The sequence below is a fragment of the Doryrhamphus excisus genome, chromosome 5, assembly GCF_030265055.1.
Source record: "Doryrhamphus excisus isolate RoL2022-K1 chromosome 5, RoL_Dexc_1.0, whole genome shotgun sequence".
NCBI lineage: Eukaryota > Metazoa > Chordata > Actinopteri > Syngnathiformes > Syngnathidae > Doryrhamphus > Doryrhamphus excisus.
Window position 1 is genome coordinate 2,400,591 of NC_080470.1, and position 576,716 is coordinate 2,977,306.

Below are 576,716 nucleotides of genomic sequence, written 5' to 3' on the forward strand. Positions count from 1 at the left end.
ACGCATGCACACTTGGTCTGCCAGAAAATAAGAAAATGTAGCAGGAGGGATTAGGGATCAGTGTTGCCGACTTAGCGTCTTTCATTCCAGATACTTCAAGTGACAACGTGTGGAGCTGCTCTATAGGATTCCACAACTCAATAGCATAGTAGGTCCCCTTTAAGACAACGCATGCACACTTGGTCTGCCAGAAAATAAGAAAATGTAGCAGGAGGGATTAGGGATCAGTGTTGCCGACTTAGCGTCTTTCATTCCAGATACTTCAAGTGACAACGTGTGGAGCTGCTCTATAGGATTCCACAACTCAATAGCATAGTAGGTCCCCTTTAAGACAACGCATGCACACATGATTTTCCAGAAAATAAGAAAATGTAGCACAAGGGATGAGGGATCAGTGTTGCCTACTTAGTGTCTTTCATTCTAGATACTTCAAGTGACAATGTCATGTATGTGCCAGAAAATAAGAAAATGTAGCACGAGGGGTTAGGGATCAGTGTTGCCGACTTTGCGTCTTTCATTCTAGATACTTCAAGTGACAACGTCATGTGCGTGTGGAGCTGCTCTATAGGATTCCACAACTCAATAGCATAGTTGGTCCACTTTAAGACAATGCATGCACACTTGGCCTGCCAGAAAATACGAAAATGTAGCAGGAGGGATTAGGGACTTAGCGTCTTTCATACTAGATACTTCAAGTGACAACGTCATGTGCGTGTGGAGCTGCTCTATAGGATTCCACAACTCAATAGCATAGTTGGTCCACTTTAAGACAATGCATGCACACTTGGCCTGCCAGAAAATAAGAAAATGTAGCACGAGGGATTAGGGATCAGTGTTGCCTACTTAGCGTCTTTCATTCTAGATACTTCAAGTGACAATGTCATGTGCGTGCCAGAAAATAAGAAAATGTAGCAGGAGGGATTAGGGATCAGCGTTGCCGACGTAGCGTCTTTCATTCTAGATACTTCAAGTGACAACATCATGTGCGTGTGGAGCTGCTCTATAGGATTCCACAACTCAATAGCATAGTAGGTGTCCTTTAAGACAACGCATGCACACTTGGCCTGCCAGAAAATAAGAAAATGTAGCAGGAGGGATTAGGGATCAGTGTTGCCGACTTAGCGTCTTTCATTCTAGATACTTCAAGTGACAACGTGTGGAGCTGCTCTATAGGATTCCACAACTCAATAGCATAGTAGGTCCCCTTTAAGACAACGCATGCACACATGATTTTCCAGAAAATAAGAAAATGTAGCACGAGGGATGAGGGATCAGTGTTGCCTACTTAGTGTCTTTCATTCTAGATACTTCAAGTGACAATGTCATGTGCGTGCCAGAAAATAAGAAAATGTAGCACGAGGGATTAGGGATCAGTGTTGCCGACTTAGCAGCTTTCATTCTAGATACTTCAAGATACTTCAGGACTTCTAGATACTTCAAGTGACAACGTCATGTGCGTGTGGAGCTGCCCTATAGGATTTCACAACTCAATAGGTCCCCTTTAAGACAACGTATGCACACTTGGTTTGCCAGAAAATAAGAAAATGTAGCACGAGGGATTAGGGATCAGTGTTGCCTACTTAGCGTCTTTCATTCTAGATACTTCAAGTGACAACATCATGTGCGTGTGGAGCTGCTCTATAGGATTCCACAACTCAATAACATAGTAGGTCCCCTTTAAGACAATGCATGCACACCTGGTCTGCCAGAAAATAAGAAAATGTAGCAGGAGGGATTAGGGACCTAGCGTCTTTCATTCTAGATACTTCAAGTGACAACATCATGTGCGTGTGGAGCTGCTCTATAGGATTCCACAACTCAACAGCATAGTAGGTCCCCTTTAAGACAACACATACACACCTGGTCTGCAAGAAAATAAGAAAATGTAGCACGAGGGATTAGGGATCAGTGTTGCCTAATTAGCGTCTTTCATTCTAGATACTTCAAGTGACAACGTGTGGAGCTGCTCTATAGGATTCCACAACTCAATAGCATAGTAGGTCCCCTTTAAGACAACACATTCACACCTGGTCTGCCAGAAAATAAGAAAATGTAGCAGGAGGGATTAGGAATCGGTGTTGCCTACTTAGCGTTTTTCATTCTAGATACTTCAAATGACAACGTCATGTGCGTGTGGAGCTGCTCTATAGGATTCCACAACTCAATAGCATAGTAGGTCCCCTTTAAGACAACGCATGCACATCTGAAAAATAAGAAAATGTAGCAGGAGGGATTAGGAATCAGTGTTGCCTAATTAGCGTCTTTCATTCTAGATACTTCAAGCGACAATGTCATGTGCGTCACGGCCAGTATAATCAAACACACACCACCACAAATAGATTGCAGTCCTGTGAAGAAACACTGAACACTTGAGTATTATACACTGCAGTTTACAGTACTACAAACTATCATATATTCTCATAGACCTCATTTGATTGTGCAGGTGTGAATCCTTTGCATATATGACCGTAGAGATGAAATAATATTTAACCTAGAATTCTGATCCCGATTAAAATTAAACCACTAACATAACAAACCACAATAAATACATAACCTATACATACATATTTTCTTAGATAACCATAAGGCACAGCCTACATAGTGAAACAGCAGCGGGAAGAAAAACAAGTTTAAGGCAAGTCAATAATGCAACAATGGTGTTTTTTTTTTACTGTTTTTTAACTTTCTCATGCATTTTCCAAGACACAGAACATGAAAAATTACATATATTATACATTTATTTAAATCAATACAATAAAGTTATGACCTATTTACATTTCATTGTGTGCATTTCCTGTTTGACTGTCGCTTTACAAAATCAACCCGGTGTTCGGTTTGCAAGTCAAACCACAAAAATTTGTGAGTTTAATAACAATTGGGAAATTAAATAGTTTACATCAGGGGTGGGCAAACTACGGCCCGGGGGCCACATCCGGCCCGCCAAGTGTTTGAATACGGCCCGCCCAATCTTTCCAAAGTATTTCATTTAAACTCAACATACAACCTGGCATCATGGCCTGAGCCAACCTTTTGATGGTTGTATCAATTTCGTTGTTTGACATGGTCTGTTGTTTACAAAGTGCTCCTGAAAAAAGAGGCACAAGCACATAATAATAATAAAAATTAAAATAATAATTATTATATTATTATTATAACTATTATGATTATTATATTTATTATATTAATGCTAATTATTATATTAATTATATATAATAATATTGTTATATTTGCGTATTTTACACAATAATATAATAATTATTATTTTAATTTTATTTTAATTATTATAATATTTTATTATTTTTTAAATATTTAAATATAAATATAAAATAATAAATAATAATAGCAGATTGCATGACAATTTTACAGATACAATAATACCAGGTGGACTGTTACGTGTAAAATATATAGTCTGCCCCCCCCCCCCCCCCCCCCCCCCCGGAAATTTCGTTATATCAATGCGGCCCGCGAGTCAAAAAGTTTGCCCACCCCTGGTTTACATGCTGCAAAAATAGCATGCTCGGTACATTATAAGAAGGCATGCCCCGTGTAGTTGAGGGTTTGGCGATTTGCTCAAGGGCAGCTTAACAGTTCTGCGGAAGCTAGCTGGCACCGCACCACAGCAAATCCAAATTGTCGAACTATATTCCGTAACTAGACTCAAAGTGGCCTGAGACACACACACACACACACACACAGACGCACACACACACACACCGAAACCCTCACTATGAGTCAAGAAAGTCATATTTGCATGTCGTCAGTTACAAACACACCTCCAAGCGGCGAGCCCCGCTTCCATGAAACGTAAAGCCCCTGCAGCGCCGACTCGATGTCGCACCGCGGCGTAGGAAATGTGATGCAAGGAAATAAGAGCCGCGTGTCTTCCGACGCTGAGGGTGAAGTGACAACTGACGGAGCAGATGCAGCCGGGCGGCCTATAGATATTCAATATTGATTCAGCGCATTATTCCATCTTGACAGAAGATCCGCTGAATGTTCAATGCCTACAGTTGTCAGAGGGCCAGCTGCACCAGATGACTATACTTGGAGATAGAAACTTTAGAAGCTGGAAACCCAACGTCTGAGACACATTAGAAAATATACTATATGTTAACACGTGGATGTATACAGTTCTGAATGGTGCCCCAACATTGCAAGTAATGGTAATGGTTTTATTTCATTTGAACATGCATCAGATTACAATTGAATGCATCCCATAATCAGTTCACAGTTCCACATGTCCAAAAGGAGTAGGAAGAAGCAAAGCTTATTAAATCCTACCCCTCCATCTGGTACTTTTACAATCAGTAACTGTTACATTTGTTCACTTCCTGCTTTCCTAATATAGTTTAAGTTTGTTTTTTTAATAGATTTTTATAATTTTAATTTAATTAATTTTAATCTAATGTAATTTAATTTAATTAATTTTAATCTAATGTAATGTAATGTAATTTATTTTAATGTAATTCATTTTAATGTAATTCATTTTATTTTATTTTAATGTAATTCATTTTATTTTATTTTAATTCATTTTAATTTAATTCATTTCATTTTATTTTATTTTATTTTAATTCATTTTATTTTATTTTAATTAATTTTAATTAATTTTAATTAATTTTAATTAATTTAATTTAATTTAATTTAATTTAATTTAATTTAATTTAATTTAATTTAATTTAATTTAATTTAATTTAATTTAATTTAATTTAATTCATTTTATTTTATTTTATTTTAATTCAATTTATTTTATTTTATTTTATTTTATTTTATTTTATTTTATTTTATTTTATTTTATTTTATTTTATTTTATTTTATTTTATTTTATTTTAATTTAATTTATTTTAGTTTATTTTAGTTTATGTTGTTTACGTTTACTAATGTTTAATTTACTAATTTTATTAATATTAATATTATTTCTTCTTTAATATTTCACAAAAAGTGACTTTTCCTCATAATATTACAACTTTTTTTTGCTATAAATTGTTTTTTTTTTTCCTCTGCCAAATTTTCCAAAAATTACAACTTTATTTGTTGTTGGTTACATTAGTTGCTTTTTTTTTTTAGGCGGGGGCCTCAAACTAGTGTCCTGCAGGCCACATTTGGCCCACGGACCGCGTGTTTGAGACCCCTGTTGTATGCAGTTTGTTGTCATTTTTTTGAGTGCATCAAAACAAGAGCGATACATCTCTCCAAGTAAGGTCCATCAAGTATGGACACCCGCCCCACCACCACCACCACCAATCGGCTAACACCTTAATTGGCTTTAAGTGGCGTAAGCTAACAGGAGGTAGCTGGAATGTTCCATACATGGGGGGGGGGGGGGGGGGGGGGACGAGTAATCAGGATAAAGATGTAGAAAAGATGACAGTTAATGGGTTAATCTTCTTCTCTCTGTTATTTTTTTTTAACCCCCCCCCCACATCGGAGTGGTGGAAGATTACAAGGTCTAAGTAAACAGAAAAAAGGGTGATAAGGAGTTGGGCTAAGGGTCTAACTCCAAGCAGATAAAGAGACCGGGACCTGCACAGCCTCACATGCATGCACATACTGGGGCATATGTTCACATGTAATATCTAATACTACTTGCTGGCACCTGGTACTCTCTCATAATACCTCAGAATGATAGTTTTCCGAATGAAGAGAAGCTAGTTGTGAGGTAGCCTGTTGACCGCTACGCGTATCAACGACATTACGTGCACTCAAAAAAAATTTCCAATATGAATTCAATGCAAAATCACAAGCAATGCAGATTTAAAAATATAGTAAAAATTGTCCCAATTTCTGGTGCATTTCTGGCAATTTCAAGAATTTCTTGATTAAATTATTTCTCTTTGAAGATTTTTTTTATTGTTAAGGATGGCGGAGATAGGAGTGGTAGCACCATGTTTTTGTTTTTTTTTTTTAAAATAATTTTCAATGACGCACAGTGGACAAGTGGTTAGCAGGCAGGGCTCACAGCTAGGAGACCCGAGTTCAATTCCACCCTCGACTATGTCTGTAGGTTTTCTCCGGGTACTCCGGTTTCCTCCCACATTCCAAAAACATGCTAGGTTAATTAGCGACTCCAAATTGTCCATAGGTATGAATGTGAGTGTGAATGGTTGTTTGTCTATATGTGCCCTGTGATTGGCTGGCCACCAGTCCACAGTTTTAAAAAAACATGGTAGCACCATGTTTTAAAAAAAATAATAAATTTCAATGACGTACAGTGGAGAAGTGGTTAGCATGCCGGCCTCACAGCTAGGAGACCCGAGTTCAATTCCACCCTCGGCTATTTCTGTGGGTTTTCGCCGGGTACTCCGCTTTCCTCCCACATTCCAAAAACATGCTAGGTTAATTAGCGACTCCAAATTGTCCATAGGTATGAATGTGAGTGTGAATGGTTGTTTGTCTATATGTGCCCTGTGATTGGCTGGCCACCAGTCCAGGGTGTACCCCGCCTCTCTCGCCTGAAGTCAGCTAGGATAGGCTCCAGCACCCCCGCGACCCTTGTGAGGAAAAAGCAGTCGAAAAATGAATGAATGAATTTTCGATGACGCACAGTGGACGAGTGGTTAGCACACAGGCCTCACAGCTAGAAGACCCAAGATCAATTCCACCCTCAGCTATCTTTGCATGGGAGTTTGCATGTTCTCCCCGTGCATGCGTGGGTTTTCTCCGGGTACTCCGGTTTCCTCCCACATTCCAAAAACATGCTAGGCTAATTAGCGACTCCAAATTGTCCATAGGTATGAATGTGAGTGTGAATGGTTGTTTGTCTATATGTGCCTTGTGATTGGCTGGCCACCAGTCCAGGCTGTACCCCGCCTCTCTCGCCTGAAGACAGCTGGGATAGGCTCCAGCACCCCCACGACAGTATCACTCGGATACTGTGAACATCCAGCAGCAACACAACATTTTGGCATGACTACTATTTTGATGAAAAATATACTGAACCAGGGGCTGCACAAATGTAACAGTTACTGATTGTAAAAGTACCAGATGGAGGGGTAGGATTTAATAAGCTTTGCTTCTTCCTACTCCTTTTTGGACATGTGGAACTGTGAACTGATTATGTGATGCGTTCAATTGTAATCGGATGCATGTTGAAATGAAATTAAACCATTACCATTACCAAGAAAAGACACCAACTTAACCAAGCAACCTAAATCTTGTGAACAATATTAAATATGGCCGCTTTAAACACGTTTATACACATATTGATGTCCCCAGGTAATCAAAAAGCACATATTAGTATTAGGGGAAGTCGGGGGGGGGGGGGGGATACCTTCAAAGCTAATAAACCAGAATGTAAATAACTGCCAGGTTGTGCACACAAAAGGCCTATTTAATTTATTTCCAGCAACAGGTTTGAACTGTTGCCTTTGGCTAAAGTCAAGAAACTGAAGAGGTATGCTTGTTCTCTTTTTACCCCCCCTTTAAAAAAAAAAAAAAAAAAAAAAAAAAAAAGGGTTGGGCCGACTGCACATTCGCACGGGTGTACAGAAGGGTCGAGTTCATATTTTCACGGGGTGGTTAAATGCATTGAATTGCATGTCGACATGTTTTACAGTTAGCTGAATTTAGCCGAGTAAATAGAATAAATTATGATCCTCTTTTAAAAAAAAAAAAAAAACACGGGGACAAGAAGTCGGTCAGCGGTGCTGGTCTTGATTATGCATCGCTCGCTCGCATTCCTCGCAGCATTACCTCGCATGGCAATAACACAGGCTCCATTGAGCTCGACTGCACCAACAACAAGATCATTGAGGAAGTGTCGCACAGGCTGGTCACGCACTTTCCACTGACCTCTTCCACAGAGCCACAGTATAGCACAGCACAGCACAGCAAGGCTAATGTGATTAGCCTCAGCTATTCTAGAAATTAAGTGGGCATACAGTAAATATAATGCTGTGATCCACTTCAGGGTAATTAAATCACACCGGATTTTTGCTGTATTGATCAAATGAATAATATGTGGTTCGCTCGCTTTTTTTCCACTGAGGGACGCGTACTGAAAAATGGAAGGTTGAGGAAGCCACTTTTAAAAAATTTTAACCAAGCTTCTTTTAGTACATTTTTCCTTTTAATAATTTATTTGTATACACACAATATTTAATATAATAAATATAATAAAATATAATAAAATAAAATACAATAAAATACTATAAAATACAATAAAATATAATAAAATATAATAAAATAAAATACAATAAAATACTATAAAATACAATAAAATACAATATAGCAACTCTTTGTTTTGTTTCTCATATAAATGACTTTTCTCCTTTTAATTTTTTCTTCTCAATATTATGACTTAATTCTCCTAATATTTCGGCCTTATTCTTGCTAAATTACTACTCTTTTTTTCCTTTTTTTAATTAAAAAAAAAAAATTTTACATCCGCGAACCATAAATGACCCCTGGGCCACACTTTGGTCATCCCTGATTTACCATAAATAAGTCAAGGAAGAGTATTAAATATCTGGAGATTTACTGAAGCACTTTTCATGATTATCTGACTTAAACCAGGTCTCTAAAATGAATGAATGCATTACTGCATGGGTCTCAAACATGCGGCCCGAGCGCCAAATGTGGCCCTATGGTACATGATACCATGTATGGTATCATGTACCCAGAAAAAATTATTACGTTTGATTCATGTTCATGTTAAAGGTTAAATAACTGTTAATAGTTATCCTCCCTATCCGTGTGGAAGTGGTAAGTTTTTTTTTTTCGCTATTTAAGTTGAAAGGAAATAACTTGGAGGCTACCGTTTAGGTCGCTAGCTCTCTAGTTTGCGAGTTAGCATGTGTCTCAAGACCCTGCAGTTGCGCAATATGTTGTAAATAAGAAGAGTATAAATGTGACTATAGTCGTGTTTTGTCATGTCTATAAAAAAAAGATAAAGAATTATCTCTCGGAAAATACTTAGCAAAATATGTATAAATGATAGGTCTCAAACATGCGGCCCAAGGGCCAAATGTGGCCCGCAGGACACTAGTTTGAGGCCCCCCGCCTTGATATGAAAGTTTAATGTTAGTGCGGCCCGCGCAAGTTTGATATGGATGCTGTATGGTATCATGTACCCAGAAAAAATTATTACGTTTGATTCATGTTCATGTTAAAGGTTAAATAACTGTTATCCTCCCTATGCGTGTGGAAGTGGTAAGTTTTTTTTCGCTATTTAAGTTGAAAGGATATGAAAGTTTAATGTTTAGTGCGGGGAAAACCTGATGCGGCCCAGTCTCGCCCAGACTCTAGCTCCAGTGGCCCCCCCAAGTAAATTGAGTTTGAGACCCCTGCATTACTGTCTTCCTTCCTTCCCCTGTTTAACTTTGAATATAACCACATTGTAACATGTGCCATTCTTATACAATGTTCGCCGCATGCTAAATGCGAGAGGCATTCAAATTCCCGGCCTTCCAAGTGTTGTTGTCATTAAGAGATTGAGGACGCAGCCTGCATGTTGCAGCTCGCATTCGACACACTGCTGGTAACTCTAGACGCCACGATGACAGTACAGCTAGGGGGGGTTTGGGAGGGTGGGGGGGGGGGGGGGGGGGGCGTTGAACTACATTTGAAAAGGCATAAACATCCCAAACTGGATGAACTTGTTAGGTTTACATGGCGACTGTTAGCATTTTGTGTGCACAAAGCCAGATTTATGTTGTCAACATGGAAACATCCAGAACAAAAGCGCTCACTGATGATGCGTCACGCTGCAGTGAGACGAAGAAAGTGTAAGAATGTAATTTCTGCAATTAGATATAGAGAGAATTAGACGATAGGGATGCAATTCATGTTTTTTTTCTCAGTCGATTAATGTGACGTTTGTTGTTTTGTTTAATGGAGGAATCCATTAGGGCCCAGATCAGGGGTTTCAAATGGTCTCAGCCTCTAATGTATGTTTTTCCAATGGTCAGTTGCGACCCATTTAAGGCATTTGGGGAAAAAAAACAAAAAACATTTTAACACTTATTTGTTTTTTTGTTTTTTTTTTTAAATATTTTTTTCACATTTTAAAAAATGTTTTGTATTTATTTTGTTTTTGTTAGTATGTTATTTATTTGTTTTTACACGCAAGTCATTTTATCTTTTTATTTTTTTAAGGTAATTTTTAATACCTATAATTGCATTTTATTTATTTGTATTTTTTGCACTTATAGTCTTTTTATGTTATTTATTTTTAGTATTTTTACACTTTTAGATTATTTTACATTTAGATTTTTATTATTTGTTATACTTATCTGGTATTTTTATATTTATATTTTTTATGTATATTTTTTTACACCAAGTCATTTAATTTTATTTAAGTTATGTTATGTATTTATATATTTTTTACACTATTTGTATTTTCACACTTTAATAATTTTTAATTTTTTATAAAAAAATATTTTATTTATTTATTGATATTTTATTGTTTATTTCTTTATTTATTTCTTTAGTTATTCTTTCTATTCTATTCTATCTAGATTATTTATTTATTATTATATTATATATTTGGGTTTTTTTTTACCCTATTTGTATTTTCACACTTTTAAGTAATTTTTAATGTTTTATAAAAATATTTTATTTATTTATTGATTATTGTTTTTTTCTTTATTTATTCTTTCTATTTATTTCTATTCTATTCTATCTAGATTATTTATTTATTATTTTTTTTCATTCCTTTATATTTTTTTATACTTTCATTGAAGTCAAACCAAGCATGTTATTCATTTGTTTTTTGTTTTTACACACAAGTCATTTTATCTTTTATTTAGGTAATTTTTATTTTGTTATTTTTCATACCTATAATTGTATTTTATTTGTTTGTATTTTTGACACTTATACTCCTTTTATGTTATTTATTTTTAGTATTTTTTACACTTTTATATCATTTTACATTGAGATTTTTATTATTTGTTATACTTATCTGGTATTTTTTATATTTAATGTATTTTTTTTTACACCAAGTCATTTAATTTTATTTAAGTCATGTTATACATATTTGTATTTTCACACTTTTAAGTCATTTTTAATTTTGTATACAAATTTATTTTATTTATTTATTGATTATTTATTTATTTATTCTTTCTATTTATTTATTTCTATTCTATTCTATCTAGATTATTTATTTATTATTATTTTAATTCCTTTGTATTTATATATATATATATATATATATATTATTATACATATTATACATATATATTTTATACTTTCATGGAAGTCAAACTAAGCCAAAAAAGACCATGAAATGAGAAATAAGTCAGAATGGATCCTCGCCCACTTTTTGGGTCCTGACCCACCAGTTGAGAACCCCTGTTTGAAGCATGTTGCAGCTGTGTGCCGGTCTCCGGGCAGACAAGTACCACTATAGAACATTCCGACCCGCTACACATCCCGGTGTCAAACACGGACTGAAAACAAGACCTCCAACTGTTCCCGAGCAGCTGGCTCGCAGAACTGCGGGGGCATCCCAGAACTGCAGGGCCCTTCCTTTGACTGCTTGCGTCACCCGCCAGGGATTCCCCCCGTGGCTCCGGCCCAAGCGGTGAAGTAACTCACGCTTTTTGGCAGGATAACCCAGTTAGAACGCCACGTGCTAAACAAGCCCTTCGGAAAAGAAGCTTTTGGCACACGGACAGCTGAAAGCCTGCCAAGCCGCACCGCTTCCGACTTCTTGAGGGCAGAAAGAAAACTTTGTGTACGCAGCCAAGTCGCGTTTAGTGAAATACAATCCAGTGTGACACACAGAAGCAGACTTACTGGAACAATAAAGTCAAATTTTGTCCCAAATAAAGCTTGGAGCAGGGGTCTCAAACTCAATTTACCAGGGGGGCCACTGGAGCTAGGGTCTGGGCAAGGCTGGGCCGCATCAGGTTTTCAAAAAAAACACAAAAAAAACGCATTTATTAAAAACAGAAAAATATACAAATTTTTTCAGTGCTTTGGTTCCGATTTTCTACAATAAAAACTCTGAAAACACAACTATAGTCACATTTATACATTAAACTTTCATATAAAAGGCGGGGGCCTCAAAATAGTGTCCTGCGGACCACATTTGGCCCGCGGGCCGCATGTTTGAGACCAATGATTTATACATATTTTGCTAAGTATTTTCTGAGAGATAATTTTTATCTTTTTTTATAGACATGACAAAACACGACTATAGTCACATTTATACTGTTTTTTTATTTACAACATATTGCGCAACTGCAGGGTCTTGAGACACATGCTAACTCGCAAAGTAGAGAGCTAGCCACCTAAACGGTAGCCTTCAAGTTATTTCCTTTAAACTTAAATAGCAAAAAAAAAAAAACTTACCACTTCCACACGGATAGGGAGGATAACTATTAACAGTTATTTAACCTTTAACATGAACATGAATCAAACGTAATAATTTTTTCTGGGTACATGATACCATACAGCATCCATATCAAACTTGCGTGGGCCGCACTAACATTAAACTTTCATATCAAGGCGGGGGCCTCAAACTAGTGTCCTGTGGGCCACATTTGGCCCGCGGGCCGCATGTTTGAGATTCCTGATTTATTTTTATCTTTTTTTTATAGACTTGACAAAACACGACTATAGTCACATTTATACTTTTTTTTATTTACAACATATTGCGCAACTGCAGGGTCTTGAGACACATGCTAACTCACAAACTAGAGAGCTAGCGACCTAAACGGTAGCCTTCAAGTTATTTCCTTTCAACTGAAATAGCAAAAAACTTACCACTTCCACACGGATAGGGAGGATAACTATTAACAGTTATTTAACCTTTAACATGAACATTAATCAAACGTAATAATTTTTTCTGGGTACATGATACCATACAGCATCCATATCAAACTTGCGCGGGCCGCCACAGTTGGCCCGCGGGCCGCGTGTTTGAGACCCCCTGGCTTGGAGTGATATTTCAACATGGTGACAACATAACAAGGAGAAGAGCTGACGGCGTCAGACCAGTCGGTCGAGTCTGCACATGTTTGGGATGTCATTTATTCCCAGACGCTAACCAGTTTGGAGGCCAAAAAGCGCGTACCCAACTCCCATCGCATGTTTGCATATTACACCCGCTGCTTTGTCAAATACCCCGCAGATGAGATCAGAAATCTGTCACACGGCCCGACGGCTGTTTGACTGAAAACCAGCCGCATGGAGTCTTCAAATAGACATTGAACTAATTCAAGTCAGCAAACATCAATGAACCGACGGAATCACGTGACCGGCGGCGCATCGCTGACTTTTTTTTTTTCGATTCAGCGCAGACCAATCCAAACACACACAGAGAGAGACCAAAGGGAGTTGTTTACATGTCGAAAAGGAGGAAGGAAACGTAAATACACTCCTGGGAAATAAGCGACTAAATAGCGATAGCTACACCAGCAGGAACGCTTCAAAGTAACGATAAACATAATTCAGTTCTTGACGTACAGTAGCGGCTTTTGTCTCATGAGTGGTTAGCGCGCAGACCTCACAGCTAGAAGACAAGTGTTCAATTCCACCCTCGGCCATCTCTGTGTGGAGTCTCCCCGTGCATGCGTGGGTTTACTCCGGTTTCCACCCACATTCCAAAAAAAACATGCTAGGTTAATTAGCGACTCCAAATTGTCCATAGGTATGAATGTGAGTGTGAATGGTTGTTTGTCTATATGTGCCCTGTGATTGGCTGGCCACCAGTCCAGGGTGTACCCCGCTTCTCGCCTGAAAACAGTATCGCTCAGATAATGTGAACATCCAGCAGCAACACAACATTTTGGCATGACTACTATTTTGATGAAAAATATACTGAACCAGGGCTGCACAGAGCCCTGTGTGGTTAGCACACAGGCTTCGCAGCTAGGAGACCCGAGTTCAATTCCATCAACGGCCATCTCTGTGTGGAGTTTGCATGTTCTCCCCGTGCATGCGTGGGTTTTTTCCGGGTACTCCGGTTTCCTTCCACATTCCAAAAACATGCTAGGTTAATTAGCGACTCCGAATTGTCCATAGGTATGAATGTGAGTGTGAATGGTTGTTTGTCTATATGTGCCCTGTGATTGGCTGGCCACCAGTCCAGGGTGTACCCCGCCTCTCTCGCCTGAAGACAGTAGGGATAGGCTCCAGCACCCCCCGCGACCCTCATGAGGATAAGCGGTAGTAAATTAATGAATTAATGAATGAATGAGTTCTCCTATTTTGTGTGGAAGTGGTCACTTTTTGGCTTCTTATTTTATCTTTCCCCACCCTCGGCCATCTCTGTGTGGAGTTTGCATGTTCTCCCCGTGCATGCGTGGGTTTTTTCCGGGTACTCCGGTTTCCTCCCACATTCCAAAAACATGCTAGGTTAATTAGCGACTCCGAATTGTCCATAGGTATGAATGTGAGTGTGAATGGTTGTTTGTCTATATGTGCCCTGTGATTGGCTGGCCACCAGTCCAGGGTGTACCCCGCCTCTCTCGCCTGAAGACAGCTGGGATAGGCTCCAGCATGAATTTTTTCATTGATTATTGAACTCGGGTCTCCTAGCTGTGAAGCCTGTGTGCTAACCACCCGGCCTCTGTGCAGCCCTGGTTCAGTATATTTTTCATCAAAATAGTAGTCATGCCAAAATGTTGTGTTGCTGCTGGATGTTCACAGTATCCGAGTGATACCGTCGTGGGGGTGATAAGCCTAACCCTAAGCTAACACAAGAGGAAGTTTAAACATGATTACTGTCGATGTGAAAATTCCCACAAATGGCGAGAATTTGTTCAAATTAGCAAAAAAAAAAAATGGAATTCACACCAACCCTTCAAGCAAATCACCACAACATTCCGTCACACCTTTCGGTCCTTTTTGCCATTTAAGCAGCAACAGCTGAAAATATGCTGCAATTCCCATTTTCTCACATTCTATCATTCGCGTGTCTTGTTCTCGTGTCAAAATATCCTTTCCGTGACATTACACATATGTTAAAATGACCTTTCAACATGCCTGGGATGTTTCACAACCGTGTTCCCATCGAATGAAATACACGGTACAATGAAAGTCAGTTGTTGCCCAATTGTTACACAATAAAATGCGTCGGTTTACAATGTATTGTATTACGTTTCGTGCTTAAGCAGGGCGCTACATTAAAAACAAAAAAATGACTTGCTCATGGGGGAATCCTTAAGGTGAGAACTACTTGCCTGAACTTGCACCATGTTAAATGAAAAGACCGCCATAATGATATCAATCTTCATTTTTGTGGCATCACATGAGAATCTCAAATAAAGATGAAATGATTAAATCATTTCTTGTGGTTGTTTTCCTACATAGATCATGACCAGGGGTCTCAAACACGCGGCCAAATGTGGCCCGCAGGACACCAGTTTGAGGCCCCCGCCTTGATATGAAAATTTAATGTTAGTCTCATGTACCCAGAAAAAATTATTACGTTTGATTCATGTTCATGTTAAAGGTTAAATAACTGTTAATAGCTATCCTCCCTATCTGTGTGGAAGTGGTAAATTTTTGTTTTTTTTAAGTTTAAAGGAAATAACATGAAGGCTACCGTTTAGGTCGCTAGCTCTCTAGTTTGCGAGTTAGCATGTGTCTCAAGACCCTGCAGTTGCGCAATATGTTGTAAATAAAAAAAAGTATAAATGTGACTATAGTCGTGTTTTGTCATGTCTATAAAAAAAAGATAAAAATTATCTCTCAGAAAATACTTAGCAAAATATGTATAAATCAGGGGTCTCAAACATGCGGCCCGCGGACCAAATGTGGCCCGCAGGACACTCGTTTGAGGCCCCCGCCTTGATATGAAAGTTTAATGTTAGTGCGGCCCGCGCAAGTTTGATATGGATGCTGTATGGTATCATGTACCCAGAAAAAATTATTACGTTTGATTCATGTTCATGTTAAAGGTTAAATAACTGTTAATAGTTATCCTCCCTATCTGTGTGGAAGTGGTAAGTTTTTGGCTATTTAAGTTGAAAGGAAATAACTTGAAGGCTACCGTTTTCGGTCGCTAGCTCTCTAGTTTGCGAGTTAGCATGTGTCTCAAGACCCTGCAGTTGCGCAATATGTTGTAAATAAAAAAAAAGTATAACTGAAAAAAATTGTATATTTTTCTGTTTTTAATAAATGCGTTTTTTGGTTGTTTTTTTTTTTTTTGGAAAACCTGATGCGGCCCCAGCCTTGCCCAGACCCTAGCTCCAGTGGCCCCCCCAGGTAAATTGAGTTTGAGACCCCTGATCTATGGTATATAAACTATTTGTAGGACGCCTGCTGGGATACATTGCGGTTGTGTGACATTTTTCTAATAATTCACAAAAGGTGTCTGCTTACAAACGTAGGAATTTACCCCCCCCCCCCACCCCCCCACCCCCATTGAAGGCGTAGAGGCATCCCCACCTCTCTCTCTCCTAACATGTGCATAACTGACTTTTTACCCACTCCCACTTTGCTTCAAACTTCACCCGCCTTCAACAGTTCTGGGTGGCGGGGGGTGTGGGTGCAAAATGACACTAGTTGGAAAGCGTCTTACCGAATCTAGATCATATGAGTCATTACTGTTACACACATGACATTTGCATAAATATATATATATATTTAGGTTGTAATATTTGGGAATAACACCAGGAAAAGCATTCATTACTGTTAGATTAGTCAAATATCTGCCAGGGAATACCAATTTCACACCTCTGTAGGGTGTCGTGTTTAATTACGTGCAGTGTAAAAACTGTGCAGTGTGTGTAAACCGCGTCTGCTCCTTCTGCGCCGCGTCGACACAAAAGGCGCCACACATTTTTAACCAATCGTGTGCGGCTTTAACAGAAAAACTAAAAAAACAAAACAAAAAAAAACCGCTTATTCATTTCAAAAGAGCCGGTTCTTGTTGTTCAAAGAGCGGAGTATAAGAGCCGGATCGTTCCCGAACAACCCATTTACCAATGACAAGGCATTGTAGCCCTAACGAAAGATAGTTTGTTGTTGTTTTTTTTTTTTTTTTTTAAAGATTAGCTTTTAGTTAGACCTTTGTACTTTATTTTAATCTACCACAACATGAAGTACATTTGATATCAGGCAGTGGATGACACCGAGGTTACACAATCTTATAAACTCATGACGTTTGGGAAAAGTCAGCAACTTTGAATCGGTGCCTTTGAATCGGAGCCAGCAGCTGCCATGACAAATCACGTTAATTAGCACTTTTACTCCACAATCCCATACAAGCAAACACATGAGCGCTTTTATTAGAATTTTTCTCGCCTCTAGCTCACCGGATAAGACTGTTAATCATAATAATAATCATAATAATAATCATAATAATAAGCCTGGAGCCAAGCTGTGTTTGGACACCATGTTGGCGTCAAGTGAAATGTTAGCTTGTTTAAATGCTTGTACTCGTATATTTTACAGGGCGTTAACATTATGACACGGTTTAATCAATTTAACTGCTGTGTTCTTTGAGAATTCTAACACGTTTAAATAATGTTTAGATGTTTAAAACGCCGTGTTGTGAGGTTAAATAGTGCGACGGTATTATAGTGCGTAGGTGTAAATTGTGTACGCGGGGGTGACATATGGCAATGGCTACATCCGCGATAAGGCTATATCGATCTCCATCAGGCTGTTTGATGACGTATCGATGGAAAATGCGTTAAAAAACGGAAAACGGCAACATATCAATACATGTAACAGTGTTATATAAACACCACAATGCATTAAAAGGTGAATTTTATAAAAAAAATTAACTCACCGTATTGACTTCCGCTGGGTTTTCACACGCTTTGAGACCGGAAGAAGCATTCCTGATTTCCCTGACTGTGACCCCCCCCCTTCCTAAATGACACACAGCGGGTAGAAAAAGCTCCACAAGCAGGAAAAAAAGAGGTGGCGCTTGTGTTTATCTGCTACAAGTAAACTCGTTGCATGTGACTGCATGATATCTGCTCCCGGCCTCCGGCTTTTTGGTGTGTAATTGTGTTTTCAGAGGTTGGCTGTCGATGTGAGCGCCCACGGAGGCGTGGGGTGGGGGGGGGAATAGTCGCCTCGCCGACACACACACACACGGTGCCGCCATTGGTTGACAAACAGCAATCAAATGCAAATTCCTAACCTCTGAATCAGCAGGGGCCACCCTCTCCGCCGTCACCCCCCCCCCAACCCCCAGAGCAGGGGTGGAGAAGCGGAGGATCGATCCAAATATCGATATTATCTATACCGGATTTGTATCGGTATTGTGTCGTTGCAAGTCTTTTCTGTGCTATTCAGTATTATTAATTTTACTTCCTTATTTCTAAAATGACAAATACTTCAATTTGCTGATATAGTTCATAGTTCATTCAAACAGCTAAAATACTACATAAGGCTAAAAAAAATAACCATAACAATATCTTACTTATTGTGTGGAAATATGGGCTAATAACTATAAAAGCAATCTTCACTCGCTTAAATGTACTGCAAAAAAAAGGCCAGTAAGGATAATTCATAATGCCCATTATGGCATTGGATGCTCATATCACCTCCTACTTCGGTACGTGACAAAAATAAAATAAAAAATAAAAACAAAAAAAATGAAAAATTTTACTTCGGTACATGAAAAAAGAAAAAAAAATACTTAATAGTCTAAAAAAAGAAAACTTAAATATGAGTCTAAAAAATAATAAAAATACTGAAAAGTTAAAATGACAAAAGTCTAAAAAAAGATACAAAGAATTTAAAAAAATTAAAAATTTAGAAATAATTCAAAAATTAAAATGACTTAAAAGTCTTATAAATCATAAAAAAATATTGAAAAATAAAATGAATGAAATAAAAGTCTACAACAATTATATCAATAATTCAAAAATAATTCAAAAACAAAAATCACTTAAATAAATGGAAAAAAATACAAATAATTCAAAAGCAAAAATGACTTATATAAAAGTCTAAAAAAAACAATACAAATAATTCCAAAAATAAGAAAGACTTAAATAAAAGTCGAAAATAAAATAATACAAATAATTGTAAAATTAATTAAATACATAAATTAAATTCTACCAAAAAAAAAACAAACTAGGATGACTGAAATAAAAATAATAACTATTGGAAAATTTCCATCCTATAGTTTGAGACCATTTGTCAATTTGGTTTGGCTTCAATAAAAACAGAAAAAAATAAAAATGAAGGAATAAATACATACATTAAATAAAAGTCTACAACAAAAAAAATACTTAATAAGTCTAAAAAAGAAAACTTAAATATGAGTCTAAAAAATAATAAAAATACTGAAAAGTTAAAATGACAAAAGTCTAAAAAAAAGATACAAAGAATTAAAAAATCTATAAAAATTTAGAAATAATTCAAAAATTAAAATGACTTAAAAGTCTTATAAATCATTAAAAAAATCCAAAATAAAAATGAATGAAATAAAAGTCTACAACAATTATATCAATAATTAAAAAAATAATTCAAAAACAAATTCACTTAAATAATGGCAAAAAAATACAAATAATTCAAAAGCAAAAATGACTTAAATAAAAGTTAAAAAAAATAATACAAATAATTCCAAAATAAGAAAGACTTAAATAAACGTCTTAAATAAAATAATACAAATAATTGTAAAATACAATTCTACAAAAAAAACTAGGATGACTTAAATAAAAATAGTAACGATTGGAAAATTTCTATCCTATAGTTTGAGACCATTTATCAATTTGGTTTGACTTCATTAAAAACAGAAAAAATAAAAATGAAGGAATAAATACATACATAGATAAAATATTACTTTTAAAAAAAAGCAGTTGATGTTTGCTAAATACAAGGATGAAGAGTCTTGAACCAGTCATGATGTGCTATATATATCACTATATTGACACTTACTATGGTACCCATTATGGCATTGGATGCTCATATCACAGAGTACTTCGGAACATGACAAAAAATTAAAAAAAAAATTATGAAAGCAGGAAGTGAACAAATGTAACAGTTACTGATTGTAAAAAGTACCAAATGGAGGGGTAAGATTTAATAAGCTTTGCTTCTTCCTACTCCTTTTGGACATGTGGAACTGTGAACTGATTATGTGATGCATTCAATTGTAATCTGATGCATGTTCAAATGAAATAAAACCATTACCAAAAAAAAAAAACATTGAAGCTGTACTACATGTACATGTACTACATCACATGTTCACAAATATCTGAGTCTTGTTGAATCCAATCGAAACGAGTATACATCTATTTACATTCAGGCATTATGTAAGGTCCTTTTCCCGGGTTATAAAAAGGAAATGAGCTATCAATAGGAGTATTATTTCATTACAAAGGATGAGAAATCTCAAACCCAATTTCTGGACATTCAGAGGCTCTCTCTAACTCAATTATGTCATTTCAATTAAAAATGACGAAGAGCGAAGCTAATTGAATACAAAAAAAAATGGACTTACATATGGACACTGAACCATTCTGTTTCAGTTGCTAAGTGTCATTATTTTTATTTTATTTGCCATGCAGCTGTTCAAATAAATCAATAAAAGAAAGAGATAGTAAGACAATCAATATTTAATTAAAACCGTGCCTCACTTAAAAAAAAAAAAAAAAACAGCAAAAGACTACAATGGTGTGAGAGAGTTAGCCTCCCCCTTTCCTGATTTATTTTTTGTCATTTTAGCCACTTTCAGATCATCACAAAAAATCAAATATTAGTCACTGACAACATAACTGAACACAAAATGCATTTTTTTTAAATTAAACTTTATCATTAATGGACAAAAAAAAATCATTTGGGACTCCAGCAAACCACAGTGAGAGCCATTATCCACAAATGGAACAACAGAGAGCTAGCGACCTAAACGGTAGCCTTTCAAGTTATTTTCTTTCAACTTAAATAGCCAAAAAATTACCACTTCCACACGGATAGGGAGGATAACTATTAACAGTTATTTAACCTTTAACATGAACATTAATCAAACGTAATATTTTTTTCTGGGTACATGATACCATACAGCATCCATATCAAACTTGCGCGGGCCGCACTAACATTAAACTTTCATATCAAGGCGGGGGCCTCAAACTAGTGTCCTGATTTGGCCCGCGGGCCGCGTGTTTGAGACCCCTGATTTACAACATATTGCGCAACTGCAGGGTCTTGAGACACATGCTAACTCGCAAACTAGAGAGCTAGCGACCTAAACGGTAGCCTTCCAAGTTATTTCCTTTCAACTTAAATAGCCAAAAACTTACCACTTCCACACGGATAGGGAGGATAACTATTAACAGTTATTTAACCTTTAACATGAACATTAATCAAACGTAATAATTTTTTCTGGGTACATGATACCATACAGCATCCATATCAAACTTGCGCGGGCCGCAATAACATTAAGGCGGGGGCCTCAAAGTAGTGTCCTGCCGGCCACATCTGGCCCGCGGGCCGCGTGTTTGAGACCGCTGCCCTAGAAGCATAAAAATAACACCACTTTTCAGGAAAAGACAGTAAATATGATGGTGTTTGTAGATATAACATCACATGGAAAAAACAAAAAAAAAAGAGAAAAAATTAAGTAAAAACGTCCAGTGTAATTAGAAAAGGTTGGGGTGTTAATATTAATCAATAACAATAACACAAAGCTTTTTCTTTAAATATGTATATCCATATTGTTTAGGTTACGTTCAAACTGACCTGCAAATGACACTGCTGTATTCTTGCACAATAGCACCACTACGTGGTGAAACTCGGCATTGCAGCTCTCTCATCCATTTTATACGTTTGATTCAATTATGACGGCAAAAATGAGCGCTTAGTTGAAGTCATGTTTATTAAATTTATTCAGACATGGCTTTAAGCATTCTCATGCACATAATCAAAACAAAAAAAAAAGATAAAAATATATTGTTGCAATGACAGTTATAAATAAGCACCATAACACACACATACACACCATTATGTACACAATCTTGTGTGTAAAGCTATCAGACTTAAAGGCTTTTCTAGTGTGTAAATTAGTATTTACAGTAGAAGTTTTTGAATATGTTGGCAAGTGGGGGGGGGGGTACATTATTATATACATATTCAACCGTCCACAAAAAAAAACATGACATTCAGAGTGACAAAATGAAACAAAGCCTGAGAAACTTGATTTCCGCACAAACTTTGGTTGTCAAGTTTAGTTCTGCTGCCAAAGACGATATAAAAGAACCGAGGCTTTTATTTTGTTAAAACAAAAAAATATGTGCTTTTTAGAGTAAAGTACAAATGTAGAAATATATATATGTACAGAAAAAAAACAAGTTGTTTTTCCCTAAGGCAGAAGTGCTTTATCGTGAGTAAACGCTAAGCAGGTTATGGCATCGCACGTAAGCAACGTGACAGATTGCGTTACAAAAACCTTAACTTCCTGTATGTATGTGTCAAGAAGGGGCCTTTAGAATTGAACGGTAAATGACAGTGATACTGTGTTCCAAAATCGCACACTTAGCTTAGCATTTTGAGTGTATTTTGAGTTTGCAATTAAAAAGAACAGAAGAAGAAGAAGCGTTAAATGAGCAATAACAATAATATATTTACGATAGTTAGCATCGCAATTTCAAAAATGTGCACCCTCGGGAGTCGAGTACACTGTGCACTTTAATTAAAGTGTGTGCAGAAGTGCGCAAATTGGAACGCAGCCCGTTTCTGTGACTAAATATTCACAAGTAGCACCTTAAATTAAATCATTCTGAAGTCTGCGAGATGTAAGTGTATTCCAAATAAATACATTTAAAAATTGTAAAAAAAAAAATGCTCGTGCTAAACATATTTACCCCAGGTATCAAACCGTATTGTTGCACATTATTATTATTATTTTTTTTTTTTGCCGATTCCCAACTATCATGCATCAGAACAGGCTTGTAGTGAAGCGGTTTCTCTGTTTTCGACCCTCCCGTGTACTCGATACTAAACATTTTAACATACTGTGTTATGAGAATTATGTAACATCAGTTTAGATTAGAAAAAAACCCTAAAATGCAGATTTTTGATAAGCTAAAACCTACAAAATGTGTCAGAATTATTAAGCATGTTTACAAATCCAATCCAATAAACAGCAGGGGTGTCCAGCCTTTTTCCAACCGGGGCCACTTTCATACTTTGAAAAAATTTGGGCAAAGAACTTCTCTTTGGGAGTGACCGGGATGGATAGGATCAGGAAGGAGTACATCAGAGGGACATTAAATGTTGGAGGCCTTGAAGATAAAGTGAGGGGAAGTAAAGTAAAGGGGAAAAAATTGAGAAGATTAAGGGAATAAAAAAATATTAATGGAATAAAGTCATTTCCTCACGAGGGTCGCAGGGGTGCTGGAGCCTATCCCAGCTGTCTTCGGGCGAGAGGCGGGGTACACCTTGGACTGGTGGCCAGCCAATCACAGGGCACATATAGACAAACAACCATTCACACTCACATTCATACCTATGGACAATTTGGAGTTGCTAATTAACCTAGCATGTTTTTGGAATGTGGGAGGAAACCGGAGTACCCGGAAAAAACCCACGCATGCACGGGCAGAACATATAAACTCCACACAGAGATGCCCGAGGGTGGAATCGAACTTGGGCCTCCTAGCTGTGAAGCCTGTGTGCTAATCACCCGTCCACTTTGCAGCCCTGGTTCAGTATATTTTTCATCAAAATAGTAGTCATGCCAAAATGTTGTGTTGCTGCTGGATGTTCATAGTGTCCCAGTGATACTGTCGTGGGGGTGCTGGAGCCTATCCCAGCTGTCTTCGGGCGAGAGGCGGGGTACACCCTGGACTGGTGGCCAGCCAATCACAGGGCACATATAGACAAACAACCATTCACACTCACATTCATACCTATGGACAATTTGGAGTCGCTAATTAACCTAGCATGTTTTTGGAATGTGGGAGGAAACCGGAGTACCCGGAAAAAACCCACGCATGCACGGGGGAGAACATGCAAACTCCACACAGAGATGGCCGAGGGTGGGGAAAGATAAAATAAGAAGCCAAAAGGTTACCACTTCCACACAAAATAGGAGGAGAACTGGCCGAGGATGGAATTGAACTCGGGTCTCCTAGCTGTGAAGCCTGTGTGCTAACCACCCATCCACTGTGCAGCCCTGGTTCAGTATATTTTTCATCAAAATAGTAGTCATGCCAAAATGTTGTGTTGCTGCTGGATGTTCACTTTATCCGAGTGATACTGCTGTGGTTGTGCTGGAGCTTAAATTTAAATTATTATTTATTATATAATAATTGCTTTTTAAATGATGTGGCTTTTTGCATTCTTTCATTTTTCTTTATGTATCCCTCGGTGGAAAAAGTTTGGACACCCCTGGTATGGTAAATAAGAAGTCGGGAGCTCATTGGGTGTTCAGTAATTCAAAATACACGGTTGACTATACACAATATATTCTAATGGATATCCTCTCCATTTTCCCACGTGTTCAATTCCCAAAGTGGGGTAACGTATTACATCACAAATAACTTAATAATAGTCACACAGTGTACTCACATTGAGTGAGTAGACATGATAATGTGACATGTGACAGTGTTGAGTGTACTGTGGGATATTCAATATTTTTAATATTTAAAAATATAATAATAATAATAATATTAATTAATAATATTAATATTAATAATAATATTTAATTAAATTTTTTAGTTTTTCAATGTTGTGTGACTCATTTAGTTTATGGATTTATTCATAATTGAAAGCGGCTAACAGGTCCGACAGGTCAAAAAGAGTAGTTTTCTAACCTGGGTCTAAGCCTTGCAGACGTACATGTCGTAGGATGCGGTGTACTTTAAGGCCAGCAAGTGGGCGTGGCCCCGGTCTCAGCACCTTTGGTCCAAGTAGGCCGACAGCAGCGGTGTTGGAGGCAGGAAGTCTTCTTGTTTGTTCACCACTTCAGTTTGACGTAAACCGTTCAAGTCTTTGCCTGAGGGTAAAAAATAAAAATTAAAAAAAAAAAAAGTGACAGTTTCTATTTTTTTTATACAACTTTGATTACGACGATTATGAGAATTGATGACGACGTCTGAAGACTCGCTACCTCGCTGTACCACATGACGGATTCCGGTAAAGTTGGAATAAGTAATAAGTAAGCCAAATCCAACACTATTAAGAGATGGTATGTTTGCATTTCGGCTGCACGGTGGTTGAGTGGTTAGCGTGTAGACCTCACAGCTAGGAGACCCGAGTTCAATTCCATTCTCAGCCATCTCTGTGTGGAGTTTGCACGTATTCTGAAATAGATTTGTAATTTTTTGAAAATTAGGTTGGGGAAAAAAGTTCTAATATTATGTGAATAAAATCATAATATTACTAAAAGAAAATTTTGAAGAAAGTTGAAATATTTGGAAAATTAAAAATGTGGGGTTTTCTCCGGGTACTCCGGTTTCCTCCCACATTCCAAAAACATGCTAGGTTAATTAGCGACTCCAAATTGTCCATAGGTATGAATGTGAGTGTGAATGGTTGTTTGTCTATATGTGCCCTGTGATTGGCTGGCCACCAGTCCAGGGTGTACCCCGCCTCTCTCGCCTGAAGTCAGCTGGGATAGGCTCCAGCATACCCCCACAATCCTAGTGAGGATAAGCGGCATAGAAACTTACAAGAAGAAAGTTGAAATAGTTAACAGAACTGGAAAATCAGCTGTAATTTTGCAAGAATAAAGTCAAAATATTGAGAAAAAAAATTGGCAATTTGACGAGAATAAACTTGTAATATTATGAAAAAAATTGTGTAATTTTAGAAGCAATGACTGGAAATATTAAAGAATATTCTTCAAAGTTGAAAAAGTTGTAAAATTATGAAATAGATTTGTAATTTTTTGAAAATTAGGTTGGGGAAAAAGTTCTAATATTATGTGAATAAAATCATAATATTACTAAAAGAAAATTTTGAAGAAAGTTGAAATATTTGGAAAATTAAAAATGTGGGGTTTTCTCCGGGTACTCCGGTTTCCTCCCACATTCCAAAAACATGCTAGGTTAATTAGCGACTCCAAATTGTCCATAGGTATGAATGTGAGTGTGAATGGTTGTTTGTCTATATGTGCCCTGTGATTGGCTGGACACCAGTCCAGGGTGTACCCCGCCTCTCTCTCGCCCGAAGACAGCTGGGATACACACATCATCCTTCCTCCGTGTTGTGACACATTTGGAAATAAGAAAATATGAAAATACGATACACTCACTTGAAGAGACAAGGTCCATATACTGGCAGACGGCATGGAGCAGCAGCCTTTCAAAGCTGAAAAACAACATAATGAATCACTTATACAAGCCAATAGCAGCCATTCAACATACTGTTGTACATGTCCAACTAATGTTGTTGTTGTGGTAGTAATCAAATATTATTAATATTTGTCATTTGTCAATATTCATTCATTCATTTATTTTCTACAGCGGGGGTGCTGGAGCCTATCCCAGCTGTCTTCAGGCAAGAGAGGCGGGGTACACCCTGGACTGGTGGCCAGCCAATCACAGGGCACATATAGACAAACAACCATTCACACTCACATTCATACCTATGGACAATTTGGAGTCGCTAATTAACCTAGCATGTTTTTTTTGGAATGTGGGAGGAAACCGGAGTACCCGGAGAAAACCCACGCATGCACGGGGAGAACATGCAAACTCCACACAGAGATGGCCGAGGGTGGGGAAAGACAAAATAAGAAGCCAAAAAGTTACCACTTCCACACAAAATAGGAGGAGAACTCATTCATTCATTCATCCATTTTCTACCGCTTATCCTCACGAGGGTCGCGGGGGTGCTGGAGCCTATCCCAGCTGTCTCCAGGCAAGAAAGGCGGGGTACACCCTGGACTGGTGGCCAGCCAATCACAGGGCACATATAGACAAACAACCATTCACACTCACATTCATACCTATGGACAATTTGGAGTCGCTAATAAACCTAGCATGTTTTTTTTTGGAATGTGGGAGGAAACCGGAGTACCCGGAGAAAACTCAAGCATGCACGGGAAGAACATGCAAACTCCACACACAGAGATGGCCGAGGGTGGGGAAAGACAAAATAAGAAGCCAAAAAGTTACCACTTCCACACAAAATAGGAGGGGAACTCATTCATTCATTCATCCATTTTCTACCGCTTTTCCTCACAAGGGTCGCGGGGGTTGCTGGAGTCTATCCCAGCTGCCTTCAGGTGAGAAAGGCAGGGTACACCCTAGACTGGTGGCCAGCTAATCCCAGGACACATATAGACAAACAACCATTCACACTCACATTCATACCTATGGACAATTTGGAGTCGCTAATTAACCTAGCATGTTTTTGGAATGTGGGAGGAAACCGGAGTACCCGGAGAAAACCCACGCATGCACGGGGAGAACATGCAAACTCCACACAGAGATGGCCGAGGGTGGGGAAAAAGAAAATAAGAAGCCAAAAAGTTACCACTTCCACACAAAATAGGAGGAGAACTCATAGCAAGCAAAGCCGCTGGTATCTGAAGGGTTAAATACCAAAACCTTCAATAACGAGTGCACACCTGCTGGAGAGGTTGGTTGTGTAAACTGAGTGAGGCTGAGCGATGAAGAAGCTCAGAAGGTTTTCTTCCAGCACTGCCAGAGTTCCCTGGAAGGAGAATCATAAAGCAGCTACGTGAGACAGGCGATGGTTTTCAGGTTCACAAATCCACATTGGTCACCACCTTATCCTGCAGTGTTAACATGGCCTTAGAGGGTTTAGGGCCGAACTTTGGTAATGGTAATGGTTTTATTTCATTTGAACATGCATCAGATTACAATTGAATGCATCCCATAATCAGTTCCCAGTTCCACATGTCCAAAAGGAGTAGGAAGAAGCAAAGCTTATTAAATCCTACCCCTCCATCTGGTACTTTTACCATCAGTAACTGTTACATTTGTTCACTTCCTGCTTTCCTAATCTAGTTTAAGTTTTTTATTTTTTTATTTTATTTTTTAATTTGTTAATTGTAAAAAAAAATAAATTTTAAAAATTTAAAATTATATTAAATAAAAATAAATATTTTTTTAATTTTGACAATTGACAATTTTTACAATGTTATAATTTTACAATTTTAATTTTTTAAAATTTGAGTACTTTTACAATCAGTAACTGTTACATTTGTTCTCTTCCTGCTTTCCTAATCTAGTTTAAGTTTTTTTTTTTTTTTTTAATTTTTTAATTGTAAAAATTAAAAAAATTAAAAAATTAAAAATTAAAAAAATAAAAAAAACTTAAACATTTAATTTAAAAATATTTATTTTTTATTTAATTTAATTTAAAAATTAAAAAAATTACAATTAAAAAATAAAAAATAAAAATAAAAAAACAAACTGGATTAGGAAAGCAGGAAGTGAACAAATGTAACGGTTACTGATTGTAAAAGTACCAGATGGAGGGGTAGGATTTAATAAGCTTTGCTTCTTCCTACTCCTTTTGGACATGTGGAACTGGGAACTGATTATGTGATGCATTCAGTTGTAATCTGATTTGTTTCTTGAATTGGCTCATCATTTATCATATTTCTCCTCTCTTGTAGAGAAGTATTAGATGACATTTTAGCTAATTGCTTATTTTTAGCCTTATGCATTATTTTAGCTGTTTGAAGATGAGCTATATCAGCATGATGAAGTATTTGTCATTTTAGAAATAAGGAGTTAGTATGTTCTCTGTAGGCGGCATTATGAATTATCCTTACTGGCCTTTTTTTGTAGTACATTTAAGCGAGTGAAGATTGCTTTTATAGTTATTAGCCCATATTTCCACACAATAAGTAAGATATGGTAGAACCAGAGAGCAATAAAGAGTGTGGAGTGATGTCTGATTGAGAACTAATTTTTGCTTTGTTCAATATTGAAATATTTCTGGCCACCTTATGTTGTATATTTGTAATATGAGGTTTCCAGCTCATATTTTCATCTATTGTGATCCCCAGAAATTTATTTTCGTTCACCCTTTCAATGTCTACACCGTCTATTTGTATTTGCTGGTGCGTGTCCTTTCTGCTGTTAGCAAACAGCATGATTTTAGTTTTATTTAAGTTCAAGGACAATCTATTATTATCAAATATGTTTTTAGTGTGACCATAACTTTGAGTATGAAGTTTTTCCAAAGAGTACGAGGAGATGCTCACCACTGGGATTTGTTTTCGTCTCAGTGTTGTCCGCAGTCTCCGGTCGATCCTCTGGAAACATTCCTGAGCGGTAAAGGCAGGATTTACTGTGGAAAGACAATCAAATGATTTAACATCCGTTGAAGTCATCAGCACAAACCACAATCTTTGCTATTCAGTCATTTATCCTGCCACAAATACATTTGGACCGCCACAGAATGGAGTTGGTGCCACCTGTTTTTCCTTGCTCGTGTTAAGAAACTATTAAGTGATGGTATGTTTGTATTTCGGCTGCACGGTGGTCAAGTGGTTAGCGCGTAGACCTCACAGCTAGGAGACCCGTGTTCAATTCCATGGAGTTTGTGGAGTTTGCATGTTCTCCCCGTGCATGCGTGGGTTTTCGCCGGGTACTCCGGTGTCCTCCCACATTCCAAAAACATGCTAGGTTAATTAGCGACTCCAAATTGTCCATAGGTATGAATGTGAGTGTGAATGGTTGTTTGTCTATATGTGCCCTGTGATTGGCTGGCCACCAGTCCAGGGTGTACATCGCCTCTCTCCCGAAGACAGCTGGGATAGGCTCCAGCACCCCCACGACAGTATCATTGGGATACTGTGAACATCCAGCAGCAACACAACATTTTGGCATGACTACTATTTTGATGAAAAATATACTGAACCAGGGCTGCACAGTGGCCGGGTGGTTAGCACACAGGCTTCACAGCTAGGAGACCTGAGTTCAATTCCATCAACAGCCATCTCTGTGTGGAGTTTGCATGTTCTCCCCGTGCATGCGTGGGTTTTCTCCGGGTACTCCGGTTTCCTCCCACATTCCAAAAACATGCTAGGTTAATTAGCGACTCCAAATTGTCCATAGGTATGAATGTGAGTGTGAATGGTTGTTTGTCTATATGTGCCGTGTGATTGGCTAGCCACCAGTCCAGGGTGTACCCCGCCTCTCACTCGAAGACAGCTGGGATAGGCTCCAGCACTCCCGCAACCCTCGTGAGGAAAAGCAGTAGAAAATGAATGAATGAATAACTAACAAGAAAATATTATGAAGACATTACCATTCCTCTGGTCTTTAAGGAGATGACTAGCGTGTTTCTTTCTGGCCACTTCCCTCTCGAGCAGAGACAAAAGCCTCTCCTGCTCTTCTCCGGAGTAATTCATGAAGTCGCTCCATGGCTGAACAGGAAGAGGAATACCAGTGGGTTTAAACAGCATTACATAATTTTATAGTGAAATAGTCTGCAGTAATATTAACCTTCCTCTTGTGTTAGCTTTCTGGTAGCATCTCTTATGTTTTGACCCATGTATTAAATTAGCTATAAAGTACACTAAAAACAATAACCATCAAATTAGCTTCTCATGTCTTGGTTACCTTCTTAGGCTTCCTCATCCATGAAAATGTTGCTTTTAATACTTTTGGCCTTTTTTTGTCACTATACCCCTCCATTTTAATTTACAAAAATGGTCAAATGAACCTCAAAAGAATATTATGAAATTAATAAATTGAAGGTTCTTTTGTTACCTGGCTATTACTGAGGGATATAGAACATATCTCTTAAATCAATGAGTTAGATTTATGTTCTCATTTTAGTATGAATCACTAAAGAAACATCTATGGTGTTGGGGTCAATTTTGACCCATATATATTCATGTCAAGAAAAGGTAGAAAAACTTATTGTTTTCACCAACACAACTTTAGTATAAAGTGGAATCAAAAAGCAGAACAGGTCCACATCTTGGTTCACTCTACTTCTTGACATTCTTTACATGATCCAAATTGTTCTCTACGTGATCCAAATTGTTCTCTACGCGATCCAAATGGTTCTCTACGTGATCCAAATGGTTCTTTACGTGATCCAAATGGTTCTTTACGTGATCCAAATGGTTCTTTACGTGATCCAGATTGTTCTTTACGTGATCCAGATTGTTTTTTACATGATCCAAATTGTTCTCTACGTGATCCAAATTGTTCTCTACGCGATCCAAATGGTTCTCTACGCGATCCAAATGGTTCTTTACGTGATCCAAATGGTTCTTTACGTGATCCAGATTGTTCTTTACGTGATCCAGATCGTTCTTTACGTGATCCAGATCGTTCTTTACGTGATCCAGATCGTTCTTTACGTGATCCAGATCGTTCTTTACGTGATCCAGATCGTTCTTTACGTGATCCGAATCGTTCTTTACGTGAACCGAATCGTTCTTTACGTGAACCGAATCGTTCTCTACGTGAACCGAATCGTTCTCTACGTGAACCGAATCGTTCTTTACGTGAACCGAATCGTTCTTTACGTGAACCGAATCGTTCTTTACGTGAACCGAATCGTTCTTTACGTGAACTGAATCGTTCTTTACGTGAACGAATCGTTCTTTACATGAACGAATCGTTCTTTACATGAACCGAATCGTTCTTTACGTGAACCGAATCGTTCTTTACGTGAACCGAATCGTTCTTTACGTGATCCGAATCGTTCTTTACGTGATCCGAATCGTTCTTTACATGAACCGAATCGTTCTTTACATGAACCGAATCGTTCTTTACGTGATCAGAATCGTTCTTTACGTGAACCGAATCGTTCTTTACGTGAACCGAATCGTTCTCTACGTGAACCGAATCGTTCTCTACGTGAACCGAATCGTTCTTTACGTGAACCGAATCGTTCTTTACGTGAACCGAATCGTTCTTTACGTGAACCGAATCGTTCTTTACGTGAACCGAATCGTTCTTTACGTGATCCGAATCGTTCTTTACGTGATCCGAATCGTTCTTTACGTGATCCGAATCGTTCTTTACATGAACCGAATCGTTCTTTACATGAACGAATCGTTCTTTACGTGAACGAATCGTTCTTTACGTGAACCGAATCGTTCTTTACGTGAACCGAATCGTTCTTTACGTGAACCGAATCGTTCTTTACGTGAACCGAATCGTTCTTTACGTGAACCGAATCGTTCTTTACGTGAACCGAATCGTTCTTTACGTGAACCGAATCGTTCTTTACGTGAACGAATCGTTCTTTACATGAACGAATCGTTCTTTACATGAACCGAATCGTTCTTTACGTGAACCGAATCGTTCTTTACGTGAACCGAATCGTTCTTTACGTGATCCGAATCGTTCTTTACGTGATCCGAATCGTTCTTTACATGAACCGAATCGTTCTTTACATGAACCGAATCGTTCTTTACGTGATCAGAATCGTTCTTTACGTGAACCGAATCGTTCTTTACGTGAACCGAATCGTTCTCTACGTGAACCGAATCGTTCTCTACGTGAACCGAATCGTTCTTTACGTGAACCGAATCGTTCTTTACGTGAACCGAATCGTTCTTTACGTGAACCGAATCGTTCTTTACGTGATCCGAATCGTTCTTTACGTGATCCGAATCGTTCTTTACGTGATCCGAATCGTTCTTTACATGAACCGAATCGTTCTTTACATGAACGAATCGTTCTTTACATGAACGAATCGTTCTTTACGTGAACCGAATCGTTCTTTACGTGAACCGAATCGTTCTTTACGTGAACCGAATCGTTCTTTACGTGAACCGAATCGTTCTTTACGTGAACCGAATCGTTCTTTACGTGAACCGAATCGTTCTTTACGTGAACCGAATCGTTCTTTACGTGATCCGAATCGTTCTTTACGTGATCCGAATCGTTCTTTACGTGATCCGAATCGTTCTTTACGTGAACCGAATCGTTCTTTACGTGAACCGAATCGTTCTTTACGTGAACCGAATCGTTCTTTACGTGAACCGAATCGTTCTTTACGTGAACCGATTCGTTCTTTACGTGAACCGATTCGTTCTTTACGTGAACCGAATCGTTCTTTACGTGAACCGAATCGTTCTTTACGTGAACCGAATCGTTCTTTACGTGAACGAATCGTTCTTTACGTGAACGAATCGTTCTTTACATGAACGAATCGTTCTTTACATGAACGAATCGTTCTTTACGTGAACCGAATCGTTCTTTACGTGAACCGAATCGTTCTTTACGTGAACCGAATCGTTCTTTACGTGAACCGAATCGTTCTCTACGTGAACCGAATCGTTCTCTACGTGAACCGAATCATTCTTTACGTGAACCGAATCATTCTTTACGTGAACCGAATCGTTCTTTACGTGAACCGAATCGTTCTTTACGTGAACCGAATCGTTCTTTACGTGATCCGAATCGTTCTTTACGTGATCCGAATCGTTCTTTACGTGATCCGAATCGTTCTTTACATGAACCGAATCGTTCTTTACATGAACCGAATCGTTCTTTACATGAACGAATCGTTCTTTACATGAACGAATCGTTCTTTACGTGAACCGAATCGTTCTTTACGTGAACCGAATCGTTCTTTACGTGAACCGAATCGTTCTTTACGTGATCCGAATCGTTCTTTACGTGATCCGAATCGTTCTTTACGTGAACCGAATCGTTCTTTACGTGAACCGAATCGTTCTTTACGTGAACCGAATCGTTCTTTACGTGAACCGAATCGTTCTTTACGTGAACCGATTCGTTCTTTACGTGAACCGAATCGTTCTTTATGTGAACCGAATCGTTCTTTACGTGAACCGAATCGTTCTTTACGTGAACGAATCGTTCTTTACATGAACGAATCGTTCTTTACATGAACGAATCGTTCTTTACATGAACGAATCGTTCTTTACGTGAACCGAATCGTTCTTTACGTGAACCGAATCGTTCTTTACGTGAACCGAATCGTTCTTTACGTGAACCGAATCGTTCTTTACATGATCCGAATCGTTCTTTACATGAACCGAATCGTTCTTTACATGAACCGAATCGTTCTTTACGTGAACCGAATCGTTCTTTACGTGAACCGATTCGTTCTTTACGTGAACCGAATCGTTCTTTACGTGAACTGAATCGTTCTTTACGTGATCCGAATCGTTCTTTACGTGATCCGAATCGTTCTTTACGTGATCCGAATCGTTCTTTACATGATCCAAATTGTTCTCTACGTGATCCAAATTGTTCTTTACATGATCCAAAACTCAAGGTAAATTGAGTTTGAGACCCCTGCATTAAAATGTAAAACGGGTCGGTGCAGACCCTAACACAAGAGGAGAGTTAAGCCATCCAACAAAATTCAACTAAATTATTCCTGCAGTGAAAAGACGCACCTCGATGTAGTTGTCATTGGTCCAGGCTTGGGTGAAGATGGATGGGATCGCTGGGCTACTGCAAACCTCCAGATCATCTTTGGAGCACTCGTCGTCCCTCTCAAGAAGATTAGCAAGATATCGTGCTGGTTTTGGTCATGTCATTCACAGAGAACAAGATGTTAGCGTTGCAGGTCATTGTTTCCAAACAGCATACCATGAATGACTTTCATTGGAATTGAATCATAACAACGGTGGAAGATCTTACTGTTCTCCTGTCGGCGCAGGCTCTTCTTGCCTTTGGCTCGAGGAGTGAGGTCAGAGTTGCGGATGGCTTGGTTGATGTAGAACTGCTTCTTCTTGGTGGGACACACTCGCTTGGCCGGAGAGTTGGGCAGGGAGGCGCATTTACGCTCCTCAATCAGGCTGCCGAGCACAATAAAAATAAAAGCACCTTGAATATATCGCGATACTTCGTTCCATGATACTGTATCCATATTAAAAAGTATGATATGGATATTTTTATGCATTTATCATAGACTGTATATGGTATTTATTCAAGTGAAGACACGGCAAAGGTTGATTTCTGATTTGAAACCTTCAATGGTTAGGTGGCAGCACTTTGTAATGGTAATGGTTTTATTTCATTTGAACATGCATCAGATTACAATTGAACGCATCACATAATCAGTTCCCAGTTCCACATGTCCAAAAGGAGTAGGAAGAAGCAAAGCTTATTAAATCCTACCCCTCCATCTGGTACTTTTACAATCAGTAACTGTTACATTTGTTCACTTCCTGCTTTCCTAATATAGTTTAGGTTTTTTTTTTTTTTTTAATTTGTTAATTGTAAAAAAAAAAAAAAATTTAAATTAAATTAAATAAAAAGAAATATTTTTTAATTTTGACCATTTTGACAATTGACAATTTTTACAATGTTATAATTTTACAATTTTTTATTTTTTTAATTTTTTAAAAGTACTTTTACAATCAGTAACTGTTACATTTGTTCACTTCCTGATTTCCTAATCTAGTTTAAGTTTTTTATTTTTATTAATTTATTTTATTATTTTTTATTTTTGTTTCATTTATTTTTATTATTTTTTGTCACGTACAGAAGTACATATTGATATTTATAGATTAAATATTTGTTAAACATTTGTTCACTTCCTGCCTTCCTAATATATTTTAAGTTTTTTTAAATTAATTTCTTTTATTATTATTTTATTTGTTTAATTTATTTTTATTATTTTTTAGTCACGTACAGAAGTACATGGTGATATTTATAGATTAAATATTTGTTAAACATTTGCTCACTTCCTCCCTTCCTAATATAATTTAAGTTTTTTTTAAATTAATTTTTTTTAATTATTTTTTATTCATTTTTTTAATCAATTTTTATTTTTTTATTATTTGTTGTCATGTACCTAAGCACAAAGTGATATATATATATATTTTTTTATTATTTTTTGTCATTGACTGAAGTACAAGGTGATATTTATAGATTAAATATTTGTTAAACATTTGTTAACTTCCTGCCTTCCTAATATAATTTAAGTTTTTTTAATTAATTTTTTTTAATTATTTTTATTCATTTTTTAAATCTATTTTTATTTTTTTTATCATTTGTTGTCACATACCAAAGTACAAGGTGATATTTATAGATTAAAAATTTCATAGATTTGATCATTATTCAAATCTTCAACAATTTTGTGGAAATTGTGGCAATTATAACAATTGCCAGGTAATAATAATAATAATAATAATAACAAATAATAAATTTAAGGTAAATTTTAAGTTTGTATATTGGAGTATGTCTTAGCGCACCTTGAAGAAAGCTTATTAAATCCTACCCCTGCGGGCTCTAATAATGCTTTTAATCTGAAAAAATAATTTGTCTACCCACCAACTATATGTGGTTTCTTATTTTTAATTATTTGCTGTTTTATTATTATTATTATATTTATTTATTACTGATTGATTTTTTTTCTTTCTTATTTTGTGTCGAATAAAAAGTAAGATATTTGAGAACAGTGGAATGTTTTATCAGAGCTTTTATTGTAGAAAATCGGAACCAAAGCAAAGTTTATTCATTTTTCTGTTTTTAATAAATGGTTTTTTTTTTTTTTTTGGAAAACCTGATGCGGCCCAGCCTCGCCCAGACCCTAGCTCCAGTGGCCCCCCAAGTAAATTGAGTTTGAGACCCCTGAACTAGAGCCTTTACATTAATGCTAATGCTCAGTTGTTTATTTATGTTGTAGTTTTCAATAATGCAGCACTGCACTGTACACTTGACAGCTGTTTCTAATTTCGGTGACTTTGTTTGCAAACATGGGAGTTTATTCAAATGAAAAAGACTAAATAACTAGGAAAAACTGAGAGACTGTCGACAAAGTTAATCTATAACTGTTGTATTGGATTTTTTTCCGATTGTGCGGGTGTACCTAATGTAGTGTCCAGTGAGAGTAGGTCACGTACTGTAGTGTTGAGCTGATGCAATGTTAACCTTTTGGCCTACATTTGACGGCTGAGAAATTATTAAATCAGGTTGTAAAAAAATAAATTAAGTTACAGTACAAAATAAACCATAATAATTGTGTGTTGTGTGTCACGCATAAACACGACAATCACAATGTTTTTTCCACCCACCCCCAAACAAAACCATGCAAGTGTACGGCAGTAAATATTACAAGGGCAAGTCAAGCGTTAAAGAAATGTGTCATTAAATGTCATTAAATGTAAAACGAGAGAAAATCTTGTCCCATTTAAATGGCACTGTACATTAGCAGCTAATAATAGCTAATAACACTTGTCATTTTCACTCACATATAATCCTGCTCTTCATTGTCTGTTGTCAAAACGACCATCTTATTGAGAAGGATCTTAGTCGTGGAGCGGAGGTTAGTAGAAACCTAAATAATTAAATATAACCGTACTTTGTGGTCAAAAAAAGGGTTTTATGTAATGTAACAGACGATTAGCTATAGCTAACCACTGCTTTCTGCTAGCTAGCTAGCTCGGACGGAAGCCAGACATCCAAAAATAAGATACTATGTCCCGCCCATGGCCACGCCCCCTCTTCAGAGATTTAAAGAAGGAAAGAGCTCTCACTCTGCCACCAAGACGGCAACCATGACAGCCCGCGATAGCAATCAAAACTTTATCGATGCACATTCCAAGTCAGGAAAGAATTAGTCAACACTTGAAGTCTGAGTTTAATAAGAATTTTTTTATTAAATACATTATGAAATTTGATTGACTGCAACGGTTTCAAATGAAAAAAAAAAACCCTTGAAGTTTGATGCAGTGAAGTTTTCAAGCTTCAAGAAATAGATATGTTCAGTTATCAATTTGTCCTTATTATTACCTTATTCTCATAAAATTACAACTTGTTTTTTCTTAAATTGTTTAACTTTTTTTATTACTATTATGAATTTATTATGGTAATTTTTTTTCAATTTTTCTTGTTAAATGATATTTTTAAAAATATAGGCTTAAGAAGGAAAGAGCTCTCACTCTGCCACCAAGACGGCAACCAATGACAGCCCGTGATAGCAATCAAAACGTTTTCGATGCATTCATGCCATTCAACCAAGCACAAGTATGATATTCAATATTTCCCATTCCCAGTCAGGAAAGAATTAGTCAACACTTGAAGTCTGAATTTTTTTTTTATTAAATACATTATGAAATTTGATTGACGGCAACGGTTCAAATGAAAAAAAAAAAACCCTTGAAGTTTAATGCAGTGAAGTTTTTATGTAACTTTAAAAACAAAAACCCTGAACCACAGTAAATGAGGAATAATACAATAAATTCAAGTAAAAGCACCAACATCAATAAAGGCATTCATATAAGGTAGAGGTGTCCTAACTTTTTCCCCTAAGGACCACATATCGAAAAATGAAATAAATATTTATTATTATTACCTTATTCTCATAAAATTACAACTTGTTTTTTTTCTAAAATTGCAACTTTTTTGTGACTATTTTGAATTTATTATGGTAAAAAAAAATGTCAATTTTTCTTGTTAAATGATATTTTAAAAATATAGGCTTAAGAAGGAAAGAGCTCTCATTCTGCCACCAAGACGGCAACCATGACAGCCCCAGAAAGAAATAGATATGTTCAGTTATCAATTTGTCTTTATTATTACCTTATTCTCATAAAATTACAACTTGTTTTTTCTTAAATTGCATTTTTTTTTACTATTTTGAATTTATTATGGTAAATTTTTTTTGTTAAATAATATTTTAAAAATATAGGCGTCACTTTGGACACCCGTGATATAGGACATATACAATACAAGCGACCAGCTAACTGACGACATGTGTACGAGTCAAACAATCATGCTTCAAGTGCAATTATGTAACAGCTTAAAGATAAAAACATTCAGTAGTCAATGTTTTTTTTTTTTTTCATTTCGCAAAACACATGTTTAACAAGTTTTTCATATATTAATATATATATTTTTTCCCTCCCCTCCAGCATGACATCACAGTGTATTCACCGAGTGATTTGGACAGTCAAGTCAACAAGAACGAATTTTTGGTTGGTAAACAATAGTTATACACACATTTTTAAAATACGTATGATAATAAATACAATAAATATGTAACAGTATACTGTTTTTGGAGCACACGTGTGCTGGAAGAGACAGCCATCTCAAGGAGAGCGGGCAACATAAGTGTTGTCGCCGCTGTTTTTAGAGGGATTCATAGTCAAAATAGGTGTATCCCAAATGATAGCATTGTACGGTAGCTGAAATTAACTTGTTTTCTTGTGTTATAAAGCACAGACAATGGAAAAAAATATGTTCATTCATTCATTCATTTTCTACCGCTTTTCCTCACGGGGGTCGCGGGGGGGTGTTGGAGCCTATCCCAGCTGTCTTCGGGTGAGAGAGGTGGAGTACACCCTGGACTGGTGGCCAGCCAATCACAGGGCACATATAGACAAACAACCATTCACACTCACATTCATACCTATGGACAATTTGGAGTCGCTAATTAACCTAGCATGTTTTTGGAATGTGGGAGGAAACCGGAGTACCCGGAGAAAACCCACGCATGCACGGGGAGAACATGCAAACTCCACACAGAGATGGCCGAGGGTGGGGAAAGACAAAATAAGAAGCCAAAAAGTTACCACTTCCACACAAAATAGGAGGAGAACTCATTCATTCATTCATCCATTTTCTACCGCTTATCCTCACAAGGGTCGCAGGGGGTGCTGGAGCCTATCCCAGCCGTCCTTTGTACAGCCCTGGTTCAGTATATTTTTCATCAAAATAGTAGTCATGCCAAAATGTTGTGTTGCTGCTGGATGTTCACAGTATCCGAGTGATACTGTCGTGGGGGTGCTGGAGCCTATCCCAGCTGTCTTCGAGCGAGAGGCGGGGTACACTCTGGACTGGTGGCCAGCCAATCACAGGGCACATATAGACAAACGACCATTCACACTCACATTCATACCTATGGACAATTTGGAGTTGACAATTAACCTAGCATGTTTTTGGAATGTGGGAGGAAACCGGGGAGAACATGCAAACTCCACACAGAGATAGCCGAGGGTGGAATTGAACCTTTGTCTCCTAGCTGTAAGGTCTGTGCGCTAACCACTCGACCACCGTGCCGCCACAATCACAATATCATAAGTATAAATTCAGTGTTTACGGCATTTTTCCTTTTTAAAGTGCAAAAAAATAGGTTGACATTGTAAGAGGTCTGACAACCAGGCCCTGAGGAATGCCGAACACGGTTGTATTTTAACTCTAAATAATAGTAGGAAGCCTGAAATCTTTCTATGCCGTGAAAAGAGAGGAAGACAGAGAAGCTGTAAAAAGGTTTGAAAAGGCACTGAAGTAAAATACTGGAAGCACCGAGTTTCAGTACTACAGAGGATGATATACTACTTAAAGTATACTACTTTAAAGTTTTGAGAATAACACAAATATTAATTTTCATAAGGTCTGCTGCTTCAGTTTTCAGAATGGCAATTTTTTTTCATGGCGCAGCTCACACAGTGGTAATTTGGTCCGGCGCACCACTGGTGCGCAGCCAATTTGGTAGACTGGACTGCGCTGAGATGGGCGTGGCGGCGCACCATGTGAGGTGTGCACATTTTCAATTTGGCGCAGTGATAATTTGGCAATTTTTTTTCATGGCGCAGCTCACACAGTGGTAATTTGGTCCAGCGCACCACTGGTGCGCAACCAATTTGGTAATTTGGTAGACTGGACTGTGCCGTTATGGGCGTGATGGCGCACCATGGGAGGTGTGCACATTTTCAATTTGGTGCAGTGATAATTTGGCAATTTTTTTTCATGGCGCAGCTCACACAGTGGTAATTTGGTCCGGCGCACCACTGATGCGCAACCAATTTGGTAATTTGGTAGACTGGACTGTGCCGTTATGGGCGTGATGGCGCACCATGGGAGGTGTGCACATTTTCAATTTGGCGCAGTGATAATTTGGCAATTTTTTTTCATGGCGCAGCTCACACAGTGGTAATTTGGTCTGGCGCACCACTGGTGCGCAACCAATTTGGTAATTTGGTAGACTGGACTGTGCCGTTATGGGCGTGATGGCGCACCATGGGAGGTGTGCACATTTTCAATTTGGCGCAGTGATAATTTGGCAATTTTTTTTCATGGCGCAGCTCACACAGTGGTAATTTGGTCCGGCGCACCACTGGTGCGCAGCCAATTTGTTAATTTGGTAGACTGGACTGCGCCGTTATGGGCGTGGAGGCGCACCAGAGGAGGTGTGCACATTTTCAGTTTGGTGCGCAACCAATTTAGTAATTTGGTAGACTGGACTGCGCCGAGATGGGCGTGGCGGCGCACCATGGGAGGTGTGCACATTTTCAGTTTGGCGTAGTGATAATTTGGCAATATTTTTTCGTGGCGCAGCTCACACAGTGGTAATTTGGTCCGGCGCACCACTGGTGCGCAACTAATTTGGTAGATTGGACTGTGCCGAGATGGGCGCGGTGGCGCACCATGGGAGGTGTGCACATTTTCAATTTGGCGCAGTGATAATTTCGTGACAAGACAGCGCACTAAATAAAGTTGGCCTGAAAGATCGCCAGCTCCAATGTGGTCTATTTTTGGCGCAGGCGAAGCGCAGCCTGCACCTGCACACACACGTCACCGAAAGGTTACACGCTGCTCACCCCAGTAAACCAACACTGTTATTCTCAAAACTGTGCTGTAACGTTGATTTATGCTCATAAGTGCTTCAGGAGCTTTCTGGGTTCTAAACCGCTTCAGTTCCAGATTGACTCCAGATTCCAACTGAACTGAAACCCAAACAGAACTCGTAAGCTGAATGCTGACTTTGTCACAGCGCTGTGTCCTCTGTGCTCGGGCCAACTATAAAAAGAGCAGAAGGATCTTTACGGCGAGGATTTGACACACTCACCGCTCCCTGAGTGCCGCCGTTCTCATCGTTACGACCGCTCGAGCGTCGACGGCGTTTACCTGTTTTTCTACCTTTCTTTTCTGCCTGAACTTTGAACTGCCTTTGCTGCAGGGGGATTAATGGCGAGGAATGGGTGCTTGGAGGGTTGATCTGAGTGTGCGGGGAGGCCAGGTTGGTTTCTACTTCCTCATCACTGATGATCCCGTCCATGAGCTGGTAGTCGTCAGTCTGCTCTTTTGCAAAGTTGACAAAGACCTAAACAATGGATAATAGGATTGGAATTAACATTTCAAGAATGAACATATTGCTGTCAACATTCATTCATTTTCTACCGCTTTTCCTCACAAGGGTCGTGGGCGTGCTGGAGCCTATCCCAGCTGACTTCAGGCGAGAGGCGCGGTACACCCTGGACTGGTGGCCAGCCAATCACAGGGCACATATAGACAAACAACCATTCACACTCACATTCATACCTATGGACAATTTGGAGTCGCTAATTAACCTAGCATGTTTTTGGAATGTGGGAGGAAACCGGAGTACCCGGAGAAAACCCACGCATGCACGGGGAGAACATGCAAACTCCACACAGAGATGGCCGAGGGTGGGGAAAGACAAAATAAGAAGCCAAAAAGTTACCACTTCCACACAAAATAGGAGGAGAACTCATTCATTCATTCATTCATCCATTTTCTACCGCTTATCCTCACAAGGGTCGCAGGGGTGCTGGAGCCTATCCCAGCTGTCTTCAGGCGAGAGGCGGGGTACACCCTGGACTGGTGGCCAGCCAATCACAGGGCACATATAGACAAACAACCATTCACACTCACATTCATACCTATGGACAATTTGGAGTCGCTAATTAACCTAGCATGTTTTTGGAATGTGGGAGGAAACCGGAGTACCCGGAGAAAACCCACGCATGCACGGGGAGAACATGCAAACTCCACACAGAGATGGCCGAGGGTGGAATCGAACCCTGGTCTCCTAACTGTGAGGTCTGCGCGCTAACCACCCGGCCTCTGTGCAGCCCTGGTTCAGTATATTTTTCATCAAAATAGTAGTCATGCCAAAATGTTGTGTTGCTGCTGGATGTTCACAGTATCCGAGTGATACTGTCGTAGGGGTGCTGGAGCCTATCCCAGCTGTCTTCGGGCGAGAGGCGGGGTACACCCTGGAGTGGTCGCAAGCCAGCCAATCACAGGGCACATATAGACAAACAACCATTCACACTCACATTCATACCTATGGACAATTTGGAGTCGCTAATTAACCTAGCATGTTTTTGGAATGTGGGAGGAAACCTTGCAATGCACGGGGAGAACATGCAAACTCCACACAGAGATGGCCGAGGGTGAAATTGAACCCTGGTCTCCTAGCTGTGAGGTCTGCGCGCTAACCACTAGACCGCCGTGCCGCCGCATTTGAGAAACAAACAATGATTAATCAATTATCCATTCAATAATTGTTTTTTTAATTTGAAAATGAAATGATTTTAAATTCAGCCTCTCAAATGACTTCAATGGGAACTAATGGGAACTACTGTAAGTTCCCCGTCACAGATCTCATTGGTGTTTATATCATGTCCTCACCTGGTCCAGGGTGGTTTGTGAAACAGAGAAGTCACTAATTCCCAGCTCCTTGTAGCGGTTGGCCAGCCCGTCAAACAGTCGAGCAAGGCAGCAGGCGTGCGATGGCAGTTGGTACTGCAGCACGTTGTGGTGCTGCTCCTTCAGCTCAACGGCGGGAAAGGTGCGAGTGATGTAATCGTGGATGTGGCTGGAGTCCGGGTTTGATGTCCTGTCCGTCAGATGGAGGATGATGGTGTAGCCGTCGCCAAATCTGTTTTGTGGGATTGAATGTGAGGTTAGTTGTTGGCTCTTCTTCTGGGTTCGATTCCACCCTCGGCCATCTCTGTGTGGAGTTTGCATGTAGTCTCCGGGGACAAAAACATGCTAGGTTAATTAGCGACTCCAAATTGTCCATAGGTATGAATGTGAGTGTGAATGGTTGTTTGTCTATATGTGCCCTGTGATTGGCTGGCCACCAGTCCAGGGTGTACCCCGCCTCTCTTGCCTGAAGACAGCTGGGATAGGCTCCAGCACCCCCACGACAGTATCACTCGGATACTGTGAACATCCAGCAGCAACACAACATTTTGGCATGACTACTATTTTGATGAAAAATATACTGAACCAGGGCTGCACAGTGCCCGGGTGGTTAGCACACAGGCTTCACAGCTAGGAGACCCGAGTTCAATTCCATCCTCGGCCATCTCTGTGTGGAGTTTGCATGTTCTCCCCGTGCATGCGTGGGTTTTCTCCGGGTACTCCGGTTTCCTCCCACATTCCAAAAACATGCTAGGTTAATTAGCGACTCCAAATTGTCCATAGGTATGAATGTGAGTGTGAATGGTTGTTTGTCTATATGTGCCCTGTGATTGGCTGGCGACCATTCCAGGGTCCGAAGACTGCTGGGATAGGCTCCAGCACCCCCGCGACCCTCGTGAGGAAAAAGCAGTTAAAAATGAATGAATTAATGATGTCTTTTGTTATGCTAATTTGGAGCGGCCAGATAATTTGGAGCAGGAGGGGATAGAAAAGAAAACTGTACATGTATATTTGCATAAATGTGCGCATATGTGTGAATGTGGGCGGCACGGCGGTCGAGTGTTTAGCGCGCAGACCTCACAGCTAGGAGACCAGGGTTCGATTCCACCCTCGGCCATCTCTGTGTGGAGTTTGCATGTTCTCCCCGTGCATGCGTGGGTTTTCTCCGGGTACTCCGGTTTCCTCCCACATTCCAAAAACATGCTAGGTTAATTAGCGACTCCAAATTGTCCATAGGTATGAATGTGAGTGTGAATGGTTGTTTGTCTATATGTGCCCTGTGATTGGCTGGCCACCAGTCCAGGGTGTACCGCGCCTCTCGCCTGAAGTCAGCTGGGATAGGCTCCAGCACCCCCGTGACCCTCGTGAGGATAAGCGATAGAAAATGAGGTCACGCCTTACCTGTTCTTCAAGTGCTGCACTGAGCCGAGACACCGGAAGCTGCCGTTGACCATGATGGCCATTCTGGTGCAGAGAGCCTCACACTCCTCCATACTGACCATACAAGTGCAATATAAACACAATTACATATCTAATTAGACTTTGACATTATTATGTGGTGTTGTGATGTATTTGTCGGGTATGCAACAGCACCCTCTACCTGTGAGAGGTCAAAACTACAGCCCTTCCCTCTTTGGTGACGCTGAGGACGCAGTTCCACAGGAACCTTTTAGCTTTTGGGTCCATGCCAGTGGTGGGCTCATCCTGACAAGAATGACACAAATATCATCTTTTGAGAATGTAAGGGGAGACGATACTGGCAATTTTACTTTTGATTTCTTTAAGGTGCGCTAAGACATACTCCAATATACAAACTTAAAAAAAAAAAAAAAAATAATAATAATAATAATAATAATAATTAATTAATTTTAATTTTTATCTATTTTTTTGTCACGTACCGAAGTACAAGGTGATATTTATAGATTAAATATTAAATATTTAATAGATTTGATCATTATTCAAATCTTCAACAATTTTGTGGAAATTGTGGCAATTATCAAAATTGCTAGGTAATAATAATAATAATAATAATAATTATTATTATTATAATAATATAATAATAATAATAATAATAATAATTATTATTATTATTATTATTATTATTATTAAAATATAATAATAATATAATAATAATAATAATGATAATAATAATAATAATAATAATAATAATAATAATAATAATTATTATTATTATTATTATTATTATTATTATTATTATTATTATTATTATTATTATTATTACCTAGCAATTTTGATAATTGCCACAATTTCCACAAAATTGTTGAAGATTTGAATAATGATCAAATCTATTAAATATTTAATATTTAATCTATAAATATCACCTTTTATTTCGGTACGTGACAAAAAAATAGATAAAATTTAAAAATCAAATTAAAAATAATTTTAAAAATTAACTAATAAAATTATATTAGGAAGGCAGGAAGTGAACAAATGTTTAACAAATATTTAATCTATAAATATCACCTTGTGCTTCTGTACGTGACAAAAAATAATAAAAATAAATTAAACAAAAAAATAAAAATCACTTTGTACTTCGGTACGTGACAACAAATAATTACAAAAATAAAAATAGATTTTAAAAATTAATAAAAAATAATTTTAAAAATGTATTTAAAAAAAAACTAATTATATTAGGAAGGCAGGAAGTGAACAAATGTTTGACAAATATTTAATCTATAAATATCACTATGTACTTCAGTTAGTGCCAAAAAATAATAAAAATAAATTAAACAAAAAAATAAAAATCAATTTGTACTTCGGTACGTGACAACAAATAATTAAAAAAATAAAAATAGATTAAACAAATTAATAAAAAATAATTTTAAAAAAACTTAAATTATATTATGAAAGCAGGAAGTGAACAAATGTAACAGTTACTGATTGTAAAAGTACCAGATGGAGGGGTAGGATTTAATAAGCTTTGCTTCTTCCTACTCCTTTTGGACATGTGGAACTGTGAACTGATTATGTGATGCATTCAATTGTAATCTGATGCATGTTCAAATGAAATAAAACCATTACCACATTTGTTTAAATCAGTGTTATTCACAATTCAATCCCTACCAGAAATATGACGGGTGGAGCTCCAATCAAGGAGATGGCAGTGGAAAGCTTTCTCTTGTTGCCTCCACTGTAACGCCAAGCCTCTTGTTCGGCATACTCGCTCAGTCCCAGCGTCTTCACACCCCACCCGGCCACCTGAAGCACAACAAACAATGTCCAATGCTGCTGAGTGACAATCCCTGATTGGCCAGCCAATCACAGGGCACATATAGACAAACAACCATTCACACTCACATTCATACCTATGGACAATTTGGAGTCGCTAATTAACCTAGCATGTTTTTTTTTGGAATGTGGGAGGAAACCGGAGTACTCGGAGAAAATCCACGTATGCACGGGGAGAACATGCAAACTCCACACAGAGATGGCCGAAGGTGGGGAAAGACAAAATAAGAAGCCAAAAAGTTACCACTTCCACACAAAATAGGAGGAGAACTCATTCATTCATTTTCTACCGCTTATCCTCACGAGGGTCGCTGGGTTGCTGGAGCCTATCCCAGCTGTCTTCGGGCAAGAGAGGCGGGGTACACCCTGGACTGGTGGCCAGCCAATCACAGGGCACATATAGACAAACAACCATTCACACTCACATTCATACCTATGGACAATTTGGAGTCGCTAATTAACCTAGCATGTTTTTTTTTGGAATGTGGGAGGAAACCGGAGTACCCGGAGAAAACCCACGCATGCACGAGAAGAACATGCAAACTCCACACAGAGATGGCTGAGGGTGGAATTGAACCCTGGTCTCCAAGCTGTGAGCCCTGCGCGCTAACCACTCGACCGCCGTGCAGCCTCTTTGAAAACATTGAATTGATAAATAAGCAAACCTATTTAGCGGAATTTCATATTCAAACCAATTAACGCGGGATTTCTTCATACTGTTTTTTTAAACTGAGACCTGCGTTGATGCTACCTTGGTGACAGACTCCTCAGGAACCCCCCGCAGACGCGCGTACAGCTCCAAATGCTCCATGCCAGTCAGAAGGTCACAAATAGCGTCAAACTGCGGGCAGTAGCCCATCATCTGGTGAACCTTCTCCATCTCAGTCAGGACACTAAAAAAAAAAAAACATAAGAATCTCGTATATGTTGATGGGTTTGATGATGATGATGATGATGATGATGATGATGATGATGATGATGGCTTCCAGAAGAAAAGGACAAAATGAGCACCTGTGGTGGTTGAGGAAAGCCTCTCCAGAAGTGATGGGTGTGTCTCCTGTTAGCATGCTAAACGTTGATGTCTTTCCTGCTCCATTGACACCAAGCAGGCCAAAACACTGCAGGAGAAACAAATAAGATTGATAATAATAATAATCTAGGGTGGCACGGCGATCAAGTGGTTAGCACGCAGACCTCACAGCTAGGAGACCAGGGTTCAATTCCACCCTCGGCCATCTCTGTGTGGAGTTTGCATGTTCTCCCCGTGCATGCGTGGGTTTTCTCCGGGTACTCCGGTTTCCTCCCACATTCCAAAAACATGCTAGGTTAATTAGCGACTCCAAATTGTCCATAGGTATGAATGTGAGTGTGAATGGTTGTTTGTCTATATGTGCCCTGTGATTGGCTGGCCACCAGTCCAGGGTGTATCCCGCCTCTCTCGCCCGAAGACAGCTGGGATAGGCTCCAGCACCCCCGCGACCCTCGTGAGGAAAAGCAGTAGAAAATTAATGAACGAATGAATGAGTTCTCCTCCTATTTTGTGTGGAAGTGGTAACTTTTTGGCTTCTTATTTTGTCTTTCCCCAACCTCGGCCATCTCTGTGTGGAGTTTGCATGTTCTCCCCGTGCATGCGTGGGTTTTTTCCGGGTACTCCGGTTTCCTCCCACATTCCAAAAACATGCTAGGTTAATTAGCCACTCCAAATTGTCCATAGGTATGAATGTGAGTGTGAATGGTTGTTTGTCTATATGTGCCCTGTAATTGGCTGGCCACCAGTCCACGACAGTATCACTCGGATACTGTGAACATCCAGCAGCAACACAACATTTTGGCATGACTACTATTTTGATGAAAAATATACTGAACCAGGGCTGCACAGAGGCCGGGTGGTTAGCACACAGGCTTCACAGGTAGGAGACCCAAGTTCAATTCCACCTTCGGCCATCTCTGTGTGGAGTTTGCATGTCCGGTTTCCTCCCACATTCCAAAAACATGCTAGGTTAATTAGCCACTCCAAATTGTCCATAGGTATGAATGTGAGTGTGAATGGTTGTTTGTCTATATGTCCAGTGTGTACCCCGCCTCTCGCCCAAAGACAGCTGGGATAGGCTCCAGCATCCTCCAGTGAGGTTAAGTGGTAGAAAATGAATGAATGAAAGTGGTCATAATGTTATGGTTGGTTGCTTTGGATCAGTCGGTAGAATATTCCTCACCTCGCCACGAGGAATTCCCAGACAGAGACGATTCACTGCCGGCTTCCTGCCAGCTTTATACACCTAAAAGAAGAATCAGTGTCAGCGTAATTTCCTGCAGTTATGAATGTCTCTCCACAAAATGTCCACAATATGTAACTTCAACACGGACAACTGTATACATGTTAAATTTGTACATGAGTATTTGCTGTAACACGGTCATTTATGTACTTTGCTGAGGTCCATGATGGTCAGGATGTCCGTATCCGCTTTCCCGCTTTTGACCCTCTGTCTCTCCTTGGCTACGTCTTCATCTTCTGGGCCGAGAGGAGGAACCTCAGAGACAAGCCACCATGGTCTAGACACATAAAAGACACACCAGAACTCTTCTGATGGGATTCTTACAATTAAAGGAAATAAACAAATGTGTTTACGCATGTACCTGCAGCACATGAAGAACTTGTATTGTAGCAGTACGGTGAAAATAAAGAAGAAAAGACCGTCTGCTGCCATAGCGAAGAGGTTCTTCCCGACAATGTCCCACTGTAACGGGTCAGGGGTATGCATGGTGCCTGAAGGAATGATAGCCACACAATAATATTCAAAAAACATATCACAACAGTATCACTCGGATACTGTGAACATCCAGCAGCAACACGACATTTTGGCATGACTACTATTTTGATGAAAAATATACTGAACCAGGGCTGCACAGCGGACGGGTGGTTAGCACACAGGCTTCACAGCTAGGAGACCCGAGTTCAATTCCATCCTCGGCCATCTCTGTGTGGAGTTTGCATGTTCTCCCCGTGTATGTGTGGTTTTCTCCGGGTACTCCGGTTTCCTCCCACATTCCAAAAACATGCTAGGTTAATTAGCGACTCCAAATTGTCCATAGGTATGAATGTGAGTGTGAATGGTTGTTTGTCTATATGTGCCCTGTGATTGGCTGGCCACCAGTCCGGGATGTACCCCGCCTCTCTCGCCTGAAGGCAGCTAGGATAGGCTCCAGCACGCCCACGACCCTTGTGAGGATAAGTGGGAGAAAATGGATGAATGAATGAATGAGTTCTCCTCCTATTTTGTGTGGAAGTGGTACCTTTTTGGCTTCTTATTTTGTCTTTCCCCACCCTCGGCCATCTCTGTGTGGAGTTTGCATGTTCTCCCCGTGCATGCGTGGGTTTTCTCCGGGTACTCCGGTTTCCTCCCACATTCCAAAAAAAACATGCTAGGTTAATTAGCGACTCCAAATTGTCCATAGGTATGAATGTGAGTGTGAATGGTTGTTTGTCTATATGTGCCCTGTGATTGGCTGGCCACCAGTCCAGGATGTACCAAGCCTCTCTCACCCGAAGACAGCTGGGATAGGCTCCAGCACCCCCGTGACCCCAGTGAGGAAAAGCGGTAGAAAATGAATTAATGAATGTACCCAGTCTCTGAAGGGCGTCAGCTATGGCTTGGCTCTTCGCCATGTCGATGAGTCCTCGTCCCAAGCAGAAATGCGGGAAGATGAGGAACATCTTCTTCAGGACTTTGTTCACCTCCCTCAAATACTGTTGAAAGGCACAATCACACAGAAATCCAATCAAATCAAGACAATATTTAAAACATGGACGTCACCAGGTCTCTTATTACGGTGGTTTGACCCCCTCTCTCCTCTCTAAAAAGCTCCACTGTCGTTGGTCACACTCTAGAGCAGTGGTCTCAAACATGCGGCCCGCGGGCCAAATGTGGTCCGCAGGACACTAGTTTGAGGCCCCCGCCTTGATATGAAAGTTTAATGTTAGTGCGGCCCCGCGCAAGTTTGATATGGATGCTGTATGGTATCATGTACCCAGAAAAAATTATTACGTTTGATTCATGTTCATGTTAAAGGTTAAATAACTGTTAATAGTTATCCTCCCTATCCGTGTGGAAGTGGTAAGTTTTTGGTGATTTAAGTTGAAAGGAAATAACTTGAAGGCTACCGTTTAGGTCGCTAGCTCTGTTGTTCGCGAGTTAGCATGTGTCTCAAGACCCTGCAGTTGCGCAATATGTTGTAAATAAAAAGAGTATAAATGTGACTATAGTCGTGTTTTGTCATGTCTACAGGGCTCTAATAATGCTTTGGTAATTTTAATCTGAAAAAAATAATTTGTCTACCCACCAACTATATGTGGTTTCTTAAGTTTTTATTATTTGGTGTTTTATTATTATTATTATATTTATTTATTACTGATTGATTGATTTTCTTTATTCTTGATTTATTTATTTTTCATCTTATTTTGTGTAGAAAAATAAAAATTAAGATATTTGAGAACAGTGGAATGTTTTATCAGAGCTTTTATTGTAGAAAATCGGAACAAAAGCAAATTTATTAATTTTTCTGTTTTTAATAAATGCCTTTTTTGTATTTTTTTTCGGAAAACCTGATGCGGCCCAGCCTCGCCCAGACCCTAGCTCCAGTGGCCCCCAAGTAAATTGAGTTTGAGACCCCTGCTCTCACCTTAGCATTTCAGCATTACTACAACATTAGTAACATCTATTATTTTTTACGGGATGAACAATGTTTAATTGTGTTATGAAAAAGTTAATTTTACCTCATCTTCAAACAATTCCAGGACAAATGTTGCAATGCTGCCATTGATTCCGATGAAGAGGTTGATGCACGTCAAAAAAACATAAGCCGTGCTGGGGATGCTAAATATAAAGGATGCTGGGTACATCAGAGGAGTGATGGACCACCTGAGTGATGAGATTAGCAAAAACATAAATAAACATTGATAGCATAGAGAGAGAAGTATCATAACAATGGTTGCCCCAAATATATAGTAATAATGTTTGCATTTCTAATGATGGGAAATCGATCAGTGGGGACTAAGGACTCAGGACGCACCCATAGAAGAGGAGAAGCAAGATGAGAGCTGGCAGGTTGTTATTGGAGACGTAAGCCTGCTGCTGGAAACAGAGGAAGATGAGCACCACCATGACAGCCGGGACCGTGTAGTTCAGCTGAAACCAGAATAAAATACCAAAAACTTTCATGTGGGATGCTGATTGCTGTGAGGATCTTAAAAGATTGGCGTAAAACAGGGTAATACAAATTAGAATGTACGTATATACAGTTATATACTATAAGTCACAGGTTTCTTGCAGTTTATTGCATGGTTATTGCACAGTTATTGGAGTGAATTTTTGGAGCAGTTTTTTATGATAGACTATGCCAGATGCAGGACGGGGAGACCTGCAGAACCAAGACTTCTTATAATTCCAATACTTCCAATTCCCAGGGCAAAATCCATCAATCAGGAAAATCATGGAGTGTAATCAACAATTTGTGCTTTATTATAATATAATATAATATAATATAATATAATATAATATAATATAATATAATATAATATAATATAATATAATATAATATAATATAATTTAATATAATATAATATAATATAATATAATATAATATAATATAATATAATATAATATAATATAATATTTTATTATATTTAATATTATTAATATTATATTATATATTAATAACTATTATATTAATCATATAATATAATATTACATTAAATATAATGTAACATAACGTTGTTATATTATATTATGTTATATTATATGTAATATAATATTATATTATTATTATTATATTATTATATAATATAATATTAATATAATGCAATATAATATAATTCAGACCTATGGACAATTACATATATTGTATGTTGATATAATATAATATTGCATTATATTATATTATAATTATTATATTATTTAATTATTAATTAATATTAATTATTATATTATATACTATATACTACACTATTATATACTATATTATTAATATGTTATAAAATATAATTATGAAATAATATTATATTATATATATTATTATAATATTAATATATTAATGTTATGCTATGCTATGCTACGCTATGGTATATTAAATTATATTAAATTATATTAAATTATATTAAATTATATTAAATTATATTATATTATTATTTTTTGTAAAAATGCTGTAAAACATCACACACAGTTACCATTTCTTACTACGGAAAATTTGTCCCCGGGATGCCATGTGTGGCTTCAGGCTATCATTATTTTTTTTATTAATTATTGTATTAATTATTTATTAATTATTTTTATTTTTAATCATTTTTTTATTGATTAATTACTTTCTTTTATGTTATTATAAAAAAACAGTACTAGTAAAAAAAACACATGTTTAAGCAAATTGGACATATTCTTAGCCTTAATTAAGCATTTTCAAGCCTAAAAATGGCTAAATAAAACATGTAGTATCCTACACTGTTCACTAGGTGTCAGTAATGTTACATTCATGAGCCAATGGCCACGCAGGAAGTATTAATTATATGGACAAAAAAAGTATTTGCTGTGTTTACTGACCATGTCCCAGGAGAAGTTGGTCACCCAGTAGAGAATCGGTTTGACACCACTGACAAACTGGAGGTGTTTGGCTTTACGGGCTCGCTCCTCAATCAGGAAAAGGATAAAGCTGGCCGGCACCAAGGACATTGCAAATATCACACAGATGGAAATAACGAGGTCCACCGCTGTTGTCTTCCTGATGAAAGGAAAGACAATAATAACAAATGAGATACATTATACTATATTATATATATTATATTGTTTGTCTATATGTGCCCTGTGATTGGCTGGCCACCAGTCCAAGGTGTACCCCGCCTCTCGTCCGAAGACAGCTGGGATAGGTTCCAGCACCCCATAACAGTATCACTCGGATACTGTGAACATCCAGCAGCAACACAACATTTTGGCATGACTACTATTTTGATGAAAAATATACTGAACCAGGGCTGCACAGAGGCCGGGTGGTTAGCACACAGGTTTCACAGCTAGGAGACCCGAGTTCAATTCCACCCTCAGCCATCTCTGTGTGGAGTTTGCATGTTCTCCCCGTGCATGCGTGGGTTTTCTCCGGGTACTCCGGTTTCCTCCCACATTCCAAAAACATGCTAGGTTAATTAGCGACTCCAAATTGTCCATAGGTATGAATGTGAGTGTGAATTGTTGTTTGTCTATATGTGCCCTGTGATTGGCTGGCCACCAGTCCAACGTGTACCCCGCCTCTCTTTCCCGAAGACAGCTGGGATAGGCTCCAGCAGCCCCACAACAGTATCACTTGGATACTGTGAACATCCAGCAGCAACACAACATTTTGGCATGACTATTTTGATACTAAAATATGAAATATACTGAACCAGGGCTGCACAGAGGCCGGGTGGTTAGCACACAGACCTCACAGCTAGGAGACCCGAGTTCAATTCCACCCTCGGCCATGCTAGGTTAATTAGCGACTCCAAAATGTCCATAGGTATGAATGTGAGTGTGAATGGTTGTTTGTCTATATGTGCCCTGTGATTGGCTGGCCACCAGTCCAGGGTGTACCCCGCCTCTCGCCCCAAGACAGCTGGGATAGGCTCCAGCACCCCCCGCGACCCTCGTGAGGAAAAAGCGGTAGAAAATGAATGAATGAATTGTCTCTATTTATTCCTGCCAATCAAATGGGAATAAATAAGTTGTAGAGTACTCACATGGCTACTTGGCTAAGCTGCTCCTTGGTGAGATTCAAAGGGTGATTATAGACGGTGATACCATGTCTTTGTCTCTGCGGACCGCGAGGTAAGCCGGCTCTGAGAAGGCCGTTGCTCATCACATTAACGAATGACACCATAACATGCCAGCCTTTGTTATTGAACCAAACCTGCAGGCAGCAGAAGAACAAAAAACACATCAAATAAAATCAGTCACATTAAAGGTTTATTGCAAGTTTGCACGTCTGTGTCGTTGACTTGTTTTGTGGTGTGGGTCGTTTTTGAATGACAGCAATCAGACAGGAAATGAAGTTACCTTGACGTTGTTTTCAGTGTTAAGTCGTTCCATAACACCAGGTAGCTTGTTTAGGAATTGGTCCAACGCACTATCCTGGAAAGAACAACAAAATATAGTCTTACTTGATTTACAGTGGGACCTGCTTATTTCCACTCCCTCGCTCCCTCGCTCACTCCCTCGCTCCCTCCCTCCCTCCCTCCCTCGCTCACTCCCTCGCTCCCTCCCTCCCTCCCTCCCTCCCTCCCTCGCTCACTCCCTCGCTCCCTCCCTGCCTCGCTCACTCCCTCGCTCCCTCCCTGCCTCGCTCACTCCCTCGCTCCCTCCCTCGCCCGCTCCCTCGCCCCCTCCCTCGCCCGCTCCCTCCCTCGCCCGCTCCCTCCATCGCCCGCTCGCTCCCTCACCCGCTCCCTCGCCCGCTCCCTCGCTCCCTCCCTCGCCCGCTCCCTCGCTCACTCCCTCGCTCACTCCCTCCCTCGCTCACCCGCTCGCTCACTCCCTCCCTCACTCGCCCGCTCCCTCCCTCGCTCGCCCCGCTCGCTCCCTCCCTCGCCCGCTCCCTCCCTCCCTCGCTCCCTCGCCCGCTCCCTCCCTCCCTCGCTCCCTCACCCGCTCCCTCGCCCGCTCCCTCGCTCACTCCCTCGCCCCCTCCCTCGCCCGCTCCCTCCCTCGCCCGCTCCCTCCATCGCCCGCTCGCTCCCTCGCCCGCTCCCTCGCCCGCTCCCTCCCTCGCTCGCCCGCTCCCTCCCTCGCTCGCCCGCTCCCTCCCTCGCTCGCCCGCTCGCTCGCTCCCTCGCCCGCTCGCTCCCTCCCTCGCCCGCTCCCTCGCCCGCTCCCTCCCTTGCCCACTGGCCCCCTCCCTCGCTTGCCCACTCGCCCCCTCCCTCCCTCCCTCCCACCCACTCACCCACTCCCTCCCTCACCTCCTCACCCACTCACTCACTCACTCCCTCACTCACCCCCCCACCCACTCCCCCCCTCACCCACACACTCACTCACTCACTCCAACAAAATAAAGTTGTCATTTTTGAAAATTGGGGTGTAGAAAAGTTGTTGCGGGAATAAAGTTAAAACATTATATTAAATAAAGTAATAATTATGAGAAGATAATTTACATGAATAAAGCTGAAGTAGTTATTATATACATATATAATATGAGGAAAAAGCCGGTGTGGGTAAGTGGTTAGCATGTTGGCCACAGATCTGGGTTCGATTCTCTGCTCGGCCATCTCTGTGTGGAGTTTGTATGTTCTCCCCGTGCATGCGTGGGTTTTCTCCGGGTACTCCGGTTTCCTCCCACATTCCAAAAACATGCTAGGTTAATTAGCGACTCCAAATTGTCCATAGGTATGAATGTGAGTGTGAATGGTTGTTTGTCTATATGTGCCCTGTGATTGGCTGGCCACCAGTCCAGGGTGTACCCCGCCTCTCTCGCCTGAAGACAGCAGGGATAGGCTCCAGCACCCCCCGCGACCCTTGTGAGGAAAAGTGGTAGAAAATGAATGAATGAATGAATGAGTTCTCCTCCTATTTTGTGTGGAAGTGGTAACTTTTTGGCTTCGTATTTTGTTTTTCCCCACCCTTGGCCATCTCTGTGTGGAGTTTGCATGTTCTCCCCGTGCATGTGTGGATTTTCTCCGAGTACTCCGGTTTCCTCCCACATTCCCAAAACATGCTAGTATCACTCTGATACTGTGAACATCCAGGAGCAACACAACATTTTGGCATGACTACTATTTTGATGAAAAATATACTGAACCAGGGCTGCACAGAGGCCGGGTGGTTAGCACACAGGCTTTCCTCTCACATTCCAAAAACATGCTAGGTTAATTAGCGACTCCAAATTAATGAGATGATAATGAGAAAAAGAATGTCTGTTATGAGAAACAAAACAAAATAATGTAATTTGGGGGAAAATTAGCGTGGGGAAAAAAGTTATAATACACAAATTAGGAATAAAGTCAAAATATAACTAAAGAATATTTCCAAAGATTGTTTGAGAATGTTGATATATTTGAAAAAATCGGCGAAAAAAACACACAACAACAGTAGTTTTGTTTTTACAGGTCATCCTTTCACTATGTGGCCCTTGGTGGAAAAATTTGGACAAATCTGCTGGAAGGTACCCAGTGCTATTTATAGACGCCAATAAAAGGCTAATTGTGCAGAGTCATAAGTGGGTCCTACTGTACAAAACACAACAAATAAAAAAGACATCTGGGCTGAAAACAGTACCTGTGGAACAGAGTAGCGGGTTTTGAGTGCCTGAATGGAATTTTGGACGGACGATTCAGATGAAGACTGGATCGTATTTCCTCCCAGGGAGAAACCGCCAAACCTGGAACAAAGTGATTTCCATCATTTCCAAACATGAATAGAATATGAATAGAATATGATTGGTATTGAGATAAGAGTTTTCATTCTGGCAAGTTACCTATATTCATTCACCGACTTCTTGGACTCAATTCTGTGGGGAACACAAACAGAGAAAATGTTTGTGTCACATGATTTTGTTAAAAAAAAAAAAAACACAAAAAAATCAAGCCCTAAAGAAGCAAAATACACGATTATAATTGGTTGTCACTGATTGAAGATGAAAGCATTTTAGCAGCTTACATTTCACAAGTTAAGAAAATAGAGTGTAAGCTTGGTTAGCGTACATCCCCAGTTAGCGTGTTTTTCGGTTACCGTCAAAAAATTTAAGCCAAAATTTTGCCTCTGTTTGTGCATATTTTGCAATTAGCGTTCAATATGGCGCACCTTTTGTTGTGTTAATAACTCATTCAATTATGGAACATCACAACATCAGAAAAAACTATTTTCTGTTCTTTAGCAATCAGCAGTAGAACATGAGCAAGTTTCAGGAAAATATCAGTTGCCAACTAAAAATAGGAGAAATGTTGAGTGTAAGCTTGGTTAGTGTACATCCCAGTTAGCGTGTTTTTCGGTTACCGTCAAAAAATTAAAGCCAAAATTTAGCCTATGTTTGTGCATATTTTGCAATTAGCGTCCAATATGGCACGCCTTTTGTTGTGTTAATAACTCATTCAATTATGGAACATCACAACATCACGTACAAATTTTGATAGCACACAGAATATTGTGTGCTAAAACTATATAAACATCCCATCTTTCATTAGAAAATTACTCTTTTCTGTTCTTTCTGAGAATGAATGAGAGAATGAAAGAGAGAGAGAGAGAAAGAGAAATAGAGAGAGAAAGAGCGAGAGAGAGAGAACGAGAGATAGAGAGAGAAAGAGAGAAAAAGAGAGAGAGCGAAAGAGAGAGAGAGAAAGAGAGAGAGAGAAAGAGAGAGAGAAAGAGATAGAGAGAAGAAGAGAGAGAGAAAGAGAGAAAGAGAGAAAGAGAGAAAGAGAGAGAGAAAGAGAGAGAAAGAAGGAGAGAGAGAGAAAGGGAGAGAGAAAGAGAGAGAGTGAGACAGAGAGAGAAAGAGAGAAAGAGAGAGAGAGAAAGAGATAGAGAGAAGAAGAGAGAGAGAAAGAGAGAAAGAGAGAAAGAGAGAAAGAGAGAGAGAAAGAGAGAGAAAGAAGGAGAGAGAGAAAGGGAGAGAGAAAGAGAGAGAGTGAGACAGAGAGAGAAAGAGAGAAAGAGAAAGAGAGAAAAAGAGAGAGAGAAAGAGTGAGAGAAAGAGAGAGAGAAAGAGAGAAACAAGGAGAGAGAGAGAGAGAGAGAAAGAGAAAGAAAGAGAGAGAGAAAGATATAGAGAGAGAGCAAGAAAGAGAGAGAGAGAAAGAGAAAGAGAGAAAGAAAGAGAGAAAGAGAGAGAGAAAAAGAAAAAAGAGAGAAAGAGAGAGAGAAAGAAGGAGAGAGAGAGAAAGAGAGAGAGAGAAAGAGAGAAAGAGAGAGAGAAAAAGAGAGAGAAAGAAGGAGAGAGAAAGAGAGAGAGAGAAAGAGCGAGTGAGACAGAGAGAGAAAGAGAGAAAGAGAAAGAGAGAGAGAGAAAAAGAGAGTGAAAGAGAGAGAGAGAAAGAGAGAAAGAAAGAAAGAGAGAAACAAGGAGAGAGAGAAAGAGAGAGAGAAAAAAGAGAGAGAGAAAGATATAGAGAGAAAGAGAGAAACAAGGAGAGAGAGAGAAAGAGAGAAAGAAAGAGAGAGAGAAAGAGAGAAAGAGAGAGAAAGAGAGAGAAAGAGAGAGAGATAGAGAGAGATAGAGAGAGAAAGAGAGAGAGAGAAAGAAAGAAAGAAATAAAGAAAGAAAGAAAGAAAGAAAGAAAGAAAGAAAGAAAGAAAGAAAGAAAGAAAGAAAGAAAGAAAGAAAGAAAGAAAGAAAGAAAGAAAGAAAGAAAGAAAGAAAGAAGGGGAGAGAGAAAGAGAGAAAGAAAGAAATAAAGAGAGAAAGACAGACAGACAGTCAGAAAGACAAAAAGAAAGAAAGAAAGAAAGAAAGAAAGAAAGAAGGGGAGAGAGAAAGAGAGAAAGAAAGAAATAAAGAGAGAAAGACAGACAGACAGTCAGAAAGACAAAAAGAAAGAAAGAAAGAAAGAAAGAAAGAAAGAAAGAAAGAAAGAAAGAAAGAAAGAAAGAAAGAAAGAAAGAAAGAAAGAAAGAAAGAAAGAAAGAAAGAAAGAAAGAAAGAAAGAAAGAAAGAAAGAAAGAAAGAAAGAAAGAAAGAAAGAAAGAAAGAAAGAAAGAAAGAATGAATAAATGAATGAATGGACTTTTTCAGTACGTTTCAGTTAGAGGCGGACGGCTTCACGTTGCTAACCAAGGTTCCATTCAAATGTATTGTGCCAAGTGAAATGTGGTGAAAGAGCCAACAACAGCAAACAGTGAAATACCTCATATGAAGAATTTGTGGGTATGCCTTCAGCAGGTAATCTGTGATGTTATAACTGGTCAGGTTTTGGAGAATGTCACCAGTCTGCCTCTTGATCTGAAATTCCATATGAATATCCATACTAAGTTTTAGAACCTGGTACTGTGGAAGTATCAAAGTCAATTGTTGAATGTACGGAAACAAGTAAGGATGTGACATCATGCTTGCCTGCGGGGGCGGAAGTCCGCCTGCCCCGTCCGGGCAATCAGGGAGCATCCGTCTTTGACTCTGTGTGCTGCATTGACAATCTGGAGAAGGTCTCTCTTTGGTCCAGTTGCCTTTATTGAACATTTCCAAGGTGGAGTAGGAGACCTGAGGTCTCATGAACATACGCCCCGGCTGGATGTCACATTGAGGGCTCCTGGTGGGACATTGTGGGGACAATTTGAAACTTATACAAGTTATACTGACCTATTCTGATTTAGTTTAAGGCAGGGGTCTCAAACTCAATTTACTTGGGGGGCCACTGGAGCTCGGGTCTGGGTGGGACTGGGCCGCATCAGGTTTTCCCCCCCAAAGAAAATGCTAACTCGCAAACGAGAGAGCTAGCGACCTAAACAGTAGCCTTAAAGTTATTTCCTTTCAACTTAAATAGCCAAAAACTTACCACTTCCACACGGATAGGGAGGATAACTATTAACAGTTATTTAACCTTTAACATGAACATTAATCAAACGTAATAATTTTTTCTGGGTACATGATACCATACAGCATCCATATCAAACTTGCGCGGGCCGCACTAACATTAAACTTTCATATCAAGGCGGGGGCCTCAAACTAGTGTCCTGCGGGCCACATTTGGCCCGCGGGTCGCATGTTTGAGACCCCTGATTTATACATATTTTGCTAAGTATTTTCTGAGAGATAATTCTTTATCTTTTTTTATAGACATGACAAAACACGACTATAGTCACATTTATACTGTTTTTATTTACAACATATTGCGCAACTGCAGGGTCTCGAAACACATGCTAACTCGCAAACTAGAGAGCTAGCGACCTAAATGGTAGCCTTCAAGTTATTTCCTTTCAACTTAAATAGCCAAAAACTTACCACTTCCACACGGATAGGGAGGATAACTATTAACAGTTATTTAACCTTTAACATGAACATGAATCAAACGTAATAATTTTTTCTGGGTACATGATACCATACAGCATCCATATCAAACTTGCGCGTTAAACTTTCATATCAAGGCGGGGGCCTCAAACTAGTGTCCTGCGGACCACGTTTGGCCCGCGGGCCGCGTGTTTGAGACCCCTGGTTTAAGGTGTAAATGCTTTAACTGTTGTCTTACACGCTGTTGTTTTCCATCTTCATACACTTGGTTCCAAAACCTGGCTCGTCCAGCAGAGCATCCAGTAGGTTGTTCATGGTTTGATTTCCAGGAGCGTCATTGCTTTAAATATGTGAGCAGAGGACAGAATAACAATAAACGGTAAGACATAACATACCATCCGACACCAGGTCGTTTTCAGCATGTCACAGAAAAAGAGCGCTTGAATTGCTCACGCTAACCCGCCTACAACACGATACGGGTGATCTCAAACAATGCACAACGATGAGCCAATTCAAGAAACAATACAAGCAGTTGATGTTTGCTAAATACAAGGATGAAGAGTCTTGAACCAGTCATGATGTGCTATATATATCACTATATTGACACTTACTATGGTACCCATTATGGCATTGGATGCTCATATCACCTCCTACTTCGGTACGTGACTAAAAATTTAAAAATAAATAAAATAAAAGTAAAATAAATAATTATATAAAATAATAATTATATATATATATATATATATATATATATATATATAGAATTATTATAAAAAAAACTAAAATAAACAATTAAATAAAATAATACTTATATATATATATAATTATATATAATAATTATTATTAAAAATAAAATAAATAATAAAAATAATAATAATTAAATAAAATAATAATTCTATATATATAGAATTATTATTTTAAAAAAATAATAATTAGACAAAAATAATACTTATATTTATATATAATTATTATTATAAAAAATAAAATAATTAAATAAAATAATAATTTTAAATATATATATATAATTGTTATTTTATTTAATTATTTATTTTTGTTTTATTTGTTATTATTATATAGATAAAAAATAAAAATTATATATATACTATATCTTAATATTTTTTTATTTATAAATAATTCAATAAAATAATAATATATATATGTATATATATATGTATACAATTATTATTTTTATAATAATAACAAATAAAACAAAAATAAATAAAATAATAAGAAATAATAATATTATATATATGTATAAAATAATAATTATATATTATATATATATATATATATATATATATATATATATATATATATATATATATATATATATATAATTATTTTATTTAATTATTATTATTTTTATTTATATAATAATTAAATAAATAATTGAATAAAATAAATCATTTAAATTATATTAGGAAAAACAGGAAGTGAACAAATGTAACAGTTACTGATTGTAAAAGTACCAGATGGAGGGGTGGGTTTTAATAAGCTTTGCTTCTTCCTACTCCTTTTGGACATGTGGAACTGTGAACTGATTATGGGATGCATTCAATTGTAATCTGATGCATGTTCAAATGAAATAAAACCATTACCATTACCATAATCTCGCTTCATGACATTTTAATATCATTGAATTTATATGTTCTGTATATGCTGGTTCCGGTCAACCAATCATAAGACTGTGCTGATGTTGTTAACTAGTACATAGCACCAATAAAGAACTAAGAAGAGCTGCTGGTACAACAGTTGAAAGTGAGTATTTGATATCTACCTAAAGAAAGTGTACTGTTCTCCATACATCCAGGGCTGGAGCTTCAGGGCGACGTACTCCCCTTGTAGTGGAATAAGGACACTGGCTGTCAGAGCGGCCAGCACAAACACAGCAGGTAGGACAATCTGAAGCACAGACATACTCAGCATGTGAGCGACTCGGATCAGATGAATAAGAGAAGAAGAGAATGCCTCATCATCCTCACCTGAGCAAAGAGTCCCCGACGACTCCTGCGAGCATACAAGCATCGTTTGATGAAGAGAGCTCTCAGCTGCTGCCAGGTCAGTCGCCATCCAGTCAACGGTAACCTCCCTCGACCATCTCCACTCAGCATGTCCATCTCCAGAGGTTCTGTGATAACACAATAACACAACAGTGCTACACCCTGGACTGGTGGCCAGCCAATCACAGGGCACATATAGACAAACAACCATTCATACTCACATTCATACCTATGGACAATTTGGAGTCGCTAATTAACCTAGCATGTTTTTGGAATGTGGGAGGAAACCGCAGTACCCGGAGAAAACCCACGCATGCACGGGGAGAACATGCAAACTCCACACAGAGATGGGCTACGGGGGAATCAAACCCTGGTCTCCTAGCTGTGAGGTCTGCGCGCTAACCACTCAATCGCCGTGCCGCCCATATTCACACATATGCGCACATTTATGCAAAATATACATGTACAGTTTTCTTTTCTATCCCCTCCTGCTCCAAATTATCCATCCGCTCCAAATTAGCATAACAAAAGACATCATTCATTCATTCATTTTCTACCGCTTTTTTATCACGTGGGGCGCGGGGGTGCTGGAGCCTATCCCAGCCGTCTTCGGGCGAGAGGCGGGGTACACCCTGGACTGGTTGCCAGCCAATCACAGGGCACATATAGACAAACAACCATTCACACTCACATTCATACCTATGGACAATTTGGAGTCGCTAATTAACCTAGCATGTTTTTGGAATGTGGGAGGAAACCGGAGTACCCGGAGAAAACCCACGCATGCACGGGGAGAACATGCAAACTCCACACAGAGATGGGCTAGGGGGGAATCGAACCCTGGTCTCCTAGCTGTGAGGTCTGCGCGCTAACCACTCAATCGCCGTGCCGCCCATATTCACACATATGCACACATTTATGCAAAATATACATGTACAGTTTTCTTTTCTATCCCCTCCTGCTCCAAATTATCCATCCGCTCCAAATTAGCATAACAAAAGACATCATTCATTCATTCATTTTCTACCGCTTTTTTATCACGTGGGGCGCGGGGGTGCTGGAGCCTATCCCAGCCGTCTTCGGGCGAGAGGCGGGGTACACCCTGGACTGGTGGCCAGCCAATCACAGGGCACATATAGACAAACAACCATTCACACTCACATTCATACCTATGGACAATTTGGAGTCGCTAATTAACCTAGCATGTTTTTGGAATGTGGGAGGAAACCGGAGTACCCGGAGAAAACCCACGCATGCACGGGGGGAACATGCAAACTCCACACAGAGATGGCCGAGAGGGGAATCGAACCCTGGTCTCCTAGCTGTGAGGTCTGCGCGCTAACCACTCGACCGCCCACATTCCCACATATGCGCACATTTATGCAAACATACATGTACAGTTTTCTTTTCTATCCCCTCCTGCTCCAAATTATCCGGGCGCAACAAATTAGCATAACAAAAGACAATCATTCATTCATTCATCCTGAATTCATTTCTATCTTTTTGTGCAATGATATTTTGTTTTCTTGACTAGAATTTGTTAAGTACTTTGATTACTAAGCCACTTCCTTCCTGGCGGCAGTTGTGAAAATGAAGAGTCAGCGAGACAGACTCAAACATAACACCCTGTACACACACAAACACACCTGACTGTTGCCTCTGCTTTGATGGGTGAAGCAGCTGAGAAGGATTGACGTCCATCTCTGGTTCGGCATCAACATCAGTTTCCGCTGCCACTCGAAGAAAGATCTAGGACAGTAATTAATTAATTAATAATTAGTTTCCTAATTCTGGAGGTTACAGCTTCAACCTTTTGTATAAGACTAGGAATGGTCTGCGCGATGGACGACGGTGGAATTGAACCCTAGTCTCCTAGCTGTGAGGTCTGCGTGATGGCCGAGGGTGGAATTGAACCCTGGTCTCCTAGCTGTGAGGTCTGCGCGATGGACGAAGGTGGAATTGAACCCTGGTCTCCTAGCTGTGAGGTCTGCGCGATGGGGAAGGTGGAATTGAACCTTGGTCTCCTAGCTGTGAGGTCTGCGCGATGGCCGAGGGTGGAATTAAACCTTGGTCTCCTAGCTGTGAGGTCTGCGCGATGGCCGAGGATGGAATTGAACCCTGGTCTCCTAGCTGCGAGGTCTGCACGATGGATGAGGGTGGAATCGAACCCTGGTCTCCTAGCTGTGAGGTCTGCGCGATGGACGAAGGTGGAATTGAACCCTGGTCTCCTAGCTGTGAGGTCTGCGCGATGGGGAAGGTGGAATTGAACCTTGGTCTCCTAGCTGTGAGGTCTGCGCGATGGCCGAGGGTGGAATTGAACCTTGGTCTCCTAGCTGTGAGGTCTGCGCGATGGCCGAGGATGGAATTGAACCCTGGTCTCCTAGCTGTGAGGTCTGCGTGATGAACGAGGGTGGAATCGAACCCTGGTCTCCTAGCTGTGAGGTCTGCGCGATGGACGAGGGTGGAATCGAACCCTGGTCTCCTAGCTGTGAGGTCTGCGCGATGGACGAGGGTGGAATCGAACCCTGGTCTCCTAGCTGTGAGGTCTGCGCGATGGGCGAGGGTGGAATCGAACCCTGGTCTCCTAGCTGTGAGGTCTGCACGATGGACGAGGGTGGAATTGAACCCTGGTCTCCTAGCTGTGAGGTCTGCGCGATGGACGAGGGTGGAATTGAACTCTGGTTCACTAGCTGTGAGGACTGCGCGACAGACGAGGATGGAATCGAACCCTAGTCTCCTAGCTGTGAGGTCTGCGCGATGGCCGAGGGTGGAATCAAACCCTGGTCTCCTAGCTGTGAGGTCTGCGCGATAGACGAGGGTGGAATTGAACCCTGGTCTCCTAGCTGTGAGGTCTGCGCGATGGATGAGGGTGGAATCGATGGACGAGAGTGGAATCGAACCCTGGTCTCCTAGCTGTGAGGTCTGCGCGATGGACAAGGGTGGAATTGAACCCTGGTCTCCTAGCTCTGAGGTCTGCGCGATGGACAAGGGTGGAATTGAACTCTGGTCTCCACGACGGACGAGGGTGGAATTGAACCCTGGTCTCCTGTGAGGTCTGCGCGATGGACGAGGGTGAAATCGAACCCTGGTCTCCTAGCTGTGAGGTCTGCGTGATGGCTGAGGGTGGAATCGAACCCTGGTCTCCTAGCTGTGAGGTCTGCGCGATGGGCAAGGGTGGAATTGAACCCTGGTCTCCTAGCTGTGAGGTCTGCGCGATGGGCAAGGGTGGAATTGAACCCTGGTCTCCTAGCTGTGATGTCTGCGCGATGGACGAGGGTGGAATTGAACCCTGGTCTCATAGCTGTGAGGTCTGCGCGATGGACGAGGGTGGAATCGAACCCTGGTCTCCTAGCTGTGAGGTCTGCGCGATGGACAAGGGTGGAATTGAACTCTGGTCTCCACGACGGACGAGGGTGGAATCGAACCCTGGTCTCCTAGCTGTGAGGTCTGCGCGATGGATGAGGGTGGAGTCGATGGACGAGGGTGGAATCGAACCCTGGTCTCCTAGCTGTGAGGTCTGCACGATGGACGAGGGTGGAATTGAGCCCTCGTCTCCTAGCTGTGAGGTCTGCGGGATGGACGAGGGTGGAATCGAACCCTGGTCTCCTAGCTGTGAGGTCTGCGGGATGGACGAGGGTGGAATCGAACCCTGGTCTCCTAGCTGTGAGGTCTGCGCGATGCACGAGGGTGCAATCGAACCCTGGTCTCCTAGCTGTGAGGTCTGCGCGACGGACGAGGGTGGAATTGAACCCTAGTCTCCTAGCTGTGAGGTCTGCGTGATGGCCGAGGGTGGAATTGAACCCTGGTCTCCTAGCTGTGAGGTCTGCGCGATGGACGAAGGTGGAATTGAACCCTGGTCTCCTAGCTGTGAGGTCTGCGCGATGGGGAAGGTGGAATTGAACCTTGGTCTCCTAGCTGTGAGGTCTGCGCGATGGCCGAGGGTGGAATTAAACCTTGGTCTCCTAGCTGTGAGGTCTGCGCGATGGCCGAGGATGGAATTGAACCCTGGTCTCCTAGCTGTGAGGTCTGCGTGATGAACGAGGGTGGAATCGAACCCTGGTCTCCTAGCTGTGAGGTCTGCGCGATGGACGAGGGGTGGAATTGAACCCTGGTCTCCTAGCTGTGAGGTCTGCGCGATGGACGAGGGGTGGAATTGAACCCTGATCTCCTAGCTGTGAGGTCTGCGCGATGGACGAGGGTGGAATTGAACCCTGGTCTCCTAGCTGTGAGGTCTGCGCGATGGGCGAGGGTGGAATCGAACCCTGGTCTCCTAGCTGTGAGGTCTGCGCGATGGACAAGGGTGGAATTGAACTCTGGTCTCCACGACGGACGAGGGTGGAATCGAACCCTGGTCTCCTAGCTGTGAGGTCTGCACGATGGACGAGGGTGGAATTGAACCCTCGTCTCCGAGCTGTGAGGTCTGCGCGATGAACGAGGGGTGGAATCGAACCCTGGTCTTCTAGCTGTGAGGTCTCCACGACGGACGAGGGTGGAATCGAAACCTGGTCTCCTAGCTGTGAGGTCTGCGCGATGGACGAGGGTGGAATTGAACTCTGGTCTCCACGACGGACGAGGGTGGAATCGAACCCTGGTCTCCTAGCTGTGAGGTCTGCGCGATGGACGAGGGTGGAGTCGATGGACGAGGGTGGAATCGAACCCTGATCTCCTAGCTGTGAGGTCTGCGCGATGGACGAGGGTGGAATTGAACCCTGGTCTCCTAGCTGTGAGGTCTGCGCGATGGACGAGGGTGGAATCGAACCCTGGTCTCCTAGCTGTGAGGTCTGCGCGATGGCCAAGGGTGGAATTGAACCCTGGTCTCCTAGCTCTGAGGTCTGCGCGATGGACGAGGGTGGAATTGAACCCTGGTCTCCTAGCTGTGAGGTCTGTGCGATGGCCGAGGGTGGAATCGAACCCTGGTCTCCTAGCTGTGAGGTCTGCGCGATAGACAAGGGTGGAATTGAACTCTGGTCTCCACGACGGACGAGGGTGGAATCGAACCCTGGTCTCCTAGCTGTGAGGTCTGCGCGATGGACGAGGGTGGAGTCGATGGACGAGGGTGGAATCGAACCCTGGTCTCCTAGCTGTGAGGTCTGCACGATGGACGAGGGTGGAATTGAGCCCTCGTCTCCGAGCTGTGAGGTCTGCGCGATGGACGAGGGGTGGAATCGAACCCTGGTCTTCTAGCTGTGAGGTCTGTGCGATGGACGAGGGTGGAATCGAACCCTGGTCTCCTAGCTGTGAGGTCTGCGCGATGGACGAGGGTGGAATCAAACCCTGGTCTCCTAGCTGTGAGGTCTGCGCGATGGACGAGGGTGGAATTGAACCCTGGTCTCCTAGCTGTGAGGTCTGCGCGATGGATGAGGGTGGAATCGATGGACGAGGGTGGAATCGAACCCTGGTCTCCTAGCTGTGAGGTCTGCGCGATGGACGAGGGTGGAATTGAACCCTGGTCTCCTAGCTGTGAGGTCTGCGCGATGGACGAGGGTGGAGTTGAACCCTGGTCTCCTAGCTGTGAGGTCTGCGCGATGGATGAGGGTGGAATCGATGGACGAGGGTGGAATCGAACCCTGGTCTCCTAGCTGTGAGGTCTGCGCGATGGACGAGGGTGGAATCGAACCCTGGTCTCCTAGCTGTGAGGTCTGCGCGATGGACAAGGGTGGAATTAAACTCTGGTCTCCACGACGGAGGAGGGTGGAATCAAACCCTGGTCTCCTAGCTGTGAGGTCTGCGCGATAGGTGAGGGTGGAATCGATGGACGAGGGTGGAATCGAACCCTGGTCTCCTAGCTGTGAGGTCTGCGCACTAACCACTCATCCACCGTGCCTCCATTTGTGTACTTACTTCTTCCAATGTGCTGTCAGACAAGCCGTAGCTGCTGATTCCAAGCTCAGCTAGCTTCCCATCCAGTTCAGACAGGAAGACGGCCATGCTGCTGTTCTTTGCCGCCTCCCTGGGTAGATTTATCACCGCCTCACGACCTGACTCTTCTACCAGCTTTGCACCAGGAATGTGGTGTTGTGCCATGGAGAGCAGTGCAGCCACATCTACATCAAGTTAATCATACTTTATTCAGAATATGTTTCCACGTTCAATCAGATTGACAAAAAAACAAAAAAAACACTCACATGATGTTTTATCGTCACTCGCCAGCCTGATGTCTCCACAAACCAACAACCCACAATCCTGAAACACAATGAGATTCCAATGCAAGACTTAAATAGAAATACATTTTTCACACATACATGTGTGGAGCACTGAATCAAAATACAGGGTGACCCCCCCAAAAAAACGGGCCTGTGTACACTTTATGTCAGGGGTCTCAAACACGCGGCCCGTGGGCCAAATGTGGCCCGCAGGACACTAGTTTGAGGCCCCCGCCTTGATATGAAAGTTTAATGTTAGTGCAGCCCCGCGCAAGTTTGATATGGATGCTGTATGGTATCATGTACCCAGAAAAAATTATTACATTTGATTCATGTTCATGTTAAAGGTTAAATAACTGTTAATAGTTATCCTCCCTATCCGTGTGGAAGTGGTAAGTTTTTGGCTATTTAAGTTGAAAGGAAATAACTTGAAGGCTACCGTTTAGGTCGCTAGCTCTCTTGTTTGCGAGTTAGCATGTGTCTCAAGACCTTGCAGTTGCGCAATATGTTGTAAATAAAAAGAGTATAAATGTGACTATAGTCGTGTTTTGTCATGTCTACAGGGCTCTAATAATGCTTTGTTCATTTTAATCTGAAAAAAAATAATTTGTCTACCCAGCAACTATATGTGGTTTCCTAAGTTTTTATTATTTGCCGTTTTATTATTATTATTATATTAATAAATATAATAATAAATCGGCAAATTTATACTTTTTTACATATTGCGCAACTGCAGGGTCTCGAGACACATGCTAACTCGCAAACTAGAGAGTTAGCGACCTAAACGGTAGCCTTCAAGTTATTTCCTTTCAACTTAAATAGCCAAAAACTTACCACTTCCACACGGATAGGGAGGATAACTATTAACAGTTATTTAACCTTTAACATGAACATTAATCAAACGTAATAATTTTTTCTGGGTACATGATACCATACAGCATCCATATCAAACTTGCGCGGGCCGCACTAACATTAAACTCATATCAAGGTGGGGGGCCTCAAACTAGTGTCCTGCGGGCCACATTTGGCCCGCGGGCCGCATGTTTGAGACCCCTGCTGTATGGTATCATGTACTGAGAAAAAATTATTACGTTTGATTAATGTTCATGTTAAAGGTTAAATAACTGTTAATAGTTATCCTCCCTATCCGTGTGGAAGTGGTAAGTTTTAGGGTCACCCTATATATCTCCGCTTGACAGAACATATTACACACATCAAACCTTGGCAGGAGCAGGCTTGTCAGCGTCGATGCTGGTAGTGGTGGGTGTGCTGGGGTTCAACGGGTCCTTCTTGACCACAGTCAGATAGTAGCCAGATCCCAGTTTGGATTTAAGAAAGAGCGGAGAGCCGCAGCAGCATAGCTTCCCGTTGGAGATGATGGCGATGCGATCACCAAGCAGCTCCGCCTCGTCCATGTAGTGAGTGGACAGGATGATGGTTCGGTCTGATGGAAGGTGGCACATTGTTGTGGTTGTTAGATATGAAGATTGACTAAACACTGTTTGCAACACTGCGGTTTACCTTTGCGGTACTTGAGCAGCAGGTCCCAAATCCCCCTGCGGGCGTACGGGTCAACCCCTGCAGTAGGTTCATCCAAAACAACCACCTTGGAGCCGCCAATGAATGCAATTGCCACAGACAGCTTCCGCTTCATTCCACCTGGTAGTGAGAAGGCAATGCTTCACTTTGGAACAGGAAGTATTTTTTTCTTAACCATGCATCCATCCATGTTCCTCCCTCGCAGGGGGCGGCAGTCTCAGTAGGGAAGCCCATACTTCCCGGTCCCCGGCCACTTCCTCCAGCTCCACATCCGGAGGACACCAAAACTGCCCCTTTGTGATGTCACACAGGGGCGGAATTCCTTATATCAGGGGTCTCAAACACTTGGCCCGCGGGCCAAATGTGGCCCGCAGGACACCAGTTTGAGGCCCCTGCCTTGATATGAAATTTTAATGTTAGTGCGGCCCGCGCAAGTTCGATATGGATGCTGTATGGTATCATGTACCCAGAAAAAATTATTACGTTTGATTAATGTTCATGTTAAAGGTTAAATAACTGTTAATAGTTATCCTCCCTATCCGTGTGGAAGTGGTAAGTTTTTGGGTATTTAAGTTGAAAGGAAATAACTTGGAGGCTACCGTTTAGGTCGCTAGCTCTCTAGTTTGCGAGTTAGCATGTGTCTCAAGACCCTGCAGTTGCGCAATATGTTGTAAATAAAAAGAGTATAAATGTGACTATAGTCGTGTTTTGTCATGTCTACAGGGCTCTAATAATGCTTTGATCATTTTAATCTGAAAAAAATAATTTGTCTACCCACCAACTATATGTGGTTTCTTAAGTTTTTATTATTTGCCGTTTTATTATTATTATTATTATTATATTAAATTATTACTGATTAATTGATTTTCTTTATTCTTGATTTGTTTATTTATTTTAAATAAATGCGGTTTTCTTTTTTTTGGAAAACCTGATGCGGCCCAGTCTCACCGAGACCCTAGCTCCAGTGGCCCCCAAGTAAATTGAGTTTAAGACCCGTGCCTTATATGGTTCTTAATTTGGCCGTGTGACCACTCACAGCCGAGTGGGCATGCCCAGAAGCAGGGCGTGGTTGGAATAAATTAAAACAGACCGTTTCGGCGGGAAGCACAAATCAAAGGAAATACAGCTGGAATAGGTGCATATTCTGAAAAATCTAAAAAGTTTTTCTGTGCGGGTTATTGTGTGTAGCTGCTCTATAGGACACCAAAGGGTTGAAAAATGAACATAATAAGTCCCATTTAAGAATATCATCCTGCATGTCTAGATCGTGGACTCACCAGAGAGAGTTTTGGTCTGTTCGTGTCGCTTGTGAAGCAGACCAACATCATCGAGAAGAGAGTCCACTTCTGCCTTGACCTGGTCTTCAGTCAAACCCTTTAGACATCCATAAAACCACATGTGCTCATCCACTGTCAGACTGTAAAGAAAGAAAACACACAGACAATCAAAATGTATGAACTATTTAAGTAGTACATTCAACTACTAAGGAGATACATTAACATTACTTCATCAGAATTTGCATGTGTACCTAATATGGTAATGGTAATGGTAATGGTTTTATTTCATTTGAACATGCATCAGATTACAATTGAATGCATCACATAATCAGTTCCCAGTTCCACATGTCCAAAAGGAGTAGGAAGAAGCAAAGCTTATTAAATCCTACCCCTCCATCTGGTAATTTTACAATCAGTAACTGTTCCATTTGTTCACTTCCTGCTTTCATAACAAAATTAAAATTAAAATTAAAATTAAAATTAAAATTAAAATTAAAATTAAAATTAAAATTAAAATTAAAATTAAAATTAAAATTAAAATTAAAATTAAAATTAAAAAAATATAAAAATAAAATATAAAAATAAAATATAAAAATAAAATATAAAAATAAAAATAAAATTACAATTAAAATTAATTAAAATTTAATTAAAATTAATATTTAAATTAAAATTTAATTAAAATTAATTAACCATGATTAATTTAATTTAATTTAATTAGGAAAGCAGGAAGTGAACAAATGCAATAGTTACTGATTGTAAAAGTACCAGATGGAGGGGTAGGATTTAATAAGCTTTGCTTCTTCCTACTCCATGTTTAATTTAATTTAATTTAATTTAATTTAATTTAATTTAATTTAATTTAATTTAATTTAATTTAATTTAATTTAATTTAATTTAATTTAATTTAATTTAATTTAATTTAATTTAATTTAATTTAATTTAATTTAATTTAATTTAATTTAATTTAATTTAATTTAATTTAATTTAATTTAATTTAATTTAATTTAATTTAATTTATACTAGGTATCAGAACAACAACAGTTGAGATTAGGGATCGACTGATATGGGTTTTTTTGGGGCCGATGCCGATTTTTTTCCATCTCAGCTGATAGCCGATTTTGCTTGGGCCGATTAGATTACATTAGATTAGATTAGATTAGATTAGATTAGATTAAATTAAATTTTTGTCACGTACCAAAGTACTCGGTGATATGAGCATCCAATGCCATAATGGGTACCATAGTAAGTGTCAATATAGTGATATATATAGCACATCATGACTGGTTCAAGACTCTTCATCCTTGTATTTAGCAAACATCAACTGCTTGTATTGTTTCTTGAATTGGCTCATCGTTGTGCATTGTTTGACTTCCTTATTCAATCCATTCCATAGTTTGATTCCACATACTGAAATATATAATTGGTTGAGTGTAGGAGAAGTAAAACAGTGCTTACGTGTCAAAGAGGACATTGTGCTGTGGACATACTCCCAAGGTTCTTCGAATGACATCCATATCGTAGCGGATATCCTTCCCATTGATGAATACTGTCCCCGAGGTAGGTGGGAACAAACCAGTCAGGACAGATCTGAAACATAACCCCCCCCCCATATATGCTACTAAGAATAAGAACAACCTGAACATGATGGGATTTCAGTATCATTTTAGCATAGTTCCTTTATAAAAACAATACATTCATGATTCATTTCATTGTATTATTTGAAGTATGTAACACGTAGTATAAAATATATAAAGTATCAGAGATAACTAAGTCAATGCGCCCTTACATGGTAGTAGTTTTGCCTGCTCCGTTGTGACCCAGAAAGGACGTGATCTGCCCCTCGTAGAACTTCAGGTTGAGGTGATTGACAGCCAACTTGGCTCCCTTCTTGTAGAGTTTCACCAAGTTTGATATGTTGACACCAAGGACCAGGTTACTCGGTTCTGGTTCTATGTGATCTACAAACACAAAATGATCCGTTTGACCAAAAAGTCAAATTTGACAAGCATCTCACAGTGAGTAAGCAATGCGCCCGTGGGCCGCATGTTTGAGACCCATGATTTATACATATTTTGCTAAGTATTTTCTGAGAGATAAATCTTTATCTTTTTTTTATAGACATGACAAAACACGACTATCGTCACATTTATACTTTTTTTATTTACAAAATATTGCGCAACTGCAGGGTCTTGAGACACATGCTAACTCGCAAACTAGAGAGCTAGCGACCTAAACGGTAGCCTTCAAGTTATTTCCTTTCAACTTAAATAGCCAAAAACTTACCACTTCCACACGGATAGGGAGGATAACTATTAACAGTTATTTAACCTTTAACATGAACATGAATCAAACGTAATAATTTTTTCTGGGTACATGATACCATACAGCATCCATATCAAACTTGCGCGGGCCGCACTGACATTAAACTTTCATATCAAGGCGGGGGCCTCAAACTAGTGTCCTGCGGGCCACATTTGGCCCGCGGGCCGCGTGTTTGAGACCCCTGCTGTAAATGATGAGGAGACCCTTAATGACAAAACACGACTACAGTCACATTTATACTTATTTTATTTACAACATATTGCGCAACTGCAGGGTCTTGAGACACATGCTAACTCGCAAACTAGAGAGCTAGCGACCTAAACGGTAGCCTTCAAGTTATTTCCTTTCAACTTAAATAGCCAAAAACTTACCACTTCCACACGGATAGGGAGGATAACTATTAACAGTTATTTAACCTTTAACATGAACATGAATCAAACGTAATAATTTTTTCTGGGTACATGATACCATACAGCATCCATATCAAACTTGCGCGGGCCGCACTAACATTAAACTTTCATATCAAGGCGGGGGCCTCAAACTAGTGTCCTGCGGACCACATTTGGCCCACGGGCCGCATGTTTGAGACCCATGATTTATACATATTTTGCTAAGTATTTTCTGAGAGATAAATCTTTATCTTTTTTTTATAGACATGACAAAACACGACTATAGTCACATTTATACTCTTTTTATTTACAACATATTGCGCAACTGCAGGGTCTTGAGACACATGCTAACTCGCAAACTAGAGAGCTAGCGACCTAAACGGTAGCCTTCAAGTTATTTCCTTTCAACTTAAATCGCCAAAAACTTACCACTTCCACACGGATAGGGAGGATAACTATTAACAGTTATTTAACCTTTAACATGAACATGAATCAAACGTAATAATTTTTTCTGGGTACATGATACCATACAGCATCCATATCAAACTTGCGCGGGCCGCGCTGACGTTAAACTTTCATATCAAGGCGGGGGGCCTCAAACTAGTGTCCTGCGGACCACATTTGGCCCGCGGGCCGCATGTTTGAGACCCCATGACTTAAAACTGTTTTGCCTAGCGATCACCCAGTGAAATGTGATGGGGCTTAGTAAAAAGTGTTAAAAGCAAGCTAACTCTTATTACTTGTGAAAACGCGCTCTTGATGTGATGTACCGCGAATACGTGTGTTGCCGGGGGTCCTCTGCCGCCGGGGGCAACACAAAGATGCCTGACTGTAAATCATGCGGTGGAAAAATACATCGGCGAATCAGCCGATACAAGGAAAAAAACGCAAATATCGGTGGATCCTTAGTCGAGAAGCACCTTACCGTACCTGTGTACATTCACGTGGCGACTCGAGAAAGCAGTATAATGCGTCGCAACTTGAAACCTCACCTTCATCCTGCTCAGGAGGGGCACACGGAATGGGCATGCCGGCTTCCAGAGGTATTCCAATCCAGTAGTTGATATGAAAGGCGAAGTGCCACGGTTGGGGGATGCCATAGTCACCTTAAGTACACACAAGTTATGTATATCATCATAATACCGATACAAATACACACAGATACTGTATAATTGTAGTGCAACCATACCGGGGAACACGGCTTCGATGTACAAGGCTGCAACGGCGTAGATGAAGGCATCCACCCAAAGCATAACTATAACCGTACTCAGGTTGTAGGATTCTCCCTGAACAGGACTGGACTGCAAGTTGTGCCATTGGATTCCGATGCCTTGCTCCTCATACTGTGAAAAATACCCGCACCCTAATCCAAATGCCACAGGAGACAGAAAACTCTAAAAAAAAGCAAGAATAAATGACTTAAGTGGTTAGTAATAAAAACTGAGAACTTTATATTATTTATGATTTTACTTACGGCAAATATTTTATGATATGTGTTGAGCTGGTCTTGCCAGGCTACACATAGTATGTATGGAAGGTAGAGGCTGAAGTAAATAAGCCCTCCACATGCAGCGGCCATGTTGGCCTTGGAGAAGAAAGTCGAGATGAGGAAACACTGCATGATAGTGGCGGTGGCAAACGCCGACAGGAAAAAAAACACGACAATCGGGTTGCTGTACGGAAGGATGTCGCCCAACTAGAAAAAAACAAAGGGGAAGGAAATGTTAAGATTCAGGTTTAAATATGAGTGTTTTTATGCAACTGTTATGGCTTCTACTTGAGACCGGTAGTATTGTAAGAGTGGAGGATGCTGGAGTCTATCCAAGCCGTCTTCGGCGAGAGGCGGCGACCGGTCGCCAGCCAATCACAGGGCACATATAGACAAACAACCATTCACACTCACACTCCGAGCTGTGAAGCCTGTGTGCTAACCACCCGGCCGCTGTGCAGCCCTGGTTCAGTATATTTTTCATCAAAATAGTAGTCATGCCAAAATGTTGTGTTGCTGCTGGATGTTCACAGTATCCGAGTGATACTGTCGTGGGGGTGCTGGAGCCTATCCCAGCTGTCTTCAGACGAGAGAGGCGGTGTACACCCTGGACTGGTGGCCAGCCAATCACAGGGCACATATAGACAAACAACCATTCACACTCACATTCATACCTATGGACAATTTGGAGTCGCTAATTAACCTAGCATGTTTTTGGAATGTGGGAGGAAACCGGAGTACCCGGAGAAAACCCACGCATGCACGGGGAGAACATGCAAACTCCACACGGAGATGGCCGAGGGTGGAATTGAACTCGGGTCTCCTAGCTGTGAGGCCTGTGTGCTAACCACTCGGTCTCACTGTATTACATAGTGCACGGCGGACAAGTGGTTAGCGCGAAGACCTCACAGCTACGAGACCAGGGTTCAATTCCACCCTCGTCCATCGCGCAGACCTCACAGCTAGGAGACCAGGGTTCAATTCCACCCTCGGGCATCCATCGCGCAGACCTCACAGCTAGGAGACCAGGGTTCAATTCCACCCTCGAGCATCCATCGCGCAGAACTCACAGCTAGGAGACCAGGGTTCAATTCCACCCTCGTCCATCGCACAGACCTCACAGCTAGGAGACCAGGGTTCAATTCCACCCTCGGGCATCTCTGTGTGGAGTTTGCATGTTCTCCCCGTGCATGCGTGGGTTTTCTCCGGGTACTCCGGTTTCCTCCCACATTCCAAAAACATGCTAGGTTAATTAGCGACTCCAAATTGTCCATAGGTATGAATGTGAGTGTGAATGGTTGTTTGTCTATATGTGCCCTGTGATTGGCTGGCCACCAGTCCAGGGTGTACCCCGCCTCACGCCCGAAGACAGCTGGGATAGGCTCCAGCGACCCTCGTGAGGAAAAGCGGTAGAAAATGAATGAATGTATTACAGTGTGCATATTTTGTTAGTACTTTTCATACAGAGTGAGACTTCTTACCTTCACCACAGCAATAAGGAGTGCAGCCGACAGCAGGAACGGTACGAGGCTGCTGATGAACCAGCTGAGCCACAGGGTCCCTGAATTCACCCCCATGATTTTCATGGTTTCCTTCAGCCTGGCTTCCTTCTCGTACACCACACCCTTGATGATCATCGCCACTGAATAGATCCACGCCAGCGTCATGAAGAGGGGCAGGGAGCGGTTCAGCACTCGGAGGAAACTGTGAGACGGATCAACGGGATATCGTTTTAGTTTGTGAAAATGTTTTTGAAATAATTTACAAAAAGAATTAAATAAATAATCCTCAAAAAATACATTGAATAAATTGAATTAACTGAGCAAGGTTGCGATACAGCAACATAAAGACTACAACACACTATAATATTCAAACTACTATAATACTATATAAAATACTACAGTACTGTATTTCCTTATTACAGTCAATTGGTTCTTGATCCAATATGAAAATTGAATATTTACATAGTTTTCATATTTTAATTCAAGTTTAAACAATAGTTTTAAAGATTAGAGACCTCTAGACATGAAATAACACCCCTATAGTCACATTTGCACTTGTATTAACCAATAAAGTAGACATAACATGGTTAAATAAGTGCTCTCTCGATTAGGGGAGTCCGTAGGGACATCGTTTAAAATTGATTATTGCAGAATATACAAATGATTTCAATATATTGAAATATATTAAATCCAAATATATAATATATGAGTTTATATATCCCAAATTATATGCAATTTTATATATGTAAAAATATAGTCCTTTTTTTGGTCTTGATCGCAAGATATTTTTTATATGTATCAATATATACACATATATGATCTATGCATATATTGCAATATATTGGAAAATATAAACATAAGATCCCATATATGGAAATATATTTCCTAATACATTGCATTATATTTGACAATATACTGCAATATATATTTTTTTCCATAATACGAAAAGAAAATATATTTATCAATATATTACTTTAAATATATTGTATGATATTATAATATATTATTTTTCCATTATATTTTCCAATACATTATATATTATAAATACATGGAATAATATATTTTTGTACATATATTATACAATATATTCATGTAATATATGGCAATATATTGCAGAATATACAAATGATTGCCGCTTTCAATATATTGAAATATATTAAATCCAAATTTAATTAAATTTAATAAAAAAATTTAAACAGAACGACCTATATATTAATATTTTTTGGGGAAAAAATGTGATCATGTGACTGTATATGACCCACCCATCATCCACATGGCATGGATACGGCATCTGCTGAACGTAGATGCCGGTCTTTTGTGGCGCTCCGGTCAAGATGCGAGTCAAAGCTCTGTCTACCAAGTCCTGAACATACACAAATCCACTCACAACGTAGCGCATGTATTTAAAGGGGTCAGCTGCCGCGGTGGGATGCCAAAACCTGCATCGAAAAAAAAAAATCCACAAGCAATCAAAACATCAAACTTTGATAAATATATATATATATAAGACATTTACAGGGGACCTATTATGCTCATTTATCGACCCTTTGTATTGAGTTGGGGACTCCTATAGAGCAGCAACACACAATAACCTGCACAGAAAATGTTCTGGATCTTCCAGAATCTGCACCTATTCCAGGTCTATTTCCGGCACGGCGGTGTAGTGGTTAGCGCGCAGACCTCACAGCTAGGAGACCAGGGTTCAATTCCACCCTCGGCCATCTCTGTGTGGAGTTTGCATGTTCTCCCCGTGCATGCGTGGGTTTTTGTCCGGGTACTCCGGCTTCCTCCCACATTCCAAAAACATGCTAGGTTAATTAGCGACTCCAAATTGTCCATAGGTATGAATGTGAGTGTGAATGGTTGTTTGTCTACATGTGCCCTGTGATTGGCTGGCTGGCGACCAGTCCAGGGTGTACCCCGCCTCTCGGCCGAAGACAGCTGGGATAGGCTCTAGCACCCCCGCGACCCTTGTGAGGATAAGCGGTAGAAAATGAATGAATGAATGAATGAGTTCTCCTCCTATTTTGTGTGGAAGTGGTAACTTTTTGGCTTCTTATTTTGTCTTTCCCCACCCCCGGGCATCTCTGTGTTGAGTTTGCATGTTCTCCCCGTGCATGCGTGGGTTTTCTCCGGGTACTCCGGTTTCCTCCCACATTCCAAAAACATGCTAGGTTAATTAGCGACTCCAAATTGTCCATAGGTAAGAATGTGAGTGTGAATGGTTGTTTGTCTATATGTGCCCTGTGATTGACTGGCGACCAGTCCAGGGTGTACCCCGCCTCTCGCTCGAAGACAGCTGGGATAGGCTCCAGCACCCCCGCGACCCTCATGAGGATAAGCGGTAGAAAATGGATGAATGAATGAGTTCTCCTCCTATTTTGTGTGGAAGTGGTAACTTTTTGGCTTCTTATTTTGTCTTTCCTCACCCTCGGGCATCTCTGTGTTGAGTTTGCATGTTCTCCCCGTGCATGCGTGGGTTTTCTCCGGGTACTCCGGTTTTCCTCCCACATTCCAAAAACATGCTAGGTTAATTAGCGACTCCAAATTGTCCATAGGTATGAATGTGAGTGTGAATGGTTGTTTGTGTATATGTGCCCTGTGATTGGCTGGCTGGCAACCAGTCCAGGGTGTACCCCGCCTCTCGCTCGAAGACAGCTGGGATAGGCTCCAGCACCCCCGCGACCCTCATGAGGATAAGCGGTAGAAAATGAATGAACGAATGAGTTCTCCTCCTATTTTGTGTGGAAGTGGTAACTTTTTGGCTTCTTATTTTGTCTTTCCTCACCCTCGGCCATCTCTGTGTTGAGTTTGCATGTTCTCCCCGTGCATGCGTGGGTTTTCTCCGGGTACTCCGGTTTTCCTCCCACATTCCAAAAACATGCTAGGTTAATTAGCGACTCCAAATTGTCCATAGGTATGAATGTGAGTGTGAATGGTTGTTTGTGTATATGTGCCCTGTGATTGGCTGGCCACCAGTCCAGGGTGTACAAAAATACAACATTCTAACTACATTTATGGGTCAGAAAAGTACAAAAAGCATAATAGATGCCCTTCAACTATACAAACATGGCGGTCAGTGAAAAACGGGATACTGCGTCAATAAGCATCAGCCTACCTGTCCCTGATCTTATGAGTACGGGTAACATCCTCGCTATCCATTCGAATCTTGTACGTGACATGCGGCGGCAGCTCAGGAGAAGAAGAGTCAGGAAGCAGGAACACCACCCCTGCCCAAAACTGTCTGTTCTCCACCAGCTCCAAAGCCCTGCTGATCAGCTGGTCTTCACTACTCAACCCCTCCATCTTGTTGGTGGAGAAACACTGTTGGGGAGATATAAGCGCAAAAACACTGATGATGAGAAGCAGACTTCAAATCAAATCAACTTTATTTGTATAGCACTTTTCCTGACTCCGACACATGGGCGGACCCCCACATTAAAGGGAGGAACCCCCAGCCGGCCGGGTCGAAGGGACCCAACCCTTATGGAAAAAAAATATATTGCAGTATATTGTCAAATATAATGCAATGTATTAGGAAATATATTTCCATATATGGGATCTTATGTTTATATTTTCCAATATATTGCAATATATGCATAGATTATATATGTGTATATATTGATACATATAAAAAATATCTTCCAAAAAAGGACTATATTTTTACATATATAAAATTGCATATAATTTGGGATATATAAACTCATATATTATATATTTGGATTTAATATATTTCAATATATTGAAAGCGGCAATCATTTGTATATTCTGCAATATATTGCCATATATTACATGAATATATTGTATAATATATTTACAAAAATATATTATTCCATGTATTTATAATATATAATGTATTGGAAAATATAATGGAAAAATAATATATTGTAATATAATACAATATATTTAAAGTAATATATTGATAAATATATTTTCTTTTCGTAAGGGCCTTATGGGAAAAAAATATATTGCAGTATATTGGCAAATATAATGCAATGTATTAGGAAATATATTTCCATATATATATAAAAGGACTATATTTTTACATATATAAAATTACATATAATTTGGGATATATAAACTCATATATTATATATTTGGATTTAATATATTTCAATATATTTAAAGTGGCAATCATTTGTATATTCTGCATTATATTGCCATATATTACATGAATATATTGTATAATATATGTACAAAAATATATTATTACATGTATTTATAATATATAATGTATTGGAAAATATAATGGAAAAATAATATATTATAATACAATACAATATATTTAAAGTAATATATTGTATAATATAATATATTATATATATATATATTATGGAGGAAGAAAGTGCCACTACTAAACCTGAGAGACTTGTGCAAGAGATGTGATGGTGAGGTTGAGGTCATTGTAGGTATCCAACCAGGTTGAAGGTTCTCCAGGCTTCGGTGGTGGTGCATGCGGCGAGGGACTGGATAGGAAATATCCAATCTGCGAGGCTGTCCAGGATGAGTTCTGCAGTTGCAGGTCGACCAGCTCAGCAACATCTGGATTCTTAAGCAAACGCTGGCCCCCCACCACACACGGCACACATAAGGTACATTAAAATTAATAATACACCATTAGCGATTATATAGGAACAGATGAGGGAGTCTAACCTTCAGTTGCGCAACTTCCTTACGAGTCATCATAAAATTCTTGATTTTGGGCCCAAGCTCCGACCAAGCCTTGGCTAGATCCTGGAAGATCTCCAGGTCTTGAAAAGTCTGGTTCACCTTCAATTGATATAAATAATATAAAAATTGTTTTGAATGTAAATATTTATATTCTTCTGTTGCTTTACAGCAGTGCTACTCAAATAGAGGATGCTAGGTTAATTAGCGACTCCAAATTGTCCATAGGTATGAATGTGAGTGTGAATGGTTGTTTGTCTATATGTGCCCTGTGATTGGCTGGCTGGCGACCAGTCCAGGGTGTACCCCGCCTCTCGCCCCAAGAAAGCTGGGATAGGCTCCAGCACCCCCACAACAGTATCACTCTGATACTGTGAACATCCAGCAGCAACACAACATTTTGGCATGACTACTATTTTGATGAAAAATATACTGAACCAGGGCTGCACAGAGGACGAGTGGTTAGCACACAGGCTTCACAGCTAGGAGACCCAAGTTCAATTCCACACTCGGCCATCTCTGTGTGGAGTTTGCATGTTCTCCCCGTGCATGCGGGGGTTTTTTCTGGGTACTCCGGTTTCCTCCCACATTCCAAAAACATGCTAGGTTAATTAGCAACTCCAAATTGTCCATAGGTATGAATGTGAGTGTGAATGGTTGTTTGTCTATATGTGCCCTCTGATTGGCTGGCGACCAGTCCAGGGTGTACCCCGCCTCACTGCTTTACAGGGAGAACAGAATGCACTAAAAAAAAAAAAGTTTACCTCTTTCATAACTTGTTCAACTGCAGGCGTGTTGGGTGCGTACAGGAGTTTTCCAGCCAAAAGCGGTTTCATTGCTCGCCATGCAATGCGAGTCAGAGGACTGGATTCAAGCTCTCTAATAAACTTCTGACAAAATGGAGCTTTTGGGCGAAGAAAAGAGGACAAAATTATTGATGATTCAAATATAAAATACAAATTTGACAGGTTTAGAATGAAAGGATTGGACGTGAAATGAAGATATCCATTTCTGTCAAGATCCTTGAGTTAGCCGGTGTGACGGTTTAGATCAGGGGTCTCAAACTCGCGGCCCACGGGCCGCATTTGGCGCAAATTTGATATGGATGCTGTACGGTATCATGTACCCAGAAAAAATTATTACATTTGATTAATGTACATGTTAAAGGTTAAATAACTTAATAGTTATCCTCCCTATCCGTGTGGAAGTGGTAAGTCCGCATTTGGCGCAAGTTTGATATGGATGCTGTATGGTGTCATGTACCCACAAAAAATTATTACGTTTGATTCATGTTAAAGGTTAAATAACTTGATAGTTATCCTCCCTATCCGTGTGGAAGTGGTAAGTCCGCATATGGCGCAAGTTTGATATGGATGCTGTATGGTATCATGTACCCAGAAAAAATTATTACGTTTGATTAATGTTCATGTTAAAGGTGAAATAACTTAATAGTTATCCTCCCTATCCGTGTGGAAGTGGTAAGTCCGCATTTGGCGCAAGTTTGATATGGATGCTGTATGGTATCATGTACCCTGAAAAAATTATTACGTTTGATTATAAATAACTGTTGATACTGTACATTTGAATCTGAAAAAAATAATTTCTCTACCAACTGTATGTGGTTTCTTACGTTTTTCTTATTTGCTGTTTTATTATTATTTTACTTATTTATTACTGATTGATTGATTTATTGTCTTGAGTCTTAATTTGTTTTTTTTTATCTTATTTTGTGTATAGAAAAATAAAAATTAAGATATTTGAGAACAGTGGAATGTTTTATCAGATATTTTGGTGTGGAAAAGCGGAACCAAAGTACTGAAAAAGTGTAGGGTATAGCAAAAGCAAAAGCATTGAAGATAGTTTTTTTTATTGATTTTTCTTCCAGTTTTTAATAAATGTGTTTTGTTTTTGTTTTTTTTGAAAACCTGATGCGAACCGGCTTCACCCAGAACCTAGCTCCAGGTGGCCCCCAGGTAAATTGAGTTTGAGGCACCTGGTTTAGTTTGTTTCCAGTTTTATACTAGTTCCTGTTTTATGCTTTTATTTTGGTAACGCTTCCTGTTTGCCCGGGGTTGTCTGCGCTTGCGTCGCTTTTTCCGTTTTTTTCACTCGGACCTATTGCTATTTGTGTTTTTTTTTTTTTTTTTTTTTGAAAACCTGATGCGGCCCGGCTTCACCCAGAACCTAGCTCCAGGTGGCCCCCAGGTAAATTGAGTTTGAGACCCCTGGTTTAGATCGTTTCCAGTTTTATGCTAGTTCCTGTTTTATGCTTTTATTTTGGTAGTGCTTCCGGTTTACCCGGGTTTGTCGGCGCTTGCCTCGCTTTTTCCGTTTTTTTCACTCGTACCTGTTGCTATTTGTGTTCTCTTTTTGTTATTTTTTTTGTCTTTTTGCTATTTGTGTGCTCAGGTGCGTGCATCCTAGTTTGTCGTTGCATTCTGTTACGTGTTGGCTTCGACATTGTGGCGCGAAACTAGCATGAATAGAACGGAAGACGCAATGCTGGTAAAAAGTTTCCTTTATAATAATTATGACTGATATGCGGCGGCAGGACACCAGCGAAGACGGTTCTAGTAGCGTGGCAAGCGACAACAAACAATGTAACGTACAAACTAAAACGTACCTGAACTAAATCGAAGGAGAACACAAATAGCAACAAGTGCGAGTGAAAACGGAACAAAGCACACGGACACAGAGCCCAGGACAAACAGGAAACACTACCAAAATAAGAGCATTAAACAGGAACTAAGGCATAAAAGCGGAAACAAACATTTCAATTGTCATGCACAGTAAACCGTCGTCTATTGCAGTTAATCTTAAATTAATTTTCACAAAGTAGGATTCCTCATTCATAAACTGAATATTTTCATAATTAGAGCATAGAAAATCTGTTTACTACCTTCTGAATATGTTTATTAGGAGCCCTCTAGGTATGATAAAATACACTTATGACATAAATTGGCAGTGGGGGGTGGTCAGGAAGTGATGACGGGAGTTGAGATTGAGCTCGGCGTGGGGTTACGGCCCCTGCCTGTTAAGGCCCCCGCCATTCAAACCTTTAAGAAAAGCCTGTTATGGAAATCAAGTCTGATTGTGTGTTTCACAGCGTCTTCTGAATGCCTTGTATTTTTATTTTATGCTTAAAAATGTCAAATTCAGGCAAAAAGTATGTGACATTTACTCTTATATGCATTTGTTTAAACTAAGAATAAGCTGTATTGAACCAAGAAACATGATTTATTTACTATTTAAAAACAGCTACTTTATTTTTAATGAAGGTATGAAAATTTTTACTGACTGTTGTTGTGATGGCCACGATGAAGGTTCTTGTCTTCAGTGCTGGTTTTCTCCAAGATGGCCTTGCCGCCCAGGTCTTCATACCAATTGATTGAAGGGATGGGTTCACCGTTATCACTGCGACGACACATGATGTTTGAGAAAGCCTGAAAACGTTGCTGGTGTAGAACGGTGCGATCCTTTGAAAACACGAGGCGGAATTCCTTGCTCATGTCCATGAAACTGGAAAGTGACGGGAACTGATGGAAGGCAATAGATATGAGAGAATGATGATTATTTATTATAATATTTCCCACAGCGAGTGTGAGTTCTTACACTCGCCATGATGACATTCAGCTGCTGGGAAACAGACTTGACGCTTTGCATGATTTCCAACCGGTCGGTCACATTGGCCGGAATGACCTTGTCCATCTGATGAAGGGTTGAATGGAAAACAGTAAACACATTTAATCCGGTCTTTTTATTTTGGGAAATACTGATTTTTTTTTTCCTACCGTGAACAACGGTCTTGCGTCCACCTGAGACAGAAAGAGGCGCTGTGCATCGTTCAGGATGTCAGCGGGCAGGTTACACAGCTGAGATTGCAGATCGACCAGAGCGGTTTCCCCTTCGTCCACAGTCAGTAGCTCTCTTAACGAATTTAGATTGCACGCCAAGTCCTTGAACTGCACTTGAGGTCTTGCTAGAAAATACTGGAATGAAAAAGAACAAATAAAATGTACAGGCATGGGATCTTATGTCAAATAACAGCATAATCATTCATTCATTCATTCATTCATTTTGCCGGGGGTGCTGGAGCCTATCCCAGCTCTATTCTATGAGTCAGAAAAAAAAATGAAGGACAATAAATAAGATATTGTTCAAACAATGCAACTAAATAGTACTGAATCTGATCGGTAACAAAGGTACTACAGCAAGAATGAGCCGTGTCTTTAGTTTTTTTAATATGATTAGAGCCATCGAGACATGAAATAACACCCCTATAGTCGTCTTATTATCATTCATTCATTCATTTTATACCGCTTATCCTCACAAGGGTCACTCACAGGGGGTGCTGGAGCCTATCACAGTTGTCTTCGGAGCGAGAGGCAGGGGTACACCCCGGACTGGTGGCCAGCCAATCACAGGGTACATATAGACAAACAACCATTCACACTCACATTCATACCTATGGACAATTTGGAGTCGCTAATTAACCTAGCATGTTTTTGGAATGTGGGAGGAAACCGGAGTACCCGGAGAAAACCCACGCATGCACGGGGAGAACATGCAAACTCCACACAGAAATGGCCGAGGGTGGAATTGAACCCTGGTCTCCTAGCTGTGCAGCCCTGGTTCAGTATATTTTTCATCAAAATAGTAGTCATGCCAAAATGTTGTGTTGCTGCTGGATGTTCACAGTATCCGAGTGATACTGTCGTGGGGGTGCTGGAGCCTATCCCAGCTGTCTTCGGGCGAGAGAGGCGGGGTACACCCTGGACTGGTGGCCAGCCAATCACAGGGCACATATAGACAAACAACCATTCACACTCACATTCATACCTATGGACAATTTGGAGTCGCTAATTAACCTAGCATGTTTTTTTGGAATGTGGGAGGAAACACGGGGAGAACATGCAAACTCCACACAGAGGGTGGAATTGAACCCTGGTCTCCTAGCTGTGAGGTCTGCACGCTAACCACTCGACCACCGTGCCGCCAAAATATATTCACAAAGCAAATTTCTCCTCGAAATTTTTTTTATCAATTTCTCTTTGACGCATTACGTACATTACAAACTTTCTAAATTATAATTTCTATAATCTCTTTCAAGTCCCATGATCAAATGCATCATAATGGATGATAAAAATACGTCACCTGAAAATTGATGCGGGCCTTGAGCAGCTGATCAACAGTCTCAGGTGACATCTTGGCAGTGTCTCGCAAATAGGCGGAAAATGTCTCATTGGCTTTCAGGTAGTCTGCTATTCTGCGATCTTCTATGGGTCAGAAAGAAAAAAATATGAAGGACAATAAATAAAATATATTGTTCAAACAATGCAACTTACAAAACAGGTAAAATCATTTGAGGCATAGTACTGAATGTGATCGGTAACAAAGGTACTACAGCACGAATGAGCCGCGTAATATACGTTTTTAATATGATTTAATATGATTAATGCAGTTATAAAATCCTGTTTTTTTTAATCATATTTGGCTTTTATCTAAAATGTAATCTTTTTTATCATCTCGGACCTCATTCAAATTTACTCTCCAGCGTGGTCACTGAGGTCCGAGGGCCAGCTCCAACTTGTGGTGCCCAAGACGAGGGGAGAGCGAGTCATTTCTGTGGTTGGCCCCAAGCTATGGAAAAAAGGCCCCCCAACATCGAAAGCTTTAAGTCTCGTCTTAGGTTTTTAACTCGGAGTGAGTCGTATGGTCCTGTGTCTTTTAGTTCTTTTTATTTTTTTTATACTTTTATTGCTTTGCTTCTTGTTTTTAATATTTTAATTTCTATTTTACTATTTTATTTCTTAAATGATCTTTTAGTTTTGGATTATTACTTTTTTATTTTACTAGTCTGTGCAGCACTTTGGAAACTCTTGTTTATAAAATGTGCTATATAAATAAAGTGGATTGGATTGGATTAGAGCCCTCAAGACATGAAATAACACCCCTATAGTCGTCTTATTATCATTCATTCATTCATTTTCACGGGTCACGCGGGGGTGCTGGAGCCTATCCCAGCTGTCTTCGGGCGAGAGGCGGGGTACACCCTGGACTGGTGGCCAGCCAATCACAGGGCACATATAGACAAACAACCATTCACACTCACATTCATACCTATGGACAATTTGGAGTCGCTAATTAACCTAGCATGTTTTTGGAATGTGGGAGGAAACCGGAGTACCCGGAGAAAACCCACGCATGCACGGGGAGAACATGCAAACTCCACACAGAGTTGGCCGAGGGTGGAATTGAACCCTGGTCTCCTAGCTGTGAAGTCTGCGCGCTAACCACTGGACCACCGTGCCGCCCTATATTATTATTTATTATTATTTTTTTTTATTTTACAACCATTCACACTCACATGTCTTTATACATTATCATGTTTATTATTACTATTATCATGCATATTGTGGGAAAACTCAAAGCTGCAATAAAATCCTGTTGTTCCGGCTATCAAGTATGGTGATTGTGTGTCTCACCGAACATTACTGTTCATTCATTCATTCATTTTCTACCGCTGGGGAGAACATGTAAACTCCACATAGAGATGGCCGAGGGTGGGAATTGAACCCTGGTCTCCTAGCTGTGAGGTCTGTGCACTGGGCCGCCGTGCCGCCCTTATTACTCAATATACTTTTGAAAATTCATGGTAGTAGCCCGGTGGTGGATAATCTTTAGCTTCAAAAGACACATTTGGGTCCGTTTCCACCAAATGAAAACCCACTAAACTTATTTGACGACTAAAGTGAAAGTAACGCGTTGATGCATGTCATTACTTCCTGTTCCTCCTGTTACTCCAGAGTGACGAGACACGGCAGTTGCCAAATGGCAAATAGCCATGCTTCTTAAGATAGCACTTAGGACCAGTTTGGTGTAATCTTGGTGTAATTGTATTAACATCCTGAGCCATTGTTTTCTTTCTCAGCTGGGATAGGCTCCAGCACCCCCACACTCGGATACTGTGAACATCCAGCAGCAACACAACATTTTGGCATGACTACTATTTTGATGAAAAATATACTGAACCAGGGCTGCACAGAGGCCGGGTGGTTAGCACACAGGCTTCACAGCTAGGAAACCCGAGTTCAATTCCACCATCGGCCATCTCTGTGTGGAGTTTGCATGTTCTCCCCGTGCATGCGTGGGTTTTCTCCGGGTACTCCGGTTTCCTCCCACATTCCAAAAACATGCTAGGTTAATTAGCGACTCCAAATTGTCCATAGGTATGAATGTGAGTGTGAATGGTTGTTTGTCTATATGTGCCCTGTGATTGGTTGGCCACCAGTCCAGGGTGTACCCCGCCTCTCAATTACTGGGATAGGCTCCAGCACCCCCACAACTGTATCACTCGGATACTGTGAACATCCAGCAGCAACACAACATTTTGGCATGACTACTATTTTGATGAAAAATATACTGAACCAGGGCTGCACAGAGGCCGGGTGGTTAGCACACAGGCTTCACAGCTAGGAGACCCGAGTTCAATTACACCCTCGGGCATCTCTGTGTGGAGTTTGCATGTTCTCCCCGTGCATGCGTGGGTTTTCTCCGGGTACTCCGGTTTCCTCCCACATTCCAAAGACATGCTAGGTTAATTGGCGACTCCAAATTGTCCATAGGTATGAATGTGAGTGTGAATGGTTGTTTGTCTATATGTGCCCTGTGATTGGCTGGGGACCAGTCTAGGGTGTACCCCGCCTCTCAACTACTGGGATAGGCTCCAGCACCCTCACAACAGTATCACTCGGATACTGTGAACATCCAGCAGCAACACAACATTTTGGCATGACTACTATTTTGATGAAAAATATACTGAACCAGGGCTGCACAGAGGCCGGGTGGTTAGCACACAGGCTTCACAGCTAGGAGACCCAAGTTCAATTCCACCCTCGGCCATCTCTGTGTGGAGTTTGCATGTTCTCCCCGTGCATGCGTGGGTTTTCTCCGGGTACAAAACATGCTAGGTTAATTAGCGACTCCAAATTGTCCATAGGTATGAATGTGAGTGTGAATGGTTGTTTGTCTATATGTGCCCTGTGATTGGCTGGCCACCAGTCCAGGGTGTACCCCGCCTCTTGCCCGAAGACAGCTGGGATAGGCTCCAGCAACCCCTGCGACCCTTGTGAGGATAAGCGGTAGAAAATTAATGAATGAGTTGAAATATTAACAATTACATATTAAAGTTGGAATCTTATGAGAAATAAAAACAAATAAAAGGTGTCATTTTTAGAAAATTAGGTTGTAGAAAAAGTTATATTATGACAATATAGTCACAATATTATGAGAATAGAGGCATAATATTTGATGATTTAGAGGAAAGTTAACTATTTTTTGAACAAAAACAATATCAAATACCTGCTTTCACAGTACAATCACTTTTGTACCGTACTTTTCAAAAGGCAGTTTGTTTACATTTGGAGGATTCAAACAAAGAAGTAGTACTTGGTAAGATTCCAGGCATGCCTGCCAGCCTCTCGATGCTGTCCATCAGCTGCTGCAGGTCTGGGAGATCCTGGTTTGCAGTCCGGGACAAAAGCGTCTGTGCGTCCACAAAGGCGCGAGAAATTCTGTAAGGGGACAATAAAAAAAGACAGCGAGAATTAACTTGATTCCATATTGTGAAAATCATACTAACATTAGATAACGCAGCTAAATTTGAGGACGGATATTCATTAGCATATGCATTTCTTATGAGTTAACGACGCGTCCACGTTTGGATCTCAGGTAAACCTACATGGAGTTGTCATGGTTGCCAACGTGGCCCGGAGTCTCCCCTGGAGTCGGGCTGCTGTAGCAGGGATTGTTGATGTTGCAGATTATACCTTGCATCCAAGGCAAGGTGCCTGCTGACGGCAAAGCTTTGTTAAGAAAGTGACCTGCAAATAAAAAATATAAAAATAAAAATCATCAGACCACGTCCAGAATTTTTTTTTCTACACCACTCTAGAAAAAATTGCTAGATTTGCCGCTAGTTGGTTTAAAAAAAAAAACAAAACTTGAATCTAAAGGGCTCTGAACACTCGCAAAATAGTCAGGAACACTGATCCCTCATGCAGCGTCTTCTTATTCTGTGAGTATAATGTCGATTAAGCAGCAGACTCGTGATGCCGTCTATGTAATTTGGAATAACAAGCTACATTCACGGTCCCATTATAATGTGTTCTGAGGGCAAACGGGTAAGGAAAAACATGCACGACAGCAAGGAGACCCAAGTTCAATTCCACCCTCGGCCATCTCTGTGTGGAGTTTGCATGTTCTCCCCCGTGCATGCGTGGGTTTTCTCCGGGTACTCCGGTTTCCTCCCACATTCCAAAAAAAAACATGCTAGGTTAATTAGCGACTCCAAATTGTCCATAGGTATGAATGTGAGTGTGAATGGTTGTTTGTCTATATGTGCCCTGTGATTGGCTGGCTGGTCACCAGTCCAGGGTGTACCCCGCCTCTCGCCCCAAGACAGCTGGGATAGGCTCCAGCACCCTCCGCGACCCTCGTGAGGCTAAGCGGTAGAAAATGAATGAATGAATGAGTTCTCCTCCTATTTTGTGTGGAAGTGGTAACTTTTTGGCTTCTTATTTTGTCTTTCCCCACCCTGAACCGAGTTCAATTCCATCCTCGGCCATCTCTGTGTGGAGTTTGCATGTTCTCCCCGTGCATGTGTGGGTTTTCTCCGGGTACTCCGGTTTCCTCCCACATTCCAAAAACATGCTAGGTTAATTAGCGACTCCAAATTGTCCATAGGTGTTTTGGTCAAGTAGTTTGTAAAATAAATTACTTGCAAAAAATGCGACTTATACTCCAGTGCGACTTATGTATGTTTTTTTTTATACATAAATATGCATTTTTGGCCTTGTGCGACTTATACTCCGGAGCAACTTATAGTCCAGAAAATACAGTAAATGCGTGTGAAAAATGGTCCCTTGAGCCAAACTTTGGACACGCCTGGGTGATTGCTTTAAGGCAGGGGTCGGGAACCTTTTTGGCTAAGAGAGCCATGAAGACCAGATATTTTAAAATGTGTATCTGTGAGAGCCATATACATTTTTTTAAACATTGAATGCAATAAAATGTGTGCATTTTTATGTAAGACCAACAGTTTTAGATATAATGGGCTCTAATTACGTAGACCAGGCACACTACCCCACGCCAAGGGGGTGTGGCCAGCACACTTTCGTGAGCAGCGCAGTGTCCAATAATAAATCAAATACTTGCTGCCATTAATGCAACTTCTGCTGCTGCATGGTTTTGCACCATACTCCGTACACATATTTCATTCTTTTGGCCATCTTCGTCAGAAGGCTTGGTTCTGCAGCTTTAGCTAGGTGACTATTTGACTAAAGGAGGAAAGTTTACATTTACATCTCAATGACCGAGGTAGACTACCGCATTACCCAGTAATAATCGAGTTTTGGTGTTTGACCTGGAAAATATCATCAGGAAAGATAGATATGGTCGGCCGTATTACAGTAGAAAATAGATGGACGGATTAAAATGCATAAGAAAGTTGTTGATTATTTTTAACAGTCATTTCTGTGATGTTTACTTTAAAATGTTAGCAAAAATACATTTTTATTGTGGTAAGAAACGCTTGAGAGCCAGATACAGTCATCAAAAGAGCCCTACCTGGCTCCCGAGCCATAGGTTCCCTACCTCTGCTTTAAGGTTATGACATTCATAAAAAGAGATAGTAACATATTACTCACATTGGCCTTGTTCGAAAGGAAGATTTGATCTGCGAACAGCAACGAGGATGAGAAAGAGCAAGAGCGGCCAGATGATTTCGATGATCAGTTGAATCTGCATGAAGGTGAATGACGCATCATGAACATCACGCACAAACTGTTTATTTGCAGCAAATTTCAAACAATTATGTTTCTGGAGTTATTTTGTAGAGGTGAACGGACCGCAGGTTCAAACTCAGAAATGATCCAAAACCAAAATAAACCAACTCTTTTTTTTTGGTTTTGGCTGATTTCCGTGATTGTGGAAAAATGACAGCACCTTGTTTCTCCTTCGGAAGGTGACGTTCTTCCACAGCAACAGGATAAGCTGGCGGAAAAAAGCCATCGCTCTCAACCGCTACTTGACCATGGAAGCCTACAGCTAAAAACACAACACATGGTGAGAAAAGTCCATCATATATCCATGGAATTTTCATTCAAATTCAGTGCAGGCCAATACTACTACTACTACTACTACTACTACTACTACTACTACTACTACTACATATGATTGCTGTAAGAAGAAAATAAATAAAGAACTTTAAGAGAAGGCTGACAACAGCAAGTCACTATTAAAAACATATTACTCACATTGATTAGCTTAGTTTTACATTAAATACATTTCAATACCTCAATTCTGCGTTGTAAGCAAAAAGAAAACATGTTTTTGTACATTCTAACGCCGTAAAGGTAACATTAAATGGCAAATCCTCAGTTCATCCTGAATTTACTCCTCCTGATCCCATAAGACTTAATCACTTTTACTGGGAATGTCTTCAACGTGAATCTATACTATATTGAGCTCTGATCGCGCAACATGTTGACAATCGCTTTAGTACGAAAACAAACGACGTAGTGACGTCATTTTGTCCTTTTTTTTAACATGACCACAAATGACATAACAGTGATCAGATATTGCATTATGCTAAACATATGCTATACGATATAAACTATTCCTATAATGTTACATCGTATACATACAACAACATTGTTGACCAGAAAGTCCTAAAAATGTTATTTACCTTTGCGGATTACAGAGGAGAGTCATTCCGGGCATATAAAGCTCAATTGTCCGGAAGCTTCGCTCTATTTCCTTACTACTAATAGCTCCAAGTCCAAAGCTTGAAAGTCCCGCCCCTATATGACGCTGATTGGTCAATGCATGTGCATAACTGAATTTCAAGAAGCCGGTAAGGAATGTAATTGGTCAACTGCCAATGTTTTGGAAAGTTCCGGAAGCAGACGAGCAAAGTGACAAAACAAAGGAGCACAGGAGGCGCTAGTGACAAAAAACTATTAAGTACACTCGCACAATAAAAAATACAATTGGTCAACTCCCAATGTTTTGGAAAGTTCCGGAAGCAGACGAGCCAAGTGGCAAAACAAGGGCGCAAAGGGGGCGGTAGTGACAAACCCCTAAACGTAAAAGTCCCGCCCCTATATGACGCTGATTGGTCTTTGCATGTGCATAACTGAATTTCAAGAAGCCGGTAAGGAATGTAATTGGTCAACTCCCAATGTTTTGGAAAGTTCCGGAAGCAGATGAGCCAAGTGGCAAAACAAAGGCGCAAAGGGTATAAGTTGCAGGAACAGCCAACCTATGAAAAAAAAAAATGCAACTTATAGTCCGGAAAATACGGAATACAGAAGACAATTGTATATGTTCTTAGCCTCAATTAAGCATTTTCACGTATAAAAATGGCAAAATGAACAAAAATACAAATATAAGACATTTAGAAAACGTAATATGTAGTATTTTACACTGATCACTAGATGTCAGTAATGTTACATTTGTTGGGATACTGATACCGGGCCAACTAAAAGTAACAAAATTAATCAGAATCACTTACTGAAAAAAACAAAAAGAATCACTTACTGTAAACATAATTTGCTTTGTTATTTTTGTTTTAAATAAACTACAACAACAAATGTACAAAAAGAGACAGTATTAAATAAAATTAATTTAAAAAAATCAAACTAATACCTAAATAATGATGTAAATGTACAGAGGAGCACAGAGTGAGCCTATCCCAGCTGACATTCATCCCTATGGACATTTTTGGAATGTGGGAGGAAACCGGAGTAATAATAATAATGGTAAAGTAATGGTAGCATCACAACCTGACAGTATTAAATTAAACTAAAAAACAAAATTGTCATTACATTTTTCCCTTTTGATGATGAAACAGGATAAAAACAGACAGTTCTGATGCTGGGACGGAAAGTTCAAGCACCCAAAGAATGATCCTGATATGCTCAAGAGCCCAAAAGAAGGTGAACAGAAAAATACAATATATTAATATTTAGTATACAATGTTGCTCTGTGCCGGTAGAAGGACAAATTAAGCTATCAAATTCCGTAAGACACTATATAATCTAGTCGAAATGTTCCTATAATAGTGGAAGCCAGTAGAAAGTACAAATACTCCTTTTTACTTCCTGTACATCAAGGGTGTCCAAACCTTTTTGTGTGGGGACACTTTGAAACATTTGTACATTCAAGATGCTAAACACAGTCTGATGTAAGGCAATGTATGCTACGCTATCGAAATAAAACATCTTCATCTTCAGCTCTACTCCATTTCCAGTCAGTATATTTGTACATACCATTCAAATAAAAGTACTACAGCTGTGACCATCAGTTTGTTTCTCTTTTTTTTCTAATTCTATTCCAGCATCCTGATGATCTTGTAGGAAATTCCTAAAAAGGAAAGATAATAAGTTGTTTAAAGGATTATTCACATTATGTACTTTTAATTTAGAGTGTACAAATCCTCCCCCTGAGGACTCTTGAAAGAACCAAATCATAAAAATGATGAAACAATGAATGAAACAATACCTAATACAGACGTACAGGCTTATCTGCAGTCCCTGTATACCTACAAGTAAGCAGGTTTTATTACAGTGCAGCTACAAAAAAAGCACCCTTCCTTTCCCTGAAATAACACTTTTGCAGATATATGTGTGTCGATTTGCTTTGCACATAAAAAGCAAAAATAAATGTCAGTGTTAAAATTGACAAAAGTGCCAGACTAGCTAGGAGTCCTGTGGACACGCTGACGGTGGCTAGCAGTCGCGCTCGCCACTGTAGAAATCCTCCCACTGAGGTTTTGAATAGAAGATAAGGGAATCTTAAAGAACCAAATCATAAAAATGAGAACAAGATTGTTTATTCCTGACAACAATACCTAATACAGACATCCGGGCTTATCTGCAGTCCCTGTATACCTACAAGTAAGCGGTTCTTATTACAGCGCAGCTGCAAAAAAGCACCCTTCCTTTCCCTGAAATAACACTTTTGCAGATATATGTGTGTGGATTTGCTTTGCACATAAAAAGCAAAAACAAATCGCAGTGTTCGTTCCACAGTGCCAGACTAGCTAGGAGTCCTGTGGACACGCCGACGTTGGCTAGCAGTCGCGCTCGCCACTGTAGAAATCCTCCCCCTGAGGACTCTAAGTGGGTTTCGAATAGAGGATAAGGGAATCTTAAAAGAACCAAATCATAAAAATGAGAACCAGATTGTTTATTCCTTATCAGCAGTCCCTGTATACCTACAAGTAAGCGGGTCTTATTACAGCGCAGCTGCAAAAAAGCACCCTTCCTTTCCCTGTCCGGTCTTTTAATACACTCAAGATTGTGTAAGAGGCTGGAGTCGTGGACCAATCAGCTTTCAGGAGATGACATGTGACGATGATGTCACTCCAGACGGATTATAAAAGGGAGGCCGTCAGCGAGCACAAATCATCAAAAGACAAGATCATAGCGAGCGTTATATCAACTAGCTACTCCAGTAAGTATATTAACATGTGCTTGACTTTAATTAAATTGCTGATTAATTTAATTGCTGTTGCTGTTTCAGGTCAGTTTTGCCGTAACAGTGTGGGATCGTTTATTGGCGTCGAGACATGAAATTACTACTGCTTTATTCTCTGCTACGCTATTTGCGTGAGTTTGGGCGCCGTTACATGATGTTAGCATGTTAAAGTTTTTGACTGCTGTGAACTTTGACCCTGGACAACACGGTCATTGCAGTAACATGCTAACACCAAGTTATGTGACATGTGCTCAGTTGCCTTTGCAAGCGGCGTCGGAAGTGGCATCGGACTTTGGTCATGGCTGCGTCCAAAGACATGCCCAAATTCAAAACCAGTCCCGGTCCCGGTGACGGATGTCGGTAACTTTGTCGTGTCAGACGGCTCTAACTACCACTTCCTCAATGACATGTTGGAGAAGGTCACGCCCTCCGTCGTTCACATCAAACTCTACCACAAGTATGATTTCTTAGCAACACAACAACAATACTGTGTAAGAAAGTAGCCATCTTGACTCAGATGACCTCCTCCTCCCATGCAGCTCAACTCGCCCCGGACACAACGTTACCATGACAACCCTGTCTGGCTTCATCGTGTCAGAGGATGGATTCATCGTCACTGAGGCCCACACGGTGGTCAATGCGGATCAAATCAAGGTAATCAATGGGAAGAGTGTAAAGCAGGGGTCTCAAACACGCGGCCCGCGGGCCGATTTGTCAATTTTTACAGGGTGACCCAAAAAAAAAAAAACGGGCCCCAACTCTAATTAAGCCCCGTTTCTTAGTGTTTTGTTTGAATGAAATGAAACTTTGGTCATAACTAGTTTATTATATTCAAAACATCACATCAAAACACTAGGGCAGTGGTCTCAAACACGCGGCCCGCGGGCCGAATGTGGCGCGCAGGACACTAGTTTGAGGCCCCCGCCTTGTACCCAGAAAAAAATTATTACGTTTGATTCATGTTCATGTTAAAGGTTAAATAACTGTTAATAGTTATCCTCCCTATCCGTGTGGAAGTGGTAAGTTTTTGGCTATTTAAGTTGAAAGGAAATAACTTGAAGGCTACCATTTAGGTCAGGGGTCTCAAACACGCGGCCCGCGGGCCAAATGTGACCCGCAGGACACTAGTTTGAGGCCCGCGCAAGTTTGATATGGATGCTGTATGGTATCATGTACCCAGAAAAAAATTATTACGTTTGATTAATGTTCATGTTAAAGGTTAAATAACTGTTAATAGTTATCCTCCCTATCCGTGTGGAAGTGGTAAGTTTTTGGCTATTTAAGTTGAAAGGAAATAACTTGAAGGCTACCGTTTAGGTCGCTAGCTCTCTAGTTTGCGAGTTAGCATGTGTCTCAAGACCCTGCAGTTGCGCAATATGTTGTAAATAAAAAGAGTATAAATGTGACTATAGTCGTGTTTTGTCATGTCTACAGGGCTCTAATAATGCTTTGTTCATTTTAAATCTGAAAAAAATAATTTGTCTACCCACCAACTATATGTGGTTTCTTAAGTTTTTATTATTTGCCGTTTTATTATTATTATTATTATTATTATTATATTTATTTATTACTGATTGATTGATTTTCTTTATTCTTGATTTGTTTATTTATTTTTCATCTTTTTTTGGAAAACCTGATGCGGCCCAGTCTCACCCAGACTCTAGCTCCAGTGGCCCCCCAAGTAAATTGAGTTTGAGACCCCTGGTGTAAAGGTAGCTGGTACCTGATCATGTGACAGGAAGTGCTTTATCTGCAGGTGGAGCTGAAGAGCGGTGCTCTGTTTGACGCCAACGTCAAATTCGTGGACGAGGCTAGCGACATCTCGCTGATCAAGATGGACGCAGCCGTGAGTGATTTAGTCGATGTTGACATTTGATGACATATATAAACATCCAGGTTGTACATCTGCCACTACTGTTTATCGACATAGCTTACGTGCTAGCTCCGTGCTAACAGTCCAATTCCATGCTAAATATGACATCTTCTCGTCATCACAGACAAAGCTGCCGTTTCTTCTCCTTGACCACTTGACGGACCTTCGGGTCGGCGAGTTTGTGGTGGCCATTGGTAGAAAGCTCCCGCACCAGCTTGATGTCATCTCCGGACTTGTGAAAGGAGGGGCGCGGGAGATGGACCTCGAGAACTCTGACATGTTCTACATCAAAACGGGCATCGTTATGGACGTGAGTCACGTGATGACTGTGTTTGGTGTTTCTCAGGTTCTGATGTTCTGCTGGTCCCGAAGATGAATTGGAATTTAGTCAAAGTTTGAAGTCTTGACGTTGTTTGCCATTTGTTGTTAGCCACCGTCAAGCGTGTCCACAGGACTCCTAGCTAGTCTGGCTCTCAGGAATAAACAATCTTGTTCTCATTTTTATGATTGGTCCAGGACTCAAGCCTCTTACACAATCTTGAGTGTATAATAAAAGGCCGGACATGGAAAGGAAGGGTGCTTTTTTTGCACCTGTGCTGTAATAAGACCTGCTTACTTGTAGGAATACAGGCACTAGGTATTGTTGTCAGGAATAAAACAATCTTGTTCTCATTTTTATGATTTGGTTCTTTAAGATCCCCCTTTCCTCTATTTGAAACCCACTTAGAGTCCTCAGGGGGAGGATTTCTACAGTGGCGAGCGCGACTGCTAGCCAACCGTCGGCGTGTCCACAGGACTCCTAGCTAGTCTGGCTGTCGGGAATAAACAATCTTGTTCTCGTTTTTATGATTTGGTTCTTTAAGATTCCCTTATCCTCTATTTCAGGGAAAAGGAAGGGTGCCTTTTTGCAGCTGTGCTGTAATAAGACCTGCTTACTTGTAGGAATACAGGCACTAGATATTGTTGTCAGGAATAAACCATCTTGTTCTCATTTTTATGATTTGGTTCTTTAAGATTCCCTTATCCTCTATTCGAAACCCACTTAGAGTCCTCGGGGGGAGGATTTCTACAGTGGCGAGCGCGACTGCTAGCCACCGTCGGCGTGTCCACAGGACTCCTAGCTAGTCTGGCTGTCAGGAATAAACAATCTTGTTCTCGTTTTTATGATTTGGTTCTTTAAGATTCCCTTATCCTCTATTTCAGGGAAAAGGAAGGGTGCTTTTTTGCAGCTGTGCTGTAATAAGACCTGCTTACTTGTAGGCATACAGGGACTGCAGATAAGCCCGGATGTCTGCATTAGGTATTGTTGTCAGGAATAAACAATCTTGTTCTCGTTTTTATGATTTGGTTCTTTAAGATTCCCTTATCCTCGATTTGAAACCCACTTAGAGTCCTCAGGGGGAGGATTTCTAAAGTGGCTAGCGCGACTGCTAGCTACTGTCAACGTGTCCTTTTGTTAATTTTAACACTGACCGTTGTTTTTGCTTTTTATGTGCAAAGCAAATCCACACATATATATCTGCAAAAGTGTTATTTCAGGGAAAAGATTGTGCTTTTTTGCAGCTGTGCTGTAATAAGACCTGCTTACTTGTAGGCATACAGGGACTGCAGATAAGCCTGGATGTCTGCATTAGGTATTGTTGTCAGGAATAAACAATCTTGTTCGTTGTTTGTTTGTTTGTTGAAGTCTTGACGTTGTTTGCCATTTGTTGTTTTCTGACAGTCTGCCAACTTCGGAGGTCCTCTCGTGAACATGGTGAGGGATATCTTCTGTCTTTTCCAAACTCATCCTTCAATTTAATCCATGAGTTTTTCCGGTTTTTTTTTTCTGCAGGAGGGAAAAGTCGTCGGCATGAACGCCGGTCGGATGGTGTCTTCTTTGGACGGTGCCATCCCTTCGTTCAAGATCAGTGAACTCCTAACTAAGTCCAAAGGTCCGTGTTACCTTCAAGGTAAACCTTAAGGTCAAGATGAGGATGAACGTTTTTGTTGTTTTTTGAGCAGAAGGAAAAGGAAACAGGAAGTACATTGGCGCGAAGATGATGAGCATCACACCGGCGTGAGTGTGATGCCGACCTTGAAGAGGAATATTGGTCGTGTTGATTGTGAGTTGATGATGATGACGATGTTTGTAGGTTGGCTGTGGAGCTGAAGGACAGAGTGGACGACTTCCCAGACGTGACGTCTGGCGTTTACATCATCAGCGTTTTGGGGACTCCCGCCGAGGTGTAAGTACTTCCAAAACCGAACAGCAAAATGGACGTTTGGTGTGTTTGTATTTGTGTTACCTTTTTGTATCACAGCGCCGGCCTGCAGCGCCAGGATGTCATTGTCGCCGTCGACGGCGAGCCTGTGATGTCCACCGGCGATCTCGACGCCGCCATGAAGCGAGACGACACACTTCATGTGGTTGTGAAGCGGGGGAAAGAAGACGTCAATATCTCCATCGTGCCCAAGGAGTTTGACCCTTGAACCCTGCAAGTCAAGTGAAGGTATTTGCTCAATTTTGCTAGCTAAAAGCAAAATTTTAGCTAGCAAACATATAGTCTCACAAACACAGACAAAAGATATTTATACACGCACCCACAAAAAACATGGAGTACGCATGCAACAAAGGAAAAGCAGAATGTTCCAGACGCCTTGATGCCCCTGCGAACAAAGGAAAAAGATGCCTTGATGCCCCGGCAAACAAACGAAAGCAGAAAAACACCATGAAAGCGGTTCAAGTAAGGGCAGTAGCGAAAGCTGATTGGTCCAGGACTCCAGCCTCTTACACAATCTTGAGTGTATAATAAAAGGCCGGGCAGGGAAAAAAAAGGTGCTTTTTTTGCACCTGTGCTGTAATAAGACCTGCTTACTTGTAGGAATACAGGCACTAGATATTGTTGTCAGGAATAAACCATCTTGTTCTCATTTTTATGATTTGGTTCTTTAAGATTCCCTTATCCTCTATTTGAAACCCACTTAAGAGTCCTCAGGGGGAGGATTTCTACAGTGGCGAGCGCGACTGCTAGCCACCGTCAAGCGTGTCCACAGGACTCCTAGCTAGTCTGGTTGTCAGGAATAAACAATCTTGCTTTTTATGTGCAACGCAAATCCACACACATCTGCAAAAGTGTTATTTCAGAGAAAGGAAGCGTGCTTTTTTTGTGCCTGTGCTGTAATAAGACCTGCTTACTTGTAGGCATACAGGCACTGCAGATAAGCCCGGATGTCTGCATTAGGTATTGTTGTCAGGAATTAACAATCTGGTTCTTATTCTATAATTTGGTTCTTAAAGATTCTCTTATCCTCTATTTGAAACCCACTTAGAGTCCTCAGGTGGCGAGCGCGACTGCTAGCCACCGTCGGCGTGTCCACAGGACTCCTAGCTAGTCTGGCTGTCAGGAATAAACAATCTTGTTCTCATTTTTATGATTTGGTTCTTTAAGATTCCCTTATCCTCTATTCGAAACCCACTTAAGAGTCCTCAGGGGGAGGATTTCTACAGTGGCGAGCACGACTGCTAGCCACCGTCAGCGTGTCCGCAGGACTCCTAGCTAGCTAACTTTCTTCCTTTTGTCAATTTTAACACTGACATTTGTTTTTGCTTTTTATGTGCAAAGCAAATCCACACACATATATCTGCAAAAGTGTTATTTCAGGGAAAGGAAGGGTGCTTTTATGCGCCTGTGCTGTAATAAGACCTGCTTACTTGTAGGAATACAGGCACTGCAGATAAGCCCGGACGTCTGCATTAGGTATTGTTGTCAGGAATAAACAATCTTGTTCTCATTTTTATGATTTGGTTCTTTAAGATTCCCTTATCCTCTATTTGAAACCCACTTAGAGTCCTCAGGTGGCGAGCGCGACTGCTAGCCACCGTCGGCGTGTCCACAGGACTCCTAGCTAGTCTGACTAGTCAGGAATAAACAATCTTGTTCTCGTTTTTATGATTTGGTTCTTTAAGATTCCCTTATCCTCTATTTCAGGGAAAAGGAAGGGTGCCTTTTTGCAGCTGTGCTGTAATAAGAGCTGCTTACTTGTAGGAATACAGGCACTGCAGATAAGCCCGAATGTCTGCATTAGGTATTGTCAGGAATAAACAATCTTGTTCTCATTTTTATGATTTGGTTCTTTAAGATTCCCTTATCCTCTATTCGAAACCCACTTAGAGTCCTCAGGGGGAGGATTTCTACAGTGGCGAGCGCGACTGCTAGCCACCGTCAAGCGTGTCCACAGGACTCCTAGCTAGTCTGGTTGTCAGGAATAAACAATCTTGTTCTCATCTTTATGATTTGGTTCTTTAAGATTCCCTTATCCTCTATTTGAAACCCACTTAGAGTCCTCAGGTGGCGAGTGCAACTGCTAGCCACCGTCGGCGTGTCCACAGGACTCCTAGCTAGTCTGGCACTGTGGAATGCTGCTGAGTTGACTAACTTTCTTCCTTTTGTCAATTTTAACACTGAGATTTGTTTTTGCTTTTTATGTGCAAAGCAAATCCACACACATATATCTGCAAAAGTGCGCCTGTGCTGTAATAAGACCTGCTTACTTGTAGGCATACAGGGACTGCAGATAAGCCCGGATGTCTGCATTAGGTATTGTTGTCCGGAATAAACAATCTTGTTCTCATTTTATGATTTGGTTCTTTAAGATTCCCTTATCCTCTATTTGAAACCCACTTACAGTCCTCAGGGAGAGGATTTCTACAGTGGCGAGCGCGACTGCTAGCCACCGTCAGCGTGTCCTTTTGTCAATTTTAACACTGACCGTTGTTTTTGCTTTTTATGTGCAAAGCAAATCCACACATATATATCAGAAAAAGTGTTATTTCAGGGAAAAGATAGGGTGCTTTTTTGCAGCTGTGCTGTAATAAAACCTGCTTACTTGTAGGCATACAGGCACTGCAGATAAGCCTGCGAAAGTGTTATTTCATTGATATTAGCTGAATGTATGATTGTATGGTTTTGATTAGTTGGTGTGAGACAGACGGAAGACAGAAGACAGGGTTGGATGGAAGCGATTGATTTGCTGTGACGACCCCGAAAAGCCGAAAGAGGAAGAAGAATTAGCTGATTAGCTGGATGTATGAATGAGCGCCAGCTCCAACTTCTGGTGCCGAAGACGAGACTTAGGACCAGAGGAGACCGCGTCTTGGCCCCAAGCTGTGGAACTCTCTCTCCCCCTCCCAAGTAAAAAAGGCCCCCCCGACATCGAAAGCTTTAAGTCTCGTCTTAGGCTTTTAACTCGGAGTGAGTCGTATGGTCCTGTGTCTTTTAGTTCTTTCTCTTTATTTTAATTGTTTTTATTTTTTTATACTTTAATTGCTTTGCTTCTTGTTTTAAATATTGTAATATCTATTTTACTATTTTATTTTATTATTTGATCTTTTAGTTTTGGATTAAATTCAATTTGTACCTTTATTTATTGTATTTTATTTTTACTTTTTATTTTACTAGTCTGTGCAGCACTGTGTAAACTTTGTTTATAAAATGTGCTATTTTATTTATATTTATATTTATATTTACAACTGCTTTGTGTGGTTTTGTATTTGTATCCTGCCCTTGCTGAATTCTGCAATAAACTTATTTCCTGAGTATTCCAAATTACTGTATTGGACATTCACACATTTTTGACAAGATACTGACAAATAAAAAGTTGATATTTTTATTGGGTCTTCGGACCCATCACCTTTTTATTATTAATTTTTTTATTAATTAATTATTTTATAAATAATTTTTATTATTTGGTTATATTGTATTTGTCCAATGAACATGAATGAAAATCTGAATTCTTGGTAATTGATCGTCTATTTAAATTAAAATCAAAGCCATTTTACCTGGCAGCATGAGTAAAATTAAAAGTTCATTCCATTCACTGTGCAATACTGGATTAAATATGGATATCAGTTACTGGCAATGAAATGAACACGTAAACAGCTCATTCTAATAAAATAAGTGATTCTTTTATTTAATAAAAATTATTGTATTTAATAAAATAATCGCTTTAATTTAATAAAATTATTTTATTTAATCAAATAATCGCTTTAATTTAATAAATTTATTTTATTTAATCAAATAATCGCTTTAATTTAATAAAATTATTTTATTTTATTAAAATAATCGCTTATTTTATTAGAATGAGCTGTTTACAGACTGTAAATATATCGATGTGTTCCTGCTCGACTGAGCTGGGCTGGTCCTCGCTAGTGACGTTAGCTATTCCGAGGACTGTTGCGTTCAATGAATCTCGAATTGATCAACTTTACGAGTAACCAAACTCGCAAAAAATGAGCATAAAAATTATATGACCCACAGCTACTGGTACAGACAAGGTAAACTAAGACATAGTAGTCAATTTAATTGTATTAACAAGCTGCCATTTTGTTTACGAAGCCTTCTCGTGTGTGAGTTATTAGGAAACCTACAACACCTGAATGCAACTATTTTTTTTCTTCTTTATGCCACAGCCAACAAATAATACGACTATTCTGTTAAGGAGAGAATCACCATGAAAAGATTTGCGACTGTACATTAGCGGTCGATTATAGATTGACGTGAAACTAACATATTTCATGGCAAGTCAGTTGTTAGTATGACGAATAGAAGTACTTTTAGGATAAGACCTCGGCGGACATCAAGTTATATGTCGTGGCACCCCAAGGGACATCCGTGTGGGCACAAAGAAAGTCCGACTGGTTCGAAATATCAGGTCAGAACTTGTCTAAATGTTTACTGTGGTTTATGTTATGCTGTTAAAAATAGATGTTTTCAACGACTTTGTGCGTAGTTGCCATTTAAAGTCTCCTCAAAACTAAATGCTAACCATGTAGCAAGGCTGTGTTTATTAGTTCCAAGTTCTCCCTGTCATTAGCGTCAGTCGTGGATATACATTGTATTTCCACTTACTGATATAATTTACAGCGACTACTGTATATTTTCCTCTATAACATTGACATCTAGAATCAAATCGCTAAATTGAGGTGTTTTAATTCGTTTTTTTTTTACTTGAATTGACACGATAGAACGCATTTCAATGCTAAATTCGGATACATGTAACGGAAACCCTGTTTGTTCATGCAGTACTTTGGTATATGGTTGTCAGTGTACTTTGTTCCTGCTTATCGTGATGGGCATGGGTCAAGTTTTACTAAAAGCTATGCAGGTATTTAAAAAAAAAAAAAAAAGCAAAATCAGTGGTCTCAAACACGCGGCCCGCGGGCCAAATGTGGCCCGCAGGACACTAGTTTGAGGCCCCCCGCATTGATATGAAAGTTTAATGTTAGTGCGGCCCGCGCAAGTTTGATATGGATGCTGTATGGTATCATGTACCCAGAAAAAATTATTACGTTTGATTAATGTTCATGTTAAAGGTTAAATAACTGTTAATAGTTATCCTCCCTATCCGTGTGGAAGTGGTAAGTTTTTGGGCTACATAAGTTTAAAGGAAATAACTTGAAGGCTACCGTTTAGGTCGCTAGCTCTCTAGTTTGCGAGTTAGCATGTGTCTTGAGACCCCGCAGTTGCGCAATATGTTGTAAATTTAAAAAAAGTATAAATGTGACTGTAGTCGTGGTTTGTCATTAAGGGTCTCCTCATCATTTACAGCAGGGGTCTCAAACACGCGGCCCGCGGGCCAAATGTGGCCCGCAGGACACTAGTTTGAGGCCCCCCGCATTGATATGAAAGTTTAATGTTAGTGCGGCCCGCGCAAGTTTGATATGGATGCTGTATGGTATCATGTACCCAGAAAAAATTATTACGTTTGATTAATGTTCATGTTAAAGGTTAAATAACTGTTAATAGTTATCCTCCCTATCCGTGTGGAAGTGGTAAGTTTTTGGGCTACATAAGTTTAAAGGAAATAACTTGAAGGCTACCGTTTAGGTCGCTAGCTCTCTAGTTTGCGAGTTAGCATGTGTCTTGAGACCCCGCAGTTGCGCAATATGTTGTAAATTTAAAAAAAGTATAAATGTGACTGTAGTCGTGGTTTGTCATTAAGGGTCTCCTCATCATTTACAGCAGGGGTCTCAAACACGCGGCCTGCGGGCCAACTCTGGCCCGCAGGACACTAGTTTGAGGCCCCCCGCATTGATATGAAAGTTTAATGTTAGTGCGGCCCACGCAAGTTTGATATGGATGCTGTATGGTATCATGTACCCAGAAAAAATTATTACGTTTGATTAATGTTCATGTTAAAGGTTAAATAACTGTTAATAGTTATCCTCCCTATCCGTGTGGAAGTGGTAAGTTTTTGGGCTATTTAAGTTTAAAGGAAATAACTTGAAGGCTACCGTTTAGGTCGCTAGCTCTCTAGTTTGCGAGTTAGCATGTGTCTCAAGACCCTGCAGTTGCGCAATATGTTGTAAATAAAAAGAGTATAAATGTGACTATAGTCGTGTTTTGTCATGTCTACAGGGCTCTAATAATGCTTTGTTCATTTTAATCTGAAAAAAAATAATTTGTCTACCCACCAACTATATGTGGTTTCTTAAGTTTTTATTATTTGCCCTTTTATTATTATTATTATATTTGTTTATTACTGTGATTGATTTTCTTTATTCTTGATTTATTTATTTATTTTTTATTTTGTTTAAATTTTTTTATTTTTTTAATTTTGTGCAGAAAAAAAAAATAAGATATTTGATAGTAACAGAGCTTTTATTGTAGAAAAAAAGCACTGAAAAAGTTATAAGTTATATTCAAAGTATATTTTTCTGTTTTTAATAAATGCGTTTTTGGTTTTTTTTTGTAAAACCTGATGCGGCCCAGCCTTGCCCAGACCCTAGCTCCAGTGGCCTCCAGGTAAATTGAGTTTGAGACCCCTGGTCTAAATGTAACAGTGCTCCTTTTTTTTTTTTTTTTTAACTTCGACAGACGCTGTCAAAAAATGGATATCGGTCCCAGCTCTGCAATATCCAACATGGCCTCCATTGATGGAGAGCCCGGGGATGCGGAGCTCAAATGCGAGGTGTCTGCGGATTCCCAGTTGGAGGGTTTGGATGTCTACAACCCGATAGAGCCTCCTCCTTTAGACTGGAGGTCGGACTCTTCCACTGAGGCGGGCTCAACAGAAGAACCGGAGGACCCCAGCTTCTTCGATACGCGCGCCGATGTCGAAGAGGTGAGCTCGGGTGGCGTGCGTGCGAATTGCGCTGTGGTCTCACCTGACGATAACGAGCGGGAGCTTGATGCAGCTTCAAACCAGGTGCATGAGCCGGAAGCGGGTGACGTTGAAGAAGATGGAGATACCCGCCAGGAGACGACGACATGTCCGGATGTTGAGGATGACCCTATAAACCGAATACAAGGTGATGATGAAGACCACACTCGTATCCAAGATCTGCTCGGCCAACTTCAGCTCATCGGAGAAGAGCATCAACTTCGTCTCAGAACATCACCTTGCTTTGATCAGCAGCAGGACTCTGGTCTCTCCGATCTTGAGACACGTTCTTCTCTTTCGCCCTTAAGAGATGATAGCACCGAAACCACGGGGTTATTGTTTTCCGAAAGCCACCAGCGAGACGTGCTGGGACTGCTGCAGGGCACTGCCATCGCCGCTTCACCCCATCCCGGCTACGTCCCCCACACCGGGGAAGTGGACGCTGTTGTTTCTGTATCCTACAACCAGGAGGACGTCCAGAGGTTCTGGGGACATTATGGGAATGGTCAACAGCAGCGGCACAGGGACGAGTCTGTCAGCTCACTGCCTGATGAAGACTCTCCTGAGCCGGTGTGGCTGAAACAGGGGGAAGAGGCTCCAGGGGAGGAGGCTACTGCAGCAGAAAGTGCGGAGGTTGGTATACTTGGTTGGGATGATGATTTAAAAAACAAACAAACATATAAATAAAATAATTAAATTAAATTTTAAAGTAAATTTAATTTTAAATTTAATTTTAAAGTAAATTTAATTTTAAATTTAATTTAATTTAAAATTAAATTACATTTTAAATTTAATTTCGTATTAAATTAAATTTAATATTAAATTAAATTACATGTAATTTAATATTAAATTACATTTAAAATGTAAATTTAATTGTAAATTAAATGTAATTTAATTTAAAATTAAATTTAATTTGAAATAATTTGTAATTATTAATTAATAATTAAATTTTAAATTAAATTTAATTTTAAATTGAATGTAATTTAATTTAATATTAAATTTAATTAATTTAAAATTAAATTTAATTTAAAATTAAATTTAATTTAAAATTTAATTTAATTTAAAATTTATTTTAAATTTATTTTAAATTTTAAATTTATTTACTTTAATTTAAAATTAAAATTTAATTTAAAATTAAAATTTTAATTTAATTTAAAATTTAATTTTAATTAAAAATAAAAAAAATAAAATGAAATGAAATTAAGAAAGCAGGAAGTGAAATGTAACATTTACTGATTGTAAAAGTACCAGATAGAGGGGTAGGATTTAATAAGCTTTGCTTCTTCCTACTCCTTTTGGACATGTGGAACTGGGAACTGATTATGTGATGCATTCAATTGTAATCTGATGCATGTTCAAATGAAATTCAACCATTACCATACTGCTGAAAGTAATGTTCCATTAATATTGGTAAGTCTAATGAGTGTCTGAGCTAGGGTGGCGAACAGAATGGCCTTTTCACTTCATTTTATGTGACACAAGATCATAAATGTCAGAATCGGCTGTGACTAAAGCACAACATTAACGAAACCTAATCATAAACGTGACTGATATCTAATTTTGTGTTCATACAGAATGCTGATGAGCATCCTTCATATAAAGACGGTAAGTCTTGTTTTATTTTTTTTTGATTGAGAGACAGAAGATCAGATATGATACATGTTTTATCTTCCAGTTCCTGGTCCTTGTGACCCTGAAGATCTCTTAGATGGAGTCATATTTGGTGCCAAGTACATGGGTTCCACCCAGATCAAATCAGAGAGGAACCCATCTACTAACGCCCGCATGACCCAGGCTCAGGAGGCGGTGGATCGCATTAAGGTAAAGTCAGTCAACAACGCTTATTGTTGATGCTGGGAACAGTTACGATAATTTGAACTAGGAGGCTATCCACACGGAAATGTAAAAGTATTTTATTTCCACAAATTATTTTCGATCTGCAAAAACAATAAATCCGATGTGAACAGGGCCTTTTTTCATTTTGGATTCTGGGTCGTTTCAGGCTCCAGAAGGGGAATCCCAACCAATGACAGAAGTGGATCTCTTCATCTCCACTCAGAGGATTAAAGTTCTTTCTGCTGATACTCAGGTAGGGGGAAGCGGGGGGTGGTGCTGGGCACATATAGACAAACAACCATTCACACTCACATTCATACCTATGGACAATTTGGAGTCGCTAATTAACCTAGCATGTTTTTGGAATGTGGGAGGAAAACCCACGCATGCACGGGGAGAACATGCAAACTCCACACAGAGATGGCCGATGATGGAATTGAACTCGGGTTTCCTAGCTGTGAAGCCTGTGTGCTAACCACCCGGCCTCTGTGCAGCCCTGGTTCAGTATATTTTTCATCAAAATAGTAGTCATGCCAAAATGTTGTGTTGCTGCTGGATGTTCACAGTATCCGAGTGATACTGTCGTGGGGGTGCTGGAGCCTATCCCAGCTGTCTTTTGGGCGAGAGGCGGGGTACACCCTGGACTGGTGGCCAGCCAATCACAGGGCACATATAGACAAACAACCATTCACACTCACATTCATACCTATGGACAATTTGGAGTGGCTAATTAACCTAGCATGTTTTTGGGAATGTGGGAGGAAACCGGAGTGCAAACTCCACACAGAGATGGCCGAGGGTGGAATTGAAGTCGGGTCTCCTAGCTGTGAGGTCTGCGCGCTAACCACTCGACCGCCGTGCCGCCTATCACAGAAATTAATCTCAACCAATTAACCTAATTAATCTTCTATAAATGTTGTAGTGCCTTAGGGTGTTTGAAGAGCTAACCAGACATCCCGATTTTAAACATAGTTAACGTGTTGTCACGTGTCATGTGACCACCCAGGAGGCCATGATGGATCACGCTTTGCAGATGATCTCTTACATCGCCGACATCGGCGACATCGTTGTCCTGATGGCACGTCGGAAGCGTAAAGAGCAAGAAAGCGCCGCCTCCGCCAAGCCTCAGAAGTGCTTGATGGTCTGCCACGTCTTTTCTTCCGAGGATGTGAGTTCGGGTGGACACCAATTTCGTGCTGCATTCAAACGTACGTGTTTGGTCACCCCGTTTCAATATGCGTCCACGCAGGCGCAGACCATCGCTCAGGCTATCGGCCAAGCATTCGGTGTGGCCTACCAACAGTTCCTTCAGGTCAACGGTATCAAGGCCAGTGATCTACGCCCTGGCGAGTACAGCGACTACCTGGAAAGCCAGGAGCTCTACAATGGAGATCTGGCCCACTTCTCTGACTCCCAGAACATCAGAGATGTAAGTCGAGTAATTCATGGATTTAAACTGGTCTTTTCCCATTTTCCCGTTAATATGAAGACACGAAAGTAATGGCGTTCTGTTTATCAGGTTGCTATCACCAAGGCTCCAGGAGAAATTCTGGGGTTAGCAGTGGTGGAGTCAGGCTGGGGCTCCATCCTGCCCACAGTGATGGTGGCCAACCTCCTTCACGGAGGACCCGCCGAGCGCTGCGGGGAGCTCAGCATTGGCGATCGCATCATGTCCGTCAACAGCACCAGTATGGTGGGTTTACCCATCACCACCTGCCAGAACATCATCCGGGTAAGCGAGGATGTGGTCCACGTTGGAATCATGACCTGATTTTTGAATCTAGTTTCTGTGCAGTGTGAAGATATATTTGTATTGATTAGGTGGACTTTTAGTTCTGTTTCCCATATTAATAATTAATAACACCCCTTGTTAAGATGTGTTCTTCAGCTTCTAATAAGTTATTGTTTTTCTAAAAAAAATATATCACCAAATGGAAAAAAAAGAGGAAAATCCAATCTTTAATTCAAGCGTATTTTAAGAAAATTTAAAAAATCTAACATTAAGAAATAATTCTTACATCAAATTATTATTATTGTGAGGCCTGCGCGCTATCCCAGCTGTCTTCGGCCGAGACTGGTGGCCAGCCAATCACAGGGCACATATAGACAAACAACCATTCACACTCACATTCATACCTATGGACAATTTGGAGTCGCTAATTAACCTAGCATGATATTATTACAAATTTATTCTCGTCAAATTGCCAATTTTTTTTCTCAATATTTTGACTTTATTCTTGCAAAATTACAGCTGATTTTCCAGTTCTGTTAACTATTTCAACTTTCTTCTTGTAAGTTTCTATGCCGCTTATCCTCACTAGGATTAGGGGGGTATGCTGGAGCCTATCCCAGCTGACTTCAGGCGAAAGGCGGGGTACACCCTGGACTGGTGGCCGGCCAATCACAGGGCACATATAGACAAACAACCATTCACACTCACATTCATACCTATGGACAATTTGGAGTCGCTAATTAACCTAGCATGTTTTTGGAAGTTTTGGGAGGAAACCGGAGTACCCGGAGAAAACCCACGCATGCACGGGGAGAACATGCAAACTCCACACAGAGACGGCTGAGGATGGAATTGAACTCGGGTCTCCTAGCTGTGAAGCCTGTGTGCTAACCACCCGGCCTCTGTGCAGCCCTGGTTCAGTATATTTTTCATCAAAATAGTAGTCATGCCAAAATGTTGTGTTGCTGCTGGATGTTCACAGTATCCGAGTGATACTGTCGTGGCGGTGCTGGAGCCTATCCCAGCTGTCTTCAGGCGAGAGAGGCGGGGTACACCCTGGACTGGTGGCCAGCCAATCACAGGGCACATATAGACAAACAACCATTCACACTCACATTTATACATACGGACAATTTGGAGTCGCTAATTAACCTAGCATGTTTTTGGAATGTGGGAGGAAACCGGAGTACTCGGAGAAAACCCACGCATGAGACTCCACGAGGGTGGAATTGAACCCTGGTTTCCTAGCTGTGAGGTCTGCGCGCTAACCACTCAACCACCGTGCTGCCCACAATTCATACATAAGGATGATTTTCTTTCACTGTCAATATCAACCGCCTACATTTTGTGTTTGTCTCAGGACTTGAAAAGCCAGAAGTATGTTAAGCTCAGCATCGTCCACTGTCCTCCCGTCACCATGGCGATTATCAGAAGACCAGATCCTAAATTCCAACTGGGTTTCAGCGTGGAAGACGGCATTGTAAGTCAACTTTGTGCTTTTATTTGCATCTTTTTTTTTTTTTTTTAATGAAAAGCATCCTTTTCTTTCTCAGATCTGCAGTCTAATGCGAGGCGGTATTGCCGAAAGAGGAGGCATCCGAGTCGGACATCGCATCATTGAAATTAACGGGCAGAGCGTCGTCGCCACGCCGCACGACAAGATCATTCACATCCTGACAAATGCAGTCGGAGAGGTGAGGGAAAATCTACTACAGTAAACCTCGGATATATCGGATTCAATTGTTCCCACTGGTTTTGTCCGATATAAGCGAAATCCGTTATATGCGTATACCGGAAAATGTCCGTTATACGCATATATCGGATTTATATCCGGTATGTGCGTAAATCGGATTTTATCCGTTATAAAAAGGCACTTCCTTGACTATGTTTCCAATGTACCTGGACGCGCAGGCAACGCTGCAAACGACGTCGTATAGCGGCCTGTCACGATTCGGCGAATCGGAGCGCCACGATGCGGCCATCCGATATATGCGAGGGAAATTTCATGGAAATGCATTGGAACGGGACTGGAGATTTTGTCCGAAATAGGCGAAATCCGTTATAAAAAATCTGATATATGCATTGAATTTTTATTGGAAATGCATTACAGAAAAATCGGTTCTTTTTTATCTGTCCGTTGTGAGCGAATTTCTGATATATCCGAGGTTTAATCCGAGGTTTACTGTATTATAATTCCGAGAATTACATTCTTGGGATTATGGAGATAAGTTAATTTTGTATTCTTCTCACAGATTCACTTGAAGACCATGCCGGCCTCCACCTACAGGCTCCTAACGGGACAAGAGCAACCAGTATTTCTTTGACTTGCCAAGCATAGCTATTATGCAACTGAACAGTATCACAATCTAGTATAAAGTATTTTAGGTAGCGCATTTTAAAGTAAAATGGATGTACATTGCTCACTTTGTAACAATTATGATAATTATGATAAACATTGAGGTGCGTTTCATAGGGTTTTTGGTCTTCCGGTTTTGTGTGCCTGACCTGAAAGTGCTCACAGAAGAGACGTAAAAGTACTCAATGTACTCATAGTCCCTTGCTTTTATATTGACTCTCACTTGAAAAACACTGGTTTATATATCATGCAATACATGGAATAAATATGCACATTTCAAAACAATTATATCTTCCTTAGTCAAAACGTTTTATTACAGACAAAACTTTGCATTGTGGTGTGTCTGTGTCTCTTAGTGGGGACTCCATAGCATGCTAATGATTTACATTACAATAGAAAGGACACGTCATTGGTGCCATCTACAGGGTAGGGGGGAAAGGAACTTACATCAAAGGGAGAAATTTGTCAATTTTTACAGGGTGACCCAAAAAAAACGGGCCCCGACTCTAATTAGGCCCCGTTTCTTAGTGTTTTGTCTGAATGAAATGAAACTTTGGTCATAACTAGTTTATTATTATATTCAAAACATCACATCAAAACACTATGGCAGGGGTCTCAATGTGTGCCAAATGTGGCCCGCAGGACACTAGTTTGAGGCCCCCGCCTTGATATGAAAGTTTAATGTTAGTGTCGCCCCGCGCAAGTTTGATATGGATGCTGTATGGTATCATGTACCCAGAAAAAATTATTACGTTTGATTAATGTTCATGTTAAAGGTTAAATAACTGTTAATAGTTATCCTCCCTATCCGTGTGGAAGTGGTAAGTTTTTGGGCTATTTAAGTTTAACGGAAATAACTTGAAGGCTACCGTTTAGGTCGCTAGCTCTCTAGTTTGCGAGTTAGCATGTGTCTCAAGACCCTGCAGTTGCGCAATATGTTGTAAATAAAAAGAGTATAAATGTGACTATAGTCGTGTTTTGTCATGTCTACAGGGCTCTAATAATGCTTTGTTCATTTTAATCAGAAAAAAAATAATTTGTCTACCCACCAACTATATGTGGTTTCTTAAGTTTTTATTATTTGCCGTTATATTTATTTATTACTGATTGATTGATTTTCTTTATTCTTGATTTGTTTATTTTTCATCTTATTTGTGCAGAAAAATAAAAATTAAGATATTTGAGAACAGTGGAATGTTTTATCAGAGCTTTTATTGTAGAAAATCGGAACCAAGATGAGTCTCGTAGGAGTGTGAGATTTACGACGCGCTGTAAGATATACTGTGGGGACATATGTTTTTTTTGTTTTAAAAACAGCGGTTAATGACCCTGATGATTAATGACCCTGATGATTAATGACCCTGATTGATGACCTGTCATGACGTCATCACCATGTGCCGGAAGTGGCGTCATCACCATGTGCCGGAAGTGGCGTCATCACCGTGTGCCGGATGTGACGTCATCCCCGCGCTCCGGATGTGACGTCATCATCGTGCGCCAAAGTGCCGGACATGGCGCCATAGCCACGTGGCGGCCGTGACGACGTCGCCACGTGCCGAACATGGCGCCATAACAAAATAACCGAGATCGATTTATCGACTAATTTGGATTAAATATTGGTGTAATTAATACAATAACATATATTATTTATAATTAATTGTAAACCACCCCCTACCCCTCCCGTCAGTCCTCACACAGCCCTTCTTTGTCGATCCATCGGGCCGGTTTTCTCTTATGTGTTTTCTGTATGTGAATCAATTTTAAAAAACATGTGAACGAATTAAATAATGAACGCCTTACCTCGTAGATCCACCGGCATTTCCGTCCGTCCGTCAGGCGTGTGGGTATAAACTCTGATAGAACCGCTTTTGGAGATCCTCAGAGTCTAACCTCAGATTTTAACAAAGTATTTTAACAAAGGGCCGACTGCAGCTTCAGGCGTGAGCGCCTTAACAAATGGCCGTCCGCTTCTTCAGGGATGTGTGTGCGTGTGTGCGGCCTAAGGCGACCCGTGAATGTGCGACCGTGGGGGTTTAATTTGTTAAAAAACATAGACGTTTGACCCCCCTCGTACTTTATCAAACGATCGACAGCATCTCCGGATGTGTGTGAGTGTGCGGCCTAAGGCATCCCGTGACCGCGCGACCGGGGGGTTTAATTTGTTAAAAAACATACATTGTTAAAAAATGGAAGTAATTATCCAATTACTCCATATTACAGTCTGACCTATGGTGGCAGTGCGAGGGGCCGACTTAGACATGTACGGGCATGTCCGGATTTTAAAAAACTACCGCCGCCTCATCATGGCGTATCGGGGGGATGTGGGGGCGCGGAGTACAATAAGCCACAAAACTTAGCTCCAGATGAGACGGCCTCATTGTACTCAAAACTCGTCCATCTTCATCAGGGGTGGGCAAAGTACGGCCCGGGGGCCACATCCGGCCCGCCAAGTGTTTGAATACGGCCCGCCCAATCTTTCCAAAGTATTTCGTTTAAACTCAACATACAACCTGGCATCATGGCTTGAGCCAACCTTTTGATGGTTGTATCAATTTCGTTGTTTGACATGGTCTGTTGTTTACAAAGTGCTCCTGAAAAAAGAGACACAAGCACATAATAATAATAATAAAAATTAAAATAATAATTATTATAACTATTATGATTATTATATTTATTATATTATTGCTAATTATTATATTAATTATATATAATAATATTGTTATATTTGCATATTTTACATAATAATAATATAATAATTATTATTTTAATTTTATTTTAATTATTATAATATTTTATTATTTTTAAAATATTTAAATATAAATATAAAATAATAAATAATAATAGCAGATTGCATGAAAATTTTACAGATACAATAATACCAGGTGGACTGTTACGTGTAAAATATATAGTATATAAAATAAATATATATAAAATATATATATATATAGGAAATTTTGTTATATCAATGCGGCCCGCGAGTCAAAAAGTTTGCCCACCCCTGATCTTCATGAAAGCATTCTACCCCCCGACAGTATTCCACGGGTATAAAACAAGATCAACAGTCAACCAAAAGTCATTACCTACATACACTTCTGCAGAGAGCTCAACACATTTGTGATGAAACCTGGTGACTATGCGTCGTTTTGTTTTATAACTTAAAACCAAACCTTTAACTTCAAGAATCCAATCAATGACTGGCGTTATATTTTTGTAGATATTGTAAAAGCAGGAGTTCATCCACAACGGGGAAATCACACTCGTGAGTACTTATGACAAAATTTAAGTCGGCGATATTCACATTGTTTTAATTGACGGCGTTATGACTTGTAGTGGACTTTGATGAGGAGTTGCCACAGGTGGAAGTTGGTAAGTACTGATTTGCATGAAGTTTGGATCATAAGCCTAGTAAAGCTTATTTTAAAACATCAGCTACAGAGCTATGTGTTACAAGATGTATGACTTTAAAAACATCAATTACAGCGCTACACAAAGTTGCGGAAGGGCGATTTTGCGGAACGTTCAAAGACCGGAGAGAAGGTGATCATACAAAGGAGAATGATTTTGAACCTCATGTTCACCGAATGAGTGTTGAAGCGCATCGACAGGACTTGGGTATGTATCGATCTACATCAAGTTAACAACGAGGCTCGTGATGACGTTTAAACATGAATTACAGGGTTAAGCAACATCGCAAAGGAGTGTGTAGAAGCGGATGGAGGTCGTGAGAAAGATCTGGCTTCTGTGGTGACAGAGTCTGCGGTGACAGAGTTAGAGGGGTGTGACCAAGACTCTGATGATAAACCAGGTAATGTGTGTACTTGATGATGCAATACAATATCCGATCATTATAATATGGTGATACCCTATCATTATAATAACGACGGTGATATTATTCCTTCGCAGAAAGAAGCAGAGGTCGGGGTAAACGACAAAGCAGAGGAGTGACAGATCTTTCTCACGACCTCCATCCGCTTCTACACACTCCTTTGCGATGTTGCTTAACCCTGTAATTCATGTTTAAACGTCATCACGAGCCTCGTTGTTAACTTGATGTAGATCGATACATACCCAAGTCCTGTCGATGCGCTTCAACACTCATTCGGTGAACATGAGGTTCAAAATCATTCTCCTTTGTATGATCACCTTCTCTCCGGTCTTTGAACGTTCCGCAAAATCGCCCTTCCGCAACTTTGTGTAGCGCTGTAATTGATGTTTTTAAAGTCATACATCTTGTAACACATAGCTCTGTAGCTGATGTTTTAAAATAAGCTTTACTAGGCTTATGATCCAAACTTAATGCAAATCAGTACTTACCAACTTCCACCTGTGGCAACTCCTCATCAAAAGTCCGCTACAAGTCATAACGCCGTCAATTAAAACAATGTGAATATCGCCGACTTAAATTTTGTCATAAGTACTCACGAGTGTGATTTCCCCGTTGTGGATGAACTCCTGCTTTTACAATATCTACAAAAATATAACGCCAGTAATTGATTGGATTCTTGAAGTTAAAGGTTTGGTTTTAAGTTATAAAACAAAACGACGCATAGTCACCAGGTTTCATCACAAATGTGTTGAGCTCTCTGCAGAAGTGTATGTAGGTAATGACTTTTGGTTGACTGTTGATCTTGTTTTATACCCGTGGAATACTGTCGGGGGGTAGAATGCTTTCATGAAGATCAGGGGTGGGCAAACTTTTTGACTCGCGGGCCGCATTGATATAACAAAATTTCCTATATATATATATTTTATTTTATATACTATATATTTTACACGTAACAGTCCACCTGGTATTATTGTATCTGTAAAATTTTCATGCAATCTGCTATTATTATTTATTATTTTATATTTATATTTAAATATTTTAAAAATAATAAAATATTATAATAATTAAAATAATAATTATTATATTATTATTATGTAAAATATGCAAATATAACAATATTATTATATATAATTAATATAATAATTAGCAATAATATAATAAATATAATAATCATAATAGTTATAATAATAATATAATAATTATTATTTTAATTTTTATTATTATTATTATGTGCTTGTGTCTCTTTTTTCAGGAGCACTTTGTAAACAACAGACCATGTCAAACAACGAAATTGATCCAACCATCAAAAGGTTGGCTCAGGCCATGATGCCAGGTTGTATGTTGAGTTTAAATGAAATACTTTGGAAAGATTGGGCGGGCCGTATTCAAACACTTGGCGGGCCGGATGTGGCCCCCGGGCCGTACTTTGCCCACCCCTGATGAAGATGGACGAGTTTTGAGTACAATGAGGCCGTCTCATTGAGCTAAGTTTTGTGGCTTATTGTACTCCGCGCCCCCACATCCCCCCGATACGCCATGATGAGGCGGCGGTAGTTTTTTTAAAATCCGGACATGCCCGTACATGTCTAAGTCGGCCCCTCGCACTGCCACCATAGGTCAGACTGTAATATGGAGTAATTGGATAATTACTTCCATTTTTTAACAATGTATGTTTTTTAACAAATTAAACCCCCCGGTCACGGGATGCCTTAGGCCGCACACTCACACACATCCGGAGATGCTGTCGACCGTTTGATAAAGTACGAGGGGGGTCAAACGTCTATGTTTTTTAACAAATTAAACCCCCACGGTCGCACATTCACGGGTCGCCTTAGGCCGCACACACGCACACACATCCCTGAAGAAGCGGACGGCCATTTGTTAAGAAATACATAAACAAATCAATAATAAAGAAAATCAATCAGTAATAAATAAATATAATAATAATAATAAAACGGCAAATAATAAAAACGTAAGAAACCACATATAGTTGGTGGGTAGACAAATTATTTTTTTAATTAAAATTAACAAAGCATTATTAGAGCCCTGTAGACATGACAAAACACGATTATAGTCACATTTATACTCTTTTTATGTACAACATATTGCGCAACTGCAGGGTCTTGAGACACATGCTAACTCGCAAACTAGAGCGCTAGCGACCCTAAACTGTAGCCTTCAAGTTATTTCCTTTCAACTTAAATAGCCAAAAACTTACCACTTCCACACGGATAGGGAGGATAACTATTAACAGTTATTTAACCTTTAACATGAACATTAATCAAACGTAATAATTTTTTCTGGGTACATGATACCATACAGCATCCATATCAAACTTGCGCGGGGCCGCACTAACATTAAACTTTCATATCAAGGCGGGGGCCTCAAACTGGTGTCCTGCGGGCCACATTTGGCCCGCGGGCCGCGTGTTTGAGACCCCTGATCTACAAGGTAAGGCGCATATTATTTAATTCATTAATGTGTTTTTTAATTTTAAATTGATTCACATACAGAAAACACACAGAGAAAACAAACCCGATGGGTCGCAAACACGTGCATGCGCACACACATTAAATAATATATGTTATTGTTGTAATTACTCTGATATTTAATCCAAAATAGTCGATAAATTAATCTCAGGTTTTTTGTAGGCCGTTGCGTGGTGATGGTGTCATATCGGGCGCATGATGATGCCATCATAACCGGTGCATGATGAAATCATGTCACATGGGGGTCATAAATCACTATTTTGACTAGAATTATTATGTTATGTTATTAATGATAACATTAATGTTATGTTATTATATTATGCACATACATGCAGACCCCAAATTAATTAATTAAAAATTAAAAAAATTAATAAATACATAAATAAATAGAATAAAGTGTAAAAGAATATAAGATAAAATATAAATGGTATTATTATAATCGCTGTCTGTTCTGTTTGATATGTTAATTAGTCTCAGTCATGGGCGGCTTCCACCGTGAATACTAATGATAGAAAACTTGCTTTCTTTTACTGACTCGAATTCTTAAGAGCCACTCACTGAAGAGAATCCAATACTCGAGTCACGCGACCCACTCGTCACAAGGCGCATGCGCAGAACTAAATATAAAGAGCCAAAAACGCAGCCTCAGAGAGACGAGCAGCGATTTTTCAGTCATCTTGCTGTTACTATAGGCTGTACATTCATTGATAGCTAATGCTAGTGGCTAATGCTAGTGGTTATTCGTAGATCACAATAAATTGACGGTGCGGAACTACTTTTGGACGACCCGTTCATGACTTGCACATCTTAAAGTGACCAAGCAAGCGGCGGGACTTCAGTGGAAGCAGCACGAGCGGTTCGCTTATCTGGTATGTGGCAATTTTTTTTGCTAACTATCGTGGTAAGGATGGTATTATTATTGTATTATTGATTGTACATTATAAATATTTATATATATTTCTCTAAACTCAAGAGTCGGTCCTCAAATTCCATTCAAAACAACCTTCGTGGACCATCATATCCCAACATTCTTTGCGCGTTTCCGTTCAGCCCTTTAAAAAAAGTCAACATTACGGTGCAAAGCTTAAGAGAATCAAGCATATGTATTGATTAAGTATTCATTTGTAAATTGTAAATATTTATTTAACTATGTAAATGAGAGTTTGATGTTCGCGGCATTTGAATGCAATGTCATTATTCAGTTTCTACAACGTGGAGATATTTGACTTTTGATATTACTACCATTATGTAAATACCTATCACTTCATGTTATGAACATAAATGGAACAATATAGTTGTTAGTAGCCAAAAAGTGATAACTTATAAGTGATAAGTTATGAATAATACTGCTGTTTAATATATCAGGTTTAGGTTGGAGCACAAGTTACGTGGTGCGGTTTGGATGAATTACGGTGTTAATTATTACAAACAAGGAAAGAAAAGAAGTTTAAAACGTACCTTGTCTTCTCCGTAGTGCTCCATTTTGTACAGGTCACAGACCACCGAATCGTTACCTTTTTAGGTGTAAAAGAACATACTTTTGACATGCTATTGCTAAGTTTTTCTACCCCGTTACTTGATACCGCTACGGCCGCCGCCATTTTTTAAATTCCCCGCCCTAATTGGTAATATAGCGTCGCAGGGAACACTTCCTGGTTCCCAGCGTGCTTTGCGGCAAAGTCGATGAAAATAGGTCTTTGTTTGTAGTTTCGCATTCATTCACGTTCATTGTTGTTGTTTTTATTTGTCTGTTGCGTTGTTGTGTGATGTTTTTTGCGGTTTTCTTGTCACACAATAATTGTGTGTCGTGTTTAAAGCCAGCCTTCTTCTTCTGCTCTTAAATTAACAGCCTTTCCCTCCAAAAATTGAGATATATCAGCCATTATGATGCATAATGCACGTGAATTGTTTATTAATTGTGCATGATTTGTTTTTGTGTTTTTATTAAGGAAGAACAAGAAGGGTCCAATCTGTAAGGAGATCACTTTTTCAAAGAATGGAGAAGGCTGCCATCACCACCTTGTCATCCATGCATGTGAACAATGTTAAAGGTGAAGTTTGGTATTCACATTTTCATCACAGTCGGAGTGTCAATCATCAATCAATCAACTTTATTTGCCAATCACAAACAACCATTCACACTCACATTCATACCTATCGACCATTTGGAGTCGCTAATTAACCTAGCAGGTTTTTGGAATGTGGGAGGAAACCGGAGTACCCGGGGAAAAAAAAACCCACGCATGCACGGGGAGAACATGCAAACACCACACAGAGATGGCAGAGGTTGAAATTGAACTCGTGTCTCCTAGCTGTGAGCCCTGCGTGCTAACCACTTGACACCGTGCAGGCCAAAGTAAAATTCAATATCAATAAATTTAATGTTTTCATAATTACCTGTTTTCGATCTTCTAAATTTGTAAACATTAGAGCCCTCTAGACATGAAATAACACCCCTATAGTCATGAGCAGCGAGACCAGTGACCAATGTGGTTTAGTTCATTTAGTTGATTCATTGTCATGCTTTAAATGCTCACATTATCGACCAATAGTAAGTACAATTTGCTTAAATATGCATTATTTATTCATTGTGATTAAGTGTGACAAAAATACCTTTTGGACAATTTGGAGTCGCCAATTAACCTAGCATGTTTTTGGAATGTAATGGTAATGGTTTAATTTCATTTGAACATGCATCAGATTACAATTGAATGCATCACATAATCAGTTCCAGTTCCACATGTCCAAAAGGAGTAGGAAGAAGCAAAGCTTATTAAATCCTACCCCTCCATCTGGTACTTTTACAATCAGTAACTGGTACATTTGTTCACTTCCTGCTTTCCTAATATAGTTCAAGGTTTTTTTTTTTTATTATTATTTTTTTTTTGTCAAATCAGTTCCCAGTTCCACATGTCCAAAAGGAGTAGGAAGAAGCAAAGCTTATTAAATCCTACCCCTCCATCTGGTACTTTTACAATCAGTAACTGTTACATTTGTTCACTTCCTGCTTTCCTAATATAGTTCAAGGTTTTTTTTTATTATTATTTATTTTTTTTTTTGGTCAAATCAGTTCCCAGTTCCACATGTCCAAAAGGAGTAGGAAGAAGCAAAGCTTATTAAATCCTACCCCTCCATCTGGTACTTTTACAATCAGTAACTGGTACATTTGTTCACTTCCTGCTTTCCTAATATAGTTTAAGGGTTTTTTTTTGGTTTTTCTGTTAAAAAAATTGTATTTTTGTCAAATCAGTTCCAGTTCCACATGTCCAAAAGGAGTAGGAAGAAGCAAAGCTTATTAAATCCTACCCCTCCATCTGGTACTTTTACAATCAGTAACTGTTACATTTGTTCACTTCCTGCTTTCATAATATAATTTAATTTTTTTTTATGTGGAATGTGGGAGGAAACCGGAGTACCCGAAAAAAAAACATATGAAAAAAAAACATGCAAACTCCACACAGAGATGGCAGAGGGTGGAATTGAACCTGGGTCTCCTAGCTGTGAGGCCTGTGTGCTAACCACTCGTCCACTGTGCAAGCCTGGCCCGACTTTATAATTATAAATTAATTTTTTAAACCTTTAGCATCAAAGCTGTATCTGTATGTATGTGATTCTCGTTAAAGACCACATACATGGACGACATCACGGCCCGCGAATCAAAAAGTTTGTCCACTCCTGTGCTTATGGGAACGATCTAATAAATGTTTTGTGTCTTGTAGATGTCCACCAGCAGCTGCGGGCCCTTGCCGAGCAGAGGGATCCAAAGCCCCCCCACATTAACAAAAAAGAGGACAATCAAGCTAAAGGACAATACGTGACGAAGGCTTTGCAACATCAATTAAAAGGTCAGGTCGAGGCGCCAGCTAACTGCTCAACAACACAAGCTCATAAAGACCAGTTGTGGGGATCGGAGCCAAAAGGCCCCACGAGTCCACATTCCCAAGCTGATCCCGACACGGGGTCGGACTCTTCCGAGAGTGACGACACCGACGGAGGAGAAGAACCCTCCGAGAGTAAAAGCGCCTCTGGAGGTGTCAATAACAATTTTAAAATTATCTGCGTCGTTTGTTGTGAACGATTCCAACTCATGGGACACTTGCGGCAACACTTGGAGACACACATGACAATACACACAACAGCCAGTGGAGAAAAAACATTTGAGTGTGTATTTTGTGGGAAAACATTCCCAAATAAGAGGAAAATTACCTCACATTTTAGAGTACACGCTATGGGAAAACCATATTCGTGCTCAGTTTGTGGCAACGCATTCATTAAAAGTAATCTTCTGAAAAAACACATGAGAATACATTTAGACGACGCGCCTTTTATCTGCTCAATTTGTGGCAAAGGATTAAAAAGTAAGTACAGTTTGGACGGCCACATGAGGACACACACCGGAGAAAAACCATACGAGTGTCCGGTGTGTAATAAGCGCTACCATACGCCGATAGCTTTATTTAATCACAAGAATAAGCACAGTAAAGACAAACACTTTACTTGCTCAGTTTGCGCTCGCAGTTTCTCTCAAAAGAGCAATTTGATGAAACACATGATGTTGCACACTGGAGAAAAACCTTTTTCTTGCTCGGCTTGCGGTGCACGTTTTACTCAAAAGGGACATTTAATGGCACACTTGAAAATACACGAAAGTATGAAACCGTACACGTGCGGCGTGTGCGACAAAACGTTCTCACGTTTACAGCAAGCTGAAAAACACACATGTACCGGCGGGAACGGCGGCGGTAAATGAGGGGCTTGAGTTTATAATAGTCCGGGATGGGAACCGACGACGACAAGCATTTGTGGTGTGGCATGTTAGCATGGACACGGTCACATTGTGACATCAGAGGACATTTTTTTCTTTGTATATTTTTTTTCTACTGTTGCTTTTGTATTGTAATTTGTTGAAGTGAGACGTTAAACGTGTCCATGTTGTCATATCTTGCAGGTTATGTAATGTGTCTCTAATTTCTTTTTTTTTACTTTTAATAGAGCACATTTTGCTCTGAAGCCTAATTAAAATTGTGACCTTCACCCGCCCAGAGCCGGACGTGTACCTAATGTGGTTTTACACTTCTGTCACTTCCTGTCCACACGTCTGATCCCCCCCGTTTTTCCTGTGCTAAACTCAAAGATCTATATAACGTTTTCTGTGTACAGTAATCCCTCATTTATGGTAATGGTTTTATTTCATTTGAACATGCATCAGATTACAATTGAATGCATCACATAATCAGTTCACAGTTCCACATGTCCAAAAGGAGTAGGAAGAAGCAAAGCTTATTAAATCCTACCCCTCCATCTGGTACTTTTACAATCAGTAACTGTTACATTTGTTCACTTCCTGCTTTCCATAATACAGTTTAGGGTTGTTTTGTTTTTGTTTTTTGTTTTAAATAATGCATTGTCGTCTTTTATCGCAATTATTTGGTTGGACCGGTCCCAAAAAAAATAAAATAAATTTTTTTAATTTTCTAAAAATTTTTTTTTTACCATTATTAGAACCATCCACATATGAACTAATACAGTTATAGCCACCTTTACACTCATATTACCCAATATGGTGGATGTAATCAGGGAAATATGTTTCAATAAATGTCAGGATGTGTAGACAGGAAGTGACATTGGGCGTTAAGTATGTAATTATGATCATAATGACTGTTTTTGATTTTTTATTTTATTTACTATTATGGTATTGTCTGTTGTGAAATAAATCTAGAATAATTAAAAGTCTGATTGCTGATGAAGTCTACCTCGTATTACTATAGTGACACCAAGCGGCCAGTGTAGTGTAGTTCAGCCACGTCTTGTATTGCCTTAGAACTGGATTTGTATTTTAGAGCCACACATTTTTGAACCTTTTTGACGTCGAGGCCCCGATTTTTTTCAGTACGGAGAGGGTCGTCTATTAAATATTAACACTGTATAGATTTAATCGAGCCAATTAATTTTTAATAATAAATCAAATCCACTCACAAGCTAACTAGCTAAAACCTGAATAAAGTTGAATGAATAATAACATGACATGATAAAATGTGATCATCAAAAAAATTAACTTTTGCTAATAATTAATTGAGTAAGAAAAAATGTGAAGACTTAAGTCAGGCTTATTAATAAAAAGACCAATATTTACATTTTACTATTAAAGCCTTCGATAGCAACAGACACACACTTCCGCTTCCGACATTTACAAAGCCGTACTTGAAGAAGTCATAATTGTACTTACATTTAACTTAAATTGTACTTAAATTTAGTCTTTTGAGGAGGACTTGCACCACTTTTGTCTTCATTTTTTCCCGTTTTTAAAACTTCGCCATCGCTAGTTGTAGTTGAAAGTCTTTTTCTGGTCGTCTGTGAGCTTGTTAAACAACTAACTGACTCATTACCGCCATCATGTGGTCGGAAGCTGCACTGCAACTGAGTGACTCATGGATAACATACAGTAGCATAGCGACACCTTCATTCTGTTACAGTTTGCTTCGATTAAAAATAACTACACTATTAAATTGGTAAGATTAATGACATTTATAAATAATTATATACTAATTAAGCTCCATTAAGGTTAGAAATGTTCATTGTTTTATTTACATTTATCTTGAAATGGAATGAATACCCATAAAAGAGTGATGGACACACTCTCGGGACGACTAAGCATCACATGACAGCCTGATCAAACCAATCAGAGAAGAGATGGTACCCATCAGCCCCACCATCCAGGTGGGGAATCGACCTGCCCACAGGAAGCCATGCGGCATCCAGTGGATGGCGTTACTCAGGTCCGCCACGGAGCCCACGACAGACAGCAGTTCTCGCTGCATCTGTTTGCGGAGCTGACGGTCGCTGCTGCGGAAGAAGGAAACGGTTCAAACATGCTGACCTTTGTTACTCCGACCGGTTGAGCTGTCGATAAAAACACCTGCTTCCATCTTGCTCGCATCTCCTCCTCTGTCTCTTGAGGAGCAGCAGGACTCGGAGTGACCTGAAGAACACAAGTATACACAGTATATTTTTCATCAAAATAGTAGTCATGCCAAAATGTTGTGTTGCTGCTGGATGTTCACAGTATCCGAGTGATACTGTCGTGGGGGGTGCTGGAGCCTATCCCAGCTGTCTTCAGGCGAGAGAGGCGGGGAACACCCTGGACTGGTGGCCAGCCAATCACAGGGCACATATAGACAAACAACCATTCACACTCACATTCATACCTATGGACAATTTGGAGTCGCTAATTAACCTAGCATGTTTTGAGATGGCAGAAGTTGGAATTGAACTCGTGTCTCCAAGCTGTGAGGCCTGCACGCTAACCACTCGTCTGCCATGCAGGCCAAAGTAGGATTCATTCATTCATTCATTTTCTATGAAACATTTGGCCTGCGGGCCATGTGTTTGAGACCCCTGATTTATACATATTTTGCTAAGTATTATCTGAGAGATAATTCTTTATATTTTTTTTATAGACATGACAAAACACGACTATAGTCACATTTATACTCTTTTTATTTACAACATATTGCGCAACTGCAGGGTCTCGAGACACATGCTAACTCGCAAACTAGAGAGCTAGCGACCTAAACGGTAGCCTTCAAGTTATTTCCTTTAAACTTAAATAGCCAAAAACTTACCACTTCCACACGGATAGGGAGGATAACTATTAACAGTTATTTAACCTTTAACATGAACATGAATCAAACGTAATAATTTTTTCTGGGTACATGATACCATACAGCATCCATATCAAACTTGCGCGGGCCGCACTGACATTAAACTTTCATATCAAGGCAGGGGCCTCAAACTAGCGTCATGCGGGCCACATTTGGCCCGCGGGCCGTGTGTTTGAGACCCCTGATTTATACATATTTTGCTAAGTATTTTCTGAGAGATAATTCTTTATCTTTTTTTTATAGACATGACAAAACACGACTATAGTCACATTTATACTCTTTTTATTTACAACATATTGCGCAACTGCAGGGTCTCGAGACACATGCTAACTCGCAAACTAGAGAGCTAGCGACCTAAACGGTAGCCTTCAAGTTATTTCCTTTCAACTTAAATAGCCCAAAACGTACCACTTCCACACGGATAGGGAGGATAACTATTAACAGTTATTTAACCTTTAACATGAACATGAATCAAACGTAATAATTTTTTCTGGGTACATGATACCATACAGCATCCATATCAAACTTGCGCGGGCCGCACTGACATTGAACTTTCATATCAAGGCGGGGGCCTCAAACTAGTGTCCTGCGGGCCACATTTGGCCCGCGGGCCGTGTGTTTGGGACCCCTGATTTATACATATTTTGCTAAGTATTTTCTGAGAGATAATTCTTTATCTTTTTTTTTAGACATGACAAAACACGACTATAGTCACATTTATACTTATTTATTTACAACATATTGCGCAACTGCAGGGTCTCGAGACACATGCTAACTCGCAAACTAGAGAGCTAGCGACCTAAACGGTAGCCTTCAAGTTATTTCCTTTCAACTTCAATAGCCAAAAAACTTACCACTTCCACACGGATAGGGAGGATAACTATTAACAGTTATTTAACCTTTAACATGAACATGAATCAAACGTAATAATTTTTTCTGGGTACATGATACCATACAGCATCCATATCAAACTTGCGCGGGCCGTACTAACATTAAACTTTCATATCAAGGCGGGGGCCTCAAACTAGCGTCATGCGGGCCACATTTGGCCCGCGGGCCGTGTGTTTGAGACCCCTGATTTATACATATTTTGCTAAGTATATTCTGAGAGATAATTCTTTATCTTTTTTTATAGACATGACAAAACACGACTATAGTCACATTTATACTCTTTTTATTTACAACATATTGCGCAACTGCAGGGTCTTGAGACACATGCTAACTCGCAAACTAGAGAGCTAGCGACCTAAACGGTAGCCTTCAAGTTATTTCCTTTAAACTTAAATAGCCCAAAAACTTACCACTTCCACACGGATAGGGAGGATAACTATTAACAGTTATTTAACCTTTAACATGAACATTAATCAAACGTAATAATTTTTTCTGGGTACATGATACCATACAGCATCCATATCAAAACTTGCGCGGGCCGCACTAACATTAAACTTTCATATCAAGGCGGGGGCCTCAAACTAGTGTCCTGCGGGCCACATTTGGCCCGCGGGCCACGTGTTTGAGACCCCTGCTGTAAATGATATATTTTGCCATAACAAGACGAGACGTTATTTATGAATGGGAAAGCATTCCACATCACCTGAGTATCCCCAGCAGCAGCGAGGTTCCCCACAGCACCGTACTCAGCAGCCACCATCGATCAGACTTGGCTTGAACGAGGTGGGCATCAGCTGCCCAGGCCACGTGCTCACACGGGTAGTAGAGCTGGTCGGCCACATTCGCGAGCACCGATATCCAGCGCACGACTCCATCTTCCTCCTTGAGACGACATAGAGTACACACTTTCATTAAAACACCGTGACACAGGAGCAAAGAAAAATCGGAGAAGAGAGTCAGAACCTCGGTTCCAAATCCATAACTGTGGGAATAAGCCAGCATGGAGATATCATCAAAGAGCCTAAGTACTGTCCTGCAGTGGCTGAGCTGGGCAGAAAACAGCAGTAGACTTTCCCCGAGGTTGTGAGACGACGAATCCGCCTTACGTGAAAGAACGCCTCCGACCAGCTGGGAGCCATAGCAAAGCGTCCTGATCTGCAAGCACAGGGAAGATGGAGAAAGACGAGGCGTTTGTGTGGTGCTCGGATTTTTTACATTCTTCACACTATGTACCCATTGTACAGAATCCATAAACACATCACTTCAAAGTAACTTTTAATAAATATTAAAGTGGTTAAGCGCGCAGACCTCACAGCTAGAAGACCAGGGTTCAATTCCACCCTCTCTGTGTGGAGTTTGCATGTTCTCCCCGTGCATGCGTGGGTTTTCTCCGGGTACTCCGGTTTCCTCCCACATTCCAAAAACATGCTAGGTTAATTAGCGACTCCAAATTGTCCATAGGTATGAATGTGAGTGTGAATGGTTGTTTGTCTATATGTGCCCTGTGATTGGCTGGCGACCAGTCCAGGGTGTACCCCACCTCTCTTGCCCGAAGACAGCTGGGATAGGCTCCAGCACCCTAGCGACCCTTGTGAGGATAAGCGGTAGAAAATGAATGAATGAATGAGTTCTCCTCCTATTTTGTGTGGAAGTGGTAACTTTTTGGCTTCTTATTTTGTCTTTCCCCACCCTCGGCCATCTCTGTGTGGAGTTTGCATGTTCTCCCCCGTGCATGTGTGGGTTTTCTCCGGGTACTCCGGTTTCCTCCCACATTCCAAAAACATGCTAGGTTAATTAGCGACTCCAAATTGTCCATAGGTATGAATGTGAGTGTGAATGGTTGTTTGTCTATATGTGCCCTGTGATTGGCTGGCCACCAGTCCAGGGTGTACCCCGCCTCTCTTGCCCGAAGACAGCTGGGATAGGCTCCAGCATCCCTACGACAGTATCACTGAGATATTGTGAACATCCAGCAGCAACACAACATTTTGGCATGACTACTATTTTGATGAAAAAAATACTGAACCAGGGCTGCACAGAGGCCGGGTGGTTAGCACACAGGCTTCACAGCTAGGAGACCCAGGTTCAATTCCATCAACGGCCATCTCTGTGTGGAGTTTGCATGTTCTCCCTGTGCATGCGTGGGTTTTCTCCGGGTACTCCGGTTTCCTCCCACATTCCAAAAACATGCTAGGTTAATTAGCGACTCCAAATTGTCCATAGGTATGAATGTGAGTGTGAATGGTTGTTTGTCTATATGTGCCCTGTGATTGGCACATATGGTCCAACCTTTAGTCTGGTTGTCGGGCTACCGCTTTTGTTTCCTGTGGCACGGCCGCCATTTTCCTCTAAAGCGGTTAGCAGTGGTAAGATGCTGAGTCATGCCTGATAGAAAATCGAAATGACACAGGCTTTCCTGTGATGCCAAGTCTATATAATCCACACTGCTTGCCTGTTGTGATTCCAGTAAGGCAAGTTTTGAGTAGCAAAAGTCACTATCAAGAACTAATGTTTTGGTTGCCGCCATTTTACACCTATGCTACACTGTAACATGATGCTAGCGGATACACTATGTTGTTGTTATCACGTATTTATAGCATTACCAATTTAGTATCAATTAGTTTTTTTTAATACTTATTTTCAAAAAGAAAAAACACGAAAGGGTGGGTTTTAATGTTTGTTGCGAAATATGAATTCCGTGAATATGCCGGGTTGATTTCTGAATCGCTAATAGACGGGGATTCCCAGTGCACATAGTCGATAATTAAATATTATTACAAAAAAATAATAATTTGTAATCACCTCCTTAAACGAACACTTTATCTTTATAAACACTTGGTAATCTCTGCACTGCCAACCTTCTAGTCCTGGTCCTGGAGACTTTCATAATAGTCGTTTGGTCCCAATCATTAAAGTATCAACTCACGATTTTATCTCTTCCCCGGTGGGACTCCAGCACTCGGACAAGGCAGTCCACGGAGTCCTGCATATCTGACAATAAAAGTATAATACAAAAAAATAAAATAAACCAATATAAGACTTAGTTATGTGACGTCTATCAAGACATTCTGGAGTTTGTTTATATGATCTCCAGCTGGACTTCGACCAGGCGACAGCCCAGACTAAAGCAGTCGATCGCCGATATTTTTCTTCTTCTACAGTGAATTCGCTAATCCATAGCGGCCTCTACTGGCCTCTAGCGGTAAAAAGGTATATTGCTTCAATTACAAGCTTGTTTGTGTTGCCGTTTTTTGCACATTTATGAAAAACAAACAAATGCAATTAGTCGAAACACACATTATTTGTAAATTCTTAAAATTATTAGTCAATTATAACTTTAAAAATATATATATATATACACCTTTTGTTGTGTTTTTTTATTGCTTCACTGTGGATTTTATGCTGTCTTTGTAGCACTTTGAGATTGTGTGAAATAGTGTGTACATTTTATATATATACACAACAGCAGTTTGACGAACTAAATTGGTATTATTCATCTTTACATTGCCTTTGTTGACAAACAGGACCACGCTGAAAATTAGCTTTGGTGCTAAAGTTTGTGTTTCACTTGACACGGGTTAATAATCCGTATGCGGAGAGTTGCTGTCTTGGAGATCTGAAAGAAAAGAAAAAAACGGATGAGGTCAATTTTTGTTAAAAGCGAACAACAACAAAATAATGAAAAAGACCAGATCACTTACCACTTGAATATTCGATATCATCATATATGTCATCATCCCTGTAAATGAGGATCAATAATAATAATGATCATCATGCATGTTTTTTTTTATTAGCTGTAAGCTCCGATTTTATCGCTAAATTAATTGCAAATGAAGAAATCCATTCTTGTAATATTTCACCCTGTTTGAAGTGAATTAATTAAAGTAAGTTAATTAATTAATTAAAATCTGCACCGAAGAAGATTCACTCACAATGGAAGAAGAAGGTTTGTAGACACGTAGCCATCTGTATGAAAAAAAAAAAAAAAAACACAGCACAAATTATTTTACCGGCCTTCATCACATCTTGTCTAAGCATCTTCCTGCTGTAAAATGTTGATTCAAGTGCAGATAGCTCCATTAAATCACTTCCTAATTAAGTTACTGTTTGCTAAAAGCAGAAAGGACCACCAGCAAATACAAATAGATGATGTAGACATTGAAAAAATAATTAAAAAATATACAACATAAAGTGGCCAGAAATATTTCAATATTGAACAAAGCAAAATTTATTCTCAATCAGAAATCACTCCACACTCTTTATTGCTCTCTGGTTCTACCATATCTTACTAATTGTGTGGAAATATGGGCTAATAACTATAAAAGCAATCTTCACTCACTAAATGTACTGCAAAAAAAGGCCAGTAAGGATAATTCATAATGCCGCCTACAGAGAACATACTAACTCCTTATTTCTAAAATCACAAATACTTCAACTTGCTGATATAGTTCATCTTCAAACAGCTAAAATAATGCATAAGGCTAAAAATAACCAATTAGCTAAAAATGTCATCCAATACTTCTCTACAAGAGAGGAGAAATATGATCTCGGGGAAGAAGTACATTTGAAACACTTATATGTTAGGACTAAATAAAATAAAATAAAATAAAATAAAATAAAATAAAATAAAATAAAATAAAATAAAATAAAATAAAATAAAATAAAATAAAATAAAATAAAATAAAATAAAATAAAATAAAATAAAATAAAATAAAATAAAATAAAATAAAATAAAATAAAATAAAATAAAATAAAATAAAATAAAATAAAATAAAATAAAATAAAATAAAATAAAATAAAATAAAATAAAATAAAATAAAATAAAATAAAATAAAATAAAATAAAATAAAATAAAATAAAATAAAATAAAATAAAATAAAATAAAATAAAATAAAATAAAATAAAATAAAATAAAATAAAATAAAATAAAATAAAATAAAATAAAATAAAATAAAATAAAATAAAATAAAATAAAATAAAATAAAATAAAATAAAATAAAATAAAATAAAATAAAATAAAATAAAATAAAATAAAATAAAATAAAATAAAATAAAATAAAATAAAATAAAATAAAATAAAATAAAATAAAATAAAATAAAATAAAATAAAATAAAATAAAATAAAATAAAATAAAATAAAATAAAATAAAATAAAATAAAATAAAATAAAATAAAATAAAATAAAATAAAATAAAATAAAATAAAATAAAATAAAATAAAATAAAATAAAATAAAATAAAATAAAATAAAATAAAATAAAATAAAATAAAATAAAATAAAATAAAATAAAATAAAATAAAATAAAATAAAATAAAATAAAATAAAATAAAATAAAATAAAATAAAATAAAATAAAATAAAATAAAATAAAATAAAATAAAATAAAATAAAATAAAATAAAATAAAATAAAATAAAATAAAATAAAATAAAATAAAATAAAATAAAATAAAATAAAATAAAATAAAATAAAATAAAATAAAATAAAATAAAATAAATTAAGAAAGCAGGAAGTGAACAAATGTAACAGTTACTGATTGTAAAAGTACCAGATGGAGGGGTAGGATTTAATAAGCTTTGCTTCTTCCTACTCCTTTTGGACATGTGGAACTGTGAACTGATTATGTGATGCATTCAATTGTAATCTGATACATGTTCAAATGAAATAAAACCATTACCATTACCATTACCAGGTTTATACTACCATAATACAGTTGTGATGTGCCCACTTACATTTTCCTGATGTGTGATTGTGGCAAAGAGCTTTCTTGCTGTCGGTGAGCTGAATGACATCCAGAACGTCACCCTGCATCACGTGGAGGTCCTTCCCACCTGGCTTCTTCATGACACCGTTGGGGTCCACCACCATGGTGTGTAGAACCCTGAGTGGACCCTTGTACTGGGACAAAAAAGGCACTTCAACCTTGGACATGTCACGGTCATACACGTTTGGAAGTCAAACCAGCTGTAATGTTTGGTGAGATACACAAGCACCAGATTTGATCGCCGGAACGACAGGCTTTTATTGCAGTTTTGAATGATTTCACAACGGGCGCAATAATCCCTAACACGGGCTACGGTTGCGGCTGTAAACTGTGGCTAAAGCTAAAACCCGACTCTTTCCTGTTTGCTTCCACTCAGCTTAGCTAGCACTAAAAAATATTTATAGCAACACACACAAGCACAAGTCTTATTTACGCCTTAAAAGGCTTATTTCTCTACTATATTAGGTAAAACCGAGTGTAAAGGTGACTATAGGGGTGTTATTTAATGTCTAGAGGGCTCTAATAATGTCTACAATAAAAGCTCTGATAAAACATTCCACTGTTCTCAAATATCTTATTTTTTCTGCACAAAATAAGATGAAAAATAAATGAACAAATCAAGAATAAAGAAAATCAATAAATAAATATAATAATAATAATAATAAAACTGCAAATAATACAAACTTAAGAAACCACATATAGTTGGTGGGTAGACAAATTATTTTTTTTCAGATTAAAATGAACAAAGCATTATTAGAGCCCTGTAGACATGACAAAACACGACTATAGTCACATTTATACTCTTTTTATTTACAACATATTGCGCAACTGCAGGGTCTTGAGACACATGCTAACTCGCAAACTAGAGAGCTAGCGACCTAAACGGTAGCCTTCAAGTTATTTCCTTTCAACTTAAATAGCCAAAAAACTTACCACTTCCACACGGATAGGGAGGATAACTATTAACAGTTATTTAACCTTTAACATGAACATGAATCAAACGTAATAATTTTTTCTGGGTACATGATACCATACAGCATCCATATCAAACTAACATTAAACTTTCATATCAAGGCGGGGGCCTCAAACTAGTGTCCTGCGGGCCACATTTGGCCCGCGGGCCGCGTGTTTGAGACCCCTGTTATACACTGTATTTAGAAGGTCGTGAAACAGGTTTTCTATGCTGTGACTACAAAAATATTTGTTGTTTTCAAAAGAACTAATATTTCTAATATTATTTCTTATGCTGGACAGTTATTTGATGCCTTATTTATTTATTTATGTATTTATTTACCCTTACTGGTAAAACTTAAAAGGTAAAATAAAGCCATATTATAATTACCTTGAATTTTTTCCTGAGCTCCTTTTCCACTTGGGGATCTATGCTGAAAAGGCAAACATTTCATTGTGGTTTTCCTTCTTTGAGAGTTGTGATTTCTATCCTCTTATTTGCTGTGTGTTTTTTTATATGGTGTGAAATACAAACAAGCTGTGGTTATAGATACCTCATCTCAGGTGGGGGCGGCGGGAAATCATCGTAGTTGTCTGAGGAGAACAGAAATGCCCAAACTCGTTAACAACATCTTCAGTATCTCTATTGGGAATAATTGGGAATGTCGCTGAAGGAACTAAAAAGTTAAGCAGTTTCCTTTGACGTCATTGAGGTTAGCCTAAAAACCTGTTTTCTTTATTTATTCAAGCTGCTGTGCCTAATCTGAAATACTGCCGTCATCCCCCAGTTGGATACACTGTTATCATTTATAAGCATGTATTTATGATTTTTATGACAATGTTTTTGGCGGCACGGCGGTCTGGTGGTTAGTGCGCAGACCTCACAGCTAGGAGACCAGGGTTCGGTCCCCGCCCTCGGCCATCTCTGTGTGGAGTTTGCATGTTCTCCCCGTGCATGCGTGGGTTTTCTCCGGGTACTCCGGTTTCCTCCCACATTCCAAAAACATGCTAGGTTAATTAGCGACTCCAAATTGTCCATAGGTATGAATGTGAGTGTGAATGGTTGTTTGTCTATATGTGCCCTGTGATTGGCTGGCCACCAGTCCAGGGTGTACCCCGCCTCTCGCCCGAAGACAGCTGGGATAGGCTCCAGCACCCCCGCGACCCTCGTGAGGAAAAAGCGGTAGAAAATGAATGAATGAATGACAATGTTTTTATTATGTTGTTTCCTGCAGGACTGCAATCTATTTGTGGTGGCAGAAACATGAAGTCATTGTCTAATTTATTCCTTAATAACTACTCTATTCCTTAGTTCCTCAGTAACTATTCTAAATGTATGTGCCTTAGTTCTTCGGTAAGTACTCAGTTACGTTACTCATTGGTTCATTACTTCCTCAATAACTACTCTAAATGTGTGCCTTAGTTCCTCAGTAACTACTCTAAACGTATGTGTCTTAGTTCTTCAGTAAGTACTCAGTTACGTTGCTCATTGGTTCATTACTTCCTCAATAACTACTCTAAATGTGTGCCTTAGTTCCTCAGTAACTACTCTAAATGTATGTGCCTTAGTTCTTCAGTAAGTACTCAGTTACGTTACTCATTGGTTCATTACTTCCTCAATAACTACTCTAAATGTATGCCTTAGTTCCTCAGTAACTACTCCAAATGTATGTGCCTTAGTTCTTCAGTAAGCAGTCAGTTACGTTACTTATTAGTTCATTGCTACCTCAAAAACTACTCTAAATGTGTGCCTTAGTTCTTCAGTAAGTACTCAGTTACGTTACTTATTGGTTCATTGCTACCTCAATAACTATTCTAAATGTGTGCCTTAGTTCCTCAGTAACTACTCCAAATGTATGTGCCTTTGTTCTTCAGTAAGTACTCAGTTACGTTACTTATTGGTTCATTGCTACCTCAAAAACTACTCTAAATGTGTGCCTTAGTTCCTCAGTAACTACTCCAAATGTATGTGCCTTAGTTCTTCAGTAAGTACTCAGTTACGTCACTCATTATTTAATGACTTCAATAACTACTCTAAATGTGTGCCTTAGTTCCTCAGTAACTATTCTAAATGGATGTGTCTTAGTTCTTCAGTCAGTACTCAGTTACGTTACTTATTGGTTAATTACTTCCTCAATAACTACTCTAAATGCGTGCCTTAGTTCCTCAGTAACTACTCTCAATGTATGTGCCTTAGTTCCTCAGTAACTCCTCTGCTCATTAGTTCCTCTTTAGTTCCTCAGTACGACCAGTCCAGGGTGTACCCCGCCTCTCGCCCCAAGACAGCTGGGATAGGCTCCAGCATGCCCACGACCCTAATGAGGATAAGCGGCATAGAAAACAGATGGATGTATATTTCTTCAGTAACTACCTAAAATGTACGTGATGAGTTCTTCATCAGGTTCTATTAGTGCTACTATTACTAATGAGCAATAATTCATGGCTGATTGTGGATTCTCTTGTTCTGTTCCATGAAATGAAAAACTTTGGAACATTTTTTGTAAAAAAAAAAAAAAAAGAATAATTTTCCAGATGTTCCACTCACCTTGACTGTGAGCCAAACTGCAAATATGAACAAAAAAAAAAGAATCAAAAAGAGGAGTAGCGTTTGTATAAACCAGGGGTGGGCAAACTTTTTGACTCGCGGGCCGCATTGATTTAATAAAATTGACGGGGGGGCGAATATATAGTATTTTACACGTGACAGTCCATTTGTACACATATATTTTTACACATATTTTACACATAAAAGTGTCATGCAGTCTGCTATACGTGCACTTTGAGATCATTTATTTGATGTAAAGTGCATTATAAAATTATTATTATTATTATTATTATTATTATTATTATTATTATTATTATTATTATTATTATTATTATTATTATTATTATTATTATTATTATTATTATTATTATTATTATTATTATTATTATTATTACGACCAGTCCAGGTGTACCCCGCCTCTCGCCCCAAGAAGCTGGGATAGGCTCAGCACCCCCGCAACCCTCGGAGGATAAATGGTAGAAAATGAATTATTATTATCATTATTATTATTATTATTATTATTATTACGACCAGTCCAGGGTGTACCCCGCCTCTCGCCCTAAGACAGCTGGGATAGGCTCCAGCACCCCCGCGACCCTCGTGAGGGTAAGCGGTAGAAAATGAATGTATTATTATTATTATTATTATTATTATTATTATTATTATTATTATTATTATTATTATTATTATTATTATTATTATTATTATTATTATTATTATTATTATTATTATTATTATTACGAAATTGATAAAACAGCTACTTCAACCATCAAAAGGTTGGCTCAAGCCATGATGCCAGGTTGTATGTTGAGTTTAAATGAAATATTTTGGAAAGAACAGGCGGGCCATATTCAAATACTTGGCGGGCCGGATGTGGCCCCCGGGCCGTAGTTTGCCCACCCCTGGTATAAACGTTCAAGCGTTGTTGAAAAGTGACCTGTAACAGGCGTCAATATGGAACATCTCAGGTGGATCTGGAGGCGGTGGAGGTAAAGAAGGTGCTTCCATTTTCCCGGACTGGATCAGTTTCCGCTTCACCGCCTCGTAGTCGACATCCACACAGGCGTTACTGATGTAGCCATCTGTAGAAGATCAGATGGAGACATCACCTCCAGCAATATGTTCTTCATTATTATTATTATTATTATTTCTTGGACATCAAACTCACACTTTCCATCCAGGGAACGAGCCAACCACTTCCCCTTTGGGTTATTCTTAATTCTGATGATCTCCACACTCTGGCCCTGGTGCACGTTGAGGTCCAGTTTTCCTTTCCCGTACCAGTCGTGACGAGCTCTGGCCGTGTGCAGAATCTCCTCCTCCTCTTGTAACTGGAGATGATGGATGCTGAAGAACAGGCCGGAACTAGGATGTGTATATGATTGTTGGAATATTACCTGGAATTTTTTCCGTAGCTCCTTTTCTCTTTGCGCTCTCCTCGTCACGGATTGATGGCTTTTTTCTCTTGTTTCTTTTTTCTTGTCGGAATCCCAGTTCACACCCACTTGGTTCCTGTAACATCCAATATGAACTGTGTGGGTGAAGCAGTGCAAAATGGCCACCAATCATTTTCTCAATTATGTCTTAATTATATATGTCTCATATAATGGCTAATATAGCATTTAGTGACACACTTCCTCTTGTTTGTTGTCCTATGTTGTTGCAGTGTATCGTGTTCTATGACCATTTTGTTAGCTAATTATGCACTTCATAACTAAATAATAAAAAAAAATAATAACTCGGATACTGTGAACATCCAGCAGCAACACAACATTTTGGCATGACTACTATTTTGATGAAAAATATACTGAACCAGTATATGTTCTCCCCGTGCATGCGTGGGTTTTCTCCGGGTTCTCCGGTTTCCTCACACATTCCAAAAAACATGCTAGGTTAATTAGCGACTCCAAATTGTCCATAGGTATGAATGTGAGTGTGAATGGTTGTTTGTCTATATGTGCCCTGTGATTGGCTGGCCACCAGTCCAGGGTGTACCCCGACTCTCTCGCCCGAAGACAGCTGGGATAGGCTCCAGCACCCCCCGCGACCCTCGTGAGGATAAGCGGTAGAAAATGGATGAATGAATGAATGAATGAGTTCTCCTCCTATTTTGTGTGGAAGTGGTAACTTTTTGGCTTCTTATTTTGTCTTTCCCCACCCTCGGCCATCTCTGTGTGGAGTTTGCATGTTCTCCCCGTGCATGCGTGGGTTTTTTTTCTCCGGGTACTCCGGTTTCCTCCCACATTCCAAAAACATGCTAGGTTAATTAGCGACTCCAAATTGTCCATAGGTATGAATGTGAGTGTGAATGGTTGTTTGTCTATATGTGCCCTGTGATTGGCTGGCCACCAGTCCAGGGTGTACCCCGCCTCTCTTGCCCGAAGACAGCTGGGATAGGCTCCAGCACCCCCGCGACCCTCGTGAGGAAAAAGCAGTAGAAAATGAATGAATGAATGAATAATAAAATAAAAATTAAAAAATTAAATATTCACTAATTAATTATTCAAAATAATTATTAAAAATTATTAAAATATTTTGTACATTTATTAACATTGAAAGTGTAAACTTACTCATTAATATGCTCGTACACGTCACTTTCATCCTGCAAGAGAGATAATTAGCTTTTTTTTAATGATGTCAATTAATGTTTTTTTTCCACATTTTGACAGATTTAACACAAACATTGAACACAGAGTCAAACCACCGGGCTGAGAAATTTCCTTATTATATGTCAGGGGTGGCTAAACTATGGCCCGGGGGCCACATCCGGCCCACTCGCTCTTTCCAAAGTATTTAATTTAAACTTAACATCGAACCTGGCGTCATGGCTTTTGATGGTTTAAGTATCTGTTTTATCAATTTGGTTATTTCATGTTGGTCTGCTGTTTAGTTCAAGTGCTGCTGGTAAAAAAGGGACACAACAAACACACAATACTTCCAGGCGGACTGTTACGTGTAAAATATATATAATATATATATAATATATTGTCTGGCCCCCCCATAAACCCCTGTTTTATGTGAACGCCAGATACATATAATGTCTTTAATTGAGTGTCCTTACCCCTTCCGTCCACTGGGGACTGCTGTTGCTCCAGGACTCTGTGACATGGAATAATAATAATAATAATATAAATCATAATATAAACATGAAACTTGGTTCTTCAAACTTACAGTCATTATAGTACTTTTCACACAGGTTGTCCCGTAATGAAATAGTTTTACCTTTCTCCTCCAAGCTAGCGATGTCATCATACGTGTCCTGGTTGCTATCCACGTCACTAACATGGAACACATTTCAGATTTCTGTGAAACTCTATTGTTACATATCAAAAGTACTACTATACTATTTTTGCCATGTTCTTGTGAGATTAATACATCAAAATTAACATAATTAGCTTCGTTTGCACCCAAACATGATGCAGACAAATTTATATAAACTGATCAGATTTGGGCTGCGCGGCGCAGGAGTGGTTAGCATGCAGGCCTCACAGCTAGGAGACCCGAGTTCAGTTCCACCCTCGGCCATCTCTGTGTGGAGTTTGCATGTTCTCCCCGTGCATGCGTGGGTTTTCTCCGGGTACTCCGGTTTCCTCCCACATTCCAAAAACATGCTAGGTTAATTAGCGACTCCAAATTGTCCATAGGTATGAATGTGAGTGTGAATGGTTGTTTGTCTATATGTGCCCTGTAATTGGCTTAGTTCTTCAGTAAGTACTCAGTTACGTCACTCATTAGTTCATGACTTCAATAACTACTCTAAATGTGTGCCTTAGTTCCTCAGTAACTATTCTAATTGTATGTGCCTTAGTTCTTCAGTAAGTACTCTGTTACGTAACTTATTGGTTCATTACTTCCTCAATAACGACTCTAAATGTGTGCCTTAGTTCCTCAGTAACTACTCTAAATGTATGTGCCTTAGTTCTTCAGTCAGTGCTCAGTTACGTTACTTATTGGTTCATTACTTCCTCAATAACTACTCTAAATGCGTGCCTTAGTTCCTTGGTAACTACTCTAAATGTATGTGCCTTAGTTCTTCAGTCAGTACTCAGTTACGTTACTTATTGGTGCATAACTTCCTCAATAACTACTCTAAATGTGTGCCTTAGTTCCTCAGTAACTACTCTAAATGTATGTGCCTTAGTTCTTCAGTCAGTACTCAATTACGTTACTTATTGGTTCATTACTTCCTCAATAACTACTCTAAATGTGTGCCTTAGTTCCTCAGTAACTATTCTAATTGTATGTGCCTTAGTTCTTCAGTCAGTACTCAGTTACGTTACTTATTGGTTCATTACTTCCTCAATAACTACTCTAAATGTGTGCCTTAGTTCCTAAGTAACTACTCTAAATGTATGTGCCTTAGTTCTTCAGTCAGTACTCAGTTATGTTACTTATTGGTTCATTACTTCCTCAATAACTACTCTAAATGTGTGCCTTAGTTCTTTGGTAACTACTCTAAATGTATGTGCCTTAGTTCTTCAGTCAGCACTGTTACGTTACTTATTGGTTCATTACTTCCTCAATAACTACTCTAAATGTGTGCCTTAGTTCCTTGGTAACTACTCTAAATGTATGTGCCTTAGTTCTTCAGTCAGCACTCAGTTACGTTACTTATTAGTTCATTACTTCTTCAATAACTACTCTAAATGTGTGCCTTAGTTCCTCAGTAACTATTCTAAATGTATGTGCCTTAGTTCTGCAGTCAGTACTCAGTTATGTTAATTATTGGTTCATTACTTCCTCAATAACTACTCTAAATGTGTGCCTTAGTTCCTCAGTAACTATTCCAAATGTATGTGCCTTTGTTCTTCAGTCAGTACTCAGTTACGTTACTTATTGGTTCATTACTTCCTCAATAACTACTCTAAATGTGTGCCTTAGTTCGTCAGTAACTATTCTAAATGTATGTGCCTTTGTTCTTCAGTAAGTACTCAGTTACGTTACTTATTGGCTCATTACTTCCTCAATAACTACTCTAAATGTGTGCCTTAGTTCCTCAGTAACTATTCTAAATGTATGTGCCTTTGTTCTTCAGTCAGTACTCAGTTACGTTACTTATTGGTTCATTACTTCCTCAATAACTACTCTAAATGTGTGCCTTAGTTCCTTAGTAACTACTCTAAATGTATGTGCCTTAGTTCTTCAGTCGGTTCTCAGTTACGTTACTTATCGGTTCATTACTTCCTCAATAACTACTCTAAATGTGTGCCTTAGTTCCTCAGTAACTACTCTATCCAGTTACTCATTATTTCTTCATTAGTTCCTCAATAACTACTCTCAATGTATGTGCCTTAGTTCCTCAGTAACTCCTCTGCTTATTAGTTCCTCTTTAGTTCTTCAGTACGACCAGTCCAGGGTGTACCCCGCCTCTCACCCCAAGACAGCTGGGATAGGCTCCAGCAACCCCCCCCCCCCCCCCCCAATGACATACTCACATAGCAGGCATCTGCTTCTGCAACCTTGTGGGTTTTATGGACTGTGGCAGAGGATTTGATGGACTGGTCACTCCAGGTAATGACTGGAAGGTCTGTCTTGCTCCCAGGTCTGGAGAATCTTTTGGGGTGAAAATGAGCATTACTAAAAACAACAATGATACGAAAATAAGGAGGCATCAGATGCAAACAAAAGAAAAAAGAAACAGGAAATATTTCATACACGTAAATGGTTACAAACAAATGCTAAGAAAAAAAATAGCCTAATAATCCTATCTCATCATTTTGTGGTTCAAATATACAAACAAGTCCCAATATGAGTTCAAAAGAAAACATTCTAAAGCTTTCCCATAAGGTAATGCGTCTGAGTAATGCATTCATTGGGCTACTGCAATGATATCAGCTTCCCTCTGGGCTTTGGGTCCTCTGGCTCCCTCTGGTGGAGAGAAGCAGCAGTGCGGTGCCAGCCACCATTTTTAATATGCTTCACCACTGAAATTGTTTACTCAAAAGAAATGCAAAAACGTGCATTATTTTTTTTCATATTAAACTTGTATTGATACATGTTTTTATATTTGATTAAGGGATAAATGTATGAACTTGACTTTATTTAATAATATTTTATATAATAATACTAATTATTACTATATTATAATAATATTAATTTACTAATTATATTAATAATGATATTAATAAACAATTAACAATATGCTAGTAGTATTAATATTTAATAAAATAATAATATAATAAATATTATTTAATATAATAAATAATTAATAAAATATTAATAATATTATAACAATATTAACAATATGCTAGTAATATTAATCTTTAATAAAATAATAATATATTATTTAATATAATAAATAATTAATAAAATATTAATAATATTATAATGATATTAACAATATGCTAGTAATATTAATATTTAATAAAATAATAATATAATAAATATTATTTAATATAATAAATAATTAATAAAATATTAGTAATATTATAATAATATTAACAGTATGCTAGTAATATTAATATTTAATAAAATAATAATATAATAAATATTATTTAATATAATAAATAATTAATAAAATATTAATAATATTATAATGATATTAACAATATGCTAGTAACATTAATATTTAATAAAATAATACTATAATAAATATTATTTAATATAATAAATATTTAATAAAATATTAGTAATATTATAATAATATTAAGAGTATGCTAGTAATATTAATATTTAATAAAATAATAATATAATAAATATTATTTAATATAATACATTATTAATGAAATATTAATAATATTATAATAATATTAATATTATTAATAATAATATTTTATGTTGCGCTTCACTCCGTTATGTTATGATATTCTACCTTGTTTTGCTCGGATGAAAAAATGTATGTATAAAAATAAATGTATAATCACAAGCGAGCAGATGTCTTGGAGAGATAGACTCACCATCTTTTGTCCTCGAAGCAGGAAGTGGCCGACCTCGCCGGGTGACGTTGTGGAAGTGCTCCAGGTTAATGTTGGGAGGCCGTTTGGGTTTCAAGGGCAGCGGTCCTTCGGGGGGAAGTGGCCTCCTGAGTGGAATAGCGTCGCCTGTGCTCCTCTGTCGCAGTGGGAGAGGTGCAGAGGTCGGACCTGGAAACGGAATTTTGGTACCTGCGGCACTTCGCAGCATCAATTTCTCCAACAGCTCGCCCGTCTGCTTGACTTTAGTAACGCCCGAAGACTGGACTGGACTGGACAAAACAGGCTTGGACGGGGTGGAGGCTGCTGTTGTTTCCTCTTTTTGGAACCTCACCATGTCTAGACCAGCCATATGTGGATGCAGTGGTGAAGAAACCTTTGGAAGGAGCAAACCCTTTTCTGTTAGGGACTGTGGTGATCTCGGTGAGCCGCTGTCTCGGGTGCTGGTTTGCGAAGTCCCGGTCTTGTTGCTGAACCTGGCCCTCAGAGCCTTGATATCAACACTCTCCTCCTGGAAAACAACAAAGCACTAGTGGGTTTCTCAAGGAGGAAGTTAGTGGCTCGGCACAGAGCAACGTATCCCCGGCACGGCGGTCGAGTGGTTAGCACACAGACCTCACAGCTAGGAGACCAGGGTTCAATTCCACTTTTTTCTCCCCATGCATGCGTGGGTTTTCTCTGGGTACTCCGGTTTCCTCCCACATTCCAAAAACATGCTAGGTTAATTAGCGACTCCAAATTGTCCATAGCTATGAATGTGAGTGTGAATGGTTGTTTGTCTATATGTGCCCTGTGATTGGCTGGCCACCAGTCCAGGGTGTACCCCGCCTCTCGCTCGAAAACAGCTGGGATAGACTCCAGCACCCCTACGACAGTATCACTCAGATACTGTGAACATCCAGCAGCAACACAACATTTTGGCATGACTACTATTTTGATGAAAAATATACTGAACCAGGGATGCACAGAGGCCGGGTGGTTAGCACACAGGCTTCACAGCTAGGAGACCCAAGTTCAATTCCATCAACAGCCATGTCTGTGTGGAGTTTGCATGTTCTCCCCGTGCATGCGTGGGTTTTCTCCGGGTACTCCGGTTTCCTCCCCCATTCCAAAAACATGCTAGGTTAATTAGCGACTCCAAATTGTCCATAGGTATGAATGTGAGTGTGAATGGTTGTTTGTCTATATGTGCCCTGTGATTGGCTGGCCACCAGTCCAGGGTGTACCCCGCCTCTCGCCCGAAGACCCCCCGCGACCCTTGTGAGGAAAACGGGAGAAAATGAATGAATGAATGAATATTTTTTACAATATTTAAACTTTTTTCACTATTTTTGTAAATTTTCTTTTTTTAATATTATGACTTTATTACCAGAATATTTTGACTTTATTCCCGTAATATTCTAACTTTTTCCCAACCTAATTTTCCAGCAATAAAAACTTTATTTTGTTTTGTTTTTCATAATATAACGACTTATATATATAACGAAGAATTATATATTTTCTAGGATGCTCCTAAAATTTTCCTCATAACATTACAAGTTTGTTCCCATAAAATTACGGCTGTTTTGTTTATATTAGTTATATTAACTAATATTATGACTTTATTCTCGTAACATTATAACATTTCTGCAACTTCATTTTCCCCAAAATTCTAACTTGATTTGTTTTGGTTTTGTAATATTACAACTTAATGTCTTTCTTTAATATTTCTACTTTATATCACTAAAATGACATTGCTTGTGAATATTCTCATGAATCCAGGTCATTGTGTTTTAGTGGCATTGATCAATAATCAATAATGATCAATAATCAATCCCAACTGGACTGTTGACGACTTACTTATCAAACTCTTATATGCAAAAGTCAAAATCAACCCTTTATGTTAATTAGAGACTCCAAATTGTCCATAGGTATGAATGTGAGTGTGAATGGTTGTTTGTCTATATGTGCCCTGTGATTGGCTGGCCACCAGTCCAGGGTGTACCCCGCCTCTCGCCCGAAGACAGCTGGGATAGGCTCCAGCACCCCCCGCAACCCTTGTGAGGAAAAGCGGTAGAAAATGAATAAATGAATGAATGAATATTTTTTACAATATTTAAACTTTTTTTCACAGTTTTTGTGAATTTTCTTTTTGTAATATTTTGACTTTATTCCCGCAATATTCTAACTTTTTCCCAACGTAATTTTCCAGCAATAAAAACTTTATTTTATTTTGTTTCTCATAATATAACAACTTTAAAAGAATTATATATTTTTTAGGATGCTCCTAAAATTTTCCTCATAACATATGAGGTTTATAAAATGTATTCTCATAAAATTACAGCTGTTTTCTTTGAACTTGGTTCTTGTAAATTAATGTAGTTATATTAACTAATATTATGACTTTATTCTCGTAACATTATAACATTTCCACAACTTCATTTTCACAAAAATTCTAACTTGATTTGTTTTGGTTTTGTAATATTTAATACTTTATATCACTAAAAATGACATTGCTTGTGAATATTCTCATGAATCCAGGTCATAGTGTTTTAGTGGCATTGATCAATAATCAATAATGATCAACAATCAATCCCAACTGGACTGTTGACGACTTACTTATCAAACTCTTATATGCAAAAGTCAAAATGAATCCTTTATGTGAGCACCTAAAGTTGGAGCCTATGAAGTGTGGAGGAAGTGGATACAACCACACACGTCTTTACCTCAGCTCGCATCCTGCGCCGGTTGCTATGGATACATACGTGCTACACCAATAAGGTACAAGATTCACCGGCAGCCATCTCGCTCTCATCGAACAAAGGAAGCAGATAAAAAAAACTTTGTCTGCACGTAATGGCTTTACTTTCGGTCTGCAGACACTTCATTAGTTACAGTTGCATCATCAAGTTCGATCAAGAACGGTATTGATTTAACGTTATTTGATTAACTTGACAGTGGCGTTTAATTAAAATATATACTTTTAAAGTAATTTTATTGTGTTGAAACTCACCAAAAAGCACATATAGTATTCTCATTTTTTTATTAAATCAACATATACTATACAAAACTATAATGTTGAGGTTTTTGCGAATATTATACTTGAAAAAAAAAAAGTTTTTTTATGTTTTTTACGCAAGGAGCCGTCATTAACAGTGTTATTCTACTTCACCAAAAGACTAAATTAAGATTTTAGCGTAATCTTACCATAATTCCTATCAGTGGTCAATCAGGAATACTGTAAGACAAAAGACCAAATGAAGATTTTAGCGTAATCTTACCATAATCCTTGGTGGCGAAAGCAGTGATGTGTGACTAACCTGTGTCACTCACTAGATTACTGCATACCAGGAAGCGGCAAAGAGGACCACCTGCAGTGCAGTGCATTACACACACACACACACACACACACACACAAGAAAATGACCCCGTACAAAAATAGAAAATGTGAGGATCCATTGTGTGTTACATAAAGGTAAGTTAAAAATGTGACTGGCATGATATCAAAAATATGTTTTTTGAGGAATACCTGAATATAAAATGATAAAAAAATTTAATTTCAAAGATATTTCAAGAAAACAACCTGACCGGGTCATTTTTGACCCACTTATGGAAGGTTGGGGTAGTAACACAAAAACTAAAATTTCTTAAAATGTATAAAAGATAAGTTAAAAATGTGAATGGCATGACATCAAAAACATGTTTTTTTAGGAATACCTGGAATATGAAATAATAAAAATTTTTCATTACAAAGATATTTCAAGAAAACAACCTGACCGGGTCATTTTTGACCCACTTATGGAAGGTTGGGGTAGTAACACAAAAACTAAAATTTCTTAAAATGTATAAAAGATAAGTTAAAAATGTGAATGGCATGATATCAAAAATATGTTTTCTGAGGAATACCTGGAATATGAAATGATAAAAAAATTTCATTTCAAAGATATTTCAAGAAAACAACCTGACCGGGTCATTTTTGACCCACTTATGGAAGTTTGGGGTAGTAACACAAAAACTAAAATTTCTTAAAATGTATATAAGATAAGTTAAAAATGTGAATGGCATGACATCAAAAATATGTTTTTTGAGGAATACCTGGAATATGAAATGATAATTTTTTTTCATTACGTAGATATTTCAAGAAAACCTGACCGGGTCATTTTTGACCCACTTATGGACGGTTGGGGTAGTAACACAAAAACTAAAATTTCTTAAAATGTATAAAAGATAAGTTAAAAATGTGAATGGCATGATATCAAAAATATGTTTTCTGAGGAATACCTGGAATATGAAATTATAATTTTTTTTCATTACGTAGATATTTCAAGAAAACAACATGACTGGGTCATTTTTGACCCACTTATGGAAGTTTGGGGTAGTAACACAAAAACTAAAATTTCTTAAAATGTATATAAGATAAGTTAAAAATGTGAATGGCATGACATCAAAAATATGTTTTTTGAGGAATACCTGGAATATGAAATGATAATTTTTTTTCATTACGTAGATATTTCAAGAAAACCTGACCGGGTCATTGTTGACCCACTTATGGAAGGTTGGGGTAGTAACACAAAAACTAAAATTTCTTAAAATCTATAAAAGATAAGTTAAAAATGTGAATGGCATGATATCAAAAATATGTTTTCTGAGGAATACCTGGAATATGAAATGATAATTTTTTTTCATTACAAAGATATTCAAGAAAACAACCTGACCGGGTCATTTTTGACCCACTTATGGAAGGTTGGGGTAGTAACACAAAAACTAAAATTTCTTAAAATCTATAAAAGATAAGTTAAAAATGTGAATGGCATGATATCAAAACCATGTTTTCTCAGGAATACCCGGAATATGAAATGATAATTTTTTTTCATTACGTAGATATTTCAAGAAAACCTGACCGGGTCATTTTTGACCCACTTATGGACGGTTGGGGTAGTAACACAAAAACTAAAATTTCTTAAAATCTATAAAAGATAACTTACAAATGTGAAAGGCATGATATCAAAAATATGTTTTTTGAGGAATACCTGGAATATGAAATGATAACAATTTTTCATTACGAAGGTATTTCAAGAAAACAACCAGACCGGGTCATTTTTGACCCACTTATGGAAGGTTGGGGTAGTAACACAAAAACTAAGATTTCTTAAAATGTATATAAGTTAAAAATGTGAATGGCATGATATCAAAAACATGTTTTCTTTAGGAATACCTGGAATATGAAATAATTAAAATTTTCATTACAAAGATATTTCAAGAAAACAACCTGACCGGGTCATTTTTGACCCACTTATGGAAGGTTGGGGTAGTAACACAAAAACTAAAATTTCTTAAAATGTATAAAAGATAAGTTAAAAATGTGAATGGCATGATATCAAAAACATGTTTTTTTAGGAATACCTGGAATATGAAATAATAAAAAAATTTCATTACAAAGATATTTCAAGAAAACAACCTGACCGGGTCATTTTTGACCCACTTATGGAAGGTTGGGGTAGTAACACAAAAACTAAAATTTCTTAAAATGTATAAAAGATAAGTTAAAAATGTGAATGGCATGATATCAAAAATATGTTCTTTGAGGAATACCTGGAATATGAAATGATAAAAAAATTTAATTTCAAAGATATTTCAAGAAAACAACCTGACCGGGTCATTTTTGACCCACTTATGGATGGTTGGGGTAGTAACACAAAAACTAAAATTTCTTAAAATGTATAAAAGGTAAGTTAAAAATGTGAATGGCATGATATCAAAAACATGTTTTTTTAGGAATACCTGGAATATGAAATAATAAAAAAATTTCATTACAAAGATATTTCAAGAAAACAACCTGACCGGGTCATTTTTGACCCACTTATGGAAGGTTGGGGTAGTAACACAAAAACTAAAATTTCTTAAAATCTATAAAGGTTAAAAATGCGAACGGCATGATATCAAAAACATGTTTTCTGAGGAATACCTGGAATATGAAATGATAAAAAAAATTTTCATTACAAAGATATTTCAAGAAAACAACCTGACCGGGTCATTGTTGACCCACTTATGGGAGGTTGGGGTAGTAACACAAAAACTAAAATTTCTTAAAATGTATAAAAGATAAGTTAAAAATGTGAATGGCATGATATCAAAAATATGTTTTTTGAGGAATACTTGGAATATGAAATGATAAATTTTTTTCATTACAAAGATATTTCAAGAAAACAACCAGACCGGGTCATTTTTGACCCACTTGTGGAAGGTTGGGGTAGTAACACAAAAACTAAAATTTCTTAAAATGTATAAAAGGAAAGTTAAAAATGTGAATGGCATGATATCAAAAATATGTTTTTTGAGGAATACTTGGAATATGAAATGATACATTTTTTTCATTACGAAGATATTTCAAGAAAACAACCTGACCGGGTCATTTTTGACCCACTTGTGCATCTAAGAGTTAAGCTAACCTCGCCTTGCGGTGAGTGCATTTCCACATATTATCTCTTCGAAATACAGTTTCTAACATTATTAGAGCACTAAAAACAGGAAATAACACACATATAGGCACATTTACGTTTGTGTTTCGCAATATAGAGAAAATATGACAGACATAATAAGATAAAAATACTCACACGTTAGCTGTTCCTTGTTTGTTTGTTTGTTTTCTGGACAGCGTACTTCTTGCCATTACATACAACATTGTATTGTAATAGCGGCTTTAAATTAAATTTATATTCATATTTTTTTCTACTGCCCAATATAGTAAACAAAATAAGAGTTTAAAAAAACATTTAAAACGGTTTCTAGAGCGGTGTTACAGTAAATATGCTCCTCGGGGAACCTTAATGACGAATCTAGTTCCTTTCTCACTGAACAGTGACATCTGGTGGCCAATCTGGGAACTGCACTCCAGCCTGTAGTTCACGGTGTTGATATTAACTTATAATTGATAAGTGATATGTTGATATTAACTCCACTAATATAATTATATTATATTCAGTCATGGCTTAACAGTGCGACTCCTGAGTGTTTCCTGCCGTGCATAAATCAGACAAGGTATCACTTATTTGAATGAGGTGTGTTGGTTGGAAAGTGATGGTTGCTGCCGGGTGTTCTTTATCCTTTCTCATGCCAACCGTGGACTGAGAGCCCCCTGGTCCACTCGGGGACATGTTTACAGTCACGGTGGTCCAATCCGGCACAGCTGGACTTGCACTGTGGATCTCCTGCTGAAGCCCCTGCTGACCCCATGACATAGTGCCGTGAAAGTGTGACAGAGCGCCCTCTAACGGCTGTGTGGGGAACGTGGAGAAAATCTGACAGTCGGACTTTGTCTGCTGTTGAGATTCTGAAATAAACAAAGGAAATGACAGTTCCCAATGTGGAACTGATGCAATTAATTATTTAATGTTTATTTTATAAATTTACTTGTTTGTTTGTTTGTTTTTTTACTTATTTTGCACTAAAACACGGGAGCTCCATCTGTTAACGTCTTAAGTTACCTGGGGGACTGACTGATGAGGACCAGATGGACGAGAGCGGCTCTGCCAAATAGATGGAATCTTCCGTCTGCTCAGAGACCTGCTGATACAGAAGTCTGTTTTTTTCTTTGTTCTTATATTCTTATATTATATTATATTATATTATATTATATATTCTAATGCAACATTGTAAACATAATATTGAGAATATTATATATAGTATAATAAAATAACATAACAAAATATATATAACAAAATATAAATATAAATATAAATATAAATTAACCATCAATTAAAAAATTAAAAATTAAAAATTAAAAATTAAAAATTAAAAATTAAAAATTAAAAATTAAAAATTAAAAATTAAAAATTAAAAATTAAAAATTAAAAATTAAAAATTAAAAATTAAAAATTAAAAATTAAAAATTAAAAATTAAAAATTTGTAAACTTTAAAATGTACACCACCTTAATACACCAAAATTTTTAATTTTTAATTTTAAATTTTTAATTTTTAATTTTTAATTTTTAATTTTAAATTTTTAATTTTTAATTTTTAATTTTTAATTTTTAATTTAAAATTTAAAATTTAAAATTTAAATTTTAAATTTTAAATTTTAAATTTTAAATTTTAAATTTTAAATTTTAAATTTTAAATTTTTTTCGATTAATAAATTAAATAATCAGTCCACCCAGGCCAAATGTGTTCTTTGCGAAGCAAACATTGCCATAGGTTACTGCTTTGGATGTAAAGTTAAAGAAAAACACATTCACTGACCTGCGAAATCTGTGTGCAACAATCTGGCAACCCTTCATCCGTTTTCTCAAAAATCTCCCTTATTTTGTCCAGGACAGGCTCCGCCTACAAGACAAACAATAACAGTACTCTTCACAACTGGAATAGAATACAAATATTTACAATATTAAAAAGTAAACTCAAAATTCCCAAAGTAAGCCCTCGCCACCAGAGTCGTCAATCATGAAAGGATGGACAAAAGTTGGAAATCAAACAGGAAGTCTGCTATTTTGGCCGAAAACAAGGTTTTGTGCTTTGTCGTTCTGTCGTTCTGTCGTTCTGTCGTTCTGTCGTTCTGTCATTCTGTCGTTCTGTCGTTCTGTCGTTCTGTCGTTCTGTCGTTCTGTCGTTCTGTCGTGCTGTCTATCTGTTGTTCTGTCGTTCTGTCATTCTGTCTATCTGTCGTTCTGTCGTTCTGTCGTGCTGTCTATCTGTTGTTCTGTCGTTCTGTCATTCTGTCATTCTGTCGTTCTGTCTGTCTGTCTATCTGTCTGTTGGTCTGTCGTTCTGTCTATCTGTCGTTCTGTCATTCTGTCGTTCTGTCGTTCTGTCGTTCTGTCGTTCTGTCGTTCTGTCGTTCTGTCGTTCTGTCTATCTGCCTGTTGGTCTGTCGTTCTGTCTATCTGTCGTTCTGTCTATCTGTCATTCTGTCGTTCTGTCGTTCTGTCGTTCTGTCGTTCTGTCGTTCTGTCGTTCTGTCGTTCTGTCGTTCTGTCGATCTGTCTATCTGTCGTTCTGTCTGTCGGTCTGTCGATCTGTCGTTCTGTCTATCTGTCGTTCTGTCTATCTGTCATTCTGTCATTCTGTCTATCTGTTGTTCTGTCATTCTGTCTATCTGTCTGTCGGTCTATCTGTCAGTCTGTCGTTTTGTCTATCCGTCGTTCTGTCATTCTGTCTATCTATCGTTCTGTCTATCTATCGTTCTGTCGTTCTGTCGTTCTGTCGTTCTGTCGTTCTGTCGTTCTGTCGTTCTGTCATTCTGTCATACCTACCTACCTACCTACCTACCCTCCCACCCAAGTCATAAACTGGTTTTCTAATCACTAGCTATACGAAAATCTATCTGTCTGTCGGTCTATCTGTCAGTCTGTCGTTCTGTCTATCTGTCGTTCTGTCATTCTGTCTATCTATCGTTCTGTCTATCTATCGTTCTGTCTATCTGTCTATCTGTCGTTCTGTCTATCTGTCATTCTGTCTATCTATCGTTCTGTCTATCTATCGTTCTGTCTATCTGTCGTTCTGTCGTTCTGTCTATCTGTCGTTCTGTCTATCTGTCGTTCTGTCATTCTGTCGTTCTGTCCTACCTACCTACCGACCTACCCCCCCACCCAAGTCATAAACTGGTTTTCTAATCACTAGCTATACAAAAATATTCATTTCATTAATATTGAATCCTACTTCACATAAATCCACTTATTGTGGTTGGACTGCAATAAACAAGGGATGACTGAAACCTGGATTTAAGTTCATTTAAGGGGAAAAAGCTGTTTTAGTGTGCTTGTCCGTGATGTGTGTTACATCATGTTATGACCGACGATGTCATGTTTTTTTTGTTGGTTTGTTACGTGCATATGTTGTGTAGGTGTGTGTCTGCGTTTCTTCAGTTTTGAAGGACCTCTATAAAGAGGCAGAGAAACCCCCTGAAGGACAAAGAGCACCTCCCATCTCTTTCCCCTTCCAAATGGCTGCACTTTGGTTTTATGGATGTGTTTTTGGTTTCTACCCACTGCAAATAAATTGACTGTACAGCACTAAAAACGTTGCTTAGTGGACTTTTGAGACTCAAAAGAGAAGAAGGAATTTCCTGTGTGTTGTTACCAGGTGGGCCATCTTGACGTAGAAGAGGCTGTAGATGTCTTCTTCTTGGTAGATGTATGCCAAAGCTCTTAGGTCCCACTTGTCTTTGACTAGTGAACTGATCTTACTCCTCTCGTGTTCATGTTGGACAGCCTGAAAAACAGACAAGGATGATTTTACACGAGAATTTAGTCCAAGGTAGTTTGAAGCATCAGCATCAGTGATGCTATTTATTTATCTACCTCAAAGACCTTAGCAGCCTTTGCTTACGCTAAACTGAAAACTGTTCAACTCTGAACCCTTGACGTCACTTCCTGTCCTCCTCTCTTTCAGGTCCCCTAGTGTGGGATTTCCCAACCTTTATTATGCCAAGGCACGTGTTTTACATTAAAAATATCTTATGGCACACCACCAAATAAAAATGTCACAAAACATAGAGTACATATCCCAAAATACATGAAGAAGATGTGTGGAAATATGGGCTAATAACTATAAAAGCGATCTTCACTCGCTAAATGTACTGCAAAAAAAAGGTCAGTAAGGATAATTCATAATGCCGCCTACAGAGAACATACTAACTCCTTATTTCTAAAATCACAAATACTTCATCTTGCTGATATAGTTCATCTTCAAACAGCTAAAATAATGCATAAGGCTAAAAATAACCAATTAGCTAAAAATGTCATTTAAATTAAATTAAATTAAATTAAATTAAATTAAATTAAATTAAATTAAATTAAATTAAATTAAATTAAATTAAATTAAATTAAATTAAATTAAATTAAATTAAATTAAATTATCACATTTAATTTAAATAAAATTAGATTACATTTAATTACATTTAAATAAAATAAAATAAAATAAAATAAAATAAAATAAAATAAAATAAAATAAAATAAAATAAAATAAAATAAAATAAAATAAAATAAAATAAAATAAAATAAAATAAAATAAAATAAAATAAAATAAAATAAAATAAAATAAAATAAAATTAAATTAAATTATAAAACTGAAACTAGATTAGGAAAGCAGGAAGTGAACAAATGTAACAGTTACTGATTGTAAAAGTACCAGATGGAGGGGTAGGATTTAATAAGCTTTGCTTCTTCCTACTCCTTTTGGACATGTGGAACTGTGAACTGACTATGTGATGCATTCAATTGTAATCTGACGCATGTTCAAATGAAATAAAACCATTACCATTACCAAAATACATTATTTGGCGTACAGTTCCAGACCAAGTTAGGGAAATTGGATTCCAGCGGCACACGGTACACGGTTGGGAATCACTGCACCGGGGAACACATTTATCGTAACACACACAAGCATGAGTCTTATTTACAGTATCTCCTGAATGTATTTACTCTTATTATGTCTACTATATTGAGAAATACAACTGTAAATGTGACTATAGGGGTGTTAGTTCATGTCTAGGGGACTCTAATAATGTAAAAAAAACATATTTTGAAAGTAATAAACAGGCTATTCCATTTATAAATAAGGTTTTTGTCTGGAAAGAAATGAACGGAGATAAACGAGGGATCGCTGTATGAATTATTTGAATTTTCCAAAATCCAAGTTGTAGAATTCGGTCTTCTTGTCATCTTACATTCAATTCTTCTGCTTTAATGTGATTGTAGACGTTGTCTATTTTTGTGGGCGAGTCATTCAAGGTCATTGTTTTTTTCATCTCTTCATCCGCAAACTAAAAGTATGAACTTTGTGTGTTTTTTTTGTTTTTTGTTTTTTTTGGCTTCTCATCCAATTCAATTGCATAAAAGCTCTTTGTCTCTTCCCGAAGGAATGGTGGGAAACAAGAGGGAAACTTGGTCTTAGTGTGATAATCCAAACAGGAAAAAAAGTTTTTGGTGTGCATTGAATAAACACAAAGAATCGAATCGTGTGGAATGAGTCACGTTACCCCGGTGCGTTCGTCCACAATCTTAAAGCCGCCGCCTGAGACTTTCAACCACACTCTTTGCTTGTGTTTGCCCTGTTTTCTTGCAGCTGCCTCCATGTGCTGCAATGCACACACACACACACACACACACACACACACACACACACACACACACAAGCTTAGTATTGAAAGAGCTGACTTGTTATGTTCAAGCATCTACTTGTAAAATTAGGCTGTAATTTTAACATTATTAGAAGAAATAAGACATATTAGACAAGAATAAGACATCAACAGAGTTACACATTAGTCGTTATTCCATATCATTTTTTTTATGTATTTACAAGGTCATAAACAGGTTTTCTAAATTTCATTCATTCATTTTCTAAGAAAATAAAATAAAGTTTTTATTGCTGGAAAATTAGGTTGGGAAAAAGTTAGAATATTATGGGAATAAAGTCAAAATATTCTGATAATAAAGTCATAATATTACAAAAAGAAAATGTACAAAAATTGTGAAAAAAAAAGAAAACAAATATTCATTCATTCATTAATTTTCTAAGAAAATAAAATAAAGTTTTTATTGCTGGAAAATTAGGTTGGGAAAAAGTTAGAATATTACGGGAATAAAGTCAAAATATTCTGATAATAAAGTCATAATATTACAAAAAGAAAATGTACAAAAATTGTGAAAAAAAAGTTTAAATATTGTAAAAAATATTCATTCATTCATTCATTTTCTAACAAAATAAAATAAAGTTTTTATTGCTGAAAAATTAGGTTGGGAAAAAGTTACAATATTACGGGAATAAAGTCAAAATATTCTGGTAATAAAGTCATAATATTACAAAAAGAAAATGTACAAAAATTGTGAAAAAAAGTTTAAATATTGTAAAAAATATTCATTCATTCATTCATTTTCTAAAAAAAATAAAATAAAGTTTTTATTGCTGGAAAATTAGGTTGGGAAAAAGTTAGAATATTACGGGAATAAAGTCAAAATATTCTGGTAATAAAGTCATAATGTTACAAAAAGAAAATGTACAAAAATTGTGAAAAAAAGTTTAAATATTGTAAAAAATATTCATTCATTAATTTTCTAACAAAATAAAATAAAGTTTTTATTGCTGGAAAATTAGGTTGGGAAAAAGTTAGAACATTACGGGAATAAAGTCAAAATATTCTGATAATAAAGTCATAATATTACAAAAAGAAAATGTACAAAAATTGTGAAAAAAAGTTTAAATATTGTAAAAAATATTCATTCATTCATTCATTTTCTACCGCTTTTCCTCACAAGGATCGCGGGGGTGCTGGAGCCTATCCCAGCTGTCTTTTGGGCGAGAGGCGGGGGTACATCCTGGATTGGTGGCCAGCCAATCACAGGGCACATATAGACAAACAACCATTCACACTCACATTCATACCTATGGACAATTTGGAGTCGCTAATTAACCTAGCATGTTTTTGGAATGTGGGAGGAAACCGGAGTACCCGGAGAAAACCCACGCTTAATACATAGCTTTTATTGAGGTCTTCCTACATTTAAAAAAAAAAAAAAATCCAAATATTTCAACTTTCTTCAAAATTTTCTTTTAGTAATATTATGATTTTATTCACATAATATTAGAACTTTTTCCCCAACCTAATTTTCAAAAAAATTACAAATCTATTTCATAATTTTACAACTTTGAAGAATATTATTTAATATTTCCAGTCATTGCTTCTAAAATTAATTTTTTTTTTCATAATATTACAAGTTTATTCTCATCAAATTGCCAAATTTTTTTCTCAATTTTTTGACTTTATTCTTGCAAAATTACAGCTGATTTTCCAGTTCTGTTAACTATTTCAACTTTCTTCTTGGAAGTTTCTATGCCGCTTATCCTCACTAGGATTGTGGGGGGTATGCTGGAGCCTATCCCAGCTGACTTCAGGCGAAAGGCGGGGTTCACCCTGGACTGGTGGCCAGCCAGCCAATCACAGGGCACATATAGACAAACAACCATTCACACTCACATTCATACCTATGGACAATTTGGAGTCGCTAATTAACCTAGCATGTTTTTGGAATGTGTTGTTTTCTTCCAATACCTTCAGCTTACTCATGGAGTCTCTGCACATCTTGTCACCACCGGCGCTGGGTACCATGTCCACACCGATCAGCTTGGCCTTGAAGCGCACGCTGTCGCCATGGAAACCTGAAGTAGTGTCAAGGTCATTGTAGTAAAGATGTATTTATTGTATTATGTTTCAATTTATAGTCATAATAATGATAAGGTATTTTATTTATAGAGTACTTAGGATTGTACAGAAAAGTAAAATAACAGCAAAAATTTTATTATGCTCAAAATGATGATGACTTTTGCTCATAACTTGAGTGAAAGTGTGTATGGTTATGAAAAACGCGAGTCCTTCACAAGAACCCTAACATCTGTCCATAGTGTAAATGCTATCATGCTACGTTCCCCTCACATGAGCTTGACTTCAATCAAGTGGTTCCGGTTATTCTCGTCACAAAGCTTCCTAAATTCCTGTAACGCTCCTCTGAAGAACGTCAGCGGCTGAACAACTGGAACAGCTGGACTTCCCAAACACTTCACACGTCCCGCAATTGGTGCTGCTTGATTTCATGCAGTGAACACGCAGTCAGAGAGAATGTCGCCCGTGAGCTACATGCATTCTGTCATTGTACTGCTGTCATGCGGAGGGAGATAAAGTTGCTGTGGAGTTGATTAAGAATAAAAAAAACGACATCAGGAGGTTGCCTACAGCCACAGCTGTTAGTGTCAATGTTTTTTGACTGGGTGCTTTTGCTTTTGTAGTGTGTATCATCATGGGATTATGTTATTCTACGCTACGACGCTACGCTAGGGTAGGCTAGGCTAGGCTTTGTTACATTACGTTAGGCTAGGCTTTGTTACGTTACATTAGGCTGGGCTTTGTTACGTTAAGTTAGGCTAGGCTTTGGTACGTACCGTTACGTTAGGCTAGGCTTTGTTACATTACGTTACGTTAGGCTAGGCTTTGTTACGTTAGGTTAGGCTAGGCTTTGTTACTTAACTTAACTTAACTTAACTTAACTTAACTTAACTTAACTTAACTTAACTTAACTTAACTTAACTTTACTTTACTTTACTTTACTTTACTTTACTTTACTTTACTTTAGGCTAGTCTTCGTTACATTATGTTAGGTTAGGCTAGGTTAGGCTAGGCTAGGCTTTGTTACGTTACGTTTTGTTACATTAGGTTACGTTAAGTTAGGTTACATTACGTTAGGTTACATTAGGTTATGTTACGTTATGTTACGTTATGTTACGTTATGTTACGTTATGTTATGTTACGTTACTTTACGTTACTTTGCGTACCTTTGCGTTACCTTACGTTACTTTACGTTACTTTACGTTACTTTACGTTACTTTACGTTACTTTACGTTACTTTACGTTACTTTACTTTAGGCTAGTCTTCGTTACATTACGTTAGGTTAGGCTAGGTTAGGTTAGGCTAGGCTTTGTTACGTTACGTTTTGTTACATTAGGTTACGTTAAGTTAGGTTACATTACGTTAGGTTATGTTACGTTATGTTACGTTAGGTTAGGTTATGTTAGGTTACGTTAGTTTACGTTACTTTGCGTTACTTTGTGTTACTTTATGTTACTTTACATTACGTTAGGTTACATTATATTACATTACATTACGGCTTACATTACATTAGGCTAGTCTGCGTTACATTACGTTAGGTTAGGCTAGGCTAGGCTAGGCTAGGCTTTGTTACGTTACCTTTTGTTACATTAGGTTACGTTACGTTAGGTTACGTCAGGTTACGTTAGGTTACGTTACGTTACATTACGTTAGGTTACGTTACGTTAGGCTAGGCTAGGTTAGGCTAGGTTAGGCTAGGCTTTGTTACGTTAGGTTAGGTTGCAATTCACTCTCGTGAAAATTCGATACACCCTCCAAACTCTCCTGCTAGGTTGACATTACCCTCCGATTTCTGATCACCATTTGCAATAAATGTCACTGTTGCAGTTATTACAAGTTATTATCAGGGCCCTCCTCTTCTCTTTTCAGTTCGACTCTTATGATATGCATAAAATATGTCTAAAAATTGTGTCACATATTTATACATTATTACCTACTGAGCTGTGTTTTCTGCAGAAGAAAAACAGCTTATTTATAATTGTATGAATGAGTGGAAGGTCCAATTCCTGTACAGGTCTTCTCTGATGACAAAAACTCAAAAACTGTAGTGAAAAATGTGATTTTGAGTAGCATATATTGTGTTTAAAGTGGCTTTACGTAAATGACAAGTTTCCCATATCACAAAGATAATAGTATAAATATTATTATCATATAAATATTTAAGTTAAATCAGAGAGAAAGCCTGCACCAACAACTTTGTGTTAACATCCAGGCAGCTGGACCGACTTGACACTGACTTATCATCAACACATCAGCTGGTGTTGCTGGTTACGGTGTGATGCTAATATCAACATCAGCTACGTTGTACCTCTTGTGTTGGACGACAGCCACGTCTGTCCTAACGCGGGACATTCCCCAGTTTGTTGCATCTCCATCACAGTGAAGGTCTGCTGGGAAATCTTTTGCTTGGTAGCAGCTGCAAAAAAAAAATAAAAAAAATTTAAAAATCATCATCAGAGTACAACTTTGAATTGAAAATCGAAAACTTAAATCACCTGCATGGAGTCTATCCCTGCTTCTTATAAATGCGTCAGGGTCAAAGGTTGTCTGAGAATGAACCGGTGAAACATTAACATCCGCTGGGAACGTCACATTCATGAGAGCTCTTGAAGAAGATAGTCAGATTAGCGTATGGTCATGTGACTCTCTCAGGGACGTTCTCTGGCTGGGAAAGGCGCTAGTGATGGGTCCCCTTAGACCGTCCAAACAAAGTGCAACCTTGACGGGTGGGTTTTTTTTTTTTTTTTCTCTTCCACGCACAATGACTGGGTTTTTATGATTTTACCGTCATGCCCTGCCACACGGGATTGGAAATAACACAATCAAAGCGACGTGTAGACTTAGCATGGGGAAGAAAAGGAACCAAATAATACCACATCACGTGGCCAACTGTTCATACTGTAACTGCTGATGGAATGATAATTAGGGATGTCCGATAATTATTGATACAATAATTATTGATACTGATAATTATTACCGATATCAAAATATTGTATCCACCACGTACGTGGTGGATACGCACAAGGCCAAAAATGCATAATTAGGTAGAAAAAAAACTTACATAAGTCGCACTGGAGTATAAGTAGCACAAAGCCAAAAATGCATAATTAGGTAGAAAAAAACATACATAAGTCGCACTGGAGTATAAGTCGCACAAAGCCAAAAATGCATAATTAGGTAGAAAAAAAACATACATAAGTCGAACTGGAGTATAAGTCGCACAAGGCCAAAAATGCATAATTAGGTAGAAAAAAACATACATAAGTCGCACAAAGCCAATAATGCATAATTAGGTAGAAAAAAACATACATAAGTCGCACTAGAGTATAAGTCGCACAAGGCCAAAAATGCATAATTAGGTAGAAAAAAAACTTACATAAGTCGCACTGGAGTATAAGTAGCACAAAGCCAAAAATGCATAATTAGGTAGAAAAAAACATACATAAGTCGCACAAAGCCAATAATGCATAATTAGGTAGAAAAAAACATACATAAGTCGCACTAGAGTATAAGTCGCACAAGGCCAAAAATGCATAATTAGGTAGAAAAAAACATACATAAGTCGCACAAAGCCAATAATGCATAATTAGGTAGAAAAAAACATACATAAGTCGCCCGGTTTCCTCCCACATTCCAAAAACATGCTAGGTTAATTGGCGACTCCAAATTGTCCATAGGTATGAATGTGAGTGTGAATGGTTGTTTGTCTATATGTGCCCTGTGATTGGCTATTTAATTGATTGTTAAAACTTCTAAAATGTCAAGCCTAGGACTTAGCTGGGACTTCCAAAACACTGATTGGGTCACGCTAGACCAGGGGTGAGCAAACTACGGCCCGGGGGCCACATGCGGCCCACCAAGCGTTTGAATCTGGCCCGCCAGTTACTTTCGGAGTATTTCAACTTTGAACATGATGTCTTATTCAGTAAAAAAAAAAAAAAAAAAAATTTGTAGTTTTGTGTGATGTTTAAAGTGCTCCTGAAAAAAGGGAAATTAGAACATTTAGCTTTTAGTATGACACTTTTACAAATAAAATGAGACTAATAATTCAAGGCGGACTGTTTTGTTAACTCCACGCTTGTTTCTTTCCCACTAGTTGTGCTTCTCACTCAAAACGTGGTTAGTTTGAGAGCATGTGCAAAAAAAAAAAACAAAAAAAAAAAACGATACTTTACGGTCATAAAACTCTCTCCACTTAGTTTAAAAGACAAAAATGCAAACGTTGAACTTTGTTAAAGAAATATTTACAAGCCGTTTGACTATATATATATTTAGCTAAGAGGTTTTTCCTCCTTGTTGAAACATCTTTCCCGCAAAATTCCCACAGACGGGAAGAGCTTCCTATCAGATAATCCCCTAATCTTCTTTAAATTAAAGAGATTATTCTTTAATTGAAATAATATCCAAGATCCGAATACAAATGGACGTGTACTCTGTAGTACTGCGGTTTTATAGTAAATGAAGTACAGTATGATACAACAACCGGTGGCATATTTAGTACGGGTGACTTTTCTCTTACTAGTTTATGTAACTCCAGACTCCCTCAACGTTAGATTCCCTTGTGGTTCTCTAATGTCATCTTGACTCACTTCCCAGAGTGGGCAGTGCTATAAAAAAAAAAAAAAAGAACCCCAAAGAAAGTCCAGTTTGCATAACTTCTGTTTGGTTTGTATCCATTTTTAGTGCTTAGCATCTGCTAGAAATCATAAAAACAGCAATTCAACCGCAATCACGTGTTTGTTTTTTTTTTGTTTTTTTTTTACGTGATACTTTTACATATGAAAGCAGTTCTGTTTTACATTCCTTCACTTCCGTCAGGATGTCACCCCCTGCTGTGCTCTCGCATTTAATAACCCACTTAATAACAACAATATGTTGCATCGGAATCCAGTCGAGTACTTTTAATGGCTTTTTAATAGGTTTGATGCTGTTCTCGATTGTTTTTGTCATGTTCCCCCTTAAGGGAGAGAAATGTTTTCATGCCCCCCAGATTTGAACTTCGGATAAGATATATTTATTTATCTGAAAATGCAACAAATGAGGAGTATACAAGCGTATTAAGAGTGTTATAAATGTGGATATGTTGGCAAGTGAGTTACTGATAGCAACTGTAGATCTGCTATATTTGCAGTAGGTTGTATAATATGCCTCTTAAAGAAATCATTGTGGGACATTTTTGTTGCATGATATAATCTGGACAGGCTGATAAAGCAAGGAACCTTATTTGGTCGCTTAAAAATGAATTGAAAGTGACAACAAAAGCTTCACTGAAAGGCACGGCGGTGCTGGAGCCTATCCCAGCTGTCTTCAGGTGAGAGAGGCGGGGTACACACTGGACTGGTGGCCAGCCAATCACAGGGCACATATAGACAAACAACCATTCACACTCACATTCATACCTATGGACAATTTGGAGTCGCTAATTAACCTAGCATGTTTTTGGAATGTGGGAGGAAACCGGAGTACCTGGAAAAAAAACACACGCATGCACAGGGAGAACATGCAAACTCCACACAGAGATGGCAGAGGGTGGGGAAAGACAAAATAAGAAGCCAAAAAGTTACCACTTCCACACAACATAGGAGGAGAACTCATTCATTCATTCATTTTCTACCCCTTTTCCTCACGAGGGTCACAAGGGATGCTGGAGCCTATCCCAGCTGTCTTTGGGCGAGGGGCGGGGTACACCCTGTACTGGTCGCCAGCCAATTACAGGGCACATATAGACAAACAACCATTCACACTCACATTCATACCTATGGACAATTTGGAGTCGCTAATTAACCTAGCATGTTTTTGGAATGTGGGAGGAAACCGGAGTACCCGGAGAAAACCCACGCATGCACGGGGAGAACATGCAAACTCCACACAAGAGATGGTCGAGTGTGGGGAAAGACAAAATAAGAAGCCAAAAAGTTACCACTTCCACACAAAATAGGAGGAGAACTCATTCATTCATCCATTTTCGACCGCTTATCCTCACAAGGGTCACAAGGGGTGCTGGAGCCTATCCCAGCCGTCCTTTGTACAGTCCTGGTTCAGTATATTTTTCATCAAAATAGTAGTCATGTCAAAATGTTGTGTTGCTGCTGGATGTTCACAGTATCCGAGTGATACTGTCGTGGGGGTGCTGGAGCCTATCCCAGCTGTCTTCGGGCCAGAGAGGCGGGGTACACCCTGGACTGGTGGCCAGCCAATCACAGGGCACATATAGACAAACAACCATTCACACTCACATTCATACCTATGGACAATTTGGAGTCGCTAATTAACCTAGCATGTTTTTGGAATGTGGGAGGAAACCGGAGTACCCGGAGAAAACCCACGCATGCACCGGGAGAACATGCAAACTCCACGCAGAGATGGCCGAGGGTGGAATTGAACTTGGGTCTCCTAGCTGTGAGGTCTGCGCGCAAACCACTCGTTGTCTTAGCCTCCCTCCAATGTATTAGTGTATTCTCATTAAGAAAGGGTTTAAAACGGAGTGGAAGGAAGAAGGACAAAGTTACCACTTCCACACAAAATAGGAGGAGAACTTTTTTACACTCTATAACATTGCCTTGTGGCCATATTTACATATACTTTTGATACAGGGAACGCTAATCAAGTAGATGCTAAAGGGTTAAGGTGATGTCCAGGGTTTTTATAGACATACTGTATGTCTCCATGAAGGTTCTGTTTCTAAATTCTTCTCCATTCTTCTCCAGTCGATATTGCTAGATCATTGCCAGATAAAACCCAATGTAAGTGCATTTAGAGCTATAAACCAGTTACCTTTACGACGCCGAAGAGGACCATAAAGCAGCGAGGGACAGCTTGTTCATCCTATGATTCATCGTGAACTCGGGGACATTCCACTCCACCAGTGGAGTTTCCACACTTTGGCATCGCTGCCATCTCTCTTGTGACGTTTACGTACATCTCTCCCAGGGTGGTGTTCTACTTGGTCTTTTAAGGCAGATAGAAGCCATCGGCGATGCTCCTCACTGTAAACAAACAGTCAGACTGTATTTAATGTGTGATGGCTGGAGAGTCGCAACGAGGCTTTTTTGTTGCTGACGTCGTGTCTGCTCCGTATACCGCCATTTATTGTATATACAAGTATTTACAGTACTCTCCGTGTTCTACAGTATGTTTAACTCATCTGTCTGTAGTGTCAACGTTGCCGCGCTGTAATGACGCAGGATATGCAACACATGCAAAACAATCCGTTGTAAGGGAACGGGGTGTCAAAGGTCACAACTCTAAAAATATCATTTAACATGAAGACAGAACAACAACAGCTCATTAGTTCCTCTGTAACTACTCTAAATTGTATGTGCCTTAGTTCCTCGTTTGTTCTTCATTATCTCCTCGGTAACTAAGCTAAATGTATGTGCCTTAGTTCCTCAGTAACTACTCTATTTATGTGCCTTACTCATTAATTCCACATTAGTCCTTCATTAGTTCCTCAGTAACTACTCTATTTATGTTCCTTACTCATTAGTTCCACTTTACTTCTTCATTAGTTCCTCAGTAACTACTCTATTTATGTTCCTTACTCATTAGTTCCACTTTACTTCTTCATTAGTTCCTCAGTAACTACTCTATTTATGTGCCTTACTCATTAATTCCACATTAGTTCCTCGGTAACCACTCTATTTATGTGTCTTACTCATTAGTTCCACTTTACTTCTTCTTTAGTTCCTCAGTAACCACTCTATTTATGTGCCTTACTCATTAGTTCCACTTTACTTCTTCATTAGTTCCTCAGTAACTACTCTATTTATGTGCCTTACTCATTAATTCCACATTAGTTCCTCGGTAACTACTCTATTTATGTGCCTTACTCATTAATTCCACATTACTTCCTCAGTAACTACTCTATTTATGTGCCTTACTCATTAGTTCCACATAACTTGTTCATTGGTTCCCCGGTAACTACTCTAAATTGTATGTGCCTTAGTTCCTCATTAGTTCTTCATTAGCTGCTCAATAACTAATCTAAATGTTATGTGCCTTAGATTATATTTAGTTCTTCATTAGCTCCTCAGTAACTACTCTAAATGCAATGTGCCTTAGTTCCTCATTCGTTCTTCATTAGCTCCTCAGTAACTACTCTAAATGTTATGTGCCTTAGTTCCGCGTTAGTTCCTCATTAGCTCCTCTGTAACTACTCTAAATGTTGTGCCTTAGTTCCGCGTTAGTTCTTCATTAGCTCCTCAGTAACTACTCTAAATGTTATGTGCCTTAGTTCCGCGTTAGTTCCTCATTAGCTCCTCGGTAACTACTCTAAATGTTGTGCCTTAGTTCCGCGTTAGTTCTTCATTAGCTCCTCAGTAACTACTCTAAATGTTGTGCCTTAGTTCCGCGTTAGTTCTTCATTAGCTCCTCAGTAACTACTCTAAATGTTATGTGCCTTAGTTCCGCGTTAGTTCCTCATTAGCTCCTCGGTAACTACTCTAAATGTTGTGCCTTAGTTCCTCGTTGGTTCCTCATTAGGTCCTCGGTAACTACTCTAAATGTTATGTGCCTTAGTTCCTCATTAGTTCTTCATTAGCTCCTCAGTAACTACTCTAAATTGTATGTGCCTTAGTTCCTCATTAGTTCTTCATTAGCTGCTCGGTAACTACTCTAAATGTTATGTGCCTTAGATCCTCTTTAGTTCCTCATTAGCTCCTCGCTAACTACTCTAAATGTTATGGGCTTTAGTTCCGCGTTAGTTCCTCATTAGCTCCTCGGTAACTACTCTAAATGTTATGTGCCTTAGTTCCGCGTTAGTTCATTAGCTCCTCAGTAACTACTCTAAATGTTATGTGCCTTAGTTCCGCGTTAGTTCCTCATTAGCTCCTCAGTAACTACTCTAAATATATGTGCCTTAGTTCCTCAGTATCCACTCCATGCATGTGCCTTGCTCATTAGTTCTTCTGTAACTACTCTAAATTGTTGAATGATATCTACTGCTTTGATTACCTGGGAACTTTGAAACTACTCATTGTTAGTATTTAATATAATATAATATAGTAGTGAAAAAGTGTGTGCAGCACTGTTATACAGTACATGTACAAAGTAAATAAATACTCATATTATATATTATATTAGAGTATTATATTATAGTAGGAGGTATGGGCATGTTAAATGTAGTGTGAGCACGCGTGTACTATAGTATACCTGTTGATACTTTGTTGTAATATTGCTATGATATTATACACTCTTATTATAATATTATTATAATAATATTATAATAATATTAATATTATTATTATATATTATACACAGAAAGCATTAGTCCTCCAACAGTATAAATAATTAATCTCATGTGTTGGGAAACAAAACTGGTGAGAAAAGCTGACCCCCTCACAAGCTGCCACAAACAAGATTGTAGTGACGTCACAACTGACAGATGTTAAAATGTTCCGGAAAAAAAAAAAAAACACTGGGTGGGCGATACTGCATATTTTCATATCGATCTGATACAAAGTAAATAAAGGTGTAGTATTATTCGGAAATATTCAAATGTTATTGAATGACTAGTTTTATTGGAAGTAAACTACAATATTACCATATTTGTATATTAAAATAAAATCAAAATAAACATAAAAAATAAAATACTTTGTTTGGAATTTACACATGGTATCGGTATCATCGACGTTTGAATCGACCTGTTAACCCAATAGAGGCTCGTCCAATCAGAGTGCTGGGTGGATTGGAGGATAGGGGTCCCACTAGTGCGTAAAAACCGAGTCCGTGTGGATTTACTGGAAGCACCGGAGTGCGCAACATGAGTCCTCATGAGTCCGGTCCGAGATACCCCCCTAAAGTCCACTTTGAGCTCAAATGACATGTTGCTGTCAAATGTGAGCCACTTGGTGCGTGCGTCCATGGAGAATCCAAACTTTACGCACGGTTCCACGTCCAGGAACGAGAACGAGAACGAGACGCTGGTGGATTATCGCCGGAGAGAAACGATGTCCCTGCCGATATTAATGTTCGCTGGGGGCGCCGTTGGGAACATTATAGCCATTATCGTTCTCTCGGTGTCCAGACAGGAGAGGAAAAGTTCCGCTTTCTATACTCTGGTTTGCGGACTGGCGGTAACGGACCTCCTGGGTACGTGTCTAGCGAGTCCGATCACGATCGCAAACTACATGGATGGGAAGCTGCTCCAAAGCGGGGAACTCTGTGACTTCCATGCGTTTTTGTTGCTCTTTTTCGGTATTACGGGACTCAGTATTATTTGCGCAATGGCGGCGGAAAGGTACATGGCCATTTGCTGCCCTTACTTGTACCAGAGGTGGAGGGTGGGCCGGCGCTTTGCGCAAACCTTCCTGGTGTTCATGTACGGGACCAATATCTTATTCTGTTGTGTCCCAATGATGGGCGCTGTGAGCAGTAAGCTGCAGACGTCCAAAACCTGGTGCTTCATAGACTTGAGGACACCGGAGCCCGTGGCGGCTGTGTACTCGGTGCTGTACGGCGCCGTGAGCGTTTTGCTCATAGTGGGAACCACGGCGCTCAACGTGGCCGTGTGCGGAGCGCTCCTGCTCATGCGGCGGCGCAGCGTGCGGAGGCTGGGGAGCGGCAGGAGCGGCGGCGGCGGCGGCAGCGTCCGGGGCAGGTGGAGGGATCTGTCATCCGCCGCGGAGACGCAGATCATGGCGGTGCTGGTGATGACCTCGGTCGTGGTTCTGGCCTGTTCGGCTCCACTGGTGGTGAGTGGGAAAGTGTGGGAATTTAGTTTCGTCCTGAAATTTTAACCCGAAAATTCGACTAACTGCATGTGGAATAGCCCAATACTTAAAGTGCTGCCTTGAATAGGCTCTGCTTCATCCTACTCCTTTTCAAACTTGCAAGGCCCTAAAGCAGGGCTGTACAAAGTAAAAAAAAAATAATACCAACAAATGGAGAAATAAGCAGTAATTTTACAAGAATAAAGTTAAAATATGAAGAGAAAAAAGTTGTAATGTTTTCAAGAATGACACGATAATAGTATGAGGGAAAAATAACCTAATTTTCATAGCATATAATGTAAATATTAAAGACAATTTTTATGTTTGGAATTGGTTGGGGTAAAAGTTACTGTATGGGAATAAAGTCACAAATATTATGGGAAAAAAGTCACAATATTATGGGAATAAAGTCACGTTATTATGGGCATAAAGGTGGAAATAAAGTCACAGTATTATGGGAATAAAGTCACAATATTACAAGAAGAAAATTGCTTGAAAAAGTTGAGATAGTTGGAAAATGAAAAAATAGCAGAAATGGCAGAAAAACTGTAATTTTACAAAGATAAAGTCAAAATATTTAGACAAAAAGTCAGGGAATAAATATTAAAAATTTATGGTAATAAAGTCCAAATATTATGGGAATAAAGTCACAATATTATGGGAATAAAGATGGGAATAAAGTCACAGTACTATGGGAATAAAGATGGGAATAAAGTCACAGTATTATGGGAATAAAGTTACAATATTACAAGAAGAAAATTGCTTGATAAAGAGAATTTTTATGTTTGGAATTTGTTGAGATAAAAATTACTGTATGGGAATAAAGTCACAAATATTATGGGAAAAAGTCACAATATTATGGGAATAAAGTCACAATATTATAGGAATAAAGTTACAATATTACAAGAAGAAAATTGCTTGATAAAGACAATTTTTATGTTTGGAATTGGGTGGGGTAACAGTTCATGTATGGGAATTAAAAGTCACAGATATTATGGGAAAAAAGTCACAATATTATGGGAATAAAGTCACAATATTATGGGCATAAAGGTGGAAATAAAGTCACAGTATTATGGGAATAAAGTTACAATATTACAAGAAGAAAATTGCTTGAAAAAGTTGAGATAGTTGGAAAATTTAAAAAAAATAACAGAAATGGCAGAAAAACTGTAATTTTCCAAGGATAAAGTCTTTGACTTTTAGACAAAAGGTCACAATATTATGGGAATAAAGTCACAATATTATGGGAATAAAGTCACAATATTATGGGAATAAAGTCATAATATTATGGGAATAAAGTCACAATATTATGGGAATAAAGTCACAATATTATGGGAATAAATATGGGAATAAAGTCACAGTATTATGGGAATAAAGTCACAATATTACAAGAAAATTGCTTGATAAGTTGAGATAGTTGGAAAATTTTTAAAAAAAAAAGCAGAAATGGCGGAACATTTTACAAGGATAAAGTCAAAATATTTAGACAAAAAGTCCAAATATTATGGGAATAAAGTCCAAATATTATGGGAATAAAGTCCAAATATTATGGGGGAAAAGTCACAATATTATGGGAATAAAGTCACAAATATTATGGGAATAAAGTCACAGTGTTATGGGAATAAAGTTACAATATTACAAGAAGAAAATTGCTTGATAAAGACAATTTTTGTTTGGAATTGGTTAGGGTAAAAATTACTGTAATGGAATAAAGTCACAAATATTATGGGAAAAAAGTCACAATATTATGGGAATAAAGTCACAATACTATGGGAATAAAGTCACAATATTATGGGAATAAAGATGGGAATAAAGTCCCATTATTATGGGAATAAAGTTACAATATTACAAGAAGAAAATTGCTTGATATAACAGAAAACAGAAAAAAGTCACAATATTATGGGAATAAAGTCACAATATTATGGGAATAAAGTTACAATATTACAAGAAGAAAATTGCTTGATAAAGACAATTTTTGTTTGGAATTGGTTAGGGTAAAAATTACTGTAATGGAATAAAGTCACAAATATTATGGGAAAAAAGTCACAATATTATGGGAATAAAGTCACAATACTATGGGAATAAAGTCACAATATTATGGGAATAAAGATGGGAATAAAGTCCCATTATTATGGGAATAAAGTTACAATATTACAAGAAGAAAATTGCTTGATATAACAGAAAACAGAAAAAAGTCACAATATTATGGGAATAAAGTCACAATATTATGGGAATAAAGTTACAATATTACAAGAAGAAAATTGCTTGATAAAGACAATTTTAATGCTTGGAATTGGTTGGGGTAAAAGTTACTGTATGGGAATAAAGTCACAAATATTATGGGAAAAGGTCACAAATATCATGGGAAAAAGTCACAATATTATGGGAATAAAGTCCCAATATTATAGGAATAAAGATAGGAATAAAGTCACATTATTATGGGAATAAAGTTACAATATTACAAGAAGAAAATTGCTTGATTAGTTGAGATAGTTGGAAAATTTAAAGGACAGCAGAAACGGCGGAAAAACTGTAATTTTACAAGGATAAAGTCAAAATATTTAGACAAAAAGTCACAATATTATGGGAAAAAAGTCACAATATTATGGGAATAAAGATGGGAATAAAGTCACAGTATTATGGGAATAAAGTTACAATATTACAAGAAGAAAATTGCTTGATAAAGACAATTTTTATGTTTGGAATTGGTTGGGGTAAAAGTTACTGTATGGGAATAAAGTCACAAATATTATGGGAAAAAAGTCACAATATTATGGGAATAAAGTCACAATATTATGTGAATAAAGTCACAGTATTATGGGAATAAAGTTACAATATTACAAGAAGAAAATTGCTTGATAAAGACAATTTTTATTTTTGGAATTGGTTGGGGTAAAAGTTACTGTATGGGAAAAAGGCACAATATTATGGGAATAAAGTCACAATATTATGGGAATAAAGTCACAATATTATGGGAATAAAGTCACAATATTATGGGAATAAAGTTCCAATATTACAAGAAGAAAATTGCTTGATAAAGACAATTTTTATGTTTGGGGTAAAGGTTACTGTATGGGAATAAAGTCATGAATATGATGGGAAAAAAAGTCACAATATTATGGTAATAAAGTCACAGTATTATGGGAATAAAGTTACATTATTACAAGAAGAAATTTGCTTGATAACTTGAGATAGTTGGAAATTTAAAAAAAACAGCAGAAATGGCGGAGTAACTTTACAAGGATAAAGTCAAAATATTTAGACAATATTATGGGAATAAACTCACAATATTATGGGAATAAAATCCAAATATTATGGGAATAAAGTCACAATATTATGGGAATAAAGATGGGAATAAAGTCACAGTATTATGGGAATAAAGTCACAATATTACAAGAAGAAAATTGCTTGAAAAAGTTGAGATAGTTGGAAAATTTAAAAAAAATAGCAGAAATGGCAGAAAAACTGTAATTTTTTAACAATATTTAGACAAAAAGTCCAAATATTATGGGAATAAAGTCCAAATATTATGGGAAAAAAATCACAATATTATGGGAATAAACTCACAATATTATGGGAATAAAGATGGGAATAAAGTCACAGTATTATGGGAATAAAGGTACAATATTACAAGAAGAAAATTGCTTGTTAAGTTGAGATAGCTGGAAAATATAAAAAACAGCAGAAATGGCGGAAAAACTGTAATTTTACAAGAATAAAGTCAAAATATTTCGACCAAAATTGGAAAAAAGTCGCAATTTTATGAGAATAATTTCATAATATTACGTAGAAAAATAATGTATCGTTGTAGTAGCAAAAATATTGTTTTAAGTCGCAATATTACAACAAACAAAGTTGTCATTTTTTGAAAAATTAAGTATGAGAACATGAAAATTACGTTACAAAAATTACATTACAAAATTATTTCATGTGGCCCTCCATGGAAAAAGTTTGGACACCCCTGACCCAATGTAAACTTGTTAAGCATGTCTGAATAAAGTTTCAGTTCAAACTCCGCATTAATATCCTTAATTACGTTTTTTGTCCACTTTGTGCATGTGTACCTAATAAAATGTCCATTGTTTTCCATTCAGGTCAGAGTATTTGCCAACCGCTTCATGCTTATAGAGGACCCCGCAGCCGACCGCGCGGCCATCCGGATCGCATCCGTGAACCCCATCCTCGACCCTTGGATCTACATCCTCCTGAGGAGGTCTCTGTTTCGCCGAATACTGACGCTATCCAGGCGATGTAGAACTCGCAGCAGCTTAAAAAAACGAGATCTGTTTTACCCTGAACACACCAAGGAGGGAAGCCATGTTTTCGGGCGTTTGATGACGACGACGACGACGACGCTCCCCGATGCTAATACTTTGTCACAATACCACACAGACGCACTGTGTCACTCGTAAATACACAAAAAACTGATGGAAAGAAATACTTGCGGATGTTTTGCTTTGAATAAGAACCCAGACCGTTGGTGTTGTGGACAACATTTGTGGGCTTGCAGCTTGAAAGACGCATAAACGCGGACAAGCGTGCACACAATGGAAGTTGGAACTAACATGCACACACGGTATGCTTGGCGTCTTAACGGGAGAAACTGCAGGGAAAACTTTCCCAACTTTCTTATTGGTTCATCTGGATCTTGGTCCAGATAAACGGGAAAGTCAATGCACTCAACATTTTCCAGCAGGACGATGCTTTGACACCACATTATGTTTCACGTCGATATCAAATCAGTGTAATATTTCCTAATAATATTACAGTGCATTGTGAACATACAATAAAATTGGCTCATTGAATATTAACACTGTAAATATTTAATTGATCTCATTCATTTGTTTTCACTAATAAATCAAATCCACTCAAAATTTAACAAGCTAAAACCTGAATAAAGTTGAATGAATAATAACATTCATTCATTTTCTGGTGGGGAAAGACAAAATAAGAAGCCAAAAAGTTACCACTTCCACACAAAATAGGAGGAGAACTCATTCATTCATTCATTTTCTACCGCTTATCCTCACAAGGGTCGCAGGGGGTGCTGGAGCCTATCCCAGCTGTCTTTGTCCTGGACTGGTGGCCAGCCAATCACAGGGCACATATAGACAAACAACCATTCACACTCACATTCATACCTATGGACAATTTGGAGTCGCTAATTAACCTAGCATGTTTTTGGAATGTGGGAGGAAACCGGAGTACCCGGAGAAAACCCACGCATGCACGGGGAGAACATGTAAACTCCACACAGAGATGGCCGAGTGTGGGGAAAGACAAAATAAGAAGCCAAAAAGTTACCACTTCCACACAAAATAGGAGGAGACCTCACTCATTCTTTCATCCATTTTCTACCACTTCTACCGCTGGGGTGCTGGAGCCTATCCCAGCTGTCTTCAGGCAAGAGAGGCGGGGTACACCCTGGACTGGTTGCCAGCCAATCACAGGGCACATATAGACAAACAACCATTCACACTCACATTCATACCTATGTACAATTTGAAGTCGCTAATTAACCTAGCATGTTTTGTACCCGGAGAAACATGCAAAACATGCAAACTCCACACAGAGATGGCCGAGGGTGGGGAAAGACAAAATAACAAGCCAAAAAGTTACCACTTCCACACAAAATAGGAGGAGAACTCATTCATTCATTTTCTACCGCTTATCCTCACAAGGGTCGCAGGGGGTGCTGGAGCCTATACCAGCTGTTTTCGGGCGAGACGCGGGGAACACCCTGGACTGGTGGCCAGCCAATCACAGGGCACATATAGACAAACAACCATTCACACTCACATTCATACCTATGGACAATTTGGAGTCGCTAATTAACCTAGCATGTTTTTGGAATGTGGGAGGAAACCGGAGTACCCGGAAAAAATACACACGCATGCACTGGGAGAACATGCAAACTCCACACAGAGATGGCCGAGGGTGGGGAAAGACAAAATAAGAAGCCGAAAAGTTACCACTTCCACACAAAATAGGAGGAGAACTCATTCATTCATTCAACCGTTTTCTATCGCTTATCCTCACGAGGGTCGCTGGGGGTGCTGGAGCCTATCCCAGCTGTCTTTGTCCTGGACTGGTTGCCAGCCAATCACTGGGCACATATAGACAAACAACCATTCACACTCACATTCATACCTATGGACAATTTGGAGTCCCTAATTAACCTAGCATGTTTTTTTGGGAGTGGGAGGAAACCGGAGTACCCGGAGAAAACCCACGCATGCACGGGGAGAACATGCAAACTCCACACAGAGATAGCCGAGGGTGGAATTGAACCCTGGTCTCCTAGCTGTGAGGTCTGCGCGCTAGCCACTCGACCGCCATGCCGCCCTAAATAATAACATGACATGATAAAATGTGATAATCACAAAGATTATTAAACCTATCTTAACTTTTGCTAATAATTCATTCATGGAACAAATCAAGCAAGAAATTAGGATTGTACTTACGTAAAAATGTAGTCTTTGGGGAGGACTGGCACCACTTTTGTCTTCATTTTTTTCCGTTTTAAAAAACTTCTCCATCGCTAGTTGTAGTTGAAAGTCTTCTTCTGGTCGTCTGTGAGCTTGTTTAAAAAAAAATGACTGACTCATTACCGCCATCATGTGGTCGGAAGCTGCACTGCAACTGAGCGACTTATGGATAACATACAGTAGCATAGCGGCACTTTCGTTCTGTTACAGTTTGCTTCGATTCAAAATAACTACACTATCAAATGGGTTAACATTAATGACATTTATAAAATAATTTCCCTGAATAAATATACACTAATCAAGCTGTATTAAGGTTAGAAATATTCATTGTTTTACTTACATTTATCTTGAAATGGAGCCTAGCCTAGCATAGCGGCTAACCTTGCATAGCGGCTAGCCTAGCATAGCGGCTAATCCTGTTTAAAGGTGGCGCTGGAGTTAAGAATCATCTATTTAAACCACATTACAGCTTATTTGTCCTCCAAAAAAAACCTGTCTAGCTCCAGTTCTTAAAATAAATATGTACATAAAGTATATCTGGTACCACAGAGCCATGGGACCGACTCATGAGTGATGTGTTTGATATCAGTAATGCACTGAACTGTTTTTTTTTTTTTTTTTTTTGTAAATGATCCAGGGAATCTAAATGTTTAATAATCATGCGTTTTATGTATTAAATATGCTTCAATGTAAACAATGTCTCTTTTTGTTTAGTCAGTAGTAGTTTCTTTAAAGCAGGGGTCTCAAACACGCATCCCGCGGGCCAAATGTGGCCCGCAGGACACTAGTTTGAGGCCCGCGCAAGTTTGATATGGATGCTGTATGGTATCATGTACCCAGAAAAAATTATTACGTTTGATTCATGTTCATGTTAAAGGTTAAATAACTGTTAATAGTTATCCTCCCTATCCGTGTGGAAGTGGTACGTTTTTGGCTATTTAAGTTGAAAGGAAATAACTTGAAGGCTACCGTTTAGGTCGCTAGCTCTCTAGTTTGCGAGTTAGCATGTGTCTCAAGACCCTGCAGTTGCGCAATATGTTGTAAATAAAAAGAGTATAAATGTGACTATAGTCGTGTTTTGTCATTAAGGGTCTCCTCATCATTTACAGCAGGGGTCTCAAACATGCGGCCCACGGGCCAAATGTGGCCCGCAGGACACCAGTTTGAGGCCCCCGCCTTGATATGAAAGTTTAATGTTAGTGCGGCCCGCGCCAGTTTGATATGGATGCTGTATGGTATCATGTACCCAGAAAAAATTATTACGTTTGATTAATGTTCATGTTAAAGGTTAAATAACTGTTAATAGTTATCCTCCCTATCCGTGTGGAAGTGGTAAGTTTTTGGCTATTTAAGTTGAAAGGAAATAACTTGAAGGCTACCGTTTAGGTCGCTAGCTCTCTAGTTTGCGAGTTAGCATGTGTCTCAAGACCCTGCAATTGCGCAATATGTTGTAAATAAAAAGAGTATAAATGTGACTATAGTCGTGTTTTGTCATGTCTACAGGGCTCTAATAATGCTTTGTTCATTTTAATATGAAAAAAATAATTTGTCTACCCACCAACTATATGTGGTTTCCTAAGTTTTTATTATTATTATTATATTTATTTATTACTGATTGATTTTCTTTATTCTTGATTTATTTTTTTTTCATCTTATTTTGTGTAGAAAAATAAAAATTAAGATATTTGAGAACAGTGGAATGTTTTATCAGAGCTTTTATTGTAGAAAACCGGAACCAAAGCAAAGTTTGTTAATTTTTCTGTTTTTAATAAATGCGTTTTTTTTTTTTTGGAAAACCAGTGTCCCCCCCCCCAAGTAAATTGAGTTTGAGACCCCTTGTTTTAAAGTGTAGCCTTAAAAAACAAAGACGCTGAACACACATGACTTCAGTATTGTTTATTTCTTCAACATTTCAAAATAGCATTTTTTCGAAATCATAGCCAGCGCCAACTGTTCGTAGCTGCAGCGCTGAATATTGTGTACCGTGACAACCATAAATAAAAATCTATAAACATTACTTGAGTAAAAATTCTGAAAGACACACAAAAATAATAATCATACGAGCGTTACAAAGTTATCACCCCCTTTCCTTATTGACATGTATTGTACATCCCAGTGAATCTTTTTTTTTTTTTTTTTTCATTTTTAATATATATTTTTTTATTTCCCTCCCTGGTTTAGTTCTCTTGCAGTGTCCACTGGACTCAAACAGCCACACTATCAGAAAGTCATTTCATCAAGTTCAATGCTTTTGGCAACATGACCGAGGAACAAAATATGATATGAGCAAATAAGAATCAATGAATCTGACCAAATATGACAAATAACAAATATGTCTTGTTATTTCTTATAGTTGGTGCCACAATAATTTTTTTTATTATTTTTTTTTTTACTGAAAAAATTATTGCAGTGTGAGAAATGACATAGCAAAGTGCACTGTACCTACAGGATACGCTATTCACAAAAAAAAAAAAAGAAATTGAGATATTATGATTTTGAGATGACTCTAAAACGCACTATACTCCATTTGACCTAAAAAATGTTTTGAGTACTCGGTACTTTTTGTTCTCTAACTAGGATCTGAACGGCGAAACGTGTTTGCAAGTCGTTATGTCCGCACGAATAAATTGGGCAACGATGAATGCATGATTTCATGACAAATAAAACATGTCTTCATAGCTGATTGCAAGTTTGCCCTACGGGATTACTGATATGAGTAGGATTAAACGCACGTAGTACTTAAAAAGTACTTAAGAGGTTGATTGTTTGTTGTAGTTTTCTGTACTGTCATTTCTTATGCGGTTAATAAGGTGAAGATTATTACAAATGGTATCATACTGTCATGATAAAGTGCAAAATTATGGCTGAATTCTGTGCACTGTCACTTTCAGGCTGCTTATGGATATGACAATATTCCATGAGGGAAAGGGATGAGATGCATATTTTTTTTGGGGAGATGGAAAAATCATATGAGACGTAAAATTCATTAATTTTCCCACTTATCCTCACAAGGGTCACGGAGGGTGCTGGAGCCTATCCCAGCTGTCTTCGGGCAAGAGAGGCGGGGTACACCCTGGACTGGTGGCCAGCCAATCACAGGGCACATATAGACAAACAACCATTCACACTCACATTCATACCTATGGACAATTTGGAGTCGCTAATTAACCTAGCATGTTTTTGGAATGTGGGAGGAAACCAGAGTACCTGGAGAAAACCCACACATGCACGGGGGAGAACATGCAAACTCCACACAGAGATGGCCGAGGGTGGGGAAAGACAAAATAAGAAGCCAAAAAGTTACCACTTCCACACAAAATAGGAGGAGAACTCATTAATTCATTCATCCATTTTCTACCGCTTATCCTCACGAGGGTCGCAGGGGGTGCTGGAGCCTATCCCAGCTGTCTTCGGGCAAGAGAGGCGGGGTACACCCTGGACTGGTGGCCAGCCAATCACAGGGCACATATAGACAAACAACCATTCACACTCACATTCATACCTATGGACAATTTGGAGTGGCCAATTAACCTAGCATGTTTTGTACCCGGAGAAAACCCACACATGCACGGGGAGAACATGCAAACTCCACACAGAGATGGCCGAGGGTGGAATTGAACACGGGTTTCCTAGCTGTGAAGCCTGTGTGCTAACCACCCAGCCTCTGTGCAGCCCTGGTTCAGTATATTTTTCATCAAAATAGTAGTCATGCCAAAATGTTGTGTTGCTGCTGGATGTTCACAGTATTTGAGTGATACTGGCGTAGGGGTGCTGGAGCCTATCCCAGCTGTCTTCAGAGGCAAGAGAGGCGGGGTACACCCTGGGACTGGTGGCCAGCCAATCACAGGGCACATATAGACAAACAACCATTCACACTCACATTCATACCTATGGACAATTTGGAGTCGCTAATTAACCTAGCATGTTTTTGTGGGAGGAAACCGGATATTGGAAGCTAAATATTCCCGATCTCCTGACTGTAACTGGCGAAAATGCTAATAAAAAAAAACATGGTGACATTCAGACATTTTGGTTCAGACTAAAAAAACGTGATGACTGAAATTAAAACCATGCTCAACAATATCCGTGTTCTTTGCAGAAATATATTTTAGTCCCCTCACCACCATCATGACAATGCATATTGAAAAAATAAAATAAAATAAATGAAACATACAGTATGTAAAAGAAAAACTCGAACCGTACTTTGAAATGTTCAGTGTCGGTCTCCAATAAATACATAATCAATATCCATCTGGTTCAATGGATTATTGCACAAACCAAACCACTGATTCCATTACGGTTCTATCCAGTGTCTATGTGTTGAAATTAAAACATACAACTACACTCTGTTCTTTCATTATGTGCAAACTCAAAATGACACACACACACACACACACATAACAAAAATATGACAGAGCAGCTTTGGTTCAGGTTAACACATAACCTGACAGGAGAGAGACGATATCCCACTCTGCCTGAAAAGCATTGATGATAAAGTATTGGGTTGCAGCATAGCATGATGCATTTATATGACTGGACTACAGCTCCGAAATAGGATTCTCGGGATAACATGGATGAAAGATAGAACGACATATTTGGAGTTGGTGCATGATGTGGGTATTTTTTTTGTACTGTGAATTTTTTACAAACATCGAATCCGAGGCAACTGGACTCTTCTGATTCAAAAGGTTTTCTTCAGTTCAGAGGCCGTCATGAGACAATCTTTGGGGGACATATGCTAGGAATTGGTTAGCACGCAAACCTCACAGCTAGGAGACCAGGGTTCAATTCCACCATCGGATTACTACGACAGTATCACTCGGATACTGTGAACATCCAGCAGCAACACAACATTTTGGCATGACTACTATTTTGATGAAATATATACTGAACCAGGGCTGCACAGAGGACGGGTGGTTAGCACACAGGCTTCACAGCTAGGAGACCCAAGTTCAATTCCATCAACGGCCATCTCTGTGTGGAATTTGCATGTTCTCCCCGTGCATGCGTGGGTTTTCTCAGGGTACTCCGGTTTCCTCCCACATTCCAAAAACATGCTAGGTTAATTAGCGACTCCAAATTGTCCATAGTTATGAATGTGAGTGTGAATGGTTGTTTGTCTATATGTGCCCTGTGATTGGCTGGCTGGCGACCAGTCCAGGGTGTACCCCGCCTCTCTTGCCCGAAGACAGCTGGGATAGGCTCCAGCACCCCTATGACAGTATCACTCGGATACTGTGAACATCCAGCAGCAACACAACATTTTGGCATGACTACTATTTTGATGAAAAATATACTGAACCAGGGCTGCACAGAGGTAGGGTTGGCTTCACAGCTAGAAGGCCCAAGTTCAATTCCACCCTCGGCCATCTCTGTGTGGTGTACACCGCCTCTCGCCCAAAGACAGCTGGGATAGGCTCCAGCACCGGGAAAAAGCGGTAGAAAATGAATGAATGAATGAATGGACGGTTTTTCACCAGGCATAACTGGCAACAAGTCCATTGTGGGACCCCCACCCACGCACCCACCCAAGAGGCATACAGCAAATACGGAGACTCCACACTTCATATTTTGAACCGAATAAACCTTTCAAAAAGCAAGAGTCCAGTTGTCTCGATTCAACCTTTTGCGCATCACCATGATCTGGATGTCTGTAAACCGTTTTTTTTTTTTCATTTTTTTTTTTACCATGTCTACCTAACGTTGACAACACATGGCTTCATTTGCCCGCCCTGTAAGAAAATATGAGTGGTCACCGACTGTTCCACCTATCAGAACGTGTCTCACACTTATTTCTCATTTAATAGCACTAATGGATCACGTTTGACCGACTAGATTGTTCCGATTGGCTCCCGACTCTTGAACACAAGCCTAAAATCAAAATATTAAGGCTCTCCCACTAAGTTCTGTTTGTTACCGAGTGTGAGGTCACAGTCGACATCACTTCCTCTGAATGTTTTGTATGTGTGTGTGTGTGTGTGTGTTGTGGAACGATGGCTTTATCCATGACTAACCCGTGTGTGAATGACATGAGCGCCGCGTGTTCAGTAGGAACCAAAGTGATGGACGGGATGTCACAGCAAGGTTTTAGACATGAAGGAGCGTGGGAGAGGTCACGTCACTGACGCATCCATGACAGACCCATCTCGCTCGCTCGCTCACACACACACACACACACACACACACACACACACACGCTAATGTCTATGAGAGCAACCCAGCCTTCCCTTTTTACACCACATACTGGTGGTTGCTGTTGTAGTTTGACGTGTAGGTCTGGTGATTGTACTGGAAGTGGTCGGTGAGCACGTTGTTCCAAGTGTCCTGCTGCGGCATTGAACCATGGGAGAAAGGCACTGACCCGTTGGCCTGGAGCTTTTGTAATGCTGGGTTGTCAAAGGACATCAGGTCCTGTTTGCTGCTCGGCAACAGTTTCTTCTCTTGGTTAGCGTCATACTTGGCCTGTTGGCACAATATTAGCATGGTTAAACCGACAAAGGTTAAACCGTCTGGGATTACAAAGTCAAAAAGAAGCCATAATTATGGAATTAAAAAGTCAAAAGTAGGAGATAAAAGTCAAAATTATGAGATAAGAAGCCATAATTACGGGATTAAAAAGTCAAAAGTAGGAGATGAAAGTCAAAATTATGAGATAAGAGGTCATAATTATGGGATTAAAAAGTTAAAAGTAGGAGCTAAAAGTCAAAATTATGAGATAAGAAGCCATAATTATGGGATTAAAAAGTCAAAGTAGGAAATAAAAGTCAAAATTATTAGATAAGAAGCCATAATTATGGGATTAAAAAGTCAAGAGTAGGAGATAAAAAGTCAAAATTATGAGATAAGAAGCCATAATTATGGGATTAAAAAGTCAAAAGTAGGAAATAAAAGTCAAAATTATGAGATAAGAGGCCATAATTATGGGATTAAAAAGTCAAAAGTAGGAAATAAAAGTCAAAATTATGTGATAAAAAGCCATAATTATGGGATTAAAAAGTCAAAAGCAGGAAATAAAACTCAAAATTAAGAGGTAAGAAGCCATAATTATAAGATTAAAAAGTCAAAAGTAGGAAATAAGTCAAAATTATGAGATAAGAAGCCATAATTATGGGATTAAAAAGTCAAAAGTAATAAAATAAAAGTAAAAATTATGAGATAAGAAGCCATAATTATGGGATTAAAACACAAAAGTAGGAGATAAAAGTCAAAATTATGAGATAAAAAGCCATAATTATGGGATTAAAAAGTCAAAAGTAGGAAATAAAAGTAAAAATTATGACATAAGAAGCCATAATTATGGGCTTAAAAAGTCAAAAGTAGGAAATAAAAGTCAAAATTATCAGATAAGAAGCCATAATTATGGGATTAAAAAGTCAAAAGTAGGAAATAAAAGTAAAAATTATGACATAAGAAGCCATAATTATGGGCTTAAAAAGTCAAAAGTATAAAATAAAAGTCAAAATTATCAGATAAGAAGCCATAATTATGGGATTAAAAAGTCAAAAGTAGGAGATAAAAGTCAAAATTATGCGATAACAAGCCATAACTATGAGATAAGGAATTCATAATTATGAGATAAAAAAAATCCAAATTATGAGATAAGAAGCCATAACTATGGGATTAAAAAGTCAAAAGTAGGAGATGAAAATCAAAATTACGAGATAAGAAGCCAATTATGGGATTAAAAAGTCAAAAGTAGGAGATAAAAGTCAAAATTATGAGATACTGAAACCTTCGTCACATGGGGTGGGGCACACGCAGAGGTTATATCTCAGAATTTTGAGTTATCTCACAAAATATAACTTTTATCTTGTAATTTTGACTTTTTATCACATAACTTTGTCATATTATCTCATGATTATGACTTAAATCTGATAATTTCAGCTTTTTATCTAGGAAACCTAAAATGGGGCACTCACCTTGTTGTAGAGGAAGACCCCGACAATGGCCGTCATCATGCCCAGCACGTTGGTGAGCGTGACGGGGTTCCGCAGCATGAGCAGCGAGATGCTGATCACCATGATCCTCTTGGTGGCGTTCGCCACGGCGTAGCTGAGCGGGCTGACCAGGTTGAGGACGCTGAAGGCGATGACGTTCTGAGCGAAGTTGCAGAAGCCGCTGATGAGTAGCAGGATAACAGTTCTGGTCCATCCTGACATGTCCCACTGCGAACGAGGACCGAAATTGATGGTGAGAAAATCAATTCATATGCAATGGAATTGGACAGAGAAGCGTATTTAAGGGGTAATAATGACGCACCAGATCATCATTGACAAGAAAGACGGAAAGATCCACCAGCACCCAGGTGGGCAGCATGAATATGACGGCGTTGAAGCCCAAGATGTTGAGCAGTCGCAGGTGGTGGATCCGAGTGTCACGCAATACCTTCAAAAAAAAAAAAAACACATACAAGAAGGTTGACATGGTTTTCCATTCTCAAGACAAAAAAAAAAAATCAAAGATGTTGCCAACTGCGATAAAACTTTTACAGGAAATGCTTTATATGTCTGTTTCAAATTTTGATGTTTTGTTTTTTTTCGGTGATGACTTTCATATGTAGGATTCTGGGAAAAACACCCACAATAAAGTACTGGAAAAATGTTGGCCTTTTATGGCACATGTGACAAAAATGTAAACAGTTAAACTGGAGTTACCTTTTTGGAGAATATATTCTGTAAGGAGAAGCAGAGCGTAGCAGCCAGGGCGCTGATGAGACCCGAAACATCGAAGGATAACTCCGTTACCGTGGCCAGCAGCACTCCGCCAATGATGGGGATCAGAGATATGTACACCTTCCATGCGGACCACACGGATCATAGAGGAAGCAACAACAACAACAACAACAAAATTCAATAGGGATGATTTGATTAGAATTTTCTAGCTTGTTGTTCCATGATTGAAGTAAATTGGTTAGTTGTTATTATTCCAGGAGACCCGAGTTCAATTCCACCCTCGGCTATCTCTGTGTGAAGTTTGCATGTTCTCCCCGTGCATGCGTGGGTTTTCTCCGGGTACTCCGGTTTCCTCCCACATTCCAAAAAACATGCTAGGTTAATTAGCGACTCCAAATTGTCCATAGGTATGAATGCGAGTGTGAATGGTTGTTTGTCTATATGTGCCCTGTGATTGGCTGGCTGGCCACCAGTCCAGGATGTACCCCGCCTCTCGCCTGAAGACAGCTGGGATAGGCTCCAGCACCCCCACGACAGTATCACTCGGATACTGTGAACATCCAGCGGCAACACAACATTTTGGTATGACTACTATTTTGATGAAAAATATACTGAACCAGGGCTGCACAGCGGACGGGTGGTTAGCACACAAGCTTCACAGCTAGGAGACCCGAGTTCAATTCCATCCTCGGCCATCTCTGTGTGGAGTTTGCATGTTCTTCCCGTGCATGCGTGGGTTTTCTCCGGGTACTCCGGTTTCCTCCCACATTCCAAAAACATGCTAGGTTAATTAGCGACTCCAAATTGTCCATAGGTATGAATGTGAGTGTGAATGGTTGTTTGTATTTTCTAGCGTTCCACACTACAATGTAAAATCAGACTGATATCGGCCGATATTCAAGGCAGTGGTATCGGAATCTGAGCGAAAATGAAAAAGTTGTATTGGGACACCCGTAATTAGAAGTAATATTAAAAGGGGAACTACACTTTTTGGGAATTTTGCCCATCATTCACAATGCTTATGTGAAACATGAACACATTTCTTTCCCTTTTCTGTGCACTGTAGCACAAGAAAACAAGTTAATAGAAGCTAGCTAACAATGGACATAATTGGAAATACGTATTTTAACGCTGTAGCCCTCACAAAAAAAAAACTCAAAAAAGGCCAACAATGTTCCAATGATCACAGCATGTATGTAAATCAAACAATAAAACGCAGTTATTATAGAGGGCTTCATAGTAGGTGTGTCCCAATAACATTCATAATTAGCTAGCTCATATGAACTTGTTTTCTGACATTATAATGCACAGAAAAGGGAAAGCTTGTCAAACAGGACCTACATTCCTCATCTGTGTGAACACTGTATGCAAGGCAAACATGACACGTGGATGCAAGACGCAACAATCAGGGACTCATTCATCCACTCGTTTTTTCAAAGCGTGAGAGACGACTGCAGTTATTATTATTATGAAAATATTGTGTATTTTCCATACACAATATTATTCATTCATTCATTCATTTTCTACCGCTTTTCCTCACGAGGGTCGCAGGGGTTTCTGGAGCCTATCCCAGCGGTCTTCGGGCGAGAGAGGCGGGGTACATCCTGGACTGGTGGTCAGCCAATCACAGGGCACATATAGACAAACAACCATTCACACTCACATTCATACCTATGGACAATTTGGAGTCGCCAATTAACCTAGCATGTTTTTGGAATGTGGGAGGAAACCGGAGTACCCGGAGAAAACCCACGCAGAGAACATGCAAAACTCCACACAGAGATGGCCGAGTGTGGAATTGAACTCGGGTCTCCTAGCTGTGAAGCCTGTGTGCTAACCACCTGACCGCTGTGCAGGCCTGGTTCAGTATATTTTTCATCAAAATAGTAGTCATGCCAAAATGTTGTGTTGCTGCTGGATGTTCACAGTATCCGAGTGATACTGTCGTGGGGGTGCTGGAGCCTATCCCAGCTGTCTTCGGGCAAGAGAGGCGGGGTACACCCTGGACTGGTGGCCAGCCAATCACAGGGCACATATAGACAAACAACCATTCACACTCACATTCATACCTATGGACAATTTGGAGTCGCTAATTAACCTAGCATGTTTTTGGAATGTGGGAGAAAACCGGAGTACCCGGAGAAAACCCACACAAGGGGAGAACATGCAAACTCCACACAGAGTTAGCCGAGGGTGGAATTGAACTCGGGTCTCCTAGCTGTGAGGTCTGCGTGCTAACCACTCGACCGCCGTGCTGCCTATATTATATAATAATATATATAATAGTCAGTGGTGATGGAAAGATTACCATGGCAATAGTTGCAGGATAGTCTTTTGTCATATCAATAAAAACATGCAATTTATGTTTCTTAATCAAAAACAGGAAGTAATGCTTCCTTTAACCATCAAGCCCCATATTAGCATACAACAGTAGTTTGGAAAACTGTCAGGTAAAGCTACCACGACAAGGGGAATTTAGTAACTCCTTACCTGCCCCCCCCCCCCCCCCCCCCCTTCATATAAAGTAATATGAGCTGCAATAAAGTCACACACTGTGCCTGCCACATCATCATCACTAGTGACACACTGCAGCCTTTGTTTGCTGTGTTCATTCTACTCACCTTAGTCGTCTGCTTCTCCCTCATGATGATTCGTGACAAGAGGACAACCCATATCGGCATTGTGGCTTTTACTGTCGTGGGCACAAAAAAAAGGTGGAAAACAAATGTCATGTTTGAATAGAACACTTATAAAAATACTACTAAAGTGAAGCAACTTTAGTGAACTACCCAACATCAGCTGGTGAGCAACTGCTAGCTTATCTTAAAGATCATCGCACATGATGCGTTTAAGTTGAAGACACGGATCTAGTGTTTTGAAGACAAGCCATTATAATGTATTACAATGATAACAACAGAGCAAGATGGTTAACTGACATTTTTTAAAAGTAATGGTTTTATTTCATTTGAACATGCATCAGATTACAATTGAATGCATCACATAATCAGTTCACAGTTCCACATGTCCAAAAGGAGTAGGAAGAAGCAAAGCTTATTAAATCCTACCCCTCCATCTGGTACTTTTACAATTAGTAACTGTTACATTTGTTCACTTCCTGCTTTCCTAATATCTTTTAAGTTTTTTATTTTTATTTATTTATTTATTTATTTCCTCACGAGGGTTGCGGGGCATGCTGGAGCCTATTTGTTCACTTCCTGCTTTCCATAATACAGTTTAAGGTGTTTTATTAATTATTTTATTTTTTAATTGTAAAATTTTTAATTGTAAAATTTAAAAAATAAATTATTAAAATTTTTAAATTATTAAAATTTTTAAATTATACTTTTTTTAATTATTAAAAAATTTAAATTATTAAAATTTTAAATTTTAATTTTTTAAAATGTATTTTTTATTTTATTTTTGTCACGTACCGAAGTACGAGGTGATATGAGGATCCAATGACATAATGGGTACCATAGTAAGTGTCAATATAGTGAGGTACATAGCTGCCCCCAGCAGGCAAAATGTGTAAACAATAATGCCAGAAAGTCGACTGATATTGAAACATAAGCGATCACACAAGCTGGCATAGACAAGTTTAGCCGTCTTCATTTTTACGGGCTATTTTTCATTCTCTCGATAACAAAAAAAAAAACAAAGTGAACGGGCGATTCCGGTGTATGTTAATGAAAATAAAGTGTAGTACAGCGCTTTAACATGAAAGCTTCATCATGATCAACCAAGGAAACTGAACGCAACATCATATCCAGAGGTTGTGATGGGTGAATAGAATAGACATAGGAGTGCTGCCAGCGTTACTGCAGTGGTTGGCCTGCACCAACCAGTGCTCAGACCATATGCCGCACATTGTATCAAATTGGTCTGCATGGCTGTCCTCCAAAAAAAGGAAGCTTTTTCTAAAAATAGCTGAAGACAATCAAGAGTATTGACATGGATTAGTGGATCCATAACCATAAACTTATTTGGTTCAGGTGCTGTCAGGCATGTGTAGTAGTTGTCTTGTCCACAAGTATGGTGGCGGGATTGTCATGGTCTTTATCAGGGGTCTCAAACACACGGCCCGCGGGCCAAATGTGGCCCGCAGGACACTAGTTTGAGGCCCCCGCCTTCATATGAAAGTTTAATGTTAGTGCGGCCCGCGCAAGTTTGATATGGATGCTGTATGGTATCATGTACCCAGAAAAAATGATTACGTTTGATTCATGTTCATGTTAAAGGTTAAATAACTGTTAATAGTTATCCTCCCTATCCGTGTGGAAGTGGTAAGTTTTTGGCTTTTTAAGTTTAAAGGAAATAACTTGAAGGCTACCGTTTAGGTGGCTAGCTCTCTAGTTTGCGAGTTAGCATGTGTCTCAAGACCCTGCAGTTGCGCAATATGTTGTAAATAAAAAGAGTATAAATGTGACTATAGTCGTGTTTTGTCATGTCTACAGGGCTCTAATAATGCTTTGTTCATTTTAATCTGAAAAAAAATAATTTGTCCACCCACCAACTATATGTGGTTTCTTAAGTTTTTATTATTTGCTGTTTTATTATTATTATTATATTTATTTATTACTGATTGATTTTCTTTATTCTTGATTTGTTTATTTATTTTTCATTTTATTTTGTGTAGAAAAATAAAAATTAAGATATTTGAGAACAGTGGAATGTTTTATCAGAGCTTTTATTGTAGAAAATCGGAACCAAAGCAAAGTTTATTAATTTTTCTGTTTTTAATAAATGCGTTTTTTTTTTGTTTTGTTTTTTGAAAACCTGATGCGGCCCAGCCTGGCTCAGACCCTAGCTCCAGTGGCCCCCCAAGTAAATTGAGTTTGAGACCCCTGGTCTATATGGTGAAGCATGAAGCATATTCATTTTGTAAACAACCCCCAAAACTGGGGACCGTGAAGCCTGTCTCCAGACCTAAACCCTATTATTGAGCATCCTCAAGTGCAAAGTAGAGGACTCAAGGTCTCTAAAGTCCACCAGCTTTGTAATGTTGTCATGAAGGAAAGAAAATTTTAGATTTTAGAGGCAACCTGTGAACTCCATGAACCAGATAATTAAGTTAGTATATGAACATAATGGTAGGTGCACTCACTCACTTTTGTTGCTAGCGGTTTCCACATTATTATTTTTTTTTTATGTGCACTGTTATCCAAGCTGCCTTACATTAATTATATCAACAATTAATTAGTTAATTTGGGAGCTTCTTGACAGAGAACAGGACCATGAATTGAATCCAGGCCCGTACCGTGAGTTAAAGTCCCGCGTTAGCTAGCTTAAAGAGCTAACGTCAGCTGATGGCACAGGTCGCTAGTCATACATTACAACATATAGGTTCTAAACCCAAATTAAGTGTACTCACCAGTGTGGGCGTATGAAACCGGTACCTTCCATATGCTGAAGTGAGCCGACACCGAAGCAAAGTATTTCCCGAAAGCTAAAGGAAGAATGGACCACCAGTAGTACCTTCTTGGTAGTTCTGTTTTGGGGACTCCCCATGCCCGCAACAACGGCGGGAGGAAGACGACAATGGAGAAAATATGAAAAAGAGACACCGTGACCGGGTATGGGAATCCGTTGAGGATTATTTTGTTGATGACGTTGCCGCCTGAGCTGACTGTGTACCAGCACACACACAGAACAACTATCCGGAAGCCTTCCCTGACCTGAGCCCGCTCCACCGCAGCCATCTTTCACAGCGGAGTGACGCGTCAGTGGCGGCGTGTCTCTGCTGCACCGCTCCGGCGAGGAGAAGCCGGTGGCACGCACCACATTATACCACTTCCGGTTTGGCTGCCTTCACAATAAAACACTCACGGGTTTAGCCTTCAAAAGGCGTGAAGGCGATATTTCTCTTCCTGTTGATGCCTTGTATTGAGGCTTGCTTACTCAGTCAGGCCGGGGTGTCCAAAGTGTGGCCACGGGATCATTCTTAAGCACAGCTCGATTTTAGATAGAGAGATAGATTCATTATTGTCATTGCACAATATCACAGCAGTGAAATTGCCAACGAAATGCCTGGCTCCCGCATAATAAATAATAATAATAATAATAATAATAATAATAATAATAATAATAATAATAATAATAATAATAATAATAATAATAATAATAATAATAATAATAATAATAATAATAATAATACATATTTATTATTATTAATAATATTATAACTGATAACAATTATATTATATTATATTATATTTATTATTATTATATATTATAATATTTATATGTTTATATATAATACAATACGACATAATAATAATTATTATTATTATTATAATATTTATTGTTTATTATTATTATTGTTATTATTAATATTATAATTAATAATATTATATATATTATATTATAATAATAATATTTGTTATTATTATTATATTATGATATTTATATTTTATATATTTATATATAATATAATATGACATAATAATAATAATAATAATTATTATTATTATTATAATAATAAAAATTATTATTATTATTATTATTATTATTATTATTATTATTATTATTATTATTATTATTATGTGGAGAATAAATAGATGACATTAAATATGAACAATGTACAGCTTAAACTTAAACTTAATACTGCTTAATTTGTACAAATAATTTAAATAATTTTGAATAAATTATTATTGGCTAACATTATTGGCTAACATTTAAAAAAATAACATTCATTCGTTATTATGATTCCACATCAGGGCACTGCAATAAAGGAAAGAAGGTAAGGGAGTGAGGACTGAGGAGGGATCCTGACATTGTGCAATATGTACAGTAGTTATTATAGTATATCAACACTGTACAGTTATTATAGTATATTTAAAAAAACAATTAAATTTCAGAGGTATTTTATACGTTTTGCAACACATAAGAATGACAGATCAGCTTAGTCGTCTGTTTTACCCGAGGCGTGCAAAATAGGACACGACTGTTGACATTGTTGATCCTTTAAGCACACACAAGAAAATGCATCACATTTTTTCAGAAACAATTATCAGGCTAAACGACAGATCTAATATTTTTATGCGTTTTTTTGAAAACCTGGAAAACCTGATACGGCCCAGTCTCACCCAGACCCTAGCTCCAGTGGCCCCCCAAGTAAATTGAGTTTGAGACCCTTGTTATAGACTGTTGCAAAATCCATCTCTAAATTTAATTTGACCTTTGTCATTGAGCCTAAAGCTAAGAACTTACTTCAAAGCGACTCAAGTGTTGATTTGTTTGAAGTGAGTTTGACACATCTGCATAGTCACAAACCAGTTGGAGCTGACTGAATAACTCAAGATGGCAGACGATGCCTTTCCTTTTATTGTGTTCATGAAATCACAGACTAGGATCTTTTAACCTGCACGTTTGAACATGCAGCAACAGTGAAAGAAGAACACTGTGAAACACTGCAGAGCTTCCCCACATAGAGCAGTCGTCATCAAACTTTTCTGAGTCCCAAACCCTTCGTGTTCATCATCAAACTCGGCAAAAGTTTGATTAATACACAGCTGACTGATGTGTTGTCTGGTAATCCAACACGGAGTCATAAACATATACGTACAAAAGTGGTGGGTAAAACCGTTCATTTCAGTGAACCGGGTCATTTCGGTTAATTCAGTAAAAAAGATCCGTTCATTTCGGTCAATTGGTCGTTAGCCTGTGTTGTCCCCGTGTGCATAGACCCGGTTAGCTGTGTCGAGTCAGTCCGTTCACTCATGTTCACCTTCGTTCCGACTCGACAGCACAACAACACGTGATGACTAGTGGTGTGTCGGTCATGAACGAACGGGTGAAAAGAACTAGTTCTTTTTTTTGAACGGAATGAACGAAGTCTTTCATTCAGCTAACCCCACCCACCCACAAAGCGAGGCGCGACGATAGGATTGTCCCGCCCTGCAAAAAGAACAGTGAACTGACTCCCCAGCCAATCAAATAACAGTATATGCAACTGAACTGACTGAACGGGTATTTTAGAGGCGGTGACCTCGTTTATTGAGTTCACAAAAAAAGAACTAGTTCTTTTGACCCGTTCGTTCATGACGATTTACCTAGTTTCTCTTCACTCAAAAGATCCTTTACTGAAGGGAGGTTGGATTCGAACTGTTACAGGATTAAATGTCGTATAACCGTAAAGGTTTAACGTTGTTTTCTACATCCTGTTTGTCAAGTTTTGCCACATTGTTGCAAAACCCAAAAAAAAAAGACAAAAGTGCAAACACTTTAGGGGTTTATTGTGTCGGTGCTGCCCCCTAGAGGCGGATTCCTCTCGTTGCTGTTTGCTGATTCCTGTACTTTTAACATTGTCTCTACACTACTAGCTTTTCTATTATAAAGCCACAGCGGGGCATCATGGGAAATTACATCAAATGCGTCAAACACATCAACACGCGGCCCGTGGGCCAAATGTGGCCCGCAGGACACTAATTTGAGGCCCCCGCCTTGATATGAAAGTTTAATGTTAGTGCGGCCCGCGCAAGTTTGATATGGATGCTGTATGGTATCATGTACCCAGAAAAAATTATTAGGTTTGATTAATGTTCATGTTAAAGGTTAAATAACTGTTAATAGTTATCCTCCCTATCCGTGTGGAAGTGGTAAGTTTTTGGCGATTTAAGTTTAAAGGAAATAACTTGAAGGCTACCGTTTAGGTCGCTAGCTCTCTAGTTTGCGAGTTAGCATGTGTCTCAAGACCCTGCAGTTGCGCAATATGTTGTAAATAAAAAGAGTATAAATGTGACTATAGTCGTGTTTTTTCATGTCTACAGGGCTCTAATAATGCTTTGTTCATTTTAATGTGAAAAAAATAATTTGTCTACCCACCAACTATATGTGGTTTCTTAATTTTTAATTATTTGCCGTTTTATTATTATTATATTTATTTATTACTGATTGATTTTCTTTATTGTTGATCTTATTTTGTGTAGAAAAATAAAAAGTAAGATATTTGAGAACAGTGGAATGTTTTATCAGAGCTTTTCTTGTAGAAAACCAGAACCAAAGCAAAGTTTATTCATTTTTCTGTTTTTAATAAATGCGTAGTTTTTTTTTTAAAACCTAATGCGGCCCAGTCTCGCCCAGGTAAATTGAGTTTGAGACCCCTGCATTATGTTATCATGACGCCATCGCAGCAACAGCCTTATTTTTCTGGATAATAAGCTATTTTTTAATGTGATACATTTCCATACTCTTGAACATTTGCTAACAGGACCAAAGCAGTGGAAAACACCGTGTACAGGAAGTGGCTATAATGCCTGGATGGATTATATTAATGGTAGCAAATGTTCAACTGTACTTTAAAATAGCTCAAGTCCGGTCGTAATAAATCCAAATGATTAAATATCCACATATATGTGAAAGACAAAACAAATATACGTAATAATCTATACAATCTGTAGAGAAAGCGCTAATACAGCTTTTAACAGATATGGGAGAGGGGGGGGGTATAGGGGATTTCGAGCAGCCGTCTTGAAAAATCAACCATCAGATGGTAGCCCAGTTCTAGTCAGTGAAGTTCATGATCCAAACAATCTGTGAAGATTGAAGAGAATTCCGTTAGAAAAACAAGTAAAAGTACAAGAGGTTGATATTCTACATGTATTCTACAAGAATTTAAAGATACGCAGTAATCCGGGATTCAGGATTTCAGTCTATCACAGTTTTTCAACGATTTTGTGGTTGAATACAGCTGATAACGAGTAAAAAAAAAAAATTTGCAAAACCTATTTTTCGCCTAAATTAACAATTTTTAAGCATGAATACGGTAATGAACTAAATGAACTAAAATACAAATATATGTCGTTCAGAAGATGCATTCAAAGACATGACGATATGTAGTATTCAACGCTGTTATGTTGCTGTAATGTTCAGTGAGACACTGGATCACGCTTTTATTGCAGGTTTGAATGACCTCACAACAGGCACAATAACAATTTTTAAAAATCCCTAAATATGAATAACACAGAACATCCAATACTGATATCGGGCCAATAAACAAAATAAAATATGAATTAAATCGGCGCCTGCATCTCAAATCTCTGATATTGGCAAGTCTATGTGTGATAAAACTCAACTCTGAACCCCCCGACGTCACTTCCTGTCTGCCCACCATTACGCTCACACACTTCTAACAACACACATGTCGTATTTATATCTTATTAATGGCTTATTGACTCTTATTTTGACTACTATATTGGATAAAACAGGTATAAAGGTGACTATAGGAGTGTTTGTTCATGTCCAGACATTTTTTTTTTGGAATGTAAAATATGCACTCAAAAGTTGGGAAACACCAAAATAGATGGTAACAGGCGTGATAACGTTACCATAATGGAACTAAATTTTCTTAAACTTAACAGTGACAAAACAGATACTATCATCATCGGTCCCAAAAACATCACAACAGGGGTCTCAAACTCAATTTAGTCTGGGTGAGACCGGGCCGCATCAGGTCAACTGCGGGGTCTCGAGACACATGCTAACTCGCAAACTAGAGAGCTAGCGACCTAAACAGTAGCCTTCGAGTTATTTCCTTTCAACGTAAATAGCCAAAGACTTACCACTTCCACACGGATAGGGAGGATAACTATTAACAGTTATTTAACCTTTAACATGAACATTAATCAAACGTAATAATTTTTTCTGGGTACATGATACCATACAGCATCCATATCAAACTCGCGCGGGGCCGCACTAACATTAAACTTTCATATCAAGGCGGGGGCCTCAAACTAGTGTCCTGCGGCCCACATTTGGCCCACGGGCCGCATGCTTGAGACCCCTGATTTATACATATTTTGCTAAGTATTTTCTGAGAGATAATTCTTTATCTTTTTTTTAATCTTTTTTTTATAGACATGACAAAACACGACTATAGTCACATTTATACTCTGTTTATTTACAACATATTGCGCAACTGCAGGGTCTCGAGACACATGCTAACTCGCAAACTAGAGAGCTAGCGACCTAAACGGTAGCCTTCAAGTTATTTCCTTTCAACTTAAATAGCCCCAAACTTACCACTTCCACACGGATAGGGAGGATAACTATTAACAGTTATTTAACCTTTAACATGAACATGAACCAAACGTAATAATTTTTTCTGGGTACATGATACCATACAGCATCCATATCAAACTAGTGAGGGGCCGCGTGTTTGAGACCCTTGCATCACAACATCCACCCATAACTTCTATCTTCAATTTGACAGCGCCACCCTCACTCTTTCCCCGCTCATCCGCAAAATCCTCACAGCTAGGAGACTAGGGTTCAATTCCACCCTCGGCCATCTCTGTGTGGAGTTTGCATGTTCTCCCCGTGCATGCGTGGGTTTTCTCCGGGTACTCCGGTTTCCTCCCACATTCCAAAAACATGCTAGGTTAATTAGCGACTCCAAATTGTCCATAGGTATGAATGTGAGTGTGAATGGTTGTTTGTCTATATGTGCCCTGTGATTTGTTCAAAGACAGCTGGGATAGGCTCCAGCACCCCCACGACAGTATCACTCGGATACTGTGAACATCCAGCAGCAACACAACATTTTGGCATGACTACTATTTTGATGAAAAATATACTGAACCAGGGCTGCACAGAGGCCGGGTGGTTAGCACACAGGCTTCACAGCTGGGAGACCCGAGTTCAATTCCATTAAATTCCATTCCCCCACGACCCTCGTGAGGAAAAGCGGTAGAAAATGAATGAATGCTGTGCCCTGCCCCGCTTTTACTCATGTTTTAACTGTGTATAAACAAATGAATGTTGTATTTTAATGTATCTTTTACTCTGTTTACTTGTTTTTAAGTGTCTTTGAGTATTTTGAAAAGCGCTATACAAATAAAATGTATTATTATTATTTATTATTATTACCATAATGCTTTCGTTTGGTCTGTATACATGTCAAATGGGAATGATACACTTTACTCACACAATCATGCAGAACATGATGAAGATGTTCCAAAGTGCGATGAAGATGCGAAAATATCGCAGACTCAGCAGGAACTCCCGGATGTTGTCACCTAGCAAATAAAAGCGAATATGTCTCATTATTTCGCTGCATTAAAAATAAAACAACACATGCATTTTAAGGTTTTAGTCTCCATTTTAGACATGACTCACACCTGTTGTTTGAGATCTGGATTCATCTCCAAATCCATGGGTTTCTTTCCTTTTGCTGTAATAAAACAGTTAAATATTTTGCCGTTAATCACTATGACGTTACAAATATGCATATTATACCTGGTGACTGATTTTTTTTTTTTTTTTTTTAAACATTGTAAATTGCACTCACAGCTTGAAATTCAGCACTGCTCCTGCATTTAGCAACAGGGTTCTGGAAAAAAGATAACTACATTATTCCACTGTGTTGTCTTGCTACGTTGAGGGAGCTAGCACGAAGCTACAACGTTAGCCATTTTAGCCATAGTCATTTTAGCGCAGGGGGTTTAAAGCTCAAACGCTTTAAACCGTAACTAAACGCACATAGATGACAGATAAATGTGTTAAAAGTGTACAGAATGTGAGAGATTTAATTACATTACCCGAATAACAACAGATCTCCAATCATCGTGTCAACATTACAGTTAACGCCTCACTTCCGCATTCGCCACCATGCACGTGACCAATAGGATTGGCGCACAGGGTGAGTATAAACGTCATGTTAATTCGCCCTCAGTTTTGTTTGCCAGGGAGCCTTGTTGTTTTTTTTTGGCTGATGTAGCGACCCGAAATATGACACTATTATTAAATATGAAACTATTATTAAATATGACAATATTATTAGATCGTAGGAGTGTTAAAAAATAACAACAACAACAGGTCGGTTCCACTGCCTTCCTCTGTGTGCGTGGCAGAAAGTCACTGGTAAAGTGTCAAAAAATAGAATTTACAAAACAACATTTTCAAGAGAAAAATAGAATAAAAATATTAATAAATATTAATGACATTAAATATTAATACATATATATAATATAATAGTCTTCAATGCTTCTGCTATACCCACTTTTTCAGTGCTTTGGTTCTTTGCAAAAGTTCTGATAGAACATTAAATTATAATAAATTATTATAAATTATTTTTTTATTCATTATTAAATTATTAAATACATGTCTAATGTTATTTTTTATTTTTCGACACAAAATAAAATGGAAAAATAAATAAGCAAATCAAAAACAAATGAAACAAGTGAAACAAATTAACAAATTATTTTGTATTCATTATTAAATTATTAAATAAATGTTTAATGTAAAGTTTTATTTTTTGACACAAAATAAGATGGAAAAATAAATAAGCAAATCAAAAAACAAATGAAACAAATGAACAAATTAATTTTTATTTATTATTAAATAATTAAATAAATGTTTAATGTTAATTTTCATTTTTAAATAAATTTTTAAATAAGATGGAAAAATAAATAAGCAAATCAAAAAACAAATTAAACTTTCATATCAAGGCGGGGGCCTCAAACTAGCGTCCCGCGGGCTGCATTTGGCCCGTGGGCCGTGAGTTTGAGACCCCTGCTTTACAAACTACTAACATTTGAATGTACTTTGGAACTGTTTAATATGTCAGTACTTTTTGTACAAATTACTGTTTTGGAACAAAGAACTGAATGGCTGAATTAGCAACAAGGAAGGATGAATAAGCAAGTCCTTGAAAAACCTGTCTGAGAAAGCCAAAGCAAATATTGACCTAAAATATACACAAACACTCTGCAATTATTCAACACATTACTTGAGACTCCCCAGATGGTAAAATCGATGATAAAAGTTGTAAGTATTTCCCGCCATTCTAATTTTATATGACACATTTGTTTGAACGGATCCCAGAAAAGAGCTAAGAAATCACACATACACGAGTATTCACAGGCTTTGTTCAATACTTTGTTCATGAAGTCTTTTTGAATGAATTGTGAAGATCGGTACACATATATTTCGGTACACACCCACTCCTCTTTGCAGTACCTCTCATGCTATGCGAAACTATTTAATTTTCACTATAATTTCTGCATTTTTTTTGCAATATTATTAATAAAATCAAGAATAATGTTGTAATTTTTGGAAAATTAGGTTGGGGAAAAAAGGTGTGATATTACAAGTATAAAGTCAAAATATTATTTGAATAAATTCAGCTGAGATGCGGGCTGTTTTTTGAGCATATCATGCTATGAGAAACAATTAAATTTTCACTATGATTTCTGCAATATTTTTTGCATTATTATGAATAAAATCAAGAATAATGTTGTAATTTTTGGAAAATTAGGTGGGGGAAAAAGGTGTGATATTACAAGTATAAAGTCAAAATATTATTTGAATAAATTCAGCTGAGATGCGGGCTGTTTTATTAGCATATCATGCTATGAGAAACAATAACATTTTCACTATAATTTCTGCAATATTTTTTGCAATATTATTAATGAAATCAAGAATAAAGTTGTAATTTTTGGAAAATTAGGTTGGGGAAAAAAGGTGTGATATTACAAGTATAAAGTCAAAATATTATTTGAATAAATTCAGCTGAGATGCGGGCTGTTTTATGAGCATATCATGCTATGAGAAACAATTTAATTTTCACTATAATTTCTGCAATTTTTTTGCATTATTATGAATAAAATCAAGAATAATGTTGTAATTTTTGGAAAATTAGGTTGGCGAAAAAGGTGTGATATTACAAGTATAAAGTCAAAATATTATTTGAATAAATTCAGCTGAGATGCGGGCTGTTTTATGAGCATATCATGCTATGAGAAACAATTTAATTTTCACTATAATTTCTGCAATATTTTTTGCATTATTATGAATAAAATCAAGAATAAAGTTGTAATTTTTGGAAAATTAGGTTGGGGAAAAAAGGTGTGATATTACAAGTATAAAGTCAAAATATTATTTGAATAAATTCAGCTGAGATGCGGGCTGTTTTATTAGCATATCATGCTATGAGAAACAATTACATTTTCACTATAATTTCTGCAATATTTTTTGCATTATTATGAATAAAATCAAGAATAATGTTGTAATTTTTGGAAAATTAGGTTGGGGGAAAAAGGTGTGATATTACAAGTATAAAGTCAAATTTTTTTCTCATAGCTCGTAGTTTGCCTATTTTGAAAATTTTATTTTCACTATAATTTCTGCAATAGTTTTTGCAATATTATTAATAAAATGAAGAATAAAGTTGTAATTTTTGGAAAATTAGGTTGAGGAAAAAGGTGTGATATTACAAGTATAAAGTCAAAATTGTTTCTCATAGCATGATATGCTAATATATGATATTTTATGATATTTTGCCTATTTTGTAATCTCTATTTCCAAAATGCCAATTTGAATGATTATTTTGGATATGTGCATGCTTGTCAAAATGTTAAGAAGTGTGATTTCCACTAAAATCTATTGAGTTATCAAAAATTGAATGTCTGTTACTTGTTTGTTTGGTTTTTTTTTCCTATCTCCTGTGTGCTAACCACTCGATATGTAATTTTTTTAATTTTTAATCTTTTTTTTATTTATTTGCACACCTTTGAAAAATATGTTGTGATTGTGTGGTGTTGTGTAAAATATGGAGGGAAAAAATAAATTTATAAAATGTGTAGAAAAAAAAAAATCCGAATGCACTTTTAAATAATAGCCACTTTGCATACGCACTATTATTATAATTGTGTATTATTTGATGTTGTAGCGCCCTCTAGTGGCAACGAGTTGCCTTTCTATGAATATATAAAAAAATGTGCTTCCATTTTATTGTCCTTCATGGCATGCATTTACACTCTTTGATCACACGGGGGCGTATGAATAACCTATGTTACATTTACGGAGGGATTGGGTTCAGTTATGTCATGTAAAAAAAAAAACATGCGTGTTATTTGCTATTTTTTTGCATGCGTTTTATCTCATATATATATTTTTTAATCCCCCACAGCGACGCAATAAGGTGTTGATGACGTCACGACACATTGTTGCAACCAACCTAGCAGCAGCTGGCACCACAACACATGATGCCATGATGGTGAGGAGGAGGAGGAGGATGACGATGAAGGAGGCTGCAGGAGATGAGTGATATTAATAGGAGGGCTTTTGAGCGTCTCAGCCTTTCACTACCGTGACCGTGGGGGGGCTTGGAGGAGAGTCGGGTGGTGGACCGGGGGTTTTTGTGTGTGGGGGGTGCTTTCCGATTGTGACTGCGCACTTGGGACTACTATAATAATCTGGGATCCGCAAGACGGGCGACATGGATGTGCTGGCTGTTCTTAATTTAGGAGATTTTGCTCAGGCTTTCTCCAAAATGGGAATGTTTCCTGTGTTCGATGTGGCTTATTACATCGTCTCCATCCTCTACCTCAAGTATGAACCAGGTGAGAAATATTGGAGCACTTTTAAGCATTAATATTTTTACTATTTACATATATATTTATATATAAATACAATAATAATGCATTAGAAGTACATTTATTACCAGAATGAATAAGAAATTCCAATTTAAATTTAAATTCAATGCATTTCTTATGGCCATACAAGCCATATCCATAAAAGGACTCTGTTGCATTCAATGCCCCACTTTTTTTTTTCCATAAAAAGCATGGAGTGTTGTTGCTGCTGCAGCCTGACCTCATTCAAACTCACTGAAGTGAATTAAAACACTGACATTGTCCAAGTTTTTAACTCCTTTAGGACTTAGGGTGACTGAAATGTGAGAAAAAAAAAACTTGTGCATGCCAGCAACTTAGAAGCAAAAAATAGAAGATCCTGAAATAGATGTCCAGTGGGGCCTCCAAAAGCCCCCCCCCCCCCCGCCCCCCCCTGCACTCTTGTAAGGCTTCGGGACTAGAATGTTAAACACGGGACGATTTACTAGCTTTTGTTCATGAAGGAAAAGTTGTTTAAACCTCACCGAAAAGCGTGCAAACATTGTATTATTTACATTTGGGCCGCACAATAAAACTGTCATTGTTTTGATGAATTATTGAGCTTTAGAAAAGTTGTTAAACAACCTTCAAAGCTCTTAATTTACTCACATATCATATAACAAAGACACAAAGATGTGTGGAAATATGTTGTAATAACTATAAAAGCATTCTTCACTCGCTAAATGTACTGCAAAAAAGGCCAGTAAGGATAATTCATAATGGCGCCTACAGAGAACATACTAACTGCTTATTTCTAAAATCACAAATACTTCAACTTGCTGATATAGTTCATCTTCAAACAGCTAAAATAATGTGGGTAATATGGGGTAAAAAAAAATATGGGGTAAAAAAAAAATATGGGGTAATAACTATAAAAGCAATCTTCACTCACTAAAAGTACTGGAAAAAAGGCCAGTAAGGATAATTCATAATGCCGCCTACAGAGAACATACTAAGTCCTTATTTTTAAAATCACAAATACTTCAACTTGCTGATATAGTTCATCTTCAAACAGCTAAAATAGCTAATTATTTTTAGCCTTATGCAAAAAAAATAAATAAATAAAAATGAAAAAAAAACTAAATAAAAATTAATAAAAATTAATAAAATAAATTTATAAATAAAATAAATTTGCTAAATACAAGGATGAAGAGTCTTGAACCAGTCATGATGTGCTATATATATCACTATATTGACACTTACTATGGTACCCATTATGTCATTGGATGCTCATATCACCTCCTACTTCGGTACGTGACAAAAATTTAAAAAATTAAAAAATGTAAAAAAATGAAAAAAAAAACTAAAAAAAAAAATAATAAAAATTAATAAAATAAATATATAAATAAAATAAATTTGCTAAATACAAGGATGAAGAGTCTTGAACCAGTCATGATGTGCTATATATATCACTATATTGACACTTACTATGGTACCCATTATGGCATTGGATGCTCATATCACCTCGTACTTTTGGTAAAATAAAAATAAAAATAAAAATAAAAATAAAAATAAAAATAAAAATAAAAATAAAAATAAAAATAAAAATAAAAATAAAAATAAAAATAAAAATAAAAATAAAAATAAAAATAAAAATAAAAATAAAAATAAAAATAAAAATAAACATAAAAATAAAAATAAAAATAAAAATAAAAATAAAAATAAAAATAAAAATAAAAAATAAAATAAATCATTTAAATTATATTATGAAAGCAGGAAGTGAACAAATGTACCAGTTACTGATTGTAAAAGTACCAGATAGAGGGGTAGGATTTAATAAGCTTTGCTTCTTCCTACTCCTTTTGGACATGTGGAACTGTGAACTGATTATGTGATGCATTCAATTGTAATCTGATGCATGTTCAAATGAAATTAAACCATTACCATTACCATTACCATATGGTCATGACCTAAACTATAAGATCGCGGGTACAAGCGGACTAAATGAGTTGTACCTGACCAGTAGGAGGCATTGGGGAAGACCCAGAGACTATAATGTATGTCTTTCAACTGGCCTGGGAATGCCTCGGGATAAACCAAAAGGAGCTGGATGAAGTGGAGACGGAAGTCTGGGCTTCCCTGCTCAGGCTGCCGCCCCCATGACTTGACTTTGGATAAAGCTACTTCCGAAACACGGACTGCAAAATGTGAAACAACACAACAAAATGAAAGTGTGTCACTAGCTGGAAGTAAAAAATATTGTCGGTATCGATACGAGTATTCCGTGTTTCCACATCTCTTCCATTGGAGAAAGTTCTGACAGTCAAATGACTGGCATTGCCTTCATTTGCATGATGACCTTTTCTTATTTTTTTTCATGCGTGTTCACCTTCTTTAGTCATGCTGAAAACATGGCAGGGAGTTAAGAGAGAGGCGAAGACAAGTGTCGGGGGTTAAAGGTCAAGACGAGCCCGACACATGCAAGGCGGGAGAAACGGTCGAGCCGGATCTATTCATAGGAAGGCATCTCTCAGCATCGGATTGCGACACCCTCGCACACCTGTTGGTGGACATTTGTGGGAAGGAGTCACACTCTGTGACATTAAATGTGTGTGTGTGTGTGTGTGTGTGTGTGTGAGTGTGTGTGTGTGTGAGACCAACAATTATGTGGTTGTAAATTACGGTGATCTTTCCTTAGAAACCAATATCTACACTTCAAAGTGCGGCGCGGGGGCCATTTTAGTGCCTGGCGTGGGTGTTTTCTTATTGGTCCTAAGCACATTCTAAAAATAATTAAATTAAATTAAATTAAATTAAATTAAATTAAATTAAATTAAATTAAATTAAATTAAATTAAATTAAATTAAATTAAATTAAATTAAATTAAATTAAATTAAACAAGAAATTACATTAAACAAGAAATTACATTAAACAAGAAATTACATTAAATTAAATTAAACAAGAAATTAAATTTATAAATTTATTAAAAACAGAAAAATATAAATTAAATATTAAATATTAAATATTAAATATTAAATATTAAATATTAAATATTAAATATTAAATATTAAATATTAAATATTAAATATTAAATATTAAATATTAAATATTAAATATTAAATATTAAATATTAAATATTAAATATTAAATTACATTAAACAAGAAATTACATTAAACAATAAATTACATTAAATTAAACAAGAAATTAAATTAAATTAAACAAGAAATTAAATTCATTAATTTATTAAAAACAGAAAAATATACAAACTTTTTCAGTGCTTTGATTCCAATTTTCTACAATAAAAGCTCTGATAAAACATTCCACTGTTCTCAAATATCTTAATTTTTATTTTTCTGCACAAAATAAGATGAAAAATAAATAAACAAATCAAGAATAAAGACAATCAATCAATCAGTAATAAATAAATATAATAATAATAATAAAACTGCAAATAATAAAAACTTAAGAAACCACATATAGTTGGTGGGTAGACAAATTATTTTTTTTGATTAAAATGAACAATTTTAATTATTAGAGCCCTGTAGACATGACAAAACACGACTATAGTCACATTTATACTCTTTTTATTTTATATTTAACATATTGCGCAACTGCAGGGTCTTGAGACACATGCTAACTCGCAAACAAGAGAGCTAGCAAATCACTAGCCTTCAAGTTATTTCCTTTAAACTTAAATAGCCAAAAACTTACCACTTCCACACGGATAGGGAGGATAACTATTAACAGTTATTTAACCTTTAACATGAACATGAATCAAACGTAATAGTTTTTTCTGGGTACATGATACCATACAGCATCCATATCAAACTAACATTAAACTTTCATGTCAAGGCGGGGGGCCTCAAACTACTGTCCTGGGTGCAACATTTGGCCCGCGGGCTGCGTGTTTGAGACCCCTGCTCTAAAGTGTCTATGTGCATTTTGAAGACACGATGCACCAGTAGAGCTACTAACAAATGACAGTCAATGTCCAAGTCACTATTAAATGGTGATAAGGGTATCCTATCAGGGGCGTACACATTATGGTGGACGGGGCGTACCCATATATACGCCACCACGACGCACATGCTTTACGCTGATAACTGCTTGTGAAGGTCAATGCATGAAGTTTAAGGTCATATAGAAAAGAACTGACATATCAAGAAGAAAAGCACCTGAACCTAAAAAAAAAACAATGTAAAGGAGAACTCCATGTAAGTCTTTTTAAGGAAATGGAGCGTGTTATTGCAAATGTTAGCAAAGTTGTAAACATTTTTGTGTCTCTCCAACTCAAGTTGAACTAAAGTTGAAATTCAAAGGAGGCGTTACCAGCGCTTGACAAGAAAAATGAGTGGAAAATACGATAAAATGGGAACATTTTCTGCTGAGATCTGGGGTGTCCAAAGTGCAGCCCAGGGGCCATGTGCGGCCTGCAGGTTGTTGGCATATATTATAAAAATCTAATTTAAAAAGAAAAAAAACACCAGTAAAAATCAGTAATTCTACAGGAATCATGTCAAAATATTAACACAAAAAAGGCGTAATTTTTTTGCGAGAATAATGGTGTAATATTATTAGTATTAGTATACTATTAGTATATGAGTATACTATAGTATATATTAAATACAGACATTATATATTAAATATTCATACATACATACACATACATATATAATATACACCCATTAAATATTAAATATTAAATATTAAATATTAAATATTAAATATTAAATATTAAATATTAAAGACTAGACTTTTTTCATTTTTGGTCAAGTGGTCAAATATTAAATATGAAATTCATACATACATATGCATACATATATAATATACACTAAATATAAAATATAAAATATAAAATATAAAATATAAAATATAAAATATAAAATATAAAATATAAAATATAAATAGTAAAGACTAGACTTTTTTCATTTTTGGTCAAGTGGTCAAATATTAAATATTATATTCATACATACATACACATACATATATAATATACATTAAATATTAAACATTAAACATTAAACATTGAATATTGAATATTAAATATTAAATATTAAATATTAAATATTAAATATTAAATATTAAATATTAAATATTAAATATTAAATATTAAATATTAAATATTAAATATTAAATATTAAATATTAAATATTAAATACTAGACTAGACTTTCTTAATTGAGTGGTCATTTTCAGAGAATTATGGTGCGGAAAGTATTAAATGTCAAATTTTATGAGAACAAAGACAACATATTATGGGAATAATATACATATAATATACATATATACATACACATACATATATAATATACATACATTAAATATTAAATAAAAATATCAAATAGTAAATAATAAATAAATAAATTTAAAGACTAGACTTTTTATTAAGTTGTCATTTTTAGAGAATTATGGTGCGGAAAGTTTTGCATTTCATATTTTATGAGAATAAAGACAACATATTAATAAAGGAATAAAGTCCTAATGACAAGAGGGAAGTTTAAATAGTTTGGGGGCAATGAAAAATGAAACCAAAAATAGCTGTAATTTTCCATGAACAAGGCCAAAATATTAGGAGAAAAAGGCCATATTCTAACTGGAAAAAAGTTGCACCATTATGAAAATACTGTACTATCAAAAGGAAAAATTGACACAAATATGAAGTATGATTTATTAATAAATATTGTATTATTATATTTATATTATATTACATATATATTATATGTTATTAAATACTAATAATACGTCTTTTCTTGAAATATATGTAACTTCTTATCATATCAACATGTGTTGCTTTCCTAAATACAAAAGCGGCCGTTGCCTCCTTTTATCATTTTTCATCCCTCAGTGGAATAAATCCCCCCCCCCCGACTTCAATGATAAATGACCTGCTTCCGATTTGTCCGTTTGTGTGCTGTGCAGGCTCAGTGGAGGTTTCTCGCAGGAGTCCCGTGGCCTCGTGGCTGTGCGCCATGCTCTACTGCTTTGGGAGCTACATTGTGGCCGACGTCATGCTGGGAAGCAGCCCTCTTGACTACTTCCAACACAACAGCCACATCCTGTTGGCCTCTGCTGTCTGGTGAGGAAGGGCTGGAGTACTCCCAGTAGTATTCTAGTAGTATTCGGTACAGGCTAAAACGGGACTCATGTCATTCATTCATTCTGGAGCCTGGAGCCTATCCCAGCTGTCTTCGGGCGTAAGGCGGGGTACACCCTGGACTGGTGGCACATATAGACAAACAACCATTCACACTCACATTCATACCTATGGACAATTTGGAGTCGCTAATTAACCTAGCATGTTTTTGGAATGTGGGAGGAAACCGGAGTACCCGGAGAAAACCCACGCATGCACGGGGAGAACATGCAAACTCCACACAGAGATGCCCGAGGGTGGGATTGAACCCTGGTCTCCTAGCTGTGAGGTCTGCGCGCTAACCCCTAGACCACCGTGCCGGACTCATGTCATATGAATATAAATCATATAAATCTACACTACATTGTTTAAGATGATAAAGTTAACTGTAGTATACAGTACAAATACTAGGTTATACATTATACGTATATACACAGTATGTATTTATAGGGATATAAATGTGTGTGTATATAATATATACAGTATATGTAGAGTATACTGAAAGTGGTTTCCCCCTTCCTGATTTACGCTTAAGGGCTGCACGGTGTATGAGTGGTTAGTGCACAGGGCTTGCAGCTAGGAGACCCAAGTTCAATTCCACCCTCGGCGGTCTCTGTGTGGAGTTTGCATGTTCTCCCCGTGCATGCGTGGGTTTTCTCCCGGTACTCCGGTTTCCTCCCACATTCCAAAAAAAAACATGCTAGGTTAATTGGCGACTCCAAATTGTCCACAGGTATGAATGTGAGTGTGAATGGTTGTTTGTCTATATGTGCCCTGTGATTGGCTGGCCACCAGTCCAGGGTGTACCCAGCCTCTCTTGCCCGAAGACAGCCGGGATAGGCTCCAGAGTCATGAACATTATGAGGAAAAATAATGCCACTTTAGGAGCATAAATGGGACAATAAGAATAAAGTCAAAATATTATGGGAATAAAGTCATAAAAAGAAAGTTGAAATAATTTGGAAATATACCAATTTTTTAATAATAATTAATTGAGTTGTAATTGTTGGAAAATTAGGTTACAGAAAAAAATCATAATAGGACAATAAAGTCAAAATATTATGGGAATAAAGTCATAAAAAGAAAGTTGAAATAATTTAGAAATAATAGGAGAATAAAGTCAAAATATTATGGAAATAAAGTCATAAAAAGAAAGTTGAAATAATTTAGAAATAATTGGAGAATAAAGTCAAAATATTATGGAAATAAAGTCATAAAAAGAAAGTTGAAATAATTTAGAAATAATAGGAGAATAAAGTCAAAATTTTATGGGAATAAAGTAATGAAAAGAAAGTTGAAATAATTTAGAAATAATAGGAGAATAAAGTCAAAATATTATGGGAATAAAGTCATGAAAAGAAAGTTGAAATAATTTAGAAATAATAGGAGAATAAAGTCAAAATATTATGGGAATAAAGTCATAAAAAGAAAGTTGAAATAATTTAGAAATAATAGGAGAATAAAGTCAAAATATTATGGGAATAAAGTCATAAAAAGAAAGTTGAAATAATTTAGAAATAATAGGAGAATAAAGTCAAAATATTATGGGAATAAAGTCATGAAAAAAAATTGAAATAATTTAGAAATAATAGGAGAATAAAGTCAAAATATTATGGAAATAAAGTCATAAAAAAGTTGAAATAATTTAGAAATAATGGGAGAATAAAGTCAAAATATTATGGGAATAAAGATATAAAAAGATAGTTGAAATAATTTGAAAATATAGAAGAATAAAGTCAAAATATTATGGGAATAAAGTCATAAAAAGAAAGTTGAAAAAATTTAGAAACAATAGGAGAATAAAGTCAAAATATTATAGGAATAAAGTCATAAAAAGAAAGTTGAAATAATTTTAGAAACAATAGGAGAATAAAGTCAAAATATTATGGGAATAAAGTCATATTGTAACATTTAAGTGTTACAAACATGCAAAAAAAAAGAAGTCAGGAAGGGGGGGGCAAACACTTGACACCATGTGTACATGTGAATAATTGTCCGTAACAATGTAAACACAGGTACCTCATCTTCTACTGCCCGCTGAACCTCTTCTACAAGTGTGTGGCTTTCCTGCCCGTCAAGATGGTGTTGGTCGCGCTGAAGGAAGTGGTCCGTACTCGCAAGATTGCCGCCGGAGTCCATCACGCCCACCACGCCTACCACCACGGCTTCTTCATCATGGTCATCGTCGGTTACGTCAAAGGTGATGTATCTATTAGCGGACCGACAACACACGATACTGTACATCGACAGCAAAATCAGTTGCCAGAAAAAAAACGTGAAAAAAAAAGTGTTAATCTTTTTTTCCCATGGCAGGATCTGGAGTGGCTCTCATTTCCAATTTTGAGCAGCTGTTGCGTGGCGTGTGGAGACCCGAGACCAACGAGATCCTCAATATGTCATTGTGAGTTTCTTCTTTCCTGACTTCATGCCTCCCATTGGTGGATACTGCTCCGGTAGAAATACTATTTCTTATATTTAGCACTGTGATGGATTGTAAGCTGTATGGGATGATACTTGTTCATCGTTAAGACCATTCATAACATCAAAAGGTATTTTATTCTGCAGCGATTGTCGTATTATCATGACAGAAATAGAAATAGTCCCAACTGTACAAGGTGACTTATGTTTTCTTTAATATTAACTCTTTGCTACTAAAGTGGAATTATTTTTCCTCATAATATTACAAGTTTATTTGACAGAATTTCTGAATTTTTTGGGGGTATATTTTCAAATTATTTCAACTTTTTTTTATGACTTTATTCCTATACTATTTTGACTTTATTCTCCTATTATTTCTAAATTATTTCAACTTTCTTTTTATGACTTTATTCACATAATATTTTGACTTTATTCTCCTATTATTTGAAATAATTTGAAAATATACCCCAAAAAATGCAGAAATTTCTGCATTTTTTGGTATATTTTCAAATTATTTCAACTTTCTTTTTATGACTTTATTCCCATAATATTTTGACTTTATTCTCCTATTATTTCTAAATTATTTCAACTTTCTTTTTATGACTTTATTCCCATAATATTTTGACTTTATTTTCCTATTGTGAATTTTTCTGTAACCTAATTTTCCAACAATTACAACTTTATTCATTATTATTGAAAAATTAATTGGTATATTTTCAAATTATTTCAACTTTCTTTTTATGACTTTATTCCCATAATATTTTGACTTTATTATCCTATTATTTCTAAATTATTTCAACTTTCTTTTTATGACTTTATTCCCATAATATTTTGACTTTATTCTCCTATTATTTCTAAATTATTTCAACTTTCTTTTTATGACTTTATTCCCATAATATTTTGACTTTATTTTCCTATTGTGAATTTTTCTGTAACCTAATTTTCCAACAATTACAACTTAATTCATTATTATTGAAAAATTAATTGGTATATTTTCAAATTATTTCAACTTTCTTTTTATGACTTTATTCCCATAATATTTTGACTTTATTATCCTATTATTTCTAAATTATTTCAACTTTCTTTTTATGACTTTATTCCCATAATATTTTGACTTTATTATCCTATTATTTCTAAATTATTTCAACTTTCTTTTTATGACTTTATTCCCATAATATTTTGACTTTATTGTCCTATTATTTCCAAATTATTTCAACTTTCTTTTTATGACTTTATTCACATAATATTTTGACTTTATTCTCCTATTATTTCTAAATTATTTCAACTTTCTTTTTATGACTTTATTGCCACAACATTTTGACTTTATTCTCCTAATGTTATATTAATACAAGTTTATTCTCCAAAATTCAACTTTTTTTCTCATTAGAATGTGACTTTCTGTTCTTAATATTTAGACTTTATTTGCGTAAAATGACAGAATTTCTGCATTTTTTGGGCATATTTTCAAATTATTTCAACTTTCTTTTTATGACTTTATTACCATAATATTTTGACTTTATTCTCCTATTATTTCTAAATTATTTCAACTTTCTTTTTATGACTTTATTCCCATAATATTTTGACTTTATTCTCCTATTATTTCTAAATTATTTCAACTTTCTTTTCATGACTTTATTCCCATAATATTTTGACTTTATTCTCCTATTATTTCTAAATTATTTCAACTTTCTTTTTATGACTTTATTCCCATAATATTTTGACTTTATTCTCCTATTATTTGAAATAATTTGAAAATATACCCCAAAAATGCAGAAATTTCTGCATTTTTTGGTATATTTTCAAATTATTTCAACTTTCTTTTCATGACTTTATTCCCATATAATTTTGACTTTATTCTCCAATTATTTCTAAATTATTTCAACTTTCTTTTCATGACTTTATTCCCATAATATTTTGACTTTATTTTCCTATTGTGAATTTTTCTGTAACCTAATTTTCCAACAATTACAACGTAATTCATTATTATTAAAAAATTGATTGGTATATTTTCAAATTATTTCAACTTTCTTTTTATGACTTTATTCCCATAATATTTTGACTTTATTATCCTATTATTTCTAAATTATTTCAACTTTCTTTTTATGACTTTATTCCCATAATATTTTGACTTTATTCTCCTATTATTTCTAAATTATTTCAACTTTCTTTTCATGACTTTATTCCCATAATATTTTGACTTTATTTTCCTAATGTCATAAATTTTCCTGTAACCTAATTTTCCAACAATTACAACTTAATTCATTATTATAATTGTTTATATGACGAATTAAAAAAAATAATTTAAACTTCATGCTACTACATGACATTAGTTTTAGGTTATTCTCGTAAAATTCCGACTTCCTCTTTAGATTACAACCTTTTCTCATAATATTTTGACTTTATTCTTATTTTCCCATTTTTGCTACTAAAGTGGCATTATTTTTCCTCATAATATTACAAGTTTATTCTCCAACTTTTTTCTCCTTAGAATGTGACTTTCTTTTGTTAATATTTAGACTTTATTTGCATAAAATGACAGAATTTCTGCATTTTTTTGGGTATATTTTCAAATTTATTATAATTGTTTATATGACGACTTAAGAAAAGCAAACTTTATTCTTATTTTCCCATTTTTGCTATTGTTGTTGTTTTTTTTTTTGTCAGATTTTTTTGGTAAATTATATTTTCAAAACGTGCTGTGCCCCAATAAAAATATAACAACAGACTACAATTGGCCCCTGGGCCACACCTTGTACACCCCCCACTTTAAATGACCTAAATCGGTATTAAGTAAAATCAGACATATGATGGATAACATTCGCCATGATTATGTTATCATGTATTATCATCAAAATATAAAATAAATGCAAGACGCTTTATCGTGAATCAAGATAAAAGTTAATTTAAATTTAATTAAAAAAGTTAAATGAATGTAATTTTTTTCCCCAGCCCTACCAAAGCTAGTCTATACGGAGCCATCCTCTTCACCCTGCAGGAGGCTCATTGGCTACCGGTGTCCAAGGGGACCCTGATCCTGGTCTTCACTCTATTCATGGCCACAAGCAAGGTCAGTGTTGCACTGCAATCATAATCATAATTAGCACCAACACCATGCCAATGACCACTAATGATAATTTACGTAGAAAATCCCACGTATTCTGGCCACTAGGTGGCAGTAATGGCACAAAACATTGACAAATTATTTTACATTACGTGACCTTTTATATGTGAAAACACGTATCCTCCCTTTCTGTGTGGAAGTGGTAAATGTTTGGATTCTTAAGTTTACAGGAAATAAATACGAGGTTAACTGGTTAGCTCACTCGCTTGCTAGCTTGGAAAATATTCAATTTATTAATAAATGGAACATGTTTATATGGATTATAAACATTAATAAATATTCCATTTATTAAAATTTTTATATGGAAAATATTGGTGGTTTGAAGTGGTTTATTAAAAAATTGAATATTTTCCATATAAACATGTTAATAAATATTTCATTTATTAGTATCAGAGTTGTGCCAAGTGTTGTAAATAATTAATAATAGGAGTGTAAATGTGACTATAGGGGTGTTACTTCATCTCTACCAGGCTCTAATCAAGTTAAAAACTACATTTACAAAGCCTTAAACATGTTTATATGGAAAATATTCAATTTATTAATAAATGGAACATGTTTATATGGATTTTAAACATTAATAAATATTCCATTATTAACATGTTTATATGGAAAATATTCAATTTATTAATAAATGGAATATTTTACAGATATCAGAGTTGCGCCAAGTGTTGTAAATAATTAATAATAGGAGTGTAAATGTGACTATAGGGGTGTTATTTCATCTCTAACAGGCTCTAATCATGTTAAAAACTACATTTACAAAGACTTAAACATGTTTATAAGGAAAATATTCAATTTATTAATAAATGGAACATGTTTATATGGATTATGAACATTAATAAATATTCCATTTATTAACACGTTTATATTCAATTTATTAATAAATGAAATATTTTCAATATAAACATTAATAAATATTCCATTTATTTGTATCAGTTTACAAGTGTTGTAAATAATTAATAATAGGAGTGTAAATGTGACTATAGGGGTGTTATTTCATCTCTAACAGGCTCTAATCATGTTAAAAACTACATTTACAAAGCCTTAAACATGTTTATATGGAAAATATTCAATTTATTAATAAATTGAATATGTTTATATGGATTATAAACATTAATAAATATTCCATTTATTAAAATTTTTATATGGAAAATATTCAATTTATTAAAAAATTGAATATTTTCCATATGAACATTAATAAATATTCCATTTATTAGTATCAGAGTTGCGCCAAGTGTTGTAAATAATTAATAATGGGAGTGTTAATGTGACTATAGGGGTGTTACTTCATCTCTACCAGGCTCTAATCATGTTAAAAACTACATTTACAAAGCCTTAAACATGTTTATATGGAAAATATTCAATTTATTAATAAATTGAAATGTTTATATGGATTATAAACATTAATAAATATTCCATTTATTAACACATTTATATTCAATTTATTAATAAATGGAATATTTTCAATATAAATATTAATAAATATTCAATTTATTTGTATCAGTTTACAAGTGTTGTAAATAATTAATAATAGGAGTGTAAATGTGACTATAGGGGTGTTATTTCATCTCTGACAGGCTCTAATCATGTTAAAAAAATACATTTACAAAGCCATAAATGTGTTTATATGGAAAATATTCAATTTATTAACATTGAATGCTATATGGTGGAGATGTATTTATCGAATACTTTATCAAATACTATAAAAATATACTATAAAATTTTTTATAAAAAATGAATTCAAAATAAAAGCATATTTGCGTCCAGTGAAAACGGGTTAGCGGTGCGAATATGCCCCCTAGTGGCTCGTCATTGCCGTGACGCTGTTGAATGTCATATTCTTGTCGTTAAAAACGTAATAATTTTCCAAAAATGGGTCACCACCTTTCCTATGTCGCCCCCCCACCAGGTGTGGATGACTGCCCGCCACTCACACGGCTCCCCCTTTGCTCTCATCGAGTCCTGGGTTTGCCATCTGCTCTTTGGCTCCCCTTTGGGCGGATCTGAGGAAGACCATCATCATCATCATCCTCCTCCAGCCGCGACGGTGTCATCGTCGCTGAAAAGCAAGGAAGATCTGAGCGAAGGCGCTCGGAAAAGGAAGGCCAAGAAGGCGGAGTAGAAAAATGAAGTAGCGTCACCGCTAACGATTGGAACTGCGTCGGACTCTCTGGACTCACCAAACACGGTTTTTTTTCCACTCGATTTTGGCGCATCTCCTGTCCTCTACAGTCGAAGAGGCGATTATCACAACCGAGACGCTTTCTCGTCGAGCCAAACCGTGTTCTGCGTTTTACATTTTCATTTACATTTGAGCAGAACTCTGTAAATACAATCATCCACTCCGACAAAAATCCCTGGATATTTGAAAACTATTTCTAATGTTCCCATCCGTGCTGCGTTCTGTGTGGTCGTTCATCGGAGCGTCAGTGGTTCATTTCACTTGTTTCACAGCAGAAAGGAATTAGGATAAGATAAATGTGAAGAAAGTATCCTAGGAAAGAAGAACTTTTTACTTTAAAGCTGATGAGTAATCAAAGAATTTGAATAAAATGAAGAGAAAGATGTTGTCTTGCTTGTTTTTTAAAAAATCTTTTCTTACTGTATTTCCTGTGTTCTTAATGCTTTCAAATAAAATGTAATATTATTATTATTATTATGTAACCACATTCAGGAGCACTTTCTACATTCATTCATTCATTTTCTACTGCTTTTTCCCTCATATAGACAAACAACCATTCACACTCACATTCATACCTATGGACAATTTGGAGTCGCTAATTAACCTAGCATGTTTTTGGAATGTGGGAGGAAACCGGAGTACCCGGAGAAAACCCACGCATGCACGGGGAGAACATGCAAACTCCACACAGAGATGGCCGAGTGTGGGGAAAGACAAAATAAGAAGCCAAAAAGTTACCACTTCCACACAAAATAGGAGGAGAACTCATTCATTCATTCATTTTCTACCGTTTATCCTCACAAGGGTCGCAGGGGGTGCTGGAGCCTATCCCAGCTGTCATTGGGTGAGAGAGGCGGGGTACATCCTGGACTGGTGGCCAGCCAATCACAGGGCACATATAGACAAACAACCATTCACACTCACATTCATACCTATGGACAATTTGGAGTCGCTAATTAACCTAGCATGTTTTTGGAATGTGGGAGGAAACCCATGCTTAATACATAACTTTTAATGAGGTCTTCCTACATTTTTAATTTTTTTTTAAATTTTCCAAATATTTCAACTTTCTTCAAAATTTTCTTTTAATAATATTATGATTTTATTCACATAATATTAGAACTTTTTCCCCAACCTAATTTAAAAAAAAAAATCATAATTTTACAACTTTGAAGAACTTTATTTTCTTCATAATATTACAAGTTTATTCTCGTCAAATTGCCAAATTTTTTTCTCAATATTTTGACTTTATTCTTGCAAAATTACAGCTGATTTTCCAGTTCTGTTAACTATTTCAACTTTCTTCTTGGAAGTTTCTATGCCGCTTATCCTCACTAGGATTGTGGGGGTATGCTGGAGCCTATCCCAGCTGACTTCAGGCGAGAGAGGCGGGGTACACCCTGGACTGGTGGCCAGCCAATCACAGGGCACATATAGACAAACAACCATTCACACTCACATTCATACCTATGGACAATTTGGAGTCGCTAATTAACCTAGCATGTTTTTTGGAATGTGGGAGGAAACCGGAGTACCCGGAAAAAAGCCACACATGCATGGGGAGAACATGCAAGGGTGTACCCCGCCTCTCGCCCGAAGACAGCTAGAATAGGATCCGGCTCCCCCTGCGACCCCTGGTGAGGACAAGTGGTAGAAAAGAGGCATAGAAGCTGTAAATCAGGAGTATGTTTCCATAAACTCTGAGCATGTTTGTTTGTTTTGTGTAACGTAAAGCTGCTGGGAGGAGACCGCAAAGGTCTGAGGTCAACGTGAGGTCACGTGCTGAGAGAGTCGAAAGCCCCCCCCCCCGCCAACAAACTCTTGTCGCTCAGGCAATAAAACATCACTGATGAACTTTCCAGGAGGTTGTTATTCCCAAACATTCCATACGGAGACGTTTACACTCATTGTATTGACTTTGGTTCTTGTGTGATTTAAGTGATGCAAACTACGGGAAAACTTTGCTTGGTTTTCCGGTACTGATGCAATAAATTAGAGGAGGAAGGACCGATACAAATATTGATAATATATCATCATAACTTGGGTAGTAGTAAACCATATCTTCTATGTTAGGGTTCTTTCTTTTGGGTAGAGCAGGTCTTAGGAGGCAAAATAGACAAAAAGAGATGGATGAATGGACGGATGGATGGATGGATGGGTGGGTGGGTGGGTGGATGGATGGATGGATGGATGGGTGGGTGGATGGGTGGATGGACGGATAGATGGATGGGTGGATGGACGGGTGGATGGACAAATGGCTGGACGGATGGATGGACAGATAGATTGACAGATAGATAGGCGGATAGATGGACAGATAGACGGATGTATGGACGGACAGACAGACAGATAGATGGGTAGATGGACGGGTGGATGGACAAATGGCTGGACGGATGGATGGACGGGTGGATGGACGGGTGGATGGATGGATGGGTGGGTGGGTGGATGGATGGATGGATAGATGATGGGTGGGTGGGTGGATGGATGGATGGATGGATGGATGGGTGGATGGACAAATGGCTGGACGGATGGATGGACAGATAGATTGACGGATAGATGGACAGATAGAAGGACAGATAGATGGACAGATAGATGGACGGACGGACGGACAGACAGATGGATCGATAGACCGATAGATGGACAGATAGACGGATGTATGGACGGACAGACAGACAGATAGATGGGTAGATGGACGGGTGGATGGACGGATGGCTGGACGGATGGATGGACGGGTGGATGGACGGATAGCTGGACGGATGGACGGACGGATGGACAGACGGACGGACAGACAGGTGGATCGATAGACCGATAGATGGACAGATAGACGGATGTATGGACGGACAGACAGACAGATAGATGGGTAGATGGACGGGTGGATGGACGGATGGCTGGACGGGTGGATGGACGGGTGGATGGACGGATAGCTGGACGGATGGATGGACGGATAGATAGATGGACAGATAGATGGGTAGATGGATGGATGGACGGATGGCTGGACGGGTGGATGGACGGATAGATAGATGGACGGACGGATAGATAGATGGACAGATAGATGGACAGGTAGATGGACAGATAGATAGACAGACAGGGAGAAATCCGGTAGAAAGTCAATATTAGAAGCGCTTCTCTACTCTGAGATCAGGTGGACCAGGCATCTGGGAAGGTTGCCTCCCTGAATCCTCCTGGGGATTCCCGTCCAGTAGGAGGCCTCGAGGAAGACCCGGAGCAGCTGGATGGAGTAGTCGGGGAAGAAGGAAGTCTGGGCTTCCCTGCTTAGGCTGCTGCCCCCACGACCTGACCTCGGATAAACTGTAAAAAATGTATGGATGAACATTGAAAAAGGTCCAAGTCCCAAATACGGGTATCGGCGATACCAGCCCAAAATGTTGGTAAGGAATCAATCCCAAAATCCCTAAAAGTATCACCCACATCAACGACCAATGTGCTGAGATCAAGGTGATGAAGAGCGAAGGAATGTTAGCAGCATCTGCTCAGACCATTACACAAACACAAACAACACGTTTGTACACGTTAATACACACATAGAAATACACACTGAACTCGACCACAATATTTTTTTTAGACATGAGAACAAACCTGTGATGAATATAACAGTTGAAGAAAACCAGCATAAAGAACCCGCAAGCTTGTTTGCTTATCCTCATCTGTGGATCATTCATCTTTCATACCATGCAATACAAGTACTAAGGCAACAAAAAAAAAAACCTGTATTACTTCAAATGTAGTACTTCAAGTGGGACGCAGCATGAAGTTTAAAAAGACATTGGAATATAATGAGAAAAACAAATAAAGGTGTAATTTTTGGAGGAAAAGCTATAATATTTTGAAAAAAATAAAAATAAAAATAAAAATAAAAATAAAAATAAAAATAAAAATAAAAATAAAAATAAAAATAAAAATAAAAATAAAAATAAAAATAAAAATAAAAATAAAAATAAAAATAAAAAATAAACTTTATAAAGCTTCTTTGAGAAGAAAGTTAAAATATTTGTAAATATTTGTAAAAAGAAATTGTAATATAATGAGAAAAACAAATATAAGTATAATTTTTGGAAAATTAGCTTGAGGAAAAGCTATAATATTTTGAAAATAAAAATAAAAATAAAAATAAAAATAAAAATAAAAATAAAAATAAAAATAAAAATAAAAATAAAAATAAAAATTATGAGAAGAAAATTTATAAAGCTTCTTTGAGAAGAATGTTAAAATATTTGTAAAATTTTCAATGTGGGACACAGCATGAAGTTTCAAAAGAAAATGTAACATAATGAGAAAAACAAAACAAATATAGGTGTAATTTTTGGAAAATTAGCTTGAGGAAAAGCTATAATATTTTCAGAATAAAAATAAAAATAAAAATAAAAATAAAAATAAAAATAAAAATAAAAATAAAAATAAAAATAAAAATAAAAATAAAAATAAAAATAAAAATAAAAATAAAAATAAAAATAAAAATAAAAATAAAAATAAAAATAAATTATGAGAAGAAACTTCATAAAGCTTCTTTGTGAAAAATTTTCTATGTGGGACACAGCATGAAGTTTAAAAAGAAATTGTAATATAATGAGAAAAACAAAACAAATATAGGGGTAATTTTTGGAAAATTAGCTTGAGGAAAAGCTAAAATAAAAATAAAAATAAAAATAAAAATAAAAATAAAAATAAAAATAAAAATAAAAATAAAAATAAAAATAAAAATAAAAATAAAAATAAAAATAAAAATAAAAATAAAAATAAAAATAAAAATAAAAATAAAAATAAAAACAAAAATAAAAATCTTATGAGAGGTCTTTATCGTGCACAACACCAACTTAAATGATGAGAGAAATGTTTTATATATCGTACTAAATTGTGTCAGTGTGATGTGTTTGTGTGTGTGGAGGCGGGGGGGGGGGGGGGTGTTTTGCACACGGTTGAATATTTATTCCTTTTAAAGTTGATAATGCCGTTTAAATGTGTGTTTAAAAAAAGCTGAATCCTACTGTGTTCAGTGTTTACATTTCAATAAATATTTGTTTAAACATGAGACCTGGAATATTTGTTATCATGGTTATTTTTTTTCATGTAAATTTGAGGGATCAAAAGCAGTATCGGCCACAAATATCGGCCCAAGCAATATCGGTCGATCCCTAATATGTGTCAAAGTGGCCCATGCATCCTGTCATTTTTCAGCATGTGGCCCTCACTGAAAACAAGTGGACACCCCTGATCTAAACGAACCATATTAGACTTGCATGAGCGTAACAGAAGAAATCATGGCTTGGAATTCATGCAGAGGGGGCTGAGCTTTGCGTATTGGGATGGGAAGTTTAGGAAGTGTTTTTTTTTTTTTTGCGGTTGGTGGTGGTGGTGGTGTTTTTATTTTGGAGGCGATACAGGGGAGGAGATACCGAGACTCTCTCCAAACTTGGTTTCTGCAGGAGGCTTGCAGAAGGCAGAAGAGAGCGACACACACTGCAGCATGTTTTGCTTTCTGGTGTTGACCTGTGCGCTTTGCATGGGAGGGGCTGCGGGACAAAGAGGTAAGAATAATTTTTTTTTGGGGGGGGGGGGGGGGGGGGTATTTAGAGTTGGTGGTTATGTTGGATTTGGGCAATGTCAAAATAATAAGAGGAATTTACTCAAAAAGTGTGTACCAACCTCAGGTTCATTTGTTTCTCCTATAAGAATAATGAAAATAAATATCTGTTCCAGGGTCAAACTGTTGCCATAATAGAACCATAATATCTATACAGATAATCTTTTGAGTCAGGGGTGTCCAAACACACTGAAAAATGAAACACGAGCCATCACGTCTTGTCGAGGCGTTTTCCTGCTGCAAAATGTTGAGTGAATTGATTTGGTTTTACTGTATTATTTTATCTTTTATCATGATTTATTTTGTGGTCAAATAAGGTCAAAACTCTACTGAAATGAAAGGCGCCAAAATGCAGTTACACAAGCCATCACGTCTTGTCGAGGCGTTTTCCTGCTGCAAAATGTTGAGTGAATTGATTTGGTTTTACTGTATTATTTTATCTTTTATCATGATTTATTTTGTGGTCAAATAAGGTAAAGACTCTACTGAAATGAAAGGCGCCAAAATGCAGTTACACAAGCCATAACGTCTTGTCGAGGCATTTTCCTGCTGCAAAATGTTGAGTGAATTGATTTGTTTTTACTGTATTATTTATCTTTATTTATCATGATTTATTTTGTGGTCGAATAAGGTCAAAACTCTACTGAAATGAAAGGCGCCAAAATGCAGTTACACAAGCCATCACGTCTTGTCGAGGCGTTTTCCTGCTGCAAAATGTTGAGTGAATTGATTTGGTTTTACTGTATTATTTTATCTTTTATCATGATTTATTTTGTGGTCAAATAAGGTAAAGACTCTACTGAAATGAAAGGCGCCAAAATGCAGTTACACAAGCCATCACGTCTTGTCGAGGCGTTTTCCTGCTGCAAAATGTTGAGTGAATTGATTTGTTTTTACTGTATTATTTATCTTTATTTATCATGATTTGTTTTGTGGTCGAATAAGGTCAAAACTGTACTGAAATGAAAGGCGCCAAAATGCAGTTACACAAGCCATAACGTCTTGTCGAGGCATTTTCCTGCTGCAAAATGTTGAGTGAATTGATTTGTTTTTACTGTATTATTTATCTTTATTTATCATGATTTATTTTGTGGTCGAATAAGGTCAAAACTCTACTGAAATGAAAGGCGCCAAAATGCAGTTACACAAGCCATCACGTCTTGTCGAGGCGTTTTCCTGCTGCAAAATGTTGAGTGAATTGATTTGTTTTTACTGTATTATTTATCTTTATTTATCATGATTTGTTTTGTGGTCGAATAAGGTCAAAACTGTACTGAAATGAAAGGCGCCAAAATGCAGTTACACGTCTTGTCGAGGCGTTTTCCTGCTGCAAAATGTTAAATGAATTGATTTGTTTTTACTGTATTATTTATCTTTTATCATGATTTATTTTATGGTCAAATAAGGTCAAGACTCTACTGAAATGAAAGGCGCCAAAATGCAGTTACACAAGCCATCATGTCTTGTTGAGGCGTTTTCCTGCTGCAAAATGTTAAGTGAATTGATTTGTTTTTACAGTATTATTTTATCTTTATTTATCATGATTTATTTTGTGGTCAAATAAGGTCAAGACTCTACTGAAATGAAAGGCGCCAAAATGTAGTTACGCAAGCCATCACGTCTTGTCGAGGCGTTTTCCTGCTGCAAAATGTTGAGTGAATTGATTTGGTTTTACTGTATTATTTTATCTTTTATCATGATTTATTTTGTGGTCAAATAAGGTCAAAACTCTACTGAAATGAAAGGCGCCAAAATGCAGTTACACAAGCCATCACGTCTTGTCGAGGCGTTTTCCTGCTGCAAAATGTTGAGTGAATTGATTTGGTTTTACTGTATTATTTTATCTTTTATCATGATTTATTTTGTGGTCAAATAAGGTCAAAACTCTACTGAAATGAAAGGCGCCAAAATGCAGTTACACAAGCCATAACGTCTTGTCGAGGCATTTTCCTGCTGCAAAATGTTGAGTGAATTGATTTGTTTTTACTGTATTATTTATCTTTATTTATCATGATTTATTTTGTGGTCGAATAAGGTCAAAACTCTACTGAAATGAAAGGCGCCAAAATGCAGTTACACAAGCCATCACGTCTTGTCGAGGCGTTTTCCTGCTGCAAAATGTTGAGTGAATTGATTTGGTTTTACTGTATTATTTTATCTTTTATCATGATTTATTTTGTGGTCAAATAAGGTAAAGACTCTACTGAAATGAAAGGCGCCAAAATGCAGTTACACAAGCCATCACGTCTTGTCGAGGCGTTTTCCTGCTGCAAAATGTTGAGTGAATTGATTTGTTTTTACTGTATTATTTATCTTTATTTATCATGATTTGTTTTGTGGTCGAATAAGGTCAAAACTGTACTGAAATGAAAGGCGCCAAAATGCAGTTACACAAGCCATAACGTCTTGTCGAGGCATTTTCCTGCTGCAAAATGTTGAGTGAATTGATTTGTTTTTACTGTATTATTTATCTTTATTTATCATGATTTATTTTGTGGTCGAATAAGGTCAAAACTCTACTGAAATGAAAGGCGCCAAAATGCAGTTACACAAGCCATCACGTCTTGTCGAGGCGTTTTCCTGCTGCAAAATGTTGAGTGAATTGATTTGGTTTTACTGTATTATTTTATCTTTTATCATGATTTATTTTGTGGTCAAATAAGGTAAAGACTCTACTGAAATGAAAGGCGCCAAAATGCAGTTACACAAGCCATCACGTCTTGTCGAGGCGTTTTCCTGCTGCAAAATGTTGAGTGAATTGATTTGTTTTTACTGTATTATTTATCTTTATTTATCATGATTTGTTTTGTGGTCGAATAAGGTCAAAACTGTACTGAAATGAAAGGCGCCAAAATGCAGTTACACGTCTTGTCGAGGCGTTTTCCTGCTGCAAAATGTTAAATGAATTGATTTGTTTTTACTGTATTATTTATCTTTTATCATGATTTATTTTATGGTCAAATAAGGTCAAGACTCTACTGAAATGAAAGGCGCCAAAATGCAGTTACACAAGCCATCATGTCTTGTTGAGGCGTTTTCCTGCTGCAAAATGTTAAGTGAATTGATTTGTTTTTACAGTATTATTTTATCTTTATTTATCATGATTTATTTTGTGGTCAAATAAGGTCAAGACTCTACTGAAATGAAAGGCGCCAAAATGTAGTTACGCAAGCCATCACGTCTTGTCGAGGCGTTTTCCTGCTGCAAAATGTTGAGTGAATTGATTTGGTTTTACTGTATTATTTTATCTTTTATCATGATTTATTTTGTGGTCAAATAAGGTCAAGACTCTACTGAAATGAAAGGCGCCAAAATGCAGTTACACAAGCCATCACGTCTTGTCGAGGCGTTTTCCTGCTGCAAAATGTTGAGTGAATTGATTTGTTTTTACTGTATTATTTTATCTTTATTTTTCATGATTTATTTTGTGGTCGAATAAGGTCAAAACTCTACTGAAATGAAAGGCGCCAAAATGCAGTTACACAAGCCATAACGTCTTGTCGAGGCATTTTCCTGCTGCAAAATGTTAAGTGAATTGATTTGTTTTTACTGTATTATTTATCTTTTATCACGACTTATTTGTTGGTCAAATAAGGTCAAGACTCTACTGAAGTGAAAGGCGCCAAAATGCAGTTACACAAGCCATCACGTCTTGTCGAGGCGTTTTCCTGCTGCAAAATGTTGAGGGAATAATTTGTTTTTACTGTATTATTTATCTTTTATCATGATTTATTTTGTGGTCAAATAAGGTCAAGACTCAAAATGACTGCTCAGCTGGATGTTATAGTAATAGTGATGGTCACAAAGTATATAAGTAGCCGATATATTGTCTCTCTGAAGTGCTGTATAGTCAGTAAATAGAGTCGTCGCTAACGAGAAGAACACATTGCGTTGCTTTTTACGCTTATACGACTCCGTTGGGGAAACAGGCCGTGGTCAGAGGGGATGCTGAGGTCTTTGGGTCACTCGGTACCAACAGCGACAACTCACAAGCTTCTTGTCTTGACATCATTAGTATCATCATTAGTAGTAGTGGAGTTCATTGTGTGTTTATGTTTTTTACATGTCAAACTAAGGGGGTTGTGATGGGTAAAAAAAACATGGAAAATTGTTAAGATTGTTAAGAATTACTCCAGTAATATTAATATTGGCCCATAAAAATGTGATATCAGTCAATATCAGGATTTTTTTTCCCCTATAATAATAACCGATATAGCCCATAATAGTAAACACGCAGCATATAATGCTTTGTTTGACAATGTTTGGGGTGGCAGGACGTGGTGGTTGTCAAGCCTAGATATTACATACACGCGCTAATCAATTCAAACGTAACCACGATTAGTTTTCTTTTTAATAATGTCTTCAGCTTATGAGAAAAAACACAATTTGAGAATATCTGAGAGTTACATTATTTTATTAAAATTATTATTATTAATTATTAATTATTATATTATATTATTATTTATGATTAATTTATTTTTATTACTATTTATTACAATTTTATTTTAAGCCCACCTTGTCCATGCGCTAATCAATTCAAACGTAACCACGATTAGTTTTCATTTTAATAATGTCTTCAGCTTATGAGAAAAAACACTATTTGAGAATAGCTGAGAGTTACATTATTTTATTAGTTATTCTTATTAATTCTTATTATATTATGTATTATGTATTATGTATTATTTATTATGTATTATTTATTATTTTATTTTATTTTATTTTGTTTTATTTTATTAAAAAGCCGATCAAAACAATTATGTATCACATCCACAACACTATTTGAGAATAGCTGAGAGTTACATTATTTTATTAAAGTTATTCTTATTAATTATTATTATTATATTATTATTAATTATTTAATATTTTATTTTATTAAAAAGCCGATCAAAACAATTTTGTATCACATCCACAACACTATTTGAGAATAGCTGAGAGTTACATTATTTTATTAGTTATTCTTACTTATTATTATTATATTATATTATTATTTATTATTATTTAATATTTTATTTTATTTTATTTTATTAAAAAGCCGATCAAAACAATTATGTATCACATCCACAACACTATTTGAGAATAGCTGAGAGTTACATTATTTTATTAGTTATTCTTACTTATTATTATTATATTATATTATTATTTATTATTATTTAATATTTTATTTTATTTTATTTTATTAAAAAGCCGATCAAAACAATTATGTATCACATCCACAACACTATTTGAGAATAGCTGAGAGTTACATTATTTTATTAAAGTTATTCTTATTAAGTATTATTATATTATATTATTATTTATTATTAATGATTTAATATTTTATTTTATTTTATTGAAAAGCCGATCAAAACAATTATGTATCACATCCACAACGCTATTTGAGAATAGCTGAGAGTTACATTATTTTATTAAAGTTATTCTTATTAATTATTATTATATTAATATTTATTATTAAATATTTTATTTGATTTTATTTTATTTTATTGAAAAGCCGATCAAAAAATCTTGTATGACATCCACATCTGGAGAATGGATCATCACCACAGCATCTCTGTCTCCTCTTTAAAATGTAGTGGTTTGCGTGGGTGGGAGGAATGTACGGGAATACATACTCTTACATCCACAGACACGTACGTGGACTTCAGCTCATCCACCCCTAATAATGGGACCTCTCGGTTTCAGATATTAAAGTGGCAAAATAAAATGATTTATCCAGTCTGTTTTTAAATCGGCGACACGCGAGGAGACCAGGGTTCAATTCCACCCTCGGCTATCTCTGTGTGGAGTTTGCATGTTCTCCCCGTGCATGCGTGGGTTTTTTTCCGGGTACTCCGGTTTCCTCCCACATTCCAAAAACATGCTAGCTTAATTAGCGACTCCAAATTGTCCATAGGTATGAATGTGAGTGTGAATGGTTGTTTGTCTATATGTGCCCTGTGATTGGCTGGCCACCAGTCCAGGGTGTACCCCGCCTCTCTCACCCAATGACAGCTGGGATAGGCTCCAGCACCCCCTGCGACCCTCGTGAGGATAAGCGGTAGAAAATGAATGAATGAATGAGTTCTCCTCCTATTTTGTGTGGAAGTGGTAACTTTTTGGCTTCTTATTTTGTCTTTCCCCACCCTCGGCTATGTCTGTGTGGAGTTTGCATGTTCTCCCCGTGCATTCATGGGTTTTCTCCGGGTACTCCGGTTTCCTCCCACATTCCAAAAACATGCTAGGTTAATTAGCGACTCCAAATTTGTCCATAGGTATGAATGTGAGTGTGAATGGTTGTTTGTCTATATGTGCCCTGTGATTGGCTGGCTGGCCACCAGTCCAGAATGTACTCCACCTCTCTCATCCAATGACAACTGGGATAGGCTCCAGCACACCCTTGCAACCCTTGTGAGGAAAAGCGTTAGAAAATGAATGAATGTTTTTAAATCAACTTTTTCCCCCTTTTCAATTGCAGATGGTGAAATTATAAGTCAGATTAAAATGACAAACCTTGTCCTGTCCGAGATAAAAGAGCTTATGAAACAGCAGGTAAACATTATTTTTTTCCCTTTGCGATAAAGAATTAATTATAGATTATTAATTACAAGCTAAATTACCTAATAAACAGTAATAATCGACTTTTTGCATATTTCAGATTAAAGAGATCGTATTCCTGAAGAACACAGTGATGGAGTGTGAAGCCTGTGGTGAGTTCACTGTCATCATTATGAATAAATTATACTATTATTATATACGCTAATGCTAATGCTAATATAAATATAAAATGGCTGCTTGGTAGCTGAATGAGGAATCACCTGAGTTTCTTATTATTGAGGGATGGGAGGGGGGCTGCCGCGTCCTTCCTGTGTCCCCAACCCCTGCCACCCTGGGGTGCAGTGCACGGAGACGCCTCGTGGTCCAAGCTGCGGGCCCTGTCCGGAGGGCACGACGGGTAACGGCACCCACTGCACTGATGTGGATGAGGTACGCATCGATGATGTCATTCCTTGGATTCACCTGCAATGTATCTAATTAGCATATTGTTTGCAGTGTTCTGTGATACCGTGTCACATGGGCGTGCGGTGCATCAACACCTTGCCGGGATTCCGTTGCGGTTCCTGCCCCGCAGGGTACACAGGACCTCAGGTGCAAGGAGTCGGTCTCGCGTACGCCACTGCTAACAAACAGGTAAACGACTTAGTATTTGTTAGCATCTTGCATCATTTAAATGTTTATGAGGAACTCTTTCTTTTCATCTCCGTGTGTCCTACTAAAAGGTGTGCGTGGACATCGATGAGTGTGACAACGCCAACAATGGCGGTTGTGTACAGAACTCCATCTGTATGAACACTCCGGTGAGTACGGATACGCTGATACTTTTGTACAATTTGAAATAGTGTGGAAATTGTGTGGAAATATGGGCTAATAACTATAAAAGCAATCTTCACTCGCTAAATGTACTGCAAAAAAAAGGCCAGTAAGGATAATTCATAATGCCGCCTACAGAGAACATACTAAGTCCTTATTTCTAAAATGACAAATACTTCAACTTGCTGATATAGTTCATCTTCAAACAGCTAAAATAATGCATAAGGCTAAAAATAACCAATTAGCTAAAAATGTCATCCAATACTTCTCTACAAGAGAGGAGAAATATGAAATATGAAAAAAAATCAAAAAAAAAAACTTAAGCTATATTAGGAAAGCAGGAAGTGAACAAATGTAACAGTTACTGATTGTAAAAGTACCAGATGGAGGGGTAGGATTTAATAAGCTTTGCTTCTTCCTACTCCTTTTGGACATGTGGAACTGGGAACTGATTTGACAAAAATAAAAAAATATATTAAAAAAAAACTTAAACTATATTAGGAAAGCAGGAAGTGAACAAATGTAACAGTTACTGATTGTAAAAGTACCAGATTGAGGGGTAGGATTTAATAAGCTTTGCTTCTTCCTACTCCTTTTGAACATGTGGAACTGTGAACGGATTTTACAAAAATTTTAAAAATTTTAAAAATTATTTAAAAAAACCTTAAACTATATTAGGAAAGCAGGAATAAAATAAAATAAAATAATTAATTTTTAATTTAATGATTAATTATTAAATTACTTCGGTACGAGGTGCTTTATTAAAAAAAAACAAAAAAAAGAAAAACCTTAAACTGTATGACGGAAAGCAGGAAGTGAACAAATGTAACAGTTACTGATTGTAAAAGTACCAGATGGAGGGGTAGGATTTAATAAGCTTTGCTTCTTCCTACTCCTTTTGGACATGTGGAACTGTGAACTGATTATGGGATGCATTCAATTGTAATCTGATGCATGTTCAAATGAAATAAAACCATTACCATTACCAATTAACATAGCATGTTTTTTGGAATGTGGGAGGAAACCGGAGTACAAATAAAAATAAATAAAAATAGTCATAAAAATAAAATAAAAAAAATGAAAATTTGAAAATTTTTTGGGAATGTGGGAGGAAACCAGAGTACAAATAAAAATAAATAAAAATAGTCATAAAAATAAAATAAAAAAATTGAAAATTTGAAAAATTCAAAAATTAAACAAAAAAACAAACAAAAAAAACAACAACAAAAAAACAACTTAAACTATATTAGGAAAGCAGGAAGTGAACAAATGTAACAGTTAGTGATTGTAAAAGTACCAGATGGAGGGGTAGGATTTAATAAGCTTTGCTTCTTCCTACTCCTTTTGGACATGAGGAACTGTGAACTGATTATGTGATGCATTCAATTGTAATCTGATGCATGTTCAAATGAAATTAAACCATTACCATTACCAATTAACATAGCATGTTTTTTGGAATGTGGGAGGAAACCGGAGTATAAATAAAAATAAATAAATATAGTCATAAAAATAAAAAAAAATTGAAAAATTGAAAAATTGAAAAATTGAAAAAATTAAAAAATTGAAAATTAAACAAAAAACAAAAAACAACAAAAAAAACAACAAAAAAACAACTTAAACTATATTAGGAAAGCAGGAAGTGAACAAATGTAAGTTACTGACTGTAAAAGTGCCAGATTTACTAAGCTTTGCTTCTTCCTACTCCTTTTGGACATGTGGAACTGTGAACTGATTATGTGATGCATTCAATTGTAATCTGATGCATGTTCAAATGAAATAAAACCATTACCATTACCATTACATTAGAGTGGCTCTTAAGTTTACAGTAATAGGTTTAAATGCATCCAATCAAAATAGAGGGACCAGTCCAGTGTGTACCCGTGCATCTTACCCAATATCCTAGTTGAAAATGAACAAATTAATGATGCATGTTTTACTGGCAGGGTTCGTTCAGGTGCGGCCCCTGCAAAAAGGGCTACGTGGGGGACCAGCGACTCGGCTGCAAGCCCGAGAGGGCATGTGGGAACGGCCACCCGAGCCCCTGCCACGCCAACGCTGAGTGCATCGTCCACCGAGACGGCAAGATTGAATGTCAGGTGGGTCAATTCGATTTATCCAACAACTCAAGTCCCTCCACTGATAAAAAAAAATTGGAACTTCATTCAATACCTTTTGTAGTACGTACACAGGAATGGTATAATAAGCAACTAGCAGTATTTAATATCGGGACCATTGAGTAGACATTAAATACATAAGCCTGTGCAATTTATGAAACATCTGATATCTTCTCAGTGTGGAGTCGGTTGGGCTGGCAACGGCTTCCTGTGTGGATCAGACATCGACATTGACGGATTCCCTGATGATAAGCTGGACTGTCCCGAGAGAAACTGTGCCAAAGTGAGTCAGTTTTATGAAAATTAATGACAAAAAGATGATTATGAAAAATCTTCGGTGACGTACAAAGAGCATGACATTCAAATGAGAATCTGAAAAAACAGAAAAATGTTATGTTCGATTCTGATGTGAAGAATTATGTACAGTAGATGTCTGCTATTTTTGTTTAAAATGCACTGCAATGACGTCAGCCTCCCTCTGGGCTCCTCTGGCTCCTTGTGGTGGCCAAAGGCATTAATGCAACACCATCCATCCAGTTTCTATGCTGATTCTGCCCTATTGAAACTCAGGCAAAATGCATTATGGGAAAACTTGTTCTTAAAAAAATATGTTTGATGCTAATGTGAAGAATTATGTACAGTAGATGCCTGCTATTTTAGTTTAAAATGAAAAAAAAAAGTCTTCCCATAATGTCTTGTATCTAAGCAATGCATTCATTGGGGCACTGCGATGACGTCAGCCTCCCTCTGGGCTCCTCTGGCTCCCTATGGTGGCCAAAAGCATTAATGCAACACAATCCATCCAGTTTTTATGCTGATTCTGCCCTACTGAAACTCAGGTGAAATGCATTATGGGAAAATTTGTTCTTAAAAAAATCATTAAAAACTCACAAATATTTGTATATTTATTTGATATGCATTTGGAGTGTTAAGTTGCTGTGTGATGAGTTTATTGAATCGAGTTTGGTTAATCGAACCCTGGCTGGTCCTCCTAGCTGTGAGGTCTGTGTGCTAATCACTCGACCGCCATGCCGCCAAAAATGATTAAAAAAACTCAAAAATATTTGTATATTTATTTGATATGCATTTGGAGTGTTAAGTTGCTGTGTGATGAGTTTATTTAATCGAGTTTGTTTAATCGAACCCTGGTCCTCCTAGCTGTGAGGTCTGCGCGCTAACCACTCGACCACCGTGCCGCTAAAAATGATAAAAAACTCACAAATATTTGTATATTTATTTGATATGCATTTGGAGTGTTAAGTTGCTGTGTGATGAGTTTATTTAATCGAGTTTGTTTAATCGAACCCTGGTCCTCCTAGCTGTGAGGTCTGCGCGCTAACCACTCGACCGCCGTGACGCTAAAAATGATTAAAAAACCTCAAAAATATTTGTATATTTATTTGATATACATTTGGAGTGTTAAGTTGCTGTGTGATGAGTTTATTTAATCGAACCCTGGTCCTCCTAGCTGTGAGGTCTGCACGCTAACCACTCGACCGCCGTGCCGCCAAAAATGATAAAAAAAAACTCAAAATTATTTGTATGTTTATTTGATATGCATTTGGAGTGTTAAGTTGCTGTGTGATGAGTTTATTTAATCGAGTTTGTTTAATCAAACCCTGGTCCTCCTAGCTGTGAGGTCTGCGCGCTAACAACTCGACCGCCATGCCGCCAAAAATGATTTAAAAAACTCAAAAATATTTGTATATTTATTTGATATGCATTTGGAGTGTTAAGTTGCTGTGTGATGAGTTTATTTAATCGAGTTTGTTTAATCGAACCCTTGTCCTCCTAGCTGTGAGGTCTGCACGCTAACCACTCGACCGCTGTGCCGCCCGCATGTAAATATTTATAAATCTAAATTAATTATTTTAAAATTAATTCCTCACAAATGTATTTCTTTGCAGGATAATTGCCTCACTGTACCCAACTCTGGTCAGGAAGATGCTGATGGTGATGGAATTGGAGATGCCTGTGATGAGGACGCAGACGGGGATGGAATACCCAACACACAGGTTCATTGAAAATATAGAATACTACTGCTGTAAAACTTCATCTAAAAACACAAATACTTCAACTTGCTGATATAGTTCATCTTCAAACAGCTAAAATAATGCATAAGGCTAAAAAATAAGCAATTAGCTAAAAATGTCATCCAATACTTCTCTACAAGAGAGGAGAAATATGATCTCAGGGAAGAAGTACATTTGAAACACTTCTATGCTAGGACTACGTTATGCTAGCCATAGCATTTGAGTATGTGGAATCAAACTATGGAATGGATTGAGTAAGGAAATCAAACAATGCACAACGATGAGCCAATTCAAGAAACAATACAAGCAGTTGATGAAAATTAAATTAAATTAAATTAAATTAAATTAAATTAAATTAAATTAAATTAAATTAAATTAAATTAAATTAAATTAAATTAAATTAAATTAAATTAAATTAAATTAAATTAAATTAAATTAAATTAAATTAAATTAAATTAAATTAAATTAAATTAAATTAAATTAAATTAAATTAAATTAAATTAAATTAAATTAAATTAAATTAAATTAAATTAAATTGGTTGCTTGTCTATATGTGCCCTGTGATTGGCTGGCCACCAGTCCAGGGTGTACCCCGCCTCCCGTCCGAAGACAGCTGGGATAGGCTCCAGCACCCCCGCGAAACTCGTGAGGAAAAAGCGGTAGAAAATGAATGATAATAAATTTAATTAAATCGGTTCAAGGTGCTGTATTAAAAAAAAGACAAAAAAAGAAAAACCTTAAACTGTATGATGGAAAGCAGGAAGTGAACAAATGAAATAAAAAAAAAACCAAAAAAAAAAACCCTTAAACTATATTAGGAAAGCAGGAAGTGAACAAATGTAACAGTTACTGATTGTAAAAGTACCAGATGGAGGGGTGGGATTTAATAAGCTTTGCTTCTTCCTACTCCTTTTGGACATGTGGAACTGGGAACTGATTTGACAAAAATGAAAAAAAAACCAAAATAAAAAACGTCAACTATATTAGGAAAGCAGGAAGTGAACAAATGTAACAGTTACTTATTGTGAAAGTACCAAATGTAGGGGTAGGATTTAATAAGCTGAGCTTCTTCCTACTCATTTTGGACATGTGGAACTGGGAACTGATTTAACAAAAATGAAAAAAAAACAAAATAAAAAAATTAAACTATATTAGGAAAGCAGGAAGTGAACAAATGTAACAGTTACTGATTGTAAAAGTACCAGATGGAGGGGTGGGATTTAATAAGCTTTGCTTCTTCCTACTCCTTTTGGACCTGTGGAACTGGGAAATAAAGAAATAAAAAAATAAACCAAAAGGAAAGCAGGAAGTGAACAAATTAAATAAAAAAAAAACAAAAAAAAAACCCTTAAACTATATTAGGAAAGCAGGAAGTGAACAAAAGTAACAGTTACTGATCGTAAAAGTACCAGATGGAGGGGTAGGATTTAATAAGCTTTGCTTCTTCCTACTCCTTTTGGACATGTGGAACTGTGAACTGATTATGTGATGCATTCAATTGTAATCTGATGCATGTTCAAATGAAATAAAACCATTACCATTACCATTACCATTACCAAGTTGACTGGAGTGCATTTATTTACTCTAACGACTAATCTCGAGCGTTCTTCTCCGCAGGATAACTGCGTGCTCGTGTCCAACGTGGACCAAAGGAACATCGACGAAGACGACTTTGGTGATGCTTGTGATAACTGCCGTGCAATCAAAAACAACGATCAAAAGGACACCGACGTGGACAAGTTTGGCGATGAATGCGATGACGATATTGACGGGGATGGTTAGTCGTCGTGTTTGGGTCAGTACTCGTAGAAAAGCGGACGCTGAACATTTAGCGCATTTATTTGCAGGAATCCCGAATCACCTGGATAACTGCAAACGGGCTCCCAACGCCGACCAGAAAGATCGCGATGGAGACAAAGTTGGAGACGCCTGCGATAGCTGCCCTTATGTTCCCAATCCGGACCAGGTCTGAGATGACTTTGTTTACTTTAAAACTTCATCATACAGCAAATGTATATATTTAAATTTGCCTTTTATGTAGCAAAAGTATTATGTGGAAAAACAGCATAATTAGCATGTATTAGCATGCACATTTTAGGGTTACAGTATTTGTAGGCATCAAATTCCGAGACCCCACGGATGGAAAAAAATACCACAAATAAACTCCGGGTACTCCGGTTTCCTCCCACATTCCAAAAACATGCTAGGTTAATTAGCGACTCCAAATTGTCCATAGGTATGAATGTGAGTGTGAATGGTTGTTTGTCTATATGTGCCCTGTGATTGGCTGGCCACCAGTCCAGGGTGTACCCCGCCTCTCTCGCCTAAAAGACAGCTGGGATAGGCTCCAGCATACCCCCACAATCCTAGTGAGGATAAGCGGCATAGAAACTTCCAAGAAGAAAGTTGAAATAGTTAACAGAACTGGAAAATCAGCTGTAATTTTGCAAGAATAAAGTCAAAATATTGAGAAAAAAAATTGGCAATTTGATGAGAATAAACTTGTAATATTATGAAAAAAATAAAGTTCTTCAAAGTTGTAAAATTATGAAATAGATTTGTAATTTTTTGAAAATTAGGTTGGGGAAAAAGTTCTAATATTATGTGAAAAAAATCATAATATTACTAAGAGAAAATTTTGAAGAAAGTTGAAATATTTGGAAAATTTAATTTTTTTTTTAAATGTAGGAAGACCTCAATAAAAGCTATGTATTAATCGTGGGTTTTCTCCGGGTACTCCGGTTTCCTCCCACATTCCAAAAACATGCTAGGTTAATTAGCGACTCCAAATTGTCCATAGGTATGAATGTGAGTGTGAATGGTTGTTTGTCTATATGTGCCCTGTGATTGGCTGGCCACCAGTCCAGGGTGTACCCCGCCTCTCTCACCTAAAAGACAGCTGGGATAGGCTCCAGCATGCCACGCGACCCTTGTGAGGAAATAAAATAAAATAAACGATATTAGGAAAGCAGGCAGTGAACAAATGTAATAAAATAAAATAAAATAAAATAAAATAAAATAAAATAAAATAAAATAAAATAAAATAAAATAAAATAAAATAAAATAAAATAAAATAAAATAAAATAAAATAAAAATAATTAATTTTTAATTTAATTATTAATTATTAAATTACTTTGGTGCGAGGTGTTTTATTAAAAAAAAAAGAAAAACCTTAAACTTAAACTATGATGGAAAGCAGGAAGTGAACAAATGTAACAGTTACTGATTGTAAAAGTACCAGATGGAGGGGTAGGATTTAATAAGCTTTGCTTCTTCCTACTCCTTTTGGACATGTGGAACTGTGAACTGATTATGGGATGCATTCAATTGTAATCTGATGCATGTTCAAATGAAATACAACCATTACCATTACCCCGAGGCATTGATGTCAACGTGAGTAGCATACATTTGCCTATATTGTCAAGTCAAGTCCAAAGTCATTAAAATCATGACTTGACAGTTTTTTTCAAAACCAGTCCAACTTTTCCTACTTCCTAGTTGGATGCAGACAACGATCTTATCGGAGACCCATGTGACACCAACAAAGACAGGTACAGTAAAAAAAAAAAAAAAAAAATCTCCAGTGAGGCTAAATTAAATATGGCGTCCATCTTGAAAAAAAAAAATTCCAATCAAACCAATTCAATCTCTCACCCAGCGATGGCGACGGTCACCAAGACTCTCGAGACAACTGCCCGGCCGTCATCAACAGCTCCCAGTTGGACACGGATAAGGACGGCAAGGGAGACGAGTGCGATGACGACGACGACAACGATGGCATTCCCGATCTGCTTCCACCGGGTCCCGATAACTGCAGATTAATCCCGAACCCTCTGCAGGAGGACTCTGATGGTAGGTTAAAAAAAAAAATCTTAATATTTACATTTTTATCCATAAATCCATTCTCGTGTATCCTTGAAGGCAACGGCATCGGTAATGTGTGTGAAAAAGATTTCGACAACGACACCATCATCGACACCATTGACGTTTGTCCTGAAAACGCCGAGGTCACGCTCACCGACTTCAGGGAGTACCAGACTGTGGTCTTAGATCCAGAGGGCGACGCACAAATCGACCCTAATTGGGTGGTGTTGGATCAGGTGACTTTTATTTCAGATTGTTCGACGATGAAATTATAAAAAATTTACAATTTTTTTTTTGTTTACTATGCAGGGACGAGAAATTGTCCAGACGATGAACAGCGATCCCGGATTGGCAGTCGGTAAGAACGTGAAGAAAGTCAGCGTAGATGTTTGATCAAGACCAAAAATTTGTAACCGGGTTATTATTTCCAGGTTACACGGCTTTCAGTGGTGTCGATTTTGAAGGGACGTTTCACGTCAACACGGTGACAGACGACGACTACGCGGGATTTATTTTCGGCTACCAGGACAGCTCCAGTTTCTACGTGGTCATGTGGAAGCAAGTGGAACAGATCTACTGGCAAGCGAACCCGTTCAGAGCCGTGGCAGAACCGGGAATACAACTGAAGGTGAGCGACAGGAGAGTGACTGGTGGCCAGCCAATCACAGGGCACATATAGACAAACAACCATTCACACTCACATTCATACCTATGGACAATTTGGAGTCGCTAATTAACCTAGCATGTTTTTGGAATGTGGGAGGAAACCGGAGTACCCAGAGAAAACCCACGCATGCACGGGGAGAACATGCAAACTCCACACAGAGATGGCCGAGGGTGGGGAAAAGACAAAATAAGAAGCCAAAAAGTTACCACTTCCACACAAAATAGGAGGAGAACTCCTAGGCTAGCATGTTTTTGGAATGTGGGAGGAAACCGGAGTACCCGGAGAAAACCCATAATACAGAGCTTTTATTGAGGTCTTCCTACATTTTTAAAAATGTTTTTAATTTTCCAAATATTTCAACTTTCTTCAAAATTTTCTTTTAGTAATATTATGATTTTATTCACATAATATTAGAACTTTTTCCCCCAACCTAATTTTAAAAAAATTACAAATCTATTTCATAATTTTGCAACTTTGAAGAACTTTATTTTTTTCATAATATTATTATTTTTATTTATTATTATTATTTTTTTAATATATCACCTCTTTTTTCGGCTTTTTTACATAGCTTTTATTGAGGTCTTCCGACATTTTTAATTTTTTTTTTAATTTTCCAAAAATTTCAACTTTCTTCAAAATTTTCTTTTAGTAATATTATGATTTTATTCACACAATATTAGAACTTTTTCCCCAACCTAATTTTCAAAAAATTACAAATCTACTTCATAATTTTGCAACTTTGAAGAACTTAATTTTTTCATAATATTATTACTTTTATTTATTATTTTTATTTATTTATTTTATTTATTATTTTTTTCATAATATATCGCCTCTTCGGGCGAGAGGCTTTTTTACATAGCTTTTATTGAGGTCTTCCTACATTTTTTAATTTTTAAAATTTTTTTCCAAATATTTCAACTTTCTTCAAAATTTTCTTCTAAAATGACATTGTTTTTTTCATAATATTACAAGTTTATTCTCGTCAAATTGCCAATTTTTTTTTCTCAATATTTTGACTTTATTCTTGCAAAATTACAGCTGATTTTCCAGTTCTGTTAACTATTTCAACTTTCTTCTTGGAAGTTTCTATGCCGCTTATCCTCACTAAGATTGTGGGAGTATGCTGGAGCCTATCCCAGCTGACTTCAGGCGAGAGGCGGGGTACACCCTGGACTGGTGGCCAGCCAATCACAGGGCACATATAGACAAACAACCATTCACACTCACATTCATACCTATGGACAATTTGGAGTCGCTAATTAACCTAGCATGTTTTTGGAATGTGGGAGGAAACCGGAGTACCCGGAGAAAACCCACGCTTAATACATAGCTTTTATTGAGGTCTTCCTACATTTTTATTATTTTTTTTATTTTCCAAATTTTCTTTTAGTAATATTATGATTTTATTCACATATTAGAAGTTCTTCCCCAACCTAATTTTCAAAAAATTACAAATCTATTTCATAATTTTGCAACTTTGAAGAAATTTATTTTTTTCATAGTATTATTATTTTTATTTATTATTTTTATTTATTATTTTTTTTATATCGCCTTTTCTTTTCGGCTTTTTTACATAGCTTTTATTGAGGTCTTCCTACATTTTTTTTATTTTTTTTTCAATTTTCCAAATATTTCAACTTTCTTCTAAATTTTCTTTTAGTAATATTATGATTTTATTACATAATATTAAAACTTTTTCTCCAACATAATTTTCAAAAAATTACTAATCTATTTAATAATTTTACAACTTTGAAGAACTTTATTTTTTTCATAATATTACAAGTTTATTGTCGTCAAATTGCCAAATTTTTTTCTCAATATTTTGACTTTATTCTTGCAAAATTACAGCTGATTTTCCAGTTCTGTTAACTATTTCAACTTTCTTCTTGTAAGTTTCTATGCCGCTTATCCTCACTAGGATTGTGGGAGTATGCTGGAGCCTATCAACTTGGAGTCACCAATTAATGTAGGTTTTTTTTTTTTTCCAAGGCTGTGAAGTCCAACACAGGCCCAGGTGAGAACCTGAGGAACGCCCTGTGGCACACCGGCGACACCAGCGACCAAGTGAAACTGCTATGGAAAGATGCTCGCAATGTTGGCTGGAAGGACAAGACGTCTTATCGCTGGTTCCTGCAGCACCGACCCGCCGATGGATACATCAGGTACATTTTACTCCACCACAGACGGTATTGAACCTTTTGTTCTACTTTTGGACAGAGAACATATTATTGGTTTATTGGGGCGCAGGGTTCGATTCTATGAGGGTCCTCAAATGGTGGCAGACACAGGGGTAATAATAGACGCTACGATGAGAGGAGGTCGACTTGGAGTCTTCTGCTTCTCCCAGGAGAACATCATCTGGGCCAACCTGCGTTATCGCTGCAATGGTGAGCAACGGGTTTTTACCCAAAAGTCTCTCTCTATGATTAGAGTGCAATTTGGAATTGTGGGCCAACCTCGGCCATCTCTGACTTTCAGGCAGTAAATGGGCCCAGGGCCACACTTTTGACACCCCTGGTTTATAAACTCTTTGTAAATAGCCAAAATCCGTATTTAGTTAGGAGCATGTTTTGGTTTATACGAATACAACGGAAAATTATTGTAAAATAACTAATTAAGGGATAAGGGCGGATGAGTGGTTAGCCGACCCGAGTTCGATTCCACCCTCGGCCATCTCTGTGTGGAGTTTGCATGTTCTCCCCGTGCATGCGTGGGTTTTCTCCGGGTACTCCGGTTTCCTCCCACATTCCAAAAAAAACATGCTAGGTTAATTAGCGACTCCAAATTGTCCATAGGTATGAATGTGAGTGTGAATGGTTGTTTGTCTATATGTTGCCCTGTGATTGGCTGGCCACCAGTCTAGGGTGTACCCCGCCTTTTCGCCTGAAGTCAGCTGGGATAGGCTCCAGCATACCCCCACAATCCTAGTGAGGATAAGCGGCATAGAAACTTCCAAAAAGAAAGTTGAAATAGTTAACAGAACTGGAAAATCAGCTGTAATTTTGCAAGAATAAAGTCAAAATATTGAGAAAAAAAATTGGCAATTTGACGAGAATAAACTTGTAATATTATGAAAAAAATAAAGTTCTTCAAAGTTGTAAAATTATGAAATAGTATTGCAAATTTTTTTTAATTTAGGTTGGGGAAAAGGTTCTAATATTATGTGAATAAAATCCTAATATTACTAAAAGAAAATTTTGAAGAAAGTTGAAATATTTGGAAAATTAAAAACATTTTTAAAAATGTAGGAAGACCTCAATAAAAGCTATGTATTAAGCGTGGGTTTACTCCGGGTACTCCGGTTTCCTCCCACATTCCAAAAACATGCTAGGTTAATTAGCGACTCCAAATTGTCCATAGGTATGAATGTGAGTGTGAATGGTTGTTTGTCTATATGTGCCCTGTGATTGGCTGGCCACCGGTCCAGGGTGTACCCCGCCTCTCGCTTGAAGACAGCTGGGATAGGCTCCAGCACCCCCGCGAGGATAAGCAGTAGAAAATGAATGAATGAATGAGTTCTCCTCCTATTTTGTGTGGAAGTGGTAACTTTTTGGCTTCTTATTTTGTCTTTCCGCACCCTCGGCCATCTCTGTGTGGAGTTTGCATGTTCTCCCTGTGCATGCGTGGGTTTTCTCCGGGTACTCCGGTTTCCTCCCACATTCCAAAAACATGCTAGGTTAATTAGCGACTCCAAATTGTCCATAGGTATGAATGTGAGTGTGAATGGTTGTTTGTCTATATGTGCCCTGTGATTGGCTGGCCACCAGTCCAGGGTGTACCCCGCCTCTCACCGCTTGTAAACACAGTCATTATTGAGCATTGAGTCATTGTGTAAAAGTATTTGTGTGTTTTCAGACACTCTACCAGAAGACTTCGACACTTACCGAGTCCAGCAGGTTCAACTGGTGTCTTGAAGAAAATGACCATCAGGCTCAAAGAATTCTGGGAAGAAAAAAAACTCAACTATCTCACATTCAAATCTGAATTAGAACTGATTAGTCTTTGATTAGACAAAAACTGAATGGACGCTAAAAATTCAGTCTGAAGTTATTTAGTGTATTTTGTTCATTTTAAATTTGTGTTAACAATTAAGTGTTACAAAATAATAAAGTTGGATTTTTAGTAAAATGATGATCTTCCAAATTTGTGGTATTACTGTGGGTACAATTAGACAAAAACTTTTTTTTAGTACATATAAATTATAAATTAATAAAATGTACCTTTTGCCCATTTGTATACTAATTAGCTTTTAAGTAAAATTATATTATGGAAAAAACAAGAAGGTAAAGTGTGACAAAAAAGCACTATACAAACAAAGTGAAGTCACCGACCACCGTTTGACGACCCTGCACCACCTGAAGAGCCGGTGTTCCACTGAATGAAAGAGCACACCCCGGATCACGATGGACCCCTCTCCAAACATCTCTGGAAAACATCTCAGGTGGGATCTCCATTCCAAACTCTGCTAATTTTTAGTCAGAAATTCACAATAAGTTGCTAATCATTTATAAATGCGTGATAATACAAGTAAAATATAAAGTATATACAGTGTATACTGATGTATTTGTACATGTTTATGTTTTCTCCGGGTACTCCGGTTTCCTCCCACATTCCAAAAAAACATGCTAGGTTAATTAGCGACTCCAAATTGTCCATAGGTATGAATGTGAGTGTGAATGGTTGTTTGTCTATATGTGCCCTGTGATTGGCTGGCCACCAGTCCAGGGTGTACCCCGCCTATCGCACGAAGACAGCTGGGATAAGCTCCAGCACCCCCGTGAGGATAAGCGGTAGTAAATGGATGAATGAATGAATGAGTTCTCCTCCTATTTTGTGTGGAAGTGGTAACTTTTTGGCTTCTTATTTTGTATTTCCGCACCCTAGGCCATCTCTGTGTGGAGTTTGCATGTTCTCCGCATGCATGCATGGGTTTTCTCCGGGTACTCCGGTTTCCTCCCACATTCCAAAAAAACATGCTAGGTTAATTAGCGACTCCAAATTGTCCATAGGTACGAATGTGAGTGTGAATGGTTGTTTGTCTATGTGTATATTTGTCTATATATCTATATAGAGTATACCCCATATCTCGCCTGAAAACTGCTGGGATAGGCTCCAGCACCCCCACGACAGTATCACTCTGATTCTGTGAACATCCAGCAGCAACACAACATTTTGGCATGACTACTATTTTGATGAAAAATATACTGAATCGGGGCTGCACAGAGGTCGGGTGGTTAGCACATAGGCTTCACAGCTAGGAGACCCAAGTTCAATTCCACAATCGGCCATCTTTGTGTGGAGTTTGCATGTTCTCCCCGTGCATGTGTGGGTTTTCTCCGGGTACTCCGGTTTCCTCCCACATTCCAAAAAACATGCTAGGTTAATTAGCGACTCCAAATTGTCCATAGTTATGAATGTGAGTGTGAATGGTTGTTTGTCTATATGTGCCCTGTGATTGGCTGGCCACCAGTCCAGGGTGTACCTCGCCTGAAGACAGCTGGGATAGGCTCCAGCACCCCCGCTACCCTTGTGAGGATAAGCAGTAGAAAATGGATGAATGAATGAGTTCTCCTCCTATTTTGTGTGGAAGTGGTAACTTTTTGACTTCTTATTTTGTCTTTCCCCACCCTCGGCCATCTTTGTGTGGAGTTTACATGTTCTCCGCGTGCATGCGTGGGTTTTCCCCGGGTACTCCGGTTTCCTCCCACATTCCAAAAACATGCTAGGTTAATTAGCGACTCCAAATTGTCCATTGTGAATGGTTGTTTGTCTATATATCTATATAGAGTTTACCCCATATCTCGCCTGAAGACTGCTGGGATAGGCTCCAGCATCGCCCTGCAACACTCATGAGGATAAGCGTTAGAAAATGAATGAATGAATGAAGATGACAGCAAATGAAGACTATATTTCGAGATCACGTGTCATCCACATTCAGATTTAATTGACATTTTTCTTTCAGTTTTATAAACGGTCACATTAGGAGAATCACATGGCATCAAATAAATACCTACAGATCTTTCACTACGACTTACAGGACAACAGTGATAAAATGCTATTCTCACTATAAGCTTGAAGAGGAACTTAAACGTTGTGTTTTCTGACGCCTCGTCCACTTTTCAATGAACTGTACAGTTCTTGATAAAAAAAAAAAACGTGTGTAATTAAAGGGAGCTTTGAATTCAGACCTGAAACAATACATCTTGAGATCACACTCGGCTGTTTTCTTCAGTCTGAGACCAGTTTCACTATATCAGGGGGTGTCCAAAGTTTGGTCCGGGGGCCGTTTGTGGCCATTTTTTTTTTTTTTTAATCAGCTCTTGACACATTTAAACAAGAAAAATGGGGAAATAAGAGCAGTAATTTAAAGTCATAATATTCATATAAATAAATTATAATTTTGACAAAATATTTTCTGAGTATAATATCATACTATGAGAAAAAAAATGAATTGCAGTTTTTGATTTGAATTTATTCAAATAATATTTTTGTGCAATAGTCTTTGCAATATTATTAATAAAATCAAGAATAATGTAATTTTTGGAAAATTAGGTTTGGGGAAAAAGGTGTGATATTACAAATATAAAGTCAAAATATTATTTGAATAAATTCAGCTGAGATGCGGGCTGTTTTATGAACATATGCTATGAGAAATTTTATTTTCACTATAATTTCTGCCATTTTTTTGCAATATTATGAATAAAATTGAGAATAAAGTTGTAATTTTTGGAAAATTAGGTTGGGGAAAAAGGTGTGATATTACAAGTATAAAGTCAAAATATTATTTGAATAAATTCAGCTGAGATGCGGGCTGTTTTATGAGCATATCATGCTATGAGAAACTATTTAATTTTCACTAATTAACACACTCGGAGAACACACTCGGCTGTTTTCTTCAGTCTGAGACCGGTTTCACTATATCAGGGGGTGTCCAAAGTTTGGTCCGGGGGCCATTTGTGGCCAGTTTTTTTATTTTTTTAAAATCAGCTCTTGACACATTTAAACAAGAAAAATGGGGAAATAAGAGCAGTAATTTAAAGTCATAATATTCATATAAATAAATTGTAATTTTGACAAAATATTTTGAGTATAATATCATACTATGAAAAAAAAATTGAATTGCAGTTTTTGATTTTGATTAGAATAATATTTATTTATTTTTTATTTATGCAATTTGTGCAATAGTTTTTGCAATTTTATTAATAAAATCAAGAATAATGTTGTAATTTTTGGAAAATTAGGTTGGGGAAAAAGGTGTGATATTACCAGTATAAAGTCAAAATATTATTTGAATAAATTCAGCTGAGATGCGGGCTGTTTATTGAGCATATCATGCTATGAGAAAATTTAATTTTCACTATAATTTCTGCAATTTTTTTTGCAATATTATGAATAAAATTGAGAATAAAGTTGTAATTTTTGGAAAATTAGGTTGGGGGAAAAAGGTGTGATATTACCAGTATAAAGTCAAAATATTATTTGAATAAATTCAGCTGAGATGCGGGCTGTTTATTGAGCATATCATGCTATGAGAAAATTTAATTTTCACTATAATTTCTGCAATTTTTTTTGCAATATTATGAATAAAATTGAGAATAAAGTTGTAATTTTTGGAAAATTAGGTTGGGGGAAAAAGGTGTGATATTACAAGTATAAAGTCAAAATATTATTTGAATAAATTCAGCTGAGATGCGGGCTGTTTTATGAGCATATGATGCTATGAGAAAATTAAATTTTCACTATAATTTCTGCAATATTATGAATAAAATCAAGAATAATGTTGTAATTTTTGGAAAATTAGGTTGGGGAAAAAGGTGTGATATTACAAGTATAAAGTCAAAATATTATTTTAATAAATTCAGCTGAGATGTGGGCTGTTTTATGAGCATATCATGGATGAGAAAATTTAATTTTCACTATAATTTCTGCTATTTTTTTGCAATATTATGAATAAAATCAAGTATAAAGTCAAAATATTATTCTAATAAAGTTTTTTTTTTTAATATGTATATCTAGTTAGCAGGCTGCATCTCCATGGGTTGGCTAAATCTAAAAAGTGACCCCCCCGTATTCTTAGATTTTACCATAAACGGCCCAAAAGTTTGGACACCCCTCCTTATATGAACTTTTCAAGCAAAATGACTGCATGTTGTGCTAAATCTGGGGTGTCCAATGTGTGGCCCAGTGGCCATTTTCAGCACACAGACTGTTTTTTTTTTGTTTTGTTTACTTAACAAAAACTGAAATTAATTATTCATGAGATATGTTATTAGATATTACACTGATTTGCTTTGTCACCAATAACACAAAAAAAAAAAAATAGGACGTTTGGTAGCCTACATCGGACTGTGGTTTCCCTGCATCCTTTGGACACCCCTGTGCTAAATAGTTTAGTTTGCATTTGCGATCATCACATTTTCACCACAAGCATCAAAATATTGCAAAAATTCATACATGGCCAGAATAAAGCTTTCTCCCCCTGGAAAGTAAAATAATATAACAAGTTACCAGACTGAACTATGTTTTCCATACTACTTATGTTGGTTAAAGTTGTATTAGCTGCCTAACTTGTGTGTGTTGCACGTTATTTAATCGTCATTTCCTTCTATGTCTAAGACACAATAAAACCGTTTCGAACAAATCCAACCGCAGAAAGCATCTTGTGTAGCAAAGTTATTCTCATATAAAGCGTGCTTTTGATTATTTATCACGGTGAACTGGTTCCAGACCCGATCGTGATAGGTGAATTTTCGTATGATTGCTTATTTTTATTTTTTTTCATAGGGATACCATCTAAATAAGTTTATTATTAGAGCCCTCTAAACATAAAATAACACCCCTATAGTCACCTTTACACTTGTAAAGTGTTAATCGTGCTCTCGTGAAGCAGAAATGTTCCGCTAAATTTATCGTTAGTTTGCAGCATAGCTGTCAAAGCGCCGGTATTCCGCCCTTTTTCTTTCCCGACTATTGGTTGGGAATCGAATATCCCGTAATTTTCAAACACGAATGTTGACAGGTTTGCAGTACAGTACTCCTTTTGTTTATCACGGTGAACTGGTTCCAGACCCGATCGTGATAGGTGAATTTTCGTATGATTGCTTATTTTTATTTTTTTTCATAGGGATACCATCTAAATAAGTTTATTATTAAAGCCCTCTAAACATAAAATAACACCCCTATAGTCACCTTTACACTTGTAAAGTGTTAATCGTGCTCTCGTGAAGCAGAAATGTTCCGCTAAATTTATCGTTAGTTTGCAGCATAGCTGTCAAAGCGCCGGTATTCCGCCCTTTTTCTTTCCCGACTATTGGTTGGGAATCGAATATCCCGTAATTTTCAAACACGAATGTTGACAGGTTTGCAGTACAGTACTCCTTTTGTTTATCACGGTGAACTGGTTCCAGACCCGATCGTGATAGGTGAATTTTTGTATGATTCCTTATTTTTATTTTTTCATAGGGATACCATCATGTTTATTAGAGCCCTCTAAACATAAAATAACACCCCTATAGTCACCTTTACACTTGTAAAGTTATTCTCATATAAAGCGTGCTCTCGTGACATCGTAAAAGCAGAAAGGTTCCGCTAAATTTATCGTTAGTTTACAGCATAGCTGTCAAAGTTCCGGTATTCCGCCCTTTTTCTTTCCCGACTATTTGTTGGGAATCGAATATCCCGTAATTTTCAAACACAAATGTTGACAGGTTTGCAGTACAGTACTCCTTTTGTTTATCACGGTGAACTGGTTCCAGAGTTTTTGTATGATTCCTTATTTTTATTTTTTTTCATAGGGATACAATCTAAATACGTTCATTATTAGAGCCCTCTAAACATAAAATAACACCCCTATAGTCACCTTTACACTTGTATTACCCAATATAGTCGACAGAATAAAAGTAAATAAGCCATTAAGACTCGTGTTTTTGTGTGTCTTGCTATAAATGTGTTCCCTAGCCTAGCAAATCCTAAAAAGAGGCGGACAGGAAATGACATCACGGGTTCAGAGTTGAGTTTCAGCTTTTTGTGAGTGACGGTCGTGTTTTTTTTTTTTTATTGTACCTGCTGTGCAATAAAAGTCTGATTCTTGTGTGTCTTACCGAGCTTTACAGTAACATTACCGACAGCTCTGACCATTGAAAAAAACTACATTTAATCAAGGTCTTTGAATGCATCTTCTGAATGCTATATATTTTAGTTCATTTAGCCATTTTTATGCTTTTAAAATGCTTAATTTAAGCAAAAATACATAACATTTGCGTCAATATGCATATGTTTTGATTAATGAACGTCATATTCACCCATGAAAGATTAATTTTTAGAGTTATTTAAAACTGTGATAGAGTCGAAGCACGGAATTCAAAGCGTAAAAAGTGGAAAGGGACGACTGTACTATTTTTTTTCGTACAACATAATCAAATTTCTTTTTTGCGCATGCAGAGGGAAGTTTAAACGACTAACAAGAATTACATTCGGAATGATGTTCCTTTGCAACACAAGAGTACAAGCTGCACCAAAGTAAGCCCTTTCGATATTTTGCATCCCCTAAAATCTTCACAGACAAAAAAAACAAAAAAAAAACAAAAAAAAAAATTAAATATAGTTTACAAAAAAGGAAAATAGAGATTTCATCTTTTCTTTCACATGAAAATATTTCCGGAGTATACATCTGGTGTAAAACAGTCAGCATTCAAATCAGGCAAATTAGTCCCGGTTCAAAAGCCGGGAAGTCACAAATAAAGTGCGAAGCAACTAGAGGACTAAACATTGCACGAAAACATATAAGGAACAAACATATTTAAAAAATAAAAAAAATTTAAAAAATTAAAAAAAAAACCACTTGACATGATAGGCAACAATACAAGAAAAACAAACCAAAAAAAAATCATATCTAATGTCTTAAAAAAAAAAAAAAAGTCACTTGAGCATAGCTACAGCAAATAGTGCTAGCTTACACGGGACACTAATCTTCTCAATGTGCATCAGGTCATGCAGTTGACAGGAACACAGAAGCTTCAGGTCCATGAAGGCAAAAAAAAAATAAATAAAAAAAAAACACTTGACATGATAGGCAACAGTACAAGAAAAACAAACCAAACAAAAAATTAAAAAAAAATCAAACAATCATATCTGATGTCTAAAAAAAAAAAAAGTCACTTGAGCATAGCTACAGCAAATAGTGATAGCTTACACGGGACACTAATCTTCTCAAAGTGCATCAGGTCATGCGGTTGACAGGAACACAGAAGCTTCAGGTCCATGAAGGCAAAAAAAATAAAATAAAATAAATAAAAAAAAACACTTGACATGATAGACAACAGTACAAGAAAAACCAAAAAAAAAAAAAAAAAAATCATATCTGATGTCTAAAAAAAAAAAGTCACTTGAGCATAGCTACAGCAAAGAGTGATAGCTTACACGGGACACTAATCTTCTCAATGTGCATCAGGTCATGCAGTTGACAGGAACACAGAAGCTTCAGGTCCATGAAGGCAAAAAAAAAAAAACAAAAACAAAAAAACACTTGACATGATAGACAACAGTACAAGAAAAACAAACCAAACAAAAAATTAAAAAAAAATCAAACAATCATATCTGATGTCTAAAAAAAAAGTCACTTGAGCATAGCTACAGCAAGAGGACTAAACATTGCACAAAAACATAAGGAACAAACATTTTTAAAAAATAAAAAAAAAACACTTGACATGATAGGCAACAGTACAAGAAAAACAAAACAAAAAAATGTCTAAAAAAAAAAAGTCACTTGAGCATAGCTACAGCAAATAGTGATAGCTTACACGGGACACTAATCTTCTCAATGTGCATCAGGTCATGCAGTTGACAGGAACACAGAAGCTTCAGGTCCATGAAGGCAAAAAAAAATTAAAAATTTTTAAAAACACTTGACATGATAGGCAACAGTACAAGAAAAAAAAAACAAAAAAAAAAACAAAAACAAAAACAAAAAAAAACAGTCCACGTACCAAACCGCCATCTCTTCCCAGACGAGCCCGAAGAGACAACGCGCTTGTATGCGGTGGTGCTTGGTGCTACACAGCAAGGAAGAGAAAGCGCGTAACAGGGCGACAAAAAAACGGGGGACACCCGCCCCCCCCCCGCATTGTCGTTTTTGGCGACCCAGGAGATACTGCCACGATTAATACATTCTTTTATGATAAGTCATGAAGTAGTAGTATACAGACTTGGGAGGTAACAGAGTCACTAAAACAGGAAACAAGAGTCAAGCGTCGCACCCCGACATGCATCCCCTCGAGAACTTGGCGACAGCGACATGTGACTTCGTTACACCGAACCCACATCCTGTGGAGCTAAAGCAAGGCCTTCGTTTCCCGGTTTTTCATGCATTTCGTTTTCAGCTATAGCGTTTATGTACAAAAGGTACAATGATGACAGACAAAAAAATTACAGTAACGTTCCAAAAGGCTGTCCGTGTTCCGTTTTTTTTTTTTTTTTTTACATTTGAATGAAAAACATGACTTCACCTACAAAGAACATTTGTTGGCTTAAAGGAAAAATCCAGCTCAGGGTTTCTCGACATGGCCTAATCCGTAATTTCATTACAAACCTTTTCATTTAAGTCAAGTTTGAAGCAGAGGAAGTTGCCTATTGGGGTACATATAGACAAACAACCATTCATACTCACATGCATACCTATGGACAATTTGGAGTCACTAATTAACCTAGCATGTTTTTGGAATGTGGGAGGAAACCGGAGTACCCGGAGAAAACATGCAAACGCCACACAGAGATGGCCGATGGTGGGGAAAGACAAAATAAGAAGTCAAAAAGTTACCACTTCCACACAAAATAGGAGAACTCATTCATTCATCCATTTTCTACCGCTTATCCTCACGAGGGTCGCGGGGAGTGCTGGAGCCTATCCCAGCTGTCTTCGGGCGAGGTACACCCTGGACTGGTGGCCAGCCAATCACAGGGCACATATAGACAAACAACCATTCACACTCACATTCATACCTATGGACAATTTGGAGTCGCTAATTAACCTAGCATGTTTTTGGAATGTGGGAGGAAACCGGAGTACCCGGAGAAAACCCACACTTAATAAATAGCTTTTATTCCTACATTTTAATTTTTTTTTAATTTTCCAAATATTTAAACTTTCTTCAAAATTTTCTTTTAGTAATATTATGATTTTATTCACATAATATTAGAACTTTTTCCCCAACCTAATTTTCAAAAAATTACAAATCTATTTCATAATTTTACAACTTTGAAGAACTTTATTTTTTTCATAATATTACAAGTTTATTCTCGTCAAATTGCCAATTTTTTTCTCTCAATATTTTGACTTTATTCTTGCAAAATTACAGCTGATTTTCCAGTTCTGTTAACTATTTCAACTTTCTTCTTGTAAGTTTCTATGCCGCTTATCCTCACTAGGATTGTGGGGGTATGCTGGAGCCTATCCCAGTTGTCTTCAGGCGAGAGAGGTGGGGTACACCCTGGACTGGTGGCCAGCCAATCACAGGGCACATATAGACAAACAACCTTTCACACTCACATTCATACCTATGGACAATTTGGAGTCGCTAATTAACCTAGCATGTTTTTGGAATGTGGGAGGAAACCCGGAGAAAACCCACGAACATGCAAACTCCACACAGAGATGGCCGAGGGTGGAATTGAACCCTAGCTATCTCCTAGCTGTGAGGTCTGTGCGCTAACCACTAGACCACCATGCAGCCTTGCTAGAATAACAGTTTAATTAAATTATGGTACAGTAGCACATTTGGAACTGCAAAAATTACTATTTTGGTATTCAATTGTTGAATTTAAACGTGAATACTTCCTTAGTCACCCGTGAAAGCAGATGTATTATCTTTGTGTTTTAGGGAAAAGAAGATTTTCCACACACATTAACTTTGAGAACCAAGCCATTAAGTGTTTGTGTTTGGTTCCTACCAATATGGTCCGTGTTGGGCCTAAGCGATTAATCGATTAATTAACACAACAAACTTCAGATTGCATGCAGATGGGGGGAGTGGAAATTCTCCACATCGATACTGATATTGTTTCGATATTTAGCAACAAAAACACAGCCTGCGTCTAAAAAATCAAAGCAGTCATGTAAACAACAACAGTATGTGCTAATAAACACTTTGCAAAGCGCGAGAAACTCCCACGGGATAGCAATACGTCGTTAGCTGGAACAGAAAACGAGGCTAATTTATTGTGCTGTCGGTGGTGACTAACGTTGGGTTTTAATACCTACTGTTGCTATTGTTCTCTGTTTGAATTATACCACGCGATCAAGCCTTTTCTAACACTCCACACTATTAAAAGAACAGTGAAAGCTTGTATAGAGTCATTAATCCGTTCCAGAACGTCTGATTAACTGAATTAATTTTTCCAATAAATCCAATTCATAGCGTTGCAACAATGTAAACACAAAAAATTACTATCATTGTACATGCATAACACAATTCTAAATGCAAAAAATTTTTTTAATCACAAAAATGTCCTTGCTAGCATTTTTAGCTTGCTAACAAAATGGCGGTTGACTGTCAAAACACTTTTTTTTTTAATAGTTTTACATGTATGAAACAATTCTAAATGAAAGAGAGAAGTGCTAAAAGAACATTTAAGGTTACTTTTTTTTTTTTAATCACAAAAACGTCCTTGCTAGCATTTTTGGCTTGCTAACAAAATGGCGGTTGACTGTCAAAACACTTTTTTGATATAGTTTTACATGCATAAAACAATTCTAAATGAAAGCGAGAAGTGCTAAAAGAACATTTGAGGTTACTTTTTTTTTTTAATCACAAAATGTCCTTGCTAGCATTTTTAGCTTGCTAACAAAATGGCGGTTGACTGTCAAAACACTTTCTTTTAATAGTTTTACATGCATAAAACAATTCTAAATGAAAGCGAGAAGTGCTAAAATAACATTTGAGGTTACTTTTTTTTTATCACAAAAATGTCCTTGCTAGCATTTTTAGCTCGCTAACAAAATGGTGGTTGACTGTCAAAACACTTTTTTTTTTAGTTTCACATGCATAAAACAATTCAAAATGAAAGCGAGAAGTGCTAAAAGAACATTTGAGGTTACTTTTTTTTTAATCACAAAAATGTCCTTGCTAGCATTTTTAGCTCGCTAACAAAATGGCGGTTCACTGTCAAAACATTTTTTTTTTATAGTTTCACATGCATAAAACAATTCTAAATGAAAGCGATAAGTGCTAAAATAACATTTAAGGTTAGCGTTACCTTCACTGAAGACGTGATTTTTGACGGAAATGTTCCCAAACACGCGATGTGATATCGAGTCCGGGATTAATTACAACTTTAATTTGATATATCGTTCACTTTTAAGTATTAAAAAAAAGTTTGAGCAGATTTTAATTTGAGAAAAAGTGCCTTTGGATTTGAAAACAGAGTCAAAACTAAAGATATAATTGACCCACGTACATTGTTCCCTCATGTATCGCAGGGTATGCTCCCAAAAATAGCCTACAATATGTGGAATCCGCGATATAGCCAATTATATTTTTGTACAATAACTATATTATGCTTAATGCTCTTAAACGCCTCACCATAATCTTTCCTCAGATAGCCATTAACATTTTACTTCCCACTCTTGTTTAAATACTCTCATAGTTCAAATATTGTTTGAATGTAACGATCAACTTACAAGATTTGAACCTCTAAATCGTGGCTTGTCCTGGCGCCGTTTGGCTGTGAATGTTTGCTAGCGGCTAGCATCCATGTAACTGGAAACAGGCGGTCCTGCAAGAAGATTGACAATGGTCTACAGCCAATCAGAACGCAGAATACAATGGGCGGCTTCTTCCCTTTGCCAATCAGGACTGTGTATTTAGCCGGCTACACGTCTGTACACGTCTGTAACTCTCAATTGAGTATACAACACCCTCTAGTGGTAGCAAGTAGTAAATACACATGCAACAGGCCACAAGGACGCTAAACATAGACATTCATACGCTGTAAAAAATAATAATAAAATAAAATAATAAATAAAAAATGAAACATTCCTAGTAAAAGTAACCTCAAATGTCCTTTTAGCACTTCTCGCTTTCATTTTGAGTTATTTGATGCAAGTAAAACTATAAAAAAATAAGTGTTTTGACAGTCAACCGTCATTTTGTTAGCAAGCTAAAAATGCTAGCAAGGACATTTTTGTGATTAAAAAAAAGTAACCTCAAATGTTCTTTTAGCACTTATCACTTTCATTTTGAATTGTTTTATGCATGTAAAACGATAAAAAAAATGTTTTGACAGTCAACCGCCATTTTGTTAGCAAGCTAAAAATGCTAGCAAGGACATTTTTGTGATAAAAAAAAAGTAACCGCTAATGGTTTTTTTTAGCACTTCTCGCTTTCATTTAGAATTGTTTTATGCATGTAAAACTATAAAAAAAAATGTTTTGACAGTCAACCGCCATTTTGTTAGCAAGCTAAAAATGCTAGCAAGGACATTTTGTGATTAAAAAAAAGTAACCTCAAATGTTCTTTTCGCACTTCTCGCTTTCATTTAGAATTGTTTTATGCATGTGAAACTATAAAAAAAATGTTTTGACAGTCAACTGCCATTTTGTTAGCAAGCTAAAAATGCTAGCAAGGACATTTTGTGATTAAAAAAAGTAACTTCAAATGTTCTTTTAGCACTTCTCGCTTTCATTTAGAATTGTTTTATGCATGTAAAACTATAAAAAAATATATTTTGACAGTCAACCGCCATTTTGTTAGCAAGCTAAAAATGCTAGCAAGGTCATTTTTGTGATTAAAAAAAAAAAACAAACAAAACAGTTGGAATCACAGAGTGTATCAATAACATGGACAAGACAATTGCCATATTGTATGCTAACCAAAAAATGTCAATTAACAGTCAATAAAAAATGAATCATTCCTAGTAAAAGTAACCTTAAATCTTCTTTTAGCACTTATCGCTTTCATTTAGAATTGTTTTGTGCATGTAAAACTATTAAAAAAAAGTGTTTTGACAGTCAACCGCCATTTTGTTAGCAAGCTAAAAATGCTAGCAAGGACATTTTTGTGATTAAAAAAAGTAACCTCAAATATTCTTTTAGCACTTATCGCTTTCATTTTGAACTGAAACTATTAAAAAAAAGTGTTTTGACAGCCAACCGCCATTTTGTTAGCAAGCTAAAAAATGCTAGCAAGGACATTTTTGTGAAAAAAAAAACAAAAAAACAGTTGGAATCACAGAGTGTATCAATAACATGGATAAGACACTTGCCGTATTGTATGCTAACCAGAAAATGTCAATTAACAGAGGCAATATTTTTGCGAAAATCGTCATAAACATGCTAACGCCGATGGACGTGAAAAAGGATTTCGCTGCATGAACGATTTGTGCTGATATCAGTGTCGTATCGGAAGGGAAAAGGTTGTATCGGGACACGGCTAAAGGTAGTCTGGGATATAAGATAAGTGATTTGTTTTTAGGGTTTGTATTTACAAACCAACGTGTACCAGACCACATGTGGGAACCCCTGGGTGGATTTTTCCTTTAAGCCTTACGTTTTAAATTCGCTTGCATAGGAACCACACGTCAAGCAAAGAAGAAGTTTGGATGTAGACGTTACAGCAGATCGACGCTTCTGAAACTCGACAGTTAAAAAGTCGTCAGCGACCAAAATATCGAGTCCCCAACTCAACGGAGCCGGGACTCGATCCCAACAACAATTAAGCACAAATGATCATCATCTGTATACACACACGCACGTTACGATATAGCTTTCGACATCACACACAGCAATAAAGCATCTCTGAGGGAAACTCTGACAAAAAGGCCACCAAAGGGGGTTGTTTTCTGCTGAATCTGGATCAAGTGTGAACCGATGTTACCGGAGAAGCTTTTTGTAAACATTTGTTTGGAACATCTGTAAACAATTTTAGACTCTGCTACATCCCTGATTGATTTTAGTGCCCGTTCAGGTTGGTTGCAACTTGTGAAAAATGACATTTCATCATCTAAATATGCTAAATATATCTATTTTCTGACCACGTTCCTTCCCTATGTGAAGAATATAGGTAATATAAATATGTTGTAGGAATTGCACATTAGTATGAAAACACCCATATTAAGGGAGGCGTGATTTGGTTTGCCTCCTGCGGAAATGTTAAAACAGCTTTTTGTTAGAGCTTCCCTTCCACAAGGAGCAAAAAGCCTCCCCATATTTGCGCTCCTCCGCATTTAACACCATAATTAAGATTTTTTTTTTTTTTTAAATCCTCCACCCACTTTATAAAACATCAATAATTTGGTTAGAAAATGTACCGCTACAAAAAATACAGTACATTGATTTGTCAGACAACAGAATCAACAAAAAAAAAGATGCCTGTCTAAAAATACAAGAAAATGTTACACAGGAAGTTACGAAAAAAGACACTTAACAGTAGAATACTCACGTAAGGCAAAATCAGGTGATTTCACAGTGACGACGTCAAAAAGATTTAAAGATTTGAGCGTTTCCCGGTTAAAAAAATTTTTTAAAAATAAATAAAAATGACTGCTTCCTTCCTCATAGAAGGATGTTCGCGTAAAATTAAATTATGCTTTCCAGTTCAGTAGTAATACCTGATCATCAAAAAAATTTAAAAAAAAATTAAAAAAATTTAAAAAAAAATTAAAAAAAATTTAAAAAAAAATCCAACAACCCTGCATTTGGAGCCTGAATATTTTTTTTTTCAGCGCTAGGTAGGATTTCAAATGTCACTTCCGGGTTGCAGCAATGAATATGGCACATCGAACACTGAAGAGCAACTATATGGGGAGGTTTTGCACTCCTTCGTTAAAACGAGATACAACAGATACAAGTGAAAAAATAAATACATTGGTTAATTCATAAATAAAACATCAGTGCAATTTTTTTTTTACACCATGCCTTCTGAAAGCATTTTGGCATCAAACGTATGAAATTGAATATAAATATTTGACCTCATAAATAAAACAGAACACATCAACACACACATACACACAACATCAAAACATACAGTGCATGATGAAAAAAAAAATTTTGGTTGTCAAAAATAAAGCTTTGAGTGTGACAGCTGTTGTTTTGCAAGACTACCCGATTTGTTTTAATGCAGGCAGGAAAACCTGCAACGTTTTTTTTTTTTTTTCCCTTTAACATGGCCGGTTTGATACCTACAGTTCAATGTCTCTGCAGCTTCCTGCTACAAGCAAATATAAAGAAAAACATATTAAAGTGGATATGAAAAGAAATGTGCATTTTTGGAATATATATATATGGTGGTATTTAAATGGTACACTGTAAACACAGCCGTGCTAGCAAAAAGCGCTGAGCGGCCAATCTCTTTAAAAGGACAGCAAGGCCATTCCCCGGAATGCCACAGGACGGTCCTTATCCCTGCTGTCTTCATTGTGTCAAAAGGGCTTTCACACGGAGTCGAGGACTGAGGTCGGACTGCTGGATGGCCATGCAACGAGGGAGAGGGTTCGAGCCTGCCCTTGGTCTCGCTCTCTCGCTCTCTCATTCTCCTTTCACAAGTTACAGTGTTTGTCTTGTTGTTGCTCGCCGCCGCGCTCAGTCGGCGTGTGGCGTCACAGCCTATCCATCCTGAACGTGTCTTCGGTGGCGGGGTCGGCTAGCACCATGTCGGGGTCGTTGAGCATGTGCAGCCCGTCCAGGGTGAGTGGGTCGATTTTGAGCTCATCCAGGGGGAACTGAGAGTCTGCGTCAAAGCTGACGTCGCCAACGCCCGCCAGCGAATTGGTGAGCTCTTTGGAGAGGCTCGGCGGAGACTCGCCTGTGACTGGAATGTGTCGCATCAAAGAGACAAGTGGGTGTGGATGCGGCGTCAAGCGGGGAGACGAAACACCTTGGCTTGTTTGATCAAATCCAGACCCTCAGAAAATTCTTCATATCCTTAGGGGCTAAGCAAAACGGTCTGGGTGCCCTGAAATCGCCTGGCCATTCTTGTGTATGTGACCAAGACAATAGCAGCTTCTTCTCTAAGCCCCTAGAACCGGACCCGGTCCCCTAAGCCCCTAGAACCGGACCCGGTCCCCTAAGCCCCTAGAACTGGACTTAGGGGAACAGAGTGGGGTCCCCTAAGCCCCTAGAACCGGACTTAGGGGGACAGAGTGGGGTCCCCTAAGCCCCTAGAACCGGACTTAGGGGACAGAGTGGGGTCCCCTAAGCCCCTAGAACCGGACTTAGGGGATAGAGTGGGGTCCCCTAAGCCTCTAGAACCGGACTTAGGGGACAGAGTGGGGTGCCCCTAAACCTCTAGGGACCCCTAAACCCCTGGAACCGGACTTAAGGGACCGGGTGGGGTCCCCCTAAACCCCTAGAACCGGACTTAGGGGACAGAGTGGGGTCCCCCCTAAACCCCTAGAACCGGACTTAGGGGACAGAGTGGGGTCCCCTAAGCCCCTAGAACCGGACTTAGGGGACCGGAGTGGGGTCCCATAAGCCCCGAGAACCGGACTTAAGGGACTGGGTGGGGTCCCCTAAACCCCTGGAACTGGACTTAGGGGGACTGGGTGGGGTCCCCTAAACCCCTAGAATCAGACTTAAGGGGACCGGGTGGGGTCCCCGTAAACCCCTAGAACCGGACTTAGGGGACAGAGCGGGGGCCCCCTAAACCCCTAGAACTAGACTTAGGGGACAGAGTGGGGTTCCCCTAAACCCCTAGAACCGGACTTAGGGGACTGGAGTGGGGTCCCCTAAACCCCGAGAACCGGACTTAGGGGACTGGGTGGGGTCCCCTAAACCCTTAAAACTGGACTTAGGGAACCGAGCGGGTTCCCGTAAGCCCCTAGAACCGGACTTAGGGGACCGAGTGGGTTCCCGTAAGCCCCTAGAACCAGACTTAGGGGACCGAGTTGGTTCCCCTAAGCCCGTAGAACCAGACTTAGGGGACAGAGTGGGGTCCCCTTAACCTCTAGAACCGGACTTAGTTGACCGACCTTAGCTATGTTTATAATAACCACTCAAATTTCAAGGCTTTTTGCTTTAGCATCTTTAGCAGCTTTAGCAAGTATGGAAAGAGATCGGTCTGATGCAGTGAGGCAGCCCCCACGGGGAACTGTCAGGGGGGACAAAAAGGCTTTCATTTTAACGCAGACCTACCAACATATACAAATGTATGGTACTCAACATGCAATTTGATGCTTGTATGCTCTCCATTTTGTTGCATTTTCAGGTTCGAGTTCAGTCTGTACAGTACAGATAAGTAAATAAGTATTTCATAGGGGGGGGGGGGGGCGACAGAAAATAATTGAGAAGCACTGGGAAGGAGAAGTAAGTGCACGACTTACCTGTTAGGATAATGTTGGGAATGTTGCCATGGCTACTGTAGCCCAGCTGCTGGGAGTCTTGTAGGCTGCTCCCGCTCAGACCCATCATGGCGGCTTGAGTATAGTTGAGGGTAGAGCACTGTGTGTACAGGTTGGTGGAACTGATGGGGTTCTCGATCATGTTGAACTGCTCCAACTAGTAATAAAAAAAAGGAGGGTGGGGGGGGGTAGTGAATCAGTTCAGAGCCTAAATCCAAAATGACAGTAAATGACAGGCCGTCACCTGGTGAGAGAGAGCATTGGTCTGCCTGGAGGCCACCTGCTGATCGTAGAAAGAGTCACCAAATATGCTGCCCACCACGGGAATGTGCTGGAATAAAAATATCAAAAGAGAGCAGAATGTGGATTAAAACTCACAACTGAAATTAGTTTGCGTGGAAATGTACCCAGGCCTATGAGCAAGACACCAAAAGCAACAGAAAACACAAGCAAAAAGGTCAATACACAACCATCAGAGTGAGCAGTGACAAAAGCGGTGATGCTCATGAGGAGGCCCCGTCAGCAGTATGATTTTTCCAAAAGGAAAACATGGAACAGATGGTGTCCTGGGATCGGATAATAAGGATTGAGTATAAATTGAGGCGGAGATAAGATGAGAGGTGCAATTATGATGCGATGCGCTGACCCTGGAAAGCCTCTTCATGACTTAAACACAGACATTTGACTTAGGGAAATTCCAGTATCTAACAAAAAGCATCACTACCCCCGATCATCATGTGTGTAGCACATCGGTCAAAACCAATAAGGACCGTACGCTTCTGTAAAATATTATTAAATCATGTGACAACAGTGCAGCATGGCGGATTTAAAATGGCGGTCTTTCATTAGCGTGACGAGGTTCTTTCATTTCCTATGAAAAGCACAACCTGTTTGCACACTCATAAACACATTATAAAGAACCTGGTCTGCCGGAGAGCAAATAAGAGGACGTCGCAGAAAGAATCGGTGCTGCACACTAAGTGAATCTGTAATAGTTTCAAGTGACCAATCAGAAAACAGGGGGGGTTTGGCCCGCCCCCAGAGTGGCAGAGCATTCATTCATTTTCTATCGCTTATCCTCACAAGGGTCGCAGAGGGTGGTCGATAGAAGGGGGTCCACCCTGGGACTGGTGGCCAGCCAATCACAGGGCACATATAGACAAACAACCATTCACACTCACATTCATACCTATGGACAATTTGGAGTCGCTAATTAACCTAGCATGTTTTTGGAATGTGGGAGGAAACCGGAGTACCCGGAGAAAACCCACGCATGCACAGGGAGAACATGCAAACTCCACACAGAGATGGCCGAGGAGGTGGAATTGAACCCTGGTCTCCTAGCTGTGCAGCCCTGGTTCAGTATATTTTTCATCAAAATAGTAGTCATGCCAAAATGTTGTGTTGCTGCTGGATGTTCACAGTATCCGAGTGATACTGTCGTGGGGGTGCTGGAGCCTATCCCAGCTGTCTTCGGGCGAGAGGCGGGGTACACCCTGGACTGGTGGCCAGCCAATCACAGGGCACATATAGACAAACAACCATTCACACTCACATTCATACCTATGGACAATTTGGAGTCGCTAATTAACCTAGCATGTTTTTGGAATGTGGGAGGAAACCGGAGTACCCGGAGAAAACCCACACATGCACGGGGAGAACATGCAAACTCCACAGAGAGATGGAATTGAACCCTGGTCTCCTAGCTGTGAGGTCTGCACGCTAACCACTCGACTACCGTGCAGCCCAGAAGTAGCGTGTTGTACATGCTAAATTTATAAAATTAACAAATATACTTTATGGCTGATATCCTGGTAGAAACAAACAGTTGATTGAGAATCCCCACCCTGGATGACAAATACTGGAATTTCACCTGGGAAAATATACACTCCTGTTCAAAATGTTAACAGCAGTTGAAAAATTGCAAGGATTTACATTTTGCACAAGATTTCATGGTTTTATATACATGCTGTAACTGTGTAGTAACTGGTACATTCATGATAACTTTTATTTTGCCGTATTTTGGTATTTTGGTAAATTGATGTCTCACATAAGGATTGTGGATTAAGGGGAAAATTCCCCAAAAAGTGCAGTTTTCCTGCAAGCCCAAATCTAATAAATAAATAAAAATGGGGATTAAATCTAATTTTCTGTCAGGTATGAACATTGTCATGATCTATTGATGGCAAAGACAAAAAAAAGCTTTCTCTCTTTGAACGAGGTCGGCTTGGTCTCTCGTAGCGCGCCATTGCTGGGATGGGAGAACATTGTTGGAATGGACAAAAATAGTCATTTGAAATTTCTTAAAAGATCCTGGGACGATCCTCAGATGCCGAGTGCGGTCCAATAAACCATCAGATGGCTTTTAAAAGGACCAAAAAATGAGGCCATCCTGCGTGTAACTGTTACATTTGTTCACTTCCTGCTTTCATAATATAGTTTAAGGTTGTTGTTGTTTTTTTAAATAAAATAAAAAATGATTTTTTTTTTTTTTTTGTCAAATCAGTTCCCAGTTCCACATGTCCAAAAGGAGTAGGAAGAAGCAAAGCTTATTAAATCCTACCCCTCCATCTGGTACTTTTACAATCAGTAACTGTTACATTTGTTCACTTCCTGCTTTCCTAATATAGTTTAAGGTTTGTTTGATTTTTTAATAATTTTTTATTTTTTTTTATTTTTGTCAAATCAGTTCACAGTTCCACATGTCCAAAAGGAGTAGGAAGAAGCAAAGCTTATTAAATCCTACCCATCCATCTGGTACTTTTACAATCAGTAAATCTTACATTTGTTCACTTCCTGCTTTCCTAATATAGTTTAATTTTTTTTTAATAATTTTTAATTTTTTTTCAAATCAGTTCATAGTTCCACATGTCCTAAAGGAGTAGGAAGAAGCAAATCTTATTAAATCCTACCCCTCCATCTGGTACTTTTACAATCAGTAACTGTTACATTTGTTCACTTCCTGCTTTCCATAATACAGTTTAAGGGTTTTTTGGTTTTTTTTTTTTAAATAATGCACCACGTACCGAAGTACGAGGTAATATGAGCATCCAATGACATAATGGGTACCATAGTAAGTGTCAATATAGTGATATATATAGCACATCATGACTGGTTCAAGACTCTTCATCCTTGTATTTAGCAAACATCAACTGCTTGTATTGTTTCTTGAATTCTTGCAGTTTGTCAGCTGACCTTAAATTTTAAAATCAGGAGTGTATAATGAAAGAAGCATGACCAGAAGAACAGTCAACATCGTGGTGTGATGGTATAAGTCCATGGAAACTCGGGAGTGTCTGTAGTCTTTTGTCTTTTCTCAACATCATTTTCCAATTTGTGTCAAAGTTGTGTGGAACAAATAATGTACGACTCTTTAAGGAAGTCAAAGGGACAAGACCGCCATCAAGAAATTGTATATCATGTCATGCACAGTGAACAGTGACAATGGTGAGGAGGAAATGCAGCTGACACAGCACGGGCGGGTGAATGGCTGATGCAAGAGATGAAAAGCAGCCTATCAAGAATTAGCTTCCCCCCCAGGAACAAAGCCCTTCCCCAAAAAGCAGCTGGCTTGGTGGGTGGGCTCTTACTTGAGGAGAGCTGCCGGGGGAGAAGCCTTGATTGGAGACTGGGGAGGTTGGAGACTGAGTGGCTGGTGAGCCAGTCTGATTGCGGTACTGTTGGAGGGAAGAGGGTTAGCGAGCGCGAGGCTCCATGCCGGTCAAATAACAAAATATCAAAAAGGACGGGGAGTTGAGGTGGCATCCAACTCATTCCCAGTCATGGAATGCTCACTAATAAATAGATCCCAAGTCTTTCTGCACTCTCGAAAAATATCATTTTACAACTAGAAAATTCCCGCGGGAAATTTTGATGGGCTTGCCACCTGTGTTGTGAACCTCGGGCTACCGTGCTAGCACCTAGCAAGACAGCCCCTCAAGTACCGAAAAGGTTGATGCAGTCCAATAGTGTCCCCACATCATGCCATGTGTCTATTTGCCTTTAGAAATGAGTAAATTAGCTAAAATGCTAACATGCTAACAGTCATCATGCTAGCACCGAGCAAGAGGGCCTCAAGTTTAGAAAGTGCCAAGGTTGTCGTATAACCTCGCTACAGCATGGCATGTGTGTATTTGCCTTTAGACATGAGTAAACTAGCTAAAATGCTAACAGTCATCATGCTAGCACCTATCAAGAGAGCCTCAAGTTTACAAAAGTGCCAAGGTTGTCGTATAACCTCGCTACAGCATGGCATGTGTGTATTTGCCTTTAGACATGAGTAAACCAGCTAAAATGCTAACATGCTAACAGTCATCATGCTAGCACCTAGCAAGAGGGCCTCAAGTTTAGAAAGTGCCAAGGTTGTCGTATAACCTCGCTACAGCATGGCATGTGTGCATTTGCCTTTAGACATGAGTAACTAGCTAAAATGCTAACAGTCATCATGCTAGCACCTAGCAAGAGAGCCTCAAGTTTACAAAGTGCCAAGGTTGTCGTATAACCTCGCTACAGCATGGCATGTGTGCATTTGCCTTTAGACATGAGTAACTAGCTAAAATGCTAACAGTCATCATGCTAGCACCTAGCAAGAGGGCCTCAAGTTTAGAAAGTTACAAGGTTGTCGTATAACCTCGCTACAGCATGGCATGTGTGTATTTGCCTTTAGACATGAGTAACTAGCTAAAATGCTAACAGTCATCATGCTAGCACCTAGCAAGAGAGCCTCAAGTTTACAAAGTGCCAAGGTTGTCGTATAACCTCGCTACAGCATGGCATGTGTGTATTTGCCTTTAGACATGAGTAAACTAGCTAAAATGCTAACATGCTAACAGTCATCATGCTAGCACCTAGCAAGAGGGCCTCAAGTTTAGAAAGAACCAAAGTTGTCCTATAACATCCCTACATCAAGCTATGTGTGCATTTGTCTTGAGACATGAGTAAATTAGCTTAAATGCTAACATGCTAACGCCTACCATGCTAGCACCTAAGCAGCAGTCAATGGGGCTTACATTACTGAGCAAGCCCGCAAGCCCAACCTCAATCATCCTTCCTGTGTGAGGATAATGCTACGAAAACATTGTGTCTGTTTAATGGCTTTATATGCGACTTCCTGTTGTCTTACCGAGCTGATGCTGGCCGAGGTCTGGCTGTCTGGGGAGGGGCTGCTGGCAGTGGCGGGGACTGTACCGGTGGAGGGAGGAGTCGGCAGGGTGATGAGCTGAATGCCCTGCGGCGTCTGCTTCTGCAGGTCGCTGAGCAGCTGTGCCTGGACCTGAGCTGTGAGCTGGTTAAAAAGTGGGAACTGGGCAAGCTGCTGCTCCAGGGTCAGTTGTTGCGTTGGCAACACCTAAAAAGGAGAAGCACATACAACAAAGTCAACAAAGTCAAATTGTCCATAGGTATGAATGTGAGTGTGAATGGTTGTTTGTCTATATGTGCCCTGTGATTGGCTAGCTGGCGACCAGTCCAGGATGTGCCCCGCCTCTCTTGCCTGAAGGCAGCTGGGATAGGCTCCAGCACCCCCACAACAGTATCACTCGGATACTGTGAACATCCAGCAGCAACACAACATTTTGGCATGACTACTATTTTGATGAAAAATATACTGAACCAGGGCTGCACAGCGGCCGAGTGGTTAGCACAGCGGCTTCACAGCTAGGAAACCAGAGTTCAATTCCATCCTCGGCCATCTCTGTGTGGAGTTTGCATGTTCTCCCTGCGCATGCGTGGGTTTTCTCCGGGTATTCCGGTTTCCTCCCACATTCCAAAAACATGCTAGGTTAATTAGCGACTCCAAATTGTCCATAGGTATGAATGTGAGTGTGAATGGTTGTTTGTCTATATGTGCCCTGTGATTGGTTGGCTTGCGACCAGTCCAGGATGTACCCCGCCTCTCTCGCCTGAAGGCAGCTGGGATAGGCTCCAGCACCCCCACAACAGTATCACTCGGATACTGTGAACATCCAGCAGCAACACAACATTTTGGCATGACTACTATTTTGATGAAAAATGTGTATTTGTGCCCTGTGATTGGCTGGTCACCAGTCCAGGGTGTACCCCGCCTCTTTCGCCTGAAGGCAGCTGGGATAGGCTCTAGCACCCCCGCGACCCTCGTGAGGAAAAAGCGGTAGAAAATGAATGAATGAATAATTCGGAAAAATTCCATTCAGAAAAAGGAAAAACTCCTCATGTACTACGTAAACGTGGCTTATGTAAAATTGGATTTTCCAAGTAAAACTTGAACGTCACCGGGGTGTGAAACGTAAAAAACTGCGGGTAAAACATCACCTGCGTCATGTTAACGGGTGAGGAGAGGGTGGGCGAGAGCTGCTGAGTGGATTTCTGAAGATGGAGGTCAGTGGTGAGAGTAAGCGGCACAACAGGAGGCTGCCGGCGCTGTTCTGTTACAGTCATGTTGGGTTGAGAGGAAGTCGGGATCCCTGGGGGGGGAAAGAAAACCAAGTTAAGAGTACAGCCAAAATCGAATTCAAATTTTTTTTTATCTGATTTATTTATATGCTCATTCACATTACCAAAAAGTGCAACTTATTAATATGAATTTTGAATTGAATGAAATATAATAGTGTTACCATGGCTGGCCGCACTGATGCCCAGGTGAGTGAGGTTGGTGGTCAGGCTGCCTGTGCTGTTGGACGAGCTGAGAGGCGGGAAGGAAACCGTGTCTTCGGGGTCTAGTGGAGTGGACAGCGGGGGAGGGAACTGTATATTGGTGAGATCAGGCAATGAGCCGCCTGTGTTGTGTGCAGCGGGCAGCACCGACGGGTTCAATTCCTGGTCTGGTGATGGGAATATACTAGAAGGAAAAGAAGAACATTTTTGAATCAGTTATTAAAAAGCGAGAAAGCATCCATACTTCACTCAATAAATACAATTTAAGACACTCACTTGATTCCCGGGACATCACATGTGTTGGGGTTTGGCGAGTCCCCCTGCAGGCAAGGCAAACCTCAAACCTCCAATCTAAAAGCTTTGTATACATACATGTGACACCAAACTAACAAAAAGTATGCAACCCTTCCCTCGTCCATCAGTACCTTCTCGTCGTTCCATAGCTGCTTCTGGGCTTCCTTGTCAGCGTTCGTCTCCGAGCTCTCCGTCCCAGGCACTAGTAAGTAGTAAGAAGCGTTACTAATTAGTCAACCAAACACAAACTGAAAAGCACGTCTAAAAACCTCAAGGTAGGGCTTTAAAAAAATCCAAAAATTGTTACAACTATAATGATGAAAATGGTAATATTCATGATGATTAATAATGGTGACAATAATAACAATAATAATGGTAATAGGGCAGCACGGTGGTCTAGTGGTTAGCGCGCAGACCTCACAGCTAGGAAACCAGGGTTCAATTCCACCCTCGGCCATCTCTGTGTGGAGTTTGCATGTTCTCCCCGTGCATGCGTGGGTTTTCTCCGGGTACTCCGGTTTCCTCCCACATTCCAAAAACATGCTAGGTTAATTAGCGACTCCAAATTGTCCATAGGTATGAATGTGAGTGTGAATGGTTGTTTGTCTATATGTGCCCTGTGATTGGCTGGCCACCAGTCCAGGGTGTACCCCGCCTCTTGCCCGGAAGACAGCTGGGATAGGCTCCAGCACCCCCACAACAGTATCCCTCGGATACTGTGAACATCCAGCAGCAACACAACATTTTGGCATGACTACTATTTTGATGAAAAATATACTGAACCAGGGCTGCACAGCGGCCGGGTGGTTAGCACACAGGCTTCACAGCTAGGAGACCCAAGTTCAATTCCACCCTCGGCCATCTCTGTGTGGAGTTTGCATGTTCTCCCCGTGCATGCGTGGGTTTTCTCCGGTTTCCTCCCACATTCCAAAAACATGCTAGGTTAATTAGCGACTCCAAATTGTCCATAGGTATGAATGTGAGTGTGAATGGTTGTTTGTCTATATGTGCCCTGTGATTGGCTGGCCACCAGTCAGGGGTGTGCCCCGCCTCTCGCTTGAATAGGCTGGGATAGGCTCCAGCGACCCTCGTGAGGAAAAAGCGGTAGAAAATGAATGAATGAATGAATGAATTATAACAATAATGAAAATGATAACAATAATAATATTACAATGATAATAATAACAGGGGAAAACAAGACCAAAAAGGGGTAGACATTTATAAGCTTTTGCTTCATCCTACTCCTTTTGGGCTTGTGATCAGATAGTTGAATACAAATGTAAATAATGGAAAGTTATATTTTGATTGATGTAAGAAATGCACTGTAATGTTTCATATATTTGCCCAAATAAATACAAAAATGCAAATTTCCCCACTGAGGGACGAATAAAGGCATATATTATCTTATCTTAATTTCATTTGACTGCTCACTAACAAACAGAAATATGAAAAATTTTTCTTAACATGAGCAAGGAAAAACAGGTGGCACCAACTCCATTCTGTGGCGGTCCAAATGTATTTGTGGCAGGATAAATGACTGAATAGGAAAGTTTGTGGTTTGTGCTGATGACTTTTATAAGCTTTTGCTTTAGCCTACTCCTTTTGGGCTTGTGATCAGATAGTTGAATACAAATGTAAATAATGGAAAAGTTATATTTTGATTTTGAAAAAAAAAAAAAAAAAAAAGGCCAGAAACACTTGCTTGCTACGACAAAACGCATAACGATTCACATCAGGGCAAGAAATGAGTCATCAATATCCCCGCCAGTCAGGCAGAATACGGTGCTGAGCACATGATTCTGAGGAGCCTATAAATAGCAAGGTGACCACCAGGCAGACTGGTTGGATGCCAACCAATTTGGGTTTCACACACACACACACACACACACACACACACACACAATCGGCGGATATTCCATGAATTATTGATCGGCCCATCTACATCACCTCGAGTCAGCTCCCATTCAGAGACTTCACTCCCGTGGAGGAAGCTACTAAATACAGAAGCAGCGTGTCGAAGCAACGAGCCGTATCATTCCAACTGTATAAATATTTACAAACGAGACCTGCACCTGATCAAATAGAGTACCGGAGATTCCTGCAATTCCTGGTAAATGGCGAAAAAAGTGAATAATGGACACGGCCATAAAAAGACTTTTTACTCACAGCGAAGAAAAAAAAAATAATTCAGTCTTATAAATGGGCTGCACGGCGGATGAGTGGTTAGCGCATAGGCCACACAGCTAGGAGACACAAGTTCAATTCCACCCTGGGGCATCTCTGTGTGGAGTTTACATGTTCTCCGGGTACTCCGGTTTTCCTCCCAAATTCCAAAAACATGCTAGGTTAATTAGCGACTCCAAATTGTCCATAGGTATGAATGTGAGTGTGAATGGTTGTTTGTCTATATGTGCCCTGTGATTGGTTGGCTGGCTGGCCACCAGTCCAGGGTGTACCCCGTCTCTCGCCCGACGACAGCTGGGATAGGCTCTAGCACCCAATGCGTCCCTCGTGAAGAAAAGCGGGAGAAAATGAATGAATGAATGTTTGTTGACTAGGTTGCACGGTAGTTTAGTGGTTAGCGCACAGGCCCCACAGCTAGGAAACCCGTGTTCAATTCCACCCTTGCCCATCTCTGTGTGGAGTTTGCATGTTCTCCCCGTGCATGCGTGGGTTTTCTCCGGGTACTCCGGTTTCCTCCCACATTCCAAAAACATGCTAGGTTAATTAGCGACTCCAAATTGTCCATAGGTATGAATGTGAGTGTGAATGGTTGTTTGTCTATATGTGCCCTGTGATTGGCTGGCCACCAGTCCAGGGTGTACCCCGCCTCTCGCCCCGAAGACAGCTGGGATAGGCTCCAGCACCCCCGCAACACTTGTGAGGAAAAAGCGGTAGAAAATAAATGAATGAATGAGTTCTCCTCCTATTTTGTGTGGAAGTGGTAACTTTTTGTCTTCTTATTTTGTCTTTCCCCACCCTCGGCCATCTCTGTGTGGAGTTTGCATGTTCTCCCCGTGCATGCGTGGGTTTTCTCCGGGTACTCCGGTTTCCTCCCACATTCCAAAAACATGCTAGGTTAATTAGCGACTCCAAATTGTCCATGGGTATGAATGAGAGTGTGAATGGTTGTTTGTCTATATGTGCCCTGTGATTGGCTGGCCACCAGTCCAGGATGTACCCCGCCTCTCTCGCCTGAAGACAGCTGGGATAGGCTCCAGCACCCCCACAACAGTATCACTCGGATACTGTGAACATCCAGCAGCAACACAACATTACGGGTGTACCCCGCCTCTCGCCCGAAGACAGTTGGGATAGGCTAAGTCGCCACCGACATAGATGTAGCTTTGCATATTTGCTTTGGAAGTTCGTTACCTCGTTTAGGCTGAAGCTCCTGTGATCCACCAGCAAACACCTCTTGGGGTTTAGGATTCATGGCGCTCTGGTGTAAGGCGGAATCTGAATTTGTCCTGTACGAGAGATGAGATGTCACTTAAAGGGTTCTTACATTTATTTATTGCAACATTGCGTACTTTGAAGAGGATTATTCAGTTACAAAAATATATATTGCCCATAACGCATCTTCTGTGCAGCTGAGTTTCATGTACTGTAATTTAATTTCAGCAAGACGTGTTTCTCGTGGGTTCGATTGTGGAAAAATGGGTAGATCTTACCTTCTCCAGCTTGTGTCCGGCGGTGGGGAGAGGTAAACTGAGCTGTAGGGGCAGCTGTCGATGTGAATCGAGTTAAGGCTAATAAAGAAAAGGGATGAAAAATTGGCCAGAGCTTAATTTTCGTGCCTCTCGGCTCGTTAAAAGAAATTGAACTAATCAATAACACAATTTTATACAAGTGGGGTTTCAGTAACAAATAAGGCTCGAGTCAGTGTGCGATATTGTAAAAGGTAGAAATGCTCAGCATCACCGTGTCGATGCAGTGAAACAAATGGGTTGCAACAGTGACATTAATAATGAGGGAAATCTATTTTTGATATTCTAAATTATTGAATGTAATATGCAGTCTTGTTAGAGAAACCCAACCATGATGATGATGACAATGTTGATGGGGGCTAATTCAACCTCGCGTCAATGATTTTATTAGGTTCTGTCTGCAGCTGAGAGAGAGTAATGTTTTATTTTGAGGAAAAAAATAATGTCAAATTTAAATATTAGTAAAAAGTTTTAATAGTAATTAAATCAGTGGTAATTTTTTTGAAATCTGGGTTGCAGAAAACATGATATTATTATGTGAATTATTTTGAAAATATTATGGGAATAATTACACAACAAAAGTTGAAATACTTAAAAAAAAAACTGCAAAAACAGAAAACAGAGCTGGATTTTTTTAAAATTCAAATTAAGTCAAAATATTAAAATATTAAATTATTTAATAAAATAGTAACAATATTTATATTATTTATATTAAAATATTGAATTAGTGGTAATTTTTTATCTGTTTTGCAGAAAACATTATTATGCGAATTATTTTGAAAATATTCTTGGAATAATTACACAACAAAAGTTGAAATACTTAAAAAAAAAAATTAAAAAAAATGCAAAAACAGAAAATAAAGAGCTGTATTTTTTTATGAAAATTAAGTCAAAATATTAAAATATTAAATTATTTAATAAAATAGTAAAAATATTTATATCATTTATATTAAAATATTGAATTAGTGGTATTTTTTTAATCTGTTTTGAAGAAAACATATTATGCAAATTATTTTAAAATATTCTTGGAATAATTACACAACAAAAGTTGAAATACTTGAAAAAAAAATTAAAAAAATGCAAAAACAGAAAATAAAGAGCTGTATTTTCTATGAAAATTAAGTCAAAATATTAAATTATTCAACAAAATATTAAAAATATTTATATTAAAATGCTTTTGAAAAATGGCTGGGATTTAATTAGTTAATATTTCATTCACGAATGAAATATTAACTAATTAAATCCCAGCCATTTTTCAAAAGCCATCCCTCTTGGTACCGACCATTTTTGATTATTTTGACAAAGTTTTCAAGGCACACCGAATATTGTGTTCTTGGCCAATATAGACGTGGTATAGTCCAAAAGAAATATTACACTCATCTTTCATCAGAAAAAAAATGTTTGTTTCTACCTTCTTCTGTTCATTAGAAATCAGAAGTAGAACATAGGTCATTTTTCAGCAAAATATCAGTTCTTTGTCTGAAAAGATACAAACATAACTTTCACTTTGACACTAATTTAGCCGTGTATATTTAGCCAAAATATTTATAAGTACATACAACACAATGAAAATAATTATTTTACAAACATAACACCGACAACTACTTACAATTTTCACTTTTGGAACTGAACTGTGTATGTGCATGTTAAAACTGCACCAAACATGATCTCTTCTCTTGTGCAGTTGCATCATCAACTCTATATGTGTTTGCGTTTGGGCAAACGGGTTGAAAAAAATGTATAAATACATCTTTGGTAGTGATGACTTAAAGATAAATAGGTTCTCTTTACTTGCTATAATAAGATTATTTGAATACAATAAGATTATAACACAAAAAAACAAGAGCAAATACCAACATTAATACTCGTTAAACGCTTTTTCAGCTATAGCACAAAGCTGAGAGGCGGCCTATTTGAATCCCTTCATTTTTCAGTATGTAACCCTCGCTCAAACACGCGGCCCGCGGGCCAAATGTGGCCCGCAGGACACTAGTTTGAGGCCCCCGCCTTGATATGAAAGTTTAATGCAAGTTTGATATGGATGCTGTATGGTATCATGTACCCAGAAAAAATTATCACGTTTGATTAATGTTCATGTTAAAGGTTAAATAACTGTTCATAGTTATCCTCCCTATCCGTGTGGAAGTGGTATGTTTTTGGCTATTTAAATTTAAAGGAAATAACTTGAAGGCTACCGTTTAGGTCGCTAGCTCTCTAGTTTGCGAGTTAGCATGTGTCTCAAGACCCTGCAGTTGCGCAATATGTTGTAAATAAAAAGAGTATAAATGTGACTATAGTCGTGTTTTGTCATGTCTACAGGACTCTAATAATGCTTTGTTCATTTTAATCTGAAAAAAATAATTTGTCTACCCACCAACTATATGTGGTTTCTTAAGTTTTTATTATTTGACGTTTTATTATTATTATTATTATATTTATTTATTACTGATTGATTTTCTTTATTCTTGATTTGTTTATTTATTTTTCATCTTATTTTGTGTAGAAAAATAAAAAATAAAAATTAAGATATTTGAGAACAGTGGAATGTTTTATCAGAGCTTTTATTTTAGAAAATCGGAACCAAAGCACTGAAAAAGTTTGTATATTTTTCTGTTTTTTTTATTATTATTTATTTATTTAAAAAATTCTGTTTTTAATAAATGCGTTTTTTTTTTTTTTTTTTTTGAAAACCTGATGCGGCCCAGCCTTGCCCAGACCCTAGCTCCAGTGGCCCCCAGCTAAATTGAGTTTGAGACCCCTGCTCTATAGAAATACCTCAACATTTCAAGCCAATACACCAACTGCAAAAAGGATATCTGGCGTCCATGTTTGTCAACCGACAGTGGTCGACGGTGGGGAGACGTGATGCGATTCCGATCACGGTAAACGCGATCCACCAAACCATGGTGCCTGGTTGTGCGACTGGTGTCCAGCACTGAATTCTAGAGTGAACACACTCATAGGTCACTGAAGGCAGCACGACAGCTCGCTCACACGACAACAACACTTGTACAAAAAGGAAGGTCTCAGGATTAATGGTGCAAATGTGTTCATTTCAAAATGAGTCAAGCCATGGGCCCCCCCCCCGCCCCCCCGTACTGATGCTTGAGCTGGCAAATGTATCTTAGAATGGAAAGCCATGACAAGCAATGATTTTTGATTTATAATTGCAACCAAATTCCAAGTGCAGGGGTAGAACTGATGCAAACATCTTGATTCCTTTGAACCATAAAGATCCTAAAGATCTCCCCGGTCCGGGCTAAGCAACCGAATTTGTAAAAGATGTACTACCCAGATGTACTATGAAAGTCCAATCTACTGTGAGAATGTACTGAAAGGCTAAGGGCTCACCTGAAAAGGCAGGTCAATGTTGCCATTTCCAATCTGATTGACATTGGGCAGTGAGCCTCCATAGTACTGTCCACGATTCTGCCCTAGTTGCAAATACTGGGTCTTCTTTAACTGCAACTGTGAGTAAAGTAAAATTGCATGACAGCATGAGCGCATGACTGATCTGATCACAGGGAAAAAAAGGTCATGCAAAAAAAAAAATATGAGCGATGCCTGCCACTTCCCGGCGGTTCGAGTTAATGCGGTGATTAACTGATCGAGACCAAGAATCTTTCGTAGCAAATAAACTCATGTGAGGGGATGGAAATGACTTGCTGGCGTAATACAGCGTTAGGATGCAACACACCTGACATGACCCATTAATTCACTATGGCCATTCATTTAATAATAATAATAATAATAATATTAATAATAATACAAACAAATGCAATGGAATGAAGTCAGGGATGGGAACACAAAATAATTCTGACAGAGACCACAGATCTATCAAGTTTACAGAATCAATGTTTGCACTCACTTCAATACGGTATTTCCACAAATACAACAGACAAATATGATTATTATTTACATTTAAGTGGAGTCGAAGTACTTCACAAAATACATCAAAAATACAAAAAGCTGTATAGAACCTTTTCAATTTTCTGAAATGTGTTCTCAGTCACAAGAAAATTATTAGCAAATCCTAATAATTTCATACATGTGAATTAGAGACTTGAATCTACCCCCCCCCACACAAAAAAGCATACAAAAATCCCTTGTTTGTTGCAGTTAATTGCTGATTAATTAATTGAAGTGAAGTTCCGCAAAATAGGATTCCTATTTAGATATAAAATATTTTTATTAGTTAGAGCATGAAAACCTTTTCACAAACTTCCAAATATTGTTTAATGTTATTAGAGACCTCTAGACGTGACATAACACCCCTAGAGTTGCCTTTACGCTACCCAATATACCGTCAAAGACATGATAAGAGCATTGGGCAAGTTCCTACTGTGTTTTTTTTTGGTACTTCCTGTTGTGTACTGTGTACTGGGCGCGACAGTACCCCGTGTTTCTGATTATTTTTGCCTGATGTGAGATCGTTTTTCGGCATTCAAGCTTGTCGCAGTTAATTGCTGATAAGTGAAGTTCCGCAAAATAGGATTCCTATTTAGATATAAAATATTTTTTTGTAGTTAGAGCATGAAAACCTTTTCACAAACTTCCAAATATTGTTTAATGTTAGAGACCTCTAGACGTGACATAACACCCCTAGAGTTACCTTTACACTACCCAATATACCGTCGAAGACATGATAAGAGCATTGGGCAAGTTCCTACTGTTTTTTTTTGGTACTTCCTGTTGTGTACTGTGTACTGGGCGCGACAGTACCCCGTGTTTCTGATTATTTTTGCCTGATGTGAGATTATTTTTCGGCATTCAAGCTTGTCGCAGTTAATTGCTGATAAGTGAAGTTCCGCAAAATAGGATTCCTATTTAGATATAAAATATTTTTTTGTAGTTAGAGTATGAAAACCTTTTCACAAACTTCCAAATATTGTTTAATGTTATTAGAGACCTCTAGACGTGACATAACACCCCTAGAGTTACCTTTACGCTACCCAATATACAGTCGAAGACATGATAAGAGCATTGGGCAAGTTCCTACTGTGGTTTTTTTTGGTACTTCCTGTTGTGTACTGTGTACTGGGCGCGACAGTACCCCGTGTTTCTGATTATTGTTGCCTGATGTGAGATTGTTTTTCGGCATTCAAGCTTGTCGCAGTTAATTGCTGATAAGTGAAGTTCCGCAAAATAGGATTCCTATTTAGATATAAAATATTTTTATTAGTTAGAGCATGAAAACCTTTTCACAAACTTCCAAATATTGTTTAATGTTAGAGACCTCTAGGCGTGACATAACACCCCTAGAGTTACCTTTACACTACCCAATATACCGTCGGAGACATGATAAGAGCATTGGGCAAGTTCCTACTGTTTTTTTTGTACTTCCTGTTGTGTATTGTACTTCCTTACAATGTTTCGTTAATGTAAGGGTATTATTAGTGTGTTCCTGTAAATGTGTTTTGGTGCTGGGGGATCTGAATGGAGGGCCAACAGGAAGTGACGTCAGCGATTCAGAGATGAGTTGTGCAAGGGGCGCGACAGTACCCCGTGTTTCTGATGATTGTTGCCTGATGTGAGATTATTTTCCGGCATTCAAGCGCTTAAGTGTCTTACTAAATATTATAGTAACGTTACAGACACAATGTACTTCCTGTTGTGTACAGTACTTCCTTACATTGTCTCGTTAATGTAAGGGTATTATTAGTGTGTTCCTGTGAATGCGTTTTGGTGCTGGGGGAGCTGAATGGAGGGCCAACAGGAAGTGACGTCAGCAATTCAGAGATGAGTTGTGCTAGGGGCGCGACAGTACCCCGTGTTTCTGATTGTTGTTGCCTGATGTGAGATTATTTTTCGGCATTCAAGATAGCATATATTAATCTTAATCTTTATGACAAAGAGGAACGCACCCTAACAACTTTCAAGATACCTCAATCGGATTTGGGAAAGGAATATTCCACCCCTGTGAATCCGATTATATGTTATTCGGATTGGCACTTTTCTTTCGGAATGAGGTGTATACAAAGGTTAATTAATAATGCAATTGGAATATTTGGGTCCATGTATATGTGGCTATTTTGTTGTGAAATTATTTCTCATTTGTATCCTTTCGAGCTTTCGATGCAGGAAGGCAACCGTTGTGAACTCAAAAGTACCGCCACCTTCCTATTGGTGGGGGGAAAAAAGCTTGTCAATCAATCAATCATAATATTAGAGGACATTTGGTTGCAGATGGAGAGGGTGGAAAGGTAAGCCAAAACTGCTGTGGCTACCTGACATGAAGAAGCACATCATGCCAGTTGACTGACTAATATTTGAATTTGTTTGATGATCTGAAATATATATATATATAACTAATATAATATACTAATATATATATATATATAGTCATTCATTTTCTACTGCTTATCCTCACGAGGGTTGCGGGGGTGCTGGAGCCTATCCCAGCTGTCTTCGGGCGAGAGGCGGGGTACACCCTGGACTGGTGGCCAGCCAATCACAGGGCATATATAGACAAACATATATATATATATATACATATATATATATATATATATATATATATATATATATATACATATATATATATATATATATATATATATATATATACATATATATATATATATACATATATATACATATACATATATACATATACATATATACATATACATATATACATATACATATATACATATACATATATATATATACATATATATACATACATATACATACATATACATACATATACATACATACATACATACATATATATATATATATACATACACATATATATATATATATATACACACACACACATATATATATATATAAACTAATATATATAACTTTTGTATGAGAGTTTTTTTAATGATACATATTTGCATTGTTACACTACAAAACTGGCTGCACGGTGGTCGTGTGGTTAGCGCACACCAAAAGTTCAATTCCACCCTCGGCCATCACCCTTTGCGTGGGTTTTCTCCGAGTACTCCGGTTTCCTCCCACATTCCAAAAACATGCTAGGTTAATTAGTGACTCCAAATTGTCCATAGGTATGAATGTGAGTGTGAATGGTTGTTTGTCAATATGTGCCCTGTGATTGGCTGGCCACCAGTCCAGGGTGTACCCCTGCCTCTCGCCAGAAGACAGCTGGGATAGGCTCCAGCACCCCCACGACAGTATCACTCGGATACTGTGAACATCCAGCAGCAACACAACATTTTGGCATGACTACTATTTTGATGAAAAATATACTGAACCAGGGCTGCAAAGCGGCTGGGTGGTTAGCACACAGGCTTCACAGCTAGGAGACCCAAGTTCAATTCCACCCTAGGCCATCTCTTGTGTGGAGTTTGCATGTTCTCCCCGTGCATGCGTGGGTTTTCTCCGGGTACTCCGGTTTCCTCCCACATTCCAAAAACATGCTAGGTTAATTAGCGACTCCAAATTGTCCATAGGTATGAATGCGAGTGTGAATGGTTGTTTGTCTATATGTGCCCTGTGATTGGCTGGCCACCAGTCCAGGGTGTACCCTGCCTCTCGCACGAAGACAGCTGGGATAGGCTCCAGCACCCCCGCAACCCTCATGAGGAAAAATCGGTAGAAAATGAAATAATAATAATAATAATAAATGTGCTGCAATCATTACATCCCGCCTCTTCCTGCTTTGTGTATGTACTATGCAAGCAGTCTAGTTGCTTGTTGTCAGCTAATGATAGCAATTTGTCAAAGTTTAGCCACTAACGTTGGCTATCATTGAATGTACAGCCTATTGTAACAACAACATGACTGCAAATTGTTGTTCAAACCTCTGAGATGATCTCGAGGCGAAATAAAACCTTTTTTTAATATGAAATATAAAAGGTAACCATAACTATTGTAAAACCGTGTCACCCTAACCTAGACTTCAAACAGTTCGATATTCCATTTTATTATTCGGACTAAGATAACATCCACAATGAATGACAATTGCCGACTGCAGCGAACCTTGTAGTGCGGAGTGTGGGGCGGTGAAAAACAAAACAATAGCAACTGTTGAATTAAACATTTTTACGAACGTTTTTCTTGCCGAAGTGTTTAAAACGACTATGCTAGCATGCTAATGTAGCTGTTGTTGTCGTCCAGCTAGCTAGTCGAGGACGAGATCAAAACAAACCACAGCTGGGGACAGCGCCTGATATTAACGCTAACGTTCGGGCTGCTCTATATAAATACATAAATTATTTTATTTATTTTTTTAATTATGAATTGATTGCTTAGCTTGAATGCTGGTGGTTTAGCCGAAATATTCATTCATAATCAGTTGTAAATAATCCACTAGCCGGAGGACAGGTGTACATTTCACTCTCAGCTCCAATGAGCTAGCTAACTGGACCGCATTCATTGTTTATTATTGGCACTTGACTTGCATATTTCTAAATATCTGAGTTAAAAAAAAGAGTAATAATGTAATACAGTATCGTTGCATTGTTGCTGCGGAATCCTTCACTTTCGCCTCCTAGCGCATAAACATTCAGGTTGATTTTCGCAGCATTCGCTAGCTGCCCAACAAAATGCGGAAAAAGAGGGTCATGCACGTCTTACCCGCGCAGCTCTGGTAATGTTCAGGTCTTTCATGACTTCTTCAAATGCCGCAGTCTCTTCCGCCTGTTTCTGGTTATGCAGAGCGATTTTTTCGCTAAATTTGCGAGGATTGTTCGAGGACGCCATCTTTCCCTCTTCTCTTAATGGAATGTTACGTTACACACCACGTTGGGGCCTTCTGGTGACGTCATCACGCAGTCGGTGCTTTTTTTTTGGACACGCCCACTTCAGCTGTCATTTATCATATGCCCGCCCCTTGGTTCAGTGAAGTCAGCTGTCACAAGCGGGGGACCCTCATATTCTGAAAATATAATGAATTTATTATCAATGACTTATTTTATTATTATTACTGGTGTTTGTCAGATATAGCTGACTTACTTTATATATAAAAAACTGCATGAGTACTCAAAAGTGGTTCTATTCTATTGGATTCTATTGGTTTTATTTCATTTGAACATGCATCAGATTGCAATTGAACGCATCACATAATCAGTTCACAGTTCCACATGTCCAAAAGGAGTAGGAAGAAGCAAAGCTTATTAAATCCTACCCCTCCATCTCGTACTTTTACAATCAGTAACTGTTACATTTGTTCACTTCCTGTTTTCCTAATATAATTTAAATGATTTGTTTTATTTTTTTTATTATTTTTGTTTTATTTAGTTTTTATTTAAAATATATATATATATATTTTTTTGTCCTGTACCAAAGTCACCATACAGTGACATAATGTGTACCATAGTAAGTGTCAATATAATAGTAATGCAAGTGCGTGCAAGTGGTTAGCACACGGGCCTCGCAGCTGGGAGACCCCAGTTCAATTCCACCCTCCGCCATATCTGTGTGGAGTTTGCATGTTGTCCCCGTGCATGCGTGGGTTTCCTCCCACATTCCAAAAAACATGCTAGGTTAATTAGCGACTCCAAATTGTCCATAGGTATGAATGTGAGTGTGAATGGTTGTTTGTCTATATGTGCCCTGTGATTGGCTGGCCACCAGTCCAGGGCGTACACCGCCTCTCTGGCTCCGAAGTCAGCTGGGATAGGCTCCAGCACCCCCACGACAGTATCACTCGGATACTGTGAACATCCAGCAGCAACACAACATTTTGGCATGACTACTATTTTGATGAAAAATAATATACTGAACCAGGGCTGTGGTTAGCACACATCTAGTACAGTCCTTTTGTGGTTGTAGAAAATACACACAACAAAGTTAACAATGGAATAAAACAATTCAAGATTCAAAAAAAAAAACACTTGTTCAAATATTCAAACATGATACAACTTTAATAAATGACAAGTTTAATACATTCCCATAACTACAGGTCCCCTGGTGTTGCATGTTATGAAAGAGTGTGCTTTTACTTACAGGGCAAATCCCGCATTAAAATGTACGTGCTTAGTCGCTTATGTACGGTGTCTCCTATCCTAACAAGGACAGATTCAAAATATATTCCTTAATAAAGATACACGAGTACAACAATCATGTTTCACTCTGTAGTGAAAAGTGCAACATTGCAGTCAAAAAGAAAATGAAACAGTTACTAGGAAGTATCAGGTCATTTGAGTGCAGGTTAAAAGTAAAACGAACACTACAATCCAAAAGCTTATGTGATCGTTTCGGGGAGAGACGGGGTACGATTCATATACACACATACAAAAAAAAAAAAAAAAAAGCACTTAAGAGTTGACATTCACGTGGACATACAGAGTCATGGTAGCAACCATAACAAATCCACATTGAGGACCCGTGCAAAGACAATTCATAGTTCAAAAACGTAACAGAATATTCAGGACCAGATGGTCCCCAGTAGGACCACATCATTGATGCACAATGACGACAATTACCATGAACCAAAAAATGCAGCATGCAAAGTATTTTTCAGAATTTGGTTTTGTGATTCAGTGAATAGATATATTTATATAATAACAAATAATCAAATGGTGTTCAATACCTGAATTACAATATGACTATGCACCTTTTTGAAGCTCATGGCAATATGACAGTGTGAAATTTTCCAGTTATATCAAATACAAAAACAAATGTGACAAAATCACATGTAATAAAAGTAATGCACAAATAATGTAGAATAAACAGCTTATATTCTTATTATAATAATGTCATAAAACCTTATCAGACAGGTTTTTACACATTTCTATGAAACTCTTCATGCTAATAATCCCTTTTAATGCACCTTATGATGTTGATGAACTCACAGTGCATTGGAGTTTTCATGATGAAAATAAATAAATGAAAACCAAAAAAAAATTTAATTTAAAACTAAAATTTGTCCATTGAACTGTAATATAATAAAAAAACTACATTTTATAATTTTTTTTTTTAGAAATGCAAGATATTTTTATGCTTTGTTGAATTAATGAATTTGACTCCCAAGATGGAGGACGATACAGTCCTCAAATGCTTTTCATTCATTCATTCATTTCCTACCACTTAGGGTCCCGTGGGTGCTGGAGCCTATCCCAGCTGTCTTCGGGCGAGAGAGGCGGGGTACACCCTGTACTGGTGGCCAGCCAATCACAGGGCACATATAGACAAACAACCATTCACACTCACATTCATACCTATGGACAATTTGGAGTCGCTAATTAACCTAGCATGTTTTTGGAATGTGGGAGGAAACCGGAGTACCCGGAGAAAACCCACGCATGCACGGGGAGAACATGCAAACTCCACACAGAGATGGCCGTTAATGGAATTGAACTCGGGTCTCCTAGCTGTGAAACCTGCGTGCTAACCACCCGGCCTCTGTGCAGCCCTGGTTCAGTATATTTTTCATCAAAATAGTAGTCATGTCAAAATGTTGTGTTGCTGCTGGATGTTCACAGTATCTGAGTGATACTGTCGTGGGGGTGCTGGAGCCTATCCCAGCTGTCTTCGGGCGAGAGAGGCGGGGTACACCCTGGACTGGTGGCCAGCCAATCACAGGGCACATGTACCCGGAGAAAACCCACACATGCACGGGGAGAACATGCAAACTCCACACAGAGATGCCCGAACCCAAGTCTCCTAGCTGTGAGGTCTGCGCGCTAACCACTCAACCACCGTGCAGCCATCAAATGCTTTTCATTTCATTCATTCATTCATTCTCTACCTCTTTTCCTCACGAGGGTTGTAGGGGTGCTGGAGCCTATCCCAGCTGTCTTCGGGCGAGAGGCGGGGTACACCCTGGACTGGTGGCCAGCCAATCACAGGGCACATATAGACAAACAACCATTCACACTCACATTCATACCTATGGACAATTTGGAGTCGACAATCAACCTGGCATGTTTTGTACCCGGAGAACGGGGAGAACATGCAAACTCCACACAGAGATGCCCGAGGGTGGAATTGAACCCTGGTCTGGGCGCTAACCACTTGACACCGTGCAGCCATCAAATGCTTTACATTTAAATAAAATAAACAGGACTAAAAACTATTTGAAAACATTTAATTAACCAAAGTGAATGACTCTTCTGCCTGACCAGCCACCAACATCTCACCACACGTCGCTGGTCTTCACAGCCAAGAGGTCAGATATTCCACATGTGTCTGCGGAAGTACAATCGGTGTACAAGCAATCCCAGCCAAGGATTCCGGGAAGTGCAAATCCCTCTCCCATTCATCCGTGTCTGTATTGTACACCTGTACAATACTCGTGACGTTGTTCAGGTGCCAGTTGTAGCCCCCGACGATGTAGATCTTTCCGTCCAGTAAGCAGCAACCAGCCTCAGACTGCCCTGCTCTCATGGGGCTCACAGTGGTCCACTGGTCGCTCTGCGGATTGTAATACTCGACCGCCAGCACGTCGAAACCTCGGTCCACGTGGTCCATGCGTCCACCCAAAGCGTAGACGCGATCCTTACTAGAGCTCATGGCATGAAGCACTCTCGGCTCGTTCATGGGGGCTCTGAAGTCCCACTGGCCGGACGCGGGGTCATAACAGTGGAGAGTTTTTTTGTCATCCAAAGAGACGCCATAACCACCGGAGATGTACAGTTTTTCCCCGCAGGGGGTCCCTGCGTGACCCCAAATCCTGCGTTTTAACGGTTCCACACATGTCCACTCATTTTTTTTCGGGCAGTAACACTCCACAGACGAGAGACTGCCGGATCGATTTCGCCCTCCAGTGGCGTAAAGTTTCCCGTTTAAGACATTGAGTTGAAATTGAATGCGGGCTTCCTGCATTGGTTGTATACGCAGCCACTGGTTCAAGTGCGGATCGAAGCGCAAACAGCTATCCACCGCGCCTTCGCCGCTTCGATACTGTAAATGCTGCCCACCGACGATGTAAACAAAGTTATCAAGCACGGCGACGCAGGCGTGGCTGCACCCTGCGTCCATCTCGGTTAGCTCCTTGAATTGGCGGGAAGCAACGTCGGGGAGATAGTACACCTTGGTGCTCACCGTGCGGTCGTTGTCGGTGTACGGGGTCCCGCCGAAAGTGATGAAAGACATGACATCGGAACGAATGTGCGTGCGTGGCGACTGCATTTCGTGTTGCCGGAATGGAAGAATCTGGTAATTGAAGGCCTCGAGTAGATACTGACGGCACAGGACGTCCTCCACCATGATGTCCACCGTCTGAATACTGTCCACCAGCTCGGATGAACGCATGAGTGGGAATCGCACGTGGCAGAGAACGTTGCTGGCTTGCGCCCGACGGGAGTCGTCGTATTGGAGCCATCGGATAGCAGCGTGGAAGAGATCGATCTCGCTGCAGTTCTTCAGTTTGTTGCTCTGCAGGAAGAAGACGAGACGCTCCATGGGAATGTGCAGGAAGTCCTCCTCGTCGGCAATTTGGAGGAAGTGGCGAAAAGTAAAAGCATCCACCGACGCCTTGAGCGAGGATAAGCTGAAGTTGGTGGCCATCTGATCGATGTGCAGACATGTCTTAACGCTCATCGCTGACTGGAGGAACTCCTCGCAGAGCTCCACAACGGGGACCATCTGGAGGAAGACAGCTGCTCCGAGGACATCCTGAATGCAGTCCAAATCTAAAGTGACTTCCGCGCTGTAAGCAAAGTCGATGATGTGCTTCAGCCCTCGGGCGGACAAACCTTTCAGCTCAATAGTATTTTGATTGGACTCCTTCATGCCTCCAGTGAACATGGCTCTGCAACACAAAAAACAAGAGAAAAATGTAAATCTTTCATAGTCATATTCATTCTGAATGAACTGCAGCTACTTTCCACAACATCGGAGACGTTATTGATATGAAAACAATAGGCGAGGCAGCGCTTTCAGCCATCTACGATGATACCGTACCATCTTACAGATTCAGACAAGCTTGTTCTGAATCATCCCATGGGTCTAAACCAGGGGTCTCAAACATGTGTCCCGCGGGCCATATGTGGCACGCAGGACACTAGTTTGAGGCCCCCGCCTTGATATGAAAGTTTAATGTTAGTGCGGCGGCCCGCGCAAGTTTGATATGGATGCTGTATGGTATCATGTACCCAGAAAAAATTATTACGTTTGATTCATGTTCATGTTAAAGGTTAAATAACTGTTAATAGTTATCCTCCCTATCCGTGTGGAAGTGGTAAGTTTTTGGCTTTTTTAAGTTTAAAAGGAAATAACTTGAAGGCTACCGTTTAGGTCAGGGGTCTCAAACACGCAGCCCGCGGGCCAAATGTGGCCCGCAGGACACTAGTTTGAGGCCCCTGCCTTGATATGAAAGTATAATGTTAGTGCGGCGGCCCGCGCAAGTTTGATATGGATGCTGTATGGTATCATGTACCCAGAAAAAATTATTACGTTTGATTAATGTTCATGTTAAAGGTTAAATAACTGTTAATAGTTATCCTCCCTATCCGTGTGGAAGTGGTAAGTTTTTGGGCTATTTAAGTTTAAAGGAAATAACTTGAAGGCTACCGTTTAGGTCAGGGGTCTCAAACACGTGGCCCGCGGGCCAAATGTGGCACGCAGGACACTAGTTTGAGGCCCCCGCCTTGATATGAAAGTTTAATGTTAGTGCGGCGGCCCGCGCAAGTTTGATATGGATGCTGTATGGTATCATGTACCCAGAAAAAATTATCACGTTTGATTAATGTTCATGTTAAAGGTTAAATAACTGTTAATAGTTATCCTCCCTATCCGTGTGGAAGTGGTAAGTTTTTGGGCTATTTAAGTTGAAAGGAAATAACTTGAAGGCTACCGTTTAGGTCGCTAGCTCTCTACTTTGCGAGTTAGCATGTGTCTCAAGACCCTGCAGTTGCGCAATATGTTGTAAATAAAAAGAGTATAAATGTGACTATAGTCGTGTTTTGTCATGTCTACAGGGCTCTAATAATGCTTTGTTCATTTTAATCTGAAAAAAAAATAATTTGTCTACCCACCAACTATATGTGGTTTCTTAAGTTTTTATTATTTGACGTTTTATCATTATTATTATATTTATTTATTACTGATTGATTTTCTTTATTCTTGATTTGTTTATTTATTTTTCATCTTATTTTGTGTAGAGAAATAAAAATTAAGATATTTGAGAACAGTGGAATGTTTTATCAGAGCTATTCTTGTAGAAAATCTCATCGTTGTTCATTGTTTGACTTCCTTACTCAATCCATTCCATAGTTTGATTCCACATACTGAAATGCTATGGCTAGCATAACGTAGTCCTAGCATAGAAGTGTTTCAAATGTACTTCTTCCCTGAGATCATATTTCTCCTCTCTTGTAGAGAAGTATTGGATGACATTTTTAGCTAATTGGTTATTTTTAGCCTTATGCATTATTTTAGCTGTTTGAAGATGAACTATATCAGCAAGTTGAAGTATTTGTGATTTTAGAAATAAGAAGTTAGTATGTTCTCTATAGGCGGCATTATGAATTATCCTTACTGACCATTTTTGCAGTACATTTAGTGAGTGAAGATTGCTTTTATAGTTATTAGCCCATATTTTTTTACCCCATATTACCCACATTATTTTAGCTGTTTGAAGATGAACTATATCAGCAAGTTGAAGTATTTGTGATTTTAGAAATGAGAAGTTAGTATGTTCTCTATAGGCGGCATTATGAATTATCCTTACTGACCTTTTTTGCAGTACATTTAGTGAGTGAAGATTGCTTTTATAGTTATTACCCCATATTTCCACACATCTTTTTGTCTTTCTTCATGTATTTTGGGATATGTACTCCATAGTTTCATTCCACATACTGAAATGCTATGGCTTTTTAAACGTAGTCCTAGCATATAAGTGTTTCAAATTTAGTTCTATCTACCTTGATCGGAATGTGTTCCGTCCAACATCCTTTTAAAATTTGTTGTTGGACATTTTCCGGTGCATTACTCTCCTGACCAAAAGGTTTTACATGCAATTTCACCGGCGCCTTATGCAAAGTGCTGTGAGCCAAATAATCCACTAAGTGCTTTGAATTGAAAATGTACAGTAGAGTATATACGGGCACTCGGAAGTCCTGTGATCCACACTGACCTGAAGTAATCACTACAAGCGGCCAGCACAGCTTTGTGGACCTGGAAGCGCTCCTCATTGATGGCCAGCACCACATCAAGAAGTTGGCCTTGAGCCCGTAATACCGACAAGCCCCGGAGGAGGGTGGCACTGTGGCTGGGGGCTGAAACTGTGCAGCGCAGGGTGCTATTCTTGCTAGCCATACTGGAAGAGAAAAAGGCCTTGTCACTTTGAGTGAAACAAGGGATGCTAAACTTTTACTGTAATTTTATCCAGATCCTCAATTTAGGTTTGCCAAAGGGAAATTAATATTAAGTACATAAACCCACAGTTCTTTCATAACTATGTCATTTGCAAGCATCAACAAAATGATTAACTACGCGTGATCGGTTAGACATCATAGTCGATTAACCCACTCAGCTCCACTAGCATAAAAACACATTTGCAGCAACACACATGTGCAAAATGACATGTAATAATGTAATAATGACCTTAAAAAAACAAGACTACTGTTGCGGCTAACACCCACTTCAAGAAGAGACTCAACTCTGAACCGCTGACATCACTTCCTGCTCGCCACTAACTCTTCTCCCCTAAGGAACACATTTATAGCAACAAACATGTCTTATTTATGTCTTAAATAAGATAAGATATGCCTTTATTCGTCCCTCAGTGGGGAAATTTGCAATTAAATGGCTTATTTATGCTTCTTATGTCTACTATATTCGGTAACACGAGGGTAAAGGATACTATAGGGGTGTTATTTAATGTCTTTACTGCTTTAATTCAAATTAAATAAGGACATGACCATACTAATGGCCACTGTCTCCATTTTGTGTTTTTATTCTCTGTTTTTGTTATACGGATTGTTATAGATATTGACCATATGGTAGCATTACACGCTATCAATCAAAAATAACAAATATAATTCACATTTTGAGTTTGTACATGAGAAAAATACGAGCGTGACAACTATTCAAAGTGGTAAAAGGACATTTGTACTTGTTCGTCAATAAACGAATTGTAGCTAATATTATGCTATTTGAACATAATTTGTTGGACTACTGCTTTGTTAACGCAATTTTAGCATAATTGTATTGAGAATATATCGCTATGTAGAATATATATTGTGTTCTTGGTAGCCTACGATTGGAGCAGCTAAGTGACATCCACAGGCCTCGACATTATCCTCGGTGTTTCCTGTTCTCGAGCGGCCGTACCCGCTTCGATGAAGGCGGCTGCAGACGCGGCGCCATGGAGATGTCGCTTAAAAGAACCACCCCCGAGGACTGCCTGGCTACCTGACCGTAGATTTAACCAGACCCACTCACCTGCTCTGTGAATGTGACAATGAAGTAGCCACACCGTCCGACTCCGCCATCTTTTAGCACAGGTGAAACCTCATTGAGCATTTTGGGATGTTTCGTCAAAGGAAAGGGAAAAGATGCCCGGTCATCGTGTTTTAAAGGGAATGGTTTCTCATAGTGAGCTTACGCCTGTGAACGGTGACACAACGAGGAATGAGTGAACCGAGTCTAATATCGATTCTATCGATATCAAGGGCGGTACTATTAGATAATATATATTTAATTTGACAAATATGTATGTTTTTTTTCATATTGTTACGTTTATATATTGTTTGGAAATCCATCGAAGTCATTGGATACAACAGGGCTTGCTGACAAGGATTTAAATGTAAACCGGAAGTAGTTTTTGCTTCTGTTTTTATATTTCACATTATTTTGCTCGAATAATAAATTATTATTTTTTAATTTTTATACTGCTTGGGTCACGAGTATGCTGCTGAAATATCAAATATCATATGCAATAAAAGTGACTAATTGAATTATTTTATTATTTTGTTGCTATGCTACATTGTCTTATATTGTTGTATTCATATTAAATGAATGAATGAATGAATATTGAAGTTTGTTGATACTTTTGTGCGTCAAAGTAAAACGTATTGATATCAGTATCGGTCTCTAGTCCTGTGTTTACATGGTATCGAATCGATACTATTTTTTGCAGTATCGCTCACCTCATTCAACGCCCTCCCATGTATTGACAGCGTTTGGCCTCTATGTGGCGCAAGCGTCACGAATGGCATTTATAGACAAAAAGAAATGGCGGGCAACTACCCTATTTCCTGTTAATTAAGGGATATATTGCTGCTATATTGATAAATGTCATTTATCTCTATAAGATCATCCTTCATATTAAATGTTTGGCTCTTTTACTGCCTATAAGCATGACGTTTTGATTACAAAATGATGTCAAAAATAATATTTCAAGAGACCATCACACTACCACCACCGTGTTTTACTGCCGGATGATATTCTTTTAATGAAATGTGCTGTGTTATGATTACAGCAGAATATTTTTACTTAATCTCAGTTTAGATGTGTCACTTTTTAATACAGGGCAATTTAGGTTTGGATTTTTTCTCTCCATTAATAATTTATTTATAATAATTATTAATTATAATAACAATTATTAATTATAATAATAATTATTAATAATAATTAAAATAATATTTCTTCTTTTTAAAACATCATTTGGTGTTCTTTTGTGGCCTCTTGGATGAGTTGTTGTCGAGCTCTTGGGGTCGTTTTAGTTTCTGTTACATATTTTCGCCGTGGTTTGGATAATGGCTCTCACTGTGGTTTGCTGGAGTCCCAAAGCTTCAGAAATGGCACCTTTTCCACACTGATAGCACTCACTTAATCTCAGTTAAGATGTGTCGCACCTTTTCATGCAGGGCCATTTAGGTTTGGATTTTTTTCTCCCTTAATAATTTATTTATAATAATTATTAATTATAATAATTATAATTATTATTAATAATAAATAAAATAATAATTATTCATTTAAAAACATCATTTGGTGTTCTGTTGTGACCTCTTGGATGAGTTGTTGTCGAGCTCTTGTCGTTTTAGTTGGCCGACCACTCCTGGGAACTTTCACCACCGTTACATATTTTCGCCGTGGTTTGGATAATGGCTCTCACTGTGGTTTGCTGGAGTCCCAAAACTACAGAAATGGCACCTTTTCCACACTGATAGCACTCACTTAATCTCAGTTAAGATGTGTTGCACTTTTTCATACAGCGCCATTTAGGTTTGGATTTTTTTCTCCCTTAATAATTTATTTAAAATAATTATTAATTATAATAAGTATTAATTATAACAACAATAATTATAACTATTATTAATAATAATTAAAATAATAATTATTCATTTAAAAACATCATTTGGTGTTCTTTTGTGACGTCTTGGATGAGTTGTTGTCGAGCTCTTGGGGTCGTTTTAGTAGGCCGACCACTCCTGGAAGGTTCACCACTGTTATACATATTTTCGCCGTGGTTTGGATAATGGCTCTCACTGTGGTTTGCTGGAGTCCCAAAGCTTCAGAAATGGCACCTTTTCCATACTGATAGCACTCACTTAATATCAGTTAAGTGAGTATTAATATCAGCACTTTTTAATACAGGGCCATTTAGGTTTGGATTTTTTTCTCCCTTAATAATTTATTTATAATAATTATTAATTATAATAATTATTAATTATAATAATTATAATTATAAATATTATTATTAAAAATATTTCGTGTTCTTTTGTGACCTCTTGGATGAGTTGTTGTCGAGCTCTTTTTCTCCCTTAATAATTTATTTATAATAATTATCAATTATAAGAATTATTATATAATTATTTTATTTAATTATTATTTAATGTATTTAATGATATAATTATTATTAAGAATTAAAATAATAATTATTCATTTAAAAACATCATTTGTTGTTCTTTTGTGACCTCTTGGATGAGTTGTTGTCGAGCTCTTTTTCTCCCTTAATAATTTATTTATAATAATTATCAATTATAATAATTATTATATAAATATTAAATTATATAATATTAAATAATATAAATAAATAATATATATATATAATATTATATAATATTAATATTATATTAAATATATAATTATTAAAGCTCTTTTTCTCCCTTAATAATTATTTATAATAATTATCAATTATAATAATTATTATATAATTATTAAATTTAATTATTATTTATTATTTAATTATATAATTATTATTAATAATTAAAATAATAATTATTCATTTAAAAACATCATTTGGTGTTCATTTGTGTTAATATTGAAATGTTTTTAACGATTTGAAATGTTTAATTGTGACAAACAGGCCAAAAAAAAAAGTTATATTTTATTTGTTTCGCTTCTTTTTGTACCCCCCCCCCCCTTTTGGCATTACATTTTGCGGATGGATCCAATTCTTCGATTGGGGGCGGGGTGCTTCCTCCTTACTTCTCCTGATGTCCGGCAGATGGCGCTGTTGAACGCTAAGGTCCCACCAATAGGGCTTGAGAGTGGGATCCCAGTGTGACTTGGCACACGAGCGGGGAGGGGAGCCGAGCACAAGTCCCCGAAGGAGCGTCGGGGCAAAAAAAAAAACATTCTTTTACCGGCTTTCATCGGCATTCTTCACTCTTTGTGCTTCCCTTGAGCTGACAAATAGTTCTCGGTGGGAAATTTAGCCGGCAGAGTCAGAGCCGCCTTGTTGCTGGCTTTTGAGGGAAGCCGCGGACAAAGGAGGCAGTCTGGACTACAACTGACTTGGCAAGAGAAGCTCCGCTGTCGGAAGAAAAACGGAGACTCGGAAGTGATTTTTTTTTTTTGTTCCACTGAAAAATGTGAATCGAAGCGTTTTGATGGAAAAGCAGTAATACTGCGTGGGGGGGAGAGACGAGTTTTTTCCCCTTCTGTGGGAAAAGAGGTTCAGCGTTCAGCTTTCATTTAAGATCCAAGCAGCATGGGGTAAGTTTGACGTCCTCTTCGTCCTTATGGCTGATATCTACTGTATCAATTGGTGATATTGTTAACTTTATGGTGACATAATTCAATGAAAAACTACCCCAAGTGAAGTATAATACATATACTTTTGTAAACCTTATTGCCTGACCTGGTTTCATGCACCTTGACCTTGTGAACCCAAGACCAAAGAGTTTATAGGTGGCTAGCTAAACAGCTACAATAACAATGTGTGGGTTTGTATGTAGAAATGATCCAAAACCAACAAATAAACAACATAAAGTAAGTGAATTGGGAGAAATGTTGCAAGATCAATAACAAATGCAAAAATACCCCCCCCCCCCCAAAAAAAAAATCCAACCACCCAACCCAACCCCCTCCCAACAAATGCATTAGAGAAATGCTACAAGTTAATGTAACAAAACAGAAGTTTGAGGGTTGCCAGTCGGTTGATGTTTAACTCGTTCATATCCCAGCTTTGGCTGCACGGAGGACGAGTGGTTAGCACGCAGGCCTCACAGCTAGAAGTTTCCTCCCACATTCCCAAAAACATGCTAGGTTAATTAGCGACTCCAAATTGTCCGTAGGTATGAATGTGAGTGTGAATGGTTGTTTGTCTATATGTGCCCTGTGATTGGCTGGCTGGCGACCAGTCCAGGGTGTACCCCGCCTTTTGCCCGAAGACAGCTGGGATAGGCTCCAGCACCCCCACGACAGTATCACTCGGATACTGTGAACATCCAGCAGCAACACAACATTTTGGCATGACTACTATTTTGATGAAAGATATACTGAACCAGGGCTGTGGTTAGCACACATGCCTCACAGCTAGGAGACCCGAGTTCAATTCCACCCTCGGCCATCTCTGTGTGGAGTTTGCATGTTCTCCTCGTGCATGCGTGGGTTTTCTCCGGGTACTCCGGTTACCTCCCACATTCCAAAAACATGCTAGGTTAATTAGCGACTCCAAATTGTCCATAGGTATGAATGTGAGTGTGAATGGTTGTTTGTCTATATGTGCCCTGGGATTGGCGTTTGACTTTAGAGGTTGTACTGACGTGAACAGTAGTGAGAGGATTTACTTGCTGTAATAAACGTAGTTAAGCATCTATGTAAGATATCAAAACAGACATCATCTCCTTATCAGCTGTGAGTACGTGAAATAATAGTAAGGATTTATCATCTGAATGTCAGTGCTGGCTGACATTTGCCTTGTTGGGACGCAAGGCGGCATTCATAAATGCCAATGGATTATCTCATAATGTGTCTAATGTTTGTGGACAGGCGTGATGTAAGAAGGCCGGTGGGTTCAGTGTGTGTGTGTCTTTTCAATAAAAGGTCTGTCTTGACAAGGGGAAGAAATAATACAAGTACAACTCTTCAGGCATGAATATCGGTAAAGACAAATCACAATAGCAAATAACTATAAAAGCAATCTTCACTCGCTAAATGTACTGCAAAAAAAGGCCAGTAAGGATAATTCATAATGGCGCCTACAGAGAACATACTAACTCCTTATTTCTAAAATGACAAATACTTCAACTTGCTGATATAGTTCATCTTCAAACAGCTAAAATAATGCATAAGGCTAAAAATAAGCAATTAGCTAAAAATGTCATCCAATACTTCTCTACAAGAGAGGAGAAATATGATCTCAGGGAAGAAGTACATTTGAAACACTTCTATGCTAGGACTACGTTATGCTAGCCATAGCATTTCAGTATGTGGAATCAAACTATGGGATGGATTGAGTAAGGAAATCAAACAATGCACAACGATGAGCCAATTCAAGAAACAATACAAGCAGTTGATGAAAATTAAATTTAATTTAATTTAATTTTAAATTAAATTAAATTAAATTAAATTAAATTAAATTAAATTAAATTAAATTAAATTAAATTAAATTAAATTAAATTAAATTAAATTAAATTAAATTTTAAATTTAATTTTAAATTAAATTTTAAATTTAATTTAATTTATTTTAATAATTTTTAATTTAATAAAATTTTAAATTTAATAAAATTTTAAATTTAATAAAATTTTAAATTTAATAAAATTTTAAATTTAATAAATTTTTTAATTTAATTTAATTTAATTTAATTTAATTTAATTTAATTTAATTTAATTTAATTTAATTTAATTTAATTTAATTTAATTTAATTTAATTTAATTTAATTTAATTTAATTTAATTTAATTTAATTTAATTTAATTACTTTGGTACGAGGTGCTTTATTAAAAAAACTGTACTTAAACTGTACTATGGAAAGCAGGAAGTGAACAAATGTAACAGTTACTGATTGTAAAAGTACCAGATGGAGGGGTAGGATTTAATAAGCTTTGCTTCTTCCTACTCCTTTCGGACACGTGGAACTGGGAACTGATTAGACAAAAATAAAGAAATTAAAAAAAAAAACAACCTTAAACTATATTAGGAAAGCAGGAAGTGAACAAATGTTTCAGGTACTGATTGTAAAAGTACCAGATGGAGGGGTAGGATTTAATAAGCTTTGCTTCTTCCTACTCCTTTTGGACATGTGGAACTGGGAACTGATATGACAAAAATAAAGAAATTAAAAAAAAACAACAAAAAAAACATTTAACTATATTAGGAAAGCAGGAAGTGAACAAATGAAAAAAAAACTTAAACTATATTAGGAAAGCAGGAAGTGAACAAATATAACAAATACTGATTGTAAAAGAACCAGATGGAGGGGTAGGATTTAATAAGCTTTGCTTCTTCCTACTCCTTTTGGACATGTGGAACTGGGACCTGATTTGACAAAAATAAAGAAATAAAAAAACAACCTTAAACTATATTAGGAAAGCAGGAAGTGAACAAATGTAACAGTTACTGATTGTAAAAGTACCAGATGGAGGGGTAGGATTTAATAAGCTTTGTTTCTTCCTACTCCTTTTGGACATGTGGAACTGTGAACTGATTATGTGATGCGTTCAATTGTAATCTGATGCATGTTCAAATGAAATAAAACCATTACCATTGCCCTAAATGAAGCTGTGATGGAATTGTGCTCATATGAGGGACTGTCCAAGTGGACGCTTGTATTGCACAGAGTGACAGTGTGCTCGAACCAAACTATTGGCAGCATGAGCATGCATAATCCAAACCAAATATACACTCTACAGCTGAAGAGACAGTGCACAGCTTGAGTTTCTCAATGCAAACACACCCAGTATCCACTTTGCAGCAAGCCAGTGGCCCAATAGTGTGTGTGTGTGTGTGTGTGTGTGTGTGTGTGTGTGTGTGTGTGTCATGGAAATAGAGGAATAGAGAACAGGAAATATGTGCAGTTGCTGTAAACACCAAGTCAACATGACCTCTTCCTTGTGTCTCATCCATTCAATATAAAGTTGAAAGTTGAATTATAACAACCCTACAACGCCCGAAAAGGTGCACACAACATATAAATCATCCAAAATGAATGCTGATTTTAAAATGCTGAGGGATCAAAAACAAATGCAAAATACAGCAACTGATTTACTGGCGCCGCACGGTGACCTAGTGGTTAGCATGTTGGCTAACACAGTTTCTTCCCACATTCCAAAAACATGCTAGGTTAATTAGCGACTCCAAATTGTCCGTATGTATGAATGTGAGTGTGAATGGTTGTTTGTCTATATGTGCCCTGTGATTGGCTGGCTGGCCACCAGTCCAGGGTGTACCCCGCCTCTTGCCCGAAGACAGCTGGGATAGGCTCCAGCACCCCCCGCGACCCTTGTGAAGAAAAGCGGTAGAAAATGAATGAATGAAATGAAAAGCATTTGATGGCTGCACGGTGCTCGAGTGGTTAGCGTGCAGACCTCACAGCTAGGAGACTTGGGTTCGGGCATCTCTGTGTGGAGTTTGCATGTTCTCCCTGTGCATGTGTGGGTTTTTTTGTGGCTGGCCACCAGTCCAGGGTGTACCCCGCCTCTCGCCACAAAACAGCTGGGATAGGCTCCAGCACCCCTACGACAATATCACTCGGATACTATGAACATCCAGCAGCAACACAACATTTTAGCATGACTACTATTTTGATGAAAAATATACTGAACCAGGGCTGCACAGAGGCCGGGTGGTTAGCACACAGGCTTCACAGCTAGGAGACTCGAGTTCAATTCCATACTCGGCCATCTCTGTGTGGAGTTTGCATGTTTGGTGTAATTATTGTAATAACACCTGCCAATCTTTTCACCCTGTCTCTTTGACTTTCTTCTGGGTCTGCTGCAGAGGACTTGTATACCAGCTATAAAATGTACCCGCTACACAGAGAGAGGTACAAACACCCCCCCCCCAATGTCCCCATTTGTGTCACTGCCCCTTACGAAAAGAAAATATATTTATCAATATATTACTTATATTATAATATATTATTTTTCCATTATATTTTCCAATACATTATATATTATAAATACATGGAATAATATATTTTTGTACATATATTATATATTCATGTAATATATGGCAATATATTGCAGAATATACAAATGATTGCCGCTTTCAATATATTGAAATATATAATATATGAGTTTATATATCCCAAATTATATGCAATTTTATATATGTAAAAATATAGTCCTTTTTTGGTCTTGATCGCAAGATATTTTTTATATGTATCAATATATACACATATATAATCTATGCATATATTGCAATATATTGGAAAATATAAACATAAGATCCCATATATGGAAATATATTTCCTAATACATTGCATTATATTTGACAATATACTGCAATATATATTTTTTCCATAATACGAAAAGAAAATATATTTATCAATATATTACTTTAAATATATTGTATTATATTATAATATATTATTTTTCCATTATATTTTCCAATACATTATATATTATAAATACATGGAATAATATATTTTTGTACATATATTATACAATATATTATATATCCATGTAATATATGGTAATATAATGCAGAATATACAAATGATTGCCGCTTTCAATATATTGAAATATATTAAATCCAAATATATAATATATGAGTTTATATATCCCAAATTATATGCAATTTTATATATGTAAAAATATAGTCCTTTTATATATATTTTTTATATGTATCAATATATACACATATATGATCTATGCATATATTGCAATATATTGGAAAATATAAACATAAGATCCCATATATGGAAATATATTTCCTAATACATTGCATTATATTTGACAATATACTGCAATATTTTTTTTTCCATAATACGAAAAGAAAATATATTTATCAATATATTACTTTAAATATATTGTATTATATTATATTATTTTTCCATTATATTTTCCAATACATTATATATTATAAATACATGGAATAATATATTTCTGTACATATATTATACAATATATTCATGTAATATATGGCAATATATTGCAGAATATACAAATGATTGCCGCTTTCAATATATTGAAATATATTAAATCCAAATATATAATATATGAGTTTATATATAACAAATTATATGCAATTTTATATATGTAAAAATATAGTCCTTTTATATATATATGGAAATATATTTCCTAATACATTGCATTATATTTGCCAATATACTGCAATATTTTTTTTTCCCATAAGGCCTTATGGGAAAAAAAAATATTGCGCACTGCATGGCAGGGATGGGCAATGATCGTGATGCTGGTGATGACTGATGATTTATGTTTATTGATTTATTGATCGTGTCTTACCATCAAAGTTGTAAGCGCTAGTCGGAGTCTATTCATAATTGATTAGTTACTATGAATATGGAAGATTTCATTTTTTTTTTAACCTTGGTTATGGTATTTCACGCTGATAAAGTTCATTGGTGAGACTCCAAAAAAACAACAACATCAGGCTTTTGCTTTGCTGGCACTAATTAGGGATCAAACTGCCCATCCCTTGCTTTATTAATTAAGCATGTATGGGAACATGCATGGGAAATATGCATGTTATTCATCATCGTTATGTTGTCATATTGTCTTCATCTTCCTCTTATCATATTAGCATGTCAGTCACTGGATTTTTCCATATATTGGCGGCTTAATGTGGCAAAAACAGGCTGCACGGTGGATGAGTGGTTTGCAGAATGTTGCAGTAGGAAGAGTGTCTTATGAATGTAACCAATCAGGCTTTCCAATGAGTATAATTAAAGGGAAAGTTAATGATTTAATTAACATGTATACCTGTGTGTGTGTGTGTGTGTTTACATAGTACCAGCTGTACTTCCTGTATCCTTGTATTATTATTGTAATTAAACATTTTATGGATTTATGGACTGCAGGGTCTTGAGACGCATGCTAACTCGCCAACTAGAGAGCTAGCGACCTAAACGGTAGCCTTCAAGTTATTTCCTTTCAACTTAAATAGCCAAAAACGTACCACTTCCACACAAATAGGGAGGATAACTATTAACAGTTATTTAACCTTTAACATGAACATTAATCAAACGTAATAATTGTTTCTGGGTACATGATAGCAGGGTCTTGAGACACATGCTAACTTGCAAACTAGAGAGCTAGCGACCTAAACGGTAGCCTTCAAGTTATTTCCTTTCAACTTAAATAGCCAAAAACTTACCACTTCCACACAAATAAGGAGGATAACTATTAACAGTTATTTAACCTTTAACATGAACATGAACATTAATCAAACGTAATAATTTTTTCTGGGTACATGATAGCAGGGTCTCGAGACGCATGCTAACTCGCAAACTAGAGAGCTAGCGACCTAAACTGTAGCCTTCAAGTTATTTTCCTTTCAACTTAAATAGCCAAAAACTTACCACTTCCACACGGATAGGGAGGATAACTATTAACAGTTATTTAACCTTTAACATGAACATGAATCAAACGTAATAATTTTTTCTGGGTACATGATACCATACAGCATCCATATCAAACTTGCGCGGTCCGCACTAACATTAAACTTTCATATCAAGGCGGGGGCCTCAAAGTAGTGTCCTGCGTACCACATTTGGCCCGCGGGCCGCATGTTTGAGACCCATGATCTAAATGGACTACAATGTATTTGGAATTGCTTTTCCAGTATATTTTTGTTTGAATACCTGTCTTTTGTAATAGTTTTTGCTCATTGCTTTAACCAGATGAATTAGTGAAAGCATCCATCTGGCATGTCAGGCCGGGGCAAAGTCACCCTGTGATCATTCATCTACTTAATGACCATATTGAGTGGTCACATGAGTGGGGGATTTCTTCCTTGTCCTCGTCTCATTTATTGCCGATATTTTGTGTAAAATTTGACGTTGAGCATAAGTACTCTAAAAGTCGCAGTACAACACCGTGTCCTCACACCAAACCAGCAGCTCAGTGGGGGAGGCAATTTTGAGAAGGAAGTTGTCAGTTCGAGTACATGAGTGCTTGACCTTCACATACCGGGTGTCCTTGTTGAGGAGAATTAAAAAAAAAAAAAGACATACCACTCGGTACATTTTTTCAGGTATCATACATGATTTTGGCTGATTTTCCTTGCTGTGCTACTTTGCAAGTATTTGGCTGGATGTTCAAAAGAGGAAAAAACAAATACATTTCAATCAAAATCAGCCCCCCCCCCTCCCAAAAAAACTGTATGTCCCCATGGAATGTTTTTTGCGTCATCTTAATGCAGATGGTGAAAAAAAAAGATACACACAAGCGATGCTTTCATGTATTTTGGAGCTTGGATGCACAATACAGGACAGACCGCCACACACACACGCTGTATGTGATCATTTAATCTCACCAACATAAACATGGGGAGTTATTTCACGATTAACTCATTCAGTCCCAGACAATTTTTCCAAAATGTGTTCCTCTTCAGTATCGGCCATTTTACACGATGATGACAGATTTTTCAAAACGTGGAACCGACCCAAAACAAAAATTAGACTCTTGTCTTTCATCGAAAAAAAAAAAAATGTTTCTACCTTATTCTGTTCTTTAGTCAACCGCAATAAAATTAAATAATAATAATATTATAAAAAGTCATAAAAAAAATTAAAAATAAAATAAAAATAAATTATAAATAAAAAGTTTCCGGAAAATATCAGCTCCCAACAACAAAATTTCCCAATTTTATTATTATTTATGTGTGTGTGTGTATATATATATATATCGAATATATATATATATATATATATATATATATATATATATATATATCGAATATATATTATATGCATATATAATATGAATATGAAAATGAATGAATATATAATATATTGTTTAAAAGTATATATATATATATATATATATATAATATTAATATAATATATTACATGTTAATGTTAATAATTATTTACATATATTATATATAATATAATATATATATTTAATATTATATTAATAAACTTTGTTAACATGTAATCTATTATATTAATAATATATATATATATGTGTATGTATCTATGTGTATATATGTATATATGTGTATATATGTGTATATATGTATATATGTGTATATATGTATATATATATATGTATGTATAAATGTATAAAAAATGTATAATATATATAATGTATTATAAAATATTGAATATATATTATATGTATATGTAATCTGAAAATGAATGAATGAATTAATATATAATATGTTGACTTTAAAAGTACATGCTACATTACATGCTAATATATTAATATATTATTTAATATATTATCATATTAATATATTAAATAATATATTATTTAATATATATATTTAATAATATATTATTTACATATATTATATATAATATATATATATTTAATACAATATTTAATATTATATTAATGAACTTTATGTTAATAACATGTAATGTATTATATTAATTATATATATATATATATATATATATATATATATATATATATATACTTTTAAATACTTTTAATATGTATATATATAGAGAGATAGTTAAAAAGTTGAAATACTCAGCATAAGCCTGTAGGAGACAAGCAGTTCTCCATTTCATCCTCGTCCTCATCCTGTACGTTATGTCCACCCCCCCATAGCCCATTCATCTGATAGCTTCATGCTAATGAATTTATCATGAGGGAGGAGTGTGGCTAACAGCCCCAGGCCCGAGTGCTTCTTCTGTCTGCTGTCATTTCAATGCGAATGCGCTGTTGGCCGATTAAAGGAAATGCGAAACCTCCTCGTTCTCCTCAGATGGCACCTCGCTTGGCTCCTCCGTCCTCCGACCATGGCAGGGTATCAAACAAATGTTTTCTCATTTGGCCAAACTTGGGAGGGTTCTTTGTTGTAAAAAGCTGATGGTTGGCATCAGACCGTCTCACCTAGCATGAATGTGAGTGTGAATGGTTGTTTGTCTATATGTGCCCTGTGATTGGCTGGCCACCAGTCCAGGGTGTACCCCGCCTCTCGCCCGATGACAGCTGGAATAGGCTCCAGCATTCTCGCGACCCTTGTGAGGAAAAGCGGTAGAAAATGGATGAATGAATGAGTTCTCCTCCTATTCTGTGTGGAAGTGGTAACTTTTTGGCTTCTTATTTTGTCTTTCCCCACCCTCGGCCATCTCTGTGTGGAGTTTGCATGTTCTCCCCGTGCATGCGTGGGTTTTCTCCGGGTACTCCGGTTTCCTCCCACATTCCAAAAACATGCTAGGTTAATTAGCGACTCCAAATTGTCCATAGGTATGAATGTGAGTGTGAATGGTTGTTTGTCTATATGTGCCCTGTGATTGGCTGGCCACCAGTCCAGGGTGTACCCCGCCTCTCTTGCCCGAAGACAGCTGGGATAGGCTCCAGCACCCCCGCGAGGATAAGCGGTAGAAAATGGATGAATGAATGAGTTCTCCTCCTATTCTGTGTGGAAGTGGTAACTTTTTGGCTTCTTATTTTGTCTTTCCCCACCCTCGGCCATCTCTGTGTGGAGTTTGCATGTTCTCCCCGTGCATGCGTGGGTTTTCTCCGGGTACTCCGGTTTCCTCCCACATTCCAAAAACATGCTAGGTTAATTAGCGACTCCAAATTGTCCATAGGTATGAATGTGAGTGTGAATGGTTGTTTGTCTATATGTGCCCTGTGATTGGCTGGCGACCAGTCCAGGGTGTACCCCGCCTCTCGCCCGATGACAGCTGGAATAGGCTCCAGCATTCTCGCGACCCTTGTGAGGAAAAGCAGTAGAAAATGAATGAATGAATGTCTGTTGACTAGGCCGCACGACGGTTGAGTGGTTAGCGCACAGACCCCACAGCTAGGAAATCCGTGTTCAATTCCACCCTCAGCCATCTCTGTGTCGAGTTTGCATGTTCTCCACGTTCCAAAAACATGCTAGGTTAATTAGCGACTCCAAATTGTCCATAGGTATGAATGTGAGTGTGAATGGTTGTTTGTCTATATGTGCCCTGTGATTGGCTGGCCACCAGTCCAGGGTGTACCCCGCCTCTCTCGCCCGAAGACAGCTGGGATAGGCTCCAGCACCATGGAAATGATGGTGCTAGATGATGGGTTTACTAAAGACGAGTAAACCCGTTGTGTTTTTTTAATGTCAATCAATCATAGTGATGTCATCGAATCAGAGTTTATTTCCAACATCCCAATGGTAGCATCCAAAGTATGCTGGAGTTAGACCATGACCATGAATGACCTTGAAAACAAACATTAAAATGTATGTTGTGACCAGGGCGGGTTTTGGACCATTAGTGACAAAGTCAGCAGTTGCATTTTGCACCAACTATCGAGGACGCGGAGGCGGGGTTTTCTTTCCTACAATAATGGAGCCTCCAGCTGATGAATGCATGAATTGCTTTTTCAAGGTCAGCTCTTGATAAAAAAAAAGGGCTTCACGTGTCAGGAAGGTGGAAACAAAACTGTTCTTAATATATGGAACTCGTTTATTTAAGACGACTGTCCAATAGCACAGCAGGAGCAAAAGTACGGGTAAGAGTGTTAAAATTGGGTGCACTGCGACTCGAATCTGGGCTAAAAACAACATACTGTTTTTCCTTCATTTAAATACTACTTTGGTACTTTGGTATGAGGTACATTATTAAAAACATAAATAAAATAAAAAATTTAAAAAATTAAATAAAATAAAAAATAAAAAACTTAAATTGTATTATGGAAAGCAGGAAGTGAACAAATGGTTGTTTGTCTATATGTGCCCTGTGATTGGCTGGCCACCAGTCCAGGGTGTACCCCGCCTCTCGCCCGAAGACAGCTGGGATAGGCTCCAGCACCCCCCGCAACCCTCGTGAGGAAAAGCGGCAGAAAATGAATGAATGAATGAATAAAAAATTAAAAATAAAAAAAAACAAAAAAAATCAAACTGTATAATGGAAAGCAGGAAGTGAACAAATGGTTGTTTGTCTATATGTGCCCTGTGATTGGCTGGCCACCAGTCCATGGAAAATAAAGTAGGCCCAAGGATTGAACCCTGGGGCACGCCAGACGAGAGGCAGAGGGGTGACTGTACAGCATTCATTAAATTTTTACCGCTGGAAGCTGGAGCCTATCCCAGCTGTCTTCGTGCGAGAGGCGGGGTACACCCTGGACTGGTGGCCAGCCAATCACAGGGCACATATAGACAAACAACCATTCACACTCACATTCATACCTATGGACAATTTGGAGTCGCTAATTAACCTAGCATGTTTTTGGAATGTGGGAGGAAACCGGAGTACCCGGAGAAAAACAGATGGCCGAGGGTGGAATTGAACCCTGGTCTCCTAGCTGTGAGGTCTGTGCGCTAACCACTCGTCCACCGTGCCGCCCATAATATTACATAATTTTTTATTATTGTGACTTTTTTGTCATTACGATATGACTCCTCTTGCTGTATATTTTTGACTTCATATTTTTTTGTACATTTTCTAAATATTTGAACATTCGTTCAATTATGTACATTTTCTTCTTGACTTCAGTCTCTTGACATTTTCACTTTTTCTGTAACCCGATTGTCCAAAAGATACAACTGTATTTGTCGTTTTGTTTTTGTTTCTCATATGACTTTTAATAAAATTACCGCTGATTTTGTTTTTTCCATTTTGCAGGCTACGAATGGCCCCCAGGCCGCACTTTAGACACCTAAACTCAACCATGGACCCCGTAGGCCATGAATCATTTCTAGCAAATTTGATGGTAACTTATTGTTTTTAGTGTATTTTATAGCTAATTTAATACATGGGTCAAAACATAAGAGATGCTACCAGAAAGCTAACACAAGAGGAAGGTTAATAAACAGTGGGGAAGTGGTTATTTTATCCATATAGCTTCATGGAAGCATCCCCGCTTGGAGACTGTAAGGTTGGTGAGAGCAGTGCCACCGGTCCTTGACATGAGATATTTATTTAATATTTTAATAGAAAGCCACCCAAATGCCTGTCGACTAATCAGTTCGATTCCGCCCACAGCGCATCACAGGCAACAGAAACATGGCCTGAAATAAACATAAACGTCATGAACATGAACGTCTATCCTGACCCCTTTAATTACTGAGCTGTAATCTGCACGCTACTCTCTTTGCAACTCGTGCATGGATGAGCAGCATGGGGGGGGGGGGGGGGGGGGGGGGGGGGTGTTAGTGTGTGTGTGTGGGGGGGGGGGGGTGCAGGAGCGGATGTACAGTATGTATGACCTGGAAAAAGATTGATCAATTCACATGACCCCCCACCCCCTCTCACTGGATTCAGGCCCCCGGCTCACAGCAGACCCCCCCCCCATGAGTGACAATCAACTATAAAAAAAAAAAAAATAGTGGTTTGAACTTCAGTTCCCTCATTTTGAATATTAAATATGTGAAATTGAAGCACGGCTATAGTTGTCATATATTGTGTTGTAGAGGTCTCAATTGTGTCAATGTGAAATTACACAATTCCCTCCAGTAAAAGCTGCACACTTCCAGGTTAATTGGATGTATTGCCAAGTACACACGACGTTGTTATCGTATCAGGCAGCTTTTTTCCATCCCTGTCAAGCTGCTCTGCAGTGTTTGATCGTTGCTCACTTTGGGATGAGTTTAATCCCGTTTGAATCCGCCCGTGTCGTCAAACCTCCATGTGATGCATCCTGGCAGGTTGATTAGCCGGAGAGGGGTTTTTTGGTTGGTTCCTTGGTTCCTTGGTTCCTTCCTTGGTTCCTTGGTTCGTTCCTTGGTTCCTTGGTTCCTTCCTTGGTTGGTTGGTTCCTTCCTTCCTTCCTTCCATCCGTCCGTCCGTCCGTCCTTGGTTTCTTGGTTTCTTGGTTCCTTGGTTCCTTGGTTCCTTCCTTGGTTCCTTGGTTCCTTCCTTCGTTCCTTGGTTCCTTCCTTGGCTCCTTGGTTCGTTCGTTCCTTCGTTCGTTGGTTCCTTCGTTCCTTGGTTCCTTAGTTCGTTCGTTCCTTGGTTCCTTGGTTCCTTGGTTCCTTGGTTCCTTGGTTCCTTGGTTCGTTCCTTGGTTCCTTGGTTCGTTCCTTGGTTCCTTGGTTCCTTCCTTGGTTCGTTCGTTCCTTCCTTCCTTCCGTCCGTCCGTCCTTGGTTCCTTGGTTTCTTGGTTCCTTGGTTCCTTGGTTCCTTGGTTCCTTGGTTCCTTGGTTCCTTCCTTGGTTCCTTGGTTCCTTGGTTCGTTCGTTCCTTCGTTCGTTGGTTCCTTCGTTCCTTGGTTCCTTGGTTCATTCCTTGGTTCCTTGGTTCCTTCCTTGGTTCGTTCGTTCCTTCCTTCCTTCCTTCTGTCCGTCCGTCCGTCCTTGGTTCCTTGGTTCCTTCCTTGGTTCCTTGGTTCCTTCCTTGGTTCGTTCGTTCCTTCGTTCGTTGGTTCCTTGGTTCGTTCGTTCCTTGGTTCCTTCCTTCGTTCCTTGGTTCCTTGGTTCATTCGTTTGTTCGTTCCTTGGTTCCTTGGTTCGTTCGTTCCTTGGTTCCTTGGTTCCTTGGTTCGTTCGTTCCTTGGTTCCTTCGTTCCTTGGTTCCTTGGTTCGTTCGTTCCTTGGTTCCTTGGTTCGTTCGTTCCTTGGTTCCTTGGTTCGTTCGTTCCTTGGTTCCTTCGTTCCTTGGTTCCTTGGTTCGTTCCTTGGTTCCTTGGTTCCTTCCTTGGTTCGTTCGTTCGTTCCTTCCTTCCTTCCTTCCGTCCGTCCGTCCGTCCTTGGTTCCTTGGTTCGTTCCTTGGTTCCTTAGTTCCTTCCTTCCTTCCTTCCTTCTGTCCTTCCTTCCTTCCTTCCTTCCTTGAACCCTGGTCTCCGAGCTGTGAGGTCTGTGTGCTAACCATTCGTCCGCCTTGCAGCCCTGGTTCAGTATATTTTTCATCAAAATAGTAGTCATGCCAAAATGTTGTGTTGCTGCTGGATGTTCACAGTATCCGAGTGATACTGTCGTGGGGGTGCTGGAGCCTATCCCAGTTGTCTTCGGGCAAGAGAGGCGGGGTACACCCTGGACTGGTGGCCAGCCAATCACAGGGCACATATAGACAAACAACCATTCACACTCACATTCATACCTATGGACAATTTGGAGTCGCTAATTAACCTAGCATGTTTTTGGAATGTGGGAGGAAACCGGAGTACCTGGAGAAAACCAATGGAGCCAAATAAACGGCAGATATATCATTCCAGTGTGATTGGGGCCTGACGACTGGGAGCTGACGAGCTGTCAATCATGACTTCTTATGAAGATGTGATGACGATAGAGTGGAACATTTGTTTCGCTGGGATGATAATGAATTCCATATTTTGCTTTGTATATTATTCATGCAGGTAATTAGTTTCACGGGGGAGACTTAACACTTTGCATGGTTGTTTTTTCTTAATCTGCGTTAATTAGGGATGGTCTGCTTTGTGTATTATTCCACTTCAGTGTGGAATAACAGAATCAATTGAAATGGGAATACATTATATTGGAAAAATACATGGAACAAACCTCTTCATCAGTTTTCACTGTTTTTGGATCATTCTTGCAACTTTGTGCCAAATGTTTAGGGACGACCCTTTTCCCTCAAGGCATGCTTGAATGAATTTAATCTGGAAGAAGCAGGCAACTTCTGTTCCATCAAGTAACTGGTAGATCAGGGGTGTCCAAAGTGTGGCCAGAGAGCCATTTGCGTTTTTAAACATGGCTGTTTTTAAACATTTTGTAATTGTCTTAACTAAAACTGGGAAAAATATACAACAGCAAAAGTGAAAAAATTAAAATAAAGTAAAAATATTCAGGATGAAGAATTATAAGCAATCGACAAAAATTTTACAAGAATAATGTGATTTTAATGTTATTATTAAACAATATAGGCGGTTACTGAGCAGTTTAAATATTAAAAAAATGTTTTTATAATAATATATAATATAATAATATAATTATATATTTTTGTATTATTATATGTAATATTATAATATTATGACTAACAAAGAAAACAGCAAAAAAAATTATAAATCATAATGTGATTTTAATGATATTATTAAACGATATAGTCGGTTTCGGAGCAGTTTAAATATGAAAGAAAATGTTTTTATAATATTATATAATATAATAATATAATTATATATTATTATATTATTATAGATCATATTATAATATTATGAGTAACAAAGAAAACAGCAAAAAAATATATAAATCATAATGTGATTTTAATGTTATTCTTAAACAATATAGTCGGTTTTGGAGCAGTTTAAATATTAAAGAAAATGTTTTTATAATATTATATAATAATATAATTATATATTATTATATATCATATTATAATATTATGAGTAACAAAGAAAACAGCAAAAAAATTATAAATAATAATGTGATTTTAATGTTATTATTAAACAATATAGTCGGTTTCGGAGCAGTTTAAATATTAAAGTAAATGTTTTTATAATATTATATAATATAATAATATAATTACATATTATTATATTATTATATATATCATATCATAATATTATGAGTAACAAAGAAAACAGCAAAACAAATTATAAATCATAAATAAAATAAATAAATAAATCATTTTTAGAAAATTAGGTCGCGAGTTTAAATATCATGGGTCATAATTACGAGAAGAAAATTTACAAATGGAAAAAAAATTCTACCTTTTATGAAAGTGATGTCAAATAATTATGAGGAAAAAAGTTGTATGTAACAGGGAAAAAAATTAAATTTTATGATCATAAACTTATAATATTATGAGGAAAAATAATGTCACTTTTAGTTGAAATATTAAAGAAAAATTGGTTATTTAAAAAAAGTTGTATGTAACAAGGGAAAAATAAATAAATTTTATGATCATAAACTTATAATATTATGAGGGAAAAATAATGTCACTTTTAGTTGAAATATTAAAGAAAAATTGGTTATTTAAAAAAGTTGTATGTAACAAGGAAAAAAAAAAAATTTTATGATCATAAACTTATAATATTATGAGGAAAAATAATGTCACTTTTAGTTGAAATAATGAAGAAAAAATTGGTTATTTAAAAAAATCTTATTGTGAGAAACTTTAGGTGGAAGTAAAAAGCGATAATATGGGAATAAAGTCAAAATTGTGTAGGCTTAAAAGGGTTTTATAAGAGGGCCGCACGGTGGACGAGTGGTTATCATGCAGTCAGGAGATCTGAAAGATCTGGGTTCGAATCTTCTCTGTGTGGAGTTTGCATGTTGAATTCAATACATGAAATAGAAAAACAATCTAAATGCCACTGTGGTCCATTCTGCTCTATTGGTAAACAATAGTCTTTGTGTGTGACTGACATGCTAGGAATGTATAAGACCATGTTGGAGTGCAGATTTCCACCCACTCCACTCCACAAATGTCCACAAGTGGATCTCTTGTCATCAGCCCTGCTGAAATAAAGCCATCTTTCTAGACAAGGCATTGGGACATTTTGGATTCATTATTTTTGAATAGGAGGAATTATGATGTCATACCCGGTTAGCACACAGACCTCACAGCTAGGAGACCAGGGTTCAATTCCACCGTCGGCCATCTCTGTGTGGAGTTTGCATGCATGGTTTTTCTCCGGGTTTCCTCCCACATTCCAAAAACATGCTAGGTTAATTAGCGACTCCAAATTGTCCATAGGTATGAATGTGAGTTTGAATGGTTGTTTGTCTATATGTGCCCTGTGATTGGCTGGCCACCAGTCCAGGGTGTACCCCGCCCCTCGCCGAAGACAGCTGGGATAGGCTCCAGCACCCCCGCGACCCTCGTGAGGAAAAGCGGTAGAAAATGGATGAATGAATGAATGAATGAGTTCTCCTCCTATTTTGTGTGGAAGTGGTAACTTTTTGGCTTCTTATTTTGTCTTTCCCCACCCTCGGCCATCTCTGTGTGGAGTTTGCATGTTCTCCCCGTGCATGCGTGGGTTTTCTCCGGGTACTCCGGTTTCCTCCCGCGGGGGGTGCTGGGGGGGTGCTGAAGCCTATCCCAGCTGTCTTCGGGCGAGAGAGGCGGGGTACACCCTGGACTGGTGGCCAGCCAATCAAAGGGCACATATAGACAAACAACCATTCACACTCACATTCATACCTATGGACAATTTGGAGTCGCTAATTAACCTAGCATGTTTTTGGAATGTGGGAGGAAACCGGAGTACCCGGAGAAAACCCACGCATGCACGGGGAGAACATGCAAACTCCACACAGAGATGGCCGAGAATGGGGAAAGACAAAATAAGAAGCCAAAAAGTTACCACTTCCACACAAAATAGGAGGAGAACTCATTCATTCATTCATTTTCTACCGCTTTTTCCTCACGAGGGTCGCAGGGGGTGCTGGAGCCTATCCCAGCTGCCTTCGAGCGAGAGAGGCGGGGTACACCCTGGACTGGTGGCCAGCCAATCACAGGGCACATATAGACAAACAACCATTCACACTCACATTCATACCTATGGATAATTTGGAGTCGCTAATTAACCTAGCATGTTTTTGGAATGTGGGAGGAAACCGGAGTACCCGGAGAAAACTGAACTCGGGTCTCCTAGCTGTGAGGTCTGCACGCTATCCACTTGTCCACCGTGCAGCCCGTGTTCATAACAATGAATTTAAACAAATAAACTGTATCCTTCTGTCCATGATGCCATAAAAATACATATTTGAAAAAATCTGAACTTTTTAAAGAGACATATCATGAAGAAAAATGCGGTTTCTGACAGCAGGTTTTCCCTGTAAGCCTCGGCTCACAGATGGCAGGAACGTAGACGTGAGTTGGTATCGGACCTGAAGGATTGAAGCTTTTGGCAGCAGATGAGATGCGTGAAAAAGTAAACACGATAACAAAGAGATCTCATAAGAGTATTGCAAGTAAGGACATGCAAATAAACCTGCTGGTATCCAACTGGAACACATACTTTGATGTAAAAATGTGTCGTCTAAATAATCATTTGTAAAGAATCCTACAATTCTGTACAATGGATTCTAACAGGAGTTTTCAAACTGCAGGACGGTGACTAAATATAGAAGCAGAGACACATCTGTTTAGGACTCGGTCATGTGGCGCTCGGCTCATTGACCGTTTCATCCCATAATTATTCTTCATCCAAACCACTCATCCTGCCTCTTGAAAGACAAGAGGCTAAGTCATGCTTTTGACCCCACAATAATACCTTTAACATCCCCTTTAACAGCTACTGTGGAAATCCATGTCACCATCGAGTAAGAACACATGCATGGATCCATTTGTATAGGCTCCTGTTTTATTTGGGTAAATATATTTATTATATAAATATAAATATAATAATATTAAAAATATAAATTAAAAAAATATATAAAAATATAAGGCTGCACGGTGGACAAGTGGTTAGCGCGCAGACCTCACAGCTAGGAGACCAGGGTTCAATTCCACAATTCCACAGGGTTCAACTTTCCAATTTGAAACGTGTAAAGATTGTCCATTCATTTTCAATGGGGAATTTTGTCAGGGGAAAAAACATGGAATTCCATCAAATGTGGGAATTTCTTTGACTGTAGCTTTCATCTGCTGAATGAGTTGAACATTTTGGTGTTGGAATGCGTTGAATCGGTTGACAAATTCAGATGCAGTATATATGTAAAGCTTAAGATAGATGCAAATTTTTAAAATTTTAAATTTTTAAATTTTTAAATTTTTTAATTTTTAAATTGTAAAAAAATTTAAATAGTAAAAATTGTAAAAAAAATAAATTTTTAATCTGTTTTAAATTTTTAAATTTTTATTTAAAAAAAAATATTTTATTTTTGTCACATACCGAAGTAGTATGTTTTCTGTAGGCGGCATTATGAATTATCCTTACTGACCTTTTTTTGCAGTACATTTAGCGAGTGAAGATTGCTTTTATAGTTATTAGCCCATATTTCCACACAATAAGTAAGATATGGTTATGGTTATTTTTAGCCTTATGCATTATTTTAGCTGTTTGAAGATGAAATATATCAGCAAGTTGAAGTATTTGTGATTTTAGAAATAAGGAGTTAGTATGTTCTCTGTAGGCGGCAAAATTGTAAAAAATTTTAAATTGTAAAAATTGTAAAAAAAAATTAATTGTAAAAAATGTAAAAAAAAGTACATTTTTAATCTGTTTAAAATTTAAAAAATAATAATTTTTAAATTTTAAATTTTGTAATTTTTTAATTTTTTAATTTTTTAATTTTTTAATTTTTTAATTTTTTAATTTTTTAATTTTTTAATTTTTTAATTTTTTAATTTTTATTTTATTTTTGTCACATACTAAAGTATTATGTTCTCTGGAGGCGGCATAATGAATTATCCTTACTGACCTTTTTTTGCAGTACATTTAGCGAGTGAAGATGACTTTTATAGTTATTAGCCCATATTTCCACACAATAAGGAAGATATGGTTATGGTTATTTTTAGCGTTATGCATTATTTTAGCTGTTTGAAGATGAACTATATCAACAAGTTGAAGTATTTGTGATTTTAGAAATAAGGAGTTAGTATGTTCTCTGTAGGCGGCAAAATTGTAAAAAAATTTAAATTGTAAAAATTGTAAAAAAAAATTAATTGTAAAAAATGTAAAAAAAAATACATTTTTAATCTGTTTAAAATTTAAAAAATAATAATTTTTAAATTTTTAATTTTTTAAATTTTTAAATTTTTTAATTTTTTAATTTTTTAATTTTTTAATTTTTTAATTTTTTAATTTTTTAATTTTTTAATTTTTTAATTTTTTAATTTTTTAATTTTTTAATTTTTTAATTTTTTAATTTTTATTTTATTTTTGTCACATACCAAAGTATTATGTTCTCTGGAGGCGGCATAATGAATTATCCTTACTGACCTTTTTTGCAGTACATTTAGCGAGTGAAGATGGCTTTTATAGTTATTTGCCCATATTTCCACACAATAAGGAAGATATGGTTATGGTTATTTTTAGCGTTATGCATTATTTTAGCTGTTTGAAGATGAACTATATCAGCAAGTTTAAGTATCTGTGATTTTATAAATAAGTATATTGGGTCGTTAAAGTCCACACTGAAGGCCCAGGTAGGAAGTGCACGGCACGCCACCGGGGCCTTTTAACATAATGTGATTAGTATAATCAGCGTGTCATAGTGAGTCTCTATCTGGTGCAACAGTGGACACAAACTATAGCCAAAGGCGTCTTGGCTCCTCGGCTTTTGTTCAATTATCCTAGCTGCGGCAACAATGGCCATTGTTTGCATGCAAATGTTGGGTAATTCCAAGCAAACCGGCACGAAAACAATGCTTCATATAGACACAGACGACCCATATAAATAATATTTCAATAGGAACGCTGCTTTGACTGGCCCACATTATACTCATTAACATGAAAATGTGGTTGGCTTGCAATAGGGGGGGGGGTCTTATTGCATATGTGGTATTAGAATTTCAAAAGCAGTGAAATATTGTCTGCATATAAGCTGGAATCTACTGAATATGAGATATATGCATTTAATTGCATGTCTGCTATTACTTCATCATTTATTCTTTTTATGTTTTGTTTTTTAGCATTAGCTTTGTGTTCTGTTTCATGTGTTTGTCATTATTTCGAGGTCAGGGTCAGGGATTTATGTGTTTTTGTTGGGGGGGGGGGTGTTCCGATCAGGATTTTTCAAGTGCGGTGCAAACACTTAAACGTCACACATCATCCGGATTCTGACGCAGACCCGCACACAACAGAAGTTCCTCCTGCACTAAAAGTACAGCAGGTTGGGACCGTGGCTTTAAAGCAGGGGTCTCAAACTCGGGCCAAATGCGGCCCGCGGGCCGCGAGACGCTACTTTGAGGCCCCCACCTTGATACCAAAGTTTAATGTTGAAATGACAGCTTAAAGCTGTGTGCACACCAGACACAATTAACATGATTTTGCCCCGCCCATAACTGTTACCCCTACCCTGTTACCCCGCCCTGTTTAGCTTTGGATTACGACGCTGCTCCCAGATGGAAGTGAGTACGATGCTAACTTGCTAATTGGGTGAAAATATTAAGTTACATTAATGTTCATGTTAAAGGTTAAATAACTGTTAATACTGTACATTTGAATCTGAAAAAAAATAATTTCTCCAACTGTATGTGGTTTCTTATGTTTTTCTTATTTGCTGTTTTATTATTATTCTTTTACTTATTTATTACTGATCGATTGATTTACTGTCTTTATTCTTAATTTGTTTATTTTTTTTATCTTATTTTGTGTATAGAAAAATAAAAATTAAGATATTTGAGAACAGTGGAATGTTTTATCAGATATTTTGGTGTGGAAAAGCGGAACCAAAGTACTGAAAAAGTGTAGGGTATAGCAGAAGCAAAAGCATTGAAGATAGTTTTTTAATTGATTTTTTTTTTTCCAGTTTTTAATAAATGCGTTTTGGGTTTTTTTTTGGAAAACCTGATGCGGCCCGGCTTCACCCAGAACCTAGCTCCGGTGGCCCCCAGGTAAATTGAGTTTGAGACCCCTGCTTTAAAGTGAGATATGTGTATCGGAATCATGTTTTTTCTGATGTTAATGATAGTTCAAAAGCCCGTAATTTACACAGTTTGTGTCACTGATAATGTTAACTTTTGGTGTTGTTTTGTCCTACTGTGTTCGGCGGTCAGTAAACGCACCACAGTTGCGGCAGTTGGCAAATAATAAAAACTTAAGAAACCACATATAGTTGGTGGGTAGACAAATAATTTTTTTTTTCAGATTAAAATGAACAAAGCATTATTAGAGCCCTGTAGACATGACAAAACACGACTATAGTCACATTTATACTCTTTTTATTTACAACATATTGCGCAACTGCAGGGTCTTGAGACACATGCTAACTCGCAAACTAGAGAGCTAGCTACCTAAACAGCAGCCTTCAAGTTATTTCCTTTCAACTTAAATAGCCAAAAACTTACCACTTCCACACGGATAGGGAGGATAACTATTAACAGTTATTTAACCTTTAACATGAACATTAATCAAACGTAATAATTTTTTCTGGGTACATGATACCATACAGCATCCATATCAAACCTGCGCAGGCCGCACTAACATTAAACTTTCATTTGAAGGCGGGGGACCTCAAACTAGTGTCCTGCGGACCACATTTGGCCCGCGGGCTGCGTGTTTGAGACCCTTGGTGTTAAAATTTGCATTCAAGCTTACTGTATGACCAACTATTGTTCTAATAAGCGTGGGGTGCTGGAGCCTATCCCAGTTGTCTTCAGGCGAGAGAGGCGGGGTACAACCCTGGACTGGTGGTCAGCCAATCACAGGGCACATATAGACAAACAACCATTCACACTCACATTCATACCTATGGACAATTTGGAGTCGCCAGTTAGCATGTTAGCATGTTTTTGGAATGTGGGAGGAAACCGGAAGTACCCGGAGAAAACCCACGCATGCACGGGGAGAACATGCAAACTCCACACAGAGATGGCCGAGGGTGGAATTGAACCCGGGTCTCCTAGCTGTGAGGTCTACGCTCTATTTGACTTACCATTTATTTGTATTGTATGTATTTTGTTCCAGTACCATAGCATAAGGCCATCCATATTAGGGATTATTGTGACTGTTAATAATTCAAACCTGCAATAAACGCCTGTTATTTTGGCGATCATTTTCGTGACCAATGTAAAATGTGTATATTTTTATCAATGTTAGTAAATGTACCATATATATATATACCTTATATTTGTAGGTGTCCCAATGTATTTCTTCATTATCATCCATTATTATACAATGTTTTGCACCAAAAAAAACAATATTGTCATTGTCAGCCATTTTCCTGCAGTGATATGACACAATATGAGTATTAACATACATACTGTAAATATTTATGTGTTTTTCAAAGGGAGCAGCCCATCTTCAGTGCCCGAGCTCATGTTTTCCAGATCGACCCGGCGACCAAACGCAACTGGCTGCCGGCCAGCAAGCACGCCGTCACTGTGTCCTTCTTCTACGACGCCAACCGCAACGTCTACCGCATCATCAGCGTGGGCGGGACTAAGGTAGGTAACATCCCAGTACGCACATTAAGATCTAAATTAGTACTTTTAGAAATGGTATTTGTCCAAAGACATTATGATCCAGCGTTTCCGCCAAGGACGAGTGGTTAGCGCGCAGACCTCACAGCTAGGAGACCCGAGTTCAATTCCACCCTCGGCCATCTCTGTGTGGAGTTTGCATGTTCTCCCCGTGCATGCGTGGGTTTTCTCCGGGTACTCCGGTTTCCTCCCACATTCCAAAAAAAAACATGCTAGGTTAATTAGCGACTCCAAATTGTCCATAGGTATGAATGTGAGTGTGAATGGTTGTTTGTCTATATGTGCCCTGTGATTGGCTGGCCACCAGTCCAGGGTGTACCCCGCCTCTCTCACCCGAAGGCAGCTGGGATAGGCTCCAGCACCCCCTGCGACCCTCGTGAGGATAAGCGGTAGAAAATTAATGAATGAATGAATAATATTAATATGAGGCTGCACGGTGGACAAGTGGTTAGCACGCATGCCTCGCAGCTAGGACACCCGAGTTCAATTCCACCAATTGCATGTTCTTCCCGTGCATGCGTGGGTTTTCTCCGGGTACTCCGGTTTCCTCCCACATTCCAAAAACATGCTAGGTTAATTAGCGACTCCAAATTGTCCATAGGTATGAATGTGAGTGTGAATGGTTGTTTGTCTATATGTGCCCTGTGATTGGCTGGCCACCAGTCCAGGGTGTACCCCGCCTCTCTGGCTCGAAGACAGCTGGGATAGGCTCCAGCACCCCCTGCGACCCTCGTGAGGATAAACGGTAGAAAATGGATGAATGAATGAATGAGTTCTCCTCCTATTTTGTGTGGAAGTGGTAACTTTTTGGCTTCTTATTTTGTCTTTCCCCACCCTCGGCCATCTCTGTGTGGAGTTTGCATGTTCTCCCCGTGCATGCGTGGGTTTTCTCCGGGTACTCCGGTTTCCTCCGACATTCCAAAAAAAACATGCTAGGTTAATTAGCGACTCCAAATTGTCCATAGGTATGAATGTGAGTGTGAATGGTTGTTTGTCTATATGTGCCCTGTGATTGGCTGGCCACCAGTCCAGGGTATACCCCCCCTCTCTGGCTCGAAGACAGCTGGGATAGGCTCCAGCACCCCTACGACAGTATCACTCGGATACTGTGAACATCCAGCAGCAACACAACATTTTGGCATGACTACTATTTTGATGAAAAATATACTGAACCAGGGCTGCACAGAGGCCGGGTGGTTAGCACACAGGCTTCACAGCTAGGAGACCTGAGTTCAATTCCACCCTCGGCCATCTCTGTGTGGAGTTTGCATGTTCTCCCCGTGCATGCGTGGGTTTTCTCCGGGTACTCCGGTTTCCTCCCACATTCCAAAAACATGCTAGGTTAATTAGCGACTCCAAATTGTCCATAGGTATGAATGTGAGTGTGAATGGTTGTTTGTCTATATGTGCCCTGTGATTGGCTGGCCACCAGTCCAGGGTGTACCCCACCTCTCGCCCGAAGACAACTGGGATAGGCTCCAGCACCCCCTGCGACCCTCGTGAGGATAAGCGGTAGAAAATGAATGAATAAATGACTATTAAATAAACATAATGATGAGCCAAAGTCATATTACATACAAAAATCTACAAGAAAATGAAGTAAATATGACGATTATTAGAACAATAGTTGGTCATACAGTTAGCTTGAATGCTAATGTTAACACCAATGCACTTTTAGTGCAGGAGGAACTTTTGTTGTGTGCGGGTGACGTTTAAGTGTTTGCGCCGCACTTGAAATGTCCAGGGTGTACCCCGCCTCTCGTCCGAAGACAGCTGGGATAGGCTCCAGCGGCCCTTGTAGCAGTCCGTTATCCAATGCTGGGCCACTTTAGAAAATTTTTGGGGGAAACTCTGTGGTCAATGTCATGAATTATTTATTAAAAAAAAACAACAGAAAGACGTCAGAGAGTTCATCCTGCACTTTACAATGAAGTCGCACGGTGCCTTTTGTATTGTGCATGTGTGACGTTTGCATCACCTGCAGGTTGATTCCCAGCCCCTTTGAGGATTGTCTGCAGTTGGACAATATGAAGCATCGTCGGGCTTTGTTTCTACCAATGCCATGAGAGGGGCTTTTAGGGGACGGATTAAAACCAGCCAGCATTTTTTTGCTAAAATAATCTCCTGTCATGAAATGCTTCATTTAACCAGGTTAGCGAACATATCCTTTACAAGCTTTTTCACTTAGCTCTTAAACACACCGGATGGTTGTTGGATGCACAAGAACATCCTGAGCGTAATAAAACTGCAAAAGCTACCTCAAGAATGGTTTTCTCCATGCAAATATTCATATACCGGTGATTTATGCGTCAGTAATGACAATATAAGGTGTTGTCATGTGTTTGTGAATAATGGCTCATTGAAAAACGACCTCCCTTTGAGAGCAGGGGTCGTTGAGTACGACGACGCAGCTTAATAAATGAGCATGGAAACTTTCCTGCTAATGTTGACTTCTGTATTTAAGACTGTGATAAATCTAAAGTACGTAGGAATTTAAGTATTATAATAATATAGAATGTATTATGAAAATGTATATATTTTTCATCAAAATAGTAGTCATGCCAAAATGTTGTGTTGCTGCTGGATGTTCACAGTATCCGAGTGATACTGTCGTGGGGGTGCTGGAGCCTATCCCAGCTGTCTTGGGGCGAGAGAGGTGGGGTACACCCTGGACTGGTGGCCAGCCAATCACAGGGCACATATAGACAAACAACCATTCACACTCACATTCATACCTATGGACAATTTGGAGTCGCTAATTAACCTAGCATGTTTTTGGAATGTGGGAGGAAACCGGAGTACCCGGAGAAAACCCACGCATGCACGGGGAGAACATGCAAACTCCACACAGCGATGGCCGAGGATGGAATTGAACTCGGGTCTCCTAGCTGTGAGGTCTGCGCGCTAACCACTCGACCGCCGTGCCGTGTAAACAGGTTTTCTATGAAAAAATTTATATTTGCGGAAATTCACTTATCCTGGTCAGGTCTGAAAACTAATTAACTGTGATAAACAAGGGATCACTACACTGTTTTAAAGGTGGCTATAGGGGTGTTAGTTCAAGTCCAGAGGGCTCTAATAATGTTAGAAACTGTATTTAGAAGGTTCATTCATTCATTCATTTTCTACTCCTTTTTCCTCACGAGGGTCGCGGGGGGGGTGCTGGAGCCTATCCCAGCTGTCTTCGGGCGAGAGAGACAGGGTACACCCTGGACTGGTGGCCAGCCAATCACAGGGCACATATAGACAAACAACCATTCACACTCACATTCATACTTATGGACAATTTGGAGTCGCCAATTAACCTAGCATGTTTTACCCTAGCGGAGAGAAACTCCACACAGAGATGGCTGAGGGGGGAATTGAACTCGGGTCTCCTAGCTGTGAGGTCTGCGCGCTAACCACTTGTCCACCGTGCAGCCCAATAATATTTATATACGATGATTTCACTAGTACATAGCAGAAATAATGCAGTATGTGAATGATAATTGTATATCACAAAAAAATTACTGCATGTAGCAAATTATACACATGTCAAAATATTATAAAAATATTCAGTATATACTGTAAGCAGTTAGTTAATAGTGATTGAAGGCAGTGTTGGTTGTAGTACCTTCACACAATTGGGGGTGAAGGAGCTACTTTAGTAATGACCTTACGGTGTCCTGTGGAGTGTCGGTGGGGGGGTGGGAGGGGTGGGTCATCTGTCCATTTTTTTATTTTTTATTTTTTACATTCCTTATGTAATGTCCCTCTGCTCCTTGCGGTGATAGGCTATCATCAACAGCACCATCACCCCCAACATGACCTTCACCAAAACCTCCCAGAAGTTTGGCCAGTGGGCTGACAGTCGCGCCAACACGGTTTACGGCCTCGGCTTTTCTACAGAGCAGCAGCTGCAGCAGGTACACGCCATACCATACCATAATAATCATAATAATATGTAAAAAATCTGTGTTGCCAGATTGGCTCCAGACTAAGGGGTCAGCAACCTTTTTAGTATTTTAGCCGTTTTCACCATATTAAAACACAATACCGATTTAAAACCGATTTAACTGATAAATTGAAGGTAATACTACGTAGTTTCCTTAAAGGTATTCTTTACTTTACACTCAGTTTGGACTCTTAGGAAAAACAATTAGACTGTATATATATATTTATATTGTTTATTCTGTATATTTTGTATTTTTATTTATTTATAATTTAATTATAATTTAATTATTATAATTATAATTATTTATAATTATTTTATTCAGATTAAAATGAACAAAGCATTATTAGAGCCCTGTAGACATGACAAAACACGACTATAGTCACATTTATACTCTTTTTATTTACAACATATTGCGCAACTGCAGGGTCTTGAGACACATGCTAACTCGCAAACTAGAGAGCTAGCGACCTAAACGGTAGCCTCCAAGTTATTTCCTTTAAACTTAAAAAAAAAAGCCAAAAACTTACCACTTCCACACGGATAGGGAGGATAACTATTAACAGTTATTTAACCTTTAACATGAACATTAATCAAACGTAATAATTTTTTCTGGGTACATGATACCATACAGCATCCATATCAAACTTGCGCGGGCCACACTGACATTAAACTTTCATATCAAGGCAGGGGCCTCAAAGTAGTGTCCTGCGGGCCACATTTGGCCCGCGGGCCGCGTGTTTGAGACCCCTGACCTAACCGGTAGCCTTCAAGTTATTTCCTTTAAACTTAAAAAAAAAGCCAAAAACTTACCACTTCCACACGGATGGGGAGGATAACTATTAACAGTTATTGAACCTTTAACATGAACATGAATCAAACGTAATCATTTTTTCTGGGTACATGATACCATACAGCATCCATATCAAACTTGCGTGGGCCGCACTAACATTAAACTTTCATATCAAAGGCGGGGGCCTCAAATTAGTGTCCTGCGGGCCACATTTGGCCCGCGGGCCGCATGTTTGAGACCCCTGGTTTAAGATAATCCCTAATAAAAAACAAAGAACAATAGATAGAGTAAGTGTTGAACCCTTAAAATAAAGCATATTTTCCTTTCTCTGTCTCTCATTCTAATCCACCCAAAGCTGCTGCAGTGAGGGAGAGATTTGAGGGCAAAGCAAGTGTTTGTGTTTCATGCAACAGTGAGTTTGGAGTAACTGCAGACGGGTCACATCTGTTTCTCCTCCTGGCCCCATCTCTAGTTTGCTGAGCAGTTTAAGGAGGTGAAGGAGGCGGCTCGTCTGGCCAGAGAGAAATCCCAGGAGAGATACGAACTGGCCAACCCTGCTCTCAACATCGCTGCCCCACAGGTGAAGAAGCACTTTGGACACTCATGTTTTTCACTACTGTTGCTTTGGCTATCATAGTAGAGCTTCTACTCATACGCAAATACAAAGCTGTTTGATTATGTATCAGATGGTCGCAGGGGTGCTGGAGCCTATCCCAGCTGTCTTTGGGCGGGGTACACCCTGGACTGGTGGCCAGCCAATCACAGGGCACATATAGACAAACAACCATTCACACTCACATTCATACCTATGGACAATTTGGAGTCGCTAATTAACCTAGCATGTTTTTGGAATGTGGGAGGAAACCGGAGTACCCGGAGAAAACCCACGCATGCACGGGGAGAACATGCAAACTCCACACAGAAATGGCCGTTGATGGAATTGAACTCAGGTCTCCTAGCTGTGAAGCCTGTGTGCTAACCACCCGGCCTCTGTGCAGCCCTGGTTCAGTATATTTTTCATCAAAATAGTAGTCATGCCAAAATGTTGTGTTGCTGCTGGATGTTCACTGTATCAGAGTGATACTGTCGTAGGGGTGCTGGAGCCTATCCCAGCTGTCTTCGGGCGAGAGGCGGTGGGGTACACCCTGGACTGGTGGCCAGCCAATCACAGGGCACATATAGACAAACAACCATTCACACTCACATTCATACCTATGGACAATTTGGAGTCGCTAATTAACCTAGCATGTTTTTGGAATGTGGGAGGACACACCGGAGAAAGTTGTCTGAATCTCCTCTGGGTGGAATTGAACTCAGGTCTCCTAGCTGTGGGACCTGCATGCTAACCACTCAACGACCGTGCAGCACCACTATTAGTATCATAATTAATTTAATATATTGTACTATATCAACCAGTCCAGGGTGTACCCCGCCTCTCGCCCAAAGACAGCTGGGATAGGCTCCAGCATATATTCAACCCTAGTGAAGATAAGCGGCAGAGACAATGGTTGGATGGATATGGTAAATTTGTGTTTATATATAATATATAATAATAATATAATATATAATATATACAAAGGCTGCACGGCGGACAAGTGGTTGCCGCGCAGACCTCACAGCTAAGAGACCAGGGTTCAATTCCACACTCGGCCATCTCTGTGTGGAGTTTGCATGTTCTCCCCGTGCATGCGTGGGTTTTTCTCCGGGTACTCCGGTTTCCTCCCACATTCCAAAAACATGCTAGGCTACGAGTTCTCCTCCTATTTTGTGTGGAAGTGGTAACTTTTTGGCTTCTTATTTTGTCTTTCCCCACCCTCAGCCATCTCTGTGTGGAGTTTGCATGTTCTCCCCGTGCATGCGTGGGTTTTCTCCGGGTACTCCGGTTTCCTCCCACATTCCAAAAACATGCTAGGCTACGAGTTCTCCTCCTATTTTGTGTGGAAGTGGTAACTTTTTGGCTTCTTATTTTGTCTTTCCCCACCCTCAGCCATCTCTGTGTGGAGTTTGCATGTTCTCCCCGTGCATGCGTGGGTTTTCTCCGGGTACTCCGGTTTCCTCCCACATTCCAAAAACATGCTAGGTTAATTAGCGACTCCAAATTGTCCATAGGTATGAATGTGAGTGTGAATGGTTGTTTGTCTATATGTGCCCTGTGATTGGCTGGCTGGCAACCAGTCCAGGGTGTACCCCGCTCAAAGACAGCTGGGATAGGCTCCAGCAACCCCTCGCGACCCTTGTTGACTTTCACGTCTCCAAACAAACCTCAAACTTGTCGAGTGGAACGTGAAAATAACAGACGCCAGCAGTATGAAATCTGGGTATTGTCCTCCAAACAACAGCGAGGTTGCTTTCAATTATGGATGATTCCAGTATCCCTCTGCCTCCTCTACGTTCCCCTTTCAGTCAATCCAAGCTCATACCGACCCTCCAAACACCTTTTAGCTGCAAAGCAGAGGCCTGCATGCATTTCAAGCATGAAATCTTTTAATGGAGTTAACCAATACGCAACTGGAAGAGCAGCCACATGGAGAACCATATAATCCCTCTTGGTTCTATATAGGTTTAAAATAGAAACTGACTTATCATGTCCAGTCCTGGGATTTGGTTCAAATGGTCTGCATGTGGCTTTAGGCCCAAGGTTCAATTGCTCCACATATGATATTGATATTATTCATTCATTCATTTTATACCGATTATCCTCACGGGGGGGTGCTGGAGCCTATCTCAGCCGTCTTCAGGCGAGAGTCGGGGTACACCCTGGACTGGTGGCCAGCCAATCACAGGGCACATATAGACAAACAACCATTCACACTCACATTCATACCTATGGACAATTTGGAGTCGCTAATTAACCTAGCATGTTTTTGGAAGTTTTGTGAGGAAACCGGAGTACCCGGAAAAAAACCCACGCATGCACGAGGAGAACATGCAAACTCCATACAGAGATGGCCGAGGGTGGAATTGAACCCCGGTCTCCTAGCTGTGAGGTCTGCGCGCTAACCACTTGACCACCGTGCCGCAGCACCAAATGGAGCCAAATAAACGGCAGATATTTCATTCCAGTGTGTTTGGGGCGTGACGACTGGGAGCTGACGAGCTGTCAATCATGACTTCGACAAATTATTTTTTTCAGATTAAAATGAACAAAGCATTATTAGAGCCCTGTAGACATGACAAAACACGACTATAGTCACATTTATACTCTTTTTATTTACAACATATTGCGCAACTGCAGGGTCTTGAGACACATGCTAACTCGCAAACTAGAGAGCTAGCGACCTAAACGGTAGCCTTCAAGTTATTTCCTTTCAACTTAAATAGCCAAAAACTTACCACTTCCACACGGATAGGGAGGATAACTATTAACAGTTATTTAACCTTTAACATGAACATTAATCAAACGTAATAATTTTTTCGGGGTACATGATACCATACAGCATCCATATCAAACTTGCGCAGGGCCGCACTAACATTAAACTTTCATATCAAGGCGGGGGGGGGGGCTCAAACTAGTGTTCTGCGGGCCACATTTGGCCCGCGTGCCGCATGTTTGAGACCCCTGATTTATACATATTTTGCTAAGTATTTGAGAGATAATTCTTTATCTTTTTTTATAGACATGACAAAACACGACTATAGTCACATTTATACTCTTTTTATTTACAACATATTGCGCAACCGCAGGGTCTTGAGACACATGCTAACTCGCAAACTAGAGAGCTAGCGACCTAAACGGTAGCCTTCAAGTTATTTCCTTTCAACTTAAATAGCCAAAAACTTACCACTTCCACACGGATAGGGAGGATAACTATTAACAGTTATTTAACCTTTAACATGAACATGAATCAAACGTAATAATTTTTTCTGGGTACATGATACCATACAGCATCCATATCAAACTTGCGTGGGCCGCACTAACATTAAACTTTCATATCAAGGCGGGGGCCTCAAACTAGTGGCCGCGTGTTTGAGACCCCTGGTTTAGATCATCTGACCGATCAGCATATTTATATTAGGAATGCTCCGATTTAAGTTTTTTTTTGTTAGTTTTTTATCTGCATGTGCTGATCAGGGGTATTTTACAGAAGTTGGCCAATTGATCTAGACGTCGATAATTTATATTTATTATTTTTTACATATGATTTTCTGGATTGCATGCGTCTAATCTTGTGCATTAAAAAAAAAAAACAAGAACTTGAGACCGTGTCTGAACAGGTGACCAACCCAAACATCAGTTTTTGTTCTTGTTAAGCCCTACTTTGAGGTTTTTAGACGTGTTTTTAGTCTTTTTTGTTCTAGTGTTGTGCATTAAAAAGCAAGGTTTTAGGTCTGGGTTCAAACCGATGACCAGCTCCAGCCCCCGGTCTTCACTTGCTGTGCCTAATCTGGGTTCTTTGTTTGAATTCTCACTCAAGTTTTGTAAGAACCTGTCATTTTGTCTGCTCATCGGATACTCCCTCATGCAAAGTACCTATGCAGTACTTGCAGAAAAGTACAATAAATGCCAGTCATGTATATTTTAAATCAAAATCTTGGCAATGAAAACACTAAAAAAAAAAGTGTTGTGTTGTGTTATGAGCGACGCAGGTGCTTGAAGGGAAGCCTCGCATGTCCTGATGCATGGAGCCATAAATAAATGAAGGCGGCTTGTGGTCTCAATGAAGCTTAGAACGTGAAGACAGGAGCTTTTATATAAGCTCAGAAGGCAAAATGGACTGATGCTCGGATAAATAAGTAAACAGTGTAAATGTACTTTTAAAAAAAAAAAAAAAAAAAAACTGCGGCAAAGGCACGTCACGGTGAAAGCTCTTTGGAAAAGCAACTTAATATTTAAAAATATCCAAGAGTGAGATTTGCATTTGACAGCTCTCACCTAAAAAAAAAAAAAAGACACCCTGTTTGAATCATGTAAAAATATAAAGGTGAATTATTTTTGCTTTTTTTTTTTTTTATTTCTTGGTTGCAAATGAAAAATTAAAATGTTGAAAAGTGAAATAAAATATGAAATGTATTTCTGTTTTTGTATTTCCCGGGATCATCTGCAAGTCAGACATTTAAAAAAAAAAAAAAAAAAAAAGGTTTCAGTCACCAGTCATTTCTTTTCTTCGTCATGCAGCAAGCATAATTATTACTTATTTCTCAATTTCTGTCCTTTTTCTTCTTTTGCATGGGATGCATTATGGGATATATGGACCCCCCCCAACCCCCCCAGCTTTCTCAGGTGAGTGGAAAGTCTCACAAAATCCTAATACAATATAAATCATGCATTTTCTTTTGTCTTGAGGCCGATGCTACTGTATTCTAAGTCATGCGTCTTTGCATTGCATGGATGATTTTTTGCTCAATAATTAATACGCAGCCTCATCAAATTTGACTTGAGAGCTTCGGAACGCAGCTTGTGGTTTGTGCAAAGAAAAAAACGGTCTTTGTTACTTACTGGCGGCGACGAGGATTACGTCTTCCAATGAGGTTTTGTCTTTATTGGTGGGTTTTATTTAGTTTGTATGCAACTTGCGGTATGCTGTTTTTGATATACTGTATGATATGTATCAAGATGTTTTTTTTTTGGGGTTTTTTTTTTAATGGTTTACAGCAGGGGTCTCAAACACGCGGCCCGCGGGCCAAATATGAAAATTTAATGTTAGTGCGGCCCCGCGCAAGTTTGATATGGATGCTGTATGGTATCATGTACCCAGAAAAAATTATTACCTTTGATTAATGTTCATGTTAAAGGTTAAATAACTGTTAATAGTTATCCTCCCTATCCGTGTGGAAGTGGTAAGTTTTTGGCGATTTAAGTTTAAATTAAATAACTTGAAGGCTACCGTTTAGGTCGCTAGCTCTCTAGTTTGCGAGTTAGCATGTGTCTCAAGACCCTGCAGTTGCGCAATATGTTATAAATAAAAAGAGTATGAATGTGACTGTAGTCGTGGTTTGTCATTAAGGGTATCCTCATCATTTTCAGCAGGGGTCTCAAACACGCGGCCCGCGGGCCAAATGTGGCCCGCAGGACACTAGTTTGAGGCCCCCCGCCTTGATATGAAAGTTAATGTTAGTGCGGCCCGCGCAAGTTTGATATGGATGCTGTATGGTATCATGTACCCAGAAAAAATTATTATGTTTGATTAATGTTCATGTTAAAGGTTAAATAACTGTTAATAGTTATCCTCCCTATCCGTGTGGAAGTGGTAAGTTTTTGGCTATTTAAGTTTAAAGGAAATAACTTGAAGGCTACCGTTTAGGTCGCTAGCTCTCTAGTTTGCGAGTTAGCATGCGTCTCGAGACCCTGCGGTTGCGCAATATGTTGTAAATAAAAAGAGTATAAATGTGACTATAGTCGTGTTTTGTCATGTCTACAGGGCTCTAATAATGCTTTGTTCATTTTAATCTGAAAAAAATAATTTGTGTAGTGATCCCTCGTTTATCACAGTTAATTAGTTTCCAGACCTGACCAGGATAAGTGAATTTCCGCAAATAAGATTCCGTATTTAGACATTTTTTCATAGAAAACCTGTTTACAAGCTTCTAAATGGGGCGGCACGGTGTTCGAGTGGTTAAGCGCAGACCTCACAGCTAGGAGACCCGAGTTTGATTCCTCCCCCTGCATGCGTGGGTTTTCTCCGGGTACTCCGGTTTCCTCCCACATTCCAAAAACATGCTAGGTTAATTAGCGACTCCAAATTGTCCATAGGTATGAATGTGAGTGTGAATGGTTGTTTGTCTATATGTGCCCTGTGATTGGCTGGCCACCAGTCCAGGGTGTACCCCGCCTCTCGCCCGAAGACAGCTGGGATAGGCTCCAGCACCCCCGTGACCCTCGCGAGAATAAGCGGTAGAAAATGAATGAATGAATGAGTTCTCCTCCTATTTTGTGTGGAAGTGGTAACTTTTTGGCTTCTTATTTTGTCTTTCCCCACCCTCTGCCATCTCTGTGTGGAGTTTGCATGTTCTCCCCGTGCATGCATGGGTTTTCTCCGGGTACTCCGGTTTCCTCCCACATTCCAAAAACATGCTAGGTTAATTAGCGACTCCATATTGTCCATAGGTATGAATGTTAGTGTGAATGGTTGTTTGTCTATATGTGCCCTGTGATTGGCCGGCCACCAGTCCAGGGTGTACCCCGCCTCTCGCCCAAAGACAGCTGATAGGCTGGATAGGCTCCAGCACCCCCCCACGACCCTCGTGATTAAAAAGCGGTAGAAAATGAATGAATGAATGAACCTTCTAAATACAGTTTCTAACATTATTAGAGCCCTCTGGAACAGTGAACTAACACCCCTATAGTCACCTTTAAAACCTGTGAAACAGCAATTGCGCGAAAAGTGTAGTGAAGGAACATTGTAATTCATATTTGCAAAAAAAGCCTTTTACTCCGGAAGATCGGGTCTGGTGCTTGTGTGCCTCATTGAACATTATAGTAACATTGCTGACACCTAGTGACCAGTGAATGCGTCTTCTGAATGTCTTATATTTGTATTTTTAGTTCATTTTAATGCTTGGAAATGTTTAATTTAGGCAAAAAAAAAAAGATTCCCCCATTAGTTATTGAATATGAGCTTAAAAAGTAATCATGTCATTTATTAATGCAAAAGCATAACTCTTTTGAAGCCTTGTCTTCAAAAGCCGGTGCACTTGATCCAGGTTTCTAAAAAAAAATCCTGAACATAAAATCCCATGAAACACATTCAGATGTTTGGATCTCATCAGAATGATTTCTTTTGTAGGATGAGTCTAGTCTGAGCTAGGAGACCAGGGTTCAATTCCACCCTCGTGAGGAAAAAGCGGTATAAAATGAATGAATGAATACAGTTTCTAACATTATTAGAGCTCTCTGGACTTGATCTAACACCCCTATAGCCACCTTTAAAACCTGTGAGGAAAAAGCGGTACAAAATGAATGAATGAATGAACCTTCTAAATACAGTTTCTAACATTATTAGAGCCTTCTGGACTTGAACTAACACCCCTATAGCCACCTTTAAAACCTGTGAAACAGTGAAAAAAAGTGTACTGCTATGTAGTGAAGGAACATTGTAATTCATATTTGCAAAAAAAAAGCATGTAACTCTGGACGATCGGGTCTGGTGCTTGTGCGTCTCATCGAACATTATAGTAACATTGCTGACACACCAGTGAATGCGTCTTCTGAATGTCTAATATTTGTATTTTAGTTCATTTTAATGCTTGGAAATGTTTAATTTAGGGAAAAAAAAATTCCCCCATTAGTTATTGAATATGAGCTTAAAAAGTAATCATGTCATTTATTAATGCAAAAGCATAACTCTTTTGAAGCCTTGTCTTCAAAAGCCGGTGCACTTGATCCAGGTTTCTAAAAAAATCCTGAACATAAAATCCCATGAAACACATTCAGATGTTTGGATCTCATCAGAATTATTTTTTTTTCTAGTCTGATACAAAAATCTGTCTGATACTTTACTGATTATTAAAAAAAAAAACTCGAGAACAGGAAGTACACAAAGTACCCCCTAAAAGTTCCTCCCGAGTCTTTCAACTGAACTTAAGTATTTGTAACGCGGTTTATGACTTAAACATGATCCACAGCGTGAATTATTCAGGGATGAATATGGAAGTCGATCCCTTGGATTTTGGGATCTGACCACAGTTGTCTTTAGTTTCATTTCGACTCTTTTTGTTCACGTCCACATGAGTGGGTTGTGTGTTTAATTCCACGCGTCTATAAGGACAGACAGTGCTACAAAAACACACAATCCTTCTCCCGGGAATCGTGTAAGGCTCACTCAAATTAATATTCCGAGATGGGTTTCCGATTGGTGCAGGAATGTAACACTTTAGTTGAATTTGACATCTGTCCGTCATGTCTGGGTTTGATTTCTTCACATAAGGAAATAGAAATTAAGGTGACAGAGAGTGTAAAACTCATCTGCATCATCGGGGGAGGGGGGGGAATGTGTGAAAATGGTACAGTGGGAACAAATCACAGCTTGTTTTTCCGCAACAGGGATGAAAAAATATCAAGTCGGATTACGGAGCAGCGAGAGACAGTTGGTGTGCTGTCACAATCCAAATGTTCTGTCAAGTATTTCACTTTTACATTCAGGCGATTGTTTGATGTCTGTTTCACTTTCTGATTCAAAAGGTTCTGATTTTTTTCTAAAGAAAAAAATCTCTTTTTCTAAAAAATTATTACGTTTGATTAATGTTCATGTTAAAGGTTAAATAACTGTTAATAGTTATCCTCCCTATCCGTGTGGAAGTGGTAAGTTTTTGGCTATTTAAGTTGAAAGGAAATAACTTGAAGGCTACCGTTTAGGTCGCTAGCTCTCTAGTTTGCTAGAGTTGCTGAAAGTGAAATTTTCTAAATTTTTTTCTAAAGAAAAAAAATCTCCATATTTATGTTTCTGGTGGGTGTGTCTTCTGTGAAAGACGGTCCTGCACAATAATAGGTTAACGGTGGACAAATGGGAGTGATTAGCATGCAGGCCTCACAGCTAGGAAACCCCGAGTTCAATTCCACCCTCGGCTATCTTTGTGTAGAGTTTGCATGTTCTCCACGTGCATGCGTGGGGTTTTCTCCGAGTACTACTTTAAGCCGATTACTGCCAATGCATGCAAGTAAACAAGTTTTTTTTTTGTTGTTTTTTGAGACACATGCTAACTCGCAAACTAGAGAGCTAGCGACCTAAACGGTAGCCTTCAAGTTATTTCCTTGAAACTTAAATAGCCAAAAACGTACCACTTCCACACGGATAGGGAGGATAACTATTAACAGTTATTTAACCTTTAACATGAACATTAATCAAACGTAATAATTTTTTTCTGGATACATGATACCATACAGCATCCATATCAAACTTGCGCGGGCCGCACTGACATTAAACTTTCATATCAATGCGGGGGGCCTCAAACTAGTGTCCTGCGGGCCACATTTGGCCCACGGCCCGCGTGTTTGAGTCCCCTGACCTAAACGGTAGCCTTCAAGTTATTTCCTTTCAACTTAAATAGCCAAAAACGTACCACTTCCACACGGATAGGGAGGATAACTATTAACAGTTATTTAACCTTTAACATGAACATTAATCATTAATCATGAAACTTTCATATCAAGGCGGGGGCCTCAAACTGGTGTCCTGCGGGCCACATTTGGCCACGTGTTTGAGACCCCTGCTGTAAACCATTTAAAAAAAACAGCTTGATACATATCATACAGTATATCAAAAACAGCATACCGCAAGTTTTTGCATTTTTTTTTGCAGTTTTGCATACGCACCGATAAAGACAAAACCTCATTGGAAGACGTAATCCTCGTCGCTATCAGTAGTAACAAAGCAAAGACCGTTTTCTTTGCACAAACCACAAGCTGCGTTCTGAAGCTCTCAAGTCAAATTTGATCAGGCTGTGGATTAATTATTGAGCGATTATTGCCGCCCATATTGGAACATTTTTCATTTAATTTGAAGCAAACCTGCTGTTGAAGTAGAACGATCATACAGCGGTTAAATGTCCTTGTAAGTGTGTGCTTGGTTGCTAATGGTATACTTCAGGTCACAAAGAAAGGTGCAATGGACTGTGACATTTAAAAGGAGTATTTTTCATCCTACTTGTCGTCCTTTTTGCACAGTGTTTCATGTTCACGTAGTGGAACAAAAACATGGCTAACTACAGTGTACTTGTGTGGGTTCTTGGTCCAGGAACTGTCGGAGGAGCGTCATTCACCGCCACTGCTGACAGTCAACGGCCCAGGAGAGGAAAAGCTGTTTCGCAGTAAAAGTGCAGAAGTGGAGCTTACAGTGGAAAAGGAACGGGTCAAAAAGATGCTGTCTGAAGGGTAATGGCACCCACGTCATTCTTTTCACTTCACTGAATGTTGGTTTCATATCCAGATTGTCACGCTTAAGTGTTTCAGATTATCATATACATTTTAATATTAGTCATTGACAACACAACTGAACATAAAATGCACCCTAAATCTACTCCCAGCCTTAGCATCAACAACTACAATCAAACGATAACTTGCAATGAGTCTCGAATTTTGACCCACTTATCTTTGCAGAATTGTTGCAATTCAGCCACATTGGAGGGTTTTTGAGAGTGTTTTTTTTACCATGTAACCATTCGCCGTTTGACAACCCTGCACCACCTGATGCTCCATTCATTCATTTTCTACTGCTTTTCCTCACGAGAGTCGCGGCGGGTGCTGGAGCCTATCCCAGCTGTCTTCGGGGTACACCATGGACTGGTGACCAGCCAATCACAGGGCACATATAGACAAACAACCATTCACACTCACATTCATACCTATGGACAATTTGGAGTCGCTAATTAACCTAGCATGTTTTTGGAATGTGGGAGGAAACCGGAGTACCCGGAGAAAAGCCACGCATGCACGGGGAGAACATGCAAACTCCACACAGAGATGGCCGAGGGTGGAATTGAACCCTGGTCTTCAAGCTGTGCAGCCCTGGTTCAGTATATTTTTCATCAAAATAGTAGTCATGCCAAAATGTTGTGTTGCTGCTGGATGTTCACAGTATCCGAGTGATACTGTCGTGGGGGTGCTGGAGCCTATCCCAGCTGTCTTCGGGTGAGAGAGGCGGGGTACACCCTGGACTGGTGACCAGCCAATCACAGGGCACATATAGACAAACAACCATTCACACTCACATTCATACCTATGGACAATTTGGAGTCGCCAATTAACCTAGCATGTTTTTAGAATATCAAAATACATGTAGGCTGTTATATTCCAGTTATGCACATTTTCATAAATGTATTTTTCAGGTCAATTTAAGACTTAATTACACAATCTTAAAATACCCAAATGTCCACTTTCCAATTCACAGATGCACCCGTTTCTGAATATCATCGTCTTTGTGAACATAACAGTAGACTTGTGGTTGCAGTCTAATAAGAAGTCATACACAAAGAGGCTCCAACCGGGGGTGGTATATATATGAGCGTTATAATTTACCACTGACTGAGAGCAGGATGTGAAAAGGAGCCGAGGAGTAGATTAAGTAGTATATCCACGGCTAATATGGCTCTCTAGCAAATGTCATGCACTCTTGAGACTAATTGTCGTGGCTTTACACATAAAAATGATAATAAGCCTCGTTTCATAAACAGTCTGAGTATATTGTATAGGGCAGTGATTTTCAACCACTAGTGTACCTTGAGAAACCGTCAGGTGTGCCGTGAGGAATTATCCAATATCACTTTTTATAATTAACATTGATTAATCATTATTTTCAAATATTATGTCAATAGCCATTATGTCAATAGTATACATGGACCCAAATAGTCCAATTCACTTTGGTTTATTTGCTCAAACGGAAAGAATTGAACAGGGATGGAATATTCCTTTAACCAATCCGATTGAGGTATCTTGTGCGTTCTTCTTCGTGGTGTTTTTCTTCTTCTGTTGTTTATTGGCGGTTTGCAAGCAGCTTTCGTGTGCATTAGCGCCATCTGTGGAACAGAATCTAAACCCTTCTATACTTTAGTCACAAGTCCAGTTTTATTAAAAAAGAAAATATATATCTATATAAAACATGTCCCGAGTTTAATTATAAAATATTAGCAAGATTGAATTTGATCTTTTCCTGTTTAAATTTATCCCGGGTGCGTTCTTTCAGAGCATGCTCAGATATGACATAACACGCAGATCCAGACGTTCTTCACTTTTAAAAATGGAGGCCAGCAATCGGCATTGGACTGCTAAGCAAAGTTTGTTTTTGATTCAAACTAAATTTCAAGACTGGACAGACGAAAAACTGGCAATACGGAGTTATTCCAACAAGTGGAAGAAAAACTCGAGGAAGCCGGTATCACGTGATGTTGATGTTTACGTTTTACTGGGCATGCCCTATTGACTATTCTGGTTGATTTTCACGGTGCATGTAGACAAGAGATTGGAATATTCCTTTCTATGGATACCATTGTCCAATGCCGATTGCTGGCCTCCATTTTTAAAAGTGAAGAATGTCTGGATCTGCGTGTTACGTCATATCTGAGCATGCTGTGAAAGAACGCACCCGGGATAAATTTAAACAGGAAAAGATCACATTCAATCTTGCTAATACAGTAAACCTCGGATATATCGGATTCAATTGTTCCCACTGGTTTTGTCCGATATAAGCGAAATCCGTTATATACGTATACCGGAAAATGTCCGTTTTACGCATATATCGGATTTATATCCGGTATATGCGTAAATGGGATTTTATCCGTTATAAAAAGGCACTTCCTTGACTATGTTTCCAATGTACCTGGACGCGCAGGCAACGCTGCAAACGCTGCAAATGACGTCGTATAGCGGCCTGTCACGATTCGGCAAATCGGAGCGCCACGATGCGGCCATCCGATATATGCGAGGGAAATTTAATGGAAATGCATTGGAACGGGACTGGAGATTTTGTCCGAAATAGGCGAAATCCGTTATAAAAAATCCGATATATGCAATGAATTTTTATTGGAAATGCATTACAGAAAAATCGGTTCTTTTTTATCTGTCCGTTGTGAGCGAATTTCCGATATATCCGAGTCCGATATACCCGAGGTTTACTGTATTTTATAATTAAACTCAGGACATGTTTTAGATGCAACACTGCACTTGTGAATGGCGTATAGAAGGGTTTAGATTCTGTTCCTCAGATGGCGCTAATGCACACATAAGCTGCTTGCAAACCGCCAATAAACAACAGAAGAAGAAAAACACCACGAAGAAGAACGCACCCTGACAAATTTCCGTTTTAGCGGATACAAGATACCTGAATCGGATTGGTTAAAGGAATATTCCATCCCTGTTCAATTCTTTCCGTTTGAGCAAATAAACCAAATGCAATTGGAATATTTGGGTCCATATATTCATGGCTATTGACATAATATTTGCAAATGATGATTTAATAAATGTTAATTATAAAAAGTGATATTGGATAATTCCTCACGGTACACCTGACGGTTTCTCAAGGTACCACTAGTGTGCCGCGGCACAGTGGTTGAAAATCACTGGTATAGGCCACATTTGTACAATCACTCAATGGTTGCATTTACTTCTCGGAGAAAGCATGTAAAACGCAGCTCCCGGGCCTTTCCTTGCTCACACGTCGTCATACACAGTGAAAGACACACATCCGAGTGATGTAACAAGGAGGAGAACACATTTTTAAATGGAGCAGCGGTGAGTAAGTGTTCCACTCACACAAAACAACTTTGCCTGGAGGAGATTTTTGTCCTTGCATTTAGTGAGATCATCCATTGCGTCGCATGGCGATTGAACCTGTGGTGTTCATCATGTTGCACCCGTTGTTGGTCCTTTTCCTGGTCACTCCTGGCGGTCTGTAATGATATGGAAGAGTTGTCATGTGCAGATCTTGTCCAGATGATTTCATTTCATGACTTCTATACGCCGGCGCAAGATCTTCTCTGTTGCTATGGTGAGTAGCTGTATGGTTGCTAGGCTCCTGGATTGGTTGCCAAGTGGAAAGACGCCACTTAATGCATTTCAAAGCTCTCAGGCATATTTGGTATCCTCGGTAAATCCTGACCTTTACCGGAACATATTTGTTTAATTTTAATAATATCTTCCTTGATCCAAACATTTGCAAAACACTTCAGTGTCTTTTCTGCAAGTAAATATTGCTATGACACGGTTAGTAGGGATACAGCTACTTTAGTGACTGATTTATTTTTCATAATAATATCATAATAAAAACAGGCAGCACGGCGGTCTAGTGGTTAGCGCGCAGACCTCACAGCCCGGAGACCGGGGTTCAATTCCACCCTCGGCCATCTCTGTGTGGAGTTTGCATGTTCTCCCCGTGCATGCGTGGGTTTTCTCCGGGTACTCCGGTTTCCTCCCACATTCCAAAAAACATGCTAGGTTAATTAGCGACTCCAAATTGTCCATAGGTATGAATGTGAGTGTGAATGGTTGTTTGTCTATATGTGCACTGTGATTGGCAGGCCACCAGTCCAGGGTGTACCCCGCCTTTCGCCTGAAGTCAGCTGGGATAGGCTCCAGCATACCCCCCACAATCCTAGTGAGGATAAGCGGCATAGAAACTTACAAGAAGAAAGTTTTTTTTTTTTTTTTTTAATTGTATTTAAAACTGTTAAATTAAATTTTAACTATTAATTAAAATCTTATTGAAAAGTTGAAATAGTTAACAGAACTGGAAAATCGGCTGTAATTTTGCAAGAATAAAGTCAAAATATTGAGAAAAAAAATGGCAATTTGACGAGAATAAACTTGTAATATTATGAAAAGAATAATGTCATTTTAGAAGCAATAACTGGAAATATTAAAGAATATTTTTCAAAGTTGTAAAATTATGAAATAGATTTGTAATTTTTCGAAAATTAGGTTGGGGAAAAAGTTCTAATATTATGTGAATAAAAGCATAATATTACTAAAAGAAAATTTGAAAGAAAGTTGAAATATTTGGAAAATTTAACATTTTTTTTTAAAATGTAGGAAGACCTCAATAAAAGCTATGTATTAAGCGAGGGTTTTCTCCGGGTACTCCGGTTTCCTCCCACATTCCAAAAACATGCTAGGTTAATTAGCGACTCCAAATTGTCCATAGGTATGAATGTGAGTGTGAATGGTTGTTTGTCTATATGTGCCCTGTGATTGGCTGGCCACCAGTCCAGGGTGTACCCCGCCTCTCGCCCAAAGACAGCTGGGATAGGCTTTCCTCGTGAGGAAAAAGCAGTAGAAAATGAATGAATGAATAAAAGCAATCTTCACTCGCTAAATGTACTGCAAAAAAGGCCAGTAAGGATAATTCATAATGCCGCCTACAGAGAACATACTAACTCCTTATTTCTAAAATCACAAATACTTCAACTTGCTGATATAGTTCATCTTCAAACAGCTAAAATAAAGGATGGCAAGGAACGTTCGGTTTCAGAGAGGTTTTTTGGAAACCTGCTCCCTGTGATGTCACAGTGAGCCAGACTTCCTTATATGGGCGTTCCTGGGTAGAAATTCTGTAAGCTTTGAGCTATGCAAGCTGAGTGGGACCAATCAAATTGGAGTGTTTCTGCTTTATAGGAGTCCTCAACTAGTTAACAACAGAAAACTAGTTAATGTGAGCTAGCTAACAATGTACGTCTTTGCTGAAGGTAAAAGTAATATTCTATATTAATTTATAATTGTTTTATACATGTAAAACTATAATCGCATAACTATAAAAACGTGTTTTGTGTTAACATTTTTAAGAGTAAACTGCAAACGTCATCAAAGACCGGTCACATAGCTGACATCCGGTTCTGGTTGCCATTTTGCTCGCAAGCTAAAGATGCAAACAGGACATTTTGTGCTAACACAGTTGGACTCACGCAGTGTATTTATAACACGGCAAGATCCACACAGTATTGTAATGTACGCAAACCAAGACAAAGTTTTCACACTAATGGGGACCTATTACGCTTTTTCCACTTTTTTGACCTATAAATGTAGTTAGAATGTTGTATTCTTGTGTTAAATTCTGCCAAAGTTTCAGATAATGAGTTTTCACCTTTGAAAGTCAGCCCAAAGAAGTTTGGGATGGCAATGAACGTTCGGTTTCAGAGAGGTTTTTTTGAAACCTGCTCCCTGTGATGTCACAGTGAGCTGGACTTTTTTATATGGGCGTTCCCGGGTAGAAATTCTATCAGCTGTTGGACCAATCAAAGCGGAGTGGACGTGCCCAGAGGCAGGTCGTGGGTGGAATAAATTTAAACAGACCATTTTGGAAAATCCACAGCTGGGATAGGTGCAGAATCTGGAAGATCTAGACTGCTTTCTGTGCGGGTTATCATGTGTATCTGCTTTATAGGAGTCCACAACTTAATACAAAGGGCCGGAAATGAGCAAAATAGGAAACCGAAAAACATGTTAACCGGGACAGACGCTAACCAAAGTTCCACTGTACTCGCATGTGATCATTTATAGTGCAAGTATGTACAGTAAACCTCGGACATATTGGACTCGGATATATCGGAAATTCGCTCACAACGGACAGATAAAAAAGAACCAATTTTTCTGTAATGCATTTCCAATAAAAATTCATTGCATATATCGGATTTTTTATAACGGATTTCGCCTATTTCGGACGAAATCTCCAGTCCCGTTCCAATGCATTTCCATTAAATTTCCCTTGCATATATCGGATGGCCGCATCGTGGCGATCCGATTCGTCGAATCGTGATAGGCCGCTATACGACGTCATTTGCAGCGTTTGCAGCGTTGCCTGCGCGTCCAGGTACATTGGAAACATAGTCAAGGAAGTGCCTTTTTATAACGGATAAAATCCGATTTACGCATATACCGGATATAAATCCGATATATGCGTAAAACGGACATTTTCCGGTATACGCATATAACGGATTTCGCTTATATCGGACAAAACCAGTGGGAACAATTGAATCCGATATATCCGAGGTTTACTGTACAACCATTGCACACTCCATTAATGTTACCATGTTATTCCCAAACAAAAACACGAGGTGTCCAGTATTATATACCACAAACGTAGGTGATATACGGCCACCATGGCAACGATAGAGTAATTAGCCTCCATAGATCCGTGGAGATGTTATTGTTAGATGGAATTACAGGATGTTTCTGTTTGAAATGCGGCATTTTGTGCAGGGTTGCATATTAAGGTGTTTCTCAGTGAGGTAAAGTGAGTCATTCTTATGTCAGCTAGAAGATGGACGGCATTGTGAAAAGCTTTTACTCAAATTGAGGCTTTTTGCTCTTTTGTTGCTGCTTTGCCGTGCAAAGTGTGCGCAATAGTTATTCATTTTAACTTTAAAATTCCTTAGAAATGTCTTAATTGGTTTTTCATTACAAAAGACTATCAATCTAAATGTTTTTTTTTTTTCAGAGAGTCAAAGTTAAATAGAGATGGTCCCATTCGGAAAAAAAAAAAAAGTCACTTCAAAAGTCAAGTCAAACAAGTGTTTGTTTTTCTGCCCCCAGGTCCATGTGTGAAATCAACCTGGAGGCAGAGCTGTTCACCCTCCAAGACAGTAATGCCAAGCTGGTAGCAGCACTGCAAGAAGCCAACAGCAGCGTGGAACAGTGGAAGCAGCAGTTGGCCGAGTACCAGAACGAGACAGATCGCCTCCGAGAGCAGGTGGGCACGCGGCGTAACCTTATCACGGCGTCACTTGATCGTCACATGTACTTGAAGTTGCTAGAGAACACCTTCGTCGACTTAATCAACGCCTGCAAAGTCATAGCATGCTGTTTTGTGTTCATTGTGCGCGGTATACGTCCCCCGACCGAACAGCAAGCGTTCTAACAGCCACACATCGGTTATTTTGCGCATGGAGCACACAAAATAGTGCTACTGTGTGGATAAAAACACCTGTCTATTCTGTTTAAACCTCTCCACTACTATGGGAAAGACCAAAGAGCTGTCAAACTACCTAGAACGACTCAGAATTAAAGATAGAAATCCCTCGTTCATCATAGTTAATGGAACATTTATGTAGTTAGAGCAGAAAAAGCCTGTGTTTTTATATACGTTTTTTGTAATTATTAGAAATTTGTAATTTGTGTTTTTTTTGTAATTATTAAAATTACAAAAAATAAGCCATTGTTACCCCTCCACCCCCTGGAGGGGTTGTATGCCTTGAAAATCCTGTGGTACAGAATAAGGAAGACAATCCACGATGACTTATTTGTTTCCAGACACATTTCACATTCAATTAGCAACTTTCTAAACTCTTTACAGCCGTTAAAATAGCAATTATCTCTACTTTGTACTAACCTGTGGTACAGAATAAGGAAGACAATCCACAATGACTTGACGTATATTCACACTCAGGGTTTATTCTTCCCCTCAAAAATAACAACACTTCAGATATCATAAGATGATTACATCAACAATTTGTTTCCAGACACGTTTCACATTTTTCAATTAGCCTGCTTCTTGCTATTAACTGTACATTAAAGATGGCTAGCATTAGCCATTTCGCTCATGTTCAAATGCTCTACAACACATTTGGTAACAAATATTTAGCAGTCAGCTGTTTACTCTAGCAACTTTCTAAACTCTTTACAGCCGTTAAAATATAAATTATCTCAACTTTGTACTAACCTGTGGTACAGAATAAGAAAGACGATCCACGATGACTTGACGTATATTCACCCTCAGGATTTATTCTTCCTCTGTCGTTTTGTCACCTACTCTATACCACCATCGCTGCTAGCACCCCCTAGTGGACATTGCGGTATTACACCCAAACGCTAACAATGGAGATTTGGTTATTTTAGAAACAAAGATATTTAAAAAAAATAGTAGGGTGTCTTTTTTTCTTTTACAACTGAATTGTATATGTATGACATGAACTATTACTACTCTTAAATGCTCTAACCATATTTATGCATTTTAAACAGTTTTTCTAAACCATGTTACCTTATATTTTGTGTACCTTACACCATGTAAAGATATACTTTACATACATAAGACTCGTACTCGTGTGTTGCTGGAAAACAATGTTCTGGTGTTGGACAGGAAGTGATGTCGGGGGTTCGTTACGGATGCAAAAGTAGCCCGTGCTTGAGTTTCTTGTGCCTCTATTAAAATCCTGTTTTTCAGGTGGTCAACTCTGGTGCTTGTGTGTCTCACCAAACACTGCAGGTTTGATTTGATTGGTTTGATTGAGAATAGAAAACTCTTAGAGCCTTCTAAACATGAAATAACACCCCTATTGTCACCTTTACATGCGTATTACCTAATATAGTAGTCATATAGTTTAGTTTAGTTCATTTTATATATGTATATATATATATAGACTTGAATATAAATACTGAACCCCTACTACTTTTGCATCCGTAACAAACCCCCGACATCACTTACTGTTCAACACCCGAACATTTTTTCCAGCAACACACGAGTATGAGTCTTATGTATGTAAAGTATATCTTACATGGCTTATTTTCTGTAATCATAGAGTGTAAATGTGACTATAGGGGTGTAATTTTAAGTCTAGAGGGCTCTAATAATTACAAAAAAACGTATATAAAAACACAGGCTTTCTATGCTCTAACTACATAAATGTTCCATTCATGAATAAGAAATCGTACTTCACAAAAATTCCCGATTTATATGAAATCAATTAACTGTGATGAACTATCTTTAATTCTGAGTCGTTCTAAGTCGTTTGACAGCTCTTTGGTCTTTCCCATAGTAGTGGAGAGGTTTAAACGGAAGAGACAGGTGTTTTTATTTACACAATAGCACTATTTGGTGTGCTCCATGGGCAAAATAACCGACGTGTGGCTGTTAGAATGCTTGCTGTTCAGTCGGGGACGTATACCGCGCACAATGAACAGACAGTGATGTGTATTGGTGCGCAGTTTAAGTCCTCACACAGAATCACTGTAATATTCCAAACTGTTTTTTTTCTGTCCATCCCACTTTTTTCCGATGAATATTTTTCTTAGCAAGTTCCCGTGATAATTGCAGGGCCGGAATTTCATTTCTAATCTAGAGAGAGAATGATATGCCCATGGTCAAACAAAACAAGCGCAACTTCAAGGAGACCGAATCAAGTGACGCAACAACTGGCCTTCAGCGGTCGCTATCATCGCTAATTACGAGACGCTTGTCACTGTTTTTGTCCTATCTCGTGCGAGTCCAGGTGAGCGTTAACTCCTCAAATAGACACACACACATCAACGCACACACTGCAGAAAAGTCAACCAGGTGGCTCGAAATGGAGCAGGCCCCCAGGGTTTGATGGGGGAGGGGGGCTGACACTCTATAGTGTCCAGCCTTTTTTTTTTTCTCCCCCCCCATCTCTGCCCCATTTAGGCGAACATGATAAATCACCATAAGGCTCCAAGGAGAAGGTTGACTTTATAAAAAAAAACAAAAAAAAAAAAACAATCTCATATCACATTTTTTTTCATTATGTGACTGGGGGTGGGGTATATTTTCTATATTTTTCATATGGCATTTACACCCTTTGTGATCCATACATAACTGTGTAGGCACAATCGTAACAATCCAAAAAAGCAATTTAATGTCTTAAGGTATTAATTGACAGTTTAATTAATTATATTATATTTAATATTAAACTCAAACCTCAGTGTTAGTAAAGCTCTTGTATTAGATTGGTGGATGAGTGGGTGTTTGTATCCCTGTCAGTTTGATAGCTGTCAGAGTGTCTTCGTTATGTCCTGTCTACTCACAAAAACAAAGATGGGAGCCTTAGGGGGGGGCATTAGTTGTCACATACAGTACAGAGAGCATACAGAGGGGGGGTCTACATGGCTTTTCGGAAGCTGGGCTCGTATGGCGTATGACATAACACAGCATGGGCTCTTTATAGAAGAGACTGCATATGAAAATGCATAAAAATTAATATACTCGGTTCCCATCGACGACATCAATAAGAACGTTTCCTGTAGTTTCATGTAGCATCAGCCATTTATTTACGGGGGACAAAAAAGTAACCTGAAGTGGAAGATTTCTATATTGTGCCCTGTGATTGGCTGGTGACCAGTCCGGGGTTTATATTCCACCTCTCGCCCGAAGTCAGCTAACTAACCCTAATGAGGATAAGCAGCCTAGAAAATAGTACCGTGCTGTGCTGTAGATGGGTTAGCATGAGCAAATCAAGCGCCCCTTTTCTCTAACGTCCCCTGAGCTCACTTGGAAACAAACATTGCGGTGTGGGACATTTCACCTGTGCTCTAAATGTGATGAGGGGTAATAGTAATGGTTTTATTTCATTTGAACGTGCATCAGATTACAATTGAATGCATCACATAATCAGTTCACAGTTCCACATGTCCAAAAGGAGTAGGAAGAAGCAAAGCTTATTAAACCCTACCCCTCCATCTGGTACTTTTACAATCAGTAACTGTTACATTTGTTCACTTCCTGCTTTCCTAATATAGGTTTATAAGTTTTTTTATTTTTTTATTTCATTTTTAAATGTTTAAATTTTGAATTATTTTTTTTTAAATTTTGAATTATTTTTTTTTAATTTTGAATTTAATTTTATTTATTTATTTATTATTTTATTTTTGTCATGTACTGAAGTAGGAGGTGATATGAGCATAATGGGTACCATAGTAAGTGTCAATATAGTGATATATATAGCACATCATGACTGGTTCAAGACTCTTCATCCTTGTATTTAGCAAACATCAACTGCTTGTATTGTTTCTTGAATTGGCTCATCGTTGTGCATTGTTTGAAAATAAAACATGGAGCTTCGACACATCATACGTTATCAGTTACCATTGCTAAGACACCCGGGGGCTTGTTCCTATCGCCGCAGCTTTGAAAAGGGCAAACAAGAGGGCTTAAAGCGATGTGTGAGTTCTGCATGACCAGAAATATCGGGTATTTTTTACTAATTGTACAAATCTACAATTACAGTTTGTCAAAGCTACACTGTTCGATTTGTTGTTATCTCCAGGTGTGCAACAACTACTCACAAAAAGTTATCAGTGTTGTTCTTGAGAAGCAGGAAGTGATCGGTACTGGCTCAAAAAAAAATCCTTCATCCCTAATTTACTGATTCTTAAATTCATTCATTCATTCATTCATTTTCGTGGGGGTGCTGGAGCCTATCCCAACTGTCTTTGGGTGAGAGGCGGGGTACACCCTGGACTGGTGGCCAGCCAATCACAGGGCACATATAGACAAACAACCATTCACACTCACATTCATACCTATGGACAATTTGGAGTCGCCAATTAACCTAGCATGTTTTTGGAATGTGGGAGGAAACCGGAGACACGGAGAAAACCCACGCATGCACGGCGAGAACATGCAAACTCCACACAGAGATGACCGAGGGTGGAATTGAACCCTGGTCTCCTAGCTGTGAGGTCTGCGCGCTAACCACTCGACCGCCGTGCATCCTGATTCTTAAGTTGCTGGAGTTAAAAGTTCCGTATTAACAGTCTCTGATCATGCTTGTGATTGACAAGCACATCCATGCAAACGTTGTTGTGGATGTATCCCTCCTGTTTAAATCTAGAAGTTTACAAACAGGTAAACAAGACAGGAATATAATTATCCAAAAATCCCTAAAGGTTATAAAAACAGCTATCAGTAATTTGTCCTTCCACCGGGGAGCTTGTTGGATGGCTGTTTTAAGCCGATTACTGCCAACGCATGCAAGTAAACAAGTTTGTTTTTTTTTTTTTTTTTGCTGTTTTGAAGAGTAACAAGCAAATTCCCAGGAAAATGTAAAAAAAATCAGCTCTGAAGCTTTGCTCTCACTGTGCAGCCGCTGAACCACGACGGATGGCCGAGCAAACCGAGAGTCAACCGTGAAGTTAAATAAGTCAAGTAACAATGCAGGCCGCTGTTTTTGCCTTTTGCAAATATGCATTTCATAATTACAAGTGGGGCTGCACGGCGGTCGAGTGGTTAGCACGCAGGTCTCACAGCTATAGGAGACCTTCCTTACCAATCCTTATGTGATACATGAAAACATATTTATTTCTATATTATTTATTTTTATTCATTTACTTTTCTGTGCATTATAACACAAGAAAACAAGTTAATATGAGCTAGCTAACAATGCACATCATTGGGACACACCTATTTTGACGATGAAGCCCTCTAAAAAAAACCTTGAAGAACATTGAATGGTTTGATGCATAAACACGTCAGCATGGCGGACAAGTGGTTAGCATGCAGGTCTCACAGCTAGGAGACGCGAGTTCAATTCCACCCTCTGTCATCTCTGTGTGGAGTTTGCATGTTCTCCCCGTGCATGCGTGGGTTTTCTCCGGGTACTCCGGTTTCCTCCCACATTCCAAAAAAAACATGCTAGGTTAATTAGCGACTCCAAATTGTCCATAGGTATGAATGTGAGTGTGAATGGTTGTTTGTCTATATGTGCCCTGTGATTGGCTGGCCACCAGTCCAGGGTGTACCCCACCGCTCGACCGAAGACAGCTGGGATAGGCTCCAGCACCCCTACGACCCTTGTGAGGATAAGCGGTAGAAAATGAATGAATTAATGAATAATTACAAGAGGGTCAGTTGTTTTTGTTCACAGTGGTATTTCCCATATAGTCATTTATTTCTGGTGGTCCACCATGAATAGGTTTAACTCTACCTGTTTATATACTACCATTCTGTCTTTGTGAGTAATGAGTGTGATTCCCTTTTCTTTGCATTATAACACGAAAAAACTAGTTAATATAAGCTGGCTTACAATGCTGTCATTGGGATACACCTATTGACGATGAAGCCCTCTTAAAAAAAACCTAAACATTGTATGTTTTGATAGACATGCTGTGATCATGCATTAACACGTACACTGATGATAACATATAGTTATAGTTGCAGTATCTTACATAGTGTCTTACACTACCGAAATGTCTTTCCTAGGGTGCACTGATACACATAGTTATGCTAGTTCCGTCAACAACAGCAGCATAGACACATCGACAAAACTACGATGTCAGCTCTCCTTGGGATGGCTGTATCTTCCAGCACAGTTCTTAGGTAAAAAAAATATTGACGACAAACGAGTATTTTGTTGAGTAGCTGCAGCATCATTAAACTTAGTCTTAGCTGATGAAGAAAACATGACCTAGATCACTTCATTAGTTGACCTTGACCTTTGATGCAATTCCATGATTCGGCTCATGATTATGCAAAATTGACACCCTGGGATTCATATTGTAAACAGTACATCATGAATGCTAACATGCTAGTGACGCTCACCACAAGAACAAATACACTACGTTCTCTGAGTATTGATGTGTTTGTGTTCCAGGTGGCAGAGTTGGAGGCACAGCTTGGTCATCCTGCTGCTGCTCACACTGATAAAGAGGAGTTGAGCCGCTCACTGGAGGAGCTCGAGGCCCTGCTTAGCGTCAAGGACCAGGTACGTATAAGATGCATAAGATGTATAAGAATATAAGACAGAAGCTGGTGTTTTCATGTATTACCACACAAAACTAATGCAACATACGTATATTAGGGTACCACACTGTATGTGTTAGCACACCTAGTTGGAGCAAACTAGGTGATTTCATAACCAACAGACCAAGTCCTTGTCGATGCCCTAAAATATAATTTCATTGTTTATCTTCAACAGTCCTGACCTTATCTTAGTAAGTATGCACTTATGCTTGCCTGCAATATGTTTTTTTCTAAACTAAAGAATAGGTTAGAATCCGAGTGGGGAAGAAAATACCACTTCCACACGGAATGGGAGGAGAACTTTTTTCACTATGACATGTCTAACTCACAGCTAGGAGACCCGAGTTCAATCCCACCCTCGGCCATGTCTGTGTGGAGTTTGCATGTTCTCCCCGTGCATGCGTGGGTTTTCTCCGGGTACTCCGGTTTCCTCCCACATTCCAAAAACATGCTAGGTTAATTGGCGACTCCAAATTGTCCATAGGTATGAACGCTGCCATTGTCACTTTTACATGCGTATTACCCAATATAGTAGTCATATAATCAGCAGAAAAATGTGCAATTTAAGATGTATATAAACTCGCATGGAAAGCCACACGGTGGTCGAGTGGTGGCCAGTCAGGAGATTGAGAAGACCTGGGTTCGATTCTCAGGAAGTGATGTCGGGGGGTTTGTTAGGAATGCAAAAGTAGCCCGTGCTCGACTTTCTTGTGCCTCCATTAAAATCCTGTTTTTCAGGTGGTCAACTCTGGTGCTTGTGTGTCTCACCAAACATTGCAGGTTTGATTTGATTGGTTGGTTGATTGGTTTGATTGAGAATAGAAAAGTTTACTCTTAGAGCCTTCTAAACATGAAATAACACCCCTATGGTCACCTTTACATGCGTATTACCTAATATTCGCAGAAAATTTTCCGATTTAAGATGTAAATAAGACAATATATACTTGCATGGAAAGCCACACGGTGATCGAGTGGCCTGGGTTCGATTCTCCGCTTTCCACATTCCAAAAACATGCATGTTAGGTGAATTGGTGACTGCAATTGTCCAATTGGTGTATGAATGTGAGTGTGAATGGTTGTTTGAATGGTGAATGGTTGTCCTCTTGTCTGAAGATAGCTGGGATAGGCTCCAGCACCGCCGCTATCTATTGTGGAATTGCCTTTTGAACGCTCTATATGCCTCACATACCTATTGAATGTACTCTAAATTGTAAACTGTCAAAGTACTCACCACAAAAAATCAGTCATAGACATGACATAGTGAAAAAAAATGATCCTCCAATTCCATGTGGAAGTGGTGCATTTTTTGCCTTTTCACTTCGTCGTCCTTCCCCACTCTGTTTGAAATTCTTCCCATTCTTAAGTTTAGAATAATTAAATTAGAGGCTATCTAGTTAGCTCGCTAGCTTGCCGTGCCTAAAGCGGGAGCTGTCTCTCGTGTTTCCGCAGAGGTCCCCGTAGCCTATGTGTAAGAGTTGCGCAATGTGGTGTAACCAAAGATAGTCGTGCAGCAGTGTCGGTTATTTCACAACTGAATGATGGGCTAACGTCGATGTTTTTAATGCTGTGTGATGAACCCACATGACGTTGACTACAACAAAAAAACTTAACCCATGCTAACATGTGAGTTATTATGTCTTACTATTGCTTATCATGTCTAAGATATTATGACTATAGGGGTACTAGACACCCACAAAATAAGAATGAGAAGAATATTAAGATAAGAATTAACATTGCAATGTGGTTCACGTATCTAAACAAGGCCCACTTTACTTTTTTGAACCCACATTACGTTGTCAACAACAAAAAACTTTACCCATGCTAACATGTGAGTTATTATGTCTTACTATTGCTTATCATGTCTCCTATATTATGACTATAGGGGTACTAGACACCCACAAAATAAGAATGACAAGAATATTAAGAAAGAATTAACATTGCAATGTGGTTCACGTATCTAAACAAGGCCCACTTTACTTTTTTGAACCCACATTACGTTGTCTACAACAAAACATTTTTACCTATGCTAACATGTGAGTTATTATGTCTTACTATTGCTTATCATGTCTAAGATATTATGACTATAGGGGTACTATAAACCCACAAAATAAGAATGACAAGAATAATAAGATAAGAATTAACATTGCAATGTGGTTCACGTATCTAAACAAGGCCCACTTTACTTTTTTGAACCCACATTACGTTGTCAACAACAAAAAACTTTACCCATGCTAACATGTGAGCTTATCATGTCTACTATATTATGACTATAGGGGTACTAGACACCCACAAAATAAGAATGACAAGAATAATAAGATAAGAATTAACATTGCAATGTGGTTCACGTATCTAAACAAGGCTCACTTTACTTTTTAATTTATGCAAGGTCACCTTGATAAGGGTCTGTCGGGACTTCAGGTAGGTTCCAAAGTGTTCTGATGACTCTGCTTGTTTTATTCCTTTTTGATTCCAAGCACAGCAACCTGGTGTAAAAGGACAGTGAGGTTAAAAACAACAGTGACAGGGTTTTCCTGTGTGACAAGGTGATCTGTTTTCAGGAGATACACAGTCTACAAAGCAAGAAAACTGATGTGGGACAACTGGAGAGGGAGAGGGAAGAAGCTATTGAGAGACTCCAGGTACGTTGTTTTTCTCTTGTGTACCCACCATCTTGCTTTTTTGCTTTCAAAGTCTACTTTTCGTTGTGGAACTTGAGAAATAGCATCGAACGTGGGTGCATTTGTAAATGATTTGGACGGAAAGGTTTTCTTTTTTTCTGCACTAAAAGTTTCAAGCGGGTTCAAACTTGTCTTTAATGGTTGTGACTATTACTCCACCTCCTCAAGAGGCATCTTAGAGAAAGCAATCTTGCAGGAAAAGGGGGCTTGTTAAAGTGCCACTGGGTAGTAATTGTACTGCAAAATAACAGCCTCATTATCAACATCTTGGTGCTATCTTGCAATAAAAAATAATTGTGTTATCGCCATGGCCATACTAGATCTTACATGGTCTGGAATATTGCTGGGGCAGCCAGTGCACCTCCACACCCGGGGTGGGCAATCGTTTCAAATTCTGGTATTGATTCAGGGCCGTATACAGATATATATATATACAGATATATATATATATATATATATATATATATATATATATATATATATATATATATATATATATATATATATATATATATATATATATATATATATATATATATAGGGATACTAATTCTGATTTTTCAGTATTATTTAATGATTTAGTGATTTTTGCCTTTATTTTGTGGCTCATTCATTCATTCATTTTTTACTGCTTATCCTCACGAGGGTTGCGGGGGTGCTGGAGCCTATCCCAGCTGTGTCACAGGGCACATGTGCACCCCTGCTTTAATGTGTTTAGCAAATGGCTTCAATGTAAATCATATTTCTCATCTGTAGCCCAAGATCAATAGAATATGGTAATGGTTTTATTTCATTTGAACATGCATCAGATTACCATTGAATGCATCACATAATCAGTTCCCAGTTCCACATGTCCAAAAGGAGTAGGAAGAAGCAAAGCTTATTAAATCCTACCCCTTCATCTGGTACTTTTACAATCAGTAACTGTTACATTTGTTCACTTCCTGCTTTCCATAATACAGTTTAAGGTTTTTTGTTTTTTTTTTTCTTTAAATAATGTACCTTGTACCGAAGTAGGAGGTGATATGAGCATCCAATGCCATAATGTGTACCATAGTAAGTGTCAATATAGTGATATATATAGCACATCATGACTGGTTCAAGACTCTTCATCCTTGTATTTAGCAAACATCAACTGCTTGTATTGTTTCTTGAATTGGCTCATCGTTGTGCATTGTTTGATTTCCTTACTCAATCCATTCCATAGTTTGATTCCACATACTGAAATGCTATGGCTAGCATAACGTAGTCCTAGCATAGAAGTGTTTCAAATGTACTTCTTCCCTGAGATCATATTTCTCCTCTCTTGTAGAGAAGTATTGGATGACATTTTTAGCTAATTGCTTATTTTTAGCCTTATGCGTTATTTTAGCTGTTTGAAGATGAACTATATCAGCAAGTCGAAGTATTTGTGATTTTAGAAATAAGGAGTTAGTATGTTCTCTGTAGGCGGCATTATGAATTATCCTTACTGACCTTTTTTGCAGTACATTTAGCGAGTGAAGATTGCTTTTATAGTTATTAGCCCATATTTCCACACAATAAGTAAGATATTGTTATGGTTATTTTTAGCCTTGTGCATTATTTTAGCTGTTTGAAGATGAACTATATCAGCAAGTTGAAGTATTTGTGATTTTAGAAATAAGGAGTTAGTATGTTCTCTGTAGGCGGCATTATGAATTATCCTTACTGACCTTTTTTGCAGTATATTTAGCGAGTGAAGATTGCTTTTATATTTATTACCCCACATTTTTAGACAATAATAATAATTTTATTTAGAAAACTACAGACTTTAGTTTTGTCATGTTTTGCATTTGGTGAGTAGTAGTGGCCTCTGCTGGCATAAGTGGTCATTGTCACATGCAAGCATATCAATTATCAAAGGATTTGACTAGTAGTTTAGTAGTAGTAGTTTAGTCTGTACTCTGATACAGTTACTAAGAAAAGAGCACATAATAGGACAGTTCAAGGACAAAACAAATTGAACAACTTTGCATGTCAATGAGGGCAATACTGACAATTTTTCGTCTTGGTGTCAGTTATGATTCATGTATAGTCGCGTTTAACCTTTGCTGTCTTTGTGTTTATTTCATCAATTATTCATCGATTCATTCAGCAAAGTTCCCCTCATAAGGCCCCCGCGATGACTCATTTGAATTTCTATTTTCAACACAGAATGAGCAGCAAATAGCCTCGGAAATTTTAGCAACCTTTACCTAACTCAGCAGCGAGACAATATAGGATATAGAATTGACTGATTTTTAGGTCAAAACTCAAACAAAGTGATTAAAATGAGTACTTCAACTACTCATTCCATGTATGACTGCAATAATGTTCGCCTATTTGTCTGCAGGACCTTGAGAGGCGAAACACAGAGCTGGAGGGTCAAGTTCACAGCGCTGAAAAGACACTGGCCTCCAGCAAGGACGAGCGAGAGAAAGCGGAAGTCGAGGTCCAACACATCCTGGAAGCTCTCGATGTTAAAATTTGCGACCTGAATGACCTGAGACAAAATTTGGCCAAACTGATCGATAAGTAGTCCCGATCTCAGGCGGGCTGCATCTCCACAGTCGAGACGTGGTCACTCTCGTTTGGTTTCTACCGGCAGATCCTTAAAGGTGCAATGCACAGAATAAACCAGCTGTATTCTTACATAGACAGTACATGATCTGATTTGTATCTAAGGCTACCTTCACTGTTTTGCTTTGGCACTATGGTCTGGAGAATCTGAATTGAAAAAAGGTACTTGGTTTGCACTTTGGTACAGTTTGCTCCGCAGTCACATTAGTAGTTTTTAGTCGTCATGGGAACAAACAGACTTTACTTTGATGAGGTTGGCCATGGAGTTTCATTTGTAGTTTAGTGTGTTTAGTTTGTGACCAAAATAGGTGTGTCCCCAATGATGTGCATTGTTAGCTAGCTCATATTAACTTTTTTCTTGTGTTATAATGCACAGAAAAGTAAATAAATAGAAATAAAATATGTTTTCATGTATCACATAAGGATTGTGAATGGTGGGCAAAATTTTAAAAGTGCAGTTCCCCTTTAAATATGAACTTTCTGTTAAAATAACTAAATCAGTCATTTGGATGAAATGTCAGGAAGAATTTGGTATTTGATTCCATGTACATGTTATAACTAGGGATCGACCGATATGTTTTTTTGGGGGGCCGATGCCGATTTTCACCCATTAATTATCACCCTTAGCCGATGGCCGATTTTGCTTGGGTCGATATTGCTTTTGATCCCTCAATTTACATGAAAAAATGACCATGATAACAAATATTACCGGTCTCATGTTTAAACAAATATTTATTGAAATGTAAACACTGAACACAGAAGGATTCAGCTTTCTTAAACACATTTAAACGGCTAAAAGGAATAAATATTCAACCATGTGCAAAACATTTCTGTCGTAGTTTAAATTTATCTAGCATCGATGTGATGACTGCTCCTACGCGCGTATCGGCCGATTCCGATAGAAGGGAAAAAACGCAAATATCGACCCAATATATATCGCCCGGCCGATGTATCGGTCGATCTTTAGTTATAACCCTGAAAAAGGGGGAAATATGTGAATAAGGATGGCCGGATATGATGTCTCCCTCTGGCATCCTCATCCAGAATGCTTTTATTTTATTTATTTCACACACAAAAAAAAACATGTATGTCAAGCACACGGCAGCCATTTTGTTTACCACAAGCAAATCAACAACACAACAGTGTCCCCTTCTACTTTTTCAGACAACTCAAACCCAAAATATTTGCATGTTATTTTAAACATCCAAATAAATAACATATACTGTACATGTCTACCTAAACAAATACACATATTAAACATAAACCGTGCCATTACCCTCCTAAAAGACATCGGTTACCTAGCTTACAGTACCATGTAGCATCTACAACGAGGTACCAAATTATGTCTCAAAAAGTTTCCTCAATGCGTCAAACATGCTTAAAAATGTTGCAGCACAGCAATGAGTACATTTAATACCCGTGACATACCTGAAAAGAGGGAAATATGTGAATAAGGATGGCCGGATATGATTATTATTTTATTTATTTCACACATACAAAAAAACATGTATGTTAAGCACACGGTAGCCATTTTGTTTCCCACAAGTAGACCTACACAGCAAATCAACAAGACAACAAACAGTGTCCCTTTCTACTTTTTTCAGACAACTCAAACATAAAATATTTGCATGTTATTTTAAACATCCAAAGAAAGAACATATATTGTACATGTCTACCTAAACAAATAAAAATATTAAACATATTACCCTCCTAACAGACGTCGGTTAGCTAGCTAGCTTACAGTACCATGTAGCATCTACAAAGAGGTACCAAATTATGTCTCAAAAAGTTTCCGCAATGCGCCAAATATGCTTAAAAATGTTGCAGCACAGCAATGAGTACATTTAATACCCGTGACATACCTGAAAATGGGGAAATATGTGAATAAGGACGGCCGGATACGATGTCTCCCTCTGGCATCCTCATTCAAAATGGAGCGCCGCGGCTAAGAGCTCCCCCTTTCGGCTTTAGCAGACATAGGCAATCGATCCCCGATTAATTGATTCAGACTGCATTGTAAATCAATTATAAATAGACGCGACTTTTTAGTGAGCACCTAGCAACACAAACAATATATCACGTGAGATCGAGATGTATAATAACAATAATGGCGTCACATTTCTGAGTCATTTCAGTGTCATCCTCTCCCCCGACTGTGGAAATGCACCCCACTGGAGTTGGGTGACAGGAGGGGGGGAAAAGTCTAATCGAACCGCTGCTCTACTATCTACTTAATTCCTTGTTGGTATTTGCTCCATGAAAACACGGCAGCAAAGATGCTGCTCAATTCAAGTGGCGGGTTGCCAGCTTTATTCCCTTTTTATCCCCCTCCATTTCATGTTTGTGCCAAATTTGATTTTGTTTTCTTCTGTTAAATGTTTAGAGAAGCAGTTTCAACACCTCCTCTGTAATGTGAAACTGTTTTAGTGTGTGTGTGTGTGTGTGTGTGTGTGTGTGTGTGTGTGTGTGTGTGTGCTCCCTATACTGTTAAGAAGCACAACTCTTATTAGTTTACTATAGGGGTACTTTTCCAATTCAATAAGCTTATGGAGAAACCTAGCACCTGTAAGGATGCGATTTAACCATCTTTTATTATAAACATTTTTTTTAAAGAAGGGGACTGTTGATTTTTACAAGCACTAACTGTTTCTGAATGCTAATTTTATGCCCCAAGTTTCACTGTGATTTCAGCACGTTCAGCTTTACATTTCATCATTTCACCCGTCTGGCGGTTCGGACCTCAGCAGCCACATGCAAACGTCTTTTAATCAGCAATATACGTTTGTAGTTTCTCACTATTTATTTAGTTAGGGGTGTTTTTTTTTATCGGCCTACAGCACATTGTAAAAAAAAAAAACATTCATTCATTCATTTTTGGACTGGTTGCCAGCCAATCACAGGGCACATATAGACAAACAACCATTCACACTCACATTCATACCTATGGACAATTTGGAGTCGCCAATTAACCTAGCATGTTTTTGGAATGTGGGAGAAAACCCAGGCATGCACGGGGAGAACATGCAAACTCCACACAGAGATGTCAGAGTGTGGGGAAAGACAAAATAAGAAGCCAAAAAGTTACCACTTCCACACAAAATAGGAGGAGAACTCATTGATTGATTCATTCATTTTCTACCGCTTATCCTCACGAGGGTCGCAGGGGGTGCTGGAGCCTATCCCAGCTGTCTTCAGGCGAGAGGCGGGGTACACCCTGGACTGGTGGCCAGTCAATCACAGGGCACATATAGACAAACAACCATTCACACTCACATTCATACCTATGGACAATTTGGAGTCGCTAATTAACCTAGCATGTTTTTGGAATGTGGGAGGAAACCGGCGTACCCGGAGAAAACCCACGCATGCACGGGGAGAACATGCAAACTCCACATAGAGATGGCAGAGGGTGGGGAAAGACAAAATAAGAGGCCAAAAAGTTACCACTTCCACACAAAATAGGAGAACTCATTCATTCATTCATTTTCTACCGCTTGTCCTCACGAGGGTCGCGGAGGGTGCTGGAGCCTATCCCAGCTGTCTTCGGTACACTCTGGACTGGTGGCCAGCCAATCACAGGGCACAATCGCTAATTAACCTAGCATGTTTTTGGAATGTGGGAGGAAACCGGAGTACCCGGAGAAAACCCACGCATGCACAGGGAGAACATGCAAACTCCACGCAGAGATGGCCGAGGGTGGGATTGAACTCGGGTCTCCTAGCTGTGAGGCCTGCGCGCTAACCACTTTTCCCCCGTGCAGCCTGTAAAAAACAATGTAGTGAAAATATTAAATTAATGAATAATGAAATAATGAAAAAAATTGGGGGGAATGAGGTTGTAGTAAAAAAAATTATAATACTATGTGAATAAAATCATAATATAAAAAGAGAAGAAAAAAATTGAAATATTTGGAAATAATAATAAATAAAAATAAAATAAAATGAAATAAAATAAAATAAAATAAAATAAAATAAAATTAAATTAAATTAAATTAAATTAAATTAAATTAAATTAAATTAAATTAAATTAAATTAAATTAAATTAAATTAAATTAAATTAAATTAAATTAAATTAAATTAAATTAAAAGTGGGGAAAAAATTTGTACCAATAATACACAATTTCATCTGTATTACAAAACTGAGATGTATTTTTTTCTTGAAATATTTTTAAATTGTTAGCCTATCTGTATCTGTTAGCATACAAAATAAAGTAGCCCTTGCATCCATGTTTGGACACCCGACGCTACACACGATAAATCATTTTTTTCTCTTCATTTGCACTTTTGACACATCTTGAGAGGTTCTGACAAATTTGTAAGGTAATACCTCTTCACGTATTATTTTCTAGGTCGAGTATTACTGTAGAAATCCATCCAAGCTTGTATTTTTACATGTATGGAACTGCTTTGTTTAACCATTGATAGTACCTGTTTTTTGTGCTTGTTACACTCTGGAGTAAAACCTTGAAGTATTTCAACAATGGAACACAGAACCAAAGAGGCGTTACCACCTAAACTGGAATGATAGAGCACATCACCTTCTTCACCAATAACGAAATGACCTTCTTTCGACTGCATTTATTTTACTTGAGTTTTTACATAAATGCTTCTTAGCTTCTAACAGTCTTGTTGGATTTTTTTTTTTTTAATGGTAATTTGGGAAAACCTTGTAATGACTTTTTCAAGGTCACAAACCTGGAGTGAAAGTTGAGTTTCTATGCGAGATTGAGGCTTATATTTGTAAAGAAGTATTGAAGCATTAAAATTCAGCCATGCTTGACACAGCTCTTATTCTTTATGGTCATTTTTGCATACTTAGCATATTCAGACCTAAACAGATATTATTATAAAGTGTGCATCACAATAATCACTGTTGTGGTTAACTACGGCCTATTATTGATCCAAAATGGGCGTTTTTAAGTAAATTGTACTTGTTCTTAGCCTAAATTAAGCATTTTTAAGTATAAAAATGGCGAAATTAACTAAAATACACAATGCAGAAAAAACATTTTATACATTGACCACTAGGGGTCAGTGTTTAGTGAGGGTCAGATTCAAGTCCTTTACACACAAACTTGGAGTTCATTTACATCTTAAATTGCATACTTATTATCTTTAAAAAATATATATTGATGAATAATCAATGTCGTGGTTAACTACGGCCTATTATTAGTCCAAAATATGCGTTTTAAAGTAAATTGTACTTGTTTTTGGCCTAAATTAAGCATTTTCAAGCATAAAAATGGCGAAATTAACTAAAATACACAATAGAAAAAACAATTTATACATTGGCCACTAGGAGTCAGTGTTTAGTGAGGGTCAGATTCAAGTCATTTACACACAAACTTGGGGTTTATTTACATCTTAAATTGCATACTTATTATCTTTAAAAAATATATATTGATGAATAATCAATGTCGTGGTTAACTACGGCCTATTATTAGTCCAAAATATGCGTTTTAAAGTAAATTGTACTTGTTCTTGGCCTAAATTAAGCATTTTCAAGCATAAAAATGGCGAAATTAACTAAAATACACGATGCAGAAAAAACATTTTATACATTGGCCACTAGGGGTCAGTGTTTAGTGAGGGTCAGATTCAAGTCCTTTACACACAAACTTGGGGTTTATTTACGTCTTAAATTGCATACTTATTCTTATTATCTTTAAATATATATATATATTGATGAATAATCACTGTGTCATGGTTAAATACGGCCTTTTCTTAGTCCAAAATATGCGTTTTACAGTAAATTGTACTTGTTTTTGGCTTAAATTAAGCATTTTCAAGTATTAAAATGGCGAAATTAACTAAAATACACAATGCAGAAAAAACAATTTATACATTGGCCACTAGGGGTCAGTGTTTAGTGAGGGTCAGATTCTTCACATCTGTCCGCCCGCCATTAAAGTCCGACAGGGAATACATTTACTGTGACACACACAAACCGCGGGTTTATTTACGTCTCAAATTGCGGAAGTACGCTGTCCGGAAGAAAACAACAATGAACTGCTACCGTGTGAGTCTATTTTGTCTTTTTTTTGTCTAATATGGCTTATTTTCGTTGATTATATTGAGTAACATAAATGTAAAGATGACAATATGTGTGTTGTTTTATGTCAAGAGGGCTCTATTAACGTCAAAACTTTATTTAAAAGATTGTAAACAGGTGTTCTATGCTACTACTATGAAAATATTCCATTTATTAATAGCAGAAATTCACTTATTGTGGTTGTCTGAGCTGGTTAATCGCGATAAAGAACACATTGAGAGCACATTGACAGTTATTCAGCTAAAAAAATGGAAGAAAATGACGTTTTTCAGACCGGGGTCCAGTGAAATTGACCAGCAGGCGCACCCATTTGACACTTGGACACTGTTCCAAAAGACTGCATCTGCATCATAATGTTTTATGTTTCATTTTATGTATAGAACATTTCCCAGGAGGGCGGCACGGTGGAGGAGTGGTTAGCGCGCAGACCTCACAGCTAGGAGACCATGCAGGATTCAATTCCACCCTCGGCCATCTTGGCTTTTCATGTTTAAAACAGCCTATTATTACTCAAAAACATCAATTTTAAGCACATTTCATGTATTTTTTGTCTTAAGTAAGCATTTTCAGGCATAAAAATGAACTAAAATAAAAATATAAGGCGGGCTGCACGGCGGTCGAGTGGTTGGCGCACAGGCCTTACAGCTAGGAGACCCCTGTTCAATTCCAACCCTCTGTGTGGGTTTTCTCCGGGTACTCCGGTTTCTTCCCACATTCCAAAAACATGCTAGGTTAATTAGCGACTCCAAATTGTCCATAGGTATGAATGTGAGTGTGAATGGTTGTTTGTCTATATGTGCCCTGTGATTGGCTGGCCACCAGTCCAGGGTGTACCCCGCCTCTCTCACCCGAAGACAGCTGGGATAGGCTTCAGCACCCAATTTTGGAGTCGCTAATTAACCTAGCATGTTTTTGGAATGTGGGAGGAAACCGGAGTACCCGGAGAAAACCCACGCATGCACGGGGAGAACATGCAAACTCCACACAGAGGGTGGAATTGAACCCTGGTCTACCTAGCTGTGAGGTCTGCGTGCTAACCACTAGACCACCGTGCCGCCCGAAATTATTAATTATCAATAAATTAAAAAAAAATAAAAACGCAACAATTTTAACCAGAATTCACACCATTTATTTTGTCAAAAAAAAAAAAAGAAAAGAAAGCACAAACATAAAAAAATGAATATTCCATAAGGCAGTTTTGTACATGAGTTTGGTTATTGTTGCCTTGACTCCTTGCCCTGCTTTTTGAAATCCATCATTTGCGTTATCATGTAACTGTGTATCAGTTACTGCATTAAAACGTGAAAACGTGTTTAATGTCGGGATGCGTCAAACCACTGACGACTACGTGAACCTCTACGAATTAACCCGGGACTAAAAAATCAACCGTATAAGTGAAGCTTTGGTGGAACAATGAGGGAACTTCACATGGGGAAAATAGGGAACGTTTGTACATTGATTTTTCCTATTGATATGGAATATGTCTAACACACACAAGGGGCGTGTAAAATGACATGAAATTGTTTTTATTTGGCAACAGATGATTATCTACCTCATCGGGTAGACCGTTGAATATGCATACTGTATGTTTGGACTTAAATACAGAACACACAAGACATATTGGAGTAAATATCACCTATATTTTAACCTATAGATTTTTTTTTTAACTGACAAATAGCATCGGCATAAAGATAAAGATATTCAAATATTGGCCTCTTTTTTTTTTTTTTAAACAGGAATGCTTACTCTAAAATGGGGTGAAAAATGTTGAATAAAGTAAAGGGATTTGGTCATCAACTAAAGTATTGATTTCTGATTTAAAAAAATGAAAAGAGGAACAATAAAGTTATTAGTTATTGTTAAAGAGCTACTATAAACAGTACCAGGAAGCAGAACAAAATGATATAAGGGAAAACCGAAGAGCCGTGCGCTTCGGGTACTGAGTTTAGGAGTCGTTTTGCGGGGTTTGATCAAAAACCAGAGAGAATAAATGTGCCAAATTCTTTAAACCTAACGTGACCCCCAGATAAGACCGATTTTAGTGGAGCGACTCGATGTGACAACAATCCCCATTTGCGTTTTCCTTTTAGTCCGTATGTGTATCCGTTATGCTGTGCGGGTCTATCCGACGTGTGCCGAGTCGGCGGTGCCTGCGCGACTTTGTTGCTTAAACCGTCTTCCTCGCCGTCAGGACTCGTACGATGCTGCCGACTCCTCCGACCGCCAGCGCCTGCAAAACACATCAAAAAACCATAGTTGAAATAGGACTCTTTTTTTTTTAAGTCTTGAAAAATAAAATAAAGTTGGAATTTTTGGAAAATTTGGTTTAGAACAAAGTGATAATATTATGAAAATAGTGTGAAAAAATGGGAATAAAGTCATAATTATTAAAAGTCATATTAAATAATTATTTAAAAAAAGTATAATATTTAAAAGAAGAAAGTTGAAATAGGACTTTTTTAAGCCTTGAAAAATAAAATAAAGTTGTAATTTTTGGAAAATTTTGGTTCAGAACAAAGTGATGTTACGAGAATAGTATGAAAATATGGGAATAAAGTCATAATTAAGTTGTAATTTTTGGAAGATTTTGGTTCAGAACAAAGTGATAGTTGAAATAGGACTTCCTTTTTTTTTTAAAGCCTTGAAAAATAAAATAAAGTTGTAATTTTTGGAAAATTTGGTTCAGAACCAAGTGATAATATTATGAGAATAGTGTGTAAATATGGGAATAAAGTCATAATTACAAGTAGAATATTTAAAAGAAGAAAGTTGAAATAGGACTTTTTTTTTAAGCCTTGAAAAATAAAATAAAGTTGTAATTTTTGGAAAATCTGGTTCAGAACCAAGTGATAATGTTACGAGAATAGTATGAAAATATGGGAATAAAGTCATAATTACGAGTAGTATATTTAAAAGAAGAAAGTTGAAATAGGATTTTTTTTAAGACTTGAAAAATAAAATAAAATTGTAATTTTTGGAAAATTTGGTTCAGAACAAAGTGATAATGTTACAAGAATATTGGGAAAATATGGGAATAAAGTCATAATTATGAGTAAAATATTTAAAAGTTGAAATAGGACCTTTTTTAAGCTTTGAAAAATAAAATAAAGTTGTAATTTTTGGAAAATTTGGTTCAGAACCAAGTGATAATATTACAAGAATAGTGTGAGAATATGGGAATAAAGTCATAATTATGAGTAGAATATTTAAAAGAAGAAAGTTGAAATAGGACTTTTTTTTTACAACTTTATTTTTCAAGGCTTAAAAAATATCCTATTTCAACTTTCTTTTAAATATTCTACTGGTAATTATGACTTTATTCCCATATTTTCACACTATTCTCGTAACATTATCACTTGGTTCTGAACCAAAATTTCCAAAATTTACAACTTTATTTCATTTTTCAAGGCTTAAAAAAAATCCTATTTCAACTTTCGTCTTTTAATATATTCTACTCGTAATTATGACTTTATTCCCATATTTTCACAATATTGTCATAACATTATCACTTTGTTTTGAACCAAATTTGCCAAAAATTACAACTTTATTTTATTTTTCAAGGCTTTAAAAAAAAGGAAGTCCTATTTCAACTTTCGTCTTTTAAATATTCTACTCGTAATTATGACCTTATTCCAATATTTTCATACTAATGTTGTAATATTATCACTTGGTTCTGAACCAAATTTGCCAAAAATTACATTATTTTATTTTTCAAAGCTTAAAAAAAGGTCCTATTTCAACTTTTAAATATTCTACTCATAATTTGTGACTTTATTCCCATATTTTCATACTATTCTCGTAACATTATCAACTTTACAACTTTATTTTATGCCCATATTTTCACAATATTCTCATAACATTATGACTTTGTTCTGAACCAAATTTGCCAAAAATTACAACTTTATTTTATTTTTCAAGGCTTAAAAAAAGTCCTATTTCAACTTTCTTCTTTTAAATATACTACTCATAATTATGACTTTATTCCCATATTTTCACAATATTCTCATAATATTATGACTTGGTTCTGAACCAAATTTTCCAAAAATTACAACTTTATTTTATTTTTCAAGGCTTTAAAAAAAAGGAAGTCCTATTTCAACTATCACTTTGTTCTGAACCAAAATCTTCCAAAAATTACAACTTAATTATGACTTTATTCCCATATTTTCATACTATTCTCGTAACATCACTTTGTTCTGAACCAAATTTTCCAAAAATTACAACTTTATTTTTCAAGGCTTAAAAAAAGGTCCTATTTCAACTTTTAAATATACTACTCATAATTATGACTTTATTCCCATATTTTCATACTATTCTCGTAATATTATCACTTGGTTCTGAACCAAATTTTCCAAAAATTACAACTTTATTTTTCAAGGCTTAAAAAAAGGTCCTATTTCAACTTTTAAATATACTACTCATAATTATGACTTTATTCCCATATTTTCATACTATTCTCGTAATATTATCACTTGGTTCTGAACCAAATTTTCCAAAAATTACAACTTTATTTTTCAAGGCTTAAAAAAAGGTCCTATTTCAACTTTTAAATATACTACTCATAATTATGACTTTATTCCCATATTTTCATACTATTCTCGTAATATTATCACTTGGTTCTGAACACAATTTTCCAAAAATTACAACTTTATTTTATTTTTCAAGGCTTAAAAAAAAGTCAAATTTCAACTTTCTTCTTTTAAATATTATACACATAATTATGACTTTATTCCCATATTTTCACACTATTATTGTAACATTATCAACTTTACAACTTTATTTTATTTTTCAAGTATTGTTTGAATTTCAAAATGACATTATTTTTCCAAATTATACTACAATATTCTTGTAAAATTAATTACGACTTTTTCCCTATTGTAGTACAACTTTTTAAATCTTATTTTACCAGTGTAAAATTACTGCTGATTTTTTTTATTTTTGCTGTTTTGTCATTAAATTTTAGTTTTATAAAGTACTGACTATACTTATGCATCCATTATTGGCGTTTTCCATCATTCCCACGGAGTCCTGCGAATAGCGTTGCTATTCTACTATGGACAACTTACCTTTTCATGCCACTGCAGGAGAACGGCGCTGCTGTTTTCTGACGGCCTCTCGAAGCCTTTGTAGATATATTTCATCAGCAGGTCCACGCCGTTCTTGTCCAGCGACTGCACACCTTTCTCGATGTCGCTGCTCTTAAAAGCGCTGAGCACCTTGAGCACCAGGCCTTCTGCACGGTCCTGGCCAACAAATCAGACAAATGTAGGAAGATAGCAACGTGGAAGATTAAAAAAAAAACACACACCTTCACATTTTGATTCTTTGTGTTGATTGGTGGGTTCTTGAGCACAGCGTGAAGAGCCGCCATATTGTCTCCTGTACAAAGGGTGCGTTAAGGAGTATTATAACATTAAATCAGACGGTTAAACCTCCAAAAATATGAATTATTATTAGTCCGATACAGTACAGAGTTTCACAATAATAAACATTGTTTACATTTTACGTTTATATTGTACACAACTGTCAAGTTAACCAAAATTAAAGACTTATTTGCATTATATGTTTAACAATACCCTATCTTTATAATATAAAGAATCACTTTACAGTACAAAGATGAACAAGTTGTTTCCGACAAAAGAAAGACAAAAGACAAAAAAGAATCACTTGAAAAGCAACGGATGTCACATCTGATAGGCTGAAAAGTGGAGGTGGGCGGGACATAGCTACTGCAACAAGGAAGTGTTGCGCTTCCTTACCTTATAAGGCCCTATAAATTCTAAACTCCATGTTTGTTTAGTTATTAGCTCTTATTGTTTAGTTATTAGCTTTATAAATAATGATAAAAGTATGATGAGAAAAAGTTGTATTGTGACCAAAAAAGTCCCAATTTTACTAGAATAAGTATTATTATGAGGAAGAATAAATAGAAAATTATTATAAAATTAATTTAAATTAATCTAAATTAATTTATAAGTCATAATAATCCCCCAAAAAATACATTAACAAATAAATCTGGAATTTGTGGAAAATTTCTGGAAAATTAGTTTGCAGATAAAGTTATATTACTACAAGATTAAAGTCAAAATAAAGTCTAAATTAGTTTGCAGATAAAGTTATATTACTACAAGATTAAAGTCAAAATAAAGTCTAAATTATGAGAAGAAAATTTACAAGAAGAAGGTTAGTCGGAAAAATAAAATAACAGCAGAAATGACAAAAATAATTATAAAAGTATTATGAGAAAAAGTTGTATTGTGACAAAAAAGTCCCAATTTTACTAGAATAAGTATTATTATGATGAGGAAAACTGTCATTTTTGTTGAAATATTAAAGAAAAAAATAAGTTATTTAGCAATGATACTATGGGAAAACAAACAAAACAAAATAAAGCTGGAATTTGTGGAAAATTTCTGGAAAATTAGTTTGCAGATAAAGTTATATTCAGAGTTTCACAATAATAAACATTCTGTTTACACTGTATATTGTACACAACTGTCAAGTTGACCAAAATTAAAGACTTATTTCTGTTATATGTTTAACAATATTCTATCTTTATAATATAAAGAATCACTTTACAGTACAAAGATGAACAAGTTGTTTCCGACACAAAAGACAAAAAAAGAATCACTTGAAAAGCAACGGATGTCACATCTGATAGGCTGAAAGGTGGAGGTGGGCGGGACATAGCTAACTGCAACAAGGAAGTGTTGCGCTTCCTTACCTTATAAGGCCTATAAATTCTAAACTCGATGTTTGTTTAGTTGAAACACGTAACGAAGCACAACACAGTACGGGAGTATTGTCAGAACGTTAAAAGGTAAACATTGCGTCCAATCACATGTCGAAAATGAATGGTATCGACGTAGAAAGTGTGCTGTATAATTACGGAAAAGGTTAGCTTGAATAGCATTTTAGCTAAGCCATATATCAGCCCGTTCTCATTTGGGAGCAGAAATCCCTGGAATGTTACTGTCAGGCAAGTCTGGGCAGTGACTGGCCTCATTGTAAACGCCCCAATACGGGGCGAGTATAGCCGCCAAAGCACAGACTAAAGTATTAGGTTAAATATTATCCAGCCAAAGTCAATATAGTGATATAACCGTTTATAGAATAGAAATTACATGTTAGCACAAAGCAGGCTAATAATGTAAAGGATATTGTCTGATGAGGGAGTCCACCTCCGCCTCGTCGGGACCCAGCTGGTTCTCTCCTCCGTCTTCCTCGTCTACAAATTTGTTCTCGTCGTACTCATCCACGTCCACTCGCCTGAAGCGAGCGGACATTACGTTCTTCGACATTTCGGCAAAAAGAAAAAGTGGCGACTACACTGAAATCAACGACCGCTAACGTTGTGAAGCTCAATTTCCGGCCTCTTCACAGTCAACTAGCAAGCAGGAAGCTTCCTGATGTCTTTCTCCTTCCTTGTGTTGGCTTTTGGTTCCGCATTTACGCCATTGCCACCTGGCGGTCACAACATGGAACTGCAGGCAGGAGTCAATAGAACCACTAGAGGGAAATCACACCTAAGAAATGTGGAACAGTTTACTGTATTATATACACACCAGCTGTGTAAATTGTATATTCTTTCCATGTACAGTTTACTCTTTATAAATGTATAGATTTAAACAGGTGTGTATATTTATCACCATAATATTCCAACACTGAGCCCCAATTCAAATTTTATGACACTAAAGTTGCTCGCTCTGTTAGAAAACAAGCTTAATTTTATTTGGGTCTTAGTAAATAATGTCTACCCACTGGAACAAGTGTTTACAAACTTTTGCAGCTGTTCCTGTGAGAGCTGTGTGGGCTCAAGTGCTCCAAAATCCAAACAGATGATCCCTATGTACTTCATATATTTTTCCTAAACTTAGAGTGTGTCCACAGCAAAGCAACGCAATGCGTCACACACACACACACACATACACACCTTAATCCAGGTGTGTCCAAATGTTGGCCGCAGTTTTTTTTTTTATCGGCCCGCAGTACATTCTAAAAACATAATTTAACAATAAAATTAAAAATAAAAAATACAACACCAGCAGCAAACATTGAAAAATCTGCAGTAATTTTACCCGAAAAGTAAAACTGTGAAGACAAAATATCAACATTTTGCAAGAATAATGTAATATTATGAGGAAAAATAAATATAAAATTAATATAAATTAATTTATAAGTCATAATATTCTAAAAAAAATACATTAACAAATAAAGCTGTAATTTGTGGAAAATTTCTGGAAAATAGTTTGCAGATAAAGTTATATTATTACTTATTATTAATTATTATAAATATTACAAGATTAAAGTCTAAATTATGAGAAGAAAATTTACAAGAAGAAGGTTAATAGAATAACAACAGAAATGACCGAAATAATTATAAAAGTATGATGAGAAAAAGTTGTATTGTGACAAGACAAAAAAGTCTTACTAGAATTTACTAGAATAAGTATTATTATGAGGAAAAATAAATAGAAAATTAATATAAAATTAATTTAAATTAATCTAAATTAATTTATAAGTCATAATATAAAAAAAAATACATTAACAAATAAAGCTGGAATTTGTGGAAAATTTCTGGAAAATTAGTTTGCAGATAAAGTTATATTATTGCAAGGTTAAAGTAAAAATAAAGTCTAAATTAGGAGAAGAAAATTTACAAGAAGAAGGTTAGTCCGAAAAATAAAATAACAGCAGAAATGACAAAAATAATTATAAAAGTATTATGAGAAAAAGTTGTATTGTGACAAAAAAAGTCCCAATTTTACTAGAATAAGTATTATTATGTTATGTATTATATTTTTGTATATTGTTATATTATTATATTGTATATTATTTAATATTATGTATATATATATATAATAATGTACTATTTTTGTTGAAATATTAAAGAAAACAATAAGTTATTTAGCACTGATATTATGGGAAACAAACAAAACAAAATAAAATTGTCATTTTTAATTATATCAAAATAAAGTCCAAATATTATGGGAATCAAATAATAATATTATGAAAATAACTTGAAATTTTTGGGAAATTAAAAAATAAAAACAACAACAAAAATGTAATAATCAGCTTTTTTCACAAAGATGACAGTTTTTTCCTGAAATGTATCAAACGTCTTAGCATATCTGCATGTGTTGAAAATAACAACGTGGTCTTTGCATTATTTTATTTTTCAGTGTGGAGTGAAAAAATGTGTCAATCCCTGCCGTATAATAAGTGAGATACCCCAAAAACATAATTTATTACCAAAATATTTGCAGACCCCCAACCTATGACTCATAGAACCCCATTTTAGTGAATCCCTGCTATATACGTACATCCTGAGTAATGTCTGCTAGGGCTTCCTACTGGGACAAAATGAGTTGGGAATGGGAAATTTCCATGTTTGTAGTCTCGTCTGTGTATGTGTATGTGTGTGTGTATGTGTGTGTGTGTGTGTGTGCTGATTCATGATGTGCTCCTCATTGTGGAAATATTTCTTTGACCGGTCAGCGCTGTGTGGTTTTTGGTGATTCCTGAAATCTTTACGTCAGCAGGGATTTTCGGATTTTCCTGCTTTGGTGAGTGAGTGAGTGAAAGTGCATGTTTGTAATTGCAGGAAGCGTGGAGAGGAAAAAAAAAAAATCCATGTTGAACTTCAGCCTAGTGAACTTTGGAAGACTCTCCAAGAGGACTTAAAGTGAATTAAAAGAATATTATGGGAAACAAACAAAACAAACAAAAATAAAGTTGTCATTTCTAATAATATCAAAATAAAGTCTAAATTATGAGAAGAAAATTTACAAGAAGAAGGTTAGTCGGGAAAATAAAATAACAGCAGAAATGACAAAAATAATTATGAAAGTATGTCATTTTTGTTGAAATATTAAATAAAAAAATAAGTTATTTAGCACTGATATTAAACAAAAATAATTATAAAAGTATGATGAGAAAAAGTTGTATTGTGACAAAAAAAGTCCCAATTTTACTAGAATAAGTATTATTATGATGAGGAAAACTGTCATTTTTGTTGAAATTTTAAAGAAAAAAATAAGTTATTTAGCACTGATATTATGGGAAACAAAACAAAATAAAGTTGTAATTTCTAATAATACCAAAATAAAGTCTAAATTATGAGAAAAAGAAAATTTACAAGAAGAAGGTTAGTCGGAAAAATAAAATAACAGCAGAAATGACAAAAATAATTATAAAAGTATTATGAGAAAAAGTTGTATTGTAACAGAAAAGTCCAAATTTTACTATAATAAGTATTATTATGAGGAAAACTGTCATTTTTGTTGAGATATTAAAGAAAGAAATAAGCACTTATTTAGCACTGATATTATGGAAAACAAACAAAACAAAATAAATTTGTCATTTCTAATTATATCAAAATAAAGTCCAAATATTATGGGAAGCAAATAATAATATTGTGAAAACAAGTTGAAATTTTTGGCAAATTAAAAAACAACAACAAAATTTACAAGAAGAAGGTTAGTTGTCATTTCTAATAATATCAAAATAAAGTCTAAATTATGAGAAGAAAATTTACAAGAAGAAGGTTAGTCGGAAAAATAAAATAACAGCAGAAATGACAAAAATAATTATAAAAATATTATGAGAAAAAGTTGTATTGTGACAAAAAAAAGTCCCAATTTTACTAGAATAAGTATTATTATGATAAGGTCATTTAATCTAAATTATGAGAAGAAAATTTACAAGAAGAAGGTTAGTATGAAAAATAAAATAACAGCAGAAATGACAAAAATAATTATAAAAGTATTATGAGAAAAAGTTGTATTGTGACAAAAAGTTATATTATTACAAGATTAAAGTCAAAATAAAGTCTAAATTATAATAATATATAATAATAATATAATAATAATATAATAATAATATAATAATAATTTAATAATAATAATATAATAATAATATAATAATAATATAATAATAATATAATAATAATATAATAATATAATAATAATATAATAATAATATAATAATAATATAATAATATACAAAATTATATATATATAATACATAACATAATAATACTTATTCTAGTAAAAAAAAAAAATTCCATGTTGAACTTCAACCTAGTGAACTTTGGAAGACTCTCCAAGAGGACTTAAAGTGAATTAAAAGAAAAATGCTAGGATCCAAACCCACAGTTTCATTGACTCCAACTCTTGTGATGTCGCTATAGCAACAGGACCAAATGGTTTTTTCAGGGTGGAATTTTTTAATTTCCTTATCTGACCTGTCTAGACTCACGGCCCCAAAGGGAGATAAAAGCTAATATCGCATGGATTCAACGTCCGTCGTTACATAACATAACTCACTGCTGTATAGTCTTAACATCAGCGTTGCGTGCATTGGGTCTTGAACGTCCTCACCTGAGAGCTTTTGAAGACAAAGTCTCAACCCATGGGTGCTATGTGTGACTCAACACATCAAAAGCTGAGCGTACAGGCACCTACATGACAACCTCACGTGAAGAAGGTACCCTGAAGGAATATTACAGTATGTACGTAGATCATTTCCTCTCATGCACCGTACGTACAGTGCACACTAGCATGGATGGATGGATTGGCTCGACAAATTGTCGGATAATTAAATGGTGCTCTTCGTGACAGGAAAAAAAAAAAAAAGTGCAAAATATCTTTAAGTATATAATTATTCCGTCTCATTAAATTTGGGAATGTGATGGCTTGGCTTGGAGACACCCAGGGTGGTTTGGTCTATTTGTGGAGGTTGCGATGTACTTGTGGTTTTGTTGTTTTGTTATGTCACCGTGTGGACCTGGAGTATTTTTCATGCATTTCTAAACCGCATTATTTGTAATATTTTATATGAAACTTTTTATTATTAAAGGAGATTTTTTTTAAAAATCCCCCAAACAGTGATTACCCCCTAAACCTAATAACTGGTTGGGCCACCCTTAGTTAGCATCAACAACTGCAATCAAGAGTTTGCGATTGTTGTCATTTAGCCACATTGGACTTTGCTTTGATTTGACAAAAATAAAATAAAAAAAAAACAAAACAAAAAAACCTTAAACTATATTAGGAAAGCAGGAAGTGAACAAATGTAACAGTTACTGATTGTAAAAGTACCAGATGGAGGGGTAGGATTTAATAAGCTTTGCTTCTTCCTACTCCTTTTGGACATGTGGAACTGGGAACTGATTTGACAAAAATAAAAATAAAACAAACAAACAAAAAAAAACCCTTAAACTGTATTATGGAAAGCAGGAAGTGAACAAATGTCATCCATATGACCTCGTACTTCGGTACGTGACAAAAATGAAATAAAAAATAAAAACACAAATAAAATATATTTTTTTTAATTTTAATTTTTAAAATTTTTAATTTTTTTTTTTTAATTTAATTTTTAAAATTTTACAATTTAAAAAAATTTACAATAAAAAATAAAATAAAAGCATAAAAAACTCATATCAGGTGCATTATTTAAAAAAAAACAAAAAACCTTAAACTGTATTATGGAAAGCAGGAAGTGAACAAATGTAACAGTTACTGATTGTAAAAGTACCAGACGGAGGGGTAGGACTTCATAAGCTTTGCTTCTTCCTACTCCTTTTGGACATGTGGAACTGGGAACTGATTTGACAAAAATTAAAAAAATAAAAACCTTAAACTATATTAGGAAAGCAGGAAGTGAACAAATGTAACAGTTACTGATTGTAAAAGTACCAGATGGAGGGGTAGGATTTAATAAGCTTTGCTTCTTCCTACTCCTTTTGGACATGTGGAACTGGGAACTGATTTGACAAAAATAAAAACAAAACAAAAAAACCCTTAAACTATATTAGGAAAGCAGGAAGTGAACAAATGTAACAGTTACTGATTGTAAAAGTACCAGATGGAGGGGTAGGATTTAATAAGCTTTGCTTCTTCCTTCTCCTTTTGGATATGTGGAACTGGGAACTGATTTGACAAAAAAAATAAATACAAAAAAATACAAAAAAAACTGAAACTAGTATATTAGGAAAGCAGGAAGTGAACAAATGTAACAGTTACTGATTGTAAAAGTACCAGATGGAGGGGTAGGATTTAATAAGCTTTGCTTCTTCCTACTCCTTTTGGACATGTGGAAGTGGGAACTGATTTGACAAAAAAAAATAAATACAAAAAAAATACAAAAAAAACTGAAACTATATTAGGAAAGCAGGAAGTGAACAAATGTAACAGTTACTGATTGTAAAAGTACCAGATGGAGGGGCAGGATTTAATAAGCTTTGCTTCTTCCTACTCCTTTTGGACATGTGGAAGTGGGAACTGATTTGACAAAAAAAAATAAATACAAAAAAATACAAAAAAAACTGAAACTATATTAGGAAAGCAGGAAGTGAACAAATGTAACAGTTACTGATTGTAAAAGTACCATATGGAGGGGTAGGATTTAATAAGCTTTGCTTCTTCCTACTCCTTTTGGACATGTGGAACTGTGAACTGATTATGTGATGCATTCAATTGTAATCTGATGCATGTTCAAGTGAAATACAACCATTACCATTAGTATTATATTTGAGTTAGTATTAGTTGTATAACCAAAGTTGACATCAAAGCTCTCACTGGTAAGGGATCATCAGTACCAAAGCAATTCCAAAGGCAACCATTCCAGGGATGATCATTACCAGGGCATTCATTCTCAGACAGGAATTCCCGTAATACTTCATAAAATTCCACATACGATCCCACAGTTTTCCAACAGTGGTTGACGTTGCTCGTGGAACTCTTGAACGCACACTCAGCATTCAGAGCATACTCGTCATGCTTTATCAAAACAAGGTAACAAGGTTTACAGGAAACAGGTAAAAAAAAGGGCGCAAATCACCGACTTAATTACAAAAATCTGAGTCACATAAAACAGCGCTTTGTTGTCAAAGATAAGAAAAACCGCATAAGGACTTAAGTTTTTTCTGGATGTGCTCCAAAGTCCTGAAACATGAGTCCAATAGCGGTCACAAGCGTTTCAGTGTAAAATTCCACTGCGGTGTGTGCAGCCTTTGGGCCCCATGCAGGTTGGAGGTGTAATGTGTCAGATTCCAGGCTTGCAGCGCTGGAGGTGTAGGTGCAGTGTGTAAAATTCCACTGAATGAGAGCCAGTTTTATGATGCCATGTCACTCCAAACCACCACCACACTCTCACCCTCCCCTTCGTTTAACCTGAGCGCCATTTTTTTTGAGGCGGCTGAAAGCCAGCAGGGTGGCGGGAAGAGGAGGAGCAGGAGGAGGAAATGGTCTTTTTCGGAAAAAGTGGCCTGAAACAACACAGCCAGGAGAAAATAAACACGCCTTTAATGCTAATGTTGATATGGTATCGGGTTGTTTTTGTTGAATGGCCGCTTCAATAGGAGGCACTGCCCGCTTCCTCCCTGTCGGCCATTAAATCACATTGAAATGTTTGAGGTTTACTAGTTACTATCATACTGTACTATACTATACTATGCTATGCTATGCTATGCTATGCTATGCTATGCTATGCTATGCTATGCTATGCTATGCTATGCTATGCTATGCTATGCCATTAAACCACATTGAAATGTTTGAGGTTTACTCGTTACTATCATACTATACTATACTATGCTATGCTATGCCATGCTATGCTATGCTATGCTATGCTATGCTATGCTATGCTATGCTATGCTATGCTATGCTATGCTATGCTATGCTATGCCATTAAACCACATTGAAATGTTTGAGGTTTACTAGTGACTATCATACTATACTATACTATGCTATGCTATGCCATGCTAGGCTATGCTATGCTATGCTATGCTATGCTATGCTATGCTATGCTATGCTATGCTATGCCATGCTAGGCTATGCTATGCTATGCTATGCCATTAAACCACATTGAAATGTTTGAGGTTTACTAGTTACTATCATACTATGCTATGCTATGCTATGCTATGCTATGCTAGACCCTCAAACAATGCACAACGATGAGCCAATGGTTGAGGTTTACTAGTTACTAGTTACTATCTAGGTTTACTAGTTACTATCAACTGCACTATGCTATGCTATGCTATGCTATGCTATGCTATGCTATGCTATGCTATGCTATGCTATGCTATGCCATCAAACCACATTGAAATGTTTGAGGTTTACTAGTTACTATCATACTATGCTATGCTATGCTATGCTATGCTATGCTATGCTATGCTATGCTATGCTAGACCCTCAAACAATGTACAACGATGAGCAAATTCAAGAAACAATACAAGCAGCAATACTTCGGTACAAGGTACATTATTTAAAAAAAAACAAAAAAACCCTTAAACTGTATTATGGAAAGCAGGAAGTGAACAAATGACACTTACTATGGTACCCATTATGTCATTGGATGGTCATATCACCTCATACTTCGGTACGTGACAAAAATAAAATAAAAAATAAATAAATAAATTTTAAAAAATTAAATAAAAAATGTAAAAATTTGAAAATTTGAACATGTAAAAATTTGAAAATTTGAAAATTTGAAAATTTGAAAATTTGAAAATTTGAAAATTTGAAAATTTGAAAATTTGAAAATTTGAAAATTTACAAAATGAAATAAAAAAATAAAAAAACCATAAAACTATATTAGGAAAGCAGGAAGTGAACAAATGTAACAGTTACTGATTGTAAAAGTACCAGATGGAGGGGTAGGATTTAATAAGCTTTGCTTCTTCCTACTCCTTTTGGACATGTGGAACTGGGAACTGATTATGTGATGCATTCAATTGTAATCTGATGCATGTTCAAATGAAATAAAACCATTACCATTACTATCAAATTAATGGCGACGAGCTTCTCTTGCATGATATCACTCCAAATGTTTAGGTGTGTCAGTCAGGTGGGTAAATAACAAAAAAGTCATTTTCCCGCCATGGACGGAGGGGTTAGCAATTGATGTGGTTACGAGTTACTGTCAAACAAATGGCTTCAAGCGTCTCGTATGATCTCACTCATGATGTTTGGGTGAGTCATTCAATCTTTTTCTGCACTGGCACGATGAAAACGGAAGGAAGGAGTTCAGCCAACTAACAGATACAGTACAGGCCAGGTTTCTTACACAGGGCATATTAAAATTGCATCATCATCATCGTTGTTGGGTTGGTCACGACACGATTCGTCTCTCGTCTGAGCAGGCGTCATTAGTTCATGTTCAAGGGGGGGTTTGAAAGAGGAGTGAAGGTTGAAGAAAACATTCATTCATTCATTCATTTTCTACCGCTTTTTCCTCACGAGGGTCGCAGGGGTGCTGGAGCCTATCCCAGCTGTCTTTGGGTGAGAGAGGTGGGGTACACCCTGGACTGGTGGCCAGCCAATCACAGGGCACATATAGACAAACAACCATTCACACTCACATTCATACCTATGGACAATTTGGAGTCGCTAATTAACCTAGCATGTTTTTGGAATGTGGGAGGAAACCGGAGTACCCGGAGAAAACCCACGCATGCACGGGGAGAACATGCAAACTCCACACAGAGATGGCCGAGTGTGGGGAAAGACAAAATAAGAAGCCAAAAAGTTACCACTTCCACACAAAATAGGAGGAGAACTCATTCATTCATTCATTCATCCATTTTCTACTGCTTATCCTCACAAGGGTTGCTGGGGTGCTGGAGCCTATCCCAGCTGTCTTTGGGCGAGAGGCGGGGTACACCCTGGACTGGTGGCCAGCCAATCACAGGGCACATATAGGGTGAACCCCGCCTTTCGCCTGAAGTCAGCTGGGATAGGCTCCAGCATACCCCCACAATCCTAGTGAGGATAAGCGGCATAGAAACTTACAAGAAGAAAGTTTTTTTTGTTTTGTTTTTTTTATTGTATTTAACTATTAAATAAAATTTTAACTATTAATTTTAATTTTATTGAAAAGTTGAAATAGTTAACAGAACTGGAAAATCGGCTGTAATTTAGCAAGAATAAAGTCAAAATATTGAGAAAAATTTGGCAATTTGACGAGAATAAACTTGTAATATTATGAAAAAAATAATGTTAATAAAGCAATGACTGGAAATATTCAAGAATATTCTTCAAAGTTGTAAAATTATGAAATAGATTTGTAATTTTTTGAAAATTAGGTTGGGGAAAAAGTTCTAATATTATGTGAATAAAATCATAATATTACTAAAAGAAAATTTGAAAGAAAGTTGAAATATTTGGAAAATTCAACATTTTTTGTCCTCCCCGTGCATGCGTGGGTTTTCTCCGGGTACTCCGGTTTCCTCCCACATTCCAAAAACATGCTAGGTTAATTAGCGACTCCAAATTGTCCATAGGTATGAATGTGAGTGTGAATGGTTGTTTGTCTATATGTGCCCTGTGATTGGCTGGCCACCAGTCCAGGGTGTACCCCGCCTCTCGCCCGAATACAGCTGGGATAGGCTCCAGCAAAATGAACAACTGTAATAACATCTCTAAATGAACTAAAAACTAAAAAAAAAAAAAAAAATACACATTTAAAACTCTCTTTACCAATGCAGATGAATTAACGGACTGTGGTTCCCCACATTATTCGAGCCCTCTAGATATGAAATAACACCCCTATAGTCACTTTTACACTTGCATTACCCAATTTAGTAGGCAAAATAATACTAAGAAAGCCATTTCAGGCATAAATAAGATTTGTGTGTATTGCTATAAATGTGTTCCTATAAATGAGCAGAGTGGGAGGCAAACAGGAAGTGACGTCAGGGATTCAGAGTTGAGTTTAACCTCGGTGGGGAGTAGCTTTTGTTTTTATTGGGGATTATTATGCCTGTTGTTTGATCAAGTCTGGTTTCAATGTGGTATCAATGTGTGATAGAGTAAAGCTGAAAGATTCCAACAGTTCAGCATGTCCCTGAATGCACCTGGAGAATGACTGTGTGTTTGTTTCCAGGATGAGACGTGTTTATGAGTTATAGATACATACAAATATTGAAAAAAATGATTAGACCAGCTTTGTTTATTCAGTTTATTTGTTCATTTTAATGCCTGGTACAAGTAAAGGTACATTTTTTTTTTACAACAAATATAATGATGACATATCATGTTTTTTTTTTATAATAACCATAATCATTGAAGTTCTTACATATACAATAGCTGCCAAAAAAACGGTGCTTTCAGGCGTTCCATGTCGTCGTGGTCACTGCATTCTTCAGCTATCATAAATGTATCATAAATCGGTACCAGTCATTAAAATTAACAAGAAATTGAAGACAATACGGTGATCTAAAATATTTTTTCAACTGTTCCTACGTCTTCCGTCATAATAGAGTTATGGCTATTTATTATGAAAAAACTGCAAAAAAAAAAAAACAAGTAACGTAATGAATGAAATGAATAAGTTACCTCAGTTAGAGTTAGTCTTATTTTTAACAGCCCCACTTTTAAGACAACCTGAACGATTCAGTTGCGAACGATTCACTTGCAATCGATTCAGATGAAAGTACATTGCTTGGATGAATGAGAGTATTCCGAGGCATGCGTTGTAAGTAGTACGCGTGCCCAGGGTGTACCCCATGGCACGGTGGTTAGTGGTTAGCGCGCAGACCTCACAGCTAGGAGACCAGGGTTCAATTCCACCTTCGGCCATCTCTATGTTGGGGACTGCATCTGCATCATAATGTTTTATGTTTCATTTTATCTATAGAACATTTCCCAGGAGGGCGGCACGGTGTTCGAGTGGTTAGCGCACAGACCTCACTGCTAGGAGACCCGAGTTCAATTCCACCCTCGGCCATCTCTTTGTGGGGACTGCATCTGCATTATAATGTTTTATGTTTCATTTTATGTATAGAACATTTCCCAGGAGGGCGGCACGGTGTTCGAGTGGTTAGCGCGCAGACCTCACAGCTAGGAGACCAGGATTCAATTCCACCCTCGACCATCTCGGCTTTTCATGTTTGAAACAGCCTATTATTACTCAAAAACATCAATTTTAAGCACATTCGATGTGTTTTTTTGGCTTAAGTAAGCATTTTAAGGCATAAAAATGAACTAAAATAAAAATATAAGGCGGGCTTCACGGTGGTTGAGTGGTTGGCGCACAGGCCTTACAGCTAGGAGACCCCTGTTCAATTCCACCCTCGGCCATCTCTGTGTGGAGTTTGCATGTTCTCCCCCGTGCATGCGTGGGTTTTCTCCGGGTACTCCGGTTTCCTCCCACATTCCAAAAACATGCTAGGTTAATTAGCGACTCCAAATTGTCCATAGGTATGAATGTGAGTGTGAATGGTTGTTTGTCTATATGTGCCCTGTGATTGGCTGGCTGGCCACCAGTCCAGGGTGTACCCCGCCTCTCTGGCCCGAAGACAGCTGGGATAGGCTCCAGCACCCCCACGACAGTATCACTCGGATACTGTGAACATCCAGCAGCAACACAACATTTTGGCATGACTACTATTTTGATGAAAAAAAATGCACAGAGGCCGGGTGGTTAGCACACAGGCTTCACAGCTAGGAGACCCAGTTCAATTCCACCCTCAGCCATCTCTGTGTGGAGTTTGCATGTTCTCCGCGAGCATGCGTGGGTTTTCTCCGGGTACTCCGGTTTCCTCCCACATTCCAAAAACATGCTAGGTTAATTAGCGACTCCAAATTGTCCATAGGTATGAATGTGAGTGTGAATGGTGGTTTGTCTATATGTGCCCTGTGATTGGCTGGCCACCAGTCCATGGACAGCTGGGATAGGCTCCAGCACTCCCTGTGACCCTCGTGAGGATAAGCGTTAGAAAATGAATGAATGAATGAATGAATTATTCACACAGTTTAAAAAATATGACTCCAGTCTCTCAGCCAGAGGGAAACCAAATGTCAGCTGCTAATATTTGCAGCAAAAAGTTTCCCCTATTTTGTGCAAATGGAGCCCGAATGAAAAAAAAAAAACGTCAGTGTGTTTCTGAGGCTTTAAACAATAAAACGTCATCGTTCCCTTTTATCTAACACCATAAAACATAGCAAATTCAACATTTTCCAAAAAGAAAACATTTTCCGCTAAAATCCAAAAGTCTCCATGCAAAACCAGGCTACTGATCGTTGTTGCCATGGTGATTCCAAGCATTAAGGTGAGGATTCCTTTTGAGAAACCTCTTCTTGGGGATCGCACTCAGGGAGAAGGGCAAGGTGAGGGAGGAAGGATTCTCTTTCCGTAACACGATGCGATCTTTGATGGCGTCTTTAATCACCTGCAGGAAGCAAATGCAGCGATTTAGTGTTGAAAAAACAAAAAAAAAACATTGCTATCTTTATTCTGTGTGTCTGCCTTTTGTATGGGAAAATGCAACACTTGCACAAAGTGACTCACTCCCTTTTTAACAATATCTAATATGAGGTCAAAACCCACAAGGCGTGGTCGGAGATGATGGATCTCAAAGGGTTTGATCATGCATTCCGATATGCAAGTGAATGAAACGGTTAATTGGTTCCAGCGTCAACAGCGGTTTCTGCCAAGTATGATTCAATATTAATAAATCGAGTATTTTCGTAGTTTGAGTTTTGACAACCTGGTTATGACCTTTTAAAAACATTTTTTTTACATTTTTAACATTATTAGAGCTCTACGGACATGAAATAACACCCCTATGGTCACCTTCATACTTGCATTGCCTAATACAGTAGACATAATAAGCAATAATAAGACATAATAACTCAACGTTAGCATTGGGAATGTTCCTTCTTGTTGTTCCTTCAAATCTGGGAAAAAAAAGTTTGAGTTTTGAAAACCTGGTTATGACCTTCTAAAAAATGTGTTTACATTATTAGAGCTCTATGGACATGAAATAACACCCCTATGGTCACCTTCATACTTGCATTACCTAATACAGTCGACATAATAAGCAATAATAAGACATAATAGCTCATAGTTAGCATTGGGAAAGTTCCTTGTTGTTGTAGAATCTAAAAAAAAAATTAAGAGTTTGAGTTTTGAAAACCTGGTTATGACCTAAAAACATTTTTAACATTATTAGAGCTCTATGGCCATAAAATAACAGCCCTATGGTCACCTTGATGCTTGCATTTCCTAATACAGTCGACATAATAAGACATAATAACTCATCGTTAGCATTGGGAATGTTCCTTGTTGTTGTAGAATCTAAAAAAAAATAAAGAGTTTGAGTTTTGAAAACCTGGTTATGACCTTCTAAAGATGTTTTTTACATTTTTAACATTATTAGAGCTCTATGGACATGACATAACACCCCTATGGTCACCGTCATATTTGCATTGCCTAATACAGTAGACATAATCAGCAATAATAAGACATAATAACTCATCGTTAGCATTGGGAAAGTTCCTTGTTGTTGTAGAATCTAAAAAATAAAAATAAAGAGTTTGAGTTTTGAAAACCTGGTTCTGACCTAAAAACATTTTTAACATTATTAGAGCTCTATGGACATGAAATAACACCCCTATGGTCACCTTCATACTTGCATTGCCTAATACAGTCGACATAATAAGACATAATAACTCATCGTTAGCATTGGGAATGTTCCTTGTTGTTGTAGAATCTAAAAAAAATAATAAAGAGTTTGAGTTTTGAAAACCTGGTTATGACCTTCTAAAAATGTTTTTTACATTTTTAACATTATTAGAGCTCTATGGACATGAAATAACACCCCTATGATCATCTTCATACTTGCATTACCTAATACAGTAGACATAATAAACAATAATAAGACATAATAGCTCATCGTTAGCATTGGGAAAGTTCCTTGTTGTTGTAGAATCTAAAAAAATAATAAAGAGTTTGAGTTTTGAAAACCTGGTTATGACCTTCTAAATTTTTTTTTTTTACATTTTTAACATTATTAGAGCTCTATGGACATGAAATAACACCCCTATGGTCACCTTCATACTTGCATTACCTAATACAGTCGACATAATAAGCAATAATAAGACATAATAACTCATAGTTAGCATTGGGAAAGTTCCTTGTTGTTGTAGAATCTAAAAAAAAAAATTAAGAGTTTGAGTTTTGAAAACCTGGTTATGACCTAAAAACATTTTTAACATTATTAGAGCTCTATTGCCATAAAATAACAGCCCTATGGTCACCTTGATGCTTGCATTTCCTAATACAGTCAACATAATAAGCAATAATAAGACATAATAACTCATCGTTAGCATTAGGAAAGTTCCTTGTTGTTGTAGAGTCTAAAAAAAATAAAGAGTTTGAGTTTTGAAAACCTGGTTATGACCTTCTAAAAAATGTGTTTACATTATTAGAGCTCTATGGACATGAAATAACACCCCTATGGTCACCTTCATACTTGCATTACCTAATACAGTAGACATAATAAGCAATAATAAGACATAATAACTCATCGTTAGCATTGGGAAAGTTCCTTGTTGTTGTAGAATCTCAAAAAAAAAGTTTGAGTTTTGAAAACCTGGTTATGACCTAAAAACTGTTTTGGTGGAAGTGGGAAAGAAAATACCACTTCCACACGGAATGGGAGGAGAACTTTTTTCACTATGACATGTCTAACTCTTATTCTTAGGAGACCCTGGCTTTCGCCTGAAGACAGCTGGGATAGGCTCCAGCATACCCCCACAATCCTAGTGAGGATAAGCGGCATAGAAACTGACAAGAAGAAAGTTGAAATAGTTAACAGAACTGGAAAATCAGCTGTAATTTTGCAAGAATAAAGTCAAAATATTGAGAAAAAAATTGGCAATTTGACGAGAATAAACTTGTAATATTATGAAAATTTTTTTGGAAGCAGTGACTGGAAATATTAAAGAATATTCTTCAAAGTTGTAAAATTATGAAATAGATTTGTAATTTTTTGAAAATTAGGTTGGGGAAAAAGTTCTAATATGTGAATAAAATCATAATATTACTAAAAGAAAATTTGAAAGAAAGTTGAAATATTTGGAAAATTATTATTATTTTTTTAATGTAGGAAGACCTCAATAAAAGCTATGTATTAAGCGTGGGTTTTCTCCGGGTACTCCGGTTTCCTCCCACATTCCAAAAACATGCTAGGTTAATTAGCGACTCCAAATTGTCCATAGGTATGAATGTGAGTGTGAATGGTTGTTTGTCTATATGTGCCCTGTGATTGGCTGGCCACCAGTCCAGGGTGTACCCCGCCTCTCTTGCCTGAAGACAGCTGGGATAGGCTCCAGCACCCCCGCAACCATCGTGTGGATAAGCGGTATGTTTGTATACTTATTAAGTATACCTTTTGAGTGTTAAGTTCCTGTGTGATGAGTTTAGTGTTCTTTGTGAAATGACACGGTGGTGATTGCATCACGTGTGAGTCTTCCCTCAGCTCAGGAGTGACTCAAGTTACGCTGAGTGAAAGTCACACCTCTCATAATGACACATCTGCACGCAAATTTTTTAATATTTCACCATAACCTCATAACCGAATGGTGACAGTGCAAATATGCAAAGCACACAAAATACACACACAGCCTTTTTTTTAGAAGCATGAAACTTACATCCAAGTTGTTGAGGGTGTTGAACTCCATGAGGTCGTGGAGTCGAGTGAAAGCCTCGTTGGAGTACTGGAAGTTGAAAGTGGAGAACGGAGACTCAGGGTCGTCAAAGATGTCGAAGTCTGCCACTTCCTTCTCCTTCTCGGTTTCTCTTGGAACGCCTGTTGGCACATTTGCATCACAATCATATCAGTGTGACGGACGCAGTTCTGCTACTGCAATCATAAACAAAAGGGTTGTAAGGGGACAAACAACCATTCACACTCACATTCATACCTATGGATAATTTGGAGTCACCAATTAACCTAGCAAGTTTTTGGAATGTGGGAGGAAACCGGAGTACCCGGAGAAAACCCACGCATGCACGGGGACAACATGCAAACTTCACACAGAGATGGCCGAGGGTAGAATTGAACTCGGGTCTCCTAGCTGTGAAACCTGTGTGCTAACCACCCGTCCTCTGTGCAGCCCTGGTTCAGTATATTTTTCATCAAAATAGTAGTCATGCCAAAATGTTGTGTTGCTGCTGGATGTTCACAGTATCCGAGTGATACTGTCATGGGGGTGCTGGAGCCTAGCCCAGGGTGTACCCCGCCTCTCTCACCCGAAGACAGCTGGGATAGGCTCCAGCACCCCCCCCTCTCCCCCGTGACCCTCGTGATGAAAAAACAGTAGAAAATGAATGAATGAACTTTTACAGGTTAGATTCCCAGTGTGCAACCATCATTTAAAATAGCTCATTCTAGGCACTCATGACACATCAGTCGTCTGCAGGAAAAAGTTACAGTTTGGAAAACGGAACCCTTCGATAGCAAAGTCTGTTTCAGGTCCGACAAACTGGAAGTCCATACATGGAAGTGCAAAAAAAAACGAAACATCAATAAACAGGCTGCGGAACTATGTGGGCAGATGGCCGCCTGAATGTAAAGAGGCAGATCTGTCATGATAAATGGCCGCTTACATATACAACTCTCCCACCGGACTGAGACATTCCCACCCAGCACCTGGTACCTCATGGGACCGCCATGTTCCTGTCTGTGTGTGCGCGCCGAGCAGAATGCATATGTGGGCTTCAAAGCACACAAATTCCATGAAAAACCACAGACACCCACATTTAATAGTGAGCAATGGGGTCCGACTGGCGAGACATAATTGTTGGGTCAATGTTGTTCAAATATTGTGTCACTTCAAGGAACGGATGCCTCATATGCCATGACGGTAAAAAAAAAAAAAAAAAAAAAATTAACATGAAGGGGTACAGTTAGATTATTTTTCCTTTCACAAAGCACATAAGTTGGCCAGAAATATTTCAGTATTGAACAAAGCAAAAATTTGTTCTCAATCAGAAATCACTCCACAATGACATGCTTTGCTCAAATGAAATTGCCTATGGGAAATAGAAACCTTTAACTTTTTTTCCCCATTGGTTTGTGTATTATTTATGAGGTCTATCTTTTGGGTGTTAAGTTGCTGTGTGATGATTTTAATTGTGTTTTGTGAGATGAAAACCGCGATGGTCACCTATCATGTCTATGAGGAATGAAGGTCTTCAAAACTCTCACTTATAAGAAAATATGTTTGAGTATTGTTGATGTGCCATTGAACACTGAATGTGAGAGTTTGTTCTTTGGGTGTTGCATTTAATTTATTCCCTGTGGGGTTTAAATATACTCTAATAAGTTCTGTTCTTAAAAATGATTAAATTAAATTAAATTAAATTAAATTAAATTAGTTTTATTTTTTTTATTTAATTAATTTTTTTTAATATTTGACTTTTTATTACACGTATTAAATTTAAATTAAATTATTACATTTTAATTTAATTTAATTTAATTTAATTTAATACAAGGATGTAGAGTCTTGAACCAGTCATGATGTGCTATATATATCACTATATTGACACTTACTATGGTACCCATTATGTCACTGGATGCTCATATCACCTCATACTTCGGTACGTGACAAAAATAAAATAAAAAATAAATGAATTAATTTTTAAAAAATTAATAAAAAATTAAAAAAATTAATTAAAAAATGAAATAAAAAAACTTAAACTATATTATGAAAGCAGGAAGTGAACAAATGTAACAGTTACTGATTGTAAAAGTACCAGATGGAGGGGTAGGATTTAATAAGCTTTGCTTCTTCCTACTCCTTTTGGACATGTAGAACTGTGAACTGATTATGTGATGCATTCAAGTGTAATCTGATGCATGTTCAAATGAAATCAAACCATTACCATTACCACTTACCAGGCGCTTTGAACATCCTGAAGTTGATATTGACCAGGACAAAATGGATGACAGTCGGGCAGTTCTTTTCGCCTTTTTTGGGTTTGAACACGTAGCATTCCTTCAGGCCCTCCCGGTCGAAGACTTTGGGATCAATTTTAGGAAATGGAAGCTTGTTCATACGAGCCCATTTTTCAGCCAGCAGGAGCTCCTGATGTATCAAATTTACAAAAGATTCACTTTTTTTTTCTGCATCGTTCTTGACTTAGCTTAGTTCTTGAGTCAGACCTTGAACGGCGGGCTGGAGTCACTGGGTCGTGCAGAGAAATCAAAGGAGATGATGAGGTCGACGCTCCGTTGGGGCCGCAGGATGAGAGGATAGGGGAGGTTGTAGGTGAGGCCGCTGTCCACCACGTGGATCTTCTTACTCTTCACATCCAGAGGTTCGTAGATGCGGTCAAACTCGTCTGGGTCTATAAGAAGGAGGCAGGGACACAATCGAGTCAAGCATGATAGGAATAAATGGTAAACAATCATTGGTCACTTTATGAACCCTAATGCGGTTCATATTATGCTATCTTTTAGCCTATCCCAGCTGTCTTCGGGCGAGAGGTGGGGTACACCCTGGACTGGTGGCCAGCCAATCACAGGGCACATATAGACAAACAACCATTCACACTCACATTCATACCTATGGACAATTTGGAGTGGTCAATTAACCTAGCATGTTTTTGGAATGTGCATGTTTTTTAAATTTTAAATTTTAAATTTTAAATTCATTCATTCATTCATTTTCTACTGCTTTTCCTCACGAGGGTTGCGGGGGTTGCTGGAGCCTATCCCAGCTAAATTTTAAATTTTAAATTTTAAATTTTAAATTTTAAATTTTAAATTTTAAATTTTAAATTTTAAATTTTAAATTTTAAATTTTAAATTTTAAATTTTAAATTTTAAATTTATTCATTAGTCATCTGTTGCCGTTTCTTGCATGTGAGCAGTCAACGGCGGGCATTTATGGTCGGTAGTATAGTTTGACTGAACTTTAACTTTGAATAAATTAAAAATTAAAAATTAAAAATTAAAAATTAAAAATTAAAAATTAAAAATTAAAAATTAAAAATTCATGATAATTTTATTTAATTTCAAAATTAATGACAAAAATGATAACAATGATAAAAAAAATAAAAAAAACTTAAACTATATTAGGAAAGCAGGAAGTGAACAAATGTAACAGTTAGTGATTGTAAAAGTACCAGATGCAGGGGTAGGATTTAATAATAAGCTTTGCTTCTTCCTACTCCTTTTGGACATGTGGAACTGTGAACTGATTATGTGATGCATTCAATTGCAATCTGATGCATGTTCAAATGAAATAAAACCATTACCATTACCATAATTGTACTGTGGTAATATTTCAAAGTAAAAGGAAACATTGCTGCTTGTTGTTACCTGTGACAGCATCTACTTCCTCCTCTGGTGTAGGTGCTTGGCAGATGACACCACTGGCTGGGGAGAAAGGGATGCTGGTGTTCAGGTTCAATCCCAACATGAAGTTATGCACCTGGTCAAACAGGGTAAGAACAAAAAAAGTCCATTTTGAATTCACATATTGCGTTAGTTAGTAACAGTAACTGTAAGTAAGAAGATATTCGGACACCTTCCCAGCACGACCTTCTCTGGTGTTGAACAAAGCCGTGTCGCTGAAGAGCGACGTGAACATCCTGTGGACCCAGCTGGCCTGAGCGGTGCGATGATACTCATCCTCCGCCTCTTGGTTCTCTGTGCCGGCTGAAGACCAACAGGGTTAGTCTTCATAAAGGTGTCATGGGAGACATTGGGTTCTTTCTAATCCAGGGACCAGAACATGTTCTTGTCTTGTACTTGAAGTTTAGCCTTGTCTTTGTACTGGTCTCTGTGATCCTCTTAAGGGTCTCTTTAATGCAACATGTGATACCACAGTGGGGAGTTGTTTACATTCCCATCATAAAGAGGACCTATTATGCTCATTTTTTGACTCTTTGTATTGAATGGTGGACTCCTATAGAGCAGCTACACACAATAACCCGCACAAAAACATTTTAGATTTTCCAGAATCTGCACCTATTCCAGCTGTATTTGCTTTGATTTATGCCTGTTTTAATTTATTCCACCCATGGCCCGCCTCCAGGCATACCCACTCCCCTAACTATGAACCATATAAGGAAGTCCGTCCCTCTGTGACATCACAAAGGAATGGTTTTACCACGCCTTTTCAAACCGAGCATTTTGGACCATCCCAAACGTCTTTTAGGGCTCACTTTCAAATACACAAACCTGATTATGTGAAACTATGGTATCGTTTAACATGAGAATAAAATGTTCTAATGGTAATGGTTTTATTTCATTTGAACATACATCAGATTGCAATTGAATGCATCACATAATCAGTTCCCAGTTCCACATGTCCAAAAGGAGTAGGAAGAAGCAAAGCTTATTAAATCCTACCCCTCCATATGGTACTTTTACAATCAGTAACTGTTACATTTGTTCACTTCCTGCTTTCCTAATATAGTTTAAGTTTTAAAAATTTAAAAATTTAAAAATTTAAAAATTTAAAAATTTAAAAATTTAAAAATTTAAAAATTTAAATTTTTAAATTTTTAAATTTTTAAATTTTTAAATTTGATATGACCATCCAATGACATAATGGGTACCATAGTAAGTGTCATTTGTTCACTTCCTGCTTTCCATAATACAGTTTAAGGGTTTTTTTTTGTTTTTTGTTTTTAATAATGTACCTCGTACCAAAATATTGCTGCTTGTATTGTTTCTTGAATTGGCTCATCGTTGTGCATTGTTTGAGGGTCTTACTCAATCCATTCCATAGTTTGATTCCACATACTGAAATGCTATGGCTTTTTAACGACATTTTTAGCTAATTGCTTATTTTTAGCGTTATGCATTATTTTAGCTGTTTGAAGATGAACTATATCAGCAAGTTGAAGTATTTGTCATTTTAGAAATAAGGACTTAGTATGTTCTCTGTAGGCGGCATTATGAATTATCCTTACTGACCTTTTTTTTGCAGTACATTTAGTACTGTGAAGATTGCTTTTATAGTTATTAGTTATAGTGATTTCTGATTGAGAACAAAATTTTGCTTTGTTCAATACTGAAATATTTCTGGCATACCTTATGTTGTATATTTGTAATATGAGATTTCCAGCTCATATTTTCATCTATTGTGAAATCTAAGTATGTTCTACATGTTCAACTACATATATAGGTTCACTTAAAAAAAAAACGTTGACTTTCCTCACAATACTTTACGACATGTAAGAGTTGTGCCAGGAATTCTAACGGTTTCCCTTCCTCTTTTGTTTAATTTTAGATAACACTGACTGCCACTGACTCAGCCAAAGCACTGAGGAGGAACATGATGAGCTTTGAACCTTGAGCGCAGTAAGAGAGCTTTTGTATGTATGATTGCGCACGTATGGAAATTTCACTCCTAACATGCAAACACATGGCCAGGATTTTTCCATATATACAGTAATAGCCGTTGAACCTCTAACAATGTTCACCAGAAGTCTGAATTAGAGATCACCTTTGCGGGGTTCATCCTCATTGTCCAAACTGTCTTCTCCGACAATGTGCTGTGGTTTGATCTGCTCTGTAAAACAAAACAGGAAACCATCAGGTTATATAGAATGATGACAAAATTGTCACAGGGCTGCACAGTGGACAAGTGGTTAGCACGCAGGCCTCACAGCTAGGAGACCCGAGTTCAATTCCACTCTCGGAAAACCTGGTTATGACCTCCAAAATTTTTTTTTTACATTTTTAACATTATTAGAGCTCTATGGACATGAAATAACACCCCTATGGTCACCTTCATACTTGCATTGCCTAATACAGTCAACATAATAAGCAATAATAAGACATAATAACTTATCGTTAGCATTGGGAAAGTTCCTTGTTGTTGTAGAATCTCAAAAAAAATAAGACATAATAACTCATTGTTAGCATGTTAGCAAAAAACCTGGTTGTGACCTTCTAAAAAAATTTTGTTTTACATTTTTAACATTATTAGAGCTCTATGGACATGAAATAACACCCCTATGGTCACCTTCATACTTGCATTGCCTAATACAGTAGACATAATAAGCAATAATAAGACATAATAACTCATCGTTAGCATTGGGAAAGTTCCTTGTTGTTGTAGAATCTCAAAAAAAAATAAGACATAATAACTCATTGTTAGCATGTTAGCAAAAAACCTGGTTATGACCTTCTAAAATTTTTTTTTACATTTTTAACATTATTAGAGCTCTATGGACATAAAATAACACCCCTATGGTCACCTTCATACTTGCATTGCCTAATACAGTCAACATAATAGGCAATAATAAGACATAATAACTTATCGTTAGCATTGGGAAAGTTCCTTGTTGTTGTAGAATCTCAAAAAAAAAAGACATAATAACTCATTGTTAGCATGTTAGCAAAAAACCTGGTTATGACCTTCTAAAAATTTTTTTTTACATTTTTAACATTATTAGAGCTCTATGGACATGAAATAACACCCCTATGGTCACCTTCATACTTGCATTACCTAGTACAGTAGACATAATAAGCAATAATAAGACATAATAACTTATCGTTAGCATTGGGAAAGTTCCTTGTTGTTGTAGCATCTCAAAAAAAATAAAGAGTTTGAGTTTTGAAAACCTGGTTATGACCTTCTAAAAAATTTTTTTACATTTTTAACATTATTAGAGCTCTATGGACATGAAATAACACCCCTATGGTCACCTTCATACTTGCATTGCCTAATACAGTAGACATAATAAGCAATAATAAGACATAATAACTTATCGTTAGCATTGGGAAAGTTCCTTGTTGTTGTAGAAATGCGTGGGTTTTCTCCGGGTACTCCGGTTTCCTCCCACATTCCAAAAACATGCTAGGTTAATTGGCGACTCCAAATTGTCCATAGGTATGAATGTGAGTGTGAATGGTTGTTTGTCTATATGTGACCTGTGATTGGCTGGCCACCAGTCCAGGGTGTACTCCACCTCTCTCACCCGAAGACAGCTTGAATAGGCTCCAACACCCCCCGCGACCCTCACAAGGATAAGCGGTAGAAAATGGATGAATGAATGAATGAATGAGTTCTCCTCCTATTTTGTGTGGAAGTGGTAACTTTTTGGCTTCTTTTGTCTTTCCCCACCCTCGGCCATCTCTGTGTGGAGTTTGCATGTTCTCCCCGTGCATGCGTGGGTTTTTTTCCGGGTACTCCGGTTTCCTCCCACATTCCGAAAACATGCTAGGTTAATTAGCGACTCCAAAATGTCCATAGGTATGAATGTGAGTGTGAATGGTTGTTTGTCTATATGTGCACTGTGATTGGCTGGCCACCCGTCCAGGGTGTACCCCGCTGTCTTTCACTCAAAAGACAGCTGGGATAGGCTCCAGCACCCCCATGACAGTATCACTCAGATACTGTGAACATCCAGCAGCAACACAACATTTTGGCATGACTACTATTTTGATGAAAAATATACTGAACCAGGTTCCCCGCCTCTGGGATAGGCTCCAGCACCCCCTGCGACCCTTGTGAGGATAAGCGGTAAAAAATGAATGAATGAATGAATGAACATATTTGTCACACGCAAGTTTCCTCCCACATTCCAAAAAAAATGCATGTTAGTGAATATGAGTGTGAATGGTTGTTTGTCTATATGTGCCCTGTGATTGACTGGTAACCAGTCCAGGGTGTACCCCGGCCTCTGGAAGTCACCTGGGATAGGCTCCAGCATACCCCTACAACCCTATTGAAGATAAGTAGCATAGAAAAGGAATAGCTGGATTAATGTAAATGTAAATATTAGTCAATGACAAGATTTTGATTTTTTTTCTTTAATAATAAAAAGTTTCATTTAAAAACTACATTTTATATTGAGTTGTGTTGTCATTGACTAATATTTACATTTGTTTGATGATCTGAAACATTAAAGTGTGCGAAACAAAAACACACCAACAACATCAACGCTGCACTCAGGGGGATTAGCTTCATTTTGCTGACATGATCAAATTTACAGATTCCTTTTTTTTTTTTTTTTTTATCACTCTCATAATATAACCAGGGCAGAAACACGATAGCAGTGATGAACAAACACATTCTTTCACAGGGTGGGAGTGTTCCCAGCACTTTGGTACAAGCCGTGGATTGTGTGTCTGCATGCAAAGGTCATCCTAAGCAAATGCATTTAACCTAAGCAAACATCAGACGTGTTGTCTGAATAATCCCAGGAAACTGATACCTCCTCATTGTTGTGGGAACAACAGACAAGCGCTCACACGACACACACACACACACACACACACACACACACACACACACTATTCCTAAAGATATATACAGTCATTTCTTTCCACAGTATATGCTGCAATGGTGTGCAACAAAATGTATGAATTTCTCTTCTGTGCTTAATATTACTATAGTACAAAAATACTAGGACAGAAAAATGATTAAAAATATTAATCGAATGAATCGCATTTTTCCCCTTCAAATGAATTAATCATGATTAATCACCATTTTAAATTCATTCATTCATTTTCTACCACGGGGGTTGCTGGAGCCTATCCCAGCTGTCTTCGTTCGAGAGGCGGGGTATAATGTGGACTGGTCGCCAGCCAGCCAATCACAGGGCACATATAGACAAACAACCATTCACACTCACATTCATACCAATGGACAATTTGGAGTCGCTAATTAACCTAGCATGTTTTTGGAATGTGGGAGGAAACCGGAGTACCCGGAGAAAACCCACGCATGCACGGGGAGAACATACAAACTCCACACAGAAATGGCCAAGGGTGGGGAAAGACAAAATAAGAAGCCAAAAAGTTACCACTTCCACACAAAATAGGAGGAGAACTCATTCATTCATTCATTTTCTACCACTTATCTTCACGAGGGTCGCAGGGGGTGCTGGAGCCTATCCCAGCTGTCTTCAGACAAGAGGCGGGGTACACCCTGGACTGGTGGCCAACCAATCACAGGGCACATATAGACAAACAACCATTCACACTCACATTCATACCTATGGACAATTTGGAGTCGCTAATTAACCTAGCATGTTTTTTTTTGGAATGTGGGAGGAAACCGGAGTACCCGGAGAAAACCCACGCATGCACGGGGAGAACATGCAAACTCCACACAGAGATGGCCGAGGGTGGGGAAAGACAAAATAAGAAGCCAAAAAGTTACCACTTCCACACAAAATAGGAGGAGAACTCATTCATTCATTCATTTTCTACCGCTTATCCTCACGAGGGTCACGGAGGGTGGTCGAGCCTAGAAACCGTGTGGGAGGAAACCGGAGTACCGGAGTACCCGGAGATGGCCGAGGGTGGCATTGAACTCAGGTCTCCTAGTTGTGAGGTCCCCGCGCTAACCACTATACCACCATGCAGCCTGTTTCATTTTTTTTATCCTAAATTTTTTTTTACGGAAAAATAAACAAAAAATGCTAAAATATTAGAGATAAAATTCAATGGAAATAGTTTGGATGCCAAAAATAAAATAAAAAATAAATGAATGAATTAAAAAAAAATAAAATAAAAAATTGAAAAATGTATCAAATATTGGCTATCATTATCAAATATTGGCTATCATTATCAATGCTTACCTAACTCCTCCTCCATGGTGCTGCCCCCAGCTCTGTCTTTGACCCCCAGCACGCGGTTAAAAAGAATAGAAAAGGCGCTTCCCCAAACACCTGCCGCAGAAGAAACATATGTATATTTCATATTTCATGTGTACTTCACTGTGTACCCGATTCGATAAAAAAGTACATATATTGAGTTTCTCACCCATTAAAAAGTGAAGAGGATTTTCCTCGTATTTCTTGACAACAGTTCCCATGAAGAACTTGCTTCCAAACAGGTCAGGGGTCATGAAGGTGCCGTATTTCGCCATTCCAATTTCGTAAGGTGTGAACTCCACCCAGTCTGCAGGTAAAAGTGTTAACTCAGACATGGACCACCATCTCGTTGTAAAAAAAAACAAAAAACATCAATACAAATATTTCAATATTGAACAAAGCAAAATGTGTTTTAAATTAAATTAAATTAAATTAAATTAAATTAAATTAAATTAAATTAAATTTAATTTAATTTAATTTAATTTAATTTAATTTAATTTAATTTAATTTAATTTAATTTAATTTAATTTAATTTAATTTAATTAATAAATAAGAATTTTACGAAGCATGAAGTCGAAACATTGTTGAAAAAAAGCATGTTATTTTTTTTAATCATGAGAAAAAAACAAAATGTTGGGAAAAGTGTTCCAAAATTACAAGAATAAAGTCAAAATATTTTGGGATAAAGTCATAATAGTACAAGAAAATATATTCACAAAAAGAAAGAAATATTTATTTAAAAAGACACAATGTAGCGGCAAGACACCACCTTCCGGTTTTGCCATGAGTTATTTTTTCAATTCAATTCAGTTTTTCACCTGGGGATCACAATAGATGAAAATATGAGCTGGAAACCTCATATTACAAATATTCAACATAAGGTGGCCAGAAATATTTCATTATTGAACAAAGCAAAATGTGTTCTAAATTAAATTAAATTAAATTAAATTAAATTAAATTAAATTAAATTAAATTAAATTAAATTAAATTAAATTAAATTAAATTAAATTAAATTAAATTAAATTAAATTAAATTAAATTAAATTAAATTAATAAGAATTTTACGAAGCATGAAGTCAAAACATTGTTGAAAAAAAAGCATGTTAGTTTTTTTTTAATCATGAGAAAAAAACAAAATGTTGGGAAAAGTGTTACAAAATGACAAGAATAAAGTCAAAATATTTGGGGATAAAGTCATAATAGTACAAGAACTAAATAAATAAATAATAAATAAAAAAAAATGAATGAATTTAAAAATTTAAACATTTAAAAATTTAAAAATTTAAAATTTAAAATTTAAAATTTAAAATTTAAAATTTAAAATTTAAAATTTAAAATTTAAAATTTAAAATTTCATAATTTCATACTTTAAAATTTTTACATTTAAAAAAAAAATCTAATAAAAAATTTTAAAAACTGAAACTATATTAGGAAAGCAGGAAGTGAACAAATGTAACAGTTACAGATTGTAAAAGTACCAGATGGAGGGGTAGGATTTAATAAGCTTTGCTTCTTCCTACTCCTTTTGGACATGTGGAACTGTGAACTGATTATGTGATGCATTCAATTGTAATCTGATGCATGTTCAAATGAAATAAAACCATTACCATTACATTCAATAACCCACAATGGAGCCACAGAAAGTGTCAGCATTTTTGATAAAGAGTGTGAAATACAACATTTGATTGAATTGAATTCAGCGAATAACATAACAAAACAGGAAGATGGTGTGTTTGGGAACACTCGCATCAAAAATCACATCTTAAATAAAGGAAAAAAGTAACTTTAAATGTTCATAAATCCCATTCATTCCTCATTTATTTATCTGTATTTAGAATTATTTTATACATGTAAAAGTATTTACTATTAACATTGTCATAGTCGGGTTACTCTACTATTTGTTGTGTACTAAAACACAAGAAGTAGGTCAATATGGGCTTTACTTTTGGCCTCAGGGCCGACAAACACTGTTGTCCCATACAGAGTACTGTAGTATATGTACAGTAAGTATACCGAAGCCTGTCATCATGAAGTATTTGTCCAGGCTTGTATGACATATGATGAATAACAACAACCACTTCAGGCATGTGGGTAAAAATAGAGCCAGAAATACACGCAAAACATACATTGACACATGGAACATGGCATGGAAACGCTAATTACACCAATTATTGCTTTTGAAAATTGCTGATATTTAAGCGGTATTTTGACATGGAAGTCGTGTCTTGGGGAAACAGTTTCGCCAAAAAAAAAAAAAAAACACACACGCACGGTAGTCACGCTTTCGACTTTGAAAGAAATAGTCTGAATGTCCTGATTTAATTTGAGGTGTGATAATAACACATAACAGGAGACAAATAGTGGGTTGCCGTGCTAACGACAATAACAACAACAACATGAAGGCTCAGTTGAGCACAGAACCTCCATAATGTTCCTTCTACTAGCTTAGCTTCGCTGTCAAACAGGAAATCATGACAGAACAGAAGAAAAGCAAACCATAGGTGACCATAGGGGTGTTACTTTATGTTTACAGGGCTCTGATATTATTTAAAAATGTTTTTAGGATGTCGTAAACAAGTTTTCTATATTTTAAATATGGTAATGGTAATGGTTTTATTTCATTTGAACATTTATTTCATCAGATTACAATTGAATGCATCACATAATCAGTTCACAGTTCCACATGTCCAAAAGGAGTAGGAAGAAGCAAAGCTTATTAAATCCTACCCCTCCATCTGGTACTTTTACAATCAGTAACTGTTACATTTGTTCACTTCCTGCTTTCCAAATTAAATTAAATTAAATTAAATTAAATTAAATTAAATTAAATTAAATTAAATTAAATTAAATTAAATTAAATTAAATTAAATTAAATTAAATTAAATTAAATTAAATTAAATTAAATTACACCGTGTGTTTTCTTTTTTTTGTTTTTTTTGGTGTGTGTGTGACAGAAACTGTTTCCCCAAGACACGACTTCCATGTCAAAAGACTGCTTAAATTAAATTAAATTAAATTAAATTAAATTAAATTAAATTAAATTAAATTAAATTAAATTAAATTTATTCACAAGAATAAAGTTGAAATATTTATTTTTTTTAATTTTATGCAAAAATTGCTTTTAAAAAAAGTGTATTATAAGTGTTACAGAATGACAAGAATAAAGTCAAAATATTTTGGGATGAAGTCATAATAGTACAAGAACTAAGATTGACATGAATAAAGTTGAAATATTTCTAAATTAAATTTAATTTTATTTTATTTAATACAAATTTTATACTTACTTTTACAATCAGTAACTGTTACATTTGTTCACTTCCTGCTTTCCATAATACAGTTTAAGGTTTTTTTTTGTTTTGTTTTTTTTTTTAATAATGCACCTCGTACCGAAGTACAAGTACAATATCCAATAGTTCATTTATTAATACTGAATACTTGGATGGAACCAACTAACACCGATAACGGAGGTACAGTACGACTTAATATGCAAGTACTGATATAAAACGTACCTGCAAACATGAGCTCAGAAACATCCGGCTTGACATGGAGACACGTAAAGAGAGGAAGAGGACTTTGGGCCTGGTCGATTTTCTCTTGGATGTCACTCAGCTTATTAAATCCTACCCCTCCATCTGGTACTTTTACAATCAGTAACTGTTACATTTGTTCACTTCCTGCGTTCCTAACATAGTTAAATTCAATTCAATTCAATTCAATTCAATTCAATTCAATTCAATTACACCATGCATGTGTTTTTTGTTTTTTTTTGGTGTGTGTGTGTGACACAAATTTAATTTAATTTAATTTAATTTAATTTAATTTAATTTAATTTAATTTAATTTAATTTAATTTAATTTAATTTAATTTAATTTATTAATTTATTAATTATTAATTTAATTTAATTTAATTAATTAAATGTAATTTAATAAAATTTAATTTATTAATTTCTTAATTTATTAATTTAATAATTTAATAAAATTTAATAAAATTTAATTTAATTTAATTTAATACAATTAAAATTAAAATGTACCTGCAAACATGAGCTCAGAAACATCCGGCTTGACATGGAGACACGTAAAGAGAGGAAGAGGACTTTGGGCCTGGTCGATTTTCTCTTGGATGTCACTCAGCTTGATGTCCATCCTCTGATGGAGAGATAAAATACAGTATGATGTACGGTAATAAAATAGAAAAAAAAACGTCAGGCATCTCTTACCGCAGGTATCAGCGTCTCTCCTATGAGCATCCCGAAGATATCGGTGAAGGTAACAGGCTGTCCTGAGGCCTTCTTGGTCCACAGAGCCTGGATGTAGTTGGTTATGTGTTGCGGCAGTAAGAGTCTTAATGGATTACTGCTGACTTGGTTCATTAGCTCCTTGTTGATCTCCTTTGGACCCTTATTGGGAAATTCGGGATGGGAGTACATCGTGGACATGTACCTGGAGCGCCAAACAGAGAATTAGATGAACATATAAATTTAATTCAATATTGAAATGTTGTCAAATATCGTATTTAATCAGGAGGTACTGCTCTTAAAGAAGCCAGGGGTGTCCAGTTTATTTTTAATGAGGTTTGGCAAGACTTTAACGTAACAGGAAAAATAAAAACAAAAAAAAACAAAAAAAACAACAGCAGATATGCAAGAAAAGTGCAGTAATTTTACAAGAATAATATCAAAATATTTGGAGAATAAAAAGATAATTAAGTAAAGTAAGTAAATAGAATATTAAGAGATAATGGTCATAATCTTATTAGGAAAAAAGTCATCATTTTACAGAAATACAGTCATAATATTATGAGAAACAATGTTGCAAAAAGCATGTTATTTTTATTTATTTGTTTATTTTAATCCTGAGAAAAAAACCAAATGTTGGGAAAAGTGTTTAAAAAAATGTATTATAATAAGAAAAAGTTCTTTAAAAAAATTAATAATGAGAAAAAAACAAAATGTTGGGGAAAGTGTTACAAAATGACAAGAATAAAGTCAAAATATTTTGGGATAAAATCATAATAGTACAAGGACAAATATTCACAAAAATAAATTGAAATATAAGTTGAAATATTTACTTTTTTTAAAAATTTTATGCGAAAATTTGCTTTTAAAAAAGTGTATTATAATAAGAAAAAGTTCATAAAAAAGAAAAAAGCATGTTATTTAAAAAAAAATTAATCATGAGAAAAAACAAAATGTTGGAAAAAGTATTACAAAATGACAAGAATAAAGTCAAAATATTTTGGGATAAAGTCATAATACTACAAGAGCAAAGATTCACATGAATAAAGTTGACATATTTGTTTAAAAAAATTTTAATGCCAAAATTTGCTGAAAAAGTCATAATTTTACAAGAATACAGTCATAATATTGTGAGGAAAAAATGACTCTAATAAATAAGAAATTTAAGAAGCATAAAGTTGGAAATTTGTCGAAAAAGCATGTTATTTTTTTTAAATCATGAGATAAAAACAAAATGTTGGGAAAAGTGTGAGAAATAATTATGATTATAATTAATTATAATTATTAATTATGAGAATAAAGTCAAAATATTTTGGAATAATAATAGTACATAGATAATAATAATAATAATCATAATAGTACAAGAACAAATATTCACAAGAATAAAGTTGAAATATATATTTTTTTAATTAATTAATGCAAAAATTTGCTTTAAAAAAAGTATTTTATAAGAAGAAAATGTTTTTTATTTGAATATATTCATATGTTGGATTGGTTCACCAAATATAGAAATCAAAGTGGTCCCCACATTCTTTGTACAGTATGGGGCCCCCATGTGGAAAAAGTTTGGACACCCCTGCATTAAGCCATCCCACGCTTATGGAAAATGAAATGAGAAAAGCCAGTGTTTCCTTGATGACAGATTCATACCAGTAAACGTGGAAAATAGAAAAATGTTGAGTAAGAGGAAAATATTTAGTTGAAAATATAAGAAACCAGACTGCATTATGGAAGAATTATGGAGAATAACAAAAAAAAAAAAAAAACACAAACCAAGTGGATCCGGAGAGACCAGCAATATAGGTGGCACAATCCAGAACTCCAGACTCAAAGAGGGCTTTCATCACACCCGAGTAGCCCACCATGGCACGAAATCCACCTCCTGAACCCGAGATGGCGATCACTGGTACCTGTCTCACACAAAAGAACATCACAGATAGTCAACTATATCCTGATGGACACTGTTTATTGTTATTATTATGATTATTATATCATCAGCAGTTCAGAAGCGGTTGCATAAAACCCACACAAGCGAGTTGAAGTGTTTATCTAATTCCTGAAGAATATCCTGTACACGCTAAACATGACAAGGAACACAAGCACAACGTTTTACCCTAAAATAGTTCATGGCTGCATTTGTTTGAATATAGTATGAATCTAGTAGTATTGTTTTTCAAACTTTTTGGATTTTATGAGGGCTTTAAAGACAGAAAACATGAGAAAACGTCACGCTAAAAAGATGGTTTGATATTAATAGATTGTCCTTGAACTTAAGTAAAACTAAAATCAAATCACCGTTTATTTGTATTTGCTGGTGCATGTCCTTCGTCATTAAATTAAATTTTTAATTTAATTTAATTTAATTTAATTTAATTTAATTTAATTTAAAAATTTGGTTCTCTTAAATTAAATTAATTTAATTTAAGTTAATTTAATTAAACATTTAATGTAATGAGGACTTTAAAGACAGCAACGTGAGAAAACGTAAAGTAAAACTAAAATCATGCTGTTTGCTCACAGCAGAAAGGACACGCACCAGCAAATACAAATAATTTTAAAATTTGGTTCTCTTAAATTAAATTAAATTACATTTAATTTAAATGTAATAAATAAATAATAATAAATAAATGGTATATATAAGGTATATATATATAAGGTAATAAATAAATGTAATTTAATTTAGATTTCCTAATTAAATTACATTTAATTTAATTTAATTTAAGAGAACCAGATTTAGAGAAATACAGTAAGTAGTAAGAATTTTAATTTATTTAAATTAATAATAAATAATAATAAATAATAATTAAAATAATTGAAATTTAATTTAATTTAATTTAATTTAATTTAATAATTAAACTATATTAGGAAAGCAGGAAGTGAACAAATGTAACAGTTACTGATTGTAAAAGTACCAGATGGAGGGGTAGGATTTAATAAGCTTTGCTTCTTCCTACTCCTTTTGGACATGTGGAACTGGGAACTGATTATGTGATGCATTCAATTGTAATCTGATGCATGTACAAATGAAATAAAACCATTACCATTACCATTCAAATGGCGTCTGGGCCAGGGGGAAAAAATGTCTTTTGAGCATACCTTCTTACTGTATTTCTCTAACATCTGTTTCTCTTCTCATGTCCGGGTTGAGTGATTTTAATAGCTAAGACTTCTGGAGGACAGAATATTTGGAAAAAACAGAGACTAGGTTTCTGTTGGATCCTTTTTTCTGGTGTGATAGCTTTGGTCTGTGCATATGAAAGCATGTTGATGTTCCTCTAAAGGAAGCAATAAATACTTCATGTTTTTCTTTTTCTCAACAAGCCTACCCACCTCTTCTGGTGAGCTGGGAAGGAAACGTGGCTTCTCCATGTCCAGTAACTTCTTGATCCCCAACATTACTCTTTCTCTGCGGGTCTGACGGAACTGCTTCTCCTTGTCACAGAGAGCCAGGCTGAAGCGGAGATCCAACTTGGTACTGTCGGTACAAACAAGTGCAACAACTTTACTACAACTTTACTTTTGCGGTATAAGAAGATACAGTCTACGGTAAATTTTGGTGTATAAGCCACACACTCTAAATTTGTGTGCTGCACGGTGGTAAAGTGGTTAGCACGCAGGACTCACAGCGAGGAGACCCAAGTTCAATTCCACCCTTGGCCATCTCTGTGTGGAGTTTGCATGTTCTCCCCGTGCATGCGTGGGTTTTCTCCGGGTACTCCGGTTTCCTCCCACATTCCAAAAACATGCTAGGTTAATTAGCGACTCCAAATTGTCCATAGGTATGAATGTGAGTGTGAATGGTTGTTTGTCTATATGTGCCCTGTGATTGGCTGGCTGGCCACCAGTCCAGGGTGAACCCCACCTCTGGCCCGAAGATAGCTGGGATAGGCTCCAGCACCCCCGCGACCTATGAATGGTATATGTTTGTATACTTATTAAGTATACCTTTTGAGAGTTAAGTTGCTGTGTGATGAGTTTAGTGTTCTAAACTGTGAGAGTAATGACCTCGTACAATTTCCGAAGGGTTGACAGGCTAAATTAAAAATTTCGATTTCGAAATTTCGAAATTTCGAAATTTCGAAATTTAAAAAATTAAAAATTTTAAAAATTTAAAAATTTAAAAATTTAAAAATTTAAAAATTTAAAAATTTAAAAATTTAAAAATTTAAAAATTTAAAAATTTAATTTTTTTTAAAACGACCGAAGATCAAAAACCACTGCTGAACAAACGGAACATTAAGGCCTGATGATTCCCTTTTGGACTTTTGGGAAAATATCTGCGGTCACATCTGGCATAAAAAAAAACATTTCGGAAAAAAAACAGCATCCCAAAATCACTGATTTTGGATCACTTACCAGATCTCCTGATACATCTCCAGGTAGACCTTGGTGGCCTGTCAAAACAATAAAATATGTCAGTCATATTTATATACATATTTGTGTATCTGTATATTTGTCAGTGATGGAGCTCACTTTGCCAATGAGGAACGTCTCCATTTGTTTGTGTCCCACTTTGAGCTTGGAGATGTCGTAGGAAGCGGTCCCGAGGGTCTCATCCATCACGTAATTGGCATCCATTAACGTTATCTGAGTGCAAACAACATGAATTAGACTAAAGCTAATTTGGGAATCTCCCATCTTTTTAAACGCACCGCAAACCAGCTTTTCTAACCAGCTTTTTTTTCCAAGTTAAACAAGTTCATACAGCTTAAGTCTTTCTCCTAAGACCCCTCCCCAGTCACCACAGGTGTGCCCCAGGGCTCTGTCCTGGGGCCCCTTCTCTTCATAACCTAACTTCTCCCCCTCGGTCTGAAACTTAATAGCATTCATTCATTTTCTACTGCTTATCCTCACGAGGGTCGCGGGGGGTGCTGGAGCCTATCCCAGGACCCTGGACTGGTCGCCAGCCAATCACAGGGCACATATAGACAAACAACCATTCACACTAATGGTTAATTCACCAATTAACCTAGCATGTTTTTGGAATGTGGGAAGAAAACCGGAATACCCGGAGAAAACCCACGCATGCACGGGGAGAACATGCAAACTCCACACAGAGATGGCCGAGGGTGGGGAAAGACAAAATAAGAAGCCAAAAAGTTACCACTTCCACACAAAATAGGAGGAGAACTCATTCATTCATTCATCCATTTTCTACCGCTTATCCTCACGAGGGTCGCGGGGGGTGCTGGAGCCTATCCCAGCTGTCTTTGGGCGAGAGGCGGGGTAGACCCTGGACTGGTGGCCAGCCAGCCAATCACAGGGCACATATAGACAAACAACCATTCACACTCATATTCATACCTATGGACAATTTGGAGTCGCTAATTAACCTAGCATGTTTTTGGAATGTGGGAGGAAACCGGAGTACCCGGAGAAAACCTACATGCAAATTCCATACAGAGATGGCCGAGGATGAAATTGAACTTGGGTCTCCTAGCTGTGAAGCCTGTGTGCTAACCACCCGGCCTCTGTGCAGCCCTGGTTCAGTATATTTTTCATCAAAATAGTAGTCATGCCAAAATGTTGTGTTGCTGCTGGATGTTCACAGTATCCGAGTGATACTGTCATAGGGGTGCTGGAGCCTATCCCAGCTGTCTTCGTGAGGAAAAAGCGGTAGAAAATGAATGAATGAATGAATGAATGAATGAATGAATAATCCACATCATTTCAACAATCTGGCTTTTTGAAGTGAGTTAGCAAGTACCAACCTCAAGAACGTTCTGGAGGTTCGGGTCCAGTATGAAGTGAAATGTCTCGTCCCATTTTGGATTGACGTTGTTGTCGATGTGATTGGTCTTCTTCCTGCTCTCCGGGGCCGTCGGGATGAACAGCTCCACATACGGATCCGGTGTATCCACTATACGAGTACGCAGAAACGTTACGTGCTGATGTTTGTTAGTTTGTTGTTTGTTTGATAAGATTTTTTTTGAACACGCTGAAGAAGTTTGAGAAGAACTCACACAAGTCTCCCAGCGCTCCCTTGGTGACGCTCTCGGCTCGGACGACCGTCACTGTTAATTTGTGGGAAAACTGTTGTTCCACCTGAAATGTCGGAAAAGTATTTACACGTAATGAAAATGGAATCTACACGGATATTTTTAGACATGTTTTAGTTATACATTCATTTATTTGTGACTGTGATTGGGTTAACAGGCTGACAGCTAGGAGACCCGAGTTCAATTCCACCCTCGGCCATCTCTGTGTGGAGTTTGCATGTTCTCCCCGTGCATGCGTGGGTTTTCTCCGGGTACTCCGGTTTCCTCCCACATTCCAAAAACATGCTAGGTTAATTAGCGACTCCAAATTGTCCATAGGTATGAATGGACCTACCCCTCCATCTGGTACTTTTACAATTAGTAACTGTTACATTTGTTCACTTCCTGCTTTCTTAATTTAATTTAATTTAATTATATTCAATTTTATTTAATTTTATTTAATTTTATTTAATTTTATTTAATTTTATTTAATTTTATTTAATTTTATTTAATTTTATTTTATTTTATTTTATTTTATTTTATTTTATTTCATTTTATTTTATTTTATTTTATTTTATTTTATTTTATTTTCATCAACTGCTTGTATTGTTTCTTGAATTGGCTCATCGTTGTGCATTGTTTGATTTCCTTACTCAATCCATTCCATAGTTTGATTCCACATACTGAAATGCTATGGCTAGCATAACGTAGTCCTAGCATAGAAGTGTTTCAAATGTACTTCTTCCCTGAGATCATATTTCTCCTCTCTTGTAGAGAAGTATTGGATGACATTTTTAGCTAATTGGTTATTTTTAGCCTTATGCATTATTTTAGCTGTTTGAAGATGAACTATATCAGCAAGTTGAAGGATTATATAATATTTAAATACTTAAACTTGCTTAAAACGTAAATACTTAAACTTGCCAAATACTTAAAAACAGCAAGTTTAAGGATTCTAAAATCACAAATACTTAAACTTGCTTAAAACTTAAATACTTAAACTTGCTTAATACTTAAAATCAGCAAGTTTAAGGATTCTAAAATCACAAATACTTCAACTTACTTAAAACTTAAACACTTAAACTTGCTCAATACTTAAAAACAGCAAGTTTAAGGATTCTAATATCACAAATACTTAAACTTGCTTAAAACTGAAATACTTAAACTTGCTTAATACTTAAAAACAGCAAGTTCAAGGATTCTAAAATCACAAATACTTCAACTTGCTGATATAGTTAATTTTCGGGGAGAACATGCAAACTCCACACAGAGATGGCCGAGGGTGGAATTGAACTCGGGTCTCCTAGCTGTGTGGCCAGCGTGCTAACCACTTAACCACCGTGCAGCCAGTACGTGTGTACATAAATTGCCATTTTTTATGTTGTTTATGTTTGTATAGTTGTTGTAAAGTAATGCTTGTAATGTATCTATTCACAACCTTTTTAGTCGGGGACTGATATTTTCCTGAAACTTACCTATGTTCTACTGCTGATTATTAAAGAACAGAAAAAGGTAGAAAGAAAACTTTTTTTTCTGACGAAAGAGTGGGGGTCAAATCTTTTTTTGTAGGAAATCGAACAAAATTACACCAGAATCCTTTAATGGATTGTGTTTTGTTTCGACGCCCTCCCTCCCGAAAAAAAAAAGTCTTTTCTAAAACCACTTGACATCTTTCTGAGTTCACTGAAGCTTCTAAGGTGTGTCAGTCATCAAGAACTAAGTAACCGTGGAGACAGTTTCAACAAAAAAACAACGAGAAGGTTAAAAGTTCAAGAGACCTAAAAAAAAAAAAAATGTTCGATTCCTTTGTTTTATTGCATTTATCAACATGCTAATTGATACAACATGAAGCGTCGGTACTCACGATTATATTTGATGCCATGGTGTGATGTCAGTGATGTCAGTCTGGGTCAAGATGGAAACTCAGGAGAACATCTTGAGAGTCAGAAAAATGAAACAAAAATATGAGATACAAATGACACGGATGGAGACTTTCATTTACAAGAGTTCCTAAACACATCTGGATTGGGATTGGATCATTCCAAGCCTGTGTTTGTTATGTGTGTGTGTGTGTTGCGGAGGTCATCCAGGTTTTTCTCATGGGTTCAGCAAAGCGTGCCAGAACTGACGGGCTCGGGTGCACGTAGGGAGATTGTGCGCTCGTCCCGCCGGTCACGTAGTTTGCCTCGGTGGTCCAAATCCTGCAAGTGCCAGCTCATTCTGGCACATGCCGCCTTCCGTGTGTGAGTCAGCTAAAACCCGACGTCTTCACAAACATTTTCCCAAGAGCGTGGAAGAGACCAGACTAGGGGTCGGCAACCTTTACTATCAAAAGAGACGTTTTACCTCAACGCTCACCAAAGGAAAATAGACTGGAACCGCAAAAAAATCATTTAAAAAAAACACGGTGGTCGAGTGGTTAGCATGCAGGCGTCACAGCTAGGAGACTCGAGTTCAATTCCACTCTCGGGCATCTCTTGTGTGGAGTTTGCGTGTTCTCCCCGTGCATGCGTGGGTTTTCTCCGGGTACAAAACATGCTAGGTTAATTAGCGACTCCAAATTGTCCATAGGTATGAATGTGTATGAAAGTTCTCCTCCTATTTTGTGTGGAAGTGGTAACTTTTTGGCTTCTTATTTTGTCTATCCCCACCCCTCGGCCATCTCTGTGTGGAGTTTGCATGTTCTCCCCGTGCATGCGTGGGTTTTTTTTCCGGGTACTCCGGTTTCCTCCCACATTCCAAAAACATGCTAGGTTAATTAGCGACTCCAAATTGTCCATAGGTATGAATGTGAGTGTGAATGGTTGTTTGTCTATATGTGCCCTGTGATTGGCTGGCTGGCCATCAGTCCAGGGTGTACCCCACCTCTCGCCCGAAGACAGCTGGGATAGGCTCCAGCACCCCCGCAATCCTCGTGAGGATAAGTGGTAGAAAATGAATGAATGAATAAGTTCTCCTCCTATTTTGTGTGGAAGTGGTAACTTTTTAGCTTCTTATTTTGTCTTTCCCCACCCTCGGCCATCTCTGTGTGGAGTTTGCATGTTCTCCCTGTGCATGCGTGGGTTTTTTTTCCGGGTACTCCGGTTTCCTCCCACATTCCAAAAACATGCTAGGTTAATTAGCGACCGTGGGTTGCTGACCCCTGGACTAGACCAACATAAACCGGCATAGATTAGACTCAACTTTTTATATGTTGTACTCCTGTTCTCCATGATATGGAAGTCCCATATCCTGACGTTGGTGTGTCGGCACTCCAGGAAGTTTTAGTCATGGATATCATTGCTCCTGATATCATTATCTACATTGAACATACCATCCTCTGTCTCTGTCAGCCCAACAAGACCACAAACATGGACGTTCCCACGCACTCGGGGTGCGTTTAGACCAGGGGTCTCAAACTCAATTTACCTGGGGGACACTGGAGCTAAGGTCTGGGCATTCTGTTCATTCTGTTCACAAAAAAGAACTAGTTCTTTTGACCCGTTCGTTCATGACTGACACACCAATTAGTCATCATGTGTTGTTGCACTGTTGAGTCGTAACGAACATGAACATTAGTGAACGGACTGACTCGACACAGCTAACCGGGTCTATGCACAGGGGGACATCACAGGCTAACAAATTGACCGAAATGAACGGATCTTTTTACTGAAATGAAACGCCAAATGTGGCCCGCAGGACACTAGTTTGAGGCCCCCGCCTTGATATGAAAGTTTAATGTTAGTGCGGCCCCACGCAAGTTTGATATGGATGCTGTATGGTATCATGTACCCAGAAAAAATTATTACGTTTGATTAATGTTCATGTTAAAGGTTAAATAACTGTTAATAGTTATCCTCCCTATCCGTGTGGAAGTGGTAAGTTTTTGGCTATTTAAGTTGAAAGGAAATAACTTGAAGGCTACCGTTTAGGTCAGGGGTCTCAAACACGCGGCCCGCGGGCCAAATGTGGCCCGCAGGACACTAGTTTGAGGCCCCCGCCTTGATATGAAAGTTTAATGTTAGTGCGGCCCCACGCAAGTTTGATATGGATGCTGTATGGTATCATGTACCCAGAAAAAATGATTACGTTTGATTAATGTTCATGTTAAAGGTTAAATAACTGTTAATAGTTATCCTCCCTATCCGTGTGGAAGTGGTAAGTTTTTGGCCGCATGAGACCCCTGATTTATACATATTTTGCTAAGTATTTTCTGAGAGATAATTATTTATCTTTTTTTAATCTTTTTTTTTTAATAGACATGACAAAACACGACTATAGTCACATTTATACTTTTTTTATTTACAACATATTGCGCAACTGCAGGGTCTTGAGACACATGCTAACTCGCAAACTAGAGCGCTAGCGACCTAAACGGTAGCCTTCAATTTATTTCCTTTCAACTTGAAAAAAAAGCCAAAAACTTACCACTTCCACACGGATAGGGAGGATAACTATTAACAGTTATTTAACCTTTAACATGAACATTAATCAAACGTAATAATTTTTTTCTGGGTACATGATACCATACAGCATCCATATCAAACATTAAACTTTCATATAAAAGGCGGGGGCCTCAAACTAGTGTCCTGCGGGCCACATTTGGCCCGCGGGCCACATGTTTGAGACCGCTGACCTAAACGGTAGCCTTCAAGTTATTTCCTTTAAACTTGAAAAAAAAAGCCAAAAACTTACCACTTCCACACGGATGGGGAGGATAACTATTAACAGTTATTTAACCTTTAACATGAACATGAATCAAACGTGATAATTTTTTCTGGGTACATGATACCATACAGCATCCATATCAAACATTAAACTTTCATATAAAAGGCGGGGGCCTCAAACTAGTGTCCTGCGGGCCACATTTGGCCGCGTTTTGACTGGGACACCTTGATAACCTTTGTCAGGTTATGTATATTTATATAAGAAGAGGTGAATCAACTTAATATATTTTTTTAAATATGCTATAAAGTCACTTTTGTTGTGTTTTGCCACAATGTAAAAATGACCTGGAGTGAAGTGAATGACAGAAAGGTGTATTCCCAATACCCAATTCCCAATTCACAGTAGTCATCACGGTGTTACTATTAATGGTGGTTCAACAATACTGATCCGTGTGGACAGTTCATAAACGAGCAGTTATTATTTTACAGCGATAACGTTCGAATGAATATGGTTCATTTTGCAAACGTGAAATCGCTTCTCAGCAACGAACACATCCAAGAAACGTTTGCTAAATAAGCTAATATGAGTGTTTTAACCATTTACTGACAGTTTATGTCTGACAAAATGTGAGTATTTACAAGTTTGATATGATAGTATCGCCTCTTTTTTGGTTTCCTCGTCATTTCAAATTCGCGTCAAAAGTCCCAAAATCAGTCCGCTTTGTGACGGCATTTCGATTAAAAAAAACACCGAACGATGCGAGGTAAAGAAAGTACACATACCTGTAACGTATCGGCTCACAAATCCTTGCAAAAAAAAAATTAAAAAAAAAAATGTCACCGATCGAGAATCTTGTTCCACCACAAGTCGTGGAAGGGAGGCGGTGCTTCGCACTCACAGCAAAAGCATTCAATCTTCCTCAACACTGACGTTCTTGTTGATAGCACATAATACATTTAAGCCGCCACCCCCCCACACAGCGGAAAAAGCGCATAGTTCCGAACCAGAAACCATAATGGATGATTTTTACGCGGCGGAAACTCAACTTGGAAAGTGCGCTCCTGTGTGCGTAACGCTGCGTCCGCTTGGGGGCGCGACTCACTCTGTTGCCAAATGTACGAGTCCATCACTGTGACTCAAAAAAACACCTTTTGTGTATCTTTACTTACAAATAAAACATCTGTGATGCTTAAATCCGGAATTAAATTCAATTCCGTGAATTACGCGACTCGTAATAACAACATAATATTAATATAAATACCAAAAATAATAAAAATAATAATGAACAAAATTATCTACGATAATATTGAATACATACACGTTTAGAAATAATAAAAATAATTGACGTTTATTAAGATTACTCATAAGAAAACAATTATAAAGGTGTGCGGTTGCGCAAAGGGGAAATTGTGTCTACTATATGCATTGAGACTGCGTGTGACGTCACTCCCCCCACTATAAAGGTGCTCCCTGTGGCAGGATGGGACACTCAAACGTTCAACTCCCAGAGAGAAAACAACACTGCGGAGGTGAAGAGGAGTGCAGCCAAGAAGAAGAAAAGAAAAAAAAAAGACAAAAATTTTTTGGAGTATGAACACATTAATTTTTTTCATTTTGGCTCTTGGTTGTGTTGTCTGTGCTGGAGGTAAGAAGTCACATGGTCACATGTTGGGATTTTTCCCGCCGTTATACCCTCCATTGCATGTGTGTTTCTCAGGTAACCCATGTTGCTCGGAACCATGCCAGAACCGAGGCGTCTGCACCGCACTCGGAACCCGAGCGTATGAATGCGACTGCACCCGTACGGGATATAGCGGTCCCAACTGCACCAGGCGTGAGTACACCGTACACCGTTCCGTTTTGCGTTCCATCTTCTCGGGTAATCGATTCACGATTTTTTTTTTTTTTTTTTTCCGACCTCTACAGCCGAATTCCGAACCCGCATCAAACTCCTACTGAAACCGTCACCCAACACGGTCCATTATATTCTCACCCACTTCAAGGGCTTCTGGAACATCATCAACAACATCTCATTCCTAAGAGATGCCATCATGAAATATGTGCTGACATGTAAGCCACCGCGCAGCGATAGTATTATATAATATAGTATTATAACATAAAACTAATACTTTTTCTTCTTCTTCTTCTTCTTCTAGCTCGCTCCCACATGATTGATAGCCCCCCGACGTACAACGCTGATTACGGTTACAAAAGCTGGGAGGCCTACTCCAACCTTTCCTACTACACCAGAGCCCTCCCCCCGGTTCCGCAGGATTGCCCAACCCCGATGGGAGTCGTAGGTGAGTTGTTTCTCCACCTCGGAGAAACCAGTTTTCTTAGATTCCTGACTATAAAAAGCAAGTAGTGGCTCCTCACTTGACTTAGTTGCATGTTGGAATTCAGTGTTTTTCAATCTTTTTTTGAGCCACGGCATGTTTTTTTTTTTTTACATTGGAAAAATCTTGTGGCACACCACTAACCAAAAGTGTTACAAAATGTCACCACGACCTCACACGTGCATCAATAAGTCTATGGGAGGAACAAGGTAGGTGTTGCCACACGGACCAATATTACATTGCTATGCTAGTCTTTACACCACAGACACTCCACAGTAGCCATGTTTTTACATGACCACTTTTTCTCTTTCCGAATGACCTTTCAGGAAACAATGGTATCCATGGAAAGGAATATTCCAATCTCTTGTCTACATGCGCCGTGAAAATCAACCAGAATAGTAAATAGGGCATGCCCAGTAAAACGTAAACATCAACATCACGTGATAGCGACTTCCCCGAGTTTTTCTTTCACTTGTTGGAATAACTCCGTATTGCCAGTTTTTCGTCTGTCTAGTCTTGAAATTTAGTTTGAATCAAAATCAAACTTTGCTTAGCAGTCCAATGCCGATTGCTGGCCTCCATTTTTAAAAGTGAAGAACGTCTGGATCTGCGTGTTACGTCATATCTGAGCAATGCGCTGAAAGAACGCACCCGGGATAAATTTAAACAAGAAAAGATCAAATTAAATCTTGCTAATATTTTATAATTAAACTCAGAGAGTTTGAGCGGGGGTACACCCTGAACTGGTGAACCACCCTGAACCAGCCAATCACAGGGCACATATAGACAAACAACCATTCACACTCACATTCATACCTATGGACAATTTGGAGTCGCTAATTAACCTAGCATGTTTTTGGAATGTGGGAGGAAACCGGAGTACCCGGAGAAAACGTAGGACGCGGAGGACATGCTCCACACTGAGATGGCTGAGAAAAATTTAAAAATTTAAAATTTAAAAATTTAAAAATTTAAAAATTTAAAAATTTAAAAATTTAAACATTTAAACATTTAAACATTTAAACATTTAAACATTCAAAAATTTAAACATTTAAACATTTTAAAAATTTAAACATTTAAACATTTTAAAAATGTAAAAATTTAAACATTTGAGAGATGGCCGAATTGAACCCTGGTCTGCTCGCTGTGAGGTCTGCACGCTAACCACTAAACCGCCGTGCCGCCCTTGGTTTTCATGGTTTTCAGATACCGATATCAACCGATATCAGTATTTTATGCTGATAATAATTATAGGTGCTGATAATTATCAGACATCTCTAATTAATTAATTGGGAGAAAACCCACGCATGCACGGGGAGAACTTGCAAACTCCACACAGAGATGGCCGAGGGTGGAATTGAACCCTGGTCTCCTAGCTGTGAGGTCTGCACGCTAACCACTAGACCTCCGTCGGCACACCTGACGGTTTCTCAAGGTACACTAGTGTGGTTGAAAAATCACTGTTGTAATTAATTGCCCCCCGTGCAGGTAAAAAGGAGCTACCCGACGCTAAGGTTCTTGCTGAGAAGCTCCTGATGAGAAGACAGTTCATCCCCGACCCGCAGGGAACCAGCCTGATGTTTGCGTTCTTCGCTCAGCACTTCACGCATCAGTTCTTCAAATCCGACATGAAAAGAGGTCCCGCCTTCACTCAGGCGAAAGGACACGGGGTGAGTAGAGTAGACATGGATGGTTGTTTTTTTTAATATGGAACATCTCATTTAATGCTGTGTCATGTTTTCAGGTGGATCTCAGTCATATTTACGGAAACGGTCAGGAGAGGCAATACAAGTTGAGGCTCTTCAAAGATGGCAAGCTTAAATATCAGGTATGTGGCGATAACGTGTAGCACGAAAATCCCTGTTTCGGGTCAAGCATCTCACATTTTCCCATTTTCCCTAATTTTATTTTATTTTATTTTATTTTATTTTATTTTATTTTATTTTATTTTATTTTATTTTATTTTATTTTATTTTATTTTATTTTATTTTATTTTATTTTATTTTATTTTATTTTATTAAAATGTATTAAATTAAATTAAGCATCTGCAGTCATATAAGTCATTAAAATTAAATTAAATTAAATTAAATAAAATTATTTTTATTAAATAAAATTATTTTTATTAAATAAAATTAAATAAAATTATTTTTATTAAATAAAATTATTTTTATTAAATAAAATTATTTTTATTAAATAAAATTAAATAAAATTAAATAAAATAAAATTAATTAATTAAATTAAATTAAATTAAATTAAATTAAATTAAATTAAATTAAATTAAATTAAATTAAATTAAATTAAATTAAACTTTATTTTCGTAATATTACTGTTATTTTTCTTGGAATTGTATGACTTTATTCTCATAATGCGACTGTATTTTTGTAATGTTTTTCTCATACGTTTTTTTTGTATGATGTTTATTTTGTTTGAAGTATTGAAGTATGTGACGTTATTGTCATAATATTTCCACTTTATTATGGTAAATGTATAACTTTACTCTCGTAAATATGCGACGTTATTGTCATAATATGTATATGAGTAAATTAAATAATTTAATTTAATTTAATTTAATTTAATTTTATTTTATTTTATTTTATTTTATTTTATTTTATTTTATTTTATTTTATTTTATTTTATTTTATTTTATTTTATTTTATTTTATTTTATTTTATTTTATTTTATTTTATTTTATTTTATTTTATTTTATTTTATTTTATTTTATTTTATTTTATTTTATTTTATTTTATTTTATTTTATTTTATTTTATTTTATTTTATTTTATTTTATTTTATTTTATTTTATTTTATTTTATTTTATTTTATTTTATTTTATTTTATTTTATTTTATTTTATTTTATTTTATTTTATTTTATTTTATTTTATTTTATTTTATTTTATTTTATTTTATTTTATTTTATTTTATTTTATTTTATTTTATTTTATTTTATTTTATTTTATTTTATTTTATTTTATTTTATTTTATTTTATTTTATTTTATTTTATTTTATTTTATTTTATTTTATTTTATTTTATTTTATTTTATTTTATTTTATTTTATTTTATTTTATTTTATTTTATTTTATTTTATTTTATTTTATTTTATTTTATTTTATTTTATTTTATGACTCCGCAGATGCTGGATGGAGACATGTACCCCCCGACAGTCAAGGAAGTGGGCGTTGATATGCACTACCCTCCTCATGTACCCGACTCTCATCGCTTTGCCGTGGGACACGAGGCGTTCGGACTGGTCCCCGGTCTCATGATGTACGCCACCATATGGCTCCGGGAGCACAACCGGGTGTGTGACGTCCTGAAGCAGGTCCATCCTGACTGGGACGATGAAAGACTCTTTCAAACGGCACGGCTCATTCTGATTGGTGAGTACCGTAATACAGTAGTACTATAGCATGTACTGGATGGTAAAACCTCGTCTCCGCACTCTTAGCATTACTGATTAGCCGTCCACATGTGTGGAAATATGGGCTAATCACTATAAAAGCAATCTTCACTCGCTAAATGTACTGAAAAAAAAGGCCAGTAAGGATAATTCATAATGCCGCCTATAGAACTACATTTGAAACACATATGCTAGGACTACGTTAAAAAGCCATAGCATTTCAGTATGTGGAATCGAACTATGGAATGGATTGAGTAAGACCCTCAAACAATGCACAATGATGAGCCAATTCAAGAAACAATACAAGCAGTTGATGAAAATTTTATTTTATTTTATTTTATTTTATTTTATTTTATTTTATTTTATTTATTTATTTTATTTTATTTTATTTTATTTTATTTTATTTTATTTTATTTTATTTTATTTTATTTTATTTTATTTTATTTTATTTTATTTTATTTTATTTTATTAGGAAAGCAGGAAGTGAACAAATGTAACAGTTACTGATTGTAAAAGCACCACATGGAGGGGTAGGATTTAATAAGCTTTGCTTCTTCCTACTCCTTTTGGACATGTGGAACTGGGAACTGATTTGACAAAAAAAAAACAACTTAAACTATATTAGGAAAGCAGGAAGTGAACAAATGTAACAGTTACTGATTGTAAAAGTACCAGATGGAGGGGTAGGATTTAATAAGCTTTGCTTCTTCCTACTCTTTTTGGACATGTGGAACTGGGAACTGATTTGACAAAAAAACAAAAAACAAAAAAAAAACCTTAAACTATGTTAGGAAAGCAGGAAGTGAACAAATGTAACAGTTACTGATTGTAAAAGTACCAGATGGAGGGGTAGGATTTAATAAGCTTTGCTTCTTCCTACTCCTTTTGGACATGTGGAACTGGGAACTAATTTGACAAAAAAAAAACCAAAAAACCTTAAACTATATTAAGAAAGCAGGAAGTGAACAAATGTAACAGTTACTGATTGGATACTCTGATGGATACTGATGGATGCTCATATCACCTCCTACTTTGGTACGTGGCAAAATAATAATAAATAAATAAATAAATAAATAAATAAATAACACAAAAATAAACAATTAAACAATAACATAAATCATTTAAATTATATTAGGAAAACAGGAAGTGAACAAATGTAACAGTTACTGATTGTAAAAGTACCAGATGGAGGGGTAGGATTTAATAAGCTTTGCTTCTTCCTACTCCTTTTGGACATGTGGAACTGTGAACTGATTATGTGATGCATTCAAGTGTAATCTGATGCATGTTCAAATGAAATAAAACCATTACCAGGCTTTTTTTTTAATTCATTGCAAAATAACCCACCATGGGGCCAAGTCTGCATCAACAATAGGTTCAATGTCGTCACGTCATTTATAATTATTGACATGATTTCCTCGTTTTTCAGACATTTTGGTTTCTTCTGGAGCGAACGAATCAGTCAGGAAATGCAATATAAATATAAAGTTATTAATATCAATAATAATAATACCTGAAGCTGCTGTGTCATGAGGCTGCTGGCGTATTTACCCCAGGAAGTGGAAAAGTAGAAGTTCATTCATCACGTCCCTCAGATCCTGTTGCACACTTCCACATTTCAAAACATAAATGACTTCATAAAGACGATTCGTTTCTCTATCGCCCGGCATCCGCTTGCCAAATTGTGCACCTCGACAAACCCAACCGAATAGCAAGAGAGTCACTTTTCAGACGCTAACACATGGAGAATCGTTTGTCCTACAGGAGAAACCATCAAGATCGTAATCGAGGACTACGTCCAGCATCTGAGCGGCTACAACTTCAAGCTCAAATTCGATCCCGAGCTGCTGTTCAGCCAGCGTTTCCAGTACCAGAACCGCATCGCGTCCGAGTTCAACACCCTCTACCACTGGCACCCACTCATGCCCGATTCCTTCCACATCGAGGAGAAAGATTACACCTACAAAGAGTTCGTTTTTAACACTTCTGTCGTGACCGAGCACGGGATCGCTAACCTGGTGGAGTCGTTCACCAAGCAGATAGCCGGCCGGGTAGGTTTGTTTTACATTAGTGGCGCTAGCTAGATGTTAGCTACTGCTAACATCTTTTCCCGTTGTGTTGTTTTCAGGTTGCCGGTGGGCGGAATGTCCCCGCGCCGATCATGTATGTGGCCGTTAAATCCATCGAGGACAGCAGGAAAATGCGCTATCAGTCCCTGAACGCATACAGGAAAAGATTCTCCATGACTCCGTATAAGTCATTCGAGGACTTGACAGGTGAGATGAGCATTTATAATCATATTTTGGTTATGGTTTTGTTTATTTTGTATGACAAAGTATTAGCGCCACATTGGAAAAAAAAAACATTCAGAAATTTTGAGAATAACATCATAAATTTACGATAAAAAACTCAGGCATTGGGGTTAAGAATGGCTAGTGAGAAGGGCTAGCTAGCTAGACATGCTAATCTCTCTGTGCACAATTATGTAATATTACTTACTATGACTTTATTTTCGTAATTTTTTTACAGCTTTATTGTTGTAAATAATAATAAAATAAAATAAAATAAAATAAAATAAAATAAAATAAAATAAAATAAAATAAAATAAAATAAAATAAAATAAAATAAAATAAAATAAAATAAAATATAATATAATATAATATAATATTTCCACTTTATTATGGTAAATTTGCGACTTTACTCTTGTAAACTTTATTTTCGTAATATTACTGTTATTTTTCTTGGAACTTTACTCTCGTAAATATGCGACGTTATTGTCATAATATTTCCACTTTATTATGGTAAATTTACAACTTTACTCTCGTAAATATTCAACGTTATTGTCATAATATTTCCACTTTATTATGGTAAATTTACAACTTTACTCTCGTAAATATCCGACGTTATTGTCATAATATTTCCACTTTATTATGGTAAATTTACAACTTTACTCTCGTAAATATCCGACGTTATTGTCATAATATTTCCACTTTATTATGGTAAATTTACAACTTTACTCTCGTAAATATCCGACGTTATTGTCATAATATTTCCACTTTATTATGGTAAATTTACAACTTTACTCTCGTAAATATCCGACGTTATTGTCATAATATTTCCACTTTATTATGGTAAATTTACAACTTTACTCTCATAAATGTGCGATTTTACTCTTGTAAACTTATTTATTTATTTTCGTAATATTACAGTTATTTTTCTCGTAATTGTATGACTTTATTCTCATTATGCGACTGTATGTTTGTAATGTTTTTCTCATACGTTTACGGCTCGTAATAATCGCGACTCCATTATCATAAATTCACAACCTTAGTCTATAACAAGTTGTGTTACTTATACATTTATGTCTCTATTCTAATAATATTGCGACTTTAAGATTCATAACATTTACGGCTTTATACTCGGAATTTCCGACTTTATACTTGTAAATTCACTAGTTTATTTTCATAATGTTACAAGTTTTTTTTCTCGTAAATTCCCGACTTCATTCTTGTAAATATACAACTTTATTTTCACATTACATTTTTTTTTTGTACATTTACGACTTTATTCTTGTAAATTTACAACTTCATGTATTTGATATAACAAGTTTTGTTACATTTATGGCTCTATTCTCATAATATTGCGACTTTATGATCATAACATTCACGGCTTTACACTTGTAAATTTACTAGTTTATTTTCATAATGGTACAAGTTTTTTTTCTCATAAATTCCTGACTTCATTCTTGGAAATTTACAATGTAATTTTCGTAATATAAAAAATGTTGCTAATTTACAACTTTATTCTCGCTAATTTACGACTTTAAACAAACAAATTCTTGTTAATGTACAACTTTCTGAATATTACAAGTTTATATATATATATATATATTTTAATATTACAAGTTTATTCTCAAAATCTACGATTTTTAAATGTTATTTTCGCAAATTTACAACTTTACTCTCGCTAATTTACGACTTTAAACAAACAAATTCTTGTTAATGTACAACTTTCTGAATATTACAAGTTTATATATATATATATATTTTAATATTACAAGTTTATTCTCAAAATCTACGATTTTTAAACTTTATTTTCGCAAATGTACAACTTTACTCTCGCTAATTTACGACTTTAAACAAACAAATTATTGTTAATGTACAACTTTCTGAATATTACAAGTTTATATATATATATATATATTTTAATATTACAAGTTTATTCTGAAAATCTACGATTTTTAAACTTTATTTTCGCAAATTTACAACTTTACTCTCGCTAATTTACGACTTTAAACAAACTAATTCTAGTTAATGTACAATTTTCTGAATATTACAAGTTTATATATATATATATATATATATTTTTTTTTAAATATTACAAGTTTATTCTCAAAATCTATGATTTTTAAACTTTATTTTTGCAAATTTACTACTTTACTCTTGCTAATTTACGACTTTAAATAAACAAATTCTTCTTAATGTACAACTTTCTGAATATTACAAGTTTATATATATATATATATATATATATTTTTTTTTTAAATATTACAAGTTTATTCTCAAAATCTATGATTTTTCTTTTTTTTTTACGATTTTTTTTCATCGTCGTAATTTTGAACTTAGTACTTACATGTCACGTTCACAGATAAAAAGAGCAGTTTTACCCCAATTCTCTCCTTAAACACACACTATGACGTTTAGAAAATGTGACATTTTTGCTGAATGTATTGCATCGTTTATCAAAACAAAATGATACACCTCTTAAAAAAAAACCGAATTAAAGCGTTTATGAAAGTATTTCCGCTAGTATACAACCCAGATGCTAAGTTCGTGTAAGCAAATCGTCAACGCGGTGAACGAGATATAAACAAAAACAAGAGGTCTCACTCCGGAGGGGAAAGTTTAGAATATTTTTCTTCAAAAACACTGAAGTATAAAAATTTTGAACATATGTGAGCGAGCCAGTGATATTCCAGTAGAACGGAATAAACAATAATAAATATTTATCCTCCTTATAATAAAAACCAGATTGATATAAACTAAAGTTGTTTTCTTCCTCCATCTTTAGGAGAAAAAGAAATGGCAGCAGTTCTGGAGGAGATGTACGGTGACGTTGACGCTGTGGAACTCTACCCGGGACTGCTGGTGGAAAAACCCCGGCAAAACGCCATCTTTGGGGAGACCATGGTGGAGATGGGCGCCCCTTTCTCACTCAAAGGCTTGATGGGAAACCCCATTTGTTCTCCGGAATACTGGAAACCCAGCACCTTCGGAGGCAGCGTAGGATTCGACATCGTCAACACGGCATCGCTGCAGAAGCTGGTGTGCAATAACGTGAGGGGGCCTTGCCCCGTGGCGTCTTTTAATGTGCCTGACGTGAAAGATACAGGATCCGTGGTCATCAATTCCAGCACGTCGCCGTCACGCCGTAGTGACATCAACCCTACGGTCATTTTGAAAGAAAGGACTACTGAGCTCTAAAGTTTATTGCAGTATTTGTTATTATTTCATTCAGCTATTTAATTATTTATTGTTAATTATTTATTGTATTTATAAGAGAAATACACCACTTTATTAATTTTTTTAAATTAAATTTACTAGTTTATTTTATTTTATTTTTTTTTTTAAGTTTTTTTTTCCATAAATTTCCGACTTCATTCTTGTAAATTTACAACTTAATTTTCGTAATATAAAAAAATTTTGTTCTTGTAATTTTATGACATTATTCTCATAATATTGCAACTTTATTTTCGCAAATTTACAACAAACTAATTCTTGTCAATGTACAACTTTCGGAATATTTGAATATAATATTTGATTATTTATTTTTAATTATTTATTTTATTTGTAAGAGAAATCCACCACTTGCAGACTTTATACTTAAAGTCTGCAAGTACTTAATTTTTTTTAATTAAATTTGCTAGTTTATTTTCATAATGTTACAAGTTTTTTTTCTCGTAAATTTCCAACGTAAATTTCCAACGTAAATTTCCAACGTAAATTTCCAACGTAAATTTCCGACTTCATTCTTGTAATTTTACAACTTAATTTTCGTAACTTGTAATTTTATGACATTATTCTCATAATGTTGCAACTTTATTTTCGCAAATTTACTCTCGCTAATTTACGACTTTAAACAAACTAATTCTTGTTAATGTACAACTTTCTGAATATAATATTTAATTATTTATTGTTAATTATTTATTGTATTCATAAGAGAAATCCACCACTTGCAGACTTTATTCTTTATTAATTTTTTTAAAATTAAATTTACTAATTTATTTTGATAGTGTTACAATTTTTTTTTCTCGTAAATTTCCGACTTCATTCTTGTAAATTTACAACTTAATTTTCGTAATACAAAAAAATGTTGTTCTTGTAATTTTATGACATTATTCTCATAATATTGCAACTTTATTTTCGCAAATTTACAACTTTACTCTCGCTAATTTACGACTCTTTACGATTCTTGTTAATGTACAACTTTCGGAATATTTGAATATAATTTTTAATTATTTATTGTTAATTATTTATTGTATTTGTAAGAGAAATCCACCACTTGCAGACGTTATACTTTATTAATTTTCTAAATTAAATTTACTAGTTTATTTTGATAATTTTACAAGTTTTTTTTCTTGTAAATTTCCGACTTCATTCTTGTAAATTTACAACTTAATTTTCGTAATATAAAAAAAAAATTGTTCTTGTAATTTTATGACATTATTCTCATAATATTGCCACTTTATTTTCGCAAATTTACAACTTTACTCTCGCTAATTTACGACTTTAAACAAACAAAATTCTTGTTAATGTACAACTTTCGGAATATTTGAATATAATATTGAATTATTTATTGTTAATTATTTATTGTATTTATCAGAGAATGATAAATTTCTATGGAATTCTATATGTTGTTTTATGGCTAAATGTGGTTTATTTATTACAACACAGCGTGTATTGTAAGTTATTGTAAAATGAAAGACCTCAGCGACTGCCACCTGATACTTGAACGTTAGTTTACAATTTTCACGCCGTTATAGTATAAGTTACATGGCTGACGTTTTTTTTTTTTTTTATTTATACACTAAGTGCTGCTCGTTTTTTCCACTTTTAAGTATTTTTACTTTGTACCAGACAAAACGTAGTACTTGTTGAGTTGTGGATACAGTGACCCTTTAAAATTATTGAATGATTTTAATTGATTTGAGTATTTTTTTGTATTTATAATTGTTTTTTTTTTATGTGTTTTTTTTATAGTCATTTGAAATGACACTGGATCTAAGTTGCACAGTTTTATATTAATGTGTATTTGATGTCTTGTAGAAAACTCACTTGAATATTCATGTTAGATATGTTATCAACGGCTATTTACATATCAGGTTAGCGCTAATTGTGCTTAGCGGGAAATGATGAATATCATTGTTATCATTGTCACTCTTTTCTTTGATATTCTTGACATTCAATCTTTTGATCCAAGTTGTGGAAATGTGCAAAGTATTTTTGATTATTAAATTATATTTATGATATCAAATCTTGTTTTTTTTTTAATGCACAAGACTAGACACACACAAACTAAAAAGTACTTAGTGGGAAAAAATTGGGCTAATAAATTGACAATAAACTATACTACAACTATAATAATGAAAATGGTAATATTAATGCTGATTATAATAATGGTGATAAAAAATAACAATAATAATGGTAATAATGATAAAGATTCTAACAATAATGATATTCTAACAATATTTAATTATTTATTGTTAATTATTTATTTTATTTATAAGAGAAATCCACCACTGGCAGACTTTATACTTTATTAAATTTTTTTTTAATTAAATGTACTAGTTTATTTTCATAATATTACAAGTTTTTTTTCTCGTAAATTTCCGACTTCATTCTTGTAAATTTACAACTTAATTTTCGTAATATAAAAAAAAATTGTTCTTGTAATTTTGACGACATTATTCTCATAATATTGCAACTTTATTTTCGCAAAATTACAACTTTATTCTCGCTAATTTACGACTTTAAACAAACAAATTCTTGTTGATGTACAACTTTCGGAATATTTGAATATAATATTCAATTATTTATTGTATTTATAAGAGAAATCCACCACTTGCAGACTTTATACTTGTAAATTTACTAGTTTATTTTCATAATGTTACAAGTTTTTTTCTCGTAAATTTCCGACTTCATTCTTGTAAATTTACAACTTAATTTTCGTAATATAAAAAAACTTTGTTCTTGTAATTTTGACGACATTATTCTCATAATATTGCAACTTTATTTTCGCAAAATTACAACTATATTCTCGCTAATTTACGACTTTAAACAAACAAATTGTTGTTAATGTACAACTTATTAAATTATATTTATGATATCAAATCTTGTTTTTTTTTAATGCACAAGACTAGACACACACAAACTAAAAAGTACTTAGTGGGAAAAAAGTGGGCTAATAAATTGACAATAAACTATACTACAACTATAATAATGACAATGGTAATATTAATGCTGATTATAATAATGGTGATAAAAATAACAATAATAATGGTAATAATGATAAAGATTCTAACAATAATGATATTCTAACAATATTTAATTATTTATTGTTAATTATTTATTGTATTTAAAAGAGAAATCCACCACTGGCAGACTTTATACTTTATTAATTTTTTTTAAATTAAATTTACTAGTTTATTTTCATAATGTTACAAGTTTTTTTTCTCGTAAATTTCCGACTTCATTCTTGTAAATTTACAACTTAATTTTCGTAATATAAAAAAAAATTGTTCTTGTAATTTTATGACATTATTCTCATAATATTGCAACTTTATTTTCGCAAATTTACAACTTTAAACAAACAAATTCTTGTTGATGTACAACTTTCGGAATATTTGAATATAATGTTTAATTATTTATTGTATTTATAAGAGAAATCCACCACTTGCAGACTTTATACTTGTAAATTTACTAGTTTATTTTCATAATGTTACAAGTTTTTTTTTCTCGTAAATTCCCGATTTCATTCTTGTAAATTTACAACTTATTTTTCGTAATATAAAAAAAAATTGTTCTTGTAATTTTTACGACATTATTCTAATAATATTGCAACTTTATTTTCGCAAAATTACAACTTTACTCTCGCTAATTTACGACTTTAAACAAACAAATTGTTGTTAATGTACAACTTATTAAATTATATTTATGATATAAAATCTTGTTTTTTTTTTAATGCACAAGACTAGATACACACAAACTAAAAAGTACTTAGTGGGAAAAAAAGTGGGCTAATAAATTGACAATAAACTATACTACAACTATAATGATGAAAATGGTAATATTAATGCTGATTATAATAATGGTGATAAAAATAACAATAATAATGGTAATAATGATAAAGATTCTAACAATAATGATATTCTAACAATATTTAATTATTTATTGTTAATTATTTATTGTATTTAAAAGAGAAATCCACCACTGGCAGACTTTATACTTTATTAATTTTTTTTAAATTAAATTTACTAGTTTATTTTCATAATGTTACAAGTTTTTTTTCTCGTAAATTTCCGACTTCATTCTTGTAAATTTACAACTTAATTTTCGTAATATAAAAAAAAATTGTTCTTGTAATTTTATGACATTATTCTCATAATATTGCAACTTTATTTTCGCAAAATTACAACTTTACTCTCGCTAATTTACGACTTTAAATCATCATGGACAATATAAGCTTTTGCTTCAGCCTACTCCTTTTGGGCTTGTGATCATATAGTTGAATACAAATGTAAATAATGGAAAAGTTATATTTTGATTGATGTAAGAAATGCACTATAATGTTTCATATATTTGCCCAAATTAAAAAAAAATAAAAAATGAATGGTCATTTTACACTTTTACATTTGTCCAGATAATCAATTTTTTATGAATACCGCATAAAGGTTCAGGTTTTATTGCCCCCGAGTCCAAATCTGAGTAATTTAATTTTGAGTATTGGCTGGTAATGCATTAAAAATAAAGAAGTGTGAAGAAACACATCCTGAATGTCATTTTTATTTTATTTTATTCACGTTATTTGTTCCAAAGCCCATAATTTAACATGTTTTGTGTCATTTGTGCGGGACTAATAATGTTTGGCTTTGGGCACTTGTCCCACTGTGTTCGGCAGTCAGTGAACGCACCGCAGTAGTGTGCAGTTTCGTCAGTTGAAACGTTCCTTGACGCAGTTTCGGCATTTATACCTTTCAGATATACTTCATACTTGTTTGGCTAAGTTACTGCTACGCGTGAATGCATAAAGGTGAGGTTTCAATTCCGTTATCAGAGCTGCGCGAGTTATATTGTACATATTTTGTTCAGTGTAACGCTTGTGTTCGATAAAGCTAACATTAGCATTTAGGCTAACTATCGAGACGCTACATACATATCCTGGTCGGGAGCGAGTCTGAAACCACGTAATTGAGACCGACTTCCGATCACGTGATCGACACGGGACATCCCTAATACGCATGTACAGGGATTGCCCTATTTAACCATTAGAGTTAGAATGTCAATATTATCTCATGCTGGTAGTTTGGAGACGCCATTAGCCAAAGCTCAGCATTAGCAATGCCTCATTTTCATCATTTTTTTATGCATTTGATCACAAAATTTTCAAATTCACCATTTACTTAAGAAAATGTTAAAGACTATTAAAATAATCTTATAATACGGTATATTGGACCATATCCAATATTTTGTTTATGTTATTATATGGTTTGTGACTTTATTATTGTAAATGTCCAACTTTATTTTCCGAATATATATATATATTTTTTTGTAAATTTGCAACTTTATTTTTATAGATTGACAACTTCATTTCCATAATATTATACGTTTTGTTTCTTATACATTTACGGCTTGATTCTGAAATGATTGTGACGTTCTCATAAATTTCTCGTAAATTTGCTACATTATTGTCTCTATTTTCATAATATTGTGACTTTATTCTTTATTCTAAAGCATTATTTTCATAATATTTAATTTTTTGTCTTACATTTATGACTACATTCTCATGATATTATCATTTTATTCTTGTATTTTTTTTACTTTACTCCCATAAATTTATGACTTTATTCTTGTAAATTTAAAACATTATTTTTTTAATATTTACATTTTTTGTCTTAAATTTATGACTACATTCTCATGATATTACGATTTTATTCTTGTATTTTTTTTTTACTTTACTCCCATAAATTAATGACATTATTCTTGTAAATTTACAACTTTATTCGTGTAATATTACAAGTTTTTAATCCCAGTTGCAATCCTTATTAAAATACAATTAAAATAAAATAAAATACATTTAAAATAAATATTAATAAAAATTAATAAAATAAAATAAATAATGAAATACATTTAAAATAAATATTAATAAAAATTAATAAAATAAAAAAGTAATAAAATATTAAAATACAATAAAAATAAAAAATAATACAAAACCAAGAATGCTATCTTTCCCTTGCACTGGTTTGATGTATTCAAAATATAACAAAAAGCATCTAATCACTTTTAGGTCTTAAAATTAGGTGATAGTCATAAAATATCCATCTTGAGCACCATTGTTATTTAGCTCTGCCTTAGCCTTTTTAGGCAACACAGGTTGTTAATAGAATCTTCTTCCACTCCCACAGTACACGATGACACCACTGGCTGGTGACACCATCTGCACCTCCTTGAAAACTGCCACGTGGTCCGGTTTCTGGAGGGCAGGGATTCTTCAGAATGTTGCACGACATGTTGGAATCCTGATGAACCGCAGCTCCCTTGTGACGGTAGGCCTCTTTATAAACCCCACCGCAGTACCGCCACACATGCTGATTGGTGGAAGCCAAACAAGTTTATCTTAGCCACATCACACCGCAGGACGTTGGTTCCTGTAAATTAATGCTCCGCTTGTCTTCGGCAAATAGTTTGCAGGCTTTTTCTATGAGGCGGTTACTGTTCCTGCTGACCTTGGCTGAGAAATTGCTCAAAAGCACTCACAGTTACGCTATAACCCCATTAGACACAACGGCTCCAGATGGGATAGTCTTACGAATCTACAGTGTTTTCATACATTGGCTAACTTGCCATGCTAATGTTAGCATTAGAGTGCAAAGTGTCTACCCATGAAAAATGCTACCATGCTAATATTAACATGTTAGTCATGCTAACTAATAGATCAGGGGGTCTCAAACACGCGGCCCGCGGGCCAAATGTGGCCCGCAGGACACTAGTTTGAGGCCCCCGCCTTTGATATGAAAGTTTAATGTTAGTGCGGCACCGCGCAAGTTTGATATGGATGCTGTATGGTATCATGTACCCAGAAAAAATTATTACGTTTGATTCATGTTCATGTTAAAGGTTAAATAACTGTTAATAGTTTTTGGCTATTTAAGTTGAAAGGAAATAACTTGAAGGCTACCGTTTAGGTAGCTAGCTCTCTAGTTTGCGAATTAGCATGTGTCTCAAGACCCTGCAGTTGCGCAATATGTTGTAAATAAATAAAAATAGTATAAATGGGACTATAGTCGTGTTTTGTCATGTCTACAGGGCTCTAATAATGCTTTGTTCATTTTAATCTGTTTGTGTGTATGTCTGTATCTCCATGGCAAAAACCGGTGATATGCTAACAATAGCATGCTTAACACCTTAGCACAATGTACCACGAAGGCGAACAAGTGCTCTTACCATTTTTTGTGGAATTCATTCATTCATTCATTCATTTTCTACCGCTTATCCTTATCCGAGGGTCACGGGGGTTGCTGGAGCCTATCCCAGCTGTCTTCGGGCGAGAGGCGGGGTACACCCTGGACTGGTGGCCAGCCAATCACAGGGCACATATAGACAAACAACCATTCACACTCACATTCATACCTATAGACAATTTGGAGTCGCTAATTAACCTAGCATGTTTTTGGAATGCTGGAGGAAACCGGAGTACTCGGAGTAAACCCACGCTTAATACATAGCTTTTATTGAGGTCTTCCTACATTTTAAAAAAAAAAATTAATTTTCCAAATATTTCAACTTTCTTCAAATTTTCTTTTAGTAATATTATGATTTTATTCACATAATATTAGAACTTTTCCCCAACCTAGTTTTCAAAAAATTATTAATTATCTATTTCATAATTTTACAACTTTGAAGAACTTTCCTTTTTTTCATAGTATTACAAGTTTATTCTCGTCAAATTGCCAATTTTTTTTCTCAATATTTTGACTTTATTCTTGCAAAATTACAGCTGATTTTCCAGTTCTGTTAACTATTTCAACTTTCTTCTTGTAAGTTTCTATGCCGCTTATCCTCACTAGGATTGTGGGGGTATGCTGGAGCCTATCCCAGCTGAATTCGGGCAAGAGGCGGGGTACACCCTGGACTGGTTGCCAGCCAATCACAGGGCACATATAGACAAACAACCATTCACACTCACATTCATACCTATGGACAATTTGGAGTCGCTAATTAACCTAGCATGTTTTTGGAATGTGGGAGGAAACCGGAGTACTCGGAGTAAACCCACGCTTAATACATAGCTTTTATTGAGGTCTTCCTACATTTAAAAAAAAAAGAATAATTTTCCAAATATTTCAACTTTCTTCAAATTTTGTAATATTATATTATTATATTAAATATAATATTATATTTTTATAATAATTTTATAATAGTAATATTATGATTTTATTCACATAATATTAGAACTTTTTCCCCAACCTAATTTTCAAAAAAATTACAAATCTATTTCATAATTTTACAACTTTGTAGAACTTTATTTTTTCATAATATTACAAGTTTATTCTCGTCAAATTGCCAATTTTTTATCTCAATATTTTGACTTTATTCTTGCAAAATTACAGCTGATTTTCCAGTTCTGTTAACTATTTCAACTTTCTTCTTGGAAGTTTCTATTGTAAGTTGCGCAAATACCGAAAATGGTCCTATCTTACAATGTTAAAGAATCCTTAAAAAATATTCCCGGATCACCCCCAAAATGTAATCACTTTTTCCATATCCCATTTCCGCCAATTCCCTGAATATTTCATGCAAGTTATATTAAACATAAACAGATAAACTACATGGAAATGAGAGATAAATATGTAACTTTCATGGCTCTCTTAGCTTAAAAAATGTTCCCGAAGTTTGGGTTAGACCAGGGGTGGGCAAACTACGGCCCGGGGGCCACATCCGGCCCGCCAAGTGTTTGAATACGGCCCGCCCAATCTTTCCAAAGTATTTCATTTAAACTCAACATACAACCTGGCATCATGGCCTGAGCCAACCTTTTGATGGTTTTATCAATTTCGTTTTTTGACATGGTCTGTTGTTTACAAAGTGCTCCTGAAAAAAGGGACACAGGCACATAATAATAATAATAATAATTATTATTATTATTAGATTATTATAATTATTATTAGAACTATTATGATTATTATAATTATTATATTAATGCTAATTATTATATTAATTATATATAATATTATTGTTATATTTGCATATTTTACATAATAATAATATAATAATTATTATTTTAATTTTGTTGTAATTATTATAATATTTTATTATTTTTAAAATATTTAAATATAAATATAAAATAAATAATAATAGCAGATTGCATGACAATTTTACAGATACAATAATACCAGGTGGACTGTTACGTGTAAAATATATAGTCTGCCCCCCCCCCCCCCCGTAAATTTTGTCATATCAATGCGGCCCGCGAGTCAAAAAGTTTGCCCACCCCTGGGTTAGACACTTCCTTGCCTTGGGATTGACTGGGAGAGCCGTCTATGGTGTAGTCAGCTGGGATAGACTCCAGCTTTCCTGTAAGCCTGAGAGCACTTAGCAGTATAGAAAAAAGATGATTGGATGGCTTGACTCAACCTCATGGAAGAAACCACCAATGTTTTTTTTTGTCATTCCCAAAACTTTCCATGTTTATTGAAGAACTTTTTTTTTTTTGCCGGGAACGCTGATAAATCTTTTTTACTGTATATGAGGTGTGAGGAAATGGCAACCAACGCTGAGCGGAAATGTATTTTTCTGCAACGTAACACAATTATTTGCGTTTGGGTAGAATTCCAAATCAAACAGTCCGGTCGCAAAACGATGTTGACGTGACCGTCGGCACAGACACGGATGAGTCAGGCCATAATAGGGGGATCATCAATTCCGACACAGACAATAACAGCAATAGTTTTCCCATCCACTTTTACTCTTTTTTTTCCTAGTTTGGGCATCAAACAAAAGCCGTACGCAGAAGCCGTGAAACGACATTAATCAAGTCATGTGCATCAGTTGTCATTTGAACTGCCTTCCCTATCCCGACTCTGCCGGTCTGCCGGTTTTTGTTCCGTCAAAGGATTCCCTTTCAGATATTCTTGCTCCATCACGGCATGAAAATGACCTGATTGTGCGAACGCATTGTTTGATTTCCAGACTGTCGCTTGCCCCGCGGAGAGTTTTATTATTTCATTAACCGAGCAATGTGTGGTATGTTCAGGTCCTGTTCAGGAGTTGGACCCGAGGGAACACATCCTTGCTTTGTGTGAGTGTAATCGGGATGAGCAGGATGTGAGTTCAGTTGTGAGAGGAAACGTCAGTCAGTGTGTTTTCTTTCCCGTGACGTCCGGCAAAAGCCAGAAAAGTGACTTACGTGACGTTTTGCAGGTTGGCTAGAATCAACAAGCTGGCTAAAGCTGCTAGCTACCAGATTAACGTCATCCCCTAACAATGGCGTTATGGGTCTTGGCTAGTAAAGTATACTTTTTTACGGGACATGGTCCCATAGTGGGGAAATTCCAAGATGACACATTATTAGTTTGACCGGACTGGGGGGGGAATAGAAGATGACCACTCATCCCATCAACATTGCATCACATCCTGGAATAGTCTTTTTAGTAGCCACGTATACATGGACCCAAATGTTCCAATTGCATCTATCTGTCTGTCTGTCCGTCCGTCCGTCCGTCGATCCGTCTATCCGTCCGTCCGTCGTTCCGTCCATCCGTCTATCCGTCTATCCGTCTATCCGTCTATCCGTCTATTGTTCTATCGTTCTATCGTTCTATCGTTCCATCGTTCCATCGTTCCATCGTTCCATCGTTCCATCGTTCTATCGTTCTATCGTTCTATCGTTCTATTGTTCTATCGTTCGATCGTTCTATCGTTCCATCTATCTATCTATCTGTCTGTCTGTCCGTCTATCGTTCCATCGTTCCATCGTTCCATCGTTCCATCGTTCCATCTATCGTTCTATCTATCGTTCTATCGTTCTATCGTTCTATCTATCTATCTATCTATCTATCTATCTATCTATCTATCTATCTATCTATCTATCTATCTATCTATCTATCTATCTATCTATCTATCTATCTATCGTTCCATCGTTCCGTCCGTCCGTCCATCCGTCGTTCCATCTATCCGTCTATTGTTCTATCCGTCCATCCGTCCATCCGTCGTTCCGTCTATTGTTCTATCGTTCTATCGTTCCATCGTTCCATCGTTCCATCGTTCCATCGTTCCATTGTTCCATCTTTCTATCGTTCTATCGTTCTATCGTTCACGTGATGTTGATGTTTACGTTTTACTGCGTATGACCCTATTGACTATTGTGGTTGATTATAGCGCCACATGCAGACAAGAGATTGGAATATTCCTTCCCATGTATACCATGTGTTCGGAAAAGTCATTTGGAAAGATTCCATTCGGAAAGAAGAAAAACTCCTCATGTAAACGTGGCTATTGACAATGTACACAGTATTTTATGTACATTGCTGGGATAGGCTCCAGTACCCCCGCGACCCTCGTGAGGATAAGCGGTAGAAAATGAATGAATGAATGTTTGTACTAAGTAGCAAGTCGTTGATAACCTTGGGAACATGTGTATATATAAAGTACACACAAAAATCCAACTCATAATCATTCATGTTATTCTCTTGGTTTCTAGTTTTCCCATATTTCCAAATTGTCTGATTCCCAAGCCAACCAAATCCAAAAATCCGCTGTTTGCAATTCAAGCAATAGTCACGCTGAAAGGGACTTTTTCCTTCCTCCGTCGCCAAGCGCTTGCTCATGTGGGGTTCAGCTGGTTCTCTTTAGGAACATGGTTCTAGACCTGTTCCATGTTCCTGTTCTGTTTAGGCTTCTGGTAGGAATTGGCATTATATAAATAAAACTGACATATTATGTTATTTTATGGGGGGATGCATGGCGATCGAGTGGTTAGCGCGCAGACCTCACAGCTAGGAGACCAGGGTTCAATTCCACCCTCGGCCATCTCTGTGTGGAGTTTGCATGTTCTCCCCGTGCATGCGTGGGTTTTCTCCGGGTACTCCGGTTTCCTCCCACATTCCAAAAACATGCTAGGTTAATTAGCGACTCCAAATTGTCCATCGGTATGAATGTGAGTGTGAATGGTTGTTTGACTATATGTGCCCTGTGATTGGCTGGCTGGCGACCAGTCTAGGGTGTACCCCGCCTCTCTTGCCCGAAGACAGCTGGGATAGGCTCCAGCACCCCCGCGACGCTCGTGAGGATAAGTGGTAGAAAATGGATGAATGAATGAGTTCCATCGGTATGAATGTGAGTGTGAATGGTTGTTTGACTATATGTGCCCTGTGATTGGCTGGCTGGCGACCAGTCTAGGGTGTACCCCGCCTCTCTTGCCCGAAGACAGCTGGGATAGGCTCCAGCACCCCCACGACAGTATCACTCGGATACTGTGAACATCCAGCAGCAACACAACATTTTGGCATGACTACTATTTTGATGAAAAATATACTGAACCAGGGCTGCACAGCTAGGAGACCCGAGTTCAATTCCATCCTCGGCCATCTCTGTGTGGAGTTTACATGTTCTCCCCGTGCATGCGTGGGTTTTCTCCGGGTACTCCGGTTTCCTCCCACATTCCAAAAACATGCTAAGTTAATTAGCGACTCCAAATTGTCCATAGGTATGAATGTGAGTGTGAATGGTTGTTTGTCTATATGTGCCCTGTGATTGGCTGGCCACCAGTCCAGGGTGGATAGGCTCCAGCACCCCTGCGACCCTTGTGAGGATAAACGGTAGAAAATATTTATTTTTATTATTTTTATTTATTTTTTAAATAAAACATAAAATCTGACAATTCTCCAACAAATAAACGACTGAACAAATCCAAATAAATGAAACAACATATACAGGAATACACCTCTGTATGTACTGTACCAAAAAAAAAAATATTATGAATACATGTACTGATCCCAGATACATTATTCTACAGCAGTAATCTTTCTACTATATGTGGTTGCCATAACCAATCATTAAAAAGTCAGTGTCAAAAGTTTAACAATTTTACCCGTCTCCCCGGATCTACGTCCCTAAAGTGGGTGTGTACGTTTTGTCATGCGGGAGCCTTTGGCTACATTCACGCTGCCTCGGGGGAAGATGTTCAACTTGTCTATGATGTCATCGTCGTCATGTCTGTCGCATCTTCTCACGCTCATTTTCTTGAGAAAATGACAGCAGTAATGGTTGGTCAGGCTTATGACAACGACACAATTCACATGCAAGATTATTCATGGATGTGTCTCATCTGTTTTTTTCCTAGTCGTGTTTACTTGGCGGATTATTTGATGCTAAATGAATTCCCTAAAGTCACTTACATGGTCCCCAGAACACATGAAGATAACTCGTAATGAATGTAGACTACGTCAAAGACAGTGACCGGATACAGTGATGTAATCATTTTGTTAACGGATGGTGGATAAACTGTATGGCTGTTGAGTGTATTTTATTGATTTTTTTTTTTAGATCAAATAGGTTTCCTCCCACATTCCCAAAAATACATGCATGTTAAAAAAAACAAACAAACAAAACAGTAAACAGTTTATGGAAGTGGAGACTGCACTGGATTCAGTCATCTGTTGCCGTTTCTTGCATGTGAGCAGTCAATGGCGGAGCAAGTGCATTTATGGTCGATAGTATAGTTTGACTATACTTTAACTTTGACAAAATTTAAAATTTAAAATTTTAAAAAAAATTTAAATTTTAAATTTTAAATTTTAAATTTTAAATTTTAAATTTTAAATTTTAAATTTTAAATTTTAAATTTTAAATTTTAAAATATTGACACATCAGTACATTTGGTTAAATTCACACAAAAAAAATCACACATAATGCCTTATTGTACTCCGGTTTCCTCCCACATTCCAAAAACATGCTAGGTTAATTAGCGACTCCAAATTGTCCATAGGTATGAATGTGAGTGTGAATGGTTGTTTGTCTATATGTGCCCTGTGATTGGTTGGCTGGCGACCAGTCCAGGGTGTACCCTGCCTCTTGCCCAAAGACAGCTGGGATAGGCTCCAGCACCCCCGCGACCCTTGTGAGGAAAAGCGGTCAAAAATGAATGAATGAATGAACGAATGACTGTATTTTATTGTTTTAACCAACCACTCAAAGTTTCCCAAAGTTTTTTGGGACCCAAAAATCTGTGCAACTGTCATCTGTTTTCTTGCCAACAAATAGCAACCAAGGTTACACTGATGTTATCATCTGTCTCATCATAGTGTATCACCTGGTGACACAATAAAAACAAAACAGCTGTAAAGCGGCTCCCCCCACGCACAAAGACGAGGCGATCCCACCATGCCATCCGCACACGCTGACTCACCTTTCAGACACACGCGATAGATACCATGTGAGTACCTAAAGAAGTTGTACAGTACATGACATCACACACCGAGAGACATTAGACACGTGGAAATGATCATCTGTTTATCCAACTCATGAGCGTTTCTCGAAAACCCAGACAAAAACGAAACCAACAAATTGAACGGAAAAAGGAAATGAAATATTTAATAGAACTGTTTCGCTTTATGGTGAATAAAATGTATCGCAAATAACTTGAGAATGTCAGCTATTTGATTTGGTGTTCCCCTTGTTTTCCCGTGTTACTAATATCCGGCGAGTCCCGCCTCTCACCTTGACACACCTTGAATATCTGTCATATCTATTTGCTTACCTCTCCCACCATTGCTTGTCTGCATTCCTTTGGAAACATTGTTGCACACGTTCGTGGTTGATACCTATAGTTTTCATTGCATGGGAACGCTATGTTTCGTTTGTAACCAATGGCAACAGAAGATTAACGCACAAGTAAAGTAAAGTAGCAGTGGGCTGAACCATTTAAATGTTGACTGAGTGATCAAACATGCTGGTATAGTTTGGTTTAGCCTTTGGTAAGCTGGCGGGCCCGTGGGTGTGGGTGGAATAGACCAAAACACACCACTTTGGAAAATCAAAGGAAATACAGCTGGAATAGGTGCAGATTCTGGAAGATCTATAAAGCTTTCTGTGGAGGTTATTGTCTGTAGCTGCTCTATAGGAGTCCACAACTCAACAAAAAGGACATTTAACATTTTCAGCCCTTTTGTATTGAGCCGTGGAGTCAGAAAGCTTTCCAGATCTTCCAGAATCTGCACATACTCCAGCTGTATTGTATTGTATATTATTAATGTCAGTTTTAATGTATTCCACCCAATGGCTTCTGGAGCCGAATCTGATGAGTTTATTTATTTTTATTTTTATTTTTATTTTTATTTTTATTTTTATTTTTATTTTTATTTTTATTTTTATTTTTATTTTTATTTTTATTTTTATTTTTATTTTTATTTTTATTTTTATTTTTATTTTTATTTTTATTTTTATTTTTATTTTTATTTTTATTTTTATTTATTTATTTTTATTTTTTTATATTATATATTACACTTGTTGGCTTGTCCTTCAATTTTGGATCATCATTTGTCATAAGTTGGACTGTTGTAATTATTATATCAGGTTCAGCCCCACGAGCCATTCCTTCTCTCTTCAATATGCCTAACAGCAACTATGGTGCATTCAAGGACCGCACAACAAAGTGCAAAATCTCAAAGCCGATGCAACATTACATGACATGGCAAATGATGATCCAAAATTGAAGGACAAGCCAACAAGTGTAAAATAAAAATAAAAATAAAAATAAAAATAAAAATAAAAATAAAAATAAAAATAAAAATAAAAATAAAAATAAAAATAAAAATAAAAATAAAAATAAAAATAAAAATAAAAATAAAAATAAAAATAAAAATAAAAATAAAAATGTGTATATTCATTCATTCATTCATTTTCTACCGCTTTTTCCTCACAAGGGTCGCGGGGGGTGCTGGAGCCTATCCCAGCTGTCTTTGGGCGAGAGGCGGGGTACACCCTGTACTGGTGGCCAGCCAATCACAGGGCACATATAGACAAACAACCATTCACACTCACATTCATACCTATGGACAATTTGGAGTCGCTAATTAACCTAGCATGTTTTTGGAATGTGGGAGGAAACCGGAGTACCCGGAGAAAACCCACGCATGCACGGGGAGAACATGCAAACTCCACACAGAGATGGCCGAGAGTGGATTTGAACTTGGGTCTCCTAGCTGTGAAGCCTGTGTGCTAACCACCCGTCCTCTGTGCACCCCTGGTTCAGTATATTTTTCATCAAAATAGTAGTCATGCCAAAATGCTGTGTTGCTGCTGGATGTTCACAGTATCTGAGTGATACTGTCGTGGGGATGCTGGAGCCTATCCCAGCTGTCTTTGGGCCAGCCAATCATAGGGCACATATAGACAAACAACCATTCACACTCACATTCATACCTATGGACAATTTGGAGTCGCTAATTAACCTAGCATGTTTTTGGAATGTGGGAGGAAACCGGAGTACCTGGAGAAAACCCATGCATGCACGGCGAGAACATGCAAACTCCACACTGAGATGGCCGAGAGTGGATTTGAACCCTGGTCTCCTAGCTGTGAGGTCTGCGCGCTAACCACTATACCACCGTGCCGCCTCGTACAACTTCATGCCCCTTTAATTCACAATGGGGGTGGGAAAATGTCAAATTGTATCACCCTATGTAACACCAATGTATCATGTTTGTATGAGACGGAAGTACGCACGTTTTGCACAAATGTTCTTCTCTACCTGACGCCTGATGTGTTGTGGCAACAGTTATCAAATGTCATGGAAATTTTTGGCCCTACTAAGTCTTCTCAAAAGTTGGAGGTGAAGCCACAGTCACAGTCAACCCCTGGTATTACGTAGTCAGACCCTGACCGATATGTTATTGTGTTATTGTCCAACTTCCACCAAGTACGTCTTAGTTGCGCCATATTTCCTGTTTTTCAACAGTTTGAAACAAATGAACACAAATGCAAAATTAAAGCAGTAATATTCCAATACAACCAAACAAACGTGTCCCATATTAGATTACCTTTGTGTTCATGAATGCATCTTAATCAATAACAATGGAGTTGCTGTAGTTACGTTTTTAAAAATAAAAATAAACACCACGTTGCATCACACAGGACAGTCCAAGATGATATCGCCGGGATTGCGACTAGCAATGCTGCAACCTTATATTAGCCTGAGTAAACCTTCAACTCATTGGCAATACGGTAGATCCCGTTTTTCATGGGGGGTACTTTCTGAAACCACCAGCGAATGGTGAAAATCCAAGCATAGTACACCCATAAAAAAGTACAAATATTTTATATATATATATACATATATACACATATATTCAATTTCAGCATAGAAACATACAAGAAGAAAGTTGAAATAGTTAACAGAACTGGAAAATCAGCTGTAATTTTGCAAGAATAAAGTCAAAATATTGAGGGAAAAAATTGGCAATTTGACGAGAATAAACTTGTAATACTAAAAAAAAAATAAAGTTCTTCAAAGTTGTAAAATTATGAAATAGATTTGTAATTTTTTGGAAATTAGGTTGGGGAAAAAGTTATAATATTATGTGAATAAAATCATAATATTACTAAAAGAAAATTTGAAGAAATTTGAAATATTTGGAAAATTACAATTTTTTAAAAAAATGTAGGAAGTCCTCAATAAAAGCTATGTATTAAGCGTGGGTTTACTCCGGGTACTCCGGTTTCCTCCCACATTCCAAAAACATGCTAGGTTAATTAGCGACTCCAAATTGTCCATAGGTATGAATGTGAGTGTGAATGGTTGTTTGTCTATATGTGCCCTGTGATTGGCTGGCCACCAGTCTAGAGTGTACCCGCCTCTTGCCCAAAGACAGCTGGGATAGGCTCCAGCAGTAGAAAATGAATGAATGAAGTTGTACGACGTCCCCCATCAGCAGTGTGGTACATCAACAATGACTTACCCCCCCCCCCCCTCCCCCCACCCACTTGGTGCCGCAAGGCCAGTTCTGGTCGCATTTGCGTGACGAGGAATGTAATTTACGCTTAAGTAAAGATTCGAACCCAGGTCTCCTGACTGTGGCCAACATGCAAACCACTCGTCCACCATGCGGCAGAAATTCTGACGCATAAAGGGTTAATAATGAAACCCCACCATCATAACATTAAGCCTTCTGGAACTAATTCACTTATAGTGAAGGCTGAATATTTTGGAGCGCAATTATATGTCTTCAAATAAACATAATTACAAAAAAACAGAATTCACTCATAATTCACTGAAAAACAGCTGGCGAGTTTTATTTATAACAAACCCAAACAAAACAGTAAACAGTTTATGGAAGTGGAGACTTCACTGGATTCATTAGTCATCTGTTGCTGTTTCTTGCATGTGAGCAGTCAAACGGCGGAGCAAGTGCATTTATGGTCGGCAGTATAGTTTGACTAATAATTACCGTAATGTATCATGATACACTTCCCATATTCTGAACAATTGCATCACTTAAAAAGAGAAGCTAGTAGTTTAGCTAAAATGCATCACTCCGATTTAGCCACTCCAGCATTTCTTTTGCTACAGCCACTTCCTTCTTTAAAATTTTAAATTTTAAATTTTAAATTTTAAATTTTAAATTTTAAATTTTAAATTTTAAATTTTAAATTTTAAATTTTAAATTTTGAATTTTAAATTTTAAATTTTAAATTTTAAATTTTAGCTGGGATAGGCTCCAGCACCCCCATGACCCTTGTGAGGAAAAAGCGGTAGAAAATGAATAAATGAATGAATGAATGAAAATTTAAGATGGGATAGGCCCCAGCACCCCCCACAACCCTTGTGAGGAAAAAGCAGTATTTAAAATTTAAAATTAGTCAAACTATACTACCGACCATAAATGTACTTGCTCCGCCGTGCAAGAACTGCTCACATGCAAGAAATGGCAACAGATGACTAATGAATCAATTTTAAATTTTAAATTTTAAATTTTAAATTTTAAATTTTAAATTTTAAATTTTAAATTTTAAATTTTAAATTTTAAATTTTAAATTTTAAATTTTAAATTTTAAATTTTAATGAATGCCTTATTGTTACATTTTTTTATATATTTTTGCTGCTTTTTTGGTTTAATCTTATTTCTACAGTGTACTGAGGGTCAATGAGAAAAAAACCCCCAAAACAAGCGGGAACTGGGCCGTGTTTTGGACACCCTTGATTTAGATAGTCACGTGATGCATCGAGGAAAAGACGACAGGGAAATATGCACACGTACGGCTGACATGGCGACTGTAAGGGAAGTGATACACAGTGAAACATTAGTAGGAAGTTCATGTGGGAGAGGAGAACTGGTTTCAATCCAAGCCGTGTCTTACTTTAAAAAAATAAATACACCTTATATTATTATTACTGTGACACAATAAGCATAATCCTGCTAGTCTTTGAAATGACATTATATTTATTGTTCTATAGTAGTTACTTTTATACCTGAACATCCACCCATTCATCTATTTATAATTGTCCTCATTAGGGTCACTAGTAAGATGGAACCTATCCCCCCACAACCCTTGTGAGGAAAAAGCAGTATTTAAAATTTAAAATTTAAAATATTTTAAATTTAAAATTTAAAATTTAAAATTTTAAATTAGTCAAACTATACTACTGACCATAAATGTACTTGCTCCGCCGTGCAAGAACTGCTCACATGCAAGAAATGGCAACAGATGACTAATAAATCAATTTTAAATTTTAAATTTTAAATTTTAAATTTTAAATTTTAAATTTTAAATTTTAAATTTTAAATTTTAAATTTTAAATTTTAAATTTAACTGGTTTCAATCCAAGCCGTGTCTTACTTTAAAAAAATAAATACACCGTATATTATTATTACTGTGACACAATAAGCATAATCCTGCTAGTCTTTGAAATGACTTTATATTTATTGTTCTATAGTAGTTACTTTTATACCCGAACATCCACCCATTCATCTATTTATAATTGTCCTCATTAGGGTCACTAGTAAGATGGAACCTATCCCCCCACAACCCTTGTGAGGAAAAAGTAGTATTTAAAATTTAAAATTTAAAATTTAAAATTTAAAATTTAAAATTTAAAATTTAAAATTTAAAATTTAAAATTTAAAATTTAAAATTTAAAATTTAAAATTTTAAATTTTAAATTTTAAATTAGTCAAACTATACTACCGACCATAAATGTACTTGCTCCGCCGTGCAAGAACTGCTCACATGCAAGAAATGGCAACAGATGACTAATAAATCAATTTTAAATTTTAAATTTTAAATTTTAAATTTTAAATTTTAAATTTTAAATTTTAAATTTTAAATTTTAAATTTTAAATTTTAAATTTTAAATTTTACTGGTTTCAATCCAAGCCGTGTCTTACTTTAAAAAAATAAATACACTGTATATTATTATTACTGTGACACAATAAGCATAATCCTGCTAGTCTTTGAAATGACTATTATATTTATTAATATAATTAATTTATATTTATTTTTTAATTTATATTTTATTTAATTATATTTATTGTTCTATAGTAGTTACTTTTATACCCGAACATCCACCCATTCATCTATTTATAATTGTCCTCATTAGGGTCACTAGTAAGATGGAACCTATCCCAGCTCACTTTGCAGTTAGTTATTCTAAAGTTTGTGTATTTTTTACAGAACTAAAAGATGCCTTGCAACTTGCAACCCTTATTTAGTGTCCCTGTAGCTCCTCCCAGTGGACTGTATTGATACAATGACAGTTAGTAAGTGTGCGTCACAGTTTCCCTCAACGACTAGAGGCAGTCAAGCGAGGCGGTGTTGGTTGAAAACAAAAAAAAAACACACGACATTACTTTTGGGTGAACGAAGATCATGAATGGGTTCCACTAGTAAACACGCCCACATTCTCACATTCTCTCCCTGTCTTACGCATTGCTTGTTTTGGTGTTGCACAATAGATAAACACACGCATTAGCGGTGTGTCAAAGGACATTGTGGAGGAAAGGAAACTGGAGAAATGGGATTGAACTCGGGTTGTCTAGCTGTGAGGTCTACGCAATAATCACTCGACCGCCGTGCACACAATAGGAATATCAGAGTAAAATGATTAGGTCTGTTTGATTTGTTACATTTTGTACTTAGTCATTTAGTTTTCATGATGCTTTGAATACTATGTATTTCAAGCTGCAGCCCGGGGGGCAATTTATGGTCCTTTTTTTTTTTGGCCACCACCAAAAATCTTTTTTCATATCTTCAATTGCATCACTTAAAAAGAGAACCTTGTAGTTTAGCCAAAATGCAACACTCCGATTTAGCCACTCCAGTACTTCCTTCTATAAAAAAATTAAAAATTAAAAATTAAAAATTAAAAATTAAAAATTAAAAATTAAAAATTAAAAATTAAAAATTAAAAATTAAATGTTTTGGTGGGGGCCAAAAAAAAACAGTCATGGACCATAAATAAATAATCTCTCTGACTATACTTTAGCTTTGACTATATTTAAAAAAATATTTTAAAATATTTAAAAAAAAATAAAAAATTTAAAATATTTTTAATTTTTTTTTACTAAATTTTAAAAAAAAATATTTGTATATTTAAAAAATATATTTTACAATATTTTTAAAAAATTAAAAATTTTTAAAATATATTTAAAAATTTGTAAATATTTTTTTAAATATTTTTTTAAAAATGTTTGTAAATATATTTTTTAATGTAGTCAAAGTTAAAGTATAGTCAGAGAGATAATTTATTTATGGTCCATGACTGTTTTTTTTTTGGCCCCCACCAAAACATCTTTTTTCATATCTTGTATTGCATCGCTTAAAAAGAGAACCTAGTAGTTTAGCCAAAATGCATCACTCCGATGCATCACACCACTCCAGCATTTCCTTTGCTATGGCCAATTCCTTCTTTTAAAAAAATTTAAAATTTAAATTTTAAAATTTAAAATTTATGGTCATGGACCATAAATAAATAATCTCTCTGACTATACTTTAACTTTGACTATATTTAAAAAACATATTTAAAAATATAAAAAAAATTAAATTTTAAATTTTAATTATTTAAAAAATATGTTTAAATATTTTTTTGGATATTTTTTATTTTTTCAAATACTTTTTAAAAATATTTTTTAAAATAATTTTTTTAAAATATTTAAAAATATTTTTTTAAATATAGTCCAAGTTAAAGTATAGTCAGAGAGATTACAGGTATTCCTGAGAGTTTCACTCTTATGGGAAAGACTGTGCTATCATAAAGTCAATATGCACAGTAGAAAGGAATGAAAAGGAACAAAAGAACAAAATTTAAAATTTAAAATTTAAAATTTAAAATTTAAAATTTAAAATTTAAAATTTAAAATTTAAAATTTAAAATTTAAAATTTATGGTCATGGACCATAAATAAATCATCTCTCTGACTATACTTTAACTTTGACTATATTTAAAAAACATATTTAAAAATATAAAAAAATTAAATTTTAAATTTTAATTATTTAAAAATATGTTTAAATATTTTTCTGGATATTTTTTTTAAATAATTTTTTAAAATATTTTTTAAAATAATTTTTAAATAATACTTTAAAATATTTTTTTAAATATAGTCCAAGTTAAAGTATAGTCAGAGAGATTACAGGTATTCCTGAGAGTTTCATTCTTATGGGAAAGACTGTGCTATCATAAAGTCAATATGCACAGTAGAAAGGAATGAAAAGGAACAAAATTTAAAATTTAAAATTTAAAATTTAAAATTTATGGTCATGGACCATAAATAAATAATCTCTCTGACTATACTTTGACTATATTAAAAAAACATATTTAAAAATATTTAAAAAAAATAAATTTTAATTATTTAAAAAATATGTTTAAATATTTTTCTGGATATTTTTTTATTTTTTTAAATATTTTTTTTAAATATTTTTTAAAATAATTTTTAAAAAATATTTTAAAATATTTTTTTAAATATAGTCCAAGTTAAAGTACAGTCAGAGAGATTACAGGTATTCCTGAGAGTTTCACTCTTATGGGAAAGACTGTGCTATCATAAAGTCAATATTCACAGTAGAAAGGAATGAAAAGGAACAAAAGAACAGGCCTCTGACTGCAATTTTATCTTATATTTTGCGTGACTATGATATAATCTAGAATTGCATATAAATCTGCACGGACATGTTCACTCACATGCTGCTCTGACCTGATAAAAAAAAAAAAAGATTAGATTCATACACATGACACGGCATGTTTGTGTTTATGATGCTCTTGTTGCTAAGCACCAAGCCGCATGGGTATAATATATACTGGGAATGTGTTCATATGCTTATTGTTCATTTGCAATGCAATGTATTTATAGGATAGTACACTTATGTAATTTATTATCATGATATCATTGATCATCATGATATCATCATCATTTATTCATTCATTTTCTACCTTTTCCTCACAAGGGTCGCGGGGGTGCTGGAGCCTATCCCAGCTGTCTTCGGGCAAGAGAGGCGGGGTACACCCTGGACTGGTGGCCAGCCAATCACAGGGCACATATAGACAAACAACCATTCACACTCACATTCATACCTATGGACAATTTGGAGTCGCCAGTTAGCATGTTAGCATGTTAGCATGTTTTTGTAATGTGGGAGGAAACCGGAGTACCCGGAGAAAACCCACGCATGCACGGGGAAAACATGCAAACTCCACACAGAGAGGGTGGAATCGAACCCGTCGTCTCCTAGCTGTGTGGCCTGTGCGCTAACCACTCTGTTGCCGTGCAGCCTATTAAGTAGGATTTTTTAATATTAATATTATGACTTGTTTTTTTTTTACATTTTTTGTTAGTTTACTTGTTTAATTGTATTTTTAAAATCTGTCGAGGTCCGATACATATCAACCAATGAGAATTGAACCCAGGTCTCCTAGCTGTGAGGTCTGCGCGCTAACCACTAGACCGCCGTGCCGCCCATAAATGGCTTATTTACTCTTAATAAGTCTATTCAAATGTGTAATATGACTGTAAACGTGACTATAGGGGTGTTATTTTGTGTCTAGAGGGCTCTAATTATATTATTGAGAAGGCTGCAAACAGGTTTTCTTTTCTCTATGACTAACTATGAAAATATTCAATTAATTCACTTATTATTATATTCTGGAACCAGTATAGATACAGAGGGTGTGTGGGGGCGGGGTGAGGGGTGAAAGTAAAAGGGCGGCTTATGAAAGGCTGTCAGGTATTTTTGTGTTTTTGTTTTTTTTAGAATAATCTGCTGTATCCATTTTAAGCAACTGATGCTTAGCGAGCAAGCGAGATGATGGAAAGCCCCACCTGACATGCACGGCTCCTCCTAGTGCCTCCATTTAGAACGTCTACTGATCCTTTAAGCCAATAACATCCCGGACACAAAAGGACAGTAAGACGACAAGACAAAAGTCAAAGACTTCGTCTTGTCAACTTGTCTCAGAAAAGGTTTTTGTCAAACTTGTCAAAACATTTTTTCCGAGGCAGGCGGAGTTACTTTGACTTATATGTGTTAGTATGTTAACATTGTTAGCTTGATAACATTTTTTGTTATTTTTATGGGTAGACAGAAACATAAACACCATTATCATGGTAGGTGTTAGCATGATAAAGTTAGTTGTTAGCATGTTAATATTAGCATAGTAGATTTTTGATGGATTGACACTTACGAACACTCTCATGCGCATACACATGAGAACTCTTATGCTAATGCTAGTTGTTAGCATTCAAACATTAGCATAGTATTATTGCTAGCACACTAACATTATCCATTTCCATAGGTATACATTATTGTTAGGTGTTACCGTGTTAACTTTAGCATGTTAGCATGTTAATTTAGATTTAAATTAGATTTAGATTTTTGATGGATTGACACTCTCATGCGCACACACATGAGAACGCTTATGCTAATGCTAGTTGTTAGCATTCGAACATTAGCATAGCATCATTGCTAGCACACTAACATTATTATCCATTTCCATAGGTGTACATTATTGTTAGGTGTTACCATGTTATCTTTAGCTTGTTACCATTGCTAGCATGCTAACATGAGCAAATAGCACTTTTTGCGTTTTTCATGAATATGTAAAAATATAACAAAATGATTTATTTACAATAGAGATTGAATTGGTGAGCAAAACCTTCTAGAGGACAGGAAGTGACGTCAGAGGTTGAGAGTTGAGAACTGTAGCCTGTTCATTTCATATGTGTTAGTATGTTAGCATTGCTAGCTTGATAACATTTTTTGTTATTTTTTATGGGTAGAAAGAAATATAAACACCACTATCATGGTAGGTGTTAGCATGACAAAGTTAGTATGTTAGCATGTTAATTTAGATTTAAATTAGATTTTGATAAAGTTAGTATGTTAGCATGTTCGTATTAGCATAGTAGATTTTTGATGGATTGACACTCATACGAACACTCATGCGCACACACATGAGAACTCTTATGCTAATGCCAGTTGTTACATTCTAACATTAGCATAGTATCATTGCTAGCACACAAAAATTATTATTCATTTCCATAGGTGTACATTATTGTTAGGTGTTACCATGTTAAGTTTAGCTTGTTACCATTGCTAGCATGCTAACATCAGCAAATAGCACTTTTTGCGTTTTTCATGAATATGTAAAAATATAACAAAATGATTTATTTACAATAGAGATTGAATTGGGAGCAAAACCTTCTAGAGGACAGGAAGTGACGTCAGAGGTTGAGAGTAAACACCACTATCATGGTAGGTGTTAGCATGATAAAGTTAGTATGTTAGCATGTTAATATTAGCATAGTAGATTGACACTTATACGAACACGCTCATGCGCACACCCATGAGAACTCTTATGCTAATGCTAGTTGTTAGCATTCAAACATTAGCATAATATCATTGCTAGCACACTAACATTATTATCCATTTCTATAGGTGTACATTATTGTTACGTGTTACCATGTTAACTTTAGCTTGTTACCGTTGCTAGCATGCTAACATGAGCAAATAGCACTTTTTGCGTTTTTCATGAATATGTAAAAATATAACAAAATGATTTATTTACAATAGAGATTGAATTGGGAGCAAAACCTTCCAAACCTTTGTGATGTGTAGAGGACAGGAAGTGACGTCAAAGGTTGAGAGTTGCGAACATTAGCCTGTTCATTTCATATGTGTTAGTATGTTAGCATTGCTAGCTTGCTAACATGTTTTTGTTATTTTTATGGGTAGACCGAAATATAAACACCACTATCATGGTAGGTGCTAGCATGATAAAGTTAGTGTGTTAGCATGTTAATATTCGCATAGTAGATTTTTGATGGATTGACACTTATACGAACACTCTCATGCGCACACACATGAGAACTCTTATGCTAATGCTAGTTGTTAGCATTCGAACATTAGCATAGTATCATTGCTTGCACACTAACATTATTATCCATTTCCATAGGTGTACATTATTGTACATTATTGTTGGTGTTACCAACTTTAGCTTGTTACCATTGCTGGCATGCTAACTTGAGCAAATAGCACTTTTTGCGTTTTTCATGAATATGAAAAAATATAACAAAATTAGCATAGTAGATTTTTGTTGGATTGACACTTATACGAACACACATGAGAACTCTTATGCTAATGCTAGTTGTTAGCATTCGAACATTAGCATAGTATCATTGCTAGCACGCTAACATTGTTATCCATTTCCATAGGTATACATTATTGTCATTAATGAATAATTGTTATGAATATGAATATGATAATCATGTTATTGTTAAACCTGCAATAAACTCCTTTTGTCGCGAACACGTCTGGCCCTTCCACGTCTGGAACCGAATACCGACACCTTGTGGCTGATATGGAATACTACATTCACAATTAGAAGGCTTTTTCTGCCCATTGTATTTGCATGTCAGTTCATTAAGTTAGTAAAGTCAGCCATTTGTATTCTTAAGGTACTTAAATATATAAATATATATGTAAATAAATATATATTTAATATTATAAATTATTATAAATTATTAATAATTTTTAAATATGATTATAATAAATAATTATATATATATATAATAAAATATAATATATATAATATATATTATATATAATATAATAAAATATTTTTATATATAATATATTTATAAATAAATATTTATATATATATTATATATAATATAATATAATATTTATATATATATTTATATATATATTATAAATATTTTTTTACTAATAATTGTCTGTATTCACCCACAAAACTGTAATCATTTATTAATTACTTTGTGAAAAGCGTTTTCTGCCCATTGTATTTGCATGTCCGTTCATTAAGTTAGTAAAGTCAGCCATTTGTATTCTTAAGGTACTTAAATATATAAATATATATGTAAATAAATATATATTTAATATTATAAATTATTATAAATTATTAATAATTATAAAATATTATTATAATAAATATTCATATATATATAATAAAATATAATATATATTATATATTATATATAATATAATAAAATATTTATATATATAATATATTTATAAATAAATATTTATATATATATATAATATATATTATATATAATATAATAAAATATTTATATATATATATTTATATATATATATATATTATAAATATTTTTTACTAATAATTGTCTGTATTCACCCACAAAACTGTAATCATTTATTAATTACTTTGTGAAAAGCGTTTTCTGCCCATTGTATTTGCATGTCAGTTCATTAAGTTAGTAAAGTCAGCCATTTGTATTCTTAAGGTACTTAAATATATAAATATATATGTAAATAAATATATATTTAATATTATAAATTATTATAAATTATTAACAATTATAAAATATTATTATAATAAATATTTATATATATATAATAAAATATAATATATATTATATATTATATATAATATAATAAAATATTTATATATATATAATATATTTATAAATAAATATTTATATATATATTATATATATTATATATAATATACTATAATAAAATATATATATATATATATTTTTTTTTTTACTAATAATTGTCTGTATTCACCCACAAAACTGTAATCATTTATAAATTACTTTGTGAAAAGCGTTTTCTGCCCATTGTATTTGCATGTCAGTTCATTAAGTTAGTAAAGTCAGCCATTTGTATTCTTAAGGTACTTAAATATATAAATATATATGTAAATAAATATATATTTAATATTATAAATTATTAATAATTATAAAATATTATTATAATAAATATTTATATATATATAATAAAATATAATATATATTATATAATAAAATATTTATATATATAATATATTTATAAATAAATATTTATATATATATAATATATATTATATATAATATAATAAAATATTTATATATATATTTATATATATATTATAAATATTTTTTACTAATAATTGTCTGTATTCACCCACAAAACTGTAATCATTTATTAATTACTTTGTGAAAAGCGTTTGAATGGCGACCGAAGACGCATACACATGTTGTCGCTAATGTAAAAGCGACACTGTTTTTTCTCGACAAACAGTGTTATTCTTGTTTTTGAGAGTCAACCATAAAGCCGCATGATAAAGCATCCTTGACCGGAGGTGTTTTATGTTTTCTAAGCTGGCTGTCATGTGTGTGTGTGAAAGTATGATGGCCTCAGAGACGTTTAACTGAATAACAAAACAAGGCATTCATTCCAGAGTTCTTTACCGAGACAGAGTTAACTCTTGTGACTCTTGTTCCGGTCTAGGATTTAACCAAGACAACAATTTCTCTTTTATGCGCTGATCAAAGTCGGCCAACCCTCCCAAGTTGCGTATCGGAGGAAAACGTTTTCTGTCTCTCTCTTAGTATGTTTTGCATCTCTCGCTGTATTGTAGCAACTAGAGGCTTCTAATTCCTGAAGTGAAATCCTCTTAGGATCTATTTCCGTGAGGTCTAAAATCTCCGTTAGACCTTGCTCATTGGCTGGAGAGCACCAACACGTTTATCCCAAAAAAAAAAAAAAAAAAAAACACACCAAGCAGCAACAGATAACTTCGTGAAGACATCGAGTACACGCACAACTTCAAGGCAACGCGGTGAAAGGTAAGAACGAGTTCGATTTTCTCATACTACTTTTAAATTCTCATTATTCTACGCTCTTGTGTGTATTATCGTCGTAATACGCAAATAAGATGAGTTTTTGCAGCACAAAATACACAAACAAAGCAGTTTCTTGTTGCTACCGTGTCACGGGTATAGCATCTGCAGACTCAAAAGACTTCACTGTACACACACGTGTACACACCAGGAAATGGAACCACAAAACATTCATACAGGACTCACCAGGGAAAGTATTTTTGTAATTCTAATGCTTTTATTTCATTCGAACATGCATCAGATGACAATTGAATGCATCACATAATCAGTTCACAGTTCCACACGTCCAAAAAAGGAGTAGGAAGAAGCAAAGCTTATTAAATCCTACCCCTCCATCTGGTACTCAGTTACAATCAGTAACTGTTACATTTGTTCACTTCCTGCTTTCCTAATATAGTTTTAGTTTTTTGTTGTTGTTTTTTTTTGGTCAAATCAGTTCCCAGTTCCACATGTCCAAAAAAGGAATAGGAAGAAGCAAAGCTTATTAAATCCTACCCCTCCATCTGGTACTTTTACAATCAGTAACTGTTACATTTGTTCACTTCCTGCTTTCCTAATATAGTTTTAGTTTTTTGTTGTTGTTTTTTTTTTGTCAAATCAGTTCCCAGTTCCACATGTCCAAAAAAGGAGTAGGAAGAAGCAAAGCTTATTAAATCCTACCCTTCCATCTGGTACTTTTACAATCAGTAACTGTTACATTTGTTCACTTCCTGCTTTCCTAATATAGTTTAAGTTTTTTTTTGTTGTTTTTTTTGTCAAATCAGTTCCCAGTTCCACATGTCCAAAAAAGGAGTAGGAAGAAGCAAAGCTTATTAAATCCTACCCATCCATCTGGTACTTTTACAATCAGTAACTGTTACATTTGTTCACTTCCTGCTTTCCATAATACAGTTTAGGTTTTTTTTTTGTTTTTTTTAATAATGTAAATCGTACCGAAGTACGAGGTGCATTACGAGGTTCATCCTTGTATTTAGCAAACATCAACTGCTTTTTTAAAGTAATATTTATCTATGTATGTATTTATTCCTTCATTTTTATTTTTTCTGTTTTTATTGAAGCTGAACCAAATTGACAAATGGTCTCAAACTGTAGGATGGAAATTTTCCAGTCATTCTAGTTTTGTTGTTTTTGTAGAATTTTATTTTACAATAATTAATCTTATTTTATTTACGACTTTTATTGAAGTCTTTCTTATTTTAGAATTATTTGTATTATTTTTTTAGACTTTTATTTCAGTCATTTTTGCTTTTGAATTATTTTTTGAATTATTGATATAATTGATATAGACTTTTATTTCATTCATTTTTATTTTGTATTTTTTTATGATTTATAAGACTTTTAAGTCATTTTAATTTTTGAATTATTTCTAAAGTTTAATTTTTTTTAAATTCTTTTAAAAATTTAATTTTTAAAGAATTTTTGAAAGAAATTTAATTCTTTCTCTGTATTTTTATTATTTTTTAGACTCATATTTAAGTTTTCTTTTTTAGACTATTAAGTATTTTTTTTTCCTTTTGTCCCGTACCGAAGTAGTAGGTGATATAAGCATCCAATGCCATAATGGGTACCATAGTAAGTGTCAATATAGTGATATATATAGCACATCATGACTGGTTCAAGACTCTTCATCCTTGTATTTAGCAAACATCAACTGCTTTTTATTTAAGTAATATTTTATCTATGTATGTATTTATTCCTTCATTTTTATTTTTTTCTGTTTTTATTGAAGCCAAACCAAATTGACAAATGGTCTCAAACTATAGGATAGAAATTTTCCAATAGTTATTATTTTTATTTACATAAGTCATCCTAGTTTGTTTTTTTTGTAGAATTTTATTTTACAATTATTTGTATTGTTTTATTTACGAGTTTTATTTAAGTGTTTCTTATTTTGCAATTATTTGTATTATTTTTTTTAGACTTTTATTTAAGTCATTTTTGCGTTTGAATTATTTTTTAAATTATTGATATAATTGATGTAGACTTTTATTTCATTCATTTTTATTTTGTAATATTTTCTAATGATTTATAAGACTTTTAAGTCATTTTAATTTTTGAATTATTTCTAAAGTTTTAATTTTTTTTTATTCTTTGTATCTTTTTTTAGACTTTTGTCATTTTAACTTTTCTGTATTTTTATTATTTTTTAGACTCATATTTAAGTTTTCTTTTTTAGACTATTGATAGTTAATCTATATTAATAGTGTAATCTATTTACTCGTAGATTTGATATCAAATATGTTACCGCAATATATGCAATGACGTAGCATGTACTGTAGGAAAAATATGTAACGTGGAATTTAAATAAGAAGTGAGTTGATTACGAATGTGGTGTTGACAAAGTATAAGGAAGAACAATAATGAACATTATCTTACACCATTTTATTACATATTTATTATACAATGTGTACGTACATTTTACTCCTGCATGTACTGTTTACGCTTCATTATTTTATCTTTTAATAATTTAATTAAATTATTGTTATTATTGTTACACACTCTGGACTTATTCATTCATTCATTTATTTATTTATTTAGCTATTTCTAAATTTTTCTTAACTGTGCTATTACACATTTTTATCATTTTCTTATTCATTTATTTACTTCTTTATTATTAAAAAAAAATGGTAAACTGGTACATATCGAACAATTTCTGCTTCTTCCTGCTTCTTTTCGGATATTTTGAATTGTGACGCACTTCAACCTCGCATGCATGTCCAAAATAAACTAAACCATTATCATTATTATTATTATTATTATGGGATGATAAGTCTTGTGGAATACTTGCATTATACTTAATGCATAAAGTACATTGTTCTAAAATTAGGACATAGTTCTATGTATATTATAGCCTGTTTAGCGACTAGCAAAGCCACCGGGAGACCTGCTGCATTCCACTAATCCTCTTAGACAGCATTAATTGAATTAAATATCATGGGGATATCTTTGTAAACAAATCTGGAGCTATGAAATGATCTTATTCGAGCTAACAAATGTGACCGGTCATCAACGTTTTATGTATTTTAAAAAAAAAAAAAAACACGAGTGGCTACTCTTGTGGCCAACGACATCATCATAATTTGGATTGAATTGTCAGTTTTGTGTTTTATAGGCTAAGCAGAAACATGTCGAACCAGATGATTGACTTGGAAGAAACAGCAACCCACACGGGTGAGTGGAACAGTTTTTTTTAATTCATGATACATAAAATTATGGTGTGTTTGTGTCATTGAAAATCCTCCACGGTCACGGTTTCATCTGATAAACAATATTAAATTCATCACACAGCAACTTAACACTCAAATGTTATACCTCAAAACATGGATAAACATGTACCAATATGAGTTTTCAATGAAAAAAACCAAACGTTTTTCCATAATGCCATACACGACCTGAACTCCATTAAAGAAATATGTTTTTCATCACACAGCAACTTAACACTCAAATGTTATACCTCAAACATGTATAAACATGTACTAATATGAGTTTTCAATGAAAAAAACAAACGTTTTTCCGTAATGCCATACACGACCTGAACTCCATTAAAGAAATATGTTTTTCATCACACAGCAACTTAACACTCAAATGTTATACCTCAAACATGTATAAACATGTACTAATAGGAGTTTTCAATGAAAAAAAAACAAACGTTTTTCCGTAATGCCATACACGACCTGAACTCCATTAAAGAAATATGTTTTTCATCACACAGCAAGTTAACACTCAAATGTTATACCTCAAACATGTATAAACATGTATCAATACGAGTTTTCAATGAAAAAAAACAGGTTTTTCTATAATGCTCTACAGGACCAGAACTCCATTAAAGAAATACGTTTTTCTACACTTACTTCTTGTTGTTGCTATCGTTTTATTATGAATCGAAAAATATTCTTTAGGTCTTAATTTTTTATTATGTTGCCTTGACTTCGGCTCTAATGTCAATTTGGTAATTGTTTATTTTAGAATTTTAATGTTTAATAGCAGAGTGGATGTGTACAGGAACTACTCATAGTTTAAGTGAATTGCACAGTTTCATCTGATAAACAATATTAAACTCACCACACAGCAACTTAACACTCAAATGTTATACCTCAAACATGTATAAACATGTATCAATACGAGTTTTCAATGAAAAAAAACAGGTTTTTCCATAATAGTCTACACAACCTGAACTCCATTAAAGAAATATGTTTTTCTACACTTACTTCTTGTTGTTGCTATTGTTTTATTATAAATCGAAAAATATTCTTTAGGACTTACATTTTTTGTTATGTTGCCTTGACTTCGGCTGTACTGTCATTTTGGTAATTGTTTATTTTAGAATTGTAATGTTTAATAGCAAAGTGGATGTGTACTGGAACTACACATCATTTAAGTGAAATGCTTTTGAATCTATGAATAGAACTATTGATGAATTATGTGTAATTATGTCAAACATGTATAAACATGTACCAATACGAGTTTTAAATGAAAAAAAACAAAGGTTTTTCCATAATGCCATACACGACCTGAACTCCATTAAAGAAATAGCTTTTTCTACACTTACTTCTTGTTGTTGCTATTGTTTTATTATGAATCGAAAAATATTTTTTAAGTTTTACATTTTTTATTATGTTGCCTTGACTTCGGCTGTAATGTCATTTTGGTAATTGTTTATTTTAGATTAAAAAAAACATTGTAATCATTTTTCCATATGATTGTGAATGCTACAATACCACTAAATGCTGTATGCTAATATGTCCCAAGGGCCCAAGGGAGTCATCAATGACTGGAGGAGGTTCAAGTTGGAGAGTATGGACCAGGAGAACCTGCCACCTGCCAAACGAGAACTTCTCAGACAAATGTCATCCCCTAATAGGAAAAAGGACGACTCCAGGGCAAATCTGAATCGCAAGGTATGCAGGAAATATCGTTTCATGAGTTGAGTAAGGTCATTCTTTAAGGTATTTTATTCATTCATTCATTTTCTACCGCTTTTCCTCACGGGGGTCGCGGGGGTGCTGGAGCACAGTTCAGATACTGTGAACATCCAGCAGCAACACAACATTTTGGCATGACTACTATTTTGATAAAAAATATACTGAACCAGGGCTGCACAGGGGGCGGGTGGTTAGCACACAGGCTTCACAGCTAGGAGACCCAAGTTCAATTCCACCCTCGTCCATCTCTGTGTGGAGTTTGCATGTTCTCCCCGTGCATGTGTGGGTTTTTTCCGGGTACTCCGGTTTCCTCCCACATTCCAAAAACATGCTAGGTTAATTAGCGACTCCAAATTGTCCGGAGGTATGAATGTGAGTGTGAATGGTTGTTTGTCTATATGTGCCCTGTGATTGGCTGGCCACCAGTCCAGGGTGTACCCCGCCTTTCGCCCGAAGACAGCTGGGATAGGCTCCAGCATACCCCCACAATCCTAGTGAGGATAAGCGGCATAGAAACTTACAAGAAGAAAGTTGAAATAGTTAACAGAACTGGAAAATCAGCTGTAATTTTGCAAGAATAAAGTCAAAATATTGAGAAAAAAAATTGGCAATTTGACGAGAATAAACTTGTAATATTATGAAAAAATTAAAGTTCTTCAAAGTTGTAAAATTATGAAATGGATATGTAATTTTTTGAAAATTAGGTTGAAAAAGTCCTAATATTATGTGAATAAAATCATAATATTACTAAAAGAAAATTTTGAAGAAAGTTGAAATATTTGGAAAATTAAATTTTTTTTAAATGTAGGAAGACCTCAATGAAAGCTATGTATTAAGCGTGGGTTTTCTCCGGGTACTCCGGTTTCCTCCCACATTCCAAATACATGCTAGGTTAATTAGCGACTCCAAATTGTCCATAGGTATGAATGTGAGTGTGAATGGTTGTTTGTCTATATGTGCCCTGTGATTGGCTGGCCACCAGTCCAGGGTGTACCCCGCCTTTCGCCCAAAAGACAGCTGGGATAGGCTCCAGCACCCTTGCGACCCTCGTGAGGATAAGCGGTAGAAAATGAATGAATGAATGAGTACTCCTCCTATTTTGTGTGGAAGTGGTAACTTTTAGGCTTCTTATTTTGTCTTTCCCCACCCTCGGCCATCTCTGTGTGGAGTTTGCATGTTCTCCCCGTGCATGCGTGGGTTTTTTTCCGGGTACTCCGGTTTCCTCCCACATTCCAAAAACATGCTAGGTTAATTAGCGACTCCAAATTGTCCATAGGTATGAATGTGAGTGTGAATGGTTGTTTGTCTATATGTGCCCTGTGATTGGCTGGCCACCAGTCCAGGTTGTACCCCGCCTCTCTCGCCTGAAGACAGCTGGGATAGGCTCCAGCACCTTCTGGTAGAAAATGAATGAATGAATAATATGCGTCTTTTGAATGCTTAGTTAAGGGACAAGGGATTGTAGTTTTTTCTTGTAGTATTTTTTTTACATCCAGAAAACTCCATGTCTGATAAAATATATTTAACGGAACCACTTTTCAGATGAGCGTCCAGGAATACGAGCTCCTTAAGGACGAAGATGAAGGCTGTCTGAAGAAATACCGAAAGCAATGCATGCAGGAAATGCACGATAAGCTCAGCTTTGGGCCAAAATTCGAAGGCGTACACGACCTGGACAGCGGCGAGGCGTTCCTCGAAGTCATCGAGAAGGAACACCACAGCACGGTGGTCGTGGTCCATATCTACAAGACGGGCGTGAAAGGCTGCGAAGAGCTCAACAACTGCCTGGACTGCCTGGCCACAGAGTACCCCACCGTGAAGTTCTGCAGGATCGACGCCGTCGCCTCAGGTGCCGCTGAAAGGTTCTCGGATGAGGTGTTGCCTACACTTTTGGTCTACAAGGCGGGAGAACTGCTCGGGAACTTCTTGGCCTGCACGAAGCACTTAAATGAGGAGTTCTTTGCGACGGATGTGGAGGCTTTTCTCAACAGTTATGGTCTACTGCCTGAGAAGGAGATGCCGGTGTTGGCCGATGAAGAGGAGAACGACGTGGAGTAAAAAAATGGCTGCCGTGGAAGAAAGAAGCTGCCGAGGGTTGGATGTGGAGCTTTATGAGTTCTATCAGATAAGATCTAATAACATCTAGTGAAGGCCTCGCAAACATGGCTGCTCTCAAATATGATTTTGGTTAATTAGAATGAAGAGTTTTAAAATACAAATTGTCAAAATAAAAGCCCAAACCATCTATAATCAATAATGTAAGGTTTTGCTTTATTATTTTAGAACAATTGACATGTTATGTATATTTAATGGATGTTAATTTCATGAATATTTAAAAAAAAAATTAGCATTCAACTGAATATTTACGTATGTACATATACACTGTATTCGTATGAATTTAGATACTTGAGTTTGATTCCATAGTCCATTAAAGGACGTTTTATTTTTTTGGTCTTTCTTTGTAACTCAACTTTACCAAAGAAGAGTAGATGTGGAAGAAGGTTGTAAACATATCTTAACATACAGTGGAACCTCAGTTAGCGTGTTAGCTCATTTTGCCTCGGTTAGCGTACATTTTGTGGTTAGCGTACAATATGTCGTGCTTTTCGCCGTGTTATTAATAGTACACGACGGGAGTCCAAATGTCTTCTGAATGTATTTTTATCACAAATGTTTTTGTTAGCGGGCGGCACGGCGGTCGAGTGGTTAGCGCCCAGACCTCACAGCTAAGAGACCAGGGTTCAATTCCACCCTCGGCCATCTCTGTGTGGAGTAACTATTTTCATAGTTAGTCATAGAGAAAAGAAAACCTGTTTGCAGCCTTCTAAATAATATAATTAGAGCCCTCTAGACACAAAACAACACCCCTATAGTCACGTTTACAGTCATATTACACATTTGAATAGACTTATTAAGAGTAAATAAGCCATTTATGACATAAAACAGTAGTAGTGTTATTATTATGATTGTTTATATATTATGATTATTTTGATCATGTTATGGGCGACACGGCGGTTTAGTGGTTAGCGCGCAGACCTTACCGCTAGGAGACCTGGGTTCAATTCCACCCTCGGCCATCTCTGTGTGGGGTTTGCATGTTCTCCCCGTGCATGCGTGGGTTTTCTCCGGGTACTCCGGTTTCCTCCCACATTCCAAAAACATGCTAGGTTAATTAGCGACTCCAAATTGTCCATAGGTATGAATGTGAGTGTGAATGGTTGTTTGTCTGTATGTGCCCTGTGATTGGCTAGCCACCAGTCCAGGGTGTACCCCGCCTTTCGCTCAAAAGACAGCTGGGATAGGCTCCAGCACCCCCACGACAGTATCACTCGGATACTGTGAACATCCAGCAGCAACACAACATTTTGGCATGACTACTATTTTGATGAAAAATATACTGAACCAGGGCTGCACAGAGGCCGGGTGGTTAGCACACAGGCTTCACAGCTAGGAGACCCAAGTTCAATTCCATCCTCGGCCATCTCTGTGTGGAGTTTGCATGTTCTCCCCGTGCATGCGTGGGTTTTCTCCGGGTACTCCGGTTTCCTCCCACATTCCAAAAACATGCTAGGTTAATTAGCGACTCCAAATTGTCCATAGGTATGAATGTGAGTGTGAATGGTTGTTTGTCTATATGTGCCCTGTGATTGGCTGGCCACCAGTCCAGGGTGTACCCTGCCTCTCGCCCGAAAATGAATGAATGAATGTTCTTGTTAGCATAACTTGCTAACAAAATGGCCACCGGAAGCAGAAGTCAGCTGTGTCGCCCGTCTAGATATCATCTACGGTTGACTCTCCAAAACACATTTTTATAGTTTTACAATTTGTTTTACTTGCATAAAACTCTAAAATTCGAAATGCATAAAAATGAAAAGAATAAATATAAATAAAGATTTAAAGTTACTTTAACCTTCACTGAAAACCTGAGTGTTCCCAAAGACAGTCACCACAAGGACACCAACTTCCTGTTATTTGTTGTATTCAATAGTGTGCAACTTAGTTTATCTACATTTTGGGTTGAGGGAATTGAGGCGAGAAACTTAATACATTGAAAAAATGACTCATGGCAAAACAAGCATGTGGTGTCCATGTGTTGTCTCGCTGTCACATAGTGATTTTGGGAACAGTCATGTTAAGAAACACATCTTTAATGAAGATAAAAGTAAATTCCTTCATCACTTATATTGCATTTTAATTGTTTTTTGCATGTGCAACTAACTTTTGTGTCATTTTTGGATTTATTGGATTTACAGAATTTTTTTATGGGAAAAAAAAATGTTTTGGTGAGCATCCATTTCTGTTAAAGTCACTTATTCTGGAACAAATTAGACACTAACTAAGGTTCCACTGTATACCTGATCAGATAGTGCCATCTACGAAATCCATTCCAGTATTTTGTGTATACAGAATTTAGTAAAAAAAAAATTTTTTTAAATGTATCTCAGCAGACTGTAATCACCATACGTCGTTTTCCTAATAATTACATACAGTATTTATGTTAATTGTACATAATTTAATGAATAAAACATGAAAATTCCATTTGAGTTTACATTTCATTGACTGATCACCTCCACATGTGAAAGTGAAAATAAAATTGTAAGGTAAGTCTTGTTATGTTTTATTTTGTTTTATTATGTTGAATGATGTGGGTATTCAATCTGGGTCCTGGGTCCAGGAGATTTAGCTAATGAGGTTAACATAATGCTTTGCTAACAGCTGTCTCTTTGCCGCTACTAGAGTCTAGACTCCTTAATCTATCGCCGTGCATTGTATTATGATAACCAAAAAAAACTTTTCCTAAAAAGTCACGTCCCATGCCCACATTTTGATTTTCCGACCGATAAATCATGTTAAAAGATGACAACGCGTCAGATAATGAGGTTTTCATATTTGGTAATGAGCCCTGAAAACAGTTTTGTATGGTTCTGCAGGTTTTTTTTAAACACAGAGTTCCCTTGACATCACTGCAACCCGGACTTATATGGGCATGCCCGGTTTTGCAATGTCTCCCGATAAATGTTTTCAACGTGTGTGAGGCAAAACTAATTTTGAAAAGTCAGAAGAATGAGCGATAAGTAACAATTTTACTGTACTAACTGTTTTTTTCGTTTGTGTAAGTAATCGGACAAAAAGGGGTTCGGCAGCTGTCCAGAAGTCCTCAGGAGTGCTTGGGAGTGGGCTCGGCGGCAGGCGTACCCGGAGGAAGGCAGGGGTTGGAGTAAAAATATGCATATCGTTTGGGCGGGTGGAAGGAAACACAAGGAAAAAACTACAGGAAGAGGCACAGGATCTGAAAGATCTAGAAAGCTTTCTATGCGGGTTATCGTATGTAGCTGCTCAATACAATACGCAATACAGTGGCCTTTAAATAAACATCAATGAAGTACAGTAATCCCTCGTTTTGCCATCATTTTTAGGATTTTCAATTTTCAGCATTGCATGTTTGTGTTTTTTGGTTTTGGATCATTTGTGTGTTTGGAGCATTTGGTCATTACTCCACTTTTCCACTGTGCTACTGTAGACTAGACATGCTTATTACCATATTATGCATCTGCTGCAAGAGCAAGAATGTAATCCTTTTTTTTTCAAACACAGAGTTCCACTGACATCACTGCAACCCGGACTTATATGGGCATGCCCAGTTTTGCAATGTGTTTTCAACATGTGTGAGGCAAAACTAATTTTGTTCGCTTAATTAGACGCAGAGTCAGAAGAACGAGCGATAAGTAACAATTTTACTGTCCCAACTGTTTTTCGTTTGTGTAAGTAATCAGACAAAAAGGGTTCGGCAGCTGTCCAGAAGTCCTCAGGAGTGCTTGAAAGTGGGCTCGGCGGGAGGCGTACCCGGAGGAAGGCAGGGGTTGGAGTAAAAATATGCATATCGTTTTGGGCGAGTGGAAGGAAACACAAGGAAAAAACTACAGGAAGAGGCGCAGGATCTCAAAGATCTAGAAAGCTTTCTATGCGTTTTATCGTATGTAGCTGTTCGATATAATACGCAATACAGAGGCCTTTAAATAAACATCAATCAAGTACAGTAATCCCTCGTTTTCCCATCATTTTTAGGATTTTTAATTTTTGAAGGAAGGAAAAACTACAGGAAGAGGCGCAGGATCTGAAAGATCTAGAAAGCTTTCTATGCGTTTTATCGTATGTAGCTGCTCAATACAATATGCAATACAGTGGCCTTTAAATAAACATCAATCAAGTACAGTAATCCCTCGTTTTCCCATCATTTTTAGGATTTTAAATTTTTGAGTTCCATTGACATCACTGCAACCCGGACTTATATGGGCATGCCCGGTTTTGCAATGTCTCCCGATAAATGTTTTCAACGTGTGTGAGGCAAAACTCATTTTGAAAAGTCAGAAGAATGAGCGATAAGTAACAATTTTACTGTACTAACTGTTTTTTTCGTTTGTGTAAGTAATCGGACAAAAAGGGGTTCGGCAGCTGTCCAGAAGTCCTCAGGAGTGCTTGGGAGTGGGCTCGGCGGGAGGCGTACCCGGAGGAAGGCAGGGGTTGGAGTAAAAATATGCATATCGTTTGGGCGGGTGGAAGGAAACACAAGGAAAAAACTACAGGAAGAGGCACAGGATCTGAAAGATCTAGAAAGCTTTCTATGCGGGTTATCGTATGTAGCTGCTCAATACAATACGCAATACAGTGGCCTTTAAATAAACATCAATGAAGTACAGTAATCCCTCGTTTTGCCATCATTTTTAGGATTTTCAATTTTCAGCATTGCATGTTTGTGTTTTTTGGTTTTGGATCATTTGTGTGTTTGGAGCATTTGGTCATTACTCCACTTTTCCACTGTGCTACTGTAGACTAGACATGCTTATTACCATATTATGCATCTGCTGCAAGAGCAAGAATGTAATCCTTTTTTTTTCAAACACAGAGTTCCACTGACATCACTGCAACCCGGACTTATATGGGCATGCCCAGTTTTGCAATGTGTTTTCAACATGTGTGAGGCAAAACTAATTTTGTTCGCTTAATTAGACGCAGAGTCAGAAGAACGAGCGATAAGTAACAATTTTACTGTCCCAACTGTTTTTCGTTTGTGTAAGTAATCAGACAAAAAGGGTTCGGCAGCTGTCCAGAAGTCCTCAGGAGTGCTTGAAAGTGGGCTCGGCGGGAGGCGTACCCGGAGGAAGGCAGGGGTTGGAGTAAAAATATGCATATCGTTTTGGGCGAGTGGAAGGAAACACAAGGAAAAAACTACAGGAAGAGGCGCAGGATCTCAAAGATCTAGAAAGCTTTCTATGCGTTTTATCGTATGTAGCTGTTCGATATAATACGCAATACAGAGGCCTTTAAATAAACATCAATCAAGTACAGTAATCCCTCGTTTTCCCATCATTTTTAGGATTTTTAATTTTTGAAGGAAGGAAAAACTACAGGAAGAGGCGCAGGATCTGAAAGATCTAGAAAGCTTTCTATGCGTTTTATCGTATGTAGCTGCTCAATACAATATGCAATACAGTGGCCTTTAAATAAACATCAATCAAGTACAGTAATCCCTCGTTTTCCCATCATTTTTAGGATTTTAAATTTTTGAGTTCCATTGACATCACTGCAACCCGGACTTATATGGGCATGCCCGGTTTTGCAATGTCTCCCGATAAATGTTTTCAACGTGTGTGAGGCAAAACTCATTTTGAAAAGTCAGAAGAATGAGCGATAAGTAACAATTTTACTGTACTAACTGTTTTTTTCGTTTGTGTAAGTAATCGGACAAAAAGGGGTTCGGCAGCTGTCCAGAAGTCCTCAGGAGTGCTTGGGAGTGGGCTCGGCGGGAGGCGTACCCGGAGGAAGGCAGGGGTTGGAGTAAAAATATGCATATCGTTTGGGCGGGTGGAAGGAAACACAAGGAAAAAACTACAGGAAGAGGCGCAGGATCTAAAAGATCTAGAAAGCTTGAAAATTAGTAGAATAGATCTACTTTAAATAAACATCAATCAAGTACAGTAATCCCTCATTTTCGCACAATTTTTAGGATTTTTAATTTTCAGCATTGCATGTTTGTGTTTTTTGGTTTTGGATCATTTGTGTGTTTGGAGCATTCGGTTGTTCCTCCACTTATCCACCGTGCTATTGTCGACTAGACATGCTTATTACCAAATTATGCATGTATGCAAATGTAATCCTTTCCTTCCTTACTATCATTGCACCTACATGGTACTTTTTGAATGATGACACTTTAACAAATATTTCTCTGAAATACGATACACGACTCTGTTTTTTTTCACACGCCACATCTGATCCGGCTTGCATAGCCTCCAGCTGGTAACACCTCTCTTTCACATGCCTGAGATTTACTCCAGTATTTTTAGATAACGAAATGTCCAAACATGTCAGCCTTCCTAGGCTCTGACATAGCCTGTTTGAAGGAACAGCATACAGTAATGTAATCAATCAGTTCATCGCAATAACAAATGATATTGTGATACTGACACCTATTGGAAAAATGAATAGTAGTGTGGTGGTTCACGTAACATTTAGCAATCAGCAGTATGCACTAAGATAAGATCACAGCAGTCAATGAATGTCTGAAACTTTGGAACATGGAAGGCGGGGTACACCCTGGACTGGTGGCCAGCCAATCACAGGGCACATATAGACAAACAACCATTCACACTCACATTCATACCTACGGACAATTTGGAGTCGCTAATTAACCTAGCATGTTTTTGGAATGTGGGAGGAAACCGGAGTACCCGGAGAAAACCCACGCATGCACGGGGAGAACATGCAAACTCCACACAGAGATGACCGAGGGTGGGGAAAGACAAAATAAAGAAGTCAAAAAGTTACCACTTCCACACAAAATAGGAGGAGAACTCATTCATTCATTCATTTTCTACCGCTTATCCTCACAAGGGTCGCTGGGGTGCTGGAGCCTATCACAGCTGTCTTCGAGCGAGAGGCGGGGTACACCCTGGACTGGTGGCCAGCCAATCACAGGGCACATATAGACAAACAACCATTCACACTCACATTCATACCTATGGACAATTTGGAGTCGCCAATTAACCTAGCATGTTTTTGGAATGTGGGAGGAAACCGGAGTACCCGGAGAAAACCCACGCATGCACGGGGAGAACATGCAAACTCCACACAGAGAGGTTGGAATCGAGGGTGGAATCGAACCCGGGTCCCCTAGCTGTGTGGCCTGTGCGCTAACCACTCTTTCGCCATGCAGCCTATTAAGTTAGATTTCTTTTATATTAATATTATGACTGTCGAGTAGTTAGCGCGCAGACCTCACAGCTAGGAGGACCAGGGTTCGATTCCACCCTCTGTGTGCATTTGCATGTTCTCCCCGTGCATGCGCGGGTTTTCTCCGGGTACTCCGGTTTCCTCCCACATTCCAAAAACATGCTAGGTTAATTAGCGACTCCAAATTGTCCATAGGTATGAATGTGAGTGTGAATGGTTGTTTGTCTATATGTGCCCTGTGATTGGCTGGCCACCAGTCCAGGGTGTACCCCGCCTCTCGCCTGAAGACAGCTGGGATAGGCTCCAGCACCCCCCGCAACCCTCGTGAGGAAAAGCGGTAGAAAATGAATGAATGAATGAATTTTCCGTTGTATTTGTATACACCAAAACATGCTCCTAACTAAATACGGATTTTGGATATTTATAAAAACTTGTTCTATTGCATTGCAGTGTTTCTTCTACTTAAATGCGGGTGTGGTTCATATTAACAGGAATAATTTTATTGCTGAAAAATAATTCCTACCTCACAAGTCAAATAGGTCCTATTTCTAAATTTAACTCCGGATGAAAGCCAGCACATTCACACGTTATGTAATTTCCACGACATCCACTGTGTCCGTATTTGTGGAGCGTGACCAAGAGTGCATCAGAACTCGCGATATGGTGACATCATCACAGTGACATTTTTTTTTATTTGTGTGAATTAGAGCGTGCCGCTTGGGCAAAACATCCATTAATTAGTGACTCTATAAACAATTAGAATGTCAGATATGGGGGTGGCATCATGTGACCGATGGAGTAAACATTGAGGCGCACATTAGTTTGGGGGAGTAATGAGTCAACCTGTGATGTTTATTCCAAGAATAAAATAAAAGGGGATCTCCTCCCCTCGGAATGTCAACATGAGTTCATGAACTTGGGATGAATTTGGGTGACTTGCAATGGAGGATATTTTAATATTTCGATATTTTATATAACGATTATCAACTACGACACAAATGTTATGCATTGGAGTAGATGCTCTGTTTGAAAGTAAGCCAACACTGCCGTCAAGCATATCCTGAAATTCCTACACAGGCGTGACACTCCGGCGATGTTATCTTCAACTTTTTTGAAGCCTTTCCTGAGCTGTAAAACTGCTGTCCTGACCAGAAACAGGAAATACGACCATATTTGTACTGGCTTCCTGTCGCTCATAGAATAATAGCCTTTAATGCATATAGACCATTTCTTGCGCAAGATTGTCCAAACATGTGGCCCATTTGCCGCTTACGGCTCATTGGTTGATATGTAACGGCCCTCGACGAGATTTTAAAAATACAATTAAACAAGAAAAACTAACAAAAAACATAAAAAAAACAAGTCATAATATTCATATTAAAAAATCTAACTTAATAGGCTGCACGGCGAACGAGTGGTTAGCGCACAGGCCACACAGCTAGGAGACGACTCATTTCCTCATTCTCATAAAATTACAACTTTTTCTCGTGAACATTTTTGTAAAAATATTTTGACTTAAAAAAATAAAAATAAAAATAAAAATAAAAATAAAAATAAAAATAAAAATAAAAATAAAAATAAAAATAAAAATAAAAATAAAAATAAAAATAAAAATAAAAATAAAAATAAAATAAATTATTTATAAAATTACTCCATATTTTTCCATTTCTGCTTTTAAAAAATAAAAATAAAAACATATAATATAATATAATATAATATAATATAATATAATATAATATAATATAATATAATATAATATAATATAATATAATATAATATAATATAATATAATATAATATAATTACTCCATATTTTTACATTTTGCTTTTAAAAAATAAAAATAAAAATAAAACATAATATAATATAAATTATTTATAAAATTACTCCATATTTTTACATTTTTGCTTTTTTTAGTTTTATTGTTATTTTCTTGTCTGAAAAGGTGCTGTTGACCAATAAAAAAAAAGCCTCAGGCAGCACTTTGAACACCCCTGACATAGGTCCTCAGAATGCAACAAATATAGAGCTCAAACACTTGGGCGCATTTGGCCCAATTCATCTGTGGTTGTCACGCAAGGCTTCCCTTTCACCTGAATAATTACTCATCTTGTTTGAGCAAATTTCTGAGGTTGGTGAAATGTGAAACATTCACCTGTACTGTGTCATGAAAATGAATGGAATGTTCGCATGAATCACCCTGGAAATGGCAGCTCGTGTCATCATGTTTCTTGGTTTCTGTCAACACACAAGATATGCACAAAAGGTCTGTAAAGCTATTAAGGAACATATTTGGTGTGCCCCGTTCAGGGTGTAATTTGCCTTTCACCCACAGTCATCTGGAATAGGCTCCGGCTCCGCCCCACAACCCCCGGAACAGGATACGTTGTATGAAATAAATGGCTAGTTTTATTTAGCACATCTTGGTAACCAGGTGTGGTCGCCAGATTTAAAATAGTTCCGCTGCCTCCAGACAAACCTCTCCCTTCATTCCTCTCACCTTCCCTCATTCATCAGAACTGATTGTGAAAAGTCAACACCCGACACTTTGTGCGTGCGTTTAAAAAATAACCAAATTTGGCACCGTGGAAGTCGTTTCAACAAGTGAAAAAGTCATCATAATTTAAAAAAAAAAGGTCAGTAAGGATAATTAATAATGCCGCCTACAGAGAACATACTAAGTCCTTATTTCTAAAATCACAAATACTTCAACTTGCTGATATAGTTCATCTTCAAACAGCTAAAATAATGCATAAGGCTAAAAATAACCATAACCATATCTTACTTATTGTGTGGAAATATGGGCTAATAACTATAAAAGCAATCTTCACTCACTAAATGTACTGCAAAAAAAGGCCAGTAAGGATAATTCATAATGCCGCCTACAGAGAACATACTAACTCCTTATTTCTAAAATGACAAATACTTCAACTTGCTGATATAGTTCATCTTCAAACAGCTAAAATAATGCATAAGGCTAAAAATAAGCAATTAGCTAAAAATGTCATCCAATACTTCTCTACAAGAGAGGAGAAATATGATCTCAGGGAAGAAGTACATTTGAAACACTTCTATGCTAGGACTACGTTATGCAAGCCATAGCATTTCAGTATGTGGAATCAAACTATGGAATGGATTGAGTAAGGAAATCAAACAATGCACAACGATGAGCCAATTCAAGAAACAATACAAGCAGTTGATGGAAATTAAATTAAATTAAATTAAATTAAATTAAATTAAATTAAATTAAATTAAATTAAATTAAATTAAATTAAATTAAATTAAATTAAATTAAATTAAATAATAATAATAATGATAATAATAATAAATTAAATTAAATTAAATTAAATTAAATTACATTACATTACATTACATTACATTACATTACATTACATTACATTTAACCTATGGAACCTTATTTATACCTATGGACAATTTGGAGTCGCCAATTAACCTAGCATGTTTTGTACCCGGAGAAAACCCACGCATGCACGGGGAGAACATGCAAACTCCACACAGAGATGGCCGAGGGTGGAATCGAACTCGGGTCTCCAAGCTGCGAGGCGTCCGTGCTAACCACTCGCTCACCGTGCAGCCTTTCCTGATCATGAAAACTGATATTTAAAAAAAATGCTGTGTTCATTCCACCGAAAGAGATATGTCACGTTACACATATCAGCATTGGTATCGACTGATATCGGTATCTGAAATGGAGAGTTTGATGGCCCAAAAAAAAGCCAATATCGGACATCTCTGGTGTTTAAAAAGGTTATATTAAAAAATACACAGGTGCATCTCAATAAATTAGAATATGGTACAAAAGTTATTTGATTTCAGGAGTTCAGTTGATTTGGTTTTCATCATAATTTCTGTCAAAAATGATGACTTGGTTTTTGTAACTTTTGTTAATAACTCGCCATGGGGCCAAGCACTTTGATAAGGAAGGCAAGAAATACTTTATATATGGGAAATCCACATCAATCGTAAGTCCCATGCATTCATCATGTTCAAAATTCGAATTTATTTAATTTATTCTAATTTATGTACCTGTTATGAGGTTACTTTTTATGGCTATATGGTAGGTAATCACACCATAACTATGGTTAAATTATGGGTGGCCATTTGTAAGACTGAGCAACCTTTTTTCCCTGAATCACTTCCCAGTGATGCAATAATTAATAATTAATAATAATTTTGTTGCCATTTGGTGCCATCTGCTGGTGGTGCTTAAAAAACAAAACAGTCCACATGAGCTCAACAAGAACAAATACTGTAAATTACTGCAAAAAGTCTAATTATGTCTAATTAAAGAGTTTTTAGAGTGTACATTATTTATCTGATCGTGTGATTAAAATGTTCTATTTGGCACTAAGTGAAGTGGCACGCAAGTATTTTTGCCTTTTATAAAAGAAATACATCTCCCACAATGCCCCGCTTTCTTTGACGAACACAAATCGCAGCACTGCGCTTGCGCGTTGGAGCCACGGAAAAATGGCGGCATCGTTGCTGCTGCAAGATTTGGATAGTTCCGAGCTAGCAAAGCTATCAAAAGGGACTCTGGACAAACTTGAGAAGATCCTGTCAGATCAACGATATGAAATCGACACTTTGAAAACTCAACGGGAGCAATTCAGGGTCGACAGCGGTAATATATGTGCCGACATTTTGGTCGCAGTGTGGTGCTAATGTGTTACTTTCACCGTTCACGTACTTCTTATAGAGACCTCACAATGTTGTGTTTTCAGTCTTATTTGCACATATACGCTACAATTTAAATCGGTTATATCGTTATATCTATCGTAACACATCTTAATATTTTTAAACACAACTACTGTACCGGTAATGCTACGGTTAGCTACACTGCTTAGCTACTAGCATTAGCGTAAACAACGTGACTATTTGACATTGTGTGTTTCTCTTTTATCTTCCAGAGCAACATTTCTTTGAAAAGGTAAAACAGCTTGGTCAGTGTCAGGAAGATTTTTTGACCCAGACTCAAGAGCACAGTAAACTTAAAGAAGAGTTGACGAAAATCGGTAAGTATTAACCTTTTTAAACATAACTCATTATAAATAGGACATTTACCTTTGTAGCTAACTACGTGGCCATGGCTTATTTCAGAGGACGAACTCAAAAGTGTCCGTGAAAAAAACCAGCAATATGAAACCGCTCAGGAGAAGTTGTCATCACAACAGGTAACTTTGTTGGGTTGTTCAGAATCACATGGTTGTGTTTGTTGCACCCTTTGTAACGTCCAATCGTTACAAACACCATAAGACTTGCATAGGGAAAATACTGGCGTCGGGGAGAAGGCTCTGCAGCATCCGCTGTAGAACAACGAGACTTCCCCCTGGCCATCAGACTGCTCAATGCCAAATAAGCCCCTCTTACCTGCCCACATGCACATGTAAAACTTAAAACAGGGCTCGAAAATAACGATGTACCGATGGCCAGGGGTAAGTTAAAACAAAAATTGGTGCAAGTAAATCCAATCAGTGATATTCCCGTCGGGCAAGTGCACTTTGGCATGCCATACTGCCAAGAGTTTTTTTTTTTTAATGCGGTTCTTCAGAATCAGAAATGGGTTTATTGCCAGGTATGATCAAACACATATTAGGAATTTGTTTTTGGTATACAGGGCTCTACATTAAAAACAAAAATTACTTGCCCATGGGTAATCCTTAAGGTGAGAACTACTTGCCCGAATATGCTGATAATTCATTAGATCAGAGGTAGGGAACCTATGGCTCGGGAGCCAGGTAGGGCTCTTTTGATGACTGTATCTGGCTCTCAAGCATTTACCATAATAAAAATGTATTTTTGCTAACATTTTAAAGTAAACATTACAGAAATCACTGTTAAAAATATAAAAAATCAACAACTTTCTTATTCATTTTAATCCGTCCATCTATTTTCTACTGCAATACGGCCGACCATATCTATCTTTCCTGATGATATTTTCCAGGTCAAACACCAAATTCGATTATTACTGTGTCATGTTGTTCAGCATTACATTAACCATTATACATTTTTTGACAATGGTTGGAAATATTTTTATCCCTTTTACCTGCATTTATTAACCTACTCTTTACTTAATTTCTTTCTTCATTAACCCGTTATTTTATTTGATCTGCTTATTAAGCCATTTGCATTGAGCCTATCTTGTCAAGTAACTAAAATCCTGTTTGTCTTATCTAAATTATTTTGGACAATGGTTTGACTTGACAATAATACATTTTATTTCAAATCGCCTTTCAGGACACCCAAGGTCGCTGTACAGAAGATATAAAAACACGAATATAAAAGGGAACAAACGATGAATAAGAACATACAATAAATAATGGGGCGGGGGGACCATGTGACGCAGTTAGGGAGAGTAAGCTAGTTTGAACAGATGAGCTTTGAGTTTGGATTTGATTTAATTTAATTCTTGAATTGGCTCATCGTTGTGTATTGTTTGACTTCCTTACTCAATCCATTCCATTAATTAAATTTAATTTAATTAAGGCATCTCAATAAATTAGAATATGGTACAAAAGTTATTTGATTTCAGGAGTTCAGTTGATTTGGTTTTCATCATAATTTCGTTCAAAAATGATGACTTGGTTTTTGTAACTTTTGTAAATCACTCGCCATGGGGCCAAGCACTTAGATAAGGAAGGCAAGAAAATACTTTTCAATCTTGCCATATTTGGGAAATCCACTTTAATCGTAAGTCCCATGCATTCATTCATGTTCAAAATTCGAATTTATTTATTTTATTCAAATTTATGTACCGATTATGAGGTTACTTTTTATGGCTATACGGTAGGTAATCACACCATTTGTTTTGACTTGACAATAATATATTTTATTTCAAATCGCCTTTCAGGACACCCAAGGTCGCTGTACAGAAGATATAAAAACACGAATATAAAAGGGAACAAATAATGAATAAGAACATAGAATAAATAATGGGGGGAACCATGTGATGCAGTTGGGGAGAGTAAGCTAGTTTGAACAGATGAGCTTTGAGTTTGGATTTGAAGATGGGAAGGGTGGCGGAGTTACGGAGGTCAGGTGGCAATGAGTTCCAGAGTTTGGGAGCAGAGCAGCTGAAAGCTCAGTGAGATGGAGGTAGGAGGAAGATCTGAGGGAACGGGATGGATTGAGAATGTGCACGAGGTAAGGGGGGGCAAGGTTATGGATGGACTTGTAGGTGATTCTTTGAGTCACTGGGAGCCAGTGGAGTTCCTGCAGGATGGGGGTGATGTGGTGATTATGGGTCCTTCCTGTGTTTGGATTGTTTGGCAGTCAATGTAATCCACTTACCTTTTAGGCTACCATGTGCAAAACCAAAGAACAACTGGAGGCACAAAAGCTTGAACTTGTGCGGACACTTGAAAGGAGAGCCCTGGAAGTGGAGCATTTAAACGGTATGTTGCACTTCAATTTGTCCCATTCGGGGAAACGGCGTCGACATAGAATTCAAATACAGTAAACCTCGGATATATCGGATTCAATTGTTCCCACTGGTTTTGTCCGATATGAGCGAAATCCGTTATATGCGTATACCAGAAAATGTCCATTTTACGCATATATCGGATTTATATCCGGTATATGCGTAAATCGGATTTTATCCGTTATAAAAAGGCACTTCCTTGACTATGTTTCCAATGTACCTGGACGCCGTATGACGTCGTATAGCGGCCTGTCACGATTCGGCGAATCGGAGCGCCACGATGCGGCCATCCGATATATGCGAGGGAAATTTAATGGGAATGCATTGGAACGGGACTGGAGATTTTGTCCGAAATAGGCGAAATCCGTTATAAAAAAATCCGATATATGCAATGAATTTTTATTGGAAATGCATTACAGAAAAATCGGTTCTGTCCGTTGTGAGCAAATTTCCGATATATCCGAGTCCGATATATCCGAGGTTTACTGTATTATAATATTCTATGCTGTCCCGTAGATGACTTGAGGCAACTGAACGACAAGTTGGTGGAGGTCAGCGCCTCCAAAATGTCTCTGCAGCTGAGAGTTGATGAACTTGAAGCCACTGAAGTCAACATCAAAGTAAGTTATGCTTTATGCCTTTTATAATAACATTAACTTTTATCATTCAATAACTATTATGCATAGGCTGTATGTTATTACAGTAAAAAAAAACATTAAAAAAAACATCATTACATACTAGACATGATCATGGTTTTATGCTGCCGATTCCAATACCGATCATCTAGGACTGAAATCGACCGATACCAATCACATTCATTCATTCATTTTCTACCGCTTTTCCTCACGAGGGTCGCGGGGGGTGCTGGAGCCTATCCCAGCTGTCGAGAGGCAGCGAGAGGCGGGGTACACCCTGGACTGGCAATATAGACAAACAACAACCAACCATTCACACTCACATTCATACCTATGGACAATTTGGAGTCGCTAATTAACCTAGCATGTTTTTGGAATGTGGGAGGAAACCGGAGTACCCGGAGAAAACCCCACGCATGCACGGGGAGAACATGCAAACTCCACACAGAGATGGCCGAGGGTGGAATCGAACCCTGGTCTCCAAGCTGTGAGGTCTGCGCACTAACCACTATACCGTCGTGCCGCATTCACATGGATTAATCATACATTTTTTCAATTTAGTGTGTTATTGTGTGTAGCCGGCGGGCGAGTGGTTAGCGCGCAGACCTCACAGCTAGGAGGACCAGGGTTCGATTCCACCCTCGGCCATCTCTGTGTGGAGTTTGCATGTTCTCCCCGTGCATGCGTGGGTTTTCTCCGGGTACTCCGGTTTCCTCCCACATTCCAAAAACATGCTAGGTTAATTGGCGACTCCAAATTGTCCATAGGTATGAATGTGAGTGTGAATGGTTGTTTGTCTATATGTGCCCTGTGATTGGTTGGCTGGCGACCAGTCCAGGGTGTACCCCGCCTCTTGCCTGAAGACAGCTTGGATAGGCTCCAGCACCCCCGCGACCCTCGTGAGGAAAAGTGGTAGAAATTGAATGAATGTTTGTTGACTAGGCTGTAGTGGTTAGCGCACAGGCCTCACAGCTAGGAAGCCCGAGTTCAATTCCACCCTCAGCCATCTTTGTGTGGAGTTTACATGTTCATAACATGTACATGTTTACATATAAGTGGGAGGAGCATGATGCCCAAAATGTTAGTTAGGGCAAGAAACTACACTGTATGCAAGTATCGCTGCAAGCTACATTAGCACTAGCCACAGGTGATCGGCATTGAATGGCATTTTAGCGTATGTCAATCACGTGATTTTACACAGAAATTGAACAGTTACTGATTACCGATTACTCACATTGTGTTGTTTTTTTTTATTCCAGTACAAGGAGAAACGTATGGAGCAAGAAAAAGAGCTGCTAAATGGACAAACATCTTGGCTGAATGAGGAATTGAAAGCCAAAAGTGAAGAACTTTTGAACCTGTCCCGACAGAAGGGTAATGAGATCCTGGAGCTGAAATGCAGCCTGGAGAACAAAAAGGACGAGGCACGTTTCTTCCTCATTTGATCCGTTCATGTTGCCGCCATGACAACCTGAGCTGATCAGATTTTTGTGTGCGCTCAACTTGTAGTTGAACAGAGTCCAGGAACAAGTGGCCAGTCTCAAGACATTCAGTGAAAACTATCAAAAACTGAATGAGGACCTGATCCAGAAGCTGAAAGAAGTATGTGAAGTTTACCTGTGAGGTTTCTGTTTTTAATTATGTATTTTTTTCGTATAAAAAAATGATAATTTCACAATGTTTATTTATTCCAGGCAAAGGAGCAGCAATCTAACATGGAGGAAAAATTCCAAAATGAACTGAACGCCAACATAAAAATTTCCAATTTATACAAGGTATGTTGTGTGACGTTCGCAAAAACATTAACATTTCATAGGTTGTGTTTGAAGTGCCTTAAATGCGCGATAAATAGATGCTAGCGCTGCACCATTTAGCAAAAAGAATTATCATCGTAATTATCATTATGTACACTCATTATATTCAGGGTCATATGCTAAAAACCAGAGGTAGTCATTAGAGTCCTTATCTTTAAAGGGGACCTATTTCCACTTTACTGACACATAAATATTGTTACTATGTAATATTGTCTTTTGGGTGGAAATCCAAGAAGCGCCTGGAAGATCTAGAAAGCTTTTTCAGTGGGTTATCGTTTGGAGCTGATCTATAGGAGTCCACATCTTAATACAAAGTCCTGAGAATTAGTATAATATGTCCTTTGTAGGTGTCACACGGTGGTCGTGTGGTTAGCGCACAGACCTCACAGCTAGGAGAGCCGGGTTCAATTCCACCCTTGGCCATCTCTGTGTGGAGTTTTCATGTTCTCCCCGTGTATGCGTGGGTTTTCTCCGTGTACTCCGGTTTCCTCCCACATTCCAAAAACATGCTAGGTTAATTAGCGACTCCAAATTGTCTAACAAAAAAAAAAGAGAGAGAGGCTGACAAAGTGTGTGATGAAGGAATTATGAGGCTGTTCAATTCTGACACTAAAGAGAACGACTTTAGTGGTTTTAGTTCAGGAAGACTGCTGTTTAGCTAGCCATATTACACACACTGTTCAGTGCTGTTTGAAAAAAAAGCATGTATTATTATCATTCAGACCAGGGTTCAATTCCACCCTCGGCTATCTCTGTGTGGAGTTTGCATGTTCTCCCCGTGCATATGTGGGTTTTCTCCGGGTACTCCGGTTTCCTCCCACATTCCAAAAACATGCTAGGTTAATTAGCGACTCCAAATTGTCCATAGGTATGAATGTGAGTGTGAATGGTTGTTTGTCTATATGTGCCCTGTGATTGGCTGGCGACCAGTCCAGGTTGTACCCCGCCTCTCGCCCGAAGACAGCTGGGATAGGCTCCAGCACCCCTACGACAGTATCACTCAGATACTGTGAACATCCAGCAGCAACACAACATTTTGGCATGACTACTATTTTGATGAAAAATATACTGAACCAGGGCTGCACAGCGGCCGGGTGGTTAGCACACAGGCTTCACAGCTAGGAGACCCAAGTTCAATTCCACACTCGGTCGTCTCTGTGTGGAGTTTGCATGTTCTCCCCGTGCATGCGTGGGTCTTCTCCGGGTACTCCGGTTTCCTCCCACATTCCAAAAAAAACATGCTAGGTTAATTAGCGACTCCAAATTGTCCATAGGTATGAATGTGAGTGTGAATGGTTGTTTGTCTATATGTGCCCTGTGATTGGCTGGTTTGCCGATGACTATGCAGTATGAGTCCTTGAATAAAATGGCAGCATTTGTTTGTTATGGAGCTTAAGTTTGCATATTGAGAATCGAGATCACTTTTTTTGTTGTTGTTGCTGCTGCTGCTACCCTTGATGCTAATGTGTGATTGTCACCGCAGGGAGCGGCAGCTGATGCCGAGGCGAAAAGCGAGGAGCTGAGTCGAGCGGTGGACGAGTTGCATAAACTGCTGCAAGAGGCAGGAGAAGGTGAGACGCTTTGAATATTTGGTCGTGTTTTTTTTTACCCTGTTCTTTTTTTATTCATTTCCTTTTCTTTTACCTCAGCCAACAAAGCTCTTGAAGAGCATTTCCAAGCAACCAAAGCTGCTTCAGACAAGACTGCCGTCGAGCTAAAAGAGAGAATCGAAGTACTTGAGAAGGAATTGGACAATGCCAACGATCTCCTGTCTAACTCTAAACTAAGAGGTAATTTGGGTTTAATTGTTCTTTGACTGACTTTTATTTATGCATGCTAACATTTTTGGAGGCATTAATAAAGCAGCATTTTTGAAACCTTCAGCTCAAATTGCAGAGTTACAAAAATACAAAGAGGACAACAGATATGCTTGAATCAGAACGTTATTATTATTATTATTATTATTAAGTTACAATATCTGCCCTCACGACAATCAGCAACATAACCTGATATTTTGAAATATCAGATATTCTGCCTTGATTGTTTTTCTATGAATACAGTGCAACCCTGATCAACATCATTAATTAATTCAAGACCTGAATCAATTTTTTCCATAAGAAATAATGTAAATCCAAAGTTTGTATTTCAGTTCCTAATGCATATAAATTACATGAAAATTTAAGCTTAGCCTTACTTTCATTGAAGACATGTGACTGAAAATAAGAAGGTTTAATACATATAAAACTATAAAAATGTGTTTTTTGTTGACATTTCTGAGAGTCGACAGCTGATGGCATCAGACAGGCGACGTAACTTGTGATTCTGGTTGCCGTTTTCTTTAGCTAGCTATTAAGACGCTAACAACGAAGGACGTTTTGTGATAAACGCAGAATAACACAAGACCCATACGATATTAATAGTGGTTCCGCTGTGTATGATGATGCATTTTGCCCTTTTTTCTGCCTCCAGGTCCAGTTGGCACATCATCTGTGCTCACCGAGGAGCAAATGACAACAGTGTCTCCTACGGCGACCGCAGTGGCGAAAATAAAACCCGGAATGAAGCTAACCGAGGTGTGCGTCATTTCATGATGTTTACAGCTTTATGCTTGATTATTAAATTTCTCTTCTGGCATTTTGATCTGTATTATTATTTTTTTTTTAGTTGTATACTGCCTACGTCGAAAGCCAGGAGCAGCTGCAGTTGGAGCGCTTGGAGAATAAGCGGGTTAACAAGTATCTGGATGACATCGTGCAGGAAGTGGAGGCAAAGGCCCCCATTCTGAAACGGCAGCGGGATGAGCATGAGCGCATGCAGAAATCGGTGGCCAGTCTGTCGGCCAAACTGGAGCAGGCTGTTAAGGTAGGAAGTGGAATGGCTGTTTCAGGAATCCCGGTGGTGCTAAAAAAATAGGGGAGTCCAAACATGGCTGTTTGTTTGTGAACATCCAGCAGCAACACAACATTTTGGCATGACTACTATTTTGATGAAAAATATACTGAACCAGGGCTGCATAGCGGTCGAGTGGTTAGTGTGCAGACCTCACAGCTAGGAGACCAGGGTTCAATTCCACCCTCGGTCATCTCTGTGTGGAGTTTGCATGTTCTCCCTGTGCATGCGTGGGTTTTCTCCGGGTACTCCGGTTTCCTCCCACATTCCAAAAACATGCTAGGTTAATTGGCGACTCCAAATTGTCCATAGGTATGAATGTGAGTGTGAATGGTTGTTTGTCTATATGTGCCCTGTGATTGGCTGGCCACCAGTCCAGGGTGTACCCCGCCTCTCGCTTGAAGACAGCTGGGATAGGCTCCAGCACCCCCACAACAGTATCACTCAGATACTGTGAACATCCAGCAGCAACACAACATTTTGGCATGACTACTATTTTGATGAAAAATATACTGAACCAGGGCTGCACAGCGGTCGAGTGGTTAGTGTGCAGACCTCACAGCTAGGAGACCAGGGTTCAATTCCACCCTCGGTCATCTCTGTGTGGAGTTTGCATGTTCTCCCCGTTATTTCTTCTATTGTGTCTTTGTTTAATTTCCACCGCTTTCAATGATTGTTTCAGGAGGTGCACCGCCTGCAGAATGAAACCGATGAAGCCAACAAGCGTGCCACTGTTTTAGAAAGGGGCAATCGAAGGTGTGATTTACAGCTCGCGGATCTTTCTCAGCAGGTAGTTTCTTTTTTTTTTCCCCCAAAAGAGCTCATTGTGGTTATATTTTCAGATGACAAAAATTCAAAGTTTCTCTCCCACCAGGTTCGTGTGCTCCTCATTGAGCTGGAGGAGGCCCGGGGAAACCATGTGATTCTCGATGAGGACTTGAGCTCGGGAGACGTCAGCAGCACCTCGGAGGTCATCAGTCAACACCTGGTGACTTTCCGAAGCGTGGAAGAGTTGCAGAAGCAGAATCAGCGTCTTCTGGTGGCCCTCAGGGATCTCGGCGATGCCCAAGAGAAAGAAGAGTTGGAAGCCTCTAGCACCAAGTATGCTAATGTTAATTAGCATTAGTTATATATGATTTTGGCTAATCAGGATTAATGATCACAGGCGCGTTGAGGTGGAGAAGAGTTTGGAGAACACGCTGGTTGAGGTGGAGTCGCTGAGGGAGCAACGCAGCCAGCAGATTAAGATGACCGAGTCCATCATGAGGCAGAGGGACATGTACCGTGTGCTGTTGGCCCAAGCAACAGGAGTCAGCTTCCCCCAGCAAGGTAACGCCCCCTCACTGCCAAGTTAATCCCACGATGAGGCAGCATTTAGCCACTATGGCCCCCGCCCGTGGAACAGCCTGCCGGAGGGCCTCAGGACTGCGGAGACTGTTGATATTTTTTAAAAAAAGATTAAAGACGCACCTTTTTAATCAGGCTTTTAACTCATATTTTAAACATTTCTTATGTTTTTATCTTTTTAGTCCTATTTTATGCTCTTGGTCTTCAGCTTTTAACTCCAGTGTTATGTTTTTTATCTTTTTAGTCCTATTTTATGCTCTTAGTCTTCAGCTTTTAACTCCAGTGTTTTGTTTTTATCCTTTTAGTCCTATTTTATGCTCTTGGTCTTCAGCTTTTAACTCCAGTGTTATGTTTTTATCTTTTTAGTCCTATTTTATGCTCTTAGTCTTCAGCTTTTAACTCCAGTGTTATGTTTTTATCTTTTTAGTCCTATTTTTTTTGCTCTTGGTCTTCGGCTTTTAACTCCAGGGTTTTGTTTTCATCTTTTTAGTCCTATTTTTTTGCTCTTCGTCTTCAGCTTTTAACTCCAGTGTTTCCTCAGGGGGAGGTCCTCCACACTGGGGGCTGTGTCGGGTCTGCTGAGGGGGTGCCATCCTTGGGTCCCTTCGACCCGGCCGGCTGGGGGTTCCTCCCTTTAATGTGGGGGTCCGCCCGTCTGTCGGAGTCGGGGGGGCCCGGGTGCTGGGCCTCCGATGGCACGGCCTGCGGCTCCTCCCAGTGTGGACGGCCCCAAAGGTGGCGTTTCCTTGTTCCTCAGTGCCATGCCATGTCTCCCTACTGTGTGTGATTGTGTGTGTGTGTGTGTGTGTGTGGGTCTAGTATGGATGGTGGGAAGGAGGGCCTTTCTTTTGTTTCTTTGTTTTTTCCTTTTAATTGTGGAAATTTTTTAATTCTGTAAAGCACTTTGTGTTGCATGTCTTTGCAGGAAAAGTGCTATACAAATAAAGTTGATTTGATAATTGCATCGGTAGAACGAGAAATGTTCTAAAGACATTGAATATGAAAGAATTACATTTCAGTGTACAGTGCAGTGTTAGGATGTCTGAACGCCTTTTCTGTTGTAAGGTACATTACCCGAGGAGCTCACCCTCACATCCACCCCCCGGCGTTCACCCGCGGCCACTCCCACCACGGGGACACCCACGACGCTTGTTTCCATGGCAACCGATTCGGCTGAAGCATTGGAGGCCAAGGCAGCCTTGCGACAGGTAAACAGTTAGCCATGTCACCTTTTGAAGCCGTTGTGAAAATGTGTTGACATACAGTAGATGAATTTTTTACATTTCCTCGACTATTCCACCATGCATCAATGTAGACGAGACAGCACACTTTAGAAAGGTAAACAGCACTTTTTCCACCCAACCGTTTTTTTATCGCAACAACATTAAACCACCATTATTATCTTCACTCGCTTAAATGTACTGCAAAAAAAAGGTCAGTAAGGATAATCCATAATGCCGCCCTACAGAGAATATGCTAACTCCTTATTTCTAAAATCACAAATACTTCAACTTGCTGATATAGTTCATCTTCAAACAGCTAAAATAATGCATAAGGCTAAAAATGAGCAATTAGCTAAAAATGTCATCCAATACTTCTCTACAAGAGAGGAGAAATATGATCTCAGGGAAGAAGTACATTTGAAACACTTCTATGCTAGGACTACGTTATGCTAGCCATAGCATTTCAGTATGTGGAATCAAACTATGGAATGGATTGAGTAAGGAAATCAAACAATGCACAACGATGAGCCAATTCAAGAAACAATACAAGCAGTTGATGTTTGCTAAATACAAGGATGAAGAGTCTTGAACCAGTCATGATGTGCTATATATATCACTATATTGACACTTACTATGGTACCCATTATGGCATTGGATGCTCATATCACCTTGTACTTTGGTACGAGGTACATTATTTAAAAAAAATTAAACTACATTAGGAAAGCAGGACGTGAACAAATGTAACAGTTACTTATTGTGAAAGTACCAAATGTAGGGGTAGGATTTAATAAGCTGAGCTTCTTCCTACTCCTTTTGGACATGTGGAACTGGGAACTGATTTAACAAAAATGGAAAAAAAACAAAATAAAAAAATTTAATTATATTAGGAAAGCAGGAAGTGAACAAATGTAACAGTTACTGATTGTAAAAGTACCACGTGGAGGGGTAGGATTTAATAAGCTTTGCTTCTTCCTACTCCTTTTGGACATGTGGAACTGGGAACTGATTTGACAAAAATAAAAAAATGAAAACAAAACAAAAACTATATTAGGAAAGCAGGAAGTGAACAAATGTAACAGTTACTGATTGTAAAAGTACCACGTGGAGGGGTAGGATTTAATAAGCTTTGCTTCTTCCTACTCCTTTTGGACATGTGGAACTGGGAACTGATTTGACAAAAATAAAAAAATGAAAAAAAAAACAAAATAAAAAAATTTAACTATATTAGGAAAGCAGGAAGTGAACAAATGTAACAGTTACTGATTGTAAAAGTACCAGATGGAGGGGTAGGATTCAATAAGCTTTGCTTCTTCCTACTCCTTTTGGACATGTGGAACTGGGAACTGATTTGACAAAAATAAAAAAATGGAAAAAAAACAAAATTAAAAAAAAAACTATATTAGGAAAGCAGGAAGTGAACAAATGTAACAGTTACTGATTGTAAATGTACCAGATGGAGGGGTAGGATTTAATAAGCTGTGCTTCTTCCCACTCCTTTTGGACATGTGGAACTGGGAACTGATTTGACAAAAATAAAAAAATGAAAAAAAAACAAAATAAAAAATTTAACTATATTAGGAAAGCAGGAAGTGAACAAATGTAACAGTTACTGATTGTAAAAGTAACAGATGGAGGGGTAGGATTTAATAAGCTTTGCCTCTTCCTACTCCTTTTGGACATGTGGAACTGGGAACTGATTTGACAAAAATAAAAAAATGAAAAAAAAAAAACAAAATAAAAAAATTAGGAAAGCAGGAAGTGAACAAATGTAAAAGTACCAGATGGAGGGGTAGGATTTAATAAGCTGTGCTTCTTCCTACTCCTTTTGGACATGTGGAACTGGGAACTGATTTAACAAAAATGAAAAAAAAAACAAAATAAAAAAATTAAACTATATTAGGAAAGCAGGAAGTGAACAAATGTAACAGTTACTGATTGTAAAAGTACCAGATGGAGGGGTAGGATTTAATAAGCTTTGCTTCTTCCTACTCCTTTTGGACATGTGGAACTGGGAACTGATTTGACAAAAATAAAAAAATGAGAAAAAAAAAATAATAATAAAAAATAAACTATATTAGGAAAGCAGGAAGTGAACAAATGTAACAGTTACTGATTGTAAAAGTACCAGATGGAGGGGTAGGATTTAATAAGCTGTGCTTCTTCCCACTCCTTTTGGACATGTGGAACTGGGAACTGATTTGACAAAAATAAAAAAAATGAGAAAAAAAAACTAAATAAAAAAATTAAAACTATATTAGGAAAGCAGGAAGTGAACAAATGTAACAGTTACTGATTGTAAAAGTACCAGATGGAGGGGTGGGATTTAATAAGCTGTGCTTCTTCCTACTCCTTTTGGACATGTGGAACTGGGAACTAATTTGACAAAAATAAAAAAAATGGAAAAAAAAACAACTATATTAGGAAAGCAGGAAGTGAACAAATGTAACAGTTACTGATTGTAAAAGTACCAGATGGAGGGGTAGGATTTAATAAGCTTTGCTTCTTCTACTCCTTTTGGACATGTGGAACTGGGAACTGATTTGACAAAAAAAAATGGAAAAAAATAAAAATAAAAAAAAAAACTATATTAGGAAAGCAGGAAGTGAACAAATGTAACAGTTACTGATTGTAAAAGTATCAGATGGAGGGGTAGGATTTAATAAGCTTTGCTTCTTCCTACTCCTTTTGGACATGTGGAACTGGGAACTGATTTGACAAAAATAAAAAAAAATAAAACTTAAACTATATTATGAAAGCAGGAAGTGAACAAATGTAACAGTTACTGATTGTAAAAGTACCAGATGGAGGGGTAGGATTTAATAAGCTTTGCTTCTTCCTACTCCTTTTGGACATGTGGAACTGGGAACTGATTTGACAAAAATAAAAAAATGAAAACAAAACAAAAACTGAAACTATATTAGGAAAGCAGGAAGTGAACAAATGTTACAGTTACTGATTGTAAAAGTACCAGATGGAGGGGTAGGATTTAATAAGCTTTGCTTCTTCCTACTCCTTTTGGACATGTGGAACTGTGAACTGATTATGTGATGCATTCAATTGCAATCTGATGCATGTTCAAATGAAATAAAACCATTACCATTAGGTCAAATCCAAGCTGCAGTGTTGTTGGATGCACAGATCACATTAGTTTTACTTAGTTGTGATGTGAACGTGTGTGTATTTTTCCCACTCGCAGTTGCAGGAGGTGTTTTCTTCCTACAAGAAGGAGCGAGAAGAGAGTGACAGGGCATTGACCAAGCAGAATGACAAACTCCTGGAGCAGCTGTCAGACCTGCGCTCCCAGAATGCCAAGACGGCGACGCAGCTGGAGTTTGCGTCCAAGAGGTGCGTCCGAACACTCACAGCAAGGACACTTTGCATTTAAGAACTTGCTTCTGCGGATGCCGTTTCTGACATCTTTGAACTGATTTCAGGTATGAGATGCTACAGGTTAATGTCGAGGGATACAGGAAAGAGATTGCTTCACTCCGAGAGAAAGAGCAAAAGATGGCCACCGCCACGCAGAACCACGAGAAAAGCATCCATACGTTAACTGAGGATCTAAGAGCTGCTCGGGAAAGGCTTTCAATGGCGGAGGTATTTATTTGAAACTAATTTGTATCCTTTTGTGAAATCTCGCCTTTTAACAGTAGCTTCTCTTCCCCTTTTAAGGGTCTTGCTGAAGGTCTCCGTAAAGAACGAGACATGCTGAAGCTGATTGAGTCAAAGTTGAACGACGAGAAGGAGAAAATCCTGAGCCAGCAGCAAAGCCAGAAGATGGTGCTGACCAACCTTCAGGCTATTCAGGTAAATCAGAATGATCTCACTCACAACAGTTTTTTTCCGATATTAATGAATGTGTTTTTTTTTCAGGCCACACTTGAGCGTTCGGATACCGACACACGTCAGCGTCTCAACAGTCACATCGAGAAGCAGGAACGAGAGATCTCCCAGCTGCAGAAGAGGTTGGAACACGAGGTGGAACAGCGGCATTTGCTGAGCAGGAACCAGGAAGTAGGCAATTGTTTTGATATTTTAATGTCTCTATATTATATTATATATTTTATATATATACCTTTTTTTTGTTATTTTCATGTATTTTTTTTTGTAATTTCCTCACAACTAGTAAACACTGCACCGACCCGGGGACACAAATACACATTCATAATCCTCATTCTCCTTCATCTGCTAAGATTCAGGTACTGGAAGCAAAGCGACAAATGGAGACCCAGACGGCGCTACACCAGCGGACTAAAGAGATGCTGAATGCCGCGGAGGTAGAGCTCAACTCTCTCAGAGGGCAGCAAGGTAGCAGCGAACCACGTCATATCCTGGGCTCCCCCACCACGCCTATAACCAGAGGTTGGTGCAAAGACGCATATATCATATTTATCTTGCATTAAGGCGACTATTACCATTGTAATTTCCACCAAAGTCATAATTTAGCAATGATTTGTTGTAGAAGTATATGAAGTATATGACCCCCAACACATGAGATTTACATTGTTTTAAAAACAATGAGGGCTGCACGGCGGTTGAGTGGTTAGCGCGCAGACCTCACAGCTAGGAGACCAGGGTTCAATTCCACCCTCAGCCATCTCTGTGTGGAGTTTGCATGTTCTCCCCGTGCATGCGTGGGTTTTTCTCCGGGTACTCCGGTTTCCTCCCACATTCCAAAAACATGCTAGGTTAACTGGCGACTCCAAATTGTCCATGGGTATGAATGTGAGTGTGAATGGTTGTTTGTCTATATGTGCCCTGTGATTGGCTGGCCACCAGTCCAGGGTGTACCCAGCCTCTCGCCCGAAGACAGCTGGGATAGGCTCCAGCACCCCCGCGACCCTCGTGAGGATAAGCAGTAGAAAATGAATGAATGAATGAATGAGTTCTCCTCCTATTTTGTGTGGAAGTGGTAACTTTTTGGTTTCTTATTTTGTCTTTCCCCACCCTCGGCCATCTCTGTGTGGAGTTTGCATGTTCTCCCTGTGCATGCGTGGGTTTTCTCCGGGTACTCCGGTTTCCTCCCACATTCCAAAAACATGCTAGGTTAATTGGCGACTCCAAATTGTCCATAGGTATGAATGTGAGTGTGAATGGTTGTTTGTCTATATGTGCCCTGCGATTGGCTGGCCACCAGTCCAGGGTGTGCCCCTTCTCTCGCATGAAGACAGCCGGGATAGGCTCCAGCACCCCTACGACAGTATCTCACAGATACTGTGAACATCCAGCAGCAACACAACATTTTGGCATGACTACTATTTTGATGAAAAATATACCGAACCCAGGGCTGCACAGCGGCCGGGCTCCAGCACCGCCTGTGACCCTTGTGAGGATACGCTGTAGAAAATGAATGAAGGAATAAAAACAATGACTTCCTACTTTTAGGCTTACAAGCTTCAAGTCAAGACCGCGACGACCTTCAGAGTCGCATGCTACAGACTGAAGCACGGGCACAGGAGCTGGCAGAGAGCCTGAGGGCCACCACCTCCAGCATGGAGCAGTACCGAGCCATGGCTCAGAGTCTGGAGGAATCCCTGGAGAAAGAGAAACAGGTGACGTACCGAATGAAATTGATACACACCGGACGTGTACCGTTTACAGCTGGAGTTATAATAAATTATAATAATACATTTTATTTGTATAGCGCTTTTCAAAATACTTTTCAAAAAAATAGAATGAAGTTGAATAAAGCAAGTAAACAGAATAGAAGACACACAAAAATACAACATTCATTGGTTAATACACAGTTAAAACATGAGTAAAAACAGTCAGATATAAAAGGTTAGACATTAAAAACAGATTTAAAGAGGTGGGTTTTTAGTTGTTTTTTGAAGTTGGGAAGGTCAGGGCAAGCACGGAGTGAATGGGGCAAAGAGTTCCAGAGGGTGTGTGTGGGGGGCAGCGATGGAGAAGGCTCTGTCACCCCAGGTTCGGAGCTTGGTCTTACAGGGGAGTGCCAGGAGGTTGGAGTCTGAGGAAGCGAAGGGGACACGGGGGATTGTGTGTGGATGGAGCAGGTCTGTGAGATATGGGGGGGGGTCAGATCATGGAGGGCTTTTGTAGGTGATGAGAAGAATTTTGAAGTGAATGCGTTGTCATATTGGAACAAAATGGAACAAACGTTTTCTTTTCCAACATACAAAGCATGGTATTTTGTGAAATCATTCATTCATTTTCTACCGCTTTTTCCTCACGAGGGTCGCGGGGGGTGCTGGAGCCTATCCCAGCTGTCTTTGGGCGAGAGGCGGGGTACACCTTGGACTGGTCGCCAGCCAATCACAGGGCACATATAGACAAACAACCATTCACACTCACATTCATACCTATGGACAATTTGGAGTCGCTAATTAACCTAGCATGTTTTTGGAATGTGGGAGGAAACCGGAGTACCCGGAGAAAACCCACGCATGCACGGGGAGAACATGCAAACTCCACACAGAGATGGCCGAGGGTGGAATTGAACCCTGGTCTCCTAGCTGTGAGGTCTGCAAACTAACCACTCGACCGCTGTGCAGCCCTGGTTCAATATATTTTTCATCAAAATAGTAGTCATGCCAAAATGTTGTGTTGCTGCTGGATGTTCACAGTATCCGAGTGATACTGTCGTGGGGGTGCTGGAGCCTATCCCAGCTGTCTTTGGGCGGGAGGCGGGGTACACCCTGGACTGGTGGCCAGCCAATCACAGGGCACATATAGACCAACAACCATTCACACTCACATTCATACCTATGGACAATTTGGAGTCGCTAATTAACCTAGCATGTTTTTGGAATGTGGGAGGAAACCGGAGTACCCGGAGAAAAAACCCACGCATGCACGGGGGAGAACATGCAAACTCCACACAGAGATGGCCGAGGGTGGAATTGAACCCTGGTCTCCTAGCTGTGAGGTCTGCGCGCTAACCACTAGACCGCCGTGCCGCCTGTTTGTGAAAACATCTAATAAAACTTTTTTGACCATATTCCAAATATTCCATATGCAGGTTACTGAGCAGGCCCGTGCCTCCATTGAAATTTGTATGAAGGAAGCTGAGGAGCACAACCGCAGACTTGAGGAGAAGCTTCTGGAAGCAGAGAAGGAGAAACTGAATATTGCAGAGGAACATACGAAGGCCATTGCCTCTTTGAATGAGCAGGTAATTATATACTATATAATATTTCACACTTTCATTGTAAATATTGCTATAGATTTCTTTAAAAACAATTCCATATTTTTCTCCTTAGATGGATGGTCTTAGAAGGAATATTAGCAGCGCCCAAACAGAACTTCAGACGGCGCTGCAGCGTTTATCAGCTGCCGAAGCCCAGCAGCAACAGTCTTTACAAGACAGCCAGGAGCAGGTAAAATGGCCGCCATAAAATGTATTACCCTTGAGATTGTTCTTAATAATAGCTTGAACTCAAGTTACATATAATATGGTCTCTCCCATTTGTAAGGCTAAACTGGCAGCCGAAGCACAAGATAAGTATGAGCAGGAGATGATGCTGCACGCAGCAGATGTGAAGGCTCTCCAGGATGCCAAGACTCAGGCCCTGCAGGCCGCTGAGCTCCGGCATCAACTGGAGGAAAGATCCCAGAGAGTCAATGCTGAGCTAATGGAGGCTAGAATCTCCTGGGGGGAGCAGGAAAAGATCCTCAAGGTATGTTGGCCCGCAGAAGATTTCGATACACGTCATGAAATGTGGATGCGGTTTAGATTTCGTTCTGTTTCATGTCCTCCCAGGAGGAGATGTCCAAGATAGAGAAACGCTATGAAGAGTTGCAGAGGCAGAACGCACTCCTGCATGAGCAAATCCAGACAATGAGCGGCAAAATGGCTGAGAATTTGCAGCGTGCTGCAAGCGACAGTCCGCTGAACATCTCTCTCTCTGAAGAGGGCAAGTCTGAAGACCAAGTCCTAGAGATTCTAAGGTAGTACACATACACAGAAATTGAATATTAAGTCCTCCTCACCCGTTTTAAAGAGGAAAATCAAATTTAAACAATAAATCATAATCCGGGCTGCACGGTGGTCGAGTGGTTAGCGCGCAGACCTCACAGCTAGGAGACCAGGGTTCAATTCCACCCTTGGCCATCTCTGTGGAGTTTGCATGTTCTCCCGGGTTTTCTCCTGGTACTCCGGTTTCCTCCCACATTCCAAAAACATGCTAGGTTAATTAGCGACTCCAAATTGTCCATAGGTATGAATGTGAGTGTGAATGGTTGTTTGTCTATATGTGCCCTGTGATTGGCTGGCCACCAGTCCAGGGTGTACCCCGCCTCTTGCCCGAAGACAGCTGGGATAGGCTCCAGCACCCCCCACGATCCTTGTGAGGAAAAAGCGGTAGAAAATGAATGAATGTTCTTGTTAGCATAACTTGCTAACAAAATGGCCACCGTAAGCAGAAGTCAGCTGTGTCGCCCATCTAGATGTCATCTACGGTTGACAATTTGTTTTACTTGCATAAAACTCTAAAATTCTAAATGCATAAAAATGAAAGGATTCCAAATTCTTGTTAGCATAACTTGCTAACAAAATGGCCACCGGAAGCAGAAGTCAGCCGTGTCGCACATCGAGATGTCATCTACGGTTGACAATTTGTTTTACTTACATAAAACTCTAAAATTCTAAATGCCTAAAAATGAAAGGACTCCAAATTGTCCATAGGCATGAATGTGAGTGTGAATGGTTGTTTGTCTATATGTGCCCTGTGATTGGCTGGCCACCAGTCCAGGGTGTACACCGCCTCTTGCCCGAAGACAGCTGGGATAGGCTCCAGCACACCCCAACGACCCTCGTGAGGAAAAAGCGGTAGAAAATGAATGAATGTTCTTGTTAGCATAACTTGCTAACAAAATGGCCACCGTAAGCAGAAGTCAGCCATGTCGCCCATCTTTTATAGTTTTACAATTTGTTTTACTTGCATAAAACTCTAAAATTCTAAATGCATAAAAATGAAAGGACTCCAAATTGCTAGGTTATTTAAGGCCAATTAAACATGCTAGGTTAATTGGCGACTCCGAATTGTCCATAGGTATGAATGTGAGTGTGAATGGTTGTTTGTCTATATGTGCCCTGTGATTGGCTGGCCACCAGTCCAGGGTGTACACCGCCTCTCGCCCGAAGACAGTTGGGATAGGCTCCAGCACCCCTATGACAGTATCACTCAGATACTGTGAACATCCAGCAGCAACACAACATTTTGGCATGACTACTATTTTGATGAAAAATATACTGAACCAGGGCTGCACAGCGGCCAGTTGGTTAGCACACAGGCTTCACAGCTAGGAGACCCGAGTTCAATTCCATCCTCTGCCATCTCTGTGTGGAGTTTGCATGTTCTCCCCCCCTCAGGATAAGCGGTAGAAAATGAATGAATGAAATCATAACCTGTGTCACAGGTTTGTGCGGCGTGAAAAGGAGATTGCAGAGTCTCGTTATGAGTTTGCTCAAGGGGAGAGTCTGCGCTACCGCGTCAGGGTTGAGCACCTGGAGCAAGAGCTCAAAGAGCTGCAGGACACCTTGAGTGCTGCTCGAGAGAAGATGCAGGTACGTTTGTATTCTCCTGGGTTACTACAGTTACTACAGTAAACCTCGGATATATCGGATTCAATTGTTCCCACTGGTTTTGTCCGATATAAGCGAAATCCGTTATATGCGTATACCGGAAAATGTCCGTTTTACACATATATCGGATTTATATCCGGTATATGCGTAAATCGGATTTTATCCGTTATAAAAAGGCACTTCCTTGACTATGTTTCCAATGTACCTGGACTGGGCAATGAAAAGAGACGTAAGGTAATGAGAATTGAACTTTATTGGACTCTGAGCATAACAAATTGTTAATTAAGCTAGGCCCTGTTACGCCCGTCAGGCCTACGTTATTTCCAATAGTGAGGTTAAGATCTCATTCACTGCTGTGCTAGTATTATTGACGTCACTCACTTTTATATTTGTCCTAAATCTGGAGCCAGGAGAAAGACAATAGCCAGTGACATCAACAAGATTAGCATAACGATGCGGCCATCCGATATATGCCAGGGAAATTTCATGGAAATGCATTGGAACGGGACTGGAGATTTTGTCCGAAATAGGCGAAATCCGTTATAAAAAAATCCGATATATGCAATGAATTTTTATTGGAAATGCATTACAGAAAAATCGCTTCTTTTTATCTGTTCGTTGTGAGCGAATTTCCGATATATCCGAGTCCGATATATCCGAGGTTTACTGTAGTAAGTGATTTGCAGCAGTTTTTAACAATAGTTAAAAATTGCTGTAGGAAGACTTTTTTTTTTTGTTTTAATTCCTTGGATTTATTGATCTGTAGTCGTCCATGTTTTGACCCCATTTCTTATACAATGGCATGAGACAGTGTGTCCAATAAATATTTTATGATATGCACATATACTTGTTTAATTTAGCAATACTATGTGTATATTTTTGATATCTTGTATATATCTTGTACATATCTTGTTAAATTGTCTTTTTTAACTCTACTTTTATATACTTATTTTAAAACTTGACTACTGCACTGAAAGGAGAAGCTCTCCAATCTCGTTGTACATCTTGTATAATGACAATAAAGGCCATTCCATTCCATTTCAACCACAAAATCTGGGTAGCTGAGATAAATTTTACCGATATAGTTTGGTCCTAATCTCTTCCGCATCAGGTGACGGCAAAGACCTTGGCCCAGCATGATGAGCTTATGAAAAAGACAGAAACTATGAGCATCCTAATGGAGACAAACAAGATGCTTCGAGAAGAGAAGGAAAAACTGGAGCAGGAAATGCAGCAAATCCAAGCAAAGGTATATTATTATTTTTTTGTCTGCATTAACCAACAATATTTCTATAATTCAGTTGACAATATACACTGACTTAATAAATCTTGTGGTGGATCTGGTATTTTAGCGTTGCCATCATCCACGTTTAAGTAGGTTAAATCATGTCATTTATCTCACAGGTCCAAAAGTTGGAGTCAGACGTTTTACCACAGCAGCAGGCAAACGTCGAACTGAGTGAGAAGAGTGGCGTTCTGCAAATGGAGAAGAAAATACTGGAGGAGGAGATCAAGCGCTGGAAGGCTCGGGCACAGGTCAGTGTACACGGCGTATGTATCGGTACACCCCTAAAAAATTGAACGAAGATTTCTGCATTTAGTAAAGTTATACCCTCATTCATTGTGGTTAAGTGAATTCTGGAAGTAGGATTCCTTATTCATTTAAAAAGGGATATTTTCGTACTTTGCTACTAGCTACTTTATTATTTTGCCTATATTAAATATAAATATATATTTATTAATATTTATATTCAAATATAAATATTTATATTTATTTATAAAAATAAAAGTATTTATTTATTTATAATATATATTTATTTATTATATTTATTTATTATATTTATATTTAATTATAATAATATAAATATTTATTTATATTTATTTATATTTATTTATATTTATAAATATAAACACAAACATTCATTGTGGTTAAGTGAATCCAGACCTGATTGTGATAAGTGAATTAGGAAGTAGGATTCCTAATTCATTAAAAAGGGATATTTTCGTACTTTGCTACTAGCTACTTGGTTATTTTGCCTATATTAAATATAAATATATATTTATATTCAAATATTAATATTTATATTTATTTATAAAATAAAATATAAATATTTATAATATTTATTTATTTATAATCTATATTTAATATTTATTAATTATATTTATTTATATTTATTTATAATAATATAAATATTTATACTATATATATATATATATATATATATATATATATATATATATATATATATATATATATATATATATATATATATATATATATATATATATATATATATATATATATATATATATATTTATATATATATATATATATATTTATATATATATATATATATTTATATATATATATATATATATTTATATATATATATATATATATATATATATATATATATATATATATATATATATATATTTATATTTATAAATATAAACACAAACATTCATTGTGGTTAAGTGCATCCAGACCTGGTTGTGATAAGTGAATTCTGGAAGTAGGATTCCTTATTCATTAAAAAGGGATATTTTCGTACTTTGCTACTAGCTACTTTATTATTTTGCCTGTATTAAATATAAATATATATTTATTTATATTTATATTCAAATATTAATATTTATATTTATTTATAAAAATATTTATATTATTTATTTATAATCTATATTTAATATTTATTTATTATATTTATTTATAATAATATATTTATTCTATAAATATATATATATATATATATTTAGAATATTGTATATATATTGTAATATTGTTTACATAATATTTATGTTTATATTCAAATAAAAATATTTATATTTATTAATAAAAATATAAATATTTAGAATATTTATTTATTTATAATATATATTTAATATATATTTATTTATTATATTTATTTATAATATAAATATTTATATTTATAAATATAAACACAAACATTCATTGTGGTTAAGTGAATCCAGACCTGATTGTGATATAATAAAAAAAGTAGTATAAAAAAGTATAATAAAATATAAATATATATTTATTTATATTTATATTCAAATATAAATATTTATATTTATAAAAATATAAATATTTATAATGTATTTATTCATTATATTTATATGTATTTATAATAATATAAATATTTATGTATATATTTATAAATATAAACACAAACATTCATTGTGGTTAAGTGAATCCAGACCTGGTTGTGATAAGTGAATTAGGAAGTAGGATTCCTAATTCATAAAAGGGATTTTTGTATTTTTGTACTTGGAGCAAAGAAGTTTATGACCGTCTAAATATGTTTCTTCGCATTATTATAACCTAGACATTGAAATAATGCTCCTACAATGCCTTTACGCTCGTATTACCCAATAAAATGAACATAATATAGACCAAAACATGTTAGCATTTGTACGTCTGTTTTTCCCCCAGTACTACCTGCCGTGGCTATCGTCTCATTATTGTAACCTTGTGACCATTGTCCAATACCGCGTATAAATGTGTCTTTAAATACGTTTTCCAAATGCCTTATATTTATATTTTAGTTCATTTAGCAGTTTTTTTTGCTTCAAAATTCGGGCAAAAAAATGTAAAAGTTGCTTGTTGTTTAACTAATGAGCCCTATTGAACCACTGAAAAGCGATAATTCATTAATATATTTTGAAAAAAACGTGATAGTGGATCTGTGGAATTCGAACCTTGACTTGTTGTACTTGGAAACCAATGATTTCGCTGACTTGGAATCAAGCAATCCGTTGGTTTTCAGTATGTTGTTTGACTATTAACTATGATTTCTGCGCTGACCGGCATTGTTTCCTCTCTTTTCAGTACTTGGTTAGCCAGCAGAAAGATTCCGATCCAGAGGAGTACAAGCGTCTACACTCGGAGAAGGAAGTACACCTTAAACGTATTCAGCAGCTCACTGAAGAGAACAGCAGGATCAAAGCAGAAGTTACCAGGTGAGTAAAATCATACAGTTGCCAGTCCATAGCAGATCACCGTTTCTTCTGACGTCTTAACATCTGTTTAGAACCGGCAATCTCACAGCATCCCAGCAAAGCCAAATACAAAACTTGCTTGACAATTTGAGTAAGATAACTGAAGAGAGAAATGTCCTCAAAGAGGATGTAGCCACAAAGACTCTGGAAATCCAGGAGAAGGTGAAGACCATTACCCAAGTCAAGAAGATCGGACGCCGCTACAAGACTCAATACGATGAGCTCAAAGTACAACACAGCAAGGTGAGAGCTCCGAAGCTAGCACTACCGCCCCTTTTTAAGTTTGACCGCAATTGAACCTTGTTGTGTTGTGTCTAGGTGGTAGCTGAAGCTGCAGGCCCATCCAAAGACGAGGAGACTCGTCAAGCCTCTGTTCAGGAACTGCAGAGCCTTCGAGACTCCCTGAGCCAGGCTGAGACCAGGATTAAAGACCTGGAGGGACAGCTGGAGAACATCAACAGGGTCAGCCAACCAATATGTTCTTCCTCACTTTTAATGATTGTAACCTTCTGGGGCAGATACTTATTATTCATTATTCCACTCACTTCTGTTGTAGATGATCACTGTTTTGTTTGGATTTCATTCAAATGTTGGGTTTGGCACGGCGGACGAGTGGTTAGCTAGGGGACCAGGGTTCAATTCCACCCTCGGACATCTCTGGTTGGAGTTTGCATGTTCTCCCCGTGCATGCGTGGGTTTTCTCCCACATTCCAAAAACATGCTAGGTTAATTGGTGAATCCAAATTGTCCAACAAAAAAGAGAGAGACTGACAAAGTGTGTGATGAAGGAATTATGAGGCTGTTCAATTCTGACACTAAAGAGGACGACTTTAGTGGTTTAGAGTTTTCTGGAAGACTACTGTTTAGCTAGCCATATTACACACACTGTTCAGTGCTCTTTGGAAAAAAAGCATGTATTATTATCATTTTCAAACCAGGGTTCAATTCCACCCTCGGCCATCTCTGTGTGGAGTTTGCATGTTCTCCCCGTGCATGTGTGGGTTTTCTCCGGGTACTTCGGTTTCCTCCCACATTCCAAAAACATGCTAGGTTAATTGGCGAATCCAAATTGTCCAACAAAAAAAGATAGAGAGACTGACAAAGTGTGTGATGAAGGAATTCTGACACTAAAGAAGACGACTTTAGTGGTTTTAGCTCCCAAGAGATTGAGTTTTCTGGAAGACTACTGTTTAGCTAGCCATATTACAACACTGTTCAGTGCTCTTTGGAAAAAAAGCATGTATTATCATTTTCAAACCAGGGTTCAATTCCACCCTCGGCCATCTCTGTGTGGAGTTTGCATGTTCTCCCCGTGCATGCGTGGGTTTTCTCCGGGTACTCCGGTTTCCTCCCACATTCCAAAAACATGCCAGGTTAATTGGCGAATCCAAATTGTCCAACAAAAAAAAGAGAGAGACTGACAAAGTGTGTGATGAAGGGTGTACCCCGCCTTTCGCCTGAAGTCAGCTGGGATAGGCTCCAGTATACCCCCACAACCCTAGTGAGGATAAGCGGCATAGAAACTTACAAGAAGAAAGTTGAAATAGTTAACAGAACTGGAAAATCAGCTGTAATTTTGCAAGAATAAAGTCAAAATATTGAGAAAAAAATTGGCAATTTGACGAGAATAAACTTGTAATATTATGAAAAAAATAAAGTTTAGAAAGAAATAGATTTGTAATTTTTTTGAAAATTAGATTGGGGAAAAGTTCTAATATTATGTGAATAAAATCCTAATATTACTAAAAGAAAATTTGAAGAAAGTTGAAATATTTGGAAAATAATAAAAAAAAAAATTTAAATGTAGAAAGACCTCAATAAAAACTATGTATTAAGCGTGGGTTTTCTCCGGGTACTCTGGTTTCCTCCCACATTCCAAAAACATGCTAGGTTAATTAGCGACTCCAAATTGTCCATAGGTATGAATGTGAGTGTGAATGGTTGTTTGTCTATATGTGCCCTGTGATTGGCTGGCCACCAGTCCAGGGTGAACCCCGCCTTTCGCTTGAAGTCAGCTGGGATAGGCTCCAGCATACCCCCACAATCCTAGTGAGGATAAGCGGCATAGAAACTTACCAGAAAAAAGTTGAAATAGTTAACAGAACTGGAAAATCATTTGTAATTTTGCAAGAATAAAGTCAAAATATTGAGAAAAAATTTGACGAGAATAAACTTGAAATGAAAAAAATAAAGTTTAGAAAGAAATAGATTTGTCATTTTTTGAAAATTAGATTGGGGAAAAGTTCTAATATTATGTGAATAAAATCCTAATATTACTAAAAGAAAATTTGAAGAAAGTTGAAATATTTGGAAAATTTAATTATTTTTTTAATGTAGAAAGACCTCAATAAAAACTATGTATTAAACGTGGGTTTTCTCCGGGTACTCCGGTTTCCTCCCACATTCCAAAAAAACATGTTAGGTTAATTAGCGACTCCAAATTGTCCATAGGTATGAATGTGAGTGTGAATGGTTGTTTGTCTATATGTGCCCTGTGATTGGCTGGCCACCAGTCCAGGGTGTACCCCGCTTCTCGCCTGAAGACAGCTGGGATAGGCTCCAGCACCCTTGCGACCCTCATGAGGAAAAAGCGGTAGAAAATGAATGAATGAATGTTGGGTTTTGTAACACTTCACATGGACCAAAAAGGGTACCTTCGACGTAACTGATTTATATATAGTGTTCACTTCACACCTGATCAATATATCACCAAACCAAACTTGTGAACTACGAACACACCGTAACGACTCTACAGTCAATTATTAATAATCCAGAACATGGCAGTTTCTACATACTTAATGACAGAATACACAGTAGGAGTAACTGCAAAGTATGTCAATATTATATGTTCTGGATCAATAGTATGTATTTGCAACGACAATTCTAAGTAAAGACTCTGTAAGAGATGCGTTAATTTAACAATAAGTTTGCGGTGGTGTACCAATGCACTGCATCATGCTTAGCATGAACACTATTTAACGCTGTAGCCGTTAGCCCACCAGATGGCAACAAAGACCCATCGATGACTTACCGTGCAGTTGTAGCAAGGGGTGTCCAAACATTTTCCACCAAGGACCGCACACTGAAATTGTATTTCTGCAATATGCCACGGGCGATTAAACGGGCCGTACTTTTGCGACACCTGACTTGGAGCATGTGGATAGGCACAAAACAAAGGAAGTCGTACTAAATTACCTGAGGTGAATGAAATATCCGGGAATCTCAAGAGGGAGGCCCGCAATGTTGGATTTTAAAAACCCTTGATACTGATAAATAGATTACATCAAATATGAACAATGTACAGCGTAAACGGTAATTTGTACAAATAATTTAGAATAAATAAGAATAATTTGAGTGTGAATGGTTGTTTGTCTATATGTGCCCTGTGATTGGCTGGCCACCAGTCCAGGGTGTACACCGCCTCTCGCCCGAAGACAGTTGGGATAGGCTCCAGCACCCCTACGACAGTATCACTCGGATACTGTGAACATCCAGCAGCAACACAACATTTTGGCATGACTATTATTTTCATGAAAAATATACTGAACCAGGGCTGCACAGCGGCCAGATGGTTCGCACACAAGCTTCACAGCTAGGAGACCCGAGTTCAATTCCATGGACTGGTGGCCAGCATGTGGATAGGCACCAACAAAGGAAGCCGTATTAAATTACCTGAGGTGAACGAAATATCCGGGAATCTCAAGATACTGAAAGCTGTGTCAACCGTTTCGATGTAGTACTACAGTAAACCTCGGATATATCGGATTCAATTGTTCCCACTGGTTTTGTCCGATATAAGCGAAATCTGTTATATGCGTATACCGGAAAATGTCCGTTTTACGCATATATCGGATTTATATCCGGTATATGCGTAAATCGGATTTTATCCGTTATAAAAAGGCACTTCCTTGACTATGTTTCCAATGTACCTGGACGCGCAGGCAACGCTGCAAATGACGTCGTATAGCGGCCTGTCACGATTCGGCGAATCGGAGCGCCACGATGCGGCCATCCGATATATGCGAGGGAAATTTCATGGAAATGCATTGGAACGGGACTGGAGATTTTGTCCGAAATAGGTGAAATCCGTTATAAAAAATCCGATATATGCAATGAATTTTTATTGGAAATGCATTACAGAAAAATCGGTTCTTTCTTATCTGTCCGTTGTGAGCGAATTTCCGATATATCCGAGGTTTACTGTACTATCTCTGTTGAGTCTTCATTTCGTTAGATTGTAGAAGTGTACCTAATGCAGTGCCCAGGAGAAACTTCTTCTCGGCCTGTTACAGGTGGTTGCAGAGCGTGAAACTGAGGTGCACAATTCCCAGGAAGAGTCATCCAGACTGAGACAGGAGCTGCAGGACAAATCCAAGCAGATGGCCGACAAGGAGGAGAAGACTAAGAAGGCGATTGTTTTTGCCAAGCAGAGGATCAGCCAGCTCACAAGTAAGATGGAATCCATGACCTCTAGTGACAATTATTCTATTTGAATTGTATTTTTTGTTAAATTTTTATTTTTTGTGCGGGAACTATTGATGGAAAGCATACTGTTATATCCGTTATTGTCTTATTGAAACCTTGCTCGGCAACACAAAGTAATGTAAAATGAGCATCCAACCTAACTCAAAACACCAGAAACCCGGTCTCGGGGGTGGCTCTCCTCCGGCCTGCTGGTGGCGCCCTGTTGCCGGTTGGGATTGATCCTCCATGCCCTCTTGCTGGTCTCTTCATGGGGAGATGCTTCAGGAGCGGGTTTAGTAGAGTCGGCCCTGGCTTGGCCCGCTCCCACGGGGGGCCGGTTGATCTCTGGCGGTTGGGGGCTTGACCTGGCTGCATGGGGGGCGGGGTTGGGTGGTAGAAGGCAGTCTCTCTTCCTTTTGTCATTCTCAGTGACAATTACACATGAGCACACATATACGCACACATATATGGATGGATGGGACCAATCCATCCACCAATTTTCCTCCGCTTATCCGGGTCCGGGTCGCGGGGGCAGCAGTCTTAAGTAGGGAAGCCCAGTCTTCCCGGTCCCCGGCCACCTCCTCCAGCTCCACCGGGAGGACACCAAGGCGTTCCCAGGCCAGCTGTGAGACATAGTCCCTCCAGCGTGTCCTAGGTCTGCCTTTTCCCGGCTGGGCATGCCCGGAACACCTCACCAGGGAGGCGTCCGGGAGGCATCCGGACTAGATGCCCGAGCCTAGCGGCTTTACTCTGAGCCCCTCCCGGATGACTGAGCTCCTCCACCCTATCTCTTAGGGTGAGTCCAGCTACCCTACGGAGGAAACTCATTTCAGCCGCCTGGATCCGGGATCTCGTTTTTTCGGTCATGACCCAAAGCTCATGACCATAGGTGAGGGTGGGAACGTAGATCAACCGGTAAATTGAGAGCTTAGCTCTATTTTTACCACGACGGTCCGGTACAGCGACCGCATTACTGCCGAGGCTGCACCGATCCGTCTGTCGACCCCGAGATACTTAAACTCCTCCACCTGGGGGCAGGACCTCATTCCCAACCCCCTGGAGGGAGCACTCCATCCTTTTCCGACTGAGAACCATGGCCTCTGATTTGGAGGTACTGAGTCTCATCCCAGACGCTTCACACTCAGATGCAAAAACCGTCCCAGTAAACGCTGAAGGTCGCAGCCCGAAGAAGCCATAAGAACCGCATTATCTGCGAATAGCAGAGATGAGATTCTAAGGCCCCCGAACCGGACCCCCTCAACACCTTGGCTGCGTCTAGAAATTCTGTCCATGAAAATTGTGAACATTTTTTTTTTTTTTTTGATGGGACCAAAAAAAAAAATCAGATACCAGAAATAAAAGTAATTAAAACACCAATTAGATCAGGGGTGGGCAAACTACGGCCCGGGGGCCACATCCGGCCCGCTAAGTGTTTAATACGTTCTTTCCATTTCATTGAAACTTAACATACAACCTGGCATCATGGCTTGAGCCAACCTTTTCATGGTTTAAGTAGCTTTTTTAATCAATTTGGTTGTTTAATGTGATCTGCTGTTGACAAAGTGCTCCTGAAAAAAGGGCCCCCCTCAATTTTGTTAAATCAATGCGGCCCGCGAGTCAAAAAGTTTGCCCACCCCTGAATTAGATCAATAAGACTTCACTGATGGATTAACGTCAAACTCTCATTTGTCATATCCAGACACCAAAGACGAGCTGCAGAGGGAAAACGAGGAGCTCAAACAGCAACGCGAGGAGTTAGAGGTGCGCGTAAGCGCCATCAAGTCCCAGTACGAGGGACGCTTTAATCGACAGGAGCGAGAACTGCGAGAACTACGAGGTCAGCAAGAGAGACAAGAGCAAAGGGATGAACCAGCTGAGGCGGGTCCAAGCAAAGTGAGTCTTTCACATAAAGAATTTTTTTTTTTTTTTTTTTAACTCCAAGCCAGTTAAAAATCCAAATGAATGACTGTTTATTATTATGGTTCTAGACTCAGGAGCAACAGAGGAGCACGGAACAGAGACAGATCAGTCTCAAGTCAACGCCTGTTACAGACAGGGGCAGGTATGATGCGCAAATACTGGGGGAGAAAAAAAAAAGCAAATTTTTTTTAATTTCCCAATTCGACAGTGATCTTACATACATGAGTTGACAGTGTGCCACATTTTTATTTTTATTTTTTTTCTTCAGTGCTAGCACCTCCGAGCCTCCGACTGCCAACATAAAGCCAACACCTGTAGTAGCCTCGGCTAGCAAGCAAGCCGTCAACCCAGGGAATAAACCCACTCCAAGGGCAAGCATCAGGCCCATGATCACCCCTGCCACTGTGCCCACCCCAACGCCCACGGCCACCGTCATGCCCACCACACAGGTTGAGACCCAGGAGGGTAAGTCAGCGCGTACACAGGAAGTGATAACTGGTGTTCAGAGTTGTTGTACAGTAAACCAGGGATATATCGGATTCAATTGTTCCCACTGGTTTTGTCCGATATAAGCGAAATCCGTTATATGCGTATACCGGAAAATGTCCGTTTTACGCATATATCGGATTTATATCCGGTATATGCGTAAATGGGATTTTATCCGTTATAAAAAGGCACTTCCTTGACTATGTTTCCAATGTACCTGGACTGGGCAATGAAAAGAGACGTAAGGTAATGAGAATTTAACTTTATTGGACTCTGAGCATAACAAATTGTTAATTAAGCTAGGCCCTGTTACGCCCGTCAGGCCTACGTTATTTCCAATAGTGAGGTTAAGATCTCATTCACTGCTGTGCTAGTATTATTGACGTCACTCACTTTTATATTTGTCCTAAATCTGGAGCCAGGAGAAAGACAATAGCCAGTGACATCAACAAGATTAGCATAACGATGCGGCCATCCGATATATGCCAGGGAAATTTAATGGGAATGCATTGGAACGGGACTGGAGATTTTGTCCGAAATAGGCGAAATTTGTTATAAAAAATTAGATGAATTTTTATTGGAAAAATCGGTTATTTTTTATCTGTCCGTTGTGAGCAAATTTCCGATATATCCGAGGTTTACTGTATTTTGGCATGGGTTAGTGATCAGTTTCACTTTTAGCATATGGTCCTTTTTGTCCATCCATCCACCATCCATTTTCCTACGCTTATCCGGGTCTGGGTCGCGGGGGCAGCAGTCTCAGTAGGGAAGCCCACACTTCCCGGTCCCCGGCCGCCGCCTCCAGCTCCACCGGGAGCTCCACCAAGGCGTTCCCGGGCCAGCTGTGAGACATAGTCCCTCCAGCGTGTCCTAGGTCTGCCTAGGTCGGCCTTTTCCCGGCCGGGCACGCACGGAACACCTCACCAGGGAGGCGTCCGGACTAGATGCCCGAGCCACCTCAACTGACTCCTCTCGACGTGAAGGAGAAGCGACTCTACTCTGAGCCCCTCCCGGATTGGCTGAGCTCCTCATTAAATTAATGTGTTTTTTTTTTTCTAATTGCGTTACAGCCATGCAGACTACAGAGGGCCCACCAGTGGAGCATGTGACCGTGTACGGGAGTGCCAGTGGTTCCGTGCGCTCGGCAAGCCCCAACATCCAGACCACGTTAGCGAGCCCCATGTTAACCGTGCAACAAACCCAAACGCAGGCCACGGCTTTTGTCCAGCCAACACAGCAGCAGAGCGTCACCCACGCGGAGCCACTCAATCAGGAGCCACCACCCGTGGTCATCGAGGCAACACCCAGCTCGCAGGTGGAATGGCCTTCGACGTCTTCCACCTCTGCTGTATTTGGGACTGGTGAGGAAAAGTTTTTGGAGAGAACTGAATATAACTTTTGTCGTGGAAAATCCACTTTCACACTAAATAATGGAAATGTGTCTACATAATACTCTTCAACCTTTGTCTAGTTTCTGCAACTCCTGGATCTTCTTCCTTATCCAAAAGACCCCGCGAAGAAGAGGAAAGTAGCACTATGGTCACAGAAACAGAGGCCCCTCCGGAGGACACCACCCGGGCTCCCATACCAAAGAAGCTACGTATTATCCAAAGAGTTGGTCCAGAGGTGAGGGACCTGGCTGGATTACTAATCTATTTGTGCTGTGTTACGTAATAAAACACGGTCACGTGTTCCCCTTAGGAGGAAATGATGGCCGATGACAACGCTGAGGCTGAAGGGGTGGTACCAACAGACAGTCAAGACGTCGCGGAAACCAGTCAGGTATGACTGGAACAAAAATAATCAATAATCTAGGCCAGGGGTCTCAAACTCAATTTACTTGGGGGGGCCACTGGAGCTCGGGTCTAGGTGAGACTGGGCCGCATCAGGTTTTCCAAAATATTAAAAACAAAAATTTTTTAAAAACTTCGCTTTGGTTCCAATTTTCTACAATAAAAGCTCTGATAAAACATTCCACTGTTCTCAAATATCTTACTTTTTATTTTTCTACACAAAATAAGATGAAAAATAAATAAACAAATCAAGAATAAAGAAAATCAATCAGTAATAAATAAATATAATAATAATAATAAAACGGCAAATAATAAAAACTTAAGAAACCACATATAGTTGGTGGGTAGACAAATTATTTTTTTCAGATTAAAATGAACAAAGCATTATTAGAGCCCTGTAGACATGACAAAACACGACTATAGTCACATTTATACTCTTTTTATTTACAACATATTGCGCAACTGCAGCGTCTTGAGACACATGCTAACTCGCAAACTAGAGCGCTAGCGACCTAAACGGTAGCCTCCAAGTTATTTCCTTTCAACTTAAATAGCCAAAAACTTACCACTTCCACACGGATAGGGAGGATAACTATTAACAGTTATTTAACCTTTAACATGAACATTAATCAAACGTAATAATTTTTTCTGGGTACATGATACCATACAGCATCCATATCAAACTTGCGCGGGCCGCACTAACATTAAACTTTCATATCAAGGTGGGGGCCTCAAACTCGTGTCCTGCGGGCCACATTTGGCCCGCGGGCCGTGTGTTTGAGACCCCCGATCTAGGCACTAAGTTTTTGTTTTTATACACATTGAATCGATGATGTGATTCGATAATACAGTGGAACCTTGGTTAATGTACGCCCCCGGTTAGTGAAATTTTATACCAACATTTTACCTCAGTTTGCGTACCCAGCTGTGTTATGTGTTTTTATCACAAAATGTCCTTGTTTTGCATCCTTTTACCTTGACACTACATGGAAACAAGAGCTGGAAGTCAGCCATCTATACGCATATAACGGATTTCGCTTATATCGGACAAAACCAGTGGGAACAATTGAATCCGATATATCCGAGGTTTACTGTACTATGCAGTGACAGGACGGGATGATTGGGCGAAGAAATGGGGGGGGACAACACTAGGAGAGGGGAGGGGAAAAAAAACAACTCCAAACTAGACTCTAAAATGGAGTACAGTGGTACACAGTGAGTGTACAATTAATGATGCTAACCAAGGTTCCACTGTATCCAGTATCTATTTTTTCTATATGATCTGAACTCCGCCTCCATAATGTACTGATGTTACTAATTGTTGGTCCTTTTTTAGACAGAAGAACTTGCAGCCCTGGAAGATGATGACGAGACGACAGCCTCTCAATCCACCACCATGTACCAAGAAGTTGCTTTAGCACAAAGCGAAACGCCCGAGCAGCAGCTGGAGGTCATCGTCATAGTCACCGATACAGAGAGCGAGGAAAACCCCGAAGAGGGAGATGAAGAGGAAGACGAGCAGGTATATAAAGAATTTGCATAGAAGTCTTATCTTGCACATATAGACAAACAACCATTCACACTCACATTCATACCTATGGACAATTTGGAGTCGCCAATTAACCTAGCATGTTTTTGGAATGTGGGAGGAAACCGGAGTACCCGGAGAAAACCCACGCATGCACGGGGAGAACATGCAAACTCCACACAGAGATGGCCGAGGGTGGGGAAAAACAAAATAAGTCAAAAAGTTACCACTTCCACACAAAATAGGAGGAGAACTCATTCATTCATTTTCTACCGCTTTTTCCTCACGAGGGTCGCGGGGGTGCTGGAGCCTATCCCAGCTGTCTTCGGGCGAGAGAGGCGGGGGTACACCCTGGACTGGTGGCCAGCCAATCACAGGGCACATATAGACAAACAACCATTCACACTCACATTCATACCTATGGACAATTTGGAGTCGCCAATTAACCTAGCATGTTTTTGGAATGTGGGAGGAAACCGGAGTACCCGGAGAAAACCCACGCATGCACGGGGAGAACATGCAAACTCCACACAGAGATGGCCGAGGGTGGGGAAAGACAAAATAAGTCAAAAAGTTACCACTTCCACACAAAATAGGAGAACTCATTCATTCATTCATTCATTTTCTACCGCTTTTTCCTCACGAGGGTCGCGGGGGTGCTAGAGCCTATCCCAGCTGTCTTCGGGCGAGAGGCGGGGTACACCCTGGACTGGTGGCCAGCCAATCACAGGGCACATATAGACAAACAACCATTCACACTCACATTCATACCTATGGACAATTTGGAGTCGCTAATTAACCTAGCATGTTTTTGGAATGTGGGAGGAAACCGGAGTACCCGGAGAAAACCCACGCATGCACGGGGAGAACATGCAAACTCCACACAGAGATGGCCGAGGGTGGAATTGAACCCCGGTCCCCTAGCTGTGAGGTTTGTGCGCTAACCACTCGTCCGCCGTGCCGCCCTGAAAAATAAATGTGAGAGGAAAAAAGAAAAATATTCTTTAAAATACCTCAAATTAAATAATCACGCTTAAGTTTTACTTCTACTACTGTTGTCCTAGCCTTCCCTACCTTAGCCTCAAACCTACCACCTCCTCCACCAATACATTGCGGTCCTGTGAGAAACACTGATGAATGTTTAGCTCCATGCCTATAAAGCAGAGGAGCACTCTGGGATTAAACCACAGTTTTGTTTGATCCTTCAATGCAGGACTACGAAGAAGGCGACGAAGAGGAAGATGAAGAGGAGGAAGAAGAAGAGGAGGAGGAGGAAGAAGACGACGGGGGGATGGGAGAAGGCCAGGAGAGCAACGAAGGGAGCGGAGAAGGCAACGAGGCCTACGAAGGCGATGACACAGAGGTTTGAGCAGCAGACACACGTCATGTACCCGCAGTGACGGGCTCGAATCGTACACACTCACACCCACGCGCTTGTCATTTCCAGTAGATATCTTAACCCTTCCCACTCTCTCTCTCTGTAGAGTCTTCTGCGCTTTCCAAGTCAACAAGTCATTTTTTCCACTCCTATCCTTTTAGAATTTTACCCCTGTGTCATAGATTTGTCTCTTTGAATCCCAACTTAACTTGGGTTTTATTTGCCGCCCCATGTGAGTCAGTGTCTGCATTGGGGGGGGGTTAGGGATTTGCGGTGTCACCGCTAATGTGCGTGTGTGAAAGTAGCCCCGATGAGCCGCAAACGGCTATACTCATGGTGTTTTTGTGTAACTCGGGTGTTATGTAATAAAAGTTTTACTGTTAACGAGCTTTGCTGGAAAGAAGAAACGCACGCCAGCTCGGACCAAAATGAAAAGCGAGCACTGAACCAGGAGTTTAGACCTTTAGACCTCTAACACAAACAAAACACTGAAGGGAAAATTTGAAATGAGAATTCCTAAAGCAGGGGCCTCAAACTTGCGGCCCACGAGCCGCATTTGGCCCGCGAGCCGCTAGTTTGAGCAAGCACTGAACCAGGAGTTAGACCTTTTAGACCTCTAACACAAACAAAACACTGAAGGGAAAATTTGAAATGAGAATTCCTAAAGCAGGGGTCTCAAACTTGCGGCCCGCGAGCCGCTAGTTTGAGCAAGCACTGAACCAGGAGTTAGACCCTTTAGACCTCTAACACAAACAAAACACTGAATGGAAAATTTTGAAATGAGAATTCCTAAAGCAGGGGTCTCAAACTTGCGGTCCACGGGCCAAATGCGGCCTGCGAGCCGCTAGTTTGAGCAAGCACTGAACCAGGAGTTAGACTTTTAGACCTCTAACACAAACAAAACACTGAAGGGAAAATTTGAAATGAGACTTCCTAAAGCAGGGGTCTCAAACTTGCGGCCCACGGGCCAAATGCGGCCCGCGAGCCGCTAGTTTGAGCAAGCACTGAACCAGGAGTTAGACCTTTAGACCTCTAACACAAACAAAACACTGAAGGGAAAATTTGAAATGAGAATTCCTAAAGCAGGGGTCTCAAACTTGTGGCCTGCAGGCCAAATGTGGCCCGCTAGTTTGAGCAAGCACTGAAGCAGGAGTTAGACCTTTAGACCTCTAACACAAACAAAACACTGAAGGGAAAATTTTGAAATGAGAATTCCTAAAGCAGGGGTCTCAAACTCGCGGCCCGTGGGCCAAATGCGGCCCGCGAGCCGCTAGTTTGAGCAAGCACTGAACCAGGAGTTAGACCTTTAGACCTCTAACACAAACAAAACACTGAAGGGAAAATTTGAAATGAGACTTCCTAAAGCAGGGGTCTCAAACTTGTGGCACCGCGGGCCAAATCGAGTTTTCAATCGCCAATGAAATGTTGTTGCCTGGCTACCGCATAATAATAAATAATAATAATAATAATGTGGAGAATAAATAGACAATGAAATATGAACAACAATGTACAGCGTAAACAGTAATTTGTACAAATAATTTAGATTAAGTAATACATACATGCCGGATGACATCAACTACAGCAGGGGTCTCAAACTTGCGGCCCGCGAGACGCTACTTTGAGGCCCCTCGCACCTTGATACCAAAGTTTAATGTTGAAATGACAGCTTAAAGCTATGTGTGCACACCGGACACAATTAACATGATTTTTGCCCCCGCCCATAACTGTTACCCCGCCCTGTTTAGCTTTGGATTAGCAATGAAGCTAAAGGCTTATATGACGCTGGGTATAAATAAATACAGGAAATGATTTGGAATGAAACAGGGAAAATACACGTCAAGATAAAACATGTTGTTAAAGTTACGACGCTGCTCCCAGATGGAAGTGAGTACGATGCTAACTTGCTAATTGGGTCAAATTATTAAGTTACATTAATGTTCATGTTAAAGGTTAAATAACTGTTAATACTGTACATTTGTATCTGGAAAAAATAATTTCTTACATTTTTCTTATTTGCTGTTTTATTATTATTTTACTTATTTATTACTGATTGATTGATTTATTGTTTTTATTCTTAATTTGTTTATTTTTTAAAATTTTGTGTATAGAAAAATAAAAAAATTAAGATATTTGAGAACAGTGGAATGTTTTATTAGATTTTTTTTATTGATATATATATATATATATATATTTTTTTTTTTTTAAACCTGATGCGGCCCGGCTTCACCCAGAACCTAGCTCCGGTGGCCCCCATAGGTAAATTGAGTTTGAGACCCCTGTCCTAAACGGTTCTGTCCTTACCATTGTGTATATTCTTCTGCCGTATCACAAAAACATATATAATTAAAATTCATCAGTATATGATTACAATGTGACAATATTATGCTTGAATATTCCATCCATATTCGACCAAAAATCAAAGTATGCATTTTTCTCTTTCACTCCGTTCTCAAGGGAGCTGATGTAACCGACCCGGGGACAGAGACTGAGGAGAGTTTGGGGGCGTCTGACTCCACCCAGAGACCAGCGGATTCCCAGACGGCCAGTTGTAAGATCCAGGAAATCTTATTAATGCAACACGTGCGGCTTCCACATTGGACTCGCCCAATGCGCTCACTACCTGTCCCGCCGTCTAATTAGTTATCGAACGCAGCGCCATGACCGAGAGAGGCGTAATGTTGTCTGTCTGGAAGAAAGGGCGGCACAACTTGGAACATCATTCCAACAACCGTCTTTTTAATGTCTCGATAGGGTGTTTTTTTGCTACATTAACATAAAATACCCCTTTGATACAGAATTGGTTCAGTCCACTGAACTTTTTTTTCCACTTCTTTTTAGTTGAGAGCACAACAATGGAGGCATTCTGTACTGACCAACCCATCACAAGCTCCGGTATACGTATGCCACAGTCGCCAAGAAGAACAACACATCCACTGCCCCCTCGTCCCTCATCAGAGCTAGGACCACCCACTCAGGTATGTGGAATCCGGGTCCCGGGTCCGGGTCGCGGGGGGCAGCAGTCTTAGTACGGAAGCCCAGACTTCCCGATCCCCCGGCCACCTCCTCCAGCTCCACCGGAAGGACACAAAGGCGTTCCCAGGCCAGCTGTGAGACATAGTCCCTCCAGCGTGTCCTAGGTCTGCCCCGGGGGGGGCCTTTTCCCTGCTGGGCATGCCCGGAAACACCTCACCAGGTCCGAGGTGACGGGACAGACCAAGAGTGATTCAGAAGACCCATATGAATAATAACAAGAAGAGGAACCGTACCTCGCCCGGATGTGGGATACCGGGGCCTCACCCTTGGAGCCCGGCCCGGGGGAGGGGCTCGCAGGGTGAGCGCCTGGTGGTCGGGCCTTCACCCATGGAGCCCGGCCGACCCACCACCTACGGGGGCAAGCATAAGGGTCCGGTGCGTTGTGTGTTTGGTGGCGGTCAAGGGCGGGGGTGCGTAGGCGACCTGGTCTTCGGCGGCCAAATCTGGTTCTTGGGAATGACAGTCCTTCTTCCCAATTTGGAGACATGCAAAAAAAATAAAAAATTGACCTTTTTGTCACATGCTATTAGATGTCCCAGCGCATCCCTGCGCGTCGCCAGTCAGTCGGCAGGGTCCCTCAGCTCTCCTCCGGGGTCCCCAGCAGTGCTGTAAGTAATATCTCCTTGAAAACGAGTATCATTTTACAAATGAAGACCTTGCAACCAAAAGGCGCTAAATCCAATTTTCACTAAGTTGCATGTTTTTCATGAGTTTAATAGACCTCTGTCATGTGTATCCAAATCACATATTTTTGGTCTTGAAATCATTTTAAAAAATATGAAAACAAGTGATATGAAATGTATGCTTTCAACCAAAAGGCGCTATTTCCATTTCAGATTTCAACCAAAAGGAGCTAAATCCCTTTCTTTCTTCTTTATTCTGATTGGCCCAAGTTTCCCATCTATTGATAATCTGACCAATCAGAGAGAAGAATACAATTGGCACTGCACATACAGAAAGCCAGTATCAGTGCGCATCCTGTTTTGTTTGTGTACATTAAGTACACGTATGATAGTTACAGTATGTTATGCAATTCAGGAGAACACAAATTGTGTTTTTACAGTATTCTGTAACATGGAAGTTTTTTTGGAAATCTCTACCTTGACACCTCCAACTTTCACGAGAAACATTATTTTACTTGTACTAAAAAACATACAATGTAAAGAGTTTGGAATGAGATGATTTTTGTCACTGTCACCTTCATGGTGCAGTCAAATATGAGCACTGCTTTTAATAAAAAAAATTTATTAATTTAATTAATAATAATTATTTTGTATTGTATGTTGAGAATGGCTTCTGTGTTGTAATTATTTTATTAGCATAGCACATTAAAGCACCTTACATTCTTTTACAACAATGCCATTGAAGAAGTTAAAGGTGACTTCAAATTTATTTCAGCTAAAAGGCGCTAAATCCATAATTTCAGCCAAAAGGCGCTAAATCCGAAAAAAAAAGATTATTAAAAAAAATATATAAAATATATGGTGTGTGCAGGATTTTTATAGCATGCATTTTTATGACCTATATTGATAGCTCTTTCATTTGCAATATAGACTTGATGACCAAATAGATTGATATGTGCGTAGTTAAAAATCATTGATTTTCCCGAAATCAGCCAAAATGGATTTAGCGCCTTTTGGTTGCAAGCTCTTCAAAAATACTATTTACTATTTGCTATACTATTTACTATTTTACATTTTACAAACATCTGGCTATCTTTTGCTGCAGCACCTATTTGACGAGGACGACCGCATGGTTCCCAACACTCCCACGTTGGTTGTGCCGCACCGCTCCGATGGTTTTGACCAGGCCGTCCAGTAAGTCTCACATGTGAACAGACATGGGAATAACTTATCTTTGAAACCGGGAATGTCAACTAAGGATCGACCGATATATCAGCCGGCCGATATATCGGGCCGATATTTGCGTTTTTTTTTTTTTACAAGGGTGGGTTCGCCTATGTATTTTTCCACCGCATGATTTACAGTCAGGCATAAGGCAGAGGACCCCGCAACACATGTAGTCGCGGTACCCCGCCCCCACTGTTGAATCACATCAAGAGCACGTTTTCACAAGTAATAGAGTTAGTTACTAAGCCCATCACAATTCACCGGGTGATCGCTAGGCATAACAGTTTAAATCAGGGGTGCTCACACTTTTTCAGCATGCGAGCTACTTTTAAAATGACCGAGTCAAAATGATCTACCCACTACAAAAATGCAAAACATCTATTTATTTTCAAATGTATTGAGGATTATTTGTACGTACAATGTATGTTGATGTACCTTACATAACCAAATGAGCCGATATTGCAAAACACACATAATTAACTATTAACATTTTTTGTAATTACCTGAGTTTACTTTGATGACTTGCACTGAATTGAATCAGCCAGGGATGCATAGTCCGGACAGTAGCTGCTGATAGCCAGCCTCAAGCACACTTCCAAATGTTTATCAGTCATGGATAATATCCGTATCATAATATCCGTATAATATTCCATATCCGTATGGAAGTGATATGTTTTTGCCTTTTTACTTGGTCCAGCTCCTTCACTCATTTTAGTGACCATAAACTTTAGCGAGGGCTTAAAATCTGACGCAATTCGCCGACTAGCTTAGCACTTTGCATTGTTGTTTACGCATGAGCGGTGACCTAAAGGTCAAAATTCAGGTGTCATCTGACTGGTTGTCCTGTATGTCAATCAAGTAACGGGGATGGATGATAGGCTGACATCGTAAGTTCTGCTGCACTTAGAGACCTTGTTTGATTTGATTGGTCGCCCGAAGGGCAACATTCAGTTGTCATCTGAATGGCTGCCCTGCATATCAATCAAGTGACGGCATTGATGCGAGGATGATATTTTTTTTAATGTCACGCCGCGATCGACCAGCGATCGACCAGTACCACCTCCGCGATCGACCGGTAGATCGCGATCGACTTAATGAGCACCCCTGGTTTAAAGTCACGGTGGGACAACAAGAAAGCCCCAAAAACATCACATACCAACGCGACAGACGAATAAAAGCACTCTCGCTAGTCGAGCAGAACAAGAATGAACAACTATGCAACTTTAAATGCGGAATTGTAGCAGCCATGTTTGCTTATGAGAGGTCTTAATCGTGCACAACACTAACTTTAATTATGAGAGAAATGTTTCATATAACGTACTAAATTGTGTCAGTGTGATGCGTTTGTGTGTGTGGAGGTGGGCGGGGGGGGGGCAGTCATCACATCGATGCTAGATAAATTTAAACTACAGTAAACCTCGGATATATCGGACTCGGATATATCGGAAATTCGCTCACAACAGACAGATAAAAAAAACGATTTTTCTGTAATGCATTTCCAATAAAAATTCATTGCATATATCGGATTTTTTTATAACGGATTTCGCCTATTTCGGACAAAATCTCCAGTCCCGTTCCAATGCATTTCCATGAAATTTCCCTCGCATATATCGGATGGCCGCATCGTGGCGCTCCGATTCGCCGAATCGTGACAGGCCGCTATACGACGTCATTTGCAGCGTTTGCAGCGTTGCCTGCGCGTCCAGGTACATTGGAAACATAGTCAAGGAAGTGCCTTTTTATAACGGATAAAATCCGATTTACGCATATACCGGATATAAATCGGATATATGCGTAAAACGGACATTTTCCGGTATACGCATATAACGGATTTCGCTTATATCGGACAAAACCAGTGGGAACAATTGAATCCGATATATCCGAGGTTTACTGTACGACAGGAATGTTTTGCACACGGTTGAATATTTACTCCTTTTAAAGTTAATAATGCCGTTTAAATGTGTGTTTTAAGAAAGCTGAATCCTACTATGTTCAGTGTTTACATTTCAATAAATATTTGTTTAAACATGAGACCTGGAATATTTGTTATCATGGTCATTTTTTCATGTAAATTTGAGGGATCAAAAGCGATATCGGCCCAAGCAAAATCGGCCATCGGCTGAGGGTGATGGGGGAAAAAATCGGCATCTGCCCCCCAAAAAAACACATCGGTCGATCCCTAATGTCAACAAGACTAATGCTAGTTAATAGTAGTATAATCACATCATGTCATAACATAATGCATGTATAATAACAGATTAGATGGTCAGCAAAAGTAAGAGTTTAACTTTATTAGGCTTTGTCTTTCATACTACAGTAAACGTCGGATATATCGGATTCAATTGTTCCCACTGGTTTTGTCCGATATAAGCGAAATCCGTTATATGCGTATACCGGAAAATGTCCGTTTTACGCATATATCGGATTTATATCCGGTATATGCGTAAATCGGATTTTATCCGTTATAAAAAGGCACTTCCTTGACTATGTTTCCAATGTACCTGGACTGGGCAATGAAAAGAGACGTAAGGTAATGAGAATTAAACTTTATTGGACTCTGAGCATAACAAATTGTTAATTAAGCTAGGCCCTGTTACGCCCGTCAGGCCTACGTTATTTCCAATAGTGAGGTTAAGATCTCATTCACTGCTGTGCTAGTATTATTGACGTCACTCACTTTTATATTTGTCCTAAATCTGGAGCCAGGAGAAAGACAATAGCCAGTGACATCAACAAGATTAGCATAACGATGCGGCCATCCGATATATGCGAGGGAAATTTAATGGAAATGCATTGGAACGGGACTGGAGATTTTGTCCGAAATAGGCGAAATCCGTTATAAAAAATCCGATATATGCAATGAATTTTTATTGGAAATGCATTACAGAAAAATCGGTTCTTTTTTATCTGTCCGTTGTGAGCGAATTTACGATATATCCGAGTCCGATATATCCGAGGTTTACTGTAGTACAGTTTATAAGCTTAGCCTAGCTAAGTATGCTATCTTTCAGTGGTTATATTAGACAAGTATATATATTTTTTTCCTCTTCTCAGTTCTTCCCAAGTGGCTGCAAGCCGGAGCTTCCGTTTTGGCCAATCGGACGACGTGCCGCAGACTAGCTCAGATCTAAGTCAGCTTGCATCTCAAGGAGGTACGCCACCGCTCTTCATTCTGTGAAACGCCGCTAAATTCAAAATACTTTAATGTTATCGTAAATGTCTTCAGGTCTCGGCATGTTTGAAAGCCCCATGTTCCTCGCGTCCCATGAAGAGGAGTCTGGCGGACGCAGCGTCCCCACCGCACCACTCCAAGTGGCGGCCCCAGGTATATAACATACATATATATACAGTGACCGGAAATGGCATGGCTGTACATACTCCAATTAGTAGTTTTTCCTCTGAAGTGGTTTCTTCAGACGCCATGGAGCAGGCCTCTCAGTCGGTTCCCATGGTGAGCACCTCCACGCCCGGCCTGGTTGTGCCCGGCATGGCTGGTACAAGCGAGGATCGAGATGACGTCTTCCTGGAGTCAGACCCTGATAAGTAAGCATCTCTGTTTTTATTTGTGAGTGTTTGTGAACATGGCCGCCAAGGGACACATATACATTCTATATCCGTGATTTTCAACCACACTAGTGTACCTTGAGAAACCGTCAGGTGTGCCGTGAGGAATTATCCAATATCACTTTTTATAATTTAGATTTATTAATCATCATTTGCAAATATTATGTCAATAGTATACATGGACCCAAATATTCCAATTCACTTTGGTTTATTTGCTCAAATGGAAAGAATTGAACAGGGATGGAATATTCCTTTAACCCAGTGTTTTTCAACCTTTTTTGAGCCACGGCACGTTTTTTTTTTACATTGTAAAAATCTTGTGGCACACCACTAACCAAAAATGTTCCAAAATGTCACCACGACCTCACACGTGCATCAATAAGTCTATCGGAGGAACAAGGTAGGTGTTGCCACACGGACCAATATTACATTGCTATGCTAGTCTTTACACCACAGACACTCCACAGTAGCCACGTTTTTACATCACCACTTTTTCTCTTTCCGAATGACCTTTCGGGAAACAATGGTATCCACGGAAAGGAATATTCCAATCTCTTGTCTACATGCGCCGTGAAAATCAACCAGAATAGTCAATAGGGCATGCCCAGTAAAACGTAAACATCAACATCACATCGTGATACCGGCTTCCCCGAGTTTTTCTTTCACTTGTTAGAATAACTCCGTATTGCCAGTTTTTCGTCTGTCCAGTCTTGAAATTTAGTTTGAATCAAAAACAAACTTTGCTTAGCAGTCCAATGCCGATTGCCGGCCTCCATTTTTAAAAGTGAAGAACGTCTGGATCTGCGTGTTACGTCATATCTGAGCATGCTCTGAAAGAACGCACGCCGGGATAAATTTAAACAGGAAAAGATCAAATTCAATCTTGCTAATATTTTATAATTAAACTCAGGACATGTTTTATATAGATATATATTTTATTTTTAAATAAAACTGGACTTGTGAATGGCGTATAGAAGTGTTTAGATTCTGTTTCACAGATGGCGCTAATGCACACGAAAGCTGCTTGCCAACCGCCAATAAACAACAGAAGAAGAAAAACACCGCGAAGAAGAACGCACCCTGACAACTTTCCGTTTGAGCGGGTACAAGATACCTGAATCGGATTGGTTAAAGGAATATTCCATCCCTGTTCAATTCTTTCCGTTTGAGCAAATAAACCAAATGCAATTGGAATATTTGGGTCCATATATTCATGGCTATTGACATAATATTTGCAAATGATGATTAATCAATGTCAACTATAAAAAGTGATATTGGATAATTCCTCACGGCACACCTGACGGTTTCTCAAGGTACACTAGTGTGCCCGCGGCACAGTGGTTGGAAATCACTGCTTTAACCAATCCGATTGAGGTATCTTGTACCCGCTCAAACGGAAAAGTTGTCAGACTGCGTTTTTCTTCGTGGTGTTTTTCTTCTTCTGTTGTTTATTGGCGGTTGGCAAGCAGCTTTCGTGTGCATTAGCGCCATCTGTGGAACAGAATCTAAACCCTTCTATACTTTTTATTCATAAGTCCAGTTTTATTAAAAAAAGAAAATAAATATCCTGAGTTTAATTATAAAATATTAGCAAAATTGAATTTGATCTTTTTACTGTTTAAATCGATCCCGGTGTGCGTTCTTTCAGAGCATGCTCAGATATGACGTAACACGCAGATCCAGACGTTCTTCACTTTTAACCCTTGTATTATTTTACGGGTCAATTTGACCCGTTTCAGTTTTTGTGTTAATGACCCTAGATGAGGAAAAGTCACAAAATTTCATGAAGAAAAAGAAAGGATAAACCAGTACTTTGGTCAACACAAAAACTGAAACGGGTCAAATTGACCCGTAACATAATACAAGGGTTAACAAATCATGCTAGTTAACCTTGTATTATGTTACGGATCAATTTGACCCGTTTCAGTTTTTGACAAATCATGCTAGTTAACCTTGTATTATGTTACGGATCAATTTGACTCGTTTCAGTTTTTGTGTTAATGACCCTAGATGAGGAAAAGTCACAAAATTTCATGAAGAAAAAGAAAGGATAACCAGTACTTTGGTCAACACAAAAAATTAAACGGGTCAAATTGACCCGTAACATAATACAAGGGTTAAAAATGGAGGCCAGCAATCGGCATTGGACTGCTAAGCAAAGTTTGTTTTTGATTCAAACTAAATTTCAAGACTGGACAGACGAAAAACTGGCAATACGGAGTTATTCCAACAAGTGAAAGAAGCCGGTATCACGTGATGTTGATGTTTACGTTTTACTGGGCATGCCCTATTGACTATTCTGGTTGATTTTCACGGTGCATGTAGACAAGAGATTGGAATATTCCTTTCCATGGATACCATTGTTTCCCGAAAGGTCATTCGGAAAGAGAAAAAGTGGTCATGTAAAAACGTGGCGACTGTGGAGTGTCTGTGGTGTAAAGACTAGCATAGCAATGTAATATTGGTCCGTGTGGCAACACCTACCTTGTTCCTCCGATAGACTTATTGATGCACGTGTGAGGTCATGTGACATTTTGTAACATTTTTGGTTAGTGGTGTGCCACAAGATTTTTCCAATGTAAAAAAAAAAAAACGTGCCGTGGCTCAAAAAAGGTTGAAAAACACTGTTCTATATAATGTGTTTATTGTAGTTGAGTAGCATATGACTTTGTATTCCACGTTAGTTCCAGGCCCAGTGCTGAAAGTTCAGTGGATGCTGTGGTGTCTCAGGATGATTTGGTGGAGCCTAGTCAGCCTTCTGACACGACCAACCTGCCATCCACCAGCCAGGAACCTTCCTCCAGCTCTGCAGGTACACTTTCTGCCCAAAGACGAACTTCACGTCAGGGTGCAGCGAAGGTCATGTGATTCTCTGTGTTGTGCTTTCGCAGATACAAGCAGTGTTCTAACCAGACCGGGACCCAGCAGGCAGCTGCAGCGCTGGCCGGAGAGTCGCGGTGGGCGAGTTAAGCGAGGAGGTAACGTTTGAGCTTGCGTTCACATCGCATGGTGCAGTTTCTCATACCATCAAGTACCGTAATTTCCGGACTATAGAGCGCACCTGATTATAAACCTCACGCACTACTTTTTTTTTTTTTTTAGAGGAAAACCGATTTTGTACATACCTGTATATAAGCCGCATGTGCCCACATTAAAACATGTAAACATATTTACAAAGAAAGACGGTACACAGAGAGAGTTTTCAAAGTTTTTATCATATAACTTAACAATAATAATAATAATATAACTTTCTTCACAAGCGGTGCCTGTGACGCGGCAGTAAAACGGTAGCAACACGGTTAACAACACGCTAGCAACACAATAGCAACACAGTATAACAGGTCTGGTTAAAGAACATACTGGTAAAAAAATCACGTGCAGCAGCTCTGTTTCCTTCTTTATCGGAAATGCAAAGTTGAAATCTATTTTTTGTAACTCTTATTGGTTGAGTGTTAAGTCGATGAGTGATGAGTTTAGCAGCTGTTTCCTTCTTTATGGGAAATGCAAAGCTGAAATCTATTTTTTTTAACTAGTATTGGTTGAGTGTTAAGTCGATGAGTGATGAGTTTAGCAGCTCTGTTTTCTTCATTATCGGAAATGCAAAGTTGAAATCTATTTTTTTTTAACTCATATTGGTTGAGTGTTAAGTCGATGAGTGATGAGTTTAGCGGTTCTGTTTCCTTTATCGGAAATGCAAAGTTGAAATCAATTTTTTTTAACTCGTATTGGTTGAGTGTTAAGTCGATGAGTGATGAGTTTAGCAGCTGTTTCCTTCATCGGAAATGCAAAGTTGAAATCTATTTTTTTTACTCGTATTGGTTGAGTGTTAAGTCGATGAGTGATGAGTTTAGCCGCTCTGTTTCCTTCTTTATCGGAAATGCAAAGTTGAAATCTATTTTTTTAAACTCGTATCGGTTGAGTGTTAAGTTGATGAGTGATGAGTTTAGCGGCTGTTTCCTTCATCGGAAATGCAAAGTTGAAATCTATTTTTTTTAACTCGTATTGGTTGAGTGTTAAGTCGATGAGTGATGAGTTTAGCAGCTCTGTTTCCTTATCGGAAATGCAAAGTTGAAATCTATTTTTTTTTTACTCGTATTGGTTGAGTGTTAAGTCGATGAGTGATGAGTTTAGCCGCTCTGTTTCCTTCTTTATCGGAAATGCAAAGTTGAAATCTATTTTTTTTAACTCGTATTGGTTGAGTGTTAAGTCGATGAGTGATGAGTTTAGCGTCTCTGTTTCCTTCTTTTTCGGAAATAAAAGTTGAAATCTATTTTTTTTAACTCGTATTGGTTGAGTGTTAAGTCGATGAGTGATGAGTTTAGCCGCTCTGTTTCCTTCTTTATCGGAAATGCAAAGTTGAAATCTTTTTTTTTTTTTACTCGTATTGGTTGAGTGTTAAGTCGATGAGTGATGTGTTTAGCCGCTCTGTTTCCTTCTTTATCGGAAATTCAAAGTTGAAATCTATTTTTTTTAACTCGTATTGGTTGAGTGTTAAGTCGATGAGTGATGAGTTTAGCGGCTCTGTTTCCTTCTTTATCGGAAATAAAAGTTGAAATCTATTTTTTTTAACTCGTATTGGTTGAGTGTTAAGTCGATGAGTGATGAGTTTAGCAGCTCTGTTTCCTTCTTTATCGGACAGCTCGATTTGCTTTTAGATTGAAAGCTGCGTCATATGCCTTTTCTTTTTGCATTTTCCATGATTAGGGTATGTTCACGCTAATTTAATTTATGCACAAGACAAGAAGTTGCAGTCTTCCTCGACGCATATATTCCACCGGTCTTAATCTTACCTTTTCTACTCGAGAGCCCCTGGTGGCTGATAGAAAAATTACATAAATTGGCTGCATCACTGAATAAGCCGCAGGGTTGAAAGTTTGGGGAAAAAAGTAGCAGCTCATAGTCCGGAATTTACGGTAATATCTTTGCACATATGTGCAGATACATAATTTTTTATAATGTATAGAAGTGGTTGGTAAAATTGGTGAATCAACACATCGTTTACAATTGTGTTCTTAAAGTATTTTAATCACAACAAGCTCTTGTGAGCATCCTTAGCCCGTCAACATTTCCTCAATGGTACATTCAAAGCACAAAACAGCAAAGTTTACAATATAACCATCTTTTATTTCAAATCAAATGTAAAGTTACAGAATGATTTTACAAAAACAAATCTTTCTATTATATGCTTATTAATTTTCAGAACAGTAATGCACATTATTTACAGCCACTGTACTAAATGATTACACCCACCGATGTATATACTCCCAACAGGCCAAGCATTTCCTTCACGGGGGGTCCATGGCAGACGTATCGCCAGATGAAGCTTCAACGATGGGAAACGTCCCTGACAGAACTTCTGTCATTCCCGGGGTTAGCATTTTTTTAAAATCATACAAATACAAAGGATATGTTTTCACAGTCCATACTGAAGTGATGTGTTATTTTAATAAATGTTATTAAAAGTTGTCAACTATTACAATGTTAAGGTTAACTTCTTGAAGCGATGCGTCGCCGTTCTTTAGAGGGTCTTTGGACATTTGATGAAGTTGTTCTGAGAGGAAGGGTTTCCTCTTGGGGAAGTGATAACGGGTCGGTCGGTGTCCATCCTGATGTTGTACGATTTAGCTGCAAAAGACACACAAGCACATGAACTTGGACATATTGCCAGAGACTCAATGTTGCAGATCTATGAAGCAGTTGAACGGCATTGTAGTTTTGATAAAATAGCAACCAAAAATCGCAGGAGATCACTGCTGAATACATCTTAGAAAGAAAGATGCTAAAATCATCACACAGCAACTTAAGACTCAAAAGGTAGATAAGAAATATACAAGCCAAGTACCAATTGTAGTTTGGAATAAACAACTATTTTGTATGTTGGTGCTTGTATATTTTTTTACCTTTTGAGTGTTAAGTCGCTGTGTGGTGATTTTCGTGTTCTTTGTAACATGACACCATGAGTCAGACTATTTGTTTATATTGACAATGAGCTCATGCGATTTCCAATGGTTTGACAAGCTCCTTGGAAGTTTGCTTATAGCTTGTGATTGGCTCCTGTCAAATAAAGTACTACTGTTTCCTCACCGACTGGTGAGCAGCACAGTATTTATCGATTAGTAGTAGTTCCGAATTAAAGGAGATGTCACAAGATAATAAAATGGCATATTGTCCGAGAGGACTAGGTAGCTTGTCAACCCGTCAGAAATCGCAGGAGATCACTGCCAAATACACCTTAGAAAGAAAGATACTAAAATCATCACACAGCAACTTAAGACTCAAAAGGTAGATAAGAGAGAGGACTAGGTAGCTTGTCAACCCGTCAGAAATCACTACTAAAAACATTTAGAAATATGCTAAAATCATCACACAGCAACTTAAGACTCAAAAGGTAGATAAGAAATATACAAGACAAGTACCAATTGTAGTTTGGAATAAATTTGTATGTTGGTGCTTGTATATTTTTTTACCTTTTTGAGTGTTAAGTCGCTGTGTGGTGATTTTCGGGTTCTTTGTAACATGACACCATGAGTCAGACTCCTTGGGAGTTTGCTTATAGCTCGTGATTGGCTACTGTTTCCTCACTGACTGGTGAGCAGCACAGTATTTAACGATTAGTAGTAGTTCCGAATTAGAGATGTCACAAGATGATAAAATGGCATATTGTCCGAGAGGGCTAGGTAGCTTGTCAACCCGTCAGAAATCGCAGGAGATCACTGCTAAAATACATCTTAGAAAGAAAGACGCTAAAATCATCACACAGCAACTTAAGACTCAAAAGGTAGATAAGAAATATACAAGACAAGTACCAATTGTAGTTTGGAATAAACAACTATTTTGTGTGTTGGTGCTTGTATATTATTTACCTTTTGAGTGTTAAGTCGCCGTGTGATGATTTTCGTGTTCTTTGTAACATGACACCATGAGTCAGACTCCTTGGGAGTTTGCTTATAGCTTGTGATTGGCTACTGTTTCCTCACTGACTGGTGAGCAGCACAGTATTTAACGATTAGTAGTAGTTCCGAATTAAAGGAGATGTCACAAGATGATAAAGTGGCATATTGTCCGAGAGGACTAGGTAGCTTGTCAGCCCGTCAGAAACCGCAGGAGATCACTACTACTAAATACATCTTAGAAAGAAAGATGCTAAAATCATCACACAGCAACTTAAGACTCAAAAGGTAGATAAGAAATATACAAGACAAGTACCAATTGTAGTTTGGAATAAACAACTGTTTTGTATGTTGGTGCTTGTATATTTTTTTAACTTTTGAGTGTTAAGTCGCTGTGTGGTGATTTTTGTGTTCTTTGTAACATGACGCCATGAGTCAGACTTCTTGGGAGTTTGCTTATAGCTTGTGATTATTTAACGATTAGTAGTAGTTCTGAATTAAAGGAGATGTCACAAGATGCTAAAATGGCATATTGTCCGTGAGGACTAGGTAGCTTGTCAACCCGTCAGAAATCGCAAATCACTGCTAAATACATCTTAGAAAGAAAGATGCTAAAATCATCACACAGCAACTTAAGACTCAAAATGTAGATAAGAAATATACAAGACAAGTACCAATTGTAGTTTGGAATAAACATCTATTTTGTATGTTGGTGCTTGTATATTATTTACCTTTTGAGTGTTAAGTCGCCGTGTGATGATTTGCGAGTTCTTTGTAACATGACACCATGAGTCAGACTCCTTGGCAGTTTGCTTATAGCTCGTGATTGGCTACTGTTTCCTCACAGACTGGTGAGCAGCACAGTATTTAACGATTAGTAGTAGTTCCGAATTAAATGAGATGTCACAAGACGGCCATAAATTAACCACACAGATGATGAATAAGCCGCAGGGTTCAAAGTAGCAGCTTATAATGTTAAAAAAAATTTTTTTTTGCATGAATTACAGTAAAGTATGTTTTTAGGCTGTACTTGTACTGTAATGGAACTTTGACTGCGGTCAAAACGGCAATAAACATCACCACCTAGCCCCGCCCACCCACACCCTAACACACATGGTTCCTGTCAGCCGTGTTATAGACTCTATAAATGAGTTTAATATGTTTTTTGGTTGTTTTTTTTTTAAAGATAAAACTCACATCTAGAGAAGACGTAGTATTTGTATCCTTCAGGTTCTCTGTTCGTCGGGACGGACACGGCAGAGGTGACGGTCGTTGGGAACCCTCGCCAAGACATCCTGATATTAATTGTTGGCCCTAAAAGAGATGCTGGAAACAATTCGGCGCGGTTAAAAAAAAACAAGTCATGAACATTTCACCGTTCCAAAGGTTTCCCATAAATTCTTCCTTTGAGGCTTTTTGCCGATGTGTTAGATCTCAAAGGATCAGGTTGTCCCTCTCAGTTGAAGCATGAGTCATTTTTTCCCAGAGCGGGACATGTGTTGAAACACATAAAAATGGCCTGCGTATGTTTAAATTGCCGTGCTCACACCCACTGTTGCATTCACCACACAATTTCACTCGGGACATTTGGGGCTTAGCAGCTGCCACATATTGGGAAAACATTAGGTCCACCTGTGTTATGTTATTCTTAATTCGGAATTCTGGCTTTTGCACAATTTATGTTGTATTTTGAATAACACGTATTTGTATATTTTTTAACTTTTGAGTGTTAAGTCGCTGTGTGGTGATTTTCGTGTTCTTTAACATGGACACCATGAGTCAGACTATTTGTTTATATTGACGTATACTGTTGATTACTGTGGTTAACAACACGGTGGATCCTCCGCTATCCATGGAAGCTAGTTCCATCATCCTTGGGGAAATATAACACCTAAAGCAGTGATTTTCAACCACACTAGTGTACCTTGAGAAACCGTTATAGTTAACATTGATTAATCATCATTTGCAAATATTATGTCAATAGCCATGAATATATGGACCCAAATATTCCAATTGCATTTGGTATATTTGCTCAAACGGAAAGAATTGAACAGGGATGGAATATTCCTTTCCCCAATCCGATTCAGGTATCTTGTACCCGCTCAAACGGAAAGTGAAAGAAAAACTCGGGGAAGCCGATATCATGTGATGTTGATGTTTACGTTTTAGCAGTATACAGTAGTGTACTTGAGACAGCGCCCTCTGCTGAATTAATAGGTACAGTACTGTTTTTTCCCCTGCAGATAGTGCCATCAATCCACTTGTTATTTTAAAATTCATTATTTACAATTTAAAGCAGAGGGGAAAAAATCTGTAAATATGCGTGAATCTTCAGTTTTAAAAATGGAGGTACAGTACTGTTTTTTTCCCCCTGCGGATAGTGCCATCAAACCATTTAAGTTATTTTAAAATTCATTATGTACAATTTAAAGCAAAGGGGAAAAAACCTGTAAATATGCATGAATCTTCAGTTTTAAAAATGGAGGAGGTCCAGTACTGTTTTTTTTCCCCTGCGGATAGTGCCATCAAACCACTTAAGTTATTTTAAAATTCATTATTTACAATTTAAAACAGAGGGGAAAAAAATCTGTAAATATGCGGGAATCTTCAGTTTTAAAAATGGAGGTACAGTACTGTTTTTTCCCCTGCAGATAGTGCCATCAAACCACTCAAGTTATTTTAAAATTCATTATTTACAATTTAAAGCACGGGGGGGGAATCTGTAAATATGCGGGAATCTTCAGTTTTAAAAATGGAGGAGGTCCAGTACTGTTTTTTTCCCCCTGCGGATAGTGCCATCAATCCACTTAAGTTATTTTAAAATCCATTATTTACAAGTTAAAGCACTGGGGGGGGGGGGGGTCTGTAAATATGCGGGAATCTTCAGTTTTAAAAATGGAGGTACAGTACTGTTTTTTCCCCTGCAGATAGTGCCATCAAACCACTTAAGTTATTTTAAAATTCATTATTTACAATTTAAAGCAGAGGGGGAAAAAATCTGTAAATATGCGGGAATCTTCAGTTTTAAAAATGGAGGAGGTACAGTACTGTTTTTTCCCCTGCAGATAGTGCCATCAAACCACTTAAGTTATTTTAAAATTCATTATTTACAATTTAAGCACAGAGGGGAAAAAATCTGTAAATATGCGGGAATCTTCAGTTTTAAAGATGGAGGATGTACAGTACTGTTTTTTCCCCTGCGGATAGTGCCATCAAACCACTTAAGTTATTTTAAAATTCATTATTTACAATTTAAAGCAGAGGGGGGAAATCTGTAAATATGCGGGAATCTTCAGTTTTAAAAATTGAGGTACAGTACTGTTTTTTCCCCTGCGGATAGTGCCATCAAACCACTTAAGTTATTTTAAAATCCATTATTTACAAGTTAAAGCACGGGGGGGGGGCTGTAAATATGCAGGAATCTTCCGTTTTAAAAATGGAGGAGGTCCAGTACTGTTTTTTCCCCCTGCGGATAGTGCCATCAAACCACATAAGTTATTTTTAAATCCATTATTTACAAGTTAAAGCACTGGGGGGGGGGGGGGGGTCTGTAAATATGCGGGAATCTTCAGTTTTAAAAATGGAGGTACAGTACTGTTTTTTCCCCTGCAGATAGTGCCATCAAACCACTTAAGTTATTTAAAATTCATTATTTACAATTGAAAACAGAGGGGAAAAAATCTGTAAATATGCAGGAATCTTCAGTTTTAAAAATGCAGGAGGTCCAGTACTGTTTTTTTCCCCCTACGGATAGTGCCATCAAACCACATAAGTTATTTTAAAATCCATTATTTACAAGTTAAAGCACTGGGGGGGGTCTGTAAATATGCGGGAATCTTCAGTTTTAAAAATGGAGGTACAGTACTGTTTTTTCCCCTGCAGATAGTGCCATCAAACCACTTAAGTTATTTTAAAATTCATTATTTACAATTAAACAGAGGGGAAAAAATCTGTAAATATGCGGGAATCTTCAGTTTTTAAAATGGAGGAGGTACAGTACTGTTTTTCCCCTGCGGATAGTGCCATCAAACCACTTGAGTTATTTTAAAATTCATTATTTACAGAGGGGAAAAAATCTGTAAATATGCGAGAATCTATACCTTTCGGAAAGGCGTTTTTGCAGTTTGTACATTTTTTGTGTAGTTGAAGGGTGGAATTCGTACCTGCTTGCCGAACTACTCGGCGGCGGACTGTGTAAATGGCAAACTGTGGTTTCTTGTTACATGAACTACTGCTGCCAGGCCGATATGAATATTTCTGGACCAATCCACCTGAAAAAAGATCGAATTTAGCGTACAGATTTGATATTGAAACTTCGGTTATAAAATAACGTTTCAATATTTGTTCACCTCTCTTGAAGAAATAGACCGATTCTGTCCTCCTGCGGTACTCGGGCACAGACAGAGCAGCTGTGACGTGGCCCCGAAGTCCATCAAAACCCGTCTCCACAGCCTTGGGATAGCCTTGGTCCAAATGGTCGTTCTCAAATCTCCAGTACTGGTTTCCCTGCAAAACATATGATGTCATAAAATACAAAGCGTCTATGTACTTTTGAGAATTGTGATGAAGTAACGCAAATTACCTTCATGATGTACGTTTTACCATGACAGTTGCAACGGGTAAACACGGTATCAATTGGGGACGGGACACCCCAGGTTTGTGTGATACCACGAGCAGGACCCGGCACCCTGTTTTGGTCCAAAAACCAGAAGTAGTGACCTGTGTAGCATACATTAAAAGCTTATCAATGTCATACAGGAACTCTTCTAACATGAAAAAAATACATTACCCGAGTATCTGTGATTTTAGAAATAAGGAGTTAGTATGTTCTCTGTAGGCGCCATTATGAATTATCCTTACTGGCCTTTTTTGCAGTACATTTAGCGAGTGAAGATTGCTTTTATAGTTATTAGCCCATATTTCCACATAATAAGTAAGATATGGTTATGGTTATTTTTAGCCTTATGCAGTATTTTAGTCGTTTGAAGATGAACTATATCAGCAAGTTGAAGTATTTGTGATTTTAGAAATAAGGAGTTAGTATGTTCTCTGTAGGCGCCATTATGAATTATCCTTACTGGCCTTTTTTTGCAGTACATTTAGTGAGTAAGGTAGAACTTCATTAGCGAGAACAGTAGGCTATTCTTTATCACGCCCATATTTCCATACAATAAGTAAGATATGGTTATGGTTATTTTTAGCCTTATGCAGTATTTTAGTCGTTTGAAGATGAACTATATCAGCAAGTTGAAGTATGTGTGATTTTAGAAATAAGGAGTTAGTATGTTCTCTGTAGGCGGCATTATGAATTATCCTTACTGGCCTTTTTTGCAGTACATTTAGCGAGTGAAGATTGCTTTTATAGTTATTAGCCCATATTTCCACATAAGTAAGATATGGTTATGGTTATTTTTAGCCTTATGCATTATTTTAGCTGTTTGAAGATGAACTATATCAGCAAGTTGAAGTATTTGTGATTTTAGAAATAAGGAGTTAGTATGTTCTCTGTAGGCGCCATTATGAATTATCCTTACTGGCCTTTTTTGCAGTACATTTAGCAAGTGAAGATTGCTTTTATAGTTATTAGCCCATATTTCTACACAATAAGTAAGATATGGTTATGGTTATTTTTAGCCTTATTTTGAAGATGAACTATATCAGCAAGTTGAAGTATTTGTGATTTTAGAAATTTTGATTGTATAAATACTAATCAAGAAAATGATTTTAGCTAATTGGTTGTTTTTAGCCTTATGCATTATTTTAGCTGTTTGAAGATGAACTATATCAGCAAGTTGAAGTATTTGTGATTTAAAAAAAATTTGATTTTATAACTACTAATCAACAAAAGGATTACTGTGTTAAGATTAAGTTATTTTGGAAATAGAAAATTCAATGACCAAAAGAATTAAATCCACTCAAGTGGACAAGTGAAAAATAATAATAATAATAATCAAATTCTGCTCAACTCAGGCTATGTCAGATTGAGATGAGCATAAATGACACGACACAGATTTGATTTAGAGACCGGGTTCTAAACTGCGTTCCACTGTCACACTAACTTGTGTCACTGACACTGCCTGAACCCACAGCGACTTGACTTTTTGTACAAATTTTTGTACACTGACCTCTGAACACCGCAATTGTTCCGTTCCTCAGTGTAGTGATTGCACTGGCCGGCCGCCCGCTGCATAAGTTGGTGTCATTGCTGTCATCTGGTGAGTGGGGGTGGGGGGGGGGGTGTGGGGGTGAAAAAGACATGTGAGAAAACATCACTCGAACCACAATGTGATCTCTGGGTGGGCGATTCTTTGACCTCAAGCTCTCACCTCCTTGGTAGTTCATGGAATCATCCAGAGTACCGGGTTTCGGAGTCGGTTTATCCACAGGAGCTGTGCTTTTCTGTGAATTGGAAGAGTTGGGTTTATGTTCAGGTTTCGGGGTTGGTTCAGATGACTCGGGGCTGGTTGGTTTCTGTGTCGATTCTAGTGGATCAACCGTTGTAGAATCGCCCTGCGGTGCACCTGTGGCCAAGGGACCGACTGTCGTTATAGCATCAAGGTCCGGAACCACTGGAGAAACAGTAGTGGTGGGATTCTGTAGGTCTAGTGGAGAGGAAGGGTCTGTTGGACTTAACGTGGTCTGGATTGATGGAGGGACAGTTGTTGTTAAATCAGGGACGGTGGCATCGGAGCTTTCTGCATCTCTGGAGGACTCTGTAGTGGGTTCTGAAGGCACTGAAGTTGAAACTGCATCAGGGGACTCTGGTGTGGGTTCTTGGGGTGCAGAATTGGTGGAGACGTCTGGGGAGGCTTCTGTTGGTACCGGAGTTGTAGTGGGTTCTTGTGAGGGTTCTGGCGTCGGGGATGCTGAAGAATCTTGTGAGGGTTCTGGTGGTACTGGTGTTGTAGAGGATTCTTCTGGGGGTTCTGTGTATACTAAAGATTTAGAGGAGTCTTGTTCGGGTTCTTGTGGGGGTTCTTGTGGTGTTGGGGACGCTGAAGAATCCTGTGAGGGTTCCGGTGGTACTGGTGTTGTAGGGGGTTCTGTTGATACTGAAGATTCAGAGGAGTCCTGTGAGGGTTCCGGTGGTACTGGTGTTGTAGGGGGTTCTGTTGATACTGAAGATTCAGAGGAGTCCTGTGAGGGTTCTGGCGGTACTGGCGTGGAGGATTCTTGTGGGGGTTCTTCTGGTGTTGGGGATGCTGAAGAATCTTGTGAGGCTTCTGGTGGTACTGGAGTTGTAGAGGATTCTTGCGGGACTTCTGGTGGTACTGAAGATGTAGAGGAGTCTTGTGACGGTTCTGGCGGTACTGGCGTGGAGGATTCTTGCGGCGGTTCTTGTGGTGTTGGGGATGCTGAAGAATCCTGTGAGGGTTCCGCTGGTACTGGTGTTGTAGGGGGTTCTGTTGATACTGAAGATGCAGAGGAGTCTTGTGAGGGTTCCGGCGGTACTGCCGTCGAGGATTCTTCTGGGGGTTCTTGTGGTGTTGGGGATGCTGAAGAATCTTGTGATGGTTCCGGTGGTACCGAAGACGTAGAGGAGTCCTTTGAGGGATCTGGTGTTGCTACTGAAGTTGTTGAGTCTGGTGAGGGTTCAGAAGTTGTGGCGGAAAATGAGGGTGTAACATCAGTTTTTTCAGAGGCACCTTCAGTTGGACCAACAGTCTGTGCCAGGGACGTTCTGGTTGGTTCTGGTTGGTTTTCCAAGGTGGTCGTTGGTTGGGTGGAGGCCTGCTCAACCGGTGCGGTGGCTTGCGGAGATGTTGCTCCAGTGTCTGGTAAAGTGGTAGCATCATTGACATCTGGAAGTGCAGAAACTAAATAAAACTAAAATAAATTAGGATTACTTGCATTTTTACATTAGTTTCTGGTCTACACACCTGCACCCTCGGTAGATGTGACCTCCTCGGGCACGTCAATGGTTCTTGACTTGACCTCGGTTGCTTTGTTCTCCGAGGGAGTGGCCGCTGTTGAAGAAACCAATGTAACTGCCTCCGGAGTGGTGACATCCCCGCTCTCTGGTGGGGTCTGATGTTCCCCTGGAGCCTCAGTGTTGGAGAATCCATCATCTGGTGTGGCTTCTGTGGGTACATCTACAAACCACAATGTCGTAACGTACGTTATGAGTAGAAAAAAGTATTTACTTTCCTTAAATACTACATCACTCACCATTATTTGGATCATCTTGCGGATTGGATGTTGGAGTCACCGGTGGAACTTCATAATTATCTGTTATGGGAAAATATGCAAGAAATAATAGAAAATGTCTCAGAACTATTAACAGTAATATAAATAATGGAACATCCTGCTCATTACACCCACCGACAGCAGCTGTTTCCAGGCTTTTTTCCACCGTTAAAAATGACATCCTGTATGCAGGGGGACTCTTTGATCATTTTCAGCTTTTGTTATGCTAAAACTAACATACTGTAGTTCAAAATTCCGTATGTAGTTAATCATATTTAACTCTGTTTTGTCATACAGATGACAAAGTAAATTGTTAAATTACCGTTAGGTTGGCTGTCCCTGCCACTTATACTCCAGAGCGACTTTTTCTGTTTATTTTTTATGTAGCTGTACCATTATGTTAGCATATCTTACACCTGTTCTCTATTCTTTTATTGTTAGAACTTGCCTTCCAAGATGGCGTAATGTCTGTTTTGGTCATAAAATAAATTAACCACAAAAAAAATGCGACTTTTTTCTACCTAATTAAAAGAAAATACGGTAATAATGCAGCTGTCAAAAGTAATGCTAACTTATTTCAATAATTATGTTAACACACAGCGTGAGAACCCGAGTTCAATTCCACCCTCGGACATATCTGTGTGGCGTTTGCATGTTCTCCCCGTGCATGCGTGGGTTTTCTCCGGGTACTCCGGTTTCCTCCCACATTCCAAAAAAAACATGCTAGGTTAATTAGCGACTCCAAATTGTCCATAGGTATGAATGTGAGTGTGAATGGTTGTTTGTCTATATGTGCCCTGTGATTGGCTGGCCACCAGTCCAGGGTGTACCCCGCCTCTCTCGCCTGAAGACAGCTGGGATAGGCTCCAGCACCCCCTACGACAGTATCACTGGGATACTGTGAACATCCAGCAGCAACACAACATTTTGGCATGACTACTATTTTGATGGAAAATATACTGAACCAGGGCTGCACAGTAGCTTGGTGGTAAGCACACATGCTTCACAGCTAGGAGACCCGAGTTCAATTCCATCCTCAGCCATCTCTGTGTGGAGTTTGCATGTTCTCCCCGTGCATGCGTGGGTTTTCTCCGGGTACTCCGGTTTCCTCCCACATTCCAAAAACATGCTAGGTTAATTGGCCACTCCAAATTGTCCATAGGTATGAATGTGAGTGTGAATGGTTGTTTGTCTATATGTGAACATATACTGTGAACATCCAGCAGCAACACAACATTTTGGCATGATTACTATTTTGATGAAAAATATACTGAACCTAGCGCGCAGACCTCACAGCTAGGAGACCAGGGTGATTGGCTGGCCACCAGTACAGGGTGTAAACCACCTCTCGCACAAAGACAGCTGGGATAGGCTCCTGGAAGCACACCAGCACACATCTAAGCAATTAAAATATCATCAAAATAGTAGTCATGCCAAAAATGTTGTGTTGCTGCTGGATGTTCACAGTATCCCAGTGATACTGTTGTGGGGGTGCTGGAGCCTATCCCAGCTGTCTTCGGGCGAGAGAGAGGCGGGGTACACCCTGGACTGGTGGCCAGCCAATCACAGGGCACATATAGACAAACAACCATTCACACTCACATTCATACCTATGGACAATTTGGAGTCGCTAATTAACCTAGCATGTTTTTGGAATGTGGGAGGAAACCGGAGTACCCGGAGAAAACATGGAAACTCCACACAGAGATGGCCCGAGGGTGGGGAAAGACAAAATAAGAAGCCAAAAAGTTACCACTTCCACACAAAATAGGAGGAGAACTCATTCATTCATTCATCTATTTTCTCCCGCTTATCCTCACGAGGGTCGTGGGGGTGCTGGAGCCTATCCCAGCTGTCTTCAGGCGAAAGGCGGGATACACCCTGGACTGGTGGCCAGCCAACCACAGGGCACATATAGACAAACAACCATTCACACTCACATTCATACCTATGGACAATTTGGAGTCGCTAATTAACCTAGCATGTTTTTTTTGGTATGTGGGAGGAAACCGGAGTACCCGGAGAAAACCCATGCATGCACGGGGAGAACATGCAAACTCCACACAGAGATGGCCGAGGGTGGAATTGAACCCTGGTCTCCTAGCTGTGAGGTCTGCACGCTAACCATAACGTTCCCAATTCCATCCCCATTAGTCTCCAATAATACAACAACATTCTCTTGTGTTTATGTTGGCCACCCCAGCTTGTTCTTCTTGGCCCCTTTCTGGTGACCAAACCACGGCATCACAGCCGCAGTGTGACATCTCACACTCGGTAATATAGTCCAGCTCATATTAAAAACAGATGAGCTCAAGAGAATGTTGGATTACATCACTCGGTTTACCTTCATCGGTTCCCTCGATGTCTGTCAAAGGTGGCGGAGTTTGATCTGTCGGGATAATAACGAGGATTTGTTAGAGGGATTTTCTTGGAAAAACATTCACCTGAAGAACGACAAAATTCCATGAAATGTAACCCAAAATGGCGGTGGTGTGCATTGCATGCTGCATGCAGCTCCTCATGCAGGACTACTACGTTATCATCTACTATTTGTGGCGTTCCTGCCTGTTTAGTTGCTCATGCTGTGTCTTCACTTGGGAACGCTACACCGATCATGCGGAATATGGTCAAATATGGACGACGAAGCTTGCCTTCTTCATCACAGTGGATCTTGTAATCTGGGCAGCACTGCTTGTATTTAACACAATCAGAGTCGCAGCTACACACTTGGCCTCTCTTGAACGTTTCCCCGCATCGACCTCTACAGGAGTTTTCTGTGGTACATAAATGCAACACATACGGGTTTAAATCCGGCATTAATATTGGTATTATTATTATTAAGAGATAAGCCAATAACAGGGCACATATAGACAAACAACCATTCACACTCACATTCATACCTATGGACAATTTGGAGTCGCTAATTAACCTAGCATGTTTTTGGAATGTGGGCGGAAACCGGAGTACCCGGAGAAAACCCACGCATGCACGGGGAGAACATGCAAACTCCACACAGAGATGGCCGAGGTGGAATTGAACACGGGTTTCCTAGCTGTGAGGCCTGTGCGCTAACCACTAGATCACCGTGCAACCTAGTCAACAAACATTAATTCCCTCATTTTCTACCGCTTTTCCTCACAAGGGTCGCAATGGGTGCTGGAGCCTATCCCAGCTGTCTTCAGGGCGAGAGGCGGGGTACACCCTGGACTGGTGGCCAGCCAATCACAGGGCACATATAGACAAACAACCATTCACACTCACATTCATACCTATGGACAATTTGGAGTCGCCAATTAACCTAGCATGTTTTTGGAATGTGGGAGGAAACCGGAGTACCCGGAGAAAACCCACGCATGCACGGGGAGAACATGCAAACTCCACACAGAGATGGCCGAGGGTGGAATTAAACACGGGTTTCCTAGCTGTGAGGCCTGTGCGCTAACCACTAGATCACCGTGCAACCTAGTCAACAAACATTAATTCCCTCATTTTCTACCGCTTTTCCTCACAAGGGTCGCAATGGGTGCTGGAGCCTATCCCAGCTGTCTTCAGGGCGAGAGGCGGGGTACACCCTGGACTGGTGGCCAGCCAATCACAGGGCACATATAGACAAACAACCATTCACACTCACATTCATACCTATGGACAATTTGGAGTCGCTAATTAACCTAGCATGTTTTTTTGAAATGTGGGAGGAAACCGGAGTACCCGGAGAAAAAACCCACGCATGCACCGGGAGAACATGCAAACTCCAGGATTTAATAAGCTTTGCTTCTTCCTACTCCTTTTGGACATGTGGAACTGTGAACTGATTATGTGATGCATTCAATTGTAATCTGATGCATGTTCAAATGAAATAAAACCATTACCAATTAACATAGCATGTTTTTAGAATGTGGGAGGAAAAATAAAAAAATAGTAAAAATTAAAAATTTTTTAAATAAAACAAAACAAACAAAAAGCTCTACCATACCAATACTTATTATATTTTTTTTTTATTTTATATCTTATTTATATAGAATTATATAAAAAAAAATATTATTTTTTTTTAAAAAAACTTAAACTGTATTATGGAAAGCAGGAAGTGAACAAATGTAACAGTTACTGATTGTAAAAGTACCAGATGGAGGGGTAGGATTTAATAAGCTTTGCTTCTTCCTACTCCTTTTGGACATGTGGAACTGTGAACTGATTATGTGATGCATTCAATTGTAATCTGATGCATGTTCAAATTAAATAAAACCATTACCATTGCATTTAATTTCAAGAGCGTTTGCCTTTTTTAGCTACTCTAAACACCACTGACTATTTTCTTTGTAGCGAATATCACAGTTTAATAATTATTATAACCTTGAAAGGTTTGATGACATTTTGTATCAATTATAATATAATGTAATATCTGCACTTTAATATAAGAAATCCATATTGTGGTTCAAAGTTACCCGGGTAATAAAGGGTGGGGAAAAAAAAAAAGCCTCACTTGTGGTGCACTGAGCTTCAAAGTCAAGGCAGCATTCTCCGTAGGCCATGCATCCGTAGTCGCACTGACACAGGTACCCTCTGTAGTACTCGATACCGCACCGTCCTCTGCAAGTGGCTGTTTACGAGAACGACAACATGAACACACACGTAAGCTCTCTGGTCAATTATTGTTAACATGGTAAACACAAATGAGCACAAGTACATCAAACATTAATTAGTAATGACATATTTGCTCACTGCATGCCCCCCCCCCCCCAAAAAAAAGTCACTTTTTAGAAAATAAAAGGCAATATTATTTATACTCACTTTGGCTAATACTCGGCGTCAAGGCACAAGTTAGCAGAATAAATGAAAGTATTAACGACATCGTCTTGTAGATCTGAAATATGAAATCGTCATATCAGTTTTATTTCAATGAGTGCAAAAAAAACACCAAAAAACCAAATGAAGACCTACCATGGATTGGGTCTCTGTGATAATCCCGCCTAACTTTGGACTCTGGTTGCTTTTAAAGGCTGAAAGAGGCCGGCTACCTTCGTCATAATTGGCACATCCGGTTTAATATGCAAGAGTGATGATGATGATGATGATGATGATGATGATCTCACAGGCTGCTTGCTGCACAGGGAGGGTCTTCTAGTCCAGTCCAGTCCAGACAGACGGCAACACCTGGAAGAACACCAACACACATCTGGACCTGCCAGTACTTGGAAAACCATTAACTTTCATACTTTTTTTCCACTGAAAGAAAAATATAGGTATAGGTATATATATAATATATATTACAACTTTTGTTGTTTGAATATGACTTTTTTTATCTTCGCATTTTGACTTTATAAAAAAAGCATTTTTTTTCAATTTTTTTTTTTTTTTTAGTTCAATCATTTTTTACCACTTATCCTCACAAGAGTCGTGGGGGTGCTGGAGCCTATCCCAGTTGTCTTTGGGGCGAGAGACGGGATATATATATATATATATATTACAACTTTTGTTTTTTGAATATGACTTTTTTTATCTTCGCATTTTGACTTTATAAAAAAGCATTTTTTTTTCAAATTTTTTAGTTCAATCATTTTTTACTGCTTATCCTCACAAGAGTCGTTGGGGGTGCTGGAGCCTATCCCAGCTGTCTTTGGGGTGAGAGGCGGGGTATATATATAATATATATATTACAACTTTTGTTGTTTGAATATGACTTTTTTTATCTTCGCATTTTGACTTTATAAAAAAGCATTTTTTTTCAATTTTTTCAAATTTTTTATTTTTTTTCATTCAATCATTTTTTACCGCTTATCCTCACAAGAGTTGTGGGGGTGCTGGAGCTTATCCCAGCTGCCATTGGGGCGAGAAGCGGGGTATTTATATATTAATATATATTATATATATATATATATATATATATATATTACAACTTTTGTTGTTTGAATATGACTTTTATCTTCGCATTTTCACTTTATATGAAAGCATTTTTTTCAAATTTTTTAGTTCAATCATTTTTTACCGCTTATCCTCAAAAGAGTCGTGGGGGGTGCTGGAGCCTATCCCAGTTGTCTTTGGGGCAAGAGGCGGGGTACATATATAATATATATATATATATATATATATATATATATATATATATATATATATATATATATATATATATATATATATATATATATATATATATATATATATTACAACTTTTGTTGTTTGAATATGACTTTTTTTTATCTTCGCATTTTGACTTTATAAAAAAAGCATTTTTTTCCAATGTTTTCAATTTTTTTTTATTTTTTTGAGTTCAATAATTTTTACCGCTTATCCTCACAAGAGTTGTGGGGGGTGCTGGAGCCTATCCCAGCTGTCTTTGGGGCGAGAGGCGGGGTATATATATAATATATTATGTATATATATATAATATATATTACAACTTTTGTTGTTTGAATATGACTTTTTTTATCTTCGCATTTTGACTTTATAAAAAAGCATTTTTTTTTTTCAATTTTTTCAAATTTTTTATTTTTTTTCATTCAATCATTTTTTACCGCTTATCCTCACAAGAGTCGTGGGGGTGCTGGAGCTTATCCCAGCTGTCATTGGGGCGAGAAGCGGGGTATTTATATATTAATATATATTATATATATTACAACTTTTGTTGTTTGCATATGACTTTTTTTATCTTCGCATTTTGACTTTATAAAAAAAGCATTTTTTTTCAATGTTTTCAAATTTTTTTGTTCAATCATTTTTTACCGCTTTTCTTCACAAGAGTTGTGGGGGGTGCTGGAGCCTATCCCAGTTGTCTTTGGGGCGAGAGGCGGGGTATATATATAATATATATATTACAACTTTTGTTGTTTGAATATGACTTTTTTTATCTTCGCATTTTGACTTTATAAAAAAGCATTTTTTTTTCAATTTTTTCAAATTTTTTATTTTTTTTCATTCAATCATTTTTTACCGCTTATCCTCACAAGAGTCGTGGGGGTGCTGGAGCTTATCCCAGCTGTCATTGGGGCGAGAAGCGGGGTATTTATATATTAATATATATTATATATATTACAACTTTTGTTGTTTGCATATGACTTTTTTTATCTTCGCATTTTGACTTTATAAAAAAAGCATTTTTTTTTCAATGTTTTCAAATTTTTTTGTTCAATCATTTTTTACCGCTTTTCTTCACAAGAGTTGTGGGGGGTGCTGGAGCCTATCCCAGTTGCCTTTGGGGCGAGAGGCGGGGTATATATATAATATATAATATAAATAAATAAATAAATAATCAGTGGGCTGCAAATGCCCCCCAGGCTGCAATTTAGACACCACTGCTGTAATTTGTCCAGAGCTGGCCAAATTACTAGCATAAGTGAAATAAGCACCTGCTTAGCGACCAGTGAATTTGTCTATAGGTCTGAATGGTTGTTTGTCTACTTGTGGTTAACTCATGACCAGTTTGTGGTGTACCGCACTCCTGAGTCTGCTGGGATAGGCTCCAGCTCACCTGCAACCCGAATGAGGACATGTGCTAACAGAAAATGAATGAATGGATGTTTTTCCAATTTCATTATCATTTTCCATGTAATTATATTGTAGCTAATATGTTCAAGATATTTAATGTTATTGTTTTATATCAAAATCTGTACAATAGATGTTAGAATTTTTGCTTGTTTTTTTTTGTTTTGGTTATTTCGTAATATTTATATTTAGAAAATATGTAATTTTGACTTCTTTTTCTGTCAAGAAATAAATAATAAATATTTTAAGACATCGGGTGATTTAATATCGTATGAAAAACAGCTAAAGTATTTAAAAAAAATAAATCCCAAGGCTGCACTTTGGCGACCCCTGCTGGTTGGGACGTGAATGCCGCTTCCGGGCTTTGAGAAGAGACTATAGCGGCCCGTGCTGTCTGCTTTCATTCATTTTGATGGACTTGAACTTGTTATAATAATAAATATATGTTTTTTTAATAGTTTTAATATTAATGGCATATTTTACTCCGATGATGAATGTATTTTCAAGGTGAAAACAATATCTGAATAACTGGAACTGTACATTCGCGTACAAAAGCGGGTCTCTTCCGCCATCTTGTGGCTGTACTGTTTATGTGTAAACGACAACTTTTTAAATAAAGTTCGACAGTTTAAAAATGACGCTCAAAAAACGCTTTTTGCACCACTGATTCTTGATTTTTAATAAACTATCGCCAAGTTGTAGTTAATTTGGAGTTTGCGTGCTTTAAGAAGAGCGCTAGAGAGTTAAAAAAAAAAACAAAAAAAAACAATGCATCATCGTCGGCATCCATGTTGGATTTTCAAGACGTGCGTCACAAACGTCATATTTTAACTACAACTAACGTGTGTCGTCAGAAATTCGCAAGAGAGAGCCGGAGAGAGTTCATTTGTTTATTTTAATGTTATTATTTCTTTTATTTACGTTTTGTTGTATGTATGGTCTGGTGTGAAGAGTGAACTTCTTACAATCTCTTATGGAGAAGGATGCTCCTGAATCACCTAAGGAGGTAAAGACATCTTTGGAACATGGCGCGGCTCCTCAAATACAGGTGGACAATACAAATGAGAAGAAAACAACAGATGAGAAGGAAACAACGGATCCACCTCCTGCTACACCTCCCAAGAAGGGAGCTCTTGTTGCAACTGAGGATGATAGGCCTCCAGAAGAAAAGGAGGACCCCACAGCAACACCTTTGGAGGAGAAGGAAGATGATGAGATGATGAAGCCTACAGATGAGAAGAAAAGCAGTCCAGATCCACCTGAAACCATGGAATGGCCTCAGGTACAGGAATCGGCTGCTCTTCTCTCGGTGCGGGAAGCGATGATGGGAAAAGTCATGGACGAAAACAGTTTTTTTGTTCGCGAAAAAGAACGACGAAACCGTTTCTTTGAACAACAGATAGAACATCGGAAACTGGAGTTGGATCTGAGGCTCCAGCAACGCAGAGTTCTCTGGCAGCCGAAGCAGATGGAACAGGCGGCACAGACGGAGGAGGATTGCAGTGACTCCAATGAAAGCCAACAAAACCTCTCGACATTGGAGGGGGCCATGATGGAGACCACGGAGGAAGATGGAACCAGAAGTGGTCAACTTGACCCTGAACGCCACAATGGAGGAGTGGATGAAGAAAATGAAGCATTGTCACAGAAAATGTCGTCAAGTGAAGACAACATAAAGAAAAAGCCTAAGAAGCAGTCGTTTATTTGCTGGTTTCTGGGTTTTTTCAGGCGGAATAAAACAAAAACAAAAAACAAAAATAGGGATCCAAGATTGACTCCTGAGGAACCCCACAGGTCGTAATCATTTCTTCTGAGACTTTTATCGTTTATTTGCTGGTTTCTGGGTTTTTTCAGGCAGAATAAAACAAACTAATCATCATCCATTATAAACTAAGTACAGCACATGACAAGTATAAACAACAGGGATCCAAGATTGACTCCTGAGGAACCCCACATGTCGTAGTCATTTATTCTGAGACTTTTATCAATTCTAACAGTAGTTCCTCTCCGAAAGATAGGACTTAAACCATTTTAGAGCACTTTTACAGAGTCCCAAATAGTTCTCTAACCTATGTAATCAGATCACAGGGTCAACCGTGTCGAAAGGCAGCGCTCAGGTGTACCAGAACTAAAACCAAGACCTTGCCTGAATCTGTGTTCAAACAAATAGTACTGTGGTGGGGCCTAAATCCTGTATGTAATCCAACACATTGTTAGAAATCGAAAAAACTGTTTATTTACAAAGTTTTGTATACCAAGAATGTCAGGTTTTCATATTTGGGTTCGATTTAATGCTGTTGCTATGTATGGAGTATTTTAACGTTATGTAGTTGCTATCATTATCCGCACGGGGGTGCTGTTGCTCTGTAGTTTCTGTTTCGAGACCTTTTCGGTGGCAGTTAAGATTCCACGGTGGGTATGTCAAGATGATAAGATAAGATATGCTTTTATTCGTCCCTCAGTGTGGAAATTTTCAGTGTATTGATAAAAAAAATGTTTTATTTATACGACCTAATTTATATAGGCAGATCTACAGTCGATTCCTTAAGAGAACTCTATCTAATAATATCGATTAAATGTTGTGGAATATATAAAATATAACATAATATATAACATTATAATTAGGTTAGACTACATCACGCGTAGTAAATTGACTAAAGAAGACACAATAAATAGACAAATTAAGTTGTCGAGTTTCCAAATTCAACAAAGTTTTTTTTTTAACACGGGGCTTCCCCCTGTGAATAATGAACCAATAAAATACTAGTATACACTCTTAAACCCGCCTCTGTATGGTTGCTATGCCTACTTCAAGGTTTCTGTATGAGTGACAGGTTATCCAGCCAATCATTGCGGAACTGGGCGTGAAGCGGGAGTGCACACTGGAGAGTTGACTTGCCTCGCGCATTTCTACTACAACCACCAAGGGTTACCTACGGGTGGTTGGACGGCGGCTGTCGGAAGACTGGAGATGGATAATGCTATATAAACGTCTACGGAGAAATCTTCACAGGTTATTAATTTAATCTTTCTTTTAATTCACCTCTTTTATTCACGTCAGTAGCATTTCTCCCGGTTTTGGCGGTGTGTGGTTTGGTCATGCATGGCTGTGACAGCAGTATACAAGACGGTGGTTTGACAACAAGCTAACGCAGCAAAAAGGGTGCTTCACGTGGACTAAATCGTTTATTGTATGTAAAAAATATGCAACATAAATTCAAAAGTTAATATATATTAGTGTTTGGTTGTCTAAGAGTATGTATATGTATATATATATACACATACACACATTTAATGCCAGTTTTAAGCTAAAATTGATATCGTTTTCAGTTATACCATCATCAAGAAAGGTGCTTTCTACGGTGGCCGACAGGGAAAAACGCAAAAACCCCAAAATAAATTAAAAACAAAAAACCAATAAGTCCATAACACCCCAAAACAAAGTGAATGAGGTAAATGGTCCAAATTCACACAACAGAATGAAAGGTATTTTAAAATATTTTGGTTATTATTTTACAACATTATACCGCAGATGTCGGCACGTTAATATTAGATATGTAAACCATTTGCTAGGGAATATTGTAATATTTTACTGCCATGTTTTTAACAAAGATAACTTTCTTTTGGGTGTCACACTCATGTCTTGAAAGACGAGTGTTTCTGTATGTTTTGTTTTTTTAAAGGTAGTTTTCAATATTCCTAATTTTTTAATATATCTCACTATGATACAAATTGACATGAACGCACCTCTCAAATGTAAAGCAGGGGTCTCAAACTCAATTTACTTGGGGGGCCACTGGAGCTCGGGTCTAGGTGAGACTGGGCTGCATCAGGTTTTCAAAAAAAACAACAAAAAAACGCATTTATTAAAAACAAAAACATTTAAAAAACTTCGCCTTGGTTCCAATTTTCTACAAGAAAAGCTCTGATAAAACATTCCACTGTTCTCAAATATCTTACTTTTTATTTTTCTACACAAAATAAGATGAAAAATAAATAAACAAATCAAGAATAAAAGAAATCAATCAATCAGTAATAAATAAATATAATAATAATAATAAAACGGCAAATAATAAAAACTTAAGAAACCACATATAGTTGGTGGGTAGACAAATTATTTTTTTCAGATTAAAATGAACAAAGCATTATTAGAGCCCTGTAGACATGACAAAACACGACTATAGTCACATTTATACTCTTTTTATTTACAACATATTGCGCAACTGCAGGGTCTTGAGACACATGCTAACTCGCAAACTAGAGAGCTAGCGACCTAAACGGTAGCCTTCAAGTTATTTCCTTTAAACTTAAATAGCCAAAAACTTACCACTTCCACACGGATAGGGAGGACAACTATTAACAGTTATTTAACCTTTAACATGAACACGAATCAAACGTAATAATTTTTTCTGGGTACATGATACCATACAGCATCCATATCAAACTTGCGTGGGCCGCACTAACATTAAACTTTCATATCAAGGCGGGGGCCTCAAACTCGTGTCATGTTGCGCAATATCACCAAAATTCTATATTCTATTTCTAGTTTAACCATGATGTGATGTATATGTCAACATAGAATGCTAGCAAAAGGAAGACGTAGCGTTTGTTTTCATAGATACATCAACCAAAATGGAGACTGGAGAAAGAAAGAAACCCATGAAGAAGTGAGATTTGCTTCTTTTGCATTTCGAACGGACGGAGTAACTAACACCTGCTGAATGGGTTCAAAATAGACAAACAGCAAAAATGTGCAGTCATGCACAGTAAGAGACCACATCCATGATGACTTTAAGGCTTTATTCTTTGTGACCCAGGATCTTCTTACTACCCTCCCTCCCCTACATGTTATTCGGTGCCCATTGCAAGCGTTAATTATACATTAGCCTCCAATGCAAAAGTGCTGCCAGACATTTCGTCTTTATTGCCAAAACCCTGAGGCGGAACATTGTAAAGCAGATCATTTAAAAAAAACTTTTATTACAATTAAATTATTATTATTATTATTTCAATGTATTGCATTACAAGTCTAGTGTTACTTATGCTGCGTCACAAATGAGAAATAACGTTGATGCCCCTCATGGAGGACCATGACCATGACCAGGACCATGACCCGAGGCGGTGAATGAGCCCAGCCAAGGTGCCTCTCCGCTGCAGATGGCAGCCTGGTCCTGGCTCTGTTTTCTGGGTCAGTGGTTCATTTAGTGCCCTGCTCTATTCAATAGTCAACCATTTCATGGCATGTTATATTAAAGTGATAAGACATTTTTTTTTGTATTATTAACTCATTCAATCCCAGTGTTATGTCATTGGATGGTCATATCACCTCATACTTACTGAGGTGATAAAAAAACCCCAAAAAACTTAAAACTATATTAGGAAAGCAGGAAGTGAACCTGCTTAAAAATTTGTGTTTTTTACACTTACTGACTTATTTTCACTTGGAAAACTTAAAAAAAATGTTTTACTTGAGTACAATATTTTACAGTGGAACCTCTGTTAGCATCCACCCTGGTTAGCGTGTTTTTTTTTTTTTGGTTAACATTGAAAATGTTGCCTGTTTTTCGTGAGAGTCGGACCTTCTGGAACATGTTAATGACGCTAGGCACGGTACCACTCTAGTTATGTTTCCGCCTCTTATTGTGGGAGTGTGTGTGTGTGTGTGTGTGGGGGGGGGGGGTACTACCTAATCTTCCTTTTATAAAGATAGCTACCTAAAAATAAATCATTAATTTATGAATTTATATACAAACTGCTCTCCATGGTGGACAACCCGCAGCCACCCACTGCATCGGACAATAGAAACTCCTCCAGTTCTGTTCCCACAGTAAACGCTACGGGACTTCATTCATTCCACACGCCACCCGGCTCTACCATACCAATACTTATTATATATTTTTTATTTTATTATATCTTATTTATATAGAATTATATAAAAAATATTTTAAAAAATAATACAAATTAAAAAAAACAACTTTAAACTATTATGGAAAGCAGGAAGTGAACAAATGTAACAGTTACTGATTGTAAAAGTACCAGATGGAGGGGTAGGATTTAATAAGCTTTGCTTCTTCCTACTCCTTTTGGACATGTGGAACTGTGAACTGATTATGGGATGCATGTTCAAATGAAATAAAACCATAACCAATTAACATAGCATGTTTTTAGAATGTGGGAGGAAACCGGAGTACAAATAAAAATAAATAAAAATAAAAATAGTAGTAAAAATAAAATTAAAAAATTAAAAAAAATAAAACAAAAAACAAAACAATCAAAAAACAAACAAAAAAAACTTAAACTATATTAGGAAAGCAGGAAGTGAACAAATGTAACAGTTACTGATTTGTAAAAGTACCAGATGGAGGGGTAGGATTTAATAAGCTTTGCTTCTTCCTACTCCTTTTGGACATGTGGAACTGGGAACTGATTATGTAATGCATGTTCAAATGAAATAAAACCATTACCAATTAACATAGCATGTTTTTAGAATGTGGGAGGAAACCGGAGTACAAATAAAAATAAATAAAAATAGTAGTAAAAATAAAATTAAAAAATTAAAAAAAATAAAACAAAAAACAAAACAATCAAAAAACAAAACAAAAAAAACCTTAAACTGTATTAGGAAAGCAGGAAGTGAACAAATGTAACAGTTACTGATTTGTAAAAGTACCAGATGGAGGGGTAGGATTTAATAAGCTTTGCTTCTTCCTACTCCTTTTGGACATGTGGAACTGTGAACTGATTATGCGATGCATTCAATTGTAATCTGATGCATGTTCAAACGAAATAAAACCATTACCATTCCCATTTTCTAACTAGGTGTGTACATACGTGTGCATACATTAAAATTTTCCCTGTCATAAAGGCCTTTTGTTGTGGCGATCAGGTGAGGTGCTTGTGTGTCTCACTGAACATTATAGTATCGTAAGTAGTAGTATAGAATACAGTGTTTTTGAATGTGTTTTAGAATGCCATATACTTGTATTTTAGTTCACTTAGCATTTTTTATGATTGGAAATGATTAATTTAGTAAAAAAAAAACTGTAAAATGTATTGTTTTGACTTGTAGTAGGCCGCATTCAACCACAAAATGCTAATTTAAATATTTTTGAAAAACGGACCCTGGACTGGTTGCCAGCCAATCACAGGGAAACACAACAAGTTGAGCAATGAAAGTAATGTGGGTCAATAAATAAATGTCTATGAGCGTAATTGTATATGTTTATTGTAAGTGTTTGCCGTGGCACAACTCGCACTGTGTTCTCACGCAGCTGCTCGCCAAGTAATGCTTGCCTGGTCACATGGTCACAGACTGCTGTAGTGCTGCATTGACAAAAGTACATTCAGGCCAGGACAATAGGGATACGGTCGCCTGGTCTATGTTGATCCCTATGTTCAGGGGTCCCCAAACTTTTTCCAGTGAGGGCCACATGACTTTTCTTTCCTCTGAAGGGGGCCAGGGTCAACAAAGTGTGGTTGTAGTCACGTCACAATAGGTTACCATTTCCAGTTCTATGACAGAAAAATGTATATGCTTTATTGTTCAAGGGGCCGGGTCAAATGTGGAAGTGGGCCGTGTCCGGCCCCCGGGCCTTAGTTTGGGGACCACTGCCTATGTTGATCGTTCCCATCTTTTCTTAGTAAAGGCTCAGTCTGGTTATCACTTTAAACTGTTTTCATTGTCTCCACTGTCTATTTATTTGTTTTGTTGTAATGTGGATGGAATTCTGTCTTGTCAATGGTGGTAATGAGGGCTGTTGGTTTCAGCATTTATGTGTTGTTTTTTTTATTTGGATTGGTAATATGGGGGTTGTGTGGTTAGCGCGTAGACCTCACAGCAAAGAGCCCCGGGTTCGATTCCACCCTCGGCCATTTCTGTGTGGAGTTTGCATGTTCTCCCCGTACATGCGTGGGTTTTCTCCGGGTACTCCGGTTTCCTCCCACACGAGTCCTGGTCTCCAAATTGTCCATAGGTATGAATGTGAGTGTGAATGGTTGTTTGTCTATATGTGCCCTGTGATTGGCTGGCCACCAGTCCAGGGTGTACCCCGCCTCTTGCCCAAAAACAGCTGGGATAGGCTCCAGCACCCCCGCGACCCTCGGAGGAAAAAGTGTTAGAAAATGAATGAATGAATTTTGGGGGGCTGCATTGCGGTCGTTTGGTTAGCGTGCAGACCTCACAGCTAAGAGACCCGGGTTCGATTCCACCCTTGACCATCTCTGTGTGGAGTTTGCATGTTCTCTCCGTTCTCTCCGTTCTCTCTTCCTCCCACATTCCAAAAACATGCTAGGTTAATTAGCGACTCCAAATTCTCCATAGGTATGAATGTGAGTGTGAATGGTTGTTTGTCTATATGTGCCCTGTGATTGGCTGGTACCCCGCCTCTCGCCTGAAGACAGCTGGGATAGGCTCCAGCACCCCCACAACAGTATCACTCGGATACTGTGAACATCCAGCAGCAACACAACATTTTGGCATGACTACTATTTTGATGAAAAATATACTGAACCAGGGCTGCACAGCGGTCGAGTGGTTAGTGTGCAGACCTCACAGCTAGGTGACCAGGGCTCAATTCCACTCTTGGCCATCTCTGTGTGGAGTTTGCATGTTCTCCCTGACCCAGTCAAAGGCATTGGTTACCATGTCAAAAAGGAGGGAATGACATTAATCTCGTCAGAAGTCTCTGTGTTCAACTCGAGTCCTGGTCGTAAACTCGAATCCCCATCGTAAAGTGACCCAGACCCCTGCACCCCACGGCAATTGAGACTACGATAAATACACAATTTTCATAATAATGTACAAAAATACATGTACAATTACAATTGACAACTCGAAAAAAGACGGAAAACGGTACTTATGGAAAGAACTGAAACAAAAAGTTATATTTGTCTTTTTCTGGAGTAATGGTACACATTGACAAACAATTCTCAACATTGCTCTCCTCTCGATGTCCAAATCCACAGCCAGACATGATGAGTACGAGAGGTGGCTGTGAAATGTAGGAATATGCTGCATCTCCTTCTAATGCTGCTGTCGGTTGCTTGGCAGCCTCCCTGACCTGTTTTCCTACTTTTCATCAAATTTGAAGTGATGCCCAGTTCACTAGAATGTCACTGTTGTGCCATATTTTCAGCACTTGTTTATTGATGGTCTGCTTTGCGGATCGAGTTATATTCAGTGGATTGGAAACTGTTTTGTTACATTCTGTCCCGTTTTAAAAAAATATCACCGACTTCACTTCAGAACTCATGAAGCGAAACGTCTTCTAACCTTAACTCTGATGTGACCCGTGGCAAAAACGACTTTGACACCCCTGGGGGTTCCACTCTAAAGTAATATCAAGACCCGTGGCCTTCCTAGCTATGTTTAAACTACTTAACATTCACATCCCCGCATCTCATTCCACGCTTGTGTATATGAAATATGATTTGTTGCTCACTGAGAAATACGACCTGACGTGATATGGTCTCCTCTCCATGCTATGCCAACCTAGGTTTAAAACTAACAAGGATAGATGCATTTCCACTTAAATTGAATTATCACAGTGTTCAATTAACATGAATAACACAGAGAGGGAGCAGTTTCTGGCTCTTCTGTAAATACTGACTGTAACATGTTGCCTTCATGGCACCTGGAAAAAGTAAAATACACTTTAAGAAAAGCTGAAATAAGAAGCATTCTTAAATGTCAGTGTTTTGTGTTCATAGTTATGATTTAGCTGTATTACATCATATTTGGCGGCACGGCGGTCGAGTGGTTAGCGCGCAGACCAGGGTTCAATTCCACCCTCGGCCATCTCAGTGTGGAGTTTGCATGTTCTCCCCATGCATGCGTGGGTTTTCTCCGGTTTTGTACTCCGGTTTCCTCCCACATTCCAAAAACATGCTAGGTTAATTAGCGACTCCAAATTGGCCATAGGTATGAATGTGAGTGTGAATGGTTGTTTGTCTATATGTGCCCTGTGATTGGCTGGCCACCAGTCCAGGGTGTACCCCGCCTCTCGCTTGAAGACAGCTGGGATAGGCTCCAGCAACCCCACGACAGTATCATTCGGATACTGTGAACATCCAGCAGCAACACAACATTTTGGCATGACTACTATTTTGATGAAAAATATACTGAACCAGGGCTGCACAGTGGTCAAATGGTTAGTGTGCAGACCTCACAGCTAGGAGACCAGGGTTCAATTCCACCCTCGGCCGTCTCTGTGTGGAGTTTCCATGTTCTCCTCGTGCATGCGTGGGTTTTCTCCGGGTACTCCGGTTTCCTCCCACATTTCAAAAACATGCTAGGTTAATTGGCGACTCCAAATTGTCCATAGGTATGAATGTGAGTGTGAATGGTTGTTTGTCTATATGTGCCCTGTGATTGGCTGGCCACCAGTCCGGAGTGTACCCTGCCTCTCGCCCAAAGACAGCTGGGGTAGGCTCCAGCACCCCCACGACCCACATGAGGAAAAAGCGATAGAAAATGAATGAATGAATGCTTCATATTTCACATTCAACCCAGCCTCAAAGAGCACAGAGCAAAAATGCTCTGTGGCATTTAGTACATCATGGCCCTGTGGTATAACACCTATCCAACCCCTGCTAGTCACTGTTAACCTACAAAGGCGGGAGGCAATAGAGGTGTGAGTCTGTGTTGACCTTGTCTCCGTTCCTCCTTCTTCTAGCACCCAAGGTTCTATCTGTGTGGGTGGGATGTTTACTATGTTTACAAGGGGGTGACAATATACTGCTTTGTGCTGTAATTAGAAGGGGTGGTGGTGGGGGGGCGTTCCAAGTGTTTTTCACTGTGTAAGAATTTTTTCATTAGTCCCCATCTGTTTCTCCAGACCTCATTTTTCATGGCGGCAATCTGTGCGGAGCCAGGCAGTGCAATTTTGGCTGGACTCAAATGAGCAGACGGAGGGGTTGCGGTGTCTCTGCTGATAAGTTAGCTCGCTATATCCGTCTGTCTGACTGACCCACAGCTTGTTTGCTGATATGATCATTTAGCTAGAACCGCTTTTTTTTACCATCATGAGACTCTGGAGCCATTGGTTGTGTCGTGGTTCACTTGAAAAATTTCTTGCAGTTTGCCAGGGATCAATTCCCACTTAATTGTCTACCTCGATGGGGAAAATGAATGAAGTGGTAATTTGGGCTGTGGTTAATGGTAATGGTAATGGTTTTATTTCATTTGAACATGCATCAGATTACAATTGAATGCATCACATAATCAGTTCACAGTTCCACATGTCCAAAAGGAGTAGGAAGAAGCAAAGCTTATTAAATCCTACCCCTCCATCTGGTACTTTTACAATCAGTAACTGTTACATTTGTTCACTTCCTGCTTTCCATAATACAGTTTAAGGTTGTTTTTTTTTTTAATAATGTACTATAATATAATGGGTACCAAAGTAAGTGTAGTAAGTGCATTGTTTGACTTCCTTACTCAATCCATTCCATAGTTTGATTCCACATACTGAAATGCTATGTTTTTTTTAACGTAGTCCTAGCATAGAAGTGTTTCAAATGTACTTCTTCCCTGAGATCATATTTCTCCTCTCTTGTAGAGAAGTATCGGATGACATTTTTAGCTAATTGGTTATTTTTAGCCTTATGCATTATTTTAGCTGTTTGAAGATGAACTATATCAGCAAGTTGAAGTATTTGTGATTTTAGAAATAAGGAGTTAGTATGTTCTCTGTAGGCGGCATTATGAATTATCCTTACTGACCTTTTTTGCAGTACATTTTTGCGAGTGAAGATTGCTTTTATAGTTATTAGCCCATATTTCCACACAATTTATCAGTTATTTAACAGTTATCAGTTATTCTGATATAAATTTTTGGAGCCAGAATGTTGGATGACATTTTTAGCTAATCGGTTATTTTTTGCCTTATGCATTATTTTAGCTGTTTGAAGATGAACTATATCAGCAAGTTGAAGTATTTGTGATTTTAGAAAAAAGGAGTGAGTATGTTCTCTGTAGGTGGCATTATGAATTATCCTTACTGACCTTTTTTGCAGTACATTTAGAGAGTGAAGATTGCTTTTATAGTTATTAGCCCATATTTCCACACAATTTATCAGTTATTTAACAGTTCTCAGTTATTCTGATATAAATTTTTGGAGCCAGAATGTTGGATGACATTTTTAGCTAATTGGTTATTTTTAGCCTTATGCATTATTTTAGCTGTTTGAAGATGAACTATATCAGCAAGTTGAAGTATTTGTGATTTTAGAAAAAAGGAGTGAGTATGTTCTCTGTAGGCGGCATTATGAATTATCCTTACTGACCTTTTTTGCAGTACATTTAGAGAGTGAAGATTGCTTTTGTAGTTATTAGCCCATATTTCCACACAATTTATCAGTTATTTAACAGTTATCAGTTATTCTGATATAAATTTTTGGAGCCAGAATGTTGGATGACATTTTTAGCTAATTGGTTATTTTTAGCCTTATGCATTATTTTAGCTGTTTGAAGATGAACTACATCAGCAAGTTGAAGTATTTGTGATTTTAGAAATAAAGAGTTAGTATGTTCTCTGTAGGCGGCATTATGAATTATCCTTACTGACCTTTTTTGCAGTACATTTTTGCGAGTGAAGATTGCTTTTATAGTTATTAGCCCATATTTCCACACAATTCATCAGTTATTTAACAGTTATTAGTTATTCTGATATAAATTTTTGGAGCCAGAAAACAAACAATGCCTATGCTTGTTGCAGCTAAGGACTATGGGAAATGAATAGATGTGAATAAACAAATAATTCATGTTTTTGTACACCCATTTTACTGTTGGAGTGTGTTGGTCACAGTGTCTTAAAGATAAATTACACATCACAACAGTAGAGAAAGCCTTATTGCTTAAAAGTTGATAAGTGTTGCTCGTGGGTAGGAATACTTTACAACCCACTGTATATATACTCATGTTATTGTGATTGTGTAGTTTCATGATGTGTTAGTGGTACACAGTATTGCTTTTCCAAATGCCTGTTTGGAGGCAAGAGACTAAGAAAACAGACACCCATGCACATGCCAGAAAATAGTGGCCGGCAAAATTATGAATTTAATTTTAATTTTTTTTTTTCTGGACGAGAAATTTTGTTTATCTCACGATATCCCATGACGTGAGATCTCGTGACACCCCTCGTTTCTGTATCTGTCATTTCAATCCGTATCTTTCCTAACTGTCATTCGCCGTCCCCCCCTCAGTCGACCTCCTTCCTTTGTCCCCCCCCTAACCCCCTCATCCTCTGAGCTTTTCTTTTGAAGTCTTTTCATATCTGTCATTCCCCAGGAGCACCCTTCCTACACTGAATGTGTCTCGCGTGCGTTTCCATAAAGACAATTCAATCCTAAACCTTCTTCTCGTCTCATTCTATCGTACGAGGGCAAATCTCTCAACAAATTGAAACATGACACAAACAATTTTAAGAAGAGATGGTGTGATAAAGAATAGCCTACTGTTCTCTCTAATGCAGTTCTACCTTACTCGCTAAATGTACTGCAAAAAAGGTCAGTAAGGATAATTCATAATGCCGCCTACAGAGAACATACTAACCCCTTATTTCTAAAATCACAAATACTTCAACTTGCTGATATAGTTCATCTTCAAACAGCTAAAATAATGCATAAGGCTAAAAATAACCAATTAACTAAAAATATCATCCAATACTACAAGAGAGGAGAAATATGATCTCAGGGAAGAACTACATTTGAAACACTTCTATGCTAGGACTACGTTAAAAAGCCATAGCATTTCAGTATGAGGAATCAAACTCTAAACCGTCAAACAATGCACAAATATGAGCCAATTTAAGAAACAATACAAGCAGTTGATGTTTGCTAAATACAAGGATGAAGAGTCTTGAACCAGTCATGATGTGCTATATACTTACTATGGTACCCATTATGGCATTGGATGCTCATATCACCTCGTACTTCCGTACGTGACAAAAATAAAATAAAAAATAAAAACACTAATTAAAAATTGTAAAAAAAATTTAAAATTTGTAAAAAATTTTTTTAATTTTTTAATTTTTTTTAATTTACAATTAAAAAATTTTACAATAGAAAATAAAATAAACGCATAAAAAACTCATATCACCTCGTACTTCGGTGCGAGGTGCATTATTAAAAAACAAAAAAAAATTAAACTGTATTATGGAAAGCAGGAAGTGAACAAATGTAACAGTTACTGATTGTAAAAGTACCAGATGTAGGGGTAGGATTTAGTAAGCTTTGCTTCTTCCTACTCCTTTTGGACATGTGGAACTGTGAACTGATTATGTGATGCATTCAATTGTAATCTGATGCATGTTCAAATGAAATAAAACTATTACCATTACCTTTACCTTCTTTCTGTTTCCTCCACAGAACGCTGTCAGTGCATGCTGAGTGACGATGGCTTTCTTTCAGAACAACTTCTGGGTAAGGAAGTCTGTATGATGATGGTAATGATGTTTTAAAAAAAAAATGTTTATTACAATTTTTGTATAGACAATTTTTTTTTTCAACAGATCATAATTACTAATCTTATTGTCAGTTTCACCCAGATGTGTGAAATGGTGGTACATGGACTCTATTCTCTCTCTCTTCTTCCCCTCAACACCCTCCTCGTCCCTCGGCGAGTTAGTCAGCAGTTAGATGACATCTCTACATAATTTTCTGTCCCAATGCACCTGCGACATCTATTTCAGTTGTGTGCCCTACTTTCTCCACTTGGCTGCCATCGGACTCTTAGAAACTTTGCTAAAACGGTAGCATTATATATACGATACACATAACGCGGCCCTGGACTTTTTGACACAGACTATCCCGTGTCATTTGTGTCCAGTGTGCACGCAGCTTTAAGCTGTTATTTCTGGGTACATGAAACCATACGGCATCCATATCAAACTCTTGTGGGCCGCACTAACATTAAACTTTCATATTAAAGGCGGGGGCCTCAAACTAGCATCCTGCGATTTGGCCCCCATGAGACCCCTGACTATACCCCTGTATAGTATGAGGCTCAGCTTGCATAGATAAAATAAAAGTTGGTGAGCGTGAATGTAAGTGATTTGAAGACTACTAAAGATGCATAAGAAGTACTAAATGTTATAATGATAATCATCATTCATTCATTTTCTACCACTTGCTGGAGCCTAGGCGGGATACACCCTGGACTGGTTGCCAGCCAATCACAGGGCACATATAGACAAACAACCATTCACACTCACATTCATACCTATGGACAATTTGGAGTCGCCAATTAACCTAGCATGTTTTCGGAATGTGGGAGGAAACCAGAGTACCCGGAGAAAACCCACGCATGCACAGGGAGAAAATGCAAACGGCACACAGAGATGGCCGAGGGTGGAATTGAACCCTGGTCTGATAATGATAATGATAATAATACATGCTTTTTTTCCAAAGTGTGTGTAATATGGCTAGCTAAACATTAGTCTTCCAGAAAACTCATTAATCTCCCGGGAGCTAAAACCACTAAAGTTGTCCTCTTTAGTGTCAGAATTGAACAGGCTCATAATTCCTTCATCACACACTTTGTCAGTCTCCCTCTCTTTTTTTTGTTGTTGTCGCTCTCGGTGTCACTTTTGTCTTGAGGCAAATTAGCCCCTTAGCTTGAGCGAGCTGTCCTCTTCCTCGGGCACTATAAACCTTCCAATCGTACCTCTGATGCGATGATGAGATGTGAGACGCTTGCAGATCTTCAAACGTTGCTGATTTTTTTCCCCCCATTTTTGCTGTTGTTGGATTTTAGCTTCCTTGCTAAATTATATTTTTCACTTTCATTTAGTGTGTATTTTGGTTCGCTAGGAGGATACACTTTCCTTTCCTTGCTTTCTCTTCTCCTACGTCTTTCTCTGACCTTGTTTTTCCGCCATTAGTCCTTGAGATCTATCCGGGGGCCAAACTGGATTAAGCGCCACGACACATCAATATAATCCTTACTGTATTTGTGTCCACGTTGGAGTGGAACGATCGGCAAAATTAGCTACAATGAAACTAGCGATAAATCATCATAGCATTGAATGGATGAGCTGACCGTTAATCACAGACTCGGTTGCGTATCTCGAGACACAATGCTCCATTCTTGAGAATATTTTTGACCTCCGCATTCAATGATTTTCGGCGTCACCATGCTGATGTTGCTACCTAATTATGTTGATGTTATTGACACACTCTGCTGTGAGGCGATCCATTCTGAAAACTGTCTTGTTAGCAGGAAACATTTGTGTGATCAGCGAAACTCCCCTGGCCATGCTGACTGGTCATTTAGCTGGATGGATGGATGGATGGATGGATGGATGGATGGGTTTTGTGGGACTTTGTGTCTATTGTACTTTCTATGCATTAGACCGTCACCAATATGACATTTAAGGCATATTTTGCCAAATATCCCAAAGTCAACACCTCTGGGTGGAGTTATATATTTTCCCTGTGTGTGCGTGGCTTCTCTCGGGGTACTCGAGCTTCTGCCCACATTCCAAATATATGCATGCTAGCTTATTCGGAGACTCTAAATTGCCCATAGGTGTGGGCCGTAGTGCGGTATATAAGCAGTATAGAAAATGGATGGATCTTAGAGTTTTCCCATTTACTTGTTGTTTTTTTTTACCATAATGTACTGAAAAATGAGATTACATATACTTGTACCGCTCTACCCCTATTGGTTAATCAGAGGTTTAATTCCCCAGTAATTGGTATCATAGAAGATTCACTCAATTAATTACAACTGAGAGCATTGACAGGGGCAAAGCTCTAGGGATGCATAATATTCACTCAGTGCGTAGATGAAAAATGTCAGCTGAGCATTGTATTCGTTTTCACTTTTGTCCTATACCAGGGGTCTCAAACTCAATTTAGCTGGGGGCCACTGGAGCTAGGGTCTGGGCAAGGCTGGGCCGCATCAGGTTTTCCAAAAAAACCCCAAAAACGCATTTATTAAAAACAGAAAAATATACAAACTTTTTCAGTGCTTTGGTTCCGATTTTCTACAATAAAAGCTCTGATAAAACATTCCACTGTTCTCAAATATCTTTTTTTTTTGTTGCACAAAATAAGATGAAAAATAAATAAAGAAATCAAGAATAAAGAAAATCAATCAATCAGTAATAATCAGCCCTGTAGACATGACAAAACTCGACTATAGTCACATTTATACTTTTTTTTATTTACAACATATTGCGCAACTGCAGGGTCTTGAGACACATGCTAACTCGCAAACTAGAGAGCTAGCGACCTAAACGGTAGCCTTCAAGTTATTTCCTTTCAACTTAAATAGCCAAAAACCTACCACTTCCACACGGATAGGGAGGATAACTATGAACAGTTATTTAACCTTTAACATGAACATTAATCAAACGTAATAATTTTTTTCCGGGTACATGATACCATACAGCATCCATATCAAACTTGCGCGGGCCGCACTAACATTAAACTTTCATATCAAGGGGGGGGCCTCAAACGAGTGTCCTGCGGGCCACATTTGGCCCGCGGGCCGCATGTTTGAGACCACTGATTTATACATATTTTGCTAAGCATTTTCTGAGAGATAATTCTTTATGTTTTATAATCTTTTTTTTATAGACATGACAAAACAGGACTATAGTCACATTTATACTTTTTTTAAATTTACAACATATTGCGCAACTGCAGGGTCTTGAGACACATGCTAACTCACAAACTAGACAGCTAGCGACCTAAACGATAGCCTTTAAGTTTTTTCCTTTAAACTTAAATAGCCAAAAACTTACCACTTCCACACGGATAGGGAGGATAACTATTAACAGTTATTTAACCTTTAACATGAACATTAATCAAACGTAATAATTTTTTCTGGGTACATGATACCATACAGCATCCGTATCAAACTTGCGCGGGCCGCACTAACATTAGACTTTCATATCAAGGCAGGGGCCTCAAACTAGTGTCCCGCGGGCCGCGTGTTTGAGACCGCTGTCTTATACTGTATGTACTGTGAATCTCAAATGCAACTGTTTTTCAAAACCAAACCAATTATACATAATTTATTATGATTCATATTAGTAAATTCAATTACCATTGTCTCAATGTATGCAAACATTCAGTACTAATAGCGGATGTAAATTATCATTCATCCCTTTCATTCGTCATTGTTTGTGTTTTACATGCGTCACTGTTTTATTCATGTAATAACATGAGACGATGCAAGCCATATTGTGTGCTAACCAGAGAATGCACACAAACCATGGCAAAATCCTGACGCTAAAATGAAAAACACGCCAACCGAGGTTCCACACTAATGCCTCAGTTACTTTGCCATAAATCAGTACATCAACAAGTGATACTGAAGCATTTCAATGTTTTTTTAAATACATTTTTTTTTTAGCTATTTACAGTCTCCCTTGACCCGATCTGAGTAAAATGTCTCACATTTCACAGTCTTCATGTGAAAGTTTTCCCCCGTGGAGATTTTTACACATCCACATAGAGCCCCTTCATTTCCCTCTTCTTTTTCTGACAGTTCCATCATTGTCATGGTAATGGGGCTCCCTGGTGCGTAACAAAAATGGTCAGTTTAATTGCTGAATAAGAGATCGGTCAGAGGTCAGGGAAAGAGGGGGGGGGGTTGCATAAATCAGCCGGAAGGATTTTTCATCAGACACTCGAGTGTAACATTGTGGCACTTGAAGAAGGCAGTTTGTGGGTTTTCAGTCCTCGTAAGTGAAGCCTTGAATGGAAAGCGTTAAAATCTGAAGGAAATTTTCATTTTTCGTTTCAGAAATTAATTTTAGCTCAATAATCCAGCTAGCTAGGGTAGGGTGGTTGGACGGGAAGAAACCTTTTGAGAGTAAGCGGAACGTCACAAGCAAAACAGTGGTCCCGAAGACCTCGAGGTGGAGGATTTGGCTATGGGTGAGAATATACTGAATGGAAAAAAAGGGGACCTAAAACGGAACCATGTGGGGCACCGAGAGTGAGGCGGGGAGAACTGTTATGATGTTGATAAACCGTTTCAAGTCCTGAGCTAGGGCGGCACGGCGGTCTAGTGGTTAGCGCGCAGACCTCACAGCGAGGAGACCAGGGTTCAATTCCACCCTCGGCCATCTCTGTGTGGAGTTTGCATGTAAACATTCTAAAAACATGCTAGGTTAATTGGCGACTCCAAATTGTCCATAGGTATGAATGTGAGTGTGAATGGTTGTTTGTCTATATGTGCCCTGTGATTGGCTGGCGACCAGTCCAGGGTGTACCCCGCCTCTCGCCCGAAGACAGCTGGGATAGGCTCCAGCACCCCCGCGACCCGAAAATGAATGAATGAAGTCCTGAGCTATGGTGTCAGACGCTGCGCTCAGGTTGCCCTCCGTTGTGTTTTTTTTGCACATGGACCACCTGTAGGAGCCCACACAAGCGGATGCGACCTGAGCTTTAATTTTAATAAATAAAGATATAAATAAAGATTTAATAAAGATTTATCACAACTCTACTGAATGGTATCGCATTAGCGAAAGTATAAAGAAGAAGCCGACTGTCTTTATGGAAGGAATGTTACTGGTTACTTTGCCGTTTTACCTCGAGCAACATAGATGAACCCCTAAATACTTTATTTACGATATTTATTTCTTTATACACACTGTAAAAACCATAATGTCTGACAATTTTAAGTTGAGAAACACCTGTTAAGAAGCTGCCATTGTTAAGACCAAAGCAGGAACACCTTTAGTAAATATTTGGCTACATTTCCCTTTCCATATTTGTACTTTGTCACTCACAGAAGGAAGCGCTCATGTTTCTGCCTTTTCAGCTATTTATATATACTAGTATAATATGTATTCCACTCTGCCTCTAGCCCGAAGTCAGCTGGGATAGGCTCCAATATAACCCCCGTGACCCTCGTAAAAAGATGGATGGATAAAATGTATTCCGTTATTTTCAAAACAAATGACTGACTGTAGACCGTCGGCAACAGAGAACAGGTGCTCCGGGGTATGCGTGTTGCTAACGTTTGAGGGCCAGCTCACCTAGAGTATCCGTAGCGCGGGTCGGGTTGCACCAGCAGATGCCTTGCCAACTGTAGGAAAGGGACAAATTCTTATGGGAGCCATTGACAGAGAACCCTCTTTCTTCTTTCCCTTGTTTCTCACAGACAGGACTACAGTGTGCCTAATTGTACTACGGTAAACCTCGGATATATCGGATTCAATTGTTCCCACTGGTTTTGTCCGATATAAGCGAAATCCGTTATATGCGTATACCGGAAAATGTCCGTTTGTCGGATTTTATCCATTATAAAAAGGCACTTCCTTGACTATGTTTCCAATGTACCTGGACTGGGCAATGAAAAGAGACGTAAGGTAATGAGAATTGAACTTTATTGGACTCTGAGCATAACAAATTGTTAATTAAGCTAGGCCCTGTTACGCCCGTCAGGCCTACGTTATTTCCAATAGTGAGGTTAAGATCTCATTCACTGCTGTGCTAGTATTATTGACGTCACTCACTTTTATATTTGTCCTAAATCTGGAGCCAGGAGAAAGACAATAGCCAGTGACATCAACAAGATTAGCATAACGATGCGGCCATCCGATATATGCAAGGGAAATTTAATGGAAATGCATTGGAACGGGACTGGAGATTTTGTCCGAAATAGGCGAAATCCGTTATAAAAAATCCGATATATGCAATGATTTTTTATTGGAAAAATCTGTTCTTTTTTATCTGTCCATTGTGAGCGAATTTCCGATATATCCGAGTCCGATATATCCGAGGTTTACTGTATTTTCAAACAATTTAGCTGTACTATTTAAAAAAAAAAAAAAAAAAATCTGTTTGAGTTGATTTGATAAAGCATCTTCTGCGATTTTCTCGGCCTTTTCAAGCTCAGGCAGGCTAAAGTCCTAAAGAACTTCACAATAATGATTATAGAAATGTACTTTTTAAATACATAACTGATCTGACCAATTCGGGACTAAGCATGGGTATACAGTGATAAGTCAGATAACGCCATAATCAAATCAACTTTATTTGTATAGCACTTTTCCTGCAAAGACATGCAACACAAAGTGCTTTACAGAATTAAAAACAATTACCACAATTAAAAGGAAAAACAAATACAGTAAACCTCGGATATATCGGACTCGGATATATCGGAAATTCGCTCACAACGGACAGATAAAAAAGAACCGATTTTTCTGTAATGCATTTCCAATAAAAATTCATTGCATATATCGGATTTTTTATAACGGATTTCGCCTATTTCGGACAAAATCTCCAGTCCCGTTCCAATGCATTTCCATGAAATTTCCCTCGCATATATCGGATGGCCGCATCGTGGCGCTCCGATTCGCCGAATCGTGACAGGCCGCTATACGACGTCATTTGCAGCGTTTGCAGCGTTGCCTGCGCGTCCAGGTACATTGGAAACATAGTCAAGGAAGTGCCTTTTTATAACGGATAAAATCCGATTTACGCATATACCGGATATAAATCCGATATATGCGTAAAACGGACATTTTCCGGTATACGCATATAACGGATTTCGTTTATATCGGACAAAACCAGTGGGAACAATTGAATCCGATATATCCGAGGTTTACTGTACTAAGAAAGCCCCGCCCCCACCCTCCATACTAGACACACACACACAATCACACACAGTAGGGAGACATGGCATGGCACTGAGGATCAAGGAAATGCCACCTTTGGGGCCGTCCACACGTGCCATCGGGGGACCAGCACCCGGGCCCCCCCCGACTCCGACCCCGGACTCCGGACCCCCACATTAAAGGGAAGAACCCCCAGTCAGCCGGGTCGAAGGGACCCAAGGATGGCACCCCCTCAGCAGACCCGACACAGCCCCCAGTGTGGAGAACCCCTGCCCCTGAGGAAATACTGGAGTTAAAAGCTAAAAACTAAAAGCATAAAATAGGACTAAAAAAGGACTAAGAAAAGTTAAAAAATATTAGTTAAAAGCTTGAGTCTCCGCAGTCCTGAGGCTCTCCGGCAGGCTGTTCCACCATGGGTTTTCGTCCTGGGTTTTGGTATTGTTAAAAGGCCAGTGCTGGAGGACCACAGGGTCCGCGGGGGTTGATATGTTAAAAGCAGATCAGATAAATAAGAAGGCGCAAGTCCGTTAAGGCATTTAAAAACCAGTAACCAGAATCTTAAAATGTTCTTCTGCCAGATGAGCTGACAAGTCATCAAAGTGACAAACCTGCTCCAGATTTCCCACACCGACTTCCCAAAACTGCTGGCTGTTTGTTTGGTTAAGAACTCCAGTCAGCATGTCTGTCTCAGTGCAGGTTTTGTGCGAGTTTATGTGTGTATGTGTATGTGTGTGGTCAAGCCTTCCTTGCCATTCCAGTCATTCCCCTGGTACCTGGGAATTGGTCTGTTCTCCGACAGGATATTTTAGGACCTGAGAAGCAGCTGTCTTGCCTGAGCCGTCTGAAAAATGCATCTCAAAATATGAGGCAGGGATCTTTGGGAAAGCTACAGCACTAAGGCAGATTTGCTGTAGGTAAATATTGTATTGGTAGTATAATTTCAACGTTTGTACGATCAATACTGTAATTCCAAAAGCACCACAACACACAATAATTTGACCTCGTCGGTACATGGCTATGTTGTGCATTGTCGCACATAGCTTTTTTTCAAACAGCACTGATAGTTTATGAAAGGGTAAAACTGCATCATAAGCTTTTGGTACTGTTGTAGGTTAAAAACTATTTACTGACTGATGACTGATTTACTGACAAATGTAAGACCCTTCCCACCCATTACTCTGATGAAGATGAAGGTTATAAAATGAACAAACGTCTAATTTATGTTGGATGGATGAGTTGCAAATACAGCGAAGTGATAGCGACTGAAAACGCATATCCGAAGATTAAAAAAAAAAAACATAATGGGGCTGCATAATTCTCTCTTGCTTAGAATTGAGATTACGATTATTCATTCATTCATTTTCTACCGCTTTTCCTCACGAGGGTCGCGGGGGATGCTGGAGCCTATCCCAGCTGTCTTCAGGTGAGAGAGGCGGGGTACAGCCTGGACTGGTGGCCAGCCAATCACAGGGCACATATAGACAAACAACCATTCACACTCACATTCATACCTATGGACAATTTGGAGTCGCTAATTAACCTAGCATGTTTTTGGAATGTGGGAGGAAACCGGAGTACCCGGAGAAAAACCCACGCATGCGCAGGGAGAACATGGCCGAGGATGGAATTGAACTTAGGTCTCCTAGCTGTGAAGCCTGTGTGCTAACCACCCGGCTGCTGTGCAGCCCTGGTTCAGTATATTTTTCATCAAAATAGTAGTCATGCCAAAAATGTTGTGCTGCTGCTGGATGTTCACAGTATCCGAGTGATACTGTTGTGGGGGTGCTGGAGCCTATCCCAGCTGCCTTAAGGCGAGAGAGGCGGGGTACACCCTGGACTGGTCGCCAGCCAATCACAAGGCACATATAGATATATAGACAAACAACCATTCACACTCATATTCATACCTATGGACAATTTGGAGTCGCTAATTAACCTAGCATGTTTTTGGAATGTGGGAGGAAACCGGAGTACCCGGAGAAAAACCCACGCATACACGGGGAGAACATGCAAACTCCACACAGAGATGGCCGAGGGTGGAATTGAACCCTGGTCTTCTAGCTGTGAGGTCTGCGCGCTAACCACTCGACTACCGTGCCACCCGTGTTTACGATTATCTGGGATGATTTTTGTTTACACACACACAAATAGCATATTCAGGGCAATATGCTTTCATTTTAAAGAAATCACACAATGCTTATTAGCGTTATTGTTAGACTCCTTGTTGTTTTGTTCCACTTCATATCATATCTTCCAGTAGTCTTTCTCTTTCTTTGTGGGAGGTCCCAGAATAACAACAATAACAATGATAATAGTTGATGTGCGACTTTTTTTGTACTCCGTCAAGTAAAAAAAAAACATGGCACGCTTCCTAACTCCACAGTACATTCATTAACGCAATTAAGACTAATCAAAAGACAAGTCCATGAATTAATGTGAGCTGATGAATGATTGATGTCAGCGGTTAGAACCGGGGCGGTGGGGCAAATCGATGATATTTAGACATTAGATAAGCTTGATGCAACGTTAGGTTGATCAAATTCCACGTCATCGACCTGGAATCCTTATACAGTAAACCTCGGATATATCGGATTCAATTGTTCCCACTGGTTTTGTCCGATATAAGCGAAATCCGTTATATGCGTATACCGGAAAATGTCCGTTTTACGCATATATCGGATTTGTATCCGGTATATGCGTAAATCGGATTTTATCCGTTATAAAAAGGCACTTCCTTGACTATGTTTCCAATGTACCTGGACGCGCAGGCAACGCTGCAAATGACGTTGTATAGCGGCCTGTCACGATTCGGCGAATCGGAGCGCCACGATGCGGCCATCCGATATATGCGAGGGAAATTTAATGGAAATGCATTGGAACGGGACTGGAGATTTTGTCCGAAATAGGCGAAATCCGTTATAAAAAATCCGATATATGCAATGAATTTTTATTGGAAATGCATTACAGAAAAATCGGTTCTTTTTTATCTGTCCGTTGTGAACGAATTTCCGATATAGCCGAGTCCGATATATCCGAGGTTTACTGTAGCTTCATATGTATTCCAGAAAGGTGTTAATACGTAAGTGCGAGTGTCTATATTTGTGTTATTTATGCCTTGGCAGGGGGAGAAGAATGCCGGCTTTGACGTGCTCTACCACAACATGAAGCACGGCCAGCTGGCGACCAAGGAGCTCGCCGAGTTTGTTCGTGAGAGGTAAGGTTTGTGCGTATTTGTGGAAAAAACTGTAAGGGGAGTGTAACGCAAGTGACGGGAATCTCTGCACGTTTGTGTACTTGGAACGACAGAGGAGATTCTGCCGGCGTTGTGTGAAATGTTTTGCTACTATAAACAAACCCCTTTGCGTTTCATCCCTGTCATCAAGTTGTGCAATGATCTATGTTTCAGCTAAGATGCTTTGTTCAGATTCCAGACATCTAATGCACGTTTTTTACATTGGAAAAAAAATTTTGTGGCACATCACTAACCAAAAATGTTACAAAATGTCACCACGACCTCACACGTGCATCAATAAGTCTATCGGAGGAACAAGGTAGGTGTTGCCACACGGACCAATATTACATTGCTAAGCTAGTCTTTACACCACAGACACTCCACAGTAGCCACGTTTTTACATGACCACTTTTTCTCTTTCCGAATGACCTTTCGGGAAACAATGGTATCCATGGAAAGGAATATTCCAATCTCTTGTCTACATGCGCCGTGAAAATCAACCAGAATAGTCAATGGGTCATGTGCGGTAAAACGTAAACATCAACATCACGTGATACCGGCTTCCCCGAGTTTTTCTTTCACTTGTTGGAATAACTCCGTATTGCCAGTTTTTCGTCTGTCCAGTCTTGAAATTTAGTTTGAATCAAAAACAAACTTTGCTTAGCAGTCCAATGCCGATTGCTGGCCTCCATTTTTAAAAGTGAAGAACGTCTGGATCTGCGTGTTACGTCATATCTGAGCATGTGCTGAAAGAACGCACCCGGGATCAATTTAAACAGGAAAAGATCAAATTAAATCTTGCTAATATTTTATAATTAAACTCGGGACATGTTTTATATAGATATATATTTTCTTTTTTAATAAAACTGGACTTGTGAATGGCGTATAGAAGGGTTTAGATTCTGTTTCACAGATGACGCTAATGCACACGAAAGCTGCTTGCCAACCGCCAATAAACAACAGAAGAAGAAGAACGCACCCTGACAAATTTCCGTTTTTTAGCGGGTACAAGATACCTGAATCGGATTATGGAAAGGAATATTCCATCCCTGTTCAATTCTTTCCATTTGAGCAAATAAACCAAATGCAATTGGAATATTTGGGTCCATATATTCATGGCTATTGACATAATATTTGCAAATGATGATTAATCAATGTTAACTATAAAAAGTGATATTGGATTATTCCTCACGGCACACCTGATGGTTTCTCAAGGTACACTAGTGTGCCGCGGCACAGTGGTTGAAAATCACTGGTATAAAGAATACAAGACATCATACTCATTTGTTGGTATGTTTTATTTTATACACTGAAGTATATCGAGGTAGCAGTGTGATTTACAATATGGCCAAGCTAATATACAACAACGATATACAGAGCTGGTATCGTTATTTCAGCATCACCAGCATTCTCTGTTTAACGCGTTTGTGGCAATTTCAAGTATTTTGTGCAACAGGAGTCTACTGTTCACACTGACATGAAATAATCAGATACAGGTAACATATGAGCAAAAAAAAAAAAAAAAAATCAGACTTGACCTGCAGTGTGAACATAGCCTCTGTCCTCACTACTCTGCTACTTTACAAGTTCCAGGCTACTTTTGAAGGAGGAAGTGGTGGACTTAAGTGTATTACTGAAGTAAATGTTTTCTTATATTAGATCTACTCCGATTAGCAATTAACAGTGATTAAATTGAGTCCAATAATGACCTTCTGGGAGGAAGTGAAGCAGTGTTATACGCATGTGATATAATCCTGGCATTGACTCAGAGGGGCCTGTGCACATTCCTCGCAAGGGGAAATTCACTTATCTGCCGAGACAGACAACAAATCAGCTGTCAGGAAATGAAAAGTGTGGGATCCCACAGGACGCCAATGGTGCTGATGAAGTATATCCGTCTTCTGTATGTTCTTTATACTATACTTCTACTATAAGGCAACATGTTCAGCGCGTATTTATGTGTCTGTATCAGTGCTTGTCAAATAGTACGCCGGAGCTTTGATTTTTAACATCAACATTTATTAACAGGGCCGAGTGGTTAGCACGCAGGCCACACAGCTGAGTTCGATTCCACCATCGATTTGTCGAATTGTTAAATGACCGTATTTTCTGGACTATAAGTCGCACTTTTTTTTTAATAAGTTGGCTGTTCCTGCCACTTATACTCCAGAGCGACTTTACGTTACATAAACACTGGACACCTTTTCTGTTTATTTTTTATGTAGCTGTAGCATTATGTTAGCATATCTTACACCTATTCAGCCTGTTCTCTATTCTTTTATTGATAGAACTTGCCTTCCAAGATGACGTAATGTCTGTTTTTGGTCATAAAATAAATTACTCACAAAAAATGCGACATATATGTTTTTTTTTTCTAACTAATTATGCATTTTTGGCCTTGTGCGACTTATACTCCGGAGCGACTTATTGTCCAGAAAATACGGTAATAATACAGCTGTCAAAAATAATGGTAACTTATTTCAATAATTATGTTAACACGTAGCGCGAGAACCCGAGTTCAATTCCACCCTCGGCCATCTCTGTGTGGAGTTTGCATGTTCTCCCCGTGCATGCGTGGGTTTTCTCCGGGTACTCCGGTTTCCTCCCACATTCCAAAAACATGCTAGGTTAATTGGCGACTCCAAATTGTCCATAGGTATGAATGTGAGTGTGAATGGTTGTTTGTCTATATGTGCCCTGTGATTGGCTGGCGACCAGTCCAGGGTGTACCCCGCCTCTCGCCCAAAGACAGCTGGGATAGGCTCCAGCACCCCCACGACAGTATCACTCGGATACTGTGAACATCCAGCAGCAACACAACATTTTGGCATGACTACTATTTTGATGAAAAATATACTGAACCAGGGCTGCACAGCTAGGAGACCAGGGTTCAATTCCACCCTCAGCCATCTTTGTGTGGAGTTTGCATGTTCTCCCCGTGCATGCGTGGGTTTTCTCCGGGTACTCCGGTTTCCTCCCACATTCCAAAAACATGCTAGGTTAATTGGCGACTCCAAATTGTCCATAGGTATGAATGTGAGTGTGAATGGTTGTTTGTCTATATGTGCCCTGTGATTGGCTGGTGACCAGTCCAGGGTGTACCCCGCCTCTCGCCTGAAGACAACTGGGAGCTGTCTCTAAACCTGGTTGTTCTACAGCGGATGCTGCAGAACCTTCCTCCCCCCCCGATGCCAGGCGAGAAAACAGTCCATGCTGGGGGTTTGTGGGGTCAGAGTAGATCCGACGGGGCTCTTGATACGCAGCGGGTGTTTGCTAAAAATGTGCAGCCTAGCTAAATTAGTCCATTAATGGCTTGTATCAGCATTTACCCAGCACTGACAAAAAATACATGGTTGTTGTAGAATGTCAAATATAAGCACTTGATAATAGAATTTCAGTTTTGAGTCATGCTGCTGAAAATAATTTACTGTATGCGGTAAGACTAAACCACAACCTAACTCTTTTTTTAAAATAAGAACCACCATGTATTTTATTCTGATGATTTTTGTTCACTTTTCCAGAGCTGCCATTGAGGAGACCTACTCCAAATCCATGGGAAAACTGGCAAAAATGGCCAGTAATGGAAGCCCACTGGGGTGAGTGAGTGCACGTAAATACAGAGTTAAGCGTTAGCATTAAGTGTGTACCGTCGGAAGCTTTGTGATTGTCTATTATAAATAGTCACATGGCTCCCGCCCTATAAGATATGGATGAGCACCATCTGCACCACCAAATGTTCATTCACTTATTTAGCATTCTTACATGTTCCAGGTCTTTTCATCATATTGTTTTCGTATTCCAGAACAGGAAATCATTAATTCATCCTGTTGCATTGAATTGAGTATTTCAGGAATTAATGTTCAGTGTATTGTCATGTTTTCCTTTACGGTTTCTTTGGGAAATTGTAATGTAATTAGGTCGTACATGGCGGAGGTCAGGAGCAAGGTCACCGTGGCCACATATTAGTTGTTGCCAACTCGGGAACGTTTGGGAAAGGGATATAATTCCATGGCTCAAACAGCCACTTATACTCAAAAAATGGACTCATTTCAATGTGGTGGTCAAAGGTCATGTGACCTTAATACAAGCCTCTCTATATCTCAAAAGCACCGGGATTTTGTAATATTAAAACTTGTTTATGCTTGTGTTTTTTTGCCCAGGACTTTTGCACCAATGTGGGATGTGTTCAGGGTGTCTTCTGACAAACTGGCTCTCTGCCATCTTGAACTCATGAGAAAGATGAACGATCTCATCCGGGACATCAACAAGTACGGAGACGAGCAGGTCAAAATTCACCGAAAGGTACGTGTCTCATTGTGAGGACTACGTCACCTCTTGAAGTTCCATCTTTCACGCTGACACTTTGTGTGTGTGTGTGTGTGTGTGTGTGTGTGTGCATTATGAAGACAAAAGAAGAGATGGTGGGGACACTGGAGGCGGTGCAGGCACTGCAAGTTCAGAGTGGCCACCTTCAGAAGTCCAAAGAGGGTTACCATACCAAATGTTTGGAGCTGGAGCGTATAAGGAAGGAGGGAGCTCCACAGAAAGAGCTGGAGAAAGTAAGATCATTCTTATTCTTAAAGGCACCTGTAAAAAGAACTGTGACTTAAAAAAAAATTATTTCCTGTCAAAATAATTCATATTAAGTGTTATCAAAATAGTAGTCATGCCAAAATGTTGTGTTGCTGCTGGATGTTCACAGTATCCGAGTGATACTGTCGTGGGAGTTATGAAATAAAGCTGAAAAAAACGCCTTTGATTATATTTAGATTGTTGTTTACAGTAGAAGTAGAACTTTTATTTGTTCAAAGAATACACACAGAATCATGACTTCCTCCTTTCAAGCACTGCAGCATAATCAAATGAGACAGTCAAGTGCATTGTGCGTTTCTGATTGTAAGAGGAATCGATTGTATCCCCCTTTTTGGGGGGTCCCAAAACCCCCAAAATCGCTGCTTTTTCATAAATTTAGGACGGCTGCAAAGAATGTTCGTCAGAAATTTAAATAAACAAATTGAAAACTTGTATCATAGTACTAAGGTAGCATCTGAGACAGTCAAGTGCATTGTGCGTTTCTGAGTGTTAGAGGAATCAATTGTATTCCCCCTTTTGGGGGGTCCCAAAACCCCCAAAATCGCTGCTTTTTCATAAATTTAGGACGGCTGCAAAGAATGTTTATCAGAAATTTAAATAAACAAATTGAAAACTCGTACCATAGTACTAAGGTAGCATCTGAGACAGTCAAGTGCATTGTGCATTTCTGAGTGTTAGAGGAATCGATTGTATCCCCCTTTTTGGGGGGGGTCCCAAAACCCCCAAAAGCACTGCTTTTTCATAAATTTTGGACGGCTGCAAAGAATGTTTGTCAGAAATTTAAATAAACAAATTGAGACACACTACTGAGTTCAAGAAAACTCGTATCATAGTACTAAGGTAGCATCTGAGACAGTCAAGTGCATTGTGCGTTTCTGATTGTAAGAGGAATCGATTGTATCCCCCTTTTTGGGGGGTCCCAAAACCCCCAAAATCGCTGCTTTTTCATAAATTTAGGACGGCTGCAAAGAATGTTTGTCAGAAATTGAAATAAACAAATTGAGACACGCTACTGAGTTCAAGAAAACTCGGTGTTAGAGGAATCGATTGTATCCCCCTTTTGGGGGGGTCCCAAAACCCCCAAAATCGCTGCTTTTTCATAAATTTAGCACGGCTGCAAAGAATGTTTGTCAGAACTTTAAATAAACATATTGAGACACGCTACTGAGTTCAAGAAAACTCGTATCATAGTACTAAGGTAGCATCTGAGACAGTCAAGTGCATTGTGCGTTTCTGAGTGTTAGAGGAATCGATTGTTTTCCCCTTTTGGGGTGTCCCAAAACCCCCAAAATCACTGCTTTTTTATAAATTTAGGACGGCCGCAAAGAATGTTTGTCAGAAATTTAAATAAACAAATTGAGACACGTTACTGAGTCCGTCAGTTTCTCATGTCAGTCTTTAAGGCTGATTGATTGATTGATCTTTTCTCTCTACTAGGCAGAGCTGAAGTCCAAGAAAGCCGCAGAATCGTTTGCACTGTGCATCGAGAAGTACAATCGAGTGGGAGTGGAGTTTGAGCAGAAGATGAATGAATCCACCCAGGTTAGCTCTGACTCTCTTGTTGAAGACCTCTTGTTGTTGTTGTTTTTTAATTAGCCTAAACAACCTGACATCCCTTTTTGGCACTCTGTAATTGTATTCTTGATCCTGATTCATCGGACCCCAAAAATGGAAACGGGTTCATCTGCTCGTACATAGTGCGCTCCCATTACTTTAATCACCATTTACACACTGTCAAGGTCAATGTTGCTGTTCCCATGGAAATCCTCAATAATGCCTGGAGTCATTGTTAGTAATTAAATATTCTAATAGGTCATTTATTTTAGAAGAAAGAAACCGCTTTAGTTTTCCTTTTCTATTGGATTATAGCTGCTTTAGTCTCACACATGGAGATTTAATGGTAATGGTTTTATTTCATTTGAACATGCATCAGATTACAATTGAATGCATCACATAATCAGTTCCCAGTTCCGCATGTCCAAAAGGAGTAGGAAGAAGCAAAGCTTATTAAATCCTACCCCTCCATCTGGTACTTTTACAATCAGTAACTGTTACATTTGTTCACTTCCTGCTTTCCATAATACAGTTTGAGGTTTTTTGTTGTTTTTTTTCGTTTTGTTTTTAATAATGCACCTCGTACCGAAGTACGAGGTAATATAATGGGTACCATAGTAAGTGTCAATATAGTGATATATATATATACATATATATACACGTATAGACTCTGGAGCCATTAGTAGTGTCGTGGTTCACTTGAAAAATTTCTTGCAATTTGCCAGGGATCAATTCCCACTTAATAGTCTACCTGAATCCACGATGGGGAAAATGAATGAAGTGGTAATTTTTGCTGTGGTTATTGATAATGTTATAATAATAATGGTTATTTCATTTGAACAAGCATCAGATTACAATTGAATGCATCACATAATCAGTTCACAGTTCCACAGGTCCAAAAGGAGTAGGAAGAAGCAAAGCTTATTAAATCCTACCCCTCCATCTGGTACTTTTACAATCAGTAACTGTTACATTTGTTCACTTCCTGCTTTCCATAATAATTTTTTTTTCAAGGTTGTATTTTTTTTTCTATTGAATGTTTTTGTTATATTGATTGCTACTGGTGACGTTTCAAACTAATCCTAATGTTGGTGCCGAAAAGAAGCAGCACAGTTTCCGGAATACGGACACGTTATTGTCGATCAAGTGAAGCAGATTCCAACTGTTGTCCGTTTTATGTAGCGATTTCAGGAACTAGAGGAGGGCCACTTGCGGCAGATGAAACAGCTGATAAAAGGTTACTCCCATTCCATAGAAGACACCCATGTTCAGGTCGGGCAGGTACGTACCCGCACACCACGGTGGGCTGCAACACAAAGTCTGTTATTGGCGCCATTTGCGATTATCGAGAGCATAATAATCATTTTTCTGCTCTCCTCCAGGTCCATGAGGAATTTAAGCAAAATGTGGAGAACATTGGCATTCATGATCTCATCCAGAAATTTGCAGAGCTAAAGGGCACCGGCAAGGAGAGGCCAGGTAATGTTTAGCACTCAGAAATGTACACAACCTCCGCTTACAAGAATAGCCGGAAAAATACAATAAGGAGGGAGTAGGTCAGCGGTTTCAGCACCTCTGGAGTGGACTCCACTCAAGCGATGTACTTACTGTTTATACTATTATTCACATGCACCTGTCTATTGTGTATTGCAGCTCTGATTGGTTTTGAGGAGTACATGACTCTAGCACCCGAAGGCGGGAAAAAGAGTCGAGCAAAAGCCTTCAGGATCCCTGGCCTGGGCAAGAGGGACAAGGAGCCAGACTCTGCGTGAGTTCATGCAAAAACGATACAAGCCAAAGGTTTGGACACACACAACGCATACTGATGGTCCCAACCCCATTACCAAGTAAACCCTGACAAGGCACACCTGTGAGGTGAAAACCATTTCAGGTGACTACCTCGTGAAGCTCATTGAGAGAACACCAAAGGAATCTAAAATTATAGAACATATTTAGACATTTTCATTCCACGTGTGTTCGTTCATAGTTTTGAGAATGTTCAATGTAAATCAAGGGTCTCAAACACGCGGCCCGAGGGCCAAATGTGTCCCGCAGGACACTAGTTTGAGGCCCCCGCCTTGATATGAAAGTTTAATGTCAGTGCGGCCCGCGCAAGTTTGATATGGATGCTGTATGGTATCATGTACCCAGAAAAAATGATTACGTTTGATTAATGTTCATGTTAAAGGTTAAATAACTGTTAATAGTTATCCTCCCTATCCGTGTGGAAGTGGTAAGTTTTTGGCTATTTAAGTTCAAAGGAAATAACTTGAAGGCTACCGTTTAGGTCGCTAGCTCTCTAGTTTGCGAGTTAGCATGTGTCTCAAGACCCTGCAGTTGCGCAATATGTTGTAAATAAAAAGAGTATAAATGTGACTATAGTCATGTTTTGTCCTGTCTACAGTGTATTTTATAGCCGATTCAATACATGTGTCAAAACCGACCCGTTAACATAAGAGATGATACCAGAAAGCTAACACAAGAGGAAGGTTAATTCATTTTGTTGCTCTCTAATTAAAGAAAATTGATCGTATTGTTTTTGTTTTGCAGGGATTCACCTGTAACAGAAGCTCTGGTCAGTATTCTTGTTTATGAGGAAGTCTTATAGGATTCTGTGTATAACACTGAAGATATCTGTTATCATTTGTGTCATCACCGACGCTACTGTGTCTGCAGAATTCACCCTTAGAGGTAGACGATGAAGGATTTGTGATACGAGCCGACAGCACTCAGAATGATATCCTTTTTCTGCTTCATAAAGCGACCCTGATACTAGTCCCACAATGCACTGATACTAGACGTTCAATTGTTGTTGTTTTTTTAATTTTGCATAGTGCATACTGTATATGGGGGAGGCACGGCGGTCGAGTCGTTAGCGCGCAGACCTCACAGCTAGGAGACCAGGGTTCAATCCCAACTTCGGCCATCTCTGTGTGGAGTTTGCATGTTCTCCCCGTGCATGCATGGGTTTTCTCCGGGTACTCCGGTTTCCTCCCACATTCCAAAAACATGCTAGGTTAATTAGCGACTCCAAATTGTCCATAGGTATGAATGTGAGTGTGAATGGTTGTTTGTCTATATGTGCCCTGTGATTGGCTGGCCACCAGTCCAGGGTGTACCCCGCCTATCGCCCGAAGACAGCTGGGATAGGCTCCAGCACCCCCGCAACCCTCGTGAGGATAAGCGGTAGAAAATGGATGAATGAATGAATGAGTTCTCCTATTTTGTGTGGAAGTGGTAACTTTTTGGTTTCTTATTTTGTCTTTCCCCACCCTCAGCCATCTCTGTGTGGAGTTTGCATGTTCTCCCCGTGCATGCGTGGGTTTTTCTCCGGGTACTCCGGTTTCCTCCCACATTCCAAAAACATGCTAGGTTAATTGGCGACTCCAAATTGTCCATAGGTATGAATGTGAGTGTGAATGGTTGTTTGTCTATATGTGCCCTGTGATTGGCTGGCGACCAGTCCGGGGTGTACCCCGCCTCTCGCCCCAAGACAGCTGGGATAGGCTCCAGCACCCCCGCGACCCTTGTGAGGAAAAAGCGGTAGAAAATGGATGAATGAATGAATGAGTTCTCCTATTTTGTGTGGAAGTGGTAACTTTTTGGCTTCTTATTTTGTCTTTCCCCACCCTCAGCCATCTCTGTGTGGAGTGTGCATGTTCTCCCCGTGCATGCGTGGGTTTTTTTCCGGGTACTCCGGTTTCCTCCCACATTCCAAAAACATGCTAGGTTAATTGGCGACTCCAAATTGTCCATAGGTTTGAATGTGAGTGTGAATGTTTTTTTGTCTATATGTGCCGTGGCGACCAGTCCAGGGTGTACCCCGCCTCTTGCACGAAGACAGCTGGGATAGGCTCCAGCACCCCTGCGACCCTCGTGAGGAAAAAGCGGTAGAAAAAGAATGAATGAATGAATGAATACTGTATATGAGGAGTGCTGTGATGCAGTACTTTATTTCTGCTCCATGATGGTATCTCTCAGTGTTTGTGAATATACAGTACAATTTGTAATGGAATTTGCCGTTGATATTTCCCCTTTTCCACAATGAACCACAATGAAGTTAAAACCTAACAAGCGTTCATTCACAACCGAGCATGATTGTTATTGTTGTCAGACCACACTGCAGATTCCCACGTGCCTGCGAGATTACACAAACTTGACTCTCACACGGTGCGGTTTTCACTTAATTAGACCTCGTGTGACCGAACACACTGAAAAGCCGCAAATGAGGCGTAATCAGGAGGTCAGAGGTGAGGGTGTTCACACACACACGGCCACATTCATCGCCTCATTTGACCGTAGAGTGAGACAGTTATTGAAATCTGTATCCTAATTGACTCACATTAGCTTCATTAAGTCCAGATGAGAAATTCAAGTGCGGCACGCTTGTATTCAGCGTGAACTAAAAACGGACTCGTGCCCGGACGTCCACACCGGTTTATCATTGCTAGCACTCCCTTGTCCTGACAGCCTCGAGATAACAACTACTGCTTTTGTCGCTTGTCCCCTTCTCCTCCTGCAACACAGCACCGCCGCATGCGACACTGAAAACAGATACAGGAAGTGGTTGGTATTTTTGAAAGAACATCCCCTCCATCAGGCTCTGCTGCGCTCTTTTGCTTTCTCATTATCTTTTGTACGTGTTCTCTGTGTTCGGATTGAATCAAAACTCGCCAAGGAGATTACCCGCCTCTGTCCCAATATAAAGCAAGCGTCTGTCATCTATTTTTATGTTTCTGTAGTCTATTCATAGCTAAGATGTTTGCGCTCACTGGCAGGTGACATTCTTGCAAACCCTGCTGTGTTAAGTTTGTGTTTTGGGTTTAAAACCTGTTTGAAATTGACTTCAATGTGGTCTTTGTATACTTTTGGATGTGCATCACAAAAAGGGAACAGGGGTGTCCTAAAATTTTCCAGTGAGGGCCACATGGTGAAATGCTGTTAGTATGGATATTAATGTTTGTTTACCGTAGTAATCATTTGTACATTTACTTCACGTGATATGACTTTACATAACATTTTGACTTTCCCATTATATTGTGTGTTCCTCAAACTAATTTAATTTTCCTCCCACATTCCAAAAACATGCTAGGTTAATTGGCGACTCCAAATTGTCCATAGGTATGAATGTGAGTGTGAATGGTTGTTTGTCTATATGTGCCCTGTGATTGGCTGGCCACCAGTCCAGGGTGTACCCCGCCTCTCGCTTGAAGACAGCTGGGATAGGCTCCAGCACCCCCGCGACCCTCGTGAGGATAAGCGGTAGAAAATGGATGAATGAATGAATCAGTTCTCCTATTTTGTGTGGAAGTGGTAACTTTTTGGCTTCTTATTTTGTCTTTCCCCACCCTCGGCCATCTCTGTGTGGCGTTTGCATGTTCTCCCCATGCATGCGTGGGTTTTTTTCCGGGTACTCCGGTTTCCTCCCACATTCCAAAAACATGCTAGGTTAATTAGCGAATCCAAATTGCCCATAGGTATGAATGTGAGTGTGAATGGTTGTTTGTCTATATGTGCCCTGTGATTGGCTGGCCACCAGTCCAGGGTCTACCCCGCCTCTCGCCCAAAGACAGCTGGGATAGGCTCCAGCACTGGTAATTGTAAAGAATATCGACATTTTTTTTTGTACAGTCTTTTCTCTGAAATTATTGAAGATGCTTCTCCTTGACCGTCCCGCTCCCGTGCACGCTGCTCTGAAGACAAGGAGCACAACTTCTACTCCAGTGACTCCGACTTTGACGACGAGGAGCCCAAGAAGTTCCACATCCAGATAAGACCGGTGGTCAAAAGCAACCGCAGCAGCGCCGCAGCCAGCGAGAAGGAGCTAAAAGCCACCGTGGGGACTCTCACGCTGCCACCCAACAGACGGGCACAGCAAAGCGTTAGTGGCTTTTCATGATTGGCTTAAAAGACGCAAGGGGCCTAAAACTTCATCACAAAGACAAAGCAAAATGTTTGAAGAGAGGAAAATGAGTTTTCTTTTCTTTAAACTTTCCTCTTCTCTTATCTTTCAGGTGACTGTGAAGCGACATCTCTCCAGTAAGTTTTTGCACCTTTTCTGACTCTTTGCAGAGTACAGGACACAACATGAGACGCTTTGGACTGAATGTTTGTCTTCACAGGAAACTCCAGTACATCTGGACGGACAGAAGATGGTGAGGGCACCCCCCCCAGAGGTGAATTAAACTTTTACTCCCTTGTTAATTGGGACTCAGTAATAAGTGTATTACTTGTATTACCCAATGTAGTAGACAAAATAACATAAAAAGTAAATATGGAGGACAGGAAGTGATGTTTTAACTTGGCATGGGTTACAGCGACAACGGTATCATTCATTCATTCATTTTCTACCGCTTTTCCTCACGAGGGTCGCGGGGGCGCTGGAGCCTATCCCAGCTGTCTTCGGGCGTAAGGCGGGGTACACCTTAGACTGGTCGCCAGCCAATCACAGGGCACATATAGACAAACAACCATTCACACTCACATTCATACCTATGGACAATTTGGAGTCGCTAATTAACCTAGCCTAACCTAGCCTAACCTTTTTGGAATGTGGGAGGAAACCGGAGTACCCGGAGAAAACCCACGCATGCACGGGGAGAACATGCAAACTCCACACAGAGATGCCCGAGGGTGGGATTGAACCCTGGTCTCCTAGCTGTGAGGTCTGCGCGCTAACCCCTAGACCACCGTGCCGCCCACAACGGTATCAGTTATGATTATTATTATTACCAAGATCAAATCCGGCACTTATATGTTCCACTGAACATTACTGACACCTAGTGACCCGTGGAGAATACTACACATCACAATATGAATGCGTCTTAATTAGAGATGTCTGATAATTATCAGTAAGTATAATTATAGGGCCAATAATAGCATAAAATACTGATATCGGTTGATATCGATTTTTTTCCTGATCATGAAAACCAAGGGCGGCACAGTGGTCTAGTGGTTAGCGCGCAGACCTCACAGCTAGGAGACCAGGGTTCAATTCCCTGGAAGTGGAGTTTGCATGTTCTCAGCGTGGGTTTTCTCCGGGTACTCTGGTTTCCTCCCACATTCCATTCCAAAAACATGCTAGGTTAATTGGCCACTCCGAATTGTCCATAGGTATGAATGTGAGTGTGAATGGTTGTTTGTCTATATGTGCCCTGTGATTGGCTGGCCACCAGTCCAGGGTGTACCCCGCCTCTCGCCCGAAGACAGCTGGGATAGGCTCCAGCACCCCCATGACAGTATCACTCGGATACTGTGAACATCCAGCGGCAACACAACATTTTAGCATGACTACTATTTTGACGAAAAATATACTGAACCAGGGCTGCACAGCGGCCGGGTGGTTAGCACACAGGCTTCACAGCTAGGAGACCCGAGTTCAATTCCATCGTCGGCCATCTCTGTGTGGAGTTTGCATGTTCTCCCCGTGCATGCGTGGGTTTTCTCCGGGTACTCCGGTTTCCTCCCACATTCCAAAAACATGCTAGGTTAATTAGCGACTCCAAATTGTCCATAAGTATGAATGTGAGTGTGAATGGTTGTTTGTCTATATGTGCCCTGTGATTGGCTGGCCACCGGTCCAGGGTGTACCCCGCCTCTCGGCCAAAGACAGCTGGGATAGGCTCCAGCACCTCTGCAACCTCGTGAGGATAAGCGGTAGAAAATTAATGAATGAATGAATGAGTTCTCCTCCTATTTTGTGTGGAAGTGGTAACTTTTTGGCTTCTTATTTTGTCTTTCCCCACCCTCGGCCATCTCTGTGTGGAGTTTGCATGTTCTCCCCGTGCAAGCTGGGATAGGCTCCAGCACCCCTAAGGCAGTATCACTCAGATACTGTGAACATCCAGCAGCAACACATTTTATTTTCGTCAAAAAAGCCAATATCAGACATCCCTAATCTTAATGCTTTTTTATACTGTATATGTATTTTACTGAATTTAGCAATTTTCTGGCTTGAAAATGCTTAATTTAGGCAAAATATATGTAAGATGTGTTTTTAACGAATATGCCGTATTCCACCACAAAAAGACATGATTTATTAATTCAAATATTTTTGAAAAAGTCGCAAAATTAGAACCTTGACATGGCCAGGGATGACTTTATTTACTTACTCAATATCTGTTGCCATCTTAAGCAAAATAATCATTGAATTATAGACATCATTTACGGCTGTCAGAGACACAAAACCTTACTGGGGAAGGCAAGAATGGATCATCTTTTAAAAGGTACTTAGGAAATTGGTTGCGACCATCACTTCATCACAAACATAAACATAAAGCATCAGTGAGGAGACGAGTCTGTGCAGCCAGCTGGCTGACCTTGCATGGACCACCCTCTTATAGTCGCCTCCGCCTTCTGCTCTCACTCCAAAATATGTTTCCTTCGCGACGTGTTTGCTCGCTGCCAACCGCTTTGGCTGCCGGTTTGCAATTTCATCAAGCTGCTGCACTCCAGCAGCGGGGAATCACTCGTTCAAATCGAGAGGTGAAGAGATGAGTGATGATGATGGAGTAAATAAAGAATAGCTATTGCTGCTATTCCTGTCATCATAGATTTGTTTTGTTAACATCCACCAAAGTGTTTATAAGTAAAGTGTGTCTGTTGATAGATGGTGACCAGGACGGCCTGTGCAGGTCCGCTTCAAGTCCTGAACCCAGCAGGTGAGATGCTCTGTCCCTTTTATCTCATTCTGTGTCCGATTACTATCTGGTCACAGGACAGACACATTCCGGGTGTAACCAAAGACCTCTTAAACCAGGGGTCTCAAACTCAATTTACTTGGGGGGCCACTGGAGCTCCGGTCTGGGTGACACTGGGCCACATCAGGTTTTCCAAAAAAAAACAAAAACGCATTTATTAAAAACAAAAAAATTAAAAAAACTTGGCTTTGGTTCCAATTTTCTACAATAAAAGCTCTGATAAAACATTCCACTGTTCTCAAATATCTTACTTTTTATTTTTCTACACAAAATAAGATGAAAAATAAATAAACAAATCAAGAATAAAGAAAATCAATCAATCAGTAATAAATAAATAAATATAATAATAATAATAAAACGGCAAATAATAAAAACTTAAGAAACCACATATAGTTGGTAGGTAGATAATTTTTTTTTTTCAGATTAAAATGAACAAAGCATTATTAGAGCCCTGTAGACATGACAAAACACGACTATAGTCACATTTATACTCTTTTTATTTACAACATATTGCGCAACTGCAGGGTCTTGAGACACATGCTAACTCGCAAACTAGAGCGCTAGCGACCTAAACGGTAGCCTTCAAGTTATTTCTTTTAAACTTAAATAGCCAAAAACTTACCACTTCCACACAGATAGGGAGGATAACTATTAACAGTTATTTAACCTTTAACATGAACATGAATCAAACGTAATAATTTTTTCTGGGTACATGATACCATACAGCATCCATATCAAACTTGCGCGGGCCGCACTAACATTAAACTTTCATATCATTACTTACACTTGACATCTTGACGCAGCGTGACTTGTGCTCCACATTAGGTTGAGTTCTGCAGCATCCGGTGCCGACAGCCTGTTTGGACCTCCGCTAGAGGCAGCCTTCAAATCCAAAAGTTTTGGCGGTCGGGAGCAACTCCGGGAGCAGAGTTCTTTCGGTGCCTCTGAATGTAAGAGTAACAATAAAACAAAAATAAAACTGTTTCAAAACTGATGTTTTTTTTTTTAACTTTTTGCGTTAGACGCTGCCTTTTCATCAGACTCCTCCTCACCAGACAACATTGAGGACTCTGGTTTGGACTCGCCTTCCCTTCAGCCACTCGGACCCTCTCCCGAGCCAGTCGGCTGGGCAGCATGGCCTCCTGTTTCCCAGAGTAAAGAACAGACTCAAACACGAGCCCGAACTGCAGATCCTTTCCTCTCAGTCTTCTGTGAACCCTCCCCTGCTCAAAGTCCTCATCCACAGGACGAGCCCGTAAGCGCCTGGTCCGTCGGTCCATCGCATTCCGCTCGTCACCCCTCAGATATGGAGTCTTCCTCCACGCGCTTCCCAGCTTTCCCGCAATCCTTCCCCTCGTCGGAGATGGACGCAGAGGTATGGAACTGCAGACGCGTCCCCGAGGATCCCTTCTTTGCTGCTTTTGACAGCAACGTCAAACACGAGACCTCAAAGCCGGCTGACGCCTGGCCACGTCAGGCTCCACGCCCGGTCCAGGACGGGCGGAGTTCTGAGGTGCGAGGGGATCCGTTCTCCGTCTCTGTCGCCGACACCAAAACCCTTCCGCCCCCGTCTTCCTCTTCTTCGTCCTCCAACTCCTCCAATCGTAAAAACAGAGACCGGAAACGAGATCGAAGTTTACCGCCACCGATTACTTCTGATGACCCGTTTGCAATCACCATGATTGGCAGCCCCACCCACCAGTCATCAATGACCGCGCCACCAGGAATAGTCCCTCTTCGTAGCAATGGTAGCACCACCAGCGGCAACAGGTTCGGGTTTGACACCAGTCCGGGTTCTTTATCCCAATCCCAGCCGAAGAAGGAGGCGGTACACTGGAACTCTGTCCACAACCCCTTTAGCGAGAGCACCTCCGGAAAACTGAGCGGCTCCAAACCAACTGAAGGCGCAGCGGGAAAGGGCGACGCGGCGGGAGAGAGGAGAAAACATCGATCTTCAGAGAGCGAGCCTCGCCGAAACGCTCCTCCACTCACACGACATTCAGGCCCGCAAGAAGATCTTTGCTTCTCCACGGACAAAGACCAAGACTGTCTCGACCTCGGCACTCCGCTACCTTGCAGTATCGTCTCTCACAAAGGTAGGACTTGATCCTTTAGAAATGTCAACCCCGGGTGAGAGACGGGGTTCACCCTGGACCGGTGGCCAGCCAATCACAGGGCACATATAGACAAACAACCATTCACACTCACATTCATACCTATGGACAATTTGGAGTCGCCAATTAACCTAGCATGTTTTTGGAATGTGGGAGGAAACCGGAGTACCCGGACAAAACCCACGAATGCACGGGGAGAACATGCAAACGCCACACAGAGATGGCCGAGGGTGGGGAAAGACAAAATAAGAAGCCAAAAAGTTACCACTTCCACACAAAATAGGAGGAGAACTCATTTATTCATTTTCTACTGCTTATCCTCACAAGGGTCGCAGGGGTGCTGGAGCCTATCCCAGCTGACTTCGGGCAAAAGGCGGGGTTCCCCCTGGACTGGTGGCCAGCCAATCACAGGGCACATATAGACAAACAACCATTCACACTCACATTCATACCTATGGACAATTTGGAGTCGCCAATTAACCTAGCATGTTTTTGGAATGTGGGAGGAAACCGGAGTACCCGGAGAAAACCCACGCTTAATACATAGCTTTTATTGAGGTCTTCCTACATTTTTTAAAATGTTTTTAATTTTCCAAATATTTCAACTTTCTTCAAATTTTTCTTTTAGTAATATTATGATTATATTCACATAATATTAGAACTTTTCCCCAACCTAATTTAAAAAAAATTACAAATCTATTTCATAATTTTGCAACTTTGAAGAATATTCTTTAATATTTCCAGTCATTGCTTCTAAAATGACATTATTTTTTTCATAATATTACAAGTTTATTCTTGTCAAATTGCCAATTTTTTTTCTCAATATTTTGACTTTATTCTTGCTAAATTTCAGCTGATTTTTCCAGTTCTGTTAACTATTTCAACTTTATTGTAAGTTTCTATGCCGCTTATCCTCACTAGGATTCACGAGGATACTCACTAGAGCCTATCCCAGCTGTCTTCAGGCGAAAGGCGGGGTACACCCTGGACTGGTGGCCAGCCAATCACAGGGCACATATAGACAAACAACCATTCACACTCACATTCATACCTATGGACAATTTGGAGTCGCTAATTAACCTAGCATGTTTTTGGAATGTGGGAGGAAACCGGAGTACCCGGAGAAAACCCACGCATGCACGGGGAGAACATGCAAACTCCACACAGAGATGGCCGAGGGTGGAATTGAACCCTGGTCTCTGAGCTGTGAGGCCTGTGCTCTCACCACTAGATCACCGTGCAGCCCATCTATGTAAACTTATATGCATATTTTTGGATAGTGGGAGGAAGCCAGAGTGGTTGGAGAACATTTAAAGTCCACACGGAGATGTCCAAATGGAGATACCAACCTCTATAGTCACTACTACACTTAGCTACTACTACTACTACTACTACTACTACTACTAGCCATTATAGACATGATACAGACTCCTGCATTAGCATTGAGAGGTTATTGTTTTTCTACTTGAGGTTTCTGTCCAGTACTTCCTGTGGTGGTTATTGTCTCATCAATTATTACATCAACATTATTGACACTTAGTGACCGATTCACATATTATACTTGACGTGCCTTTTAACATGACGGGCATTGTTCCAACTCAAGAAACGTGTCTTCCTCAGGGTCCAAGCACACCTTCAGAAATGATAGCGAAAGCGTAATCACAGCTGCTCTCTCCAGAGCGACGAGGACCAAAAGGAGCGCAGGTCGACTCAGCGGCAACGACCGAGTAAGTGTGCATTTGGGTATTAGTTGGTGTAAATGAGTCGTTCAATCATATTTCCTGTCATTTCTGACTCTTTTAGGTTCAGTTTCACAATATAATGAGAGTATTAAATAGGATGTCTTTATTGTTGTGCTCGTACACTCAAAAGCCAAAGCTACTGTTGCTACTGTAGAGCCGTTACGAACACAATAACAGTCTCGCTGACGCCCAACCCTGTCTCGTCCCCTCATCTCAGTCACGGTCGCTGTGCTCTTCGCCGCTGCCTGAGCCCAGCCCCTCCCTCACCACCTCCTCCTCCTCCTCCTCCTCCAGCCCGAGCGAGTGGGGGCCCCAAGCCAGGGACGCCGAATGGGGAGGGCAGAACCGAGCCCCCAGCCCCGCCAGGGTGGGACAAGCCTCGCCTCTGCCCTACCCGCTCCAGGACCACCCACCAAGACAGTGTAAGAGAGAATGAATGGGAAGCTTGGCTGGTGAGTGGATGGAGAGATTAGAGGAGTAAATATGGCAACGCTAAACTAATCATCTTTATTCTTGTTACATTACTGCTCTTTTTATTTGTTGTTTAAAAAACTTTGATATGTATATTATTTATTATGAGGAAACAAATATTAAGCAGAAATGGGGAAAGAAAAGGCTATTTTCATTGGTACGTTTAGCTTCAAAACCCGGGCGGGTGGATCTGGCAACAAGGCCAATGTTATTTGTATCTACTGTCACTGTGAGTGGCGTTATCACAGACTACGTCGCCTCCCAGAGAGAAGCCAGTGGAGTGTTTTATATATATATATTTTTGCCGTCATTTATGCAGCGGTACCTTGGCATACGAGTGTCCAAATTGGGTCGCAAGCTGCCATTTACTGGCAGGCATAGCCGAGGACAGACACTTGGGGGCTTGGAATGGATGTAAACACAGCTTTAGCAGCGCACTAGCTAGTCACCGGGAAACATGCAAAAACTGGGATTTCTAACTATCATCAAATCTTACCTTTATGCATTCCCGGATAGTATCAGCATTTGGGAGCAAATATGAGGTGAAAAAGGGGAAAATACAGTCTAGGTGGTGCCTTCAAGGACCCTCAAACAAAGTGGGACAAAACGGCACTTGTATTAAACATGCAAAAACTGGTATTTCTAACTATCATCAAATCTTACCTTTATGAATTCCCAGATAGTATCAGCATTTGGGAGCAAATATGAGGTGAAAAAGGGGAAAATACAGTACAGGTGTTGCTTTCAAGGACCGTCAAACAAAGTGGGACAAAACAGCACTTGCATTAAATATGCAAAAACTGGTATTTCTAACTATCATCAAATCTTACCTTTATGCATTCCTGGATAGTATCAGCATTTGGGAGCAAATATGAGGTGAAAAAGGGGGGGAAAAAAACAGTATAGGCGGTGCCTTCAAGGATCGTCAAACAAAGTGGGACAAAACAACACTTGTATTAAACATGCAAAAACTGGGATTTCTAACTATCATCAAATCTTACCTTAGTGCATTCCCGGATAGTATCAGCATTTGGGAGCAAGTATGAGGTGAAAAAGAGGAAAAAAACAGTATAGGCGTTGCCTTCAAGGTGGGTCAAACAAAGTGGGACAAAACGGCACTAGCATTAAACATGCAAAAACTGGGATCCCGGATAGTATCAGCATTTGGGAGCAAGTATTGAGGTGAAAAAGGGGGAAATACAGTATAGGCGGTGCCTTCAAGGACCCTCAAACAAAGTGGGACAAAACAACACTTGCATTAAACGTGCAAAAACTGGTATTTCTAACTATCATCAAATCTTACATTTATGCATTCCCGGATAGTATCAGCATTTGGGAGCAAGTATGAGGTGAAAAAGGGGGATATAAAGTCTAGGCGGTGCCTTCAAGGACCGTCAAACAAAGTCGGACCAAACGGCACTTGCATTAAACATGCAAAAACTGGGATTTCTAACTATCATCAAATCTTACCTTTATGCATTCCCGGATAGTATCAGCATTTGGGAGCAAATATGAGGTGAAAAAGGGGAAAATGCAGTACAGGTGTTGCCTTCAAGGACCGTCAAACAAAGTGGGACAAAACAGCACTTGCATTAAATATGCAAAAACTGGGATTTCTAACTATCATCAAATCTTACCTTTATGCATTCCTGGATAGTATCAGCATTTGGGAGCAAATATGAGGTGAAAAAGGGGGGAAAAAACAGTATAGGCGGTGCCTTCAAGGATCGTCAAACAAAGTGGGACAAAACAACGCTTGTATTAAACATGCAAAAACTGGGATTTCTTACTATCATCAAATCTTACCTTCATGCATTCCCGGATAGAATCAGCATTTGGGAGCAAGTATGAGGTGAAAAAGGGGGAAATACAGTTTAGGCGGTGCCTTCAAGGACCCTCAAACAAAGTGGGACAAAACAGCACTTGCATTAAACATGCAAAAACTGGGATTTCTAACTATCATCAAATCTTACCTTTATGCATTCCCGGATAGTATCAGCATTTGGGAGCAAATATGAGGTGAAAAAGGGGAAAGAAAAAAAACCCAGTATAGGCGGTGCCTTCAAGGACCCTCAAACAAAGTGGGACAAAACAACACTTGCATTAAACGTGCAAAAACTGGTATTTCTAACGATCATCAAATCTTACCTTTATGCATTCCTGGATAGTATCAGCATTTGGGAGCAAGTATGAGGTGAAAAAGGGGGATATAAAGTCTAGGCGGTGCCTTCAAGGACCGTCAAACAAAGTCGGACCAAACGGCACTTGCATTAAACATGCAAAAACTGGGATTTCTAACTATCATCAAATCTTACCTTTATGCATTCCCGGATAGTATCAGCATTTGGGAGCAAGTAAGAGGTGAAAAAGGGGGAAATACAGTATAGGCGGTGCCTTCAAGGACCCTCAAACAAAGTGGGACAAAACAACACCTGCTTAAACATGCAAAAACTGGTATTTCTAACTATCATCAAATCTTACCTTTATGCATTCCCGGATAGTATCAGCATTTGGGAGCAAATATGAGGTGAAAAAGGGGGGGAAATACAGTCTAGGTGGTGCCTTCAAGGACCGTCAAACAAAGTGGGACAAAACAGCACTTGCATTAAACATGCAAAAACTGGGATTTCTAACTATCATCAAATCTTACCTTTATGCATTCCCAGATAGTATCAGCATTTGGGAGCAAATATGAGGTGAAAAAGGGGAAAATACAGTATCGGCGGTGCCTTCAAGGACTGTCAAACAAAGTGGGACAAAACGGCACTAGCATTAAACATGCAAAAACTGGGATCCCGGATAGTATCAGCATTTGGGAGCAAGTATTGAGGTGAAAAAGGGGGAAATACAGTTTAGGCGGTGCCTTCAAGGACCGTCAAACAAAGTGGGACAAAACGACACTTGCATTGAACATGCAAAAACTGGGATTTCTAACTATCATCAAATCTTACCTTTATGCATTCCCGGATAGTATCAGCATTTGGGAGCAAGTATGAGGTGAAAAAGGGGAAAATATAGTATAGGCGGTGCCTTCAAGGACCATCAAACAAAGTGGGACAAAACGGCACTAGCATTAAACATGCAAAAACTGGGACCCCGGATAGTATCAGCATTTGGGAGCAAGTATGAGGTGAAAAAGGGGAAAATACAGTATCGGCGGTGCCTTCAAGGACCCTCAAACAAAGTGGAACAAAACAGCACTCGCGTTAAACATGCAAAAACTGGGATTTCTAACTGTCATCAAATCTTACCTTTATGCATTCCCGGATAGTATCAGCATTTGGGAGCAAATATGAGGTGAAAAAGAGGAAAATACAGTATCGGCGGTGCCTTCAAGGACCGCCAAACAAAGTGGGACAAAACAGCACTTGCTTAAACATGCAAAAACTGTGATTTGTAACTATCATCAAATCTTACCTTTATGCATTCCCGGATAGTATCAGCATTTTGGAGCAAATATGAGGTGAAAAAGGGGAAAATACAGTACAGGTGTTGCCTTCAAGGACCGTCAAACAAAGTGGGACAAAACGACACCTGCTTAAACATGCAAAAACTGGGATTTCTAACTATCATCAAATCTTACCTTTATGCATTACCGGACAGTATCAGCATTTGGGAGCAAATATGAGGTGAAAAAGGGGAAAATACAGTCTAGGTGGTGCCTTCAAGGACCGTCAAACAAAGTGGGACAAAACAACGCTTGTATTAAACATGCAAAAACTGGGATTTCTAACTATCATCAAATCTTACCTTTATGCATTCCCGGATAGTATCAGCATTTGGGCGCAAATATGAGGTGAAAAAGGGGAAAATACAGTCCAGGCGGTGCCTTCAAGACCGTCAAACAAAGTGGGACAAAACGGCACTTGCATTAAACATGCAAAAACTGGGATTTCTAACTATCATCAAATCTTACCTTTATGCATTCCCGTATAGTATCAGCATTTGGGAGCAAGTATGAGGTGAAAAAGGGGAAAATACAGTATAGGCGTTGCCTTCAAGGACTGTCAAACAAAGTGGGACAAAACGGCACTAGCATTAAACATGCAAAAACTGGGATCCCGGATAGTATCAGCATTTGGGAGCAAATATGAGGTGAAAAAGGGGAAAATACAGTACAGGTGTTGCTTTCAAGGACCGTCAAACAAAGTGGGACAAAACAGCACTTGCATTAAATATGCAAAAACTGGTATTTCTAACTATCATCAAATCTTACCTTTATGCATTCCTGGATAGTATCAGCATTTGGGAGCAAATATGAGGTGAAAAAGGGGGGGAAAAAACAGTATAGGCGGTGCCTTCAAGACCGTCAAACAAAGTGGGACAAAACGGCACTCGTATTAAACATGCAAAAACTGTGATTTCTAACTATCATCAAATCTTACCTTTATGCATTCCCGCATAGTATCAGCATTTGGGAGCAAGTAAGAGGTGAAAAAGGGGGAAATACAGTATAGGCGGTGCCTTCAAGGACCCTCAAACAAAGTGGGACAAAACAACACTTGTATTAAACATGCAAAAACTGGGATTTCTTACTATCATCAAATCTTACCTTCATGCATTCCCGGATAGTATCAGCATTTGGGAGCAAATATGAGGTGAAAAAGGGGAAAATACAGTACAGGCGTTGCCTTCAAGGAGCGTCAAACAAAGTGGGACAAAACGGCACTTGTATTAAACATGCAAAAACTGGGATTTCTAACTATCATCAAATGTTACCTTTGTGCATTCCCGGATAGTATCAGCATTTGGGAGCAAATATGAGGTGAAAAAGGGGAAAATACAGTACAGGTGTTGCCTTCAAGGACCGTCAAACAAAGTGGAACAAAACAGCACTCGCGTTAAACATGCAAAAACTGGGATTTCTAACTGTCATCAAATCTTACCTTTATGCATTCCCGGATAGTATCAGCATTTGGGAGCAAGTATGAGGTGAAAAAGAGGAAAAAACAGTATAGGCGTTGCCTTCAAGGACTGTCAAACAAAGTGGGACAAAACGGCACTTGCTTAAACATGCAAAAACTGTGATTTGTAACTATCATCAAATCTTACCTTTATGCATTCCCGGATAGTATCAGCATTTTGGAGCAAATATGAGGTGAAAAAGGGGAAAATACAGTACAGGTGTTGCCTTCAACGACCGTCAAACAAAGTGGGACAAAACGACACCTGCTTAAACATGCAAAAACTGGGATTTCTAACTATCATCAAATCTTACCTTTATGCATTACCGGACAGTATCAGCATTTGGGAGCAAATATGAGGTGAAAAAGGGGAAAATACAGTCTAGGTGGTGCCTTCAAGGACTGTCAAACAAAGTGGGACAAAACGGCACTAGCATTAAACATGCAAAAACTGGGATCCCGGATAGTATCAGCATTTGGGAGCAAGTATTGAGGTGAAAAAGGGGGAAATACAGTTTAGGCGGTGCCTTCAAGGACCCTCAAACAAAGTGGGACAAAACAACACTTGCATTAAACGTGCAAAAACTGGTATTTCTAACTATCATCAAATCTTACCTTTATGCATTCCCGGATAGTATCAGCATTTGGGAGCAAATATGAGGTGAAAAAGGGGGAAATACAGTCTAGGTGGTGCCTTCAAGGACCGTCAAACAAAGTGGGACAAAACAGCACTTGCATTAAACATGCAAAAACTGGGATTTCTAACTATCATCAAATCTTACCTTCATGCATTCCCGGATAGAATCA

At 38.0% G+C, this 576,716-nt stretch overlaps 24 protein-coding genes and 1 long non-coding RNA gene across 53 annotated transcripts in view; 12 read left to right on the forward strand and 13 right to left on the reverse strand.

Annotated features, from left to right (window-relative positions):
* Positions 1 to 18,056, reverse strand: part of arid3a (AT-rich interactive domain 3A) — a 67,968-nt gene extending 49,912 nt beyond the window's left edge. For both annotated transcript variants that reach the window (XM_058072492.1, XM_058072490.1), the window contains exon 1: positions 17,684 to 18,056. The gene's annotated coding sequence lies outside the window, so the exon portion shown is untranslated. The remainder of the gene's footprint in view (positions 1 to 17,683) is intronic.
* Positions 18,057 to 21,734: 3,678 nt separating this feature from the next.
* On the reverse strand, positions 21,735 to 37,185 carry r3hdm4 (R3H domain containing 4). The gene is made up of 8 exons (XM_058072408.1): positions 36,977 to 37,185; positions 34,419 to 34,576; positions 34,172 to 34,296; positions 30,085 to 30,202; positions 29,036 to 29,121; positions 27,425 to 27,510; positions 26,105 to 26,160; positions 21,735 to 24,844 (listed from the first exon to the last, which is right to left on the reverse strand). The coding sequence occupies exons 1-8, from the start codon at positions 37,015 to 37,017 to the stop codon at positions 24,741 to 24,743; spliced, it is 774 nt and encodes a 257-aa protein (XP_057928391.1). The 5' UTR covers positions 37,018 to 37,185; the 3' UTR covers positions 21,735 to 24,740.
* A 617-nt stretch (positions 37,186 to 37,802) lies between these two features.
* abca7 (ATP-binding cassette, sub-family A (ABC1), member 7) lies at positions 37,803 to 100,591 on the reverse strand. 6 transcript variants are annotated; one of them, XR_009129785.1, is made up of 49 exons: positions 93,450 to 93,586; positions 92,708 to 92,809; positions 92,410 to 92,503; positions 90,444 to 90,585; positions 90,152 to 90,276; positions 86,858 to 86,979; positions 85,495 to 85,692; positions 85,316 to 85,411; positions 85,002 to 85,239; positions 82,468 to 82,607; positions 81,689 to 81,805; positions 81,396 to 81,596; positions 80,154 to 80,359; positions 78,298 to 78,474; positions 77,015 to 77,237; positions 75,519 to 75,740; positions 75,234 to 75,438; positions 75,037 to 75,150; positions 73,120 to 73,291; positions 72,789 to 72,920; positions 71,334 to 71,473; positions 70,039 to 70,176; positions 69,738 to 69,961; positions 68,500 to 68,557; positions 68,216 to 68,418; positions 64,021 to 64,123; positions 62,357 to 62,502; positions 62,152 to 62,276; positions 60,613 to 60,714; positions 59,484 to 59,676; positions 59,278 to 59,372; positions 56,913 to 56,945; positions 56,714 to 56,816; positions 54,500 to 54,574; positions 54,184 to 54,353; positions 53,018 to 53,195; positions 51,498 to 51,613; positions 51,202 to 51,346; positions 50,052 to 50,175; positions 49,065 to 49,194; positions 48,854 to 48,980; positions 48,644 to 48,706; positions 47,442 to 47,548; positions 47,182 to 47,323; positions 46,266 to 46,400; positions 44,782 to 44,885; positions 44,583 to 44,675; positions 41,634 to 41,829; positions 37,803 to 41,525 (listed from the first exon to the last, which is right to left on the reverse strand). XR_009129785.1 is itself a non-coding variant. In XM_058072404.1 (49 exons), exons 2-49 carry the CDS (start codon positions 92,771 to 92,773, stop codon positions 41,494 to 41,496), a joined length of 6,948 nt encoding a protein of 2,315 aa, XP_057928387.1. In that variant the 5' UTR covers positions 92,774 to 92,809; positions 93,450 to 93,586; the 3' UTR covers positions 37,803 to 41,493. The 6 variants fall into 6 exon arrangements, 5 of the variants coding, with proteins under 5 accessions (XP_057928387.1, XP_057928388.1, XP_057928386.1 ...); XM_058072404.1 differs by adding an exon at positions 43,164 to 43,413 and having other exon boundaries at positions 37,803 to 41,829; XM_058072405.1 differs by adding an exon at positions 43,164 to 43,413 and having other exon boundaries at positions 48,854 to 49,194.
* Positions 96,164 to 103,705, forward strand: LOC131129176 (serine protease HTRA1B-like). Its single transcript, XM_058072407.1, has 12 exons — positions 96,164 to 96,220; positions 96,290 to 96,375; positions 96,500 to 96,701; positions 96,784 to 96,898; positions 98,001 to 98,090; positions 98,242 to 98,427; positions 99,841 to 99,873; positions 99,952 to 100,051; positions 100,122 to 100,176; positions 100,253 to 100,345; positions 100,421 to 100,609; positions 103,075 to 103,705. Exons 2-11 carry the CDS (start codon positions 96,336 to 96,338, stop codon positions 100,587 to 100,589), a joined length of 1,083 nt encoding a protein of 360 aa, XP_057928390.1. The 5' UTR covers positions 96,164 to 96,220; positions 96,290 to 96,335; the 3' UTR covers positions 100,590 to 100,609; positions 103,075 to 103,705.
* Positions 103,706 to 104,536: 831 nt separating this feature from the next.
* On the forward strand, positions 104,537 to 114,380 carry si:ch73-40i7.5 (amyloid-beta A4 precursor protein-binding family A member 3). 2 transcript variants are annotated; one of them, XM_058073285.1, is made up of 11 exons: positions 104,537 to 104,810; positions 106,871 to 107,894; positions 108,836 to 108,866; positions 108,937 to 109,082; positions 109,264 to 109,350; positions 110,104 to 110,265; positions 110,347 to 110,526; positions 110,617 to 110,829; positions 112,190 to 112,309; positions 112,383 to 112,523; positions 113,082 to 114,380. In XM_058073285.1, exons 2-11 carry the CDS (start codon positions 106,989 to 106,991, stop codon positions 113,151 to 113,153), a joined length of 2,058 nt encoding a protein of 685 aa, XP_057929268.1. In that variant the 5' UTR covers positions 104,537 to 104,810; positions 106,871 to 106,988; the 3' UTR covers positions 113,154 to 114,380. The 2 variants fall into 2 exon arrangements, with proteins under 2 accessions (XP_057929268.1, XP_057929267.1); XM_058073284.1 differs by having other exon boundaries at positions 106,976 to 107,894.
* Positions 107,506 to 131,187, reverse strand: pex11g (peroxisomal biogenesis factor 11 gamma). 2 transcript variants are annotated; one of them, XM_058073293.1, is made up of 6 exons: positions 130,979 to 131,187; positions 129,016 to 129,207; positions 128,756 to 128,934; positions 126,417 to 126,479; positions 120,959 to 126,340; positions 107,506 to 107,746 (listed from the first exon to the last, which is right to left on the reverse strand). In XM_058073293.1, exons 1-5 carry the CDS (start codon positions 131,039 to 131,041, stop codon positions 126,148 to 126,150), a joined length of 690 nt encoding a protein of 229 aa, XP_057929276.1. In that variant the 5' UTR covers positions 131,042 to 131,187; the 3' UTR covers positions 107,506 to 107,746; positions 120,959 to 126,147. The 2 variants fall into 2 exon arrangements, with proteins under 2 accessions (XP_057929276.1, XP_057929275.1); XM_058073292.1 differs by having other exon boundaries at positions 120,959 to 126,343.
* On the forward strand, positions 120,101 to 125,243 carry LOC131129584 (gastrula zinc finger protein XlCGF8.2DB-like). The gene is made up of 3 exons (XM_058073291.1): positions 120,101 to 120,369; positions 121,450 to 121,551; positions 123,220 to 125,243. The coding sequence occupies exons 2-3, from the start codon at positions 121,497 to 121,499 to the stop codon at positions 124,248 to 124,250; spliced, it is 1,086 nt and encodes a 361-aa protein (XP_057929274.1). The 5' UTR covers positions 120,101 to 120,369; positions 121,450 to 121,496; the 3' UTR covers positions 124,251 to 125,243.
* Positions 131,188 to 131,431: 244 nt separating the features above from the next.
* Positions 131,432 to 151,332, reverse strand: si:ch73-40i7.2 (FYN-binding protein 1). Of its 5 annotated transcripts, XM_058073286.1 has the most exons (18): positions 150,815 to 151,332; positions 147,521 to 147,571; positions 147,408 to 147,438; positions 144,207 to 144,732; positions 142,746 to 142,863; positions 140,533 to 140,588; positions 140,372 to 140,409; positions 139,881 to 139,912; positions 138,708 to 138,822; positions 138,479 to 138,641; positions 138,248 to 138,392; positions 137,311 to 137,327; positions 135,320 to 135,359; positions 135,157 to 135,199; positions 133,783 to 133,948; positions 131,985 to 132,018; positions 131,754 to 131,791; positions 131,432 to 131,668 (listed from the first exon to the last, which is right to left on the reverse strand). In XM_058073286.1, exons 3-18 carry the CDS (start codon positions 147,408 to 147,410, stop codon positions 131,631 to 131,633), a joined length of 1,572 nt encoding a protein of 523 aa, XP_057929269.1. In that variant the 5' UTR covers positions 147,411 to 147,438; positions 147,521 to 147,571; positions 150,815 to 151,332; the 3' UTR covers positions 131,432 to 131,630. The 5 variants fall into 5 exon arrangements, 4 of the variants coding, with proteins under 4 accessions (XP_057929269.1, XP_057929271.1, XP_057929272.1 ...); XM_058073288.1 differs by lacking the exon at positions 147,408 to 147,438 and having other exon boundaries at positions 144,207 to 144,597; positions 147,534 to 147,571; positions 150,815 to 151,331; XR_009129851.1 differs by lacking the exon at positions 131,432 to 131,668 and having other exon boundaries at positions 135,157 to 135,194.
* On the reverse strand, positions 151,190 to 175,745 carry LOC131129410 (uncharacterized). Its single transcript, XM_058072966.1, has 10 exons — positions 175,528 to 175,745; positions 165,129 to 165,340; positions 160,850 to 160,901; positions 160,663 to 160,770; positions 158,246 to 158,352; positions 156,176 to 156,274; positions 154,276 to 154,407; positions 152,440 to 152,523; positions 151,685 to 151,763; positions 151,190 to 151,530 (listed from the first exon to the last, which is right to left on the reverse strand). The coding sequence occupies exons 2-10, from the start codon at positions 165,150 to 165,152 to the stop codon at positions 151,190 to 151,192; spliced, it is 1,026 nt and encodes a 341-aa protein (XP_057928949.1). The 5' UTR covers positions 165,153 to 165,340; positions 175,528 to 175,745.
* On the forward strand, positions 168,098 to 174,893 carry LOC131129625 (prostaglandin E2 receptor EP4 subtype-like). Its single transcript, XM_058073362.1, has 2 exons — positions 168,098 to 169,045; positions 173,158 to 174,893. The coding sequence occupies exons 1-2, from the start codon at positions 168,125 to 168,127 to the stop codon at positions 173,473 to 173,475; spliced, it is 1,239 nt and encodes a 412-aa protein (XP_057929345.1). The 5' UTR covers positions 168,098 to 168,124; the 3' UTR covers positions 173,476 to 174,893.
* A 4,891-nt stretch (positions 175,746 to 180,636) lies between the features above and the next one.
* On the reverse strand, positions 180,637 to 189,940 carry slc35e1 (solute carrier family 35 member E1). Its single transcript, XM_058074004.1, has 6 exons — positions 189,595 to 189,940; positions 186,845 to 186,915; positions 184,206 to 184,343; positions 183,811 to 183,936; positions 183,471 to 183,716; positions 180,637 to 182,013 (listed from the first exon to the last, which is right to left on the reverse strand). Exons 1-6 carry the CDS (start codon positions 189,920 to 189,922, stop codon positions 181,783 to 181,785), a joined length of 1,140 nt encoding a protein of 379 aa, XP_057929987.1. The 5' UTR covers positions 189,923 to 189,940; the 3' UTR covers positions 180,637 to 181,782.
* Positions 189,941 to 192,190: 2,250 nt separating this feature from the next.
* Positions 192,191 to 196,836, reverse strand: smim7 (small integral membrane protein 7). The gene is made up of 5 exons (XM_058073231.1): positions 196,760 to 196,836; positions 196,510 to 196,551; positions 196,340 to 196,392; positions 196,147 to 196,237; positions 192,191 to 193,754 (listed from the first exon to the last, which is right to left on the reverse strand). The coding sequence occupies exons 1-5, from the start codon at positions 196,783 to 196,785 to the stop codon at positions 193,739 to 193,741; spliced, it is 228 nt and encodes a 75-aa protein (XP_057929214.1). The 5' UTR covers positions 196,786 to 196,836; the 3' UTR covers positions 192,191 to 193,738.
* A 3,511-nt stretch (positions 196,837 to 200,347) lies between these two features.
* Positions 200,348 to 214,791, forward strand: tmem38a (transmembrane protein 38A). The gene is made up of 6 exons (XM_058074207.1): positions 200,348 to 200,563; positions 206,474 to 206,630; positions 208,703 to 208,887; positions 209,001 to 209,088; positions 212,055 to 212,172; positions 214,136 to 214,791. The coding sequence occupies exons 1-6, from the start codon at positions 200,440 to 200,442 to the stop codon at positions 214,346 to 214,348; spliced, it is 885 nt and encodes a 294-aa protein (XP_057930190.1). The 5' UTR covers positions 200,348 to 200,439; the 3' UTR covers positions 214,349 to 214,791.
* Positions 214,792 to 219,887: 5,096 nt separating this feature from the next.
* Positions 219,888 to 239,940, forward strand: comp (cartilage oligomeric matrix protein). Its single transcript, XM_058072668.1, has 19 exons — positions 219,888 to 219,948; positions 226,456 to 226,529; positions 226,636 to 226,687; positions 226,816 to 226,964; positions 227,031 to 227,168; positions 227,258 to 227,335; positions 229,292 to 229,444; positions 229,641 to 229,745; positions 231,370 to 231,477; positions 233,113 to 233,272; positions 233,343 to 233,461; positions 234,994 to 235,046; positions 235,154 to 235,347; positions 235,417 to 235,595; positions 235,669 to 235,717; positions 235,791 to 235,987; positions 238,016 to 238,188; positions 238,274 to 238,413; positions 239,882 to 239,940. Exons 1-19 carry the CDS (start codon positions 219,888 to 219,890, stop codon positions 239,938 to 239,940), a joined length of 2,241 nt encoding a protein of 746 aa, XP_057928651.1.
* crtc1b (CREB regulated transcription coactivator 1b) lies at positions 229,525 to 276,689 on the reverse strand. Of its 6 annotated transcripts, none has more exons than XR_009129816.1 (18): positions 276,538 to 276,689; positions 271,339 to 271,455; positions 270,802 to 270,929; positions 267,952 to 268,011; positions 267,653 to 267,747; positions 264,409 to 264,479; positions 264,260 to 264,303; positions 263,944 to 264,167; positions 263,642 to 263,793; positions 262,476 to 262,700; positions 260,944 to 261,030; positions 257,598 to 257,684; positions 257,336 to 257,510; positions 251,700 to 255,825; positions 240,358 to 240,491; positions 239,911 to 239,968; positions 235,150 to 235,341; positions 229,525 to 229,735 (listed from the first exon to the last, which is right to left on the reverse strand). XR_009129816.1 is itself a non-coding variant. In XM_058072669.1 (14 exons), exons 1-14 carry the CDS (start codon positions 276,661 to 276,663, stop codon positions 255,614 to 255,616), a joined length of 1,803 nt encoding a protein of 600 aa, XP_057928652.1. In that variant the 5' UTR covers positions 276,664 to 276,689; the 3' UTR covers positions 241,949 to 255,613. The 6 variants fall into 6 exon arrangements, 3 of the variants coding, with proteins under 3 accessions (XP_057928652.1, XP_057928655.1, XP_057928654.1); XR_009129815.1 differs by having other exon boundaries at positions 240,337 to 240,491; XR_009129817.1 differs by lacking the exons at positions 229,525 to 229,735; positions 235,150 to 235,341; positions 239,911 to 239,968; positions 240,358 to 240,491 and adding an exon at positions 241,949 to 248,076.
* A 3,288-nt stretch (positions 276,690 to 279,977) lies between these two features.
* On the reverse strand, positions 279,978 to 285,555 carry klhl26 (kelch-like family member 26). 2 transcript variants are annotated; one of them, XM_058074039.1, is made up of 3 exons: positions 285,292 to 285,555; positions 283,982 to 284,164; positions 279,978 to 281,656 (listed from the first exon to the last, which is right to left on the reverse strand). In XM_058074039.1, the coding sequence occupies exons 1-3, from the start codon at positions 285,339 to 285,341 to the stop codon at positions 280,060 to 280,062; spliced, it is 1,830 nt and encodes a 609-aa protein (XP_057930022.1). In that variant the 5' UTR covers positions 285,342 to 285,555; the 3' UTR covers positions 279,978 to 280,059. The 2 variants fall into 2 exon arrangements, with proteins under 2 accessions (XP_057930022.1, XP_057930023.1); XM_058074040.1 differs by lacking the exon at positions 283,982 to 284,164.
* A 2,803-nt stretch (positions 285,556 to 288,358) lies between these two features.
* Positions 288,359 to 351,801, forward strand: LOC131130187 (homer protein homolog 3-like). 2 transcript variants are annotated; one of them, XM_058074444.1, is made up of 10 exons: positions 288,359 to 288,792; positions 293,019 to 293,064; positions 311,941 to 312,097; positions 315,907 to 316,038; positions 317,330 to 317,437; positions 327,528 to 327,664; positions 334,808 to 334,964; positions 341,596 to 341,706; positions 344,303 to 344,383; positions 346,776 to 351,801. In XM_058074444.1, exons 2-10 carry the CDS (start codon positions 293,042 to 293,044, stop codon positions 346,959 to 346,961), a joined length of 1,092 nt encoding a protein of 363 aa, XP_057930427.1. In that variant the 5' UTR covers positions 288,359 to 288,792; positions 293,019 to 293,041; the 3' UTR covers positions 346,962 to 351,801. The 2 variants fall into 2 exon arrangements, with proteins under 2 accessions (XP_057930427.1, XP_057930428.1); XM_058074445.1 differs by lacking the exon at positions 293,019 to 293,064.
* A 2,359-nt stretch (positions 351,802 to 354,160) lies between these two features.
* On the reverse strand, positions 354,161 to 360,482 carry LOC131130189 (actin-related protein 2/3 complex subunit 5-like). The gene is made up of 4 exons (XM_058074447.1): positions 360,215 to 360,482; positions 358,363 to 358,434; positions 358,121 to 358,297; positions 354,161 to 355,284 (listed from the first exon to the last, which is right to left on the reverse strand). Exons 1-4 carry the CDS (start codon positions 360,353 to 360,355, stop codon positions 355,222 to 355,224), a joined length of 453 nt encoding a protein of 150 aa, XP_057930430.1. The 5' UTR covers positions 360,356 to 360,482; the 3' UTR covers positions 354,161 to 355,221.
* A 12,479-nt stretch (positions 360,483 to 372,961) lies between these two features.
* On the reverse strand, positions 372,962 to 402,316 carry LOC131130190 (cytosolic phospholipase A2-like). Its single transcript, XM_058074448.1, has 19 exons — positions 402,049 to 402,316; positions 398,484 to 398,554; positions 396,605 to 396,686; positions 396,353 to 396,501; positions 395,115 to 395,228; positions 394,998 to 395,035; positions 393,972 to 394,116; positions 392,415 to 392,551; positions 390,624 to 390,846; positions 390,438 to 390,552; positions 386,578 to 386,715; positions 386,394 to 386,483; positions 382,304 to 382,369; positions 380,375 to 380,505; positions 380,167 to 380,278; positions 379,006 to 379,190; positions 378,739 to 378,928; positions 376,490 to 376,647; positions 372,962 to 373,224 (listed from the first exon to the last, which is right to left on the reverse strand). The coding sequence occupies exons 2-19, from the start codon at positions 398,499 to 398,501 to the stop codon at positions 373,066 to 373,068; spliced, it is 2,250 nt and encodes a 749-aa protein (XP_057930431.1). The 5' UTR covers positions 398,502 to 398,554; positions 402,049 to 402,316; the 3' UTR covers positions 372,962 to 373,065.
* Positions 380,262 to 414,499, forward strand: LOC131130186 (prostaglandin G/H synthase 2-like). Its single transcript, XM_058074442.1, has 12 exons — positions 380,262 to 380,520; positions 382,088 to 382,158; positions 402,746 to 402,911; positions 402,984 to 403,100; positions 403,193 to 403,336; positions 403,423 to 403,566; positions 405,091 to 405,272; positions 405,347 to 405,430; positions 406,735 to 406,981; positions 408,766 to 409,052; positions 409,130 to 409,277; positions 412,072 to 414,499. The coding sequence occupies exons 3-12, from the start codon at positions 402,857 to 402,859 to the stop codon at positions 412,482 to 412,484; spliced, it is 1,821 nt and encodes a 606-aa protein (XP_057930425.1). The 5' UTR covers positions 380,262 to 380,520; positions 382,088 to 382,158; positions 402,746 to 402,856; the 3' UTR covers positions 412,485 to 414,499.
* Positions 414,500 to 417,175: 2,676 nt separating this feature from the next.
* On the forward strand, positions 417,176 to 427,237 carry LOC131130191 (uncharacterized). The gene is made up of 3 exons (XR_009129973.1): positions 417,176 to 417,309; positions 418,682 to 418,822; positions 426,578 to 427,237. It is a non-coding gene; the product is annotated as an uncharacterized LOC131130191 (long non-coding RNA).
* Positions 427,238 to 441,244: 14,007 nt separating this feature from the next.
* pdcb (phosducin b) lies at positions 441,245 to 450,869 on the forward strand. The gene is made up of 4 exons (XM_058074446.1): positions 441,245 to 441,354; positions 444,521 to 444,579; positions 446,158 to 446,306; positions 447,873 to 450,869. Exons 2-4 carry the CDS (start codon positions 444,534 to 444,536, stop codon positions 448,386 to 448,388), a joined length of 711 nt encoding a protein of 236 aa, XP_057930429.1. The 5' UTR covers positions 441,245 to 441,354; positions 444,521 to 444,533; the 3' UTR covers positions 448,389 to 450,869.
* Positions 450,870 to 460,005: 9,136 nt separating this feature from the next.
* Positions 460,006 to 510,283, forward strand: tprb (translocated promoter region b, nuclear basket protein). The gene is made up of 51 exons (XM_058072893.1): positions 460,006 to 460,200; positions 460,487 to 460,591; positions 460,677 to 460,750; positions 462,874 to 462,970; positions 463,513 to 463,616; positions 464,891 to 465,055; positions 465,141 to 465,233; positions 465,326 to 465,406; positions 466,929 to 467,016; positions 467,095 to 467,235; positions 467,915 to 468,018; positions 468,110 to 468,307; positions 469,017 to 469,124; positions 469,209 to 469,435; positions 469,500 to 469,663; positions 470,747 to 470,889; positions 474,101 to 474,249; positions 474,339 to 474,501; positions 474,577 to 474,711; positions 474,778 to 474,918; positions 475,098 to 475,266; positions 476,290 to 476,456; positions 477,887 to 478,039; positions 478,128 to 478,244; positions 478,341 to 478,544; positions 478,628 to 478,815; positions 480,286 to 480,433; positions 481,563 to 481,700; positions 481,856 to 481,987; positions 484,281 to 484,411; positions 484,483 to 484,693; positions 484,769 to 484,912; positions 488,743 to 488,899; positions 490,614 to 490,807; positions 490,903 to 490,976; positions 491,103 to 491,299; positions 492,391 to 492,681; positions 492,792 to 492,946; positions 493,022 to 493,102; positions 494,450 to 494,635; positions 495,855 to 496,004; positions 498,474 to 498,567; positions 498,858 to 498,994; positions 499,583 to 499,660; positions 500,781 to 500,869; positions 503,957 to 504,054; positions 504,129 to 504,227; positions 504,307 to 504,445; positions 507,151 to 507,278; positions 507,358 to 507,444; positions 509,738 to 510,283. Exons 1-51 carry the CDS (start codon positions 460,047 to 460,049, stop codon positions 509,785 to 509,787), a joined length of 7,020 nt encoding a protein of 2,339 aa, XP_057928876.1. The 5' UTR covers positions 460,006 to 460,046; the 3' UTR covers positions 509,788 to 510,283.
* prg4b (proteoglycan 4b) lies at positions 509,570 to 524,632 on the reverse strand. Of its 8 annotated transcripts, none has more exons than XM_058072900.1 (15): positions 524,482 to 524,632; positions 524,332 to 524,404; positions 524,024 to 524,140; positions 522,195 to 522,317; positions 521,888 to 521,932; positions 519,526 to 519,585; positions 519,237 to 519,449; positions 519,003 to 519,173; positions 517,683 to 518,939; positions 517,482 to 517,568; positions 515,939 to 516,075; positions 515,706 to 515,862; positions 515,520 to 515,627; positions 512,554 to 512,682; positions 509,570 to 510,091 (listed from the first exon to the last, which is right to left on the reverse strand). In XM_058072900.1, exons 1-15 carry the CDS (start codon positions 524,482 to 524,484, stop codon positions 509,985 to 509,987), a joined length of 2,787 nt encoding a protein of 928 aa, XP_057928883.1. In that variant the 5' UTR covers positions 524,485 to 524,632; the 3' UTR covers positions 509,570 to 509,984. The 8 variants fall into 8 exon arrangements, with proteins under 8 accessions (XP_057928883.1, XP_057928884.1, XP_057928880.1 ...); XM_058072901.1 differs by having other exon boundaries at positions 519,003 to 519,131; positions 524,482 to 524,631; XM_058072897.1 differs by having other exon boundaries at positions 517,683 to 519,158; positions 524,482 to 524,631.
* Positions 524,633 to 527,800: 3,168 nt separating this feature from the next.
* The window catches only part of fcho1 (FCH and mu domain containing endocytic adaptor 1), a 53,561-nt gene continuing 4,645 nt past the window's right edge, over positions 527,801 to 576,716 (forward strand). Inside the window, exons 1-21 of one of the 3 annotated variants that reach the window (XM_058072895.1) lie at positions 527,801 to 528,301; positions 528,419 to 530,032; positions 541,387 to 541,440; positions 551,723 to 551,814; positions 555,354 to 555,428; positions 555,993 to 556,134; positions 556,239 to 556,391; positions 557,863 to 557,967; positions 559,162 to 559,260; positions 559,362 to 559,458; positions 559,633 to 559,747; positions 560,530 to 560,554; positions 560,656 to 560,716; positions 563,667 to 563,860; positions 563,994 to 564,018; positions 564,102 to 564,155; positions 566,588 to 566,639; positions 567,504 to 567,628; positions 567,701 to 568,774; positions 570,413 to 570,519; positions 570,752 to 570,956. In XM_058072895.1, the coding sequence (XP_057928878.1) occupies positions 541,414 to 541,440; positions 551,723 to 551,814; positions 555,354 to 555,428; positions 555,993 to 556,134; positions 556,239 to 556,391; positions 557,863 to 557,967; positions 559,162 to 559,260; positions 559,362 to 559,458; positions 559,633 to 559,747; positions 560,530 to 560,554; positions 560,656 to 560,716; positions 563,667 to 563,860; positions 563,994 to 564,018; positions 564,102 to 564,155; positions 566,588 to 566,639; positions 567,504 to 567,628; positions 567,701 to 568,774; positions 570,413 to 570,519; positions 570,752 to 570,956 (2,827 nt within the window). In that variant the 5' untranslated portion in view covers positions 527,801 to 528,301; positions 528,419 to 530,032; positions 541,387 to 541,413. Of the gene's footprint in view, positions 530,033 to 541,386; positions 541,441 to 551,722; positions 551,815 to 555,353; positions 555,429 to 555,992; positions 556,135 to 556,238; positions 556,392 to 557,862; positions 557,968 to 559,161; positions 559,261 to 559,361; positions 559,459 to 559,632; positions 559,748 to 560,529; positions 560,555 to 560,655; positions 560,717 to 563,666; positions 563,861 to 563,993; positions 564,019 to 564,101; positions 564,156 to 566,587; positions 566,640 to 567,503; positions 567,629 to 567,700; positions 568,775 to 570,412; positions 570,520 to 570,751; positions 570,957 to 576,716 lie in introns of all 3 variants that reach the window. The other 2 variants (XM_058072894.1, XR_009129833.1) reach the window with 2 other exon arrangements.

Coding starts and splice junctions, on each gene's coding strand:
- pex11g (XM_058073292.1), bottom strand. CDS start 131,041: ATGCAGGACTCCGTGGACTGCCTTGTCCGAGTGCTGGAGTCCCACCGG. Junction 128,935..129,015: donor GTTATGGATTTGGAACCGAG/GTTCTGACTCTC, acceptor TGTCGTCTCAAG/GAGGAAGATGGAGTCGTGCG. Junction 126,480..128,755: donor CTGCTGCTGGGGATACTCAG/GTGATGTGGAAT, acceptor TGTGTTCTTCAG/GTCACTCCGAGTCCTGCTGC.
- smim7 (XM_058073231.1), bottom strand. CDS start 196,785: ATGATTGGAGATCTGTTGTTATTCGG. Junction 196,552..196,759: donor GGAGATCTGTTGTTATTCGG/GTAATGTAATTA, acceptor TCTTTTTTCCAG/AACCCTGTTGCTAAATGCAG. Junction 196,238..196,339: donor ATCCAGATCTCAAACAACAG/GTGTGAGTCATG, acceptor TTTATTTGCTAG/GTGACAACATCCGGGAGTTC.
- pdcb (XM_058074446.1), top strand. CDS start 444,534: ATGTCGAACCAGATGATTGACTTGGAAGAAACAGCAACCCACACGG. Junction 444,580..446,157: donor AGAAACAGCAACCCACACGG/GTGAGTGGAACA, acceptor ATATGTCCCAAG/GGCCCAAGGGAGTCATCAAT. Junction 446,307..447,872: donor GGGCAAATCTGAATCGCAAG/GTATGCAGGAAA, acceptor ACCACTTTTCAG/ATGAGCGTCCAGGAATACGA.
- LOC131130186 (XM_058074442.1), top strand. CDS start 402,857: ATGAACACATTAATTTTTTTCATTTTGGCTCTTGGTTGTGTTGTCTGT. Junction 405,273..405,346: donor CTCAGGCGAAAGGACACGGG/GTGAGTAGAGTA, acceptor TCATGTTTTCAG/GTGGATCTCAGTCATATTTA. Junction 409,278..412,071: donor GTCATTCGAGGACTTGACAG/GTGAGATGAGCA, acceptor CTCCATCTTTAG/GAGAAAAAGAAATGGCAGCA.
- crtc1b (XM_058072669.1), bottom strand. CDS start 276,663: ATGGCGTCCTCGAACAATCCTCGCAAATTTAGCGAAAAAATCGCTCTG. Junction 264,168..264,259: donor TGTGATGTCCCGGGAATCAA/GTGAGTGTCTTA, acceptor TTTTCCTTCTAG/TATATTCCCATCACCAGACC. Junction 257,685..260,943: donor CCCCCGGCAGCTCTCCTCAA/GTAAGAGCCCAC, acceptor TTTTTATTCCAG/CACATTCCCGTGGTGGGCAG.
- klhl26 (XM_058074039.1), bottom strand. CDS start 285,341: ATGGCGGAGTCGGACGGTGTGGCTACTTCATTGTCACATTCACAGAGC. Junction 284,165..285,291: donor TTGTCACATTCACAGAGCAG/GTGAGTGGGTCT, acceptor TTTCTCTTCCAG/TATGGCTAGCAAGAATAGCA. Junction 281,657..283,981: donor GCTTGTAGTGATTACTTCAG/GTCAGTGTGGAT, acceptor TTTGTGTTGCAG/AGCCATGTTCACTGGAGGCA.
- si:ch73-40i7.5 (XM_058073285.1), top strand. CDS start 106,989: ATGGATATCGGTCCCAGCTCTGCAATATCCAACATGGCCTCCATTGAT. Junction 108,867..108,936: donor GCATCCTTCATATAAAGACG/GTAAGTCTTGTT, acceptor TTTATCTTCCAG/TTCCTGGTCCTTGTGACCCT. Junction 110,266..110,346: donor ACGTCTTTTCTTCCGAGGAT/GTGAGTTCGGGT, acceptor GCGTCCACGCAG/GCGCAGACCATCGCTCAGGC.
- LOC131129625 (XM_058073362.1), top strand. CDS start 168,125: ATGAGTCCGGTCCGAGATACCCCCCTAAAGTCCACTTTGAGCTCAAAT. Junction 169,046..173,157: donor CCTGTTCGGCTCCACTGGTG/GTGAGTGGGAAA, acceptor TTTTCCATTCAG/GTCAGAGTATTTGCCAACCG.
- LOC131129584 (XM_058073291.1), top strand. CDS start 121,497: ATGGAGAAGGCTGCCATCACCACCTTGTCATCCATGCATGTGAACAAT. Junction 121,552..123,219: donor GCATGTGAACAATGTTAAAG/GTGAAGTTTGGT, acceptor TGTGTCTTGTAG/ATGTCCACCAGCAGCTGCGG.
- r3hdm4 (XM_058072408.1), bottom strand. CDS start 37,017: ATGGTCGTTTTGACAACAGACAATGAAGAGCAGGATTATAT. Junction 29,122..30,084: donor CCTTAAAGACCAGAGGAATG/GTAATGTCTTCA, acceptor GTCTTTCCACAG/TAAATCCTGCCTTTACCGCT. Junction 24,845..26,104: donor TATGGACCTTGTCTCTTCAA/GTGAGTGTATCG, acceptor TTTTACCCTCAG/GCAAAGACTTGAACGGTTTA.
- LOC131130187 (XM_058074444.1), top strand. CDS start 293,042: ATGTACCCGCTACACAGAGAGAG. Junction 334,965..341,595: donor CAGATCGCCTCCGAGAGCAG/GTGGGCACGCGG, acceptor TTTGTGTTCCAG/GTGGCAGAGTTGGAGGCACA. Junction 344,384..346,775: donor AAGCTATTGAGAGACTCCAG/GTACGTTGTTTT, acceptor ATTTGTCTGCAG/GACCTTGAGAGGCGAAACAC.
- LOC131129176 (XM_058072407.1), top strand. CDS start 96,336: ATGAAATTACTACTGCTTTATTCTCTGCTACGCTATTTGC. Junction 98,091..98,241: donor TGATCAAGATGGACGCAGCC/GTGAGTGATTTA, acceptor TCGTCATCACAG/ACAAAGCTGCCGTTTCTTCT. Junction 99,874..99,951: donor GAGGTCCTCTCGTGAACATG/GTGAGGGATATC, acceptor TTTTTTCTGCAG/GAGGGAAAAGTCGTCGGCAT.
- slc35e1 (XM_058074004.1), bottom strand. CDS start 189,922: ATGGCTGCGGTGGAGCGGGCTCAGGTCAGGGAAGGCTTCCGGATAGTT. Junction 184,344..186,844: donor GGGAGAAGCAGACGACTAAG/GTGAGTAGAATG, acceptor TCCGCATGGAAG/GTGTACATATCTCTGATCCC. Junction 183,717..183,810: donor TTCTTGTCAATGATGATCTG/GTGCGTCATTAT, acceptor CCTCGTTCGCAG/TGGGACATGTCAGGATGGAC.
- LOC131130189 (XM_058074447.1), bottom strand. CDS start 360,355: ATGTCGAAGAACGTAATGTCCGCTCGCTTCAGGCGAGTGGACGTGGAT. Junction 358,435..360,214: donor TGGACTCCCTCATCAGACAA/TATCCTTTACAT, acceptor ACCCTTTGTACA/GGAGACAATATGGCGGCTCT. Junction 358,298..358,362: donor CAAAGAATCAAAATGTGAAG/GTGTGTGTTTTT, acceptor TTTGTTGGCCAG/GACCGTGCAGAAGGCCTGGT.
- LOC131130190 (XM_058074448.1), bottom strand. Junction 395,229..396,352: donor ACCTCCAGAACGTTCTTGAG/GTTGGTACTTGC, acceptor GTTTGCACTCAG/ATAACGTTAATGGATGCCAA. Junction 386,716..390,437: donor TTCTGAGCTCATGTTTGCAG/GTACATTTTAAT, acceptor TTTTACCTGCAG/ACTGGGTGGAGTTCACACCT.
- tprb (XM_058072893.1), top strand. CDS start 460,047: ATGGCGGCATCGTTGCTGCTGCAAGATTTGGATAGTTCCGAGCTAGCA. Junction 490,808..490,902: donor CTGAGGCGGGTCCAAGCAAA/GTGAGTCTTTCA, acceptor TTATGGTTCTAG/ACTCAGGAGCAACAGAGGAG. Junction 504,228..504,306: donor ACTCCAAGTGGCGGCCCCAG/GTATATAACATA, acceptor TTTCCTCTGAAG/TGGTTTCTTCAGACGCCATG.
- abca7 (XM_058072403.1), bottom strand. CDS start 92,773: ATGGCTTTTTTCCGCCAGCTTATCCTGTTGCTGTGGAAGAACGTCACC. Junction 64,124..68,215: donor CTGACAGCACATTGGAAGAA/GTAAGTACACAA, acceptor TTACTGTCCTAG/ATCTTTCTTCGAGTGGCAGC. Junction 54,354..54,499: donor ACACTGAAAACAACGTCAAG/GTAACTTCATTT, acceptor TGCTGCCTGCAG/GTTTGGTTCAATAACAAAGG.
- si:ch73-40i7.2 (XM_058073286.1), bottom strand. Junction 138,642..138,707: donor AGCTACGGAAAAAATTCCAG/GTAATATTCCAA, acceptor CATCATCTCCAG/TTACAAGAGGAGGAGGAGAT. Junction 131,792..131,984: donor ACAAACCTTCTTCTTCCATT/GTGAGTGAATCT, acceptor CCTCATTTACAG/GGATGATGACATATATGATG.
- LOC131129410 (XM_058072966.1), bottom strand. CDS start 165,152: ATGGTCCTCTTCGGCGTCGTAAAG. Junction 158,353..160,662: donor GCTGTCGTCCAACACAAGAG/GTACAACGTAGC, acceptor ACACTACTTCAG/GTTTCCATGGCGACAGCGTG. Junction 154,408..156,175: donor TTGTGGACGAACGCACCGGG/GTAACGTGACTC, acceptor TCTGTTTTTCAG/GCTGTCCAACATGAACACGA.
- tmem38a (XM_058074207.1), top strand. CDS start 200,440: ATGGATGTGCTGGCTGTTCTTAATTTAGGAGATTTTGCTCAGGCTTTC. Junction 206,631..208,702: donor CTGTTGGCCTCTGCTGTCTG/GTGAGGAAGGGC, acceptor ATGTAAACACAG/GTACCTCATCTTCTACTGCC. Junction 209,089..212,054: donor GAGATCCTCAATATGTCATT/GTGAGTTTCTTC, acceptor TTTTTTCCCCAG/CCCTACCAAAGCTAGTCTAT.
- prg4b (XM_058072896.1), bottom strand. Junction 519,586..521,887: donor CATCGAGGGAACCGATGAAG/GTAAACCGAGTG, acceptor TTCCCATAACAG/ATAATTATGAAGTTCCACCG. Junction 519,174..519,236: donor CACATCTACCGAGGGTGCAG/GTGTGTAGACCA, acceptor AGTTTTATTTAG/TTTCTGCACTTCCAGATGTC.
- comp (XM_058072668.1), top strand. CDS start 219,888: ATGTTTTGCTTTCTGGTGTTGACCTGTGCGCTTTGCATGGGAGGGGCT. Junction 233,273..233,342: donor TGACGATATTGACGGGGATG/GTTAGTCGTCGT, acceptor ATTTATTTGCAG/GAATCCCGAATCACCTGGAT. Junction 235,718..235,790: donor CGATCCCGGATTGGCAGTCG/GTAAGAACGTGA, acceptor TATTATTTCCAG/GTTACACGGCTTTCAGTGGT.